This window comes from Erithacus rubecula (genome assembly GCF_903797595.1).
Source record: "Erithacus rubecula genome assembly, chromosome: 26".
NCBI classification, from domain to species: domain Eukaryota; kingdom Metazoa; phylum Chordata; class Aves; order Passeriformes; family Muscicapidae; genus Erithacus; species Erithacus rubecula.
The window spans coordinates 960,482-1,510,041 of NC_136678.1; the positions used below are offsets into that span (position 1 = coordinate 960,482).

At 51.4% G+C, this 549,560-nt stretch overlaps 13 protein-coding genes and 1 long non-coding RNA gene across 24 annotated transcripts in view; 4 read left to right on the forward strand and 10 right to left on the reverse strand.

Moving 5' to 3' along the window:
• RNPEP (arginyl aminopeptidase) overlaps positions 1 to 3,235 on the forward strand; it is an 8,440-nt gene extending 5,205 nt beyond the window's left edge. Inside the window, exons 7-11 of the mRNA XM_079327141.1 lie at positions 52 to 164; positions 488 to 596; positions 1,183 to 1,407; positions 1,929 to 2,071; positions 2,978 to 3,235. Of these exons, the coding sequence (XP_079183267.1) occupies positions 52 to 164; positions 488 to 596; positions 1,183 to 1,407; positions 1,929 to 2,071; positions 2,978 to 3,142 (755 nt within the window). The 3' untranslated portion in view covers positions 3,143 to 3,235. The remainder of the gene's footprint in view (positions 1 to 51; positions 165 to 487; positions 597 to 1,182; positions 1,408 to 1,928; positions 2,072 to 2,977) is intronic.
• Positions 3,236 to 5,094: 1,859 nt separating this feature from the next.
• LZTR1 (leucine zipper like post translational regulator 1) lies at positions 5,095 to 41,212 on the reverse strand. Its single transcript, XM_079327128.1, has 20 exons — positions 41,007 to 41,212; positions 40,872 to 40,934; positions 40,489 to 40,545; positions 39,800 to 39,879; positions 39,338 to 39,446; positions 37,627 to 37,710; positions 36,102 to 36,159; positions 35,383 to 35,522; positions 34,973 to 35,174; positions 20,531 to 20,641; positions 19,278 to 19,370; positions 18,267 to 18,362; positions 17,034 to 17,217; positions 15,025 to 15,194; positions 13,072 to 13,228; positions 11,661 to 11,787; positions 10,450 to 10,599; positions 9,394 to 9,499; positions 8,623 to 8,703; positions 5,095 to 5,901 (listed from the first exon to the last, which is right to left on the reverse strand). The coding sequence occupies exons 1-20, from the start codon at positions 41,180 to 41,182 to the stop codon at positions 5,785 to 5,787; spliced, it is 2,361 nt and encodes a 786-aa protein (XP_079183254.1). The 5' UTR covers positions 41,183 to 41,212; the 3' UTR covers positions 5,095 to 5,784.
• A 2,330-nt stretch (positions 41,213 to 43,542) lies between these two features.
• On the reverse strand, positions 43,543 to 83,150 carry IPO9 (importin 9). 2 transcript variants are annotated; one of them, XM_079327114.1, is made up of 24 exons: positions 82,949 to 83,150; positions 72,947 to 73,008; positions 72,227 to 72,313; positions 71,107 to 71,308; positions 70,684 to 70,772; positions 70,319 to 70,405; positions 68,550 to 68,669; positions 64,025 to 64,125; positions 62,702 to 62,760; positions 62,062 to 62,213; positions 60,936 to 61,034; positions 60,693 to 60,799; positions 59,448 to 59,587; positions 57,636 to 57,795; positions 56,457 to 56,683; positions 56,106 to 56,254; positions 55,141 to 55,269; positions 53,250 to 53,525; positions 51,477 to 51,643; positions 49,349 to 49,482; positions 47,736 to 47,855; positions 46,115 to 46,216; positions 45,268 to 45,344; positions 43,543 to 44,650 (listed from the first exon to the last, which is right to left on the reverse strand). In XM_079327114.1, the coding sequence occupies exons 1-24, from the start codon at positions 83,097 to 83,099 to the stop codon at positions 44,540 to 44,542; spliced, it is 3,108 nt and encodes a 1,035-aa protein (XP_079183240.1). In that variant the 5' UTR covers positions 83,100 to 83,150; the 3' UTR covers positions 43,543 to 44,539. The 2 variants fall into 2 exon arrangements, with proteins under 2 accessions (XP_079183240.1, XP_079183241.1); XM_079327115.1 differs by having other exon boundaries at positions 82,974 to 83,109.
• A 7,587-nt stretch (positions 83,151 to 90,737) lies between these two features.
• Positions 90,738 to 146,971, reverse strand: KDM5B (lysine demethylase 5B). The gene is made up of 27 exons (XM_079327097.1): positions 146,562 to 146,971; positions 134,132 to 134,209; positions 132,723 to 132,845; positions 131,695 to 131,865; positions 126,216 to 126,350; positions 121,818 to 121,911; positions 120,593 to 120,696; positions 119,062 to 119,220; positions 118,397 to 118,516; positions 117,784 to 117,942; positions 117,153 to 117,334; positions 114,248 to 114,410; positions 113,138 to 113,257; positions 111,312 to 111,506; positions 110,587 to 110,768; positions 109,729 to 109,853; positions 109,318 to 109,468; positions 105,364 to 105,478; positions 103,035 to 103,390; positions 101,822 to 101,960; positions 99,877 to 100,056; positions 98,757 to 98,915; positions 96,529 to 97,014; positions 94,532 to 94,643; positions 93,109 to 93,263; positions 92,145 to 92,444; positions 90,738 to 91,598 (listed from the first exon to the last, which is right to left on the reverse strand). Exons 1-27 carry the CDS (start codon positions 146,697 to 146,699, stop codon positions 91,464 to 91,466), a joined length of 4,536 nt encoding a protein of 1,511 aa, XP_079183223.1. The 5' UTR covers positions 146,700 to 146,971; the 3' UTR covers positions 90,738 to 91,463.
• A 14,021-nt stretch (positions 146,972 to 160,992) lies between these two features.
• On the reverse strand, positions 160,993 to 171,599 carry LOC306812504 (tubulin alpha-1C chain-like). Its single transcript, XM_079327166.1, has 5 exons — positions 171,458 to 171,599; positions 166,665 to 166,887; positions 163,707 to 163,855; positions 161,726 to 162,406; positions 160,993 to 161,499 (listed from the first exon to the last, which is right to left on the reverse strand). The coding sequence occupies exons 1-5, from the start codon at positions 171,458 to 171,460 to the stop codon at positions 161,206 to 161,208; spliced, it is 1,350 nt and encodes a 449-aa protein (XP_079183292.1). The 5' UTR covers positions 171,461 to 171,599; the 3' UTR covers positions 160,993 to 161,205.
• A 3,625-nt stretch (positions 171,600 to 175,224) lies between these two features.
• On the forward strand, positions 175,225 to 177,834 carry LOC306812640. Its single transcript, XR_013776889.1, has 3 exons — positions 175,225 to 175,455; positions 176,035 to 176,179; positions 177,692 to 177,834. It is a non-coding gene; the product is annotated as an uncharacterized lncRNA (long non-coding RNA).
• Positions 177,835 to 185,748: 7,914 nt separating this feature from the next.
• Positions 185,749 to 188,257, reverse strand: RABIF (RAB interacting factor). Its single transcript, XM_079327211.1, has 2 exons — positions 188,038 to 188,257; positions 185,749 to 187,970 (listed from the first exon to the last, which is right to left on the reverse strand). Exons 1-2 carry the CDS (start codon positions 188,221 to 188,223, stop codon positions 187,728 to 187,730), a joined length of 429 nt encoding a protein of 142 aa, XP_079183337.1. The 5' UTR covers positions 188,224 to 188,257; the 3' UTR covers positions 185,749 to 187,727.
• Positions 188,258 to 192,484: 4,227 nt separating this feature from the next.
• On the reverse strand, positions 192,485 to 216,211 carry KLHL12 (kelch like family member 12). The gene is made up of 12 exons (XM_079327153.1): positions 216,100 to 216,211; positions 215,663 to 215,860; positions 208,863 to 209,016; positions 207,892 to 208,109; positions 204,779 to 204,928; positions 202,585 to 202,699; positions 200,078 to 200,184; positions 199,062 to 199,257; positions 198,251 to 198,409; positions 197,138 to 197,236; positions 194,292 to 194,478; positions 192,485 to 194,025 (listed from the first exon to the last, which is right to left on the reverse strand). The coding sequence occupies exons 1-12, from the start codon at positions 216,181 to 216,183 to the stop codon at positions 193,899 to 193,901; spliced, it is 1,794 nt and encodes a 597-aa protein (XP_079183279.1). The 5' UTR covers positions 216,184 to 216,211; the 3' UTR covers positions 192,485 to 193,898.
• A 24,570-nt stretch (positions 216,212 to 240,781) lies between these two features.
• LGR6 (leucine rich repeat containing G protein-coupled receptor 6) lies at positions 240,782 to 386,222 on the reverse strand. 2 transcript variants are annotated; one of them, XM_079327119.1, is made up of 18 exons: positions 385,992 to 386,222; positions 335,616 to 335,687; positions 324,023 to 324,094; positions 313,061 to 313,132; positions 291,403 to 291,618; positions 281,722 to 281,793; positions 268,568 to 268,636; positions 267,091 to 267,162; positions 265,908 to 265,979; positions 264,881 to 264,949; positions 263,532 to 263,603; positions 260,377 to 260,442; positions 258,266 to 258,337; positions 256,145 to 256,216; positions 255,352 to 255,477; positions 251,598 to 251,758; positions 244,865 to 244,945; positions 240,782 to 243,330 (listed from the first exon to the last, which is right to left on the reverse strand). In XM_079327119.1, exons 1-18 carry the CDS (start codon positions 386,174 to 386,176, stop codon positions 242,093 to 242,095), a joined length of 2,859 nt encoding a protein of 952 aa, XP_079183245.1. In that variant the 5' UTR covers positions 386,177 to 386,222; the 3' UTR covers positions 240,782 to 242,092. The 2 variants fall into 2 exon arrangements, with proteins under 2 accessions (XP_079183245.1, XP_079183246.1); XM_079327120.1 differs by lacking the exon at positions 291,403 to 291,618.
• Positions 386,223 to 396,339: 10,117 nt separating this feature from the next.
• Positions 396,340 to 433,241, reverse strand: LOC306812470 (receptor-type tyrosine-protein phosphatase V-like). 5 transcript variants are annotated; one of them, XR_013776857.1, is made up of 40 exons: positions 432,813 to 433,241; positions 431,757 to 431,820; positions 429,256 to 429,522; positions 426,979 to 427,248; positions 426,201 to 426,467; positions 424,245 to 424,517; positions 423,307 to 423,567; positions 422,599 to 422,871; positions 421,902 to 422,171; positions 421,095 to 421,364; positions 420,681 to 420,953; positions 420,225 to 420,497; positions 419,581 to 419,850; positions 418,972 to 419,244; positions 417,886 to 418,158; positions 417,149 to 417,421; positions 415,850 to 416,119; positions 415,139 to 415,417; positions 414,791 to 414,925; positions 414,441 to 414,645; positions 410,837 to 410,904; positions 410,368 to 410,494; positions 410,013 to 410,060; positions 409,521 to 409,614; positions 408,636 to 408,726; positions 408,105 to 408,181; positions 407,161 to 407,295; positions 406,542 to 406,664; positions 405,488 to 405,648; positions 404,633 to 404,768; positions 404,090 to 404,169; positions 403,327 to 403,414; positions 402,711 to 402,801; positions 402,071 to 402,147; positions 400,926 to 401,060; positions 399,836 to 400,004; positions 399,353 to 399,527; positions 398,833 to 398,968; positions 396,551 to 396,775; positions 396,359 to 396,411 (listed from the first exon to the last, which is right to left on the reverse strand). XR_013776857.1 is itself a non-coding variant. In XM_079327092.1 (39 exons), exons 1-39 carry the CDS (start codon positions 432,876 to 432,878, stop codon positions 396,716 to 396,718), a joined length of 6,813 nt encoding a protein of 2,270 aa, XP_079183218.1. In that variant the 5' UTR covers positions 432,879 to 433,241; the 3' UTR covers positions 396,341 to 396,715. The 5 variants fall into 5 exon arrangements, 3 of the variants coding, with proteins under 3 accessions (XP_079183219.1, XP_079183218.1, XP_079183217.1); XM_079327092.1 differs by having other exon boundaries at positions 396,341 to 396,775; positions 399,353 to 399,510; positions 399,882 to 400,004; XM_079327091.1 differs by having other exon boundaries at positions 396,341 to 396,775.
• A 14,887-nt stretch (positions 433,242 to 448,128) lies between these two features.
• On the forward strand, positions 448,129 to 463,279 carry PTPN7 (protein tyrosine phosphatase non-receptor type 7). 4 transcript variants are annotated; one of them, XM_079327186.1, is made up of 11 exons: positions 448,129 to 448,349; positions 451,467 to 451,516; positions 454,491 to 454,691; positions 455,008 to 455,210; positions 455,601 to 455,685; positions 456,199 to 456,275; positions 458,299 to 458,436; positions 459,462 to 459,572; positions 460,081 to 460,238; positions 462,157 to 462,270; positions 462,758 to 463,279. In XM_079327186.1, exons 3-11 carry the CDS (start codon positions 454,589 to 454,591, stop codon positions 462,849 to 462,851), a joined length of 1,083 nt encoding a protein of 360 aa, XP_079183312.1. In that variant the 5' UTR covers positions 448,129 to 448,349; positions 451,467 to 451,516; positions 454,491 to 454,588; the 3' UTR covers positions 462,852 to 463,279. The 4 variants fall into 4 exon arrangements, with proteins under 4 accessions (XP_079183312.1, XP_079183311.1, XP_079183313.1 ...); XM_079327185.1 differs by lacking the exon at positions 451,467 to 451,516; XM_079327187.1 differs by lacking the exons at positions 448,129 to 448,349; positions 451,467 to 451,516 and adding an exon at positions 452,460 to 452,626 and having other exon boundaries at positions 454,491 to 454,704; positions 455,027 to 455,210.
• Positions 463,280 to 469,663: 6,384 nt separating this feature from the next.
• Positions 469,664 to 483,647, forward strand: ARL8A (ARF like GTPase 8A). Its single transcript, XM_079327190.1, has 7 exons — positions 469,664 to 470,170; positions 477,957 to 478,037; positions 478,949 to 479,022; positions 481,328 to 481,421; positions 482,479 to 482,546; positions 483,166 to 483,236; positions 483,315 to 483,647. The coding sequence occupies exons 1-7, from the start codon at positions 470,048 to 470,050 to the stop codon at positions 483,362 to 483,364; spliced, it is 561 nt and encodes a 186-aa protein (XP_079183316.1). The 5' UTR covers positions 469,664 to 470,047; the 3' UTR covers positions 483,365 to 483,647.
• Positions 483,648 to 486,478: 2,831 nt separating this feature from the next.
• GPR37L1 (G protein-coupled receptor 37 like 1) lies at positions 486,479 to 491,535 on the reverse strand. Its single transcript, XM_079327492.1, has 2 exons — positions 490,796 to 491,535; positions 486,479 to 487,767 (listed from the first exon to the last, which is right to left on the reverse strand). The coding sequence occupies exons 1-2, from the start codon at positions 491,453 to 491,455 to the stop codon at positions 486,955 to 486,957; spliced, it is 1,473 nt and encodes a 490-aa protein (XP_079183618.1). The 5' UTR covers positions 491,456 to 491,535; the 3' UTR covers positions 486,479 to 486,954.
• Positions 491,536 to 535,492: 43,957 nt separating this feature from the next.
• On the reverse strand, positions 535,493 to 540,131 carry ELF3 (E74 like ETS transcription factor 3). Of its 2 annotated transcripts, none has more exons than XM_079327180.1 (9): positions 539,992 to 540,131; positions 539,139 to 539,307; positions 538,325 to 538,546; positions 538,022 to 538,105; positions 537,815 to 537,928; positions 537,602 to 537,691; positions 536,989 to 537,093; positions 536,656 to 536,851; positions 535,493 to 536,542 (listed from the first exon to the last, which is right to left on the reverse strand). In XM_079327180.1, exons 2-9 carry the CDS (start codon positions 539,299 to 539,301, stop codon positions 536,422 to 536,424), a joined length of 1,095 nt encoding a protein of 364 aa, XP_079183306.1. In that variant the 5' UTR covers positions 539,302 to 539,307; positions 539,992 to 540,131; the 3' UTR covers positions 535,493 to 536,421. The 2 variants fall into 2 exon arrangements, with proteins under 2 accessions (XP_079183306.1, XP_079183305.1); XM_079327179.1 differs by having other exon boundaries at positions 536,989 to 537,105.
• Positions 540,132 to 549,560: the final 9,429 nt, after the last annotated feature.

Genomic DNA, 549,560 nt, shown 5'->3' on the forward strand with positions numbered 1-549,560 from the left:
CTGTGTTTTGCAGGTGAGAAGAGGATTTCTGAGAGTTTTGCCTTTTTCTAGGTGTTAATCCAGATGACACATACAATGAAACACCCTATGAGAAGGGGTACTGCTTCGTCAGCTACTTGGCCCATCTTGTGGGCAACCAGAGCAAGTTTGATGCCTTCCTCCAGGTGGGTGTGAGCTGCAAAGTCATCCAAAATGCCAGGGCAGGAGGCCAGGGCACAGCAGGATCCTGGGCTGAGAAGGTGGCTGGGGGGAGGAAGAAGAGGTGGGAAATGGGAATGTAAACAGAGGAATAAGATGAAGGCAGAGTTTAGCCTCATGCTAGCAGCAGGTGTTGGGAATGTTGAGGGGTGTCCCTGGGGATGCAGGGGGCTGGGCAGCCCCTGTAGGGAACAGGGGTTGTGGTGTGTTCCCTCATGAGGTGAAGCACACAGAGGGCTGGGCAGCACTGCTGGGGTGAGTCTGGCATCAGCCTCATCCATCCCCACAGGCCTACGTGAACCGGTTCAAGTTCCAGAGCATTACTGCAGATGACACCCTTGGGTTCTTCCTGGAGTACTTCCCTGAGCTGAAGGAGAAAGGTGTGGACTCCATCCCAGGTCAGTACAGTGTCATCCTGGCCAGGGAACAGGGCTGGCACTGCACAGCCCTGCCCCTGCAGGTGTCAGAGCTGCCCTGTCCCCAGAGCCTCTGTTTGTTTGTGTGTTTCACTGGAGATGCTGTTGCTGCCAGCCCGGCTCTGTCGGAGGAGGCACGGATGGCACTGCCCAGCTGGCACCAGGCCCAGCCTTGGGCACGTGCTGGATCAGCCTGAGCTTTTTCCATTCAAACCCAGTCCCTGTTCTGCACTTGGGTGCTGTTTCATGGGGTGTCCATGACTCAGCCTGATGAGTCTGGTGATCAGGCCCAGCCAGCACTCTGGGCTTGGCTCAGCCTTGCTGGAGATCCTGCCTTGGCAGGAGCTTTCCCTGCTGGAGGCAGCTCATCCTGCTGGTGGCACTGGGATGATACCCACAAGCACACCCTGAGCCCATGTCTCTGATGGCCTCACCCCATTAGTTGGGGTGGTCACTGTCCTCAGGCAGGTTTGGTGGCACTGGGAGAAAGCAGTGGGGGGTTTTGGGCAGCAGACCTGGTGTGGGGCTCAGGGATGTGTACCCAGCTCTCCCTCCTGCCTCACTGCAGGGTTTGAGTTTGACCGCTGGCTGAACACGCCGGGCTGGCCGCCCTTCCTGCCCGACCTGTCGCCGGGGCAGCAGCTGATGAGGCCGGCGGATGAGCTGGCAGAGCTCTGGGCAGCTGATGCCTTGAACATGGAGGCCATCGAAGCTGTGGACATCACGGGCTGGAGGACCTACCAGCTGGTTTATTTCCTGGATCAGGTCCTGCAGAAATCCCCCCTGCCCGAAGGTGAGTGACAGGGCACTCCCAGGTGCCTGGAGGAGATTCAGGGTGATGTGCCCAAGTCCAGCCAGTTGGCCAGGGATGGGAGGGCACATTGGCAGGACACACAGGTGTGTGGCATTAGCCCCTCTCCAGCTGGGTCCTGGTTCCAGGGGAGCCTCAGTGTGGTGGGGGTGGAGAGCCAGGGGAAGCATGTCCCTGGATTTGTGGGAACATATGCAGTCCTGCTGTCGCCAGGCTGGCTCTGCTGGGCTGTCATGTCCCCATGTCACCACAACTCTCCTTGCTGAGGAATCTCCCCCACTTTGTGCTGGCACCCCAGGCCACCAGCACGTGGCCCTGCAGAGCTGCCCAGCCTGGAAGGCCCAACATGGGCACTGTCCTGCCCAGAGCTGGCAAGTGCCTGGGGTGGTCCAGAGCTGGGGGTGGGGGTCACTTGGGCAGGGGCCAGGGCTTACCCAAGGCTGGGAGGATCCCAGAGAATTTGCAGCACAGCTGGGATGGACTCATAGGGTTTCCTCTCACAGGCAATGTAAAAAGGCTGAGCAAGATGTACCCCAAGATCTCCAAGGCCCAGAACGCTGAGCTGCGACTGCGCTGGTGCCAGATTGTCCTCAAGAACAACCTGGAGGCTGAGTACAGCAAAGTCAAGGACTTCCTGCACAGCCAGGTTTGTCCCTGGGCAGTGGTGGCAGTGCCCAGAAGGGCATTCAGTGCCAGAGAGACAGGGGTTGGCTCTTGCTTTTGGTAGTCCCACAGGATGGGTTGGGTTGGAAGGGACCTTAAAGCTCATCTTATTCCACCCTGTGCCATGGGCAGGGACACCTTCCCCTAGACCGCGTTGCTCTAGCCCCTATCCAACCTGGCCTTGGACACTTCTAGGCGTGTGACAGGGCCTCACCACTCTCAGAGGGAAGAGTTTCTTTTCAATATCCCATCTAACCCTGCCCTCTGGTAGTGGGAAGCCATTCCCCATTGTCCTGTCACTCCAAAGTCCCTCTCCAGCTCTCCTGGCACTGGAAGGGGCTCTAAGGTCTCCCTGGAACCATCTCTCCTGGCCTGGCCCCAAAGCAGAGGTGCTCCAGCTCTCAGAGCAGCTCCATGGGCTCCTCTGGACCTGTTCTTGTGCTGGAGACTCCAGAGCTGGATGCAGTGTTGGGGTCTTGTGAGTCGGCAGAATTTCCCCTTCACCTGCTGCCTGCACTGCTGGGGATGAGCCTAGGGCACAGTTGGGTTCCAGGCTGGGGGAGCACATGGCCAGGTCACACCCAATTTGTCTCTCAAGTCCTCTGAAGGGCTGCTCCCCATCCCTCGATCCATCCTGACCCAGGCACAGGACCCTGCACTTGACCTTGTTGAACTTTCACTTCCCATGGTCTGCTCCTTCTCCAAGGTCCCCAGGTGTTCTCCCCTGTCCAGGTGCTGCAGTGCCAAGGGCTGCCCCGTTCCCCCCTGTCGGTTGCCTGTCCTCTGTGCCCCGCTGGGAGCAGGGGAGGCAGGATGTCCGGGGCAGGCACGGGGCGGTGTCACCCTCGGGGCGGGCGGGGCCGGGGCTGTGACCGCGCTGTCCCCGCAGGGCAAGCAGAAGTACACGCTGCCGCTGTACCGCGCCATGTGGGGCGGCTCCGAGGCCACCCGCGCCCTGGCCATGGAGACCTTCTCTGCCACGGCTCCCCAGCTCCATGTCAACGTCCAGAACTACGTCAAGAAGATCCTGGGCTTGGGGGGGGCTGAGGCCTGAGGCAGCCTGGGCTCTGCTCCTCTGCCAGTTCCTGCTGGCAGGACCTCAGTGCCTCCCCCACTGCACATTTCCTTATTAAAATGTGTCATTTTTTCTCTGTGTTCTTCCTGTTCCCCATGAGCCATGGGCCATCTTAGAGTGACTCCCTGCCCCAGGGCCAGCCCTGCTCTGAGCACTTGGGGTGCTGCTGGCTTCCCCAGATGCAGGGATGGGCTTGGCCTTAGTGCCTGCAGGGCTGGAGCAGCTCCTGGCCCTGATTCACACTGCTCCTTGCTAGGCTCCTGCCCAGCTGTCACAGGTCCCATGTGACACTGGGGACATGGGCAGCTGGTGCCATGTGGCAAAGCTCAAGTGCCCTGAGCTGCTGCTCCAGAGGAGCTGGGGATTGCTCCACCTTGCACTTTGCCACTGGGCTGGAGGAAATGGGTGCTCCTGCTCTCCCACCAGCAGTCCCAAGAGCTTTAAAGAGCCAGTGGGGCCTGCATGTGGCAGAGACTGTAGGAATAAGGCAAAGCTGGACGGCCACAATGTTCCTTTTCCTTATCTAATGCAGGGATATGACTGCACAAAGTTCACTGCAAAACTGCCCGAGGCTGCAGGAACATCAGTAACCTGGGAGCCTGCTGGCCATAATGGTAACAAGGTGGTGATAGCAAGAACATCTAACTGCCCTGGGAAGCTCATGTGTACCTGACAGTCTGTGTGGCCTCTACAATACCTCCCATCCTGTGATCTCCTAGGAAACTCAGGGGTGTTCTCTCAGAGAGGTGTCTTGGAATCCTGCAAAATAGCAGCCCAGAGGCAAATCTCAATGGGCTACAACTTTTCACACTAAATCTCTGACCCAGCACTGATCCCTAGAGCTGTGACTGAGCCCAAACCCCCCCAAAGCCAAGACCCCACAGTGCCTGCTCATAGGGTGCAGTGGTTGTGGATTTCCTCACAAGTGGGCTCAGGATTTAAAGAGGGCTGGTTATGGCATGTTTGAAATCAACCTGTTCAGCCTGAGAGAATGAGGTTTCCCTGGGCAATGGGTGTCCTCTAGTGGATCAGCATTACTGGAAATAGACTGTAGTGTTTTTACAAGTTGCAGTGTAGAATCTTTCTCCGACTGCCAGTCTGGTTTCCCAGGAAACACAGAACCTGTCAGTTACAATTACCATGACTTCTGGTAAGAGATTTCACTATCCATGAGGCATCTGGAAACAATCCCTCTGGTTTAAAAGGTGCCCTTGGCTCTCAAAAGCACCTGTCACCTCTGGTCTGACTCACCTGAGCAAGCCACCAGGGAGACAGACAGGGTGGTCCCTAGAGCACTTCCCTTGGATGAAATAGGTGACACACTCCCCACTGCACAGACTGCAATACCCCTGGCACTTGCAGGTGTGTCAGGCTCTGGGATGCTGAGGAGCTCACAACTGCTGCTCCAGGAACACTTCACTCAATGAAAATAATGGCTGCAAAGGTGGGAATGTGAGGGCTGGGAGCTGCATGTGTTGACAGGGATCCTGCACCAGACAAGCAGAGAGCAGCCCCTGCAGCTGGAGCAGGACAAGGTTTTGATTCCCAGCTGTTACTCCCAAGGATTCTGGGCAGGGCTGGGACAGTTCTACCACCAGACACTTGACCAACACCACATTTCTGTTGCTTTCCAACCAAGACCATCCAGCTGTGAGGAGAGGTGAAGCCCCTCTCCCTCTCCCTGGGACACATCCAGCACAGAGCTGGGGGCTGCAAGGGGAGGGAACAGCAGCTACTCCTGCATGGGCTGGGAAGGGCACTCTGCCTTCATTCACCTTCCTGCAAAGGCAAGGGCTCACAGAGATGCTTCAATATAAAATTAGTAACAAGATGTAACACACCTATTTTTAACAATGTGACCTTCATCAAGTTCAGAACATTTTTTGCTTAATTTTTTTTTTTCCAAAATGAAATCCAAGTCAATCATGAAATGCCAGTAAAAAATGTTAATTCTTTATTAATAGATTTAGAAAGGCTTAGCAAGACAGGATTAATGGATTTGATGGTCAGAGAGGGCTGCTGTAATCTTTTAGTCTGACCTGCTGCAGAGCAAAGTTCTGGATTCCCACAGCTCACCAATCCAGGCAGTTGCACAGGGGCTTATCTGTTAATCCACACTATGGAGTCTCTGAAAAGTCACTACATTCTGGCCCAAGGGCCAGTCTTCCTGTGAACACCATGTGCTCTTGTTCCTAGTTTCATTCTGACTTCCCCTTACAGCCCTTGGGCTGGGTCAGCTGAAGCTCTTTAAATAGTATTCTTTAAATATTGTGTTCAAAGGATTAGTGACTTACTCATGACTGCTTGATTTTACAGTATGAAAGTAATAATGGGCTTGATTATAGTACTTGAACTTAGTAACTCCCCAAACCATGTGGAATTAATTCAGACCTGCAATGATTTCAAATCTACATTTGGGTAAGAAATGTAATAAAGTCCAAACACTGCACAAAGGTACAAACCCATCAAATCCAAAGAGAGCACCTCATGGTCCCTGCTCCTCCAGGGCTGCTGTATTGTGCAGACACTGAGCTACTCCATAGATAACAGCAAAGCAGAGCCAGCTCTAAAGTGCCAGCGTTTTTCAGGAACAAATGAGAAGGTGGATTACCCCAGGCATGTCATATGTCTGCACTCAGCTCTGCACACTGCTTGTCTGAGATGTGAGCAGCTAAGGAATCTATGATGTCAAGGAGGAGGAGCTGACTGAGCGAGCGGAGATTTGGCAACTTGGAGACCTTCAAGGAAAACAAAACAGAAAAAAAAACAGAAAGAAATTAAAACCCTCCCCAAATCACAGCTCATGTATTACCCTTTTACTCTGGGCACCCCACAGCAAGTCTGGCTGGGCACAGATGGTGCAAGATCCCAGCTGTGGGGCTGGGCTGCAGGGAACACACCATGGGGCTCCAGCTGGGGCTCAGAACCAAATTCAGATTGCTGCAAGTAGAGAGCAGCAGGAATCTGCCCCCAGAGCTGCCCCTCTCTTGGTACTGACAGCTCTACTGCTACAAGACACTGACTGAGCACTCCTAAGAGCAGTGCTGGGCATCAGCACAGCCTGAGCTCTGAGATCTGTGGTTTTGCACTGAAAATGTGACTCAGGGCTTGATCCCTTTGCTCCTGAGGAAAAGCTCTTCTCAGTGTCCATGCTGGTTCTGCTGGCATTCTTCCTGCAGTCAAAGCAGGTCACTGGAGCACTTGCCAACAAAAACCTCCACACTCACATCAGATAGCTGAAAATCTACAACAAACTTTATGCTTTTGGACTGTTCAGAAGCTCAACTGTTGGGAAAAAGGAGTTCTACACGTTCCTTCCTTCTCCTCAACCTCATGGTAAGGAGCCAGTAATCCTCTGTCTAGAGGCACTAACACACACCCAGCCTCCAGGCAGACTGTGCCCAAGCACTCATCTACTTGCTTTACCTGAACATTTCACCTTGCTCTAGGGAGCTGCACTGGGATGTCCTGAGCAGCTTCTGAAGGCCAGGAAGGAAATGGCTTAGGATGCTTGCAGAAAGAGCTCAGGACATGCTTGTAGAAATATCCCCAGCCTAAGGATCTGCCAGGACTGGGAGGGAGAGACCCCCTTAGCACTGGTGGGATCCTACCCCCACCCCAGGCATGCACTGAACAGATCAGGGTATCACTACAAACACATCACAACAGCAGGTTTATTAGGGCTTTTGCACAACACTGACACACAAGAGCCTGAAAATAAATTCCCAAAGCAGTGAACCTCTGGGGAAGAAGGTCTTCAGTAAGATTCCTGCTGTGGAGAAAACTCCTTAATAGTCCAAATCCAGAGCAGGGTTAAGTAACTGGAAGAACAGGAGATGCCACAGCCAGGGACCCATCCTGCCTGAGCTCTGGTGACCCACCAGGTTTGTGCCTGAGAACAAATCCCCCTCAGAGCCCGTGGCTGGCCCAGGAGCAGAGCAGTGTCCGTGCCCAGCCATGCTGAGTCACCCAGGCCAGGCCAAGAATCACACACTGGGGCCTCTCAGGCCAAGGGAAAACATTGCATAATTGAAATTTCTCCGTGCACATCTGCTTGACAGTCTTCCAGCCACGTTTTGATGAACACTGTTCTACCAGTCACCAGTTTAAATAAAAAACATTTCCCCACATCCTGGTGAGGAAGTGCAGCTGAGGAACAGCTGCTCCAGCTCCCATCACTGCCTCCCAGTGTTGCAATATCCATTTCCCCCTCTAAGTTCTGGGGAGAATCACACCTCTTTGTCTTCCTGAGGCCTCGACTGGGAAATGATACTGTGATATTTCAACCCTCAGTGGCTGTAAGGCACTGACTCCAACCCCAGGAATGTCCTGTACCCTGCACTGGGACCCTTCCACATCCCTGCTGAACAGGGCTGCTCCACAGGACTCATGGGGCCAGAAGAAAACAGACAGGATGAAGGCAGGGGCTGCAACCTCAAACTGTGGAGTCCTCTGGGAGTGATTTCTGGATGCTGGCTCCACTCTCAATGCTTATGCAATTTCAGCTATTTCTGAATGTAAAATGCATCATGCTCCAGCAACTTTGGCATTTAATGAAGAGCCTGAACACCATCCTGTCTCCTCTCCAGACACTAATGGGACATAGCAGTGCTATTCCTCCCCAGGAGGATTGTGAGTTTAAATATACAAAGGAGAGCAAGCTACTTGAATATTAACTCGGGAATTATTATCAGTATGTGTGTAGCATTCAGAAATCCCAATTCCTATGATTTATCTACCTATTTCAGCAATGCTAATGAGCTGAGCAATGAACTGATGACATGCTGGGGAACTCTCATGGAGGGATCACATCTCATAGGAACAATTAAATGACAATATCCTTATTCTCTCAAGTGAGGACAGGAGTATCAGCACATCAGGCTCTTGACCTTTCCTGCCACTAACACATAATCCCATCAAAACAGAACCACAGAATTTTTAAGGTTGGAAAGGACATTTAAGACTGTGGAGTCCAACTGTTGAACATGGATATCACAGAGTTCCCAGCCAGGACATGGTAATTTGTTTTAGAGCACATGACAATAAAACATGTATGACAGAGAATACTTCAAGGGAAGTATGAGGAGCACACTGATAACTGCTAATGAGGGAGATTTGTGCCCTCAATACACAACAAACTTACCCTGTTATACACACACCAACCCAACAAGGGCATGGCACAAAATCAACAGTTGGAACAACTGGAAATGGAAGCAATTTTAGGTAACTTCTGCTTGGAAGGGCTTCACATTTCTAGACTAGCTTGTTCTAGTCTTTAATTTCCTTTGGTGTGAGAAGTGTGCCCAGCAGTCCTGTCAGCGAGTGTCAGTAACATGCAGCCAGCTCTCAGCTCTCTCACATGAGGATGAATCAAACTGATTTCTATATGAATGTGTCTTTAACCAAGGCAGTGACAGGGGACAGCAGCTTTCAAAAGCCACAGAAAAGATGCAACCAACCTTGGTGAACTGGTGAACAATGATGTGCAGGCAGTGCCTCTTCATGTCCAGGGCCTGTGTCTTGTCAGCTGCTTCTAAAATCTAGAGCAGGAGCAAAAATGTGACTTCCATTCTGCACAGCTCAGATGCACAAACAGCCCTGATCCAGAGCAGGTAACTCCTCTTAGCTAGGGAACATCTCCATTTTGCAATACAAAGTGAGTATTTTCTGAACTATTCAAAAATAAGCCTTGGATTTAAAATGTATAGAAACCTCAAGAGCTAATCAGCAGGAATTGCTTCTGCTTGTACTGCAGAGGTTCAGGCTGCCTGCCTGGGAGCTGGCATTGGCTTTCTTACCACACACTATCTTTTATTAGCTCAAATTCCACTGCCAGATCCTGTCAGCATCACTCATGAAACAAGACTAATGTCTGTCACCTGCAGACCACTATTTGCCCTGGAACAAATGTCTGTGAAAAAGGGTTTATAGTTGAGGGCTGAGCATGTGGTCATCTTAGAAAGACCTTTAGAAACAGTTCTGTAATGGGGGATGAGAGCTCAGGAAGAGCCAGGTGAGCAGCACCTGCTGAACCCTGCAGCACAGGAACAGAGTGGCACAGTACCAGGTAAGGAACTCTGCTGCTGAAGGCTGGTTCCCACACATCACAGAGGGCCACTGCCACCCAAAGGGTCTGGGCAGTCTCAGTGACCTGGCACTGGGGGTACCCACTTGACCAGACCCCTTGGCTCTCCTCTAAGTGACTAACTGAAGTGCCTGGGGACAGTTACCTGGAGAACATTCTCCACTGTGACATTCATTTCCAGATTCTGCTTACAGTAGGCCTGGAGTCTGTTGTTGGAGAAGCCATAGTAATAAGGTGCTGCAAAGAGGTATCTGTTCATCCATTGAGGAATAAACCAGAAAGCAAAGATGAGAGCAATTTGCTGACAGCAAACAAATCCCTGTGAGGAGTGGAAGTGCAGAGCCTGCTGGTACCCCCCATCTTGGCTTGCAAAGCAGGATGTAACCATCACCACCTGTTGAAAGCAGGTGGGGCAGTGTTACTTATCTCTTCCATGACCTAACCCCCATAACTCTGGGGGGGATATCCTCTTTTAATGGGCCAGCTGTTAAAGCCAAGTGGGGCAGTGCTCTTTATCTTTCCACAGCCCATCCTCCCTCCAGGAGATATCTCCTGTTAATGGCCATTGAGTCCCAGTGCACAACTGATAAAATCACATCATCCCACTGGGAGATGCTCCAGCCAGGGGGAGGAGCCAAGAATTTCCTACCTAGATAAAATCAGATTTAGAACATCAGAGCAGCCATTTTCCACTGGATTCCAGAGGAAAACCAAACCCTTCTACATTATCATTGGACCTTCAGAGCAAAACTGCACCTTCTCCAGGAGCACTGCTCCAGCTGAACCACATCTGCCACTGCAGGAGGATGCAGCCACCATTGGATGGGACTGCTGCCACCACCCTGACTGACTGACGTGGTGTCAGGCTGGATTCTGACTCTGGCAGTATTTTGGGATTGTTTTTTGTAATACTGTATTTCTATTTTAATTTTTCCTAGTAAAAACCATTATTCCTATTTCCATATCTTTGCCTGAAAACTCCTTAATTTCAAAATTATAATAATTTGGGGAGAGGGGGGTTTACTTTCTCCATTTCAAGAAAGACTCCTGCCTTTCTTAACCAACACCTGTCTTTCAAACCAAGACACACCTCAGACAAACCATCCTCCCAGTCTGTGCCAGGAAATCCAAAGCAAAAGGGAAGTGATCTACTGGACACACCCTCAGACAGATCCTCCAAATCTTAGGAATCTAAGGATACAGGGAGTCCTCAGGAGGCATGTTCACTTCTCCATAATAGATGTATCTAAGCATGGACTCGAATGCTTGCTTGCTGGGAACCATTTCACCTATGGAAATGTTCACTTGTCCATCTTCAGGCATGAAGGAACGGAACATGGCTTCAAAGTAACTGCAAAGGGAAATAAAGCTGATATAACACATTCTGCAGACAGATGGTTTAACCCACTATTGTTCAAAGGCTGCTATTCAGAACTGCAGCTTCCAAAGCTGCAAATTCAGGTGACAACCTGGGCAAAAACACTGCTGCTTTATTTTTTCATGTATGTCAGCCACTGAAAACTCCAAATATAATCCCCCTAATTACCATCAGAACTACCTGAAATTTGTCTGTTTCTTGAAAATTAGGACACATGGTGCTTTGATTTTTTCTCTAATTTGCATAAGACCCAGCAGAGAGCTTAAAGCATTATGAATTTCCTTAGTATCTACAGACTGCCAATCATCACAGCTGCTTTAAGATCTGTAAAATGCTTCTGGTAAAATACCACAGTAACTAATACTGAATATTGCTGGGTCTGGAAAAAATTGTGATGGTACTTGAAAATTTTATGTGAACACTTAATGTTTGGTGGAACATAAGGTGCAGGTCCACAGAACACACAAGTGTAGGACAAATCCACTTCACCCATGCCCTAAGGAGGGAGAACATTCCCACACTAGCAGGTGGACTCCTTTCTCTGCACAAAGCATGGGAACACTCTAGCCTCTGTCATGCACCATTTTTTGTTATGCTTATTCAAAACCAGTCTCAAATATCAGAAAGTGAGAAAGAAATTCAAGTTCCACATGATACAATACAAATTGTTCACTGTCAGAAGGCTCCTTCTGACCTCAGTGGACATCTGTTGCTTTTCACTTCACTGAAACCACCTTATGTTTTCCACCCTTTTTCCCTTCCTGTGATTTTACAGATGCTTTGTCTTGCAGTGCATCTTTTCACACACCCTCTGCAGAATCTCTGCAGTTCTAATTTTTTCCTATCTTTCCCTGTTGGGTATCAAATGGAAAAAAAAAATTTAATCACTACTGCTTAAAGGCTTATTACACTCATTGAGTAAAGCTGCATCTTAACACTTCATGGAGATTAAACCAAGGCAGCTAGCACTGGGTAGCTAGCCCTGCAGTGCCCTTTACACACACTCCTGGTACAGGGTTAGGAACAGGGCTCACCTGGAGCGAGCTGCCAGGATGGCTTTGTGGGCTGGCCGTGGGTGCCCATCCAGGAGCAGGATGATATCACAGAATTCAGTCCCAGCTCCTTCCAGGTAAGCCTTCATGTCCTGAATTAAAGATGTGCCTGAAATTAAACATAATGAAATAAGGACATGATAGTTCCAGGTGACCAGGTACTATCAAACTAATACATGGCCAAGCCAGAGCTCCAGCTTCTCTTTGCTTTGGGACTATATGTGAATTTGAGGCAAGTCCTTCCTCATAATCTCAGAGCAAAATGAGCTTCATCCTTCCCCATTACAGCTCATTCCCTACTGCCCCTCCCAGAACCAAACCAGTCAGCTCTGCTTTCTGCCACTGACAGCAAACTCCAGCTGTGACCACACTGACAGGTGCTCTCTACAGATATGAAAGCTGATTTTTCCCCTCCCTTTGTACTATTTTCAACCACAAGGAATATAAAATTTTGTGTCTTAATAAAAAAACCTTTCCCAAATCAGCAACAAAGCTTTCTTTTATACTATATTTTAATCAACCTTTGTAAATACACAACTGAGAAATAGAGCACATCCAAGTCTGCACCAAACTCACTCAAATTTTCAAAGTTCATATTTTTGCTTTTAATGTTTGGGTGTCTCACACCATTCCAGCTCAGGATACAGAACTGGCTGTGCCACTTTCCCAGCCAGTGCACCTCTTCCCCCTGGGACAAATGCCAGCCAAAGCCTTTCTACTTGACCTTCCAGGACTAGCTTCTTTCTCTTTCTCTTCAGTTCCCAATTACTTTTGTGCAGCACTCCACACCAACACTGCCAATGCCTCTGAACTTTGTGGTCTTAGAAAATTTCATTATTACATTCCTTGTGTTGTGTGTCAGGATGTTAAAATGTTGAGTAAAACTAGTCCCAAATCAGCCCTTGATGAATTCCACAATAAAACTGTAAATCACATCTTTCCCTTCTGCTCCCCATCTCCTGTGCCTTTCACACATGCACACAGAGCACTGCCTTATTCACAAGATCCTCCTTGCTCCTGCTCCTCCTTGGTGAAGACCTTCAAGCAGGCTGTTTCCCTGCTCAGCTCTGTCACACTTCAGCCACTCACAGTGACTGTCCACTGCCTTTTTTGGATCATTCTTTACACCCTTCTGCTCCCTCTCCCAAGAGAAGGATGGTTTATTGCAGTAACACAACTATATTTCCCATGTACTCTGATGGGACACCATTCTGATTGAAACTCACTGGGAAAAGACCTATTGTGCTCTGAGTCTGGGAGAGAGCCTGAGCAGTTATCCCAGCTGGAACTGCTGTGCTGCAGAGGGCTCCTTCCCAGGCATCTCCCCAGGCTAAACAAACCATTAGCAAAGGCAAACCAGCACAAGGAATGACTCCATAAAGCAGGAAGGTACCAATGTCGAGGGGCTGGTCAGAGTGTGTTCGGACAGGAGGCTGCTGCTTTCTCCGGACAATCTCCACAATGAGGGATGAAGAAAGATGCTCAAACTCCTTCATCATTATGACTTGATTAAAATGGGATTCCTTCACCACAAAGTTCAGGCAATGTTCCTTAAAAATACACCAAAATTAATGAAGAAATTTATGGTTTATTGTTTTGAAGTCATCTTACAGCATCCCATAAATGTTACATGTTACGTACACCACCTGCCATCCTTTCCTTTGATCCTCCACGTGAATCCTGCAGCTGGAACTATCCAACAGTGATATCCTCATCCTTCCTAAATGACCATTTAGGCTCCCACTTGAACAGGAAATTCAGGATAATTCTAAGCATCTAGAAAAATTTGACTAGAAATATTACAAGGAAACTGCCCACTGAGCTGCTCCAAAGCTTTCTAAAACAGGAATCTCAGGAGATACTGAAAACATCACAGAGATAATGAAGATTGGTTGCTGTCTCATAATAACTCAACATAATTAGATTGCAAAAGTTAATTAACAGGGTGAAGAGATCTTAACTCTTGACACTCTCCATCAAGGGTCCAAAGAGCTTACAGGATTCCTTGTGTGAGTTCTGCCTGAACCTCTTCCATATATACAGCAAACAGTTCAAGAGCTCTGGAAAGCTCTTGAACGATAAACTAAAAATCAGTGTGGTGAAAAAGTGACAAATGAACCAGACCTAATGTTAAACAGTTAAATGACAAAAAAAGGGTACTTCTTTTCCAAGTATGAACCAAGGTTTCCCTCAGGACACTTTCATGAGCAACAAATGCAATCTACACCAGCTCACCATAAGATGGGTACAAGTTCACCCCAAGAATCATTACTACTATCAGTTTCTGACAGTTTATTTCACCTGGGATCCAAAGGTATCTGTCAGAACTCATCTGTGAAACACTTCAAATCATGACTGGGATGCCAGAAAGCAGCTTTCTAAAGAGGACCCACCCATGATGACTAATGGGCACCTGAGGAGAGAGGATGCCAGCTCAGGGTGATCCTGCCCTGCAGGTGCAGTGTGTAAGAGCCCCTGTCACTCCAGAGGTAGCCAGGGCAGGAGGGGGCACCTGAACCACCAATGCTTGAGCCTCTGGGCAGCTGATGGCACCATGATGCTATGCACCAAAGGTTTTCACTCTTACTGTTGACCCTGCTTCTTCCTCCTGGAGGCTTTCTTCTCCCAAATGCAGTAAGCACACAGTGCCTGAGGAAATGCTGGTGCATATTGATTTCTCCAGCCACTCTGTGCTTGCAGCCACCAGCAATATGGTCACTGGTGTGCACAGGCTGAATATCATCAGCAGGTACTGCAGGGTCCTGCTCTGGCTTCAGGACTGGGGGCAAGAGCTGCTTCCCTGCAGGTTCAGCAGAACTGGCTCTGGGCACTGTGCTGGGATCAGCACAGTCAGCACCTCTTGGGCTGCAGACAGGGGTCTACTCTACCCTGATTGCCACCAAACAGCCAAAAGCCTCTCACCCACCACACAGACAGAATCACTGGCACATTTTCTTTCTCAGTGTGAAGACCTGAGAACAGAGTTTAGTTTTTCCATCTAGAAAATGAAAGAACCTATCTGCAGCATCAGTATATATAACACAGCAAGACCAGGAAATGCACTGGTTCCATCTTGCTGCAGCAAGAGTGAACTGATGAAGAGGCAAAGTCACTCTGCCCTTGACATTCTACAAAGCAGATATGCAAAAATATTGAGCACGTATTGAAAAAAGCCTACATAATATCACAAGCCACTGCAGGACAACCCATGCTAAATATACTCAAGCAACTGTAATTAAAGGAATGATAAATCTGCAAAAGTTGGCACCTTTGGCCAAATGTTAATTATATAAATTTTATTTTTAAAATTTTCTCATCAGTTATTTTGTATGCAGGATGTGATTACCTTTAGCTGATCCAGCTGAAGTTTGTTAGCATTCTCACACACAATGAGCACATTCTGCAGATCTACAGATGCTTCAATATACTGAAGGCAGAGCTGTTCCAGCCGAGACAGCTTAAAGTTTAAGGCCAGTTTGTACACATCCATAATGAGTAACACATCCTGCACATGACCTGAAATTGCAAGAGGGAAAACTTCTGGAGAGCTCACAGAACACTGAGAAGAACCCTTCTAAAAGCATTTTTTATATCAACCAGAGCAAGTGGAATAGTAGAACAGGCAATAGCTGGAATATTTTTATAGAGAAAAGAAATCCATTCCTGGTTAGATAAAATCTGAATCAATACTAGAAGAGGAAGTTCACATTTGAAGCATGCAAAAACCAACCCAAAGTACTTTTAGACAAACATTTTGTGACAATCTGCATCACAATTTTTTTAAACCCTCCAAAGAAAGTGAAGTCTCTAAAATCCCTGACATGCCCTGGAGCTTGCAGCCCAATTTCTCACAGTGTCCAGCTGCCAACAGCCCTGCCCAGAGTCCTTGGGTTTTACACAGCATTAACAATCAGCTCCCTGGTTCTGACAGACCCCTATGCAGGTACTCTGTGTCTTCACTCTGTGCTTGAGCTACACAGACCCACAGCTGGTCTACAAGGGCTGAAGTAAGAGAGGAGCAGAGGGGACCCTTGCAGATCACTGCAATGGGGCTACTGGGACACCAACTCAAGGAATAATCCCCCATGGCCTTTGCTTTCCTCACAGAAGATCTCTGCCCATCTGCTCTAACTGTTTTTTAATAGAGAAAAACCCTTTTGCATGTCACGTGCCTTCCCTGTGTCTAATTGGAAAATCCCATTTGATGAGCATGCCCAATTCCATTAGCTCAGCCTCTTGATGGCTCCCCTGGGTGCTGCTCTCTGAACTGAGAGGAGCAACTAGGAATACAAATGAGCAGGGCAGGGCCCATGGAGGATCCCAGCAGAAGGAGGAGCACCAGGGAGAACCTCTCATGGGCTGGGGAAGAGGGCAGGCTGCCTGGGAAGCCTGTAACAATGGAAGAGCTCAGGGGTCCAAGCCTTCCCTTGGCCTGAGCCTGTCCTAAGGTGAGGTACAGAGGATCAGTGAATGGCCAGGAACAGATGTGGCAATGTCAGCAGAATCCTGGGAGCAGTTCCCTCATCCCCAGTCAGTGGGAACATTCTCAGACAGGCCTCCTCACAGGGCAAGCTTTGGCACAAATAGACACATAGCACTTTTTTTCCTGAGAATTATCTTTGCAGAAAGGGAGGAACTTGGAGTGAAGCTGAAGTGAAGTTCAGTACTAGGACAGCTGTACCTCACTGTACTTCACAGTGCCCCATGGCTGCAGCTTCTCCAGCCCCAGCAGCTGGAGCTCCTCACTGTATCCAGTCCTATCCAGACTCACTCCCATTTCCCCACAGTCCTCACCACTCACACAGCCAGGAGCTGGATTCCTTGGGAATCCAGGGAGCTGCAAGCTCTCTGGCTACTACTTCCTCATCCACAAGTGTTTTTAACTCTGAGAACTTCAATGAATGCATCAAATGGATTTTTCCTTTCTTGAGGCATTCCTTCAGATTGGATTTTTAACAAGTGGTAAATACTGGCTTGCACACCTTTCTGTGTGGGCTCAATTTAAAATAGATCAAAATAGTATCAGAAAAAGAAAATAAGCCAAGATAAGATATTAGGTCCTTCCAAGCAGGATGCTGTGATGTTCAAAATATCATAATATTTTTGTTTGTTTGTGGTTTTTTACACTTTTTGAAATGATCAAGAACTTGTTCTTCCTTGATATTTGAAAAGAATTAGGGAAATTAGGGAAAAAAGATCCTCTAACGATCTGCTTTTTGTTTCATCTCAGGTTAGTAATGAAGTGCTCAGAACAGGACTGATCACCTGAAATGCTGGACCCTGCTGTTTCCAACACATTTTCCCCCCTCCCCTCCCTCCCCTCCCTGGTGCCAGTGTTAGCTGGAGCTGCCCTACCTTTGCGGGGGTACTTTATCTTATCTGTGTACAGGAACTGCATCAGCACCTCAAAGGGCTGCGCCTCGGCCTCGCGGATGGGCACCTCCAGCAGCGGCTGCAGCCGGCACAGCTTGACACTGCCACCAGCCCCCTCCTTCTGGCACGTGCTGTGTCCCTCCTCCTCAATGTCTTGCTTTGATTTCTAATGAAACAGAAAAACCACCCAAACATGGCACAAGCCTGTGCCAGTTCACACAAGTTACCAACAAACCAGAAGATCCTTCTCCTTACTCCATATTCTTCAAGACTCAGGATCTCTTTAGCTTCAGGATCATCTTCAAGATAACAAGGAATTGCTATGTCTTAGACTTACTGTTCCATATCCTGGGACACACATGGATCAGAACACAAGCAAGCTCTGGATACAGGTCAGAAGCAGGACATCAGAGCAAGGGAGGAATGAACTGCATTGAACTCACATTTCTGCCCACAGCAGGGACAGCCTCACTCTGTGAAGGAGGGACAGTTGGGAGTAGATTCCACAAAGCTTGCCTTGCAAAGGCAGAGCACAAACTGCTGTACAGAAGTATTTTAAAGCACTGTTACTTCAAGTTTCACTTCAATAGCCTTTTCCCACAGCCTTTCCTGTGGCAAAACAATTAACTGGGGGGCAGTGAGGCATCCACATCTTACTGCAGATTGTGTGCTACTACCTCCCCAAAATCCATTAAATGCTTTCTGCTGAAAAGCTAGAAGGAGTCAAAATTAATAGACAATGACCACAGGCACCAGACTTCCACCTCTGGAAAAAGTAAAAAAATACAAAGGTTAAGGGAACAGAGGCAGCTGAAACCCTTAGCATTGCCTCTCTTCCCTCTAATCTGTCTGATCTTGTGGGCCATGACACAGCTCTTACCTCCCCCACAGGGAAGGGTACACATAACTCTCTGGGGCATTCTACAAGATTAGACCTCAGACAGCTATGAGAGCTTCCAAGAACCACACTGTCAAATCCAGATAACTGGATTAACTCTGGCTCCTCCATGCTACCCTCCTGATACACATCCAGGAGCCTTCGTTAATACTAATGATCCTCTTTATTTCACTTGCACAAGAGCACCTTAGCATCAGATGCTGCTCCTACCCTCCAGCTGTCTCAGCAGATACTACTTTTCTCCTGACAACCTTACTCCCAAACCTGGGCAGAACAAGCCTTACCTTGCTACAAGGCTATTTTTCCAAAACACTCACCTGTTTCACCCTCTCCCTGGCATGCATGATTTTCTTCTTCAGCCACTTGCAGCGAGCGGTGACGATCGCAGTGTGCCCTCGGACTCGCTCCTCCTTCTGCCAAAGGCAGAAATCACATTCAACTTTTATCCCCAAATCACATGGTCCTGGCAGATGGCAGAACTCATAGAAACCTGGGCTGAACCCCAGGTTACAATGCATTTCAAATTGGAGTCAAAAACAGCCTTACATCTGCTCTGCACATACAGATGAAATTCAACATCTATTTCCCCAAAGGGTAATGGCAAACACCATTTTGGGAAAGAGCCACTCACTGTGTCACATTCACTGAGAGAAGTGGCTGTATCACATACAGTACTTTTTATTGTTGTATCTGATTTTCTGTTTAATTTTCCCTTTCCAAAATAACAGTCCCGTTTTTGCTATTGTTTATCATAATTTATTTCACCTACTGTTGAGGATCTGTTCTCTGAGCTTTGCAAAGCTTTTTCAAACTTTTTCTTTTTTCAAAAGGAATGCAGGTAAGTCCAAATTTCTCTTGTTTATCTTCAGAAAACTTTTTCTTGGTTGACTTTTTTAACTGTTTTCATTACTAGAGAACCGTTCCCCTGTACTGCTTTTATTCATTCTCTTTTATTTCAAAAATTAAAAATGGCTCTTGAAATGATAATGAGGTTTGCAAAACACTGGATCTGCCTTCCTAGGAGGCAACTGGGACCTGGGAGTACAGAGGTCCTTGGTAAATTTTAATGCTGCAACTTTATATAACATGCTTCAATAAATTCAGGTTAAGTTAGTGACCCACAGATCTTCTCAGTTTAAAAGTTTTCTCCATTGCAGCTTTAAATATTTATCTGGATTAGTGAAACTTACTAAGCCAGGCAGACAGTTCACCAGTGATTCATTCCCAGGGTTTCTGGCACAACCACTGCAAAATTTGCTTTTTCCCAGCAAACACACCACACACACAGTAACACCCCCATTGGCACCTCTCCAATAAATTCTACTTACCTCTCCCAAAACAAACTCCAAGTCACTGAACTGTCTGTTTTCCCACAGCCTTCCATAGTCTTCATGGAGAGTGCATTTAGGGTAACAAGAAAACTGAAAAAATAAAACCCCATAGAAAACAGAATTAATTTCACTGGCTATATAAACCTCAAATCTCAAATCACACTGAAGCAGAGGAGCCTGAGGTCAGATCTCCTCAGGGTCTGCAGCTTCCTCACAAGGGGCAGTGGAGGGACAGCTTCAATCTCAGCTCAGTGTGAGCAGGGACAGCACCCAAGGAAGGGCTGGAACTCTGTCAGGAGAAGATTAGGCTGTATATCAGGGAAAGGTTCTTCCCTCAGAGAGTGCTGAACATGCTGTCCAGGGAATGGGCATGAGGCTGCCAGAGCTCCAGGAGCACTTGGATAATGCTCTCAGGGTCTCAGGTGGGATTGTTGGGGTGTCTGTGCAGGGTCAGGGTTGGACTTGATAATCCTTGTAGGTTCCTACCAGCTCAGGGTATTCCTGATTCTACAATTCTATAACTAGAAGTGCCAAGGTCACATCTGCTATCACTGGATTTTCTTATTAACTCAGCCTCCATGTAGCACATAAAGTAGAATGTCCCAGGCAAATCAAACACATGCAAGGGCTTCCCCCATGGTGAGGGCAAGGACAGAGCACACAGCATAACATGGAAGAATTGTGTCTCATCACAACTTCCAGATGGCAGGATTTGGAGGCTGGGAGTCTCACCTGCTCTCAGGACTTGTCTGAGAGTGCCATGAAATAAAAATAAACTTGAGTGTATGTGGGATTTAATCTAGTGTGAGCATCCTGAATTTAAAATTTTTAATTCCCATAGTTCTGTGGGAGTGGGAGAGCTGCATGAAGATGAAACTTCAATACAAAACACTCTGCCCCAGAGCCCTGAACAGATCAGTACATGAAGAGGAACAGCCACATTTAATGAAATAACACAGCAAATCCATCTGCTGCACTTTCCAATGATTTTTCAAAGTTATCATGATCTCCATAGGACTTCAGAAGGACTAGAGGGCTTGACCCTACCAAAATGTCCATCCAAGTAACATTTTTCAAAAGATTTTAGAGAGACACATTGACCTTTGAAAGCTGAATCTGAAATACAGAAGCTGCCTGTAGGAAGCCATGGACTAAAAGCCATGGAGCTCATGGTTGAGCTAAACCAGGCATTCCACAGACAGGACTCATGGGGAACTGGTATGGAAGTGAGTCTGTTTATCAGCAATTACCTGGAACCTGTACATCTCTCCACTTCTGATGTTATTGTCCACTGTGCCACCAAAGATGTACATAGCATCTGAGATCACTGCTGCTGCATGGAAGAGTCTCCCACTGGGTAACTGGGGAAAGAAAAGGACAAAAAAAGGCAAGGTAATAAATAAAAGCCTATTCATCTGCAAAAAAAAAAAAAAAAAAAAAAAAAAAAAAACCAAAAAAACAAAAAACCAGGGATTTGCTATTAACACACCAAGAGTGAAAAGGGAAAATCACAGAATATCTGAATTGGAAGGAACACACACAGAACACACACAGGGTCCAGCTCTTAAGTGACTGGCCTGTATGGGGATTGAAACCACAACCCTGGCATGGAGAGCACTGAGCTCTGACCAAAGGGGTGCAGTTTGGGGTCACACACTCGCACACATACACACACATTCACACAGACACACACACAGTGTCACAGACACACGGTCGCACACACACACAAACACACATTCACACACAAACATACACACATACACACACACATACACACACACAGTCACAGACACAGTCACACACACACACATTCACACATACACACACAGAGTCACAGACACACAGTCGCACAGACACAGACACACATACACACACATACACACACATTCAGACAGACACACACAGTGTCACAGACACACAGTCTCACACACACACAGAGTCACAGACACACAGTCACACACACACACAAACACACATTCACACACAAACATACACACATACACACACACACACACACAAACACACATTCACACACAAACATACACACATACACACACACACACACAAACACACATTCACACACAAACATACACACATACACACACACACACACACAAACACACATTCACACACAAACATACACACACACACACACACACACACACAAACACACATTCACACACAAACATACACACATACACACACACACACACACAAACACACATTCACACATTCTCACACACACACACACTTGCACCCTAAGACTGACATTTGCTGTACCTCAGCATTGTTTTCTAGCATATCTAGTTCACACTATCCCATCACATGTAAGAATGCCCATTCACTGCACCTTTTAATCAGTGCTACCTACACTGCTCTACGTATCATGGCAGCTAAAAAACATATCATTTAGAAAATAAATGCAATGTCATCTTCCACATAAACCCCACACACACTTCTAGAAATAAGCAGATTCTGCAAATGTGATCACTGTGCAAACTCAGCTTATTCCGAACGCTGTCAGGAACTTGAAAGGTGAATGATCATCTAGCTCAGCAGGACTGAGCCCAGGCCTGTGATGGCCTGCCTCCCCCACAGCTTGAAGGGCTGAACCATCTGGCCCAGCCCCCAGGAATGTCCAGTGCTGAACAGGAGCCCAAGGCTGGACCTGTTGGCAGAGCTGGCACCAGAGCCACAGCTCCTGCCTCCATTTGCCAGCTCCACAGAAAGTGAAGCCCCCCACCCTGCAGCTATTTATAGGGCTGAGGGATCACACTATCCCTGCAACACACCCCACCTCAGAGCTGCAGCACTGGCTGACTTCTGAAGAGTCACTGCAAGCCAAAGCCACCATGACCCTCCTGCAGAGGACAGACCACAGCATTTTTACTCATTTCTTCTGAGGCTACTCAAAGGTGTGTGAACACATCAGCATATCTCACTGAGAGCTCACAGAAAGGCTTCAAGTGGTGCGAGAAACTTCTTTTTTTCCCCCTAGTTTGATCAGGCTTTTCATCTTCCAGGCAGTAAATCTCATTAAATCTTTGCCTACAAAATAAGAAGCCCTCTGGTATAAGAAATCTTTGCTTCTTGTACATATTTATAGACACCACTCAAGCAAAGTCAAACATGAAACAAGATTATGTTTATCTGGAGAGGCAGATTTTCCAGGAAACCGTGCTGACTGGCAGTTCCCATTCCCACCAACTCACCCCTCTCACCACAGTATCACACAAGAGCCTCATTTAGCCTGTTACTCACCACACTTTCCATGACTTGTTCTTTTCCTCAAACTACAGCTTTTAAGGAGCTCTTTTTTTTTTCAGTCAGGAATTAGGACATGGGTATTTTTCTCAGATGTACAAACCACAGTCTTGCTCACCTTAAAAGGCACATTTGCCTGTGCCAGTTTAACAAACCCTCTGGATTCCCCTGGATAAACCAGAAATACAGATGCCTTCTGTATCCAGTATGTTTCATGGATACTTTATCAAGGAAACTTCAGAGTTGGTTCTAATAAATCCTATGATGGATTATGGAATAACACTGATTTGTTAGTATATTCCTGCTAGGGCCAGTTCCACACCTTTTCAAAAGAGGATGAGATCACTGTCAAATATCATCTATTTTCTATGTCCTCTACTTGTTCTTAGCAGTAATCTCATCAACTAAATAAGATGTACTAATTGAAATAATCAACCATATTATAATGGGTTAAAAATACATCTGTCACCTTCATCAACTGGAGCTCCAACCTCATCCCAAAGTAGGAAGTTTGCTTGCCAAGACCCATTCCCACACAGCTAGGCAGGCTGGTGTTAGCTGTACAGTGACACCTTTCTCACAACTAACTGCAACCAAAACCAAACAAAAAAGAACTGCTCTAGCAGAGCTCAAATGCAGCCCACCTGCTTTAGACTTATTCAGGTCATTTTCCACATCTCTCTTTTTTTTTAAATAAATAATATTTTAGTTATGCTTTTCATTAAAACAATTCTCAAAATTCTCCAGTATTTTGTTTTTAAAAGTTGCCATTGAATTGAACAACCACTTTTTTTTCAATCAAAAAGCCTTACAGCTTTAAAACAACTGGTGTCAGAAGGCAAACATGAACCAGCTGAATATTTAACCAAGTAAGATGTACTTGCCAGTCACATCATATTCAACTCCAACAATCTCTATGGAATGCTGTAATGACGATTTTTCTTTTGTAATGGTTTGTATCAGCCAAGGAACCAGTGCTCTACAGTTACTAATAACTTAAGCAATCACAGATCACACATTTAAAGAGAGAAATGTAAAACGTGGAATGGCAGCCTGTAACAGAAAAGGTTTTGTTTTTCAGTTCATCAAAACATTGTGCAGCTGAGAGTTTCAGAGTGTTTGTTTTACTGAATCAGAACAGCAGAATTCAGGCCAGCACAAACCCCCACGTGGAGATGACAATGCTGCAAGTGGTGACACTTTAGTGCCACCCGCACAGGGAACAATGCTCAGCCTCCCAGGACCAAGGATTTGGCCACAGGAACTTTGTTCCAGTGCAAGGAAGGAGAGCTGGGTCCTCAAGAAAATATTCAGATGAAAAAGGCTAATAGAGCTCAGGAGCACAAACAGCTGTTGAGACATTCTGGTCCCCATGTACCTCATCTAATACCAGACACTCAGAACCTGCCCTATCTTGAATTTTTCACTGGGAGACCTCCCAAGCTGCCAAATCCAGCTGCTGAATACACTCACCCAGGCAGAGTTTATAAGAAATAGCTACAAAATACCATCTACTTTGCTAGCCAGGATGGTCAGAAAGGATGAGAGGAAATGGCTCAAATTGCAGCAGAGGAGGTTTAGGTTGGCTAATAGGAAACATTTTCTCCTGAAAGGGGTTGTCAGGATTGGCACAGGCTTGTTAGGGCAGTGATAACCAGCATCCCTGGAAGTGTTCAAAAGTTGCCTGGCACTTGGGGTTATGGATTAGTTGTTAATGTGATGGTGCTGCTGGATGTCTGGACTTGATGATTGTGAAGGTCTTTTCCAACCCCAATGGTTCTGTAATTCTATGATTCTAATTTCATCTGTTGGCACAACTCCAGATGGTCCTGTGTGAATCCAAAGGGATTTGTCTTCCTCATTCCTGGTACATACAGGAATACTAAAAATCATAGACAACAAAGCACTGCCAATCTGAATGTATTTGTCAGCTCTAGATCTTGTACTTACCTCTCCATCAATGTGATCCCCTTACTTTTTTAACAGTGTCTGACAGAAGAAATTCTGGATTCAATTCTGACACCTCCAATGATGGGTGCTGGCACCCATCTCTGAGCTCCATTACCCTGTTTCATCTGTTGGAGTGGTTTCTCTATTTAAGGTTAATGAGATTTGCATCTGAGGATCTTTACAAGCTGGAATCTTTGCTTTCAAAAGCAGATCTCATCAGTCACCTTTGCTTCCCTTTCACTACACTCTTCCACACTTCTGGCATTATTCAAGCCATCATTTTCGAAATAAAAGTATTTCACAAGTCTTTTTTCCTCTCATTTCTTGTGCTCAGACTCACACTGTAGCCTGTCCAGACAGCACAATTGGAGTTTGTCTTGTGCTGCTCATCAGGGCTCTAATTTGACTCCCAAAGATGTGCATTAAAGTTGCCTCTCCCTGTGCCAGAGAACCCAGCAATCATTCAAATAGGTAAGATTACAGCCCCAGGCATCACCTCCGGGCCTGACCACATATATTTTAAAATAAACTCAGTAATACCTGTGCAAACCCCTTCATAAACTCATTGATTTAAATTTTGATCTCACCAGGAACACATTCAGCTTTGCTCGAAGTTCTTAATAAAGTAAGTTAAAGCAATATAAAGTAAAATTAAATAGGGAAAGAAATGAATCATTTCCACTCAGGGGTCAATAGTAGCCTGCTCTATGCAATTTAGAACTTGCACATGCAGAGCCAACACTTAAATGGTTCTTGGATTACAGCTTAAGTTAAATAGCTCATGATAAATTGCAAGGGGAAAAAGGGAGCAATGAAGAAAAGGCATATATGAAGGTGGAATTTCTATCTCTTTCCCCTATATTAAGTTTAATATCCATTTTTGAAGTCTTTTTCACTTTCAAGTGAAGATCATTCTTTATTCACCTCTGAGTCTGCTGCAGGTCCTCATTTAACTGTTGCTATGCTGAAATCTAAACCAAATACATACCAAGATTAAACCTCATTCTCTCAAGGGCACAGTGGGAGCTTTCTCTGGGGCAGATACTCTCTCAGCTATTGCTGAGCAGGACACCTGGTTACAAGGTTTAAAAACAGAAGTGTGTAAATGGCTCTTCACAAATCACAGAATCTGAGACTGGTTCAGGTTGGGAGGGACCCCAGAGCTCATCTTGTTCTACCCTCTGCCATGGACAGGGACATTCCATTAGCCCAGGTTGCCCCAAGCCCCATCCAACCTGGCCTTGGACACTTCCAGAGATGAGGATGAGAAGCTGAGGGGTTTGCTCACTGCAAGCAGGCAAAATGCAGACCACAAGCTAAGATGGTGAAGCTATTCCTAAGTCTGAGACAGCCTTCCCAAGTTCTGGCATGATGAAAAAACAGGGCAGATGGATCACCCCAAGTGACAAGCTGTGTTTTATGTCAAAGCTGACTGACACACTGGAAGAGGATGAAGTAAAGACCTTTCTCAGCTGTCAGGTCAGCAGCACACTAAGAGCCATGGCCTTGCCCAGCTTTTCTGTCCAGCCAGCAGAACTGGGTCAGGGACAAAAATTCAACCTCCTTGTAGTGAGATTCACTCTCTTGGCTGTGAGGAATGCATTAACTATGCTACTACTGCAGGCTGTGACTACTTGTGCTGTTGCACATAACATGTTTCAGTGGTGACAGAAATTTCAACATTATGGGCAATACTAGGACACTGCTAAAATCCTCTGCAGTTGTTTCAAGGTTCTCCTTTCTTACTCTCACCTCCTCAGAAGCCTTCTTATATTTACAGAATAGATTTATAACTGCGTAAACATTCATTTGTCTCACAGTCAGCTATGAATGAGCAGGTATCATGGAAGGTAATTGTTGTACTGAACTCATAAGCCAGTAATGATGTGCTCAGATTTCTTTCACAACCCAGGAACATCAATGATCCTCTCTTTCCTTCAGTATCATTAAAAGCTCAAAGCCAAAATTAAATAAGAAGATATAAAGCCATCAAAAACTAACCTGGTGAACCAACATAAACTAAGAGGTAAAAAAAGTATGTATTTTTCTCTGAAACTGGAAGAAAACTAGAAGCTACTACTGGTCCAAATAAGCTGTCACTACTGGGAGATTGGGAGCTGTTGATACCTGAGAAGTTTCCACACTTACACCAGGCAACAGCCTCAAAATCAAACAGATGGACAGAGCTTTGGATAGTCTTTAGGTTCAAGGAGGTTTAAGGATTTAAAATGTTTTCCCATGCTGGATGCAGACAATCTCTGCTTTCAGACAAAATTGGAACAGACACATGTTAAGAGTAAACTTCAAGACATGCAGCTCTACAAATGAAAAGAAGCAGGCAAATGCTGAAGGATTTTACTGAGCCTTACCATAGGCTGTTGTTCCTTTACTGGGCCTTTGCTTAGGCTGTCATTCCTTTCAGATTATGGAATCATAATGGAACATTTTCAGGCAATGGAGTCATCCAGTTTACGCAGGTACCCAAGAGTAACCAAAGTGCAGTATATAACCCAAAAAATACCTATTAATTTTAAAAATCTGGCCTTGTATTAACTTTGAGAACACAGCTAACCATCAGCCAGGCAACTGCACTGCTGTCCCAAGAAACTTATGGGGAAAAATCTTCCTGGTAGCTACTTGTACCACATAAAGGAGGTGACTGGTACCAGTCAGCAAGGATTTACCAAGAGCAAATTTTTCCTGACTAACCTGATCACTCCCTTCAAAATGCTTCACAGGTTATAGGAGGGCACTGCATTCCCAGCAAGTCTATGCTTGTGATAACAAATAGTCTGGAGCAGATGAGATGCTGGAGGCTGATATTCCAAAGGACTTAGCTAGGCTGGAAAATGGGCCAACAGGTGCCTCAGGAAGTTCTACCAAGTCCTGACCCTGGGACAGTCATTCCTTGCAATGATGCAGGCTGGGGACCCAGAGCACAGCTCTGCAGAACACAGATGTGGTGGACAGGCAGCTGCAGAGCCTCTGGCAGCACAGCCCCTCAGCTGTGCCATTGGGCTCAGGGAAGGGACTTGTCCTCCTCTACTCACTGTTTGCAAGTGCAGCTGAAGCACTCTGCCCAGCTCTGGGATCCCCAGTACAGAAAGGCACTGACCCATGTCAATCCAGGGGAGGGACCAACACCAAGGCTGTGATCAAGTGAGCACAGGATGCACGAGAGAACAGAGGCAAAGGAGGCACCTTCCTGCAGGGAAGTCACAGCTGCTCTGCAGGGAGGTGCCCAGTGGGAAGAGAGGAGCCAACAGACTCAGGTCAGCACAGGAAGTTCTTTCTTAGTGTGAGAGGAAAATGTCTTTGATCATGATAGTGGACAAACACTGGATGGAAGCCAGGAGGAGCTGCTGGATCTCTGGAGATGAATGGAATGGAATGGAATGGAATGGAATGGAATGGAATGGAATGGAATGGAATGGAATGGAATGGAATGGAATGGAATGGACAATGGCCTGAGCAGCCTGCCTCAACCAGATCTGCCTCTGAGCATGTGGTTGGATTCAGAACCTTAGAAGTCCTTCCAACCCACCTGCTTTTGTGATTCCAAGACTTCCTCCTGTTCTTTAACATACTGTAGGCCTGGGAGCTCAGCAGTGCTTTGTTACAATGGAAATTTAATTTACATTTAAGATGGAAATTTGGCTTTCACTTTTCCCCTCTGATGGTAAAGACAAGAAAACGGAATAAAAGCTCTGTCACAGACACACATAATGAACCTCTTCAAAGGCTATTTCCATTCCTTTGCCCCAGACAGGGTCAACAATAGTTATTTTGCTCCTGAGAGAAAAAATTCCAGCCTGTTTTTTAGAGATTTCCACTGGTAGACCTCTCAAAACATCTCATGAAACCTTCAACACTACACTAATGGTCAAAAAGCCAAAAATATTTTGTCTGCAGTTTATTGATTGAGATTGCCATAACTACATTGTCAACATAAATTAATCTATTGCAACTTAACAATGACAAGCAGAGGATCACCTCTGTAAGAACCACCTCCTTGTATAGAATCCTTAACACAGGAAGAGACTGTCATGGATTGAAGCAGAAGATAGAAAGTTGACGACCATGATGCAGAAACATACAACTTAGGATAAATCAGGGAATCACAGGATGGTTTAAAGCACATCTTGTTCCAATCCCTGCATGAGAGGGACACCTTTCACTATCCCTGGTTGCTCCAAGCCCCATCCAACCTGGCCCTGGACAATTTCAGGGATGGGACAGCCACAGCTGCTCTGGGCAATCTCTGCCAGGGCCTCCCACCCTCACAGGGAAGAATTCCTTCCCAATATCCCACCTAACCCTGCCCTCTGCCAGTGGGAAACCATCCCCTCTTGTTGTCACTTCAAGGCCTTGTCCAAAGTCCCTCTCCAGCTCTCCTGGAGCCCCTTTAGGCACTGGAAGGGGCTCTAAAGTCTCCCTGGAACTTTCTCTTCTCCAGGAGAACACCCCAGCTGTCCCAGCCTGGCTCCAGAGCAGAGAGGGCTCCAGGCCTTGCAGCAGCTCCGTGGCCTCCTCTGGGCTCTGTGCAGCAGCTCCAGGTCCTTCCTGTGCTGGCAGCCCAGGGCTGGAGGCAGCTCTGCAGGGGGGTCTCAGCTGAGTGGGGCACAGGGGCAAAACCCCCCTGCCCTGCTGCCCAGGCTGGGGGATCAGCCCAGCACATGGGGAGTTGTGGGTTAAATCACCACATACAGAAGCAAAGCCATAATAACAAAAGCTTGTGGAAATATCAGCTCTAGTTATGATAAGTGACAGAGGATGCAACAGAGACATCCTTTGCAATTGTGCTCTACACTGAGGATGAGATTTTTCCATTTGGCTTTCACTGGAGAGCACAGAATGGAAACAGGAAGGTAAATCCATTAACAGTGACATCCAAACACGTGGCAGCATAACCACAAAGATCAGGGTATGAGGCTGTCTGTAATTTATCTACAGCTATAATAACAGTAAATGTTATTTCCTTTAAAATTGTTTAGTATATATCAGCTGCAAATTTAAAGAGCAATGTTAATGTATAATTCATAAGAGAGGATGAGGCAGTTTGAAGAACAAGCCAAACTCCAGACAAATCCAACAAACATGTGACAAAAGATGATATATTGAAATCTGACAACAGCTGACAGAAATCCAGTGACCAACCATTTGCTTCTTTTTGGCATGTAGCATGCATTCAAAAATCCAGTAACTGCAATAGTACTTTTGGGACCTTATTCTGACTTCTTAAATAAACCAACCTACCAGACCTCTGTGAACAGGAACTGAAATTTAGACTTTCTTTTAGGAAAACTTTCTTTTTAGAAAATATCAAATTCTGGTTTAAGTGTAATGAAGAATTCATGAAAAACCTGGTAAAATGTTCCAACAAATAATTACTCTCATTATTTACAATTTGTAAACATTTGTTTTCCTTTCTTTTCCAGTCTGGATATTTCTAGTTTCAATTTGAAGTGGCTGGATCTTGCTTTATCTTTCACTGATAGATCAAAAACCCTCTGTTCCCCAGGTAAGCCAGGGAAGATTTAATTTCCTACACCTAAAAGACACCTCACTTCAGAGTGGGTCACTGGGTTCCCACCTTCAATCATTCTCTGAACAACCTCCTGGTTTGTAAACACAACATGAGGAGATGTTATACTGGAAGATCTATCTAACAAACAGAAGGATCATGTATTTATATTACTTAATGACACTACACTGTATCAGCTTCTAGAATCAAGAATATCACAGCACTTCCTGCCATTTCAGACCATCAGGAGCTCTCTCAGCTCCCCACAAGAACTGGGAATTTAAGTCATTGTTTCCAGGGATAGTGTAAGGGAAACCATAAAGCCCAGACCACACACTGTTCATAAATGCATCCTACAGCCAAACTGAAACACAGACTGTTTGCACCCACCTTACAAAGAAATCAAAATCCCTGAGAGGACTGTTGTTGTAATCAGAAATTGGCAAGCTTTGGACAATTAGTAAATATTGGAGGAAAGCTGTGATTTTGTGTTGTCTTTCAAGGCTGGTGGCATAAGTTTATCCAGACTAACTGCTTCTCAATATAAAAAGCATATTTCAAGTCCTTCCCTTACTCAATTTTATACCACCTTAATGTGGGTCACATTAAATCTGTGTTGTTACAATTCCTTACCAGTGAGTGAGTTACAGAAATATTCCTTCTGCCTATCATCCACATGATTTGCATTTTGCTTTCCCTGGGAAAACACTGTAAAAGGTTATAATAATGAACATCCCTCAGAAAGGATATGAACATAGAATTGACAAACAGAAGTGGAGCTGTACAATAGCTACAGGGACTTTGATAAGCAGATTCTTATAAATACAAATATTTTCAAGATGTCACTCTCCAGACAGATGCAGAGCACAGACCAGCAAAGGGCACTGGTATGAAGCTCCTACATTTTTAAAAAAGGTTTTTTAAAAAAGGTTTCTTAAAAGAGATGCAAGCCTGAACACTACACATTATTTATAAACATCAAAGTATCAGTCTTCCCTGTGGATTGTGAAATGCTCAGTTTCATCTGTCCCAGCAGAACACCATACCTTGAGAACCACCCTGCCTACATGTGAGGCAGATCTTGTTAGAGGGCTCACTGCAGGAAAAGGGGCATTGTGCACATAGTAACATGTTTTTCTTGCCTCAAGGTACCTCCAGGGGTGTAACTGATCTCTGCACAAGGAGACTGGGACAGACTCATCCCCAGCAGGATGACTAAATCTTTTTAATCTTCCTCAGCTGCCCACAAACCACGTCACTGTAATCTGTCTGAAAACCTCCAAAACTGAGCCTCCAAGTAAGCCCAAGAAGGTTACCAGCACATTAACCTCCCTTTTGGCTTATTAAAAGAAAAATTAAGAGCTTTGAAAATTGGAGATTTTTATTGCTCTTGGCTTTCAAAGCCCTAATTGTGAGACTGAAATGTTTCCCAGAAGAAGTTTTAAAGATTTCCCTCATAACTTGAGGAGAGGTGGATGACTCGTCAGTCCCCGCAGCCACAGGGAGATGATGGGAAGTGGGAGGAAGGAGAATTTTCTTCTTCCTGATGTAACACCTTCCCTCTATGAATCAAACACCACCTGGGATTCTGTGGGTCTGTGTCCACAACTGGCTGTACTCCCTGCCAGACCCAGAGAACACTGCAGCACAAGCCATGACTGCCACATGCACACGTGTCTGTCAAATATGCAACTTGGGGCTGATTTCTCATGCTGCTCCAACCTTCTTCAGAAAGTAAAGGATCTTTTGAGTTCAATAGAAAAACTCAAGGCAAACAAAAAAAAAATCTATTTCTTGTTTTTGAAATCCTTCAGTAGCCCTGTTTAAAGAAATCCAGCACACCAGGAAGCTTTGGCAGTGTCATGCAGGCAGGCAAGGACTCAGACAAGATATTCCTGTGAAAAGGAATAGAAAAGGAGAACTTCCAGCTGTGAAGATCATTTCACAGTGAAAATGGGGAATAGCTCTGTGTGCTCTGTACAATATGTATGTACATGTATTATATATAGGTTTGAGGAGCTACAATTGTGGAGACTGCAATTGTGTAACTCAGCAAAGATGTCTTGTTATTCATTCTGGAGACATCCTAAAGCATAAAATGGCAGTTCCTGGTTTATTTTTGAAGTACTGACCTGTTCCACCTCAGTTTGCCCTCTTCTACTCATGAAGCCATTTCCCATCCTCCATCCCACATAGAAGCACTACCAAGAATTCTGAGTGCCCTGGGCAGAGAACTACAACAGATCCATTGCCAGATCTACTCCCAGGTTTGTTCTACCTGTTTACTCAAAATGCAGAAAATGCCAGACTGCCTCAGGGCACCTGCAGCACATGACACACCATTGGTGTCTGTCCTCAAGAAGTGCCTCTAGGACCTTCCTAGAACTTACTCTGCTTTGCAGTGATTATTGCCCAAATTGTGCCACCTTTTCCAGGTAACAACCCCAAGATTCTTCAGCCTTGTGTGACTTGTCACCTTCTGTGCTGCCCATAACAGGGTAGCAGAGGACATACAATTTCCATGTGACAGCCTATTCCTGCTACTGGCATGAATTTTGGACTGAAAAGCCAAAGCACTCCCTGATCAGCCTGAAAAGCTCCTCAGGGCAGCCCAAGTTCAGAGAACAAGACTGGAATGGCAGTAATGACTCTTCTTCAGTGTAAGCAATCTCCTCTGTAATCTCTTTGCAAAGCACTATAAAAATCACCACTGAATTAATAGCTTAATCACCAAACCTTATTTTGGACTCCAGAGGCTTCACCCATTCCATGCTAAACATCTTAAAGAAGAAAGAATTAAGGATATGCATCACATGATGAAAGTAACCCCATTACAGTGCAGTTAAGCAAAGTTGTAATGCAGCATTTCTAAGATCATACCACATAATACAGAGCAAGCAGAAGGTAAATTCTACAATCTGTCCATTGGAAAGGAAAAAACCCAAGTCTAAAAGTCAAGGTAGGTCATTCTGCTGCACAATAACAGAGGTCACTATCACTTTACCCACAGTAGAAACCCTCATGCTGACACAGCACTGCACTTATGACTTCTAGTTTGTCTCAAATTAACATGAATGATTTTGTTCACAGAGATGGATAAAAAAGGAAAACCCAAGTTCAGAGTGTCCAGGAAACAGGACAGTATTAGAGATTCATTTTTACCTTTAAAAGTCTTTGCCAAAAGCTCATGAAAACTTCAGGAAAATGATTCTGAGAAATTATCTAGTTATGACTCCAGAAGATCAAAAATAATCTAAAACTTACTTGAAACATAAAAAGTCTTTCAGGTTTTTAATCAGTCTTTTAGGAAAATTTGCTATCACGTGTTTCAACAGCACCAGTTTCACTTCCCATTTCTACCAAATCAGTCTCTAGGTGCTGTACCAAAGAAAGAAACTGCAAAATACAACACAAGCAGCTAACAGAACTCTGCCTGGCATAACAGACAAAGAAAAGAGCTTTGAAATCTGAAATGAAATTTAGCAGGGGACAACTCAGGGAATAATGCTGGTTTACAACACTGCCAGGAGCACTTCTGCTCCTGGAAGCCATAAGCAATTGCCTCCCAAAGAACCAATGCCACACAGTAACATTGCCACAGTAACATTGGCAGGAACAGAACAGGATCTACAGTCCTGAAGGCACCTGTGGCTTTAGAAAGTTGAAGAAGCAGCTTTATTAATTTCATGTGACAGTAAATCAGCTTTAAACAGGCTGCTGTGAAATACTTTGGTCAAATAACAGTTCCCAATGAGGCCCATGTGCTCAGTTAATTTTGAGCAGTGTGTGTGGGATTCTCCAGCTCATCCAACACTGTGACAGCTGCAAACACATAAACACACCAAACAGACCACACAGCTCTTGGGGGGTGAGCCCTGTCACACCTGTGCTGGCTAAATCTCTAACTCTGCACCTGATCCAAATTATTGCAACCCTCATCTGTCTGAGGTGTAACCTCAGGCTGTGCAGTTGCACAGCACACACACACACGGAGCATCTCCTCCTGCAGAGCAGCTCACACACTAAACACACTGTGACATCAGCTGCAGTACCTTAACATGGCTTAAGGTAAATCTATTTACATTAATAAACACAATGAATGCTGCTGCTCCAAAGCTAGGAACTACATACACTGGCATGAAATTCAGGGAACAACTGCTTGTGCATTCTGGGATGAAATGATCCCCACTTACAGGATCTGGAATATGCAGAGTAACCAGGGGAGCACTTGGCACTTCCACCTGGAATACAAGCTGATTCCAGACAGGATCTGTGAGTGTGCTATGAGAAAATATGGACATTTTATCACACAATCACTGCCTTGCATGAGTAGCAAGTCACAAAAGAAACAGATTAATATGTTAGTCTTTCTTTTTTAAAAAAAATGTTGTCTCATTTGGAGTGTTTTCTTGGCACTTGGTAGTCTACATCCTTTTGATGTCCATGTAAAAACAGACATTTTAAAATATTTATTTCTTATTAATGTGAGTATGTTAAAAAAGCCCTTTCTGAACTTCCATGTTACTATTTGCCAACCACACCTCTATGTATAATCAGAATTTATAAGATTTTATGCAATGGGCATTACAGTGACAAATCAAATCTTGCCTGGTTTTGAATTCTGCTTCAAGAGGATCACACAGCCAACCAAAGAACCCCTGGTACACACTGAATTCATTGTTCAGCTTTTGACTGAACAAATGATAGACTCATAACGCATATCAAAGAATTTCATGGTATTCCTTTAAAATGTGTTAAGTGAAATTTTAGATGTGTCAAAACTGACTAATTTTTAAGGACTGCTACCTACAACATTGGAGCAAATTAACCATCAGTGGGAAGGAGTTCTTACTATTTAGCTAAAAGTCAATGCTCATGGTCAAAAAGCGTCCATGGCAAAAACGAGTCAGAAAAGTTGAAGCATAAAGGAAAAACCACAATCAGAAGGTTTTACCTCACTGTCTGGGCTGGGCTGGATGACCTCCCAGGTCTGGGAGTCCACATCATAGCAGTGGAGCTCGTTGGGCAGCGTGTTGTCGGCAGCCCCGCCGAACACGTAGAGGTGCCGGTCGAAGGCCACCATGGTGTGCCCGTAGCGCCGCTGCGGGGGGGGCGGCGAGCCCCGCAGCAGGTGCTCCGTGGGGATCCGAGTCCAGCTGCGCCACAAAACAGCACACAGGGCATGCTTTACTATTTACAATTTACTTCAATTACTTCTTACAATTTTACAATTTACTTCTTCTAACTCTATCCTTGTCACCAGGAGACACGGCGTTCTCCCTCAATACCCTGAAGTGTTACATTTCACAACTCGGGCACTCAAGGATTATGTGGATTTTGCACGACTTAACTGTCTACACTTACATCTTTTCCTTGAATTCAAACTGGAAGAGATTATTGGTAATCTTTGCTCCACTCTGGCCAGAGAAAACAAACATCTTGTCCTTGCAAACTGCCACAGGAAAATTACAGCAGGAAGGAGGAATTTCACCGCTTTGTTCAATCTGAAAGATAATTAAGTTCAAAATCAGAAATGTATTGTTACAGTGCACAGCTCCACATGCTGAGGATGCAGCAGGGCCATGGCATACAGGTGCAGGCAGGGGGAGCACATGGCATGGGCCCTGTAAAGCTGCTGACAGGTAACCAACTGCTGCTGTGCTCACGTGTCTGATTTTCCCTGGATGAAAAGGTTGGGAGGCTATGTTTGTAAATGCCTCAGTACTGTAAGGATCAGGACTTTGGTCAGCTGGCCAGCAAAGCTCCCAGTCTGTGTCAGTGTCTGAGTGGGAATGCAGTGGTCAGACTGGGAATGCCGTCCATTCCACAGGGGGCAAAGCAAATCCCCCATGGGAAGTCCAAGTCCAGTTCACAGATTCACAAGCAAAAAAATCACCCTTTCATACACACTCAGTTTCCCAAATACCCAAACCAAACAAATTGGAACTGTTTCTCTTCATTGTGGGTCAAAAACACATTATGGAAAAATAACAGCGCATCCTTATCAAGGGAAATTTGAAAGAATTCTGCATTAAAATCAAAAAAGAGAATTTTATGTCTTAGTTGATATTAAAGCTTCTTACCTCTTCCCAGCAGGTCAGCTCTCTGTCCTGCAGGCCTATTGTCCACATGTCATTTAATCTGTGCCATAACACAAAAAATGCTTGATTTGAAATAGTTCATTTTTTGTAACAGTGTTGAAAGGACAGAAATCCTATTTCATCAACATTCTTTCTGCACAGGAAGAGCCTCCTACTTCCACTGAGAGAAAAACAATTATTAGAATCACTTTGTTCTATACCTAAATTTTATAGCCCCTCCCCATCTTGCTTCAGCATGTTTCTAGTTACAAGTACACCACACTTAACAGCTACATACAGCAACTCAGTCTGGAGTTTAAGGATTTGAACTATTTAATCTTCAGGATTTTTACAAAATACACCTTATTACCCTGCTCCTTCTGCTCATCCCTGTTAACTACTGAGACTGACCCTAACCATTATTTACATGGCTGGATCCTTTCTAAAATACAGAAAGGAAGACAAAGCAGGTAACCTGACACATCTCTGACTGTAACTTGTTCCCAGAACAAGTTACTCACAGTAACTACAGACGTTTCCTTTTTTCAAATCTGCCTGGAGGCTCAAGTTCCATAAAAAGACATTTTTTTAACGTGATTAGACATAATTAACATAAATTAGACAGCTCCTCTCGCCCACTCCTTCCTTACAGCTACCCAAGGCCCTGGGGGACTCCATAAGATGACACTGAACAATCCCACAGAGTCATGCATCTTATCTTATACCAATTCCTCCTCCAGAAGTAACAAAGACATCCCATCTGTTTTCCTGATTATCAGCAGTTCTCCTTGAGACTTTGTGGAGCTGGACACTTTTCTGAAGATTCTCCTCAGAAGTGGAGGCAACCCACCTCCTCATTTGTGACAATCTCAGTATGCTCTCATGATGCAAATATTGTACATCAACATAAATTATTCAAGTTCATCACAAACAGAAAAAAATGGCACATCCAGAATTGACTGTTCCCTGACAGATCAACAGCAAATGCAAGGAGCTACTGTGAGACACAGCACCAGGCTCTCTCTAACATCTCAGCACCACTCCTTTCCAGTCTTTCCCCATACAAAATCCCATCTCCCTTTAACCTAAATATTACATATTTCCAAAGATTTCTGAGAAAAAACTGACACGTTGCTTTGCTCTTAGCTCTGTCAGATGATTTCATATCAAATCCAGGCTTTGCTCTCTAAGTCTTCAGCAACATCAGCCAGCCTGTGCCAAAGATCTTTCAAGAAATGTACATTTACCAAATTCCAAAGATCATTCTGCAGCCTTACAACCAAGCACACTGTCAAATTACACATCCACAGCCACTCCAAGTAAGCAGATCTTTAGGCTTTAAGCACATACTTATTTGAACACGAAGCAGTGAATTGCTATAGTTCAATGCTCAGCAACAGACTGGGTTTGCAAAGCTCCAGCTGAGTGTTTAAATCTCTTGGAATATGGAAATGTCTCTCCAAAGGTGGAAACTGAGGGGCTGGGATTTCCCAGAAGCATTCAAGGAGAGGGTGATACTGCCCCATACCGTGCATTGCCATCATATCCAGCAAAGATCCACAGCTTGTCACTGTACACTGTTGCACCGTGAGCTGACCTGGCCACTGGCAACCTGCAAGGAAGAAAATGCAGACAACAGTCTTTCCTCTGCAGCTGCAGAGGGGCTGCAGAAGGATCTAAGAACTAAAATGCACGTGGAAAAAGAAGCAAGCTCCCTACACAAAATTGCTTCTGCCATACACCCTCCAAACATGCAGTAAGCCTCTGAAGGCATGTATTAGTTTTGCACTCTGCTGCCTTCAGTGGAGAAAAACCACCCTAATGCAGACAGGGAAAAAAAAGAAAAAAATCCCAACTAATTCCTTGCCAGGACTCAAATACTCTTAGAGTATTTTGTGTAGAGTAGTTAAATAATGGGAAAATTCTTAGCAACACTGGTAGAGTAAGGTGGCAATCAACTCTTGCTATGAACATCCCACAGACTAAGCAGTGAAACACAGAAATGAGACCAGGACAGAGCTCAGGATACTCATTTGGGATCATTCAGGGCTTCTCCCAAGATGTAGTGTCCACACTGAAAGATCAAACCTATGACTTTTCTTGCACATTTTTTAAGTTAGCCAGCCAGGTTGAACTACCCTGTGATGCCACAAGGCATCTGTTGGCTTGTCTGAGGTGCTTGTGCAGCATGAACACTGTAACTCTGGGGAACAAGCAAAATGTGAGTTTGTAAACTGAGAAAGAATTACTTTCCAAAATGTCCCAGGTCACCAGAATTAACCAGAAAGAGAAATGACTAATATGGTTTCTGTTCTGAAATAGAATGTGCTCATCAGAGGTCAGCAACAGTAACAGAAGAATGGATGGGACCTCCCTCATCCTTCTCCCCAAATCACAGTAACAAATGTTCCCTTCCTTCTCTCCACTGAAACCAACATTTCAGAAACTTCAGCTGTAAACTTCATGCAGGTAGAGACACCACATGACCCTTACTGGGGAGTGGTGAACACAGAAATGTCTGGGGCAGAAAGGGACTTTAATGCACATCCAGTCCCACTCCCTGCCATGGGCAGGGACACATTCCACTATCCCAGGCTGCTTCAAGTCCTGTCCAACCTGGCCTTGGACACTTCCAGGGATGGAGCAGCCACAGCTGCTTTGGGCAGCCTGTGCCAGGGCCTCACCAACTTCACAGCCAAGAATTCCTTCCCAATATCCCATCTACCCCTGCTTTGCCAATATGAGGCCATTCCCCCTTATCCTGTCCAGGCCCTTGTAAAAAACACTAAGTAGTTGGATCACAATCACTGTCAGAAATGGCATTCTGAAATGTGCACAGAGCCAACTTTAGGAAGCAATGTGTTAGTAGTGATTTTGATTTTCCTTGGAACAATCAATCTCAAGAGCCCATGTTCATGAAGGATCAACAATTTCCAAGCTATCCCTGAAATTGAAACAATTCAGGAAAAAAACCCAACTCCCTTTGTCCCATCCCTTCTGTCATGCACCTGAAACATGAACATTGGATTTTAGACAAATTTCTATTATAATACACTCTGGAATGGAGGCCTTCCAAAAAAAACTCCTTTAGAACCAGAAAACTGTAATTGAGAAAGCAGAGCAGCAATCATGCTGCAGCCCTAACATCAATACTGTAATTAGGTCTGACTGTGCCATGTGAAATGATGCCAGGCTACCCTCACTCCCCTGAAGCAAGAGGCAATGACACCAGCTCTTACCTTCCCTCAGTCTTCCATTCTGTCCACTGCCCAGTTGCAAACTTATACTCAAAAAGGTCATTTTTATTCTTCAGGTTAGAATTGGAATAGATATCTCCAGTATAACCACCTAGACAACAAGAATTCCATTAGACTCCCAGGCAATGTAGCATACACACTCCCAGGCACTGTATTAGGAGAAACTTTAGATTGCATAAAGTGTTTGGCTAATGGACTACTACAGAAGGAGACCTCCACTCCTTCTCCTAAAGAATCACTTTGGTCATGAGCTTCAAGTCATCTTTACTTTAAACAAAACAGTGAAATATTTCCAAACTAAAGCTGAAATCACAGTCAGCCATGAAAAATACTGGATCTGCTGCTGAATGAGGTCTTTGACACTTCCTAAAGATCTCTCATTGTTTTTTCAAACCAGTACAGCAGCAGATTGAGCACTCCCAGCACAGCCTGCTGCTGCCTTACCAAACACGAACATGCTGCTCCCATAGACCACAGCTGAGTGGTGGTACCGTGGTGCCGGCGGTGTCCCCGTGGTGAAAGCCCTGCACAGGTTACAACAGCAGCAGTCAAACACCCTGGTTGTGCTTTGGGCACTCAGAGCGACTGTGTAGACTCAGAAAAGAAACAACTGTTAAAAGTTATTATTTTGTTCCTGAGTGTTTCACTAGTTTTGGATAGCTGATTGCACTAAGATTTTATGGAACAGCAATATAGTATAAATGGTTACAAACATGCTGCTCCTGCTGAAATCTATTTCGTAGAGCTGGAAAGTGAGATGCAGGTAAGAGACTTACCAGTGCAGAGTAAAGGAGCCAAGAAAGATGTGACCCCCCTGGCACGTCCCCTGGCCCGAGGGGTGCAGCACACCCGGTCCCTCTGCCCTCCCACAGGCTGCAGGAACAGAGGTGACCCTGGTCCTCCCCTCGCTGTGCAGCCCGGCCCCCCCTTGGGCAGGATCGATAACCCCGATGCCCAGCACACAGCAGGCTGGCAGGGAGCCGCTGTGGCAGCGCTGGGCAGAGGTGACACTTCCTCTCGGGCGCTCAGATAATGCCACAAACTCTTATACGCACCCCGAGGTGCTGAGGGACGCCGCGGAGTGTCCCGGCCCTGCCAGCGCCCAGGGACGCGGCGAGGGCCGCGCTGCTCACCTGCACCACGAGCAGTCCTTCACGTCGAAGCGCAGCAGATCGCTCAGCATCGTCTTCCTGAGGGGAGAGATGGGAGAGGCGGCTGAGCCGGGCCGGGGTTTGCACAGGGACGGCCACGGCCCCTCAGCCCTGCTCCCCTCACACCCACCTCCCCTATACCCCGTCCCCCTCACCCCCATTCCCCCTCACACTCATCTCCCCTCACACTCATCTCCCCTCACACGCATCTCCCCTATACCCCGTTCCCCTCACACCCATTCCCCCTCACACGCATCTCCCCTATACCCCGTTCCCCTCACACCCATTCCCCCTCACACCCCCTTCCCTCACACCCATATCCCCTCGACCCCACCCCTGCTCCCCACGTCCCCGGTTCCCCTTACCCATTGTCCCCGCCGAACACGTAGATCGCATCCCGATAAGCCACCACGGTGTGTTTGCTGCGCCTGCGGGCGGCACGGACAGGTCAGCGGCGCCGGGAGCCCCCCTCCCACCATCTCGTCCGATCCCCAGCTCACCGGGCCCCCACGAACTCGTCGCAGGGTGGGAGGCGGCGCCAGCGGTGCACGGTCTCGAAGGGCCCGAAGTTGAGGGTTAGATACTCGACGCTGTCCGAGCAGCTGTGGTCGAAGTCCACGCTCGGAGCCACCTTCGAGCGCCCCGCGCCGCCCGCCGGGGCCGCGATCGCCGCCATGGCCCAAGCCTGCCTGTCTGGACTACAGCTCCCGGCACTCCCCGCGCGCCTGTTTTCCGGTGCGCCTGCGGCCGCGCTCAGACCACAACTCCCGGCGTGCACCGCGCCCGGGGCGCCAGCCTGGCAGCTGCCAAGCCCTGGACTACAGGCCCCAGCATGCACCGCTAGAGGAAAAGGCGGGGGGGCGGCCCGAACGCCGCTGCGGAGCTCTGAGGGCCGCGTTCGAGGCCGGGGCGGGGGCGGAGCCGGTACCGGCGCTGCCCGGGTAAAGACGGGGAAGTAAAGACGGGGAAGCCAGGCGGTATTCTACATTACAAGAGTTTATTTAATTAAAAAAAAAAAAAAAAAAAACCACTCCCAAAAAAGAACACTACTGATGAATATGCATAAAGTGTCATTCCAGAGTCCGAGCTGGGCGGCCGCTGGTTAAACACGCTCCGCGGGGTCGGAGCTTGGTGCTACTCCCCGGAGAACACTCAGTGAGCAACCACGGCCGGTTCATTCCCACTGACGAGTCCTGAGCGGGTTATGTGTGGCAGGCACAAACGCAGCAGTGGCCCACAGACCACCCTTCCCTTTTCCTTAGTTTATGTTCCTTAACATAGTGTCAGTCACCTCTATGACTACTAGTTTAGTTTTTTCGGAATAGCAGACAACGCAAGTGGTACTGCACCTCAAAACCAGACCTCACAGTGCTTCAGAGTCCAGTCGTTTCCACGCTGAGCAATTGCTGTGCTACTGGTCAGAGGTTTTTCAGCACAATTCCTGCAGCAAACATAATCCTTGTATAGGCATCGTGGAACCTTCAGAATTTTATTAGGCAGGATGACTGGTAAAGCAGAAAAGGAACAAAGTCATGAGCACCAGAAGGACTTCACAGAGATCTCTCAAACCATCTCCCTCTCAGATCCTATCCAGCCTCCTCCTAGGGATTGCTTGAGCCCGAGTTATTTCTTGCCAGGACCACTCTGCACAGGGTGAGGGTGCTGGCAGTGGCTGCTGCAGCATCACACCATCCCTGTGCCAGTCCTGCCCCTCGGGCTGCTCCCAAGCTTCAGCTGCCAAGCAGCAGCACCAGTTCAGCCAAGAGCAACAACCTTCCCCACTCCTCAAGCAATCCATAAGGGACATAGTGCCTTTTTTCTGTCCATCTGTGCTGTGGGAAACTCAGGTAAGTGAATCTTTACACATAGAAACAGTGCCACTTATGCCCCATCCTTCCCTTCTCACACTCCTTTGAAAAAACACCGATAACTGCAAATCAAAACCATTTTTAAGCAAAACACAGATGAGCTCCAGCAGGAACATGGCACTGACCCATCTATCTTTTGGAACTTACAATGTCAGACATCCTTAGATGTTTCAGTACAGTGTCAGGACTGTCAGCCCCATTTTTCATGGGCTTGTTTAAATCCACCCTCCTGGCTAAAGCCCCCTGGAGGCACAGGACACTGGCTCCAGCTCCCACTGGAGCACACATGAACCCCATCAGCACCTCTGTGAGCCCAGCCTAACCAGGCTTCAAGGTGCTGTTTACTCCAGACACCTTGAAAACACCTCAATGCTTCCAGATGTTTGGCATCCACTTTCCTCCAAGTTTGGATGGCTGGGTTTGAGCCTTTGCTGCTGACACACATGGCAAAAAAAGTCAGTCCTGCCTCTTCCCAGAGCAGGACCAATTCCTCTGAGGACACTCCCAGGTGGACACACCACTGCAGCCATCAGCTTCTTGGTGGCTTTCAAAACTGCACTGTTCAGCTTAACTTGCAGGCCCTTTCAGTGAAAGCTGAGAGGCAAAGCCTCAGAACAAAACTCCTACTGGACTGTATGACAGGAGTATCAGGGCACCCCATTTATTAGATATTCATATAGGTCAGAGAATCCCCAGGAAAGAAAGACACTGAGACTCAATGGCAAGGGAAGAGTTTGTACCTTATTAGATACATAAAAATCAAGCTTCAAACTCTGCTTCTCATAGAGGCACACAGAAAATTGAGAACAGCTCAGAGGAGTCTGCATGGAATGGGGGGGGGGTGTTCCCCCTGGCTCTGCCCATTCTCACATGGCACAACATGAGACCAGTGAGATACATAAGGACTCCAGGTTATGGAGGTTTTGATTAAAAAAAAAAAACAAAAAAAAAACAGAAACCCAGCAAATTATTCCACAAAGGAACAGCAAGTGCCTTTCTTAAAAGGAAACTGTAATAGCTGTTGTTTTTAGCAGCAGATACATACAGCACAGAACTCCCTTTCTGTCCAGGTGCCTCCTGTGAAACATCCAAACATCCTCTGGCAGAACATACAGAATGTGTTCCTAATACTATGTCTTTAAAAAGTGACTTCAGGAAACAGCACAAGTTCCTTTTAAATCTGTTTTATAAGAAGGATACCAATGTACATTTTAGTAATTTTATTTCATTTTCCCCAAAAGGGAACCAAAGGCAGAGAGGTGTTGTGACATACATCACACTGTTCTCATGGGGAAATCAACTTGCAAATGTTATTTTACCACTCTATAAAAATACACACAGGAGTGTGAGAAAAGCAAAGGAGTTCAGAGTGGCTGTCATGGAGGAAATATGTTAAGTACAGTCAGGTTTTTTTCCCCTAAAAACTGTGGCTCGTTGTGTTCCAGAGAACCAGTCTTTCATAGCCACATGCCACAGGAACAGAAACTTAAGTGGTGGCTTCCTCTGAGCATGTACACACACAAGTGTTAGTGAAGAACTGCTCCCATGGGAGAGATGTGAGCGACACAGCCCCGTTCACACCACACAGGAAAGAAGATATGCACTCAGGTTCATTGTCTCAGCTTCCCTCCAGACTCCTGTCAGCTGGCTCCATCCCATCCAGGCAGCTCTGAAAAGAGTCTGTAGTTCTATAAAGAAGTCACGTTGTAGGATCAAGAGATTTACCCTGTGTTAGGTGAGGAGAAACGACAGCCAAGAGGAACAACCTTCCCACTTCTCAAGCAATCTGTAACTGACCCGGTTCCTTTCTCTGTCCCACGTGCTGTGGGAAACTGAAAGTGCCTGTCACAGGTAGAGACAGTTTCCTTTTAAAAATATTAAGGACACATTATTTAATCTTTATCAACTTTTATCTTTAAGAACTTCCTGGAAAGTTACTGTGAAAAATGAAAGTGCTCCTGTGTGAGACCAATGTGCAATGTCCTTGCTGCTTTCTCAGGATTCCTTCCCTTAGCAGATGCGTGTTAAGATGACAACGAGGCCATTGTCAGCCTGGAACAAGGCAGGCAGACACTGGGCAATGTTTTATGTCCAATCATAAAACATGGAATTAGCAAAAAATACCCTATAGTTCAGATGTGGCAGGTGTGGTCTCTGGGGTGGGTCTATATCCCGATGGCCTGCAGCACTCGCTTCTCGTTGTCGTTGAGGTGGTCAGAGAACATGGCATAGCAGGGCTGCTGTGCAAACTGGCACAGGAAGTCTGTGAGATAGGCCTGGGAGGGACAGAAACACCCTGTCAGCACCACCCTCCTGGGAAATGCTGCTGCTCCCCGAGTCAGGAGACATCCCAACATGCACCAAGTGAGACCCCGGGACTGCAGGGAACAGAAAGGAGTGGTGCAGGAGGAGGAGTGGAATCAGAGGGATGGGTTGGAGCAGAGGAAAAAGGGTGGGAACAGAGGGAAGGGCCCATCAACAGCTGCAGGTGGTGGGGAAAGCAGGAGCAAAGGGTAACACAGGAGATGACTGGGTGGGAGCATCTCCAAATGGAGTATGAAATTCTGCCATATTGACTCTCCAACCTACTCCTGACTTCTGCCAGTAGCTGTGAAGCTCACAGGTAAAAAAGTCTCATTTTCCTCTGTTCAAAGAGTTTTGTTCATTCACATGTCCATGTTATAGATATTAATGATAAGGAAAAATAGCTCCAGAAATTCTTGGGACAACTGGCCCTTTCCAAAGTAATTTCAATTAACAGAGTGCCTTATAGATGACAATGAATAATTACTGTTTCCAGTGCTTACATATTTGTTGAAGTACAACATTTAAAAAATTAAAGTTTATAGAGAATGATTGGAATCTGATAAAACCCCTCATTCTAGAGCATCACCTGGAGATCTATTTGGTAAAGAGGGTCCTTTAATGCATCTGGATCATCCTCCTCATCATCTTCATAGTAATCTTCATCTGTCAGAGGCAAATCAGTAGGTTTTAACATCAAAAAGAGCAGACTATCTCAGGAAATTTTCTATTAAGCTACTGAAACCCAAGGATCCAATAGTTTCAGCACTGCTAGGAAAAAGAAAATTGCATCCAGAATATTTGCTCCTTTAGGTCACGTGATAGAAACCACTGAAGCCCAGAATCAGGATCAGTGGAGGCTCGAGGAACACACAGGTGAGCCAAGCACACATAGGACACTCACAGGCAGGTTTGGGAACTCCATGCACCAGGATCTACTGCTTTAATCCCATGTGAGGGTGGCACTTTGCCAGTTCTGAGCTAATGTGAGCAGTGTCCCTCACTGTTTCCCTGTAAAGTTCTCCCTTCTGAGGCTACATGAGGCTCAGAACCAAGGCATCTGCTCATCTCTGTATGCAGCACTTGTTCCTCAAGGTGGCTCCACAAACGAGCTCACCCATCCCTAGGACACTGTCACACCTGCACCTCTGAGCAGCAAGTTTCTCTCTAGAAGAAATACCTGCAGGAACCTGCCAGGTGTGAAGCCTGTGCAGCATGTGAACTCCCAGGTGATGTTATTTCTAATGCAGCAATTTAATCACCATGTTGCTCAAAGCCATGGCTTCTCCAGAGGATCCTTATTCACAATCCCAGAGCAGAATTCTTTCTCCGTGCCTGCAGCTCTTGTTTTGCTGCTGGCAAGGGAAGGAAACTTTAACTAGGATGTCACCTACTTGGTTATTGCTTTGAAGATGGACTTTCAAGCTGTTACTCACCATACTTGTTTGTGGAAAGAATATCTGATAAGAACTGTCCTGCTAAGCCCTCATCTTCATCCTCGTCTTCTTCCTGATCCTCCCACATATCATTGGAATCATCTGTTTAGAAAAAAAATACTAGAAATGATCCAAATCCAAGAGGTCCAGTCTGTGATCACTCTATAAGGGACTGGAATTTGTAGGAAAACACATCCCTGCATGTGTAGGTGGATGAACAGAAAGCCCTACATGTGGGAGTCCAGGGTTTTTCCCTGGCTCCTTTGGGGGTGCAAAAACCCCCCTGGCAGACCCCTCAGAGACCCCTGAGTGCTGCCCAGGAGCTGCAGGGGCTGGATTTGGCTCCTTGGGAGAATCTGCCCACATTGAGAGAAGAGACACAGAAAATAATGATGAGTAGAGTGTGAATTAGAATGCTAGAACGTAGATAAATAGGTTTTCTTGAATATTTATGATTAGGGACACATGGACATGATGGAGAATTTGGGGGGTGGACACCTTTTCCTCCTTCTTCTCCATGTCATCCATGTTGGGTGACACGTTGGCACTCTTGGATTGGTTGGGGTCAGGGCTGGACTATTTAATAAAATGGTATTGTATTGGTAAAATTTTGTAAACATGTAATACGTAGTACTAACTATATAAGATAAGCCCTGCCTTCGCCTGGCAGATCCCACCATGGATGCCAGGCTGAGCAGACCCTGCTGGCCAGGCAAAAGGTGCCTGAGATAAGAAATAATAAACAATCCTTGGAAAAAGAGAAAACCGTCTCTGGCAGTCTCTCTCCGGCGGCTTCGGGGAAAACCAGGGTTGGAACCACCTTCGTGTCCCTCTGGGGTGATCTCGGGGCAAAGGAGGAACCCCAGACTGGGACACTACACTCCTCCTTATCCTTTTGGAATGATTCCAGAACTGGAGCCAAGCAAAGGGCAACGACAGCAACAGATACTTGAGGTAGGAAGAAAAGCAAACCAGATTCCCAGGAAAGGGTAATTTTATTCACACATGGTCAGATCCCATCTTCAAAACTAGCTCAGAAGAATTTTTAGGTCTAAGGATATACAACACTGACTGATCTTATTCTCCCATTTTATTTATTTTTACCTGGAAGAGATTGGTAGCCCTTAAGTATTGCACAGGGAAGGAAAAGATGCTGTGCTAGTGAAGAACTGTACAACAAAACAAGAGAACTGGAGAGGGATTTTGAGAAAGAGGAATGGCTTCCCACTGGCAGAGGGCAGGGTTAGATGGGATATTGGGAAGGAATTGTTCCCTGTGAGGGTGGGCAGGCCCTGGCACAGAGTGGTCAAGAAGCTGTGGCTGCCCCTGAATCCATGGAAGTGCCCAAGGCCAGGCTGAACAGGGCTTGGAGCAACCTGGGACAGTGGAAAGTGTCCTTGCCCAGGGCAGAGGGTGGAACAGGATGAGCTTTAAGGTCCTTTCCAACCCAAACCAGTTGGGATTCTGTGATTCTATGAGCTTATTATCTGGATCACTATTCAAGTTTTGTACCTACAGGTACACTTTACTGTCACAAAGTTCCTATACCATAAATGCTTCTCAAGAGAAGATCAAGGATGTTTAAAGCATGCAAAGAGAAAAAGCAAACCCAGTATTTTACCTTGGCCCCAATCTGCAGTTGTCTGTCTAGATGCATTTACTTCCATGGCATTAGAGAGTTCATTTATTATTAATTTTAAGATTTTTACTAACAAAGGAATGTTTGTCCAGCGCTCAGGATCTGTAAGAGAAAAAATACACATATTCAAGTTGCTTTGAATTAAAAGTTATAAAACAGGCCCTTTTTTGTTGAGGTGGGGTTTTTTTGTTAGGGAGATTGGGAGGGAAAAACAACTGATATAAACCCTCCAAATCTTCTTTCCATATACCCTCAGAGCTACATTCCCAAAGATCTCAATGCAATATCAACCTTGCATATTCTGAGTGAAGAGGAGGCAGGGAGAAAATCTTCACAGCTGAAAGAATGTGTGACTCCACTCCTGCAGGCTGCTTAATGGAGTCAGCTGGAGTCAACCTCTCTTTCCTGAAGTCCATTTGCACATGCACCAATGCTTACATGTAAATGAGCAGTGCAGTACTCCCAGGCATGGCTCTGCCCCTTCACTGTAAGCTCCAACTTTCCTTTAGTAGTGTTCATGGAGGGCTTAAGTATTCCACAGGGACAGCTAGACAGTGTATTTGCTCTTCATTACAAAAGTAAAGATCCTACCAAATAAAGAATCTGGGAGCATTTGTTTTAGCTCTTACTGATGTTAATACAAATCTTTGTTTAATTCAGATGCTGGCATTTGCCATTTTTCTGTCTGGCCTTCATTGGTTTGTTTTTTTTAATCCAAGAACAATCATGTAGCACATGATTTGTGACCATGCTCACCTCTTAAAATCTCTAGTGCTTGCCCCCATTCATCTCCTTAGCTGTCACCTTAGTCCTTCACTGCACCACTGCAGATCCCAAGCCCATGGCAGCTGAAGGCTCAAGGAGCACCTGTCTGGACAGGCTCCAGTTTGAATCTATACATCCTCCACATCCCATGGCACCACTGGGCACACAGGAGTTCTAGCACAGCAAGTGACCAAGGTTTGACTGAGGGCTGAGAACAGCAGCCCTCACATGGCCTCCCCCTGGAGCTCAGTCCTTGGGAAAAACTGCCCAGAGCTCTGCTCTCTCTGATTCAAAAGATTTATCTCAATAGCAATCTCCAGTCAAAGATTTTGGGTTCAACCTATTAAAAATAAGACACATCTTACCCAGGAGACTGGTCAAGCTTTCCTTAAAAGAAATCTCTAACTTGTTGAATCATTGCTTTTTGTGAAAGTGTCTCACTGAAAAAGACACCCCTTTGTTTTAAATCCCTGCATGCACTAAAGACATTTTCCTCTCAGAGAAGCTACCAGGCATCCAGAAGTATCAATTCTGTCTCATGGTGCAAAACAGCAGTGAAGAACTCCCCATCCCATAATTACTTCATCCAGTTATATTAAATCAGACATCAGGAGTCCTCCAAACCAGTCTTTGGTAGAATTAAAGTAAATAGATACAGATAAAAAGATCTATTAAGTACATGATGTATGAATTAGCTCTAAAAACCAACATGTACCTTCTGCAGAAACTATCTCCCACAGCTCTGTGTGATCTGCCAGACCTATCTGAGGCCTTTCATAGCATCTCCTTACAGAAAAAACCCTGTTAAACCCAGCAAAATGATCACTTACTTTTGGCTGACTTGGATCGTGTCCGAATTCCCTCATCCATATTAAATATTTCTTCTCCCTTCACCCGAATGTCCTGAAGTCTCTTGTCATCTGTGTTGATGCCATACTGCAGGAGCTTGCACAGTGCTACAGAGCTGGGAGCAGAGAATAGGAAAGTCAGAAATCAGAATCTCCCCAAACTGTCTGGCTTTCACAGCCCCTTTCTAACAGGAACACATCCCAGAGCAGACACCCAGATGCCTTTTCTTGTACATCTTGGCCAAGAACGAGCATGACAGAATTTGCCCATATCACCTGATATGTCAGCATCCAAAACTGGACTCAGTTCCCAACCTGCACAACAAGCTGGGAACTTGAGGAACTGGTCAAGCTTTGGAGTGAGCACCACCAACAGTACAGACATCTACCCATACATCAAAGGTTTCTCCAGGTCAGAAGGGCCACCAGGTTAAACGTGCCCCTGCAGCATCACGTGCACATGAAGATGGAATTAAGAGGAAAGCAGTGGCAATAAAGCAGTAATTTGGCTGATTGACAGCAATGATCTGCCCCCTTTCTCCAGTCTGTGTTCATTTTCACTTCTGGCCCTTCATGGCTCTGCTCTACTCACACCTTCCAGCTTGCTCCTCTCCTTTACATGTTCTTTCCATTTCTGATACTCACATTTCTACTCCACACTTCAAACCTTCTCCAGTTCAATGCTGTTTTCAAGCACATTGAGGATGATACTGACCACAGGTCAAGGTTGACAATCTATGCTTGCCACCTCCAAATCTCTCTCTCCTGGCTCCACAAATCTCAAACTGAAGTTTTGGAGTTCTGTGGAACTGAATTTTTCTTGTTTTCACTTCTCATCCTCTCTTTCTCCCACACTACTATGGCTCTGAATTCTGCTGGTTTGGACCCAGGTCTTACCTGCTGCCCCAAGCTGCCCAAAGTTTTCCCATCATTTCATCAAGACCCAACAGCCACTTCTTCAACCTGTCCCCAGTGGATGGGGGCTGTGCACACAGGAGGTGTCAGCTGCCTTCAGGGTCCTTCTACTAACCCTGAACAAGAGGCTCTTCAGAGCAGGCCCTGCTTTTCCTCAGGACACAGAAACACCAAGTATTTACTAATGCATGGCAAATGTCACCACAATCAACCAAATCCAAGTGTTTAATACAGTGTGGAGCTCTGTAACACCACTTGTACACAAACATTTCTCATCTTGGACAACACAGCTCTAAATAACCACTTTTAACCTGGTACTTCTGGTCAGCCTTGGCTTTTCCCTGTGCCCCATAAGCCTCAAGAGACCCTGCAGATAGGCCTGCACTGTCAAAACTGGGGATAAACTACCAGGCTTAATGATGAAACCAACAAAGTGTGACCAAAAAGAGCACTGGGTCCCCAAATCTGCTGCTTGTCCTTCAAGATTATTCACTAACTTCCATTTTGAACCTGCTTTTTCTCATTATTTATTTCACAGTCTATTTGACTGCCCATAGCAATAACATAATAACACACACTAAGAAGTGAGTTAATAGCTGGTGAGATCCCTAAGAGTGGTCTGTGAGGCTTCATGATTCCAGAAAATCTAATTCAGCAGCTGTGACAAAATTTGAATGAACACAGAGCATCCCATGCTTTGGAATACAGCACTCAGCCTCCACCACAACACAAACGTGCTTCTACAGCAAAAGGGAGAGAACACTGTTGCAATTAATTCTTGATTGACTTTTAGTAGATAAATAAATCAACAAGAAATCACCAAATTCTCTTAGGAAACTCTCTACAACACCCTGGAACTCTACAGCAGTCTACAAAGGCAATTCCATGTGTGGAAGCCCTTTTCATCACATTCACAGCTCAATTCCAAAAGCAGCCCCATATTTGCAGGAGACACCCCCTTCCCTCTCTGTCTCTGCTCCAGCACAGGAGCAAGAGGCAGCAGGAGCACTGATGAGGAAGATCAGAGCTTGCTCCAGTTACCACAGCTCTCCTGAGCAGATCTGACAGCACAGGGAGCAGCAATTCTGCCCAACACTGGCACACACTGCTCCCATCTGAGCCAGCTCCCCTCCCCTCAGCCAGCACTCAATGGCAGTGGGGTGAGGGCAGCTAAAGGGAGTTCCTTGGCTCCCACCTGACTTTGCCTTCATACTGCCCATAGAAGAGGTGCTGCCGGCTCATCCACTCGGCCATCACGAACTCCAGGGCGGGCTTGCCCGTGGGGCCAGGCAGGCTACACAGGAATTCCAGCAGTGGCTCCAGCTGGGAGTGAACCAAGTGAGCAAACACCATGATCAGGGACTGCAGGAGGAGAAAGGCAATGTTAGCTGTATGTAATTCAATAGCTGGAAATGTTTTATCAAATATTTAAGGAGCTGGAGTGAAGCTGTGCTAACTGAAGGAAGCTGAAGCTCCCTGCAGCAGTGAAGGCTGTGCTCACCAACCCCAGGAGGGGAAGGGAAAGAACAACTAGCTGCAAAACACTGAGCTACAAATGCAGGCAATAGACACCATCACATCATCACTCAGCAGCACCTTCCCAATTCTGAATGCATTTTGAACATGATTCTAGGGAAAGAACTGCAACTTTTGAAAAGGTTTTGTTACAACATGCAGTTTTACAATCTGACTGCTAAAGACCAGGGGCAGAAACATCTGCTGTGTGTGTCTAAGTGTCAGTCTCCCAGTCTGAGGGCATCTCTGTAGTCTTCCTCAGGGAAAATCTGCCTATCTCCAGAGGCCCATCTTCCAGGCTAACCCAGGGAGGAGATCCAGCATTGCAAAATGCTTGGCTATAAGGGCTGCATGGGACTGCTTCAGATTTAAATTTCCATATCTTTTAAATCCAAAACCAACAAAGTGAGAGCCATTCTATACAGTTATATCCAGGGGTAAAAAATCCTAAAGTAGGTGAGATCTGCTGACATTGAAATGACCATTGTGGCACCATATGCTGTCTTGAAAAAAGCACATTCAAAAATCAGAGAAATAAGAAAATGGTTAGAGCAAAGGGAATCTCAGCTGAGTGCTGCACTGGTGGCAGAGATAGGATCTTGCTCAGCAGAGCCAGCAGAATGTCTTCCCCCAGCTGCTACCAAGGAACCAGGGCAGTCAGCATGAGCTTTTATATTGAGGGCACAGACAAAAAAGACAGGAAAGAGAATGACGACCACTGGGAAAAAAATCACTCCAGAAAACTGTCACTACAAGTAGGTCAAGGCTAGAAGAGATGGTAATGCTCTTTGTCTGGTCTCTCACCTCACTCAGGCCAACTATGCCTCCCATCCATTAAAAGCTCATCTTGTCTCAAGTCTCAGGCATTTATCCTTGGAATACAGAAGAAATCCACTCAAACAGACATGCTGCCTTTGCCATAATTTCCTACTGAGGCAACTCCTATCCCTCCAAAGAGGGCTTGCAAGTACAAGAGCATGAGTGACTACTGAAGGTGCACTACAGCTTATCCAGGAGAATCTTGCTTACCCTGTAACCTGACAAAATATTTTGGACTTGAGGAACAGCATGGAGCTGTGCCACAGGAGGGCTAGTTTGGGTATTAGGAAAAGGTTCTTCTCTCAGAGGGTGGTCAGGCACTGAACAGGCTCCCCAGGGAATGGTCACACCCCCAAGGCTGCCAGAGCTCAAGGAATGTTAGGATAGAGTGGGATTCTTGGGGTATCCTGTGCAGAGCCAGGAGTTGGACTCAATGATTCCTTTGGGTCCCTTCTAACTCAGGAGATTCCATGATTCTCTGATCAGAGTAAGCATTTTCCTGACTGCTTCAAGAGGATACACAGATCCTCCAACTGCATGAGCCATAAATAAACAGGCACAAAATGAAAGAAAATCATGACAGTTTCTTCTCCTGGTGCTTCTCCTCACTCTCCTGGGTGCCAAGCCCGCTCACCTGCATCACACTGAGCGTCTCCGCTTGCTGCATTTTACTCAGGATGGCTCTCAGGATCTGGTCCAGATTCTCTCCCAGCTCACTCCCAGCTTTTGAAATTAAAGTGGAGACCAGCCTGCCCACGAAGGCAGCGGTGAACTCGGAGGTGCGTGGGTCCAGCAGCTGGCTCACCACCTGCATCACGTACCAGAGCCCATTGTGGCCCTGCTCGTCGTGCCACTGCGCGATCTGCTCCAGCGCCACCGACACGTAGGCGCGCAGGCACTCGCCACCGTTCTGCAGAGACAGGCAGGGGGAGGGCACGGGGAGACCCCCCTTCAGCACCCCAAACCCCCCTCAACCACATGGGAACAAGGGGAAAACTGGGAGACATCCCCTTCAGCACCCCAACCACATGGGAACAAGGGGAAAACTGGGAGACATCCCCTTCAGCACCCCAACCACATGGGAACAAGGGGAAAACTGGGAGACATCCCCTTCAGCACCCCAACCACACGGGAACAAGGGGAAAACTGGGAGACATCCCCTTCAGCACCCCAAACCCACCCTCAACCACATGGGAACAAGGGGAAAACTGGGAGACATCCCCTTCAGCACCCCAAACCCACCCTCAACCACATGGGAACAAGGGGAAAACTGGGAGACATCCCCTTCAGCACCCCAAACCCCCCCCAACCACATGAAAACAAGGGGAAAACGGGGATATGTCCCCTTCAGCACCCCAAACACACCCCTATCCACATGGAAACAAGGGGAAAACTGGTGGCACCTGGAAAAGATTTACAAGCAAGTTCTACAGATGCCAGCTCATTATCAAATACACTGCTCCTCACTGCCCAATCAGCAGCAATCAAGATAACTAATAAATACAACCACAAGCTCAAGTAGCTGCAGTTTTTGCCAATCTTGTTATCTAAGAAATTCAGAGTTTTTAACAAGTGAGAGATGAAGACAGAGAAGTGTGATGTCAACAAACTCAGCAGCTAAGCTGCAGTCCTTGTGAATTCTTCTTAGCTAAAGATCCAGCAAAGCAACCAATGTACAGGTTTGCAATCTCTCCCTGCTGGACTCCAGCTTGTTCTTACTGATCTGTTGTTTAGGAAAAGACCATATTCCCATGGTCTGTATTAACATGGCAAAAAGTAGCTGCCACTATGGAACTCCTTACACAAGGAATGAAACCCTTGTTACTCATATGCCAGCTAAGAGCTGGAATGAAAAGGCTCCCTGCACTTCCAGCCTCTAATGCTTTTTCCTCCTTGCTAGATTCTCCAAAGACACCAGACCATAGCCAAGCCTGCCAGCAAGCACAGCTCGGGCAGAACTGATGCTGGAGAAGATTCCCTGCTTTCCCTCCATCCCACAGCCAGCTCAATCAGAAAGGGTTTTGCCTTCTCCTTCCCTCCTAAATGAGTACAGCAAAAAGCTGCTAGAGGAAGAGGGCTGGGAGGGCTTTTGCTGTCCTGTGCCTGTGGATGTCCCTAAAGACAGCCCCACCATTACCAGGTATCATAAATGTTATGGGGGCAGAAAAGCATTACAGGTTTGTTTGGTTGCATGGGTTTGGGTTTTTTGGTGTTATTTGGCTTTGGTTGGTTGGTTTTTGTAACATGCTCCAGTGCACTAAAATAGAAAAAACATCGAGGCTGCTGCCTTTCTCACTGTAGTTCTCCACATTCAGTAATGATCAGGAAAAGTCACTGCAGGCCCTGAACAGCACTTTTATGGTAAACTGGAGGTAGCAGAGGCTCTGGGGGGCTGCTGATATAGCAATTGGCAAGTACAGCCTGGGCTTCCTCATAGGCTGCATCACCTCTCTTGGACTGGAACGGCCCTGCAATCCTCCCCCCACCCCACAGTGTCACCTGCCTCCCCCTCCCCACAGGGGTACCTGCATAGTAGCATTGTCATCTGTATTCAGGCTGCACTGTGCCACTGCAGGGAATGCCTGGCAGATGAGGAGCTGGGACAGAGGGGGTTTTGTATTCCTCACAACTGTGGTCAGTATATCAATAGAAGTCTGAAAGGAAAGCACAAACTCTCACAGCAGCAGCCACAGAACTTGAAGTCAGCACTACCCACCCCTGCTGCAAACATCAAAGGTCTGAACTGCAGGGATATGGCCACTGCAGCAACCACACCCTGAATTCCTGGTCTAGAATAATTTTTAAATGTGAGGACCCTGAAATCACATGCCCAAGCACCACTAGTGTGAGCTGTAGAAATTCCCAAGACAGTTCCTACATTAGGAGCAGTATCACCACTCAAACATGGCAAACAGATGCATGCTAATCTGAACAGCCAGAGAACTGGTCTAGCTGACCTGTTCCATTTTGGTTATATTGATTTAAGTTTATTTTAATCACCCATAAGCAATTGTTACAGTTGCAGATTATATGCATATTGATATGGATGCTTATGGGTTTAATTCCATACAAACACTCTAGACAGTCAATGCTTCATCTTTTATTAGGGCACCTGTATAATTTATCTCCAATTCATACATATGAATAAATCAGAAAAAGCCTTAGGAAGAAGTGCAAGGCAAAGTTGTATAGTCTGTTGGGAGAAGAGACTGCTTCTGCTGAAAGATGGCAATGTCACAGCAAAATGACTGGGGATGACTGATACTGTGGAGACTGGAAGAAGGCCAGAGGAGTAGTTTAAAGCAAACTTTTGGAAGCATCTCCCTGCACCCACAGTTTGCCTCTTCCCCCCAGAGAAACCTCCCCCAGTGACTGAAGCCATTGCTCCAAAGCACATCTACAGCAGCCTTTCTGCCCTGCAGAGCAGCCACCCCAGGTGTTACAGAACAGGAACATCTCCAGCCCAGCCCTGCCCCACTGAAGCACTTACTGCACACAGCCCTGCTGGGATCTTGTCAGCTGGGGCCTGCATGATGCTGACAAGGGTTGGGATCAGCCTCATCTGCATTGGACCCTGGCAGGCTTCTATTTGAGCTAGTTCCTTAAAAATATCCTGGGCAAGAGAAGCAACAACAGGATCTGGAGAGAGAAAGCACCATTTACTAAAACACACACACATCTCAATCTTTGCCACCACTGTTTTGGCTGGGCAAAGCAGCAAGTTTCCCCTCTACCTTTACCACAGGAATCAATGCTCACTCAGTGACCACTGTTAAGTTTTCAGCAGCAGGATTCAACAGCAAAACCAACTGTGCTTTGGGAGTGTAAGTGGAATGCATACCGTTGCTGTACTTGAGGAATATTGCAATGGTGAAGGGGCAGATCTTGTTCTCCATGCTGGCTGTAAATGCTGGGTCCACTGTGCACACAATGCACAGTGTCTCCATCACCAGGTTCAGCACCTCAGAGCTGAACTGAGTTGCCAAGTGGATCAGGCCATCAAGAATACTGGGAAGGAAAGGCTGCAACACATGGGTGCTCTCGGAGATCTTCAGCTGGTCACAGTAGCTAGATGAGAGATTCATGATATAAAAATACATTCCTAATATATTGAACTAACTTAAATATATTGCATTCTGAATCATACATAAGGGGTTGTTCCATCCTGTCCAATCTTATTCTTTAAGTGCACTCCTCTAGGACTTCTTCAGTCCACTACTGCTTGATCTCCCAGCAGCTCAGCAGGGAGGAGGAAAGCCTGCACCAGAAACCTTCCCTCCACATTCCACACGAAGCAGACTTGAGCCAAATCATGTTAGAAGCCTCTACTGCCCCTCAGTGACAGATCTCTCTTAAGAACTGCCCATCAATAGAGGAAATGAAACAAGTCCAGGACAGACACTGCTTACAAAGTGTTTCATTACCATGTTCTACAAGAGAGCTGGGTGCAATTTCAGAGATAACTAAGTCATAAATCTCTGACTTTATTTATTCATTAACATTTCAGTGCAAATAAGTGTTATTTGGAAGTGGTGAACAGTTAGGTTTCAGCAGATTTTTTTGGTGACTGTTTTCTTTGATTTTACACTAATGTTCATTTTTTACTTTAGAATGAGTACAGCAGAGCTTTCCATCTGACAAAAATGGGGCAAGAAAATCAAACCCCAAACACTCCAAAGGCTCCATAGGCCTGTATGGTGTCAGTCACCTTTATGACCAAACATGAATATTGTGGGTTTCATTCTTGTGCCTTCCAACACTACTAGTGCTGTTCCTCCCTGTGACCATATCCATCACAACACTTTACTGTACTGTAGCCAACCTTGCATCTCAATTCCATACTCCTCATTAGAGTTATTCTATTTTTAACCTGCTTGCTTATACTTTTTAAGCTGAAGTCTATTTCATTCAAAGCAAAGCCTCCCACAACCCAAAGAGAAAAGCCATTTGCACAAAGCAGTTGATGAGTGTGATTGATACCCTGTCCCTGGGGCTGTGGAGCAGCCCAGGGCTGGCTTACCCCCAGATGGCTCTGACTGCAGAGATCCGGACAGAGGGGGGCTGGGTTTCGTGCAAGCCGCTGACAGTGGCCTGCAGGAACTGCTGGATGAGCTCTGGAGACATGGCCACGGTGAAGCGGCTGGCGGCCCACAGAGCCCGGCCCAGGAGGAAAGGGGACACTGCAGCAAAGCAAACAACCTCAGTGCTTTCAGAACAAGCTTTAGGAGTATAAAACCACAGCTGCTTCCATCCACTGTTTAAAACCTTGTCATCCCAACAGAAAAACACTGAAATATGACACACAAGACTTTGCATGTGCCAGCATATAAAGAATTTTTGTTCATGGGCAGAATCCAGTTTATTCTTTTAGTTATTTCAAACAGTAAGTTCTCCTTTATTAAAAAACTTCCTTTAACTATTTACACTTGAATTTGTTTATCACTGAACAAAAGCAAAGGAAGAGAACAGAGGCTTTTCCAGTAATTCCCATTTATCCAGTTCAATATTCTGTCCCCAACTGAAGAAAACAGCAGCATCTTAGAGAGAAGAATTAGAATAACAGAGCTCATACCCAGGGACCTTTCACAAATTACATTACTAGTTTGCAGCCATCACCCTGCAGTTGCAGAACAGAATTCTGTGGTTCACCAGCACACAGAAGCAGTGGACATTCATTATCCACTCACCTGCTTGCACTCACCAAGGTATGATATATCTTTATCACACTTAATCCTGCTGCCTTTTCAAATTATAAATCTCCTTACCTATCTAGGCTGGCCTCAAAGTGATGATGCTCTCTGTTCCTCAGCATCTTTACTGCCATTATTTATGCTCCTGCAAGTACTAATTTTAAGATGAGGACATAAAACACTCTGTGCAAGAGAAGAGCTTTGTTTTTTAAGTCAGTATCATAAAACACAACATTTCTTTGCCTGTACCACTACTGACCATTAAATGGATATCCTTGGAGAGCCATCAACACAGACTCCTGGAGCCCTTCTAGGGCACAGCAGCTCATTTACAACCCAATGCCACACATGCAAATGAATGTAAATGCATGTAAATTGCTGAGGTTGGTTTCTTACATACATTGCACACTATACACTTTGTACACTAGTTCTTCACCCAGCATTAAAATAAAGAAAAGAAAAAAATCCTTCTTTGTAATGGGCTAAATAAGTGTTTCTTTGATGAAAAAAAGAATGAAAAAGGAACCCAGGAATCAGTTTTTTCTACATTGACACTCAATGTGGACTCATCAATGATGCTCACATTGCCTTTAACTTCTAAAACACTAATTTGCAAGGACTTTTGAGGTCTGACTTCCAACAATTCCTCTGGTTTTCTTGCACACTGATGTATGATAACACAGAGAGCAAAATCCTGCTGAGTTCACAATAACAGAATCCCATTTAGCCAGGAGCATTATTTGAATTCATGTGCTACAACTAGTGTCAGCCTCAGCATAAAACAAATGGGATGACATGGTGCAGCAGGAATTCTGAAGCAGTTAAACAGTCACTGCTGGTGACTGTTCCAGGAACAGACACAAGACATCAGAACAGCTATTTTCCACCCAGCTCCCTGAGCCCTACAAGCTCATGCATCCAGCCAGCAATGAGATCCAGCTGAAAGCACATTCCCACATATAAAGGACTTACACTGGAACCAGGAGCACATGGAAACTCATGAGATTTACTTTTTTCACATCAGCAAGGTGCACAAGTGCATTTCCCAATACCTCATGCACACATCAACCTGACTGATTCATCAGAGACTCCCAGTGTCTGGCACCCAGCAGTTATTCCCTGGGATGCAGGGTCCCACATACCTGAAAGGTTGAGATCTGCCAGGACCACATTTGTCAGGAAGCCATGCATATCAAAGTGTATTCTCCCATTCTTCACACTGTCTGTAATTATTGACTTGACTGAGCCCAGGGCCAGCATACAGGCTTCATGTATTTTCCACCTGCAAAATAGTTCAGATGCCTTAGACTTTTTCCTCCATCATTACTCAAGAAATAAATATATATTCTAAAGTGAAGTCATAAGTAAATTTTGGTCTAAGCTACCATAACTATTTCCTTGATCCCATAATGGAATTTAAAAAAGCCTTCAAAGAGATTAACATTCACAAACTGCAAGATGAGGGCTTGGAAACTCCCTCAGAATGGGCAGCACTCTCAGTCACTTCCTAAAATATTGGTGGAATAGTTGTTACTTGTACCAGTTTTGTTCTTATAATAAAAAAGAACCTCTCCCATGAAAACTTGTGTTCCAGCCATGTCTTCATAATTTATGTGCAGAAGCACTGGAATACCCAATACATTAAAGGTTTAAAAACATCTAATTTTGCATTAACATTTTGTTAATTATAATGATATAGAATTATGTGTAAATACACTTCTCCTTGTTTGATTTGTGAAGCCAAGAATCTACTTTACAGCTTCTCACAACTGAGGCCTAATGGGGACCTAATGTCTGATTTTGCACCCATTCTGTTGCTGCTCATTATCATAGGGGCTACTCTGACCCTAACATTCAAAATAAACATAAACACTGAACCAATGCACTGGAAAACCTGCTGTGGACCAGCAACCAGGTACTCCTGCAGTGGAGTTTTCATCTTCTATTCCCAAATAACATTAAAAACTGCAAGTCTGAAGTTCTAAAATTGAACACAAACATCTGCATACAACACCACTCTTCCTGACATCAAGTAAAAAAAAAAAAAAAACCCACATATATATGTTTCTGACATTTTTATCCCAATTAACTGAACACAAAATATTGCCAGTTTCTCTTCTGATTTTGGATAAATTATTATAACTTCCCATGAGATGTTTTAAAGAACATGAAGCTCAGAAGGGAGGGAGCCTTGGCACATATAGCTTGTGCTAGGAGCTGCCCAAAGTACTCCACACAAAGATTTCACCATCTGGCTCAAGAATTGCTGCACTTTCTTCTGCATCTTCTAAGCAGAGTTTTCCCATCCCATCCTTGCCCATCAGTGCAATGTGCTGCAGGCCTGGTGCCTGCAGAGCTGCAGTGAGTGAGCCCACCCAGCCCCTCACCAGTGCTCAGCGCCGCTGGTTTTTGCCTGCTCAGCCTCCTGCAAATGCCTCGTAGCTGCTGCAGCCAGAGCAGTTGCACTCTCGTTCTGGAAATCAGCAGCCACAGCCTGTGCACAAGGAAACAGTAACACTCGTTTGTATAGACTGTTAAAAGTTGGCTTTTTCTCTAAATGCCCTCCCTGAAGGCAGGTTTGATACTTGTTATTACTATTTCAGTATCTAAATGTGGAACTCATTTCATACCAGCAGCAGATCCTGAGCAGCAATTCTCACTGTGTAGGAAAATGTGTCATCATCTTCATCCTCCACAAACTGCTGCGGATTTGCAGTCCAAACTTTTATCTAGAGGAGACAAAAAGGATAGGGCAGCTGAGAATTCAGGACATCATGGGTAAAAGGCAGATTTTCTGTTCCCTGTTTTGGAAAACTACTTTCAGAAATTTTCTCTGCCATAAGAAGTCTTCATCCTCAATTGATTTTTCTTCTATTCCATTGGAGAAGCCTTTGAAAAGAAGAAACTCTTTGTTCTGAGCTCATCTTGCTCATATGTCCCTCATTTGAGTTTGACAGAACTAATGACTGACCTGGAATCAATGCTGCACAGCTTATTTTTAGCTGAGGAATGGGAGAAGCAGATAAATCTTTTAACAGAGTGCTTGTTTTTATGCATGTCTACCTATACTAAAAGATGATGGTTGTCACACTTGAGAGCCAGGTGCTATGCAGAATTTCAGTACAAGCTATTTCACCCTACTAGCACAACATTTTTGCCCTCACAGAAAGCTGTTTGTTCCTTCCAGCATGATAACCCTCATTTTCACAGCACAATGCATCATGGAAGGATGAAGGAAGAAAGCCTGAAAGAGCTGAGGTTGTTCAGCCTGGAGAAGATTCCAGGAAGACCTTGTAATTGCCTTAAATAAAGCCCTTTTACCAGGGCCCCAGGACAGGGGGCAACAATTTTTAACTGACACATGGTATGTTTAGATTACAGAAGAAACTCCTTGCCAAGTGGGTGCTGAGACACTGGATTTGTTGCCCAGACAAGTTGTGGATGTCCCAGCAATCCCAGTGTCCAAGGCCAGGCTGGCTGGGGCTTGGAGCAATCAGGATAGTGGAAGGTGTCCCTGCCCAGGGCAGTGGGTGGAACAGCATGGGCCTTAAAGTCCCTTCAGACCCAAATCCTTCCATGATCTGTGATTCACTGCCCACCTTGTAGCATTTTGGAACCTCTTAGTGCTGCCACAGCAAAGTGATGAAACAGCCTGTTAGATTACAGCAGCTTCCACACACTGAACCTCTTCCCAGGACACTTGCTGGCTTCAATCTCTCATTTCCTTTGTTTTCTGCACAACACAAACATGCTCACCTGCTCCTCTGTGATCTGCATGTAAAGCAGGATGTAATAGATCAGGTCTGGCAGAGCCTTTTTCACAGTGCTCTTAAATTTGTTGTTTTCCAACAGGGCATGAACAAATTCAAATATGCTGAACACTAGATTTTCAAAGCCCAGAACTTCACCTGAACAAAGTGGAAAAAACAAAAAAGAACAGGACTGAATATGCCAAAATACAAAAAGGTACAAATGGATGTGAAAAGAATTACAAACTGTTAGCTTGTCTGAGCAGATATTTATTCATTCTACTGGACTAGCAAGTGCAGCAGCAGCCCCAGGAGGATTTCTGACCTCATCACTTTCTGCTGTCTTCCCACCACACACCCCTCATTAAAATTTATCAAGCTCAATCTAAAACCTATTTGATTTTTTTTTTGTATCACTACTTTTAACTCAAAACTGTTGCCAAACTCACCACTTGAACCATTAGAAAACTTAAATTGTGTGGCTGCATTGATCACAATCACAAGCAATTTGCAAAGAAGTTATGGACACCATTCTAACATGGTAAATGCAACTTTAGTACAATCTCCCATAGTGTTTCAGTCACTGTTTTAACAGCAATATTTAAGTAACTCTATTCCTCTTCAAATGTAGAAGTGCAAGTTCTTACCATCAGAATCCACAGGATCCTCCACCTCTTCTGTGTAATTTACTTCTGTTCTCACATAAGTGGATAATGTTAACGAAATGCATTTTTCTAAAGAACAACATCTATTTTGGAATTAATCTGTTCCTGTCTTAAAATTCCTGATAACTTTGGAAGGTTTTGTTCTTTACAAACCCTCTGATTTTGTGTAGAGTCCTGTGCTTCACAGAGACAATAACCCAGGAGCTCCTGGCTTTGTGCATTGCCCAAGTTTAAAGACCGCTTTCCACTGACCACTCACCTATCACTTCAGCACATCTTTAATCACTATTTGATTAACTGAGATCAAACTCACCAAAGTAACCCAAAACTTAATTTATGTTAACTCTGCAAGAACAAAAACGCTCAGACTCACTCTTTTCAGGGGATGTGAGCTAATCCAACACCTCACTGCTGCCCACGAGTGAGGAGCCACCCTATGATCCCACATCCTACCATAGGTTGGCTCTGCTCCCTACCAAGTTTCTCCACAAGCACCAGCCCTGGGAAATGGAAGAAAACTAAGAAGGGAGTAAGAAGAAAGAGTTTCTTTTGGGGATGGTGAACTGAAGATCCAACCAGAGGAAACACAAGGAAAAGAACACGACTCTCCCCCTTTTGCAAACAAAAGCCTATTTTGTCAGCTTAGATACCAGCAAGACTGCAATAGGAGTCAGGACAGAAAAGGGAGAAATACACCATCAAAAATCCAACAAATAGCTTCTCGTATTTTCACAGATTCACAAAATGGTTTGGGTTGGAAGGGATCTTAAAGACCATGTAGTTCCAATCCCCCTGCCATGGACAGGGACACCTTCCACTGTATTTCAACAGGAGTCTGAAAAAAAATATGGAGAGATTTGAGTTGTCAGTTTTCAAGTACTGGGCAATGCAACCACAGAACACTCTGCCACAGCTGGGTGTACAGTGGAGCACTGATAATTCAAATGGCAAATCAGCTTCTGTACAAGTGCATCAGTTCTGCTGCAGCAAGGGGTACTGCTGGTTCCCTTCTCCTGAAGTCTTTACACTGTGACCAGCATCCTTTTAAGAAGACAATTTTTACCAAAAAGTACCAGAAACAATGCAGAGCTCATGGCAGTTCTACAGGGCACATGCATCAATCAGCATACATTTTAAGCTAAAAGAAACTTAATGGAGTGCCTGGAAGTAAGAGAAAGATTCTGTTTTGTCTGGCAGGGCAGAGCACTCCCTGTATTGTGCTTCTCCAGCAGTCAGGTCATTACTGGGTATGAGACTGAGTTTTCTTGTTCAGTTCCAGTTAAACTCATTCACCACCAAGGATATAAAGCAGCACTTTCTGTAAGGGTGTTCCAGACGATGGGCAGGATCTGCTGCATTGATGAAATCATGTGCTTTGGGTAGTTTTTCACAAGTGCTGTCACAGCCTGGAACCAAAAAGAGTATCAGTCAAAAGTGAAACTGAGAAAGCCATCAACACACTCAAATCACAGGCTGATGCTTCATTAATAACTGAGATCATCCAAAGTCTTCCTGTCACCCAGGTTGCCCCTCTCTCCTGACACACAATCCTTCTCTTGCTCAAACACTGACCAGCACGTCTTTCTTCGTGTTTCCTCTTTTGCAGGGAAGCAAAGGGATAACACAAGATGTGGCACTCTGAAGACAATGCCATAATGCAGTGGTAAGATAATGACTCAAATCCAAACAACATCACTGTGCAGTATCTGGATACAATTATCATAGAAGTGTTTTGTCCCAGAAAAAGAATTCTAATGTCAAGTCACACCAGACTACTGCCCATTTTCCATGCTTCTACTCATGCAAGGAACACATCCACTGCAGACCCAGGGAGTATCTGGAGAAGCAAACACCCACCCAGATTAATTCCCTTCCCATTTTGGCAGCAGACACTGGTGGCTGTGCCAGCCCAGCACAGGGGCTGCTCTGGGAGCAGCTTAGCAGCTCCACAGGGGATCGTGCCTGGACTTTCATGAAGCTCATTATCCTCACTTAGGGGAGCCCTTCCACTGACACTTGTCAAAAGTCTTTTGGGACCCTCCAGGAGTGAGGGAGCTCTCACTCTCCCCTCTCCTCCCCAGGGGCACAGCTCCAGCTGTGTTACACCTGTTACAGAACAGCCACTCACAAACTGCCTGAGAGGTGGCTGCTCCCAGACACACAGGTGTCAGTTTGTTTGTGCTTACCCAATACAAATCACTCTGTGCAGTTTGTTTGTTTGCAGCACTGGGTACATTAACAGAAACAAAAAAAAACAGTAATTCACCTTCCAGAAAAACAACAGCAATCTAATATCAGTGTTGGAGATGAGTAGGTGTCAGGACTAACCCAGACATGTGGGTTTGGGAATTAGTCTGGCAGGTGCTAGAAGGAGGCATTACAGTAAAGACCTGCTCAAGTCTCCAGGGAAAAGAAATTATGCAGGTGCTGGCAAAGGATGTGAACCTGATCTTCAGAACTGCTGCAAACTCAACACTCTGCCTAGGGCCAGAGGAGCATCCAAACAGACCTGTTCCATATGCCACTGCACATGAACCCTGTGTAAATGTCTCTGAGCTCTGGGCCCAACCAGCTCTGCAGGAAGTGCTGCTGGAGTGCTAAGGGAGCTCTTCAACTCAAGGGCTCTGCACTTGTAACAATAGAAGGCTGCATTTGCAAGGTCACCAGAGTCCTGCAGAGCAAGTCATTAAAATACAGAGCACTCTCCTGTCAGATGCTGTATTTCAATCCCTGGCCCCTCATTCTGCCAATTCCCACTGCTTGTTTGAATTCAAAGAACTGCTTCACAGATCCTCTGCCAATCCCCACATATTGCTCCACCACCTATTAATCCTCCAAGAAAGCCCTTATCCTTCTCTCTTCAGAGCACTGCTCCTTCAAGTCACTCAATCAAAGCCTTTTATTGCTTCTCTTCCTGTTTGCATCTTCAAACAAAGAAGGAATTCCCAAATTTTTTGATAGAAAGCTTAAAATACACACAAGAGAGCACACAAAAGCTGCCTGCCAGTCAGAGTTCAGCAGGGGCAGGTGAAGTACTTTGGTCATAAGCTTGGGAATACCACTTCATCATCCATCCAAGAACAAAGAGGTTATGATTAATTTTTTTTTTCTAGCTAGTTATTTGTTCCAGCATCAGGAAAAATATAACTTCTCTGATTCACAGGTGTTGAACAGCTTCTAAGCACAATAGTAAGGCTGCAAGATGCTTTAGATTGTTGGTTAATTGGTGTTCCTGATATTTTACCACACACTAAGTACACCATTGCATTCCAATCTGTATTCTATTATTGTGAAATTTGCCTTAAATCTGTACCTGCCATGTTTAAACCACTGTTTCTCTCAAAACAATCAGTAGTAGCATGTTCAGCACTGGAATTAGGATTCAAGAATTGCACAGCTGCAGCTCATTCATCCTTAGAGACACCAATTTAATTAATGCTGAACTATCAAATACAACAATAAATTACACCATGGGTATTTCCTTCTAGTCCTCATGCTTGATGATATCTTTGTTGTCCCATCTCCTCTAAGGATAAAAGGCCCTGATTTCCTGCTGATAACTGCTTAAAAACTTGTAACTATACTGGGAACAACCTGGGACACATTAACCATCAGCAGTTCCCCATGATGTGATCCAAACTTCACTCCCCTAACCAGGGTAACTGTCCCAGGGGATCAGGCAGATGTGCACACTGCAAGAGCATTCCTCAAAGCTCCTGCCAATGTCCTGCAGAACATTCTGACATGGACAGCAAAACAGTTTAGTCAGGGCTGCCTCTGACTTCCATCAAGAACTCCAAGAACCTTGGAGTACAAAGCTCTCAAGTGACAGGGAAGGAAATAAAAAAAGTCTTCCTGCCATTTGCCACACAGCACTTCATTAAGGAAAAGAAGATGGGATTGAGTTTGCATCTGGTTGAAAATGTGCCATAAAAGAGTCTCAATTCCCTCTTCCATTGCATCAGCTTTTCAAGGGGTTCCTGTAATGACTTCATCTGTAGAGCTGGTTTAAATAATCCCCTGAGGTTTCTTACTTTTGCATTACAATGACAATCAAATCCACTTCTCTGGAAGTGGAAGCAATTCAAGGCTTTCACCTGAATCCCTTTTTCCTGAGAAAATTGCTATCATCAGCTCAGAAACCCTAAGTGACAAAACCATGAATTGCCTTAAGTCAACATCCAGAACACTCATCTCTTCACAAAGAGCCTCCTACAAACCACTTGTCAGCAGCAGATCTCCTGAATTTACTGTTAAATCCACACTGATTCTCTGCTGCCATCAATGCCACATGACACACAGCAGTGTACTCAGATCCAAATCCTCTTGTGCTGCAGCTCCCCTGGAGAGGCCAAAGACAGAGGGTAATGCACCTCACATAGCTAAGGAGGAGAGCAAGACAAGTGACATTTCCTCAGAGACTTTCCCAGCCTGTCACACTGTTCAAGAACCTCCAGGTGGAACCAGTGCTGACATACCCATGCAAATAGCCCAATGCCAGCAAACACCTACCTAAATAACAGAAAAGGCTGAGAATGCATGGATGTAATGAGAACAGAACTGGACTGGCCTGGTTTAGAGTGGAGCCATCAGTTACAACTGCTTTCTGTGGAGGCTGAAAAATACCACTACTCATTAACAATCCAACTGTGAGTATCTGGCATAAGAGATCCAAATATTCTTGAGCTTCAGCCTGTTCAAATCAAGATGATACCCTGCAGTGTTCCTTTCACCTTGCTGCTCCTACATATCACTGCCTCAGGAATCCCAGTGCACAGGCAACAGAAAGGAAAAAAAAAAATCACAAGACACACTCTGAACAAAAACTGCCAACATCCTTCTCCAAGCTCCTTTCCAGTAGTGCTGCACAGGAACAACACCTCCAGCTGAGTATGAGACTTGCAGTCCCAGACCAGGTACTGCTGCATTGAACAGGACTGAGACAAGTTCCACAACACAGAGCTCAGGAGTTGCTGGTTTGTGTAACACAAGAGCACCCTCTCAGCACGTGTTTTCATTACTTCAGCACAAAAGTGGTCATCCTGAAAAATTTTTAACACTTGTCTTCAGTAACTTCAGTAACTTCATTATTGCTTTCTTCAGAGAACTGAATGGGCCTCAGTGCCCATCCTCAGAAACCAGCAACTGACCTGAGTGCTGCTAATCCCAGCACACAGGCAGGGAAATGAAATACCTGGATTTGATTCTGCAACTGATGCTTTTGGCTCTTTGCTCTCCCATGCTGCAGGCAGCACTCCCTACAGCTCCAGTGCTTTCCAAGCTGTTACAGGGGTCTGCACTGGCCCTCATCCCCATGCACACATAGCTCTCCAATCCAATCTCCTTTTTCCAAGAAAGCAGGACAGTACAAAGACCTTCCATCTCTCTTTCTCAGAGATCATTTAGCATTAAAGAGCAGACAAGTTCCAGAAAAGCACCTGCACTTAATAAGCTTTTACAACTTCACTGCAGCAGAGTTTTGCAGAATCTTTAGAAAAGACTGGTATTTAACTACAGATGATAGTGTCCAAGACATATCCAAGATACATTAGATCAGCAAATGACAAGGACAGATGGTCCTATAGACCAGATTCCTGTGGATCATTTTACACACAGAAGCTCATGAATCTCATCATAGGTATCTTCAGTACAGGCAAACTATTTATTTACTGTTGATGGTGCTGGGAGCCAAAACTGTTCATACTTCAACTTCACTGTTCATAGCATGAGCAATACTGGAAGATGTGCCACTTGAATTTGTTTTCCAGCACATGTGAGCCTGTGTTGGTATTCAATTCTTTCCCCACTCAATCAGCCCTAGGTAACTCACCTTTAAAACTTCCATCTTAAACCCGCTGTCAGATGTTGGTCCATCAGGCATCTGCAGGGCCTGGACAAAGGCTTCTGTGAACTGCTGCACCACAGGAAAAATCAGGACCTTGGCAGCACCCTGGTTACAGACAATGCAAGCACAGCTGAATACCAGATACAGAACCCCCACATCTGACAGGTAAAGCACTAGAAGCAACTGCAATTGCACTTTTCTGGTACAAAATGGAAGACAAACTGATGGCAACTGCAGAATAGTGCAAAATTACATGAAAGCTGTTTCAGACATCACTTGGGCTCTCTGTGTTAGGAACTGAGCTCAGCTGAATCCCACTCTCCAGAACTCCACAGCACAGGCTGCCACAAAACACACACATCCAACTCATCACTTTGGAGTCTCAAGAGAGATCCAGACAGTTCAGTCTGGAGAGCCCCAGGAGCAGTGCTCAGCCACTCCTGGAAAAGCATTCATTTGATGAGCAAATCCTGCCCTGCACCCCAGCACCCCTAGGCTACAAAACCGACCTGGGGTGGCTCCATCACACACACACAATTACCCTAAACCCTGTGGCTAGCATTTATCTCCCTGCAGAGCCTTCATCCCCCAATCCAAACAAGCTGAGTATCAACAGCTGGCCTGAAGATTAACAGGATGATTCTTCCTAGGAAAATGCAGCAAGTATTTTTCCAGATGTCAGAACACTCCATAAGCAGTCCTTGGCAGAGCAAGTAATACAGGACCAAAATAATTTTATTAAGATTATTCCTCATAACTTCATAGTCAGGACAATGAAGTCCTATGTTTAAATGAATTAGGAAATGCCATTTATAAAACTATTCCCTTTTTCTTTTCTTTTTTTTTTTAAGCAAAATTTCAATAGAAAATATTTAGTATTCAATGTAAAGGAGACTTTCAGCCCTTCTCCATATTAAGAGTGGGGAGCTAGTACTATCTCTTGGATACTGGTACTAGCTGCATGATACAGTGCGTGAATAACTTTGTCATGGCAGTACAGATACAGTGCAATTACCAGAACTTTCCAAAAGTCTGCACTGGATTGCCACCTATGCAAACAGTGAGGGAACAGCACAGGGAGCCACTCAGCAGTGACCAGCCACTAGATTGAGGGTCACCCTTCCCTATCCTCACAACCCAAAAGTTAAAAATAATCATTTATTGTCTGGGAGTGCTGGAAAAGCCACTTGTCAAAGGCCATTTAAAATGCTGATGTACTCAGTTAGAGCCAGACAGAAAACTCACTATTCTTTCAAAACTAGGCTGGGTTTGGCTTCCCCCACCCCACCAGGAACACAAGGCCAAGAGGCCTCCTGAAGCACGGGGTGAAGCTCCAGGAGCCTGGAACCAAAGTCCTGCCCAAGGGTCCCCCATTATCCAGGTGCCCAAGGCCTGGCAGGTGATCAGCACACACGGCCCAGCTGAAGGCTGGAGGCTAAGCCAAGGATTTCCAAACAAAGGGATGATACTCTATCTCCTCCCTATGCTCACTCCCCCCTTTCCTGAGCTCTTACAAGCATGTCTGTTGATAAACCATAAATTTACCTTAATTATGGAAACCAAGTGCCAGTATCAAGGCATGCATGTAAAGCAGGGAGTCAGCTACTTTACATGGATTAAATTACAGCCTCTTCCCCCGAATTCCAGCTGACACAGTACATAATTTTCCAGTGTTTCATTTCCATATTAACAATTACTTAAAACCACACTCAGTTTGAATTCAAAGTATGTTGTATGTCAAGTTAAATTCTTACCTTTTCCAGCTCCTCCATGTTACAGATCATGTGGGCACACGTGGTAAATATCTCCACTGCCCGTGACCTCGTGCGAATTCCATACACCTAGAGAAAAGTTAAACATCAGGAACACAACATTCATCTGAACAAGGCACTTCCTATAACTATCTTTTAATTGTGTTTCATTTTTGATTTACCTTTATTCTCTTATTGGCTTCAACCTTTATGTTGAAACATTAACTGCCATCAACTATTGTATCATCAAGAAAATTCTTGAAGTCTAACTCATACTACAGTACTTAAAAATAAATCTGGAGCGTCTCTGTTGTAAAAAACATTCCCAATAATTTAATCCAATACCAACCTCACTGTGAAGATCATACCTCTGCCATTGTGAAAATCTTGTACATCTCTGGAAGAATAACTGGAGCTACAAGTGGCATCTGTATGTCTGTCACTTCTCTGGTAAATTCTGAAAAATGGAAAAAGGAGAAAAGTTCTCATAAAAAATCCAATTTGTAAGGAACAGCAACAATAAAACCATGGGAAAACACTAAGTGTATTGAAAAGTTGATTTGCACTTCACTGATCAAAAATACCACACTAAAAACTGCAGGTATCTGGAAAACAGGGTGTTACAACCAAAGTCCCTGCTGAGCTCTAACCTGCAGCACAGCACCTCCTTCCCCAGCTCTACTGACACCTGCTGAGCACACCATTCCACAGCTGGCAAGAGGGGAAGAGGGACAGAAGTGGCAGTTCTGTGATGTGTGAGAGGCCTGGCAGAAGGGCAGCCCAGCACACACCTGTGAGCACGCGCATGGCGCCGTGCACCGCGCTGACGTCGCCGCTGAGCAGCATCTCCATCAGCAGGCTGAAGAGCTCGGGCCAGGCCTCGGGCCAGTCCCAGTGCGCGATGGCCGACACGGCGTAGGCCACGCTGGAGCGCACCTTGCTGATGGACTCCCGCAGCCCGCTGGGCAGCAGCTCCCTGATTGCAACTTTGGCCTGTGGGACAGCAGTTTAGAACACACACACAGACACAGCAGAATCTAATTGAACAAAAAATCTGGACCTGAGTGTATCCTGATACTGATTCAATATTGGTTTTACAAAATGAACATCCAGCCTGCGCAATACACCCTGTACCTTTCTAGGGAAACTGCAGGGTGTGTTTTAACACGGCATCGTCTCACACACAGCAAATAGCTCACAGCTGCAGCTACACAGGATGTACAGATCTACATGGAAAACATCCAGAGTTAGCTGAGATAAATCCCAGCTCCAGTGTCAGGGACTATGTTTGCTTACTTTGGAAGATTTCAGTAAACAAAAGCAGTCACCCAGCCCTGAAGGGACAGGAAAAAATAAAAGCCACTGCTGGTGCATAATTCAAGCAATTATATCTGGATGGGATGAATCATACCCTAGATATGAATGATGCTCCAGTCAACAGTCAGAGTGGAAATGGCTGGAATCTCTGGCCATCTGAGCTGTTAAATACTCCTGCTGAACAGATTCTTAATGAAACCCAGCAGCTTCAAACTAAAATTCTTTATGGGAAAATAACCTTTAAGTCCCAAGATATGTAACAGAAGATTTAGCAAATCTCCAAAAAAGGACTGCCAGAATCAGTACTTGTGAAATCTAGGAAGCAGCTTTTCTTCTAGCCTTGTTCTGAGAGTAGCAGAAGCATTGTGGCTGAACTTTCCCTACAGGAAGCAGCCCAAGATTCTCAAGCCCAGTGTTGTTTTAAGCAACCAAAAACAGATTTTTGAAGTGGAAAATAGCAAAAAGCCTTAACTGAAGCCATTAATCCTCAAAATCCACAAGGGCACTGGTACTTCTTTAACTGCCTACAGAATTAATATTGTTGATGGATAAAGTGTTTCAAAGTGTTCCAGATAATGTGAAACTAAGTCTTACCCTTTCTGTGGTCTCTGGAGGTCTAAACTTTTCAGACTGCGAGCACCAGTGAGTTTCCACATACTGTTTCAGAATAACAGACGCCAGCTGTATCAGGAGAAAGGTCAGGAATCAGGGTCATACCCTGGAACCATTGCAAGGATCACCCCTTACCCATTTGCTCAGCCTCCTGTCCCATCATGTTCCTTTTAGAGGGGCATCAGGATTTGCCAAAAATGCAAAAAATCCATGAAGTGGACCACAAAGTTACACCAGTAAAAAGAACTGCTGGGTATCCACTGAGCAACAATGGCCTGCACAGCACTGACCCAAGGCAGCAACTCTAGAAAGGCACAAGATACAAATCACAAAGTAACTAAAGAAATACAGAACCAAAACTTCCTTTCCAAGGAGGAAAACACCTATAGAAAAAGCTTCTGCAAAGAGAAGCCCCACTTCTGCTTGCTGATGTTCCACCACCCACTTCCTAAGTTGTGTCCATTTCCAGTACAGTATTGTCTCAGCACCGGGTTCATTAAGTAAAAAAAATATTTTTTTAAAAAATGTAAGAGTATAACACCTGAATAATGTTGAAAGAAGGACTCTAGAGAAATGCAAAAGAGAGTGGAGAAAAAGTAACAGAAAGCTGCTTCCAATTTTTCACCTGAAAATACAGAAGAATATTTTTAAAAACAAGGAAATTTCCATCAAAATTCTTTCTGCAGTTCCAGGCAAACTCACCTGCCGGATGGCCAGAGCTCCCTGAGGATCCACAGTCAGTTCTGCTAAATGAACACCAAACTCTGCAAGGAAAAAAACCCAAATATTGGTATTGTAACTTTTATTGCCACACAGGAAAAATCATCAAGATTTTTGGAGGACATGATACCAACTGACTGACTCATATGCAGGAAGGAGAAGGCAATTCCAAAGCACAGCTACTCAAATCATGAGCATTAATTCTCCCCTGTGCTCTCCATAAAAACTTCATTTATTGTTTTGGCATCTTATTTTCTTCTCTCATGGGCAAAAAATTTTGTAATGCAGGCTAATAACACACAAATTATTTTAACTTTAAATACATATATAAAAATCTTATCTATGATGCAAAATCATTACTCAAGTTTCTACAGGAGAGATGCTTGGAAAAGATCCAGGATGGAGTAAGACAGCAGCAGACTGGCAGCCAGCAGCTCCTTTTTGGGCACCCTGGGTTCACCCACAGGGATGTGCAGGCATTGCTCCAGTTGTCCCAGCCCTCACCCCACAGCAGCCCAGGACACATCAAATGGCAGCACAGTGACACCAGCACTGCCTGGACAATCCTTGGGGCTGTGAGACCTTCTCCTGCAAAGAATTGTCCAGAAAAAGCAAGAGTTTCTTGTGGCTTCTTGCCAAGCAAATTCCATGAGAAAGGCAAAATTCATACACTTGAAACAATTCTCTTGATGCTGAGCAGAGGAAATAAAAGCCAGGAAAAGCAGCTGTTCTGGTATGGTAAATCCATGCAACTCAATAGATTTGCTTAAAATTGCAATTTTAAGTTTCAGGCAGCTGATAACTGTCCTAAATACTTCATTTAATTTCACTAGTCTGCTTAGGAAAGACATTTGTGACGTTTTAGAAGCTGTGGAGCAGAAGTTATTCCCTGGGCTCCTGTCAGCACCCCCTGCCTCCTGCAGACAGGCTAAACGTGCTGACAGCATCCCTGACAAAAACAGACTGAAAATTCTTCTCAAAAGGAGTTTTTTGACTTCCCTCAGCAGCACATCTTCACAAATGGTTATTGAGTGTCTCCTAATACCCACCTCACTGCTAAGAGGCTTTTCTGGGTTGGCAGATAATTGCCTCTCACTTTCCCCAGCACACACTGAACATACCCAGTTCCTTTACCCTTTCTTCATAGATCATGCATTTAAGAAAGAGGAAAATAACATTCTAATCCCAGCTGTGAAAGCAGGGAGCCTCATTCCAAAATGTACTTAACATAATACTTCTCTTAACTGAAGCAGTCATTATTCTATGTGCTATCTGTGATTTCCATGCTCAAGTGTGGCAGTGCATTTCAGCTCCATCTTTAAAGGCTAAGTTGGAAGGGTATAAGGAGTATAAATGGAAAGCCAGAAAGGGTAAAAATAGGTATAAAGGAAACCAGAGTAACTGCAACAGCTTCACACAGCTACAAGTCAGAACTGTAGTTCACAATCCTTAATTTGTTTACATATATGCATTTGATGGATTCTCTCTGCATACAGTGCTCTGCCTGATTTACAATATTTAGTTTCTCTGTTTTCCAACACTGTAGCTCTGCTCCCCAGGCAGACTGCAGTGCCATCACTGGGACACCAGATGTACTCACTACTGCAGTGACCAAGAGTTCTGTCATAAAAACCCCTTGGGCTGACAATAAGCACTGACAATCCCTGCACACACAGGTTTTCAGCCTCATGTCCTGCTTAAAAATATTACAAAACTGTATCTTCTTAACTGATAAATTACTATTGTGGCAAATTCCTATCAGGAATCCTGCTGAATTCAGATCAATCACACCCAATACTCATTTATGCAATAAGGCAGCCCTCCTGTAAAACCAAAATTAGATGGATTTATCAAGAACAGACCACATAAAACAGTACTAGCTTATCCTATTTAGTACTATTACTATTTATCCTATTGTTATAGATACTGACAAGCTGTTTAATGAACTGCTCCAAGAATCTTCCCAGGGACTGATATTACACTGATCCTTGTACAGCTCACTGGCTCCTCTTTTCTCAAAGGATTGGTTTATTATTGGGTTTTTATCCCTGCTGCCTGGAAACTTATCTTTATCATGGGTAAATGCAGTTCAAATGGACCTTGACAGGTGATTCCTTCACTTATATTTTGTAGATTTGATATATCAGAAATACCAAGTCTTCTCCCCAAGATAAAGTCTGTAAACCTCAAAGATTAGAAGCTTTTAATGAAGGGCCTGGCACAGAGAGTGCTTAGCAAACACATTTTCTCCCAGCTCTGCTTCTCCTCTTCATTAACCTCAACATTAATAAAATCAAACTCCCCTCCTTTGCAACAAGCTCTATATAATATGTAACCAGTTTATGTAACCTCTTCACCCCCAACATTTTTGAGAAACTAAGCCAACATGAAAACAAAAATTACTAGTAAGCAAGCAGGAAGGAATAAATCAGCAGAAGTTTCTATTGAATCTTTGCACCTACCTGCCTAGTTGAAGTGGGCCAGCACTGACCAAGTCCAGCTCTGCACATCCCTGCAGAGCTGGTTCAGGGCTGCTAAAGGTCCCTTCTGGTGTCTCTGCTGAGGGCAGAGACAGGGTGAGGAGGAAGAAGGAGCTGCAGCAGCTGCTGGAGCCAGTCTGGTGAGCCCAGATGCCCCATGGCCACTGATACTCCAAACTGAAGCAACACTTCACAGAGGCTGGATGTCACCACCACCAGAAACTGAGCTCCCTTTACCCAATATTCACCCATCCTGGTGCACTGCAGCACTGACACACATAGGCACAGATGTTTTCCACAAAACTGGCTTTCAGTAATATCATCATAAAGCAACTTGGGTTGAGAAGGACCTCAGGAGGTCACCCAGTCCAATCACCTGCTCAAAGCAGGGTCAGCCACAAGATCAGACCAGCACAGAACAGGATAGGGATCTGCAGTCAGACTAGGAGGAAACACTAAGCAAGAATTTACTGCTTAGCCAGAGTTCTGACACCCTACACATGTGCTGCTTTGAGGAACTTTTTCATCCTCCATCATGATGCTCAAGAACTGCTCCAAAAGCACTCTTTTTGTTAGCACACCTCTAAAACTGCATTCATATTCTCCTCATTTCTCAGCAAAAGACAGAAAGGTTGTGGTCACTCTTCTCCAGCAGCTGTGCTGGTTTTAAGTAACTCCTTTGAAATCCTTTCTTCACAACTTCTCTCTACACTCAACATACCTGTGGCATTTGACAGAGCAACACTAGTCTTTGCTGCTGTGAATAACCTTTCTTCATGACAGACGGTATCATATGTTGCAATGTGGCCATTTCTTGTTTCAACTTCCTTGTTACAAATCAGTTCAATGTTAAAGTTTACTTCCATTACGAATGCAGCTCAATCCACCCAAAGGACTTCCACTCCTTTTTGCCCATCACTCACTCTACTACAATTGAAGTTACAGCCAAAAGTGCACCATGCAAACATGTGTTGTGGTCATGTTTTTATATCCTCCAGAAACTCCCCTTCCAAACAATGCTTGGGTTTATGGCATAAAATCATGTATTCACAGAGTATCTGATGCAACACTGAAATCCCTCTTGAAGCCATATTAAACAGTTCTGTGGGGAAGGAGCTGACCATACACAAAAACATGCTGAACCAGGGAAGCACAAGTGATGCAATATTTTGTGCCATTATGGTACCTGTAGGTGTTCTGGTACAAACCAATAGCAAACTGTATCATGAAAAAAGCAGAGAACCAACGAGTTGCAAAGCATGAAACTGAATGTGCTGAGCCACCTGCTCTGGAAGAGGAGATAGTGGAAGAACATTTACAAGACCTATAAAGCCAATCTTCCATTCTGAAATCATATTCAGAATCATCAAATCAAAGCACTGGTTGTCTCCCAGACAGGACTAGTCTCAAACAAGATGGACCAGAGGGTCAGCATGCCCAGACTGGCACATGAGTTAATCTGCCAGGGTCAGCACAGCCACCTGCACATCTCAGCTTCTGGAAACAAACAACCATGTGAGGGACTGAGCCAAAGGCACCTTTTCACACATGGGGTGTCACAACTTAAGCCATGCTGAAGATGGCTTTATGATGCCTTTCTACCTGCAAAAAGGACACACAGAAACACATAAGGCAGACAGGAAAAAGAAAGGCAATTCTCCAGCCTGGAGCCATTCATCTCTCACCACAATGTTTCCAGAGCACAAGAGCCATCAGCTCAGAAACTAAATGCTGTTGCCATAAAACACCAAACTGGTATCTAACCTGCCAAGCAGGGAGCAATGTTTTCCAACTGTCTGAGAAGCTGTCATTAAACCTCCTTATGCACCTAATTTAGAGAACTGTGTGGCAGACACTGTTCCTCTCTGTAGGGTGGAAGCCATTCAACAGAGCTGGACTGGATGATCTTTTGGGTCCATTCCAGCTCTGAACAGTCTGATTCTCAGCAATCTGAGCCCTCCTGCTGGACATGAACTCCCCTTGGAGTGCCACTGCCCTGCTCTGACATTCCTGGAGATGACTTGGGCTCCACACATGTTCTCTAACAGGGTAAGACCTAGAGGAAGAGATCATTTTTCCACATTGGGCAATTATCCTCAGGTCATACAACACTGGCAGTAGTGCACAGCAGGGGTGGTGCATGGTGGTACCTGGATGGACCAGACAAGGGGAGCACAAGGCTCACTTCACCAGCAACACACTGATACCAGAGTGGAGCCAAGTTAGACACACTCACAGCAGCACCACGCCAAGGCTGCAGCTCTTGTTCCTCTGCCTTCTCTCTGCAGTCTCAAGCATTGCTTTTACTTATGTTCCAGTAAAATCTAGAGACAACAAAGGTCACCAGGTGAACTCTCCTCTTTCCAGTGACCAACAGTAATGCATCTCCCATCCCCAGGCTGAAAGTGGTGCCTGTTTCCTCAGCAGACAGAAGATGCAGAAGCAGGTGAGAGACTGAGTTGCTGAGGAGATCTGGCAGTTGCCAAAGGTTGACACAGTGGGAAGAAACTGCTACTATGTCCTTAATGCAGAGGAGACATCCCATATTTCTCCAGAGCATGTGTATGGAGTCAGACAGGAGACTCCCCTTGAACAGTTCAGCCTGTTCCAGAGGCTTTGACTGTGCACTGCTGCTCATCCTCCTGTACAAACACTGGCCAGATCCACTGTCAACATCCTTCAGTGAGCTTGACTGCATCCTATAAACACCTGAACCATCCTGACCTGGCTAAAACCTGCCTGGAAGAGAGGGCAGCACACAGGAGAGCCAACAGCTGCACTGGCCTAACCACATTAAACAACCCAACCCATAACCAGCTTAGGAAAAGAGGTGGGGGCAGAGCAATGCTGCCCCAACACCCCCAAGGAAATGCTGGCATTGGGAATCTCCTTAAGTGGGTGTTATATCCAACCACTGTGTTCAATGGCTCTTGATGAGTTTTTTCCCTCCACAAATGTTAAATTATTTTAAAACCATTTCTATTTCTAACATCCAGCTTGCATACTGGGACAACAGCCTAGCTCTGCCTGTTTCAGATTCATCTTCCCTAACAGCTCAGGATACTCCACGATTCTGTGATCTCAGTTTTATGAGAAGTCACAATTCCTCCTCACTCACCCTCTCTGTAGTTTATTATTTCAAGGGCCTCCATCTCTGCCAACCCTTTCCCAGGCAGAAAAGCCAATGGATTATGTCCTTTGCTTTTCCACACCTCTACAAGTGTCTGTGCTGCCTTTTTGCTGCCCTGCTTGACCCCTGCCAGAGCAGCAGGCCAGTAATGCATGCAGCACTGGCTGTGGAAGCATGAGGAATTTATGTCAGCTCTGCTCTCTGCTCCCTCCTTAACGGTCCATTTGGCTTTTTGGAGCATGAGAAGCAGTGATTGGGTATTTTCAGGGAACTCTCCACACGGACAATGGGATTTCTTCTCCCCAGAACAATAGTTAGGACCGCCCATAACTATTTAGGGCATTATCTGGACTGTCTCCCCCTCCCCCAGCACTGCTCTGCTGACCAACACTGACTAGCTGCACCTTCTGTGTCTGCACTCAACACACCTTGTGAAATCATCCTGTAATTTGTGCCACTGATTCTCACTCTGGTCAGACTGAGCAGCACTATCAGCAACTTTTCCCCACCACTATGCACTCTGCTGCACATCATTTACAGATGTGCTGAGCAGCTCAGCTTCACCTGGAACTCCTGACCCTGCCAGCCAAGAGCTGTGCTCAGCAGCTCAGTTTCTGCAAAAAAAGTTTCAGCAAGTGAACTTTCTAAGAGCTTTTTGGGAACCCCAGGACTCCTTCAAACAATTCTCCTGCCACAATTTCATGCACCTGTCTCTTCTCATTCCAACTGCTGAATTTGAACAGTAACAGGCAGTGCTAAACCCACAGCCACTCCCCTGCTGCTCCTCACCTTGGAGCTCTCACTAAAGCCTGTCCCATGTTTACCAGCTTAATACTTAGCTGTTTCCTAAGTGGCAATTTTTACAGCCCAGTAATTGAGTGATGAGTAATTGAATGTTTGAGTCCCTCTAAACTTTGGGAGAACCATTCTTCAGCACTTGCTGTTTAGAGCAAACTGGTAAGTGGAACTGCTTCTACTCAGCTTCAATCTTACATGGATTCCCCAGCATGTGTCCTGTAGAGGCTCCTCAATATCACAACTCAACATCAGCACAAGGAATTTGGCTCTTCTGCAGCCCTTCTGTACTGAATGTACCTTCCCAAGTCAGTCACTGGCTTTGAATGCCTCTGAAACCTTTTCTGCTTCTGCAACATTTGAAAGCCTTTTAAGTTTTTATGACTTTAACCAATTCTTCCTCAATCTCTTTTTGCCCTACTTTCATTTGTTTTGTATTAAAAGTGCCAACATATGGGCTCTTCCCTACTCCTTCTCTTCTATTTCACCATCTTCTTCATGCTGCTTAATGATACTTTTTTTTCTCTTTTAAAGTACTTGTGACACACATGATCTACATTTCTCTACCACAATAATATGGTGCTGGTACACACAGGATTCCTGTAGCTCCTCCTTTTGGTTTTTGCAAGCTTCTCCATACCAAAGACAGCACAGAAAGGCAAATACAGTTTATTCTTCCCATGCTGCTTGACTAGTACAAGAGAGGAGGAATCAAAGTGTGCAAAATAATTCCCTGAAAGAGAACTTGGGAGGATTCCAGTGAAGCCCCCATGATCAAAGCAGAATGTGCAGCATCAGATCAGGGTGCTCAGATTTTCTAGGCACATCTTAGAGATACTCAAGGATGGAAGCAACACAGCTTTTACAGACAATCTGCTTAAAAACTCCTTATATCCAGCTGGAACCTCTAGTTTCAAGTTTGTGCCCTTTATCCCTCATCCTCTCCCACCTCTCAGTATCCTGACAATCTCCTCACAGTTACCAGAAGCTGCTGTCAGACCCACCCCCAAAACCATCCTGCTTCCCCAGTGGAAAACCCCTCAGCCCAGCACCATCTTACATGGAGAGTGCTGCAATTCCTGTGCCCAGCCCATGACCCTTTGCTGCTGTGTCTCATCTGGTGGGAGCAAAACCCCCCAGGTAGTGCAGGTGTGGTGTAAGGAGCAGTGACTGGAGAGGCTGATCACTGCCCCTGATCCTGCTCAGACAGCCCCACATGCAGGTGGCCTCCAGGGCTCACCAGCTCACTGGTATTTCCTGGCCCTTTGGCAGTGCCTGATCCACATCCCAGCAGTGGTTCTCCTGTCCCAGGAGCAGAACTGTGCTGTCTGTCCTTGCTGAATTCCTCTGGCTCTGTTCCTGCAGGGTGCTCTGGACAGCAGCCCTGCCCTCAGAGCATCAACTGCCTCCCCTCCAGTTTGGTGTCACATGCAAACTGCTTGTGCAGGTGTTCTGCAGCCTCCTGCAGGTCACAGGGACACATCCTACACCACAGGATCTCTAGACCTGCAGAGTTTTGACCCTACAACTCCAGAGAAGTATCAGGGACTTCAGCAGACTTGTAAAACCATGACAAAATATAAGGGTAGATAACTCCATGCCTCTTACCCTAACACCCACTAAATGCAACTCTGCAATCCTGGGCTCTCAAAGGCACCTCAGGGACATCCATTGCCTAGAACTCTCAGAAAACATTTTTCTCTGGAAATCTGTCACCCAAACAGACTGTGGAAAGGTTCAGACTCTTTGGGGAGAAGCTTCCACTGAAGCAGGAGCTGAAGGTCAAGGCCCTTTCATCAACCTGGAACCTCCTGCACTTCCAGACTTGTGCTGCTGCAATGACATCAAACTATGCAATAAAACACCAAGAGTTGTGGGAGCAACACACAGAATTCCTGGTAATGCCAGGAAGAGCTAAGCTGTGTGTGGTACAAACATGTTAAGGAAATTCACAACAACAAACATTTTGTCAAATAACCTGCCTGCCTTTGCTCCCAGAGCAGCAAAGTCACACCACCACTCTGGGCTCTGTCTCACCCTTACACCTTCCCTCTTTGTACCACAAACTGCCTCTGGTAACACTTTTGAGCTGAAGTTCAGGAGCAGAAAGAGTTCACAAAAGACCTCAAGAATAGTCCAATCAGACTAAAGGTAAGGTAAAATTGCCAGGAGGGTCCACAAACAACTGGCCCATCAGGCCTGGGGTTGCAGTGCTGCACTTCCAGCTCCCCTCACAGCAGATCATCTGCAAATCTTCCCATGGTTCCTACAAACTCCAGTCATTTAGGCTGAAGCAAAATAAAATGTTAGCATTATTAGGTTTTTAAATGTATCTTCCACACAGAAAAAGCAGCCAATGCATGAACTAACCTAGTGCTACCATAAAAAGGCTAAAGGAGTAATGGAATAATTAGAGACACTGCTTGAACCTGGGGTGTTTGTGCATTTAAAATTTCTCTTCCCAAAGCCATAAGCCAGTTGCCACCCAGCTCCACTGTCCTGCTTGTCCTCAACTTTCTGTAACAGACAGTGGAGCTCTGTCACTGGAGTTTCACACTGGATGAAGCTACATCTTGGCCACCCTCAACCTCAAACACAGCAGGTACAGATGACAACCTGCAGTACATGGGCACACAACCAGGACACACATCCAGAGGTGAAGAGGATCCCTGTGGCTCTCCATGACCCTCCTGTGACCAACCCCGGGGACTCCAGCTGGGAACAAGGCACCCAGAACAGCAGCCCTGCTGCTTCACCACCCCGACCCCTTCCATCTCGCCCCTGGTGAGCTCAGAGTGCTCTCGGTGCCCAGTTGTCACACAGTGCCCCAGCCCCAGGACGGGCAGAGCCCTCCTGCCCCCCGAGCAGAGCAGTGCCCTGAACACGCCCCACGGTGGGAGCGGGCACCGAGCCCTGCGGGCACCGAGCTGCTCCGGAGACACACAGGGAGATACCGGAGCGGGTCCAGTGAGGAACAGTGAGGATGGAATCTGGAGCATCTCTCTGGCAAGCAGAGACTGCAGGAGCTGGGCTTGTTTAGCCTAGAGAAGACAGAGGAAAATCTCAGCAATCCATACAAGTACCTCCACACGTACAGCGGGTGCCAGACTCTTCAGTGGTGTCCAGCGACAGGACAAGGAGAATGGCCATAAACGAAACCACAAGAAGTTCCACCTCAACATGAAGAACTTCTTCACGTTCAGGGAGGCAGAGCACTGGAATAGCTCCCCAGGGAGGTCAGGTCACTCTCTAGAGACACTCCAAACCCAGCTGGACGTGTCCCTGTGTCACCTGCTCCAGGCAGGACACCTGAGGCAGGTGACCGTGCCTGGCCAGGGGCTTGTCCTCAGTGATCTCCAAAGGTCCCTTTCAGCCCCAACTCTTCTGTGATTCCATGAGACGCCGGGCACACGCCGACAGCCGGCAGGAAACCAGCCCCAGCCGCTGCTCCCGCCGGCCCGAGCGATGAGGCCGGAAGGTTCGGCCGAGGCCAAGGCGCAGCCATGAGGCGCCGGTACCGGGAATCGCTGCGGCGGCGGCCTGGGGTCCCCCCATCCCCTCAGCGCGGCCCTCACTCACCCTCCGTCACCTCCAGCACCTTCACCTGCTCCTCAGCAGCGGCTCGCACCGCCTGCACCGGGCACAGGATCCCCGTCAGCGTCTCCACCAGCGCCTCCTTCAGCCCCTGCGCCACCGGCCCCGCTCCGGGCCCGCCGCCGCCTCCCGCCATCGCCGCCCCCTCCGCGGGCCGCGCGCGCCAAACGCACCGCGCGCCGGGAGGAGGGGCCGGGCCGCCCCCCGCGCACAGCGCCCCCTGGCGGCGCGGCGGACCGCGGCCACCCCGGGCACCGAGCGGCCCGGGAAGGGCCGGGAGCGACAAACACCCGTGAGGGGGAGCAGGATGGATGCACAGGGACCCTGCGGAGCAGGCAGCGCTTCTCCGGGACAAACCTCCTGGCTGCGGTTCCTGGGGAGCAGCACTGCCCGGCGCGGGAGTGAGGCTGAGCAGAGCACGGGCTGTGCGCCATCAGCACCCCCAGAGCCTGTGACCCATTCCCAGGAGATCAGCACCCCCAGAGCCTGTGACCCATTCCCGGGGGAATCAACACCCCAGAGCCTGTAACCCATTCCCGGGGGAATCAGCACCCCCAGAGTCTGTGACCCATTCCCAGGAGATCAGCACCCCCAGAGCCTGTGACCCATTCCCGGGGGAATCAACACCCCCAGAGCCTGTGACCCATTCCCGGGGGAATCAACACCCCCAGAGCCTGTGACCCACTCCCAGGAGATCAGCACCCCCAGAGCCTGTGACCCATTGCCGGGAGGGGCCGAAAGAAAGGGGCTGTGCGGGAGAACTCATGGCCATGGAAAGGAGAAATCTGGGTCAGGCCGGGAAACCTGTCCAGAAAATGGAATCCCCCAAGCAGGACCCCAGACTGGACCTTGGCAAGATCAGACTGCAGGAGCAACGTGCTGGAACCAGGAATGCTGATTGATTGATTGATTGATTGATTGATTGATTGATTGATTGCTCTCTCTTTCCCTCTCTTTAATTCATCTCTTCCTTTCTCTCTTCCTTTTCCTCCTACCCCTTTATCCAAAGGTCACTGCCATTGGCTCATGCAGTAGTTCAGGGATTAACACAGCAATTCCATGACAAGTCTGTGATTTACTAATGAAACTTTGATTTTTTGTGCACCCTCCAACTTTTCTCCTTTTCCACCAGGAGCATCTAGGGCTCTTGGGTGCTGCCTCCCCATAAGGGTGGGATGCCACAGGAGGAGCAGGGGGCTGAGGCAGTGCCCAGGCTCCTGTGGAGCTCCCAGAGCCCCAGAGTCCAGAGCAGGGACCCCCCTGGGGTGCAGGGACCAGTATAGGGAGGAAAACCCCTGAGTCCCTCACAACCTCTTTTCCCACATGTAGATGTGAACACCCAGTGTCAGCCTTGAGAAGCCCACCTGTGTTTTCTGCAGCTGCTTATTTAGGATGTATAAGCAATTTTACAAAGCATTACAAGTATTAAAAAGCAGTATTGACCCATACAAAGTTCTTACCTGGAGGATGATGATGGAGATGTGTTTTGGGATGGGGATAGCAGTTCCCACACACTGTGGGAGAAATACTGTGAGGTTTTCTGTATCCAGTGATGATTTTGTCATTAAGTCCTCAGAAGAATGACAGCAATTTGTCAACAAACACAGTCCAGTACCAGGGGTGAGCCTGGCAGCCACATTCAGAAAATCACAGAATCATTGAGATTGGATCATCCTTGTCAGCAGCCCAGAGCACTGAGTGCTGTGTCCAGTCATCATTGGACACCTCCAGGCATGGGGACTCAAACACGAGCCCCTTGCAAGGTTTGATCACCCTCTCTCTTCAAGAACCTCTGTGCTGCTGCATATGCACAATTGCACTTGGACCACCTCCATCCTGGGGGAGCACCTCTTTCCACTGGAAGCCCCTCAGCATTCCAGTCATGGTGCTGGATGGCTCCCCTTGCTCACAACACCTCCTGGGGTTTATCAAATGAGCAGCTGGTCACTAATGTGCTATCTCCAGGAGTATTTGGGGCTTAGTCTTGTTCTTGTACTGTCTAACAATAAGTGTCCAAGGCCAGGTGGGGCAGGGCTTGGAGCCACCTGGGCTAATGGAAAGTGTCCCTGCCCACAGCTCAGGGTAGAATAAGATGGGCTTTAAGGTCCTTTCCAACCCAAGCTAGTCTGGGATTCTGCAATTCTATGCATGTAACTTTTACAACCTGAGTTGAAGATTTTCTGTAAAAGCAGAAGGAGCAACTTGAGACCTACACAAACCCAAGCCTGGGTTCAGCTCCCTGCAGGCTCAGTGAGTGTCCTGCTGCCCCATCCTGCAGCCCCACAGCTCCAGCTCTTCCCCTCTGCCAGCACAGGGGCTGGATGATCAGCAGAACCCACAGGGGCACAGCCCACCTGCCCAGCACCAACCCCCAGCCCCACTGCAGTCCCCTCCTCACCCTCCCTGCCTGGGCAGCTCCTGCAAGGACAGCTCCACATCAGTAAAGACAGCAGAGGGGACACAAAGTGCCTCTGGAAGCTCCTCTGTGCTCACCCAAGACACAGCCAGGGCAGCTGTGGTGGAAGCAATCCATTCCCCTCTCAGTTACATAAACTTCCCATGCATGAAGTCAGATTTCCTTCAGCAGAATTTGGGCTGGTTGGCCCCAAACAAACAGAACCAGGGGCTCAGCCCATGCCCAGCACCACCCATACCCCAAACCAGCTGTGCTCTCCCTGCAGAGCAGGCAGATATGTTTCATTTTTCTCTCTTGTTCTTCCCAATCAAAATGCTGCTTCTGCTGGAGGAATAAATACATATTTATATAAGTGTAACTTCAGCAAGTCCAGGGTCATCACTCATCTCTGCACTGTCCCAGGACTTCAGCTTAGTGGAGAACATAGGTGAGCTGCTGCTGCACCAAAATCAGTGAGGTAGGAGGTCCAGACCTCTTCTCCAAGGAAACAAGGGACAGGACAAGAAGCAGCAGCCTCAAGTTGCTGCAGGGGAAGTTCAGGTTGGATATGAGGGAAAATTTCTTCCCAAAAAGGTGGTCAGGCCCTGGCACAGGCTGTCCAGGGCAGTGGTAGAGTCACCATCCCTGGAAGTGTTCAAAAGATGTGTGGATGTGGCAGCTGGTGATATGGTTTAGTGTGAACATGGCAGTGCTGGGGGAATTGTGGGACTCAATGGTCTTGGAGGGCTTTTCCAACCCTACTGAGTCTGTGATTCCCTGATTCCATCACACCAGGCTATCACTGGCTCTTAGTGTCACCATCAGATCTGACACATCTCTGCAGGTATCTGTTAGAAAGGGACAAAAATGATCACAATGGCAACTGTCTCCTCTGCCTTGCAATCACATTGCAAAAAAAGAGGATGCAGTTTAGGGAGAGGAGGGGTATCCCAGAGCAATGCCAGTCTACCCATCCTCCTTTTAGCTGAAGTGATGCATAACCACTCTGAATGCACCAACTCATTCTTCTGTATTTGTAGAAACTCCATTTATTTGAATCTTCCAGGCTTTTCCAGGTTTGAATTCCCACCTGTTTGGGCATGGCACAGGTTTCACAGGTTTCTGCAGGGATCTGTCATGCAAAGTCAGCACTCAGAGCTTGCTGGTCAAACACTTCTGCCTCCAAGCCCAATCCCAGTTCTGCCACCCTTCTTCTGGCCTTCTTTAGGGAGGACAGTCCCCTCACCACAAAAAGACATTCTTGGTATGCAAAGGTATTTTGTGATGAACTCCTATTTCTCCCTTTGCTCCAAGCACAGCTCTGAGCTCCCCCTAAAGACCCCACAGGAAGGTGGCATGGGACTACTGGAACCAGCAAAAAACCCCCAAGAATATCAGGGCAGTACATGAAGCAGGCAAATGATCAGCCTGAGTTAGAAGGTGCTAGCCCAGCCTGTCCCCAGCTTGATTAAAATTGAACTCCAGACAGTAACAAAAACATGAAAAGCCAAAATCCCAACAGACACTAAAGCAGCCCAAACACTTGACCCACACTCTCCAATCTTGGTTTTAACTTCAATAAAGCCTGGATGATGGAGAGAGTCTTCAAGTGAATTCCATGTGCTTTAGACAGGGGACTGCTGGTTTTACTTACACATGTTTAGAACCCAGCTCTCACAGATGTCAAGGGGCAAACACACACACATATAAATAAATAAATAAAAAAAATCTGACCCACTAATGTGATTAAACAAACAGCTTCATTCCTTTAAAACTACTGTAAGCAGGTTTTCAGAATCTGAAAAACTGAGGTGCACAAGAAGCCTTTGTGAAGTTGTATCTCTGAATTTAGGGTTCATCACTGCTTCTTTTCAACCATCTTGCAGCAATCCTTCCTCTCAGCAAGAGGAATTTTGGATCTGACAATCTATCACACCAGCTTTCCTTTTTGTCATAAAATATTTGTTCCTTCTACCCAAGGTATTTTTGCAGGAACTCATTGATCCCAGTCTTGTCTGTCTCTAAGAGCAGCTGAGAGTTGAACCTGCAGTTCCATTCTTCTCCTGTGGCTGCTTTATCTCCTCTTCCAGACAGACTTTTATCTCCATTGATGCTGCTCTTGGTGATGAGCTGTTTCTTCACAGACTGAGGTGTTCACATCCTCAAGGAGAGCTCTCAGTATGAGATTTGTTCCCTTCTGAATGAAGGATAATGCCATTTGCCAGGGCTGTATTCAGCCACTCTCTCAGAACAGCACACTCATTTCTACATTCACAGAAGTGCCATCTCAGCTCCTTATGCTGCTGTGTGGGCATTCTGGAAGTGGTTCCTTCCTGAATCCTGTGTGGCACAGGGCACACAGATGTCCTATAGACACATTTCCTCCAGCCAAAACATTTGCCATTCCTGCTTGTTGGTGTTTTGTGTGCCCTGGCAAGGTCCTGGCAGCTGAACCCCTGCTGAAAGCTCCAATTCCCTGAGCTGCACTGACCCTGGAGCAGCTCAAACAGCAAATGTTCTCCAACATTGGTTTTATCTTCCATAAAGCCTGGATGATGGAGAGTCTTTGAGGGAATTCCATGTACTGTATCCAAAGGATAAGCTCATAGAATCACAGAATCTCAGGCTGGTTTAGGTTAGAAGGAACCTTAAAGCTCATCCTGTTCCACCTCCTGCCACAGGCAGGGACACCTTCCACTAGCCCAAGTTGTTCCAAGCCCCATCCAGTCTGGCCTTGGACACTGTCAGGGATGGGGCAGCCACAGCTGCTCTGGGCACCTGTGCCAGGGCCTGCCCACCCTCACAGCCAAGAATTCCTTCCCAATATCCCACCTAACCCTGCCCTCTGCCAGTGGAAGCCACTCCTCCTTGTGCTGTCCCTCCATCCCTTGTCCAAAGTCCCTCTCTAGCTCCCCTGGAGCCCCTTTAGGCTCTGGAATCTCCCCAGAACCTTCTCTTCTCCAGGTGAACACCCCCAGTCCCCCCAGCCTGGCTCTAGAGGAGAGGGGCTGCACTCTTTAGAGAACCTTTGTAGTACCTAAATAGGTGGAATCAAAGCCCTGCCCCTCCCTTGGGTGAGTCACTGGTGCTGTGTGACCACACCAGGCTGTTCTGATGCTCCTGGGGTATGACACAATACAGGGCACATCCCATGGACTGAAGGTGGCTCAACAGGTACAATCTCAGGGTCCTGGCACACAGTACAGGCAGGCTTTATACCAGAGTTTTCAGCCTCAGATCCACATGGATTACGTAGGGTTATGAAATTTCATTTTTGTCCTGTTTTATGATTAAACTAATGTAGAAGCCATAAACTATTCTTATGAAATAAAGAATTAGGAACTGAGAAATCCAGGGAGGTTTGATATACTTGGTTGTTACATTATAAATATAAATAAAACAAAGCACAGCAGCAGAATGAAGTGAGAGAGACCTTTTTCCTGTTCTGGTTTAGTCTTTGGAAATCTGGGGTACAAAAGGAGGGGTAAAAGGGCAGCTCATTCACACTCTGAGCATGTTCTACCCTCATCATCCTCCCTGAGAATGAGGAATGTGCAAAAGGCACCACAGCAGAGCCCACCTCAAGTGAACAAATTCTCTCTGGTTTTGTCTGACAGAAGTAAAACCCAAATTTCATCAAGTCTGAGCATCCACATGGGGACCCAAGAGCAGGGTCTGTGGCCTGGCAGGCACTGTCACCTCTTCCAGCCTCCAGCCACTGTCCCTGGGCCACAGCTGCAGCACTCAATCCTTCAGCAGTCCTGGGCTGCAGGCACAGGTCACCCACGGACTGGGAGCGCCATTTCTTGAAACATTTCAAGTTGCACTCCAGTTCTACTGCAGTCAAAAATCCTGATAATAAATGCTGCTGTTGGGACCCCAAAAGTCTCTTCTGAGTCCCCAAACTGACAAAGGTTGGTCCTGTATGGAATCACCATGCTGAGCTTAACTGCATCCCATTTCCTGTGGCACTTTTGGATAAACAGCCATTTCTTCAATGGAAAAAGTAAAGACAACACAGAGAAACATCTGTAATGATTCAGCTGCATCAGACACTGTGCCAGCTCCAGCTTGTCTGCCTGTCCCTCTGAAATGAAGTTCTTACAGAGCAGTGTTTTCTCCAGCTCAGACTGTTATCTCAGCATTGCACAAAGATTCTTCCAAGCAAAAGGAGTCAAAAAACCCCATTTCTCAAAGCATCCTTTTGGTACTTAAATAAAAATGAGCAGTTATACCATGGAAGCATAGACACAGCTCATGGACACAGGCTCAAGGCTCTCCCCCACCCCAGCACTTTCAGACAGATCACTTGGGCCAGGCTGAAGATTCTTTTAACAGTCAAAAATTAATGTTTAAGGGGAAAAAACCAACCTTACCAAACCCCTGTGGGAGCAAATTCCTGCACAGTTCTCATCCCACCCACAGACCCTCCATGTCACCAGCAGCCACAGATGCTCCAAGGCTCTGCCCTACCCCACTGACTGTGCACTTCTGCCCATGGTAAAAGAGGTAAAACCAGCAGGGAAAAAACTTACCAGCAAATTCCTCCTGGTGACAAGTGGAGGGAACCAAGCCCACCACAGTTCTGGTGAGGACAAGCTGTCATGGGGAGTGACAAAGATCTCCAGCCCTCCTGTCTCCCTGGGCTCCAGAAGTTCCATCTCTGGCCAGCCTGGGGGGCACACCCCTGTCACTTCCAGCTGTGTTCTGCAGCAGGGATTGCTCTCCAAGGGATTTTGGGTGCAGCCCCAAGTGGGAAGTGCCTCGTGGGTCTGAACACCAGAGCTGTGCTGCTCAGAGCTCCAGGGTCCTCCAGGAGCACCTGCAGTGCCCCAGCTACAGACCCTGAACAGCCTCTGGAGAACCAGGAATCTCCTCATTCCTCAGCCTTCTGGGCTAAATGCAGGTGGAAGCAGCTGAAGGGAGCCCACCCAGAGCTTGCTGTGGCCACCAGCCTGGGCTGTGCAGAGCCAGCTCCCTGTGGGCCACAGAGAGGGTTACTGTGGCCACCAGCAGTGAGGGAAGGTCTCTCTTTGCTGCAGCTGGGCAGGGCTGGCAGGAGAAGTTGCCCCACACCTTTGCCTCCTGAACCCACCATTCCTGCCCCTGCCAAGTCCCAAATTGTACCTTCAACTCTTGATGCACTTGACCTGCAAAAGATTTCATATTTGGAAAAGCTTTTGGAAAAATCTTGGAAAAGTTTTGGGTTTTTTTTCTTTTTGGTGTAATATTTGACCTTCCTCCTCCTTCCAAACCTGAACAGATAAGAACCACCACAGCTCCTGCATTGCTTCGTTGGAAGGTGATTATTTCTCAGCTAAGAGAACCCAGTGATGCAGTGTGGATTCAGAGGGAAATAAAACTGCATTTCAAACTCTCTAAAAACACCAACATTTAATTTTATAACATAACCAGGGGTTTATTCCACAATATAAACTGCAACATTTGATACAAGCTACCCAAAAAAGGAGAAAGCCAAAATACAGCTGTGGCAATTACTTTACAGATTTTTTTTTTCCTGTCTTCTACATCACAGGGCCCTCAGTGACACTAGGATCTAACATTTGCTGTCTGTACATCAACCAATGCTAGAAGCAACACGCTGTTCAGTTGTCATTCCAGTCACTGAAACCAGACATAGAAGTTATTGCTCAGATAAATAAATCTAGTCTACGAAAAACAAAGTGGAAAAAAACTAAAGTCTCCAAAGAGTTAACAGAGTAAACAGGGATTTCCTCAAAAGAGGATTATTGGAAAATTCATGGTGCAGGGGTCTTTTTTGTTTGTTTTTGCACCCAAACCAAGCTGAATTAAATATGCCTGTAAATCCCAGAGGTAACTGAATGCTGTACAAGAAAGGTGCATGTGTCAAATGCCTTCCCAAACGGTGGAAACCCCTGCAAACAGTCAGCATCTCAAACCTCAACAACCACAAACAGATCAAGGGAAAATACAAAAGTGTCAAAAATTGTTTTGAGTTCTGGAAAATGATCCCATAAGGATAGAAGTAGCACCATTTGCAATCTGGTTCTTAAACCAGCCCCTGTGGCTTAACTGGAAAACTGGGAACCTTCTTTCTTGGAGTCCTGAAGGGTTTCTGGGGTTTCACTTGCGGCTCTGGTCCTTGCCGGCGCAGCTGGCGCAGATGTAATCCTCCTTCTCTGCCATCTCTGGGGAGATGCCCACACACACCTGGTGGAACCACTGGTTGCAGCTGCCATCACACTGGACCCAGTCGACCTGGTGAAGAGCAGACACAGGGGTCAGAGCAGGGCCAGGCAAAGTCCCCTGCACTCCTGGGTCATCCTGGGGCCCTGGTTTATTTACATGAGAAATGTCTTGTTTCACAGCTGGCTGCTGCTGGATATTCACTGTGCTCCCTGCTCTCGGGGCTTTGGGCAGGGCACACCCTCCCTGACCTCCCCTCTGCTTTCCCACCTATCAGAGACTCAATGTCCCTCTTCTCCAATTGCAGGGTGGATGGGCCTGAGCAGAGCTCCAGCACTGCCCCCACCTACAGAGTCCATCCACACCTGTATCCCAAGAGCAGCCATGCACACAGTGTCTGCCCCGTCCCATGGCATGCAGATGTTCTGATGCCACACAGCTGCCCAGGGCAGGTGGGGTCAGTCCTGCCCATCCCAGCTGCAGAGACACCAGCCCTGGGTTAGCCAGGGCCTCCCACTCCCCTCATGAACAGCTTTTGTGCAGTCAAACAGTGCCAGGGCAGCTGCCTGCCCCAGATCCCAGCACTCAGAATGCCCTGGTGGGCCTGCCCCTCCTGACCTCATCCCCCTCAGGCTGGAGGCAGTTCACAGCTGGGCAGATGGCATCCTCATCCTCAGAGTCCTCCTGCTCCGAGAAGGACGTGTCGGAGGGCAGCTCCAGCAGCCGCTCCCGCTCTCTCTCCAGTTTGTTACTGCACTGATCCTTTGAGTGACTCAGTTTCAGTTTCTTCTTTTTGGGTGTTCTCATCTTTTTTACTCTTGCTCTCTTCTCACCACAGAAGCTCTCTCTCTCGAAACGCCGCTTCAGTTTTCTCTCCATGTAACTCATCCCATCCTTTTTCCCTCGGCAACACTCGTTCTGTGGCAAAGACATTTTGGCAAGGTTGGAAGTGTGCAGCTAACATCCATTAGCTATCCTGCTATTCCATACCCTGATTTTAGAAATAGGCTTAAGTACAATTGAAGTGTTTGACAGTGCTGCATTTCAAGTAGTGTGAGATGTATAAGAGGAGCCAAGGGCAGGGTCAGGCACCAGGGACAGAACTCAGAGAGAAAACCATCCTCATTTCCTGCCTCTGAGCCCACAGCTTCCACAGCAGCTCCCTTGGCAAGCCTCGACACAGAACAAGAGTCAAGTGTTCAAGGCCAGGATGGGACTTGGAACAATCTGGTCTAGTGGGAGGTGTCCCTGCCCACGGCAAGGGCTGGCACAAAATGAGCTTTAAGGTCCCTTCCAACCCAAACCAGTCTGGGATTCTGCAATTCTATGAAATTAGGACTGATGTATTTGAAATACAGAGACTAACAATAAACATATATCTAAATTTCAAAAATGCATTAGGCCACAAATTGTATTAAATATTTTGTAACTAATTTCTTATTGACTTCTTGACTCCTTTTACACGAGGAAAATGTATTCTCATGGAAGTGCAGCCACACACACAAACCCCTGTAAAGCCCAAGGGCTGAGGCAGAGCCCTTCCCCAGGGTGCCCCAGCTCAGTGCTGCTGTTGGACACTTGCCTTCTCACTCGTGGCTGTGCTGGGTGACCTCTGCTCAGGCTGCAGGGCAGGGCTCTGCTTTGTGAACAGGGCCTGGTACAGCTCCTGGATCTCAGGCAAAGAAACCTGCAGCAGCTGGGCTTCCATCATCAGCTCATCCAGCTCGGTGCTAATGACTGGTGTGAAAGACAAGGAGACAAGCAGGAATTCTTCACTGACAAGAACTGCACAGATAATGAAAAATCTCAAACAAAACAATGGCAAAAGACTTCAGATCTGCAAGTGTATTAGTTAGTTCTTATCTGCTCCCTTTTGACTGCTCATTTTTAACAGCAGGGTTAAAAGGAAAGATGCTTGCACAGAAGTTCCGGCACTGTGGCTCAGCACCCTGCCACGTTCCCATTCCCTGCTGCTTCAAGGACAAGGCACTGCCATCATTCCTGGCAAATTCTGCTGCTTCAGGAGCTACAGGAGTGTGACAATCCCCTCACTACCCAACGAGTGGATGAGATGAACAAACTGAGTGAGGGAGCCAAGAGAGGAGAGGAAGGAAGGCTGAGAGGATGAGCCTGGTGACAAGGTCCTGCTCTATGGTCACTACCCACTGCTGCTACTGCCTCCAAAGCTCCTGCAGGGCTCTGAAACAGTGTCAGCTGGGAAGGCCAAAAATCTTTGTATAAATAACAGCTTATTAATCCACTGCAACTCAAATATGAAAAGTAAACCTGGTGACACAAAGAACTGCCTTGTTTGATGTGAACTGTAGCATTCCACTGAAATGGCTTTTATAACACCAGTATGGACTGAGCTGCACAGACATGAAGGTAAGTCTAGACTTGTGTCCCTGGAGCATTATGCATGAAGAGGGAAGAAATGATGAATAATTTCTGTCACAGTTATAAACTGATGCAATTCACAGCTTGTCTGTTAGCCCAACCCACCAAGGCTGAGGTGAGGATGCTCCAGAGCCTGTGCTGAGTGACCCCAGCAGAGCAGCCCCACAGGGGCTGGGGCATCTCCACTCTCTGACAGCTGGACAGCTGTGCTGCAGCAGAGCTCACATGGACTCCTGTCCTGTGCATTAAGTATCCCATGGATTCCAGCACCACATCCCAGCTGTTCCCATCCACCTCCTACACTTCCAGTGCCCCCCACTCCCCCCTTTCCTCCCCCCTTCTACAGCTCAGCTGGGGCACAGCCTGGGGAAGCTGTTCTTGTGGGAAGGGGACAGCTCTGCTGATTCCTCACCCCATCGTGCACATCTTTTCATTATACATGGGAAATTTCTATCCTTGAGCAATGCACCCCTCTGGCAAAGCTGGACACCAGTGCTGTGCAGTCACAGGCCTGCTCAGCCATCTCAGGACACCCTCCCTGCCCCACCAAACATGGGAAAAAAAAAGGGCAGGGGGAAACCCCCCAAACCAAAGTGAAGATTACACACCATGAAGTGGGATGCAGTGCTGTCCTGTAGAGAATGGAGAATGCAAATACATGCTTCTGTTATCCCAGTCATGAGGCATGGAGAATGACATTGCTCCAATTGTCTGTGACACCTAGGAAACAAAACAGATAGTTTCACTAAATGTGGAGTTTGAAATGCAGAATAACTGTGATAGGATCAACACTTGTTTCTCTTACAGCTACTGAAATCATGTCCCAAATCTGAAATCTGGTCCAAAAGACTGCAGCCCTACCCTGCCCAGGCAAGGACACAACAACAGCAAACCCTGCACCTCCTGACACTGCCAGGGCCATCTCACCAGGAACCTTCCACAACACCCTCTGCCTCACTGACCCAAGTGCCTGGGCCCCTTTCAGAATACAGCTCTCCTCCATTCCCACTGCTGCTCTCAAGGGTTTCTTTCAAACCCACCCACATTCCTCACTTTGGCCAGTGTCAAAGCAGCCCAACTCCAGTGGTTACTGAAGAGCTTCTTGTTGGGGAAGTGGGTGTTGAATTAGCCCAGATGACAGGGAAAACAGAACTGGGACAGGACAGGACAGCCATGTCCATGGTGAAACACTGGATTTACCAGAAAACCACCTCAAATCCATGGAGGCAGAAGTTCCAGCTCACACCTGTGCCAAGGTGTGCTGGGGGCCTGGCTCAGAAGGGTCCTTGACTCACTGAGGGACCCAGACAGAGGGACCTGGTCAGATGCTCCCACTGAGCTTCCCAGGGACCTCTGATTTGGGAAATGTAGTCACAAGGACCTGGGTTAGCTCAGCCAGAAACACCCTGATTTGGGAGGTTTACTGACTCAAGGTCCAGACACCTCAAAAATGGCTGCACTGCTCTGGATGGGAGGAAGCTCACAATTCCACACTGAGCTAATACCATCATACAAATAAAACTAAACTGACTGTTTCAATTTCTGGCCCAAATATCAACTTCTACTTCCAAATCTTGGCCAGTTCTTTTCTGCTATGCTGGCTGACCTAGCAAAATGATACTTTCAGACATAAACGACCAGAAAAATTCTCCTAAATATTTTAATTTCTCTATCTTGACTTCCCTGCTTTAAAAATTTGGTCCACAAGTCATTGTCACAGCTGGGTAAATGAGAAGCAGCTGCAATACCCTGTCAGGCATGTGTGGCATGGTTTATGTTTTAACACAAGTGAAAGCAAAAACAGAAATACAGTCTAACTGTAACTGGATTGGACTAGTAAAACTAAGGTGTTTCAAAATGTAAAAGCAACAGAGCACATTCCATTTTGGGGTGTTTCATGTTCTTTATACAGCACAGAGCTTTGACTTCTGGTATTTTTCTGCATTTGTTATCTCAGGAAAATTCTTTACCTCATTTTTTTTCTTTATGTGTGTGTTTTGCTGAAAGATCTTCACTGAAAAAAAACAAACTCCCTCACTACCCCACCTGAAACAGCTGCTGTGGCTAAACCCAGCAATATGAGCAGAACATTCAGCTTGGGAGGTCTAGTGGGAGTGAGGAGAGACAGTGAAGGATGAAGACACTCAGTTGAAAATAACCTTGTCTAGAGCCAAGCTGGTAATGCACAGGACAGTTTGTGCCTCTGTCAATAATTCTCAATACTTAAAACTCTGTTTGAATACTTGTAGGAGCAGAATGTAAAGACCAACTGAATAGTAAGCACTCCAGAAACAATAACGCAGCAGCTCTGTCATTAGTGGTGTCCCAGCAGAACACAGGAGCTGGAAGAGGAGAGGGGAAAACAGACCCTTTGGGAGGGATTGTGCCTGGACTCCAGCAGAAGGGAACACAAAGCTGCTGCTGGGGCACACACACGTCCTGGCTGAGGGGCACAGCAGGACCCACTCCTGACAGCTGTAAAGCAGGAACAAACCCTGTGCCTTGTTGGGATTTGTAGGGAGCTACAGCAGACCCAGTCCCAGAGCGGTGTCACCCCCTGTCCCCATTCCCCAGGCAGGGAAGCCCGGCCCCAGCCCAGCCTCACCTTGTTTGTCTCTGGCAGCTGGCCCGCCGAGCCTTGCCACCTGCTGTACAGTAATCCTGAGCCAACTTTGTCCTGGATGCGTTTGAGATTCCCTGAATACAACATTTGCTGCGCTCTGTGCTGCCAGTTGACAGTTCTCTCGATCATGTAGCGCAGGGCGTCCCCCTCGGGCAGCCGCACGCGGATGCGCTGCAGGGACGCCAGCAGCGGCAGCACCTTCTCCAGCGGCGGCTTCTGCGAGCGGCGGCACAGCGGGCACAGCCAGACGCGCGGCCCCGCCGCCGCCCCGGGCGCGGGCACGCAGCCGCTGTGGAAGAAGCCCCTGCACAGCTCACACTGCAGCATGGGAGCCGCCGGCTCCTTCTGGCACAGACACACCTTGAGCTCGGCGTCCTCCTCGCCCGCCAGCGCCTTCCCCTCGTTGGCCGCTCGCAGCGCTCGCAGCGCCTCCATCTCCCTCAGCCGCGCCTCTCCCAGCGTGGCCATCTGCAAGGAGGCAAAGGATGGCGGCTGCAAGGGAACGCTGCTTCTCGCGCACGGGGTGCCCCCTGCTCCCTCACCCTTCGGGCGTGCCAGTCCCAGCCCTTGAAACGATGGGGATGTGCAGTGGGACAGCAAAAGGTATTGGAGGGGCAGCAGCGGGGATGTGCAGTGGTGTGAATTCAATTTCCTTGCATTTTCTCATGAGACCCTGAGAGAAAAAGCTTAACTCTTTGTAAAACAAAAAAAGCTCCTAACCTGTTTTCTGTTCCAAGCTTTTGTGTTTTGTACTGCAAAAACATGGTCTGCCTTCAAGCAGCTCAAATCACGAAGAGCAAGTTTGGATTGCAGACACTGCTCTGGGAAGCATCTCTCAAACAGTCTGTCTGGATACTCAGAAAAGCTTCCTGGGTGGTTTTCACAAATGCAAATGTACCTCTGACCCTCACTTTGTACATGCTGCCAGTGCTCAGGGCCATGCCCTGACCTGTGAACTTGCTCTGGGGATTGTGAACAGCAGGCAAAGTTCAGGTGGACCCTGGATGTGCTATTTACCCTCTATGCAGATGCTCCTATAAATTCTTGTTTTTAGGAATCTTTAGCACTAGCTCCTATAAAGACAGCAATATATTTCAGTTCCATAAAGGCTGTTCAAACCAGCTGCAACTAATTAATTCTATGCATTTTCTAATGTATATAAACATACCGAGGAGGTTTTATAAATACATACAAAGTAGTTATTTCTCACACCATGGCTCTCAAGCATAATTCCTGGACTGAAAGCAGCTTTGGGAAAATGAGACAGCTGTGTCCATCCTGGGCACACATGGCACTGGGGCACAGCACATTCCAATTTGCACACAGGTGCTGAGCTGGGTTGGGAGTGTGGGAAGGTTCTGGTTCCCCTCGTGTGTCAGAACCAACCCTGCCACACTGAATGACTTCCCCTTCCTAGGTGCAGCCCCTGGAGTGCCCTGGGTCTCCATGGCCAGAGATGCTGGAGTCACAGAGGGCTGAGTGTGACCCAGGGCCCAACCTCTCCCCAGAGTGCCACAACAGGGACACAACAGGGACACTGCTCCAGCTCTGGGGCTCAGATGAGAGAGGCCAACACCAAAGCACTGAAAGCACAGTTTCAGGTAGTTGCCATAGGTTAAAACTTAAATGTCCCACATTAAATTCCATTCAGGCCCCATCCAATGAGCCCCTACTGTGTCTCATTAGCCACGACATCATTACCTGGCCTAGGTGGAGGCTCTGCACTAGGTCTGCTGGAATGAAGCCCTTTCCCACCAGCAACTGAGCCTGCTCCACCCACAGAAATGTTTCAATGACTCCATAATGCATGAGGTTTTCTTTAATTATTTAGAGTATTTGTTTTAATTATAAATGGTGCTGGATCATTGTATTCTTTGAAAGGATCAGACTTGGGCAAACCCTATCCCATTTTTAATAAACTTTAGGTATGGCAGGGGAAAACAGGTCTCCTTTTTTTGTTTTCCTGTGCTTTGCTCAGCTACAGGCACTGCCTAGCAAAATGTGAGGCTGCTTAATGCACAAAGCAACACGTTTCCACAGAAAGCAATTTTGGGGAGTGTGAAGCAAACACAGAAAAGTGCAGCCCCAGAAATCCTGCAGAGCAGCATGGCGAGAACAGGGTGGAAGTCACACTCCTGCACAGGAGGCAGACAGAAACAAGGATTCAAGGAATTCAGGGAATTCCAGCTAGGGAGGATGTGAGCACATACCGCAGATGCAGTGTCCTTGCTTTCGGAGAGCGCCCGCTCCAGGTCACTCAGAGTCTCCAGCTTTGTGCTCTTCTTCTTGCCACTTGGCACTGCCTCCTTCAGCTTCTTCTGCTTCCTCTTCAGACTGAGCATCCCAATGTCACACCAGGGACACAACACCTGAGGGACAGAACAGCAGTGTCCCACCTGCACCAGTGTTCCACCTGCACTGTTCCTAACACACCTTCCTGCCTGGATGCAGCCACCGGCAACTGGTGAGAACTAGGGCTCCTGCAGTTATTCCATCAAAGATCTGAGGTGTTAGGATGAGGTTATCTGAAGGCAGGGAGAGCTGGAAAGCTGGAACTTCAGTTTTGTAAAATTGCCAGACCCAAACAACCTTTGTGATTCACCCAGACTGCTGGGGGAGAGAGAGAGAAAAATGCTGAACAGCCTCCAAGGGACTGAAACTGCAAACCCTGGGAAAGAGCACTGATTCCAGGGGGTGCTCTACATTCCTGTCTGTCCCAGCTGGAGGGGGTTCAGAGGGCCTCAATGCTGGGCAGAGTGTACATTGCTCAAGGACTGCAGGTGTGACACAGCCACAGCTCCAGAGGGGCAGCAAACACAGCTTCAGCCTCACCCCAGCATACCTGAACCTGAGGAGGATGGAGCAGACAGGAACCTGCTCACCTGCAGCTTGGTCTGATGCACTGAAGTTAATCCAGTGCCACAGATTTGTCAGTATTCCCATATTCACATGGAAAATAGTAGACACTGGCACTGCCTGCTCTTGTTAGGAACCTGCTCACCTGCAGCTTGGTCTGATGCACTGAAGTTAATCCAGTGCCACAGATTTGTCAGTATTCCCATATTCACATGGAAAATAGTAGACACTGGCACTGCCTGCTCTTGTTAGCCACTGATTAAGAACAGAGAAAGCATAGCTAAATCTTAAGTATTTTTGAAGCTTAAAACTATTATTAGAAGTATAGGTCACTAACAGAAGTTGTTATTAAAATAGTCCATGTAATCCTAAAGCAATTCTGCAATTATATTTAATATTCACTGTTCCCTCCTGGGTGCACACTGAACCCCCTGCCTGTGCATGAGTGACCAGGCAGATCTGCAACCCTCTCACCTCCAGAAGAGAATATGGAGAGTTCTCACACAGGAAGGTGTTTGCTGCACACTCCTTCCACGCCTGCACTTCAGCCACCAGGGCCTCCAGCCTGGGCAGGTAGTCCAGGTGCACTGGGATGGATCTGCCTCTCGTGACCAGCTCTGCCAGCGTGTCCAGCACGGGCACGCGGCCCCCAACCTGCGGGGTGGAAATGAGGAGATGCTGCATGCAGCCAAGGCACAGCCCTGCCCAGCTCACAGCAGGCACTCAGGAATTCAGGGCACAACTTGTAAAGGTGAATTTAATGCTCAGACAGCTCAGTGACCTGCACTATCAGTACAATATTTGACTAAGTGCTTGTGCACTTAGTCATTGACTGCCAGACAAAACTAACAACACATTTGGGGCTGGGAAGCAAGAATACACTTGCCATATGACCCTTTAAAAAGAAAACACAACAAAACCAGAGACTGCCAACAACATAAGCAGCCTCTCAGTCTCACACTACATTAACAGTAGAAAATCAAAATAATTCTGAAATAATTAAATCATACAGTTATTAACGTTGAAAAACCAGCTCCAAGATCAATGTCAGCCATTAACCCAGCATTGCCAAAGCCACCATTAAACCATGTCCCCAAGTGCCACGCCCACATACTTTTTAAATCCCTCCAGGGATGGTGACTCTATAATGGGCAGGCTGTGCCAGGGCCTGACTGCTCCTTTCAGTGAAGAAATTTTCCCCAACACCCAACCTGAACCATCCCAGGTGCAACCTGAGGCAGTTTCCTCTTATCCTGGCCCTTGCTCCCTGGGAGGAAATTCTGATTCCCCTGGCTCCAGCATCCTTTCAGGTACTGTAGGGAGCTACAGCACAAGTTTAACCCATGCTGTGCCAGGCCAAGAATGAGAATCACCTCCAGTACCCCATGTGCCAGGAGCAAGCTCCAGCCATTCCCTTGGCACCCCACACCTCAGGCAATGCAGGTACCACACACCCAGAGTACAGCAGCACCAGAGGTAATTCCAGAGGTAATTTCTAGAACAGGCAGTTGATGTGGGACTGGAGAACCATTCACCAAAACAACCCCAACATCTCTAGCAACTTCAAAGTTCTGATGCCAAGAACTTCCTGCAAGTCACGTTGACTGCAGGAATTTAACAAATCCTTCACAGAACCAAAGCAAAAATTCTTGGCACAGACAGAACTAGTTTTCCATATTCAGAAGGCAGAGTTTCAGAGTTCAGATCAAGAAATTAGCAAATGTCAAGAAAAAAAAATCACTCAAGTTCTTTCAAGACAGCCCTCAAATGAAAGTTAGTATTACACCGATTTTATTCCTTCAAAATATTTAAATCCAGAAAAATTAGTTTTTTAAATAAAATCTCTAAAGAAGTTTTTATTAAAAGCCCAATTTAGGCAAGAGCCCCTAAGTTATATTAGAGCTTACTTTACAGAAAAAAAATGAGGACAAATGAAAATACTTGGCCATCTATATCAAAATGTTAAATCAGGGCTATCCCACCCTGGTCTGATCTGGGCAGTCCCATTGACACCTGGCTTCAGCACTTAGCAAGGCTGAGCCAGGAACTATTTCTGTACCACCCCTCTGTACCTCAGTGTCCACAAAAATGTGATTAACAGGGAATTGTTACCGAGCAACTGAACAAAAGTGACCTTAAGGTGAAGTTCCATAATGTAGTAACTTTTAATTTCACATTTTTGCTAATAGCTGTTTCATAGATTCTTTTGCAGGCACTTAGCTGCAAAGGTGAAGGAATACAGACCAAAAACAGAAGCAAGCATCAGGGCAGTGGGTGTAGCTGCTCCATGGCTGAGGTAACCAATGTCCCACATTGAGTGCTCAGGATCAGAGGGACACCAGAGCATGCACAGGGTGTGGGGTGGCTCTGGTGACATGAGCAGGGTCACTGTCCCTCCCCAGCAGCCTGGCTCACATACCTGCAGAGCCTCCACCTCCTGCAGCCAGTCCTGGGCCTTCTGCACAGCATCCTTCAGTGCTGCTCCATTTGGGAGGTAGGCTGGGATCTCCTCCAGCTCCTTCACTGCTGCTGTCAGGCTGCTCAGGGACTGCCGGGGCCTGGGGGAGCACAAGAGCCCAGATGGGAGATGCTGCTTGCAGCAGGGACCCTTCCACTCTCCTGGCTTATTAACAGCAGAGGGCCACACCAGCTGCTGGTGTTACACTCAGTGCTGGCTGCACCCAGCAGAGCTGGGGGTCAGAAGCAGGGGAAGTTTAGAAATGTCTGTTTGCTTACTCTAGACTCCTGCTAGAAATACTCTCACATTTGGACTTAAGGGAGATTTACCTTTCACTAACTTTGGATGACAAACATCCACCAAACCCCAGACCAGCACCAGCTGAGAGATTCTGAATTAGAAGGTTAAAAGCCTGAAACTGGATTTTCTGTATTTCCCAGCTTGATTCTGGGGTTTTAGAAGAGTGCAAACACAACATAGCTCCCTATCGAATTAAACCCAAGCTTAGTCAGTAATGTGCTATATGAAGTTGTCTTAAAACACTGTGGTTAGTGGTAGGCAAGAAATGTTCCAATACTCCAAGTATGACAAAATTTAAAAAACAAAGGAATCTTGAGGGAAGAAACCTGGCATGTAAGTCTGTGCTACATTCCTAATTTCTAAGTACACTGTGCTCTCCCATTTTACTTTATAAATCAGAAGGTAAAAGCCACAAGAAAATTTTTCTTAGTAAGATTGTATTTGGCTTATTTCCTTCTTCCCTACACCAATTAATCTTGAAAAATCTCCTCCTTGTTAGTCAAGAACAGTCCTACATGGACCTTTATGCACTATGAAGTTTTACCTGCTGCTGGTACCTATCTGAGCATGATGGGAACACATCCTCCAGCCTGAAACTGGGGAGGGGGGAAGGTGGAAAAGAAGGAAGAGGCATCATAAACCCCTTCCCTGTGGGTTTCAAGGAGAATTTACACAAGATGGTTGTGCAACACAAACACTACAAGGCAACTCCAACCCCTGAAACTGGTCCATCCCCCTCCCCTAGCCCAGTCCCTTCTGGCTGGCACAAGCTTTGCCTTCATGCTGGGAACTTGCTGAACAACGGGGAGCCCCTCCAGCACTCAGGGCACTTCCACCTGAAACAACCAAATGCAGCACTCAGGCTTAGCTCTACCTGGCCTTGATCAGGTTCCTGGCTTTGTCATCCCAGTGCTCGGACACGGTGAGGAGCTCCTGCAGCTTGGCCATGGCCTTCTCCACGGCCGGGTACGGCGCGAGCCCCACGCCGGAGTCGATGAGGCGCCGCATGTGGTCCAGCGTGAGCGCGCTGTGCTCGCAGCAGCCCAGGCGCACGTCCTCCAGCCAGCGCGCCTGCTCCAGCCGCGCCCGCAGCTCCGCCAGCTGCGGCAGCTCCACGTCAAAGTCAAAGCTCACCTCCAGCAGCTCCTGCAGCTCTGCAGCACTGGGCATCTCCTCAGAGAGGAGCTTCTGGCTTTGCTCTTGGAAAGCTTCCACTCGGTCGAGGAGATCCTGAAACCCGCAAATGCAATGATAGATCAGATGGATTCCAAGTCACTTAATCGTGGAAGTGCAGGGTTAACAACGGGAGCTCAGGCTCCTGGCAAACCCCCTGCTGCACTGCACACAGTGCCCATGGCAAATTATCCCCAGGGCTGAAACACCTCAACAGTGTCTTCAACACATAGAGCCACCAGCATCTCCTCACATGTAACATGGCACGAGCTTGGGTATCCCAGAACAAGGCAACCCCAGTCCCAGAGGTGTCAGAGCACTCAGAGGAACAGAAGGGATGTAAAGGGAAATTGAGTGTTCCATGAGTGCTGCTGTCTGGCTTTGTTTTGAAATGGTTCAGGCAGCTGTGGAACAGCAAGGTGAGGATTGTAAAGGCTTCACAAAACACTGGGAAGGGCACAGAGGTTCTGGGGTCAATTTCTGCTGTACTGCTAAGGCTTTTGAGCTGCACCTCATAGTTCCAGTGAGCTACAGGCATTTTACTCTCTCATGCAAGGCAACACCTTTCTCTCCATGCACTCAGCAGCTCATTACCCCAAAAGGCATTTCTGGGGCTGTTTGCATTTTCCCCAGGATAAAGGGACATTCATCCAGAGCAATCCCACAGTGAAGGTTGGGATTATTCTGTATTCTGTATGGAGCAACCTGCCCAGTACTCCCAGTACTGCCTGAAGTTCTGTTCCTGCAGGAAGTTCTTCCCTCACAGCTGACACCTTGGCATTTTGCCAGTGAGGCTGTTTCCCAGGGTGGGCAACCTCCCCCAACATGGAATAAAACATTTTTTAGAGATAGACTGAATTGTGAACGCATCTCCAGTAATGTTGGTCATTTATATTAACAGCCAAATTTGCACAATGACATATAATTGAGACTTGTTGAGAATGATACAAAGCAACATTCAGACCATATGTGTTTATTATTTCCCTGTTCAGGAATGTCAGATGGAGAGGAACTGTTTGCATGTCTGGCATTTCCAAATTTCTGCTTTTGAACCAGCAAGAAAACTTCACAGCTTCAGTGCTATAAACAAATAACTGTAAATAGGACTGCATCAAATCTGATCCACACAGTGTGGGGCAGATAGAGGTTCCAAAGCAGCAGTTGAACTGGTTTATTCCCATTCATTTACCTGGCACCATCTGGTGTCTCAGTGTTGGGTGGATACTTGAGGGACAGTTCAAGAGCTGGACACAGCATCTCGTGGTTTCAAGTATCACAAATATGCAAAGTCCTTCTCCTTTAAGACAGGAATTGCAGCTGCACAGCCTTTTTTTTTTTTTATTTTTAATTTCCCCTCAGTGTGATATGGAACATTTTGGCAAATTCCAAAACAAGATTTTGAATTACTTTCAGTTTGCTTGAGGGCTCATCATCTGGGGATGATGAACCAGAACAGCTGGTGGTTGTGGGATTCACAGTGATCAGACTCCTGCCAGCAGCAGATTCTCAGTTAGAGAGAGGATCTGGCCAGCCTGGGCTGGTTTGGCTGGAGTTACCTGTGGGGTTTCCTGGAACGTGGGTTAAAAGCACAAACAGGGATCTAATTACAAGACTGAGAAAGCTGATTCTGTATTAACAAAGAAGGAAAGTGGTAAGAGAGAGAGCTGTCCCTCAGAGCACTGGAAAGTTTGAATGTTCTCAGATTAACCTGGCTTTACTTGTAAGAGCAGAGCAGTTAACTGACCCCAGACTTCTAACCTGTAGTTACCCAAGTCATTCCTGCTCCTTCTCCTACAATCCTTCATACAACACAAATGGTTTGATTTGCCTGTGCAGTATAAAACCCTGCTGACCATGAACAGCAGCGGGTCAGAGCCCCTTTCCTCAGCATCCCACGTGCACAAGTCACCCCAGCCTGCCAGTCCCCAGGTGCAATTCTTGGAGCAAATAGTGAGACAGCAAATGAAGGCAGTGCAAACCCATCCCTCTGTAAATGCTCCTGCTCCCTTCCCAAGGCTTGCCCAGGTTACCTTCAGCAGTGGTGTCTGGCTGAGCACACAGGGCAGGGCATAGAGCTGCCTGACAAAGAGCCGCAGCTCGTTCACCGTCAGCTGGTTCTGGCACTTCCCTCCTCCGGAGCGGTACCTGCAACGACAGCAGCCAGCCCTGCTGCTCAGCTGAGAGACACACAACACCCACCCTGCCAGCTGCACAGGGCCTGGAGCCAGATGAGCTTTAAGGTCCCTTCCCAATGAAATCATTCTGTGATTTTTTTTTGATTCCCTGATTTCATGTCAGCTAGGCCTTCTTCAGGAACAGCAGAATATGCACAAGCATCCAATCAGCCCAGGGCTCACACACGTGGGAAACCTCAGCCTGCCACTGCAGAACAAGCTATTGTTGAAACAATCATATTAAATAGGATTCTGGAACAACCACTCAGCCTTGGAAGGGCACTGGTTATTATGGAATAAAATTAAGCTTTTTTTTCCAGAACACAAAGCAACTGTGGATAAACTATTCAGTTATGTTGCAGTAGCTATTGTAGTCAGCTCTGCCCATGCCTACACCAAAAGAGAACAAATCCCAGTTCTGAATGGGTTTTATATTGACAGGTTGTGTAGGCACTTCTGAAAAATCCTCCCTACACTGAAATCAGCATTTTTATTTTTGTCTAAAAGCTTTGCATCAAATGAGTGGCTTAAAAGTGTTAACAAATTGCCCAATATTAAAAGCCTGTCTAAACTCAAGCCAGTATTAATGAGGTTTGAGAACCCTGAACAGAAAAGGAAAGAGATCCCTTACAATGCTGGCTCCAATTGAATCCATAGTGTGTTATTTATACAAAAGAGGAGAACAGCCCAGCAGGATATGCCAGCATGACTGGAATGTGAACACTATAAAATAAATTTTAATTTACCATTCTGTGTTAAAAATAGCTATTTTTAACAGATACACAGGATCACATTGGGAGTTCCAAACCCCACAGTCAGCTGAACAATAAAACAAATTCAAAGCCTCAGGTACAGCACAAGTTTCTTTACAGGCTCCTTTGTTCTACTGGTTTTTGAATAAGCTCCACAGTGTTTTCCAAGGAAAAGCACAAGTTTTAAAATACATAAATATTTATATACATATACATAGACATATCTGAATGGCAAAGCTGTTACAAGATACTTTTGAAAACCAGAAATTACATGAGCCTAAGAAAAACCATTGACAGAAGCCAAAACCATGCCCATCCAGGGTTATTAACCACAAAGGTCTCCAAGCACAAATTCTCAGAGACTCTCAGGAACAAAAACAGGTTTCAAGAGACCTAGAGAAGGAAAGGGATAGACAGGAAAAACGTGGCAGCAGGGCAGGAACACTGCTGCCTTCTGGTGCCAGGAGAACAAGGGTCACACTGTGCTCCAGCCCCATTCAGAGCCAGCATCTGGGAGGGTTTAATCCCCCAGCACCAAGAGAACCAGAGGAAACAGGGATGTGCAGCCCATCTGCATCTCTTCAGGTACTGCTGAGGAGTTGGTGAGCAGGAGTCACAGGATTTACTATGATTTATTACCTTCTGGCCTGGTCTTCTCCCCATGAACTGCACTGTACTGGAGATCCCTCAGGATCACTGACTGCTTTCACTGACAGGGATGACAAATCTCCTGCATGACTCTTCCAAACTTGAGATCAGACCAAAATTCTCAGTCCACAATAGAAAGTTTACCAAAAGCACAAACCAAATTTTAGGCGGAATCAACAATACTTCCAAACCAACAACTGGCATTGGGCATGATGAAGGCTGTCAAGCATCCTGCAGATATGAGCTTCAGGCACATGAATCTGCATGTGATCTAACATGTGTTAAGATTTTAAGCAAATAATTATCTTCTTTAGATCTTTTTTCAAAAGTTGCAAGCATTCCCCACTTCAACCTTATAAGAAAAAAAAAAAATCAAGTAACAGGGGTTTTCAAACTCCTAAAAGTTATGAGGACATGAAACTGGACTTTTCCCAGAAATGTGCCAAAAAAGATCGAAGAAGAAACTGTTAGAGAAGGACTAAAACCTCATCTAGAGCAAATAAGAATCACAATGCAAGCACTGCCTTGACACTGTGTACAGCAGCAGCACAGGGTTAATTACTCACCACAGTCTGGGATGCTGCAGGAGCTGGCAGGCCCAGCTCTGAGGAAGGCTGAGAGCCTCTCATGGTGACAAAAGAACAGACTCAGTCAAGGAGATGAAGATAAAAATTGCTCCCAGTTCTTCCCAGGCCAAAGTCAGGGACATACTCAGTGCAGGAATGACCCATCTGGCACAGAGAAGCTGAGAAGGGCCTGGCTGCTGCTCCCAGTTCAGCACTGGGAGACTGAACAAGCACGAGGGATGGGAGAACACAGATGATGCCAGAAGAAGAAATGGCTCAACACCAAATGAAGGAGGAGATCAGAAGTGGACAAGTCCTTTGATGATGGTGCCTCAAATCTCTAGGTTGGAAGTTCCCTATCTGGCAGAAGTCATGCCTGTGGGAGTGCTGAATTTCTCATTCCCCACTGCAGTATTTCTACATTGCTGTGACAGAGGCTTCATCCTCCTGTGCAAGACAGCAAAAGTGAATTTTTATCAAGTTCCTACTACAAATGCTTAAAGAGGGAACACCAGGAAGGAAGACAGGAATCATGTCTAAGTGTGACAGCTGAACATTCTACCCCCAGAGTCCTTCCAAGGCAGCCTTCAAAATACAGTGAGAGTGCAGGAGTGATGAGCTCCACAGCCCCTGCTTAGGCAGTGACAGGAGGAACCACACCTGCACTTCTACCAGCACAAAAGGCAACTGCTCCAATAAACACCACACTGCTCAAAGCAGCAGAAATGGGTGAAAATTCTCCAAATGGGACAAAAGACAAACAATTTTTTCTGAAGTACTTCACACTTAAGATTGGTGGACATGAGCCATACTGTTGTCCACATACATAAACCCAACATTTTCTCAGAAACCATGATCCTGTGAGGCTCAGTGTGCCCATGGTGAGTCTGGGTGCCCTGATTAACAGCTTTAAGCTGAAGGAGAGCAGGGTTAGATGGGATATTGGGAAGGAATTGCACCCTGTGAGGGTGGTGAGGTCCTGGCACAGGTTGCCCAGAGAAGCTGTGGCTGCCCCATCCCTGGAAGTGTCCAAGGCCAGGTCAGAGAGGGCCAGGAACAGCCTGGGATAGTGGAAGATGTCCCTGCCCATGGTAGTGGGGTGGAACTGGAGTTTTAAGGTCCCTTCCAACCCACACCAGTCTGAGACCTATGGGTGAAGAATGATACAACAGAAGATGGTAATCTGTGAATTGTGATGGAAAGGTTTTTACATCAATATAGGCCCAACTAGACTTGTGCAATGAAGAGAACTGGCCTTAGCCTTCTGTTCTGGCTCTTTTCAGCTAATTTCAGACATGGAGTGCCAGCAGGACCAGGCAGGCAGTTCACAAAGAACACTGCCCTACTTCAAATCTCTTGAGCACAAAACCTGTCTAAAAGATTTAATGTAAAGAGCAGGTAATTTTCAGAGCTCTTGTACAACATTCCCACCAGCAGCAGCTCAGGGAGTTAAGGCACTTTGTTTTTCCACAACACAGAAGGTAATGAATAAAACCACACCTGCACTATTGACAGATTTACAGTGCTCACAGCACAAAGGCAAGGGGACTGTATCTTGCTGAGTGTTACTTTGTCTGGACATACCACACCATTTTTCTTTCCAGGGAAAACTGGAATGAATTTACAGACTAACTGTCAAACACAGAGAAAGAAGAGTTTTGAAACCTCAGGATGTTTAACTTATTGCATGTAGTAAAGCTGAATCTCCCTGTCAAAGATGGCTCTGCTGAGGAGACAAAGATTCTTTTAATTTTTAAGCCTTGCAGAGCCCTGGCATCCATCACTGGCCACTGACATCCATCTCTGATGACCCATTTTTGCTGCAGACATGGAGTGGCACTTACCTGGTCTGTCTCTTGCCATTCAGCAGCTGCTGGGCCACCGAGGCGCATTTGTCGGCGTCCTGCGTCACCAGCCGGAGGTGTCGCAGCAGGTCATTGTCTGGGAACTTTTTCATTTCTGATTCTTCTATCAAGGCCTTAAAACTGATGAGACCTGTTGGGAAAGACATTAAGTTAAGAAGTTTCCCTTTGTGATGGATTTTCTGTGCTTAGAAACACAACACATTGAATGCATTTCTATTTCTACTTCAGCTACGCTTTGTGTCAAAGTGATTTAGAGTCTTGTCACACAGAGAAAGCTTAGCATCATTACTGGGACTGTAACAGCTAAAATATTCACTTAAAAACACGAAGTGATAAAACTGAAAGAACAGTTTTAAATGAGGTGCTACAGGCAGTAGGTAAAATCCTCACTTTTCTTGTTGTTGATCTTTGCCTCCAGGGCCTCGCTGACGTTGGAAGCCCACTGGTTGTAGGACTCGGCGCGCATCTTGAGCGCATCCATCATCGGGTACAGCTCCTCCAGCGTGTAGCGGAACCTGCGGGCAGCACACGGCTCAGCCTCCAGCAACCCTGCAGGCAGCAGCAGGGTGGGAGGAGGGGCACCAAGGTGAGGACCCAGGTAGGATGGGGCTTGGAGCAACCTGGACTGCTGGAAGGTGTCCCTGCCCATGGTATGGATGTGATGAGCTTTAAGGTCCCTTCTGACTGAACCATTTGGCAATTCTAAGATATGTTGGTCCGTACAACAGAGAAATAAGCTTCTCTGCATTCAGGGTTACACAATGAAGACCTTACAATCATACCATGTTCCTTTTGAGATAATTTCAATGCTGCAGTTGCTTCAAAAAGCAATTTCTACAGGACAATTAAGGAATTGTGACCCTGTCTTAGGGCAAGCTACATTCATGTAGGACTGAAGATGAACTGAACAGCACAGGAAAGTTAACAACAGAAGGAAAGCTCCAAAAAGCAAAACAATACTCCTTGGCAATGACTGGATCTAAGGGACAATAACCTGCTTGCTATAAATAAAAATGCAAACCAACTTAGCCAGCAATTTTTGCCATTACAGAGCAAGAAGAGCTGAATGCTGAAGAGGCTTTGTGTGTGAGCACAAAACAGTCCCATTGTTGTGGGGGCACTGGATTTGCAAAGGACTGAAACAGAAACAGAGACCAGCCCCACTGGCAGCAGAGACTACCAAACCACAGTATCTACACAGACAACACTATCTCTAGATCATGCTGTTACTTACTACCTCAAGCTTACCCCAGTTTGTATTTGTAGGTGGGACAGGAGCAGAGGTCCTCGATGTGGTACAAGCACACCAAGAGCCCAGGTTTGCAGGGACAATAAATTGCTGACATGAAGCAGGTGGTTTTACACTTCAGGCACTGCCGCTCATCATCAGGGAACAGCTCAAACGTCACCCTCTCTGAGTCAGTCACTCCCTGCAAGAGCATCACAAAGCCCAATGAAGAAGTGACTTACAAAAAGGAGGCTATTTCAAGCTAAAACATCAGAAGGTAAATTCAGCAAAAGAATAATGAAGTTTAGGTATAAGATATTCAACCCAGGTTGACAGAAATCTTGGTTAATAAAAAAAATCAGCTTTTCTGATGAAATGACAGGAAGTACAAATATTTCCTTAAAAGTGACATTCTGAACAACATTAAAGGGCAAGTACTAAAATAAGGTGCACGATCAATGATTCTTTACCCAGGTGGTCCTCAGAAATCCACAATGTAGAAAGGGACAAGGTATCTCTAAGCCTCTGACACCTCAGTAGATGAACCAGCATGTTTTCACATCACTGTTTCAGCTGTTACTTCAGGCATTCCAATGACTTCCATCCCTCCAAGTGTTCAAGGCCAGGTTGGATAGGGCTGGGAACAACCTGGTCTAGTGGAAATTGTCCCTGCCCACGGCAGGGGACAGAACGAGACAACCTTTAAAGTCCCTTCCCACCCAAATCCTTATTTCCTACAACTCACCAATTTATCAACCTTCTCACGCAACCTCTTCTCCTCTTCAATCATAATAGCCATGTCTTTCTGGACTGTAGATGCCACCACAACGTCCAGGACATCTGCCTTGGAAGCCATTTTACAGATCATCTCGTCGTGGGAGAAGACGCAGTAGCGGTTGAGCAGGCGGTAATGCTCCACGCACTGCCGGCCCAGGGGCAGCTGCAGGGCAGACAGGCATCAGGGGGTGCAAGTGACAGCAGCACTCACTGTGTGCCACCAACCACAAACTGCCCCAAAACAAATACTGACAGCAACAACACTCAGACTTCAGAGTGCAAAACTAGAGAAATCCAGTTGTGAACAGTAGGAATGCTTATGGCTCTTTCCTGGTGGATTCAAGGGGTACAAGCTGTGTAGCTGAGGGAGGTGCCCTCTCTTGTAGAGGTTGTAATTAAGGGCTACTAAATCACTAAACTAAGTGGGCTCAGGAAGATCCAAGATAAAAATAGACTGAGGCTGAGGAAGCATCAAAAAGACAAGTACATGAGCCTGGCCTGTTTCCACCACTGGAGGGATGCCCCATCCCAGGCAGGTGCAGGGCACCCTGCTGACATGAACTGTGCTGCAGCACAACAAACTGCTGGCTCAGGGAGCACTGATGTCCCTAACTGGCTGCAGGCAGAGCACACAGCTCATCCTGAGCTGGGCAGGTCACTCAGCTCTATTTTAAAGCCAGGCAGACAGGAATGTTCAGAGTACAGTAAGGTTATGTGCTGGGTCCAGTGTGAAACTCACAGAAGCACAAGAGGAAAAACCAAACCAAAGCAAACCAAACCAACTGACACATAAGCACAGTCAAGTGCAGAAAGCTTTCTTGCAATATTAGTCATCTCTCTCTTCTAAGTAATGTTTTTTACATCTAGCAATGATTTAGTTAGGCTACACTTCCGAGTAGCCAAGACCTTTTGAGGGGGAAAAAAAATCACAAGAGAAGTAATTTGAAATATAGGAAGCTTCAAAGAGTCTTTGTGATATCAGACAGCATGTGTGTCTGAGTCATTTGCTGTGAAGGTAAAAGTACTTCTTACTTGGGACCAACTGTCCTTCATTTGTGTTATTTTTAAAAAGACAAAGATCTAACTCTAACCTAATAACTGTAATGTGTGCCCGTCTCTGCTGCTTCAGTGAGCTGAGTGAAGCTTACTGAGAATGATGCACTCCTCAGTAAACCTTCCATTTGAACTTGAGAACTTTCTGCTCTCTTCTCATTAAGATGTTCCCTAAAAACCTAGAGCACCTCTGCTACCTAAGAGGATGCTCTCACATGAGACACAGTTCCTATTTCTTTCTTCACAGAAGGATTATCATTGTCTTCAACTGTTACTAATGTGCTACATGTATCATTTGACTTCTTCACAGAAGCTAAAACAAAAAACATATCCAAGTTGGATTTGGTTTCTAGCTGCAGAAAGCACCTCTTAGAGAATTCCCAGTGCAATAAACTGAGAAATTTCATTCCAGCTTTTGAGATGGAATTTGGGGACACAAAAATGAGCAAACTCTAGTAGCACTGGTGCATCTCATACTCCAGGCATGCACAGGACTGTGCCTCCCTCCTGCTGCAAAAGCTACATCAGCCCTGACATATAATTCCAAACCAAATCTTCAGAACCAGAGGAAGGCCACAGTTCAGTGCATGACAAACCACTGCAGCAAACATCAAGCTGCCAGTAACAGGCTCCTTCTGATCTGTGGCCTAGATTTGTGCATCAGCAACAAATCAGAGCTGTACACCAGCTAGGAACAGCTTTGGAACTGCTCACTTAGGGAAAAACTGGTTTGCAACATACCCAGTCTACGGTGCAGAAGTTGACAGCTTCAGCAAAGTTGAAGCCCTGGTTGAAGCCGCTGTGGTAAGCTCTGGGAAAGGTGATCACAAACTCCCCAGCACACTGGTTGGTTCTGTACACCTGGGGGACAGACAGGCCAGTGTCAGATCACACCCAAACACAGCTGAGGGCTGCAAGGAGAACAGGGATTTCCAACTCACAGTAACTTCTGTGAGCACTTCCGAGAGTTTTAAACCATAAGCCCAAGAATTACAACTGGCAGCTGATAAAGTGTGAAACTGTGAAACCCCAGAAAGTCAAGGGTTCCACTCAGCCACACCCCACTCTGAACAGTTCTAGGTTGGCTGCCTGGGCCTTGTGCTCCTCACACCTCAGGGTCAGGGTCAACACAGATTCAGCTCTCTCCAATGTGCAGCTGAAGGGGAAGAGAAATTTGGAACCTTAACATTCATATTATTGTTCATCTAACACTGTTTGGCTTATACAATCAGCATGAAAGCAGACAGGTTTTCCTGCATCTTTCCATTTTGGAGGCTATAATAGGAGACATCACAAATTTAGCTACTTTTTCCAGATTTTCCTTTTAAGTCCCAAGGTCAGCTCATCAAAAGCCAATTAAGTTGTAAAGGGACATAATTCCCATGAATAATCTAGTATGGAATAAGATGAAATCTGATGAAAAAATGTTTTTTAAATACCTAAGGACTTATCCAGGAAAAAATAAGAGAATGTGGATGACAAATAACGGAAGAATGGGATTTGGGCCCTTGACAGAAACTCTATGCCAAAAAAAAAAATGTCTGATTGAACAGACATCCAAGAGCTCCTGCCATTGTTCCAAAGGTAAAGCCTAAACCTTCCAGCTGAGACACAGAAATAGAAATATCCAAGATGGATCTCCAGAGAAGAGTCTGCCAGTTGATTCCAATGGCAACAATTCCATTGCCCATCTGTTCACACTGGCACATTATAGTGGCTAAGGAAGATGCAACACACATGGAAACCAGCACACCACCTCTGTAATAAAAGTGGCTTCAATTATCAGCTTTAAGTAGCATTCCAATCAAAGAGGGTTGGGTTGGGGGAGTAGCACAGGAGTCTGACACATACAGGCACCCCGTGGGCCATCAAAGTGTTCGGGTTCATTATGGTGACAAGTTGGTGCAAGAGATCTGGCTGGGACTCAAATAGCTCTGGAGCAAGTTTCTTCATTACATCCTCCAGCTGCTCAGCTGCGTACCCTGGGGCTCCATACCACGTTTTAGGCTCCCCCCTGCAAGATTATTAAAAAAAGTTAAATATAAGCAAACTTGAAGTTACATTTTTAGTCTTCTGCTTTAAAATACACCACGTCAAAGGAAGGGCATATCACCAGGAAGGAATGCAAAGGTTCTGTACCTTCCTGAATCTTCATATTTTACACAGGTCCCTCTTCTCCAGACCTGTTTTTACCTGCCTACACTTCTGCAGGTACTGCAAATATTGTGGGGAAGGGAGAAAAGGTCTGAAGAAGTCCTCAATGAAGTGCTGCTGATTCCAGCACTACAAAACATAAGCTGCTTGTCTTTTCCCATGAACACAAACTCCCTCTTGGGTCCAACAACCAAAGCCAGTTCCTTCTCTCTTATGAATAACTGCCATAAAAGCAACACATAGGAAGTAGAAATCAAACTTCAAAATTACGCAAGACTTCAAGGGAAAAAAAAATCCATATCTGGAGTAGGAACAAAGGACTTTCAGAGCACCTTTACCTGATGCAAGGCAGCTGAGAGAATGAAGGGATGCAGATGTGGTCCAGCAGCCAGTGTTTCAAGATTACACTGATACTGGCTCACTGCAGCACTGAGACAAAAATGCCCCCAGGGCCTCAGAAAGAATTAACTTAGAAAAGGTATTTAGAAAGGAAAACAGACAAATCACCTTATTCCAAGACTTCTGAAGAGTTGGCAGACTAAAACTGACCCAACAGTGTTCTTCCATCAATCATGGAGCAAATGGGAGGATTCCAAAAAAAGAGAGTGAAGTGTGAATCCAGAGGTCCTGTCTCTCACCCCTAAGAGCTCATTCTTGTGCTCACACAGCCCCAGTGTCAGGGGAAGAGGACAGCCAGCAGGATGGGCTGTGGAGGGGCAGGTACACACAAGGTATCACAAGTTGTTACAGGGTATTAAATGACTGCAGCCTTGGACCTGGCCATCATCCTGGGACAACTCTAGGAATCTAGGAAGACCAGCCACAGATGCAACTCAAAATCATCCATCCTGTGTCTGGACTGAGCTAGTCAAGAGTTCTGCTCCCTGACAGATGCCAGCACTGAAGAATGGGTGACAGATATGAACTGTGCTAAACTTGGAGCAAGATACTGGAACTGTGCTAAACTTGGAGCAAGATACTGTCTCTGGATCTTAGGGGAACAAGTACCAGACAGTTCCAATGCAGGTGTTGAGGTGCCAGCAGCCTGAGGGAGCAGCAGTGGAGGGCACAGATCTTTTTGCTCTGCTTCCTGACTGCTCCACATCCCTGCCTGTACAAATACTAGCAGCAAGGATGACAATTCTTCCTCTGTCCAGCACTGACATTTATTTCCAAGCATCTTTAGAAGCAAAGGTTTGGGTTTTTTCCCCTTTTACCATTTCTAGAACTAACACAGGACTCAGAGCTCTGTAGGAGGACTATTGTCTTCAACCCTGGGCAAGCTCTGCTGCTGCAGCCTGGGTCACTTGGGATGGGCTGCTCACTACACTGCACCAGCCAGGACACAGGCAGGAGCCTGGCACATGGGAATGCTGAAGATGGACATGCCATCCCTAGGGCTCTCCCAAGAACCAGTCCTGCTTTTTACAGTCTTTGATTTAGAGTTTGAACCACTGTCTCTGCAACTTTAACCTCAACAGCACGTTGTCCTCCAACACAGACCTAAACCTCTGCATTGAAGTGAAATGAAGAATATCTGCAAATGAAAGGGCAAAGACTTTCCCAGTGTAGGATAAATAAATTGAAAGCAGGTGTCTGGGTGTATCTTGTGTATGCACAAGTACACCTATGCACTGACACACCTTTCTGGCCTTCTGCAGACAATAATGCAATTGGGGCACGCTGTGGAGGACAGAAAGCCATTCTAAGAACAGTGAGGGAAACACTCCTAGAAGAAATTAAATTTGTGCTGCAATCACCTCTCTCACCCACAGTTTTCAGTCTGACTGAAGATTTAGACAGAGAGGAAAAAAAAAGCAGTAACACATGACAAGAAAGATCATTTTCACCATGTAATACAGTCACTCCTTTGCTCACTCTCACTCAAACATTTGTTTTTGTAACAGTAAGCACCACAAAATCAAGTGAATTAAGTCACTGGCTCTCGGGCTGCACTGCAGAAGCTGCTATTTCAAGGAGCAGCAACTGAAAAAAGGACTCACTGAACAGCAGCTGGGATGTGGTTTTACCATTCTGCTTGAATACTTATATGAACTAGGAAAGAGAAAGAGCTTGACAGGTTTCAGGAAGAGTGACAACCATAATCCAGACTCTAGAAAAGCTGCTGTAAGGTGAGAAGTTCAAGGAGTTCAGTCTATTTAGAATATCAAAGAGATAGCAAAGATCTATCCTGATTACAGCTGACAAGTGTTGGCTTGATGAGACGATTTATGACAGCATGATCCATCTAACAGACAAAATGTGCCAGAACTGAGTTGCTAGCTGAAGTTGGATGATTTTTAAAAGAAAACTCACATGGTTTTTAGTTTACATTGAGTATAATAAAACATTTGATGGAGTATCTGCTGCATCTCTCATGGATTTTTTAAAACTGGGAATGGATGTCTCTTTCCAAAATATGACCTCTTGTCCAAAAGTAAATCAATGTAGAAATTACACTGTCAGATTTGACCCTGCTGCAACAGGACAGAAATGGTTACTCTGGCTGAGCTCTGTGAATCTGATTTTAGGCCACTAATTAAGGAGAATAGGGAAGGAAAGGGAGATTGTTTCCTAGACTGGGTTTATTCCTCAAACTCACCAATGCAGATAGTTAATGGAATAGCTCCAGTGGTCTTCTATGTGCCAACAAAATGAGGAAAAGCACATTCCTACGTACAGCCAGGGCAATTTCATCCCACAGATGTCTGCAGTGATGTGAGCAAGCACAGACTGCTCCATCACAGGCATGTTGTTTAAATTCCAGCCACTATCAAGGTATTCCTGAAAATTGAACAGAACAGTTGCAGATTTATACAACAGCAAGTGAAAAACCTAAGAAGATAAAACTGCTCAAGAGCAATAGAAGGAAAGCACTTTTCCCAACTGAGGAATATAAGAAACAGATCAATGACTCAAAGACTAAATCATCCATTGTCTTTGCCTCTTTCACAACCCCTGGCCTGCTTTGTTAAAATGAGATCTTTTTTATTTGGTTTTATTTGGTTTGGAAATTATCTATTAAGAACTAGAATGAACCTATGGCTTGGAATAGCTGATCACAACAAATTTTATTTATTCAAAACCCCAGTGCAATTGTCCTCTTCAAATACTCTGCCAGATACACAGAACAAAGACTTTGCAACCCAGTTCCATTATTGTGCTTTAAACCAAGGAGAGTTATTCAATGAAAAACTACAATAAAAACCTTCCCAGTGAACTCAAAGACCTACCTCTTCTTCTGGTCTAACTTTAAACTTCCCACCTCTAACTGGGAAGCCACTGCCAAACTCCTTCGAAGCAATGTCAGCTCCATATTCCACTGTCACATCCTCTTCAATGGTACTGACAAGTCTCCAGAATTCTTTTTCAACCAGCTCAGTGGGGACCATCTAGGTATGAGAAGAAAAGGAGTACATACTGAGGAATCAGTAGATAAGAAGCATGTGCATCAAAGCTGTCTCAGAGAGAAACCTCCATTAGCTTGAAGCTTTTGCCCACTTTAAAATGGTTTCAACAAGAGAAAAAACACTGCAGCAGAGATATGGTTCCAGGAGATGCTGCTGCCCTGATCTCACAGGAGTGGCTGACAGTCATTGTTCCCTTCCCTACAGACACTTCTTCTGAAGTGGGGAAAAAACAAATAAAAACACAAGCAGCTGGTGGAACAAGAAACCATGACACCAGCAAGAACCAGGATTTGCTGATGTAAATGAGAACCTCTGATTTGGGATTTCATCCCATTCAAAACCAGAATCCCTCCCATCCTCCCTCCCCAGAGTCACCTATTTTAGCTAACCACACTAAATGAGCTGTGCACAACATGAGGATAAAGCAGGAACATACATGTACTGGCATGTTAAAATAGTCTGACTTGAAGGCATCAGCCATCTCCCCAAAGGTGCGGAGGGTGTAGTCTCGTGCTGCTTGTTCAAACCCAAAGGCTTCTTGAGGCTTGTTACACTCCTGCAAGGGAAAAGGTAATTGTTTCTGTAACACATTAACACAACACTGTGCTCAGATTTACACAAATGGGCTCCTGGAACAGCTTCAGAGCAGTGAGAAGGAAGGACACCACTGAAATGAAAACACTCTAAAAGGGCAGAGTCAGAAGAAGAAACTGCATGATTCACTAAATCACAGTATTTTTTAATAAATCTGCATAAACATTGATGAATTAATATGCCTAATTTCTCCTTACTCTAGTAGAGCTAAGCAGGATAAGATCCATAAATCACTGCACTGAAGCACCCAGTGAGACTCCAATTTTAAGGTGCCAGTCAAAATCCAAAATGTTCTTCAAAGGCACATCAATTTTTGGCTCAAAACAATAAATGTCAGCTTTGCAATATGAAGCATTTCCAGTCTTCATTTTAGCTTTACCTCTATTACCTTGTTTGCACAACACTAAATAACAAAAAATTCTATTTTCTATTCCCGTGATCAGTTTTAAAAAACACACAAAATACAAATTAGCCTTTGGCCTAACTGCAGTGATTTGTCAAGATTACCTGAGCCAGACACTGAGGACACCTCCAATCCCCTTTGGGAACATCATGGAGGGGTGGAATTAAACAGAAGGTGTGGTAACTGTCATCACAGCCATCACACAGCAGGAGCCGGTCCTCATCATTGCCACTGCCACACAGGAGACACACATACAGATCCACCTGCAACACAGAATTCCACAGTAGAAATGGGACTGCTGAAGTTAACTCAGGGTGAAAGCAGTTTGGTAGCTCCCATCTGTGACACTTCCCAAAGACTATACACTGCAATGCAAATGAGACAAACACACCCTGAATATTCTTTTCAAAGTTTAAATACCTCCCTCTCTAATTTAAGAAAAGACCACAAGAGCTACAAGCCCTTCTGTGCATTTTTTTTTTCTCCCAAATGCCAGAAGACTTGACCGAGTGTCAGGTTAGTTCACATCAGCAGCACTGTGGCCTTGGCAGGTACAACCCAACACCCAGGGCTGGGCAGGAATAACCCAACACCTGCTGGGGGCTCACAAACCCTTTTCCCATGTGGAGTCTCAGGTGTTTCATTCTCCTCTGAGACCAATTGCATTGGAAGACAGAAGTCAGGAGAGAAAGGGGTTCCTGTTGCTGGGGATGTTCCTTATCCCCAGAGAAGGAATCGACCTCCCAGTAGAGCTTTGGGTAGAAGGGCAGCTCTTAATTCAGACAGAGCAGCTGCCAAGCCCCAAGGAACAGGCAGAGGCACTGCAGCCTGGGATGGGCTCTGTGCTGCCTCTCCTACACCCAGCTCTCACCAACAATTGCACAAACACAGCACAGAGTCATGAGCACAGGCAGAACCTCTTGCCTTATGTTGTTAAAAAAAGCAGCAGCATCTCCTGCTCCTCCCCACGAGGTATTTTCATTTGGGAGGTAAGGGTGTTAGGCTTCTAGTATTTGCACTCTTCATTCTCAGGTACCAGCTACAGATGTGGATTGAATGAGAACACAAGGAGGGACCCAACTTGTGGCATGGGCAGAAAGAATCCAGCATTATCTTCCCAAACATGAGACAGCTACCACTGCCTTCAGGTGAGGGTTTTGGGAGTGGTTGGTTGTGTGTGGAAAACTGGAGCAGGAACAGGCAAAGCTTCTAATTTAGTTCTGAAATTGTGGAATTGGGGGCAGGTCTGTGAAGTGCCATGTGCCACAGCCTGCACAGAGCTCCCCTGAGGTTACAGAGCAGTGGGGAGGGATCAGGTCACACAAGAACCACTTCCACTGGACTATGCTTCCAAAATGCTTATTTTGAGACTGTACTTTGGAGACAGAAAACAAGTTACTGTAGTTATAGATAATGAAACTTAACCATCCTGTCACTTCCAAGTTTGTGAAGCAGGAAGCTTTGGCAATGTTGATATTCCAGCAGGCACTAACACTGCTGTGCTTCAGCCCAGGGCTCCAGGAAAAAGACAAGAGTCCTCCGTGTGACAAAGTGACAGCAGGTTTTACTGCACACCCAGAGAAATCCAGAAATGCCTGTAAAACATGCAGCTGCAGGAAGGCAGGAGGTACTCACAGCATTAGTAGGTTTTTTAGATCTGACTTTGGATTTGTCCTTCTCTGGCTCCCCAGAAAGTTCTTTTTTCTCAGGGAGTTTCACCACACTGCGCATTTCCTTGTCTAAACAAAGGAAAAAAAAAAAAGAGGTTACAAAATATTTCAATGTTTAGCATTCTGTTATTATTTGCTTTATTTGTTGCTTGTTAGACTGCACCATACCAAGGTATTTGCTGAATTGTTATTCTCCCCTACACCAGTTTCAGTCAGTTTAGGGCAAGACTTGAACTCCTGCAATGCCTCCAGAAGCCAGAGTTATCCAAAAATCCCAGCACTGGCTATCACAGTTTCTCAGTACTTTATGTGCCATTTCAATTAATTTTAAGTGAATTATGAGCAGGTTATAAGCTAAGGTTTTCTTTCCATGTGGTGTTAAAGATAGCTGTCAAGAGCTTTTTCCTTCTGCTTTTGGGGGAGGTAGGCTAGTGCTTAGAGACTCCTTGAAAAATAATCAAATTACAAAGCTCCCTAATCTAAACAAATTATTAGAAAAAGATTTTTGAATGAACAAATGAGACTGACAGTTTGCTCAGGTAATTTCAATTACTGAGTAGGTGTAAATGGTTCCTGTATTTATTTGGCTAAATTATTTATCAACAAGCTTATTCTTCTGTTTGATGGCATTAAATATTGTTTCTCAGTCTCAAATAATGATTTCTTAAGGAGAGAACAGACTCAGGACTGCTGATAGCAGCAATTTAATCATATTATGGGAACTTTATATTAAGCTCAAAACACACTATTTTTTGCTTTCATGAGTTTAATTTCCTGATTTTAAGTCCAAATTCTTTCCTAAAAGTTTTGATATCTGATAAATTCTTAAGAGTTTCTTCTATGTAAAGCTCACGGACTGATGTTATTAAAATACAAAACAAAAACATGGCTCCAATCTCATTTCCAATTGTTCCAGAAGAGACACCCAAGTTTGAAGAAGTGTAAGTAATTTTCAAATGAAAATATCATCTTCAAGAAAACTCAGCCACTTACAAGGAAAAAAACCCAAAAATACTCCAAACCAATAAAAGAATGTTTTATCAAAAAAATCCTATTTTAAAGTTAACTGAAAGTTGGGGTTTTTTTAATAAAATACTTTTAATAGGTCCAGTTGCTGATTTTAGCTCTGGTCTTAAAAAACACATCTGTTCAAAGGAACAGAAACTGCATTCATGCTGTGTTTCACTCACCACCTTCACTCTTTGGAGGGGCACAGCCCATTCTGCGTCTCAGATTGTGAGTTCTGGCTTCTGGAGGGTCAGTCTCACTTTTAACATTGGTTGCCTTTAAAAAGGAAAAAAAAAATAAACAAGGAAAAACTCCTCAGTAACATCCTTAGCTGGAAGGTTCTGGTTTGTCACTTGTGTTTGGGAAGATGCTCACTGCCAGCTGATCTGGCACTCGCCCAAGCACAGAGAGATGAATTTGGAATCTCCAGCTGGCTGTGGGAAAGGCTGGCTCTGAGTCCCAACTAAACATTTTCTAAGGTCCCTTCCAATGCAAACTGTTTCACAATTCCTTGGTGTGAGACACAAACACTCACTGAGGTACCATGAGGGTTTGAGACTTAAAACCTTGCTTGTACCAGGAAAAAGGCACACAGGTGAGAGTCAGAGAGAAACTCTGAGGACTTCAATTAAACTCAGAACCATTTGATGCTCATAAACCACTAAATCTAAACAGACACCTGGAGTTCTGAAATACTTGTCTTCAATTATTTACAATGAGTTCAGAGAGAAATAATTCAGGGAACAACATGGAAGATTTGAAAGCAAATCCTCCAAAATGTCCATGCCAATAATGACACCAGGATTTGGGCTTACTTTCAGTGGGACCCATTAAGAAGCAAAGAACAAGGGACTCAATGTTTTCACAGATTTTCTTGTACTCCTGAGGAGCAGAACATTGCTCCTCAGCAGTCTCTGGTACATCTTGGAACTTTCAACACAGAATAATGCTCTTCCATTTAATACTTACATTTCTTCCCTGAAGTTTTGAGATGGTGGGAGAACAATTCTCCCACCCCCTCAGTGTTAGAAGAGGTTTTCTCTAACACTACTTTCTAAGGAAATGAGGTCATGAAACAAGTGAGTTACTCTCATCCACTCTCTGAAGCTCAGAAGATGGGATGTGTGGCCCAGGTCTAATGCAGCACTGGAACATCCCCAGGTACTCCAAAGGATGGGAACTGTCTATGGTTTATTGTAGGAGTTGGTTGTTAGATTTTGATTATTACAGAGCTGGTTTTGACATTATTTTCTAACCACTTTCTGTATTCTCTTTGCCCAAATGTCTCCATCAGACTAGTGAGAGACCCCATCTCTTAAGATATGCACCAACAGAAGCTGTTTATTGTGTGCAGCAGTTCTGCCTCAGGGCCAACATGCCCTGAACCTCAAGTGCAGGGACAGACCCCTAACTTCTGCACCTTCAGCTCCTCTGAGCTATGCCTTTGGTGCTTCAGCTGATACTGATCTTCACAGCTCTTGGTTTGGCCTGAGCCTTTTAACACATCAAGTCATCTCACTTTTACCTCCCCTGCATTGTCCCTGGTCTTTCACACCCAACTGTTCTACATCAAGCACCTAAAGCCTTTGCATTTCAAAACCAGCCTAGACAGTGTCATTGCCTTTTTCCTTTCTCATGATGAACATTTTCTCCTGTTTATTCACCTGGTAGCAAAGGGCAAGGGAAAACCACATGTCTCACAACTGCAAACTAACATTTATCCTACAGGCCACAATAACTTACAGTACTTCCTGTGGTTCACTTCTGCTAAATGTTTATGGTCAGCCTTTGAAAAGCAGGAAACACCAAACTGGCAAACATAAGAATGAATATGGGACTCACAGTTTAAGACCCTGACAAATGGTTGTGTATCTCATTAGAGCAAAAAATTGAGACTAAACATTACTCTTTTGCAACCAGGTCAGTGAAAATGCCAACTGCTCGGAGCTTCAACGTTAAATAAAATGGATGTAATCACCTTCTCTGACTGCACTGCCACAGAACAGCAAAATTCACATTAACAAATCTTAACTTTGGGAAATTACTGCCTTCAAACACTACAGCTCCTGGCTAAGCCAGCCAGTCCTTGTTGCTCAATTCAGCTTTAGTGCTGTGTGTTCCAGTTATGTTCTCAATTATGGGTTTTCCTTCCAAAAATGAGGTATACAAAATCAGTGGTGCTTGGGGCAAGAGCTGAGAGGGGAGCCTTGCCTTTTGGCTAAGGATAAGCAGTTGGTTTTCCCCAAAATGATAAAAATGTGCCCTCTCTGGCAGTGCCATCTGACACCACTGCCAGAGAAACAGTTGGAATTTTAGTGTATATTTATCCTGCTGTCAATTCTTAAGGGATCCTTGAACACATGTATCCTTCAACCACAGACAGATACCTCAAATGGAAAATTTCAGCTCAAACTACTAAGGTTTGTTCAGAATGATAAATCCACTTGTAACCAGGTATTCGAGTGGAAAAGCTTTAGAAACCCTTAATTGTAACTCATTAACCAAGCATAATTAGAGGCAGAATTTGCAACAGCTAAGCTGTATTATTGGTACTAATGAAGACCAAAACCAGAACAATGGGAGTTAATAAGAGTCTGAAACAAACTGTGACCTTCCTAACTCATGATGTCACCACTAATCAGACCCTCTCCTGGGAATATCCTCCCCTACTCTTCATCTGCTCAAACAAAAGAAATAGGAACTCTCTGGAGAAAGGATCATCAGGCTGGAAAGGCTGGAGCCAAAGTACTGTTTTCCAGCAACAAAGGAGACACATGATCTCCTACAATATGTCTTCACAGAAGATACTGAGATATAACCAGTACATTTTGTGCTTATCCAAATAATTATTGCTGCTTAAGGACATATAAGATTGTACAAAACTACACTGACTTGATGGTATACATTTTTTCCTTATATTGCATGGGAAAATTAATACAAATTGATAGAACTCAAGTGTGAAAAATTAATAACAACACTAATGTTATAACCAAAATCTTCCCCACTCTAATAGCTGACTTCAACTCATGAGAGATGTACAGAAACCTCCCAGTGCATTTAGATTGTAAGTGCTGCTCACTGAGAGAGGAACAACAGATCAAAGCTGCTCCCCTTCCAGGATTTGTCAGCTGTATTTTAACTGAGGAGCCCCACAGTATGTACATGACTCTGAAAGCATAACTCTACTGCACACACTGAGCAACAGCAGAGCCTCCCAGGGCTCCAAACCACAGCAACACACTCGGTAAAGTATCAGCCAGTTCTTACCCATTAGTTATGATTTACAAAGGTTTAGGTCCCCCTGACACAGCAAAGCAGCTGTTCCTACACAAACTCACACAGACACACACGCAGACGCACACACAGTGACAGACACACACACAGTGACAGACACACACACAGTCACAGACACACTCATGCAGTCGCACACACACAGTCGTGGGCACACACACACACACTCACACACTCGCTCACGCACACTCTCGTGCACACTCACTCACAGACTCTCACACACACACTCTCACACTCTCTCACACTCACACACACTCTCTCACACACACACACACCCACACTCTCACACCCTCACACCCACACTCTCACACACTCACACCCACACTCTCACACACACACACCCACACTCTTACACACACACACACCCACTCTCACACACACACACCCACACTCTCACACACACACACCCACTCTCACACACACACACCCACACTCTCACACACTCACACACACCCACACACCCACACTCTCACACCCACACACCCACACTCTCACACCCACACTCTCACACACACACACCCACACTCTCACACACACACACCCACACTCTCACACACTCACACCCACACTCTCACACACTCACACCCACACTCTCACACACTCACACCCACACTCTCACACACTCACACCCACACTCTCACACACACTCTCACACTCTCACACACACTCTCACACACTCACACCCACACACACTCTCACACACACACCCACACTCTCACACACACACCCACACTCTCACACACACACCCACACACACTCTCACACACACTCTCACACTCTCACACACACACCCACTCTCACACACACCCACACTCTCACACACTCACACCCACACTCTCACACACACACTCTCACACACACACCCACACTCTCACACACTCACACCCACACTCTCACACACTCACACCCACACTCTCACACCCACCCACCCACACTCTCACACTCACCCACCCACACTCTCACACACACCCACCCACACTCTCACACACACCCACCCACACTCTCACACACACCCACCCACACTCTCACACCCACACTCTCACACACACCCACCCACACTCTCACACACACCCACCCACACTCTCACACACACCCACCCACACTCTCACACACACCCACCCACACTCTCACACTCTCACCCACACTCTCACACTCTCACCCACACTCTCACACACACTCTCACACTCTCACACACACCCACCCACACTCTCACACACACACACCCACACTCTCACACACACCCTCACACACACACACGTGCTCGGTCCCTGCTGCCTGGCCAGGCTCACCTCGGGGCTCAGGCGCTTGGCGCGCCGCGCGGGCGGGCAGCTCTCGGACGGCGGCACCGACTGCCGCTGCGGGATGTCGTGGGGCTTGTACTCCTTGTCCTTCGTGTCACTGCTCAGATCTGGCTTCTGCAAGCACTAAAGAGACAATTGGATTACTTCATTTCTACCTCCCCTTGCTATACAAACCATGTAGAACAATTTCCTGGCTCATGGAAAGATCACAGACAGGGATCGTAATAATTCCTGTGCTGAGTTAATAAACAGCATGTATGACAATGGTAACATTGCCTACGTGCACAAAGCACATCACCACTTTTTCTTATCATTTTAATGGCTGCAATAACCATAATAATGGATCTTAAATAGAGCCAAAGTCATCCTTTAAGTGCTAATGGGCACCAAACATTTCTCTGTGTGGAATACCAAGCCAAACTCTTCTGGGAGATGGGGCCTTTGCAGACCGAGTCACCAGCAGTCTGGAACTGCTCAAGTGTCCTATGGTTGAGTGACTGTGATGCCAACATACAGAGCAATATAAAAGTAAATTACAACCTATTAAACATCCCTGTCCTAACTGAAATACAGCTCTGTACTACCACATTGCAGGAGCTCTCTTCTTTCCATGTTCTGGAGAAGACAACTGCTGCTTGAATTAAGGGCAGAAGGGAAAAAATGCAAGAAGTGTTTTACTTCTTTCAAATTGCTGAATGAACACATTTAGTTGTTGAAAACTGTGCATACCTCTGGCAAGAAACAGAATAATTAATGACAATTCCCCTTTGTGAAGCCACACAACATTCAGTAACTGCAGACAAAATGTAAGTTTTTAATGAGTAAACAAATCCTACAGAAAGAAAAAATCTCATGTTGCCAGGAAGTAATTCATGAAATTGCTGGATCCACATTTCTCCAGTTTTGTTAGTCTGTTCCCATCACAAGCATTTACTCAGCAAAAGAGAGCAGTAAAGGACAGAAAGAATCACTGCAGTGGTGTGAGGATGATGATGCTTTATAAACAGCACAGCAAACAGACTTTCAGAAACCAATGGCAGCCAGAAGGGGGGAGGGAAAGGAGGAAAAAGTGTTTAGAAGAGAGGTCTATGATGAAAAATGATGTATCTAACAAAAAAGTAGTATCAGTCAAGGGCAGCAGAATGCCATTAACATCACCCACTGACACCCTGTGACACTCAAAGAAACTTCCAGAACTGCTGTCTGCTTTCAGACTGCTTCCAGTCTTAGACTTGGTAAACTCTAGATTTCTATTCTGAAAGCAAATGGCTGAGTTAATTGCAGCATTAAATACACAGCACCACTCAACTTTGCAGATCATGCACGTGAGCAGTGAGTCCTGGCTGATGTTCAAAGGCTGGGTCTGAGCCCCAGAGCACTGCAGCTGACTCTTCACCAGAGCCTGGTCCCTTAAAGCTCCCACTGGAACCAGAATTCCAGGATCACAGGAGGCTTTGGGTTGGAAGGGACACCTTGTTCTAAGCCCTGCCATGGGCAGTGACATCTGCCACTAGACAAGTTGAGACCCATCCAACCTGGCATTAAACATTTCCATGGATGAGGCATCTACCAAAGGAGAAAGAAGATGATGTGACATCAGTGGAAGAAAGCAAAAAATAACAATTTCTCAAAACAGAAAATGGATGAGCAGAAAGAGCAAGTGAGTAGGAAAAGGTTGAAAATGAGATAACAGAAAAAAAACTTCTATAAAATCTGGGTTCTTGAATCATTTCCTCATGTGAAAACCAAAACTATGAGGAAAACAAAAGTTTCTACTGCTTCTGATAATAGGGGACATTTGATCCTTGAAAACAAAGATCTAGAAGGCTTTTCCTAAACAAAAATGTAAGAATGTAAGAAAACCTTGAAAACCAACAGATTGTGCCTTACTTCAGAGTGCAGTGCCCAAACAAACCCAAAACAAACAAACAAACAAACAAAAAACAAAAACAAAAAAAACCACCCGCAAAACAAAAAACAAACAAAAAAGCCCAAAACCTCAAAAAACCAAACAAAAACTACCCCAACCCCCGAACAACAACAACAAAAAAGCAACCAAAAACCCACTTCCAAAACCCCCAAACAACCATAAAAAAACCCAAAAAAATCCCAAATCCCACAAAAAAAAAAGAGTAATCACTCTTCCTTGAAAAACAACAGAAGACATTTCCTAAATAATGATGTTTCACCACCCATTTAAACACAAACATTTCCCAGCATCTCTCTAACCTGAGGCAAAGGCAGTGGTGTGGAATGGCTGTAAATTCCCAAGCTCAGCTGTACCATGAGAACACCTACAATTGTTAAGTGCTAAGGATGAGAATTGCTCTGTACCTTCTCTGCTATGCTGATGATCACCTATCTCCAACCAAGGACACAGCTGCCATCTGTCCAGTCCTCCCCTCTTCCCAACCAAGCTGTGGTGAGATGGAGCTTCTATCAACAATTCCCCAGAGCTCATCTCACACACTCTGACCATGACTTGTTATATTCCAAGATGGTTGCACACATGATCCTTGAGCCCTCAGTGGTGGCAGAGAGCCAGTTAAAACCCATCAGCTGAAGGCACAAAGAGCAGCTTCTTTAGCAAACAAAGGACAAAGCAGGAATTGTCACAAGGCCTTCAGGAAGTTAAAAGACTGGAGGGGGAAAGGGATACAATTCATCTTCCCCAGGTTTAGATATTTGTTATTAGTAATTAAACTGGTAGTAATTTACACAAAAGCCAATTAGCCAGGCTCCCTGTACTTGCAGAACACAACTGTTACACACCCATGGAGGGTAAAACCCAGCAAACTCCAGAGGTGCTCATTTTTCTCCAGGAGCAATGAAGGTGCCAAAGAGTCTCACACTGCAACATCTTCATCAGAGGCACACACATACAAATCTTTGGAAATAAGAATCCCACTATGGCCACTAAAGCTTTAGTTTGGAAAAGAGACCAGATGCACAATTACTGAGCCAGCTGGATTCACTGAAAAGTAAGTAAGAAGTAAGACCACCTGAGGCCCCCAAAATGTAGCTGCACTTTAAATCATGAAACATCTGGGCAATGCACCACAGAAGATGTACTGGAAGATTCTGGATACTCAGTTCATGCAGGGGACACTTTTCCCTCAGGGCATTCAGTGTGACTCTCTGGCTGTTACACTAGAGCTGGGAATGAGAGGTACAGGTGGCAGGAACCAGCACCAACAGCTCCACTGCAACTACTCTGCAGACACCCAAGACCTGTGTAGAAAAATTTCAAAATAAGAGGAAAATAAATACCCTCTGTGGAGAACTGCTTTGGATATTAGAAACTGGCTGGTTTAAGGAATTTTTTGCTGTTGGACTGAACATGAGCTTTAATGAAAACATGCTATTCCATTCTGAACAGATCGAGAGAGTTTCACTATTTCAGCATATAGATAGAAATATCTCCAGCTGGAATATCTGTCAAAATAACTCCTGAAGCCATTTTAACATGTATTGAAGTTACACAAACTGTTAATGCTATACACAGATCCAGATGAGATTAAATTTATGGCACAGTTATTAGTGGAAACTACATAATTTCATATATTTGGCTTTTTGAAGGAAAGAAGGCATCCAATATCTCAACTGTTACCAAATAAGAAAAAAAAAATAATCAAAAGACTGAATACAAGCCCTAATCTTGTTTGATCACCAGAGCTCCATGAAGAGCTTCTCTCAACAGGATGTTGGAGAAGACACAACCCCAACTGACAGCTGTCACATTTAACAGCCACATCTTCTCAAAAACTCAGCTCAGGTGCTTAGATTCCCAGGAAAACACTGAACAGACACACAGGAATGGACACCTACACAAGAAGCATCTGGGCAAGCACCACTTAATAAGAACAAGTGAAAGGAAGCCAAAAAGAATCTCATTTGAGATGATATTCAATAAAAGTATGGTAAAACAAACTCACTTGAAAGACAACACTGTCAGGAAAAAAAAAATCAAATCAGAGTGAAAGGTGGGCTAAACCCAGATTATTTCTGTGAATTCTCTCAGGTCATTTAAAAATCTGCAGCTGCCACTTATAGGAGGGAAATATTATAACTGCCTGGGGAGGGAAAGATCTAAAAAAAAAAGTTAACCTTACATGTATCACTTGTGTAAAACTGCCTCCACATTGGTTTGGACAGATGTCAAGTGCTCATTGCAAGACAGAGCTTGAAAAGTCATTTAAAAAGAAGCATGTCCTCCATCTAAGGAGGTTTTTCCTCTTCTAAAAGGGTTTAATACTGAGCAAACCATGAAATAAATATTAACTGTGTGACAGATGCTCTCAGGAAATTTCCATTCCCAGGATGGTATTATATTCATTGTTTTACTTTTAATTAGACCTTTCCCTGTGCAATGGCACCTCAAAAAAACAGCAGCAAAGACAAGTGTAACCAACACACCAGCTCAAGAAAAACCCCAAAGAGAAATCACAGTATTGAGACCTAATACAAATGCCAAGTTTGCAATTAAAAGCCTTTAGAAAATGGTGCTACTTTCCATTACTTAACATGAATGTTTAAGGGAAGCCAAAATATTTTTGATCCAGCAGTTTCCTTAGCATGAGGATTTTTATCTTCAACCCTATTTTGTTCTTATCCTGTTTGCAAAAGACCCATTCTTCTGAACAGCAAGCAGAACTTAGCTATTCTTCACTAAGAAGTGATTTTCACTGCCTAAATAACAAGTTTAATTCTAACCTCTCTGGACTTACATCAATTCCTTTCCTCATTCTGGTAGCTTTGTGTAAATACCTGTGTTGATTTCTGTACACAGATCTTGCTTGTAACAGGATTAGGGTATTTATTGCTTAAAAAAGGTCAGCACTCCTGTCTCTGAAAGATCATCACAGAAAGAGCATTTCAAAGAAATAAAAATGGATGTTAGCAACTGCAAGCAATTTTGATTTTCCAAATAAATGACTGCTGCTCTAGAAGAACAGACCTATTTCTCATTAGAAATTACATGGCCTCCACTCTCAATCAAACCCGAATTTTGGTTTAATGGCCAAATCAAAGATTGATGACTAGGGAGGATGAAGATTTAAGCTTGGAAAAATCCCAAGTCATGCTGTTAACATCACTACAACAGCCAGGAAGTTTTCTGGAACTTGTCCCCCTTAGTAAACGTGCCACAACAGTCCCTCAGTCACTCCAGGCATGTGACACAGGCCCCCAGCACTTGTTGTGGCAGAGAGATGGGCCTGGTTCCATGAATTAGCAGTACCTGGCCTCACAGAACTCATTACAGGAACACCCCTTGTCACCAGGCTTCTGTAAACTGCAGAGAGAAAATCCCAACAGATACTGTTCAAAAAAGGAGTCAGAGGTTACCTGGAGGACTAATGCTAAAAACCTCACTCCTAATGAAATAATGACATCAAGCACGAACTGCAGCTTCCCAAAGAAGCCTGGCAGGCTGGCTGACCTGAGCAGAGCTTTCAGCACAGCTTACCAAGAGACTGGCCCCTGACTGGAAGAGGTTGTAGGGGTAGAGGATCCTCTCGTAGTGCGCGCGGATGTGCGAGCCCACGGCCTTGCCGGGAGCAAAGCCCATCCTCGTGGCGATTTTGGTCCATTTCCTCTCCTTGCAAACCACATCAAATCCTCCTTGTTCTGCAACTAGCTAAAAAGTGAAAAGAAAAGGGTCACATATTTCATGGGAAAATTGCCAGTGTTTGAGGAAAAATCATCCCAATTGACATTTGGAACCACAAAAAAATAGATTTCAAAACCCACACACGGCACCTAAGTTGCTTTAAGGCAATAACTGGAATATGAAATACATAACCTATTCAGGAATTACAAACATGTTTAATTACTTTACAAAGAAATGAGCACCTGTGTTCCATGTGCAGTCACTCAGCCTACTCTGAGAACTTATGTGGCTGCAATTTGACACTTTGTATCTCAACACAACTTTTTAGCACAGGATACTCAGTTCTTTCACTGGAACAAGTACTATAAAATAAGCTCCAAAAATCCCAATAAAAATTGCCCTAGACATAAAGACAAGAGAAAGAACATATCCCTTCAAAGAATCCCATCTCTTACTATCAATATACACAAACTTCTCCACAAGTTTAACAAGTTTCATCCTAAAACCAATTGGATTTTTTTTATTCCATGTTTCTAATGGAAATTTATTTTCTCTCACTTTTGTCACCGTTCAGGAACTTTCTCCAATTAAGCCTAAGTTTATTCTTGACCAGTATGGCCAAGTTCAATTTTAAAGAGCAACTGGAAATTTAAGGAGATCCCCTAGGTCACATGAAAACTTCCATGATAATGTAATTACTTACTGTCTTTTCCTGATAATGTATTCTTAGTCTTACTGTCCCATTAGCTATGTTAACTTAAACAAAGCAATACTTTTTCCAGCTTAGATATACCCCAGAATATACCCTGACCAGGTGTGATTCCATCCCAGGAATTGAGGTAACACAGCAGCTTTTCAGGATAGTTTTTCCATAATGGTCTTACTCTGTTAAGCTGAAATAAATCCAAGATCTTCCTCTCCACATGTGGAATTTTCAGTGTGCATCCTTGAAGCTCCCAAAACTTTGCAATCTGGTCCAGAAAATTCAGCTTTACACGAGTTTGGGCCTGAAACCAACCAACCAAACAATGAAGTGCATGATAAAAGCAGATACAGGTTTTGTATAAGGTTTACAGCACTGCAGCTGCTTGCCCAGCTTTGCCCTCTGCAAGAGTCATTTTGCATTTTTCCCTCTTCTTATTGAAGAACAATAAATTCCATGCAGATACCATTGATGGTATTTGTATCTTTCCTTTAGTCACTTTTTGTTACCTTTTGCTGCACTGAGAAGTACTTTCAGAGAACAGCCAAACAATAAGTTATTACTGCTAAAAGCTCCCTAAATTAGCTGCATTGTCAGGATTCATTGCATTTACTGTATTAATTATTGCAATAGTTTATTACTATTTGGTTTATTTGCAATAAACCAAAAAAAAATTTTTTTTTAAAAAAAATAACTTTTAAAGCTTTTCTTTTTTCTGTTATCACTTCTCACTCACAGGTGTATTTGTTTGTATTTGTTGTATCCTTTTAAGGATACAAATGGGCCAGGGCAGGGAAAGCCTGGCTAGTTGTACAGCAAATACCACAGGAAGATCACTGCACTGCTGCTGTGTAAGAGCAGCAACTTAAATTTTGACATATCTTATTTTCAGCACATTTTCTTATCTCAAGGTAAAAAAGGGCCATGTCTGTATAGATTAGCTTGTCTTCAAACTCCAAGGAGTTCTGAACAGCTTGTGGTCACACAAATCCCTCTCTTAGCATTCCAAGGCAGCATCTGAGCCCTTCCCCAGCACTTGTCAGGGCTTTAAAAACCAAGAATGGGGAGAATAATCAGGCACAGAGTCACCAAATCATCATCCCAAATGGTACCAGCACAGAGCCAGCCAGGACTCCTCACACTCCCCTTTAGTGTCAATTCATTGAAATAGTGAATGAAAGTGCTTGTGAACAGCAAATTTCCAAACTGAATCCAGATTTTGCAATTGTTTCTTCCAAAAGGCTGGCTATTTTTAAAGCACTCCAAATGTTTCATTTTCATCTCTTTTCCTTTTGAAAGATGCTGTATGAGTGCAAAACACAGACACAGATCTATGGCCCTGGACAGTTTAACCACTTAAAAGTGCCTGTGTGGAAAAGGACTAAATGATGTTCCTTTAATGAGCATTAACATTACTTTTATGCCTGGAATATTTTAAGTAGGTTCTGAAACAGATGAATTTCCGTGCTAATTAAAAATTGCTGTTCGTGGTCTAGAGTGCTGTCAGCTCATGGCCAACTCTGGCAAACATCACCTCCCAAAAACACAGATACATTTGGAGCAGAAGCACTGCTCAGCTTTCCAGTTTACCTCCAGTTCATTGAGCCTCTGGATCCTTGGTGTGAAGTGAAGCTTGTCGACATCGCAGGCAAATGGAGGCTGCCAGTCCTGGAAAACACAGGAGTTCCATCAAATGAGCAGGAAAAGGAAAGAAGTTTCTGTGACACTCAAAAGCCAAGGGAGCCCAAAGTGTGAACAGGACCCCAGGACCTCCAGAGCCTCCTCAGCCTCACCAGAACACAGAACTTGGCATGGAGGGGGCTTGGTGGCTGCACCCTGACCTGGGAGGCAGCCAGGGCTGTGCTGATACCCAAATCCCCTCACCAGGAACAGGTGCAGAGAGCAGGAACTGTGAGACATGCTGAGTGAGTGACACTGTCTACTCCTTGGAACACATCACTGTGCCTCAAAAATAATAATGGAACCACAAAATCAACTACATTTTGGAACTGAACACCTCTCCTGCATTGTAAGCCTCCACAGAACCATGGAATCATTGAGGCTGGAAAACCCCTTTAAGATCATGGAGTCCAACTTTTAACCCACCACCACCACGTTCATCACTGACCCATGTCCCCAAGTGCCACATCCACACATCCTCAAACACTTCCAGGGATGGTGACTCCACCACTGCCCTGGGCAACCTGTGCCAATGCTTAACAATTTCCTTGGCTACAAACATTCAGGAATATGACCAACTTTAAAAAATATTATTATTGCTTTGATGAAATACCTGCAACTGAAGTGTAATTTATAAACACAGCTATAAAGCTGTTTTATCTTTTAGATCTCTGACATTTATTGCACGCGCTTGGTTTGGCAATACACAACTTCACAAAACCAAATTAGATTTGATTTAAACTTGACAGGAATTAATTATATATAAAATTATCTTATTACCACTAATTACAGAATGAAGACAATGAACAAGTGAGCTACTGACAGTGGAGTAAGACAGAGTTTTCTCCAGTAAGCAAACCTTTCCTCCAGCACTGGGTGGCTGAGGCAACTGAAGTAAGACCAGCATCATAAACAGAGTATTTTTAATTTTAGATTCATAGAGAATATAAAAACTGGAGTTAAAACCAACCATACATGGTTTCCAAAACAATTGTCTTACAAACAAGGAACAAGATTCACCAAGAGTGTGGAGAAACTGAAGAGCAAAGAGGGTCACCAATCCATCCATCCATCCATTTTATCAAGCTTGCACTGGCTAACCCAGACCTCAAAATTGGTAATTGAAGTTTTCTGATCCTGCAATGCACTTGCAGCACATCACAACTTGACAATGCCAGTTGAAATTAACATCTGTATTGGAAATTTGACAATGGTAGGGAGTCAGGATGACAAATTATCCAGAGAATACTCAATCCTTGACCAGTGGGACACATTTCTCGATTATTTTCCTTCTTTAAACCACAAGACTGCCTGATGCCCAAAGACATGTTCTTGAGAAACTCAGTAACACTAACCCTTCTTTTACTGCCTATTGTCTATGCCAGAAAACCAAATGCAATGAAACCATCAAGTCTGAGGAAGAAAACTGACATTCTTTTCCAATACCCTGTAGTCTGAGGAATCATTTAGGGCCCTCAAGCTGTAAGATGAGAAACACAACTGGGAACAGTTGGGCAGGATCTGAAGTATTGTACTTCAACTGGACAAATCTGACTCTCAAGCTGAACCAAGTGGTTACATCATGAGTCACAGCTCCAGAGTCTGCTCTGTAAAAAAGACAGGGAGACAGGAGAGGCACTGAGACCAGTGGTGATGACAACAGGACCCTTGGGACACTGCCCAAGGGAGAACTGTAGAAAGCTTTGCTTAGGCTGAGAGTAAATGAAACCTTGAGGGCTGAGCTGCCACTGGCTCTGCTAGGCAGTAAGCCAAGGCTGACCCCAGGTGGACTGGGCATTACCCCAGACCAGATACTCTTAATAAGGCTCTGCAGGGGACAAGAACCAGGAATAAGATGAACATGGGCAAGAATTCAGCTCACGTAGGCAATGACACCACCTCTGAAACTGTCACCAGTCTAGGCTGTGCTGCAGGGCCACCACCTGCAGTTATTGCACTGGCAACATGTCAGGGAAAGCAAGGAAGGGAGGGACAGTACAGGAGACTCTTCTGGTCAGACCACATGTCTGCTGGCACAGGCTGCTGCTCTGGGCAGAGCCCAGAGGAAAGCTGCATGCCACTGGGCACAACAGGAGGAACAGGATCCCCAGCTGCTCCTACAGGCTCTGGCTCATGCTCAGACTAAAGAAATCCAGTTCCAAGGGTGCCTAGGGCAGACACAGACCCAATCCATGTCAGACAGTACAGAGCAGGCTAGTCCCCTCTACTTATGGAAGCAAATGAGGAAGTTTATGTGCATGATCTTCCAGAAACACCTTGTTCACAGCATGGTACCCAAAACATCCTGCTTCAGAATTAGCTGATTATCTCCATGATCTCCATGTGACTATTTATTACTGACTGGTGCATGTCTGGGGACAGTCTTTCCTGTTTGGCCAAAGACACTGGCTCTGGCAAAGCACCAGTCACCTACTGTGTTGGAAAAGTAACATGACTCCAGACAACACAACAGGCATTTCCTACACCTGCAGTTTTGAAGTTTACCAATGACTAAATGACAACGCACACACCAGGACGCCCTGATGGCACGTCAGCTGTTTCTCAAAGATAAGCTTTGGAAACTCCATTTATCCAACAGCACTGTCAGAAGGTGGCTTTTCAGCCTATCAGGCAGATGGGTTCATCAGCCAGAATCAAACATTTAACAGCCTTGAAAGTGTTTCACTTTTAGCAAGGAGAAAGTCATTGCAAGAGCTTCTGCTGAGTGATGGTAAATTGGCTTAATGAGAGGCAACACTGGATTGACTCCAACTTCTGAGGTTTTTAAGCAGTTACCTTAGAGTATGCTGAGCTGGAAGGGACCACCAAGTCCATCAGGATCATCACATGCAATTGCTGGCCCTGCACAGACACACCAACAATCTCACCCAGTGTCTGGGAGCGTTGTCTAAACACTTCCTGAACTCAGCCAGGCTCAGAGCTGTGCCCATTCCCCAGAGAGCCTGTTCAGTGCCCCAGCACTCTCTGGGGAAGAACCTTTTCCTGATACCCAACCTGAATATCCCCCAGCTCAGCTCCAGCCATCCCACGAGTCCTGGCACTTGTCATGAGAGGGAACAGATCAGTACCTGTCCCTCTGCTGCCCCTCATGAGGACATTCAAGACCTCAGTGAGGCCTCCCCTCACTCTCCTCTGGGCTGAACAAACCAAGGGACCTCAGCTGCCCCTCATGAGGCTTTTCCCCTCCAGACCCCTCACCATTCTCATGGTACTCCCTAGGATGCTCTCCAATGGCTTCATGTCTTTTTTATATTGTGGTGCTCAAAACTGCACCAAGAACTTGAGGTAAGGCTGCAGTAGTGCATGTAGAGCTGAGAGAAATAAATGCCACATATAATATATTACATTAGATTATTATAAAACCACTCCTGGTTTTACAAACACACTACAGCACGTCCCACTGAACACAAACTGTGTCAGATGACACTGTTACAGATCCACAGCCATTCACCATCTGGAGAAATGACAGCAGGTATAGCATCCTGACTGTCACAAGAGCCATTTTAAAGCCACAACAAGTTTATTTTGGAGCATCCAAACTACTCAAAGCTGATCTAACCAATAAGGATAATATTTATCTTTCTCTGTTCCACAGTATGGCAAGCTACTCAAGTCCTAAGCAAGCTACTTTCAACCCTTCTTAATAAGTGTATTATTTACTCAACAAAAATCTTGGACACATTTTGAAGCACAAGTTACCAAGCCAAATGTGATGCTCACTTGCAGGCCCATGAAAAGACATTTCTGTGTGACAGAATTGCCTTTATGCACTTGGAAAGGCAGCAGCACCACGAGAGGGAGCTTTATTGTGCAGGATTCACTTGCCAAGCTGCTGAGCTACATGAGCAGCTTTGCTGGGGAAGAGACCAGCCCCCACCCACTCCCCAGGCACTCTTCCCTAAAGCTCATGCCTGGAAATCAGCAAGACTTGCCCTCTGCATCCAGCTCCTCAAAGGAACTGGTTTGGATTTTCCTGTTTTATAAAATGAATTTTAAAAAGCTTAAGAAGTTCAATTTCAAGTGTTTTCCAACAGCCATGCTGAGCATTAAGTATACACAGAAAGCAAGAAAACATTAATTTCCTAAAAAATCATTTCTTACTCCACCAGGACTCTTCATCTGAAATGACTCCATCATGTTCTGTTGTCCATCCCTGACTGTTATAAGCCTGCAAGGGAGAAACAAAATCCTGTGCCCACCTTAGACTGTGATTGTGGTAAACCTGTCATCAAATGCAGGCAAAAATGAGACTGGCTTCAAAATTCCAAAATCTTCTATAAACTTCAGGGACACATCCAGCCATGCAGAAGGCACACTCTAAGGATTACATTAATATTTCAAGCAGTAATGCAAACTACAAATGGTCAGCAGAATTATTTCTGTGATTTCCATATTCCAGCTCCCAACTGAGCTGTTCCAGGGATGTCAGGCTTCAGAGCACTGCATTTCAGCTGGCAAACCTGCACCTCACCCAAACTCACTAATTACAATTTAACCATCCCCACCCCTATGAATTCAAGTGAACAAGAAATTACCACTGGTCCCTGGTAAGCTGTTCTACAAGTTAGATGGCTTCAGTTTTTCTCCTCTTATCCTCATGTCCTTTATAACCAAATCCCTTGTCTGCTGGCTGCCAAAGCAGCTATTCCTGAATCCTTCCCAGAAGAAATGTTTCAAGACATTTTTCAATAAACAAATACCTTTTTTTTCCTCTTTACAGAACCAGCTTTCCAGTCTTGCAAATAAAAGTTTTTTTTCCTTGGGCTTTTTTCTGAAGTCTCTTATATTTTTTCAACATCTTTTGAAAACTGCAAGCAGCATTTTACTTGCAGTCTCTCCTGTGTCTGACACGCAAAAAAAAGACAGCCCTTTCATTCTTTTGCTAGACAGCAGTTCATAGTAAGATCCAAAGGAATATCTTAGCAATTCTTGCCAGAGAAACACACTCATTCAGGGAACTGCAGCAATTCCCCCCTTCCTGGGATGCCCACCCTGTGAGCCTGACCTACATTCTTTGTTCCCACATCTATGATCTTGCCTTGGCAAAGGTGTTCCATGATTGCTGCCTCTGAGAGGAAGGGAGCACACTCTGTGACTCAGGAGGTCCTTTTCAGCCTCCTGGTTTTATGACTACATTAAAAACACACTTGGAGCTCAGATGGCAGAATCCACAGAAAGCCATTATCAGCCGGCAGTGGGTCAGCCACAAAGCTCTTGTCTAACGGGAACTAATCCCTCTGTGACCCTGTTAAAGGCTGACATTAGCTGGGAACTCCAACCATCAGCTAACCCAGTTTGTGATGAACAGCCCTTCCTTGGCTGAATGGAAGAGATTTTTCCATCAAACCCCCTGAATTCCCCCTTGCCAGTAAGAGACCCTGGAGTGCACTAATCACATTATGTGCAGAACTCTCCAAAAAGAAGCCTGGTGGAGTATTTCTTATTTGAGACAAAATTGGCTCTGTTATGTATTGCAGACCAGCAAAGGAGAACAGACACAAGCACAGATCCTTCTCATCTGAGAACCACAGCCAAGGATGAATGTAGCAAGGCTCAGGTAAGCTGGAGATGATTCTCAAGCATTGGGGCCAGCTGCTCCTTAGGATCCAAAGGCAGAGAGGGCAGAAACTACACACAGGGTTTGAACCTCCAAACATAACAGGCATCAGGGCTCACACACAGGAGATGCCAGGCTCCTCTCCATGGACTCAAGGAACAGATACACCACCACTGCACCAGCAGTACTGCAGCTACAGCTGGGGATGGATGGGCTGTGGGGATCAGCAAATCCCAGACCCCTGATTCACTTCAGAGCACTGACCAAGACCCTGAAAGAGAGCATCCATCAGGGCTGGGGCTAGTTGTGGGTGTCTGAGTGCCCCAGACCCCAAGAGCTGCTGCCATCTCCCCTCAAGGCACAGGACTACCCATGGACAGACCTTTTCTCTGATCCCCAGTATGTTCCTGGAGCTTGTGTGACCAGCACAGACAGCATACTCTGCTCCTCAGGCTGTGCCACCACAGCTCTTGCAGTGAGTCCATATCCTCTTTGCCAGAGCTTTCAGACCTCAGTTTCACTCCCAGTGTATCTCAGATTAGGAAAATACCTGAATTTCACAGCCATCCAGAACAGCTATGGAAAACTCCACCAGCCTCAGCTGCCCAGGGATTCCCTGCAGCTCCCACCATCCACTGCCCTGGCTCTCTACAACATCCTCCCTTTCCAGCTGCTCAGATTCACCATCCCAGCTCAAGCACTTGCTCCAAGGAGACTTTTCACTCACACACTCCTAAGGGTGGCAGGCTGGATGATCTCACAAGTTCTTCCTGACTTCTAAAAACACTCAACCTGGTCTTGTGGGCATGGACATTCCCCCCAGCACATCTCAGACATAACCCAGTCATCTGGGATCAAGAAGAAGTATGTCCTAATGGATGCATGGCATGCTTTGCTTCATCCATTGGCAGCTTTGGCTTCAATGCTAGGCAAGGGAACCATGTTTAGTTTTAAACTCCATTTCCAGCTATTAGCCACACGACTATATTAAGTTAAACAAAAAAACTACAGATATTCTATCTCTGTTATTCTTACCCCATATGGAAAGTTCTGGACTAAACTGTTACATCTTAAATTTTCAATGGACTGAAGAGTGTGTGTTGAAAATCCCTCACTGAAAGAAACTGAGGCAAGAACAGGAAATTCACACTCTCATTTAAGCCCACCCCAAAGTTTCAGTGTTTCTGGAGAGCAGAAACCACCCATGGTGACTACAGTAGCCTTGTGCATGGCAATTGCCTTTAGTAAAATAAATAATAAACTAAAAAGAATTATTATTTTGCATATTTTCTTGCTAACTAAAGATCAGTAAATAACCTACTCTGAATTCATCTAATTCCACAATATCACCCCTGTGATGAATAAGACAAGTTCTTCATTTAAAGCCAACATTTCCTAATGACCTTTGGCACCTGATCTATTTTTCTTCACATTAACTGACAGCAGGGGAACAGGAACCTCAGCACTAGAATCTCTCTTCCCCTCCCAAAATCTCTCTTTCTTAATCCCAAAATTTCCAAGAGTGGCAGATCCACCACTTTCCCCTTCCAGCTGATCCTCTGTCAGGAATGCTCTGTTTCCTGACTCACCTGAGCCTGGCCCCTGCTCAGCAGGACCAGTGACCCAGCCTTGGCTCACCAGACTGACAGACGTGGCAGCACCTCTGGTTTCTCCCACTAAAGTTCACTTACGTGTTGTAATTGAGTTATTTCTGTGTTTTCTTTTTGATAAAATCAACTGACTGTGCTTCTGTGTATTATCAAATCTGAAGGATCATCACCACCAGTTTCCTGTTTGAGACAAAGTATCACAATTCTCTGCATTATTTCCTGTTTTAGTGGTGGTTTGTTTTATGGCTCCAGGACCAGATTGCCAGAACCCTCAGCCAAGCTGCTCCAAAACTGGACTGGCTTTTTGTGTTTTCTTTTTCTCCATAAAAATTAAATAAGTCAAGCAGCCAGCTGAATGAGAAGCCTAAACAGACCTTAAGAGATTTAAACAACATTTAAATCAATGTTGGTTCTCAAATTTTGTCCCTGGAGAAGCAGATCTAGATCTCCCAAGCCCTGAACCTTTAGGTTTCACCACTCAGGCTCTGCTAAGGTTAAATATTTCAAAATTCATTATGTTATGTATCAAACTTTTCTGATGCTTCTCTGTGCCCTCTCCAGTTGTCAAATCTTTTTAAAATCCTCCAGTGAGTGTGGGATCCTGAATGCAGAATTTTCTACTCTTGTGCTGCCACAGAGGTAAAATCCCCCCATTTATCACTGAGAAACTCCAGAGCTGCACACAATGGCTTATCCAGAGCTCCCACTCCACCATTTCACTGCTTTCCACAGAGATCTACAGTCATTTTCAGCCCTTCTTCCTCCTCTGAGATGCTCTATGCTCCTTTGTTCCAAAGGTAAACCTTCTCATTGAGTCCTACTTAAGTCATTACTGTTTCATAATATCCATTGTTTATTGGGCAACTGGGATCCCTCTAAAGCAATGAGCCACCACCATAACTCCATTCAGAATCACAGCTTTTGCTCCTCTAGACTTGTAATGAAAATTACATACCCTTGGCTTGAGGTTGTGAGGCACCATTAGAAAGGGATCCTTCATTACAAACACTCATTAGTAGCTGAAATAATTTGTGATTTGTAGTATCAATTTTGCACAATAGTAATTTTCATAATTAAAATATTGAACACAATTAATTTCTAGATATCAGACAACGACAACAAAACTGAATTAAACAAATACATGGCCTCACAGAAAAAAATAAAACTAATTTGATCACAGTAGCATTCATACAATTGTATTCCATACTATCATCTTCCAAGTTCCTATCTGGGACTATTCCAGACATTCCTCCACTTTGGAGCTAGAGGGAGTCAACTCTTGCACCCACAAAGAACTTAAACCATTAAGGAAATTCTTTCTCCCTGTTCTCAAACTCACCAGTATTCCAGGATTTACTGAAAACTGAGAGTCAATAATTTTGATAACTCCAGTGTCAATTTCTTAAAAATTCCAACTCTGCTAATACAGACTTTCTAATATTTAAGTGCTTGATTTAATTTCTTTGGAAGTCTTAACAGTACTTCTCCATATTCAAGTTATTTAGAGCAATGAAATTTAGCCTGGATGTTCTCAATTTTCACTCTTGGCCTTGGGAAAGTTATGATGTTTCTAGTACACTGTACAATACTGTGTATTTTGAAATGCATTTGTATGGTAAGTAAGGCTTAAATAATCATAATTTATTATTTCTTCACAGCAGCAAAGCAACGATGCAACAAAGTGAAGCAAGAGTCCATCTTCAAGAAAGGCTTGGAGCTTTTTATACCACTCCTGCTCCACATGTTACCATTAACTCCTGAAGCTAAGCCTCACATTTGTTAGATGGCTTCCTTCCATTAATTACTATTAACCTACTTTGAAGAACAACTCCATCCCCAACCAATTCTTCATTTGACCCCCTAAATGCCCCCACTGATTTGCAGACTTATCACAAGCTTCTAGATTACAAGGCCATCAGTTGACATGCCAAGTTTTGGAGTAAACTTAGTTTATTCCAAACTACCAGATATTGTTTAAATTAAGAAATTCTAATAAAAGATGTTCATAGAAGAAAATTCTAACCACAAAATGGCACTGCAAGCAAGTACCCCACTCACTTTCTTGCATCCAGCTGTCCCTTTTCCCATAGATCCACAACAGACTCAAATTTAAATCTCTACTTTATGCAGCTCATTAACTATCAGGAACAACCACCATCCAAGCACTTTGCTGCCAATGGGACTCTCTACTCATGCTCCACACTGCTGACAAAAAGCCACAGAGAACAGTGCCAGAGAGCTGGTTATTGCTGCACCCTCCACCAGTCACTGCAGCATCTCAGTATCCCCAAATAAGAGCAAAACTCAGTTATTGGTGATGGCTGGAACAAATTGAACTGGAATGAAGGGGAAGAAAACTCCTTTTGAGTGCTCAACTGGAAACTGCCATGCAGAAATTGCACCTCCTGTTATATTCCTGAACGTTCTTTCATCTTGGGAACATGCAGTGATCACCCAGAACCCTCTGTCTTCCACCCAGATGTCTTCTGCACATCAGCCACCTCCATAGCCCTCACTGAACAGGTCACTGTCCTCCAAACCTGCCACACAAGAAGTCACTGCAGGTGTTTTCTGTGGGCCCACCTGGTTGCCAACTAATGCCAGCAGAAAGGGAGCACAGAAAGTCCTGCAGCTGCTCCTCCAGAGCCCAGGGAGCTCTCCTGAGCATGCTGCAGTGCTGCAGCATCAAAGCCAGCTCTGGAGCAAGGACTTGCCCACAAGCAAATGGTGAAGCTACAGCAGGGCACCACCAGTCTCACACAACATTATTCCATACTCCTGCTCATATACAGAAACACAAATTCATCTGCTGATAACTACACAGCAGAGTTTAAGCTAAAATGCTGCCAGCCCAAGCATCACATGCTCAATTCCTCTTCGGGCACAGATCCTGACAGCTCGTGGTGCTGCCTACCTGCTCCCCGGCACGTAACCAGGCTGTGCACAGGGAGACATTCCCTGGGATGCAGGAGGATTCCAAACCTCAGCCATCACCAAACAAGGCATCCAGCTGGAGCACACACACTGCTCTGCAAAGGGTAGTACAGTCTTTAGCTCAGATATTACAGACCCCTCGACTGAAAAGAACAATAACTGAATATTCACTGCGGCTCCTGATGGCAGGGGGAAGGCCAGGAACTACGTCAACTTAAAGGCTTTTCTGGTCGCTTTGGAAGAGCTCCCTCTATGCTCCAGGCTGCTGAACCAACCACACACTCCACTAGTCACCCCAGGCATAATCCAGGGCAGATAAAACCACGGGAGCCCAGCTCTCCCACAGCCAGGCTCCACAGAACTACCCGTGCTCAGCTCTCAGCAGCTCCAACTATTTTCATCCTGCTTCTAAATACACTCAAAGAGCTGATCACATGGCCAGGCAGGCACGATACCTGCTAGAATATCTGGAGCAATACCTGCCCCTGCAGGAAGAGAAGATGAGAGCGGCTGGAAATGCAGTTGTAATAAGTAATTCAGTCCTTTGGAGGGCTGTTGATTTATGATCTCCAATAGATAACATCCTACAAGTAGCTTTCGGATACATTTTTGACTTTTTACACAAGCGGCCAAGAAAGATGGGATTTTTTTTAGACGAGATGTTTCTAAAATAAAAAAAAAATTAAAAAAAAAAAAAAAAAGGACACCCCCTTCAAAAACAAAAACACCCAAAAAACTAATAAACAATTCCCCCAAGAAACCCCACCAAATAAAGAAAAGCAGTTCTGGTCACAGTTGTTGAAACACTGTTGGCAACTTAAAACCCCAAAACATCTACTAAAGATCTCAAACAACTGCAGTGGTGACTCTGTAACAAAAACCATCTTATCCCCTTAACTCTGAGTAGCTGGCTGCACTGCATGAAAAGAAGTCCTGGCACATTCTACCAGGACACAAATTCAAGAGCAGTCTTCACACAGCAATCGGGGATCCTTCCTCCAGAGAAATGAAGCACCTTCCTTCCTCTCCAGCAAAAATTACATTATTCACTCTGCTACAAACATTTCTGCCACTTCAGACACTAACTCAGCAAGTTACTACTATTTTAATTCGGAAGGAAAAGGATGGACACAGCAGGAGTCCCAGCAACAACCAAGACACGAAAGTGAGGAGTGTGTTTCTGAACATTGTTTCTTTGAAGTCAAAGTCTCCCTCGCAAAACTTCAGTCTATAGAACTGTTCTGTCAGCTTCTCTCCTTGCTGGAGGAGATGTAAGCTCAGTGCCTGTTTAACATTCTATTCTAGTTGTTGCCGTCATGTTAACTGCCTTACCCGGCTGCACCACCCCAAGACTCGCACCACTCTTCTTTTAGGGGAAGAGCATTTCACTCAAACTAAAGATGATTCACACGTTGTTTAATTAGATTTTTACTTCGAGAAGCCCCTCTTCTCACCAGCGTGGGTGTTCATATCTTTAAACAAACTAACAATTTTGACTACACAAAACTATGGTTACAAGATTGTCACAGTATTTCTTAGTAAATTGAGTCGACCAACAAGGGGAAATCAGAATTCAGACCCTAGTTTTGAGCTTGCTACACCATCGGTCGAGATGATGATGATGAAGATTAAGTCTTAGTACTTCTTCCCACTGTGGATTGCATTCTAAAATGGTGGCCATGTCTGTCTAGGCTTCAGCTCGCAGAGCCACCAGTCAAACTCACGGCTGCGGAGTTTGGTCTTGTCCAACTTGAGAAACAGTTCCCTGCGCTAAAAGTGCGCCGAGGCCGGGGAGGCCGCGGCGGGGCCGAGGGGACCCGCTGCCCGCCGCCCCCGGCCCCACACGGCCACAATGCCAACATGGAGGGCAGCACCCCGGCACCTCCTGCGGGGCTCGGCGGGGCCGCTGCGGGCGCGAGGCCCCGGCCAAGCTGAGGAGCCGGGCAGCGGCCGGGCCCGGCCGGGGCAGCTGTCCCCCCGCCCCCGCTCCCTCCACGGCCGCTCCGGTGACTCCCCCACTGGGAGCTCCGACACTTGGGAACCACTTCGCGGAGGGAGCGGTCGGTCCCTTCGGTCCCCTCAGCCCCGGCCGAGGAAACTTCCGAGGGGCGGCGGGGCGGCCCCGCCTGGCCGGGTCACCTGCGCGGCTGCGGGCCGGGGGGGGCCGGGCCGGGCCCCACACAAAGGCCGCTCCCGGCGGCGCCATGCGGGCACTCACCGGTGGCGGCCGCACCTTGCAGATGCCGGTCTGCTCGGCGATGGGCCGGATCTTGTGGATGAAGGCGAAGGGGTCGGCGAACTCCTCCCAGCTGGGCTCGAAGACGGGGCACTCGGGCGGGGGCAGGAACTCGGCCATGGCCCGGCCGGGGCGGCCGCTCCGCTCCGCGCTCCGAACAATCTCCAGAGCCGCCGCGCTCCGTGCGCGTCCGCGGGGGGGCCGGGGCTGGGAAAAGAGTCCGCCCGGCCCGGGCAGGGGAGGGGGCGCGGCTGCCCCGCCCCGCCCGCGCCTTTGTGAGGGGGCGCGGGGCCGGACCGGGGAGGGCCCGTTGGGGGCGGGGGGAAGAGGCAGCGGCGGCTCCTCTGGAGCGCGGCCTGGCCCGCGCGGCGCCGGTCCCACGCCTTCTACCCGGACCCCGTCCGAGAGCGCCGCTCACCGCGGTCGCTGGGGATCTCTCCCGGTGCCCCCCGCCCCGCGGCTCCACGCCCCCGACTCCCACCGCTTTTGTGCGCGGCCCCTCGGCCCGGGCGCGCTGCGGCCGCTCCCCCCAGCACCGCTGGTTCGGGGAGCCCCGGGGCCGCGCCCCCCCCGCCGTGCCCCGCGCCCCGGCCCGTCCCGTCCCCCCCCCCCCGCGCGGGGCCGCCGGCGCTGTGTTTACATGCGCGGAGGGATCCGCACAGCTGACAGCGGACCAGGGCCGGCGCTTCTTTTTTTAAAGAGCCTCTCCGCGCGCCGCCATTGGCTGCGCACGGGTCACGTCACGCGCGGGGCGGGGCCGTTCGCCTCCGCGCGGCCGCATTGTCTGCCCCGGCCGCGGAGCCCCCGCGGCCCCGGCCCGGCCCCTTTGTTCGGGGGGAGCCGGGTTATTGTCCTGCCCGTCCGCCCCGGGCAGCGCGGGGGCAAGGAGCGCTGCTGGTCCCGCGGGAGCGCGGCCAGATGCCCCCCCCAGGCCCCGGCGGTAAGCGGGGCTCCCCCCGCCGGGGGTCCCACGCTGGTTGGTCCCGGCCCAGCACCGGGGCTGGGGGCGGCGCCGGGCGGGGGAGGGGCGGCCCCGCCTCAGCAGGCGCCGCACGTAGCGCACGTGCGCGGGGGGGCGGCCCCGCTCCCAGCCCCAGCCCCGGCCCCGCCCCCGGGACCCCCGCGGGACCCCCGCGCCCCCCGAGCCGGGGCTGCCGCGGGCCCTGCAGACACGAAGTCACCCTCGCTACTTCAAGCCACCGGTCCAGAGCGCAGCCATCCCGGGTTCCGTCACATCCGACAATGCAACAAACAATTGCAACTTTTGAGACGCGCACGCAATGCTCAGGCTGTCATCTTTTATAAAACTTTAGTTACTGGCTTTAAATTTCCACTAAAACTCAGGAAAGCGTCCGCTGCCGGCTGGCGTGGCTAGAGCAGTAGCAGCGAGCCCCAGAGCTGGCAGCGATTCGGGCACTCAGGGCCTGTTTATCCCGCTGCACGCTGCCACAGCTGCTCCAACCCGAGGAACACCTTCCCCAGGAGAGCTGCCAGCTCTCCACACTGCTGCTCATGCTTAGCCAATCAAAAATTTATACAAGTGCTCAGGGCCAGTTTAGGACAAACCTAATTCTTCTCCTCACTTTAAAATGGAAGAAAAAAAGGAAGGGGACAGAGCATTTGAAAAGCATTTGTGCAGGCAGGGTCAAAGGGAGCCATCCCTGCAGGCTGTGCCTGCTGGAGCCCCCCTGGGGGATGCAGAGGAGCAGGACCCACACCCGGATCTTGTTGGCCATGGCTCATAAAAGGCTGCCCCAGGCACAGAACAAGGCACCAGTTCCAACCCTGGCAGCACAGGCTGCTCTCCATCCCACCCTGGGCCCAGGGGCCATCACCTTCTGGAGAGAACAAAGCTGGTACATCACCTTCCAACACTGGTCTGCAGCACATCCCAAACTTGAGGGGCTCTGCCAGGGAGGGGAACACTACCTTTAAAACTTCAGGTCTGAGTGTCCCTGAGGGGCAGGGATGTTTGAACAACAGTGGATTTATGGTGTTCCACAAATAAATCCATTTCTGCAATGATTCCCTGAGGACTCCTTTCATCAGAGCTGAAGGACCAGATTCAGCAGGACTGTTTCTCTACCTCTGTCACATCTGAAGGCCTCCCATGGGGCTGTGATGAAAAAGTACTCAGACAGAGGTGTTTTACTTAGGTAGTTCTGATGGAGGAGAAAAAGCTCCAAAGATCTGAAGATGAGCAGAGCAGGGAGATCAAGAGATGACCCAGGAATAAAAAAAAAAGATGCCTTGAAGGGAGAGAAAAGTGATTCAGGGAGGGATAAGATGGAGATTTAAGGTAAGCAGGAAGCCCTGGAGGGTCTGTGTATCCCATCTTACTTGTCTTTCCTGCTAACAAAAACACTCTATCACCACAAATGTGTACATCTGCACGTTGCCTTCTCTGTATCTTCCCTCTACTGTAACATCTGCAGTGTTTGTTCTGTTCAGGGGATTAGTGTGGCACAGCACTGTCTGGCTTAGAAACCCAATTCCCCAAGTGTTAGAGGCACAAGCTACAGGAAGGAAAGCTGATTTCCCTGGGCTGGAATGAGTGCAGACATTCTTTCTTCATGGTCCAGCTGAATGCTATTAATTGACACCTTTTATTAGATGGGCTTTCTCTAAGCCTGTTCCATTGGTGCCCTGTGAACAGAATTCCCCCATTTGCTGCATCTCAGTTTTAACCCAGGAGCAGCTGCAGGGCTGGCAGGGACAGTGAGAAATAAGGGACCAGGAGTCCAACACAGTGCAAAGGACATCCAAAAGGGTTGGCCCAAGGTGAAGAGTGCTAGGCTTCCAGCTGAAGCCAAGCTTTCTTCACTGCATCAGGGATTGATTCTTGGCAACTCCTCCATCCTTGCCCAGCTGTGAACTCCAAACAGTATCTGTTCAGAACCACTCACATCCCAGTGTCCCTTTACACACTGCTGCAGCACAGCTCTCATCACACACCACTTGACTGTAGGAATCCCATCAGCCTGGAGGAATATTTAGCAAATCTTTTGTGTTTTCTTGGATGGGCACCATACTGTGTGCTTTCCTACTAGTGCAAACCTTCCCTTCATTCTCCTGCACCAGCCATCACCTGCCTGGGGCACCTTGTTGATACAGCCCATATTGACTTCTTTGCATTTCTGTATCTGACTCAGACACTGCAAGGAGGATCACAGAATCCCAGACTGGTTTGGGCTGAGAGAGACTTCAAAGCTCATCTTGTTCCACACTCTGCCATGGGCAGGACACCTTCCACTATTCTCAGGTTGCTCCAAGCCCTGTTCAATCTTCAGGGACACTTCAGGGATGGGGCAGTCACAGCTGCTGTGGGCCAGGGCCTCAGCACCCTCACAGGGAGGAATTCCTTCCCAATATTCCATATAACCCTGGCCCCTCTGGCAGTGTGAAGCCATGCTCCTGTAAATAGTCTCTCTCCATCTTTTCTGTAGACTTCCTTCAGGTACTGGAAGGTTGCAATTAGGACACAAAGTTTCTCTTCCCTGTGCTGAGCAATCCCAATTTTCTCAGCCCTTCCTCTCAGGAGAGGTGCTCTATCCCTCTGATCAGCTTCATGGCCTCCTCTGGACTCACTCCAGCAGCATCACACCTTTCCCTGTGCTGTGAACCCCAGAGCTGGATGCAACTCTGCAGTTGGTGTCTCATGAGAGCAGAGTAAGGAGCAGGTTAATCTTTCCCCCTTCTGTGCACCTGCCCTTGCCATTCTAGACCAGCTCTCCTCTTCAGACAAAGGTTGGCTACCAACCCTTGAACCAACACCTTCCATCCCAGTCTGAGTCTGTTTGGTTTAATTCTGTGTTACACCAAAGCTTCCACTGCAGTCACTTTCTCCAGCACCCACCGAGTGCTGGTGCCATCAGCTTGCACAACAGGAACACTGAGAAGAGCAGCTTCAGGAAACACCATAGCTTAGATTTGTGAGGAGACAGAAGATACCTGCTCTTGGGACACTGGAAGAGCCAAGCAAACAGCTCCCAGAGGCTCTGCAATGGCCAGTACTCAGGGAAATACAGTAACATTCCACAAGCTCCACTCCAGAATCAAGCTGGAGGAGATCCTGCCCAGGAAGTGCACTACCATGTCCAGGGACCATCAGCACCATGTAGAGTTGAAATTCCAATGAAACCAAAGCCCTCATTTCATGAGCACAGTCTGGCCTAATTAAAGCTCTACATGTTTTGAGCTTCTCTGCTCTTTAAGAAAATAGGTTCCTGGGAACAAACAGATTTAGTAAGCAGAATCTCTAACAGATCAAACCAAACCAGTTTTCCTGGGCAAAGCAACAGCCTGTACAAACCTGCAACACAGTCTAAGTGTCATCATCACAGCTAGAGAAGGGGTTTACTTTTCCATGCTCCCAGAGATGGTGATGCACATCAGTCCCTGAGAAACAGAGCTATTAGTGACAAGGCACTATAATCTTGGGATCCTGGACAAAATTATGGAGTATTCTAAATACACTGGGCTCTGGACACTTATAGCATAGCTCCCAGCTCAGACACTGCACTGCATCTTGCTCTGACCCCAGGCCAGACTGCCTGTCACACTGTGCCCCGGGTGAGGCTCAGCAGCAGCACTCAGATGGGCAATGAGGTACTTGGCAGGCAATTTTTGCTTAAACAGAACCATTTGTTTTAATCTAGAGATGCCCTGGTATGTCTCTGCCTTTCCTTCAGAAGCTGCCCCTCCATGCACTGCTCCTTGTGATCCCTTCTGCACTCCAGGGGAGCCAAAGAGCCCCAGCAGCTGTGAGCTGCTCAGGTTGGAGATGTCAGTACAGGAAACCCTGCTGAGGGGCCTGAGAGGGGCAGGCAGGAAACCTGAGCCTGGGCTGTGGGCTGGAACAGAGTGGCCAAGGACAGAAGTCCCCCAGCTGCACACAGTGGGGGCTGTCAGCAGCCAGGTAAGAACAGCTGGTGAGCATGTGCAGCCAATATGGAAGCTCCCCTGCAGTTGTGCAACTGCCTTCAGCATTACTTTTATTAATAAAATTCTCCAAGTCCCTTACCCTATCATTAGCTGCTATTAAAGCTGAGTAAAACCTTACTCCAAATCCTTGCCCAGACTACCCTAATAACAAGGATAAGCAAACCACAGCTGTTGGAAGTGCTGGAAAGGCAGATCTGAGGTGCTGTTTCACATGCCTCACCTTGCTTTTGGGCTGTTGTTGACTCACATTCAAGAAATTTGGGCTGTACCTTCATGTGCTTCAGCATGTAAGTGACAGACAGCAGGGAAGGACACAACCTGCTTCCAGGCAGGACATGCAGAGGGTGGGATTCTCATGGTGTGGAGGCTGAGAAGGGACCTGTCACCAGTGACAGGCAGTGAGGGTGAGGCTGAGGCTTTGAAGTTCATTATCTTAAGGCAGGTGCCTAAAATAGGTCAGAGTAACCTCACCCAACCCCCCTTGCTGTTCTGAACTGCCTGTACAGGGAGCCTGGGGTGACTCCTTCAGCCCCAGGCCTCAATGCTTGAGAAAGTGAAGCTGTGGCAGCAACAGAGCAACTTGGGAAACACATTTTGCCACAATGTATAAAACCACAAAGCCTATGTTTTTTCTTAGAAAAAACACTGAGACCCGAAAATGCAGCTTCTCTGCCCCAGCCCCTTGCCTGCAGTGAAACAAAGTACTATCACAAGTGGTCCCCAAGGAGGATCTGAACTCAGCTGTGGTTTCTGCCAGGGCAAAGCAGAAGCAGCAGGAACCCCCCCACAGCTCAGCAGTGCCCTGTGCCAGCACTGCTCAGCCCTGTGTGTGCCACCTCCAGTAAACCCCTGCCCCTCCCACAGCGCCCTGACACCCCCGGGCCCCGGCAAGGAGAGAAGCTGGTTCTGCAGAAAATGTCTAATTAGCAAATCTTGTTCCTAGTCAGGCTTCCTGCCTCTGCTACAGCTGAAATTCCCCTCGGTTGTGCAGACATGCTCCAGGACTCACTTTCAGACACACCAGGGTGACATTACCAAGGCAGCCAGGACACTTCATTACTTGGCAATGGCACAGGATTCAGGGATCCCTGTACCCAGGTACCTGCACTCCAGAGGGATTTACACTCTCAAACTCTCCCACCAAGCCAGGTGTCAATCAAAGTACACACAAAACCATCTAAGCACCTGTGGATCACTTGAAGTACACGAAAAATTTACAGTCCAGGGCTGAACAGACAAGGAGTTGACTGTTAAAGCCCAAGTTAAAACCTGGGTTTTAAACCACTCATTCACTGAAAAAGCCATGGAAAAACTGCTCCTAAAAGGGATTTAAAGGTGCAGAAAAAGCTGCAAATCACTTGAGTACAATGGAGAATGTGCAAGAGCTACATGAATTAAGGCAGAGAAGACATTTCAGTCAACGTTGATGACAAAGGTGACAATGTCAGCAAAGCACAAGTGGAAGAACCCAGTTGAATCACACCAAGGCAGACTGATACTGAGTATGGGAGGTGGCACACAGTTAAAAGCAGCTGGGGAGCCAGCAGGCAGTCAAAGGAGAAAGGGTGGCATTAAATAACAAAGCAAGGGAAAGAACTTAAGAGCTTTATAGTCAAAAAATTAGGCCTCCAAACGCAGAGTTCTGAGGGAGTTTCACAAAGGAATCTTGGCTTACTGCTGTCATACCTGGAACCATACACATCTGAGGAAGATAATGTAAAAAATCTGAACTCTTCAACAGACAGAGCATCTTTCACAAGTAAAAGATTAAAGAAGAAAAGCCTTTAGTGACCACAAGTACAATAGTAAGGATTACTCTTGATCTGCCAGCACCTACAATTACCAAAAAAAGGGTGTATCAGCACACAGGTGCTTCAGAGAAGTGCCTGTGCTGATCATGTGTGAGAGTTTAATACAACCAGTCTAAAGTAAACAGTCTAAACCAGTATGGAGTCAAGCTGCCCCCCTCAGCCTCATCAGGCAGATCCAACACATGCAGACACTTAGCAGACATTAAGTACTTGCAGGCAGTGACAGTAAGAAGCCAGTGCACATATGCTCTAATAGACAGAGCTGGAGCCAAAACACTCTGCTAGGATCTGCAACAGCAGTGAACAAGCAAAGAAACAGGCACAGAATTTGAAAACACAGAGAGGAAGATAAACACTAAACACAGCAACAAGTAGAACAAGAAACAGGAGTATTCTGCATGGAAGTGCCAGTAACTTGCTGGAATGATGAGGGAAGTTAGGGAATAGGAACCCCCATCTCTGGGTGCCACATGTTCACTGCAAGGCATTAACACCAGACTCAAAAGCATTTGTGGACAATGGCAGAAGCTGTTCTATAACATACTGAGACGTGACTGGGACACTTCCATGCATGCATGGGCTCTGCCTTCCACATAAACACACCACAGAAGTTGTGAAGAAAGAAGGCAAAAACCATTCTGTCCCACTCAGCAGGGAACAGTGGAGTCTGTGGCTCCACAGCAGCTGTAGATGAGCCCTGGTACCCCACAGTTCCACAGTACCACCACACCCAGCTGGTCCTACACTGAGTCTGGGGGAGCAAAAGAAAACTAAAACTGGGCCCTTCTTGCAGGGATTTTTGGTTTTTCAATTTAATACAAAGCTCAATGCCAAGGACAGTGTAAGAGTGAAAACATGATTGCATGGGTGAGACAATAGGGACAGGAGGTAAGATATACACACAACACACTTATATGGTGTGTATAGATATATATATAATATATATATGCATTTTAAAAGTATCTCAACATAGGGTATTGCTGTGGCAACTTGTGCAGAATTGCACAGAGTCAATTTCAGAACTGCTGGAAGACAGCACCAGGCTCAATGTGGGACATCACAATCCCCTGAGAACACTGCACACCAGCAGCAGCCACCCAAGGCAGGTTCCACAACAGGGTTTGGAAATAACTGAAAAGCCACAAAGATCCCCACTCTCAGCAGAACCACTGAAGTGCAGCTTTTGCAAGTGGTGTTGAGGTAAGAGCATGAAATGCACTTGGCAGTTACAGCCACAGAGCTCTAACAAAAGAAAAAGCAACACAAAAATGCTGAAGGTCTTTGCAGCCTTCTTGAAGAACATTGCTTGGAATTCCTCCCTAATCTGAAGCTCTGAAACAAGTCCCTCACAGCAGCCACCTCTGAAACAGGAACTGGAACACTGACAGCCTCAAGATAAGACAAGACAAAACCTCAGGGGTTCTTGTCTTGGAAAAAGGACAGATAAACTGTAGGGTAAAAATCACAGAAACAGAGACAAAAAAAAAAAAATTAGAGTCCTACTATTCCTCCAGCACTGCCACGTTTAACATTAAACCACATCCCCAAGTGCCACATACACTAGTTTTTTGAACACTTCAAGGGATGGTGACACCACCATTGCCTGAGCAGCTGTGCCAGTGCTTAACCACTCTTTTGGGAAGGCATTTTCCCTAATATTTAATCTAAATCTCCTCAGTACAGCTCAAAGTCGTTTCGTCTTTCCTGTGCCTTGTCCCCTGAGAGCAGGGCCTGACCCCACCCTGGCTGCTCCCTATGTCATGGAGTTGTGCAGACAGAAGGTTCCCTCTGAGCCTCCTTTCCTCCAGGCTGAGCCCCCCAGCTCCCTCAGCTGCTTCTGAGCCAAGTCTCATTAAGTTTGAGCCATTTTAGACAGAAGAATTTGTCCCAGTTTAAGCCTTCTGAAGTCAAATACAAATTCTGGACTTGACAACAACAGGCAATTTCTAACTTCAAAATTGACAGAAAATGCTCACTTCTGCCCTTTACCTTCTTTCTCCTAATCTCCTTGATATTGCAAAAGGATCCCAGCACACCTAGCTCAGGCTACAGGTAACTCCCATAGGTGCAGTGCTTGGAAAATCAGTCTGACTCACCAACAAAAGGCACAGTTTGGGAGAGTTACAGACTGCCTGTAGCTCTGTCCCTGACCTGGTGGATGCAGAGTCCCAGTAGCAGAGCTGACTGCTGTGCAAGGAGCAGACAAAGGTCTGCAGATAGAGCCCAGCCATAGCATCTCACCATTTCAACCCATAACTATTTAGAGATAAAAGAACTGCAGCTTAGGAGGAAGCCACAAGCAGGCCCTCAGCATGGTGGCAGTTCAACATCAGCCATCACCTCCTGAGGGAAGCAGAGCCAAAGGGGCAGAAATGCCTAACCCCACATGTTTGGGGCAGCCTGATTGGATCCACGTGGACACAAACTTCAAAGTCATCTGGAGCATTTTTTTTTCAACTTCTCTCTTAACATCTGATCTCCAGTCCCAATCTTGTAAAGTGAATTTCAATATTCCTGCCTGTGAGCAGGACTTGCTTCCTATTTTTTGAAACTCCCAAAGAAAGGCTTAAATCCTCATTCTCCCCTCAGCTTTGCAGCTGACATATCAAAATCACAGCTGCACATATTGAGCCAAAATTGAGAGACCATTCACACACTTACTCGTGTCACACAGAAGCCTGGAATAGTTCCTAAAGCCAAGATGAGCACATCCAGTGCATTGCAATGCTTCATTTTACAGGGACTCAGATCCACCTCTTTCTTTTCATCATAAAGAGCAATTCACTTAAGACTTCCCAAGTCTCTCTGAATTTCTAATTAACTGTTCAGCATCAGAAAAAAAGTAATTCCTAAATGTTTCTGGAATGATTTTTTTTTCCTGGATCTTTAAACTTAGTATTTACAGCTATTATTTTCTGGCAAACATTTGAAAAGAAAAATTTAACTTTTTGTGCCCAAGTCCTCTAGCTTCTTGACACAGACCAGGGAAAACAAAATAATGCTGCAGAAAAAGTGGTAAACCTACTCCAGGAAAGATGGCTAGAAGGTTGAGAAAACAGAGTAGTACCTCAAGAACTAAAAACATTTTTAAACAGCTCAACATGTTTTGTATCACATGAAGCTGGCCATACACAGCAGGGTCTGCAGAAAGCCAAGGAACAGGGACATGGCAGCAGAATGATGGAGACCAGGGTTTAACTGACTCAATTAACTGAAAAGCTGCACAGACAGCACCACTCCTCATGTGACTCTTGCTCCCTCCCCCCCCCCCCTTTTTTTTTTTTTAATTTAGTATCCTGGTATTCTCAGCATCTTGTCAGCAAACACCTACAAAACTTTCAGAGTGATGTAATTTTTCCCACTTCATCTTGCTCTCATTCCTCTCCCCATTAACAGCCAGTTGAGACTCCACATCTTTAATCTACTTGCCTGACTTTTAGGAGAAATCTGTAGATCAAAGTCTCTGCACAGCCTGGAAGTTACACTGTTAGTTTTCCTCCTAGTTCAAACCCAGATAGAGCAAAGGGATTAATCACTACCACCTCCCCAACACACAGAGAAACCCCTACAGCCCTTCCAGGGAGTCCTGTAATATGATGGAAAATTATTATTCAGCTCTTTACTGCTGAATTTACTTATAAGCCCAGTCCTTGTTTTTAGAGTTGAAAAGAAAATGCTGTTTTATTTGAAGCAATTCCTTATAAACATGACAAAACAGGCAAGATCAGGAGTCACCTAATTCAGTATCTTTTTTTCTGACAGAAGACTGTGTTTTCCCAGCCACAGCAGCTCACAGCTCCTATCCAGGATATGGCATCTCCACATTTAGCACCAAACTAATTTTTCTTCCTCAACTTTAAAGTAAATTTTTTTAATGACTTCAAAGGTACTATTGTGAAGGTGCTGAGGCCCTGGCAGAGGCTACCTAGAGAAGCTGTGGCTGCCCCATCTCTGAAGTGTCCAAGGCCAGGTTGGACAGGGCTTTAAGCAACCTGGAATAGTGGAAAGTGTCCCTGTCCATGGCAGAGGGTGGAGTGAGATGAGCTTTAAGGTCCCTTCCAACCCAACCCATTCTGTGATTGAAAAAAACCTGCAAAATAATTGGAAACTGCAGTTGCTACAAAACTTCAGCAAGGCCAGTGAGAAACCCACCCCAGTGCACTGAAATAGCTCTGCACTATAAATAGTGACCACAGCAGCTTTGTTTCTGTGCAGTGTCTCCTACACACAGGAAACTATGGGCTGTTGCAAAGGCAGCCAGGTTCACCTGGCAGAGCAGAGGCACTGGAGCCAAGGCAATGGGCACATGGCTGTGGCAGAGCTCAAGGGACTGCACTGCAAAGCACAGTCAGCACAGAACCATGCCAGCCTGCCTCATCTCAGGGAATCTGCCAGAGTGGAGCAGCACTGGAGTGCCAGCAGGCCTGGGACAAAACAACCAAAATTGTGCAATATGCTCCTGCAAGTGTGAATAAAGTCATGGAATGAGTGATTGGGTGAATGTTACCTATTTGATAGAATTTTAAGTTTCTGAGACACAAAATTTCTTTCTGATACTACTTGAGATCAGTTTATCTGTAGGAAGGAGGTAGAGGCATGTGTAGCTGTGGGCTTATGTTACCTCTGCTGCCTAAATGAGATTTTTATCTTCCAATTACACTGTGGCATGCTTACTATAGAAATTAAAAATGTACATAATTATATATAATACAGATATTAGCACATTAAAGGGGATTCAGATTGCTTTTTCAGAGAGCAGAGTGGGTGGAAATCAAATTCTGCTGCATTGCATTCTCCTGGAACAGCACCAGAACCATCCTAAAACAGATCTTAGAGATAAACCAGAATTTACAACAAAGTTCACAGTGACCGCCATGGCTCCAACTCACTTCCTCCTCCTCCACCTCATGACTCACAACTTATTCTGTCAGGTGACAGCTATTAATTGCCAATCTCAATACTGGAGAAAGCTGTGTCACCACACAGGTAAAGATATATTTAGTTACCACCAGATAATGCCTGCACTTCTGCCAGTGCAAACAGGCACGTGACTGTGCAAAGCACAAGTATGGGCATTTCTTATCAGGGAAAACACCACTTAAAGTATAGAATTAGAGAAAGGCTTTCAGAGTGCAAAGCAAGTAATTTCCATAAAGTGACAGCTAACATCAACCTCTGCAAGTTTCAGAAGTTCACACTTTTACACTCAAATTTTAATTCAGTGCAAGATCTCCTCTACATTTCAGGAAGCGGATGAACCACATTTGTTAATTCAACCATAGAGTCAGTAATTAGAACATGGTTAAGGATTTCTGCAGCTCACTGAAGCAAGAGCAGTTTTAGCAGGATTTTCCTGCTGTAATTATCTTGGCTTCATATCTGAGAAAAGCCCTATCTTATCTTAGCTCAGCAAGCACATGCCTACACAGAGAGCAGCTGCCCACTAGCTAAAGCAACAGGGTTTCTTAATACTAATATGATGAAGTTTCAAGCATGATGTAGGCTGAAAATGCATAATGTGTTTTCAGCATGGCTCCCATGGCTACCAGGTGACAGTATCTCTTGTGAAACCTTCCACCCATCATGTTGCAGATTACCTCTTCTCTAAGTAACATTACATGTTGCTTTTAAAAATTAAAAGCATAATGCTTCTCTTTTAAAGCCTACACAGAACGGGATTCCCAGGTTTCAGAGCTCAGCATTCCATATGCACAAGGATTTCACCTGGCTGCTGAGTGCCTGGCACTCAGAGCCTCATCACTGTGCATGCCTGGATAAAACAGACACACCTGAGCCAATTCCCACTGCAGAGGAAGTGGCCTCAATACAAGTAATCCACCAATGCAGTAAAAACCCAACACTATTTGCAGGAGGGAGTAGGCCAGGCTTCAACGAAATCAAATTGCTCACAGGAAAGCCAAATCACTGCTATAAGATCCCATTAAAGGGCAGCTCAGAAACCCACAACTCCAATACAATTAACTCCCAAAGGAATTATGGTGCTGCACTCGTGGCACAGAGCCTTCTCCAAGATCTGCTGGCAATACAGGATATTTGGGATGAAAACCTGACACCTGCATGGCATCAAACAGCCCTGTGCACATTTCTCTCTGGGCACTGCCATCCCATTAAAACCAGAATGCTTGCTGACTGAGTTGCTCTGACTGGAATAAATGTCTGTCCCTCAGCCCCACCAAACACATTTGCTTAATCAACCATAACCAGGAAAATATGTTAATCAACAGGAGCTCAAATTCATGACAGTTATGTCTAGACTGGAACATAAAATCACAAGGAAAAACAAATGAGAAACTCACAAACACTGGCCACACTTAGCTGTGCTGAATGGCAGGAGGTGTGATTGCTACACATCCTGCACAACAGCAGGACTGTCTGAAACAGCCATTGAGGTAATAAAGCACAACTGTTCTCTCCCCACCTTTGTAAAATTGGTAACTTCCAATTCTGAGAATTTCAAATCAAATTGACTCAACACAATGGCTAAAAAAGCACAGTGATCCTGGACAAGAGGAGCCAAAGCAATTCCCAGTCAGCTCTCACAGGTCAGGTTGTTCTGGGACGTTCCACCAACAGCAACACCCTGTTACTCTAAATTAGAGGTGACACCCCCACCTAGAACACGTCCTGCCAACTGGGACCAGGAAAAGGGTCCCACTATGTGAGGGGATGTGAGATACTGCAACATTACCTGAGCACTGAAGCTTCCATGCAGAAGGGAGTTCAGAAATCTCACATCCTCCAGCTGACAGGTGTGCACATCTGCAACTAACAGGTTTCAAGGCTTGGCCTGAATCACATTCTGCTATTACATCAGAATGAACATGAGTAAGTTTGAAATCAGATGGGGAAAATTCTCCAGCCCAAATCTCATCATGGAGTCAGACTGGTATCCTGTAATCACATTCAGTACGCAATCATCATCTTAAGATTTAACTATTCCACCTTTGGCATTGCTGTGGGGAGATTCCTCAGTCATCCAGGTTTATAACAATGAAGTTATTTGGTTTGTGGTTCACTGTGTGCCCAGGCCCTCACTCAGTCCATGCAGAAGGTTTCAGACAGAGGCTGTTCACATCTGAAGATAAACCTGATTAGCCAAAACCTCTCCTGTTTCATCAGCTTACACAGAAGGATGGCAGTATTCATACTGGAACCCATGGAATAATTAATTCTGCAAAAGATTTAGTTTTAGAGAAAACTGTTTAACTGTGGCCAGTTAACCCAGAGATTCTTCTCCAGACAGTAACAGGTAAAATCTAACTCTAGAAAGCTGCAGGCAAGGACTTCAGATCCTTCTGTGGAAGGGCACAGCAACACAAGAGAAACAGCTGCTCAGGTTCTGGCTAAGGTTCATCATGCTAAGGCACAACCTTCCTGGGCATCTCTTCCCATCCAGGTTACTGCATCTCTGAGTTACTGGCCCTTACCAAGTCCAAGAATAGGAGATAACTAACCCAAACACCCTTTAGTTTTGAAGATCTTAGATCTTTTATGGGTAACACAGCTCCTTCTGCCTCTTGTGACACCAGCTCTAGAGCCTTGGAAAAAATATACCTAACACCATCCAGCTCATTCTAGTCTCACATTCTGGGCACTAACAGCTCTTCAAAAAGCAATATCTTAAGGACAATAACTGATTGAACTATAGCATGGTTATTTTATTCAGGTACCTTCCTCAGAAAGGAATTCCATCTCTTGGACTGCTGACTGCATGTAGTTGATGAGTGTACATAGTGTTTGGACACTACTAAAGTTCTTGATTAAAGAAGTTTATTCCAATCAGTTGACATGATTTACATTGCTACTAAAGAGGCAGTAAAATGGCAAAGACTTGCAATTCACTGTTGGATTTAATATTCTTCCCCTTCATCTTCTCCATCCACCGAGTCTGTGCCCACTTCTTCATAATCTTTCTCAAGTGCAGCCAAATCTTCCCGAGCCTCTGAGAACTCCCCCTCCTCCATCCCTTCTCCAACATACCAGTGAACAAAGGCACGTTTGGCATACATCAGGTCAAACTTGTGGTCCAGGCGAGCCCAGGCCTCGGCAATGGCCGTGGTATTGCTCAGCATGCAGACTGCCCGCTGGACTTTGGCCAGGTCACCTCCAGGAACCACTGTGGGGGGCTGGTAATTGATGCCAACCTACAGGAGATGTGAAAGAGACCATGAGTTGGCTGTGTTTGACAACGGCAATAATCAAAGTCAGACAACAGTAGCTGATTAAAATGTCACAAAACAGCTCTGCACAACAACCTAAATCTCAGAATACAAACCAGTTACCTAACAGTGCAGCTCAGAGCAAACACACTCCATACACCCAGGCCAGTGAATGAGAAGTCTAAGAAACCAAGCTGGAACTGAGACTTGCCTTAAACCCAGTGGGACACCAGTCCACGAACTGGATGGTGCGCTTGGTCTTGATGGCGGCGATGGCGGCGTTGACGTCCTTGGGCACCACGTCGCCACGGTACAGCATGCAGCACGCCATGTACTTGCCGTGCCGCGGGTCGCACTTCACCATCTGGTTGGAGGGCTCGAAGCAGGCGTTGGTGATCTCGGCCACCGAGAGCTGCTCGTGGTACGCCTTCTCCGCCGAAATGATGGGCGAGTACGTCACCAGCGGGAAGTGGATCCGAGGGTAAGGCACCAGGTTGGTCTGGAACTCGGTAAGATCCACGTTTAGGGCACCATCGAAGCGAAGGGAAGCGGTAATGGAGGACACTATCTGACCAATGAGGCGATTGAGGTTGGTGTAGGTTGGGCGTTCAATGTCCAGGTTCCTACGGCAAATGTCATAAATGGCCTCATTGTCAACCATGAAGGCACAGTCAGAGTGCTCCAGCGTGGTGTGGGTGGTCAGGATGGAGTTGTAGGGCTCCACAACAGCTGTGGAGACCTGAGGCGCAGGGTAGATGGCGAATTCCAGCTTGGATTTTTTCCCATAGTCGACCGAGAGACGCTCCATCAGCAGAGAGGTGAAACCAGAGCCAGTCCCTCCCCCAAAGCTGTGGAAAATCAGGAAGCCCTGCAAGCCAGTGCACTGATCTGACTGAAAGAGAAAATACAGGTGTTCAAAACATTGAGTGCTTTAAGAATCCCCAATCAAGCTCAAGAAAGACAGCTCTGAATTCTGACACATACCAACTGTTCAAGCTTCAGAAATATGGAATTTATCCACTGAGAGTCAAAAAGGTACCTCATGAAAAACAGTATTCTTTGCTGGTTTAAGCCTCCTGCATACTGGTGACCACTTCAAATTGCTACCTTAAAATTCCTTCTACCCCTCAGCTGAGGCCATTAGTAACAAGGTTGAAAAGCAGGAATATTCAAAGACCTACACAATATATATCCCTTAGTTACCTGGTATTCTCTATGTGCACAAAAAAGGAGCAATCCCCCATCCCAGAGCTACTGCTCTAATGCAGTATGAGTGCCAAGTGTATATCTCTGCTCAGGGAAGTGAGCTGTCACAGGCTATTACAGTGCCAGTCCCATTCATTCTGCTCAGAAGACAAAACTTGACAGCCCTTTCCTCACAAAGAGGTGCCACATGATGCTCAGCTCCCAGGATTAACAGGGACTGCCAACAGCTTGTACAAAGAAATCATGACTGTTTTTCAGGTCAAAGTACAGCCTGCTGCAAACTTATCATTGCTTTGATTAGAGATTGTGGCAGCCAAGCGTAGAGAATAATTCCAGTTGAGATCTGCAAAAGGTGAACCTTACACTAAGACTCACATGGCATTCCATATCAGAGCAAATGGGATTTGTGCAGTAAGAATTCCTACCTTTGTGACACAGACTGGGCAATGGTCATGCTTAACAACCCTCAATGGGGAACCTGAACCTCCTAAACTGCCACCTTTGTAAGTTTGCCACATGACTGAAGTATTGGGGAGACTGAAACATTCCAACTTACTGAGATTTATTCCTTTTCTGTTATTACCACAAAACTAATGCAGATATCATAACAGCAGGAACTGCAAACAGTCTAAACCACAGAAGCAAGCACTCTTATTTAAACTTCCTTGAAAGAGCCACAGCCAGAGACCAATCCTTCTCCAGCAGGAACTCTGCAAATCATAATTTTTGGTTCTGGCTTTCTGAACATGTAGCTATATATAAAGTTTTAGGTGTCTCATCAGCATTTAAGGCCACTTGAAAGCCATATCTGATAGGAAAAAATCCAGCCATTCTCAGTTGGCTGAGAATAAAACCAGATGCAGACTAAGTCCATAGATTCTCATATCACAAAGAAATTTAAATACAGTTTATAGGGCTATGTATTTGATAACATCATTTCCAAATCCTGTAAAACAGACATTTCAGAGCCTTCAATGAAGTCTTACCAGCTTCCTGATACGCTCCAGAACTAGATCAATTATCTCTTTCCCAACTGTGTAGTGACCTCGAGCATAGTTGTTTGCAGCATCTTCTTTACCAGATATCAGCTGCTCAGGATGAAAGAGCTGCCTGTATGTCCCATTCCTAACTTCATCTGGGGAGAGACAAAACATATATTATTACATAATATATAAATATTTCTAAGTTCATTTTCTATATAGACCAGCTTTTTCAAACTTCTGAGGGTGTCCAGAATAATGGACTTAAACTTTTAGAGAAAAAATGCAGGAGGTAACTTCCTACAGCCTAAATGCTGAATAACTAAAAAAAAATTAAGTCACTGCTTAAGAAACTGTTCTATTGTACACCAAAGTTTAGAATTTTGACCTGTCAGAGCAATTTAAAACTGGTGTATAACAGCAGAACCATTCTTCCAGTTTAAGGCTCATTTTGCAGCTCAGTAGCTGAAATCTCATTTTTCCCCTTCACTTCCCAAACCCTCCAGGATGCTTGTGTGGGCAGGCAGAGCCAACACTGCTTGCATGTTTTCTCTTCACTATACTTGCTGCCAAAGGTAGAGAAGGGTTCAAAAGGAACAGGAGATGCTCCTGGACAGTTCTGCAATTACCTAAACATGGAGCTGTAAGCTGCAGCACACACAGCTGTGCTAAAGCAGCTGTGCAGATGCACACAGCATCCCCCAGCAGTTACACATTGGGAGGCTGATTTAGAGCCACTAGGTTCCCAGAAATATGCACTTACACCTAGCAGGCTAAAGCTCTGTCCTACCAGACAGGTGCAAAGCCACTCAGCAGAGCTTTGTCTCTGGTTTACTCAAGCCACTCAAGTTATGTGCTATTGCAGTATTGCATCCTTTAACCTAAATTAGGTGGGCAGCAGGGAGCTTTATTCACTACAGCTGAAGTTGCCTGTTTACATGTATTCATGAGTCTGAAATAGAACAAGCAAGACAAAGATAAGCAAAGTTTAAGACATAAAAATATAGTTAGCATTCAAACCAGTTCAGGTTGAGCAGCTTCTACTGCAGTCTGCAATCCAATATTCTAAAGTATTTCTAGACTGCATCAAAATATAAACAATTTGGAAAAGTTTAACACCTCAAATACCTCTGTGTCTAAGATTCCCTACAATACCAGTCCACATTACAAGGGACAAATATGGGTAATAAGGGAAAGATACAGAATCAAAATAAAATGGTTCTTTATGCTATGCAGACAGGGATAGCATGAGCCAGAACAGTCCTTGGGAAGTAACAAAGCTTGCAGAGTTTAGAGGATCAGTCACTGGACTACAAAAGTGTGCCTGGAACAAAGGATTTGGGTAAGAGGACAGCCAAATCAGCTTGCCCCAGACATACTGTCCCTCATGTTTTCAAGTCTAGCTGGGGTAGACTGTTAAAGACACTTGTGTTAACTCCCAGATGTTACTGCCCTATTTTGTGGTGGAAAGTTTGATGGTATTTTATGACCACATCCACAGAGGTGCTGCATATCCACCATCCTGCTGCTTTCTGCAAGAGCAGCACTAATCTGGAAGGACAGAAATCCCTGTGCATACATGTGGCAGCTGCTGCATGCACAAAGATGGGTTTTTCATAAATTCAGTGCATAGGGATTTGCTGTGTGAGTGGGGAGGCTCATGAGCCCTGCCCAGGAAACTGGAGCAGCAATTTTCACATTAGCCACGGAGGAATAATGAAGGGCAGCTATTTCCCAGAAAGGAATATGATGTAACCTTTAACAAAAAGCCCTAACTTTGAGTATTACCAACCTTGTCCATCTCCCCACACTACACCTGCATCACCAACAACACTCACTACTTCTTGGCATTTGTTCCAAGACCCATCAGCTCCTCTGCCCTGTTTTGCCACCTGCTCTCCCCCATCTCATTTCTCAGCCATTCCTGGGTGCTCAGAGCCACCACCTGGCCAGCAGCAGAGGAGACAACAGCCACAAGGCTCAAAAAAGCATAAAGCCAGGCCTGCAACAGCTCCTGGGAATATTAGTGTATGCCAAGGGTGCCTGGGTTCATTTTGAAGTCATGGCCCAGCACTCCCACCCTTATGTAGCCTCAGCCTTCTGCTCCCCTGAGAGGTTCACTCTGCTGTGTTAGCAACAAGAAGGGGTCTGGTGTGTTACACTCAACAGCAGCTACAGGAGAGCCATGGTACAGAGGAGTAGCCTGAGCATATCCACACATTTCCCCAGCTCTGTACTGCAGAAACATAAAACACAGTAACTTCATAAGTACAGGCAACACACACCTCTGCTATAAGAGTCCCAAATCACTACTTGAGACAAGATGGCCAAAAACCAGCTCCAGAAGAATTACTTCTGGCACACACTGGTAAGAGGAAAACCAGGATTTCTGACACAAGGGATGAAGGTCTTGTGAAACCAGGGGCTCACATTGAACTGACAGTGCATCTACTGTCCCAGGATGGGGGATTGGTTAGATTGTCAGAACTTGAAATAGAACTCATTTTCAGGAGTAGATTGTTTCTCACAGATAAGGCAATGGGAAGCTGAAACAAATGTTCAGAAGTCCCCAAATTTAGGCCAGCTATGGGGACTCATTTCTGCAAGCACTGTTCAGTTTACACAGATTGCTTTGGGAAACCACAGGAATCATTCCTGTGTACAATAAGGAATCTCCCTAATGGTATATATTGTGCCTCTTTAAGGAGGTTCTACTGACTGCAGCACACATTATGCCATACTGTTCCATAGTGAAAGCATGAAGCATGTTCATGAGACCCATCTAACTGCACAGCCTGGCAGAAAGTAATGCTGAAATTCTTGACACACTTGCCAGTCTCATTGAACATAAAGCCAAGCTTTTCCATCACTAGGAAGGTGCAGGCAAGCTTTACACACTAAATTTAAAACCCTGAAGTGTTTTTCAGGCCTAGAGAGCTGGATCCCAGTGCTGTCCAGAGGTACCTATGACTGCAGGCTCCAGGTCCACGAACACAGCCCGGGGCACGTGCTTGCCGGCGCCCGTCTCGCTGAAGAAGGTGTTGAAGGAGTCGTCGCCGCCGCCCAGGCTCCTGTCGCCGGGCATGTTGCCGTCGGGCTGGATGCCGTGCTCCAGGCAGTACAGCTCCCAGCACGCATTGCCGATCTGCACGCCAGCCTGCCCCACGTGGACCGAGATGCACTCGCGCTGCGGGACACAAACGCATCGCTCAGCACAAACAGCGCTGCCCTTGTTCAGCCAAGGCTCAGCACAGCCGGGGCACTGCCAGCCCGCTAAGCTATTGAAACATTGGCCTTATTGTCTTGGTGTTGGGGGCATTTGGCACAAAACGCAACAGAACACAAAAGCCCCTTTCAGACATCATCGACTCCACCTAGAAAAACCCATTTGGACATTATCATTTTTACAAGCTCATTCCTTTTGTTATTCTTCAATCAGACAGGAAGAGACTGATCGACTCTTTCAAGTTCTTCAGCCAGTTCCTCTCTTCATACCAAACCGAATATTTAGAAAAACTGATGATCACACCCACCTCACACTGGCCTAAATGTCCAGAGCAACATTAACAGGCTCCAGGAACACAGCCACCAGAGGCAGCAAAATCCCCCCAGGAACCAGGAGCACTTCATTTAATGTACACAAAACCAAAAATAAATTCTCCTGATCCCTAGAGGAAACTTTGTAATTCAGTAGGAAAGGCTTTACCTAACAAACCACTTCATATCCCTCCATAAATATAAACCCATCAGGCCTCAAACCACACTGCTGTACATAAGGTACTGAACTCCTCAATAGACTAAACTACTTCATGAAAGCCACGCAGAAAATAGTTCACAGTAGCAAAATTATCTATTCCTACCCATTTATGAATTCCCAAGTTACCTTTGATGTTCAGAGCATAAAGCCAGTTTATCTAATATTGCAACACAGGACTTCAAATGGTAAAAGCCAAACCATAATAGAAACATCTCCAAAATCCTGGTCCATCTCTGGTAACTTTATAAACACTCAGTTTTGAATGTCAGTAAAGCACATTCTAGAAGAGTCTACAGATTTCAGTTCAATGTGACTGTTACCCAAAACTATGTTCAGACCCCATGACTTGATGGGACAATTTGATCCCCTGGAGTTCCCAGATAAGCAGCAGTACTTTCAGGCACAGGCCAGGCAGAGAATGGACAGAGAGCAGCCCTGAGAGAAGGACATGGGGGTGCTGGTGCATGAGAAGCCCAACGTGCCCCAGCGCTGTGCTCTGGCAGCCCAGAACCCCCCGTGTGCTGGGCTGATCCCCAGCCTGGGCAGGGGGATTCTGCCCCTGTGCCCCACTCAGCTGAGACCCCCCTGCAGAGCTGCCTCCAGCCCTGGGCTGCCAGCACAGGAAGGACCTGGAGCTGCTGCACAGAGCCCAGAGGAGGCCACGGAGCTGCTGCAAGGCCTGGAGCCCTCTCTGCTCTGGAGCCAGGCTGGGACAGCTGGGGTGTTCTCCTGGAGAAGAGAAGGTTCCAGGGAGGCTTTAGAGCCCCTTCCAGTGCCTAAAGAGACTCCAGGAGAGCTGGAGAGGGACTTTAGACAAATGGAAATGGCCTTAAAATGAAGGAGTATAGGGTTAGATTAGATGTTAGGATGAAATTCTTCCCTGTGAGGGTGGTGAGGCTCTGGCACAGGCTGCCCAGACACACAAAGCATCCAAGATCAGGGTGGACGGGGCTTGAAGCAACCTGGGATAGTGGAAGAGATGAAACTGGGTGGTCTTTAAGGTCCCTTAAAACACAAACCATTCTGTGATTCTATGACCAGGAACTGCCTAGTCCACATCCACAGCTAATGCAGGAGTGCAGTCCTTTTAAACTCATTGGGAACCTCATGTAATTAAAATCTCTATTTGTCAAAAAAAAAAGAAACCCAAAAAAACATTTGCCTGTTTTCAAGCACAGCACTGTAAAGCTGAACTGTTTTTAAGCTCCCATCCATCCAAGCTGTATATTCAGGTGTCCAGCCCACATCCTCTCTGCAAGCAGCCCTACTCAGAGCTGCTGCTACACTTCTCTCCAAATCCATGACACCATTTAACTCCAGGCTGAAGGACTGAGCTTGTTCAGTGCTGCCACAGCAGAGAACACACAACCAACCTGCATAGCATCAAAGAGGTGACAGGAAAACCAGCTGCAGTGCCACAGAGACCAGACCATGGCATTGCTTTAGGAGAGCAGGACAGCCTGAAACTTCTCTGCAGAGAACAACACAGACCACCAGATCAGCCTGGATCCTCACCAGTGACCTAAGCCTTGCTAGAGAGACTCCTAAGCAGCTGGGAAAGGTCACTGAAAGAGTGTGTAAGGACTACACCACAGAGATGGAAGGTATGTGGAGCAGTTGAGGCCATTGGCTTGTTTAGCCAGGACAGGACTGATCATGGCCTAGAGCTCCTCATGAGAGGAGGCAGAGGGCTCTGGTGTGACAGGACTCAAAGGAAACTGTGTCAGGGAGGTTTGCCTGGATATGAGGAAAACATCCTTCCCCCAGAGGATGATCAGACAATGGAACAGGATCCTCAGGGCACTGGTCACAACCCCAAAGCTGACAGAACTCAACACTCTCAGGCAGAGTGGCATTCTTGGGAGTGTCCTGTGCCATGGGCTGGACTCAATGGCCCTTGTGGGTCCCTTCCAACTCTGAATGTACAGCTTGGCAACAAAGCCACAGACCAAGTGCCACATTAAACCATGGCATGTTTACTTGGACAAAATACAAAGTCCAACACATTGGGCAATGACTCCCTGCACCAGTACAAACAGCAGTAACTGAGAGGCAAAGATCTGCTGCAAAGATCCTGATGGTTCCCACAGAAACCAGCCTGAATGTCCCACAGGTGCTCTTATTGTCAGTAGGGCAAACCAAGTGCCAGGAACAAAAATGACCAGCAAAGGAGAAGGCCTGCTCCCTCTGCTCTGCAAGTGGCACCAGGTCAGATTGTCAAAAGGTGGGTGCAAGGTTTGGGTTTGTGTCAGGAAACGACTCCCCAGTGGAATGGTGTGGCTCTGGAACAGGTCACTAGACAAGTGGGAGGGGATCTCTATTCTTGGAGGTTTTCAAAACTTGGCTGGACAAGGTCAGTCACAAAGCCTGGCCTGGTGCTACTGTGAGATCTGCTTTTAGAGTTCTTTCAGCTGCTTTCCTACAACTCTACTAAAGACTCTTAAGTAGTATGTGACTACTTAATGAAACAATTTTTTATCAGAGGTAACAGATTCTCTGCCCATTTTACTCTGCATGGCCTTTTCACAGCACCAAGAATGCTAAAGAATAAGGCTCAGATTTTATTCCAAAACCATTAGATACAGGTTGGAATGACAGGCAAGAGAACTGTCACACTCATAACTTGAGGCCTTCACACATAATGGATGAGAGCTTCAGAATAAGGATTAAATGCATACAGACAGCACTGGTAAATGCTGTATTCAAGCCACTACAGAACTCTTATTTACTTAGCTAACACTAAATGCTTTCCCCACACTTATATATATTACTTGCAAGCACAAAGTTTCAGGCAGGATTTCTCCAGCCCTGTCTCTGTCTCCTTTCCCTACAGGATGATCTCCAGCTGAGGGGCACTGGCCTGTCCTGTCACTGCCCTTCCAGCAGGTGCAAACTCAGCCCCCAGCTCCTCCACAGCACTGCTGGATCAGGCTCCAGCCCCTCTGCACTCCCCAGCACTGTGCTCAAGGTCCAGCTGCACCTGCTGCTGAGGCTGATGGAAAGCCAAGGCTCCTGAGAAGGGCTGTGCCAGCTCAGACCATCAGCACACCACACAGAAACACTGTTTCCCTGCGATGGGACTCCAGGGAACCCCTATGCTTTACAGAGGCCAGGGACTGCATTCATACTCTTGATTTGACTTTACTTGGAAACTGTGGTAATAAACAGCCCCCAAGGAAAGGGTAAGAGCAAGGACCTCAACACATCCCACCAATACTCTAACTTATAACCATTTTCAGCTCAACAAGTATTTCCAACACATTCACAAGCCTACAGTAACAGTCTTGCTACATCTGTAAATCCCTGTAACCTTCTGACAAGATCTTTTCAGAGATGTAGGAAGACAATACCCCAACGTGGAAGAACCACGTCAGGTTCAGTCACCATCCCAGACTCCAGCTGTGCTGCCCAGCTCAGCACCTGAACCCTGTCCTGTGGAGCATCCCAGCCTTGTCACGCCTTTCAGATTGCCCTTCAAGGTGACTCAACTTACCGGGTCATTCTTGCCAGCCTGTCTCACAAAGTCCTTCAGGAACCCTCCCCCTCAGCCCAGCCCCGGCGCTCCCACCCGCTCCCAGCACAGACAGCCCCGGGAGGAGGGGGAGCGGCACTCGGGAACACCCTGGGCGGTGGGCCGGGCTCCGCGGGGCCCGCACACCGCGCGGAGCTGCCCCGGGCTCAGCCCGAAGGGAACCCGGCCGCTCCCCCGCGCTGTGCGGGCAGGGCGCCCCGGGGCCCGCAGCGACCGAGCTGCGGCCCCAGAGCCGGCCGGGCTGAAGGTCCCGCAGGCCGCCATGTTCTCGATGAGCCCGCCACCATTTTGGGACGAGACGGCGGGAACGACAGGGCGCGGGACGAGACATGGCTGGGGGCGGCGAGACCCACTGCCCACTCCGGTCCAGCGGGGCCGGCCCGCCGCCAATCCCACCCCCCGCTTCCCGCTGCAGCGCGCGGAGCGGCGCCAGACTGCGCCTCACCAGCGGGCCCTCATCCCACTCACCATGGTTTGGAGCGCCGGGACAGACGGGCAACGTGTCTGGACAGCACCGCAACAGCAGCCGCCCTCACCGGGCTCAGTTTATATAAACCGGGGGGCGGGGCGCTCGGCTCCCCGCGCTCTGCTCATTGGCGTGGCGTGCGCTCATCTATAGGCTATTGGATAATAGAAATGTCTGTCAGCAGCCTGCTCGAACTATTGGCTGGTTCGTAACAAGGGGCGGGGAGGGGGCGGGGTTGATTCTTCCCGCCAACGAAGGCCGGCACCGCCCTCCTCAGGCTCCGCTTCAGGCCGGGATCGCTGCGGCCAGGCTGGGATCACTTTGTCCGCAGCCAGCGGCTGAAGGGAGGGGGCTCAGCGCTGTCCCCCCCGGGTGTGGGCCAAGGGCTCTGAGCTCAGCCTGGGGAGCCCAGAGCTAGTGGCTGCTGCCCTGGGAAGGAGCCCTGAGGGCCGCTCGTGGCCTCCCACCCACACTGGGTGAAAGCTCTCCCTGTCCCGGCTATGTGCACTGAGCCCAGCGAAAGCCACCAGTGAAACACCCGGACAAGGCTGGGACCGAGGCATGGGCACCCCGGGATCTGCTGGGACACGGCCCGAGAGCCCCACACCTGCCTGGTGATGAAGAGTCAAAAACAGAAAGGATTCAAAGCTAAAGGGCCAGATCTGGAAAGCCACATAGATTCTACTGGAATCAGTAGATCTGGTGTTTAAATGCCCCAGTTCAAGTTGGATAATAAGTGGGGAGCATAATAGCCCTATGGTATATCCTAAGTGTTGTATTAACAGAAATATTCCTGAGATTGCCACACTCAGTCCCTGGGTAAGAGCAGCTGCTGTGTGCTCGAGTCTGGTGTTTGATACCTGGAGTTCCATCCGTCCTTCAGGGCCTCAGCAGCAGCTTCGGTTTCAGGAAATTCCTTCTTCCTGCCCTGAGCTGAGCTTTTGCAGCAGCAGAAGGACGTGAAACAATTTTGAACAATAACAAAGTAGGTGATTTTTCTTCTTCCTGTGTAGAGCTCCAGCCCTGCAAGCAGCCTGGAGAGAGGTGGTGCTTTTAACAGGAGTGTTGTGGGATTGTGCCAGGCTGGGTGTGTACATGGAGGGAAGGGATGAAGCGCTCACTCTGATCCCCGGCACAGGGAGCTGACACCTGCTGAGGATGCTGCTCCTGCTCTATCAGCCCCATCGTGACCATTTGAGCCCAAGGTGTGGAATGAAACCTGTCTGGGTGTACCCTGAAAGAATAGAAGGGAAAAGCACTCTGGAAAGCAAGGATCAGAGAATTGAGAGAGGAAGGCAGAGGTCAAAGAAGGGGAAACCCACAAATCACATTGATATAATTGTTTTTCCAAAGAGTGATGCAAAGTGTGATGTGTCACTGAAGAACAGATGGGCTTAGGGAGTTTGGCCATCCCCACACCAGAGTGTGGAGTGATTACAGAAATGGCTACCTGTGAGCTGGGTATGGACACCAAGAGAAAACAAACAGGTGTGAAATGTTTGTTTAAAAGATATACATGTCTTCTCTTTCATGTTTTTTATCCTCAGCAAGCCCAAACTCTTTGCTTAGTGCTTTCAAGCTTGTATATATTTGAAGGATCCGTCAATACTAAACTTCTATTAACCCCCAACCTGTGTTCCAAGAGACCTGAGAGACTTCTCTTCTTTTCTCTCATTTATTTTAACCTAATTGTTTGGCCCAATTTCAGTGAGGCATGACCTTGGCTGCAAAGTGCCTTTGGCTGTGACCATCTCCTTAGTGGAGTTGTGGGTAAAGACCATGATAGTCCTGCTTGTCTGAGAGAGGAGGAACTGAAATGACAGAACCTTGGAATGGTTTGGGTGGGAAGGGACTTTAAAGCTCATCTTCCCACCCCTGCCATGGACCAGGACACTCTCCACTGTTCCAGGCTGCTCCAATCCCTGTCCAGCCTGGCCTTGGACACCTCCAGGGATGGGGCAGCCACAGCTTCTCTGGACAACCTGTGAGGGAAGAATTTCTTTACAACACCAGGTCTAAATCTCTCCTCTTTTAGTTTAAAACCATCCCCTGCCTAGTCCTGTTACTCTCTGCCGCTAAAAACCTTTGCAGCTGTAGCTGTTCTAGGTTAGGCTAGGAGGGATCCCACCTGCAGTGGTCATAAACTATTGGAATATGAAAAATAGTTAAAATTTTTTTTTTCTCTTTTTTATTTAAGGAAAAAAAAAAAAAAAAAAAAAAAAACCACCCAAAACATTAGATGTTCTTTATTTTGTTTACTATCTGTTGTGCATTTCTCAGTTGAAAAAAAAATACCAGCACTACATGGCTAGTGGGATCTTTGCAAGCCCAGATTTGGGAATACTTTTCCTGTAGGTTAAAAGAGAAAATAAAAAATCTAAATCAAATTAGATTTAATTCTTCCATATGTTGCTATTATGTTACAAATATTTCAGTGTTCTCTTCTTTCCCTGCCCAAAGCCTCCCATTTTAGACACAGATATACCTGTAAGAATTTCATCTGCTCATTCAAAGCAATACATTTGGTTCTGTTGTTCCAAATTAAGGAAATATTCAACTTATGAGCAAAGTTTAATCTAAACTGAACAATGTATGGAAAATAAGTGCCCACACTGATATTTTTTTTAATTAAAATCATTATTTTGAAACTAGTTGTAAGACTTTAAAGATTTGATTTATGCTTTTGAAATGCTCTGATATGAAATAACACACTGCTCCAACTGTCCTTCAACTCTGCCAATGCAGTTGAGCAGTGGGGCAGAGCCATGACTGCCAGAGTCACACACTCAGGGGGTTTATTCTCTGTTAGAAATGCTGCAGCACCACAATGTGAGATGGTTCAGGCCCCTTGCCAAAGCAGAACATTCAGATGGTACCACTCTGAGTGCAGGGAGCATTCTTTTTGGCTTAGCTGACAAAATCAGAGATTAGGCTGGGCTGTGGTGTTAAAGGGTGCCCTGGTGCAGCATCAGAGAGGTTTTGACACCCTTAATTCCTGAATTTAGCACCTGCTCTGACTTGGGCACCTGCAACCTCTGCTGTCATTGCCTCAGCCCCCTCCCAGGCTGTGTTGGGTGTGTCATGTGGCATCAAGGGCAGGTTCAGGTGGGACATCAGGAAGAATTTTCCTCTCTGAAAGGGTGATTAAGCACTGGAAGGGGGTTCTCAGGGAGGTTTGGAGTCCTGATCCCTGGAAGTGTCCAAGGAAGGACTGGACATGGCACTCAGTGTCCTGGGCTGGTTAGCAAGGTGGGGGTTGGTCACAGCTTGGACTTGATGGTCTTTGAGGTTTTTTCCAACCTCGGTGATTCTGTGATTCTGTGAAAAGGACATCCAGGCAGTGATACCACATGTCTGGCACTTGGAGCTGAGTGTGCCTCAGTTTCCCTCAGTGTGCCCTCCCAGAGCTGCTGCACTAGCAATAAGTCCCCCAGTGCTACAGAAGCTGTTGCTGCTGCACACCCAAAAACCATTTCCTGAGGCCTCAAATACTTTTGATTTAGTTTGACTGAACAGTCATGTCAAGTCCAAGGGCCTATCAGGGATTTCTTGAACACATTCTTTTTTCCTGCTGGAGACCAGTTCTGTGAGCAGCAGAAGTTTTTTGTTTCCCCTGTATTTCCCTGTGCCTGGTAATGCTATCATGGCTCCAGGCACAGACTTTGGCTGCAACCCATGTGTTCAGTGAATATGACACCCTCCAAAAATTCTGGGCTAGCTGTGTATCTGTGATACAGTCTGTGGCTGCACTCTGGGCCTGGGGCTTCTCCAGCAACTTGGATGAAACTTTTGAATGTACAGCTCTGCAGCTCTTGCTTTCTATTCTTTCTCAGAAGAACTGGACAAATAATGTGTGCACATTCACTTCTACCACTGAATTCCCAAAACCACAACAGACTTAACCCCGTGCCTGCCTGCTCTAAGAATGATGTGGGATTTCCATGCACATTTCCCAGCACTCAGATGGACAAGGGCAGCTTGCTGCCTGAATTTCAGCCAGGTACTGGCTGAGCTCCCAGCTCCTCCTCATCCCCAGCTCACAGGACACATCTGGCAGTGGGGATTGCTGTGAGCCTGTGTATGGTGAGAGTGAAACCATCCAATGGCAGCACTCAGGGACAATGCTTCACCACAGCTCCATTGCTTCAGAGCTCAGTTCATCTCCTCCTCTCTGAGTGCAAATCCATTCTGTTTCACACATCCATCCTCAGGCCTGTGTACTCACTCTGCTTTTGGATCTGGCTCCTTCCAGAAGTGCAGGGCCCCTCTGAATCTATCAGCAGGGAGAGACACTCCCTCTGTGGAGGCCAAAGAGCCCAGCCCAGATGTCTGGACAATTCCTGCACAGCAGCATGGCAGACAGGGAAGAGGGGCCTGGCAGTGAGTTTGTGAGTTTTCCTGCTCTGGTTTAAGCTGTATCCCATGGCCACAGCCTTGCAGGAGCCCATTGCAGGCTGGATCATGGGGTACCTCAGCAGTGTGAGGGCCCTGATCCTCAGTGACAGGTTTTATTCTCTGCCTCTGAAAAATCCTTTCTGTCTCAAATATATTTGATTTTATTACTTATTTTAAATTTTAGATGGCAGGACCTGAGGCTGGTCCAGGACATCAGCTGGGAGCTGGTGAAGGGATGTGCCAAGCTCCAGCAGCAATGAGGAGCACACTCCAGCAGCCAGTTTCTTAACTTGGATTTCACTTTGCATAAGGAGAGCTGCATAACCCAGGTGAGTGGGGATGGATCCTCTGTCCCATGGCAGCAGGACAGGGCTGTGCCAGCTGCAACCTTTATGGCTACCTGTTCATAGCTCCCTGGGTTGTTTGCCATCAAAAATCATCTTTAGCTACAGACACAGGTACAGACAGGTACTCCATCCTTTGCTTCCAGTCTTCCCTCTTCCCTTTTCCCAAAATGAGCACCCAGCTTCCTCTTGGTCAGGTCAGATGAAACAGTACCAGAAACCCCCAGGGCTGAGTGTCATAGGGAGGGATGGTGTGACATGGTTGAACATTCACAAAAACAGTCCCTTCCCTCCCTTCCCAGTGCAGGGCATGGGACTGTTTTGGCAGCTCAGGGATCTCCTGAGGGAGAGGTGGGAAGGTACCTCCCAAACAGGGGCTGATCCCCTGACCTGTGCACAACATGGGGCTGTGGCAAACAAGGGCCCAGGTCTGTGCTGATCCTGGGGACAGATCCCAGGGGCAGATCCCAGGGACACCCATCACATGCTGCTGTGGCAGCAGAGAGTGCTGGGCTGAGTGCTGGTGCCTTTGTGCTGGCTTGGGTTCCCCTTTGCATTGCTGATGTCTCCTGGCCCCTTTGGTACTATGGCAGAGGTGAGAGGTTGGGTTTAGCTCTCTGTGTTTTAATCCTGTGACTGTGCACATGAGGAAATCACCGAGGACAGAACACATTACACAAGAAGAGTCACCCTGGCTCAGCCTTTCACCACTGAGCTCACTTGTGGTGACCCACAGCAAATACCTTGGGAAGTGTTGAAGAAGTGTAACATCACCACTACCCAAGGATATTCTTTCCCTACTTTCAGTGATCCCTGTAATAGAGCATTCCTGAACTACCAGTCTGTATTTTCTAAACTTTCTATCAGACCTATGCTCTGGGGATGGGTTTTTCCATGCGTGTCTGCTCCATTCCCCACAGGTAGCTCAATGGCTCACCAGCAACCAGAAAGGTACCAGAATCTCCTTTTGGGTCTGGGGTCCTGTATTGCTACAGGAACAGGAAGGTTTTAGTGTTGTCAAGGAGTTACTTCCATTTTGTCTTGACAGGAAAGATCATATATTTTGGTTTTGGTTTGATCTTCCTTTGGGGCACTGAGTGCATTTCACCTGGGTTTATCAGATCTGATCTAACCCTTCTGCTTCAGCTGACAGGTCTGACACCCAGCCCAGGGCTGTGGACTTTTACAGGGGCTCCCACTGCAAAGCCTTGACCTTTGGCTGTTGCAAAATGTACTGTCAGCTGTGCAGAGGCTGGGAAGAGACAAAGTTCCTGACATCAGAGCTGTCATTATTCTTTTGGAGAGGTGGAAGGGGAAAAGAAGCAGGTTGTTCTGTTGGGATTTTTTTTCCTTGTAGCCTGGGAAGGGTATGACAGGTAAAGAAAACTGTTGCAAAAAGCTGAGCTGGCAAGAATGAGGAAAACCAGTACTTTTTGTGCTGTGTACTGAGATTTTTGTTGGTTTAGCCCCAGCTGTAATCACGTTCTATCCAGACAGGCTCATCTGGCCATTCAGGTTTGGCTGCCATGGGCTGCACTGTCACTAGTCTGCAACTGCAGGAGCAGCCAGTACCCTGTCCTTTCCTGCTGGAATGTATTGATGCAACCTAAATGCACCATGGAAATAATGGAAGACACCCAGAATGGCAACACTCTCTTCACTAGTCTGGGTTAAAATCAGAAACCACTGCAGCTCTGCCTGTATCCCTCTTCCTGCCCCATGTGCAAGGAGCAGAGGATCACCCTGGAGCAGGATGGGGTATTCAGCCCAGCAAGCCCTGCCCAGAAAAGGAGGCAAAGCCTGGTGTGCCTCAGGGTGGTGAGGGCAGGGCCCTGGGGAGGAGAGGGATGTGCAGGTGGAGGTGCTCCCTGCCTGCTGGGATGGAGCAGAGAGCAGCACAGTGCACAGTGCTGGGCTTTGGCTGCAGAGCAGGTCTCACACAGACCTGCACTTTTGCCCTGCTTTCAGCCAGGACAGGGTAAATTTCTTTTATAGCAGCCATGAGGGACACACACCTCATGTGTGTGGTCCAGGTTGTTCCATACCATGCACTTCACTGCCAGGGTGGGGAGGTGGAAGTGAGGGACTCTCACTTCCTAGAGGAGAATGACATCCCCTTGCAGTGATGTGATGAGGAAGAGCTGCTGGATATTGTGGTTTTCCATGTAAATAAATAATGCCTTATACCTTTTGTTATTAATATTGTTGCTATTAATAGTAGTTTTCTTATCTCATTGCTGTTTCCAGTAAATTGTTCTTAACACATGATTTGCACCTTTTGTGCCTCCAGGTCTCAATCCTATCCACCAGGAAGGTGGAGGGGAGCAGGGAGAGGCATCTGGTTTGGGGGAGTCTTAGTGGAGACACTGAATTGGGGAATATAATTTCAAAACCACAACAATCTTCTATCCCATCACAGAGATCTGCACATTTTATCTCAAGTGCTGCATTGCAATGAAAGGAGCAACAATTTGGGGAGAATGCTTAATCCACTGACCTCAGGCCAAACCTTGATGAGGGGACATGGATTCTCCATGAGGGTTCTGGGAAGGTTTGCTGCATGCCAAGATATATCTTTCATTTAGAGCTGAAAACTACTCAGCTAGAGAGCACTGAATTAATTCCTGTTCTAAACAGGATCCAGATGGGCTGGGAATCCTTAAATCGAGGAGCTGCAAGTGCAGAAGGCATAGCCAGAGTGGTTTGTACAAGGGAAGGCCTTCAGAGCCCTGAATATGTGCAGCAGGCACATCTCTAATGAAATGATTAAACCCTGTTTATACCTGATCCTGCCCCCGCAGGGAGTGCCCAATTAAGTGGCAGGATGTGCCTGAGCTGCCAGAGTGGAGCCCTGAAGGGCTGGGCTCTGTTTTTGTTTTGTGAGGTTCCTTCCATGACAGTCAGAGCACTTGCAGCAGTGTCTGCACACAGATGAACATTTCATAAGCAAGTTTACCATCAGCATTGTCTCCCTTGATCACTTGGCTTTGCAACCTCACCATGCTATTAGCCTGGCTTCTTGGAGGTAATCCTTAAATAAGAGCCTGGTTTAATGACCTTAAATACATTCTCTGCTTTTAAATCTTGGATTATTTATTCATCCAACTGTTTTAATCCTGCTCCTGCAAGCATGGACTTCACCTGCCCTATTTTTTTGTTCTCTGCAAGTCCACATTGCAGGGGCTGTTCCCACCCCTGCTCACTTTAAATATTGCTTCAGCCCAGACTCTTTCAGTGCTGCTTTTCTGCCTTTCCCTGCTGTTCTATGGCACCAAGCCTCCATTTGTCAAAGCTGAAACAGCTTCTCTAGCAAGTACAGTTGTTTTTAATTTAGAATTCAAAGCCCTCTTGAGCCCTCACTGATTGGGCTGTGGCCTCTCTCTATTGGGTGCTCTGTGTGTGCTGGACAATGCCCCTGTCTCAAATAATATCAGACTTTGGTATCTGAACCTGTACCAGGTTCAGTTTGTTACCTGGGAGTAAACTATCCCTACCCTACAAATCTTGTCTTCTCCACACTAACTTTTGGTTTAGACACCGAAAACATGTCTTGCCCTCATAGAGGAATTGATCTCTCTTTTAGGGCAACTAATTGGCTTTTTTGGGGAGGTATTCACCTGGAGAAGAGAAGGCTCCAGGAAGACCTTAGAGTTCCTTCCAGCACCTAAAGGGGCTGCAGGAGATCTGGAGAGGGACTTTGGACAAGGGCATGGAGTGCCAGGATGAAGGGGAATGGCTTTCCACTGACAGAGGGTGGGGATGGGTGGGATACTGGGGAGAAATTCCTCCCTATGAAGGTGGGGAGGCCCTGGAACAGGGTGCCCAGAGAAGCTGTGGCTCCTCCTGGATCCCTGGCAGTGTCCAAGGCCAGGCTGGATGGGGCTCAGAGCAGCCTGGGATAGTGGAAGCTGTTCCTGCCCATGGCAGGGATGGAAACAAGATGAGCTTTAAAGTCCTTTCCAACTCAAACCATTTTGTGATTATTTTTGTGTGGATAACCAAAATCACTCATTAAGCCAGATCTCTCCTGCTGTACAGTTTCCCCTTCCTGCTGGTCAGGAAGCAGCACCAGGTACCAACTCATTCCTATTCCCAGAGTCTGTCTGATCCCATCTGTACCAGCTCTGCCCTTCTGACCATGGAATCTCTCAGAGGTGGTGCAGTGAGTGAGTGTGGTAAAAAGTGCACATCCTGGGTTTGGGCTGGGGCAGAGTTACAGCTCTGCACAGCACCTTGTGCTGCTCTTTGGGATCTGTGCTGAAAACAGATCACCCCACAGGGATGATTTAGCTCCTGCTGAGTCAGGAGCTGTTCTGCCCCTCACCCTGACCCACCAGTGTTGGGCTGGGGGTGCACAAGGAGCTGGGAGGACACAGCCAGGACAGTTGTCTCTCCCTGACTGCAGGGATATCCCAGACCATGTGATGCAATTCTCAGCCCACAAACAGAGTGTGGGGGGATGGTGGGGTCTGGCCAGGCTTAGGGCAGTTGGTGATGAGCAATTGCTTTCATGTATCACTTGTTTTTCTTGGTTTCTCTTTTCTTCTCTTTGTTGTTTTTTTTCCTTACTTTTTTTTTTTTTTTTTTTTTTTTTTTTTTTTTTTTTTTTTTTTAGATTTCATTATTTTACTGTTTTCATGTCAACTCACCAGTTTTCTGACTTTCACCTTCCACTTCTCCCACCATCACAGTGTAGGGGAGAAATGAGGGGTGGCATTGGTGCTTAGCTGCCAGCTGGGGTTAAACTGTGACACATCCACAGTCCAGACTCCCCTGGCAGGGCTGTATCCATCTGTGATGGTCAGGCAGCAGAGGCAGGGGGAAGTGTCACAGATCTGAGCTTTGGCTCTTGCTACCAAAGTGCACACAGGGTGGCTGTACTGAGAATCCTGTGGATTGCTGACCAGTAAAGCAGGAAGGAACAGAAACTCCTTAGTGCACAGTCTCAGATTTGAGACCCTCTTGGAATTCACGGTGACACTGATGGATCAGAGCAGGGCACCAGGACAGAGCTGAGCATTCATGCCCCCATTAGCCCTGAGGAGCTGAAGCACTGTAGGCACTGACCTGGCTGGAGAGCTCCAGGTGCTCCAGTGACCTGCAGAAGGATGCATGGACAAGGTAGAGGTGCTTTGCAGGTGCACTGCACTACAACCAGTGCACCCAGTTCTGCACTGCAATAGCCTTGTGGTGCAGCTGCACATGGCAGCTGCCTCTTTTCACTGACCTCTGTGTCAAGACCCATTTCAGATCAGCTTAGCTGGACCAGCAGCACAAAGTGTCTGTGAAAGTGGGGAGGGCTGCTAAGGAGTGAGTCAGAGGCTCCCAGAAAACAGCACTTTATATTGTGCTGCCCTGAGTATGTGCAGCACTGGGCACTGTGGCATCACCTGTCCCAAAAGTGGGAGATGTATCTCAGGTACCATCCAGCTACACACAGGACATTCCCTTTTGGTGCCAGCATACTGGGCTTCCAACAGAAACCCATATCCTAGCAAGGATATGAGGAAAGGAATGGAACCACTTCCTCTGGAGCAGTGCTGGCATCATCAGGACCTGTGGAGCACTGGCAGCAGACCCAGACTGGGACACCTGTGGCTGCAGCAGGGATTGAGCTGAGAGGGCACAGAGCCCCCAGATTGCTGCTGCTGCATGGCCACAGCCCCACACTTGGCTATTCCTTATCAAGGAAGATCCCTCCTTCTGCAGCCTGAAGCTGCTCCTTGCTCCAAGCACCCTTCCTCTTCTGCACCTGGGCTCTGCTTCCTGTGTCCTGGCCTTTTTTGTGGCAGCCCCTCGGACCTGCCATGGCCTGCCAGAGAGAACCAAGTCCTCCAAGGGAACAGGAAAGCACAAGGCAACAAGTTCTCGAAGCCAAGTCCTCATGTTCCACTGGCAGATATTCCAAATTAACCAGGGATTTTGCAACGAGCTGTGGCCTGGATGTTTGCCATGGAAAGAGCCTGCTGTTCCCAGTGTTGCAGGCAGCGTGCAGAGCCAGCTGCTGGAGGAGGGGAAGGATACCTGTGCCGACACGGCTTTGCTCATTTTCCCTTGCTCTCAGGGCATCTCTCCCAGCTGGGCTGGAACAATGGCACAGGGACTCCCGGCAGCAAGCAGACGGGAGCGCTCTGCCCCTGCACGCACAGCGATTACAGCAGCTGTCTGCCTTCCCCCGGGGAATTCAGAGCCTCCTGACGATAAGGAACCTGAAAGGGGGAGCAGAAGCGCAGCTGAGCATACACACACTCCCGGCTGCTTCCCCAGCGAGGAGAGGCGGGGACAAACACATCCACGGGGGAATCCTCCCAGTTCAGCCTCGCCGCAGGGACCTGGGATCCCATCGACACACAAATGACCCTGAAAGGCTTGCGAAGGACAGACCCCGCCGGCAGCTCCTGCCACACAGCCGGGGCTGCGGGAATCACACGGCTCTGGCTCTCTGCTTTGGCCTCCTGTGCCAGAGCACGGTGGGCAGCACATGCCCCTCTGCCAGGTCCAGCTGCTTTTCTGGGCTCCAAACCTGCTCACGACTTGTCCCCGTCCCACTCAGCCCACACGGAGAACTGTGCCAAGGAGGGAAGGGCAGCTGCCTTTCTGCAGGGAGAAGCTGTGTCTGGCTGGTTCACGTCTGAGGACCCCAGGAAATGGCCCTGAGGTGCTCAAGGGACAGATCCTCCCCCCAGGCGCTCCCACCCCTGCAACTCTCCCCGATTAAGGTGTGCAGCACTCCAAAAGCCAAACTGCAGCAACCACTGGCATAGACTGTGCCACGCTCCATCCAGTTCTAGGAATGATGCAAGAAACACTTTTTGCAGAGCTGCTTCCCCCATCAGAGGATGGAAGTGTTATCTCGGCAATCCCAGAACTTGCTCACTCCTCAGGGGTTGCACGATGGGAGCCAAGCACTCGATTTTCACTTTGTGTAAGGCTGGGCCATTTTCAGGTGCTGGGGCACTCACTCCAGAGCACGCTCCTGTGAAAACTGGCTCCTCTCCCCCATCCAGCCCCACTCTGGCTCTCACCTGGCTTGCTGAGCTGCCATATCCTCCTTTTCTCCCCTCACCATCACTGAGGGGCCCAGTTGTGCTTTTACCAAAACTGTACAGAGGGACCTGGCTGCCTCACAACTCAGCACTCAAGTATTTATGCTGAAATGCATAAAAGTGTTGGTTGAAAGAGAACAAAGCTTGCTTTGATCAAAGCCCTCATGTTCTCTCTGCATTTTAATGGCCAGTTCCACTCATCTGCTGTGGTTTCCTTTTGTGTCCCCAAGCAGCTTCAAAATACTTGGCGTTTTTGGCAAAATACTTGGTGGTTTAGTGTTTCTTTGATTCTGGAGTTTGGCCCATATTAACCTGACTCTGTGGGAGGCAGGGATGATTTCCCTGCACCAGTTGTCCAAGGACCCTGAAGCTATTTCATCTAAATTGTTTCCTTTCCTCCTACTTATGTTCCTGCCAGAGTGTAATGTCAGATACCTAAAATGACCTTCAGGGAAATTCATAACACATTTCAGAAATCCCTGTTCCCCCAAACACCTCCCTGCAGAACTGCCTGTGCTGATGGGGCAGTCCCTGCACACACAGAGGTTTAGGGAATGCAGCAAGGTGAGCTGTGCAGGACAGGGAGCACCACAACCACCTCCCAGGCTAAGCTGTCCCTGCTTTCACCAACCACAGCCCTTCTCTGACCTCTGCTGAGCCACAGCAGGTCCCACAGACACACTGTGCAGGTGTTGCAGTGATCTCACTTTCATCCCAGCTGGGTTCCTCTGTGAGGATGGGAGAGCCCTAGGACACAGCAGGGAAGCAAACAGCACAGTCCACATTGTCATCACTGCTCTGCTGAAGATTTCCTCAGTAAGAGGTGAGGAATCAAGAGAGACCTCAGGTCTTGGCAGGGCCAGGCACCAAGGCCTTGTGCTGACTTGTAGAGCTTGGGAAAGAGGAAGCCTTAAATCCCAGCCCCTCCGTGCACCACTTACCTGAGTCAGTGAAATGTAATTAATTTAGGGAAGGAACAGTGTGATTGTGACCTCTGTGCAAGGCATGACTTGTGGCAGCTCCCCAGGACAGCTCAGCTGATCTCAGCCTGCAGCTGCCAAAAAGGAGGGAAAGCCTTCATGCTGCCATTGCCCCTGGAGCACCTCACAGGCTGCAGCACCCAAACTCTCGTGTCAACCCAGCAGCCAAGAAAAGAAACTTCAGCCTAAGTTATCAAATTGAACATGCAAAGGGTTCAGCAGCTGCTCAAGTGGGAGGTTTGGGTGGGAATGGGAGCAGAGATGTGAAGCTACAGGAGGTGCTAAGCCCAGACCATGGCTCTGGGCTGTGAACCCATCCCAACACAAGAACCTGAGTGGAGCAAGGTCTGCTTTCAACCATCCTAAGCACATTTATGGCATACAAACACCTGACACATACAAATCAGGATGCCTTAATCCACACCGGAAAGCAATTAGACAAAACTGTTGCTATTTCCCCCCAGAACCTTGCTGGAGGGAGTGGTTGGAGCAAGGCACACAGGTTTGTTACTGTTCCCTCTCGAGGCACTGCTACATCTTAACAGGATGGTCTCAGGAGTCAAATCTATGCAGACACAGAAGAATCCATGTTCAAATTAATATTAAGTGACCTACATGTGGAAATAAGGGTTTCTGCACTGCCTTGGTATTGATAAAGATGGGCTGCAAGATGAGCTCTCCCAGGTCCTATGTAAGTGCTTCCCATCCCTGAGGGCTGCCTATCCTAATTTTCTAGGAGTTACTGCAGGCACCTGGAAAACAGTTTTTCAACATGCTGGATAAAAAGCAGTGAAAATACTTGTGAGTCTAGTGAATTTTTATTAGCTGTCATTGACACAGGAATGGTGCAGCTCCAGCAGATCCCAAACCTGGTGACGTGTCCAGTGGAGCAGCAGCTGCTCTTCCTCCAGGCCCCTCTGCTGACTGGGACACTCCTCCCCAGAGCTCCATTTACAGCAGAGGAGCTGCCTCAGCTCAGGCTCCACACAGTGATGCCTTTTCCCCACTTCCTGCCCCATCCCTGAAATTCTCAGTCACCTCTGGGAACATGAATTAGCCCAGGTGCTATCTGAGAGCTGGCCTGCACACTGTCCCATGTCCCAGGTCCCTGCCCGTGCACCTGCCCTGCAGGGGGGTCTCAAGGCCTCTCCAAGCTGCAGGAACCCAAGACCCTACATGAGGCTGAATGGCCCCCAGGATCACATGGCACAAAGTTTCTTCCCAAGAATTCCCATCAGACTATTAATTTATTCTTAGCATTTCAAGTTTTTGTGGTCCTATTTAATATTTAAGAGTCAGCAGAAAGCACACCTGGATCCATGGAGGATTCACCTCCCCTCTCCCACCAAAGAGGAGCAGGAGCTCACAGCACTCTGAGCATTGTGCTGAGTGATTTCAGTTGCTGCCATTCCAATGAAGGCTTCTGACCTGAGCTCTCCCATCTCTCCAGGTGTGCTCTACTGACTGGGAACTGCCACCAATTCCCAGCTCCATCCCAGTGCCACCCAGCACCCAGGAAACCACATGCACCAATTTTTGGAGGTCATTTACTCAGCGTTAGCCAAGCTGATTTCCACAGTCTGTTCTGCACAGTGGCACCTTCAAAATGAAGCTTGTTCAGTGCAGCATATTTAAGTAACATGGACTATAACTGGGGTATTACAGGGCAGAACACATATTCTAGGAGACAACAATCCAAATGAAAGTGTGAAATTAGTGATGAGATCCCACCATGGTTTGCCATTCCTGTGCAGAACCCAAGTGAAGCTCTCTTGTCCCTCGAGGCACATCTCCTTGATGAAACTGTGTAGTCCTTGGGCTTAAGGCTAAGAGACAAGAAGGGCAGGAGGGAAGAAGCAGTTTCCATGACAAATCTCCATCTTACACATTTAGCAAGGACACAGCACAGGATTTGTGCACAGCACAGACACAGTTCTGCCTCTCTCCCTCCCCTGAGTGCCCATAGCAGAGGTTCCTGACAGAGCAGCCCCAGAACAGGCCATACATTAAGGCAGATCCTCCAAATCTTAGAAGTGAAGGTGCTGCAGCACTGCAGGAAGCAGGGACTTGTTTCTGCCTCTCCTGTTGTCAGGATGCCTCTTCTGGGAGACACATCTGAGGCTGTGCCTGCCTTACAGAGCCTGCCAGCAAAATTGTTCCATTAGAGGGGTAAGAAAAGGTTCTTCCCACTGCCTTGGGGTAGCACACCTACACCCCACCATGAATTTGGTGGCACAAACAGGTCCATCACCCCAGCACAGTGGCAGCTATGCCCTCACAGCTGGGTTAGTACCCAAGTGCTTATGAGCAGAGGAGAGTCCCACAGTGAGGCACCAGGGACCCCAGAGCATCCCTGGAGAGCTGTTCTGTCACTCATACAGGGGTCAGCAATGGAGAATGAACTGGGCCAGGATTACCAGCAGTGATAAATGCAGGGAGAACCACAGCTGCTGCAGCCTCCTTCCATTTCTAATTAGCTTTGTGCCCAGCTTTTAAAAGGCAGAAACCAAAACTGGTCATAATATCCCAGATTACTCTTTCCACTAGCTTTTACAGAAGAGAAATTCCTTCCCAACATCAGTGTTTTAACACACATGCATAAGTTTGACATGCTTCAGCACTGCCTGTCCAATGATTCAGATCCTTTTCAGGCTGGAATCTCTTCAGCTGTGTGAAAGCTCTATGGCCTGACACATGTTCTTTGTTTGCTGCTCTATCAGCCTATGCTGCCTGCACATTCTATCAGTGTTTTGTTCCCAAGTACTCAGTTAATAGAACAGCACACGTTAGTTGGAATGCCTCACACTCACTTCAGGTGCCACAACTCTCACAGGGTTTAGCTGTCAGGTGGGATGAGGTTTGGGAGAACATAAATGTTAGAGCTCGGGGCAGGGAACATTCCTTCTGAAAATCAACAGAAGATTCAGCCTTAAACCCTGGAAGTGCTCTGGCTGCAGGTCACACAGTTTCAGCTGCTACAACAACTCAATACAGCAGTCCTGTCCTGTCCTCTCCATTTACATGGTGCCACAGGGCCACCAGCATGAGGGACACCTCAGCCCCCCAGAGTAGCCACAAGGGAAGTGGCAGAGCAGCCAGACTGGGGCATATCAGGCTATGTGGTAAAAAAAAAAAAAAAAAAAAAAAGAAAGAAAAAAAAAAGGGTGAGGTGTCCCTGCAGGGTACAGGAACCCTCCCAACACCAACACCCTTCCCATGGGGGTGCAGGTGAGGAGTTGCAGGCAAGCTGTGGCCATGGGGCAGCAGGCTGAGCTCAGTCCGGCTCTGGGGCTCAGTCCGGTTCTGGGGTGACCGGCTGGGCTCAGTCCGGCTCTGGGGCTCAGTCCGGCTCTGGGGTGACCGGCTGGGCTCAGTCCGGCTCTGGGGCTCAGTCCGGCTCTGGGGCTCAGTCCGGCTCTGGGGCTCAGTCCGGCTGGGCTCAGCCCGCGGCGCTCTCGGCGCTCCGGGGCTCGCAGCCCGGGCCCAGCTCGCAGCCCGGGCCCGGGGTCACTCGTGCGCCACGCGCTCCAGCGCCACGTAGAAGCTGTCCTTGTCGTCCAGGCAGTGCCAGCCGATGGGCCCCGCCTCGCAGTCGGCGCACACCAGGAACTTGACGTTGCCCACGTCGCGGGTGAATCCCACGTTCTCGAAGGAGAACATGTCGCGCACCAGCCAGTGCTCCCGCAGCACGTCCCCGCCGCCTCCCGCCGCCGCCGCCGCCGCCTTCTTCCTCATGGCGGGCAGGAGCAGCTGCGGAGACACGGGGCCGTCACCGCCCGGCCGGCACCGCCCGCCCCACCCCCGAACGCCCCGGTACCTCACGGCGGGCGAAGGTGGCGGCGCCGGGCAGCAGCACCCGGGAGCCGCAGCGCTGGCACAGCACGGCCCGCAGGTTGCGGCCCTGCGCGCACACGAGCCCGGCCGAGCCCGGCGCGGCCGCAGGAGCAGCGGGGGGGGAAGGCGGAGGCGCCGCCGGCTCCATCTCCGCGCAGGGCGCCGCCATGGCGAGGGGCGGGGCGCCGGCGTGACGTCAGACGGTGCGTAATGGTGACGTCATTGCTGTGGCCCTGCCCCGCATCCCCGGGAGTTCCGGGGGATTCGGGCTGGGAATGCAGGAACGGGCTGGGAGTGCAGGAACGGGCTGGGAATGCAGGAACGGGCTGGGAGTGCAGGAACGGGCTGGGAGTGCAGGAACGGGCTGGGAGTGCAGGAACGGGCTGGGAGTGCAGGAACGGGCTGGGAATGCAGGAACGGGCTGGAAATGCAGGAACGGGCTGGGAGTGCAGGAACGGGCTGGGAATGCAGGAATGGGTTGGGAGTGCAGGAACGGGCTGGGAATGCAGGAATGGGTTGGGAGTGCAGGAACGGGCTGGAAATGCAGGAACGGGCTGGGAGTGCAGGAATGGGCTGGGAGTGCAGGAACGGGCTGGGAATGCTGGGCTGGAACGGGCTGGGAGTGCAGGAATGGGCTGGGAATGCTGGGCTGGAACGGGCTGGGAGTGCAGGAACGGGCTGGGAGTGCAGGAATGGGCTGGGAGTGCAGGAATGGGCTGGGAGTGCAGGAATGGGCTGGGAATGCTGGGCTGGAACGGGCTGGGAGTGCAGGAACGGGCTGGGAGTGCAGGAATGGGCTGGGAGTACTGGAACGGGCTGGGAATGCAGGAACGGGCTGGGAATGCAGGAACGGGCTGGGAATGCAGGAACGGGCTGGGAATGCTGGAACGGGCTGGGAGTGCAGGAACGGGCTGGGAGTACTGGAACGGGCTGGGGATGCTGGAACGGGCTGGGAATGCAGGAACGGGCTGGGAATGCAGGAACGGGCTGGGAGTGCTGGAACGGGCTGGGAATGCAGGAATGGGCTGGGAATGCAGGAACGGGCTGGGAATGCAGGAACGGGCTGGGAATGCAGGAACGGGCTGGGAATGCTGGGCTAGCACGGGTTGGGACCCTGGCATGGGCTGGGACAGGCTGCCCCTGGACCCCTGGAAGTGTTCCAGGCCTTGGAACACCCTGAGGTGGTGGAAGGTGTCTGGAGATGCTTGAATTCATGGTTGGGAAAGGAGCTCAGTTGATGCTGGACAAAGGGAAATTGTCTCCCTTAAAAGTCTCCATCAATGGAGATGTTCCAGAGCCATCTGGATGCAATCCTGTGCTCTGGGATGGCCCTGCAGGGAGGTGGGACCAGACGAGCCACTGGGTCCCTTCCCACCTGACCCATTCTGGGATGCTGTGAAGCTGCAGCACAACTTTGTAGTGATTTCATCAGCATTTGGGGGTGCCTGGGCTGCTCTGACACAGCAGCTCTCTCTGCTGCTGGGTACAGAGAGGACCCCCTGATGGGGAGGACAGAGTGCCCTGAAAGGGGCTGGCATTGGCAGCAGTGTGTTTTACTGGAGGGCAATGCAGAGATCAGCCTGACCCAGAGCCTGGGCAAAGGGCTGGGGAAAGATAACACCTGCTAGCACCTCTCTGTTAGTGTTGAAAAGGATGAAAGAGGCATTTTGATTGAGTCACTGCTTCTTCAAAGGGTAGGCCAGATCCCAGAAGAGTCCTGATTTGGTGTAAATATGCCACATTCACCTGCTGTCTCACTCCTGACTGTCTGCTGCCAAGAACCCTCAGGAGAAGCCAGAAATGGGAACTGGTATTTGAGGTACTAAATAAAGGTATAAAGGATTTCAGCAGCAATCCAGCTGCTCACCTCAGGCTCCATCCCTGGGCAATGCTGACATGAGCTGGGGTGTGAATGCAGCTGGGAGACATCACCCCACTCTCCTGTCAGCTGTGCAGGTGTTTCTAAGGCAGGGGCAGTGTTTGGGGAATTTGAGCTCCTAAGCCCTGTCTGGGTGTGTGTGGGGAATCAGAGCAAGGCTCGAGAGGGGAGCAGGGCATGGGGAGATGTGGAGCTCAGCAGAGCCCACTGAGCAGCCCTGGGGCATCCCTGCCCTGAGCCAGGCACAAACCAGCCAGGGAAGGGGACACAGCTCAGTCCTGTCCTGTCCCACAGCCATGGAAGGGGACACAGCTCAGTCCTGTCCCACAGCCAGGGAAGGTGACACAGCTCAGTCCTGTCCCACAGCCAGGGAAGGTGACACAGTTCAGTCCTGTCCCACAGCCATGGAAGGGGACACAGCTCAGTCCTGTGCCACAGCTGGAGTCACTTGTCTGGGGGCTCAGGGAAGTCACAGAACTCCTGTGCCTGAAGACACTCTGGGCTCAACAGAACCTGGTCCAAACTGGATTTCCTCCAGGCAGGGTTACAGACCACCAGATTGCCCTTCCCAAATACAATTCTCCTTGGATTCTGTGAGTTCTTTCCTGCTCATGTAGGTGTCAACACCACTTTAATTCCTGGGAGTCCAAATCCCTCTCTGCACTGGGAGCTGACTCTGGCTGCCCCAGAGGCACCTGAGCAGGGACAGTCCACTTGAGTGTCACTTCTCTCTCTCCTCAGAGCCTCCCCACAGGTCCCTCCTGCCCCCAGAGCAGTAGGAAAGCTCTGCTCCTGCTCATGCACCTGCTTTGCAGGAGGGTCAGTGGGGGAGGCCTTTCCCTCCCAGTCTGACTGTAGCAGCACATGAAGTGACACATTTGTAAGGCTTCTGCCTGGTGCACGTCTGCACATCCTCATTTTGGGGTAACACAGCCTTTGAGAGGGGTGAGATCCCAGCCAGGTGTGGGGAGAGGCTGGTACAGGGTGCAAATCCAGAGCTGCCAGTGCTGCATCCCCTCTCAGTGGGATGGGGCACTTCTGAAACCTCCAGTGGCACCACACCACACTGGCCCAAGGCTGCTGCTGGGCTGGGCTGATTGGTCAGGGCTGGTGGCTGGAGTGGTGTCTCTCATTGTCACAGTGCTTATGAACAATTCAAAAGGTAAATAAAAACTTGCTAATAGGATCTTTAGCCAATTCTTAAGTCTTGGATGGAAGCTTTCTCTGTTGAAAACTTACTCCTAATTGTGCCTTTTAGCATTTTCTGCTGGATTATTCATGAAGAAAAGATTCACTCTTGCTGGCCAGGGAGAATCATCAGCAGCTTCCTCCCAAGCAGAACATTTTGTCCCTTTGTTTTGCTTTCAGCAAGAGCCTGTACATTTTCTCATCTCCAGCACCAACACGGAGAATTTTGAAGATTTACATTGTGCATTACCTCCCTGGAAACACCAGTTCCTCTTCAAACCCTTCAGTACATCCTGTCCTGGGAAGGCAGGGATGGGTCTGCTGGCCACTCCCATGTGGTCACATCCTGCTGGGACCCAGTTCTGATGCTGCTGCTTCAATCTGCCCAACTGCTGAGTTTCTTCCCAACCACACACTGCACATGTCACTTCTGGAGCTGCATCCCCTGAGCCCTTTGCAGGAGGGCAGGGGTCATTAGGGAAGGGAGGGGAGCTACTGACAGCTCCAGGGTAAGCATCAGAGCCTGGAAATGCCCCTGCACTGCCTCAGTGTCAGTGAGTCCAACCACTGCCCCAGCACTGCCATGGCCACCACTAAACCACGGCCCCAGGGGCCACATCCTCACATCTTCTGAACTTTCAGGGATGGAGACTCCACCACTGCCCTGGGCAGCTGTGCCAGGGCCTGATCAGCCCCAATATCCCACCTGAACCTCCCCTGGCACAATTTGAGGCTGTTTCCTTTTGTCTTGTCTCTTGTTTTCTGGGAGCAGAGCCTGACACCACCCCCTCCCCTCCTGTCAGGGAGTTGTGCAGAGCCAGAAGGTCCCCTCTGAGCCTCCTCCAGGCTGAGCCCCTCAGGGTCCCTCAGCTGCTCCTGGTGCTCCAGACCCTTCCCCAGCTCTGTTCCCTTCCCTCCAGCTCCTCAATGTCTTCCTTCTTGTGAGGGTCCCAAAACTGCCCCCAGAATTGGAGGTGTGACCTCAGCAGGGCCCAGCACAGAGGGATGGCCACTGGTCCTGCTGGTCACACCATGGCTGCTACAAGCAGGTGCCATTGGCCTTCTTGGCCACCTGGGCACACCTGGGCTTATGTTCAGCCCAATTATTCATTATTGCTGTCAACTGTAATTCCAGTCTCTTCCTCCTCTCTACTGCCAAAATTCCCTCATTAGGGAGTCCTCCAGGCCTGGCTGGTCTGTGCCACAGATCACACACCTGGAGCAGCTGTTTTTCACTACTGGGCTGAAGCTGCAGGGCAGAGATGCACCTGAGGGTAGCTGCCTAACACAAGGTTTGAACAAACCCTTCACACAGTAGTCAGACATACGTCTGGAAGGGAGAGAACAGAAGCTAAACTCCTACTGGCTCAGGAAATATTTTATTCTTTATACTTTCATTAAAAAATAAACATAGGAAACAAAACCACAGAACACTTGTGTGATAGAAACAAACGCAGAAGGTCAGAGCATTGGCTGAAAGTGCATAATAAGGTCATGCTACCATGTCCCTGATCCCACCCTGTCCCCAAGCAAGGAGTCAGCAGGAAGCTCAACGAGCAGCACTACATGGAGCCCAGGCACTGTGGGGCCAAGCTGATGGCAGAGGGGAGCCTGTGCTCCCAGGAACAGAGAGGCAGGACATGCTGAGCAGGGAGTGCTCCATGAGCTGATGTGAGCCACTGATGGAACCTCACCTGGGCTCGTGGGGCAGGCCAGGGATAGCAAGTGTGACAGGATGTGGAGTTGTGAGACAGGGGAATTAACAGCTGAGAACAACGGGCAAAACAGAATCCTGGATGTCACTCCGGAACAGCCCTGGAAGCAGAAAAACCCTAGATAAAAGGAAAACCAACACAATGAACTTGAGTGAAAGGCTGCCTTGGGTGTGCTGGACTCAGGTCTGTCCAGGGACAAACCCCAGTGACTCAGCCAGCAGGACCTCGGTGGGCAGCAGCCACTGTGTCCCTTCTCTCCTGGCCCCAGCTCAGGTGCCCTCCTCACAGGGCAGGGCACAGGCACTGCCAAGCTCCCAGTGCCACACATTGACTGCAGCTGGAGCTGTCCAGCTTTGTGAGGAGACACGATGTGATGAACCTTGCTGAGCACCTGATCACGAGCACAAACACTGCAGATGCTTCTGTGGCAGGAAACCAGCTCCTCCCCTGCCCTCTGCCCCAGTGGCCTCAGGCTCTGTCACAGCAGTTGACAGCTTTAACCTGCGACTCCTTTGTGCAGCCGTGGGAGGCCCTGCAGCCCCAGTGACAGTGCAGCCCCCTCACACATCACCCAGCCTGGCTCTGCCCCCACGCTGGGACATTCAGTACGGACACGATGATTTGAAGCTGAACACAGAGCAGCTGGACTCACCCTCACACACACGGCCGAGAGCGACCCGAGGGCCCACGGCTCCTGCGGTGGCTGAAGAGGTGACCCAAGGCTATGTACATGTCCTTGGGAGGGGTCACCAGGCTGCCTGAGACCAGGCTGGGGCAACTCTGCTCTGCCCACAGACTGAGCCACAGGAACAGCAGAGTGCAGCTTCTCCTGACCCACTCATCCCCTTCCTCCAGCTTCCCACAGAGCCCCTGATTTTCAAATGACTGCTGAGATCACACAGTTATGCACATGCTCTAGTCACAAGCAGCACAGAAAGCTGCTGTTCTGGTGCCTATTCCCACAGCATCCACAACTCTCAAGAACAGTCACTGCAAATCATTTGGGACTCTTCCTCCAGCTGAGACTTTTTAGAATGTTTTTCTTTGTGAGTCGCCTCCCCATCACTTCTCCCGAAGGACGCAGACCCCGGCGTCGCAGCGCTGCATCCCCAGGGAGGTGACCACTTCCCAGCTGTCAATGATGGGGTCGTAGCACTCGATGCTGCTCAGCAGGGAGTTGCCATCGTATCTGCAAGGACAGAACGTTACAAATGAAGGACGGTGCTGGAGGAAGAGGCAGAGGCATTCAGAGCTCTTCCTGGGAGGCTGGACAGCTGCAAACAGCAGGCACAGCCCAAATCATAGCCCTGCATCAGGCTGCCATTACTGTCTGCTGTCACCACCCCACCTGCCTGGCCCTGGGCCTTCGTGCTGCCCGTTTTGGGTGGGCACGGTGACCTCGCGGGTGTGTCCTGTCACGGAGGGGCAGCAGCCTGTCCCTGTCCCCGCCCTTACCCGGCGATGGCGTAGAGCCGGCCCCGCAGCACCGTGGCGCCCACGTAGCAGCGGGGCGTGGTCATGCTGGTCACCGTGCTCCAGGAGTCGGTGCGGATGTTGTAGGCCTCCACCGAGGAGAGGTGAGCTGTGCCATCGAACCCACCCACCACGTAAATGTGGTCATTGAGCAGAGCCACGCCCGCCCCTGCGGAGAGAAGGGCACGGTCACACCCACAATGACAGCGCCAGCACTGGGATCACTGGCGCAAGGCTGAACAGCTCAAGCCCTCCCGCTTCACATATTTTACACTTGTACCTCTCTCAAAGAGTTTATAACTGTGTTCTGTTGTTGCTGTCTCCAACACGATACATGAGAACAGCTGGCTCCACTGAACACTGCTGACTCTGGCATGGGGGCCTAGGCAGCACAGCAGCACAAGATTTACCTGGGCTGAACCTGAGCACAGGTGTGTGAGCAGAGCAGCACCAGGCCTGCTCTGCTGGCAGGCTGCACACACAGGTTCCTCTGGTGTTTTTGACTCCCTGGTGTCATCCAGCTCCTGGCTGGAGAGTAGCTGCACACTCCTCCATGCAAAGCTGGAGGAGGGATTTATTTCCCTGATATTACTCCTCTGGAAGACAAAATGAAAACTGGTTTCTACACTGTTGCACAGGCAGAAGTGGCTGGAGCAGCTGCCTGAACAGGTGTTCTCACAGTGAAAGCACTCAATAATATGCTGCTCCAACTGGGAATTTATGAAATGAGCAGCAAAAAAACCTCACCAGCCTTGGCTGCTCCTTGGCAGCCCCCTCAGGTACAGCAGTGGAGGACACTGTGACATTACCATGCACTCATGGCCCCAGGGGCTCCTGCAACTGGGAACACAGTCAGCCCTGTCAGGCTGTCACCACCAACATGGAACTCTTGCACTAAAGAATATCCTGAAGGAAATGAGTCAACCACCCTGCAGTTCTGGGGCATGGATCTGTTTCTTTACAAACAGGGTATAAGAGACTCTGTTCCACTAAAGGCATTCTGGCTTTCCCTGTCTGTCCTTCCTGAGAGCACCAGAAGAGCTGGGAATGGTCGGGCTGGCTCATGGGCTCTGCAGGAGCTTTGGCTGAAACCAAACCAAGGCCCAATCAGGGAAATTGGGTCCAGCAATGCAATATGGCCAAGGTCTCTGAGAGATAGCCTCCCTCCAGAATCTGTCCTAAAAGGTGAAAAGAAACAAGGAGGAAATGATGTCTGTGAATAAAGCCAAGATTATTCTTAGTCCTGTCTTGGAATTCAAAGACCTGCATGTGGATAACTCTTAGAGGGTTTTTGAGGGGCAAAAGAAGTCCTATAGGGTCCAAGCTCACCAGGACAGACTTAACTGACACCAGGATGAAGGCTGCAAGTATCTAAGGTGTGAGTAATTAGGGGTGTTAGTACCAGAGTGGCAGCACAAAAACTTGGGCAAAAAAGGCCCTTGGGCACAGCCATGTTTCAGATCTTGGTGCTCCAGGTCACAGTGCCAAGGAAGGAACCAGGTGAGCCAGTGCTGGGGTCAAGAGCCTCACCAGGCTCCTGCTGGCCTGTGGCATCAAGAGGCTCATGCTGCAGCCAAGACACAGCTACTAAAACCTCCAGCTCCTGTGGGGTGCACAGACCTGTTGTGGAAAGCTTTCCCTTGAACTCTGCTTTTGGTTTTGTCCTAAGTCAGCCTTCTCTGGTGCCCAAACAAAGCCCTTGAGGAAAGCTTCCTAGAGATTCATGGATGGTGCCTCTGACCTAGAAAAACCAGCAGATTTCATCCTGTGTTTTATATGTATGGCCTTCCTGGATGTGGAAAGTGCCTAACTCCTAATTTAAATTAATTCTTGGCAGATAAACCAACACTTAACAGGAATATCCCTATCACAGCAATAAGTATTTAAATACTGGGGTTTTGGTGAATGCCACTGCAGGCACAAGAAAATGGAAATGATTTCAGAACAGAGCCCAGTTTAATTAAATACCCAACACTTGTCCCTAACCAGGAACACTGCCCAGGGATCATGTGGAGCAGGGCTGCCCAGGCTGACTGTGAGGGCCAGTTATTGAAAGAAGCAGAGAAAAAACAACTTCAAAAGGGATTTGGAAGATGATTTACAGACATAACTGTAAGCACTGGGAGCCACACAGGTGAGGAGGCACAGAGCAACCTTCCTGTGCACACAGGCAGGGCCAGGCACCAGCATGGCCCGGGGGGCAGGGCAGGAGGCCTGAGGCACACAGCAAGAGCAGGAGGTCAACACACCTGGACACACAGGAGCTACAGGAGCCCCACAACTCCTGTGAGAAATGAGGGAGAGCTTAAACACAAAGATACTCCAGAAGTAGGATTTGAACTGTATTTTTATCCAAGATACAACTGCCAACTTAAAGCCTGAATAGAACACCAGGCAGAGAGACAAGTGAAGAGTTGGTGGGGATAATTACTGTGTGACTTCACCTGCAGCAGGGCTCAGGTGAAGGAGCAGCCTGGCAGGGCACACCTGCCTTCACCATGTTCCATGTAGCTGAAAGCACTGACCCAGTACCATGGTCAGTTTGTGCTTCTGAGCTCTTCTCCATGTCAGGCATTGCTCCTAGCTGTGGAAATCACACAGCATGTCATCTCCCTGTAACCTGTAACATTCCTCTAGACACACCTTGGCATGGGATGGAGGCACGTGAAAATGAGTATTTCTCTTGGGAATTCAACCCAGTAAAATCATCCTTTCTCACAGCCAACCCAGCCACTGGGGCCAGGGCATCCTCCAGGAGTGACTGTTGCCTCAGTGCAGCAGAAACACTGTACATGACACACTGTGCTGCAGGCACTGTGGGCTCTCACCTGAGCGCTTGGTGGCCATTGGAGTGACATTTGTCCAGTGTCCAGTGTGGGGGTCATACCTCTCAACAGAATTCAGGATGTTCAGCCCATCATAGCCTCCTGAAACAAAACACAGGAGCAAACCATGGGCTGGTCTGGGGAGAATGCTCGGCTCCCAAACCAGCAAACCAGGCCAGCCCCATGGAGCTGTCTCTGAGCACTCTGAGGCCACTGCTGCTGCAGCCCTGCAGATGTGCAGCTCCCAGGTCTGTGCTGCAGCTGCACAGGCTGAATGGTGTAGGCTGGGATCTCTCAAGAGCTGTTTCACAAGTGGATACTAAAATAAGGAGCAGTGTGCTGCCATCCAGCCTGGATGAAGAAGAGGAATAAATATGGTTGGTTTATGGCCAGATTCAAGGCCAGGCTGGGCAGAGCTTGGAGCAACCTGGTCTAGTGGAAGGTGTCCCTGCCCAGGGTGGAATGAGACTAAGTCCTTTCTAACCCAAACCATACAGTGGTGCTATGAAACCAGTGCCCAAGATCTGTGACTCCAGCAGATGTGGGTGCAATGCTGGCCCTTCCTTTTCTGGGGCCTAGAAGGTGACCCACAGAACAAGCTTCACAGTGCTTTGTCCTCTGGCAATCTCACTGTATTCACACCTGGTGTGGTGCTCTGAAACTGAGATCAGTGCTACAGGAAGAAGATGGAGAACAGACAGCTCAGGATACATTTCTGGAGCACCACAGCCACCATTGCTTCGTGCAGGTGCACCTTCTGTCCCACAGTTAGCTACTTCATCTCTGGGCATTTAGACACTGCCCAGGCTACACAGAGCCTCAGCTGGCATTGCTTATCCTCCACACTTCCACCACCCCTCAAATGCAGTGTGTGTAAATTGTGTGCCATGTGCAGTGTGCAGCACTCCCTGCAGTGATGTGACAGCTGCAGTCCAAGCCTTTGTGATGGGAACAGTGGGGTCAGGCAGCTCTCACTGGCAGAGCTCACAGTGCCCAGTGAGCCTAAACCTCTTCTTACACGGACGTGACAGGCTGGTGCTGCTCAGGCAGCACTTGATGGTCACTTAGGTAGGAAGGCAGGCTTTGCACAGTGCCAGAGGGGCTGAGGGTACCCACCCAGGCAGTAGATGACTCCATTGGCCACCACGAGCCCTGCTCCCTCGCGTGCTGTCTGCATGTCCCCCAGCATGCTCCACTGGTCGATGTTGGGGTCGTAGCGCTCCATGCTGGTGTGACGGCGGCTCCCGTCGAACCCGCCCGAGACGTAGATCATGTCTGCAGGGACAGAGCAGGCACCCCCTCAGCCATGCACACAGAGCAGCAGGGCCCTCACACACAGCAAAGCTACAGCATGGACTGCAAACCACAGAAAACAGCCCGTGCCACACTGGGAGCCAAGATGAACCCAGGCTCCTCAGCCTGGCTCACAGGCCCAACAAACACAGTCCCATCTGCCCTCAAATCTGCTTCTTGCTGATGGATGAAAGAGAACACACACAATCCAGCTACTTCTCTTCATGCTGCAGAACCACTGAAACACTGCCATGCCCAAACCCAAACGCTGCCCATGGTGAGCCTCACGTCAGTACCTCCCCACAGTTCTCACTCCTTCCCTGCAGAGTTCCAGTCACTCCAGCACTGGACAGTCACAGCTGTACTCAGTGTCCTGTGCTCAGTGCTGCCCAACACTGTCACCACCCTCAGAGCTTCCCACTCCATCATCTCTCACAGCCCCTTTCCCCCAGTTCACAGATAAGTGCTGCAGGAATGCAGCGGAGGCAGAGCTCCTCTCAGGATATGTGGGCAAGTTTTCCATTTTAGCATCCCAGCGATGGGAAGGCAGAATCTCAGGCTCCCCTCCTCCCCCAGAGCCAGCCCACTGTTCACATACCAGCTCAGGGCACCTCAGGCCTGCAGCAGGCCGTACCTCCAAGGGTGGTGGCTCCCGCCAGCCCCCGCCGCACGTTCATGGGAGCCACGGAGTACCAGATGCCGTCCTCGTCCGAGGTGTAGTCCAGGCACTCCACGGAGCTGAGGCGCGAGCGCCCGTCGTAGCCGCCGATGACGTAGATGCGGTCGTGCAGGGACACGGTGGCCACGTAGCGCCGCTTGCGGGTGATGCTCTGCTCAGAGACACCGACAACGTGGCCACTGACAGCAACCTGCTCTCCACTGCTCTGGGGCAAACTGCCCCACAGCAGGCAGCACCATGCATTTAAAGGACACAACCTGAGTGACTCTGCCTGCCTCCCCCTGCCATGCTCTCTTCTCAGGACAATATTCACACTAAATGTCATTTATCCTGTGCTGCTGCATAATCTTTGATGCATCTGGGACGTTCTGTTAGCCTCCCACTGGCTCCTGCAGACACTGGTAATGGGAAAAAGTGGGGACTCTGAATATTTGAAGAAGCTTTTAGCCTCCAAAAAAGATCAGAATTTTGGAACGTCAGCTGATACTGAGTCTGCCCTGACTGGTGATACTAAAGAAAAGACAGTTCTCCACCATTTCACACAGATAAAGATGATTTGGGTAGAAATACTCCTCAGTGCAGGAATTCTCTCTTCCCATTATGCTCCAAAACACTGCAAGCAGTGGGATCACGCAGCAGCCTGAAGACTGCACTGATTACACTGCTCGTATTAACATTCCAATTATCATCACTAACCTTAAAGCTTAACACCCCTTCACTAAGAAACATGATAGTTCTCACTCCCACAACCAAGATGTGGGTCTCTGCAGGCTCAGCTGATCAGGTCTGTGACAACAACCCCCTCTCCCTCAGTCACTCTGCAAGCTAAAATGGTTTCAGCATTCACCATGTAAATCTCTAAAAAATTTCTGTCAGAAATCCTCAGCAGATCACACAGGACAGCCCAAGGAGAGCAGCTGGTGCTGCAGGACCAGTGTTTGCTCAGAGCCTGGCCAGCAGCAGCCCCTTACCGGCAGGAAGCTCCACTCCTGGGTCTTGGGGTCGTATTTCTCCACCACATCGATGGGGGACTGCTGGCTGCCAAAGCCACCGATCACCAGCAGCACCTCGTTAGCTCCTGAGGGACAGAGCACAGCAAAGCCAAGTCAATCCCTTCACCACAAGGGTCACCTCAGGGGAACAGCCTGAAGAAACTCTGAGCCTTCCCTGGCACAAAGCTGCTTCTAAATCCCTGCCCTGTGGAGAAGGGACCTAACCTGGCTCAGGCACTCACACTCCCTCTGTGCTCAGCAAGGAAGAGAAGGGAGAAACTCTTCAGAGCATGTGGCAGACGACTGGCTGAGGTGTTAGGAGCTGGCTGCTGGAGGGCTGTTTCTCCTTCTTTCTGTCTTCTTAAGAAGACAAGTTGCCTCAGACAGGTGCTGAAGCTCACTCCTCTACATCTCCTTTTGTATCCTTTCCACTGTTTTTCCCAAATCTCCCACCACCCCATGGAATCTGTAGGAGAATGGGTGCTTCCCTCCAGCCTCCTCACAACAAAAGTCTCCTCTTGGTTGCAAGTGACATCTAGACCTAATTTAGGGGACTTCATTCACCACTGAACAAAGAGAAACTGAGAGTAACTGAGAAACAACTCAGGCTGTCTGAAGCTTGGAAAACTAATTGAATATTTTCCCAGAAATTGCCTCTTAAATCTTGTGTATTTTGTTTCAAATTTGCCTTTCCTCTACTTTCTTTTCTCTGAGATGAATTCTCCGAATTTTTCTTATTTCCTCCATGACTGTTAATAGCAAGTGTGACCTGCAGAGTTTTAACTTCCCCTCTAATCACTGCCTGGAAGTAGGCTTCTGTCAGGTTTAGAACAGCTCAGTATCCCCTCAACTCCTTGGGCCCTTTCTGGAACAGGGAGTTTATCATCAGAATTTACAACTGTCCAGCCTTTCATTGCCCAAGGACTGAACACCAAGCAAAGAACATTTAACAAGACTTTGTCACAAGGCAGAAAAGCTGCCACCTCAGATGAAGAATAATATAAAAAAACCCTGGGAGAGCTCCAACATCTTGGAAAGGCTCCTTTCCAGCAAGACAGCTGCAAGTGCAATCACTTCAGTCCCTTCCATGCACAGTTAATACATGTCTTGATCCCAGTTTATACATGACACATTACTGATATCAGATAGTATGGAATCAATTAAAACAGCTAGGGCTGAATCCAAAGGATGAACCTCAGCAAGCATGTGAAAAGTTTTAACCTGTACAATTAGAAATAAAACAGTTTTTTAATGTCTTTTTTATCAGGTGAAGTATTTCAACTAAGAAAAAAAATGAAATGTGTTTTTCTAAAATCACAGAATCACAAAATAGTTTGTGTTGGAAAGGACTTTAAAGCTCATGTCATTCCATCCCTGCCAGGGCCTCACCACCCTCTCAGGGGAGAATTTCTTCCATAGATTTTCCCTCTTTCAGGGTGAAACCATTCCCCATTGTCCCATTGCTGCAGCTTCTTATGAAGTGTCCATTTCTGGCTTCCCTGTAGGTCCCTTCAGATACTTGGGAGGGTGATGCCAGTGACAGGCTGAGCTGAAGTGCAGGTCTTTGAAACTGGTATAGGAATTCCCACAAAATGTGCTGAGGCCTGGACTATGCAGGAACAGCACAACAATATTCCCTTCAGGCCAGAAAAGTCTGTTCAGTGTGTCTCTGACAAACCTAATCTGCCCTCCTCCTTTTGTGGTTAAACTGCTGTTTGTCCCCTAAGAGGCCATGAAGGGATTTGGGGGTCTCTCCACACCTGCAGCAGCACTGGAGAACACACAGGGCAGATTCCTTGCAGGGAGAGCAGTCCATGCTGGCACTTATGGCAGGACACAGGCATGGCACAGAAGAAGCCTGTAAAATACTTTTCCTTCTTCTGTACCTCATTCCTACATTTATGTGCTCTTGAGTGCTCACAACCCTAAGACAAGCATTTTCCCAACAATTCAGTACTTGGTAGGAGTTACTGAAATAAAGGAAGATATTATCACTTATTTGCCTTAACATGTCTAGGGAGGAAAAAAAACCCAAACCACCTCTGAAGGGGAAGAGGGACATCTTCATCTCCCTCCGTGCACCTTCTCCTGTTCAATTCACTGTGGAAACTTGCTGTCACTGTAAGGCAGCTGTCACTCATCTCAGCTCTATTTTGGACTCTGGTATCTGCCTCTTCAGAGAGGAAGAAACCTTTCCCACAGTTCTTGGACAGCTGCATGCAGGCACCAGCAATTCAGAAAACTGGTTTTAAGGCCACAGCAGGGGCCTGGGATTAAAGGCAATCAGCTGGTCCCCACACTAGCACTAAGCAACCATGCTCTGTTAAAAGAGGCACCCCTGTCCTTTGCTCCAGTCCTCTCTCTGTCCCACTGACAAGTTACTGTTGTGAAGAACACCAACACAGTTCCAAGGCACTGACCAAGGTGTCTGCCACAACACCTGCCAGTGGCCTGGCCCCTCTCAGGGTCCCTTCCCCTGTGCTCACCCAGACGTGCTCGTGTCCTGGGTCCTTGCATCTGGCTCCGCAGCTCGGGCCGAAGGTGGAATTTCTTGGCTTCATCTACAAGGTCTCTGCACTGCAGGCTGCAGCGTATAAAAGGCTGGGGAGAAACATGAGTCACTGCTACATGCAATGTATTTTAAGAAGCCTCAGAAGAACTGTCCTAAAGCCAACTCTCATCAGCTCAGACAGCATGAAAAGGACTTGGATGTGGGAAATGCAAAGGCAACTCAGACTGTGGCTGAGAAGATATGGCTCCATCCTCACAGTCTGGCACTGAAGCTCCTTAAGGAAAATGGCTGCATTGGGACACTAAGGAAAAACCACTTCTGCTCCATTTAAGCCAGCAGAAGTATGACTAGGAAGGGGAACTGGCAGTGAAACCACACTTGATCTGCCCCACATAACTTGTCCTGCACCTGCCATTGGAGAGGAGACAGGGAGCACAGCACAATGAAACTGTTTAGCTGATTGACTGCCTGATCACTGTGCACATGGGACATGCAGTTGTGAGGAGGGGACAGAAGCACTGAGGTTTTCTTGAAGTGAGAGAGGCACACAAGGACAGCCTCATCTTGCACAATGCTGTGTAATTCTCTCCCCTAGCCTAGGGCCTGGACCAACCTCCCTTCAGCTCAGCACTCATTTTCCCTTGGGTGTTGAGTGTACATGCTGCTTCATCAAGTTCAGATAAACCTCTACAGATTCCTGGCATCTGTGTGAGGCAGTCACATGGGGCCAACACTCCATTCTCCACACCGGCCCAAGCTGAGATGTGCCACCAGTGTGTGGCACTGCCAGACTGAAAAGGTCACCCTGCACATTCACTCTGAGAACTGAGAGCTGTACACTCTGTCTCAGGCTGGATTTGGAACCAGCCCTTTTCCATTAGCTTCAATTTCAGTTTGAAGTGGATCATGACAATCTGACTGAACACCCTTTAACTCTTCCATAACCTACCACAACAGCCCATTAGGTTGTCCTGATTTAATAACACCCATGATCTATCACATTTGAGATGATTGTTGCTAAACCAGCCTTTTCCTGACATAGAGAAATGTCTGTCATTCACCATTCAGCACCTGTCAGGTGACAAGGGATAGTAACCCTTGAGTACATCCTATCACCATCTAACTTGAAGGCTGGTTTGACCTTCTCTGGGCCTTTGAAATCTTGCCTGGGGTCAGCATCACTTCCTGTCTGGAACTAAACTTGCACCGAAAAGCTTAATTGTCTCTTTGCATCATCCCCACTTTGGGTTGCCTCTGCAGCATCCCAGAACACAATGCAGCAGCATTAGCAATGGCTCTTGGCTGTGTGTTGATCCTGGGCCCACACTGCTGCTGTCTTTCTCACTCAGAGGTACTTGCTGGCCATCTGCACCTCAGACACCTTCTGAGGAGCCATGACCTCCCTGAGATCAATGCCAGCATTCTTCAGCCTGCCAGTGCTCAGGAATGAAGGCAGAAAGCACTTGTTGGAGACTGTAACAGATGACAACAGAAAGGTGCTGTGGATATCTGCAGAGACAGCTGACTCATGGCTCTGGAGAGGGCACCCTGCGGCTGTGACTGCAGCACAGCAAACACTGCTCAGTGTTTGGTACTGTGCCTGAGCAGGGACAGCTCCACAGTGCCCAAACAAATGGGAGCAGCAGGGGAAGAGCTTCGAGCACATTCAGTGTTCAGCAGAGCCCCAGGCAGGAGCAGAGCTAGGGCAGGAGCAGCAGGGCAGGAGCAGAGCCTGGGCAGGAGCAGAGCCTGGGCAGGAGCAGAGCCTGGGCAGGAGCAGAGCCTGGGCAGGAGCAGCAGGGCAGGAGCAGAGCCTGGGCAGGAGCAGAGCCTGGGCAGGAGCAGAGCCTGGGCAGGAGCAGAGCCTGGGCAGGAGCAGAGCCTGGGCAGGAGCAGAGCCTGGGCAGGAGCAGAGCCTGGGCAGGAGCAGAACCCTGGGCAGGAGCAGAACCCTGGGCAGGAGCAGAACCCTGGGCAGGGGCAAAGCCCCAGGCAGGGGCAGCAGGGCAGGGGCAGAGCCACAGCAGGAGCAGCAGGGCAGGGGCAGGGGCGGCAGGGACAGGGGCGGCAGGGACAGGGGCGGCAGGGACAGGGACAGGGGCGGCAGGGACAGGGGCGGCAGGGACAGGGACAGGGGCAGCAGGGTCCCCAGGCAGGCACGGCGGTACCTCGGTGTCGATGACGTCAGTGATGTAGCGCGGTGTGAGCAGCGGCATCCGCACGTACTGCAGCAGCTCCGGCAGCGACGCCTCCCGCTCCTTCTTGGAGTGCTTCACCCAGTTTATCACCGCCTCGAACACCGGCTCCTCCGAGTCCACCTGCACAGGAGGCACATCCTGATCAGCTGGCAGAGAACACTGCAGCCACTGCCAGGGAGCACACAACCTCCAGGCTGCTGCACTGCTTCACAGCGAGCAAGGCAGCAGGACCTTCAGCTATGAGTCCCTTAGGGAAATCCCCCTAAGCACAGTCAATTCTCTCACTTCCTTTTCCTTAAACCTGTGTTTGCTTTTTCCCCTGCAGCTGAGATCACCAATGGGCAGCTCAAGTCCCAGAGCAGGGAGGGCTATGGTGTGGAGCAGAGCCTGGAGCTGAGATCTCCATCTGCTGACTGGGTGAACTCACAGGACAGCTCCTCCAATTCTCTGGAGCAGGAGCTGTGATCCTGCAAAATCCAAAGTCCTATCAAAGAGATGATTTAGAATCAGGTTTCCTTTGCACAGCCAAGTGCCTGGCAGCCCTGTGCCTATGCACTGCCCCTCGGACACTCCTGCCAGAGCAGGTACAGTTAAGGTATCTTTTTATTTCAATCTATGTTTTAAAATCTCAGGGCATGAATGCTACTGTTTATTTTATTTTATTATCACTAGTTTATTTCTGTCTCAATTTAGGACTGGCACATGCTGGTGTTTACACCACTTCTAGTGATTACACTGACTAAACCATCCAAATTTGATACTGTTAGAGAACCACAGGTGCTTTGGACACCTATGATTACCAAAAGCAAAAGAATTATAAAAATCTCAAATATCAAATATCTCAAGTAATTATATATTACTTAGACTTTGTTTTCTTTTTGTACATCTATCAGTCCATCCAAAGTAAAAGGAAATCAGACATGAATTTATTATTCTGTTAAGTTAGACTAAATACGAAGTAAAAGAAGAGCCTGTGATGAAAGGACTGAGCCTTCCCACCAGCCTATGACTGGTCCCCTTTGAAGTCCAGTTGGAAGCTGTCAGGAAGAATGTTTTGAAGCAGGGAGCCACAGAGGTTAATTATGTAAGGCATTCTTCTATGCCATTGTTTTATATTTGTTACAGTGTAATTTAGAATGGCCTCTTTCTCTTGGAATTACAAGGAAAGGACAATTAGAGCTCACAAAAGAAGAGCAGACTACTGTATTGTTTCCAATTCCCCCACCTCCTCTTTAAATGCAATAATCCTGTGTTGATCTATTCCCTCCTGAACAGAATGTCCTCAGACATACGTAACAGTTTTACTGTTCATTAAACCATTTATGTCTTCTGATAAATGATGAGTAACACTAAATGCAGGATCACAGTGAGGACCTGTCATAGCACTTCTTGAGCAGCCCAGAGATTTTCTGAGGGTGTTCCCTCACCATGCTCTTGATTTCACACAGCACCTCTGTGCTGGAAGAGCAGGAGAGAGATTTGCTCCTTATCCCAGACTGGTTTGGTTGGAAGGGACTTCAAAGCCCATCCCATTGCACCCCCTGCCATGGGCAGGGACACCTCCCACTATCCCAGGTTGATCCATCCTGGCCTTGGACACTTCCAGGGATGGGGCAGCCACAGTTTCTCTGGGCAGCCTGTGCCAGGGCTTCACCACCCTCACCAGGAAGAATTCCTTCCCAGCACCAAATCTAAATCCTCCTCTTTAACAGTGTTACCCCTTGCCCTATCACTCTCTGCCCATGTAAAAAGTCACTCTTCCTCATTTTTATAAGCCCATTTATAAAGTCTCCCTGGAGCTGTCTCTTCTCCAGGTGAGCACACCCAGCTCTCGTTCTGGCTCCAGCTCTCAGAGCATCTCTGTGGCCTCCTCTGGACCCTCTCTAACAGGTACATGTGTTTCTTGTGCTAAGAACCCCTGACCTGGACACAGCACTCCAGCTGAGGTCTCCCAAGGACAGGGCAGAGGGGGAGAATCCCCTCCCTCGCCCTCCCTGTCATATTCTAAAGGCATGACAGTGCATGCCCAACACACTTCCTGCTGCAAGGTCTGAACCAGCCCTTCCAATCCACAAGGAATGTCACTTTTCCTGAGCAAATCATCCAAGAAGCTTGGCTGGGTCACTCTGAAGTTCCTCATTATTTTCTGTTCCCAGCCCAGAAGCTGCTGTCAGTATCATCACAGCCCATAGGTCAGGCCAACACAGCACAAAACTGCAGCTTGTCAAACACCAAACACACTCAGCCTTCTCCACTGCAGAGCCCAGCTGGAGCTGGTCCTTCACCAGTCTCACACACTCTCTCAAGCAGCCTCATTAACAAGGGGGTGTTAGCATGGCTACAGACCACCTTCAAGGAATACATCAACAATTCTCTTCTGGCTACCCATGTACTGGCTTTTCAGAAATCCCACCATAGGTATCCCACTTTTTGGTTTGCTTCCAAGCATTCCTGCTCCCCTGAACTCTGAGCAGTGATTGCTTCAAGTCTTTCAACTGGAGTAAACATCAGCTCTCAATAAAATGCACCTCAATAAGTAATCAAGCTCTGTCCTCATTACCAGAGAATATTCAACTTATTCATAGAAAAGTTGGAAAAGTGTATTTGAAGTGTTCCAGCACATAGCACATCCTCCAGAAACTCACCTTCAGAGAACCAAGTCTCCATGTAACCCCCTGCAGAGTCAGACCACCCTGCACCATCCCAGGATTCCTTGTGCTGATCCTGCTGATTAGCAGGCAAACAGAAGTTAAAGCCTGGGCCATTTCTGAAATGCAGGCATTGAGACAACTTAATCTGAAGGGGAAGGAGAGCATGAAGGGCCAATAGCTCTGCAAAGGGAACTAACCCACTGTGATTGACTGGCAAGAAACACTTGTGTGACATCAAATTCTTACAGAGAAGCTACATGATATTGATATAATTACAAACTAGCAAAAATAAAAATAGACACCTCTTGAAAATTAAACATCAAATTCAGGAACTGTGCAAAGAGTCCACCCCAGGAGTACAGACTAATTACTGACTGGTTTCAATATTTTACTTCAATGCTTTGCACAGCAATGGCACTTTTCAGGTTTTACCTGAATTTCATCACACTTGATGAGCTTTTCAACCTCTTCTTGATTTAAGAGGATAAACTCTTCATGCTGAACCACCTCTGGAAAATGTTTCTGGCTGAAGACCTCTGCAGCTTGCATTAGATCCACACAATTGTGTGTCTCAGCAAAATCCCGAATGCCCAAACAATTTGATGGATCCAGCTGGCTTTCTAGAAACTCACAGCAAGCTTGTTTCACACCTATGGAAAATTGGAGGGGTGAATGAGCACTGCAGGCTTACTATCAATCCACTGCTTTGGCAAGGGTTCAAAAAAGAAATAATGAAAATCCAATTCAAATAACAAGTAAAAGTACTACAGAAACACACACATGCATGTATTGCTTTGGAGACTGTGAATAGTCTTGGAGCAGCCATACCTCATGTTTGGGCTGTTTGAGCTCTGGCTGTTCTATTCCAATGAAAAAATGACATCAATCTCATACCAGGAAGACCCCAACATGAGCTGTACTCAGCTTCATGGATTATAAACCACTCATGTGTCTGCTCTTGGCAGACACCAGATTTCTAGGTCTGTGGTAACTTTTGGCTAAGTTGTCTGGGGTTTGGGATAATTGTCTCCATAGGTGCACGTGCAATGACAATAAGCAGTCTGTTACTGACCCAGACTTACTGTGATGGCAGGTTAAATGACATCTAGGATTGCTTATTATAATAATGAAACTGAGCTGTAACATTTATGTGTTATACAGCTCACAATTCCTCTTGGGAATACTCCTGCAGAAGGACAGTAGCCCAAAGAATGAAACCATTTTGTTTTGTACCCAAATCCCTTCCTCAAGCAGTGAGACCACAGCACCAAGAAAAGATAAGTTTGACATACCTACTTATAAATGTAATTCCTCCCCCAATCTCTCTTCCATGCACAGAAGGTCAAACAAACCAAATCTCTAAACAGCAACAATGATGCAATTTGTGCTAATCTTTGAATTACCTTTCAGCTGAAGCAGACATGCTGCTGGCAGCAATTCTTGGACATTTTCTACTGTCACATGCACAGTTTCTGTATACACAAAGTCCAGCAGGATTTCCATGGTGGAGGCTGTCAGGCCCTGGATATCCACACAGGGTTTATCTTTCTCTGAGAGCTGTCAATTAAAAGGGAGACATAGCTTTATTTTTCATTAATGTGATCAGAAAACCCATAACACTCAGAAGATCTGTCAGAGGCTTCAATACAGATTTGTCCCTTCTATTCTGGTGCTCACTGAAAGGATATAGGGAAGGAGGGAATTCCCCTACAGAATTCACTTACAGAATGAGTAACAGACAAAGTTCTGCATGGATCAAAAGGACAGTCACATTGCACAGTAAAACCTGAGCTGAGATCTGAGGCAGTGGAGATTACATGCATCACCTGTGCAAGACAGCTAAACTCTCTTCCAGGCACTACTCCAAGCTTTACTCCAAGGGAATTCCTATCTGAGATGGATGTGTGTGACACATGCAGTTCACAGGGAGTCCCCACCTAAGGGTTGGCCCAAACCAGGTTCTTTCACCCTGTAAAAGAGGCCAATCCACACCCAGAGTCCAGATATTTGATTCATTTCAGTTCAGCACAGAAAGGGGGCTGGGGGCCAATCCCCAAAGCCAGCACATGACTGGCAAAGCTGTTTACTATCTATACATCTTAGCAAATAAAGGCATTAATGCTTATTGGCTACAAGTTACTTAGTTCTCTTCTTGATTAGCCTTCTATCTTCTATTCAAAGATTTCCTTTATTTTTATGTTAATTAGTCCCATGCTCAGTCTTCCTCTGGGTCAGGGGACCTCTGGAGTGGTGGCTGTGAGTCAGTGGTCATTATATGACCCTGCTGGAATTACCTTCTACCCATTCAGAGCTGAATTCAGCACAGCTGCTTAGCTGGCTTTATCAACTTCCTTAATTTGGGAGTTTTGTGGCCCAGAAATCTGGAATCTCTGTGCCCCCAATAAGTAGGACATCCTTCTGCCTGAGCTTTGTAACTTCCCCCTGGGCATGTCCAGCCCTAAACTTGAACAAGTCAAATCTACTGACAAGTAATTTTCCTTTCCAACACCTGAACATCTTCACCACTCCATTCTAAAACCAAGCCAAGGAAAAAGCTGTCTCAACTTTCAGTTTCCCAATTCATTATTCAAGCTTATGGTGAACTTCATTCCTAAAATGAAATGAAGCAAAATGACAGTTTTTGCAGTGATGGTACTTATACAATCCAGACTTTGTCCCCTGACTATTTTATCACCTCTGTGATTAATTTTAGAATAATAATTTTTTTCCAAGGAACATTATTCTCACAGTGGTCAATCTTTGTGAACAGCAAATTCTGTGAATCCATCAAATTGGCACAAAACCATTAAATTTCACAAAGCATCATTCTGGTGGTTCAGTGCCTCCAGCACAGAGCTGCTGGCAGAGCACCCAGTGATTCCTGACCCATGGACTGGCTGGTGGGCTCACTGATCACACCCTGCCAAAGGCTGCCAGCTCAGCAGCATGGCTGCACCTCAACAATGATCCTCCTGTGGCACACTGCAAAACCAGCCCAACTCTGGAGCAGTCAGCACTGTGCAAGCACAATGCAGGCAGAGCCCGTGGCTTCTCTTGCAAGAATGAGCCTGAAGTTGGTACAGCCAGTTGGGCAGAGGCTCAGGGAGCAGAAAGCATGGCCAAAGCACCATCACTGAGCTTCCAATCTGCCACAGCTGGGGAAAATGGAGGTGAATACAGAATCCAGAAAAGAAATCAGTGGAAACTACTCCTGCAGAGGCACTCCATGACACAGCAGAGATGTCTGCTGGGACTGAGCCCTGTCTGTGATGCAGAGATCCACTTGCAGGAGAGAACTACAGGAGGTAATGGTGACCCTCAAAGGAATTTAAGGGAAGAAGCCTTTCAAATCTGTTGACTCAGTGAACAAACTTTATGGCTTCCAAAGCCAGGAAGGAACAGCAAATTACCTTGTCTGACCTGCTGTGTGACAGGCCAGGCATTGCTAAAACCAGTTCCTGCCTTGGGCCAGACAAAACATTCCTCAATCGAGACTAAGCTGTTTGTACCACAAAGGACACAGATGCCACCAAAGTTCAGAAATGATCAGACAAGACTGATGATTCCAGTAAACAAATGGAGACATACACACTTAGCATCAAAGATGTTACAAAGTTCTATTGACCTCCTGATAGCTGTAAGCATCAGTTCTTCACACATCAGCCTGCAGCTGATAAAGAAGCTCCTGACCCACAATCAATCAGCCATGCACATTCTCTATACTGCAGACCACAACATAAACCATGAGGACAACACTAATACTCTATAGATGATGAATTGCCTTCTATTTCTGCTACACTTCACTACTTGGTTGTTATTTTGCTCAGTTTACTCACATGCTAAGAATGCCTAGAAGGAAGGAAGTATTTAATGTAACTTCTCCTGATGTGTGTGATGCAGAACTGGGATCCTATCATACCTTAAAGAAGGATCTCAGTGTGGAGACAACTTGATTCTGAGCACAGAATCATGGAATGGTCTTGGTTGGAAGGGACCTTCCGTGGAGTGTCACTGTCAGTTTGAAGCTATTCCCCCTTCTCCTGTAATCCCAGTGAAAATTCTCTCTCCATCTTTCTTGCTGGGTTCCCTTCAGGTGCTGGAAGGCCACTCCAGACTCAACAATCCCAATTCTCTTACCCTTTCAGACTCATGAGGACTCTGAGCTGAGCTGCAGCCTGTGTGTACAGCATTAGAGAACTGCCTGCAGCACTCAGTGCTGGGCTGCTGGGACACAAACAGTCCCTCATTCATCCATGCAGCCTCATACTTGGACTCAGAATGCAAAATAATGGCCATACAATGCTAACCAATACACAGGCCAGGCAGCTTTCCTCTCCAAGGTGTTCACTGTTTACTTTTTATGTTGTTCAGTGGCACCAGACATCTCTGCAGTCAGAATTTCAGATTGGTTTCCTACTTTGTTTTTTAGTATCAGAGCCCTGCTCACTCTCCCTGAAGGGAGCAAAGTAGCAGGGATTGATACTCCCTCACACAAACACATTTCTAATATCATGGGAAGTGTGCAGCAGTAGAGATTCCAAAATCAACTGCAGTATCCAGGAAAACAACTCAGGAGAGTCACTTTGAGGCCTCAGGAGTTTCACCTCAAGATGCCCAAGCTGCTGAAAGCCCTAAGGCAGGGGGTGCAGGTTACAGCTCTTTTGTGAAAAACACAATGTTGTGTTTCTTCCATTCCATCCATAAATCATTGTGCTGGGTTTGGCTGGGGTAGAGTTAATTTCCTTCCCAGTGGTTGGCATGGGGTTGTATTTTGGATTTGCTGAGTGTAGGGCTGACAATGGAGATGTTTTTGTTATTTCTGAGCAGTGGTCACACAGAGCCAAGGCCTTTTCTGCTTTCCATACCTGGTGAAGGGGCTGGGGGTGCATGGAGAACTGGGAGATGACCCAAAGAGATCAAAGGCAAGCTCAGGACCATGTGACATCCCACTCAGTGTTTGAAGAAGGGGGCAGAAGGAAGGAGGGGGAGGGATGCTTGGAGTGATGGTGTTTGTCTTCCCAAGTCACTGTTGGGTGCCATGGAACCCTGCTCTCTGTGGGATGGCTGAACACCTGCCTGCCCCTGGGAAACAGGGACTGAATTCCTGCTTTTGCTCTGTTTGCATGTGTGGCTTTTGTTTCCATATTAAACTGTCTTTATCCCAACCCAGGAATTTTCCAGCTTTTACCCTTCTGACCCTCTCCCTGGTCCTGCTGGTCAGGGAGCAAGCAGAGGGCTCTAAGGGGCTTGGCTGCTGCCTGGGGCTAAACCACAACAATCAGGCAGGAGAATGGCTCTAAAATTTTGCAACTCCTTTCTTACCTAAGGCTATTTCTTGTTTTTGCCTTTAGTAATGCAGATGCACAAAAGTATACTGCAATAAACACCAATTTCTGCTCACAGGGGAAGAGAAAAGATAGCATGACAGTGCTAATGTGTGGTTCCCTGTACCCCGGAGACCAATCACAGTGCAGGGAAGTTGACCATGTAAGAACCTGGAAACACCAGCTGTTTACTTTCAGAATAACATTTCTCTGTTCTGGGGGAAAGAACCCTTCAATTTCTAGAACATAGTCCCCAGGAGAAGACAGAATAGTTTCATTCTGAGGTGGAGACAGTGATCAGCTCTTAAAAGATCCCAAGTTTTGTTAACTTGGCCAAACAAAGACAAATACCAGTGTACAACCAATATCCAGGGGATCTGCGATTTTCACTACAAGGAACAACCCTGCAGGTAAAACTGATGGTGTTTCAGTTATCCCACACTGCTCAGCACTGGGGCAAAGGAAAATGTTGCAAAAAGCCTGGGGTTCATCAGGTGATCAGTGGCTTCTCCTCCTGCTATAAAATGGGAACAGAAAATGGGAAGAAATTAATACTAAGCTAGACTGAGAACTTTTTAAAATGTTGAAAGTCAGAAGTGAGAGAAGGAAGGAAACCTGAGACATGGAGAGGCAAAGGCAGTTCTTTATGACAACAGTATCTGCTGACAGTGTCAGTGTTGTACTGGCCATGCACAAAGTGACACCAGGAATACTGTGGCATAACCCCAGGATAAAATGCTAGGAATGCCATGGCATAATCCCAAGATCAATTCTGAACAAAGCTTCGTGCAGCCCAGCCTGGCACATCAGAGATGCCAAGCAGCCCCCAGACCTGCAGGAGGCAAGTGATGGAGTGCTGAGGAAGCCCTGGCAGGGCCTGCCAGGCCACACACACTCTGAGCTCCCTGGAGTCCCAGCCTGGCCAAACCCTGCACCCACAAGTGCCTGGAGAGTGTCCAAGCACTGGCCCATCAAAGGCCCCGACACACACAGGAAACTTGTCCACTCTGAGGCTTCCCAAGCTGCCTCTTCCTGGAAGGAAGCTCTCCCACAAACACTCTGTAATTGTGTGCCCCTTGGCAGCTTGGGCACTTCAGGGTTTCCAGAACAAAGAAGTTTGAAAGAAACACAAACTAAGCAAAAGCAAAAAGCCCTTAAAGCAGAGGCATTGTGGGAGCATGGGAGAGTAAGCAATTCTACCGACTGAGGGCAGGTGTAAGAATTTAATTTCCTAGGAAGATTTACATGTCTGAATGAAGGTCACCATGATGTTACCTTAATGTGAGTTGTAACAAAGCAAGGAGAGACATTTCAGCTCAGACCCAAATCACACCAACCACCAGCCTTTGTTAGCAGCCACAGAGAACGTTCTGGAGCACATGGAGTGACTGGATCTCTGCACACTGCCTAGACAAAGTCCAGAAGTCAAAAGCACTGACAGGAACATGGAGGCAAACCCAGAGAAGCAGAGATGTACTGCTGAGCACCTAAGGTTACTGGAGAACAGAGAACTTCAGTCTCCAGGGATTGAATTTGCTTTGTGTGTTTTCTTCATTTAATTGCATTTCCTTTATGCAAAGAAAGAGCACAAACCTGATGAATTCACAAATTTCATAAAGATATGGACAAAAAAAGTCTGTGGTCAGGCTACACATGCATCATTTTGGTTTCTCTGCACAGGACTGTAAAAACTGAGACACCTGCTGCCCTGGCAGCACTGAGAGAAGTGGGCACACAGAGAGCTCTGCCACAGCCTTCATGGCTGGGTAAAACAAAGAAAAAAATCATTCTTTGCTGCAATGACTCCTGCGTGAGCAGGGAGGTCTTTAGGACCTGTAACCTACTTAAAAATGTTTCTCCCTGCTAATGGGCAAGGTGATAACATAAGGAAAGCATCCTCCATAAGAAAAAGCTGCAAAGATTGACTCAAACTTGTAAACACAAAGGCAGGCAAAGCATCTGACGTTTAACAATGAGTGCTAGTTCTAGCTGAAGCAGTGCCTGTCAGTGACTCAGGGAAACTGCACACAGATAGTGCAAGTCTCCCAGGAGGGGCTGAGAGCCAAGGTGCTCACAGGTGAGATGTGCTGAGTGCAGCACCTGGGGCTCAGAGCCACCCCAGCCCCAGTGACACCCCCATGGCAAGAGAGCAGCACAGCCAGTGCCAAGGGGAGCCCAGGGCACACACCAAACACCCTCCCTTGCACAGGAAGTCTTGCCCAGACTCCCCAGCACGGCTCCCACAGCTCAGCACCAGGGCAGGAAAGATGCCCAGAACCACAGAAACCACACATCACCACTAGAAAAACAAGTAAATGTATCAGAACTCTCTGGCTTGGCAGCTCAGCCTGGCAGCTCCCTAGGCACAGGCTGGTTGCAGCAGAGCATCAATCAAGGCCACAGTCCCCACCACAACCTCTTAACTCCCCAGGTCACAATAAAGGACTCTGGGGTCACCATAAGAAGACACAGAATCACCTCGAAGGGCTCTAGGGCCACCACCACAGAATGCAGAGGGCTCCTGGGCCAGCATGGGGGCATTCACAGAGACCCACGGCCACCATGGTGGCACCTAGAGCCCATAGAGAAATCCGGGGCCACCGTGGGGAAACCCAGAGAGACCAAGAGGCAGAGTGGACAAATCCAGGGCCACAGTGGGGGTTCCTGAGACACCCAGAGTCACCACGAAGGGATCAAGAACAACTGCGGGGGCATCCTGAGCAACCACGGGGAGTATCCAGCAGACTCCAGGATCACCACAAGGGGATCCTGAGCCCCCACGGAGGGATCCTGGCCCAGTTCAATGGAGAACAGCCCAAGCACCGGGCGGCCCTGCCTCCTCCACCCGCGGAGCACCCAGGGCCGGCGGCAGCACCGACCTCGCTGGTGAACATGGCGCAGAAGTAGTCGCTGCAGGCGGCCAGGACGATGCGGTGGGCCGGGAAGTCCTTGTGCTCCACGCGGAGGGTGACGTCGCAGAGCGTGTTGCTTTTACGCAGGGCGTTCATGGCGTTGAGGATGGACTTGGCGTGGGAGTTGGTCATGATGTCCTTGGGGGGGGCCATGGCGCGCGGCACCTGCGGGCACAGCCAGCACGGCCACATGGCACGGCGCCCGCCGCCGACAGGGGGCGCTGCCGCCGCGCCGCCCCGCCCGCCCTCAGCGCCCGCCCCGCCCGGCGCCCCCGCCCACCGCCACCCGCGGCGCGGCCGCCCCGCCGACACCCGCCCGGGGCAGCCCGGGGCCGCCAGCCCGGCCCCGCCCGGAGCTGCGCTGCCCTGCCCGGCGCAGCCCGGCTCGGTCCGGCCGCACTCACCACTGCGGGGAGAGGTCCCGGCCCGCACACCTCGCCTCCCCCCGCCCTTCCCTCTCCCCGAGCCGCGCGCTCTGATCGCGTCATCTCACCGCGCCGCGCGCAGAGCGCCCCGCCCCTGGGTGCCGGGCGGTTGCCGAGCAACGAGCCCGGGGGAGTCCCACAGCGCCCCCCAGCGGCCCGCGCGGGACCCGCAGGACAGAGGGGCCGGGAAGGGGCTGAGGGAGCTGAGGGAACTGAGGGAGCTGAGGGAAAGGGGCTGAGGGAAAGGGGCTCAGCCTGGAGAAAGGAAGGGCTGAGGGAGCTGGGGGAGCTGAGGGAACTGAGGGCTCGGGGCTGAGGGGAAGGGGGCTCAGCCTGGAGAAAGGAAGGGCTGAGGGAACTGAGGGCTCGGGGCTGAGAGAAGGGGCTCACCCTGGAGAAAAGGAGGCTCGGCGGCACCTTCTGCCTCTCCTCTGACAGGAGGGGGCAGCCAGGGGGTGTTGGGCTCTGCATCCACGGAACAGGACAAGAAGAAACGGCCTCAAGCTGGGCCAGGGGAGGTTCAGGTTGGATACTATGGAAAATTTCTTCCCTGAAGGGCTGATCAGGCCCTGGCACAGACTGCCCAGGGCAATGGGCATGAAATTGGTGTGTTCAAAATATGTGCGGATGTGGCACCTGGGGCCGTGGCTTCATAGTGAATATGGCAATGCTGGGGAAGTGGGTGGGCTCAATGATCTTAGAGGGCTTTTTCGACCTTCATCCTGTGATTCTGTGATTCTTGGTTCGCTGCTGCACTGCTCTGCAAGCAGAGCCCTCACAGAGTGCCGGGCACAGGAGCTGCCTCCTCTTCCCTGGTGTGGCTCCTGCCAGGTGAACCCCTGGGACTGGCTCTGCCAGGGCTGCCGGAGCCAAGCTGGGAGCCAGCAAACAGGAGCCTGCTAGAGAATCCCAGGATTTTTAAATGAATACTATTTTTGAGTTCTTCCCACACACACAACTCAACATCTCTGGCAGATCGCCTCCAGCTGACAGCCCTGAGCCACTTCTGCTCCCCCGCTGCCCTCGAGTTTGCTTCCAATCCTGCCTGGGGATGACTTTAAAAACCTGAATCCATACGTACAGTCAGGTATAGAGTCATTGTCAGCAACCTGAGATAAATTCTCAGCTAAATGTGGAACACAGTATGACTTAAAGAATCTGTGCATTGAAGTTGAGGTATTATTCTGGCCTGGAGGTTGATCCTTAATTCATAAGCTTCCTCCTCCAAGAACCAGGATCAATCTGTTTGGAGGCTGTACATGGAATGAGAATTTGGAGGATTTGTTTGACCCCAGCCATGCTAAAGAAGCAAATGATTGGCAAGATCCAGCAGCTGGAGATGAGAATTCAGTGTTTGGCAAGGAGGGCAGTTCACCACTGCCTTGAGAGCTGGCAGTTGCTCTGCCACAGGGAATTTTTAAGTCAGTGACACCTCGTTCTCTAGATCCATCTCAAGCAGAAGTTATTGTGCTGCAGGCAGGTACCAATATGTGTGTCAGACTGCATCATCATCTGGGAGCTTAAAGTCAGGAGGGATGTGTGACCAGCATGTCAGAGCAGACTCCGTGCACAAGAGATAGCCTGGAAGAATGGAGGCAAGATACAGCATATGCCTGCTTAGTGCTCTGTGTGCTCCTCATTTCCCAACTGTCAGCCTCTGTAGCTGCCTGGGGCTGATTTTCCAAGGCTACAGGTGAAATCCCTGGGAGTATCAAAGACCTGTTTGGAGCAATTGCTGGGCTTCCCCACCACCTGCATGGGTGCAGCCTCAGCTCAAGTCAAGGACACCGTTTTGAATATAAGAAGGATCTGAAGCTATTGGAGAATGTCCAAAGGAGGGACATGGAAATAGGGAAGGGTCTGGAGGGGCCACAGGAGGAGCAGCTGAGGGCACTTGGTGTGTTCACCCTGAGCCTGAGGTCAGACCCCAGTGGGGGCTGCAGCCCCTCCCCAGGGCAGCTCTGATCTCTGCTCTCTGTGACAGGGACAGGAGCTGAGGAAGGGCAGGAGCTGTGCCAGGGGAGGCTCAGGCTGGATTTTGGGGAAGGTTCTTCCCTCAGAGGGTGCTGGCACTGCCCAGGCTCCCCAGGGAATGGGCACAGCCCTGAGGCTGCCAGAGCTGCAGGAGAGTTTGGACAGCACTGCCAGGGATGCATAGGGTGGGATTGTTGGGGTGTCTGTGCAGGGCCAGGAGTTGGGCTTGATGGTCCTTGTGCATCCTTTCAGGCTTGAGTATTCCATCTATAATTCTTATGATATTTTGCAAGGAAAAAAATTAAAGGCAGCCACAGTAAAAATTGCATATTGAAATTAAACTTTATATCTCAAAGGAAGAAAAGCACAACACAATTTACTGTATGTTAGTGAGGTGGATGCATGTTCTTATTTGAATGGTGACATATATATTGCAGTGCTCTCTCCATTAATGTTCTTCATATATTTTTTACGCTTTTAAATAAGTATTTTTAAAATAGGAAAAGGGAATTAAAACGCAGAAATTAAAACTATCAGATTTGTGTAAATAAGAGCAAGGTGCATTGTAGGGCTCAGAAATAATGTACACATACATTCACTGCAGCAATACTCTTTCAGAATGAGCAAATATCCCGAATAAGCAAATATTTCAGAATAAGCAGATGAGTACAGCAGAGGCTTTGAATATGAACATGTCATCCCCAGTGTGGGAATGCATTTCAATCCCAAGGGGTGATGCTGTCCAGAACACTTTCTACAAACACACCATGCTCCAAAGACACTTACATAACCTGGACAAGGCCCCAAGCAACCTGATGTGATGTTGGTGTTGGCTCTGCTCTGGTGGGGTGGGACCAGCTCTCTAGACCTCTGATTTAAGTTGTGCTTTGGGTCTGGGTTAATGTCTACATAGCCAAGTTCCTTGGCTTGTCTTGATAGGACTTCTGTGGTCCTTGGAGTGTCCTCTGGCATTGCATAAAAAGGTCCCAGTTGGTATGGTGCAAGAGAGAAACTTGGGAGAACTTGATCTGGAGCTTCTTTTTGGGTTTCTCCCTCAGACTGCCTTGGACTTAGAGACCTCCTGCTACTGGAACAGAGCCAGCCCAGTGAGTGGAGGAGCCACTTGTGCTGTGCTTATTTGAAGAGACAGTTGGGATGTGGTGGAATGATTTTTGAGGTCTGTGTTCCATGACTATTGGGGTGGATGGTACTGAATCTCACCAGCAGCAGCACTGGTCAGGCCAGCTCTTGTGCCCCAGGGCTTCCTGCAGAGTGACCCAAACATGGCACCCCTGGTGACTCAGGTGTTCTGCCAGCCCCATGTTGGGACATCTGGGACACAGTTCCCAGCAGTTGTGCTGGCTTGGCTCTCCAAGGCTCCTGTGTGTCCTGGCTCAGTGTCTCCTGCACAAGCCATGCTGGGGAAGCTGCTCCCACACTGCCAAGCAAACCTTTTCTGCAAATCTGAGTGAATACACAGAGTCTGTGCCTGCAGGTCCTGTGGGTTAATAACACTGAGATGAGATCCCCAGGGAGTGCAGCTTCTCCAGATCTGCTCCAGCCCTCCTTCTCTCAGATCTACTCACTCTTTCTCAAGTTAGAGCCTTTTACTTGAAAACAGCAGTGCAGAGCCCAGATCCCCAGTCTGAGATGTTTTGCATTTACTGTTCCTGTGAATCATGGTTGGAATCCCTCCACCTGCTCCTTACTGCCTTGTCTGTAGCTCACAGGGATAACAGTCCTTGAAGTTACCATTGCCCAGCAGAGTGACCTGGGAAGGATTGTTCTTCCACAGCTGTGTTGGAAAGGGTTGATGTGGATTGGATAAGTGTAAGTCTACCATAGGGAGGAACAAGAATTTCAGAGAACAGATAAATGGATTTTGGAAGAACTGAGGGTGCATCCAAGCCAGAGAGGACAAAGCCAGGCCAGCCCTGTTTACTTTCACACCTTCAGGAACTCACTCAGAACTCACTCAGAGCCTGTGTGACTCTGCACTGGGGTGTTCAAAGAGTGGAGACGTGCAACAACTCTGGAGACACAAACCAGATGTGCCCATGAGATAGCAAGAAGAGCTTTACCCTGAGTACAGGGCAGGACCATTACAAACAATTCTGATTGATGAAAAAAGAAAAAAAGATTTATTTGAAATATTTTAGTTACAAAAAGTTTTTTGGAGGCTCATATACTTCTAGACACAAGACTGATGTGTTTCATTGTTCATTCATAAAGAAAATGTTTTCTGTTGAAGTTTCTGTTATTAGAAGTTTCCTTTTTTTCCCAGGACTTTCATCCCCTTGGTCCCACACTAGGCACATTCTCAGTGCTTGCAGGGCTTGCAAAATTGTGGTGCTGTGGGAGAAGGATAGTTTGGGGAGGGCAAAGGAAGAAATGTTGGAACTGGGTTGACTGTAAGTCTCTTATGTCAAAACTAACAAAAGCCACCACCGGATTTGGGAATATCCTCTTGAGAACATTAATCCTCTGGAGGATAATCCTTTACCAGCCAGAGGCACTCAAGGGCTACTGCAAAATGTCTCCTGGCTTCAGCTCCTGCATAAAGCTCCTCATCTGAGGAGCCTGAGTCTGTTCTCAATTCTTGTGCTGCAGTTTCCCGGAGAAAAATTCAGTTACTGCATTTCAGCTCCTGTTGCAAGCCCTGGATTAAGAAATGTTTTTTTATTTTCTTACAGTCCAGCTACCCAATGGATGTTCTTCAGCTGAAAAGAAGGAAGAGGTGATTTCTTATATCAGAGAAACTGATATTCCTGGAAAAACAGGCCAGTGTGCACCCAGGCTCTCCAAGTCTGAGCAGCAGCAGGAAGCTCCAGATTCTTCTTCAGCCGTGGTTTACCAGTTTGGGATGGGCAAGACTGTTGTGGCTGTGATCATGTAAGAAGGCAGACTCTTTGATCCCTCACTTCTTACACAGTGGTTTTCAGTCTGGCTGGACTGTGGAGCAAGTCAACTGCATCCCTGCGTGAGAAACTCATGCTCACTGTCAGGAGAGTGATGAAAGAGAGAGCCAGACTGGGCTGGTGATCTCAGGTGATCTGTTTGGAATTATTGCAGTCATGGATGGAAATATTTGTGTCAGTTTCAGTTTGCTCCTCCCATGAACTGCAGGGTAGGGTCATCTTCAGCTGTCCACAGTATGGCTGTTCTACCTTTTCCTGAGGTCAGAGTGACTGTGGTTGTCTCCAATTTGCTCTTCATGGCATGTAGTGGGTCCAGTGAATGTGACTTAACAGGGAAAACCCCACAAATACAACATCACTCAGACCTTTAAATCTCATTTCTGATCCTTCTAAAGACACTGTTACATAACCATTATGTAAACTGCCTCCCAAAAATCTAAGAAATGCCTCTTGTAAAAATACCCCACCTCCATCATGGAGCTATTGTGAAAACACACTGAGAAGACCAAAAAATACTGCCAAGGAGCTATCAAGAGTAAGCCCAAATTCCCACAGAGGAGCCATTGTAAACATAACCATAAAAAATGGAGGGAGCATTGTACAAATCCCTTCAAAAGGCTCCCACGAGAATACTTCCAAATATCACACAAAAGATTTTTAATACTGGATGCTTTGTGGGATTTTTTAGTTGGGTTTTTTTTTATGGTCCTTTTAATGAGGTGTTTATTGCTATGCTTTGACATTACAGATCACTTCCAAAATGGCTTCTATGTGATGTTATTGGGGCAATTTTAGAATCATCAAGATGTTCCCAGTAAATCCATATGGTTTTGACTGTAGGACAGTTTTACAATTGCCTTGATGATTTAAACAATTGTTTCATCAGTGATGCCCTGAGGGCATATTCTAAATGTCCCTTCAATGGGATCTCTGAGACTTTTGATAAATTTCTTTGCTGGATCTATGTATTTTCATAACTGCCTTTGGCTGTGGTTTCTGGTGTGCTGTGTCTGTAGTTCAGAATTTTTCCAGCTTTCAGAGGAGTCACAGAATGGTTGGTTCCTGGGCTGGTACTTCAGATCATTTTTCAAATTTTTCTGTCCTTTAGGTGAGAGCTTTGAATCAACTTAAAATGAGTTTGGGATATCAAGATTCAGGAATTAGGGGATGTTTTCAGGAATATTATAAGAGAAGTCCCACAAGGGTGGTCTGAGAAGTGCTTTAAAAACCTCCTGTGATAAACTTACCTTCAAATGGCACGTGTCTGTTGGGGGTTTGGGGGTATCTGTCATATGGATGGGACCTGTCAGGCACGATTTGTGAGCCCATGTGCAAACAGCAGAGCCTCATGCCTGGGTGTGGGGACCCATGGGGACCAGCAGGGCTGTGGCTGTGGCTGTGGCTGTGGCTGTGGCTGTGGCTGTGGTTGTGGCTGTGGCTGTGTGGCTGTGGCTGTCTGTGCCTGTGTCTGTGTGTGTGTGTGTGTGTGTGTCTGTGTCTGTGTCTGTCTGTGTCTGTGTCTGTCTGTGTCTGTGTCTGTCTGTGTCTGTGTGTGTGTCTGTGTGTGTGTCTGTGTCTGTGGCTGTGTCTGTGTGTCTGTGTCTGTGTCTGTGACTATGTCTATGTCTATGTCTGTGTCTGTGTGGCTGTGGCTGTGGCTGTGGCTGTGGCTGTGGCTATGGCTATGTCTGTAACTGTAGCTGTGCCTCTGGCTGTGGCTTCGTCTCTGTGTAGCTGTGGCTGTGTCTCTGTAACTGTAGCTGTGGCTGTGTCTCTGTAACTGTAGCTGTGTCTCAGTGTCTGGCTGTATGTCTCTGTGTCTCTGGCTGTGGCTGTGTCTCTCTCAGTGTCTCTGGCTGTAGCTGTCTCTCTCTGTGTCTGTAGCTGTAGCTGTGTCTCTCAGTGTCTCTGGCTGTGGCTGTGTCTCTCAGTGTCTCCGGCTGTAGCTGTGTCTCTCTGTGTCTCTGGCTGTGTCTCTCAGTGTCTCTGGCTGTAGCTGTCTCTCTCAGTGTCTCTGGCTGTGTCTCTCAGTGTCTCTGGCTGTAGCTGTGTCTGTCTCAGTGTCTCTGGCTGTAGCTGTCTCTCAGTGTCTTTGGCTGTAGCTGTGTCTCTCAGTGTCTCTGGCTGTAGCTGTCTCTCTCAGTGTCTCTGGCTGTGTCTCTCAGTGTCTCTGGCTGTAGCTGTGTCTGTCTCAGTGTCTCTGGCTGTAGCTGTCTCTCTCTGTGTCTCTGGCTGTATCTGTGTCTCTCAGTGTCTCTGGCTGTAGCTGTGTCTCTCTCTGTGTCTCTAGCTGTAGCTGTGTCTCTCAGTGTCTCTGGCTGTGTCTCAGTGTCTCTGGCTGTAGCTGTCTCTCTCAGTGGCTCTGGCTGTAGCTGTGTTTCTCTCAGTGTCTCTGGCTGTAGCTGTGTCTCTCAGTGTCTCTGGCTGTGTCTCTCAGTGTCTATGGCTGTAGCTGTCTCAGTGTCTCTGGCTGTGTCTCAGTGTCTCTGGCTGTAGCTGTCTCTCTCAGTGTCTCTGGCTGTAGCTGTGTTTCTCTCAGTGTCTCTGGCTGTAGCTGTGTCTCTCAGTGTCTCTGGCTGTAGCTGTCTCTCTCAGTGGCTCTGGCCGTGTCTCTCAGTGGCTCTGGCTGTAGCTGTGTCTCTCTGTGTCTCTGGCTGTGTCTCTCAGTGTCTCTGGCTGTAGCTGTCTCTCTCAGTGTCTCTGGCTGTGTCTCAGTGTCTCTGGCTGTAGCTGTCTCTCTCAGTGTCTCTGGCTGTCTCTCTCAGTGTCTCTGGCTGTAGCTGTCTCTCTCAGTGTCTTTGGCTGTAGCTGTCTCTCTCAGTGTCTCTGGCTGTGTCTCCCTGTGTCTCTGGCTGTAGCTGTCTCTCTGTGTCTCTGGCTGTGTCTCTCAGTGTCTCTGGCTGTAGCTGTCTCTCTCTATGTCTCTGGCTGTGTCTCTCAGTGTCTCTGGCTGTAGCTGTGTCTGTCTCAGTGTCTCTGGCTGTCTCTCTCAGTGTCTCTGGCTGTAGCTGTGTCTCAGTGTCTCTGGCTGTAGCTGTCTCTCTCAGTGTCTCTGGCTGTGTCTCTCAGTGTCTCTGGCTGTAGCTGTCTCTCTCAGTGTCTCTGGCTGTAGCTGTGTCTCAGTGTCTCTGGCTGTAGCTGTCTCTCTCTGTGTCTCTGGCTGTCTCTCTCAGTGTCTCTGGCTGTGTCTCTCAGTGTCTCTGGCTGTAGCTGTCTCTCTCAGTGTCTCTGGCTGTGTCTCTCAGTGTCTCTGGCTGTAGCTGTGTCTCTCTCAGTGTCTCTGGCTGTAGCTGTGTCTCTCAGTGTCTCTGGCTGTGTCTCAGTGTCTCTGGCTGTAGCTGTGTCTCTCAGTGTCTCTGGCTGTGTCTCTCAGTGTCTCTGGCTGTAGCTGTGTCTCTCAGTGTCTCTGGCTGTGTCTCAGTGTCTCTGGATGTAGCTGTGTCTCTCAGTGTCTCTGGCTGTGTCTCAGTGTCTCTGGCTGTAGCTGTCTCTCTCAGTGTCTCTGGCTGTAGCTGTGTCTCAGTGTCTCTGACTGTAGCTGTCTCTCTCTGTGTCTCTGGCTGTAGCTGTCTCTCTCAGTGTCTCTGGCTGTGTCTCAGTGTCTCTGGCTGTAGCTGTGTCTCTCAGTGTCTCTGGCTGTGTCTCTGTCTCTGGCTGTGGCTGCCGGCCGGAGCTGCAGCAGTTCCCTCACACCACACGAGGGCAGGGGAGCTCCGAGCCCGCCCGGGAACGGCTCTTGCCGGCGCCAGCGCTGAGAGAGCTCAGAAGCTCTGCACGTGTTCGTGTGTGTGTGACAGTGTCTGGAGAGACCCCTGGGATTCCTTCTGGCACCCCAAGCAGGGGGTAAGGATTCCTCTAAGCTTACCAGGGCAATATTTGAGTATTACAGAACCACAGAATGCTTTGAGTTGGGATGGACCTTAAAACTTATCTTGATCCAGCCCTGCCATGGGCAGGGGCATCTTCCACTAGATTAGTTTGATTCAAGCCCTGTCCAACCTGGCCCTGGACACTTCTAGGGATGGGGCAGCCACAGCTTCTCTGGGCACTCTGTGCCAGAGCCTCATCACCCTCACAGCCAAGAATTTCTTCCCAATATCCCATCTAACCCTCTCCTCTGGCAGTGGGAAGCCATTCCCCCATGTCCTACTACTCAAGATCCTTGTCCAAAGTCCCTCTCCAGCTCTCTTAGATCTCCCTTAGGTAGTGGAAGGGGCTCTAAGAAGAGCCTTCTCCTCTCCAGGCTGAACATGCCTAGCTAGCTCTCCCAGCCTGTCTTCAGAGCACAGGAGCTCCAGTCCTTGGAGCATCGCCATGGCCTCCTCTGGACTCTGTCCAGAAGCTCTGTGTCCTTCCTGTACTGAGGCCCTCAGAGCTGGGACCTCACCTGAGTGGAGCAGAGGGGCAGAATCCCTTCATTTGCTGCCCATACCTCTTTTGGTGCAGCCCAGGACATGGAGGAGTTTCTGGGCTGAAATGTGAGTATTGTTATTTGTCCAGGTTGCTCAGCACTTAGTCAGTCTGGATTGCAATGTCCAAGGCAGTGTCCTTGTTTTGACGTGGGAGCAGGTGGGGTGGCTGTGGAAGTATGTCCTTCCTGCTGTGGGGCAGGGGTGCTGTGAGCCTCCTGGCTCCTTGACCTGTTTCCTGAGGCTGAATTTCCAGACATCAGCACTGGAGTGTGCACACCACACAGGAGGGATGATCTCCCAGCAGCACTGTGTGGGATCTGGGAATTGTTCCTGTCCCTGGGGCCTGCTGTGGGGCTGTGCCACTCCCTGCAGAGCCTATCTGCTGGCTGCCATAGCAGATACTGGAGCTGCTGCCACTGGAACCAGCCTCTTTTCACCTTCTGCCACACACTGAACCCACTTCTGTTCCATAACCTGGTTTACCTGACTTTGCTCCCAATGGCCATGTGTTGTACCTTAGGGACATCTACTCACCTCTTGTGACTGGCCACTCAGGGGGGAGCATGTCCCTGATGGCTTCTGAGGAAATGACTGTGGGACCCAACGTGTCTCTGCCTCTTGCCTTTCTGGAATGGGCTTCCCTCCAAATTGAGACCTTTCACAAACAACTTTTGGTCTGTGTCTCTTTCCTACAATACTATGACAGGTGTGATCTGTATTATTTCTCTTCTGTGCCCCTTCCATGTACTTAAAAGGCTAAAACAAGAGGACAAGAGTGGGGGTAATGGAGCACCTCCAGCTTTCCCCACGCTCCTAGGATAGGTCTGCTGCATCTTGCCCAGCTGGGAAGACACACAGAAAATAATAATATGATTATTTAAAAATGAAGGAAAATTAGATCCTGTAGTTCAGAGGAGCTTTTTTGCCCCTCCCTCCCCTGCAACTGAGTTCAATTCTTCTGGTGTTGGGGTTAGCCAGCATAAGGGTCTCAGTGCAATTGATGCAGAACACTCGTGATTTTGTGAGGTTTCAGGCAGGGATTTCATAGGTTGGAAGATGCAGAGAAAAAAGCTGAAAGAGCCTCATCATCAGGTCTAATGGTGATTTCATTTCTGATGGAAGTGCTGGGCAGCCCAGCTGGGCAAGGTGATGGGTCTGTGAGTCAGGAGTAAGGAAGAGCTGGTTGGGGTTGTGATGGTTGATGGCAGCTTTGGCTACTAGACACAGCTTGGTGGGTTTTAGAGAAGGTAGGAAGGCAAGCAGCAGAATAACAATTCTGACACCAAGAAATCAGACTTTGGTGTATTCAGGGGTTAATTTACCCTCAGAAGGCCTCTCAGAAAAGCTGCTCAATCTTCAAAGATGACCTCCCCAAACAGCAGAAAGGCCCAGACTGGTCTGCAGGCAGCCAAGCCAGCATGGTAGGAGGCCAGTGTGATTGAACAGGAAACTTATGGCTAAACAAAACTAAAAAACCCACCACATTAAGTGCACAGAAAGTGAAAACCAGGGTGGGCTGCCCAGGAGGGCAGCTTGGGTGTGTGGGGGTGGAGTTGGGGAATATTCTCCTGCAGAATGGGTATGACAAGAGTTCCAAGCTTCCCTAGCACAGCATCCTGGTATCCATGCCTAGGGACAGAACTCAGGAGAGAGAGGTAAATTAGAGGAAGAGAGAATTAGAGGTCATCCATGGAAAGTGGGTGTAGACAATCCTGCAAGAGCATACAGGCTGTACCAAGGGCCCTGAGGGAGCTGGCTGGGTCATTGCAGGGTCATTCTGCAGCACCTTTGAAAACTAGGGGCAGCTGTGGAAGGATCCTGATGATTTCCATGAAGAAGGCCAGAGCCATACACTTCTAGAAAAAGCACAAAAAGAAGGTTCAGGAATGGCTGGTTGTTCAGCCTCACCTTGGTTCCCGGGAAAGTTTTGTAGCAAACAGGTCCTCCTTGAAAGCACATCCAAGGATGTGAGGGCACTCAAAGGACAGGAAGGGAACTGAGAACAGTCTGTGTGGCTTTACTAAAGGCGGACCTTTCCAGTTGCCTGTGGGAATGGAGGGTCAGTAGGTGCTGCTTCTTCAGGGCTCCTTTCCAGTTTCCTGTGTGGTGTTGCTGCAGTGAAGGTCAACCCCATACTGGGCTGTGTTAGTACCAGTGCAGCTGGTGTGTGGGGTGGTGTGTGTTTGTCCCTGTGTGGTACTTAGGTCACACCTGATGTGCTATGTCCATTTTGGGCTTCCCCATGGATGGGGATGTATGGGTCAACTCAGATGGCTGGGACTGAATCACAGGAAAATGAGGCTGACAGAGCTGGTTTCAGCTGGAGTCAGGACAAAGGGGACACCTTGCTGTGTGCTGCTGCTTCGAGCGTGGCCAGGTCAGAGGGGCACGTTGGAAAGGCAAGAGGCAATTTCAGCAAGGGAACTTCTGCTGCAGAAGTTTTCCCATTTGAGTGGTGTAGCTCTGGGACAGGTCCTGGGAAGCTGGGAGAATCTTTATCCTTGATGGGCTCAGAACTTGCCAGGAGAAGGTGCTGAGCAGCCTGGTCTGGCCTTGGGTTAGTCCAGCTATGGAGAGGCCATTAGAGTGGAGTCTTCCAGAGGGCTAATCTGACCAAATTTGTTTTAGATTTTTTTAATCTCTCTGCATAAAGGGCTGTATTTGAGTTTAATCTAAACATCCTATTGAGAAACATAAATGTTCCAGCATTAATTTTGTATATAGGTTTTGTATATTGTATTATCCTATATTAGGTTTTTTAATATTTAATTTTTCCCTGCACAGAAGCTCTCTAAGATCCTTTGGACAGGCTGGTTGCTGTTATAGCACATTTGGGGTAGTCTAAATTATTTCAAAATCATAAATTGCCATTAAGAGATTTTCTGTTTGTTGTTTTTACTAACATGTTTTGCTTACAGGCTTTCTTTGCATAGGGATAGTGCTCCAAAATCCCTGTGTAGTTCACCAGAGCCAGGTGAAGCTTTCTTTAGCTGTGTTTTGCAGCCCTGCAAGGTTTTTTCTAAACCAGTCTGTGTTTTAGTATCAGGTAACAAGGTCCAGGGAATATAGAACTAGGTCAGTTCACATTTTATTTGTTCATTAACAAGAAGGTCTGAATTGAAGTGAAATAAAATGTTTCTCTGCCTATACACAGTTGAAAAAGCTGATGCTTTGAGAATCTTGACATCTGCAAAATTTTTCTGTAAAGACTTCTCTGTTGCTGTTGGATTCTTGACACCAGCTTCCTCTAGACTAAAATGGCAATGCCCACCTTGTATAGGTTTGTGTTGGGTTGATGTGGCCAGAAATGTGTATTCTATCACCATCTGTTAAAACCGGGTGGGATAGTGATTTCCTTATCTCCTGGCACATATTATCTGCTAATGGGCCGTCTTTAAAACAAGATGGGGCAATCATCTTTATCTTTTCCACAACTCATCCTCCCTCCAGGAAGATATCATCTGCTGTAGGCCATTAAGTCCCAATGTATGACTGATAAAATTCCATCATCCCACTAGGAGATGCTCCAGCCAGGGGAGGAGCCAAGCCTTTCCTACCCAGACAAAAACGGAGCTGTTGGACAGCAAGTTGCCCTCTTTCCACTGGATTCCAGAGGAGAAGCCAGACCTTTCTACATCATTCCTGGACTTTTGGAGGAAGGCTGCACCTTCTCCAGGAGCACTGCTCCAGCTGAACCACATCTGCCACTGCAGGAGGATGCAGACACCATTGAATGGGACTGCTGCCACCACCCTGACTGACTGACGGGTGTCAGCTTGGATTCTGACTCTGGCAGTGTTTTGGGATTGTTCTTTGTAATACTGTATTTCTATTTTAATTTTCCTAGTCAAGAACTGTTATTCCTAAATCCCATATCTTTGCCTGAGAACCCCTTAATTTCAAAATTATAATAATTTGAAGGGGGGGGGGGTTTACATTCTCCATTTCAAAGAGAAGCTTCTGTTTATTGGCAGACACCTGTCCTTCAAACCAGGACAAGGTTTCATTAAGAAAGCCATAAGGATTTTTCATATGCCTGTAGCATTGCAATGGATCTGTTACTGTGCTTTGAGCGATGGGGTTGTAGGGGTGAGAAATCAATAGGAGGCTTTTTATGCAGGAAAGATTGCTGCCATCTGTGCTTTAAAGTTTTATGGGGCTATAGGCAATAAAAGTAATAATTCTTCTGTAAGAAATACCTCCTGTCCCTGAAATTCTGGTAAATAAGAGATCACACTGAATAGGAAAAATGAACTCACCAGAAAATGGAGTTCCCTAACACTATGGACTGTCAGAAATGCAATGGAGTTTCTTTTTTTTTTTTTTTTTTTTTTTTTTTTTTTTCCATTTTTTTTTTTATTTCTCAAGGTCCATCCCATGGAGGTGGATCCCAGAGCCCCCCCAGAGCTTTGCCAGAAGGTTGAACATGCCTGTCTGTCCTGGTTTGGGGGAAGGTATTTGCTAAGAAAAGCAGAACCCTCTCTTTGAAATGGAGAATGTAAACCCCTTCTCTCCAAATTATTATAATTTTGAAATTAAGGGGCTCTCAGGCAAAGATATGGGAATAGGAATAACAGTTCTTTACTAGGAAAATTAAAATAGAAATGCAGTATTACAAAGAACAAATCCAAACCACTGACAGAGTCAGAATCCAAGCTGACACCCGTCAGTCAGTCAGGGTGGTGGCAGCAGTCCCATTCAATGGTGGCTGCATCCTCCTGCAGTGGCAGATGTGGTTCAGCTGGAGCAGTGCTCCTGGAGAAGGTGCAGTTTCCTCTGAAGGTCCAGGGATGATGTGGAAAGGTCTGGCTTTCCTCTGGAATCTAGTTGAAAAAGGTGCTCTGATATTCCCAAAGGGTATTCTATCACCATCTGCTGAAACCAGGTGGGGCAGTGATTTTTATCTCTGTGAGAGATATCCTCTGCTAATGGGTCAGCCGTTAAAACCAGATGGGGCAGTGTTCTTTATCCTTCCCACGACCCACCCTCCCTCCAGGAGATATCTCCTGTTAATGGCCATTGAGTCCCAGTGCATGACTGATAAAATTCCATCATCCCACTGGGAGATGCTCCAGCCAGTGGAGGAGCCAAGCCTTTCCTGCCTGGGTAAAATCTGAGATTTGGAACATCAGAGTAGCCCTTATCCACTGGTTTCCAGAGGGCGAGAGCTACCAGCATCACTTCCAGGATTTCTACAGGATCACTACTTCAAAAAGACCACTTCATCTGGACTGCTATCACCACCCTAACTAGTGGGGTGTCAGGTGCTATCCTGACTCTGTCAGTGGTTTTTCTTTTCTAATATTGCATGTATTTTTTTTTTTCTCTTTTTTTTTCCTATTAAATTGTACTTCTGACTTGGATTCTCTCACTGGTTTTAATTTCAAAACCATTACAAAAGCTTTGTTGACTGAACTTACACCAGACACCTTCAGATGTGCAGGGCAGTTTTATTTCAGTTATAAGTGACTTTGTTCTGTCTAGGCTGATGAGGGGTATATGTAGCAGGAATGGATTCTCAGAAACAAGGCTGAGATGCAAGAGGAAGAAATGATGTAGTAAAGACAGAGACATGGGGATGAACAGAGGATTTTAACAGCCAGGCAGTCATGGCAAGGCAGGGGAGGGTCAGCCAGGCTCAGGAAACTGGACTGGAACATGCTTTGCCTTAATGTGTCTTTTTCCTTTGCCCCTAATGTAACCGTGCCTGTTGTGACATTGCCCTCAGTGTCTTCCTCAAATGTCTCCAATTTAGTGACAAAACTGAAACTTCAGCTGCGGAATTTTCCAAACCAGGAGTTAAAAAAAAAAGGGAGGAAGAAAGGGGAAAATAAAGTTCTAAATGTGAGAATGGGAGAAGGAAGAGGAGAGATGGATTAGAGGGGTTAGGCAAGGAAAATAATCCAGTTATTTTAATTGATTAAGTCAATTTGCAAAATTGTAAGAGAAAACCAGAAAATTAAAAGCATAAAAGTTTTTTTTTTCCCCTGAGGGCTTGGAGTAAAACAACTTCAGAGTTTTTGGTGCAATTGTTTTTCTGTTTGTTGACTGGCTCCATGGGGCAGTACAGCAAAGGGGAGGAAGAACCCAGCTGTGTAGGAGCCAGAACTTCCTCTGGGCACCCCTGAACCTCGATGGCAAACTTGGACTCAATTTACCATCTGCCTGTTCCTTCAGTATTGGACTTGCTTTAGCTGTGCTGCTGAAGGCTGTAGTTCCCTGAACAGCTGATTTTGGGGAAAGTTATCGTTGCCACCAAAACAACCCATCGGGTTCTATTCTCCTCCCTTTTTCTGGTTCAGGAAAGCATCCATAATGAAAGTGGTTGTTGTTGTTGTTGTTGCTTTTGTTGTTGAGAATTAACCTCAAACTTTTCCTAGGTGGTGTGGAATGGCTGCTGGATTTTACACCTGGACTGGCAGCAATTCAGGATCAGCTCTTCCCACACACTGTAGTATAAAATGCATGTAGAATGATGTTTTATTGAGAGGAGGAGCCAGTTTGTGCCTCTACTCACCAAGTCCGTGGCACTTTGCTGTCTCCTACAACTTCTAAAATGTACACTTCAGTTATAAGTGTTAAAATTATTGTTGTTGTTATTATTCTCCAATATTTGGAGACAAGTACTATGCTTGAATGAGATCAACTGTGCATCTCCCTCTGCTTCCATCCTGGGACTCTGCAATGTGGTGGGGAGCCCTGGACATGAGGCTGGGAGTCTGCTGGACAACAGGGGAATCAGGACCATGAAGATTTCTTTGTCTCTAAGGCTATCACAGATTGCTGGATACTGAAGGGAGACAATATCCCAAGGAATCTAAACTCCCCAGGCAAAGAAAACGCTGTTATCAGGAGCAGGGGGAGAAGTGAGATTAGTTTGTAGATGGCTTTGCTGTCAACTTGATTTACACTTCAAGAAAATCACCTAATTGGTGTAAAGAAGTATATCTTAAAATATTTCTGTGATGTGAGTGGTTGGCCTGTCTCCTCTGGTTCAGGTTGTTGTGGTTGATGTGTGTCAGTCACTGCCTTCAAACCCAGCACTGCATTCCTTATGATGACAGCATCTTCCATGTCCCCTGGTGGGTCCTGCTCTTTATTTTGCATTTTATTTCAGAACACTTTGAAAAGGAATAAATAAAAAATGGATTCTGACAGTCCTGATGGTCACAGTCCCTGTGCTGATGATGTCATAAATGAATGAACAGTTCCTTAGCACTGTTGGAGTACTTTGGCAGCCTGGCATTCTGCTCTGTTATTTTTGGGTGATGGAAACCACACTGAGTAATGAAAGAGCAGGTTTGATTTTTTTAATGGTGAAAAGGCATCCCATTACTCTCCATATTTTGGGCACCAATAGGCCTGGCTGCAGCATGCCTGCTTTCCTTTGGAGCTCAAACATTATAATTAACAACACAATACTGTCAGTGGTTCAGAGCAGGTGCCATTCACTGCCCCCTACCCATGAAGAGCACTGGTGGGCCCCAGATTTCACCCAGCCATTGTCATTTTGGTTTCCTAACACTGATGCAATTCCTTTCAATATTAATGCATAATTATTAATGAGAGTGCCATAACCAGATTGTGAACCTTCACAGTGCTGTGGTATCAGTCATGGCAAGGGGAGCTGGGCTTGCAGAGATGCTGTGGATGTCCAGCATTTTGGATCAGTCTGGGGAGGTGAGAACCACAGCTCTGAAAAGACAAGAGAGATTGCCATCCTGATTCAGTTTGTGTTCTCTAACTGATGGTGTTGGATACTTGGAGAAATCCCTAATCCCCTCCATTCCATGCTGGGAAGCCTTGGTTACTGCTCTCCCTGAGCTGGGAATAAGCCCAGCTCCACACCCTGCAGCAGAGAGCAATTGTCTTCCTTTCTCAGGATGATGCACAGGGCAGTTTAGGATGGGAGCTGCAGAACTTTGGGGTGAGGTGAGGTGTTTTTAATAGGCACATATTGAAGTCACTGGATGTGTGTGTGCATGCATGTGCCTGAAATCAAATACACTCTCCAGACCATTTACTGTCCAGTACAGGAGAGGAATGAACTTCTTGGAGAGAGTCCAGTGAAGGGCCATAAGGCATCTCTGATGTGAAAAGGAACTCAGAGAGCTGGGATGTTTTTCCTGGTGGACAGAAAGCTGAGGAGGATCTTGTCAATGTGTCTGAATACCTGATGGGGAGATTGAAGAAGATGAGCCAGACTCTTCTCAGTGTTGCCCAGTGAGTGACAGGACAAGAGGTGATGGCCAAAATGTGAAGCACAGAAAATTCTCTCTGAACATAAATCCCTACTTTTTTACTGTGAGGGTGCTCAAACAGAGGGAGAGATTGTTCTGAGAATTGTTCAGTCTCCCCTTTAGTGGAGTTATTGAAAATCTGACTGGAAACAGTTGTGGGCAAGCTGCAATAGCTGATCCTGCTTCAGTAGGTCATCTTCCAGCTTCAGTGATTCCAATTCAATGATTTTGTGATTATTCTTGATGCAGATTTGGAATTTTGTGGGTTATTCTTAACAATAAGGGATAATAATTACATACATAATTTATATTTAAAAGCAGATTATGCCAAATATTTTTGTCCCACTATAATCACTGTCATTAAAAAGTCTGATAGTTAATAATGATATTATTACAATTTAAAAGTCAACAGACAGTCTTTGAGCAGGCAGAATATTATCTGGGGTATAAAGAGGGAGAGGACATGATGACTTGGAAGTATTCATCAAGAAATACTGGAAGCTGAGAGAAGGGACAATATAAATGTTCCCCAAGCTTCAGTTCAGTCCAGCAGACAGCCTTGGCTCTTGCCAGTCAAGAGTTTGGTGCTCTGCTCTTCCATTCAGGCTGCTCATGGAAGCACCTGACCTGCTGCTTCTCACTTCTGGAGGGAATGGGATGTCACCTGCTGCTTCTGAGCAATACCTGGCCCAGGTGGGTAATGCAGGGCCCCCTGCACCCTCAGAGCAGGTGAGGTGGGAACTCTCAGAGATTCCCTTACACCTGACTCCCATCAACTGGCAATACAAGAGCACCTCAGGAACTCTGTGACTGGGGCATGGGGAGATGGATGTGACCCATGTCCGAATGTACAGACAATATCCAAAGGGCAGAGTGGCCTCACTCTTTCTGGGTTGCTGTCAGTGCTTTTACACACACCTGTGGTCTTGGGGGGCCAAAGGAACCTCACCCTGAGTGAGAACTGCTGCTGGATTCCCTGTGGAGCTGCAGAAAGGGCACATTGCAGTGAATATCTGGGAAAGAGAAGAGCCAGCTGCAGCATTCCCCAGCTCCCCCCATCCTTCATTACACACTGGCTTTATGAACAGTTAGATGATCCTGGGCATTTGTTTCCCTTCACAAATAGCTGCCAAAGTCCTTCAGAAAACATCTCTCTGCATCCTTTAGCACCTGTGCATTGCTGACACCCGTGCCCTGGGAACCCTTTAGGACAAGGAATTCTCACCATTGTGACCATTACTCATTACCCTGCCCCAGGCAAACCTTAATTCTTTCAGCCCTGTATGTCTTGGGGGTGGGGGGGAGCCACAAACGGGGTCGAGGTGTTTGACTTAGTTTGTGACTGACCAGTATTTGAGTGGGATTCTTCTTCCCCATAATAGCAGGAAAGTTACTCCAGTTTTGAGGTTTTCAGGAAGCTAGAACTTTTTTATGATTTTCCAGGTTGGCTTTTCAGACTGGGAACTCAGATTTTCCTGGGATATTTCCCACGTGTCCATTTGACAGTGACTCCAGCAAGGGCTGGAGTTGGCTGTATACCTGTGATTGTAGATGCACAGAGTTTGCACACACTTTGCTTTCATCTGAGGTTTAAGAAATCTCTGAGCAGAATATTTCCAAGTATACTTCTGCTTCCCAACTGAACATTCTCCAGAATGGGAGAGTGCTCTGACTGGAGGAGTCAGAGGAGACTGTTAACTCTTCATCCCTTTCCAGTCCTGCTTCCTCTACACCATGCTCCTGCTATCACTGTTCAAAGTGGTGCCTCCACCTCCTCTGCCTAGGGGAAACATCCAGCTGAAACAAGGCAGATTTCAGATGGATCTGTGGCTTTAGTCCCCACTTACTGTGCTCATAGCTGAAGGCTCTGAGGAGAGCCAGCTCTTGGCTGCATGAGGCAATGTGGCCTTCACCCAGCACAGGATGCCAGGAGGTTCTTGCTCCATGCTCCTCCCTGGCTCTCGTTGGGGTCCAACCCCGTAGGTGAGCCCTATATGACAACATCCATCAGATCTCAGCTTTTCCTGTGCCAGTTTGCCCATCTTTGACTGTTCCACCTTGAAACTCTGACAGAGACCATGGAATGGAGCAGATACAAGGGAAACAACCAACATGGGCAGTACAGATTGATGATCACAGTGTCTTTCACTTGGAGAACAAATTGAACAAAGTTGATATATTTTGTCCTCATGATGCTTCTGCTCTGCTACTCCACTACCAGCAGCCCTTTCCTAGGTCTGTGGTGGAAGGAAGAGGTGTCTGGGGATTCAGGGGTGGGAGCACAGTGCCCATATGGAGAAAAGTTGGGTCTGCATGGCAGGGAAAAAATCCCAGCAGGAATTACAGCTAACAAAATATTCACAGATGAAAAGCTAAGATGAAGTGTCTCAGTTTTGTTTCTAGGAGTTCAAACCAGCAAACATGTGAATGAGAGTCTGGAAGTTTCCAGTCAGGTCTGGGACAGTAATGAAAGATTGCCTGAAAAAGTGAATGTGATTTTTGTGTCACTGGAGAGCTGGCACACGATGTTGAGGGCTCAGGTATGACCTGGAACTGAGCTACCCCTTAGCTCAGGTATGAGGTCACCTGGCAGACCTGATGGGTGGTCCATCCAGTATTGAAGATGGGCTTGCATTCTCCAAAACATCTGTTTTCCTTTGGCCTCCAAGGAGGCCAGTACCAGACACTGCCATCCCATGCACAGTTTGTTCCTCATCATTGCATTCCCGTGGCCACGGCCGTGCTGCCATCCCAAGAGTTCCCAATCATGGCCCAGCCTCACAGAAATCACAGTGTTGGTGGAAAAAACAATGAGATTGAAAAAACAATACCGTAGGGTGCTTGCTCTGCTGGCTTTGTTTCAGAGGAGCTGCACATCTCCAGCCAGGAGGGCTGGATGGGGAAAGCTGACATCTGAGCGTGCCTCCACATTGTCCTGCTAGACAATGCTTCCGGGTCCCCAGGGCCACAATCCTCCTCAAACATGCCATGGCTGCCCTTCAGGGTGTCCTGGCAGTGCCTTGCTGACGTGCAGGGGAAACCTCAAAGGTGCCCAGCCCTCACAATGGCTTCCAGAGCAGCTGTGCCTGTCCCCCTCCCAGCCCAGGCCTGTGCCTCCAGCGTGCTCCTCAGCCACCAGCAGCCCCAGTGGCCTCAACCTCCTCCCTTTCACCTTGTCACCTTGGTCCCTCCTGCCCCTGGGTGCTGCAGTGTGTCCCCATCAGCTCACAACTGTGGCCTGATCACATCAGGACTCCCAGCCCAGCTCCACTTAAAATCATGGAATCTGAATTATTTGGGTCAGAAGGGACCTTAAAGCTTTAAAACTCAACTTATTCCACCTCTGACATGGGCAGGTCACCTTCCACTGCCCCAGGCTGCCCCCAGCCCCATCCAGCCTGGTTCTGGACACTGTCAGGGATGGGGCAGCCACAGCTGCTCTGGGCACCTGTGCCAGGGTCTCTCCACTCTCACAGCCAAGAATTCCTTCCCACTATCCCATCTAACCCTGCCCTCTGGCAGTGGGAAGCCATTTCCCCCTTGTCCTACTACTCCAGATCCTCTCCAGCTCTCCTGGAGCCCCTTTAGGCTCTGGAAGGGGCTCTGAGCTCTCCCTGGAGCCTTTTCCTGTCCAGGCTGAGCACCCCCATCTCCCCCAGCCTGGCTCCAGAGCAGAGGGGCTCCAGCCTGTGATCTGAATTGGCCTCCTCTGAACTTCTTCCCACAGATCCACCTCTACCTTGTGTCGGTGGCCCAAGAAGGAGGCAGCTGCAGTTGGGGTCTCACCTGACCAGAGCAGACAGGAGGCAGAAGAGCAGCCTCATGAGCTGCTGCTGGTGGAGGTTGGGAGCAAGAACTCCCCTTTTTTCTGGCCTTGCTGAGGTAATTTCACACCTGTGCTGGTGACCAGAAGTGGGTGACACAGCCTGAGCTGTGTGACACAGTCTAAGGTGACTCCCTGTGTGTGGAACTGGCTGATCCAGGCAGGATGTGCTGCCTGCAGCAGCAGCAGGGTCACCCCTGGGTACCCCCAGCTGGCTGGGGGCTGAGCTGCCCAAAGCTGGGCAGAGTGGCACCAGTAAGACACAAACCAGCAGCTGAGAAGGGAGATGGAGTGGTGTAGGATTGCTTTTACTTTTTAACTTTTTAAAAATAATTGTTGAACTTAGTACTTGGTAAGGTAGGAAGACGTGTACACTGTTAGAGACCTGGTGGAAGGCACTTCAGTGATCATGTTCCAGAGAGCTCATACTCTGGATTTATGGCCTGCAGCAATAGAAAGGTGCTGGTTTCTGTTTCCTGCACCTCTGCAGATCCACATACTTTCACTGTTTCTCAGGCAGCTCTTGGGTCAGTACAGAAGGTGCTGTGTGTTTATGCTCCCTCCTTTCCCCTTAGCAGCCCTGCAAGGAGCACAGCTCAGAGGGGGCTTCAGGCTGTGATTGCTGCAGTGGGCTCTGAGGGGAGCAGAGGGAACAGATCTCTGCTCCACCACTGCCTTGTGCTCAGGGAAGCTCCCCTGACTGGCCTGTGGAGCAACAATGTGTGGAGGGCTCTGTGCCCCGTGGGAGCTGGAGAAGAGGATCCTGCTGCTGCATTGTGCAGTGCTCCAGCTTTGTTCTCTCTGAGGCTGACAATTCTGGAGTTGCCAGGAGATGGACACTGGCTTTCAGAGACATCTGAGCTTCCCTGCATGGAGCCAAGGGACTCCTGATGGGAAAAGGTTCCCCACTGAGCAGTGAGGAAAAGCTCCTGTGCTTTACAGCATGTCTGCTTTGGGGGTCAGGGCCCTTTGGGGTGATCTGGTGCTCTCTCAGTCCCTCCCTCCCAGAGGTGCCCTGCAGCCTGTCCTTGGCTCACTGGGGACACCCTCCAGGCCTGTTCCTGGAGACATCAGTGAGGCAGAAAACAGAGTGCAATGGGAATTCTGGGTGAGCTGGATGTGATGGTCAGCACATCCATGGGCAGCATCTGCTGAGAGATGGAGTGAGGTGCTGTGGGTCTCAGTTTGGCTGGCTGGGCTCTGACACAGACAGGACCTGCAGGGCTGCTGGCCATTGCCTCATCTGGGAGAAGAGGGTGTGGGAAGTCCCCCATTGGTCAAGGAGTCCACACAGCCCACAGGGCTTTTATGCAGACCCACAGTGGACTTTTCCACAGCTTTGTGGGGAAATTATTCATGGGAAGGGCAGTGCTTTCACCTGTACCAGCCCTGTCGTTATCTCAGGCTCTTCCTGGGCTGGGCTCTCTCAGATGCTCTCCCTCCTCTTCAGGCACCTCCTGAGGGGTGAGTATGAGCCCTGGAAAGCTGCCTGTGCCAGACTCCTGCTAGCCTTGGGCTCAGACTCCTGTTCCTCTGCATCCAGTGCCATCAGGGGGGTCTGTAACTGTTTGCCATTGCTCTACCCCACAGTGGCCACACCTGAGACACTTACTAGGCTGAAACTGTATAGAGACCCTTTGGATGAGGGCTGTAACTTGTGTGATCCCAAAAGGAAGCTGCTGCTTTTACCCCAGAGGCTCTCTGGTCATGGCAGCCTGACCTGTACAGGAGCTGTGCACAGCATCTGGCAGTTTGGGAACCCTCTGTACCCACAGGGGACTCCATTGCTGCAACATTGGCCATGCAGTGCTGTGCTGCTCCTGTCCATGGCACTGTTCAGCTCCTGCTGCCATCATGATGAAGGGCTGTCCCCTGATGGCCCAGTGCCCTTGGAGAGTTCACATGTCCCTCTGTCGGGGACAGCTTCTGCCCTGTGAGCATTTGGGAACCTCAGTGACTGCTTGAAGATAGTCCCAGCAGCAGTGCAGGGGATTTCAGGCAAGAGAGTGTTGCAGTTAGTCTGTGATTTGCAATGATGCTCCTTGTGTCAGTGGGGTTTATTTTAGGCTGTCTTCCAATTAGAGTTTTCTTATGGAGGAAGGATATATGCTGGGGAATTTGAGTTTATGCTGGGGATCCTAGAATTGTCCTGGGTGGGAAGTGACCTTAAAACTCATCCAGCCCCACACCATGGGCAGGGACACCTTCTATTAGATTAATTTGTACCAAGCCCTGTCCAACCCTGCCTTGAACACGTCAGGGATGGGGCAGCCACAGCTGCTGTGCTCACCTGTGCCAGGGCCTCCTCACCCTCACAGCCAAGAATTCCTTCCTAATATCTAATTAAACCTACTCCCTGTCAGTTTGAAGCCATTCCCCCTTGCCCTGTCACTCCAGGCTCTCAGCAACAGTCCCTCTCCATCTTTCTTTTTTTCAGGTACTGGAAGGCCCCAGTTAGGTCACCCTGGAGCTTCCTTTTTCCATCCTGAACAATCTCAATTCTCTCAGCCTTTCCCCATGCTTCATCTCTATAATCAACTTTCTAGCCCTCCTCTGGCCTAGCTCCAGAAAGCTGATCCCACTACCAAAAGGAGCAGTTTGTTCCTGGAAATCAACCTAGGATGAGTCTTTCCCAGTCCTGTGCATATGAGCAGCCCTAAGGACATGGAAGAAAATGGCTCTGTTTCTAATGACAGATTTTCAGCAGGTGTGGGATATCAGAAGTCTGGATCAGGATTCCAGTCTCACAACAGGCCATGTTTTTCACAGTTCTCACCTGAAGATTGCAGCAGAGCTTTGGATTTTGTCACTAAATCTGGGGGTCCCACCCAATTCTCTAATCCTTGGTTCTTGTTCCTCTGATCTCTTGCTGTCTCTCAAGTTTTTCATCTTGAGATACAGCCACAGGCCTCAAGTGCAGAGGAGGGAAGCAGAGCCAGGTTCTGGCTGCTGAGTCTGGCTTTGCATGAGAGACCCTGTGATGTCCTCACACTTCTGTCATGTCCTTACATGATGTCCTTACACTTTCATGTTCCTGCTCCTGAACTCAAAGCCCTGAGCAGCAGATCACAGATACAGCTCACAGGAGTGTCTGCATGGGACTGGAGAGGCACCTGGTGCTGCAATCCTGCTGCATGAAGATGTGTGATTTGGCTCTTCCCTCCTGAGAACTGGGGTGGGAGGGTGGTGTCAGCTCATGTGGGCATTTCCCAGCTCTCACCCAAGGCACAGCAGCTGCCAAGAGAAGCACCAAGGTGCTCCTCACATGAAAGAGGACAGAAACCAGCACTGGTCAGCAACAGGGCTCATTTATTATCTCATGGAAGTGAGTGACAAACAGCTGCAGTAACGTCAGCAGAACCAAAGCTTTGCCCAGGCCTGAACTCTGAGCACAGGGCTCCCTGCTGCACTGGGTGGCACTGGGAGGGTTTGTGATGGAGCCAATGGATTTGGGAGATCCCTGAGCTGCAGGGAGTGGATTTGAGGCTGTTCCCAGTGGCCTGTGTCCTCCTGATGCCACCATCCCACAATGCTGATTTCTGTTTCCTCCTTCTACACCAGCCTGCCCTTACAATAGAAGAAGGCACATGCAGTCCCCAAATGGCCACACTGTGTGTGGGACATGTACCCAGAACCAAGAGCCTCTTCCAGGAGTGAGGTCTGGGGGCAGTGAGGCAGCAGCCAGACCCCATTTTCACCATATCTGACCACGAGCCAAGTGGCCACAGACAGGAGTGGCCCAGGTGTGCTGTGCTGTTTGAAGGGGGTAGTGGCAGAGGTGGAGGGGGCCTGGTGTGCCCTTGGGGACCTTGGCTCGGTGCTGCTGAGTGACCTCAGGCAGAGCACATGGGCTTTCCTGGGAACTGTTTGGATTTGGCTGCTGTGGGTTTCAGAGAGCCCCTGTGAGGCACTGTGGATCAGACTGAAGGACTGAGCATCCCCAGCTCCTGGTCTTGGCTGGAAGGGAGGGTTGTGTCCAGCCCACAGGGCTCCCAGTGAATGAGTGCGGATTCCCAGAGTAGAGGCAGCCCAAAACTCAGGTGTACACACAAATATGCTGCTTTTGGTGGTGTGAGACAGACACCAGCCCATTTCCAGGGATTTGTGGGACCTGCAGAGAGCCCTAGAGGACAAGGCCTGGGTTCCTGTGAGTGTCCATGTCATTGCAGTTGGCCATTTCCAGGGATTGCCACAGAGTGATGCCTTTGGCCAAGAGGTCTCTGCCATGAGAAGACAAGCTTGCTTCACTGCAGGCTCCTCCTGGCTGGTGATGCTGCAGGGTGAGCAGGAGGAGGGTTTCCCTGACCCTCTTCCTGAGCCAGTGGGACTCTCTCCCAGGCAGTTCCTAGCAGAAGTGAGACTCACACAGGGATTGTCTCCTCCCATGGCCAGCCCTGAGTGTCTGGAGCTCAGTTAGAGCCCTTCTAGGCCAGGGGCAGCTGGCAGAGCGGTGCCTGTGGCCCAGGCAGGCATGGTGGGGATGAGGGTAGACAGGTTGTACTGGTGCTTTTCAGGGAGCAGTTAGTGTCACCTTGCTGGCCCCTCGGCACTGGTGGTGGCCCTCGGCGGGTGCTGGGGCCGTTCCCACGACTGCTCCCAGCAGGTTTATAAGTGAGACGTGTAGGGCGGCGTGGCTGGGGAGGGGAGGAAGGTTATCCGGAGGCTGCTGCCCGACACATCTCGGCCCTCTGAAGTTATCAGCACCTCACTGTCGTTGAGGCAGGGACAATGCTCAGAGCAGCCCCTCTCCTTCCCCCTGGTGCCCACCCTTTGCTGGCAGGGGATGAGCGTCATGGAGGGGAAGCTGTAGCTGTCAAGGATGGGGTGCACTCCCAGGGAATCAGGAGTCTCGCACATGTGGTCGATGTCAGAGAAGTTCACCAGGGCCTGGGTGGAGTCATAAGAGCTTTTCTCCATGTCATCAGCCCTGCAGGACTGGGGGAAGCTGCCCTTGTCCTGCCCTTTCTGCCTCAGCAGGCGGAAGTCATCTCTGAAGTGGGGGTTGAAGAGCAGGTAGAGCAAGGGGTTGAGGCAGGCAGGCAGGGGCAGGACCACAAGGAAGACGGATTTGATGACCTCTGGGGTGATAAGGAAGAGATTGAGGGTAGAGGAGAAGGTGAGGAAGGCCACCGGGCAGTAGAGGAGGCAGTTGGTAAAGATGAGCCAGGCCACATGCTTGACCATGGCACAGTCCCAGAGAGCACTGAGCTCCCCCTTCAGCAGGCTGCAGTAGAGCCGGATGTAGGTGCCGGTGATGGTCAGAAAGCACAGCATGTTTGTCATCACCAAGGCCACACTGAAGCCCAGGGCGGTGGGTTTCCCCTCTGGAATGGGGTAAGGGAGGCAGAGAGGGGACGCTCCATATTCCCCAACGGAGAAGAGAGGCAGGACGGCAGCCACGGAGGACAGCAGCAGGCAGCAGCAGGCAGCAGCCTTGACCTTGCCCAGGGACGGGGACTTGCCGTAGCCCCGCACGCAGGAGGCCGAGAGGCTGCACTGCACAGCAGCCAGGGTCAGCAGGAAGATGGCAGCCTGGGAGGCCAGCACGGACAGGAAGCCTGTCACCCTGCAGCCCACACCTGACTCCCACCTGGCGCCGTAGCGGGCGAAGCGGCCGTAGGTGAGGCTGTCCAGCAGCGCCAGCATGCTGCACGACACGCCCGTCAGCAGGTTGGCCCCGGCGATGGAGCCCACCAGGAACTTCACCGGGGACAGGTAGCTGGGGGAAGCAAAGACAGCCAGGATCACCAGCCCATTGCAGAGCACCGAGACCAGCACGATCAGCCAGACCCCCAGGCGGATGATCCAGCTCTCAAACAGGTGATCACAGGGCTTGAAGGGACCTGGAAGACAAAGCCCAAAGTTACTCTCAGCAGAAACTGCTTCTCTCCAGTGCTGCTGCTCGCCCAGAGTGCTGTCCGTGTCCCAGCCCCCTCTTGGCCCCACAGCCATGTGAGTGATGAGGGCTAGCAAGGAAAATAGGACACTGTCCACCCTGTTCTGCAGCTGCCTCTTGGCTTTCCCCTGTGCTCCTGACCCCACACTGGAGTGCCTCTGGCATCCTCTCAGGTCTTGTCTAGGGCAGAAAAAAGGTTCAGGGAGAGGTCAAAATGAAATAAGAAACAACAAACTGATCAGTGCTCCTAAAATGTAAAAAGGTCATGACTCCAGACTGACCAACACTCCTGGTGCCAGCCTGGCCCAAGGCCCCTCTACCATTACCTGCTCCTCCTCATGTTCCCCCTGGGAGCTGGTGGTGTGGAGATCTGCCAGGATGGCTCTGGCACTGCCAACCTCTCTTTGTGCACTCAAGACCTCGGCTAAGAGGTGTTTGTTTCTGCATGAATGGCCTCTGCACAGAGGGGAGCAGCACCATGAAGTGTCTGGGCATGAAGGAGGGAGGGATGGAGCTGGTGTGGCAGGGAAGAGACAGAGGGGTCTGGGCAGGCAGAACAATGAAGGATATCAGGAGAAAGAACGAACAGAAGTGGATGGATGAGGGAGTGAGAAAGGGAAGGGCATGGAGGGGTAAAAAGAGGACTGCTCTAGAACTTGTCTTGCAAAGGAAAAAGAAGAAAGTGGGGAAAGAGAGACTGGGCAATGGCATAAAATTTCCTCTGGCAGAGATTGGAATGTTTCAGTGAGTGGGTCAGCAAAAACAAAACCAGGGTGGTAGAAATTTTAGGTGGTAGAGAGCAAACAAAATTAGAGGAAATGGAGAAATCTTTTTCATCTCAAAGGAGGTGAATCTCAGAGTGCCAGGCAGCAGACATGCCCTCAGCTGAAATTTTGTTCCTTTTGCAACAAATTCAGTGGAACAACTGGTAAAAACTCTGTCCCTGCCAGTTTCCTACAGCAGGCTGGCTGGAACCAGACCTCTCCAGCCTCCAGGTGTTCTTGTGTAGGACCCCTGAGCTCTGAACAGGGACAAAATTAGAAAGCAACCTCCTTGAGCCCCAACCAGCATGGGCAGTCCATTGCCTCCCTGCTCTCCCTTCCTCAGGAAACACAGCAAAGTTTCCCTGCATTTGGAGTGCCAGAGGTATGATCAGGACATCAGGGACAAAGCTGTGCCTTGCAATATTCCAGCCTGGCTGAGACAAAGCCAAGTGTAACTCATGCAAGGGAACAGGAGAGCCAGATCTGAGTGCAGCAGGTTTGTGGATGGAGGAGCTGGTGATGCCTGGGGCTCCTGATCAGCCTTCTCCTGACCTGAGCCTCCCTCCTAGCAGGGGAGAAACAAACTCCTCACCTGCCCCCATTTGGCCTAAACCCAACCCATCAGGCTTCTGATCTGAAAGGTCTTTTGGGATCCTGGGGGTTTAGAGAAGCTTGGAGGATCCCCACTCTGTTCAAAGGGTTTCCCTGGCTGCTCACCTGGGCTTGGTGTGCACTGAATAGTGGGATGCAGTTTTGATTCCTCAAGGTCCAGCTGAAGATCATCTGCATCTAGGTCATCTGGGGAGGAGAGAACAAGAAATGGTGCTCAGATAAGAACAAGCAGAACCTTCAGAGCTCACTGGGCCAGGAGCCTCTGCTGCTGCCTGTCCTCCACACAGACCTTCCCAGCCAGTTCCCAGCCTGCAAGTTCAAAGGAGCTGCTGGTGTACAGTTTGTCCCCTGCAGTCACTGCTCTAGAGGGAGAAGATCTTGTAAATGTTGGTGGGTTGCAGTGTAGCCAACCCCTCTGTTTTTAGGTTACTCCCAACATTTGAAGTATAAGAGCCCCAGATCCCAGAGCTGTGTGACTGTGGTTCTCTCCTCCCAGCACTCTTTATTAAATAAAAAGTAAAGAAATATTCCAGCCTGTGTGGTTACTGAACACAAAGCCTTCAAATGCATCTTCTCTGTGGGAGCTTTCTGGGCAGGCCTTGTCCAATGTTTGTTCATCAACAGGGATTTTGGGTCTTTGTTCAGAGGGAGCCATCAGCCTCTTCTTGCAGCACAAACTTTTTGTCAGCAGCCACCACCCCCAAACAGTTCAGCAGCAAAGAGACAAGGGAACACAACATTTATTGCTCTGTTTTATGCCCTGTAAAATCTTGGGGCTGTGGCACCTTGTTTTTAATGTGGATGTTCCCAGGATTTGCTGAGGGCAGACTGGTTGCCTGTGGCTGCAGATTCTGCATCCAGGGGGTTTTGGCCCAGCCCTGCACCAGCATCTCTGTCATGCTGGCAGCTGCACCCTGAGCCAGGCTGGGGCTGCTGAGGGTCAGGCAGAAGAAGCTGCTGGAAGGGAATGGGGCCAAGCCCTGAGCTGTGTTTTCAGTGCAGGTCATCACCAGGGTGAATGGCATCCTCCCAGTCTAATCCACAACGTGCTTTTCTGCTTTGTTCCTTGTTCCAGTTCCCAAAGTCCTGCTGGCTGACAGCACTGGGACACAGTGAGGAGAGCTGCTGTCCTGCTGCCCTGTTCCCACCCGTGGCACCCGCACAGCCTTCAGCTCCCAGTGGAGATCTTGGGCAGGTTTTCTGCCAGCAGGAGGAAAGGGAAAGGATGTGGTTTTGTTCTTGCTACAGCCTGATGGCCAGAGAGCTGGATCTGTGGGATGAAATGGGTTGTGGGATGGACTGTCTTTGAATGAATGGACTGATGCTGGGGCCCAGGCATGCACCTGGCAGCTTAGACACTGCCCAGGAAGGCAGATTTCCATAGCACTGAAGATAAGGCTGACCTGAGTGGATTTACATGTCTAATCTGTTTACAAGTGGCTCATGAGCTATGCTCCCTGCTTGTGTTTGAAAATGTGACTGGGACTATGTGATTAAAGGATGATGACAAATAATGTGCTATCTTTAGTGCCTCCTGACAAGCTTCATGGCTTTCTCAGCTTCAGGGAGCTTTGGAAAAAAATGTCATTTAAAAAATCTGTCTGTGTAAGAATTGAAATATTACTGCTGCTTTGGAGCCTGGCAAGGAAACACTCACTGTGGGATGGAAAAATATTTCATCCTTGTATTTTATAGTGTTATAAATCTCCAGTGTCTTTTCCAGCCACAATGTGGAGGCTGTGATCTACAGTCACAGTATCTGAATAAAACAGACACAGGCTTGCTCCTTCTGTGCTCTGCTCAGACCCAGCCCTTAGCAAAGTGTAACCTGTGCCATGCCTTTTCTCCTCACAGCCTGGTTTTAAGCCCAGGTTGAACATTTACATGCAGTGAAGAATGATCTTTTGTTTTGCCTGGACTACTGGGCCTGCTGGGAATTACAAAGCAGTCCTTAGTCAGCACAGTGGGATTCAAAGTGAGAAATACACCTCTCTCTGCTGGAAACAAGCCCCTCTCCAGCCTGGAAACTGTGGAGAAAGGAAAATGGCTGCTGTGTCCTAGTAAGGCAGGTTGCACTGATTTTGAAGAAATGGTTATTTATTGGAATATAGTGCCCCTTCCATGAGAAAGGAGCTGCTGGTACCAAAAGCCAAGTGAGAGGAAGAGGAGCAGAATTGCTGGTAGAACAGAAAACACTGGTCGGAATGTCTTTTCCCCTTAGTGCTGTCTGCTTGTTCCCTCCATCCTGTCTCAGCCAGGACAGTCCCTGGGTGTCTTGGGTTGCAATACAGGATGTGGCCAGCAATGTGGATTCTGTCCCCATCTGCTGCAGCCGGGTGGGGCAGTGACCCTGATCTCCTGGCACATATTCTCTGCTAATGGGCCACCTTTAAACCAGCTGGGGCAATCATCTTTATCTTTCCCACAGCCCATCCTCCCTCCAGGAGATATCTCCTGTTCATGGCCATTGAGTCCCAGTGCATGACTGATAAAATTCCATCATCCCACTGGGAGATGCTCCAGCCAGGGTAGGAGCCAAGCCTTTCCTACCCAGAGAAAAACTGAGATTTGGACAGCAAGTTATCCATCTTTCCACTGGATTCCAGAGAAAAGCCAGACCTTTCCACATCATTCCTGGACCTTCAGAGGAAACTGCACCTTCTCCAGGAGCACTGCTCCAGCTGAACCACATCTGCCCCTGCAGGAGGATGCAGCCACCATTGTATGGGACTGCTGCCAACACCCTGACTGACTGACGGGTGTCAGCTTGGATTCTGACTCTAGCAGGGTTTTGGGATTGTTCTTTGTAATACTGTCTTTTTATTTTAATTTTCCTAGTAAAGACGGTTATTCCTATTCCCACATCTTTGTCTGAGAGCCCCTTAATTTCAAAATTATAATAATTTGGAAGAAGGGAGTTTACATTCTCCATTTCAAAGAGAAGCTTCTATCTTTATTGGCAGACACCTGTCCTTCAAACCAGGACACTGGGCTTTGCAGGGACCTGTCCTCTCCTCTGGGTGGCTGCAAGGGGCTTTAGCAGGTCCTGTTTTGGGTCTTCAGTAGCTTTCTTGAATGTCAGAACTGCATCTCTAAGGTCACTGTAGGGTTTGCCAGGGACTTGCAGAAGCCCATTGATAATTTTAGAGGCTACTGGAGGTGCTGGGCTGGAAGCAGTGCTCCAGTGCCCAGAATAACTGTGCTCCCTTCTCACTTCCTATAGCTTTGTTCCATCATTGCAAACACATGCTTGTAAGTGAATACATCCCTTTCTATGCTCAAACCAGAGGTCCCAAAGGGAGGTGCTGGGATGGTGATGGAAGTGTCCCAGGGCACTTTTCCTGCCCTCCTCTGCAGCCACTGCTGGGGGCTGCTGGGGGCTGCTGGGGGCTGCTGGGGCTGTCCTGGTGACAGGCCCCTGAGCCATCTCTGGGTTCCTGCCCAGCCACAGGGGACAGACTTGGGGCAGGGGGTGTCTGCTGAACGCTGCCAGCTGTAATCAGAGAGGCTGAGGCAATTGGGATTGCCCAGCCTGAAGGAGAGAAGGCCCCAGGATTTAGAGACACTTCCAGTGTCTAAAGGCTCCAAGAGAGCTGGAGAGAAGTTCTGGCTGACACATCCCTGGAAGAGTCCAAGGCCAGCCTGGATGGGGCTTGGAGCAACCTTGGGTACTGGAAGGTGCCCTGCACATGGCAGGGGGACAGTGAGAAGGGCTTCAAGGTACTTCCCAAACCCAAACATTTCTAGAATTCTGTGATATCCCAAACATTGGAAGTGCTGCATGTGAGACCTTAAATGTTCACTTTGACAGGTGACAGAACAATGGGATGTGCACTGACCACACTGCTCTGGGCCTCAGGTGGCTGTTACTCGGATGTGAATGGTCATACTCAGGTGGTGTAGGGGTGTTCCCAGAGTCCTGGAAGGATGGGGAAGAGTTGCCCTGGCCCTAGGGTCCGTGGCACCAGGTGTGCTCTGTGTCTGGAGTCAGGGGGTCCCTGGGGTGCTGGGCTTGGCTGCAGGATAGGTGCTGGATATGGGGGCAGGAGAGACTGTAGGAGCCACTGCCAGGCAGGGCAGGGCTGGGCATTGTGAACCATTTCTTGTCCCTGCATGGCTGCCTGGGACAAGCTGCCCTTCACTACCCAGCCTGGGGCTCTGTGGACTAGTTTGGGAAGGAGTGGAAGCAATGCATGAGGCTGAGAGGACAGAGCTGGCTGGAAGTGCTCCCTGTCCCTCTCACAAGTTCTCCCAGAATCTGAGTGCCCTGACAAGCCTGGCTGGACCCTGACACAACCCTTCTTCTCTTCAGCAGACCACTTTCCCTCTTGCATGAAAGGAACGTTTGGGAGCTTTTTCCTTTAATGAGAAAGTGTTACAAGATTCATATAACCCAGCTGAATACCACCAGTGGCCATCAGAAAGGAAACACAAGGAACAAAAATGAAGCAATGATTAATTAAGTAAAACAGCAATATCACAAGCCCCTTATGATCAAGAACAGATCCTTTTGCTGGATGTCTGGAAAGCCATCTGCAAAAGCTGCACATCAAAAGAATTATGTTCCTCTGCATTTTACATTTGCACCTCTGTGCTTTGATATTTCAAAACAGATCCAATGCTTTAACATCTGAAAATGGGAGCCTTTATGAGCTGCAAATAGTCTCATTTGGCATGTCTTAGAATCAGTCAGCATTCCCCTGGTCCCAGCATCTCATGAACACACCATCCACAAGGCTGGCACAGGCCTGGAGGCCTGGGACCCTGTGCTGGGTTTTGGTCTGCTGACCTGGCCAGGTGAGAGCATCCTTTGGGACATCAAAGACTGTGGTACCCAGCAAAAGCAGGTCTGTGGCCCCTTGTCACAAACCAGATCTTTCCATAAATCTTACAACTATCTGCACTAGGGCTGCTGCAGTATGGGCTGCAGTAATGATGGAAAAAGTGACCTGGCTCAGAACAAAATCCTGCAGCAATGACTGTAACATGACTCCTCTGTACTGTCTGGCCAGTGTTACCACCAAGTCTGTCATGCTTCCTGGAGCCACATCATGCCAGCAGGAACCACATTTGCTGCCCTCTGGCTGGACTCTTTGCATGTCTAAAGATTATTCTAAGGCTGTGAAGGATCAGTGTAGCAGCAGGAGCACAGGGCTTGTGGGTCCCTTGCTGGCTGTGTCACAAAGTGCCTTGGTCACCCTGCCCATAACACAGCATCCAGCAGCACTGGGGCTGCATCTGCCTCCAGAGCCAGTCCTGCCTGCTCAGGGAGTGGGAGGACACAGCAGAGCCCCTGCTCAGAGCTCTGAGAGCAGGTGGGTCAGGGGCTCTCCAGGGGCACAACCCTTTCCATCTGCCATATGGAATTGCCTACAGGATGTCTCAGACCTTGCAAGTGCATTGTATTTACACAAATATATAAATAGAAGCAGCATCCAGGCTGTGTTCTGAAATGCTGTTTGCACTCTCCAGCAGTTACAGAGGAAGCAAAGGTTCACATTTTTCTTTGTTATTCTGAGATTCTCTTGCAGAGGGATCACACCAGCCTTGTGCTGTGGGGCAGGGAGTGCAGGGATGCCTTGCACTCTGCTGGCCCCTGGAACTGGCCACATGCAGTCTGTGCAGAGCTGCACTTTGGAGCACAGGATAAACTGACTCTCACACAGAAAGTGCTGTTTGACCATGGAGCTGCTTCTTCCCTGCCTTGGCCAGTCCCTGCTGTGCTCCCCAAACATGTCCTGTTGTCACACCTAACCCTGACCTTTGCTGTAACCCCAGGGCTGTGCACAGAAGTAGCACACACACAGTCTCTGTGCCTCCAGCCAGTGGGATATTCCAGGTCTTTGAGTTCATTCTCTTACTCAGATTAATCCTAGGGCCCTTCCTCTAGATGGTAAGAACAAAGACCAATGTCGTCCCAAAGGCTCCACATTGCCCAGAAGTCTGAGCCCTGTTATCCCAGGCAGCCTCAGCCACTCTCCAGTGCCTTGAGCACTCCAGCAAGGCCACACTGACAAACATGTCCCTGTTTGGAGGGCTGCCAGGTCCTTTGGATACATTGGGAAGGTTTGGATGTGCCAGATCTGCTCTTTATTCTGTGCAGGGTCACCAAACGAAGCCTGTTCAAAGCAATGGGGCACCTGTGCTGGAGAAGGCTCAGCCTGCCCTCCCTGAGGCAGCTGTCACCTCTGGCAGTGACACTCCTGAAATAGCAGGATTGGGGCAGGTGTCACCTCTGGCAGTGACACTCCTACAAAAGCAGGATTGAGGCAGGTGTCACCTCTGGCAGTGACACTCCTGCAGAATCAGGATTGGGGCAGGTGTCAGCTCTGGCAGACACTCCTGCAGAATCAGGATTGGGGCAGGTGTCACCTCTGGCAGTGACACTCCTGCAGAATCAGGATTGGGGCAGGTGTCAGCTCTGGCAGTGACACTCCTGCAGAAGCAGGATTGAGGCAGGTGTCACCTCTGGCAGTGACACTCCTGCAGAAGCAGGATTGAGGCAGGTGTCACCTCTGGCAGTGACACTCCTGCAGAATCAGGATTGAGACAGGTGTCACCTCTGGCAGTGACACTCCTACAAAAGCAGGATTGGGGCAGGTGTCACCTCTGGCAGTGACACTCCTACAAAAGCAGGATTGGGGCAGGTGTCACCTCTGGCAGTGACACTCCTGCAGAAGCAGGATTGGGGCAGGTGTCACCTCTGGCAGTGACACTCCTGCAGAAGCAGGATTGAGGCAGGTGTCACCTCTGGCAGTGACACTCCTGCAGAAGCAGGATTGCCCCAGGCTCCCAGCCCTGCCCAGGGACCCAGCACTGCTCAGCCCTGTGTACTCACAGTGGTTATCAGCGTGACCTGGGAACAGTTCCAGGCTCCTCTTGTGGGGATCCTCCTCCTCAGGGCTTGTGTCTTCTGCCTCCCACTGGCTGGACACCCTGAAGAAGCTGCTGCAGCTCCCATAGGCACAGCACTGGTAGGCATAGGGCACCTCCAGGACTCTGCACAGAGCAAAGCACAACTTTAGGCTGTGTCCCCTCCGTGATCTCACTCTCCTTTGCTTTGCACTGTTTGCTTTGTTCCTTCAGCTGTTCAAAGATGAAACTCCTCTCTACAGAGTCACAGAATATTCTGAGTTCAAAGAGACCCACAAGGCTCATCATGTCCAGCTCTGAGGTGAAAGGCCCCCACAGGGATCCAAAAATGTTGGATCCAAAATGTTGGTGCTGTCAGCACTACTCAAACCAGCTGAGCTAACCTCAGAGTAAAAAAAATATGGAATACCACGAATTTCTGTGATGTCCCTGTGCAGGAGTTGTGCTGATCTTCTCTGTATTGTTCCAGTTTTGGTACCTGTGCTACTGACATGACAAGAGCTGGTCTGTGTGGTGATGGGTACAGTGGCAGGGACTTTGCTTTGGTGAATGATTCCATGTAGGACAGGCTGTGGACTCAGGGCAGCCCATGGTGTCTCTGGTGCTTATGGGCCTGTCACTCAATAGAATGTTGTCTAAGACCAGGTTTGGAAACTGCTCTAAAGTTCCCAGATAGTTCCTTGTCCTGGTTCCAGCCAGAACAGGGTTAATTTTTGCAGTAGGTGTGAGGGAACATGGCCAGGACCCAGAGGTTATTCTGTACCATCTTACTCATTGCTGAGGGAAAGGAGAAAATGTGATGGGGGAGCCATTTGGTATTTGTTTGTTACTGGGGGCTTTCCATGTAAATAAAATTTTTTTTATTTTAGTTTTTATTATTAATATTGTTGCTGTTACTGTTTGTGTCTTATCTCATTGCTGTTTCCAGTAAATTGTTCTTATCTCAACCCATGATCTTGGCCTTTTGTGCCTCCACTTGGGGAGGAGTGAGTGGTGCATGGTTTTAGCAGGAATATGAAATTGGAGAATACCATTCCTAAAAACTCTTCTGCTGTTCTCCTCAGAACAAACTAGCCCCTCTCTGCATGCAATGAATGGTCTTCAATTTTCACCCCAAGGCCATGTTTTTCCAGGCATCCTTTCTTTCCTCAAAGGGAGAAGCTTCCCTAGAGCAAAGCTCCCCTTGCTTCTTGTTGAGGGCACCTTCAAACTCCAGCTCCAGGAGTCCCAGCTCAGGTAGGAAATTCTCAGGCCTCCCAAGTGAAGCAAGTTATTTAAATATGCCTGATTTCTGCTTGAAAGTTGAGTTGTTAGTTGCTAATTATAAGCATGTATTACAAGATTAATTCATCAGCAGCTGAGCATCATCTGGATGCAATACCAAGCTGTCTGTCAGCAGCTGCATTTTTGGCTTTGCTGGAAATCAGGGAGTCTGCTGCTGAAGGCAAAGGAACCCCAGGTTTTCCAGACAATTAAGGTCCTCTGACAAGATCAGTAAATATGGTAAAAACTCTATATTCTAAAAATATGCTTTTGTTTTATGTTCTCAAACATTTCTGGCTGAGCCCTGGGAGGGTCTGGAAATTCTGTATACAAGCTCATTTCCTGTTACAAGCTCCAAATAAGATCTATTATTGAAAGGTGGCAGGGAGGTGCAGATCCTCCCAGCAAGGCTCAGAAACTGCTCTCAGATGTCTCCTGCAGACATGTGCCTCTAGAGCAAGGCTATTTAATGGCAGCACCCCAAAATTTAGGGAATGTTAATGGGTCCATTGCCTGGCATGGTTCACTGAAGCACTGCTGCAGGCTCAGTTCCTCTGGTACAAATCCAAACCAGCTCAAGAGATGCCAGTGGAACTCATTTAGAGGAGAAACACCCTGGAAGTGCTGAACTTGACCCACTCTGCACTAGGAGCAGGTCTGGAGGAGCCCATGGAGATGCTCTGAGGGCTGGAGCCCCTCTGCCCTGGAGGAGGCTGGGGGAGCTGGGAGCTCACCTGGAGAGGAGAAAGGTCCAGGGAGAGCTCAGAGCCCCTTCCTGTGCCTAAAGAGGCTTGGCACTTGTGAGGGCACAGCCTGAGTCCATTCTGGACTCCTCACTTCACTGAGGGGCTGGAGTCAGTCCAGAAAAGGGAAATGGAGGGAGCTGGGGAAGGACCTGGAGGGTAAATCATATGGTGAGTGGTTGAGGGACCTCAGCCTGGAGCAAAGGAAACTCCCCTTCATTACCAGGGACCTTCTCACTCCCCACAGCTGATTTAACAAGGTGGGGGTGGTCTCTTCTCCCAGGCACTGAGCAGCAGGGAGAGAGGAAATGGCCTCAAACCACAGCAGGGGAGACTCATGTTGGAATCTGGAGGAATTTCTTCAAGGAAGGGCTTGTTAGACATTGGAAGGGGCAGCCCAGGGAGGTGGTGGGGTCCCCATCCCAGGAGGTGCTCAGGGAACAGCTGGATGTGGCACTGAGGGCTCTGGGCTGGGAGACAAGGTGGGGATTGGGCACAGGCTGGACTCCACAATCTCAGAGGTTTCTTCCAACATTAATGATTCTCTGATTCTGTGGTTCTGTGAAGAAAGCTGGAGAGGAACTTTGGACAAGAGTCTGGAGGAGCAGGACAAGGAATCCTCATTTCCTACTTGAAAGAGCAGGGTTAGATGGAATATTGGGAAAAAATTCTTCCCTGTGAGGGTGGTGAGGCCCTGGCACAGGGTACCCAGAGCAGCTGTAGCTGCCCCATCCCTGGCAGGGTCCAAGGCCAGGCTGGATGAGGCTTGGAGCAAGCTGGGATAGTGGAAGGTGTCCCTGCCCATGGCAGGGGTGGAATGGGATGAGCTTTAATGTTTCTTTTAAAGAAATCCACAGCATTCTATTGTTCTATGACCTTGGGTGTAGAAAACCCTCCAAAAGCTTCTGGAATCCCCTGCAGTTTGGAAACCAATCATGCAGCAGATCCCAGCTATGAGTTAAAAAAGTCAGAAGAGAGAGCCCTGCAGGCACCACTGCTGGGGCAGCCTGAAGGGAGAGCCCCACTCTTTTCCTCAGGCCTGAGCTATTAAACCCTGTGTTGGTGCAATGACCCCAGCCCTGTGTGTAAACTGGAGAAGCTCCAGCTTTGGGAACCTATTCTGGATGAGCAGGAGCATCAGCTCATGCATTCTTGGCTAGAAAGGAACTCCCTGGGACACCCAAGTGAGAGAGGACTTCACCTGAGAGGAGTTTGTGTTCTCTGGACCATGGGTACCTGGAGGGCAGGTGCCACACTGAGACCCAGGAGTGTCAGGACAGTGTGAGCCTGCAGCACAGGCTCTGCTCTGAGCCTTTTGCAGCCTCTTCTTGATCAGCTTGATCCCTTCAGGCTCCTCATTAATCCATAACAGACAAGACACGGCCACACAAGCAGAGTTTATGGAAGAAAACCTGGATGTCATTAGGTAGGACTGCTTCTGGGAATGTTTTCCATTGAGAGGAGCCCTGATCTGGGCCTGTTCCACACTTTCCACTTGTGTGTGTGTGTTTGGGGTGGGGGTGCTGGCCTGGGAGCACATCACTGCTCTCCCATGGAACACATTGAAGATGAGATGCGTTAGCAGCAGAGGGATCTTCCTCCACCCATGGGGCTGGGAGCACAGAGCAAGCACAAGATGGGCAAGGGGAGCAGGAGGCTGAGAATAGAAGCTGTGCTGAGCACCAGAAGTGACAGAGCCTGCACTCCAAGTACCTCATTTTGGGGAAGCTCTCCTTGGTGAAGGGCTCAGACAGAGCTGGGTTGCCTTGCAGCTTCAGGTGGGTCAGTCCAGCCAAACCATCCAGGGGCAGCGTGGCCAGCTGGTTGTCTGTCAAATCCCTGGTGAAGGGAAAGCAGAGAGGGAGGCAGGTCAGGGCTCTGCTGCCAGTGGCACCAGCCAAGCAGAGGGCTCTGCCCTGATTGCAGCCTTGATGTGGGGCTGAGATGGGGCTGGGTGCTGCACTGGGGCCAGGAGCCTCTGCAGATCAACACTGCAGTCCTTGGGGAAATGAGGCACTGGGGCCATGCTGAAAGCTCTGGCTGGTGTCTCCCTCTCTGTGCACATAGATGCCCCACACATCTCTTCCTGTAGGTCAGGAATGACTGCAGACCCCAGCCCATAAAACAGAGTCTTAGAGAGGGGGCTGAGAACTGGGGACCCTCCAGAGCCAGCACAGCTGCTCTGCAGTGACCCTTGCAGAAACAGCCCATCCTGCTGATCTTCCTTAAAGGCATCTCAGGCAGCCATGAAAGCATCAGGAAATGGAGATTTAAGTGCTTAGGGTGAGAGCATCTTGAAGATGGCCCCTTCTGCACTCCATCATCCCTTTATTAATAGTATTAATAGGAAACCTTGGAATTTGTTCTGTCCACATCAGTGCTGAGACATGCACCTCAGCACATCAGTCATCCATCAATATCCCAGGTGTTCTGGTAGCCCAGGGAGTCAGTCTGAGCTCCTCAGACGCCTCCTATCCACTGTGAAAGAAATATCCCTGCAACTTACAGCTTGGTGAGGGAGTGCAGGGTCACAAAGGCCTCTGGGTGGATAAACTGGATGTAATTCCAACTCAGGTCTCTGCAAGGCAAGGACACAGCAGTAAGAAGGGAGCAGAAGGGCTGCTGAGACTGGGCCTGGAGGGAGCACATGTGGCATCTGTAGCCCCTTGGCCAGCAGCAATTTCTGCCCCATTGCAGCTGCCCACAGACAAGTCTGGGTCTGTACACAGGTGGTTTCTAACAGAGGGCACAAGAGTTTGCCTTGCTGGAGCTCCTCTGCTGAGACCAAAGGGAAAAGACCAATGGAAAAGGTTCTTTTCTGGTTTAATTTCTGTAAATTTGAGAATTTTTTTGCCAACATGCCTTAGTGCCAGAGCATCCTCAGTGCAATCACAGTGCTGGGTGCAGCAAGGCCAGATGGGGCCAGGGCTCTGGGGAAGATGATTTTAGAATGTCTCTTGCCATGTACAGATGCTTTGGATTCTCTCAGTCCCCTCAATAAGCTCTGTCTCTATAAAGTGAGAGGGCTCCACTCCCTCTGCCACCAGTGTAGAGGAAACCAGCAAACTGGGACACATTTCTTGCCCTAAGGCTGACTACAGAGCAACCTTCATCTCTACAGGAGCCAAGACACCTGCTCAGATGTGTGTGACATTGGTGGGATGAATCCTTCCCAAGGGACCAGGACATGCCCAAAGGTCACACCAGAGCCTGCTCAGCTGTGTGTGTGACTGGGCTGGGGCAGCATGTTCATGTTCCCTGAGTGTCTGCAGCGTCCCCTGCCACACCTCAGTGTCCCTGGGCAGCTGTGACCGTGCTGTAGTGACACTCATGGGACCCCAGGAATGCTGGGCTGGTCAATGGCTCTCACACTGCTCCACCATGGCAAAAGGTGCTGTGTGATTTAGTTCAGTTCCTAACAGAACAGCAAATAAAGACTGTCAGGGCTCTTCCCAGATGTCAGAGCCAGTTGTGCCCTTGAGGGCCTTGCCAGCTCTCCAAGGTTCCCAGCACTCAGGAGGTCACTCTGTGAGTGTGGGAAGTGCCTGCTCGGGTGCACTTGGGATGTGAGCACGAGCCCTTGAGTCGTGGGGAGGAGCTTTCAAACCAAACAGGATGCTCTGCATGGGTGTGCCAGGTGCTCCAGGACCAGCCTGTGTAGGACAGGGGGTGCTGGTGCTGAGGTTCACTGGGGTAAATCCCTGCCCCAAGTTCCTCCTGGCATTCAGGAGCCTGTCAGTGATGTGGGCTCTGTCTTGATGACAGGATGTGACAAGAAGTATGGATTCTATCACTTGTTAAACCAGCTGGGGCAATCATCTTTATCTTTCCACAGCCCATCCTCCCTCCAGGAGATATCTCCTGTTCATGGCCATTGAGTCCCAGTGCATGACTGATAAAATTCCATCATCCCACTGGGAGATGCTCCAGCCAGGGGAGGAGCCAAGCCTTTCCTACCCAGATAAAAACTGAGATTTGGAACACCAGAGCACCTTTCCCACTGGATTCCAGAGGAAAGACAGACCTTTCCACATCATCCCTGGACCTTCAGAGGAAACTGCACCTTCTCCAGGAGCACTGCTCCAGCTGAAGCACATCTGCCACTGCAGGAGGATGCAGCCACTATTGAATGGGACTGCTGCCACCACCCTGACTGACTGACAGGTGTCAGCTTGGATTCTGACTCTGGCAGTGTTTTGTTGTTTTGTATTACTGTCTTTTTATTTTAATTTTCCTAGTAAAGACGGTTATTCCTATTCCCATATCTTTGTCTGAGAGCCCCTAATTTCAAAATTATAATAATTTGGAGGGATGAGGTTTCCATTTTCCATTTCAAAGAGAAGCTTCTGCCTTTATTGGCAGACACTTGCCCTCCAAACCAAGATACTTGTCAGAGCTGCAAAGTGTGCTGAGAGCATGTGGGGTGTGGGCACGAGGGGGCAGGTGAGGAGGGGGGTTACAGGCACAGGGGAAGCCAAAAGCATGGCTTGTGCCCTCTTCTTCTCTAAGGCAGAACAGAAAAGCCTCCCAGCAGAGCCAGAGGCAGGTTGGGGAGTTCCCCCAGCCCATGTGGCTCACAGTGCCCCCTCCCCAGCAGGACCCCCTGTGCCTGGCACACAATACTTGCATGGAGCGCAGGGCCAGGAGCTGCACGAAGGTGTCTGCTCCAATCTCCTGGATCTTGTTGTGCTGGAGACCTCTGCAAAGACAGAGCCTGGTTTGAGAGGAGAGCTGGAGGCAGCATTCCCATATGATGGAGATCTTTGTCCCAGTGCAGCAGACTGGCACAGTGGGAGTTGCTGTGCTTGGAGGACCTACTCTTATTTCAAGAGTTAAACAGGATGAGAGCATAACATGTCAAAGTCACATCCCCTTTCCAGCTCCTTCATCCCCCAGGGAAGGGGAAAGAGCAGGGTGAAAGTGTTCACACAGCCTCTGCTGTCTGACCTACACACTCCCCACATCCTCAAGAGACACCCTGGATGCTCCAAACATTCCCCTGTGGGGAAGGCTCAGTTCCTCAGTTGTGTTTTCCCTAGTGTGAAACAGTGTGATTTATTTAACTTATTAAGATCCCTGCAGAATGCCCATATGAACCCCCAGACCTGCAGAAGCAGTGTCCCCCCATCTGTGACCTTCTGCAAAGGGAGACAGCCTCTGCCTGGTGCTCCACCTACAGCAGCTTCCTGGGCATTTCTCAGGTTCTTAACCTGCCTTTAGACTCAGAAATGACATTAATCTCACACAAGGACCCTCCTGTGCTGGCTGGAATGTCCCAGCTGCTTTTGGCCAGATGCTCCTTTTCAAAGGTGGGCACTTGATCTGCACCCAGCCAGGCTGGCATTGCTCCCAGCTCTAGCCAACACTTCATGTGGGGCACTGGAATATCTGGGCACAAATTTGGGGGTCTCCTTGATTGGAAGAGGTGGAGTTTGGGCAGAGAGGGTATTGGAGCAAGGCTGACAAAAATAATTTTGGGGTGTTTAGCTGTGAGGAATCACCTGTGTGGTGCAGGTAAAGACCTGCACACCTGCAGTTACAGCAGAGCAAGGGCACACCTGAGCTGTGTGTGCCAGGTTGTACCACCAGACTTGCTCCAAACCATCAGGAATGCTGATGCTTGGTGGATGTGGGGCTTGCAGGACAATAACTTTGGGGTTAAAGGACCAAATACTCATTTTGGTCCCTTATTAAAAAATAATAAAAATAATAAATCTTTAAAAATATTAATTTTAGGTATATAGGTATAATCTATTTGACTTCATTAGCCAGAAACGGGGGTTTATTGAGATTTTATATTAATGTTAAGTCTGAATTTGGCATATTATAAAATTTTGTAAGAAGAAATTTAGGCAGAATGTTTAAACTACAGGTTTGAAATTCTGAACATTTGTCATTTTTTGGTGTACTTTCTGTCTTTTTCAGATGTTTTCCTGAGGGTACTCTCACAGCTGCCATAAAAGGCAGCAGGGGCTGGTGTACTCTGGTTTCCATGTAGTTTCATGGTGTTCTAATGTCCAGTTTGCTAAGGCTGGATGAGCAGACTGTGCAGGCTGGGCTGCTACAGACAGCAGGGATAATCTCTCCTGTGGGCTTTTCAATGGGGATGCTGCTCCCATACATCTGCTCTTCCAGGTAGCAAAATTCTACAAAATGTCATGGAGTCTATCTCTTTTTTTTTACAGTTTTTATCAAAAAGGCCAAGAACTTCTGTTCTATTTGAAGCATAGGGCCAGATCCCCAGACACTTTGAGCTGAATGTGAATAACTGTCTCAGAGCAGCAGCGACTCCCAGGGTCTGGAGAGGACCCAGAGCAAGAGCTACACCTGAGGAGAGAATCCCCCTTGTCCCAGGAGGGGCTGGCCTGGGCAGGGTGGGTAAGAGCTGCTTTGTGCCCTGGCATGGGGCCCCTTATGGTGAGATAAACCCCATTCTTGATTAGCTGATAGTGGGACTGGAGTTCATCAGTGAACTCAGTGCTGTCACATCCTGCTTCTGTTTGCAGAGTCTGGGACCTCTGAAAGGACCTGACTGAGCCAAGCTCCTGTGCACAGAATGCATTTTTATTCTCTTTGTGCACAGGGGTGAGAGTGGAGCTCAGGTCCATTTGCACTCCAGTCAGTGAGTTATAATGCCCAATTCTCCCAGTGCTTAGGGAGCTCTCTGTGTGGAACTGCCCCTCCCTCAGAGCAGCCCTTTCCCCAGAGCACAGCACAGCAGGGACATCTCATACTCACAGCTCCTCCAGCTGCTGGCACCGATGGAAACTGGGCAGCTCTTCGATGTGGTTGTGTGACAGCTCTCTGCACGGAGAGGAGAGGCCAGGGATGTTGGGACATGCAAAGCCAGAGCCCTGAGCCCTCCCTTGGAAGGCAGGTACTGCTGGAGAGTGGAGTGACCTCCCCTCACTCTGCACAGCTCCTTTGGTAACCCCAGGAGTCACATCTCCAGCCTGCACCTGATGCTGCCCTGGGTGTCTCTGTGCCAGGGCTGCCCCAGGATTTACCCACCCCCAGCCCAGCTCCCTGCAGCACAGCCTGTGGGTGGGCTTGTCCTCCCCAGCCTCAAACCAGCTATGAAACCCTCCTGTGGCTCTTTTGCCATGCACAGCCCTGCTCCCTGTGGGCACAGCACAGAGATATTCCCAGCAGAGCCCTGCTCTCCATGGGCACAGCACAGAGATATTCCTGCTAGAGCCCTGCTCCCTGTGGGCACAGCACAGAGATATTCCCAGCAGAGCCCTGCTCTCTGTGGGCACAGCACAGAGATATTCTAGCAGACCTTACAGAATATGTGCCTGCAGAGCCTGGGGAGGTTTTGACCAGCTGGCCTCTCTCCTTCCTGGCACAGCAACTCCACTGCCCATTGCCTGCTCCCCATTCAGCCTTCCCTGGCTTCCTCCCAAGGTTAAGGAAGGGGTTGTGGCACTGGCAGGGATTTGGTTCAGGACATTACAGACTTTGAAAACCTTTGGTCCTTGTTCTTTCAAGTGCTGTCACTCAAAAGGAGTTTGTGGCAAACTCCTCTTCCCACTGATTTGTGGCCCAGTGTCATCTAGAGTAGAGTGGCTTGATAGTCAGAGGAAAACCCACCCTGGCACAGCTTAATGAGAATTTATTGAAGCTGAAACAGGCTGGGTTAGGAGCAATGTTTGAACCACCAGCAGAGACTGGATTTGTGGTTGTTCAAGGGAAATTTGCCCCAGGGTGAAGTTTTGTATGTGGTTTCTCTGCCGACTTTCCAAACTTGGTTTCCATCTTTCTGCCAATAGATTACTCCTAAAATATTTCAATTTTTTTTTTTTTTTTGCCAACCCACTCACCACTGGTTTTCCATGGTAGAGAGGGAGGAGGGAAAAACAAACAAAAGGTTTGTGCTTGGCTCTGGAGGCTGTCACCCAGGATGGAGAAAGAGCCTTAGCATCAGTGACTTTTCTCTGGTCCCTGTGTTAATTCATTGGGCTTGACAGGGCTGTAGCTTAGCTAACAGTGATGAGGGAGAACCAGCCCCAGGATTATTTCTGTTCCTCCAGAGTGAGGGGAACCAGCTGCAGCCCAGAATCTACAAACAGAGCAGCCTCAGTCACTCATTCTCTGTTGGGAACACACCAGGATGAAGGTGCTGATGGCACCAAGGGGCTTCAGCTCTGCTCAGGGGAGGTTCACCTATTTCTGTTTGAGAAGAAAGACAAATCTGCCAGAGATTTGGGTGACTCAGGCACAGGGTGGGACTGTTGGGATGTTCTGTGCAGAACAGGAGCTGGACTCAGTGATCATTGTGGGTCCCTTCCTGTTCAGGAGGTGCCATGGTTACCCGAAATCTGTGCCCTGAGCAGGAGCTCTGGCACCAACCTGGTATCATCCTGCTGCTTCATCAAAGGCTGCCCTGCCTGTGTGTTCTGGGCTCAGTATGGGTGGCATCCCAGGATGGCTGTGACCCTCTGGCCCTGCAGTGGCTCTACAGTCCTTTGCAGGATCCTTGCAGAGAATCCACACCCTAGTGTGAGGCCAGAAATGCAGGTTTAACTATGTCATCTATGGTCAGGTGTGTCACAGACACAGCTCCTATGGCTGCCTGTGACAGGTAGAGAACAACCACTGCGTCTGGGGGTGGGCAAGGCATTTCAAAGGCAGAGGAGATGTAAACATGCACAAACATTGGCCCACATTCTCTCTCTCCAAACCCTGAAAGCAATGCAATTAGTGTCAGGAGAGTTCACTAGGGAAGAGGAGCAAGGAACAAGGTGGTGTGTCCCAATAAAACTCTCCCACATGGGGGGTGGGCACAAAGAACAGGCTCTGCTCTGAGGGTTTGCAGTCTGATAACTTGAGAACATAAACAGAGGTTTGGGACCAACAGCCTGGGCCAGTCCAAAGGCTGCACTTTCACAGCAAGTCACCCATTGAATTGGTCCAGATGTCTGAAGATGAGAGATCTTCCCTACAGGGACATCTGGAACCAAAAGCCTGTAATCTCCTAAGTTAAAAATTGTCTTCTTTTATTTTTATGTTTTACTCTTGTTTCCAATTTCCGTGATCAAGAATTCACTCCTGTTGCTTTCCTGGAACAAACTTGTTTTCTTTTTCAGCTTGCTTGTATAAAGACTGATGAGAGGCAAGCCTGTTGCTGCCCTAAGGCTGCAAACTTGTATAAATCTGGCTCATGACTCATTTCCTGAGGATGTCTTTGACTGCAAACATAGTTGGGGATCTCAGGAACCAGGGGTATGATTGCTGAGAGGATGCAGAACCTTTCTGAGATGTTGATTCCATCATGTACCAAGCTACAGGAGAAAGCATGACCCCCTCCCCAGCATCAATCAGTGCCTGGCTAGGCAGGCAGAGCCAAGGAAACAGAGACCAAGCAAAACCCTAATGTGGCTGTGCTGCCCCACATGAGGAAATGCAGGCTTTGACCTCACAGGTGTCCATCAGGTCAGAGCTGATCCCTGCTGGGATATGAGCAGGATCCTTCCTCCAGATAATGGCACTTGTTGGAGCTCTGACTGCAATAAGCCAAAGCTGGGGCAGAGGGGGAAGGTGATTTTCCCCTTGTGTTTGGGCTGAGAGCTTTAGCATAGCTGGGAGCTGTGAAATGCTGTGGCCATTCTTACCCATCTCATTTTGTACCCTCTCCGGTTCTTCACCCGTTCCTACTGGTGCAGAGCAAGGAGTGCTGATGCCTGAGACCAGAGCACCATGCTGGGATGAAGCAGCAAGTTGAAGAACAAGCAAGAGCTCAAAGCAGTGATTAGGAAAGTGGTGATTTCTGCATGGAAGAGATGATGGGAGCAAGAGCCACAGCTGGTCCTTTCCCTGAACTAGACAAAAGGGAAGCCCTGTTCCTGAGGGCATTTTTCAGGAGCAGCAGGACAGAGACCCAGGTTACTCACAGGACTCGGAGGCTGGGCAGCTGCTGACACATCCTTCTGGGGAGGAAATGGATGCCTGCCCGGGTCAGGGTCCTAGAGGGATGGAGGAGAGAGAAGGAATGGTGTTGCTGACAGCCAGCACCCAGACTCTGTGACCCAGAAGCCCACCTGCCAGTCCCAGATAGTGGCAATATCAGTAGGACAATAAAATACCTGCAGAGGATAAAAAACTGCTGGGCAGTTTTGCAAACAGGCACTGCTGCTGGAGGTGAATGTGAATAAAGAGCTCTGGGCCACAGCTGAGTGCTGAATTCACAGCTGGCCTTGGCCTTGCTGGGGGCAGGGGGCAGTGCCCTCTGCAGCATGCTCTGCTGGCTCTGTGCCACTGCCCAGGCTGGGCCAGGGCTGCCAGGCTGTGTATGAGGAATGCATGGTGTGTCCCTGTGTCCCCATGTCCCTGTGTCTCTGTGTCCCTGTGTTTTTGTGTCCCTGTGTCCCTGTGTCCCTGTATCCCCATGTCCCCATGTCTCTGTATCCCTGTGTCCCCCTGTGACCCCGTGTCCCTGTGTCCCTGTGTCCCTGTGTCCCTGTGTCCCCATGTCTCTGTGTCCCTGTGACACAGCATGGCCAGTGCACACCCTGGCTGGGGGTGCTCCCAGTTTAGGCTCAGCGTGGGGAGCAGTGTCCTGCAAGGCCTTGCTCTGCAGGGCCTGAGGGGGTGAGGGGGGAGCAGAGCAGCTGCAGGAGCCCCAGCCTGGGTGGCAGATGTTCCCTGAACTGCACCATGGTGCTGGAGCCAGTATGGGCACAGACCCAGAATGGACACTATGGACACAGACCCAGTATGGACACAGACCCAGTATGGACACAGACCCAGTATGGACACTATGGACACAGACCCAGTATGGGCAAAGACCCAGTACAGGCACAGACCCAGTATGGACACAGACCCAGTATGGACACAGACCCAGTATGGACACTATGGACACAGACCCAGTATGGGCAAAGACCCATTACAGGCACAGACCCAGTATGGACACAAACCCAGAATGGACACAGACCCAGAATGGGCACAGCAGAAGCACTGCATTGAGAGCCTCACTCCTTCACAGATGTAGGAGGGAAAGAAGAAAAAACAAACCAAACCAAAAAAAGACTGGAGCACACTCAAGAGTACCAAGAGAGCCACTCACAGGGAGGAAAGCTGCAGGAGCCACAGGGGTGAAACCAAGCAGAAGGGTGAGTGACCAGGGAGAGGCAGAGCTGAGTACTGCACAGCACTGGGAAAGTTGTCCTCACTGAAACAGCCTGGAGTGCCTGGGAGGAGGAAGAGCACAGCAGCAGGGGAAGAGGAGAGAGGTGCCACTCACAAAACTTCCAGGCTGGTGGTGCCTTTGAGGTCTGGGAATTCCCTGATGTCTGTTGCTCCATTGAGTGACCTGCAGAGAAACAAGCCTGAAGTGGGGCAGACAGGGGAGGCAAGTGCAGCTGCCCAAGGTTCCAGAGCCATGGTGACAAATCAGCTTCCTCACAGTCAGATGTGCTCCAGGCCCAGATCCAGCTGTCCCTGTGCTGTGCAGGTACAGCAAGATGGAGCTGGGCACTTGTGTGCAAGGAGACTTGGCAAGCTCAAAGCCTCTCCCAGCCACTGACATTCTTGGCATGATCTCTACCCAAATTAAATAAAAAAACCCCAAACAATTACCATGGGGAATGTAAGCAGGGCATCCCACCCAAGCCTCCCTGGGTCTATGCATTTGGATCTAAAGAATGCAGGGCTATTTGAATGATTTATTTTATGTGCCTGGGTGAGGCTTATAAATAGAGATTTATGAGGTTGCCTCTGTCTCAGTATTTTTAGTGCTGTGCCACAACAGGTTGGCTGAAAAGCCAGTGTGGGGGAGCTGCTGTGGTTCAGGTGGTGCCCAGCCTGTGCTGGTGGCCCTGGAGCAGCCTGGGGCCAAACATTGTCACTGCTGGCCCAGGAATATCATCTGTGCCATGGTGCTGGGACATGTTCCTCCACTTCTCCACCTTGTGGAGAAAGGCAGATGCCTTCAGTGTCCTGTTTGGGCAATTATTCAACAGCAGCAAAAGCTGTGGCACTTGTGTGTGAGCACAGCTGGGGAGACCCTGCAAGGCCTCAGTGCCTGTCACCTGTGTGGGGAGGAGGAATCAGTGGCTGCCTCCAGAATGCCCTTTTCAAAATGATCCTTCCTCAGAAGAAACCACCTGCAGTGTCTGCTCCTTGGAGTAGCCTTTGGGGATGGACAACAGAGTGGTTTCATGGTACTCTATTGGCACAGGAGCTCTTGAAAAAGGGAGGGAGGGAGGAGGCCAAAAAGTGGTCACACAGGGCTTGGAGCTGGGATGTTACCGCTCTGGGGATGTACTTACAGAGTGTGGAGCTTTGGCAAGTACTGGAAAGCAGACTGTCCAACAAACTGGATGGGGTTGTCATAAAAATGGCTGCAATGGGAAAGAGGAAGGGGTCAGAGTCTGCTGCACATAAAAAGAAGATGCTGTTGCAGGTCCAGAGTCTCAGAGCTACAGCTGCCAGCCATGCAGGAGGTGCTGCTGTGCTCTGAGGAGCTCCTGCTCCCAGATAACCACAGGCTCTCCCACTGGCCTGTTTCAGCTGGACATTGGTAGATTGGGGTCTCCTGCTGCTCTGAATGGGCCCTTTGGGGTCCTGCTGAACCAGACAGGCTAGAAAGGTGTAAAGCCCTTCTCCAGTCCTACTGAGAAACAGCTTGCACTGGGGGACACCTCCTGTGATCTCACACATATCACCAGCACCTCTCCCACTTGTCACAGTGAGAGAAGTGAGCTCTTCTAGGACCCAGTGAGATCTGGGAGGGTTGAATCCCCTCCTGCCAGAAGCACTTCCCCCCACTGACTGTGAAAGGCTTTGGGTGGGCAGCTGCAATGGAGAGATGAACATTCTGGGTGTGTGGCCCCCTCATCACTGTGATGCTGCTGAGGGAGGTGGGGATGAGGCTGGTTGTTCTGGCTGCTGCAGTGAATGGTTCCACCCAGAGTCACCATGGATTTCCAGTCACTGCTATTTCTATTATTTAACTCCAGTTTGGACAAGCAGACCTTTTGTCACTTGCCACAATTTTCAATATCTGTGTGGTTCAGAGAAGTATCCAAAAGTCACTGTCTGTGCCTGGGTCAGAGCAGGAATAACCTGGCAGCTGGGTGTGTTTATCTGCAGAGCTGTGTCCCCAGGTGGGGTCTGCTGTCCCAGCTCTCTGACAGATGCTGTGGCTGCACAGCAGCTTTTCTGAACACAAGGAATAAACATCAGCAGATGTCAATCAGGGCTTAGATGGTTTTCATGCAGAGCACCTGTAATTTGTGCCTTCCCTGCCTGTGCTGTCAGCTGCAGGGGAAGGAGAACCCACATCAGTTCAGTTCTGAGAAGGAGCTGAGAAGAAGCAATTTCAGTTTGGCACATGGATAGCAAATATCAGATTGTCATTTGACCACTGTCAGAAATCCCAACTAAAGACATCAGGAAATGCCCCTTTCTGGGCAATGTAAAGATGTAGAAAACATGATTTAATTTTCTTACATTGTTTGGAGAAGGGGATTCCCAATGAATGCGTTCTCTGGAATAGCTTTGATGTTGTTGTTATGAAAACCTCTGTTGGGAGAAACAAATATCTTGATATTAATTAAATTAACCTTTTTACTTTAACACTTTTAAAGCTGGAGAGCCTCCAATATATACAGCAAATAGGAGATATAGGCTCCTTCCCAGGTGCAGCAGCATCCCAGCAGGTGAACAAGGTCTGTGGTTTGGCAGGACAAAATCTATTTCATTTACTCTGTGGGTGCTCCACATGTGACTCTACCAACTCCACCAAGGGTGCAAGGACTTAAGGTTAACACTTTACAGGTCAGGAAACAGAAACAAGCCAAATACAAAATTTTCTATCCTCTAGGAACTACAATTTTTATGGATGGTTTCTGTTACAGCTCTGCAGCTGCCAACCACAGTGTGCCAGGAATTATCACCCCACATGACTTTAAAAGGTTTGTAGCTCTAGCTCTGAGATTTTTGGTTGAGCTTGAGAAAATTTCAATCAGCAAACTTTTGCAGCAGAGGAGAGCTCTGTGGCCACAGTCTGACCTCTTGTACAGCAAAGGCAGCCACAGGTTCCTGTGCCCAGGACTGAGACCAAGCTCTGGGTGATGCCCAGGCTGTTTATCCCAGAACAGTCAGAGCAGGTGATGACTGATGACTGCCTGGAACTTGCCTCTTCTTTAGTGACAGGCATTTCAAAAGCCATCTGGAAGGGGACTGAGGATCTTATTCTCATTTTGAAGGTGAGAATAATGATGATATCTGGACTGAATAGAGAAATCTCATGACAATTGTTCCAGTAAAGAAAAAAGTAGTGTCAGATTTTTAGTCCAAGGCTCCCTGAAACATGAGAGCAGCTGCTTTTGTCCCACCCCAGCCTGGCACCAGTGTGACACAGGAACTCTGGATCCACATCAACTCACCCCACCTTGGGGCTGACAAGTGGGTGGTTTCTTATTTTAGTATCTCTTAGGCTGACCAGTTAGAGGAAGAAGAGTTATCCACTAAAATGGTGATAAACTTTGGCAATTCCCTATTATAAATTTATTCCAGGGGAGATAAAATTAGTGGAGGTGGCACAGGGCCTGACAAAACTATGGGCTCACAATAACATGGGTCAGCCCAGGCTGTGGTCCCAAGCTGGGGAATGGACATCAGAAGCAGCCAGAGAACAGACGGAATTTGAGCTCCTGAGATGCCACAGGAGAGTGAGGAACAGCAGGAGGAATCTGCTCAGAGTCTGGCAGAGACCCCACTCCCTTTGGTGCTGTGGAGGCTGATGGGGAGGTGCTCAGAGCTGATGGAAATTGAGGACATAAATGGCTTAGATAGAGTGGATAGGGTTGGGAAGGAAAAGCAAGGCTTGGATTGAGTGCTCTCCTCCAGTCAGAGCACACACAAGCTTTACTGGTCACTCTCCCACAAGGTCTGGCTTTGAAAAGGAATAAATAGAAAATCTCACAGCTCCTGCAGTCGGCCCAGTGTCCTGATAGCCCCGGGGAATTCCAGCAGCTCGTTGTAGTTCAGATCCCTGAAAGACAGAGAAGGGAAGAACATTCATTAACATTTCTGTAGGAGCTCAATCCTGTCCAGGGGTGCTTTGCAGCCAGGGTTATTAACAAGGGAGACAGGTTTTCCTACCGTGCTGATCCAGCCACTGCTGGAATTACAATTCCTGCAGCAGGAATATTCCCAATGGCCATCCAAGCCATGGCTCTCCCTGCCAAATGCCCAGCACTGCCCAGTGCTGCTCCCCATCTCCTGCTGGCCTTGGCCCCTCCTCACAGCAGCTCAGCCCTGGGGCTTTGGCTCTGAGGAATTTTTCTTGCCTTCCCAGGTCAAAATGGGACTCTTGGAAGGACAAGAAACAGGAACAGCATCAGTTGTGTGGGGCCTCTGAAGGGCTGCTCTGGGCTGCCTCGTCCTGTGGTGCAGAGGGGATCAGGGACCATTCCCCCAGTGTTTGCCCTGGGGACACCAAGTGTCCCAGTCACTGGATGTGCTGTGACTGGGAACAGTGGGAAGAGGAAGCTGGGGAAGACTTAGGTCTTCTTCTGATGGTTGGAGCTAACCCCACGTGGGAATTTGAGTCAAAGCTGGAAGTGATGTGCAAGAGGTACTAACATGGTTGAGCATTAAGTTTAATTTGCTGTGTAGTAAAATGAATAAGATATACTGTGTAGAATTTACTCACCCCAGCTTGGCAACTTAAAGAGACATCTGAGTAAAATCTCAAGAGTTGTGTTTGTTCTACAAGGATGGGCTTAACCTCTGGAAAAGGATTTATTTGACCTTTGGGGCACTGCTGGCAACCTGGGAGGAGCAGCCCCAGAAAGGGACCAGTCCTGCTGTTGGCTGGAGGGTGCCCATGGGGACTGGCTGGGCTTTGGGTGTGCAGCCCTTCTTTAGCCTGCCCAGCTTTCTCCTTGAAGGCAATTTCAGCTGTCACAGTAACATTTGACCCTATCCTGGCAATTCCACTCTGCAATTCACTGGAGTCTGAGAGCCATGCGACTGCTTCCTACCTGCATGGCACTCACCAAGCTTTAAGTGGTAGATAGTTTGGAACATGATTACTGGCTCCTGGAGATTACTGTATAATTACACTTAATGAACCTCAAAGTAATTACCATGTAACCTGGATTGTGGTTTGTGGAACAGAAATAACTGAGCATTTACACAGCAATGGCTGCTGCCCAATTACCCTGTAATTCTCCTCCTCTGGGCCCAGGCATGGTCATTATGATCTCCCTTGGCCCCTTGTCTCTTACATCTTCTCTCACTACCAGTGTTCCTGCTTGGGAACAACTCCATGGCACCACCTCAGCTTTGCCCTGAAGGTGTTTACATGGGAAATCAACCCAGAGAGTCACTTCAAATCAGCCCTTCCAGGACTTCTGGCTTATACATTTATGTCTTAGGGAATCCTTATCATGGAATTACAAGGGAGGGCACAAATCCAAGAGAAAAATATGGAATGAAGTCGTTGTGGGCGGATTTTGTCTCGTGTAACTCTGACAAGGTCCACACCAGACCTGGTTGCTGCATTCCCTGAGAAGCTCAGGAGCTGTGGCAGGTCCTGGTTTGGCAGAGTTTGTCCCCTGGCACTAAGGGCAGTTTTCCCTCCTCCAGTTACACAGGGATCTGGGTGCTGGCACTTTGTAGAGGGATTTGAACAAATGAATCCTGCTCCTGTAGGACCCAGAAAGGGTCTGGCAGTGCTGGCAATCAGCAGGGAAGAAGCACAGGGCTGGCAGTGAGACCATGAGCCCACCCTGCAGTGTGGTGGCAGGTCCCAGCACACCTGCAGCTCCTGTGCCTGCCCCAGAGGCAGCAGTGGAACAGGAATGATGTGTCCCCTCCTCACATCTGTTAGACAGGAGAGCTCTGCCTCTCCCAAACTTGCTCTGACACACTCTGTCCTCATCTGGCTCCAAGCAGATCAGTGCTTTTCCTCAGTCTTCTCTGTTTGAGCCCAGATTGATCTGTTCAAGGATAAATAGCCCAACACACGACTCTCATAGCCTTACTCTGCCTGCAGTTCCCTATCAGCTGCTTGGATGCTCTTGGCCAGTGTCTGTAGATGGCACCTGCCAGGTTCCAACAGGGCCTCTCATTGCACAGGACTGGTAATGTCACATCCCTTCTCTGCTGCTCAGGAAGACACAGGAGTGGATTCCCCAAGTGAACAAGCAATGGGAAGTGCAGGCAGGACCCCAGTGGGCATTTTCAAAGCATCAGTCAAATCTGATTAACCTCCAGATCACTGCACTGGTTGAAATCAGAGGCATTAGCAACCTAAGTCACCAACAGCTCCAAATCATGCACATAAGGTGCACAATGCCTTTAAAAATTTCACTCTGCAGTGACTCCCTGAAGTTAGAGGGAGCAGGAACCTGCAGGGGTCATTCAAGGCTGGGTGTCTGCTTGTGCCACTTCCCTCCCTTGCACCACAAACTGGGATGGGATGAGCCTATGTGGTGCCAAGGGACAGTCCCTGGAGAGGAGGCACTGTGATCCCTAGCCCCAGGTGACATTCAGCCCACATTGCCACTGTGGAGGCTTCCTGTGATGGCACAGGACTGTTTCTGTGAGCTGCCAACAGATGGAAAATATTGCCCAACCCAGAGGAGGCTTGGCTCACCTGTGATTCACTAACACAACAAGGGATCTTAGATCTGCAACCAGTACTATTTACAAGGAATAATTCATTGTGCTGTAATATTTGCTCCTGTCTTTAAAAATGTGTTTCCTTTCCAGCCTGCACCTCTTCCAGGCAGGCTGGTCTTTCATCAGCAGATGAAGGTTGTGTTTGTACCTCCCATGTGTGCAAGTATGTACAGGACCAGCTCTTCCTGAGTGAACACACACCGTTCCCAGCCCTGGCAGCATCCTGGGGCCTCCCTCCCCTCTGCACTTGACAGCTACAAAGAGCATTCATTGTGCTCAGCAGCTCCTGCTGGGTAAAAGCCCATCTTGGAATGCTGGCAGGCACTGGGCTTGTTGGAAAGTGGAAATGCAACCAGGTGTAGCCATGCTGCTCCATCCCAGCTGCCAGCACCCCTGTTCTGCTCAGAGCAGACAGTGTGCCTGTGCTCCCTCCTGCCCCTGCTCCCTCCTGGAAAACACCCCAGCTGCTCTGGGAGCAGCTCCCTGAGTGCTGCTCTGGATCTCTGCTGCTCTCACTGCCTTGTCTTGTCTCAGTGCAGCTCCTGCCCAGTTCATGGGGTTCAGCTGGCTGGAGGGGGCTGGGAGAAACCAGTCAGAAACTCAGCATGGTCCTCAGCTGTCATCTCTTCTCTGCAGTGGGGCCACTCTTCCCAAAGCCCAGACCCAAACCATGATGTGAAAAAAAATTTCCTGTCCCTTCTTCTTTCACAGAACTGAAACAAGAAATGACCCAGAAACCACATCCAGCCTCCACCACAGTGTTCTGTCAGTGGGGAAGTTTCTGTTCACTTAGTGAAATTACTCCTCTGGTTTTTTCACAGCTGCTGTCAGGCTCCATCTGTCCCAGACCTCTCCTCTCTGCCTGCTGTCCCATGGGGAATTTGGCCCAGCCTGCTTTGGGGTCTCCAGAGCTTTTTCCCCAGCTTAGGATCAAGGCAGATTGGAAGGACTCATGGCTCATTGGTTCAGGGATGATTCTGTTTTTTGACTGCAGTGGCAACACAATTTCCTCTCCTGAGCTTGTCAGTGAACTGCCCATCAATGACAAGCCCTCTCCAGGAGCTGTGGGTGTAGGAAATGGAGATGCTGTAGCAAACACCTTGAAGGGTCCCCTTCCTCTCCCTGCCTTATCTGAGGTACTTGGGCAGTGCTTTGCTTCCCTAACTCCACAGCCTGACACTTTCCCACTGCTTCCAGATTTGGGATGATGCAGGGAAAGCTGCAAAAAGCCACTTGACTGTTCCCATGCACTGCTGTGGAGTGGGCTGGGGCCAGGAGGGCTCTTGGCCCAAGGGAGCTGGACCTGGCAGTGCTGCCCCAGCTCTGGGGAGTGACCTAAGGCTCTGTGTGCCAATGGGGCCTTTCCTGGCTGTAGGCTGCTGTCCTTTTTGGCACAAATCACATCAATGGCAGCCTTACTTGGTGAAGGATGGCAACCACCATGGCCATGGCTATGCCAAACAATAGGGAAGTCTCACCAGAACAACAAAAAGCATGGCATAAGGGAGTTTTCCCCATTGTCAAGGGCTTCTGAAAGCAAAATCAGTCAGGCAAGAGGTTCAGAATTGATGAGCCAGAGTAATGACTATGAATTTGATTTTCCTCAGCTCAGTTACCAGCTCTAGCATGGCAGTGGGATGGCAAGAGGAGCTTTGTCTGTTCTACTTGAAATGAAAGCTTCTGAAAGGTCACCCAGTCTGCCCAAGACTCAGTGAACTGGCTGGCTTTCCACTGTTGTTATTGCTAGAGGGAACCTATAGCTTCATATTTGGATGATCTTAACCAACCCTGTTGTTTATTTAGAAATAAAAGTAAGTTGACATCAAAGGCCCAGTTATTTTGGGCTTTAACTGCCAGGGTGATTTGAAGCTGACAGCAAGCAGCCTGGAACTATTAATACTTCAGTTATGCCAAAAGGAGAGAAGGAGGGGAAAGAGTCTCAGGTCAATTTTCTGCCTGTTAGGGACTATTAGTGGTTTCACACAGGAAGCCAAAAAAAATAAAATTATATAGTACTATAAATTCTTCCATAAGCCACAAAACACCACAAATTTGCAGCTAATAAACCTGAAGATGAAGTGAGATTAGAAGTTGTAGATGGGACATTTGCTGACTATTTCAGTCCCAGTGGAGCTGGAGATGTGGTGCCTGGAGGGGACTTTGTGCAGCCTCCTCTGAGGACCTGCATTTCCACCTGTCCTGTGCTGGCACCTCCTCAAGCTGCCAGCAAATATAATTACTGCCTCTGCTAGTTGTGCTGGTTACTGTGGGCAAATCAAGCACTGGAAATGATTTAATTGGCAGTCTGGAAGCCCAAGGGGGCCATGGTGACCATGTAGTTTGACCTCTTGCCCAGCACTGGCCAAACAGCTTTACCCAGGCTCCACACATCCAGTCATTGTGGCTCAGCTGTCCGATGAGTTCAAATATGAAAAATAACTGCACAATCATGTGCCATATTTTGTGGGATTCATTAAGGTGGGAAAAGCCAAAATCTTTGAGTCCAACCATTCACCCCATGTCCCTAAGCACCCTAGGTGTTTTTTTAAATGCTTGCAGCACTCCTGGCAGTGGCAGGCAGTGGGGATGCCTTGCTCAGCTCAGCCAGGGGATGAGATGCTGCAGTGCCTGCAATAAGTGACAGCAGGGAAGGGGTGTGTGGAAGGACGCAGAGCACCTGCCTGGCTCCAGGCAATGTGCCCATCCCCTAAAGGAAGACATGCAAGAGAGATGTTCACATGCACCACAGACAGGCAAGAGCCACCATGGGATTCATCTGCTGGGGTCAGTGTGTTAACTGGGAAATTAAACATGTCCTAGAAAACTCCTTTGTTTGTAAGTTATAAGGATAAGCCAGGCTGTGTGGAACTTGAGGGAGTGCATGCTCCCAAAGGAGCAGAGGTGGGCTGCCCACTGGGGGAAGGTTGTCAGGTACTTGGGGTGCAGGATTCCTGCCAGGAGCAAGCAGCATCTCTGAATGAGGATTCACTCTGACAGCCTGGCCTGGAAAGGTCTCAGCCTCTCACTGATACGGTGCTGCTGCACTTGACAGGCTTTCTGTGGCACTGATGGTCCATTGCTAGGCAGGGGGACTGTCTGTGGCTGTTCCTTGTCCCCCTGCAGTCAGCACTTCCTCCCAGTGCAGCTCTGATCTGCACTGAAAATCCCAGCAGTGTCCAGTGTGGCTGTTCCACCCAGAACCCCTGTCTGCTCTCTGCCTGACAGAGGTAATGGATAAAATGTTTGATATATTTAACACCTTGCCAGGCACAGACACAAAGCTGGGACACACAGAAACATCCACAGAGCTGATGGTTTGGGAGGCAGGCATGGAGGATGCTCTTTGCCAGGCTGCAGAGGAAGGCAAAGCTCAGCGAAGCCTTGTCTTCTGCAGAGCATTCCCCAACTGCAGGAAAGAAGCTGGGGATTCCTACCCGCTCCCCAAATTGCTGGGAATCAGCCCCTGGAGCTCTGCTGCTGGCAGGAGGGAGAGTGGGATGGAGGCAGAGCTTCTGTGCATCAGCATGTCCACTGTGAGAATGTGCCCCCAGCTCCCTCTGCTGCTTCAGGGGCTGCTCCTCCTTTGCACAGGCAGCACTTCACACCCACACACCTCAGGAAAGGCTCTGGGAACAGGGAAAGGCTTTGGGCAAAAGGAAGCCCAGAGAGTCAGAGGAGCTGAGGAGCCCTGATGGGTCACAGCACGTCTGCAGAGTCAGAGGCTGGAGCTTGGAGAGCCCCAGTGCTGCTGCTCATGGCCAGATCAGTGGCCCAAGGCTGCAGGATCAGTGGCAGGGGGAGCCAGGCTGGAGGGCTGGCCAGGTGCAAGAGGGGGTGTGAGAATTTGGTGGGAAAAGGGAGAGTCCTGCCATGGAGATGAGCCGTGGAAAAGGGCAGTGTCTCCAGAGCTACATCTTCACCTGAACTTCCTTCACTTTCTCTCTTTTATTCTTTATAAACCTGAAAAATTTCGTGTCAGACTGGGCTTGTCTTGCCAAAGCTCAGCCTGGCTGAAGGAACTGGCAGGTTCAGGGCTGGTCTGAGCATCCCTTCAGTCCAGGCTCCTGTCCTGGGGGAGAAGCTGCAGCAAACAGGAGCAGGGCCCGGGGAGACACTGAGTCAGAGCTGGGTGTGTTTGCCACTTCAGTTTTACAGGTGACTTTTTCTGTTTGGAAAGTCACTTTCCACTTAATGATCAGACAGTGAACTTCATAGCTCTGTTCTTGGAGCAGGCACAGGTCCAAGAACACGGGCCATGCAAGCTGTGGCCCTCTTCCCAAAAAGCCACAGGTCCCCTTCCTGTCCCCATCCCCCTGAGCCTCTCCCTGAGTCCCTTCCACCCTCTGGCAGGGCAGGTTGGGATCAGGATCACACAGCCAGCTCTGCTGACTGCCAGGGTGACACTGCAGGGCTGCAGCATCAGCATGCTGAGCAAGTACCAGAGCAGTTCAGTGCAGCAAACAGGGTGTCCTTGAGGGGTCAAACCCATCAGCTGCTTTGGGAATTGCACAGATTTGGGATTAACATCAAAAGACTGCACAAAAGGCTTCAAACACAACACATGGTAGGCTGAGGAGGAAGGCAGCATTTGGCAGACAGTTTTCTGGGAGAACAGCAAAGCCTGTCCGGCCCTTAAAGTGTTAAACAACCCTTGACTGAGCTGTACTGGAGATATTTCTCATTTCCTTCTTCCTGCCTTCATTGCCCAAGGTGCACTTTATATTAATTTTCTTACTTCTTTTTTGTTTTTCTGCCATAGAAAATCCAACTCTCCAGAGGAGTTGGTAGGTTCCAGCTCTGCTCTGCATTTACAGACTCGACTAATTACCCAGATAATGGGATGGGTGCTGTGGTAAGGGCATTTCCTGTGAGGCAAGGTTAGGCAGATAAAATGCCTGGAGCCAGAGGGTTTTGGATTCAGCCCTTCTGGGAGACGTTTCTAATTTATTAGTGCTATTTTTTTTTAATAAATTAAAAGGTTTTCAAATGAATGGAGATTTGCTCTTTCCAAGTGATTTATCTCCTTTGTCTGACGGGCGGGGGAGCTGGCAGGGATGTGGATGGGGAGGGAGAATGCAGGGAGATAGGAAACAGCAGGGTCACCTCAGGTGGAGGGGATGGGCAGGGCTGCTGGGCTCTGGACACTGTGCCAGGCTGGAGACAGCCCAGAGGAGCAGCCCTTTGGGACAGAATTGCTGCTTTGGCTGCAGCCCAGAGGCCTCCAGCATTCTGGGGCAGTGCTGGGGAGCAGCCATTCATCTCCCAGGCTGTGCCCACCTTGGCCCTGCTGGGGCAGGGAAGGCAGGACACTGTCAGGACACGGGCTGGGCTCTGTCTGTGCCACTGGGCCAAGAGGAGGGGCCCTGTCCCTGTCCCTGTCCCTGTCCCTGTCCCTGTCCCTGTCCCTGTCCCTGGCCCTGGCCCTGGCCCTGGCCCTGCTCTGTGGGACTGGGCTGTGGCCATGGCAGGGTCACAGCTCTTTCTTCTGCATTTTCCCCTCTGCCTCAGCAGCTGCAGACTGAGCTCTGAGCTGGTGCTGGGGGATGTGAGGTGGCTTCTGTGCTGGGGGACCCTGCACATCCCTTGCTTGGCACTGCCAGCCCACCTGAGGCACACCTGAGAGCACAGACCTGCCAGAGCTGCTGCTTCCCCCTGGGATTCCCATCAGGATTCCTGCTTGGGGTCAGTGTGACAGCAGCCCCAGGGCCACCTCTCCCTGCTTGGACAAAACACTCTGATGGGAGGAAACAGCTTTCCCCTTGTCTTTAGAGCAGAGACCCCAGGAGATTTTCAATGAGTAACTTCCACAGCTGCTTTGGTGGAAGAATTGGGAATATCCATGAGGAGCCTCTATTCCCTTCCACTGCACTCTGCACCTGCTCCCTGGGGTCTGCCCTGCTCTGCCATGGGGATACCAAGGCCTGCCTAATATCAGGGAGGTGGGAGTGCTAAATGATGGTCTGTGTGTGCTGGTGCTTGCAGAGAGAATTTGGGGCCAGCTCTGAGACTCATCTGTCATGGTTCCATGCCCTCTCCATGGCTATCTCTGATCAAACATCTTCAGCTGCTCAGGTTCAGCTCAGCTTCCCCCTCCATCCCTCTGCACAGAGCAGTGACCTGGAACTTGGTCATGCAGGGGGCTTTCACTTATTCCCCTTCAGCTGTGATCCATGGAATATTCACATTTCAGGGACACAGAGGGATGAATTCAGTGCTATCACAATCTACCTAATGAGGCTGAAGTTGAGCAGTGTGAGGTGTGAGGCAATTGCTCATCACAGTGTTCAGCCTGATGGCAAAGCTCAGGGACCTTAGGACACTGCTCAGCTTTCCAGGAAAGGTGGAAGGAGGAAATCTGGGCATGAGACCAGCCTCCCTGGAAATTGGTGTCACAGGGATCCTCTCATGAAAAATCCTTTCCTCATCCAGGAGTGGGGAACCTGTCCCTGTGTTAGCACCATGCAGGCCTTTGGATGGCATTTTCCCCTTGCTGCTCCTCTGAAACCACAGCCCCCAGCCCTGAGCACAAGCCCTGAGTGCTGCCAAGAATCAGTCTGTGTCATTGCAGTGATGCTCCTGGCTGCAGCTGAGCTGCTCCTTCCATCAGCTTTTCCATGAGCACTCCTACTCCCCAGGCTTGTGATACACTGTAGGTCTCATCACAGAATCATAGCATGGTTTGGGCTGCAAGGGACCTTAGAGATCATTTAATTTCAAGCTGCTGCCATGGGCAGGGACACCTCCCAGTAGAAGGTTTCTAAACCCCTTGCCCTTCTTGTTGCTTTATTCAAGACTGAGTCTGAGATAGTCAGGAAATGCAGAAGTCAAGATCTTTCCACCCAAATGGCAGAAGCAGGGTTTTACAGCAGGTGATAAATATCCCAAAGGACAAACCTTGGTTTTTATGGTCTCCATGCCCAGCAGGGCAGTGCTGGCTCCTCCCTGCATTTCCTCTGGGCATCCCCTGACCTTCCACCTTGTGTAGAGGATTGAGGCCATTACCCAAAGGAGGAATGTGTCACATCAGGATATTTACACTCTTATTTACTCCATGTCTTTGGGAAAGAGCTAAAAAATGCCAAGCTTCTCCCACTCTGACCATCTGGTTCCATGGCTCAGCTTGGGGCTTCTTCCCACAGCCCTGCAGGGTTGTTCTGTGTCATCTCTCAGGCTGATGGGAACTGCAGAGGGAATCTCACTGGTTTACAGGGCTGTTTTGAAATCCCTTTGGGAATCTGGCCCAGGCTGCTCTGACTTGCTACCTGCCAGCTTTCCTTCCCAGGAAGAGAAGGCTGGGGGGGTGGCTGGGGAGCAGCCAGGTCTTGCCCTGACAGAGAAAATTTACTTGGAGCTGCTTTCTCCAGTTTCATGCTGGTGTTTGACTCGTTGGGACTGCGTGGGTGCTGCACATCTGCCTGCTCCCCCACCAGTGTGGAGAACACAGAGCTGCTCTTGCTGTGCACTTGGCAGAGCTGACTTGTGCATAGGAGCTGCAGGTCAATGCAAGGGAAATGTGAAGTCATTCATCTGGCCTCACCTCTTTCCAAATTTGCTGCTCTCCTGAAATGTCAGGAACAAGCCCTCTCCAAGAGCAAAGGTGCTCCACTGGGGTCTGTTTTTGCAGAAATGTTGGGACTTGGGGCAGGTGAGCAGTGTGGTTTTATTTATGCAGCTCACACATTGCTGAGACCTGCACGGGGCAGTGCCTGCTGCTTCTCTTAGGGTTTTGGCATTTTATAAAAATCCAAGTTTTCCTGTCTAGCTGAATATGAGAATAAATATTTCCCTTAGGGAGACAGAGGTTTTTGCACCTAAAACTTCCCAGGCTCTTCTGAAAAACCTGAAACAATGTTTTCCTCTCAAATTTTACAGTTCTTCAACTATTGTGCCTGGTTTATAATCAGCATCTGGCCACAAATACTCATTTTAGGAACCCTGGAGAAATTTCTGTCTTCACCAGCCCTTACCATCCTGCTGCCTTCCAGGAGGTAACGCCCACGGGGTAACTGAGAGCATGGTTTGGCCTCCACAAGCCAAGAAAATGTGCTAAGTGCTGTCAACAGAATGTAATCATAATTTGAGTTAAAGGGTAAATGTGGAGACTGTAATCGTCTCCACATGCACAGGAGCTGAGAGGTGCTAGGTAGATGCAGTTCTAGGCATGGTGCAGCAAAACTTGGCAGTTTTGTGTCCCAGAGCCTGCCCAGCTTCTGTCAGCAGACAGGGGGGTGCTAAGGATGGACATGGCAGCGTGGCTCACTGGAGGAACACGAGTTCCTCAGGGATCACTGAGCTGGGATGGCTGCTGGCCCAAAGGTGAGAGTAGGATGCTCAGACCAAGAGGAGCAGAAGGCCTCTCACTGCTCTGGAGGACAGTTCTTCAGAACAATCAGATGTGGAGGAGAGTGTGGAGGGTGTGGAGCTCTCTGCCACAGCACTGTCCTCACTGCAGGCAGCTGTGCAGGGTGGGCTGTGGGACCCTCAGTGCTCCTGCAGTGCCTGGACACAGGCAGAGCCCTGCTGCACCAGGAGCACCCCTGGAGGATGGATCCCAGCAGGGCTGCCTGACCAGCATCAGCAGAGACAGGGCTGCAGAACTGCAGTGCCCCAGAAGCTCACTCTGCTGCACAGCCCTGTCCCTGCAGGCACTGGGGCAGCAGCAGGGACACAGAGCTGCACAAGTGCTGGTGCCATCCTGGATGAGCAGCAAAAGGCAAAGAAAGTGTGAGAGCAGGGGCAGAGTGGAAGAGAGGGAAAATGAGCATTCAGCACAAATGGCTGTGGAAACAGAATTATCTCCCAGAGCTATGAAATCCTTTAGTCTTTCCCCCAGGAAACAAGGAGGCATCTTTCCCTCTGCAGCTCCAGCCTGCTCGGGATGGGCAGCAGCATCTCCCCCCACCCTGGCTGCAGAGAAGCCAGATGCAGGCTGGGATGTTGCTGCATGTCAGCCCAAACAAGGTTTTCTTCCATCAGTGAGTTCTCTGCTCCCTCCTGCAGCTCCCTGCCTTTGTGCTGCCTGGGTGCCACAGCTCTGCCCTCACATATTTGCCTGTGACCACCAGAAATGACTGGGGAGAAAGCCAAGCTGGGACCCGTGGGTCACCAGAGGAGACCATCCATCAGCCTCCCACCCCTGGCACAGCTCAACCTCTCCCCAGCTGAGCCCTTCTGGGTGGTCCCAGGATCTGCCAGCCTGCAAGGAACAGACAATGTGTGTCATGGTCCTGCCCTGAGGAGTGTGTCTGGGGACCAAGGGTTTGCCTGCTGCTGCCACTCCTGCCCGATGCTGCTGTTGGCACCACGCTGGGCACAGAGGGGCCCTGTCTGCCTGAGTGGCACTTGAATGCTGGGAAGCAGCATCCCCTCCTCCATGACCTGGACCCCCTGGTTCTCCTGGCAGGAAGCAAGGACCCGACTCTGACCCCAAGCCTGCATGAAGGGACATATTTCTGCACAATTGAAGGCATCAAGCACCTCTTCCAGTCTTTCAGAGCCTCAATTCATTTGTTTGCTTGTTTGTGTTTCCTCCTGGGCCAATGCACAGCACACGAGACACAGGCCATTCATGCAGCTGGCACAGCACAGGGAGTGTGCTGTGGGCTGTGGGATGAAACTCTCCCTGAGTCCAGGGTGAGCCCCTTGCTGCTAATCACACAATCACAGAATGGTTTGGCTTGGAAGGGACCTCAAGGTCCATCTTGTTCCACCCCCTGGCTGCCCCAAGCCTTGTCCAACCTGGCCTTGAACATTTCAGGGATGGGGCAGCTACAGCATCCCTGGGGACCCCATGCCAGGGCTTCATCACCCTAACAAGAATTTCCTCCTACTATCCAATCTCAGTCTACCTGCCTGAAGATGTGACCTGGAGCTGGGTTCATCCCTGCTGCCCATCCTCCCTGCAGTCTCCTGATGGATTGTTCCAGCTATGCCAAGCACATGGTGCACAATAGGTGATGCTAGCAGACATGAGACCATCTCAGAGACACCCCACAGACCCCTGAGGACTTTACAGGCCCCAAACTCACGTCAGCCCCTCTCTTTGGTGCTCAGGTGTTGGGGAGGCTTTGTACTGAGAAAAAGGAGACACACTCCCTGAGTAGGGAATGCATCCCAGTTCTTTGGATTGAACCTGGAATTGCACCAGGGCCTTGGAGCCCCTTGTCATCATCACTGTCCACATGCACAGATCCCCTGCAGCAGCAGCATCAGCAGCAGCAGCAGCAGCAGTAGCAGCAGCAGCGGCTGAGCAGCTTGCACAGCCACAGCAGGACAGCCCAGGCTCTCACTCCCCAGCCAGCATCATGCCCTGGACATCCAGTGCTGCTGCTGCCCTCAGTGCACAGTGACCAGGGACAAGTGTGGCTGAGCCCCTGCCCTGCAGGCTGTGCTGGGGGCTGAGCACAGCCCATGTCTTTAGGAGAGAGAAGCAAACAGGGCACTCACAGGGTTTCCAGGCTGTGCAGCCCATCGAAGCCCTTGGCTCCCAGGCTCTGGATCCGGTTGTTGTGCAGGTGCCTGTGGACAAAGCACAGATGGTCAGTGGGGGGTGCAAGCTGAGCTTTTCCTTGGGTCAGAACCTCCTGTAAGCTGAGCCTAGCCTGGACTGGGATGCCAAGGGCATTTATGGGTTCCCTCTCTGACCCCATGAGACACATATTGGGTGCAGTAGTGCTTGCAGAGCCACAGAGCTCCCACTCCTCAGGAATGCCAGGCTAATGTAGGAGTTTCCCTGAGATCTCCACCTTCACAGCTGCCAGGTGGCTGTGGATGAACATGCTTAAGCAAGAAGCTTCAAGAAACAGTCTAGAGCTCACCTTACCCAGGGCTCAGGCCACCGTGTGGCCTCACCAGCTGTTCATGGGCACTGGGTGCTATCTAAGGACACAATCATACTTGGACTCCTTGGAGCCTTAGGAGCAGCAAGAAGACTTTGAGTGTAAAATCATCCTGTTAGTCACAGTTTATTATCTCTGCATGCAAAAAAACCCCAAAAAACAAACCGAAAACCAAACCAAAAAAACAACAAAAAACAACAAACCCAAAAAAAACACCAACAGAAAACCCCACTACCAGTTCCTGGACCAGCTCCAGTTTGATTGCAATGAGAGTTGTCTTCAGTTCAGTGCTTCAGAGTGCCTGGCTGAAGTGCTGGGGCCATGCCACAGGCTGATGCACATTCTCTGCACCATAGGAACAGTTTTTTCCTGTTTCTCTTTATCCTGCTGCTACATGCCACGTTCATCTAGTGCTTACAGGCTTGGGAGCTCCCAGTTTTAATGCTGGCATTGGGGAGCCATGTGCTGGGGGCCCTGCAAAGCCACCTGGGGTAATTTGGCCTTGGAAGCTCTGTAGGTGATGAGTTTCTGCAGTTCTGGGTTCTGTGTTTCCATGGATCCCTCACTCCCCTGTCTCAGTCTTTTGGCAAAGCCAAGGCCTTAGTGCCTGAATTCCTCCTCCTGGATTATCAGAGATCTCGTGTATGTGTGCACATCTCAGTGCTTTTACTTCCTTTACAGCTGTGAGCTTGTGGCTAATTGTGCATCTCCCTCTGAAATCCCTCTGAAAGGCACCTCTGAGTCCATGCAGAGAGCTCTTGTCAGCAGTCTGAGGAAAGTCAGCTGAAAATCAGAAGGCAGCCCAGTCTGCCCTTGTGCCAGCCTGCTCTTCACCCCCTTATTGATGGCCATAGTGCAGTGCCACAGTCTGTCATAAATGCCCACCAAGGAGGGGCAGGACTCTCAGGGCAGGTTTTCCATCAGTTCAGATTCTCTTTTAATGCCAAGCCCACGTGTGAATTGCTGCCACACCACTCCCCCTGGGAGTCCTCTTGTGCCATGCCCAGGGTAGCACCAGCAAGGGATGCAGCAGCCTTTGTCCAATGCTGCTGCCTCCTTCCAAGAGCCTGGGGGAGGCTCCATCCTGGCATATGGATCAATTATTTTTTCATTATTTGTTGCTTGATCTAAATGTGTCTCAGCTTGAAAAATCTCTCACTTCACCTGGATTCAAGTGTGAGCTGTTTGGCTGAGCACAGGCAGCTCCCACTGCCAAATATTCTAGGGTAAAACAAGAGGAAGCTGGGAGTGGAGGAACAGCCAGGCTCTAGGGCAGTTTGGTAGGGGCCTGCAAAACAGAAACCAGCCTGAGAATGTTTGCCATTGGGATGAGAACAGAAAACATTTCAGAGGAAGGGGAAGGGAAGGGAAAGATATCTGATAAAATATGTTTGCTCCTTTGAACAAACAGGAAAAAAAGAAAAGGATGTTTCCTGCAAGAAAACTTGGATTGTGACTTTTAGAGGAGAAAAGAAGCCTGAGATCAAAATGAGAATCTTATGGGAAAAATTTCTCTCTGTCACAAGAAAAGAAGTTTGTGCCCAGATGGTTTTCTCCACCAGATGTTATCAGCTTCTGGTCATGCTGCCTTATCTTCAGCTGGTGGTGCCAACCACTTTGAGCTCCTTTGGATGCTGCATTTGGCAAAGAGAGGGTTGGATCTGCATTGCTGTGGGCTCACACACAGAGCTCCATGCCCCAAACCCCCTGTGTGCTGTGAGGGGACAGTGTGGGGACAGGGAAGGTGTGAATCCCTGGAGCTCTGTCAGGAGTGATTGGGCACCTTGTCCAAGCTCAGACATGCTGAGTGCTATCACTGCAGTCAGGCAGGAGACAGCAGAGAAAAGCAATCACCTGCTGGGTTTATATTTGGCTCCAGAGTGCTTTGTTTGGAGGCAGAGTAATGAAAATCATCCAAAGGAAGTTCTTTGTTGGTGAGAAAATTATGAACGACCAAAAAAGGGAGTTATAAAATAATTTACTGTCCAAGCTGAACTCCAGAGTTACCCAACCACATGGCAATAATAGAAACAAGAGAGCTGGAAAGGTAAACACTTGAAAAGACGTTCCTGCCTTCCATCCTGCCTTTTTTTCCTCCCCTGGTAAACAAATTTTAACAAGTGGAATTGCAACATCTCCAGTGCTTGTCAATTAGAGCTCAGCCCACACAATGTTATATTCTGCCCTGTAAATTACAGCTCAGCTGGTTTGATAGCAGCTCAAGGTACTTGATTTTGGGCTATAAACAACCCCAATGATGCAAAAACAGGGGAATTCTTTAAGCCTTTGCTGTTGGAGCTAGAACCCCCAGTCTCCTTGCTAAGGGTTTAGGATCTGGGTCTCCTCCTTCGCAGGCCAGTGCCATGGGGAGATGGGTTTGGGCAATCTCCATGGAAGATTCTGTGCCAGGGTGAGGACAGCATGGCTGTTTTGTGGGATGGCTGCTCCCAGCACTGCACTCCCAGCAGAAAACTGCAGCAGAATTGTCCCTTGGAGCCCTGGCAGGTGGGACTGCCCAGGATCTCCTGCAGCAGCACAAGGGCTCGTTGGGAAGGATGAGGACTGACAGCAGGGTCTCACAGATATCTATATCTATATCTATATCTATATCTATATCTATATCTATATCTATATCTATATCTATATCTATATCTATATCTATATCTATATCTATATCTATATCTATATCTATATCTATATCTATATCTATCTATATCTATATCTATATCTATATCTATATCTATATCTATATCTATATCTATATCTATATCTATGTGTGTGTATGTATAACAGAAAGATCTTTGAGAGCAGAATCTGAAGAATGTATAGAAATGATAGCAAGTTTTAATGTAGAAGCAAAGAATTGCTGAGCCAGTTTTACTGGGGAGCTAAGAAAGCAAAGACCAGTGAGTTGGAAGAAGCTTTTATGACTTAGAGCAAAGGATAAATCCACCTCAAACAAAAGGTGTTTTTACCAAGCAAAAAAATTTTCACGGACAAACAAAAATGCCAATGTTGGAAATAGAGAAAAGATCTCAGAATTTTCCAGGGCAAGAAAATGGAAAAACAACTTCTAGCTTAAACTATAATGTACTAACTTTTTGTAACTGAAAAACAGTAACATGAATATGGTAATGTCAGTGGGCTATAGGTAATAGTAAAGGTATTAATTAGTTGTCATGTTTTAAGATGCTCTGTATGAAAAGTATATAATGCATTGTAACTGGAATTAGAAGAAGCTTTCAGAGGAACCCTCAGCTGTGACTGACAGGCTGTGGGCTGGGCACTATCACCCATGACCCATAATTGCTGCATCATTTGGATACAATAAACAGCATTTAAAAAGCCCCTGCAGTCCCCATCCCTCATTTTAGGCTCTTACAAGGCTCCCACCTGTCATGGGACAAGGGAGCTCATCTGCTGCCAGGTGAGCCCTTGCAGGATTTTGCTGAACAAATGACAGTGGCTGCAGAATCCCACACAGGCTGGGGAGAGAGGCTGCAGCCTGGCTGGTGCCTCAGGTGGTGAGAATGTAGAAACAAAAGCAGAAAAAATATCAAACCCTACAAGATTCATTCTGACCCACAATAAGAAACATGCAACAGATTCTAAAAAAAAGATTTTCTTTCCTTGCCGACAATTTCTTATCAGAAATTTGGAATAAATGTGATTTCGCCCCATCATTCATGCAACACCCTCAGTCAAATTTGTTCAGTTTTCATTTGACTTCCTTTTGCATTTAGTTTTTCAGTGAATTAAGAGGTGCTGGAGAACACTCTGAGGAACAGCCCAGCACAGGCAGTAGCTTCAGCTCTGGCAATGCCACCTCCAAGGGGACAAATGAGACATTTGTCTCACACAGAAGGGAAGAAGGTTGAGCAAGTGCTTAAACCCTGCTTTAATGACAGTGCTTGTCTAGGTGGGCAAGGAAAGGGAAATTAAATTGTCTCAACACCTGCATTGAACACTGGTGAAAGCAGATCTGGCAGGACAAAGGTGCTGATACACACTGGTAACTGGATGTTGATGAACTGAAATGGGTGCAGAGAAGAGCAATAAAAATGATCCAAGGGCTGGGAAAAAAATAGAATGGAGACTTAGAGAACTCAATCTGTTTAGCTTATTAAATAAGATCAAGGGGATGAGTGCAGTGTAATGTATAGGATTCTTCCTGGTTAGAAACTGGGTACTAAAATGGTTCTGTGATTTAGCAGAGGAAAGAATAATAAGAACAAATGTCTGAAGTCAAAGCCAAAGAAAATTCAAATGGGAAAGATGAGCGCTTTTTTTTTTAACACTAAGGATGATTAACCACTGGAACAGACTACAAAGAGACGTGATGGATTTGCCATTGCTTTCATTTCTAATGACTTCACTTTTTTTCTTTTCAAAAAGGACAAATGCAAACATTTTCCATCAATTATTTGCATTAGATGATTTGAACCAAGCTCAAATCTGACATCATATGAATTCTCCCCTGACCAGCCACTGCCATGATGAACTTCCGTCCTTATGGTGGCAAAATTGTCCTTTTCCTCAACTTGGCCATGGATAAGTAGAGAAATCTAAATAATAAATGGTGCAAATTCCATGGATTGTTTCCATTAGTGGAGGACCAACATGAGACTTGTCTGGTGAAGAATAAAGCTCAATCAGAAGTGACATCCTCAGGGTGAATTGGAGCACGATTTGCTTCTTCCTCAAGTGCTGGAGAAGGAAATCCACTTTTGCCAAGGCAGCGAGCTTGGTCCTCTGAGAGAAAAGGCACTTTTGCCAACTAAAAGGCTGATGAATGGGACCCAGATGTTCCAGGCAATATTGTTCTTAGTGATAATGAATTGCACATGCCTGGCACTGCCTGCCAAGGCTCCCAGCAGCTTCCCAGAGAGGCACTGGTGGCTTCCCTGAAGAGGTGAGGGCAGGGATTCACCCACCCTGCCCCAGACTGGGCTTTGTCTGCTGGGGGGCCCCAAGCCCCACAGATGCTGGGAGATGGCTGGTGAGCAGGGATGGGCTCAGGTTTGCTCCCAGACAAGGAAGGCACTGGAAAGCAGTGATCCCTCCTGAAAGTCTCAGCCAGGGTTACACCAGAACAAGGAAAAAATGGGAATGGGAACCCAGGAGTCTTGCAAACAAGTTTTATCTTCTGGTCACTAAAACATTCTGTTAGAGAAGAGTTGCATCATGTCCTTTAACGACAAAAAAAATGTAAGAAAGAGGAATTCTGCTAAAATCCTTCATTTACTGTCTTCACGCTTTCAGCTGGAGTGACCTTGACAATAAATTATCAGCTGATATTCAGGTTGTGTGAATGTCAAGTGCAGCAGGGGGGAGAACCAGTCTTACATGAGCATACACGCTTTTAAATATCCCCAGGAAAGAGGTCTTGGTGTTTAGTAGCTATGAAAAAAGCAAATGAAATGACAGGGGTAGGTAGAAGAGGGAAAAAGGGCACAGAGCAGCATTGTACCATGATATAAACCAGAATTAATTTTTGTCTTTGATACAGTGTACAGATTTGGTCTCTCCAACTTGAAGGGGTGAAGGAAAAAGTAAGTGTGATATGAGAACTAACTTCTGATTTACAGGTGGTAACAGGACAAGGAGGAAAGAGAGTAATTTTTTTTTTTTTTTTAAACTGAGAGAGGGTAGATTTAGATCAGATGTTGGGAAGAAATTCTTCCCTGTGAGGGTGGGCAGGCCCTGGCACAGATGCCCAGAGAAGCTGTGGCTGCCCCTGGATCCCTGGAAATGTTCCAGGCCACTGGCTGGGGCTTGGAGCAGCCTGGGACAGGGGAGAGTGTCCCTGCCAGGGCAGGGGGTGGAACTTTGGGGTCCCTTCCCACCCAAACCTGGGATTCCATGTTGCAAACCAGGTAACTGGGGGGGTCTGGAGGAGCTGGGCTGAGGGAAGGGTACAACAGGCAGCAGCAAATACAGCAAAGCACAGAGGGGAGGGACACAGAACACAGGAATTGGAGGGTGTTAGGCAAAACTAGCTGGCAATGGTATGAGAACTTTTCCCAGAGTCCATTTTTTCAGCCAGGTAGGCAAGGGTGAGGGCCAGGTTAGAGGAGTGGAGCTTCTCTTGTGCTCCCACTTTGGGGCCAGATTGACTCCTGGAGGTTTCCAGGAGCTCCCTGTGGACCCAAACAAAGAAGGATCTGGGTTCTGACCCCTTTTGCTCTAACTTGAGGGGTTCTCTGCTATGTGATGAAAGTGAAACTACTGAAGATTTTCTCTATCCAGGTCCCTCATTACAGGGCAAACCTCTCTCCTGCTTGGCCTGTTTTGGAAAGTTCACTCCAGCTCTGTGTCCCACACACATCCCAGCACCTCTGCTGAGAGCTGCTTTGGTGACACCTGGAAAGGGGGGAACTGCAAAGATGGGGCAGCAGGGACACATCTGCAGAGTGGGGGATCTCTTGGCAATGGAAGATTTCACTTGAGGACTCCTCTGGTGAGTGGGACTGAAAGAGGTGCTGTGATTCCTGGCTTGAGACTTCTTGCTGAATTCAGCTGACAGAGGAAACGAGGGACACTACTGAGAACTGCTGCCATGCACTTTATTGGACTGTCAGCACAGCAGCATGGGGCTTCAGAGGCTGAGTGCTGAATGAAAAATCTCATATGCTTAAGAAAGATGATGATTTTTGTAAAACAACCTTTACTTCATACAAACCATCAGCTGAAAAGTATTCAGGATTATTTTTGTGTACAGATACTAAGATACATTTGGTCCTGAATAGATCAGACTGGAAGGTAACCACCTATTCCATGAGCTATCCTGATCAAATATCTGCCTCTCTTCTGCCATCAAAGCACAGTGCCAGCACCTCAGTGCATGGAGCCCTTGTTATTAAAGCTGGGAAAGGATGGTGCTAATTACAGAGATTCATGGGTTTCCTGATGAGTGATGTGCATGAGGCTCTGCTCACTGAACAGCCTGCAGCCCTACTGCAAAGCCTGCAGCAGCAATAGATGGGAATAGGATCAGGGAATTCCTCAACAAAGGTGTAATTTATTAGCAGACAGTGAACCTTTAAAGTGTTCCAGATTGAGGCTGGTGTGCTCTGATGTCAGTGCTTGTGGCAGGATGGAGAAATGGTTCTGCCTAGGGCCCAAGGTGTGTGGAGGAGAAGAGCACAGCTCTGCTGGGAGGCTGCTGCCCTCAGCAGTGCCCAGCCCTGTCCCTGAATACTGACCAGGCTGTGCAGGAGGGATCCATTCCCCTGGATTCATTCCCCTGTGCTCAGCCACATCCCTGAATACTGACCAGGCTGTGCAGGAGGGATTCATTCCCCTGGATCCATTCCCCTGTGCTCAGCCCTGTCCCTGAATACTGACCAGGCTGTGCAGGAGGGATTCATTCCCTTGGATTCATTCCCCTGTGCTCAGCCACATCCCTGAATATTGCCCAGGCTGTGCAGGAGGGATTAATTCCCTTGGATTCATTCCCCTGTGCTCAGCCACATCCCTGAATATTGCCCAGGCTGTGCAGGAGGGATCCATTCCCTTGGATTCATTCCCCTGGGCTCAGACCTGTCTGCCCTTGGCTTTCTTCCCTCAGGGGCTCACTTTAACACCTCACAGCTGGGAGTTTCCAATGTTTATAGCAGCAGATCCTCCATCTACCTGCAAATGCAGGTTTTCCATTTGCAGAGGAAGGCACACGTGGCATCTGCACCCTGCCAGGGAATGTCTTCTCTCAGCTTGGCTGTGTTTTGGGAGCATTTGCTTGTAAGCTCGGTGGGTGAGTCTGGAGCAGGGACATGTCCCTGGCTGGGACACAGGAGGGACACTGGGTGACTTTCCACTGCTGATGTGTTGACAAGGGCTTGCATGGAAGCATGGGAGAGATTTATGGGGCTAGTTCTGCCAAACACTTGTGATCCCACAAAAATGTAGCATCGTGTCCCACAGAGCCTGGCAGGATCACACATGTGTTCCCTTCCAATTGTATGCGGTGGGACATTATTCTCTCCCTTGTGACCTAATGGTCAGTGACTTTTATTTCTTGCTTGCCTGTTTAATTAAGGAGTTGCTTCTTGCCCACAGTATAGGATGAGCCAGAATGAAAGCAGCATGCTTTGGAGGCTGAAATGAAACCCCAAATGTCAGCTCACCCGCTGAGTGAGCTATTAAAGCTGACTGAAGTGGTTGCATTATGGTGGCCAGGGGTTGCTTTGCAGAATGAGCACAATTGTGGGTGAAAACTACTTTTTAGATTTTTCTCGAGTTGCTTTTTGCTTTTCTCCTAAATAAGCCTTTATGCTTTGTCTAAACAGATGAATTTGATGCTTAATAAAACTCTGAACTGTGCTTTGTCCAAGCACTTTCTATGCTGGATGGTCTCAGTAAACACTTTAAATTTTGAAAGGGAAATAATTGCCAAACTTTCACTAAAGCACTACATGCTGAGGTTACTTAACACCCTGGTATCAGTACAAATTACCAAATCAGAGGTGGCATTTCATGTGGATAGAGGAACTCCAAAGCAGTTGGCAATCACACCCGAGCTTGCTAATCAACACCAAAGAAGTAATAAATATTTGATTTGCACGTGCCAAGTTCCTTTTAAAGGGAAGATAATCTGCAAGCCTCTGTTGATAGAAAGGATGCCCCTCCTGAGCAGCTGCAGAAGGATCAGTTCCCTTCCTGATCACCTGTGGGTGTCTGGTGTCTCACTGCCCATGCAGGTTTCCATCCTGCAGCAGCTCTGCTCCCCAGTGCTGGCCATGAAATGCTGCAGGCATGGGCTTGGGCAAGGTTGGCATTACACCTTTGGTTTAAAATTGTATTTGGTAATAAAAGGCAGTGAGGGGGAGGAGAGGGAGTCAGTATGTTTTCCAAGAAACTAAAATATTACTTTTGTGACCTAACTGCAAATTGTTGCAATATAGATTTTTTTCATGTTGCTAGAAAGTCCTGTAGTTTTAACACAGGGATTGAAGGGAGGAAAAGAAATTAAAAGTTTTTGTTGCTTGAGTCTTCAAGGAAAACAATCTGGTTTTTGTTCCCAGTTACCGATTTTTTTAAAATACAAAACATTTCGTGAATTATATCACGGAGCTTTGTAGCTCTTCATTGAAAAGTGGGGAAAATATGTAAAAAAAAAAAAAATCAAAAGAGGCAATTTTAGCATTTCACATCAAACTAGGGGGATTCCCTGACTCTGAACAAAACCTCAGCCCCTCGCCCCAGCAGCAAGAGGCGATTCCCGCAGGAGGAGGAGCCCGGGGGCAGCACCGTGTGCCGGCCGGGGGAATGAGAAGTGGAGAAGGCTTACAGCACCACGAGGCTGCTGAGGTTCTGGAAGGCGAAATCTGGGATGTGCCAGATGTGGTTGAGGGCCAGGGTGATGGCTTGGAGCGCTGGCAGCTGGTTCAGAGCTCGCACAGGGATCTCGGTCAGGGCGTTATCGTCCAGCCACAGGTGACGCAGCGACAGCAGCCCCTCAAAGCTCCGGTCGGGCACCACCGAGATGAGGTTGGCATCCAGGCGGCTGCGGGAGAGAAACGGGGTGCGGTCAGAAACGGGGTGGGGGTGAGAAACGGGGTGCGGTCAGAAATGGGGTGCGGTCAGAAATGGGGTGGGGGTCAGTGAGAGGCCGGGGGGAGAGAAAGGGTGGGGACCAGTGAGAGCTTTGCCCGGGGCTGGGGGTCAGTGGCAGCTCTGCCCGGGGCTGGCGGTCAGTGGGACCCTGCCCGGGATTGGGGGTCAGTGAGAGGTCAGTGGGACCCTGCCCGGGGTTGGGGGTCAGTGGGACCCTGCCCGGGGTTGGGGGTCAATGGGACCCTGCCCCCGTGGTTGCGCAAAGGGAGCGGTTGATGGCAGGGAGATTGCGCTGGGCTGTAATTAGTGATTAACACAAGCAGGCATCGGTGCTGGCAGGTGTCTGCATCACTAAGGACTGTCCCTCCTCGAGGGTGATTTGATGGCAGCTCCTGCACATGTCCCGGGCTGGGCCCGGGCGATCCCAGCCCCACAGGCCCGGGTGAGCGGGACCGGCTGCGAGCCACGGCCCCGCTGCAGAGGGACAGGACCCGTGTGGGGACGGGAAACGTGTGACAGCCGGGCTCGGTGTCACAGCCGGGCTCAGTGTCACAGCCGGGCTCAGTGTCACAGCCGGGCTCGGTGTCACAGCCCTGCTCGGTGTGACAGCCGGGCTCAGTGTCACAGCCGGGCTCAGTGTCTCAGCCCTGCTCAGTGTCACAGCCCTGCTCAGTGTCACAGCCGGGCTTGGTGTGACAGCCGGGCTCAGTGTCACAGCCCTGCTCGGTGTCACAGCCGGGCTCGGTGTGACAGCCGGGCTCAGTGTCACAGCCGGGCTCAGTGTCACAGCCGGGCTCAGTGTCACAGCCCTGCTCAGTGTCACAGCCGGGCTCAGTGTCACAGCCGGGCTCAGTGTCACAGCCCTGCTCGGTGTCACAGCCGGGCTCAGTGTCACAGCCCTGCTCAGTGTCACAGCCGGGCTCAGTGTCACAGCCCGGCTCGGTGTCACAGCCGGGCTCGGTGTCACAGCCGGGCTCAGTGTCACAGCTGGGCTCGGTGTCACAGCCGGGCTCAGTGTCACAGCCGGGCTCAGTGTCTCAGCCCTGCTCAGTGTCACAGCCGGGCTCAGTGTCACAGCCGGGCTCAGTGTCACAGCTGGGCTCGGTGTCACAGCCGGGCTCAGTGTCTCAGCCCTGCTCAGTGTCACAGCCGGGCTCAGTGTCACAGCCGGGCTCAGTGTCACAGCCGGGCTCGGTGTCACAGCCCTGCTCGGTGTGACAGCCGGGCTCAGTGTCTCAGCCCTGCTCAGTGTCTCAGCCCTGCTCAGTGTCACAGCCGGGCTCAGTGTCACAGCCGGGCTCGGTGTGACAGCCGGGCTCAGTGTCACAGCCCTGCTCAGTGTCTCAGCCCTGCTCAGTGTCACAGCCCTGCTCAGTGTCTCAGCCCTGCTCAGTGTCACAGCCAGGCTCAGTGTCACAGCCAGGCTCAGTGTCACAGCCCTGCTCAGTGTCACAGCCGGGCTCAGTGTCTCAGCCCTGCTCAGTGTCACAGCCCTGCTCAGTGTCACAGCCGGGCTCAGTGTCTCAGCCCTGCTCAGTGTCACAGCCGGGCTCAGTGTCACAGCCGGGCTCAGTGTCACAGCCCTGCTCAGTGTCACAGCTCTGCTCAGTGTCTCAGCCCTGCTCAGTGTCACAGCCGCGCTCAGTGTCACAGCCGAGCTCAGTGTCTCAGCCGAGCTCAGTGTCACAGCCGAGCTCAGTGTCACAGCCAGGCTCAGTGTCACAGCCCTGCTCAGTCTCACAGCCGGGCTCAGTGTCTCAGCCCTGCTCAGTGTCACAGCCCTGCTCAGTGTCACAGCCGGGCTCAGTGTCTCAGCCCTGCTCAGTGTCACAGCCGGGCTCAGTGTCACAGCCCTGCTCAGTGTCACAGCTCTGCTCAGTGTCTCAGCCCTGCTCAGTGTCACAGCCGCGCTCAGTGTCACAGCCGAGCTCAGTGTCTCAGCCGAGCTCAGTGTCACAGCCGAGCTCAGTGTCACAGCCGGGCTCAGTGTCACAGCCGGGCTCAGTGTCTCAACCCTGCTCGGTGTGACAGCCGGGCTCAGTGTCACAGCCGGGCTCGGTGTCACAGCCCTGCTCAGTGTCACAGCCGGGCTCAGTGTCACAGCCGGGCTCGGTGTCACAGCTCGGGTGTCACAGCCGAGCTCAGTGCCACAGCCCTGCTAGGTGTCACAGACTTGCTGGGTGTCACGGCCTGGCTGTCACAGCCCTGCTCAGTGTCACAGCCCTGCTCAGTGTCACAGCCCTGCAGTCAGACCCTGTGTCCCTTGTCCCCTCCTGCTCTCACACCTTTGTGCCTGTCCTCCCCCTTCATTTGCCAATTGCTTCTTTTTAACCATCATGGAATGCTTAAGGTTGTTGGATTTGAGTTTTAATTTGGTGAGAAATTTTAATTTGAACACTTGTTTTGTTGTTTCAAAATAGAATGACAAGCCAAAATAATTAAGGTTATTATAGCAAAAAGTTTAAAACTTAGGTTTGGGAATCATCTCTCTAAAGATCTTTTATTGCAATGATGGTGAGCAGGATACAATGTGTTATCTGTAGATTTTGAAACCAAATTATGAGAGGAAAATACTTCAGATTTGGATGAAATACCAGGAACCAATTATATAAAATTTTAATTTCCATCCACAGCCAACAGAGCTTATTTTATTTTTCCAAGCTATCTAAGGCAGGGATCTCTGAATGCAAATTGCAAAGAGGAAGCACTTTGTCTCTTATCAAAGCATGAGAGAAGGAAGTTAACAGAGCTGTCATGGCCAAGCCCTCAAATCAATGATCCTCCAGAAAGGAATGTGGTAAAGAAATTAGTATCTTGACTATATGAAGTAATATTTTTGATAAAAGTTGAACACTAGAGCAAACCCACAGACACCCCCAGGCACGACCCTTCTTCAAAGAGTACCAGCATTTCTTAATTCACAAACCACTGCCATAACTGCAGGAGGAGGAGACCAAACACCCCAAATGGCAGCAGGGAAGGGGCTGGGTGCAAGCCTTGCTCTCTGCAAGGGGCTGTGGGAGGTATTTCCTGGGTCAAATTCTCAGATATTCCTGGCAAACAGACCTTCTCTACATCACAGAAAGAAGCATTTCCTGTTCTGGCTGGCCTGACCTGGATGGACAAATCTGAGATTTTGGTTAAGAAGTGCAGTCAAACCTCGCTGAGATCTCCTTCAGAAAAATGTCCTTGGAAAGCAGAATACAAGCTCTGGTAGAGCATCACCTTAGACCAGAATGATAACCCAGGGTGGGTTCCATTCCTGCTCCATTACTCCCATTTTGCCAGCACCTCAGAGGGTGGGCAGGCCCTGGCACAGGTTCCCAGAGCAGCTGTGGCTGCCCCTGGATCCCTGCAAGTGTCCCAGGCCAGGCTGGTTGGGGCTTCTGCTGGGCTGTGGAAGGTGTCCCTGTCCATGGCAGGATGGAACGTGGACTTTGAGATCCCTTCAGCCCAAACTCTTCTGTAATTCTGATTCTGTGATTCAATTTCCCCAAATTGCAATATCTTGCATTGCTGCAAAGGTGCATTTTTTGAGTTGAGAGGATCACAAAAGCACATCACACCCAAAGCTCCATTCCCACAGGTTTTGTGTCTTTGGGCCAGCATAAGACAATGGATTTTGATTTTTCCTGTTGAGAGAGTGGGCATGGCAAGTTCTGCCCCAATTTACTTACTGCCTCCCAAACTACAAACAAATCACAGAATAACATAATTCATCTTCCTGAGACAACAACTCCAAAGAATAAAGACCAAAAAAGCAAACACTGCAGCAGCTCAGAGTAAGGCAAAGGATGCTGTTTGAAAATTTCATGAAAACAGGAACTTTTTTTGAGCAAAAGTAAAACTTCTGCACAAAATGTTAATCTTTGCTGCTTTTTTTTTTTTTTTCTTCCCATCCTCAGGACAAGAATTCTGTTAGGTTTTGGCATCATTAAATGTTTAAAAAAAGCAGCATTTCTTCCTTTTCCCAGAGATGTTCTTTCATCCAAATCCCTATAAGTTCACTGAAATATGTTTTAAAGTGAGTGCTTGGTTTCAAGTTTAATTAATAAAGACCAGACAGTGAAAATACCCATGAGAATAGTTACAATTTCTCAAACCCAAACAAAGCTTTCAGAAGTGGAGATGCTAAAGCAGAGCTGAGGGCTGGTATGCCAGGCTGAGCTGGGACAGGGACAGGGACAGGGACAGGGGCAGGGACAGGGACAGGGACAGGAATAGGGACAGGAATAGGGACAGGGACAGGAAGAGGGACAAGAATAGGGACAGGGACAGGAATAGGGACGAGAATAGGGACAGGGACAGGAATAGGGACAGGAGTAGGGACAGGGACAGGGACAGGGACAGGGACAGGGACAATGACAGGGACAGGAATAGGGTCAGGGACAGGAATAGGGACAAGAATAGGGACAGGGACAGGAATAGGGACAGGAATAGGGACAGGGAGTGGAGCCCATGCTGTCCAGCTTTACATCCCACTTTGCTCATGAACTGAGGGTGAAGCTTGAGACATGACTCACAAAGTTTCAGGAGTTTAAATTGTTATTAATTCTTCATTAATGCTGCTGGATTTGCTCTGTGGCTGTTTAGGAACACTCAGGAAAGGCCCTTTCCCCCCTAGGGATGTCCATAGCCATGAGAAGTGCAGCACAGCTCCTTGGGGAGGTTTTTGGGGTACTTGGACTGTCTTTGTGGATTCCTGTGGAGAGGACATGAGCAGGAACGTGGATCCAGCCAAGGAATTAGTTATCACTCCTGGATGGCTTCTGGCTGTGGGCACGTGTGTGTCCACAGCTCTGCATCTCCACAGCCAGTGAGGGGCACTCAGATGAGCCCAGCCCTGCTGCTCCTCAGCTCTGCCTCTGACCTCCTGGCCAGTGGAATGGGCAGCTGTCCATGGAGAGCTCTGGGGTGGTGTTCTGGGGAGGTGTTGGTGTCATTACTGTCAGTCTGCTCCAGACTGTGGAGCTCAGAGATTCCTCAGTGGAGCAAAAGCAAGACCTTCTGCTGGTTACAATGAGCTGGACCTGGGAAGTCTCAGATTCAGCAACCTGCTTGAACCACAGCACAGCAAGCTGCACCTATCTGGAGCCAGGTAAATTCAAATTAGGAACAAGGAGGTGCCCAGGTGAAGGCATTTCAGGTTAGGAACGATGAGCAAGACTCCTTGTGTGCCACTGCAGCACTGAGGAGGGGATGGGGAGCATGGGCAGGGACAGCTGCATTCCTGGCACCAAGGGATCCTAACTGCTCCTCAGGGAGCTGCTGGCTCTTTCTGGAATAGATGTGCATTCTTTCTAATAAAAGCTGTGCATGTGGGGATGGCTAATTGCTATGGCTTTCAGACAGCTCTCTACTCTCTTCTGGAAGCAGAAAAGCTGAAGTTCTTGGCACAGAGTTGTTAGTAATTATATCAATTATACTAAACAAAAACCAACCCAGCAGTTCTCTCCTTTCTTCAGTGTGTGACTCTGGCTCCGTAAGTGTTTTATGTTATGATTTATACCTGAGGTAATTGGGCTGATTAGTGGGTAAATGAGACAGCACAGGCTGGGGCTGGCTCCTCACCTTCCATGGGGATGTTTTAATCTTTATTTCACCAAATCACTTGGTTGGTTTTCCTTGCAAGCTTTAACCCTTTGCTGGCTTGCAGAGGAAGACGCCTCTTCCTGCTGGATCCTCAGGACAGGGCTCATCCCACTCCTGCTGCCAGGCACTGCTGTGGCTCTGGAGAGAGGATCACACACAGTGACTCCAGATGTCAGCATGGATGGGTTTCCAGGGCTCTGCAGAGCCTTGCATGTCTGTTGCATGCAGAAGGAGGTGATTTGAAGTGGGACATCCAAGAACAACAGCTTATGAAAACCAGCAGCTGCTGAAAGTCTCAGCTTCTGGCTTTAGAGCTGCATCTGCTGCTGAGAGTTACAGGGTGTTTATAGGACTTCAACATGACACTGACACAAAAATCCTAAAAGTGCCTGCAGTCACCTCAGATTTTACTCCATTCCCCTTTTAGGGACTACAGGTGTAGTGAGAGATGGAGCTGCCTGGAAGAACATCCCAAGTTGACTGATTCTTTTTCCCTCAGCACATTTGTGCAGAGCCATGGTGAGAGGAGCAGCTCAGCACCAAATGTGAGTGTGCCTGAGCCTGCCAGCTGCTTCCTTTGCTGCTGCTGTGGGGTGACAGCTCTGGGGAGGCAGAAGAACCTGTGTGGGATGGCAGAGAGAAGTGTTTCCTTGGGCAGGACATTTTCAGATCAGCTTCATACTGAGTTCCAGGGAATGTGCTTTGGAAGAGTCCCTCCACTGCTCTGAATGCTGTTTGTGTTTGACAAATGCTTGGGGAGAAATCAACTGCCTTCTTGCCAGGAGCAGTCCAGAGAGAATGGTGGGATCAGGAACACTTCCAGAAGGAACCAGGCAAATAGGGAACTCCTTTTCTAAGGAGAAAAGGTCAAGAGTGGGAGATTCCTCCTTTCCAATGAGCAGAAGACAAGAGGATGCCACCAGTGCAGGCACTGGGGAGGTCTGGCCAGGGCTGGGGTATGTGCAGCCCTCAGTGCAGTGAGGTTTGTGTTAATCCTGAGCTGCAATCTGAATTCATGTGTTTTCTGTGTCACACACCCAGCGGTTTCTAAGAACTGTCTTTTCCCAAGAAATGCTTCCAGAGTGTTGCAGAGGATGTACAAGTGCATTTCCAAGCTGTTGGTAACACAACTGGCAGAATAACCAAAATAACCAGGGGATAACTAGAACCAGTCTCTCTGTGCCCTAACACATGTGGTGCAAACCTCAGCCTATGACTGGCAGAAACAAATTTACCCATATTACCATTTCCTCCTGGCTGTGAAGCATTTGCAGGGGGAGCTGCAGCCTGGAAACCAACAGAAATGCTCAGTACCACACTGTCAGGAGATATCCCATATTTTGCTGCTGTTTTTTCCTTCCTCACACACACCAGAGCCAATAAGAGCTGTCTGTCTGCATGTCTCAAGCACTCATGAGCAGTAACTGGCCTGCAGCACTGACTGGGGTGTCCCCCCAGCACAGTCATCCCAGGGCACTGGGACCTGCAGCTGCAGCCCATCCTCACAGGATTCTTTGCAATTATTTGCTGTTATCTCCCTTGATGAGCTGGAGGTGACTTGCCACTGAGGATCATGTGCAGCACTGAGTGGTGCAGGGCTGGGCTGATCTCTGCAGACCAGGGTGCTCCTCTGTGGCTCTCTGTCCACAGCAGAGCACGGGACATAAAGAAAGGAGATTCTGCAGGGAGAGCTGTGGCCAGTGAGGGTGTGAGGGCTGAGCCAGCAGCACTGAGCCAGTGCTGGTTGCTCACCCAAAGGAGTGTGGACACTGCTGAAGGCTCAGGGGAACCTGATCTGGTTATTCCCAGGCTGTTGACTTTTTTCAGCTCCAGCCTGGATCTTTCCCAGCCTGGGAATCTTTCTAAGAGACAAAACAAGGGAAGGTAGAGAGAAACAGATCCCTGGTGTTACACTGAGCCATGTGAGTGTCCTGTGATATTTTGCAGAGAGCATGTTCTCAAAGAGGTGTTGCCTTCTTTGACCAATGAGTCTTTTCTATTTTGTTTTTTTATGATCTCCCTTATATAAATGCCACAGCTTTTCAATAAATCTCTCTTCTGCTGCTTGGGAGAGGAGTGGTGTTGCTGTGTTCTTCATCCTTCCCAGCCCCACAGTGGCAGAGGAGCTGCTGTCTCCTGGCCCCAGCCTACACGTGTGTCAGCTGAACAGAGCTGAGCTCACCAGAAATGTCTAATTGGTGCCTTCAGGCAATCGTGTCTCTCTTCCTGTCTGAGTTTATCTTGAAAGGCTCGATTGAGTTACCTCCTCTCCCATAATAGGATCTAAGTTCCTTGTAGTAACATAAGAAGGAGATGATGTCACTGCAGCTCAACTTCTCCAATAACTTACTAATGACTGGGGCCAACACCTCAGCTTCTTTCTCAGGCAGAGCTCCCAGGCTGAGTCAGTACCTGGCTGCTGAGCTCTGGGGAATTGCTGTGCAAGGAGCTGAAGGAACAGGCAGGGAGGACAGCTGGGGTCACCCTGCCCCTGTCCCCCTGCCACCCTGCCCCTCCCTGCACTCGTGCTGCTCTCTGTGCCCTGCCCAGCCCTTGCTCTGGGGGATCTGGGTCCTGAGCCTGCCCAAAGAACCCAGGGCAGGAGCAGGTTCTTCCATCACTGGCACCCACTGGGGTAGGACAAAGGCAGCCAGGGACTGCAGCACCCACCTGGAAAGGGAAAACTGGGTTACATTTCTGCATGCCTGGTCTGGCTTTGCTGCCATCATGTCCTGGAGGTTTGGTGGGAGAATGGAGCTGTTGGGTGGGCCCAGAGGAGGCTGTGTTGAGGCTGGAGCCCTCCTGCTCTGGAGTCAGGCTGGGAGAGCTCGGCTGCTCAGCCTGGACAAGAGAAGGCTCTGGGGAGACCTCACAGTTCCTTCCTGTGCCTGAAGGGGACTATGAGAAAGATGGGGACAGACTATGTAGTAGGGTCTGTAACAACAGGACAAGGGGTGATGGTTTTAAACGAAAAGAGGGGAGATTCAGACTAGATACAAAGAAGAAATTTTTTGCAGTAAGATGGTGAGACTCTAATACAGTCTGCTCAGAAAGTGGTGGATGTCCCTTCCCTGGAAACATTCAGGGCTGGATGGGGCTCTGGGCAGCCTGGTGTAGTTGAAGATGTCCCTGCTCATTGCAGGGATGGGACTAGATGACCTTTAAAGGTCACATTCAACCCAAAGCATTCAGTGATTCTGTGAATGACACACTATTGCCTGCTAGGCCAGCTCCCACCCCTGGGATCTCTGCCGTGCCCCAGAAAGGCTCACAGCCCTCAAGCAAGACTCAATGTGCTGCCTGGCTCCATTTCCAGCTGGAAACTTGTGAAAACCATCCCAGGCAGTGAATGGAGGTTCAAGACACAAACATGTTTGCAGTTGGCTGTGGAACAGGGCCTGGTGAGAAAGTTTGCAGGGCTCTGTTTGGACTGCAATGAGTCTTCACTCCTGACTCAATGGGGCATGTTTCTGTGGGAAGCTCTCCATGAGGGATGCTCAGGAAATGAAATCAGAGCAATACCTAGACTCCACACAAAGTGCCTTTGGTGTAGACAAGAGGGCTTTGTTATCCCCAGTTGCAAACACCTCCAAAACCCCTCAGGTCAGAACGGTACCAGAAGGATTGCCAAAATCTCTGTGCAGCTACAGAAACTGCTGAAAGCTGGGCAGCTGTGCCAGCTCCCCCACCAGCCTCTCCCTGGGCCCTGGCACTGCCCCCTTGACCATGGTGGCAGCCTCAGGGAGATGCAGAAGGTGCAGGGAGCAGCTGGAGGCTGAGCAGAGGAGCTCAAGGGCTCACCAGGCACTGGGGCTGCGTTTCTGCTGGGAATTGTGGTGCTTGTCAAGCAGCTGGAAAAGAGAAGGGAGAGCAGCCCTTGGGACAGCAGGAACAGGACATGCTGTGTTGTGGGGAGAGGGGCTCTGAACAGATCTAGGGGCACTGGAGTGCAGAGAAACACAGGGATGTTTGTGTGGGTCCAGAGGAGCCCATGGAGATGCTCTGAGAGCTGGAGCCCCTCTGCTCTGGAGGAGGCTGGGGGAGCTGGGGGTGCTCAGCTGGAGAGGAAAAGGCTCCAGGGAGAGCTCAGAGCCCCTTCCAGAGCCTAAAGGGGCTCCAGGAGAGCTGGAGAGGGACTTGGGCAAGGGATGGCATGGCAGGATAAGGGAGAATGGCATCCACTGCCAGAGGGCAGGGCTGGATGGGATATTGGGAAAGAATTCTTGTGAGGGTGGAGAGGCCCTGGCACAGGTGCCCAGAGCAGCTGTGGCTGCCCCATCCCTGGCAGTGTCCAAGGCCAGGATGGGGCTGGGAGCAGCCTGGGACAGTGGAAGGTGACCCTGCCCATGGCAGAGGGTGGAAGAAGTTGAGCCTTAAAATATCTTTATACACAAACAATTCTGTGATTCTATCATAGATATTTTCAATGTAAATATGTCCATTCCTTGTTCATCTCCCTATCTGCAGTTTACCTGAAGCTTCTCTGTGGCTCACCAGGAGTCAGCTTACACACCAAAATGCCTGAACCTGGGACCCATCCTCCTTTGGCACTGGTGTGTCTGTTGTAGGGAACAACTGCTGGCTGTCATTTCTACTGAGCCTTCACCAGGGACACTCAGTGTGCTCTGGGTGCTCATCTGGGTGAGGGGGTGAGTTAAGGTTCATGACATTTCATGGGCTGTGCCATGCCAAAGGTCAATGGAAACACATTGGAATTTCTTCATGACTTTATGAGGCAGGATGTGGATGTGAGCTATGATCATTATTTCTTCAGTGCTCACAACGTGCCCAGGACACACAGGGAGGGCAGCCAAGGCAGCACTGCCTGTTCCTGAGCTCTTACAGCCTGAGCGTGTGAAGGTGCAGACAAGTTTCAGTGCTTGTCAGACTCTCTTCTGAGGGACCTCTGCTTATTGAAAGGTGGAAACAATCTGGGGGAATATGTGACCAGCAGGGGCCCTGGATTGCCACAGGCAATGCAGAGAAGGCTGGAGGTGACTACAGAACCTGGTGGGTACAGCCAGGCAGGGACAGCCCTGGCAAGCAGCTGGACAAGCACAACTCCAGACACCCACCTGTGCTGTGACCTCTTCACTGGCAGCACACGGGGAATGCTGGAGGTGCTGGGAGCCCCTCACCATCACCCCCTGCCAATGCTGCCAACTCTCAGCTCAATGAATGGAGAAATTAGAAAGTGAAGTTGAGAGAGAGGAGCTGACATCATGGATGTGCTGGCTCAGCTCAAGGTCACTGGGACCTGGATGACACCTGCACATTCCAGGAAAGGATTTCAAAAGAGAGGAGGCTGCTACTTTTTTACACACTGTGAGCACAGATGAGGCATCTGATGCAGCTGGGGCAGTTTCTCTGTCTTGTATCACACACACCATCCTTGGAGGAGATACCAATTCATGACACCTATTTTTCTGTATTATTTTCCAGTTCTTGACTGAAGTTTGCTGAACTTTTAGCTTGGTAAACCACACAGCACTCTTGTCTTCCTGGGAGATGAATCCTGGGATCCTTCACAGCACTGACACTTACAAGCATGAAATACATGGATATTGCCTTTACATAAACTTCACAGCAACTCATTGCTGAAAAAACAGCAAGAAATGAATTAAAAACAAATGCAGCAAGGATTTGTTGTGGCACTGCTAAAGTGAACTGCTCCTTGAGGATGACACATTCAACAGCTTGTGTGTGGTCATTAAATCTTCCTCTCAAAAATGCCATTGAGACCATTGTACTGGGATAACCACACTGCATTTCATGGTTTTTTACTGCTTAACAGAAAAGGCTCTACTCTGACCAGCTGAGTTCCTCCTACTGACAGGAAAAAATCCATGTCTGTGATGTAGCCATGCCTCCTTTCTGACTTGCTCCCAGAACAGTGGTAGCAAATTCAAATCCCTTCAGCTCTGGAGTGTAGAGAAATTCCTCCCTGCTTAGAGGGTGAGCTGCTCCTTGCATTTGTGTTTTTGGGCAAGACAGTCTCCTCTGAGAGATTTCCCTGAGGGCTACACAAATGTGTGCTGGGGCTGTGTGGAGCAGAGATGCTCAGCTCTGCTTTGGGACCCCTTCTCTGATGGGGTGTGCCAGCTTGGAGGGCTGATTTTGCTGGATAAAAGTGAGGGGTGGGGACAGGGACATTTTACTTTTGCCTTCCAAGTGTAGGAAAACCACATCTCACACAGTTTTACTCACACAGAACTTGAAAGCAGGTATAAGATTTCTATAGCCAGAAGAGAAAGGCAGATTGCTCCAGAGAGTGTCTCATCCTCCAGAGAGGGCTCTGAGATAACAGAGGTGATTCACCCTCTGCAGATGCTGATCATTTTCCACTGCTGCTGGGGTGAGGTAATATCTACACAGCCAGGGTCAGAGGAGACAAACCCACCTGGTCTGCCTGAGGGAGACGTGGGCACAGCAGAGACTGATCCAAGGTGAAGGAAAATTGTTGTGACTCAGAACAGCCTGATCTCCTTCCTGGCAGTATTTTAGGATCCTACACCATGAGGGAAGCATCCAGCACCCCAAAAAAGTGACAAAGAGGCACAAAGACACCAGACCCCAGGTCCCAGGCACTCAACATCCCAACTACAAACTCAGACTTCTTTGTAGCTGTGCCCAGCACCAGCGTGGCTGATCCCCCCTGTTACCTGTGGGCTGCAGGGAAGCTGCTCTTGGGTCCTAGCAAGAGCAAAAGTGACCAAAACACAGGTTTTGCCCCAATAAAAGATAGTGATGCATGTTCTGCCAAGTGGATTTAACAATGGCTTTTGGAAATACATTGCTGTTCTTCATTGCAGTAAAAATGGTTCTCAGAGGTACTGGGCACCACACTCTAAACAACAGGGGGAGATGAGCTGAATGACAAAGAAAGATGCTGGAATAGCAAATGAGGTCCAGCCATGCACAGGGACACTCTTGAACCCAGACCTGGGATTTGGATCCCATGCATAAAACAGAGGAATGAGTCCACAGTCAGAATGTTGAACTGCTGTTGTATTCTAATGCACCTTTTTCTCCTCAAACCTGGTCTGATCATGCTAAGCTGTTGTTGCCAGTCTTGGTGACAAACACAGATCTCCAGTGGCAGCTCAGACTGGGTGGAGGGAAGGGCTAGGGCATGGCAGGTGGGATGACAGCCCATGGTACACAGGACCACAAAAATATCATCTATCCAAAGTCTGTGCCAAAAAACACTAACTCCTCTGAATTTGCTTTATGATTGATGAACCAAATGATGAGAAGTGGCCTCAGGAGAAGACATCAATCCCTTCCAGAGACACCAGCCCACCTGAATAAAATTGTAGCAACTCTTCTTTGTCTGTGCACTGGCTCAACAGCACAAGCCACAGGGGCCATTTCCAGGTGACTCCCAGACTGTGCAAGCCACACCTGGGAGGAAGGACCATGGCAGTGCAGCCAGGGAGGCTCCTGCTTCCATATGAGGAACACCAGCAGTGCCTGAAAACTAACTTCAGTACATCCAGATGTGTGGCACATCTGCCTGCAGTGTTCACTTGAATGTGGTAAATGTCTGCCCAGACTATCTCCTTTGTAGAAATACTGCTAAAGGCTGGAGTGCCAAAATGGGGATCAGAGTTCTGAAAACAGGAGTGGGGACACAACTCCACTGACTGGGTTGTGCTGCTGTCCAGAGCTGGCTGCTGGGAAGAGGGGCCTCAGGGAAAAGGGGATTTCAGAGGTGGAAGGTTTTGAGCAGCCTGTGCTCTCTCAAGTGGAAGGACAGCATGCTGCTGATGCTGTGACACACCCTGGGCTCCTTTTCCTGCTGCAGGAATGCTTTCTGCTGCAGATGTGTCCATGAGAGGGGAAATGCAAGGTCCTGTGTGCTAGCAGCAGCAAACACCAGGGAAATGTGGGAGTTATTGTCAGGGGGATGTCATCAGGACAGACACAGGAGCTCTCTATATTCTGGTCTTGAAGTTTGTAATTTATTGTTAGGTGTGGGTATGGGGTCCTGCTAAGAGCTGCCAGCCACCACTCAGAGCAGGACAGAGAGAGAAGCATGAGAGGGAGAGAGAGTAAGAGAGAATAAGAGTGAGAGAAGAATAGAGAATAAGAGAGCAAGAGAGGATAAGAGAGGATAAGAGAGTGATTTCCCATTTACAATACATCTTCTTCTATGTTAAATATTCTAATTTCCACTAACCAATCTACTACAAGATACACATTTTCTACTATTTGCATGCAACCTATAGGAATGACTATATTACCATATTTTATTTCTTTCTTATTTATAAACCTTATCTCTAAACCTTTCCTGCCATACTTGGAACAGGATGTCAGCTGGCTCTTGGTATTTGTGGCATTTGGCATTACCTAAACAAAGGAAAGGGGCTTTAAACTTTCACATGGTTGTTTCAGCCCCAGAGTCAAAAACTGCTATAATTTCTATTTCACTTATGGTTTCAAAATCTTTTGCTAAACACTCGTATTTATAAAGTTCCTATTTCCTCATTCCCAACAGGGAAACACCTGCAGTCACTTTGCTTCAGTCCTTCTCCCCATCAGAGCCACCTCACTGCTCTTCTGTGGCCTCCTTCTCCCTGAGCTCCAGAAAGACTCTGTGAATCAGAGCTGAGGTGGTCTTGCCACAAGACAGTTCCTGTGCCAACAGCCTGTGACTCACTGCTATTTGTATTGAGTTATTGACTTCATAGGTATCTGGTTTTGATGGATTTTATCCTCTAAAAAAACCAGTGGAAACAACACCTTCCCAAAACCTCACAGCATCACGTGTGAGTTGCAGAGAAGAATATTGCTGTGAACAGCAAACTGTCAAATCTCAAAGAGATCAAAGAAGTGAAATGAGGAATGAACTGACTGAGCTCTTCAGGCCATGTTGATTCCAAAGGAATTTTTTTTTCTTCCTTCTGCCATAAGAATTTATATGCTTGTGAGAATCTGATCTGGTGGGAAGAGCCTTCCTCCTTTGTCTACATCAAAGTCCACATGTTCTCAAATTGCTATAAGACATTTTTTGCATTTTAATCTCTGGCCATATGTATGAAAATAATTACCTGCCTTAAGGGACAGGGGATGAAGTAGTGTTTGTTGTATTTCCACAGGAGTCCAAATGGTGGCAAAGTAATGGGATGGAGGAAGGGGATTGCTTTAGTTAGAGGTACAATTAACCTGTATGCAGGGAGTTACATGTCAGGCTGATTTAGCACTTACTGATTATGGGTCAAGTACAGCTGGAGTGAATCAGAATATAACAGGAAATTACACTGTTAGCAAACAGGAAAATGATTTTAGTATTTTTAATAACAATCTCTGTGGCACAGCTTCTCCTCATCCCCTCAGCTTGTGAAGGTCAAATGGGCAGAGGACAGCACTGCTGCCATGCAAGGGTCAGAAAAGAGAAGGTGCCAGTGGTGGGGATGGTGCTGATGGGACCAGAGTGTTCCTCAGGGAGACTGTGGCTGATTTCAGCTGGGAACAGCAGGATTGTGGCAGAATGGCAGAAGAATCCTGCAAATATTCCAGAGGGATGCAAGGCTGTGATGGAGAAAGGGAAACTAAAAGGAGAGCAAGGACAGGATGGCAGGGAATGAGGCTTGTTGGGCTGGTACTGACAGTGGCTACCTCTGCACTGGTGCATTAGCCACAAGGCAGCAGAGTGTGGTTGGCTGCAGGGGACTGACACATGCTCAGGGAGGAGCAGTTACAGGCACAGGTTGTTCTCCTGAATGCCATCAAGCCCAACAGCAAGAGAGTCAATCCTTTGGGACACCAGAGACACCAGAGTGACGCACAAGGCTTGCACCCAAGTATGTGCCAGCAGGATGGAGCATCTTGCCAGGGACACGAGAGAAAACCCAAAGTGCAGTGAGGAAAGGGGGCAAGGGGAGCTCCACCTCATGGTGCAGGATCTTGAGGCTTTGACTCTTCTGCCTGGAGCTCTTCCCTTCCCCCACCAGGCTGATAAAGACAACACTCACCCTGAAGAGCCAGACACATGCTGAGCACCTTCCCAAAATGCTGATCTGCAAGAAACTCCCCAAAAAGGCTTTCCATAGGCATTTGAAAAAGAAAAACCAGGAGTTTCTCTTGATCTCTTAATCCACCGGGTTTCTTTTCTCTCTGCTTTCTCTACCTCGACAAGCTTGGTAATTATAATTTATAGCACCTGCTCACTTTGAAATACCTTGGACTCTTTCTGCCTGGCAGAGGAACAGACACAGTGCCCATCTGCTTCAGGTAAGTGCTCACAAACCACAAAGTCGTTAATTAGACTGACACACGACTCTTCCAGAATGCACATGGTATGTTGTTAGTGCACCTCCAACCACGGGCAGGCAGATCCTCTGCCAGGGATCACAACTGGATCCAGCATTACGTAATCCTGGCAGCCCCTGCAGAGCTCAGAGCGTTGCCATCAGGTGTGCATGTTCTTTCTAATCCTCCCAGCAGCCTTCCCAACAGGCTGCCCAGATAAATCAAGCCTGCTGGGAAGCAGCTCCCTCATTCTTGGTAGGAGGCTCAGTCTCCAGAACTTGGACTTTTCCTTTGAAATCCAAATTCATCTCTGTATTCACCTAGAGAAACCTGCCAAGGGGTCCTTCCTGACAGCTGGGGCTCCAGGCAGTGGTGCCTCCACATCCTGGGGCTGACAGGGCAGCTTTGGGGGACCTGGTGAGGGTTTCTGTGAGCACAGGGGCGTCTGATGTGGATGGAGCTATCTGTGTGGGTTTGGTGCTTGCCCTCTCAGCCTGGTGAGGGTTTCTGTGAGCACAGGGGCGTCTGATGTGGATGGAGCTATCTGTGTGGGTTTGGTGCTTGCCCTCTCAGCCTGGTGAGGGTTTCTGTGAGCACAGGGGTGTCTGATGTGGATGGAGCTATCTGTGTGGGTTTGGTGCTTGCCCCCTCAGCCTGGTGAGGGTTTCTGTGAGCACAGGGGTGTCTGATGTGGAGCTATCTGTACGGGTTTGCTGCTTGCCCCCTCAGGCTGGCTGACACTGGGTGAAGTGAACTACAGACTCCTCTGGCTAGGGAAAGCCAAACCCTGTCAGGAGGGGTGGTGCAGACCACAGGAGGTCCCTGGTGGCCAGTGGTTGGTGATACCCAGTGATCCAACCTGGATCAGCCAAGCTTTGTGTCAGCACGTGGGGTGATGGGCAATGGGCATCCTAGACCTACAAATGGCACTGAGTTCAGGTGGAGGAATGGAGTCCTCCTCCTGTCTGGCCAGTATCCACAACACTGTGTGGGAGTTTGCAGGACAAAGCCCTCTTAGTGTGTTTGAAATGTTACCTGCCAGAACTCAGGACTGCATCGTCCTTGGTTAGGAAAGATATGGGGGGATGACACAGGGCAAGGGAATATCCAAGAGAAAGGATCCAAAGGGGAACAATCTGACTCTGCCATCTCACTGAAACTTGTCTGAACCATTTTTTCTGGCTTGTTGTCTGTCCATTTCAGTAACTTGGGCTCCCAGGGAGCCAGTGTGCCTCATTTAGAGTAGTTAAAATTAGTTAAAATTAGTGTTCTCCCAGTGCTGGTTCCACAGCATATCTTTTGTGGGGGACACCACACCTGCCATGAGGAATTCTGTACACCTGAGTTCATGGGCTGGCAGCTTTGGGAAAGCTCCTTACCTGACAACAGGTGCTCATCAGAGGGAGGAAGAGGGGAAAGCCTGGGCCCCTTTTGCATTGCACATGCACCCCCTTGACTTTCTCTGGCTTGTGCAGCATGAACACAGGGCCCAGCTGCTCTCTGTACCAAGAGCAGGAGCTCTCTGTACCTGGGTCCTGCCCACATCTGTCTCTAGAAGACCAGATTAAAAAGGAGAACTGAGGTGTCACAAAGTCCACACTTACACTATGCCAGGCTTGGCCCCCAGCAGTGCTGCAAAGGGACCCTGCAATCCACCAAGTGCCACCAAAGCTTGGGTGATGTGTCCTGTCCCATCCTCTCCAAATGCCCAGAAGCCAAGGCAGCTGCCACATTTGGAGACAACTGGGATTCATTGACACGGTTTTAGCTACATTTCAAATCTAACTTTAAGCTGTGCAGGCAGTGAATGCCAGCCTCTCTCTGTCCCACAGGGGCTGGACATCCCTTTCTGTCCCATTTCCCTGGTCACCTCTTGAACTGATTGGCAAGTTCTTCTGATAGAACACAGCTGAAAACAATTGTTCTCAGTCTTCACTCAGTTTTGCTGCTTCTGTTGTGATCCTGAGAAATGACTTGTGCATTGAGGAGCCTGCCTTTCCTCTCCTGGGTCAGTTTGCCCCTAAGGGAGACACACTTTCCCTTCAAATCCTGCCTGGATCCCAGAAGGACAAACACGGACACCAAATGTAAATACCTGAAAGAGCAAGAAAATAACCAACACACAATCCTTTTCTGTCTGCTACTGGTTCCACCCTCTTCTGTTGGCTCCCATTTGCACCCCTTCCCAGCTGTCCTGCTTGCTTAGGATGTGCTGCCAACGTGCAAACAGGGAGTTAATATTTCACCAAGTGCCATACAAATCTGGCAACTCGTGGACTGTCATGATGTGCCATAAAGCCACTTCCCCTTCTGAATGGAAAAAAGAGTCTCTGAGCAGCACAAAACACTGGGACTCAGATGGCCTGACTGGTAATTCTTGAAAACCATGCTGTGGGTGACCTATAGGTGTTCCAGGCTGGTGAATTTTTTTGGCAGTGGATACACAGGAGTCTCATAAACTTGTGGAAAATGACTCAGATATTTGAAAAAGAGGGGAAAAAACCACTCTAATGCAGACCTGCATGGAGTCTCCTGGTCTGAGGTGAGAAGCCACATTTGCAGAAGCCACAGCAGCACCAGAAGAAAACAAGCAGAGCATCTCAGCCCTGTGTTCCCCTTCAGTCACAGTCCTGCTGGGTGCAGAGCATCTCTGAACATGAGTGAGAAGAACTGCAGGACTCTGCACACACAGGATGAGACTCAGGACATTTGCAGGTCGTGCTTGCCCCAGTGCAGGCACAGCACACCCTGTGTGTGCTCAGAAATGTTCCCAGGCACCCTGAGCAGGGCTGTGCCCTGCAGCCACGCTGGGCTGTGCCACCAGGCCTGCTTCTGGGGACTTCACCCAGCACAAGGGTCTCTGCTCTGCAGCTGCTGGGAGAAGAGGAGAAAGTTGCTCTCTACAGCTGCCTGAAAGGAGGTTATAGTGGGGTGGGTCAGGCTCATTTCTGTGTCTCAGTGATAGGACAAGAGAAAATGCCCCTAAGCTGCTCCAGGGGACATTCAGATTAGGCATTAGAAATTATTTTTTCTTTGAAAGAGTGGTCAGACATTGGGATAAGCTGCCCAGGGAAGTGGTGGAGTCACTGTCTCTGGAGGTGTTCAAGAGGTGGATGTGGCACTCAGGGATATGGTGTGGGGGTCAATATGGTAGCACTGGGTTGATGGCTGGAATTAGGTGACCTTGAAGGTCTCTTTGAACCCTGATGATTCTGTGGTGATATGAAAGTGCAAATCATCATCTTTGTCTACACATGCCCTCCACACTTTAAAGAAACCAGGTCTGCCTTGGAGAATAACCCTGGAACACCCATCCTGGGGAGCAGCTGCCTCCTGTCCTCCCTGTGCTGAGGGCAGGTTTCACTGCAGCTGGGGGAGATCTGTGCTCAGGATCCTTCTGAGAAACAATTCTTGCCTCTCCTTTAACCATCTCTGACAGGGAATAGTTCTCCATTGCATGGAACACTTCTGAAACTTTTGCTTCCAGCAAAGACTATGCCCCAGCTGCAGAGCCCAGCCCCAGGGGCACACATGGAGAAGTGACAGCTGGGGATGTGCCTGATCTCCTACAGCTTTATCCTGAGCTCTAGTGAGCACAGACAGAATGGGATGGGTAGGGTGGGTTCACTGATGTGAGACCTACAGAAAAAAAAAAAAAAAAAAAACCCTCATATTTTGCTCCTTGGCTTTTGTTACAGAAATCTCCTCCTGGACTCTCCATCTCACTGAACAGGGTGCCCAGAGCAGCTGTGGCTGCCCAGTCCCTAGAAGTGTCCATGGGACCTGGAGCAAAGGGCTGGTGCAAATGCCCATGGCAGGGGGCTGGAATGAGACGACCTGTAACAGATCTGCAGCAGGGAATTGTGCTGCTCCCAATACACATCTCTTTATATTTTGTATTTTTCACTCTGCCATTCTCAAATGGGCCCCCCCAAAAGGATGTTAATCAGTCATCTGTGTAAATCTGACAGGACAAGAGGAAATGGCCTCAGGCTGTGCCAGAGGAGGTTCAGGTTGGACATCAAGAATAATTTCTTCACTGAGAGGGTTGTTATGGACTGGAATGGGGTGCCCAGAGAGGTGACATAGGACAGGCTGAGGGGGCAGGGGTGCTCCTGGGGCAGTGATCTTCCATGTCGTGGCACCCTTGAAAGAGGAGTCACCTAATCTCAAAATCCCTGGAGTGGAGGGTCTTGACTCTGGCACTGGTGGTGATGTCAACAGAATTTAATAATAACCACAACCATGTGCCAATGATGTTTCAACAACAAAAGTTTCAAATCTCTTCTGGCAGAAGGAACTTTCACATCCTGCACAACCAACACCCCCACTGCAAATGAATATTTAAATTATTATTTACAGAAACTCCTACTGGGTACTGGGAGGGCCACACATGGAGAACTGTGCCCAGTTTTGGGGTGCCCAGTGAAAGAAGAGGAATGAGACAGGCCAGTGGCTGAGTCAGGGTCTCCCAGGGCATTTGCCTCGAGGGTAGAGGTGGAAGGAGCAGGGCTGGTTTCACTTAGCATGGAAAGGGCTGAGAGGAAAACACTCACAGTCAAAGATGATGGAGCCAAGCCCTCAGGGTGGCTCCAGGTGATCAAACAAAGAGAAATGGCCACTAATTGCCTCCCAGGAGTTTTAGGACTTGAGAAAAAGCTTCTTCCCCAGGAAGAGCAGCCCCGGGCTGCCAGCAGGAGGGGAATCTCTGTGCTTGGGCAGGCAAAGCTGCAACTGCCCCCCTGAGTATTTGGGATAGTCCTGCTCCAAGCAGGAGACTCCCAGAAACTGCTCCCAGCTAACATTTCTGTGATAAAAGCACTGTGTAAGACTAGGACTGAAGTTAAGGATTAAAGGATAATCTCAGATTTTTAGTGGTTCAGCACAACTCAGAATGCTCTTACAAGCTCCAGCTGTGCTCCCTGCACCCAACACACCTTCCCTAAACCCACTGGCACTCCCAGTGCCAGTCTCAACTGTGCCCATACTCAGCAAAACAGCAGAATTCCAGAGCTGTGTGGTTTTGAGGGAGCTCAGGGGCACAGACCTGCTGTGGATACAGCTCCTTTAAAGGAAAAGCACAATCACACCTTCTGCCCAGGGCTGAATTGCTAAAAGTCTTTAAAGCAGTTCTGCCCTGACACAATTCTCCTCCACTTGGGTGAAGCAGCCCAGCTTGCTCTTTGACAGGCAGTGTCCTCTGGGCTCACTGGCATGTCCCTTCCCACAGTGCAGAGGACAGAGACTCTTTGGGTGGATATTTTCCAATGTTCCTTGAAATATGCATTGGCTCTGGTGGCCTTTTCATCACAATGCACACATGGGGAGCTGTAATTTCAACATCCTCTACCAAGACTGTGTTTCTTCCTTGAAAACTGCCCTCCCCTCCCTTCCACTCTAAGTGACAGTCATCTTTGCATAAATTGGAAAAGAAAAGGAAGAAGGAACAGAACATCCTTGACAAAGGAACTAATGACTCAAATGCTGGGAAGCCTGGGGTCCCCAGGGGACTGAGCAGCTCGCAGCATTGATTTTTAATGACTTACAGAGATTGCAGATTTGGAAGATCTCTCAGTGCCTCTGCAGGGATGCGGCTCAGCTGATTGTTCTGCAACATCCTATAATTAGAAAAAAGAAAACTTTGTTAAAAACCCAACAACAACAGCCTGACACGAAATGGAGGATGTTGCTGCTTCTTCCTGAAGTTGTTCAGTTGTTCAGTTGTTTCTTGCTGGAAAGCTGGAGTGGTTGGAAAGCACCATGCTGGGTGCCAGGGCAGGTGAGCTGCAGCCCAGGATGTGCAGCAGAAGGGCCAAGGGGTGAGTTTGGGGCTGCAGGGGATGCACTAGGAGGATGTCAGCACAAAGGGGCCTCTGCCCTGCAGAGGGTATCAGCCCAGACTGACACCAGTGCTCTGAGCCAGACTGCCCCACAGTGATGCTGCAGCCAGGCATCCTTTGCCTGTGGGTGTCAGTGGTTCCTCCAGGGGGATGGAAACCAGCCCCTGGGACCTTTCCTGTCCCACTGTGCAGCAGCTGCAGGCACAGCTGGTGAGGGGCTGCTCACAGCTCTTTGCTCAGGACCTTGCAGCCTTGGCACCACTGGCAGCAGGAGCTGTGGAAAAACCAAATCAGAGACTCCAGAGAGAGCAGGTGCTCGGGGCTGTGGGGCTGAGCAGGCAGGACCCAGGAGGACCCTCAGGGATGGGAGTGAGTGGAGAAGGGCTGTGCACATGGAGACACCTACACAGGCAAAGGGAAAGGAGGAGACAAAGGTGACAGTGCACCCAGGGGTGGGTGTCTGAACAGAGAGTGAGAACCACACTCCAAGGTCTGTTTCAGACACAATCCCCTCTCACTGACCTACTGGAGCACCACACATCTGAGTTTACTGGTGTCATCATCTCAGCATCTCTGCAAAGGCTGGGTTTGACTCTGGACATGTCCTGAACCTTGTTCCTTCCTGAACTGGGACATCACTTAGACACGCTTCCCTGGATAACAGACACATCCCAGCAAGGTGGCTGGGCCAGGGGAAGTGCCTAAAAAAGGAAAGTTTTACATATCTGGGGTTACTCTTTACAAAACCTTCTAAGAGTGATTGGAGATGGCATGAAAAAAGAAATGGTGCTTCCAGTCCTGTCATAATTTACTGCCAGTGGTGAAGGGCAGCCCAAAGAGCACAGACATCCAGCTGGGCAACTGTCCCACGAGGACCAGCACAGCCTCTGGGGCTCCTGATCCTGCACATGCACTTGTTTCTGCAGCCAAGGTGTGCTGGGGAGATAAAACCTTGGGTCCTGCAGCCCAGTGAACTGGAATAACAATTCATGTTAAAACCCAAGAAGATGCAGAGCTGAACACAAGAGATACAGAGTGGGGCTTCAGAAAGTGCTTTCAGGGTTTTGGTGGGGCAAACATTGAATCTCAGTGGCTCTGAAATGTGAGCCTGGTGTTTAGTGTTGATCATTGGAAGGATCTGAAGTCAGTACTGTAGCAAAACCCATTGTCACACTTCTGCTGGATCCTGCTGCCTAGAATTTATTACAAATCCCTTCTCCAACCAGTAAAACAGACTGAGAGACTTTCCAGACCACCATCAGCATGGACTGGTTCCAAAATGAGGCCATTTTGGTGCAGACAAACAATATTTAAGGAAGATGCTTCAGAGGCCTGGAAAACCACTGGAGTGGTGGACAATGCTGTTTGTCACAGCAGCAGGGCAGCGAGGGAAGGTTTCAGGCACTGGGACAAGAACCAGTGCTTCTTCACATTGCACATAATGAATCCAATAACTCATCATCAGAGCATGACACAGAGAGGCCAAAAACCAATTCCAAACAGAGCTTGATAATATTCTAGGGACAGGGCCATCCTGGTATTAAACAAGAAATTCTTCATTCAGCCTCAAGCTCAGGAAAGCTCCAGCTTTTCTTACAGGGAGCTCAGGTTTTAGCAGGAGAAGATTGCAGTTATCCCTGGCTGCCCCAGGATGGCTTCTCTTACAGTCTGGTATCAAGGACAACCCCCATCAGCCCCTGCTCACTGCAGTCAATCCTCACAAATCACATTAAACCACCCACACATATTACTTTTTTTTTTTTTTTTTTTTTTTTTTAGGTAATACTCCATTTCTATTTTAATTTTCCTAGTAAAGAACTGTCATTCCTATTCCCATTTATTTGTCTGAGAGCCACTTAATTTCAAAATTATAACAATTTGGAAGGAGGAGGTTTACATTTTCCATTTCAAAAGAGGCTCTTGCCTTCCTTAGCAGACACCTGTCTTTCAAAGCAAGACAAGGGGAAGACAATGCTGCAGCTCCCTGAGGAGAGCACCCACAGCAGGAGACTGGGCTCCAGCCATCTCCAAGGATGCAGATATCCTTACATCCTTGGATACTTTCTGCTTCAAGGGGTCACTGCACCATTTATGTCAACAGCATTGAAAAGATGGAACAAGTGGGCAAACCAGTCATCTGTCATCTCCTGCCTTCCTAAGAGCCTGGGGCAGACACTGTCCCCACCCTGCACTCAGGCTGCCCAGGACAGGGAGCTGCTTTCCAGGCTGGGAGCAGGGATGGAGGATCTGCTGCAGGGTGGCTGGCTGAGGCACTGATGGTCTGTGGAGCTGGAGCTCAGCCCACAAGATAACAGCAACCCTGAGATCACACTGGCCTCAGCCTTTGTCTGTCTCCATCTGTCTGTTCTTGCCTCCCCACCAGCTCCTGCCTTCCAACAAAATCCCAGGATTTCACTGGCTTTCCTACAGCAAGGTGCTGCTTCACAGCACCTTGGAGACAACCTTAGTCAAATTCTTGTGCCCATGGAGCAATCCTGTTCTAGCTGATGTGGCTGCTCAGTGGCTGAGTCTAATTTTCTTAGGATTTATTCAGGGTGGGGGGGCCCTGGCACAGGTGCCCAGAGCAGCTGTGGCTGCCCCTGGATCCCTGGCAGTGTCCCAGGCCAGGTTTGGGGCTTAGAGCAACCTGCGATAGTGGAAGGTGTCCCTGCCCATGGCAGGGGTGGAATGAGATGGGCTTTGAGCTTGGATCAAATCCAAACCATTTTGTGATTCTGTGACAGTGCTGGTTGATGAGCCAACTTCTGGACAAGCTGAGGACAATGATGAACATGACAAAGACTGTTCAGAGCAGCAAGGATTCAAACCCAAGTGTGGATGGAGCACTGCCACCTTGCTTGGCACTGTCCAGGTGATACCAGGCCCTGCAGATGCTGGCAGACATGGACACACCACCTGCTACCCACAGCAGTCTGACTGGAACCACAATAAATCACAGCTTCTTACAGGCTGGGTTTCATTTTCAGAAGTAGGAGGATTGGTTTTTGGCAGAGACCACGTCTCAACGACCAGAAAAATGTTGGGATCAGGTCCCATCACACCAGGATCCTTGCACAAGAGAGTCTCAGCAGACACACAGCCCTCAGAGGTGCAGGTCTGTGCATGATAAAATGTCCCCATCCTGGGAGGCTGAAGTGACTCAGCCAGCACACTCAAAGGGCTGTTATTGCTGGAGGCAACTGTGCCTGGAGCACATGCAGGGGATTAAAGACATTCCAACCTCTGCACTTTCCTCTCCCTCCCGGTGGGAGCGTCTCTTGGATGTGCCACATTCCCTCTGTCTCAAGCCATTTCTACTCTGCACAGGCATCAGGTGTGTCTAGGCATTTCTGAAGTGTCCCAAGCCACCTCCAACCCTGCCATCCTGGGGAACTGGGACTTTTTGGTAATTTTTTTGATGTGTGTTCACACACCAGGCGAGTCTGCACCTGTCCTGGGCCACAGCAGGTTCTGTGGTCACTGCTCAGGAGAGAAGAGGAGGGACTGGGGAGGTGGCCAAAGGGAAGGGCCCATCCAGGGGATGAGGATGTGCCAAGGACTGTGCTGGGCAGTGTGTGCTGGGAGAGGATTCAGGCATTACTGAGTGCTGTACTGGGCTGTGCTGTGCTGGACTGGGCTGTGCTGGGCAGTGCTGGGCAGTGCTGGACTGGGCTGTGCTGGGCAGTGCTGAGCAGTGCTGGGCAGTGCTGGGCTGGGCAGTGCTTTGCTGGGCAGTGCTGGGCAGTGCTGGGCTGGGCAGTGCTTTGCTGGGCAGTGCTGGGCTGGGCAGTGCTGGGCAGTGCTGGGCAGTGCTGGGCTGGGCTGTGCTGGGCAGTGCTGGGCTGGGCTGGGCAGTGCTGGGCTGGGCTGTGCTGGGCAGTGCTGGGCAGTGCTGGGCAGTGCTGGGCTGGGCTGGGCAGTGCTTTGCTGGGCAGTGCTTTGCTGGGCAGTGCTGGGCTGGGCTGGGCTGGGCTGGGCTGTGCTGGGCTGGGCTGGGCTGGGCAGTGCTGGGCAGTGCTGGGCAGTGCTTTGCTGGGCTGTGCTGGGCAGTGCTGGGCTGTGCTGGGCTGGGCAGTGCTGGGCTGTGCTGGGCTGTGCTGGGCAGTGCTGGGCAGTGCTGGGCTGTGCTGGGCTGTGCTGGGCTGTGCTGGGCAGTGCTGGGCTGTGCTGGGCTGTGCTGGGCAGTGCTTTGCTGGGCAGTGCTGGGCTGTGCTGGGCTGTGCTGGGCTGGGCAGTGCTGGGCTGTGCTGGGCTGTGCTGGGCTGTGCTGGGCTGGGCTGGGCTGGGCTGGGCTGGGCTGGGCAGTGCTGGGCTGGGTTGTGCTGGGCTGGGCAGTGCTGGGCAGTGCTGGGCTGGGCTGTGCTGGGCTGTGCTGGGCTGGGCAGTGCTGGGCTGTGCTGGGCTGTGCTGGGCTGTGCTGGGCTGTGCTGGGCAGTGCTTTGCTGGGCAGTGCTGGGCTGTGCTGGGCTGGGCTGGGCTGGGCTGTGCTGGGCTGGGCAGTGCTGGGATGGGCTGGGCTGGGCTGTGCTGGGCTGGGCTGGGCTGGGCTGGGCTGTGCTTGGCTGGGCTGTGCTGGGCAGTGCTGGGCTGTGCTGGGCTGGGCAGTGCTGGGCAGTGCTGAGCAGTGCTGGGCTGTGCTGGGCTGTGCTGGGCTGGGCTGGGCAGTGCTGAGCAGTGCTGGGCTGTGCTGGGCTGTGCTGGGCTGGGCTGTGCTGGGCTGTGCTGGGCTGTGCTGGGCTGTGCTGGGCAGTGCTGGGCTGTGCTGGGCTGGGCAGTGCTGGGCAGTGCTGAGCAGTGCTGGGCTGTGCTGGGCTGTGCTGGGCTGGGCTGTGCTGGGCTGTGCTGTGCTGGGCAGTGCTGGGCAGTGCTGAGCAGTGCTGGGCTGTGCTGGGCTGTGCTGGGCTGGGCTGTGCTCACACCCTGGTCATTGCTGGGCAGTGCTCACACCCCAGGCTGTGCAGGCAGCTCAGGCATCACTGGGTCTGCACTACCACAGGCTGGTTGGGGCTTGCTGAGGAATGGAGTGGCAGGGTGGGCCTGCTGTGGCTGCAGGGTCTGCAGCCAAGAGGATGCACCCAGGCATTCTGCCCTCACATTTTGGGGTGAGGTTGTGGTTGCACTTGGAGCCTTTCCCTGTGGAGTTTGGTGTGGGATTCCTCCTTGGCTGGTAAGCAGTGCTGCTGCTGCAGCATGTTCAGCCAGGAGGCACAGCAGGGGCAGTCCTGGCTGTGCAGGCAGCACAGTTTGCTGAAGGATCCTGTGCAAGGCTGGCATGCCTGGGAGGCTGTGGCAGGACAAATCAGCCCCATGGAAGCTTCCTAGCTGATGGAGCTCCAGCCAGGACACTTGGATGTGAGAGGCAGCCAGGCAGCTCATGAGGAGGTCTGGAAGGATGGAAAAGTTTCCAGTTTTCCAGATATTCTCATTAAGCAGCATATTCTGCCACTCTGGACAGCCCCAAGGCTGGGAGGGGATGGACCAAAGAGTTAATTTTGCAAGGAGCTTGCAGAGGTGTCAGAAGAGTCTGTGGAGTGGCTTCCAATGATCCTGGCAATTGATCTAGCACTGAGGAGCATCAGCCTCCATGGAGAGGGTGTAGGTGCAGAGCAGCCCCCTGGGAGAGGGGCACTCCCAAAGTCTGCTGAGGAATGAACCAGTGGAGAAAACCTCTGAGCACCTTCTCCTGCTGCTGAGCATCCACCCCTGCCAGTCTGAGGGGGCTGAGGAGCCACATCTCCCCTTGCCCAGCTTCTCCAGGCACGAAGATCTAAGCACATCCCAGCACACCTGTGGCACAATGTTCAGTTGCAGCTTGGCTCTTTCCCTGCTCTCCCCAAGTCTCCACACACCTGCTTCCCTGGGTGTACCCCTGCATGGTTTCTGCACAGGCCTATCTTCATGGCCACTTTCCAGGTGGTTTTTGTGCAGAGAAGCAGCCAGAGGAGGCAGAGCCAAGAATCTGGCCCAGGTTCCAGCACCTCTGGGATTCACTGCAAGGGCAGGGAGAGGACCATCTGCACAGGCGGGTTTGTGGAGGAATTCCCAGGGTGTTTCCCATCCTTTCTTAAACATAAACTAATTCTCTGGAAGGACTGGGAAAGCACCAGGCCCCTTGACAGCCCAAGAAGCATGTGAGAGTTTACTTGTGGACCTGCACATGATTGCAATTAACCCTAGGGCTCCAGTACATTAAAATTAAACTAGGAAAATTGTTTCCATGCTCAGATATCAGCCTGTTTCCTCAGAGGACACCCCTGTCACCAGAGGTAAGATCTTTGACCCTGCTGTGAGTCAGCACCTGAATACCCCAGGTTTCAGCTGCTCATGTTTGGGGCAGCCATTCCCAACCTGTCACCTGCCAAACCTCAGCCAGCACAATGTCCCCAGTATCCCTGGTGCCATCTACTCCAAAACCTGCTATTCCTTGCCTTCATGTATGGAGGATATGTATTTCCTCCCTCATTGCAGCAGCCTGTCCTGTTTGTGTCCATCCTCATTCCCCTCTCCTCCAGGTTAGGTGATCTCTGTTGACTCATTGTTCATCACCAGCCCCCCAATCCTTCTCACTGGGCTGGGCCCAGGGTTTTACCTCCCCAGCACACCTTGGCTGCAGAAACAAGTCCATGAGCAGGACCAGGAGCCCCAGAGGTTGTGCTGGTCCTCTTGGGACAGTTGCCCACCTGGATGAGGTTTCCCATCCCAGTGGGCTGCAGAGAACACCCATGGGATCCATCACAGGGCTTTCATGCCCTTGCACTGTATGGAAGGAGAATCACAGTCCATGGTTAGGGACTGCCAGGGGACATTCACACATGTGCTGTGTTCCTGTGACCTGCAGTACAGCACTAACTATAAAACCAGAAACTACTACCTGAAATAGTGAAGAAGACAGAAACAACACCCCAAATCCTCCATCTTGTCCATACCTATTACTGTGTTCTAAAAGCCCTTCACCATTTGAAATCACACACTTCTATTCCAACTCCACACTCGTGACTCCAGCTCCATCATTGAAATTTGGAAGCTTTCTCCAAGGCCTCAGGTGGAAAACAGTGTTCTCCTGGGTGTCAGTGTCAGAAAGCACAGAAAACTCAAAACTCCCATGTGTCTGGGATCCAGCACTGTGTGGGTGACCTGCTGTCAGAGGGGTCCCAGCAGTGTCCCCATGGGAACAGGCTCTGGGTGCAGCAGCTCCTGGAGCTCCCTGCTCCTGACCTGTGACCATGGCCAGCAGGAGGGGAGAAGGTCCCAGGCAGGGAAGAGGGAAATGAGAGCAGCAGGGTGGTGTGAGTGGGTACAACAGAGGAGTGAGGGGACAGGTATGTGTGATTGTCAGAGTGCCAGAGGCTTGGAGTGCCCCTTGTGCTGCCCAGGGCCCAGCTGTGCACAGCACACATCAATCCCATCTTCTACCACCCCTGCAGGTTCTGTTCTGGGCTCCCCACAGGTGGGGATTTGGCATTTTCTGCCTGTTGTCATCTGGCTGCTGCCCTGTGTTCAGCAGAGCAGGTCCCAGCGGGGACAGTGTGGCCTGGCCAAAGCTTGCCCAGCATCAAGAGGAGCAGAAGCAGCACAGCTTTGTCTCAGGGCAGGTTCAGGGGGGTCCCAGCCCAGCAGCCCTTCACTGGCCAACACCCCCAGAGAAGCTCAGGGTAAAGCCTGAAGGGTGATTTGCCCTCTCTGGGTCCTCTTCTGTCTCCATTTTCAGCAGAGTCAGATTGGTGAAGTATAAACTCAATGCTTTGCCTAAAGTGAGGAAACAGGACTTTCCTCCATACTCCTGTCTTATCATACCTGACATCCCAGCATCTCTCTGGTGTTTCCTGTCTTGTGGTGTTTCAGAGTCCCCTCTCCAGATACCCTCTGTGTGTTTTTGGTGGAGATTAACGTGCAGTGACTGCAGCAATGGTTACACTGGCCCTGAGGGAGCAGGGATTTGGTCTGGATGGGGAGCAGTGCAGTGAGTGCCCCATGTCCCATGGAATGTGCCCTCCAGTGCAGTTGCACAGCAGCCACAGGACATGCACACAGCTGGGGCCAGGTTGGTGCTCCCCAGTTCCCTGGCACACTTCTGTGTCCTGCACACCAGTTCACACCAATGCACAGCTGGGTGCACCCTCATCTCTGTAGTACCCACAGTGCCCATAGCAACACCACCCTATAAATCACTGCACTTCCCCAGCAGCCCCAAATTCCTCTCACTCTTTTAGGCTGAAATTTATATTCTCAGGTCTCAGAGTTGCAGAATACAAGGAGATCTTGGTGGAGCCAGCTCAGCAGTGGGTTTTGGCCCTCAGGAGGCTTGGATAGGGTACAGAGAAGTGCAGCAAAGGGAAGAGGGAACTAAGCTGTGGCTTGGGAAGAGGATGATGGTTTTTGGTCACCCCCAGGGCACAAGGAACAGGGTGATTCAGCCTCATGTCTCTCTCCAGGCTCTGCTCTGGCTATAACCAGTCTCTGAGGGCATACACTAGCTCCCTCTGATTCCTGGAGAGATGGAGCAGATCCTGCTGAGATGTTGCAGAGCCACCAGCCCCAGCCAGGCCACTGCAGCAGTGATCTGAGGGAACTTAATCACAACCTGAAGGAAATACATGGTGGCCCTCACCTGCCTTCTTCAGTACCTTGTGGTTTTCCTCAGTCTTTTCTTAGTAGAGAAATGAGTGAATCCCCACCCTTGCCAAGAGCCCTTCCAGTGTGATTAAGCTCAGGGCTCCTAAGATCTGTCCTGGCAGCATTTCTGGACCTGTCCCAGCAATTCCCAGGACCAGACTGTCTCCATTGTGTCCCTCACTGCTGCCCTCACTCTTACGGTGATGAGGGCAATAACTGCTTTTCCTGGAGGGTGCAGGGATCTGCCACTGCATTCCCCCAAAGGCCTCCCTCCAGTGCAGCCCACAGAAACACTGCAGAAAGCAATCAGAGCATCTCCTATAGTGAGAGCTCATGGCAGCACAACACTCCTGCAGACAGGCCAGGAAAACCATCAGAATCTTTGGAAACTGAAAGGCTCCCAGTGACCAATGGGGTCTGGTAGCACCCCTGCTTTGAGGAAGCAGAAATTTGTTAAATAAGAGGCTCATGCCAGGGCCTGGATGGACCAGCCACTGTGAGCATCCCTGGCCTTGTGGCTGGGCAGTGCTCTGCACACCCCCTGGGGAAGGTTAGGGGTCAGGGTAAGTGCCAGAGAAAAACAGGATCACTAAGGCTGGACAGGCCCTCTGAGCCCATCACTAACCTGACGCTGCCAGCTCCCCATAAACCACATCCCTAAGCAGGCACACAGTTTGGTTTCAGGCAGGGCTGCAGCAGGGACATGACAGCCCACATGTCACCCTGTGCCACTGGGCACAGCCTGGCTGAGAGCAAAGCAGCATGAGGACACCAGCTCTGGCTCTCAACAGCCACCTGGAGCACCCTTCCCCACGCTAACCCTGTCCCAGATGGAAATGCCCTGGTCCCTCAAGGCTCTCCTTGCTCTGGGGTCACTGAGTGTGTCCTGGGGCAGGAGGCAGAGCACACCCTCCCTTCCTGCTGAGCTGCAGGCTCTGGTAACGTCCTTAGCTGGGGCTGACACAAACAGAATTGATCAAAAGCACCTCTGGAAGCTCCTGCATCCCCAGAGCAGGAGGCTCCTCTTGTTGAAATCGGGTGGGAGAGCTGCGGTTTTTCCTCAGTTCCTTTGATTTGTTGCCTAATGCAGGGGATGGATAAATCTCTAAGCCCTGAGATTTAGGGCAGGATTCATACTTTACATCTTCAGAAGACGTAGTAAACAGCCTTATACTCTCTAATCCTGGGAGCAGGTTTGTACCTGCTCTCTCTGCATAAACTGGACCAGCTACAACAATTTCACATTGTGGCTGAGTTCAAAACATCCCCTTGGGGATGAAATGTTTATTGCAGAAGACTTTTAAGATGGCTCCTTAGGGAGAAAGGGACTCCCACCTCAACATCCTGCACAGACCCTGAGGACTGTCAGATGGTTACAAAAAGCAGAGTGACTCCATCAGCAGTGAGACCCTGGCCCATAGAAGGTGTGAGTGCAGGGCCACAGTTCCCAGAGCAGCTTTATCCCTTAGACCTTCCCCACTGGACAGCAGGGTGGGTGGCCTGCCTGCAGTGACCTTTATCCAGCAGGGCTGGCAGGTCAGGCATGGCCTGGGGGCCACAGTGCTCCTGGTCCAGTGGCCACCATGGCCTGTGGGGCAGCTGGGATCCCTAGGGCAGGCTGTGCAAGGATCCCACCTTTCCCAGGCCACTCCAGAGCCTTGCAGAGGCCTCCTGGGCCATGAAGAACTGAGTGGTGAGGACAACTGAGCTGGACAGAGCACAGACCCTTTCCCCAGCTCCTGGAGTTTCTCCAACCCAGCCCTGACATGGCAGCAGGGCAGATTTGGGGTCTGGACTCCACATCTGGGGGACACCACTTTAGGGGGGTTAGGTGAGTTTTTTGCAAAATGTGAAGCTCTGCAGCTTCTCCCAGGGCACATTGTCACACCCTGACCCTGCTCACAGTCTGTGGGGTGGGGCTCAGCTCCCCAGCCAGCACTGGCCATGTTTGGGTATAACATCTGACCCCAGGATGGCTGCAAGTCCCTGCTCATGGCCAGGGCTGGGGACAGGCAGGGACAGGGATTGCTCTGCAGAAAGGAACAAGTTACTTACAGAATCTTCAGGCTGTAGAGGCCAGAGAAAGCTTCCCCTGGGATCCTGGAGATGTGGTTTCCAGAGAGGCGCCTGCAGTGAAAAGAGGAGCCAGTCATGTGTCAACATCCTTGTGATGACAGTCCCTTGTCTGCAGAGGCTCAACAGCTCCATCCTGCCACTGTCCCTGGCAGCAGCTGCAGTACCTGCAAGCTGAGCCAGACCCCTGAGCTTGGGCAGCCTCTGCACATCACCCAGCAAGGAAAACCACAGCTCCTGCCAGACCTGGATCCAGCATTTTCAGCATCCAGAGACAGCTCAGGGCTTAAAGCCGTTTCCTGGGTAGACACAGAGGTTCCCAGTGCACAGAAATTACAGCATGGGCAGTGACCAGCCTGCAGACCCTGCTCTGTGCCAGGCCCTGGCAGAGAGGATGGAGCAGGGCAGAGCTATTTCTACTCATGTATGGCCCTGGGAGGACTGACCCTAAATCCTGGCTGATGAATGAGGGACAAGGGATGGGAGAGAAAGACAAAGCAAAGAGCAGCATCACAATGGAAAATGAGACATATCTGGGGCACAGAGCAAAGAACAGGGGAAAACATTCAGAACTTACTGAAAGAATTAAAGGAAGGAAGCCTGTGGCATTTCCATTGTACAGGATCACCTGATCTTAGAACTCAAATTTTAACAAGGCCCAGAGCAGGCTGGGGAATTGAAAGGTATTTGTGTTTTTTACTGAAGTTAGAAACTGCATCACTGTAATCATCAAGACTGTGGTGAGGGCATGTGGTGGAGCCAGGAGTGAAGTCCAAGACTCCTGAATCTAGGCTTGACCTAGAGAAGAGGTGACTCTTCTCTTTCTCCTCCTGTTTCACCCATGAGGACAAACACGGATGAAGTCCCAGCACCCATCAGCAAGAAATCATAAAGACAGGTTCAACAACCTGATTAAGACCCTAAATTGCTACTAAATTTGGGCAATAAACTTATCTACTTGACTTGGAGTGAAATATTGCATCTCCAAAATGGAGACTTAATTTGTGACCAGGCTCATCTCCACTCTCACAGAAAGTCCAAACCAGGCATAGACGCTGGCAAAGGTATTCATTAAACTTTGAGAAAGGTTTGTTTCTTGTTAGGCATTTTGCTCAGGGAGCAGACAGGTGTGGAGGTGAGCAGTGCAATCTGCCAGCCAGGGAACCAGGGCTCTGCAGAGGTGACAAGGGACCAAGGTGCTGGGGCAGCCACGCTCACCTGTGGCAGGGCAGGCGTGTGTGGCTGCCCCAGAGCTCTCCCTCTGTCTCTCCCCTGGAATCTGGAGAAAATTGCTCCCATAATTAGGCCTCTGACAGCATAAACAGCACAGGGTCGTCTCTTTAATGTGTGAGAGCAGGTTGTAACCTGCCTCCTCCAGCACATGATCTGCCTGGCAGCCCGGGCTATTTGTCAATTGGGGCTGTGATTTGGGGTAATTGCTCCTTTTGATTGCTGATTTCCACATGGGAGGGAGTGTTGTCCGGGAGGCTGGAGTGCTTGCCTGGAGGGGAGGTGTTCCTGCACGGCATCCTCAGCCTGCTCCCTGCATCCTTCCTCCCGTGTCTGTCTGTCCTCACCTCCCCGGAGCTCCGGGCTGCTCCAGCCTCCCCTGGCAGCTCACACCTCCTCCGGGCTAAATGTGCCTGTGGGCTCCTTTCCTGGCAGCTCCGTGCCTCTCTGCTTGCTCTCCTGGGTGTGTCTGAGTGTTTGCCAGGTCCCTGAATGGAGTGGGACCTCCAGGATCAGCAGGAGAGGAAGGTGGAGCTCGAATGGAGGCCAGGCTGGGGGCTGCTGCAGGTGGGACACAACAGAGCCAGCTTGTGGCAACACAGAGCACAGGGGAGAGAATAACTGTGCTGGTGCTCTGCTTTCACTGGGTGCTGGCTCGGGTGAATTCAGTGCCCAAAGCATCCCCCAGCCCAGGTAAGGCCCATTCCTCGCTGCTGCTGCAGATGTTTCTGTCCCTGCCCATGTTGCACGAGGCTGTGCCCTGTCCCTGGCTCACCTCTGGCTCCTCTCTCCACCTCATCCCTGCCAGCAAACCAGCCCAGCTCCTCTCCCCAGGGTAGGGCTCCATGCCAAGCCAGGAGCAGGCACAGAGGGAGGCACCAACCTGAAACTCTTCTCTGAACCCACCTCCCAGGGCAAGTGGCAATGTCACTGGGCTCTGACAGTGTCAGATGGTGGCTGCTGACTGCTGTGCAGGGACTGGGAGGTGGGACACGTCTGTGTCTCTGCACACAGGCTGAGTTTCCACTTTCCTAGAGGGGTGTATGGCTGGGACCACACAGGGTCTGGAGGTGTGGGGTTTGGAGGCTTGCTGGACCTCCCAAGACAGGTGCTGCCTGATGCTGGGAGTGGTAGCCAGGTGTTCCAGGCAGGGGAGCATGGCTGTGCCACCTGCCTGAGAGCAGAGCAGTCATGGGTGAGCCATGGGTGTCCTGTCAAGCAGGAAGGGTGATCACTGGAAACATCAGAGAACCACAGAACAGTTTAAGTTGGAAGGGACCTTAAAGCTCATCTTGCTCTACCCTGCCATGGACAGGGACAGATTCCATTATCCCAGGCTGCTCCAAGCCCTGTCCAGCCTGGCCTTGGACACTTCTGGGACAGCCACAGCTGCTCTGGGCACCCTGAGCCAGGGCCTGCCCACCCTCACAGGGAAGAATCCCTTCCCAATATCCCACCTAACCCTGCCCTCTGCCAGTGGAAGCCATTCCTCCTTGCCCCATCACTCCATACCTTGTCCAAAGTCCCATCCCATCTCTCCTGAAGCCCCTTTAGGCACTGGAAGGGTGTCTAAGGTCTCCCTGGAGACTTCTCCAGGAGAACACCCCCAGCCTCCCAGCCTGGCTCCAGGGCAGAGGGGCTCCAGTTTGTGGAGCATCTTCCTGACCATCTTTTGCTTTCATGCCATTAACTCCTGTGCCAGTTCACGTAAGAGACCCAAGGCATAAAACTGTGTGTGACCCTTCCTCTGTCCATGGTCACTTGGTAGTCTTCCAGTGCTTGGTTCCCTCTGTCCCTCTCACTCAAACTCTCCAGAAATTCTCCTGCTTGGCAGACAGGCACCCTTTGAATATATCTACAGAATTCAGATCCCACAGGAAATGTAGTGAAATGGTTCCTTCCTTTCCATTTAAAATGGAACAATAACATTTGAAGTGATGCTGCCAGTGTGACATCCCCTGAGACACTCTTAATTTACTCCTTCTGTGGAGGAGACTTGAGCAAATAACCCCACCAAGAAGGACAGGGAGGCACTGCCTTTGCCCTAAGCACAGGGAAGAGGAGCTCATCTTGCCAGGCTGATTTCTGGTCCACAGCACTGAGATCAGCTCTGGGCCTGCCCTTTTTTGGGATAGCCTTGATTCAGTGCTATGTCCTGCTGTCCTGAAGTTTACACTGTGACAGGGAGAAAGAGAAAGCTCTGGATTTAAAGTGACTGATAGAAGGAGAGAAGGGGCAGATAGGAAGGGGAGGGTGACAGCTGGGTATGGCTGGCTTGCTTCAGAGAGCTGCTGGAGGATTTTAGATTCTGCTCCCCCCTCCCTTCCACCACTCCTGTGATTTCTGGGAACATTCCTCCAGGCTTTGATCTGCATTCCCAATACTCTCCAAGTTGGAACAAACTCATGGTTTACCACTGTATGGCTGCTGCTGCTCAGTCTCCCCAGGCTCAGCCCTCCTGTATCTCGGGCTCTTTGGTCATGCTACAATTCTGTGGCACGCCCCAAGGCTGTGCAGGGCAAGATGGCTCATGCCAGGTGCTCAGGCAGCTCAGTGATGCTCTTATCACTCCCATTAGGAGGCAGGAACGTTGCCCATTGGCAGGACAGGACTAACATGTGTGTCCATACCCAGTGGAATTCTCCCCTTGCCAAACTTCTATTGAGTGTGTCGGCCGCCCCTTTGATCTCCTGCTGGGGTTGGTTTCTCAAGCACTCAGGCTCTCGAGGCCGTGAGCCCAGACACTCCATACTCCTGCCTCAACAGTGTCATCATGCCAAGCCTGGGCCTTCCCCTGGGCACACAGGGGACCACAGGCCCCCTGCCATGCCCGAGTTCGTTCTTGTGCTGGTGCAAAGCAGGAATGAAGCCAATTAAGTCGACAAGTGAAAACATGGTGCATCTGAGAAAGGGGCCAGGCCTGGACTCTTCCTCCTCACACAGGAATCTGCAGCTGGTCCTAGTCTGGTATCTCCTGAAGATGCCTCTAATGTGGTCTTTGGTGTCTCACTCCATCCCTGAGGAGAAGACTGTGCCTGTTTCCAGCTCTGCTGGCTGTACCCCCCGAATGCCTGTTCCAACTCGATAGATTGATCCCATTTGTTCTTTTGTTTATGGTCCTCAAGCCAGTTTTCAACCCACATGAATGTTCATATGCAAGCCAGTTTGAATTCATCTGCCAAGTAATATTAGTAAGACACAGCTCCTTTACAAACAGGACGCTGAACACCTCCACTCCATCTCTGCATTATAAACTGCAAAGGTTTCAATTTGCTCCCTTCAAACCTTCAAAGCAGTTTTCACTTTTGACTCTACTTTTGGTGCCCCACTTGGGGTCTCCCAGAACAGAGTTAGTCATATGAAAAGCAGTTTTCAAGAAAACTGGGGACAGCTATCCCAACTAGCAAGGATTTTTTAGTTGCTGAACACTCTCCCTGGTCTAAACAGAGCAGAAATAGAATGGAAATCTCTAAATTTTCAAAACAATTTGCATTTGATTTGGGCAGCTGCAATATCTTGGCCTCATTGGTCAATGTTCATGATAGACAACCCCTTAGAAGCCCTTCTCTCCTGTCCTCAGCTGTACCTTAGGCAAGGCTAAGGCCAGTCCTCACAGCATGCACAGGGATGACCTTTGGAGGCTTCATCAGATGAATTATCCTTTTACTCTCTCTGTGCTTTTGCTTACCCACTGAATTGAGGGACAGCACCATCCTCTACCAAGGACTGGTGCCAGCCAGGGGGACAGAAAATCTTGGATGAACCAGAGCTGGTCTCCTTATTGCCAAGTAGTTGTAGCCTGGTGCCTTCTCTGCACAGGAGCTGTGAAGAACCCTAGGGGAACCACAGAGGCCAAGAACCCAGAGCTGCAGCTCTTCAGCTATGGCCTGGGGCTGTGCCAGGCAAGGTGACTACCAAGGGAGCAGTGATTCTGCCTCCAAAACTCAGCATGGCAGAGCAAGGTCATGGCCCTACAAGTGTTTACATCTCCATAAGGGACCTCTCCAGCCTGATGTGTCATGGAAAGCCACCAAAGCTGCTGTCTCAGGAGCCCCCTACTTCAGACACTACTGCACTGCTCCAGAAACAGCTTCTCAGCCCAGTGCCATCACATGTGAGCATTGCCCAGAAATGCCAGCCCCTTCCTCAGCAGGGATCCTTCCCCTCTGCCAGCATCACTGGAGTGACACCCTGTGCTGGACATCCCCCCAGAGTGATGTCCCACACGCCTGGGAGCTGATCAGGGGTGGGGGTGCTCTGACAGCAGGCAGGGCACCCAAGAACAGCACTGGTGACCCCTAAACTGTGATGGCTCCATTGGTCTCTGAACCCACACGGAAAGAGGATTTGGAAAGGGGTTCCCTCACAGGTGTAAGGGAGGAGAAAAGAGCTGCTGCATTCCCATTCTCAGCACACATATCTGCACTCTATTTCATTTTACTTTTGTGCTGTTTCTTGGTCCCCCAGCCTAGAAGGGGGAAGCTGGAAGGAGATGTGGGAGAGGAATGTCCCCATTTTTGTGGATGGGGATTGCCAGAAATGTGCCGGGTTTTGTGTGGTTCCACTGAAATAATTTCTACACCATTCCAAATCTATGGGATGTGGGAGCCCAGGGCGTACCCCTGGCCTCCTTGGGAGTCTCAAAACCCCCCTGGCAAGGGTCTCAAAGACTCCTGAGTGAGACCCTGGTGTCTCAGGTGCTAAATTCTAACCTCTGGGGGAAATTACCAATATAGAAGGAATGGAAACAAGCTACCAAAACTAGTAAAGTATAAATTAGACTTTTAGAACATAGATAAATAGGTTTTTTAGAATGTTTATGATAAGGGACATGTGGCCAAGATGGAAAATTTAGGGGGTGGACATCTTTTCCTCCTTCTTCTCCCTCTCACCTATGTTGGGTGACACGTTGGCACTTTTAGGTTGGATGGAGTCAAGGCTGGACCATTTAACAAGATTGTATTGTATTGGAAAATTGTTGTAAACATGTAGCACGTAATTTAAACTATATTAGATAAGCCCTGCCTTCACCAGGCAGATTCCACCATGGATGCCAGGCTGAGCAGATTGCTGCTGGCCAGGCAAAAAGTCCCTAAGATAAGAAATAATAAACAATCCTTAAAACAAAACAAAAAACAACACCCGTGTCCAGCAATCTCTCTTTGGCTGCTTCAAAGAAAACCAGGGTTTAAACCACCTTCATGTCCCTCTAAAGTGATCTCAGGTCTAAGAAGAAACCTCAAACTAGTACAATGGGGTGGCCTAAAAACCCAAAGACAAATTTTTTTCGGATGTTGGATCTGAGTCTGAGCCGCATAGGACTGTGAGCAACACACTGGGAATTCCTTGGAGGCCCCAGAGCAAGGACCTTGATCCAGGAGGGAGCCCCATAATTTGGTTTTCCCCGCATCTCTTCACCCATTCCTGGTGTCAGGAATTGTTAATTTAGGGTGGAAAGCTGCTGTGATGTTTTTTCTGCAGTCTGCACGGAGCTGTGCCGTGGCGGAGCCGGGCGGGCGCTGCCTGCGCGCCCTGGCGCTCCCCGGAGCTGAGTCCCGCTGCCCCGGGGCCCAGCAGGGGCAGGTGGAACAGCCAGTGGCTGGGAAGGGTCTGATCTTGCCGCTGTGCCCCGAGGCAGGAGGTGAATGGCAATGAACACCTGCCCTTGGCTGCGATTTCCCCTCCTGGCACCGCGCTGGGATTCAAAGCGCGGTAACAAAGCCCTTGCCGGCGAACACATTTCAACATGTTATTATTCCCAGGCTGGCTTTCAAGATCTCTTTCTATTCCTTCTGTACTGATTGCTCTTGTTTCTCTTGGCTCCCAGCTCTGGCTTTTCAGGCTTCATTAACTGGAATTTATTAGCAACTTTAAACAATCTTCCTGCTGCCAAAAAGAGAGAAAGAAAAGAAGAAGGAAAGAAAGGAAAGAAACAAAGAGGAGTCATACTAAACTCTGGGCTGCTCCCTGCCTGTGTGAGGCCCAGCTCTGAACACCTCGATCTGAGCAGGTTTTCTTTGGAAAGGCCTGGTGAGTGCCTGGGCTGGGACTGTGCAGGCTCAGGCAGCCTCTCCTGTCTCTGTGGGGAGCACAGCCAGGGGCAGGGCCACGAGAACCCCTCTGCCATTGCCTCAGGAAGCAGCAGGGGCTGGAGAATCTCTGGGCATCCCCTGAGCGTGAGAACTGATGGCACTCACCTTCCTGAGCAGCTCTCAGTGAAAACAAACAGGGCACTCCTGAGTCCTGCTCTCATTGCTGGACACAAGGCACTGGCAGGGAAAATAACTTTACCCAGAGCACACAGGGAGAGAGCTGGAGCTGAGCCCCAGATGTGCCCTGGGCACAGAATCCCCTCTGACCCCACAGGGACACATTTGGGGCCAGGTCAGGAATGCCCTGTGGGACCCAGCCTGGCTGTGCCATGGTGACACTGCTGTCAGGGCTGCCCTGGCTCCCAGAATTGCTCTGCTGTCCTCAGGACCTTCATGTGCTATCCTGCTCTCCATTTTTCCTCACAGGAAAAATGTTCCTCCCCAGTGTGGGTGTGTGCACAGGACTAAAGGCTCAGGTGGGACCTGGATTTGCAGGGCTGCCAGCAGTGAAACCAGGCACATCTGTCCTTGCTGGCCATGGGACACGTGTGCTTCATCCACCCATTTGTGCAGCTGTCTTCCCTTTCCCTTTATCCCTTTTCCTCAGCTCAATCCCAGCTCAGGCACAAGCTCAGCCATGAGTGCAGCTGATCTCTGACTTCTGTGAAACTTCACTGTCATGAGGAGCCTGGGGTGATGCTAAAATAGAGGAACAGAAAGAGGAGGAGTCGTGGAAGGTGTGAAACACCAGCTCTCCTCCACAGGAGCCTGGGCTAATGGGGCTAAATCCAATGAGAGAAAAGGAACAATCAGGGAAAATGGGGGAGAGCAGGAGAGGAGAGGTGAGGAGGAGCCAGAGGAACCTGGGCTTTCTCTGTTGAAGAAGATAAGGGTTATGGATCAAGGACAAGGGGTGTCAAGAGTTCCTGGGATGTTTCTGAACATTAGATCATTTCATAGAATCTTGAAAAGGAGATTTGAAAATCTGGGTTGAAATTGGAAAATTTTTTGCTGAGCAACCTCTGATTTTTTTCATAAGGTTCAAGCACCTAAGGCATCTTTGGCAATAAAGCAAATGTAAATTTGAAGTACCATTTTCTTTCAGGGTTTAACCCAAAGAGAAAGAGTAAATTTCAAGAAGTAACCTGAAGATTAAACTATTTTTTCTCTCTCAGGTTAGAAGAAATTTTGGGGTTGACCAAAACCCCAGAACATCAGTTTTGGTTCACCTTGAACTGAATTTTGTACATTTTGTCTTCGGCTACTCATCTAGTTTATCCAGGGATACTAGGGAACATAAAATTGTAGATATTAAACTATTAGAGAGCATCCAAAGGAGGGCACTGAAGATGGTGAAGGACCTTGAGGGGACAATGTGAGGAGCAGCTGAGGGCACTTGTTCTGTTTAGCCCCTGCAGAGAAAGGTGAGAGGCAGGCACTGATCTCTCCATGACCAGTGACAGGACACAAGGGATTGGCCTGATACAGTGTCAGGGCAGTGAACTGGTCATGGCCCCAAACCTGACAGTCCAAAAAGCCTTTGGACAAGTTGGGACCAAGGTGTGACTCTTGGGATGGTGCTGAACAGGGCTGGGAGCTGGACCTGATGATCTTGGTGGGTCCCTTCCAGCTCAGAGTATTCTGTGACTTTGTGACTCTGTGTAGAAGGCAGGCTGAGGCCATAATGCCACCCAAAATCCCTGGGGATGAGAAACCTGCTGAACACTTTCCATTCAACTGAAAACAGGCACTTGCAGCAAGGTTGAGCTGCAGCAGAGTCATTGTCAGTAACTGTCAGTCCTTCCCTGCCTGGAGGGGACAGGCAGGCAGGTCCTCCTCCTCCCCTGGAGAAACTAACCCTGGGACACCTGGATTTGGGATACCTGGATTTGGGATACCTGGATTTGAGATACCTGGATTTGGGATGCCTGGACTGCCCCTCACTGCCCAGCAGGGGTTTCTGCTCTTCCCTCTCTTGGCATGTCCCAGCACGGGCAGTTCTGCCATGGGGATGAAGAGAAGGGCTTGGTCTCCTGTGTCACCCTGGCAGACACTGGGAATGTGTCTCAGGTAGATGAAATCAGCAGAGATCTGAGCTGAGAAACCTGAACAAACTTCCCTTGAGGATGTCTAAACAAGCAGGATTTGTTTGCTTGATTCTTATGCGTGTCCTGGCACAGAGGGTGATCCCAGCCTGAATGTCATGGTCCTGATGTAATGTTGTGGGTTGAAAATTTGGGGAAGATATAAATGAAAAGAGCAGGGGAAAGGGCAGGAAAATTTCATTATTGGTCAATGACAGCCCTGTGAATGCTGTACAAACTGTCCCTGTCTAGCTGCTGTTGAAAGAATCACTTTTAATTTGCCATAATATATAAAATCCTTCATTGCTTGATTTCAGATAAATGACTTGGTTTCCATAAATAGGATTACTCTCTTACTGCTATCAAATTTCAGCAGGCACTTTGCCATGCACAGATATGTGATGCTGCAGTCTGCATTTCTTCCCCTAACTGTGATGTAAGGCCTTTCCAAAGGGGGACTTGTGACACATTGAACCACAGTAAAATGTTATCTAACAACTTCCAATTATTTTTTCAGATTTTCCTCTTTAAATTTTTCCCCTTTGCCTGTTTAATTCATAATTATTTTTGGCTGTGGGAAGCTGGCTTTTTTGGAACCTATGAATATTTATTGGTTGAGACTGCTCTGTTTGTACATGATGTAAGCAGGACACAGCTGCTTGCAGCAAGACACTGCTAATTGTACCCAGCAGAGTCTGGTCTGTGTGTGTGAAAAGCCTCAGTACCCCCAGTGAAGGTGCTGGGTGTCCACACTTCAACATGGATGTTGATAAAATGAAGAGAAAGGCTGCAAGATGGGTGCAAAGTAGTGAAGAGCCCCCCTTCTGTGGGCAGATCTGGCTCCAAAGCCAAAAGAGGATCAGAAAAGCCTCCTTGGCAGCCTGTAAATGCCTGCTGGGAGAGGGGCTTGGGAGGCTGGGGTCCTTACAACTCTAGTGATCCTAAAATACACACAGAGGATGATCAGTTACAAGACCATTTGAAATAAAAAAAAAAAACCTTGTAATATAAAATCACAGAATCCTGCAATGATTTGGATTTGGAGGGACCTTGGAGATCACTCCATTCCACCCTGTGCCATGAGCAGGGACACCTTCCACTGTCCCAGGCTGCTCCAAGCTCCATCCAACCCAGCCTTGGACACTTTCAGGGGCAGCCACAGCTGCTCTGAGCCCTGTGCCAGGGCCTCACCACCCTCACAGGCTCTTATAGTGATGTCTGTAATTCTGACATTTTGGAAAATATAATTTATGAAATGTTGTTGTCCCTTGTGGTGGCAATAAGATCTGATTCAGAGAAGTGAAAATGTTTCATTTGAGTAGATTAGGTTGCAGTAACTGTTATACACACAGTAAGTTTACAACACATATCAAATGCAGCATTAATATTAGTACTTCATGAGTGCAATAACAGTGTTTTGAAGAAATTGTGTTTTCCAACAGAAGCTGTTGTGTTGAAAGTACCAACAGCATGAGAATAACACCTGGAGGTATTTCTCATGGTCAAGTGGAGTAAGACCATACAGGTGCAATTTACTCATGCAGAAATGGTCAACCTCAACATTCTGCCCCCCGGGCTCCCATTTTTGGGGCTCACAAAGGATTCCAGTGGTTTCTTGTGCCTGCTGGTTAATTTTCACACTTTCAGAAGTGGGGCCACTCCTTCACTGACACACAGCCACATGCTGATTGCCAGGACTGAGACTGCTGCTGTGTTTGAGTCTCTCAGCACACTGCTGCATGGTGGGACACCTCAGCCTTTGGGAAAAACACTGGGATTCATTTTTCCAGGGTGGGCTCCATCCGACCTGCACAGTGCCCAGGGTTGATGTGTCTCTGGGCTGCAGGAGCTGCCAGGGACACCCTGTCTGCTGAAGGGTGAATGAAGCTCTCTGTTTGCTGGCTGTGCTCCAGGCTACAGTGTTGATTTTTGAATGGGAGATTAGGTCCTCTTTTATTTTGGCTTTTGGCACATGCATCACTTCACCCTGAAGGTGACGACGTCAGTGAAACCCCAAAGCTGAAGCAGCAAATAAACCCTGTCCCAGCACGCAGGCTGCCTGCATGTCAGCCTGCAGCTGCAGTGGCAGCACTGGAGGCTGTGGCAGTGCCACAGGACCCTCTGGATGTCCCCAGCACCCCCAGCCCCCCTGGCCCGTGCTGTACTCACAGCTCCTCCAGGAAGCGCAGGTGCCGGAGCGCGCTGGGCTGCAGCTGGCTGATGTTGTTCATGCTCAGGTCTCTGGCAGGAAGGAAACACAGAGGTTTCTGATCAGTCTCACAGTGCTTTGCATGGAATAAAGCTCAGTGCCAGGCTCTGTGTCCCCTCTCTGCTGAGTGGGAGGGTGAGAAGCCTCTGCAAACAGCATTTCAGCATTAACATCTGATCCCAGTAGCCAGAGAGAGCTGGCTGCTTCAGGGTGGTCTGCCTGAGCTTCTGTAAGTTATGAAGCAAGTTAGGACATTTCCCAAAGCACAAGAGTGCTGCTGTTTCACAGTTATTGGAGAGTGAACAGGGAGCCCTGTGACACTGGAATAGGACAGTGTGTCCTTGAGCATCTCTCTGTCACCATGGTCATGCCAGCCCCCACAGGGAGCTTTCCCAGGGTGGGGACAGACATCTGCTTTTGAGGAGACAGCAGCCCATGGGAGGAGGGGTCCATCCCACTGGAATGACTTTCTCTATGTTGTACAAACTAGAGAAGCACGCCTGGACTGAGGGGCAGAGATTGGCTCTGTGGGTGACAAGTTGAGAACCTGGCTCATTGTGCTTGTCTCGCTCTCCATCTCATCTCCATCTCCCTCTCCATCTCCAGGTTTATCTCCTCTGCTCAGGCTCCAGTAGAGCCTCTGGAGGAGGCTGTGCTGGTACCCCAATGGTCCAGGGTGCTGCTGAGTCTGGAGACCTGTGCATGTCACAGAGTCACCCTGAGCTGCCTGTGCAGAGTTCTCCTCTCAGGGCATGGGAGTAGCTGAGTCTCACCTGAGCAATCCAATGCACAAGGTGGTATTTGGAAAATAAAAGGATGTTTCTGGGCTCCAAGGCTGTTCTTGGATACCTGATAGCTTCAACCCTGCCCTCATGAGCAGCTGCATGTGCAGAAATCCAAACTGCTTACCCCAACCCAACCAGAGCAAGGGACATTGACCTTAAAAGCTGAGAGGTAAGATGAAGCCGAATTAAAAGCTGGTGTGCTTAAAACCAATGGGAATAGATGGGGCAAATCCTCTACTGAGCACAGCAATCCTGGGCAGTGGCATCTGGGGTGCTGGAGACTCTTTTCTGAGGCACAAGGGGCTGCTCTTGTCCCTGTGCACAGACAAGGCACAGCTCAGCTCCTGGGAGCTTGCACTAATAGCAGAGGCTGATGGGTGTGATGGGAAAATGAGGAGAAACAACAACAAAATAAAGGCAATTTAATTATTCTTTCCTTCTGTAAACTTCATAGACCTGTGAGCCTATGGAAGGATGTGCCCTGTCCTCCCAGTGCCACTGGGAATGTCCTGGCATTGGGAGGAGGCTTGTGCCAAGGACAAGGACAGAAGCACGGAGGAGAAAAGATCCCCAGGAGAACCCATCAGAAGCAGAGGGACCTCTCTGAGTTGCTCCATCTGCTCAGATGTCTTGGGTTGCAATACAGGATGTGGACAGAAATGTGTATTCTGCTCCCATCTGCTGCAGCCAGGTGGGGCAGTGACCCTGATCTCCTGGCACACATTATCTGCTAATGGGCCATCTTTAAACCAGCTGGGCAATCATCTTTATCTTTCCCATGACCCACCCTTCATCCAGGAGGTATCACCTGTAATGGGCCCTTGTTAAAAACTGGGTGTGGCAGCGATTCTTATCTCTGTGGGAATTATCTCCTGTTAATGGGCCATTGTTACAAACTGGGTGTGGCAGTGACCCTGATCTCCTGGCACATATTACCTGCTAATGGGCCATCTTTAAACCAGCTGGGCAATCATCTTTATCTTTCCACAGCCCATCCTCCCTCCAGGAGATATCTCCTGTTCATGGCCAGTGAGTCCCAGTGCATGACTGATAAAATTCCATCATCCCACTGGGAGATGCTCCAGCCAGGGGAGGAGCCAAGCCTTTCCTACCCAGAGAAAAACTGAGATTTGGAACACCAGAGCACCTTTCCCACTGGATTCCAGAGGAAAGCCAGACCTTTCCACATCATCCCTGGACCTTCAGAGGAAAACTGCACCTTCTCCAGGAGCACTGCTCCAGTTGAACCACATCTGCCACTGCAGGAGGATGCAGCCACCATTGAATGGGACTGCTGCCACCACCCTGACTGACTGATGGGTGTCAGCTTGGATTCTGATTCTGGCAGTGTTTTGGGATTGTTCTTTGTAATACTGTATTTCTATTTTAATTTTCCCTGTAAAGAACTGTTATTCCTAATTCCCATCTCTTTGCCTGAGAGTCCCTTAATTTCAAAATTATAATAATTTGGAGGGAGGGGGTTTACATTACTATTTCAAAGACAGTTTCTGCCTTTCTTGGCAGACACCTGTTCTCCAAAGCAGGACACAGAGCACCTGAGATCCCACAGGTCACATATTAAATGATCTGGAGCAACTCAACTGGCTCTGGACTCTGGATAGGAAAATGCTTCACTAAAAGATGAGTTCATTGAAAAATTTGCTGAAATGCCTTTGTATTCCTATAAATAAATAAAATTCCTATAAAATTCCTATTTAAAAAGGCTGAGTTTTGCTGGTGAGAGCAGAACATGGGGGGAAGGGGCATAGGCTTCTACATTTTGACCATTTTTCTCAAAAAAACCCAAACCACCATGTTCTAACCAGCTCTGTTTGGCACTGGTCGAGGCAGGTGACACATCAGGAAGGTTGGAAGCTGCCTTTGCATATTCTCTGAAGAAGTGTCCTGTGACAAAACCACACACTTTGTTGAGTCCTTTTGAAAATACTCCAAGAGAAGTTTACTTATGTCTTTTTAATTTTCTTTTCTCCAAAGAAGTAGTAGAAAACTTGCCAAAATCTATAAGAATTCAAAATTCTGTTTTCAGAATGAGTGCAAAAAGAAAATTATTGCCTGCACTGTTCTGTGTACAATGCTGCATTCTATATTTTGGTGATCCTGGGATACAAGGGTTAATTTTTTTTTTTTTTTTTTTGGTGCTGCTTCTATTTTTATTTTTAAACCCCCAAGGGCAGTTGCTACTTAGCACCCATTAAAACATCTTTTTTCCCTACATCAAAGTGTCTCCTGTTTGTGTTGTAATGAATCTGTCTGATGTTTTGACATGTTGTGGAACAATGTGAAAATAACGAAAAATAATGTAAAATGAAAGGCTGTGAAAGAAAACACAGATCTGAAACATCCAAGATCTCCTTGAAACTGTGAGGCATGTTGCTTAAGTTGCCTTCTGCTGGCAGTGCAGAGAATACCCCTTGCTTGCTGCAGGAGCATTTCCAAGCCCTTGGGGCTGTTCTGAGTGCCCAGGGGCTGCCCAGGTGTAATGGGGACAGTGGGACACCTGGGGGTGGTGGCTGCAGATGGGCAGACCCCAGCATAAGTCCCAGCATCAGCAGGACTGTAGGTGGCTCAGGATATGGGACATCAAATATCTTTTAGAATCACAGAATGATTGGGTTTGGAAAGGACCTCAAAGCTCATCTCATCCCACCCCTGCCATGGCAGGGACACCTTCACTGTCCCAGGTTTCTCCAAGCCCTGTCCAGCCTGGCCTTGGGCACTTCTTTCCTCCTGCCCTGATCCATACCTACACTGGTTTCTGAAAAAATCTTTCAAAAGGCAGAGGAGAGATACCATTACTATTATCCCATCACTTTGCCAGCTCCATTTGTTTTTTCTGTACAACCTCCTCCCCTCCCTCCCATCCTCCTGCAGCCCTGGGGCTCCTGCCCAAGGGTGTCTCTCCCACCATCTCTTTGGGCAGTGAAGAAAAGCACAGCCTGTATTCTCAAGACTGTTACACAGAAAATATTGTGAGTAATTTTATTTTAAAGTCACTGGTGTTCTGGCTGTTTGCAGTGCTGCAGGACTCAAGTGTAAAACATCTACACTGGCAGCCCTGAAAGGGCATCCCAAAAGTGCAAATCCTGGCAGAGGCTTGCCAGCTGATGAACTGCAAGACAAAGGTTCCAGGGACTCAGTTTTGCCATGAACTGTCCAGGGTGACATCCTGCAGGGGACATCACACAGGAATTGGTGTGGTGGAATTCCTGCCCTGGTCTGGTGTGAGGACAGCAGGGAATGTGCAAGGACAAATGGTGTGAAGGAAGAACAAATTCCTCCAAGGGCTGGAAATAAACTTCTCAAGCACAGCCCTGGACCCAGTGATTTTTCTAGCCACAAAAGTACGAGATGTTTCTCCACAGGCTGTCCATGCTTGTGTGAAAGCTGAGGCACAGGATTCTTGCCTGAAGTGTTGTGGGAGTAAATATTTGACTTATTACTCACTTAAAGATGTTGTTGACTTGTTGCTGTGTTTTCCCAAGCTCGTGCTTTTCCTCTTAGTAAGGTTTCTTATGTTATGTACATCCCCAACACATGCAAGGGTGGAAATGCTTCCTGTCAGAGCAATCAGAGAAGCTGTTTATCTCTTCAAGTGTTTGGGGTTACTCCAGTCAGCCACATTTAGTTAATTTAAAAGGAACCCATGGTATTTGAACCTTGTTGGATTATTTTTTCTGCAGCATCCAGGAGAAGTAATAGGGATCCATGGTCTAAATGGGTTAGGGGCCCCTCTGACCTTTCTCAGCTGTGTCTGTGACTTTGCCTTTCCAAGCTAGGGCTCTCTTCTGAGTGACTGAGCATCCAGGGAAGACAAGCAAGTGCTGTCACTCATGTCTATGCATGGCTCCTGCAATTTGCACTGGATAAACCATTCCAAAGGTGAGGTCTGTACCAGAGCAGGCAGTAGAGAAGTGCATAAAGAGTATGATTCAAATACAAAGTCTCTTAAACTCTAAAAGAAATCAGAAAGGAAGGAGTAGAAATGGGGTGCTGCAGCTTCACCCAGGCTTGCAGTGCAGGACCTGCAGAGGAACTGTCCAGATTTGTGCCTTTGAGTTCATGATACCAGAGCAGTGGTGCTCAGGGACAAGCCATCCCTCTCCGGTCCCAGAGCTCCCCTGCTCCTCCTTCCCCAGGGACTGGCCTGTCTGTCCTCTCTACAAATATCAAATGAAAGCAGGAATTCTTTTGCTGTCAAATCATCCTTCATGGCTGTGGTCTGGAAAGCTGCCAGTAGAGTGAACAGCACTACTCCCAAAACTGAAACTCTGCTCTCGCATCACCCTGCTTACCCAAGAAGAAATGCCTTTTAGTGCCTCTTGCATTAGGTGCAGAAAACACCTATGCTTTCAAATGGCACTGCACCAAAGCCATCATGGCTATAATTAGTGTGATTTAACTTTCCCCCTTCCCCAACTAATTCTAAACATTTATCGTAAGCATTTCTAACTTGTACCTGCAGGAAAACTGAGACACAGTTCATGGAAACTGAGCTCATGTGATTCAGCCTCAGACCTTACAACTCCTCTGGCCCTCGAGGGGTTCCTTAAATTATTTGCTTTGATGTCACCTTCTTTCATGAACAACCTTTGATTATTCACTGATTAGCTGATCTTCCTTACCAAAAAATGAGGTGACACACACACAGGGCTCCCTGCTGGGACTGCCTGCCACACTCTCCACCCCTGCTATGAGATGGTGACCACAGAGTTTTAGCTCAGGGATGATATGATCTTTAAAGATCAAAGGGGTTTCTCCCTGGCATGGCTGCTGGGCAGGCTGTGGTGCTGTGCTCTGAGCTGTGGATGTCACCATGGGCAGCCCCATGGGAGAAGGCAGAGGAGGCAGAGGAGGCACCTGCAGGGATCTGTGGACATGCCAAGAGGGCAGGATTTGATGCTGCACAAGCACAAGGGGGCTGCACAAAACACATCCTGCAACCCCTGCCTGAGACAAGCCCAAGCAACATCCCGAGGATGGACAGAGGGATTGATGCCTCTCTCACCAACTCAAGGCATCTGAAAGCTGCCCACAAAACTGGGGGAAGATGAGCCCTGCCCATGAGCCCCAAAGCTCCTGATGTGTGTCCTGGGCACAAAGCAAAGTGCTTCCCCAGAGATGTGCTGCAATGGAAATTAAAGCCAGCAGAACAAACAGACCTAAAGCAACACAGGTTGAGGCCCCCCAAGAGTAACACAACAGGAGCAGGGCTGCTCAGCCAGGAGGAGTTGAAGGGGAACAGCAGGGGTAGAGCTTGGCTGAGGCCAAGCAGAGAGACCTCAGAGCCAGATGTGCATCTGGGAGTAGAAAATTGCACAGCTGGGAGAGAGATGCTCTCCTGGAGGGCATCACAGGACAGATGTCCCACAGAAAGAGAACTCCTACCTGTGGCTGGGAGAAGACACTCCCCAGCCACCTCTGTCTGCTCCAAAGGGGCAGAAACTCTGGTTCTTAGCTTCAGTGCCCAGAGGGGCTGTCCTTGGGTCCCTCTGTCACTCAGCAGACCAACAAGCCTGTGTCCTCCTGCTCTTGCAGCTGCCTTCAAAAATTTTGTTCTGCAAGGTTCCTGCAGCTCAGGTTGCTGTTCCTGGACCTTCACAGAGCCCACAGTGGGGCACTCTATGGGCTTCTGGGTTCCCTGGTACCTCAGCAAAACCCAGTATGTGTGGCTGCAGGTGGAAATTATGACAGACATGGCCCTGGTCACTGGACAAGGCTTTCAGTGTTTTGGGAAATGGACCTCTTGCTCTCTGTTTGTAAGGAGGCAAAATCACCCCAAAAGAGAAATCTGACTGAGATCCTGGTTTGAGCCTACAGGAAGCTGCTAAGAATCCTGGATGGTGGCTGCCTTCTCAGCCCCTAAATTGCTCTGCTGTATGAATATGTTCACCTTTTTCAAGCTGTTCAGGATATTAACATTTCAAGATGTTCAGGATCTTGTGTGCTCTCTTCCCAGCCCAGGCTCAACCTGGGTTCTCTTAGTTCTGGTGCTGAACATGTGGCTTCCTGGACCATAAAAACACTCCTTTCTTACACTCAGACAGGTGAGCAGAAAATTTTATGATTGTGAGGAGAAGCTAATGACCAGGTATCCTTTTGATTAATTCATTGCACAATTACAGCATTAAAGCCTCCCAGTCCAGCCATGTTTTCTAGGGGAACAGAATAAACCAGACCAAATTTCCCATCCTTATCCTGAAAAGGCCCAGCACTAGGCCTGTTCAGGGTGAGAAACACCCTGAAATCCTGGGTGCTGAGCACTGTCTGTGCCTCTCTCATGGCCACTCTCATTAGCATCCAGTAAAAATGCACAGTTACACCATCAGAAAAGAAGCCCAAAGGCAACAAATGATGGTTTCTGAAATACTTCAGATTATACTAGGGTGATTCATAAAGGTTCTCACTCTCTCTTTTCCTCTTTATCTTGAAATCTCCAAGGTCACCACAAAATGCCTGAATTGCCTGGGGCAAAGCTGGGGCTGAGGATAGAATGGTACCTGGAGCCATAGAACCAGCTGAAATTCTTCCTAAAAGCCTGCAGGTTGAAAACTACACTAAAGGTAGTCTCCATAAAGAGAAGGAGAAAGGGAAGATAAAGAGATCAAAGCAGTGAGAGTTCATTTGCATCACACCATATCTGGAGGCACCAGCACTGCTGCAATCCCATATCAGTACAATGGGCAAGAGCAGAACGTGTCTCTACTCCCACCTCTCCACGTTTGAAAACAGATCAGTCATCTTAGATCATCCCCCATGTGTAGGCCCTACCCCAGATCTCCACAACATTTCAATAACAAAGTCTCAGCCAAGGCCATTTTCCAGGGTGAGATTAAGCCCATTCCTTCCCCAGAAGGTGTTTAGAAGCTGGTCTGTGCAGTGGGAGCAGTGACCCTTGGCAAGCAAAGCTCTGATGCTCTCTGGTTGCTGCATCTTGTCCCTGGCTTTGCCCTGCCCCAGGTGCCCTCCAGAGCAGGAGCAAGAAGGGGCTGAGCAGGGCAGAGATGCTTTTCTGCCCCTGGGAATGGCCAGAAGAAATCACTTCTAGAAACCTGTTGCATTTTGGCTGTAGGAGTGGCAGAAAGGATGATGTGACATAGTTCTTCATGAAATGGAGAAGCAAAAGAAAGAGCTTTAAATAAAGAAACACTACTAGTGCATGCAACACAGAATAGAAAAGGTTCATTGGTCCCAGAAGGCAACACTTTTTTGAAAACATCACATAGTCCATGTCTTCAGAGGTGTTCAACCATTGTTATAATTCCTTGTCCTTGAGCAGCTTGAGAAAGGGCTGCTTCCTTGGCTGCCAGCAGTATCCTAACAGCAGAACCCTCTGCCAGGTGAGGGCTGTCAGTGGATCCCCAGGGGCTGCCAGGGGAAGGGCAGAGGGGCAGGAAGGTGTGGGGGGCCAGCCCAGGGCAGGGAGAGGTCAGGGCACCTGGCAGAACAGCCAGAGGAGGGAGATGGGGCTGAGGAGCAGCAGCCCTTGTGCCAGGGGCAGGAATGTGACTGGGATCACAACATAGGGACACTCTTTCCAAAGAGGCAAAACTGTGAATCACAGAATCACAGAATCATGAAATACCCTGAGTTGGAAGGGGCCAACAAAGACTGAGTTAGCTCCTGGCCCTGCACAGGACAGCCCCAGTGATCTCACTGTACCTGACAGTGGAATCCAAACGCTCCCTGAACTCATGGAGACTTTGTGTCCTTCTGCCCTGTCCTGGCTCCCGAGGAGCAGGGCAGCCCCAGGGGAAGGCACTTGTGCTCTGAGGAGATGCCTTGTCTGGCTGGATGCAGCTCTGGGGAGCACCAGAGGCTCTGACATCTTCTGACATCTTTCTGTGCCCATCACACAGAGCTGGAGATGGGGAATCCCATCCATCAAACTGAGGGCAGGCTGACAGAGCCATTCCCTCTTTCACCTTTCAGACAGAGCAGCCTGCTTTGAGTTGGATGTTGGGCAAGAATAACAATTTTTCTTTTCTGTTACCATTCTGCAAATTCATATTTTTGGTGATTCCATGAAAGAGAAGTCCAGAAGGAATTGGTTTGGGTTGATGAAAATAATAAAAATCATGTTGGTTTTTTTTTTCCCCTCCTTCAGTATTGACATTAAAAAAAAATCATCCCACAAAGGACATTCTAAACCAGAAGTCATCTGAAAAGAAAAATACTTTCTGTCTAGAAGATGTCAAGGCAGGACTTCTCAGCCTCTTTAAAACTCTTTTTACATGTTAGTGTAGCTTAATAGGATTCAGAGTTGGCAAGTCTACCTTAACTGTCATTAGTGTGAGCACATCAAATCTAAGAGAACCTTAAACTAAAAAGAAAAATTGGGGCATGAATGAGAGCAAGGAACACCTTTTTATGTGAGAGCAAGAGAAATGAGATTGCAAGTACACATCCTTTCTTCCAGCAGCCACAGCCCAGCAACATCCTGACTTCTGGCAACTACATCCCTGAAAAGAACCTCACATCTCTTTGTGTCTGGAGAGGGGAGGTGTCCCCTGTCCTCCTCCAGGCCTCTGCTGTGTTTCAGCTCCCCACTCACCAGGGTTCTTGGGGACAAAATTTCTCCTGTGAGAGGAATTATCCTCTTAACCTGGAACAGCTACAAGGGAAAGCTGAACCCCCGAGCATCTTCCTCTCTGCTGCCCAGCCAGAGCCTTTTGAACAGCAGCAAACCAGCACAACTGGTGCATCCTCAGCATTCCCCATACAAGTGTCCTTGAAAACAAGTGAATATTGGAACTCTGCCCCCTCCCAAACACTGCCAAATTCACCCAGGCCTGGATGGAACCAGGACAGAGGTAACATCAGCCACAGATGGTTGTAAACCAAAGGGTTGCTCTAGGCAGCCAGAACCCCCCTGGCAGAGTCTCCTGCCAGCAGACTGGAGCTGCTCTGGTACCCACAGCACCTCAGAAAGCAACTCATCCACTCCAGGCTGCCCTGCCTGCTCCATGTCCTGCCACAGCTCCCAGACCTCTGCAATGTCAGAATAAGGTGATTTACAGCCCACCCTGTGCCACCTGCATGATGGTCAAACCACTCTTGGAGCACACCTGGTGGGAACTGCAATGAATTTCTATGGAAATTTTCCTGGGAGAGTAACTGATCCAGCTGGGAAGCAAGGCTTGTTGAAGGGTGCCAGAAAAGCAGCCACTGCTGAAGCAGATAGATCACAGGAGACTGAACAGGGTGTAAGGATCTGGGACAATGTGCAGATAGCAGGAGTCCTCTGCTCACAGGAGATGGGGAAGCAGGATTGTGACAGAGCATGATGCTGCTTTGAGGCAGTAGCAGGATGAGATTTTAATGTACAAATTGCTGGCAAAGAATTTTATAGAGTCTCTCTATACAGACACAAGACAAAGATACAAGACAAATGAACATAGAATAAATATCTCTGTGATTATTCAGGGTGATTGCTCAGTATCTGGCTCAAGGGTGCCTAAATCACTGATTGCCAGACCAGCAGTGGCTCCAGACAGGCAGAGGTTATGGGAAGTTGTCTTCCTGTGGCTCCCAGAGGCTCTGGGTGAATTTCCATGAGCAAAGATCTGAGAGTGCCAGGCTGGCTGTGCTGCACACCTGGTGTGACCCAAGTGCTTCCTGCCTGTGTACATGGCTGGGACTGGCTTTCAGACCACCAGCTGGTACCTGTGCCAGCTCAGAGAATCTGCTGAGAGCTCTGGCTCCCCTTTCAGGAGCAGGATGAGGGAAGGAGGTGTGGGCTGCACACACCTGCCACAGACATGCTTCCAGCTGCAGACTGGGGGCTCCTGGAGCCACTGTCACATCCTTCCTTTGATTGCATGAGGTCTGCACAAAGGAGAGTTGGCCTCACATATTCTGGAAAAGTATCAGATGAAAGGCTAAGGAAAGGCAGTATTTGAATGAGGGAGTTCCACCTCCACTGCAGAGCTGGAAGCCCTTGTGCCCTCTTTCTGTGTTAATTTGTACCAGAGCTCCTTGCACATCTGGCCCAGAGCAGCCACCTCTGTTTCTTCTCACTGCACAGATCTCTCCTCTGGTGCCAGCTGTGCCCCAGGCAGGGCTGTGCAGGGATCCCTGCAGCTGATCCCACTGTGCCCAGCCCTGCTCCCTCCTCTGCAGAGCACAGAGAGCTGATGGCTGAGCTGGAGGGCAGGACTCCATAGCCTGGGACTGGCCAGAAGTGCAGGTCAGCACGCTGGGTTCTGTCACACTGAGGGGTCTGGCAGCACACAGCTGCTCCTGAAATTCCCTGGCTGGCAGGAAATCAGAGGAAGGCTCTGGCAGGCTGCACAGTCACTGTGGGTTAGTGCTGCAGGAGTGGGACAAAAGCTGCTGAGATGGGGAATAACTGGAACAAGGCACTACAGGGGAACCACTGGGCCAGGCTGCCTCTCCCCCTGGAAGCCACATGTCATTGGGTAACACCAAATCATGTACAGAACCAGAGAGTCATTAAGGTCCTCCAAGGGCACAGAGCCCAACCTTTGACCAAATGCCACCATATCTGCTAAACCATGTGGCAAAGTACCACATCTCCAGCACTGCCCTGGGGACAAGCTGACCCCAAAATCCTGAGACTGGCAAGTAAAGCAGTAAAGGAGAACTGGGGGACTGGGGTACATGCACTGCTGAATCTTACTGCAGTTTGTATCTGTCTCTACTTGGAGGTAGGCAACATTTGGAAACATCTTAAAGGGGACCAAATCTGATAAATTTTATAGTTGAAAATGTCTGAATGGCTGATTGAAATGCTTTATGCTCACATCAAAACATTTCATTCACTAAAAGCCAAGCCATGACAATGCAATGTTTAATGACAAGGCAGCACCTGCACAAACTAACCCGAGGCTGAATCTGGAAAAATCAAAAGTAAAATGAAACCCCAATTGAAACAAAATCCTTCACTTCAGGCTCAAACATCTCCAATATGTTTTCATTCAAAAAATTCTATCACATCTCTGTGTTGCTTGGAAAGTTTTGCATTTAATGAGGAGCAGTTTTTGCTCTAGGTAGCTTACTCAGAGACAAGCCTGGTTTCCCTGGGCACTGCAGGGGGATCCTTTTGCTGCTCACAAGTTACCATGCTGGGACCCTGTGGTGCCAGGCATTGCCCCTGGAATGGATGAGGGAAGCCTGGTCTTGACTCAGCTGTGCTCAGGCACAGGAGCTGGGTCCTGCATGTACCACAGGGATGTCTGTGACACCACAGCACTTACAGCCCCTGGGTGGGACAGCCAATCCCAAAAGACTTTGCCAAAACTTTGGGCAAACAAAGAGTGCTGGTTGTGTGCAGCCCAGAGCTGGCAGAGACACCTCCCAGTTGTGTCTCTTGTCTTTTGTGTGCTTTGAGCCCCAGCAGCCAGGTCAGCAGGGTCCTCTGAGCTGAGACAGGGGAGCTGGGGAAGTGTCGCTGTCAGACTGGGAACAGGAATAATGCAGCCACACACACACAACTTCTTCAAAGCAGCCAGAAGAGGTGATTTATTGAAAAGCCATCACATTTATATAAGAGATTGTACAAAACAAAATAGAAAAGACTCATTCGTCCCAGAAGGCAACACCTCTTTGAAATCATGCCTTCTGCAAATATCACCTCTCTCATGCACCCTCCAGGTGCAGAATCATTGTTATAATTTCTTGTCCTTGAGAAACCCAAGGCTTCTAGGCTGCTTTTCCCCTGGTTCCCAGCAGGATCCAAGCACAGGGAAGAGCTGTGGGGGAATAAGAGCCCTGTGCCTGTGTATTTGATAGTGGATTCAGGTGCCCTGAATTCAGGTTGTGCTCTCCAGCAGCAGGGAGTGCATCACAGGGATGCAGGATGGATCTGAGCAGCTGGGTCTGGTGGAACCCCAGCCCTAACCCTGTCCCCTCCCTCGGCAGGGGAGTTGAATCAGATGCTTTAAGGCCCCTCCCAGCCCAAATTAGTCTGTAATTCTATGATCCTATAGTTCTGATCCTCTGCTGTGCCCTGAGAGGAGATGCCCATTGCAAGGATGGGGCAGCAGAGCTCTCACAGGGTTTGCACTTTGCTTTTTTAGTCTGGTTTGTGCCACTACTTTAGTCATGACTGTGAGAAGCAGCTGTTTAGACAAAGGGCTACTTGTGCAGGCTGGGATTTTCAAAGACACTCAGGTAAGGCCATGAAAATTGCAAAGAACAGCAACAGCACACCTGCAGAATGGCTGCCTTGAGAGGAGAAAACCTGTCTTAATCTAACATCTGCTGAGCAGCAAGGCAATGTCCAGGGCTTGTCCTGGAGGTGGTGCTCTCTGTGCCAAAACAAGGCAGAGAAGGAACAATCATGTCATGACAGCTGAATGCATTGAATGCACTTGAGCAGGAACAGAAGGCAATAATTCACTCTGGAGCTTTGGGATGGTCTGGCACAGCAGGTGATTTATATTTAGAGTTGGGCTTGGCAGGTGCTTTTATGGAGCAGAAGTTTGGTTTTCAATTGTATTCAACCTGTCCCAAAAGTTGCTCAAACCATTCCACTTTGTGGCATGGCTAACTATTACCTAAGTCAGCTGGGAAAGCAGTGCACAAATCCTGCCCTCCTCTGTTTCCTGGGAGCTGGGCACTGCTGTGTGCTGTCAGAGGCGTCCCAAACTGATCAGAGGACAGCTCTGCCAAATATCTGGGTGGAATGACAGAAACTGGGGCAGAAACTGCCTTGCCCACCTCACTCTGGAGCCTGGGTCCCTGCTTTGGGCTCTGTTAGACAGGGCTTTGCTGCCAGAGCTGTGGGGATGGACAAGCCCCTGCTGGTGGCCAGGCCAGCATTAAATGTTTGTCTTCATTTTGAAACTATGAGTAAATGAAAACTCAAAATTAAAAGGCTCCTGCAAATGCTTCTGCCTTCCCTTCATTTGTGTAGGAGGATGAATTTGCACAGTGAGAAGGAAAGTGTCACCTTAACTCAGAGAAGGAGAGCAAGCTCTGGGGGATTCACAGGCAGTCCCTGCCTGAATTCCAGTGGCTGAGCTTACATATGGGGATGGAGTCAGGAAAAGGAAATAAAACTGCAGAATTCTTCACGATTCAGAAGCTTAAATTAAATTTTAAATAGCTCTTTTAGTATTATTGAAATCCTACATCTAGAGCTTTACAAAAACTGAGCAGCACTGGTTTTCCTGCTGGTACTGGAGGGGAAACCACAGGACTGATGTTGCATGCAGAGATGAGAGATCACTGGGCATCTTCCACTGGCAGCTGGAAGGGCTATCAGAAGCCATGACATGAGTCTGGATTTCATCTATTTGCCTTCCTCACCACCCAGAACTTTTGGGGTGCATAGCCTGGTCTGTCCCCAGCTGGTGCTGCCAGCCTTTGCCCAGATTTGCCTGTTGGCAATGTCTGTGCAGAGCTGAGCCAAAGGGCCCCTAACACATCATCCTGAGCTTCCTGCCAGCATTCCCACCAGCTCAGCTGGGTCCACAACCTCCAGGACATGGAAAACCCAGAGCCACTGCCACCAGGAGAGGCTGTGACAAAACTGTCCCATGCTGGGTTAAAGCAGACATTCAGGAAAGACACAGCACTTGTCTGAAGCACTCAAGAATGTAAGCAGCCTGAAGTTTTGGATCCCAACAAAATGGCCTTTTGCACCTGAGAGGATGATGAAGTGCTGGTGTTGCTGGTGCAGCATTTCCTGGTCTGTGCCTGCTGCACCCACACCACAAAGGGAAGGGATTTCAAAAGCACCACGGGCAGTTGCAAGTTGCAAAAGTGTTTTTTCTAGCTGGAAACAGATCCCTCCTCACCCCACACAGCCTACAAGACCTCACCTCTTGGACTGACTTTCTCACCATGCACCCACACATTGTGTGATCTGGCATGTGATGCTGCCTGTCATGTCCTAATGCACTATCAAAGGCATCAGGGAGAAGTTTAATTCTTACTGATGAGGTAAATGAAATAGGGCTGGGACATTTTTATGCTCTGAATAAGGGAGAGGGGGGTCACCAACCAGTCGTGGTTGAGAAATCTGGCAAAAGAAGTGTCAAAGCAGGTGGGGTAAGCTGCACCCAGAGGGGGAAAACCTTCCCAGCCCAAGGATTTGGGTTCTGCTGCCATCTGTGAATGGAGCTGGTACTCAAAAGGCAAAGTTTGCCTGCTGCAAGCACCCTGTGCTCCCAGCTCTGCTTTGCTGACAGAGCAGGACAATGGAGGCAGCTCTGCAAGCAAAGAAAGTTCAGATTCCTCCAGCCAATTACCTCATGGCAGGAAACCTTCCACCTCTTCTTCCCAGTCAGGGTGAAGCCTGTCTATTGTCTGGGGAGCCTGCCTGTCTGCCCAGCACAAAAGGGAGAGCAACCCGTGGGTTTGTGTAACATCCAACGTGTCAGAATGAGGAAGAATAAAGCAGGGGAAGGGCCAAGGAGAGCTGGGTGGGGAGGAGATCTCCAGGAGGCTGCTGTGATGCTGGGGTGTCTGGTTCACAGAGGGTTCCAGCCTGCTGCTGCAGGTGTCATTCAGGCTGGGTGGTGCTCTAGGGAGGACTGGGAATCCCTCAGGGTTTGCAGAGCAGGGCCTGGAAGGGAACTGCTGCCCACAGCACTGTCCAAACCCTGTCCATGCACACCAAAGCTGTCTTCCCTGAGGCCAAGCTGACCATTTCCAGGCAGATAAGTGGCCAAGAGCCCCTGAGATCACTGTAGATCATGGTGGTGGGCATCTTCTGGTCCTTCTGTGTTGCCCCACTGCACTGCCAGCAACTGTTCTGCAGCAGAAGAAAACGGAAAGAAGGAAGCATTTTGTGCTAACTTTCTCAGAGTTTTAACTTTCTCTTTGTTATGGCCACCAGACTGATGGTCCTGCATGCTGCCTGGTTGATTATGGGTCAATGGAGCTGCACTCTCCAGCCTTGCAGCTGGCTGGAGCCAGATGTGAGCACCTCACCTTGCCTTTGGAAAGTTCAAGGCATGGTTCTTGCCAGGAAAGACCAAGGTTCGGGGGGGATTCAATATCTGTGCAGTACATGTTCCATCATGTGCCTGCTGTTCCTGCACTGTGTCTGGGGAAGCAGCTGCAGCAGTGTCTGAGTTCTGAGCCATTTCCCATGGTCTGCAAGAACCAGGAGCTGCACCTGTGAACTGATGGAGCTGGGCTGCTCCACACTTGAGTCCTGCCAGCTGCAGTCCTCTCTCTCAAGCCAAGTTGTGGCCAGACTCCATATTCCAGTCTTGCTAGACAAGATTGCTGAGAGGAGACAGAAGCCTTCATGAAAGAGAAGAATTTCCTTTAAAGCAAACTTGTGATGAGACAAGAGAGTGAGTCCAGGGTTGTGTAGCCAATGAGAGACTGAGGACAGCCAAGTGAGGAGGAGGCATCAGGCTTGTTGGATCCTTGGACATCTGGGTGGAGCAGTTGCTGGCAGACTGATCATGTGTAAACCATCTTCAGAGCCATGGCTTGACTTGCTTCAGGCCCCTGAGGTTCTTTAGGATGGAAGGAGGCAACTCAGGATGACAGTGAGATTAGTGGCGTCACCCTAGGCTGTCCAGCACTCTCATCCAACTCCAGTTTGCTGTTTTTATCTCATCCAGTTCAATTGTGCAAAATGTTTCTGGGGGAAAACAGCGATTCTGTTTATTTCTTCCCCATGTTTGGACTCAGCATTGGGATCAGAAGCATTTCATTGCCCCAACAGACTTAGGCACAGAAAAGACAAATTCTTCTACACTGTGCTTATAGCTGACACAGCTACCATGAGCCACCCAACTGCTGAACATTATGGGGAGAATCTGAAACCACCATCACAGCCCCACAGTGATGTTTGGACTCAGTCTGCTCTGGTGAGGGATGGATGATGGATGATGATCTCCTCAGCAGGCTGCATGTGCCACTTGTAAGCCAGCTGTGCCCACACATCATCTTGAGCTGTTTCTCACAGCCACAAACCAAAGGTCAGAGTCCTGAGGGCCCTTGGAGTGGTCCCCACACTGTTCCTGGCACTTGGCAGGGCTGGGTCAAGCTGCTTTCCATGGATGTTTTTGTGAAATGGGGATGGGAGTGTGCCACAACCTCTCCATCTGTCAGTGCCCCAGCAGAATCCCAGAATTCCAGAATCCCAGACTGGTTTGGGTTGGAAGGGACCTTAAACCTCATCTGGTTTCACCTGTCTGCCATGGGCAGGGACACTTTCCACTGGATGCTCAGAGCTCCATCCAGCCTAGCCTGGAACACTCCCAGGGCAGCCACAGCTTCTCTGGGCACCCTGTGCCAGAGGGACACCCTCACCACCCTCACAGAGAGGAATTTTTTCCTAATGTTCAATCTGAACCTACTCTCTGTCAGTGTGAGTCCATTCCTTCTGGTCCTGTTGCTCCAGGCCCTTTTAAACAGCCTCTCTCCATCTCCCTTGTCAACTCTGGGACTGGAAGGCTGCAGTTGGGTCACCCTGGAGCTTCTCTTCTCCAGGTTGAACAATCTCAGTTCCCTCAGCCTTTCCTTGTAGGAGCTGTGCTCCATCTCCCCAGTCAACTTGGGACTTGCTCCAGCAGGTGCCTGTCCCTCCTGAGCTGTGCAGAAGAGGTGGGAGCCCAGCTGCACTGCTCACAGCACCTGCAGTGTCTCTGCAACTCCTCAGTGCTGGTAATGAGAAATCTGAGCTGGAGGTGGGGTTCAGGCAGCAGCCAGACACTCCCAGGACCCCTGAGCAGTGACTGAACTTCTGCCATGGCCAGGGGGTGGCACAGACAGGGACTGTCACTGAGACTGGGACAGCTGCAGCTGGCTCTGGTCACTCCCTGCAGTCCAAGCCCTGGCCCTGGGAACTGAGCTGTGCCACCATGGACATGTCTGACCTGTCCTGGAGCCAAGGTGGGCACCAGGGAACAGGCACAAAGAACTGCAGGGGCTGGGGGGAGGTGCAGGACCCACCCACGGATGGATGCTGCTGCAGAGCACTTTTACAGAGTTAATGCCACTATTCATATCTCAAACAGAGACATAAAGCATGGAGGAAGGAATGAAGAACAGCCTGAACACCATTCCTCTGCACTGGCTGCTGCAGAGATCTCCAAACTCCAGGTGGAGCACAGGGAATGGTGCCCAGACATGGAAGGCAGATGGGAGGGTGCACAGTGTGACATGGGACAGGTGATGGGAGGATGCACAGTGTGACATGGGGACAGGTGATGGAGGATGCACAGTGTGACATGGACAGGTGATGAAGGATGCACAGTGTGACATAGGGACAGGTGATGGGAGGATGCACAGTGTGACATGGGATGGGAGGATGCACAGTGTGACATGGGACAGGTGTGATGGGAGGATGCACAGTGTGACATGGGGACAGGTGATGGGAGGATGCACAGTGTGACATGGGACAGGTGTGATGGGAGGGTGCTGTGCTCACATCTGGGGCTGGGAGTGGACACAAGGCTTTGGGATGGCTCTGGAGCCAGCTGTGACCTTTGCTCACAGCTGCCAGGGGTCCTGGTGCCCCAATACCATTTTAAATGGACTTCTGCTTGGAAATGCAAAGGAAAACCACAAGATACAAGTTATTATGAGCACTGAACCACCCTTAGATACAGGAATGATTATTCTGGACAGCTCTGCCTGTTCAGCCTCTGAAGAAGTCTGGAATAGGTCTGCTAACCTAATACCTCCATAATGCTTGGGCTCCAGGCAGTTCTCCATCAGACAGTGCATTCCCACCTCCTTGCTATGCCCACCTGCAGCAGTGCATCCCTGTCACAATACTTCAAGCAATTCCAGTCTTGCTTTGACACCAGAGCTGTCCATCTCCAGCCCCCCAAATGCCCCATTTGTGTGCAGAATGATGCTTATATTAAATTATCTTAAAAAGACATCAGATTTTCAAGGCAACTATCTCAGTGTGCTCCAGTTCCCTTCCAGCAATGGCTACAGTTCAGGTTCCAAATACATCCAGTCTCCAAAAGTCAAGCTCATTTTAACAACCAGCTGCAAGAAGCACCATTCTGATGGTTGCTGCCCAATCCCACAGGGGAAGCTCAGAAAGCTGTGGAGGTGCAGCATTTGAAGGATCAAGTCCTGGAGTCAGGCTGCAGGTGGTGCAGCTTGGCTGGGAGACACTGCCTGGTGACAGGCGACAGGACATGGCCCAAGTATTTTTGGGCACAGAGGGGCAAGTGTGGGATTTCAGACTAAGGCTGATGGTGTTTGTTCTGCAGTGAACAGGGGAATAGGCCCCACTGTGTGTTCTTGGTAAATAAATAGATTACATCAAGCACCCAACTCCTGTAATTTAATTTTCATCCCAACGAAATGAGGCCTTCATGACTCTGGTATTGCCAGCTTGCTTGGTGAAAAAGGTTAACAGTGAAGCACTCTTGGTTTCTATTAATTGCCTTCTTTGAATCCTGAACCTTTAGAGGTCTGGGAAATATATTTTTCAAAGAAAAGACACTCATTTCGTGTGATGCCAGGAGATATTTGTTGCAAGCTCTAAGTGCAAAGGTTTGACATCACTACCAGGGACCAACACCTGCCCAGCTCCATCTTCCAAAAAGTGACCTGGGATGTGGATATTTGGCTTCCAGGAGACAATCACTGTCCCTAACCCCTGGTGAGAGTGGGAGATGGGAAGTGAACACCCAGGGCTGCTCCTGTGCTCCCCCAGACCAAACAAACAGAGGCCAGTGTGTGACATGCAGCACACCCCAGCTGCTCCTTCTGCAGCCTGCCCTCACTCAGCCCTGCTCTGAGCAGCCTGTCCCTGTCCCAGGGAGCTCCCTGGACCAGCAGAAATGCAAACAGCCTGTGCTTGCTGCTCAGGATCTGCACTCTGCTTTGCCCTATTCAATGAAGGGCCCATAAACACTGCAGGGGCAGTAAATCCTCCTGGCAGCAGGGGAAGAGCAAACCCAAGCCCAGCTCTGTCCCACCAGGAGTGATGCTCCTGGGGATGCTCTGAGGACAGAGCAGCTCCCAGTGTCAGGAACAACTTCCTAAGTTTGTTCAGTTTCCACGTTAATGGTTGATGTTAAATTTCAAGACTTTATTCTGGTTCTTAATCGATATTAATAGTTAATGTTAAATTATTGGCCTCACTCTGTTTTGGTGCCCAGCTGTCTCACCCATATGCCCTTCCCCTCCCATCAGGTAATGCCTCTGCTGCTTCCCCAGAATGGCACCTGTGACTGGGAGGAGAGTGATGTCAGTGAAATGAATGCAAATGAAGGACACAAAGGACCTTGGGACACTATTCAGACTTAAAACCCCCTAAAACAATGAGCTGAAATAACATCTAAAACTAAGGATAGTGCTCTCAGGTTGAGAAAACAGCGAAGAAAATGAATTTATCATCCCAAGCTGCTTTGTCCCATCACCACAACCACACAACACTTGGCTAAAATGACACACCCTGACAAGAAAAGAATTCTGACTTTTCTTGGGGATCCAGCAAGGGCTGAGCCCCAGCTCTGCCTGTGGACAAAGCTGCACTTCTCCTCCTCTGGGCTGTCAATGGGGAGACCCGTCCAGCTTCCTGCCCAGGGCTGATTTTCAATAAAGGCCCTACAAAGGAGTTGGTCTCCTGGCCCAGTTTGTTTCCCCAGAACAGTCCCACACAGCTGGCACTGCAGCACCACCCACAGTCCTGCTCTTCACCCACTCTGTCCTGTTCCAAATTTCTGCTCTGCTGCCAGCCCGTGGGTCTCAGACCTCCTCATCTCCCTCTCCCAAACTGTCCCATCTGTGCTGCCCTTCTCTCCATGGCTGGAGAGGAACATCTGCTGGGCAGCTCACAGACTGCATCCCCCCATAAAGCTTTCATTGTCTTTTCTACCACACTCACTAAACAAAATTTCTGCAGCTTTTCCCACATTTGTTGCTGACCTTCCAGCTCTGTCCATGCCACCCATGCAGGGCCCTGCAAATGTGCATTGCCCAGGCCAGAACCCCCTGGATATCCATCCCTGCTCACCAGGGGCAGCTGCTGATGCTGGATTGCACAGTCAGCTTTAGGTGCAGAGGAAAAAATGTCAAAGGAGGAGCCAAATGAAAATGTCACCCTTGGCCTGCTGCTGATGAGATCTGTGTAAAGACTTGGACAGGTACCTTAAGTGTGTCAAGCTACCCAGACTGACTCTGTGCTAGAGGGAGAATCACAGAATGGTTTGGGCTGCAAGGAACCTGCAATACCTCCCCTGCCATGGCAGGACACCTTCCACTGCCCCAGGCTGCTCCAAGCCCTGCCCAGCCTGGCCTGGGCACTGCCAGGGATGGGGCAGCCACAGCTGCTCTGGGATGTGCCAGGGCCTCCCCACCCTTACAGGGAGAACTTCTTTGCTGTATTTACCCTAAATTCCCCCATTTACAGCTCAAACCCACTGCTCCTTGTCCTATCACTGCAGTTCCTGATAGAGAGTCCCTGTTCAGGACACACCAGCATCCACCAGGGAATATTTGGGTTGTTGGCTGTGCTGGGCAGTCATTGACCTCAGACACAGCTCAGTAGAAGATGGAACAAAGCAATGAACCAGCTGCAGAGACAGACAAAGGTTTTTGACTGATATTTTCTTTGCCAAATGTGCTTGTGGAATGATAATTCAAGACTGGCAAGTCAGAATCAGGTTTTCAAATTTGTTGAGGCAAAGGCTGCAAAACTCTGAAAATACTAAAATGCTCTGGTTTTATACAGATTATTGGAATACTTCATTCTTCATGCAAACTGACATAGTTAAATAGATTGAATTGCTTGAAATCAGTTCAGACAAAACATTGCTTCTGAGAACAAAGGATCCTACTTTTCAACTTGTGAGAACAATTGGAATATATTGTTCTAGGATATTGTTCTAGGATTTTTTTCCTGTTTCCTACAGCTTGTCCATCTCCATTTACAAAGACCACCAGCCAGGAATCAGAAAGGACCTGGTGAAAGGCCAGCTAATCTAATCAAGGCTGACTGAAATATTCCCAGTGTCTTTTTCAGAACAACAGCAAAGCTTGAAACACAATATTTGCTTTCTGTTTTCTACATAGAGAACAGTTCTCCAGCAGTAATGTCTTTATCACATCACATACACTCTGGGGATCCAATTAGGAAACATGTTAGCAGGATTATCTGAGCTGCAGGTCCAAGCAGGTGCCTCCCATTATACATTTCAGTGTCTTTGTGAAGCCAAACATGGTTTTGTTTGACTCAGCCAGGTGCTTTGACTGGGCATTGGAGGATGCCAGGCAATTCTTCCTGATTCAACTTTCCCAATGGAAACTTGAGACTTTCTGGCAAACACCAGGATGTTCTGAAGGAAATATTCAATTTGAGGACAAAAGTGCATTTTGCAACTTAAAAATCCCTCAGCCAGAAACTTCCCTCTCCCATTGAGCAGCTCCTGTGCAGAATTTGCCTGGAGAAACAATGCCAGGAGCTGCTTGTTTTGGAGCCAAATTTTCAGAAGAGTTCAGCTTCCCTGTAGGCACCTCAGTCTGGATTTCATAAAGAAGCAGCACCAACAATATCTATTGACATAATGACTCTAATTTTGAGCACTCCAGCACCAAATATACTGAGAATTTAAAACCCAGCTGCCATGGGTTGACCCTAGCACCCACTGAAGCTGCTCACCCCCTGCCCTTTGCAGCTGGACAGGGAGAGAAAATTTAATGAAGGGTCATGGGTTGAGATAAGGACCAGGAGAGGTCACTCATCAGAAATTGTCATGGGCAAAACAGGCTCTAATTAGAGATATTAAATTATTTCTTTACAAACAAAATCAGAGCTGGATGGTGAGAAGTAAATAAACCCTTAAAAACATTTTCCTCCCATCCCTCTTCCTTCCCAGCTCTACCTCCAGCCCTGGCAGTGCAGGGACAGGGAATGGGGGTTTTGGTCAGTTCTGGGGAGGGCAGGGACAGGGAATGGGGGTTTTGGTCAGTTCCTGCCCCGGGGCTCCTCCTGCTGCTCAGGGACAGGACTGACCCCCCTGCTGCACCTGGGGTCCCTCCCAAGGGAGAGAATTCTCCATGAGCCTCTCCAGGGTGAGTCCATCTCGTGAGCAGCAGCTTCTGTGAACTGCTGCAGCAAAACCATCCCACGGGCAACAATCCTCCCCAAAATGCTTCACATGGGGCACTCTCCATGGGCTGTGGGAGGATCTCTGCATCCCCCTGGATCCCCCTGGATCCCCAGGGGCTGTGGGTGGATCTCTGCATCCCCCTGGATCCTTCAGAGGCACCTGGGTCTGTCTGACCCAGGATGGAACAGGAGAATGGAAGCAAGAGACATGGTCCCTGTGAATTTAACAACATTTTGGAAAGGCAGGAGAGTCAGAGAAGTGGCAGTATAAGTCACCGAACTAATCTGTATCATTATCATGATGGGATCAGTAACCATGCTTTTATAATTTAATTTCTACCAATTCTGTATTTCAGTTATATTCACTTTTATAATCATTTCACTGTCAGTTCACACATGGTGAGTGAACTCTGCACCCACAACAGGCCTGGAAACTTCTGAAGTTGAATTTTTTGACAAAAGTGCTTCACAGCGTGGGAACTTGCTCTGAGCAGCAAGAGAGGAAAAGCCTGGCAAAATGAACATTTTCCTAAGCTTCTGAGTCAAAAGCATGTGAAACTGGCTGGGGCAGTAAAGCAGGACCTGCTGGAGCCAGCAGGGGAAGCAGGGATTGGAGAGCAGAGCAGGGAACTGATTCATGGGCATGACACAGACCCACATCTTTCTCTTCCTTTGTGAGCTGTGGAGCCTGAGCCCATGAGATATGGATTTAACTGCAGATCAGAACCAGGGCAAGCCACTGCTGGCCATTGTTTCAGCCTTCAGCAGACCTACCACGTAGTTTTATAGACTATAGACTAGATTTCTATAGACTGGGTCTGGCGTGGCCTCCTCCCATCCCTCAGCCCCTCTTTGGTCACCCTGAGGACCAGGCTGGCACATTCTCAATCTGCCTCTGCTGCCTCCAGAGCTGCTCCTCGCTGCCCATAGCACCTCTGCAGCCCACTGTGTGCACACAGCTGCTGCTTTGGCTCTCAGTTTCTCAAAACTGATTTTCCCCTCATCTGTTCTCCTGGCAAAGCTCTGGGATCTGGTGAAGTCAGAGATTTCTGTGATGTTCTCCCAGTTCTTGGTTCTTCCTGCCTTCTGCTCTCAAAATCCCCACTGATTCTTCTTTCATTTCCTTCCTCTTGACCAGGTATCAGCCCACACCCTTTAAGAGAGTTTGATGTGGGCTCATTTTGCAAACTGCAAATTCAACCACTAATTTCTGTTGGACCAGATGCCTGTTGGCATCTTCAATGAATGGCTTCCTTTTCTCAGACCCTCCTCTTTTTATCTCCTGCCACATTCACCCTTTATAATTTAGACTACTAATTCTGTTCCTTACTTCTACCTTCACTTCATCTCATGGGCTTCAGGGTCTGTGATTCCTTGGGTTGCCCCTGGAGGCTTTTTGAAGGCTGGTGCTGCATTTGTCCCCTTGCATTTTCCAGGCAGAACAGGTTTGAGCAGTGGGCTAAGCACAATGGTTAGTGGGTCAATAGTCTCAAATTTGGATGCCTTTAGGAGCTGTGCAAATACCACCTGATATTTTTTGTTATTCATCCTACCCATTTGTTTTCAGATTTGTCCACATTAGGAATGACTTTGAGGGAAGCACCCACAGCCTGTTCTCAGGGAACAACAAAGAAGATTATTTAATTTTATGGTGATTGTCTTGTGTTTGAGCAGCTCTTCCCACCCCTGCCACCTTTTGGCCTGTTGGATTGCCTGCATCTCCTGTGTTAGAAATATTATTAGTGGTTGCAATTACATAGAAAAAGAAATTAGCTATTAAGAGTTGTCTGGCTCATTTGCCCCATTTCCCATGTGAAGGGGTGCAGGGGACTGACTCCCTTTGCACAATCCTAAAATTCTTAAAGCCATTTGGAGAAAGGGGATAACATTAATCTTTGATGTTTGTCTTCATCAGTTTGTCATCAGAGGTGATGTCATCCCTGCCAGGACCTTGGCAGGAAGGTCTCTGGCATTGGCCCAGCCTGTGTGACTCAGACAGGTCCTGGTTGTGCCAACACAAGATTTGGCTGTGGAGACACCAGGCTGCTTCTCCCACCCCTGGGCAGGTGTCCATACTGCCCTGGGAGCCAGATTTGGCTTCCTTCATCCCTTGTCAGACCAACATGAAAGCAGCTGTGGGTCCCTCAGCTGTGCCACATCCCTTTGTGTCCCTGTGTAGGATGGCTTATTTCAATTGCACATCAAGGTTTGGGAAATCAGGCAAGAGTGATGAGAAAAGAAAGCATTACTCTTGATCTTGAAAATTAGATTGTAGGGTCTGTCTTTACAAAACTGCAACTCAGAGACATCTGAAGTTTGGCAAGAGAATCCTCAGAAGATAAAACAAAAATTATCTTTTGGACCAGAAACAAACTTGAGTATTTGGTGATGCCCTTTGGCCTATGTAATGCTGCAGTTACCTTGCAAAAAATTTTAAATATGTTTTTTAGACATTTACTAGATTTCTTTATAATAATGTTCTTGGACATTATTCTCTTCACAAAACATGAGCCAACCTGACCAGCTTGTAAAATCATCCCCAGAGTATTTGAGTTGTCACAAACTCATATTACAAATTAGAGAGGTAAAATTCTGCAAGGTCTTCCATTGAACTGCTGGGCTGCTTCAGCTCCCCAAAGGCAATGGAAATGAACTCTGAGAAATCACAGACGTGGCCACGCCAAAGACAGTTGCAAGGTTTTGGTGCTTTCTTAGCTTCATTAGCTTTTATCACCAATTAATTAAAGACTTCACCAAATAATCTTCCCATTTCTGGACTTATTAAAGAGGGGGATGTTTGAATCTCACCACCTCAGTGTGATGTACATGCCTACATCTGAGCTAGGCTTTGGATTCCCTTTCTAGTTGGATGAGGAGAAACCAGTCCTTTCACTGTGTGATTCATGTTGCCTGCTTTAGATCTGCATTTTAGGTGGAGATAAATCACACCCTGGTTGCTGAGGAAATATGGGATAATTTTGAACAGGTTTTTATAATTGTCCCATTCATAATGCCCACAGACCCTTCCCATCAGATCATTGTGAAAGCAGCTCTTTCTCACTGTGCTGCAGGAGCAGTTCTAGTCAGGTAAAGACCTTTCAACCACAACTTCCTCCCTACATGAGCTATTTTTAGTGATGACAGTAGCTGAATTCAAGAGAATTAGCTGCAATAGATGAGCTCCTGCAGCACAGCCACTCCTGCCCAGCCAGGGTGGGAACACTGAGGAGGATAAAGCACCAGGATCAAAAAACTCAGCCATTATTAACCCACTCTGTCTCCTGATTATCATCTTTATTTTCACCATCTTGTGTTCTGCCTGTTGGAAAGATGCAGAAAGTTGGCTTGGACTAAAACCAACTCTGCTCTGCAGTCCTGGGGGTCAGATCCAAACCCACCTGGAGTTTGTCAGTGTAAACTGTTTAACCAACCTAAAGAAGCTTTTGCTGATTCATGGCTCACAGTCTTCAACCCAAGCCAATTGCCCACACAAGACACCCTTCAATGTCTTCATAAAGGACTTGGATGCAGCAATTGAAGGTAAAAAAAAGTGAGTTTGTTGGTGGCACTAAATTGGGAGAGCAGAACAATCATAGAATCACAAAATGGTTTGGGTTGGAAAGAACCTTAAAGCTCATCCAGTCCCACCCCCTGCCATGGGCAGGGACACCTTCCACTGTCCCAGGCTGCTCCCAGCCCCATCCAGCCTGGCTTTGGACATTTCCAGGGATCCAGGGGCAGCCACAGCTGCTCTGGGCACCTGTGCCAGAGCCTCCCCACCCTCACAGGGAAGAAATTCTTCCTGATATCTAAATCTGATCTCTGCCAGTTTGAAGCAGTTTTCCCTCATCCTGTCACTCCTGAAGAATCTCTTTCCCTCTCCCTTGCAGGATCCCTTAAGGTACTGGAAGGGCCCAGTTGTGACACCCCCAAAAGCCTTCCTTGGCCAGACAGTGAAGTTTAGCCAGGGCAGTGCTGGACTCTGCACTGGGGAGGATGTGTGGGTGTGCTGGGGAATGAGAGGCTGGAGAGCAGCTGCACACAAGGGGCTCTGGGGGGCTGCTCCATGGCAGGCTGAGTGAGCCAGCAGTGCCCTGGAGCCAGGAGCACCAGCCAGGTCCTGGCAGCACCAGGAGGGGACACTGCCATTGTCCTGCTCTGCTCTGGGGCAGCCTCACCTCAGGTGCTGGGGGAAGATTCAAGCACCACATTTTGAAATAAATCTAAATCTGTCAGACAGCTTCTAAAGGAGGGGTGCTGGGATGGTGAAGGGGTCCCACAAAGAACAGCTGAGGTCACTGAGCAGCAGGGAGGCTGCTCCCATCTCTGCTCTCTGTGACAGGGACAGGAGCTGAGGAAAGGCAGGAGCTGTTCCAGGGCAGGCTCAGGCTGGATTTTGGGGAAGGTTCTTCCCCCAGAGGGTGCTGGCACTGCCCAGGGTGATGGGCACAGCCCCGAGGCTGCCAGAGCTCCAGGAGAGTTTGGACACTGCCAGGGATGCTCAGGGTGGGATTTGGGGTGTCTGGGCAGGGCAGGGGCTGAACTGGATGATCCCTGTGGGTCTCTCCCAGCTCAGCAAATTCCATGTTCTGCAGCCTGCACACATCAGCCTGCTGACCCTGCCTGGGAGACAGCTGTGAGCCCAAAATGGGATGCTTGGTTCAAGGTATGAGCAAGCCACATTTCTAACCCAGGAGGTTGTTCAGACATTAGAAGCTCCTCACCATTTCCTTCTGACCAGCCCGACATGCCTGGGGACAGCCAGGAGTGTGTTTTATAGGCCAAAGCCTGCAATAGATCAAGGCTGAGGGACTGGAGATGCCTCTGCAGCTGTCATCACACCAGCTCTCTTTAGCTTATGCTTTGATGTCAGCTTACATTTCCTACCTCCAGGGAATCAGAATGGCTTTTTTTTTTTTTTTTTTTTTTTCCTTATTAATCAGCTTAATTAAGACAATGCACCTTCTACTGTGTTCCTACCCTCCTACTATTAAGGAGCAGCTCAGCTTTTTTTAACTTGTAAACTTGCTGCCTGCTGGGATTTCTCACTGCAAGCCTCAGATTTAATCCATGCTTTGGAAAGAACTCCTTACTGTATTGGGAGTAAAAGATTTATTCACTGCTATGTATTCACTTTAAGGTAATGGGTAAATATAGAAATTAAACTAAACTCTGGGATGATGGTTTGGCTTGTACTGTTTGATTGACTGGTTGTATTTTATCCTGCATTCATCCTTTCATTTATCTGCACAATTGTCTGGACTGACAGGTTGAGGTCTATCAATTACTTAACTCTCTGTCACACTAAATTACAAAAGGCCAAATTTCTCACCTAGGCCAGACTGTGCCTTCTGTACCCTTCTGTCTTCACAAGGGTTTACAGTCCCTTCTGAAAATATCAAAGGAAGTCTTTAAAGCCCAGCCAGATTTTCATTGTTGAGAGTCTCCAACTTCATCAAAAGAAGAGACAGTCTAGACAAAACACCTACAAACCTCACTCTCATCTAAAAATGTGACTGTTGTTTTTGTGGGGAATCTTTCACAATTTCTGCCCAGATCCACCCAATAAATTACATCTTTGCTGCTTTGAGTTCTTCCTCTGTTTCATGAATCCTCATGAACACACATTTGAAAAAGCACTTCCCTCCCTCTCATCTATGTTGGTGACCCTCCAGAGTGTCAAATAAAAATAAAAATACTGATTATGAGGGAACTCACAAGGCAGCATTTCTTTGCTTTGAGATCTATGCACACTTGAGAACTCCTGGAAAGCCACTGAAAACCTCATGAAAATTTGCCATCCCTCAGACAGTGGGAAATCCAGGACACACCATGGTAGATGAGTCTCTACAGAGGCTCCATGTCCAGGGAAACCCCTGCCCAGCAATGCTCTACCTACATGATAAATAATGGGCCCATAATCTCAAAAGCTCCCTACACTCAGCTGCCAATGGCTGCTCAAAGCTCTGCCTATGAATCTCTTAATAATCCCTGCTTTGAGCTCTAATCAGCCATTTCCTATCCCATAGACATTATTTCTGTTTGGGAAAACATCTCTGCTTCTGTCTTGTTCTGATTTCAGTAGTTGCTCTAGTGGAGACTCACAGCTCAGCCTGTGAGTGTCAGATGGGTTCTTGAAGGATTTTTTTCCCTTTCTAGGTTCCTGTGAGGAAAACAGGCTGGAAACACCTAAAACACTTGGAAAGGAGGAATATGAAACAGAGGCAAGTCACAGACAGCATTAAATAATGACAATTCCCGGGGGAAGCAGAAACTTTTGACAGCAGGGCTGGGTTTGAGTGCTCACACTTGGAGGGAGTTGGAAGCTCATGTTTTGACATCCCTGCTGGTTACTATGGTGCCAACAGCAAAGGGACCCTCAAGTAGAGTGTTTCTAATTCCTTTTTTTTGACAGATGTGATTCAGTGCAAATCCACTTGGCTGCATTACCTGGAAGCTGGTGGATGTGGAGGATTAAGAAGCAGGTAATTGCCAAAGACTTAGAGAGCAGAACTTTTAAATCACCAAAGACAACACAGATGAGATGGGTTAATCTGTTTAGATCAGTCCCCACATTCTTGCAGAAGCAGCAGGGCCAGAGGAATGCAGAGCCTCACACATCACTAATAATGAATTGTTCCACTGTGCCTTGTAATGGGAAGGTTCACCAATTAGGAGGAGTTTTTAAACTGCAGGGGGCTACCCTGGCAATGGCCAAGATCTATTGGAGGCCCAATGTTCCCTGGTGCTCTCCTGGATTGGGAAATCATGAGCAGAACTTGTGCAAACTCCCCACCTCTGGCTGCCATGTGCTGGACCAATGCCTGAGTGCTCAGCACTGCTCTTACCCTGCTGCTGGTGCTGCTGGCATGAGCAGCAGCTGGGGCAGAGCTGTGTGGGGTGGCAGGAGGGCTCTGGGGTGAGGCACTCCATGCCCAGTCCATGCCCTGACCCAGAGAGGAGAAGGAGTAGCAATGCATTTGAATAGCTTAGGCCATTGTTTATACCAGGTGCACCATCCAAGTAATTTTTAGCTGGTTTTCTGCAGTTTTATCAAACACTCTGGAATTTGTCAAGGCTACTGAAACATAAATTGTGCTACACTGGGAGAGAAGAAGCCAAAAAATAGAATACCAAGATTAGAAGAGCCAAGATAAAGGTGGACAACGATGCTCTGGACTGCAACCCATCATCTGCCCTGCAAGGCTCAGGCAGGACACGTGGGCAAGAGAGAGGCACCAATCAAAAATGTATGATTGCAGGAACAGAAGCTTTAGAATGTATAAGCAGGGTCTAAAGTAAACAACAAATCAGCTTCTGCACAATGACATGCCCCCAAGGGACCTCCTTGGGGGGCTGTGTCCCAAGGTGCCCAGTGCTACCTGCAGCTGCTCTGGGTCTCCAGAGCCCTGGCCATCCCCAGGGTGCCTGAGGGACACTGTCAGCACACAGCCAGCAGGACATGACCTGCAGGGGCTCTCAGCTGCCAAGGACCCTCCCCCCCTCAGCATCAGTTGCTGCTGCTGTCCATTCCTCCCTGGTTGCTGACCCAGATGTTCCTCATGAAGGACAGAGGACATCCCAGCAGTCCCTTTTGCTCCCAGCTCCCTGCAGGATGTGGGAAGCTTTGCCTGCTGGCAGTGGGTGCTGCTCTGGTGGGAAGCTCCCTTCGACACAGGTGATGGTGCAATGAGCCCAGACCCTGTGGCCTGCTCTCCTGGGAGAAAGGCAGTGAAGCATGTGGGCCATGTCTGGAAATCAGATGCCCTGTGGGTGATTCATTGGCATTCCCTCTGCTCATGCACCAAAAGATCATCTGTCCTGTCCAGACAAGTTTCACCAGCGTGAGCAACAGCAGAAGCCAGCAATTTTCCAAAATGACAATATCTGAGAGCCTGGAGCTGACAGGATCCACCTGTGGGAAACAGCCCACAGGTATTCTCAGGGAACATCTGGTGGGCACTGATTAAGGAATGTGAACAGTGCAACACCTTTCCTGGCACTGAGAAAGCCATCAAAGACCATGGCAGGCTCCTGGCTGGTGAAGGTTACACATTCTCCAGCCTCACCACTCCAGAATCCACAGCTCTGTGCACACCTGCTGGGTTGGGAAGTCCCAGGAGCAGCTGGACAAGGGAAGGTGAAATGCCAGGCCCACACCACCTCCACCACTGCAGACAGCACCCACAGGCTGGGGTGAGGAAGGAGGGCACTCTGCTGCTCCCTGCACCCTCTGTCCCCATCAGCTCCTGCTGCACTGGCCACAGCACAGAGATTTCTGTGCCTCAGCTCTGGCTCCACAGAGCCAATGCAGCTTGGCATCTGCACTTGAGGAGGATGCTGGGCAGGTGGCTTCCCTGGGCCCTCCTCCCTGAGCAGCAGTGTTTGCTTCTGGCTTCTCCAGCAGCTCTGGGGAAGGGCTTCTGGCACAGCCTGTGGCTCTCAAGGTGACCTGTCAGGTGTGACTGTCACAGCCTGATCCTCCATCCCCCAGCTGCTCTGAACATCTGCAGCCTCTGTCTGTTTGAGGTCTGGGCACCTCCAGTGCCTCATAAGAGTCTCAGTGCTGTGCCAGGGCAAAGACAGGTCTGCTCTAAGGTGTGCTTGATCACAGAATCCTGGAATCATTGAGGCTGGGAAAGGCCTCTAAGATCAAGTCCATCCATTAACTCAGCACTGCCAAGGTCACCACTAAACCATGTCCCCAGGTGCCACATCCAACATCTTCTGAACAGTTCTAGGGATGGTAACTCCAGCACTGCCCTGGACATCTTGTGCTAGGGCTGGGAGGGGTTTTTTCCCCTAATATTCAGCCTAAACTTGAGGCTCTTTCCTCTTGTCCTGTCCCTGTTCCCTTGGAGCAGAACCCAACTTCCCCTGGCTGCCCACCCCTCTCAGGGAGTTGTGGAGTGACAGAAGGTTCCCCTGAGTCTCCTTTTCTCCAGATCCCTCAGAGTCCCCCCAGATCCTCACCAGACTGCTGCTCCAGAGCCTTCACCTTGATGGTGCCTGGCTGGGTGCACAGCAGCCTCTGTCCCAGCCCTGGAGGTCTGTCACATACCCAAGACCTGGGTAGCCAAGATGGAACTTTAGAATAAGAAGCATTGTGAGACAAATCATGGGTAACAAAAGGGTAGCAAAGCTCCTCCAGCACAACTCTGGGACTCCCTCGTGCTCAGAACTGCAGTCATGCAGGTGGGACAGGTCACCCCCAGCCAAGACACCTCAGTGTCTCAGGGTAACAAAAAGCCATTTTCTGTCCAGTCATGTACCTGGTGGGTCTGGTGAAAGTTCAATCTCTATCAGGAATAGCAAGGACAGGCCAAGGAACCATGGAAACTTCTGATGTCACCCAGTCACACCTCAGCCACAAAACTTCACAGATCCAAATCCCCCTCACATCTGCCAAGCAGAAGAATGTAATAACTAAACATTAATTTTTGTTTGGACCCTTACAAAAATCATGATATGGCTGGGCCCTGCCCCAGAAAGCCATTCCCAGTTGTGTGGGGCTCTGGGAAAGACTATGGGACTGGAGGGCATCAATATTACCTCTCTGCCCCCAAACTGTGAGAAACATGGTCAGGGAGGATATCACATAACTTGTGACATCATTGATGAAAATCATTACAGAATCATTACAGAAAGAACCAGATATAAATCTGATTGATTTATCAGAATTGCATTGATTTATCAGAATTGCATTGATTTATCAAGACTGAGCAGAATCCTGCCCATAACAGCAACAAGCATTTGCACCATGCACTGGAAGATCAAGGCCAGCAATCAGATCAGCTAAAGCATGATTCTAATCTGTTGTGGCCATGAATTAACATGGTGATAACAGGATCTGGGAAGAGAGCCCTGATCTCCACACCAGCCTGCAAAATCCTGCCAGGAAGAAGTGCAAGCAGCTGGAGTGGGCAAACTGATGGAGATACAAACTGTTTCTGGCTGGGATGGTGAAAATGTTCTTCCTGGCAGCCTGTGGGGTGCTGTAGTTTGGGTCTCTAACACACCAGTGTCCTGGCTGCTGCTGAGGAGGGTTGCACAGCAGCTCCCCCTCCCTCTGTCCCCACCAGGAGTAGTCTGGGTGCATGTGAGGAGTGGGACAGAGCTTGGGCAGCTGTGGTCTGAGCTGGTCAAAACATGCCCCACATCCTGTGACATCAGGCTCAGCATTGAAAGCTGTGGGGAAAAGAGCAGCAAGGGAGCACATTTGGGGCTGGGACACTTGTCTTCCCAAGGAACCATGAGGTGTGACAAAGCCTTGCTTCCCTGGAAACACCTGACTGGGGTGGGAAGCAGAGCATGATTCCCCTGTTTTGTTCTTCTTGCACACCCAGCTTTGCTCTACCTCCTAAACTCTCTCCATCTTGGCCCTGAGAGTTCTCAGTGCTGCTGTTCTGATTCTGCCCTGCTCCCACAGGGAGAGGGATCAGGCAGTGCTGGTGGATCTGAGCTGCTGCTCAGGAGCAGCACACACAAGCTGCCCTGCAGGGAATTGCTCTGGGCCAGTGCAGCCCTGCATTTGCTGCAGCTCATCGAGTCTCTTGTGCTTTTCCCTGGACAGCAGCACTGCAGCCAGAGTGAGAGCTGTCCTGTTTGCTGATCACCTCTGCTGAGAAGTCCCAGTCCACACCATCTCCTTTCCTGGACTGTGGCACAGTGACCCTTGAGGAGCCACTCAACCATCCCAGCCTGCTTTCCTTCTGGGGCAGCCCCATCAGCAGTTCAGTCCCTAATCTTGGGCTGCCTGCAAAGAAAAGCCCAGGACAGAGAGAGAGACTCTGCTCCCCATCTGCTCCATCAGGCAAGATTTCCTGCTCCTACAGTCTCACAGACACTCATGGGCTTTATTACTTGATTTTCCCACCTAATCTCTTGCCCTCTGCTGCCATGACTTTATCAGCCAGGAGCTCACCCTTCCTCTCTGAGCTGAACCTTAGTGTGAAGCAAAGCACAGTCCAGCCAGTTCCATAAATATTGCCATCCACACACAGCTCAGACCCTGGGCCAGAGCAGCATTCTGCATCTCTTTGAAGGCAACAGAAACGGTCCTGGGAGAGGGAACTATGCTGGCTGACAGAGATGGATAAACTGCTGGGATCCCAGGGGATAGCTGCCTGGGGATATTTGACTCCTCTTGAAGGAAAATGCAATGAACATGGAGCAAAGAACAGTTGTTGACACTGTAAAATGGAGAAGAGTATTTTTATCAGAACTGAAAATTGCTGGTGGTTTTCAGTAATTTTTGGCTGATAATTATCTGTGTTTAGACCAAAGACTTCCCAAAAAGAAACATTATGGCTGCAAGCTTTTGAAAAATGCCTTTTGGGCTTCTGGCCTTCTCAAGAGGACAGTTTAAAAACAGCAGCTGTGAAATTCAGCCAGAAGAAACGGCGGATCCAGGCGGAAGGATCCTCCCGGCTGTGGGGACACATGGCAGGCGGGATCCGTCCCTGCTCCCTCCTGGCACGGCGCGGGCGGCTCCCCGTGCTGACAACCCGCTGAGCGCTCCCCGGGGAGCTGCTGCTGCTGCCAGCGCCTCGGCACAGCACTCTGCGTCCCTGCGGCCAGCCAGCACCGCAGCCCTGCCTCCCGAGCTTGATTTACAGACACAGAGCTCGGAGCGTTTGCGGCAGCCGAGGAGGAGAGCGGCTCCGCGCTGTTTGATCCTGGCTGGAGCTCGGAGCCCACGGTGGGAGATGAGCCCAGCTGCGTTCCTCACCGTGCCCGCTGCTGCTAAGGACAGAGAGCTGCAGGGATTGGGGTGAGGTGCTTCCAGCCGAGCCCAGCGATGGGCTGGCAGCTCCTCGGGAGGGCCGGGCTGCGTTTCAGGGATGCTCGGAGCTGGCTCCTCTCGGCCGTGTCTGCTACCCCGAGCAACCAGCGCTTTCCATTAGCGCTGAAAAATCTGCGGTGTCGCCGGGAAGCCATAAGGCATCACAGTTCTTTATCCCATCTCCCGGTGGGTCCCCACGCACCGGGAACAGCCTTTCCTGGCTGGCGAGTGCCGGGCGAGCATCTCCCGGGTCCGGCACACGCTCCTGCCCGGTGCGGGTGCGGGGCACGGGCGCTCCCGGCTCTGCGGGAAAAGCTCCGCTTGTCAGAGCGATGGGGAGAGAGCTGGGCAGGCTGCGAGGCTGAGCCCTCCTGCGAGGACACACATGGCTCTTGTGGCAGTTCAGCGATGGAAAAACTGCTGTGGATGGACCTGGCCTGACTCATCCCCTCTCCTCCCCAGCGTGAGGCGGGGATGGCTCTGCGGCCCCCGCGGGGTTCAGGTAGAAAGTGAAATGTGATGCTCTGCGGAGCCTGTGACACAGGAGAAAATCCGCACGGATTGTCCTGGGGAGTGCCACTGCAGAGCCCGGCTTCACTTATGGCCCCCGAAAAAGAGACGAGGGGGGAGAACAGGGCAGGACCAGCGGGAGAGGCTGACAGTAAAGGCTGTGCAGATCCACAGCGTCTGTAGGGACCGAGGCTGATCCCGGATTTCCCCATGTGCTGCATCCAGGCTGCTCTGGCAGAGAGGTGGCTGGTGCTGGAAGGAGGCTGGAGAAGGCAGGATGCAGTTTCTGGGCTCAGGGTGCAGTTTCTGGACTCAGGGTGCAGTTTCTGGGCTCAGATGCAGGGTCTGGACTCAGGGTGCAGTTTCTGGACTCAGGGTGCAGGGTCTGGGCTCAGATGCAGGGTCTGGGCTCAGGTGCAGGGTTTGGGCTCAGATGCAGGGTCTGGGCTCAGGTGCAGGGTTTGGGCTCAGGATGCAGGGTTTGGGTTCAGGGTGCAGTTTCTGGGCTCAGGGTGCAGTTTCTGGACTCAGGGTGCAGGGTCTGGGCTCAGGTGCTGGGTCTGGGCTCAGGTGCAGGGTTTGGGCTCAGGTGCAGGGTTTGGGCTCAGATGCAGGGTCTGGGTTCAGGGTGCAGTTTCTGGGCTCAGGGTGCAGTTTCTGGACTCAGGGTGCAGGGTTTGGGCTCAGGTGCTGGGTCTGGGCTCAGGTGCAGGGTCTGGGTTCAGGTGCAGGGTTTGGGCTCAGGTGCAGGGTCTGGGTCCTGATGCAGTTTCTGGGTCTGTCTCTGCTGCACTGCAGCAGGAGCAGAGCACAGGAGCTCTCTCCATTCCCAGTGACACCAGGACTTGCTCCAGGCCCCACTCCAGCCTCTGAGCCCTGCAAGGAACCATTCCTCAAACACCAGGAACTCACTTTGTGATGTCTACAGAGCAATCAGGGTGTCTGTAAAGAATGGTGAAAATGTGTGATCTCACTTTTTGTGCTGAAACTCTGAATTGCTCCTACTGGAGACACCCATGCAAAGGCCAGAGAAGCTTGGATTTGGGAATCCTGCATACAGGAGCTCTTCCATCAAACCCCAGAGCCAGTCAGCTCCACTTTTCCTGTGTAGACAAAACCCAATTCCAAGCTGAAATTTCCTTAAGACACATCTTGTATTTCAGGATCTTTTGGTGCTACTTTCATCTCCAATCCACATATTGCAGGCCTATAATAATAATAATAGCAATAATAATAGTAATAATAGTAGCAATAATGATAATACCTTTTGTATGTACATAGCACCTTTCATCCAAGGATCTAAGTCACAATTACAGCCCCACACATTCCTGTACATTACAGCCCTATAATTCTAAGACTGTTCAAGTATCCAGACTTCAAAGGGAATGTGGATTTCCCCTGCAGCCCAGTCATGGTGCCCAACATGCTGGAGATGTTTCAAAGGTGTTTCAAAGGTGCCTTGGCAGTAGCCAGAGGTAGTCAGAAGAGCCAGAGGAACTCTCTGAAGCTAAAAAGAGCCTTCATGGATTCTTTCCTTCCCTCTCCCAGCCCCTCTTTAGTCTCCCTGGGAACCCAGCACAGCCCTGGGATGAGGGTGATGCTCCCATGAGACTTTTGTGTCTGTGCAGTGGGAGGTGAAAAGACAGAAATGGTGTTGAAAGGAAAAGCAAGTGACAGCACAAGCTCATCTGGATGACTGTGACTTCCAGGCAAGGTAGAACCCACAGTGTGTTATACAAAAGTAAAATTGTGTTCCACTGGAAAAAAAAAAAAAAAACCAAACAGTGGGGCTGGGGGAGATGGTAGAATTTTTGATTGTGAGACTTCTTTTTAAAAAGGTTTCAAGATTTTTAATTGACTCAAAAAAGAAAGTACTCTGTTTAGGGTCAATGCAAAATGTTTTGGGGATAATTAGAGAAAACATGTTGTGTTTTGGTTTGGTTTAATTTTAATTGACTGGGAAACCTGAAGAGAACATCCCTATTTGTTAAACCTGAGCCAGCCTTTTCCCTCCTTCTCAGCTTTAGCAAAGAGCTGAACTGGCTGTTATTTACCCCCATCCATTCAGAAGAATTGTGCTGAAGGTAACAGAGCTTCCTACAGAAAACAGAGCTGGGGTTTACAGCATCTCTGGCCAAGCTGACATTTCCCAGCTGGGCACACTTCCTCAGTGCAGTCCTGCAGTGCTGCCCACGGGCTCTGAGCAGCTGCTGCTGGGCTGTCAGGAGTGTTTGGGTAGCTGCTCTGACTTGTGCCTGCTCCTGAGTGAGCAGTGATGAGGTCAGTGGACATGAAAGGCAAGAACTAAATCTGAGATTTCTGTGGTGCATTTCTTCATGTGGTGGCTGAACAAATGGCAAGCTCAAGAAGTTTTTAATGAACTTTTAGAAGGTATTTTAGCTTGAGAGGTCCAGACATGTGGCTGGAAAGTGCAAAGAGTCTTCAGCTCTTCTGGAGCACTGGTTTGATCAATTGATCTCAAAGCACATTGGGAAGGGTTTGTTAGTAGTGCTTTAAAGACAGGGAAACTGAGGCACAGGAAAAGAAAAGGGCATTGGGGACATAAGGCTGGGACAGAGCTAGAAAGCAGCTCCTCATGCTGCCCTTGTGTCTCCCACTTACACCACTCAAGGGAGCCAAAGCTTGTGGGACACCTGTCTGTTCCCAAAATCTGAGTCCTTGTGTCCCTTCACCCTTTCCTAGAGCATCTGTGGGATGGTCAGTGCCAGGTCACCCCTGGAAGAGGGCTTGGTCACCCCAGGGTCTCTCCAGGTGAGCCAGAGCACTCAGGGGAGGAGCAGGGTGGTTTTCAGCGTGTGTGAGCTCACCTCAGACACACCACACTAACCAGCATGGGCTGCAACACATTTCCTCTCCCCCTTCTTCAATAAATCACAGCTTCCAGCATTCATGCTTTTGTCACTAATAAATCTTCTGCTGTCTTACACCACATGAAAGCACAACAATCCCTAAACTGGCAGGCACAACCTGCACAGGACGCAGCTGCAAACACAACCTGCAGTGCAGGAACCTGCTGCTTGGCCCTGAGCTGCAGACAAGCTACAGGCACTGTGAACAGGAAGGCTGCTCCCTGCTCTAGGAAGCCCCACATGGAGTTTCCAGGGCACATGTAAAACCACTCTGTGCAACAGGACCTCATTAATCCATGGAACTCATTACCACAGGAAATGAGTGCAGCAAGCAAACCTCACCTGCACCTCTAATCAAGGTCCTGTCCTGGCTGTGGTGCCTGTGGTTCTGCCAGTACCACACCCCAAAGGTGCATCTCTGTCCTTTGGTACATGAGGCAACCTTCCAGTTTTGGGACAGGGCCTTGGGACAGCACCTGGGATAACAGCTTGGGATGATGTCTGACTGCTCCTGTGCCCAGGAAAGAAAAGCCAGAGAGCAGCTCATGGATCTGCATTTCAGTGTTCCCTTGGGAGCAGCGAGCTGAGAAGCACAGGAATGCTGGTCTGTGTCCTCAGCCAGGATGACTCTGCTGCCTGGGGAGTGGAAGGAGCCCAGAGGAGCCCTCTGAGCTGCTCACAGGCTGGAGCCCCTCTGCTCTGCAGCCAGGCTGGGAGAGCTGGGGGTGTTCCCCTGGAGAGGAGAAGGCTCCAGGGAGAGCTCAGAGCCCCTTTTAATGTCTAAAGGGGTTCCAGGAGAGCTGGACTTTAGGACAAGAGCCTGGAGTGACAGGACAAGGGAGAATGACTTTGCACTGCCAGGGATGTTGGGATATTGGGAAGAAATGCTTCCCTGTGCGGGTGGGGAGGCCCTGGCCCAGGGTACCCAGAGCTGCTGTGGCTGCCACTGGATCCCTGGAAGTGCCCAAGGCCAGACTGGACAGGGCTTGGAGAAACTTGGGATAGTGGAAGGTGTTCCTGCCCATGGCAGGCAGGTGGAACAGGATGAGCTTTCAGGTTCTTTCCTACCCAAACCATTCTAGGATTCTTAGATGAAATGTTCACATGGATGTTTCCTTTCTCAGACCACAGGCACTGAGGGAACACTTTCAGGGGTGCAGGGATAAAGTACAGCTTCAGAGTTTGTTTCCTGCAACCAGAATTTTTTCTTTTGTTCTCTAGGAAAGACAGAAGATGAATTTCTGTCTAGAGGTGCAAATGTCTTTCCTGCAGGTTTCATGCAAAGATGAACATTTGCTTTACTGAGGTTGAGAAATGCCCACAATTGTGAATTCTCTTGAAGTTTCAAGATGCAATTATACCCACAGCCATGCCCTCATCAGATAACACCCTTGGGAAGGTGACTTGTGGTCCTGCAGGTCCCTGGGATCCCTGATCCTGGCCACACATCACACTGGCAGGGGGAATGTCCCAGGTGGCCTCCAGGGCTCAGTGTCACATTTCAAAGCCCTTTAGCCTGTGTGCAGGGCAGCCCTCACGCCCCTGGTCTCCCCCACCATACCTGGCAGAGGACACACCACATTCCTGCTCCCTTCCAGCCCTGCCATTCCCACCGTGGCACATGGGATGGGATGGCAGGAGGTGCTTGGGCTTCCCTCTCCCTTTGAACAAGGGGAATGTTCCTAATTGGTGCCCCACGGGGATGTTCAGTGCTGGGAACCGTCCTGTCTCCTGGGCTCTCTTTGTAGTGGGACCTGTGGCTGTTCTCAAGAAGAAACAGCATGTCCCTTGAGCGTGTCCTGCCCTTACAGGTGTGTTCTGCTGACTCCACTCCCATGAGGACTGCTTTTCATTTGTAAATCCCTCAAAGGGGTTGAAACAGCTACAGGAAACAAGGCAAAGGGAGAGACAGAGAGATGTGGATAGCTTGAGAGACCTGTCCATCCATGCAGAGGAGGAGACTGGGAGCTGCCCTCCTTCATCACTACCAGCAAAACCTGAGCTGGTGCAATCTCACAATGGTTTTACATGAGCCCTTTTTGGTCCTTGATGCATCCCTGCAGGATGGAGGCATCACCTGTGCTTCCCTGAGTGCTCCCCTGCTCTCCATTCTGGCACAGCTCCTGCTCCACCCGGGCTGGAGCCCGGCTCTGTTTCGACTGGGCTGCAACACGATACGTGTGCTCAGTTCTGTGCTCCTCACAAAGACCATTTCTCATCTTTTCTCTGCTCCTACTAAACTCAAATCATTCTCCAAGACCCCAGACCCCTCCCAGCCCTGTCAGCCTTGCCTTATCCCTTCCCACCACTTTTCAGAGGGCTGCTTGGTGTTCCCTGTCCTGGCCTCCTGTCCCTCTGCCCCTCGTCCCACAGGCAGCAGCGCGTTCCAGGGCACGAAGTATTTTGGGATCCTGTCTGGTGTCCCGGTAGCAGCAGCCACGGCCCTGCTGTGTGCAGAGGGTGCTCCCCACGCTCCCGAGGGGTGTCAGGGCTCCCTCAGCTTCCCCTGCCGAGCTGGAAGCGCTGAGCTTCCCTTCCCCCAGCCTGCTGCTGCTCCCTGACCCAGGCAGGTGCAGAGGGGGAGAGGCGCTCGCAGCCCCAGCGCTGCCTTTTGGCACCACAGCCCCTGCCAGAATCAAAGAGCTTTTCAAAGCAAACCTTCAACTCCTTTAATCGCCAGCGAGAGCTCCTCCCACACACATCTAAGGGCCATGAGCTCAGTGTTTTCGTTGCCCCGGGCAGATTTATGAGCTTATTCTTCAAGCCGGGGCGGGAGCGAGGGGAGGCTGTGGCATATTGCTTAGCCTGGGGGGCGGGCAGGGAGCGGAGGGGGGAGCGAGGCTTTGCGGTGGAAGGACGCTCAGAGAGCCGGGCTCGGCCGCCAGGGGAGGACGGGAAAAGCGGGATGGGGCCGGGCGAGCAGGAGCCCAGGGCGTGGAGCAGCAGCTCCGGCCATCCCCGCCGGCTCCGGGCCAGCGCTGCCCCGGAGGAGGGGACGGCGCTGGAGCATCCCTGCAAGTCCGAGCGCTCTGCTGCGCTCCTGCAGCTGAGCCGGGAGCAGTTCGAGAGGCAAGGAGCAGGGAGGAGGAGTGCTGGCAGTCACACCCGGCTGTGCAGCCCAGCACAGCCCCAGCTCTGTGCACATCGGCTCTGAGCACCCCCGTGCTGCTTTCCCCGCGCACACCCGCCCCGCTCCCGCCGGCAGAGCGGCAAGTGCAGCAGAGATTTGGCTGCTGCCTCTCCTGCTGTGACGTGGGGCAGATCCTGCATCTCCCGTGCTGAATCTCCCCTCATGCACATTCAACCATTCTCGTGGGTCCCTTCCAGCTCAGAAGACTCCACAGCTCTGTGTACTCTGAAAGTGCCCCCACCAAGAATCAGACATCTGCTCACATCCAGATACCTGTTACCACTTCCCAGCAGCCCTGCAAGAGATGCCTCTTTCCTTTCGAGGCGAGACCCTGGGGAGCTCTTAAGGGTGATGGCACTGCCGGCACAGCCCCCTGCATTGTCACCGGCAGCCCTGCCTCCTGTGGCTGTGTCTTGGGTTGCAACTCAGGCTGAGACCAGAAATGTGGATTCTGTCCCCATCTGCTGCAGCCAGGTGGGGTAGTGACCCTGATCTCCTGGCACATATTATCTGCTAATGGGCCACCTTTAAACCAGCTGAGACAATCATCTTTATCTTTCCCATGACCCACCCTTCATCCAGGAGGTATCACCAGTTAATGGGACATTCTTTAAAACTGAGTGTGGCAGTGATTCTTATCACTGTGGGAGATATCTCCTGTTAATGGGCCATTGTTAAAAACTGAGTGTGGCAGTGATCTTTATCTCCTGGCACATATTATCTGCTAATGGGCCATCTTTAAACCAGCTGGGCAATCATCTTTATCTTTCCACAGCCCATCCTCCCTCCAGGAGATATCTCCTGTTCATGGCCATTGAGTCCCAGTGCATGACTGATAAAATTCCATCATCCCACTGGGAGATGCTCCAGCCAGGGGAGGAGCCAAGCCTTTCCTACCCAGAGAAAAACTGAGATTTGGAACATCAGAGCACCTTTTCCACTGGATTCCAGAGGAAAGTCAGACCTTTCCACATCATCCCTGCACCTTCAGAGGAAACTGCACCTTCTCCAGGAGCACTGCTCCAGCTGAACCACATCTGCCCCTGCAGGAGGATGCAGCCACCATTGAATGGGACTGCTGCCAACACCCTGACTGACTGACGGGTGTCAGCTTGCATTCTGACTCTGGCAGTGTTTTGGGATTGTTCTTTGTAATACTGCATTTCTATTTTAATTTTCCTAGTAAAGAACTGTTATTCCTAATTCCCCTCTCTTTGCCTGAGAGCCCCTTAATTTCAAAATTACAATAATTTGGAGGGAGGGGGTTTACATTCTAAATTTCGAAGAGAAGCTCCTGCCTTTATTGGCATATTCCTGTCCTTCAAACCAGGACAGGCTGGAAGGACTTGAGGGATCCTTCATGGACCAGTGTACTCCAGAGAGCACAGCATCCCAATAATGCCAACAGTAACCACACTGACAAAACAGCAGCCAAGTAAAATGAACACTGCTGGATCCAAAACACTTCTACCCCATGACATCAAGAGCAGAAAGGGAGCAGAGCCTATGGCAGAAAAGGGGAGATGAAGCAGCAGGAGGAAATGGGAAGACATGTCATGAAACTCATTGGAAATTCAGAGACTTCTGAACTTGCTTTCCCATGAACATATAACAAGGAGTCAGAATGTTTCATATATTCATATACATTCTATATATCATATAGAACAAAAAAATTAATAAACTGTGTTGGGAAGGATAAAGATTTGACAGGAAGGTCTTACAGATATGTATATAACAGAAAGATCTTTGAATGTAGGATTTGAAGAAGGTATAGGAATGATAACCAGTTTTGATATAGAAGCATTGCTGAGCCAGTTTCACTGGGTAACTGAGAAGGCACCGTTTTAAAAGCAGCAAAAGGCTTTGCTTTGATAGTCTTGAAGTCCTGCAATGTGAATATTAAATGACCTATGTGTAAATGTAACATCAGCAGGTGAATATATGTAAATGGAAACTTTTTTAAGAAAGACACTATGAAGTGAAAACAATGAAATAATCTCTCCTGCTTGCACTTGTTACTACATTTCTACTATTTACAGTCCCATGTACACTGTCCATTTTCATTAAGCATTTCCTTTTCAGTTAAATGAGATATTGCTTGGAAAACCATCCCACCAAAGATGCTCTTCAGGCAGCTCTAGGACTGACTTCACTATTAAGGCATGCTGAGACCTCTGAGACTCAGCCTGGAGAAGAGAAGGCTCTGGGGAGACCTTGGATTCCCTTCTAGTGCCTAAAAGGGCTTAAAGAAAAGAGGGAGAGCAACTTTTTACACAGGCAAATAGTGACAAGTTAAGGGAGAATGGTTTCTCATAGACAGAGGGCAGATTTAGACTATATAGAAATTTAGATTTAGGCTACATGTTCATAAGAAATTCTTCCCTGTGAGGGTGGTGGGGCCCTGGCACAGGTTGCCCAGAGAAGCTGTGGCTGCTCCATCCCTGGAAGTGTTTGGGGTCAGACTGGATGGGGCTTGGAGCAACCTGAGATAGTGGAAAGTGGAATGAGATGGTCTCTAAGGTCCCTTCCAACCCAAGCTATTCTGTGGCTCTATGATTAATGGCCCTGCAATTTTGGCTTTGCTCTGAGCACTCCCACCCTTCCTCACTCCCTCCAACCCCTTGGTCTGAGCTCCCTCATCTCTATTTTGTCTGCTTGCTGTGGAGTTTGGTGTCTTTCCACTGCTCTGCCCTGAGCCTTGAGTCTAGACACACAATCTGAAGCATCTGCAGAATCAGGCTCATCATCCTCAGTGCAGGGATGAAGGCACCTGAGCACTGCTGTGAGCCCAGGCACTGGGGAATTTCAGCTCTTGCTGGGCTGGGAGCTCCACCTTGTCCAGAGGACAAAACAAATTTGGAAACACTTGCTCAGGAGCTGTGCTGTTTCCCTGTTGCTCCTCAGTTTCTCTCACTGTGCCTGATCCCAGATTTTCTCTGGTTTTCTCCTCCTTGCAGGGTGGGGAGCACAGGACAGGAATTACTGTCTCTGGTTAGTGCTCATCTGCCAGAGCCTTGGACTCAGTGCCAGCAGCTCTCCCTGAGATTTGGGGCTGGGAGCCTATTTGGGTATCCTAAAGTGTGGTCATGCAGGAGTGCTGGGGGATGCTCCCCCTGGGGCCTTCATAGCAAAAGCCACTGTCACCCACGGGAGATCCTGGGGTTGTGACTGAGGTTCTGGGCATTGGAGGTGAATCCAAGTGCCCTGCCTTTAAAATCTTGGAGATCCTGCTGGCACAGATGCAGTGAGGGTGCAGAGGACACCTCTGTCCCTGTGAAGTGCTTGTGTGGAGTCAGCAGAGGGACTTTGTACAGTCCCTTTGAAGGAACCCAAATCCCTGGAAATGGGAAACCCTTGTTAGCCCTGATGTTTTAGGAGTGGAAAAAAAGCAGTTCCTCAAAGCTGATAAAGGGTGAATATAAACTGTGAATCCACTGCAGTGTGCAGAGCCCCTCCAAGTGCCCCTCACCAACTTTATCTCCCTTATCCACAACCCCAAGCCCATAAACATTTCCTCTTGTCCTGCTTTGGTTGCCCTTCTCCCAGGCATTCTGGGCATTCCCAAGGATGAGACTGTGGACTCCAGAGGGCAGGAATGGCACTTCTTATCAGTCTGCCAGCAGGAAAGAAGGTCAAGAAGGGAGCAGACCCTAGAGTGCTGGCCAGCTGACAGGAGCAGCATTTGCCCTGAGAAGTGGAGGGGTCTGGAGGGATCTGCACCTTTGTGGTGTGTTGGATGGGTCCTGCTGCTGGGGCTCCTGTGGTGACCATGGCATGAGGAAGAAGCTGTAGATGGGCCCTGGCACGAGCCCAGCACCAGGCACAGGATGGTCAGTCACTGGTTTGTGCAAAATCACCTGGGCCAGGGGGGCAGCACTGGAAGGACTTAATTTACACTTTGCATTGGGATCTTGTACTCTGCATTTTTGCTGCTCCCTCTTTCTCCCTGAGGTGTGTGACTGTCCCAAAGGCACACAGGGATTCCTGTCCCCCCTCCAGGAAACCCCAGCTCCTTGGAAGCTTTAATCACCCCTTCAGCCAACCCTGCCCAGAGTTGTCCTGTCTGCCCAGGTTTCTAGAGGGCAGCCCCACATTCTGTCCCCCCACTGACACCCCAGCTCCTGTGGGGTGCTCCCCATTGACCCGTTGGGGTTGTGGTGCTGTTCTTACCACCGTGGGGGCTACAAGGGGCAGATGTTGCCCATGGGGACGATTTGGGCTGAGGGGAGCTGCCTTCAGCACTGCTGCTTGTATTGCTCCAGGCACCAGCAGCACTGAGCCTCCAAATCTGCTGCCTCACCTACCTGCAGCTCTGTGAAAGAAAAGAAAATGCAAATATCAAGAAAAAGCATCTTTGCCTCACTCCACCACTATGCTGGATCCAGCACTGTGTGGCTGGGAAGGGTCTGCTCAGCTTCAAAGCATCCCTGTGTCCTGCACATCCCTGTCAGGGGTCTGTGTGGCACCTGATTCCAGAGTGTAGCTCAGAGAAGAGTGGGTGATGCAGGGCCCCAGATTCCCAGTGGGATACTAAATTCCAGGCAGTTTCTCAAAATGTCTCTGCAAGGTGAGAATAGCCCTGGAAGCTCCTGGTCCCATTCTCCTCAAAGGACACAGTGTGGGGAATGAGAAACTTTGTCTGTGAAGCCTCTCGAGATGCTTGGTGATATCTGGGAGCAGCTAGGACCTGCTGCTTTTGCCTCTCCAGACCCTGCTGGGACAGGAGCAGCCTGACAATCAGCTGTGTCCTGCTCCAGGTCTCTGCTGAAGTCCCAGGACAGGCAGCAGCACTGGAGACAGTGCCAGGTTCCACAGTGAGGTGTGCAGGGACAAGAGCAGGCACTGGTGTTTCTGGGGATGGGGTACAGAGCAGCAGAACTGCCTGACCCCTCTGTGAGGCTGGGGACACCTGAGAGCCTTGGGAAGCTCCTCCAGCTGAGCTTTGAGCCATGGTGCTTTTGTGTCTGGCACCTCCAGGTCTGTGTGCTTCATCTCTTCCCCTGCAGTGTCACCATCCCCCCTGTGACACTGGGCAGTGCTCCTCACCCTGCCTGTGTCCCACACTCTGCTCACACCAGCAGCTTTGATCAGTCTGCACAAGCCAAGGAGGAATGGAGGAGTGATAGTGCTCTCTTTAACTGTTGACCAGAAGGGTGTAGAGAAGCTGGAGCCAGCATCTCCTATGAGCTGTGCAGGGAAGGGTGAGAGGCAATTAATGGGCACAAGATGAACCGTAGGAATTTGCAATTTGATATTAGGAAAAATGGGATAGTAAAGAATGGGGAAAAGGTGAAGGAGCCTTAGAGATACTCCTAAGATTATCCAGTAATTACCTACTGGACAAGATCCTGACCAGCCTCACAAGATAGACCTGTTTGAATGTGGATAAGTGACCTTCAGAAGTGTCTTCCAGCTTAGAATATCCGGGCAATCCCTCCAGTCCCTCCCCGTGTACGTGCATTCCAGGCTGGGGATGAGGCACTGCAAGGTGTGCCACATCCCTCTAGACCTGTGCAGGGTGAGGGGTGTGGGTGCTCCCTGGCCAGCTGATGGTCACCTGTGGCCATGGCACTGCTGCTGCTGCATTTCCATCCCAAGGTGTCCTCTGCTTGGACACTCTCTCCATTTCCTTCCTGCAAGTGACAGTTGGACAGGCCAGCACATCCCTGGCAGGGACCTGGCACAAGCAACACTGTGTCTTTTTTTGTTTGTTTGTTTGTTTGTTTTTTAATGAAAGAGAAGCAGCCTTGGCAAACTGAGAGCATTTCTTCACCCCCAGCACCTGTCCCCCGTGCAGGGGCTGGTAGCCAGGTACATGGGCTGAGGGGGGTCAGGATGCCATCCCAGGACAGGGGGCTGCTCTGAGCACTGCACCAGCTGTGGCATCTTCCTGGGGACAGCTGTGGGGACAGCAGGGGACTGAACTGCACAGCCCAGATGATGCAGCATCTACCCCGGGGCTCTGAGGTGGGGCTGCTCCACCAGGTCACATGCAGGGTGTGCAGTGGGGCCAGGGATCACAACTAAGACAATGTTTTAAGCACCAAGAAGCTTTTTCCATCTTCCCATCCTCCTCTGAGCCCCTTTGAGCAGTCACCTCTCTGCTGCAGAGGAATCTCCCCCTAAGCAGCTCCACTGTCCTGCACCCCAGCTCGCTGCTGTCCTTTCCAGGAGCCCGAGCAGCTCCAGCCACTCTGCTGCAGCCCCAGACCAGCTCTGTGACACACACGGAGAGGCAGAGGCGTGTGTGACAAAGGACTGGCACCTCAGCTGAAGGGGAAATCTCTCCCATCTCCTTGACCACAGCTGCGATTTCACCAGCGATGTCACCACTGAAAACACATGGCTTTGGATGGGTGGGACCGGGGTCAAGTTCAGAAAGTGCAGGAGTGAACAAGGACGGGATTCTTGCAGAGAAACGGGCACGGGGGAGGCGCAGCGCCGTCAGGATGGGGCGTGGACAGCAGCTCATTAGTGGTGAGGCAGTGTCTAATCAAGGGTGATTACGAGGATCCTTTATTTTGCTCCAGAGGAAGTCCTGCTCTCCGCAGTGCCAGTGACTTGCTGAGAGGACAGGGCACGGAGCAAAGCAATTGGGGAGTTTTGCGAGCAGCTGCCCGCCAGCTCCCGCTCCTGTTGCCATTCCAGGGCTGTCTCTTCAGCCTTTGTAGCTCTCCAAAGCAATCCAGCATTTCTTTACGTATTTGAATCTGGAGTTTAAGCTTGTATTTCCATGAATAACTTATATCTCACTCCAATATCCATACTTTCTACAACATTTATGCTGATTTGTTTTGACAAACCAGCCCTGGCTGCACACTTGTACCCGGGAATTTAACTTCACACCACTTGCTATCAGCAGTGACAGGAGCAAAGAGAACACCCAGCTCTCCAGTCCTCCTCAGTCATTCCCAGCGCCTCCTGACTTTCTGCCCCCATCATATCTCTTTGGTCCTCTCACCGGCACGGTTTAACTGAGAAGCACCAAACGGTGCTTCGATTTTCCCCAAAGAGGGAGGGAGGAAAACTGAAACCCCCTCCGAGACCCCCGAGCCCGTCCCCGCTCACGGCGCATCCCAAGGGTCCCCCCAGCCGGGCGTTCCCTCCGCGACACGGGCTGGGGAGGGGGTTCTGTCCCCGCAAAGGGACACCTCTGTCACCGGAGCCACCGTGTGCGCTCGGGGAAACGGGGCCGGTACATTCAGGGGGGAACGGGGCCGGTACAGACACGGGGGAACGGGGCCGGTACAGACACGGGGGAACGGGGCCGGTACAGACACGGGGGAACGGGGCCGGTACAGACACGGAGAACGGGGCCGGTACAGACACAGGGGAACGGGGCCGGTACAGACACGGAGAACGGGGATGGAACAGACACGGGGGAACGGGGCCGGTACAGACACGGAGAACGGGGATGGAACAGACACGGAGGAACGGGGCCGGTACAGACACGGGTGAACGGAGCTGGAACAACCCACGGGTGCAGGGCCGGTACAACCCACGGGGAGCGCGGCGCGGCAAAGGGACCGCGCCAGCACATCCCGAAGCGCTGGTGCTCCAGGGCTGTCCCGAGGATCCAGTCCCGGTGAAATCCAGCGCTCTGCAGCAGCCGCAGCAGTCACCGCCCCCCCCCAGCCGGCCCCCGAGCATCCCCCCGCTGCGGGCCGTGCACAGGGATCCGTGTCCCAGCGCTCTGTGTCCCTGCTCCAGCCACCCTGGCCAGGGTAAAGGCGGCGCTGAGCTCCGGGAACACCGAAATGTGCCCGTGTTGGTGCGGGCAGCTCTGCAGCTCCCAGCCCAAGGCACAGCAATGTGGGGATGACCTGCAGGGTGCCCCGTGCTGTGACACCTCAGGGTGAGGTGGGTGGCCCATGGCGCTGCCCCCTGCCCCACAGAAGCATCAGTGCTGCACAATTCTGCGTTCTCCCACATGGTCCTGTGACTTTTCACAGCCGGTTCCAAACCAAGCCCCGGGGACAGTTCTGTGCAGTCACGCCTCATGGAACAAGTGGTTCCCTCTCCCAGGAGAAATACAGCCCGCATTACACATTTCTCTCATCTTTCATGGTGTCCAGTGAGCATTGTCCTTTCCTGTCTTACTTCTCCCCCAGCTAGCCCAGCACAGCTCTGGGCATCCAGCGGCTGGCACAAGAGTGAGCTCCTCCGGCGAGCGGGAGGAGCAGAGGAGCCCCCACCCAGCTGGGGCTGTGCAAAGCCCTTCCTGGACGGGTTCGGGTGCTTTGCTCCGACTGCCGAGCACCTGCGTCCCAGCGCAATCCAGGGACTCGGAAAACCAACCCCGGGGTCTGTACGGCAGCCCAGACACGAGTCCCCGCTCCGCAGCGAGCGCACATGAACATCCCAGCCCTGGCTGGGGGCACACACGGCTGCCCTGCTGGTTCCGAGCTGCCAATGCACGGTCCTTCCCAGCCCCTCTGCCAGACAGCTGCAGCGCTGCTATAAACACAGCGAGCATCTTCCTCAGGTACAACTTGGCTCCCTGAGAAGGATGTTTCGTCTCCCGATTAAACCCTGAGATTTTCCCACAGTCGTTTATTAGGTGATCACCAGTATGATGGCACCGAGACCACCTCTAGGACTAGAAATGAACGCAGCAGGCTCTGTCAATTAACCCCTTGGGGTATTAGCATCAGAAGGGATATGAAACATACATATGAACATTCAGATAACCAAGAATTTAAAAATAAAACTAATACATAAGTAATCACAACATTTACCAACCCCCCAAACCTCTTACAAGGCTTTAATACTCATTTAAAAAAGGCAACTCGGACACTGCTGGTGGCCAGCACAACCCAATCCCCGCAAAGCTCTGAGTTATTGCAGCTATTGAAATGCTTGACAGAAGGATCCCAGAGCAGTTTGCGCTAATTGCTGTGTAAAAATACTCCATTATGTGCTCAGACAATCAAAATCGACCCAGCAAGTCAGTTCCCCTGGTCCGCTGCAATCACGGAGCAGAGCAGAACATCGTAGTATAAACAGCGCTGGCAGAGGGGCGCGGGAGGAGGGGAGCTTGGCAGGTCCTCCCCAAAGAGCTGCCTTTTTTTTTGTAGTTGTTGTTATTTTGCTTGGTTTCTAATTTCCACAGGAAATTTAATTTCGGGAATATGTGGCACAAACTTCCAAGGCGGAGGAAAGCCGCAGCTGCCGAAGGGCTCCGGGGGAAGCGCTGCAAAAGCAGCAGCGGGTCTGTACTTACAGGTAAGCGGTGAGAGGGCTCAGGTCGGCGGGCACCTCCGACAGCCCCAGCTCGGAGCAATCCACCGAGAGCGCGATGCCGTCCTGCTCGCAGTGGCACTGGGGCGGGCAGGGGGGCTCGGCGGGCAGCGCCCGGCAGCGGGCACAGCCGGCCAGGACCATTCCCCAGAGCAGCAGCGGGACCATCCTCGCCCCGCCGCCGCTCCCTGCGCCGGGCTCGCTGCGGGCGCGGGGTCCCTCAGGCCCGGTGCGCTGAGGATGCGGCCAGGCGAGGGGAGGCATTGCTGAATGATCTTGGTTATTGGGTTTCAAGGGTTGGGCAGGGGCGTGAGACACTCCAATGGGAGGAGTTAAACTTTCTACTCTTTCCCTCTCTCTCTCTCTCTCTCTTAGTGCTGGCAGGAATTTCATTCAAAGGGAAGAAAAGGGGAAAAAAAAATAACCAAAAGAAACCTCAAAAAATAAAGACCTGTTCATAGCTCCAGGACCCAAACTTGTTTTGTAACCACGTTTTTGTGAGATAGCAAGGCAGGGGAAGGCAGAGCTGGCTCCAGCGGGGCACAGGAGTGTAAGTGAGGCTGAAGTACCCAACCAGCACTTCAAGGGCTCCAGACTTTGGGACGCTGAAATACAACCCCAGATAAAGGACTCTGTGTCTGTGCTGGCTGCTAAACTCAGCTGTGACTGAGAGTCAGGGTGCAGCTGGGGAGAAGGGGCTGAGGAGCTCAGGACAAGCTCTTCACTGGGAGTGACCATGCCCAAGGCTGTCTGTCTGTCTGTCTGTCCCTCACTCTCCTGCAGCCCTGTTTGCTCTCTCCTTGCAGCAGGCAGGGGCTGGGGGGACGTGCAGGGGGATGGAGCAGCAGAGTCACAGTGCCACACTCCATGTGGGATGTTTTGCCCAGACCAAGGGCACACATGGGCTGTGTCTGCAGGAGCTGCCCAGCACTGATGCCAGGAGCTGGTTTGCTTCAAGAGCTCTTTCTAACCCTGAGCAGAGTGGCCAAAGTGGAGGAAGAGTCCATTGAGTGGGGCTTGCAGCTGTGTCACCTGGCCCTGTGTCATGGTCTGGCTTAGCAGGGGGCACTGCCTAGGCTGGGGCCCCACAATGTCCTGGAATGTGTGGGGTGTCATCAGAGCAGGATTCTGTACCAAGGAGGTGCTGAGTTCTGGGGCAGCAGAAACACCTGCTTGGCAAAGGGTGCTGGACCTGCAGAAGGAGAAGGTGCAGGGGACAGCTCCATTGCTCTCTCATGACAGAAACTGGCTGTCAGTGCCACTGTGATGCCCTCAGTGGCTGCTGCCATCCCATGGCAGAGTTTGAGGAATAGGGCTGGGCCTGGCCCCACAGTTTGAGCCACACTCAGTCTCTGTACAGAGCCAAGCACCTCATCTGCAACAGGACAGCAGCTGAATTTTGCTCTCACACTGTAGACAGGCAGCTGTCCATGGGGCTTTGGGTGGATCTGGACTCCTGGTTTGTTCCTCCCTCTGCCTCCCTCACACCCATGAATGGAGTAGGTGAATGAGGCAGAGAAGGAAGGGCCCAGGTTTGGGTGGCTGCAAAGTGCACCCAAAAAGTCACCCTTCCCTCTATAACCATGCAAAGTGCCACGAGGCCAAGGCTCAGACTGAGAGGTGCTCTCACAGCCCTGCTTCATCTGAATGGGCCTTCTGGCATAAGGGTTTCCTGATTGATAGCCCCTTTATTGCAGGATAAGGGATGGAAGTGTTATCTGGGGTCAGGAAGGTGAACCAGCACATGGGAGACTTAAACAGCTCCAGCTCACCAGGGCTGGGGTACCTTGAGACCTGTGAATCAGAGCAGGTGTCTCTTCCCCAAAAAAGTGCTCCAGATAGAGTTCAGGGTTTGGGAGACTATGTCTGAGGGCTCCTGGCTGGGGTGATGCTGGACATGAAACTATTTCATTGCAAAGTGCATTCAGATCCCACAGTCCCAGGACTCCCTGTAACTGCTGCAGTCTTTGGAAAAATCATCATCAAGTGCAGAGGAGAGGGAGGATTTTGGTCTGGTAGCAGGAACTGGTTTAATTGGAACTAAGAAACTTCCATCATGGTCAGTGCTGGGGATGTCATTAATTAAACGTTTGTGATGTCTTTTGACATCTGCAAATGTAAAAAACACCGCTTGGTGGGGAGAGGGGAGCCCTCCTCAGAGGGATGGGTCCCTGGGGTTCTCACATGCTTCCCCTCCAGCTCTGGCATGGGACATTAGCAGGGCCTGGGATGGCTGGACATGCTCTGACAGCAGCCAGGAATTCAAACTCAGTCTGGAGAAAGTGTCAGGCCTGTCACTCCTGTCTGCAGCTGCTCTTATCTGGGGTTCCTGTTCCTCTCCCTCCAGCCAATGCCAACCACAGCAGCAGCTCTTGACAATTTCTCCCTCAGTGAACTGTCCTCAGGAACTCAGGGCTCTGGCTGATCACTCTATTCTTGCAAAAAATCAGTGAAGGGATTTTCCTATTGTAAACCATCACTCAGCTGAAGGAGGGATATTTCCTAAGGAAGGTACCAACTGCAATTTTCACCATTTTTTTGGAGCAGCATATCCTGACGATGAAGACCTTTTCTCCATGTGCCTCATTTTGACTTCTCTGTTTGCTTTTCATTCCAGGCCAGCTGTGGTGGTTCATATCTATGTCTGATTTCTTATAACAGCTGCCAACACTCAAAGTGTCACTTATTCCAGCGTGCCACCCATCTCCTGGCAAAACTAAGAGTGTGGACACCAAGCTGCTGGGAGGAGCAGAGAGCTTCCATGGTAAACCTGGAATTTCTGAATAAGTGCCTTGGGGTGGAAATGTCCTTTGCAGCTGTCTGTGGCTGGACCTGCAGCTCAGTGGCAGCAGTGAGGGCAGTGCCACCACTCAGCTCGGCACTGGGAGGGCACTGATGGTTTCCTGCAGCTCTGATGGGTTTGTGATGTCCTCTAGAGGAGGGGCAGTGATGGTTTCATGTTTTCCTGCAGCTCTGATGGGTTTGTGATGTCCTCTAGAGGGAGGGCAATGATGATTTCATGTTTTTGTGTTTTCATATTTTCCTGCAGCTCAGTCGTGTTTGTGTGATGTTCTTTAGCAGGAGGGCAGTGATGGTTTCATGTTTTCTGCAGCTCTGGTGGGTTTGTGTGTTGTCCTCTAGCAGGAGGGCAGTGATGGTTTCATGTTTTCTGCAGCTCTGCCGTGTCTGTGTTGTCCTCTAGCAGGAGGGCAGTGATGTTTTTGTGTTTTCTGCAGCTCTGCCGTGTCTGTGTTGTCCTCTAGCAGGAGGGCAGTGATGGTTTCATGTTTTCTGCAGCTCTGCCGTGTCTGTGTTGTCCTCTAGCGGCAGAACGCGGTCTGTGAGAGGACAGCGCTGCTCCATCCACTCCCTGCACCCCCTGCTGCTCTTACAGGATGGAGCTGAGGCTTTGGGACCAAATATTTATATAATTCAACAGCAATTTGATTTTTAAAAAGATTGAAAGCATACCCTTCAGTACAGCTCTAATGCACCCTCATTTTAATTGTTAACTTGTAAGAAAATAACAGAAATTTTAAAATTCTGTGAATTCCTGGGAAGTTACTGTAAATCTGTTAATGGATTAATCCATGCAGAGTTAAAAATACATAATTTATTTTTTATTTCTTTGTCACCTCTCAGTGGCAGATGACATCCCAGGTGATGTTTCTCCTGCTGTCTCCACACTGTAATAGGTTTTCCTACAGTTTGCTTAGAAGCAGGAATTGAAAGAAAAACCTTGGGGAAATTCAGAATAGAACCTGAGTGTAGAACAAGGTCCAGTTCTTGCACAGCCATAGGCTCAGCTGGCCAGGGGAACAGAGGGGCCAGGGGAGGGGGGGAGTGGGCTGCATCCCCCACACCAGCACAGCTCCAGGGGTCTGACTCTGACTCTGGGCTGCCTGAGGAGAGCCAGGACTTGGGGCACCAGCAGTGCCAGGTGCTGTCTGTGGGCCAGAAATGGAAATCCAAACAGGCTTTGGCCTGAGGATTGTGCCTGGCAAGGTTTTGTGGGGCTGGGGGCATTCAAAGGCTGCAGCAACACCCCAAAGACCAGCACAAGGTCCCCGTGGGCCCTGGTGGGACAGCTTGGCTTTGTCACTCAGCAGAGCTCTCCCTGCAGAGGAGAGGGAGGGGCTGCTGCTCCAGAGGTGATGCCAGTGCCCTGGACATCCAGCTGAGGCCCTTCCCAGGCTGGAAAATGTGATGCCAGCTGAGTCTGGGCTGGAGCTGTTGGTTTCTGTCCTCAGGAGGGGTCCCCAGAACAAACCACAAATGTGTCTCCTGCTCTCCTCCCATGGGCCAACTGCTTCTTGTCTCTTTTTATTTCCTTCCAGATCTTACAGGGTTTGGGATCCCAGTCTGGCAGTTCTGCAAGGACAGCCAGTCCATACTGCAGACCTGGATGATGCTGCCTGTGTCCCAGTGGTTCCAGCAGGGACTGATCCATGTTCCACACTAGGGAGGACAGCAGGAGTCCCTTCCTCCAGAAGGGCTTGCAGGGGCAGGAGGGGATGCAGAGAGCCTTAGACAGGACCACAGGGCACAGGGACAGCAGAGAAAAAATCAGCAGCACCAGGACTGGCCCAGGTGTTCTGTGGCATTGACTCATCCCCCTCCTCTGAGGGGACACTCACTCCTGGGATGTCACTCTTGGGAGAAAGGCTCCTCAGCCCTGCCATCCCTGGCTCTTCCTGGAGCTGCTGAAGGTTCTGGGTGGAGCAGGTTGTGCTCCAGGCCAGCAGGGATGGAGCAGGATCCAGGAGTCTGGTGGTTCAGATGTGAGCCCAGGCACACTCTGCCAGCCACCATGGCCAGGGGCAGAGGCAAAGGCCAGAGGGATGTTCCTGGAGACACCACTCCTGTCAGGGCCATCCAAGGGCTGGAATAGCAGTGTCAGGCTCTGTGTGGGCCTGGGCTCCCAGAGGCTTTCCAAAATGTGACAACAATCACCTCTAAGCAGCAGCAGGGCCCAGTGGCCAGCACGTGGCTCTGGCTGGGGCAGGGAAGCACAGGGACACAGGGACAGTGCCTCTGACACTGCCTGTGAATGACAGGGACAAGGATGGCCTGGGGCACAGAGCAGCACAAGCTTCAGATGCACTTTAACCCCCTGCTCTGGGAGGCTTTGCTCTGCAGAGACCTCTGGCTCCTTGCCCTGCAGAGAAAAGGGACAGAGGTGCAAAGCCAGGTAGGAGCCCTGTTAGGTGGATCAGAATCCTGCTGCAGTGCCCTACATGCTTGAAGACTTTTCTTTTGGAGCAGCTGCACCTCAGCTGGGTCAGGGAGCCACAGCAAGCCTTGCATGTGCAAGAGGGGTGTAGAGGAGGGACCCTCAGCTCCAGCACTACTCACCTGTCCCTGGAGGAATAAATGAAACACAAGAAATTCCACCTCAACATGAGGAAGTTCTTCACATTCAGGCTGGCAGAGCACTGGAACAGTTTCCCAGGGAGGCTGTGGGTGGGTTTTTCCTTTGGAGATGTTCAAGACCCACCTGGATGTGTTCCTGTGTCACTGCTCCAGGAGGCTCTGCTTTGGCAGGGGGTGGGATTGGGTTATCTCCAGAGGTCCCTTCCAACCCTGTGATTCTGTGAATCCCCTTTCCAGTTCAGACCTTCCCTCCCTTCCATCTGTGCTGGCCCCAGCAGTTCTGCTCACCAGGAGGTGGCCAGCATTGGCAGCTGATGGTGGAGGATGCTGCAGATCCCTGGGGCATCTGCTGCAACCCTGCTGCTCCTGCTCTGGTGCAGCTCAGCTGGGACAGATGGTGGGCAGTGGCATTCCATGCCATGGCTGGTGCCAGCACCTGATTTCAGGGAGGTGCCCAGCTGGGGAGGTGCCAGGGTGGAATGGGCTCCCTGTGGTGGGAGCAGGGGCCCTTTGCTGTGCTGTGCAGCTGGGCTCTGCCCTGGGGACAGCACGGGCCAGGTGAGAGCCTGGGCTGAGGTTCAGTGCTGGAGAATCTCTGGGATCAAGGAGCTGTGGTGCTCCAGCAGCCACCATCAGGCTCCTATGGCTGTGCAGCCCCTGCTCCAGGGTATTCCTGGCTCCTGTCACTTGGCAAGAACAGCCCAGTCAGCCCCTGCTGTGGCAGCCATGGACAGGAGAGCAGGGAGGAGGAAGGAGGGTCCAAACAGGCAAGCTCTTGCTCATCTCCTGTGTTTTGACCTCTGCACTGATGGAGGAGGGCAGTGGCTGGATGCTGCTCATCTGGAGCAGGACAAACATGAAGAACAACATGGCACAGCCCAGAACTCACTGGGCAGTCCAAGCCAGAGGCTTGTTTTGTTTTAGTGCTCTGTTGTCTTTCTCTCCCCCTCTGGGTTTCATGGCCCTTAAGCTTCAGGGCTGGAAAATTATTCATCCAAACCACAGCTCCCACAACTCCCTCTGTAAGCATCTGTGGCTGCAGACTGCACTGCAGCAGTGGGTGGGAGGTCATAAATTCATCATCCTCACCAGCCTGGCCTCCTGTCAGGCAGGACATGAAGCAGGGAGCAGAGGCTGTGCCACAGGCACACTGTGCCTGCACTCACTGGGCAAAGCCTGCTGGCACTTTGTGTGACAGATCCTGTCCTGTGCTCTCCTGGAGGTCAGGAGCTCCCCCCATGCTGCTGGAGCTGTGCTTTGGCTGCAGCTGTCTGCAGGTTCAGCTGGCTGCTGGGAACACCAGGCCAGATGTGTTGGCCAGATGTGAGGGGTGAGGGATCCCTCACTCCTGGGCTCATGGAGCCTCTGCAGACAGCACCATGCCTCCCCACCATGGCTTCAATGTCCTTCCTTGTGCCCCAGGGCCAGTCCCCTGGCAGCTCTGTGCCACCAGCTGTGGGTGACAGGGCACCAGTCCTGTGCCCTGCCCTGGCACAGACACACAGCAGATCCAGGACCACTTTCCCAAGGGACTGTGGAAGGTTCCTGGTGCCCTGCCCAGGAGGGAGCCCCAGTGAGGAGGATGGACAGTCCCAGTGAGAAGGATGGACAGTCCCATGGAGGAGGATGGACAGTCCCAGTGAGGAGGATGGACAGTCCCATGGAGGAGGAGGGACAGTCCCATGCAGGAGGAGGGACAGTCCCATGCAGGAGGAGGGACAGTCCCATGCTGTGCTGAGCCCCAGGATGAGCTGGTGTGGGGCAGGTGCCTGCAGAACTCACCCCCCCTCTGCTTGGTCACTGCCATCAGAGTGTGGCCCAGGGTTTGGCCATGCTGTCCCATGTGGATGATGTTCTGCTCTTCTCCATGAAAGCAATTCTGTCCCATGCTGAGGCTTCTCTCCTCTGCCATCAGCTGTGGAGTCAGGCCCAGAGCCCCTCCATGCAGGACATGGCTTTGAGCAAAGCCCAGTGGTGACTCTGAACACCACAGGGCAGTTCTGACTGTGGGAAAACAGCAGAGAGAGTCTGGGGGCTCCTGCCTCTCCTTGTCCCTGGCAGCCGCTCATGTTGGAGGAGGCAGTCCTGGCTGGGCTGCAGGGACACCCTGGCAGGTGCCCCTGGCAGCAAGGGAGGAGCTGTCCCTGCAGAGCCCTGGGCTGCTGAGGGGTGATGCAGAGCCAGGAGGGACAGTGCCCCCCATGCAGGGGAGGCAGCACAAGTCCCACACACTGGCTGCCAGGCCCTAGAGGGCAAAACCCCTGGTCAGCCTCCTGTGGCCCTCCCAATGCTCCTGCTGGTCCATGGCATCCTCCCTGTCACTGTGACTGGCCCTTCTTTGCAGGTAGGGCACTCCACAGATCTTGAAATCCTCTGAGACAATGAGCAGCAGGTGTTTTAACATCATAACCCATTCAGGGACATACAGGTGCAATTTTTGTCAGTGTTGAGTGCAGACTGCACACCTTGAACATGAGCCTGATGGTAACACACACCTTGAAGACCAACCATGCTCTGATCCAGAATTCCTGGGCCATTCAAAGCCAGGAGAGCCCCAGGCTGTGCCCAGCAGCACCAGCAGGGTGATGCTGGAGCTGGATCCAGGTCTGGGTCACCTCTGCCCTGTTTGAGGGCACAACACCAGCCCTTTCCCACAGCAGCAGCTCCCACTCCTTCCAACACAGGCAGCTCTCCTTCACACACTCTGCAGGTCAGCTGTGCTGGGGTGGAGCAGGGAGAGGAGCACTACAAATGAATGGGACTGAGTCTCCAGTCTGAAAGCATCAGCATTTCCACTGTTCTTCCAGGGGTGTGTGTGAGTGGTCCTGGCAGAAAGGTGCTGTTCTGGAGCCCAAGAATTATTTTAAAGGCTGGATGCAGCTGGAGGGTGAAAGCTGCACATCAGAGCTGCTTCCAGTGCAGGTCTAAGGAAGGTGGGGCTCTGTGCACGTGTGAGCAGCACACATGGTCCTTGAGACTGCCCCTTCTTGGGGGCTCTTGGGGTAAAACCCCCAGCACTGGTGAGATGCTGTGCTGCTGGGCAGGGCTAAACTTCACCAGCCTGTCAGCTCCATACTCTGGGCAGACAAATGGCACATCATTCTTTGGACCAGGTTTGACTTTGCAGCTTGCTTGCTGGATGCACTGGTGTGTGCAGTGGTGGCCCAGACACACTTGGCAGGTGCAAAGCACAGGGACCTCGTGTGCAGCCAACAGCCCAACACCACTGATCCTGCCTGCAGGGCTCTGGAAACAAACATTTCCCTGTTGTGACCCTCATCCAGCACCACCAGTGTGGTTTAGGAGTTATTGGTCACATAAAAGTCATAAAGCCATCAGGCTCCCTGTGAGCAAGGGCAAGGGCTGGGCTCCTCTCAAAGCAACATCATAAATCTCTTTTGTGCACATGAGAACATCCACTGAGCTTCACAAGCCCTTTTCATGTTGGAAGTAGTCCCTCATGCTCCTGCAGAGCCCCTGGCATGCTGGCATCTCCTCAGGAACAGCAGTGGAACAAGGCTGGATGGTCACTTGTGCAGGCTGAGCAGGGACAGATGGGTCACATCACACAGCTGGGTGACCCTGGCACAAAGATGTGGTGACACAGAAATGTTCCCAAACAGCAACAGGACCCAGGACAATGCAGGACAGGAGGAGTGAGGGTGGCCATGGGCAGCTCAGGATGCTCTGGGTTATGCTGAGGCCAGCACTGCACACACAGCATGTCCAGCATGGGAGCAAAACCAGCTCTGTCTGGGGCCAAGGCTCTGCACTGCCTGATTTCCCCATTTCTCTGTGGGGCCAAGGCTCTGCACTGCCTGGTTTCCCCATTTCTCTGTGGGGCCAAGGCTCTGCACTGCCTGGTTTCCCCATTTCTCTATAGGGCCAAGGCTCTGCACTGCCTGGTTTCCCCATTTCTCTATGGGGCCAAGGCTCTGCACTGCCTGGTTTCCCCATTTCTCTATAGGGCCAAGGCTCTGCACTGCCTGGTTTCCCCAGCCCAGGAATGCTGTTGCTTGGACTGGGAGCAGAGCAGGGAGCACACGGAGGCAGAGGAGTCTGAGCAGCTCTGTCTGCAGTACAGAAGGTGTCCTGTGTGCAGGGGGACACTGAGACTGCACTAACCCCACCCTGCTGGAAGGGGAGAAGGGTGAACAGGGCCCCATGAGGAAAATGCTTGTGAAACCATCTTCTTTTTCTTTAACTCTTCCTTCTGTCCTGCACTTGCAGCTCAGTGAACTGAGTTGTTTCTTGTGATTTCAGCTTGTGCATGCCCCCACTGTCCTTGCCCAGACAACCCAGCTCCCAGAGCAGCAGCAGTGCTGAGCCTGCCAGCTGCTTACCAGAACACCAGCTGAACCAGGTAGCTTTGCCCTGCTCCTTAGTGCTGGGGAGCTGAAAATGAGCATCTGAAAATTGTCCCTTCCTCATGAAGCTCTGGGTGGGCTGGACTTTGCAGAAGTGTTGCCTCAGGGGAAGAAGCAGATGAGAGTGACTGGAAGCTGCTGTGCCATGGGCTGCAGCATCTGGAGTGCCCAAGGGACTCTGCTGTGTCCCATCCTGGGGCCAGTGCTGCCCTTTGGAGAACAGCTGCTGGGCTGCAGCCTGCTCATCAGCTGGACCCCCCAAAAGCCAAGCCTCCCTTCCAAGCACACATTTTCCTAGGGCTGTTTATTGTTTGTACCTAAGGCCATTCCAGCAGCTGAGACAAGCCAGCTCCCAGTGCTCTGTCCACAGCACATCTGAGAGCTCCACACAGCAGTGCCCATGGGCACCTCAGATCACAGTGCTCCATGCTCCCACTGGGCACCAGAGCCCCAGTGTGGAGTGAGGGGGCTGGAGAACCCTCCAGGCACCAGCAACCTCAGCAGGTGCCCAGAAGAGGAGAGCAGCCTGTCCAGTCCCACTGTGTCTGCACTGAGAGGCTGCAGGGGTGCATGGCAGCACCCTGGCTGTCTGTCTGTCCAGGGCACTGTCCATGTGTCAGGGCACTGTCCATCTGTCCAGGGCACTTTCCATGTGTCAGGGCACTGTCCATGTGCCCAGGACAGTGTCCATCTGTCCAGAGCACTGTCTATGTGTCAGGGCACTGTCCATGTGCCCAGGGCACTGTCCCTCTGTACAGAGCACTGTCCATGTGTCAGGGCACTGTCCATCTGTCCAGGACACCCCGTGTCACAGTTCACACCCCATTGGGGACAGTGCCTGGGGTGGGCACCACTCTCTGCAGGGCTTGCTCTGTGCCAGGAGTCCCATGGGGCCCTCACCATCCCCAGCTCTGTGCAAGACCCTGCAGAGGGGGAGGCAGAAGGTGCCAGCCAGGGCCAGGTGCTGTCAGGGCTGGTTCTGAGCAATGATGTCCTGGATGCAGGTGTACAGGAGCATGTACTGGTCCTGCAAGAGAGACAGGGGGGTCAGAGTCAGGTTTCTGACAGAGAACCTCCAGGTCACAGATTAACCCTGCAGTTTGCTTTAAAACATCCTAATTAAGGAACAGTGTCTGACAGCAGAGCAGGATTTGCTCTCCCAAGTAGTCCATGATGGTCTGTGTCACCAGTCACCCAGAAAGGAAAAGCAAGCCTCTTATACCCATGTTTGTTTCCCCTTCTTCATCCCCCCATGATGGGGCTGAGAGGAACATCCCACCCAAGCTGGAGAAGAACAATTTCAATCCAGGTGCCCCAGTGGCCTTTGGATGTGCTGTGGTGTTTGCATCCAAAACAAGAGCAAAGAGCAACTCCAGTGATGCTGCACGCAGGGAGCTGGAGGGCTTGGGGTCTGGCAGTGACCTGGGGCCATGAGGGAAGATCTCTGCACCAGGAGTTTCCCTTGGTGCTGCCCCAGTGTACCAGAGCCAGCTGCTGACAGATCAGGGCAGATGCTTTCAGCCTCACAGAGGTACAGAAAAATCTGTGTGGGTTCAGCTCAGCTGTGCTGTTTGTCTCTTTTTACTAACACCAGACTGATCCATCATGTCCAAATGTGGCTCAGAGGTCACAGGTCCCCTGTGTGTGATATGAGGTGCTGCCCAAAATCCAGGCTGCCCCAAAATGACACCAGGTTACAAACCAGGAGTGAGGAAGGTAAATGGGGCTGTACTCAGGACAAGGCCAGCCTGCAGATGGTGTGGGCTGGCATCACATGGCAGTGGCCAGGGGGGATCAGAGGGGCTCCAGCAGCATTCCCAACAGCTCTGGCTGAGCCACAAGTGACAAGGAGCCTCCTGCCTGTGCTGGGGCTCAGCCTCACCAAAGGGCTGGGAATGCCATGGTCACACAATAGCTGAGGCTCCAGGTCAGCAGAGTTTCCATGAGTCAGGTCTGATTGTGAAATCAGCAGTGACAGCCCAGGGCTGATTGCAGCCCAGGCACACTCAGTGATGGCCACATGCAAGAGAACATCCCCAGGGACACACACCACACTGGAGCTGCTGGGGCTTAATATCCATGACAGTTATCCACAAATATCATCAAAGGTTCATCTTCCCCTTTGCTTCCTCACTAAAGATCTGCTGCCTCCAGATGACCCAGCCAAAATAAAAGGAGCTGGTGAGCCCCCAGAGGGGTGGGGGAGGCTGGAGGGCAGCCCTGCTGCTCTGAGGGAATGCAGCTCCTCTGCACCCCCTTGAGCAGGACAGCAGTGTTTGATGGGCACTTGTTGTGCCTTTATGGGCCAACTGTGCCCTGCAGGGCTGGGCTGGGGAGCACAAAGCAGCTCTGCAGCAGGGGCAGCACACGCCTTGCCCTGCTCTGGCTGCCACCACACACATGGTTCACATTAATTAACAATGTAATTAGCTCCTTGAAGGAGGCTCTGCAGCTGGGAAGCCTTGGAGAGATCTCCCCCAGTTGTGCTGTGGCCTGTGGGGAGTGTTTCCAGGGAAGTGAAGCATATCCAGGGGCACTGGTGCCACGAGTGCCCATCAGGGCTGGCACAGAGCAGCCCCAGCAGGCAGTGCCACAGCCCACAGGGCACTGCTAATGGGGCACTGTGTCCTGCTGTCCCCTGGCAGGCAGCCCCAGCTGTGACACCAGGCTCTGGGTCTGGGGGAGGTGGCAGGAGAGGCACTGGCCAAGGGGACACCCAGCAGATTCTGGGTCCCCAGGCTGACAGCTGTGCCCGGGAGGCAAGGGGGAGCAGGCAGATTGTGAAGGCTGACCCAGTGCTCCACCCTTCCTCCAGTGCAATGGGCACAGTGCCTTGATTTACTGTGAGCTCACAGGAAATTTAAGTGATCTTAACTCAGAACTGAGGAGATGGGAAACTCTTGCTTGGTGCCCTCAGTCCTTGGCTGGCACAGCCACAGGGTGGGGAGGGGGCAAATGAAATAAATCCCTGCTGAGGCTGGACAGGCTCCCAGGCAGCAGGGAGCACCCAGAGAGGGCAGGATGCTGCCAGGTCAGCTCAGACACTCTGCCCCACCCTGCCCACCACCCCTGCTCCCCCCCTACCAGCGTTGGGGTCATCAGGCAGCAGCTCCTGGCCAGCTGGAAGGTCACACCAAAGATGTCCACAGTTCTCTCAGCTTTCATCTGGTGCAACAGGCAATCCAGGGAGATCAGTGTCCCCATCTGGCTCATGTCACCACTGCAAGGGACAAGGGGGGTCACTGATGCCAGGCCAGGCTGAGCTGAACCCCTTTGGAAGAGGGGGCCAGCCCAAGGAGCCACTGTGGGCACTGTGGGACTGTGAGGATATCAGGGCTGCTCCCAGTGTCCCTGCAGCTACCCAGGGATGGTCCGGGCACTTCAGCCTGGGAACTCCTGCCTCACCCATGCTCCCCCCAGCCCAGCCCTGTCTTCTGCCAGCCCCTGGCAGAGCCCTGTGAGCTCCCAGGCTCAGAACTTCCACTGGCTCCCATGGGCAGGTACCCACACGCCCCAGGGCATGCAGGGGGAGGCTCTTTGGCACTGTGCAGCCTGGTGCTCCCAGGGTGGGAGGCTCCCATGGATGCAGGGGGGGCTGGGGTACCTGCAGTGCAGCAGGAGAGGCCCCACTCTCCTCCAGTGGGGTGTGCATCGTCTGACAGCCAGCAGCAGCTCCACCAGGCTCTGGGCATCAGGCTGCTTCTTGCTGCTCCACAGAGTGTACAGGAACCTCTGCACCTGCCTCTCCTTTGCCTTCTTCTCCTGGGAGACACAAAGAGCTGATGTGGATGTTGGGGAGGGATGGGTGGGTTTGGATGCAGAGGTGCCCCAGTTCTCACACCCTGAGGGTTCCCTGAGCTTCCTGCCAGCCTCTAAAGCTATCCAGGCATCTCTGCTGGGGCACTGCCCACCAGCCACACTGCAGGAACCTGCCCTCCAGGGCCTATGCCAAGTATCTCCTGTGTCCACTCAGCTCTGGATGCTGATCCAGACTCACTCCTGCATCTGTGGACTGCCAGCACTCTGCTCCTGTAGCCTGGAGAAGCCCCACAGACCCTCCAGCCCTTACAGATCCCTACAGACCTACCCCCACCCCAGGAGGTGGGAGCCAGGGCAGCCCCATGGACACACACGTGTTTCAGTTTGAGCTGGGAACATCTCCACCCCGAGACAAGCTTCTCTGAGTCACACTGGATGGTCAGCATCTTGGTGCAGAGAGAATCTCCTTCCAGGGGCCAGCACTCCTCACCTGGGACCTGTGTGCAACAAGAAATTGGTTTCTGTTGATGATCATGGTTTGTCATGTCAGTCATTGGCTTCAGGGTCTGTGGTGGGGCTGCCCCAAGAGCCCTCCCAGAATCTCCCCATGTCAGTTTGTTGCCTGGAAAGGCTGAGCTGGAACAGAGACTAGACAGAGCAAAAGGAATGAAATAGGTATTTATTGAAAGGATGGCTGTTGAGCAGTGCAAGAGCCCAGCCAGGGCTGCACCCAGATCTAATCCAAGATGGATCCTGGTCAGGAGTCTTTTACACTTTTATAAGTTTTGGTTCATTTACACATTGGGGTCAATTATCCAACCACAGCCCCAGGCTGTGAAGTCTCAGCCCCCTTCCCTTAGCCATTGTTTCTGCTTTTTGGGCACTGGTTGTCCTTGATTCTCCAGCTGGGAAGGAATTGTTCTGTCTAACTACCCTGTGAACAGAACTCACTAACACCTAACATGAAGTTTCAGAGTTACACACTAAGCAGCATAGATTCTGGAAAATATAAAAGCTAAACCCCAAGGCATCAAGTTCATCCCCCACCTAAAACCTGAGGCAGTTCCAGAAGCACCAGCAGGTTCAGCAGCTCATCTGGGAACCCAGAGCTGCCTGTCAGCTCTGCTCAGAGCCCTGAGATGTAATCTACTCAGCCAGGGTCACCCTGGCTGGGCAGGGCAGGAGCTGCTGCCCTTGGCCCCACAGATGCAGCTTGATGGCACCAGCTGAGTCTGGCATGGGGGGCACACAGAACCTGTCTGCCAAGACAAGCTGTAGAGCACCTGGACACAGGAAGGGCACAGCTTTAGCTAAGCTGCACCCAGGACTCAGGGGGCAGTGAAGTTTCAAGAGCTCAGCTGTTCCAGCTCCCACTCTGATCCCCACCCTGCCATGGTACAGGTGGCACACTGCCTTACCTCCCCTTTCTCCTGCCATGGCAGGAGTGTCAGGATTGTGTGAACATCCTGCTCCCACACCAGGGTCCAGAAGTCCTCCATGGTCAGCTTGTCAGGGCCCTGGACAGCCAGGTAGTCCCTGCTGGAGCTGCAGCCCTGGGGGGAATGAGAATGTGACTGTCCTGCTGGAGAGGAGCTCTGCTGGCCCAGGTACTGCAGGAATGGTCAGGAGGAGGAGAGAGCTCAGGGCATTGCAGGGTGGGGATCCAGGCTCAGGGGGCATTGCAGGGCCAGGACTCAGGGGGACATTGCAGGGTCAGGGCCGAGGCTCAGGGAGGCATTGCAGGGTCAGGACCCAGGGGGACATTGCAGGGTCAGGGCTCAGGGGGGACATTGCAGGGTCAGGACCCAGGCTCAGGGGGGGCATTGCAGGGTCAGGGCTCAGGGGGCATTGCAGGGTCAGGGCTCAGGGGGGCATTGCAGGGTCAGGGCTCAGGGGGGGCATTGCAGGGTCAGGGCTCAGGGGGGCATTGCAGGGTCAGGGCTCAGGGGGGGCATTGCAGGGTCAGGGCTCAGGCTCAGGGGGGCATTGCAGGGTCAGGGCTCAGGGGGCATTTCAGGGTCAGGGCTCAGGGGGGGCATTGCAGGGTCAGGGCTCAGGCTCAGGGGGGCATTGCAGGGTCAGGGCTTAGGGGGGCATTGCAGGGCCAGGACTCAGGGGGACATTGCAGGGTCAGGGCCGAGGCTCAGGGGGGCATTGCAGGGTCAGGGCTCAGGGGGACATTGCAGGGTCAGGGCTCAGGGGGACATTGCAGGGTCAGGGCTCAGGCTCAGGGGGGCATTGCAGGGTCAGGGCTCAGGGGGGCATTGCAGGGTCAGGGCTCAGGGGGGGCATTGCAGGGTCAGGACCCAGGCTCAGGGGGACATTGCAGGGTCAGGACCCAGGCTCTGGGGGGGCATTGCAGGGTCAGGACCCAGGCTCTGGGGGGGCATTGCAGGGTCAGGGCTCAGGGGGACATTGCAGGGTCAGGACCCAGGCTCAGGGGGACATTGCAGGGTCAGGACCCAGGCTCTGGGGGGGCATTGCAGGGTCAGGACCCAGGCTCTGGGGGCTTTGCAGGGTCAGGACCCAGGCTCAGGGGGGCACTGGGGGGGGTGACACTCACTGGCACACGCCACACCTGCAGCAGTCCTGAGAAAGGGCCCTGCTCCAGCAGGGAGAACTTCACTCTGGAGCGATCATCTGCAAAGGAAGTGGGAGCTGGAGGGATTCAAGGCAGTCCTGAGCTCCAACAGCCTTTACAGACTGACTGCCACACAAATCCAAGTGCTCATCTCCAGCCTGGAGAAGTTGGCTCCCAAAAGACAGGTCTCTATCCCAAACTGAGTGCAGGTCACTCAGAGTCTGAGCCAATGGAGATCTGCCTCTCTCCAAGGATGGAGAGCCCATGGGTGCTCTGGGCCACTGTTCCAGTGTTTGACATCTTCATGGAAATTCACCACTCCTTCTACTGAGTTGGATTGCCCTCCCAAGTCAGCCCCTTGTCTCTTGTCCCTCCATGGCACACCTCTGAGAAGGCTCCATGTCTTCTCTGTGCCTTCCCAGAGGTAGCTGAAAGCAGCAGTAAGATCTGCCCTTTGCTCCAGGCTGAACAAACCCACCTGTCCCAGTCCCAAACGCCTCAGTGACCTTCTGGGAGAGCCACCAAAATCTCAAAATACTTTCTTATGCTATGGACTACTGTCCTGGTCCAGCCTGGCTCCATGCAGGAGGAGGAAGAGGATGCAGGGTGTCCCAGAACTTACATGGCAGGATGCTGGAGGAGGGCCGTGTCTGCTGGCTGCCTGAAGATGGTGATGCAGAGCTGGCTTCTTCCTTGACAGCTTCCAGCAGGGCCTGCCAGGGTGAGGGAGAGAGAAGGAGGCAGTGAGCAGGAAGGGTCAGGAGCAGGAGGAGCCAGAGCCTCCAGGACACCTGGGCTGGCAGAGGGAGGCCACAGCTGCACATGCAGGAGCCTGAGCAGGAGTGGCACAAGAGCAGCCAGGGCTGTGCCATGCTGCCAGGAGAGGCTCTGATGTGCAGGCAGGGGCCTGGGAAGGCAGGTTGTGCACAGAGCCTGAGCAGTGCAGAATGCATGAGGGAGATCTGTGCCTGAGCATGCAGCACTGTGGGGAGGGGACCCTGCCAGAACACCCAGGGAACTGGACCCACCAGGGAACTGGGCATGGACCCACCAGGGAACTGGGCATGGACTCACCCAGGGAACTGGGCATGGACCCACTCAGGGAACTGGGGCATGGACCCACTCAGGAGGCACTCACAGGGTGTCCTCCAGTCCCAGCAGGTTCAATCACCCCCTAGGTCCCCTCAGCACACACAGCCATGGCAGCACCCCCTGCACCTGCCCAGGACAGCTCTCACCTCATACTCCCTCAGGAAGCCCATGTGGGACTTGGCTGCCTTCTGGGCATAGTGCTGGGCAAAGCTCTTCAGAGGGATGGGGCAGGACCTGGGGAGAGAGCCAGGGCACAGGGTGAGGCTGAGCTCACTCAGAGCACCCAGGCTGTGTCTGCAGAAGTGGACAGGGCTGTGAGCACACCTTCACTCCAAACATGCCAGGGGTGTCCCAGACCCCAGCTCAGCTCTGGCCTGTGACAACCTGCTCTACCCCAGACAGGGGCAGGTCTCAGGGGTGACACAGCCCAGGGCTCAGTCCCAAGAGGCAGCAAGGACAAGGACACCCTGCTCTGCATGAGGGAGGAGACAATCTGGCCACAAAGACAGGTGCATATGTAGCCCCAAGACAATGAGAGAGGTGGTCAAAGCCATGCCCAGCTGAACCCTGCCCCATCCTCTTGGCCTCCACTAGAAGGGACACTCCAATGTCACCCAGCTGCCAGGAGCCCCTCCAGTTTGTACACATCTCTGGGGCTGCCTGTGGGCTGGGAAGACAGAGGCTGAGGGAAATGCCTTCCCCAGCACAGCTCTGCAGATCTCTGGCATTGGTGTACCCAAGAGACTGCACTTTGCTCTGTGCTGGGCTCCCTGTCCTGCCTGGTGCTGACCCCACCAGAGCACCAGATGGGATGGCTGGCTGGGCTTCCCTGGCCTTCTGCCCTGGAGCCAAGGCTTGCCACGAGGGGTTATGGATTGGGCAGAGGGGCAAAGCACAGCAAGGCCTTACCTCTCTGTCCCTGATACATCCAGGAGAGGTTCCTCCAAGATCTTTTCCAGAATGCAGCTGTGCAGGAAGATGTACTGGGACTGGAAGGCAAAGGCAGACAGCAGCACAGACTGTCAGGCTGCAGAGACAGCATGAGAGGGGGGTATGGTCTCTCCCCTGAAGGGCAATGCTGACACCCTGTCCAGCCCCAGGGACTGGGGACAGGAGACAGACCGTGGAGCATCACAGACCAACAACATGGTGTGAGCTAAGAATTGCCTGCAAAGGGCCTGATCCTGTTCCTCAGTGCTCCAGGGTGTTCCTGAGCCTCCTGGAGGTCTCTGAGACTCTGGATGTTGCTGTTGTGGGTCTAGCAGGGCATGAAGCAGCTGAAGACCCCCCCAGCAATTTCCACTCCAGCTGAGCTGCTGCTCCCAGCAGCAGGATGACACAGTGACACCAGTGACACAGGCTGAGCAGCAGCCTGGGGGGGCTGGCCAGCTCACACCATGTGAATTTCACAGCAAGAAGGCAGGGGTGGGGAGGAGGGAGCAGAGGCCTCACCAGGGTCTGAACCATCAGGTATCGGCTGGTGCGCAGGGAGTGCACGGCCCCGAAGACATCCACGGCGCGCTCCTGCCGCACCTGCTGCAGCAGCCGGTCCAGCGCCAGGAAGGTGCCGGTGCGGCCCACGCCAGCGCTGCCACATGGCAGGGAGAGGGTTAAACACGGGGCAGGGCATCACTCACAGCCCCGGGGCTCCCTCCTGACACTGGACACGCTCCCAAAGGCTCCTGGCACTACCCAAGCACACCCAGGCGTGTGTTCCTTATCAAAACCGAGCATTTAACAAGTGGATTTATTTTATGCTGTTTGAATTACTCTAGGCTTCATTGAGTCAGTCTCAAGTAAGACTCTTGGAGAGCTGCTGGATGGAAGTTCTAATGATTGGTTTGATGTGGACCTCAATCGACCATCCTGGGAAACTGATTTTTGCACCAGACCTTGTATTAGACAGGTAAGAGGAATAAATTTCTCAAGAACACTTGATATTTGCATGTCTGAGGGTGGGGTGAATTGTAAGAGGAAGAGAATTAAACATGGCTAACGTTACTAATATTTCATCTAACAATATAAATTACTTGTTTTTGTAACAATAATGTTCTAAGGGTCCACATCCTTTCAGGGGCTTGCTACCCTAGCAGGGTATGGGGCTGAGGAGCCATTCAGACTGTCCTGGGTGGGTGCTGACCATCTCCCCTGGGGCTGGGGGCAGGCTGCCAGCACACCTGTACCCCTCACCAGGTGTGCAGGAGACTCACAGAGCAGTTGTGTCTCCTGGGCACTGCTTTCCCTCTGTCTGTGCAGAGCAGGACCCTCACCCCCTGCTGTCTCCCCCTGCCATGGGACAGAGCTCACCTGCAGTGCACCAGGGTGGGCCCTGCACCCCTGCTGCTGTGGATGTGCTCCTGCACCAGCTCCCTGAAGGCCATGATGGAGGTGCTGGACTCGGGGACGCCGTGGTCGGGCCAGGCTGTGTAGTGCAGGTGGCACACGGCGCGCTCTGCCCGCTGGCCCTCCTGCAGGGGGGGAAGGATGTGCAGCCCCCACTGGCAGCTCACACCCACAGCCCTGCCACCACCACCTGGGGACACCTGGCTCAGCTGCAGGAGCAGCCAGCCTCACTCTGTGTGGGAAGATAGGCTGAAAGGACAGCACAGAAGGCAATCTCTCCTCATGAATTACAGCTGGGTTACTGAGGAGTGGGAGCATCTTGCCTGCCCAATGAGTTTGGTGTGATAAATGAATGGGCTAACTGGCCAACAGCTGTAGTTTGAGTTGGAGCTTGAGACCCAGAGTCTGCTGCAGTTTGGGATGGAGTGTGCTGGCTGTGCTGTGAGGGGGAGACATGCAGTTGTGCCAAGGACAGGTAAGGTGAGGAGATGTTGTGTGAAGGACAGACAGGGTTAGGTGGCCAGGAAAAGGACAAGATGGGGTTGAGCCAGTCATGCAGAGAGGAGAGAAGAGTCAGAGCTGTGTGGAGCTGCCTGTAAGAAAAGCAGTCAGTACTGTGTGAAGCTGCCTATGAGGGAAGGAGTCAGAGTTGTCAGAAAGAAGTCATGAAAAGTTTCTAATAAAGGACTGGTGGTGATGCCAAACATAATAACTGCAACAGGTTTGCACTGCCTGGTGGCTTCTGCTCCTCCATCCTCCCCCACAGCCCCTGCCATGCCAAAGTGCAGGCTGTCCTAGAGCAGGGACATGGAAACCAGAGAACAAGGGTGGAGAGCAGCATGACACATGCTGGACACGCCCGTGCCACCCATCTGAAGGGACAGACTGCTCCTCAGGGCTTGGATCTTCTCTGAGCCCCACAAATGGCAGGGAAAGGTGCCGCCAGCACTGAGGAGAAATGCCAGTGCCTATCCCAAGCCCCTGAGGGGTCCCCACGTCCCCTGGGATCTGAACTCACGTGCCACAGCTTGAACTCCCGGATGGTCCATTCCTCAGAGCTGCTCTGCGTCAGCAGGTGGACCTGCACCTGCCCATAGGACACTGGGGCAGATTCTGAGGGCCAGTAATGATCACAGAGGACCTAGGGCAGGACAGGGTCCCAGTGAGGTCAGTGAGGGACTGGGTGATCTTCTGGCTCCCAGGGGGCACCTAGAGAGCCACAGCTGGGAGGGGAGCCAGGACAGGTCTTGGGGAACAGGCAGGGGTGTTTCCCCTTCCCACTGGGAGCTTTGCACATCCCCTTCATTTGGATCTCAGTCTCCTCCAGAAAGAAAGGACCTGTGTGGGTCTCATCCACCTGGAGACTGGAGGAACAGTCCAGGTGAGGTGGCTCACCCGGAAATGGCAATTTCAGATTCTGCAGAAACATCTGAGGGTGATGGGCATGGTTCTAGCTAAGCTCCTGCTCCACACTAAGGCTGAGCTGCACAGATCAGCCTCTCTTCCCCAAACTGTGTGTCAGGGAAGCTGTGGACTGTGCTCATCCTGGAGCCATATCAGAGCAGGGTTTTGTGGAGGCCACAGACCCAGGCCTGGGCTCAGGTGACACCACCAGGGCTGGGCTGGCACAGACCTACCCTCCCATTCTCCATGCACACTGTCAGCATGATGATGTTGCAGACGTTCTGCTCCCACACCAGCCTCCAGAAGTCCTCTATGGTTTTCTTTAGGGGCCCCTGGGTGGCAATGAACTCTTGCTGGGATGTGTAGCCCTGAGCAAGAGGCAGACAAGAGCAAGATGAGTTAGCAGGCTGCCAAGGCAGGTGGGTCCTGCCCTGGCACCAGTCAGTGCCTGGTCTGGTTTTGTGGTAGAAGGAGAAATTCCTGAGCCCCCATGGGCACAGTTCCCAGGCAGCTGATTTCAGAAGCAGCTGATTTCACAGGAAGCATGAGCTGCCCAGCATACACTTCCTGCATATTTGGAATAAAGTGACCCACACCATTTCCCTCCAAGCAGTTCCTCATTCAGTCTAACCAGAGGAAGACAGATCTAGATCACCCCTGTGCTTCCCCTTCAGTGCTGAGGGCAGGGTGAGCATGCAAGGTCTTGGGGCATTCCTTTGCCCCTGGACACACACATGCCCCACAGATGCACACAACAGCACATGCAGGCAGTGTGCCCTGCCTGTTACCTGGGAACACCTCCCAGAGGGAGGAGGAAGGCACAACTCCAGGGTTGTTCAACTGCAGCTGCACAGACCAGAAGGAAAAAGAGCAGGCAGAGAGACAGGGCAGTAAGCTGGGAGGTGATGGAAGAGGACAGACAGTCCATGAGAAGAAAGCAGAGACTTGCCAGTCCTCCCACACTCACACCTCTGCAGCACAGCACTTGCCACTCACAGGCTGCAGCCACACCCACACACCTCCACCTTCCCCCAGCTGCTGCTGGCCTGTGCCAGCTGTGCCCTCACCAGCATCTCATGCCCACCAGCCCTCACAGAAGGGGACACTCTGCCTCAGGCCAGTTTCTGTGACTGTGCCCTGCCCTGTATCTCAGTGGGGAAGGCAAGCAGGCACTCACAGGCATGAAGTTGGCATTGATGTAGTCTGAGTGTGGATCCTCCCCCAGCTGGCTCAGCTTGACCCGAGAGTGATCATCTGAAAGACACCACACACAGGTGAGCCCCAGGGCAGCCCTTCACCTGCACATGGCACCTGGCTAACAGGCCTCAGCAGCTCCAGCAGGGAGGCTCTGTGCTCTGCCAGGCACCTTCTCCAGGGAAAGGGGAGCACTGCCTGCCAGCTGGGCCAGCAGGGGACTGCAAAACACAACTGGGGCCATGAGGCCCATCAGTGAAGCTCATGGACTCCATGCTGAGCTGGGCTCACCCAGAGCCCACTGCAGGAGCTGGGGAGGATGGTGGCTCAAACATTAAGCCTTGAGTCTCCAGCAGGAAAATGGAAACTGAGGCCCATTTCAAGAGTTCTCCTGCTCCCAGGAAAGGAGCCAGGCACTGACCCTGGCAGCAATGCAAGGTGAGCCTGTCCTTAAGCACTGCCCTGTGAGCTCCCACCATGGATGCTGGGGGAGAAGGGAGGAGACAGCACTTACAGGGCAGCACATGGGGATATCTGTTCTTGGAGACATTTGCTGGGAGCTCAGCCTCCACCTTTGACTGCTCCTTCCCAACTTCCTTCAGCTCCTGCAGGACAGGGGGGAGATAAGCACAAACATTCCTCTGGAGAGCTCCTGGCCAGCTCAGCTCCCTGCTCATGGCCAGTGGCTCTGTCTGGAGGGTAAGGAGGGTTACCCTGACACAGAGAACTGCTCCACTCCTCCCTCACTGTGCCCTCTGAGCCATGGTGGCTTTTCCCACTGCCTTTTCCAACAGCACTGTTCATATTTAAAAGGAAAAGTACTGGGGGGAAAAGCTTTGGAAATCTACAAAGTTCAGAGGATTTTCTGCTGAGCAAACAGAAATATCTGGTGCTACATCTGCTTATGCCCATCCTCACTCAAAAAGCCAGAAAAAGGTGATCTGAGGAGGGTTTGAAATTGCTGATGGGAATTTGAAGATGCTGCAGCAGAACAGGCCAGAGGCTGCAGATGTTGGCAGTGGGACCCAGGGAAGGCAGCCCAAGGTGAAGCTCCTCAAGCTCCTTGACCTTCCCTCTGGCTCTTTTCTGACACTGTCAGGGGGGTTCTCACTGCCACCCCTCCCACCTTCCCCTCCAGTCAGGGCTGGGCATTCTGCTCTGTGCTAGTTCACCTCACATCTGCTTTGAGCAGAACTTGAACAAAACAGGTTTTGAGCAAAGGAACTGCTTATCACTTGGTCCATCCAATCTTTAGCCTCCAAGGCTGCTCCACAGGGTGGCTGGATTGCTAGAGCTGGGTGACCAGCTCTGAGAGGAGCATTCCAGACTGGACACCCAACAGCAGGAGCCACCAAGTGGAGAAACCAAGTGTCATCTCTAGGAGGGGGTCTCATCTCACCTCAAACTCCTGGAAAAAAGCATGGTTAGCATTTGCTGTCTTCATCTCATAGTACTGCTTGAAGTTCTGCAGGGGAACAGGTCTGTGGACGTTTCTGCAGGAAATGAAGCCCAGAGGAAAACTTGCCTTAGTTACTGGGAGCCTGGGCAGGCAGTCAGGTGCCACAGAGACAGCCCAGCTGTGAGACCTGTGGTACTGGAGGCACACAGGGATGGTTTATAGCCCACCTCACTGCCCAGACTAAATCCTGGGAGGGATTTCAGGGTGATGAGAATATTCTCCTGCTGCAGAAACTCACAGAGGAGGTGTAGACAATGCATTGGCTTAGAATGGAGCTGGGCAATAAATAATGAACTTGGAAGACTGATTTACAAAATAACTGAGGAGAGGCGACAGTTGGATTTTTCCTGAGTCAAACCAGAAAAAAGGAAGCAGGTAAAGGAAAGTAGGAGCTGCAGTGGGGCCATACAGAGGACAAACTCCAGCACTCACCTCAAGCTGTAGGTCACCATTTCCTGAGGCAGGCTGCTCTTCTTGGTTCTAGAATCAAAGCACAGGAGCTGTAACTTTTGCCTGCAGTGCAGAGATCAGTGCCATGAGGTACTGTGCACCACTGGCAGGCACACTGCCTTGCACACCTGTAGGGTTTTGTGACTCAACTGCACATGGGCAGCTCCTCTCTCCCCTCTGCCTTTGCTCCTGAGCTTGCCAGGCACAATTCCACAAGCCCATGTGCTGCTTTGTCTAAGGCTCTTTTTACACCCTCTCCCTGCTCTCCCCCAGGCTTGGCACTGAAGGTTGGGTATATCAGCTTGCACTCAACAGGTAACACATGGCTCATGCTCACCTCTTTGCTTTGAGCTGTTTCCAGTAAACCAAAGCAAAAACAGCTGCAAGTGTCAGAAGAAATCCCACAATGATTCCAGCGATTATTGGCATTGAGAGTGGAGCTGTGTCTGCACTGGATCCAGCAGCTGGGATTAAAAGGAGAAAGTATAGAGAGAAGAATCAATAAAATACATTTTTTTATGGTGAGGGTGCCCAGAGCAGCTGTGGCTGTTCCTGGATCCCTGGCAGTGTCCAAGGCCAGGCTGGACAGGGCTTGGAGCAACCTGGGACAGTGGAAGGTGTCCTGCCCATGGCAAGGAGTGGAACTATATGAGCTTTAAGGTCCCTTCCAACCCAAAACATTTTATGATTCTATAACATATGGGTGCATTTCTTATATTTATTCTATTTCCTATAGCCTATGAGCTCCCTCTAGCTGTTGATTAACCTACACAGCCAGGTGAAGAAGATGCTCTTCTCCAGCTTACCTGAGAACATGGTGAATGTCACAGCAGGGGCTACTGGGTCATATTTGGTGAAGGCAGCAATGCTGAACCTAAAGGCAAAGCAGAGTCCTGTGTCAGGGACAGCCTGAGCCAAGCACAGCACCCAGAGCCCAGCACTCAGCAGGCAGGACCCAGGGGAACAGCACCACTGCCTGGAAAAAACTGGTTTTCTATTATGGATTTAGGATATGTGTGGAAATGGTCTTTCCTCCCTTTTCTGCCTCTTGGGCTAGTTTGTTCCACTTGGGAAAGCATGAGAAATTGCTCAGAAAGCACAAATGGAAAGCAGCTCTCCTCCAAAGGGTTATCTGCTGAGAAAGGTAGTGTCTGGTCTCTTACAGGACACAAAAAACTAAACACACATAGCTCATGTCAGCTGGTTAACAGAGTGAGCCCTGTTGACACAGAAACATTCACTGGAAGGGCTGAGCCCTGAGCCAGACCCTTCCTTGCACACACACACACAAGTGGCTGCTGCATCCTCCTCCTGAGATCTGCCCCTCATCCCCCCCTGGCAGCAGGCACACCAATGCCCACAGCTCTCTGCAGAGCTGATTTCCTTCTGAGCAGGTGACTTGGAAGGGCCTTCTTGTGCCCTAAATGCAAGCCAAAGCTTGCATATATGAAGGCAGCACTGGATTTTAGCAGCCAAGAGTTTGTTGACTGTGTGTGGGTCCCCTCTGGCAGCTTCCAGGGCACAGACCTCCTTTGAAAAGTGAGCCTGCAGATGCCATGGCATGAAAGATGAGGGCTTGTGAATAAATAACTCACTGAAAGACAGGAAACAAGAATAGAAATTCTGAGTGGGAATGAGCTGTCAGCTTTTCACCACCCTAATAATCATTAACTCAGCAGCACAGTCTCCTGCAGATATTTAGGTTGGATATTTAGGCTGAGTGTTCCACATACTTGAGAATATTTAGTCTGGATATTTAAGAGATTTAGGTCAGATATTTAGGATATTTAGGTCAGGTGCTGTTTGTACTGAGAACATTAGGTTGTTTGGGGCAGCCAAACTAACAGAAAGCTGTGGTGTGAAAGTCAGAAAGCTGTGGTGTGACAGTACCTTCTGGTCCTGAATAACTGGCCAGTTCAGTACATGTCACTGCCTGATGTCACTGAATCATGGCAGGTGCACTAATGACAGGGCCTGATGGCTCTGAATTAGCTGCTCCCCTGTGGGGAAAACTCCAAGTGGGTGGGGCAGGCACAGAGCCTTGGCTCAGCAGTGGCTGGGGAGGCTGTTCTGGTGGGGTTCTGCTGCTGTTGAAGCCCCTCAAGGCTGCTGACAGACCTTGCTCTGAGGTCTCTGCCCTGCTGTTCTCTCCACCCCACTGACCTCTCTCTATCCCTCCAGAGCTGAGGGGTGAAGTCCTGCCCTGCCACACCTGAGGGTGAGGTGTGAGCAATTCAGAACAGACAGATTTGATGGGTGATCAGCCATTCTCCTGCCAGGCAGGATAACACAGCACACCAGAATTGCTCTGCTCCTGATGACCCCGCTCTGGCTGGAATTTCCAAGGCAATGGCTCCCTGAAAACTCCCTTTTTTTTTTTTTTTTTTTTTTTTTTTTTAAATCCTGGAAGACACAGCCATTTACCACCCCCTGGGTGTTATCACAAATCTGGGCCAGTGTTGCCCTAACCAGCAGCTTAAGAGCCCTAGTTTGGCACAGGTGTGAATATAAAACAACTCAGTAACCATCAGTTAAGCTTTCCATGTCTGCACATAGGAACAGTAGTGAGAATGAAAAAGTATGAGGAAAGGGAAAGATCCAACACCCACTCACCACAAAACTTCTGGCCAGATGTAATTCTCCCTTTATTCCCAGTGGAAACTGAAGCTCTCTCATGCACACACTCTCCCATGGACTTTCATTCTCTTTTCCTAATGTTCTCAATACTTTTATCACCATCAACCATCCTTGCTGCAAGTTTCATTAAAGTGAAATTGGGATAACCTTCCAGACTCTGGGGATCAGAGAAATGCCTGTGGATATGGTCCCCATCTGATGAAACTGTGAGCTGCTAAATTAACAGGACTGACTAAAGATACCATTCTTTGCTAGCAGTGGAAAACCAGTTTTTCCATCAGGAGTTTTTAAGGCACCCTACAAGAAAATATGTCCTTCCATGTTCCTGGATTCTATTTACTGTCAAATAAGACTCTGAACTTACAACTATTGGGATCCATGTGTGTCTCATGGGGAACTTGGACCTTAGCCTGAGTGTTTGCTATTCCCAACCTCTGGGCCCCTCATTGAGCAGGCACTACTCAAACTGTTTCCAAAGCAGTTTCATTTTTGCACCATCTGCACATAGGTCTGAGTCACACACCAAGGTTCTACAAATAATCTGGTTTAGTTCCTATCCTGGAGCTGGACATATGCTCAGCTCCTGAGACAACACACACAGCCCTTGGCAGCCTCAGCTTTCCCTGCCCACTATGCTGCCTGATATTCCCTGTGTGCCATCTCCTGCCTTCCTCAAATGCTGTCTGGTGAAGAACCCTCGGGGTTCTGCTGGGAATTTGGGGTTGTGAGGGTGAGGTGACATCCAGGGAGCTGGTAGCATTCTTGCAGGACCACATACAGTCCTTTTTCTTCTCCAGTCCCTTCCCCTTAGGAGGGTGTCTTGGGTTGCAATACAGGATGTGGCCAGAAATGTGGATTCTGTCCCCATCTGCTGCAGCCAGGTAGGGCAGTGACCCTGATCTCCTGGCACATATTATCTGCTAATGGACCATCTTTAAACCAGCTGGGCAATCATCTTTATCTTTCCCATGACCCACCCTTCATCCAAGAAGTATCACCTGTTAATGGGCCATTGTTAAAAACTGGGTGTGGCAGCGATTCTTATCACTGTGGGAATTACCTCCTGTTAATGGGCCATTGTTACAAACTGGGTGTGGCAGTGATCTTTATCTCCTGGCACATATTCTCTGCTAATGGGCCATCTTTAAATCAGCTGGGGCAATCATCTTTATCTTTCCACAGCCCATCCTCCCTCCAGGAGATATCTCCTGTTCATGGCCATTGAGTCCCAGTGCATGACTGATAAAATTCCATCATCCCACTGGCAGATGCTCCAGCCAGGGGAGGAGCCAAGCCTTTCCCACCTAGATAAAAACTGAGATTTTGGACACCAAGGTACCTTTTTTCCATTGGATTCCAGAAGAAAACTGGACCTTTTTCACACCATCCCTAAGCCTTCAAAAACACCTCCACCCTTCTCCAGGAGCACTGCTCCAGCTGAACCACATCTGCCACTGCAGGAGGATGCAGCCACCATTGAATGGGACTGCTGCCACCACCCTGACTGACTGACTGATGGGTGTCAGCTTGGATTCTGACTCTGGCAGTGTTTTGGGATTGTTCTTTGTAATACTGTATTTCTATTTTAATTTTCCTAGTAAAGAACTGTTATTCCTAATTCCCATATCTTTGCCTAAAGACCCTTAATTTCAAAATTATAGTAATCATTTAGAAGAAAGGGGTTTACATTCTCCATTCCAAGGAAAAGCTTCTGCCTTTATTGGCAAACACCTGTCTTTCAAATCAAGACAGAGGGACACCAACATCTCTCACCTGTACTGTTCATTGGCTTTCAGCTTCCCATTGCAGGTGGCCCTGGACTGGCCACACTCCTCTGTTCCCACTGGCACCCGCCAGGTTTCTGGGGAGCTCCTCTGATGGAAGGGGTTGGGTATGAGCACTGCCAGGTACGAGTCCTCTGTCCCATAGTAGTGGTCATACCATGTGCTGGACATGATCTCCTGGGTGGGCCTCAGCACTGCAGGGGATGTGCAAGGTGACAGTAATAGTCCCAAAGTGACAGTAATAGTCCCCAGGTGACAGTACTAGTCCCAAGCTGACACCAAGGGGCCCTGCTGCCCTCCAGGGAGCCAGCCCAGCCTGGGACATGCAGGGACACTTACGTGACTCGTTAGTGGTGGCAATGACGCCGTAGTACTCGATCTGGCCGTTCTCCTCACTGAACAGCTCTGGTGAAATGATCACTGTGGAACTGGCCTCCACTGGGAACACGTCTGCACGCAGGGGAGGGGGCAGGGCTGCAAGAGGAACCAGCAAGCACAGCCTTAGTGTGTCCCTGCTCCCAAACCCCCTTTGCTCAGCCTGGTCCCAGCAGCAGCTCCAGAGCCCTGAGCCACTGAGGGCAGGGGAGCCACATGGGGCTCACAGGCACTCAGAGCCCCCAGCTCCAGCCAGCAGCACTGGGTGTTTTCTCTGGGCTCTGTGGCAGGGCTGTGGGAAGGAGGACTCACGCTCCACTGCTGTGCTGCAGAGCACAGTCACAGCTTGGCTCCTCAGTGTGTTCATGCCCACAGTGCTCACAACAATCTGGTAGGAAGAGTTTGGCTCCAGCCCCTCCAGACTGGCCTCGCTTGAAGGGATGCTCATGGTGTGCCTGGAGGTGGGGGGTCCTTCAGAAAGTCTCTTTGTCACCACCTCATAAGCCTCCACATCTCCAGGAGGGCTTGTCCAGTTCAAGTAAAGGCTCCTTGACTCTGGTAGGCACTGCACATCCTTCACTGGATTTGGCTCTGGAAAGGAGATGGGGCAGGCTCTGGAGTCACTGGATCAGAGAAATCCCAACCTCTGCCCTGCCAGCACCTGCCCCCAAGGCCAGGGAGATGAGTAGAGAGGGACACCTGTAACCTGGGAGCCTGCTGTGCCATGGGCCACAGGCCAGTGTGAATGGGCAGGGCTTGAGCTCAGGTCTTACCGAAGACCTCGACTAGTGGAGACCTGCAAAGTCTGCTCTGCTTCATAGGGAGTCAGGAGATCTCTGTGGTGGGCCTAGCTTAGAGAGCCAATGGCTACCAGAGGGTCACCTTGCTGGTTTTCCCTATCTCCCACCCCAAGACTTCCCATGCCTCTGTGACACCCAAGGGTCACTCCAGACTTGAGGCCACCCAGGTGTTTGTCCCCACTCCAGCCTGCCCCGCTCCCTCCCCACAGCAGTGTGTACCCACCCATGGGCACTGCCAAGGGCTTGGTGCTGCTCCAGTAGGGCCCAGCCACGCAGCTCAAGGACACAGAGTAGTTCCTGCCTGGGATCAGCCCCTGCAGGAGGTGCTGGAGCTGCCCCCTGCCCAGGGAGAGGCGCCAGGGCACCGAGCTGTTCCGGGGGTCCCGCAGCCACAGCTGGCAGTCCTCCTGCTGGCCAGACACGCTGCCCCAGGAGATCAGCACTGTGCTGTTCCCCTCAGCCACCACTGAGACATTCTGGGGAACTGAGGGGGCTGCAACAAAAACCACACCAGGGAGAGTTACTGGTATGCATTTGCTCTCTTCTGCTCTACAGCCACAAGAAGGAGAGGGGTGGCGCAAGGAGACTCCACATGTTCAGTGGTAACATTCCTGCAGCTGCTGTTTGCCAGAAATGACCTTTAAATGGCAGCTGAAGGATATACAGAGTGAGGAGCTGGATTCTTCTTCCTGCTAATTAGCAACTTTCATTAGAGACCTGCCCGAAGGGCTCTGCATATGACTCCCTGCACCCTGCCAGGGGATGGCTGAGCGTGGGAGCAGGGACTGTTGGATTCCCCAAGCAAAGTGCAGGGACTGTGGGGACAACCACATGAAAAGGCTTATTGTGCTTATCTGCATTTCCACATTCCATAAAAAGAAAAAAAAAGCCCATCCTCCCCTTATACCCCATGCCAGCAATTCTCTGAGTGCCTGGAGAAAAGGCAGTAGGAATGGTGGGATGTCCCCCCAGGCTGTGGGTGTCATCTACCAGAGCAGCACTACTGCCATGGGATCCTGTGCTCTTGTTCAGCCACCCATGAAGGAGCCAGACTCCAACCAGTGGGGGCATGGGCCTCCTGAAACAGCACTTGCAGCTGCCAGGCCCTCCCACAGCCAGCAGGACTGCCCTGCCTGACTCTCCCATCCACCAGGGCTTGCCCAGCCCATGATCCAATTGCTGCACTGGTACATCCCATCCCATCCCATCCCATCCCATCCCATCCCATCCCATCCCATCCCATCCCATCCCATCCCATCCCATCCCATCCCATCCCATCCCATCCCATCCCAGGAAATATTCAAGGTCAGGTTAGACAAGGCTCTGAGCAATATGATCTAGTTGAAGATGTCCTTGCCACTAGCAGGGGGGTTGGACTAGATGGCCTTAAAAGGTCCCTTCCAACCCAATTCTCTGATCCCACAGCTCCCATGCAGCAGTGCTGGCTGAGTCTCTGCCCCTTCCCACCCAGATGGGAATGCTGAGCCTCACCCAAGGTGCAGTTTCCAGCTCTGACACTTACTTGTCCAGTCACTGATGTTCCCTGCAGAGGCTGCATAGGGCCCTGCCACAGACACCACTTCCAGCAGGTATTTGTGTCCTGGAGCCAGGCCAGAAAAGGTGAATTTGCTGGTGCCTTTCCCAACAGAGACATTGGCTGCCACAGTGCCTGACCCCGAGTGATACAGAAGGAGCCTGTAGCTGTCATGTCCTTGGGGTTCAGCTCTCCAGGATGCACTCAGTCTGTTGGGGTACCCCTGGTTTGTCATGTACACATTACGGGGTGCCAAGGGGTCTGCAAGACAGCACAGGAGCCACATCAGCCAAGGGCACTGCCTGGGTGTCTTGGCAGTGCCATCAGAAGGGATGCACCACACTGGACAGTGCACTTAGCCCCGACTGTGTGGCTTCACCCACCAGCCCAGAGGCAGCTCAAAGCTCCTGCAAACTTCTCTGCATTGTCCCAGCAGGGACAGCCCTGTCCCCGATGGAGAGAGACATCTGGGGAGGGGTGAGGAGGGGACACACAGCCAGCTGGAGAACAGGGGAAGGTGAACACCCTCCTGCTGCTCTCTCCTCCATGGCTCTGGGGCTCCAGCTGCCCTTACCCAGGCTGGTGGAGCTGCTGATGAGTGAGCAGAGCTCTGCTCAGAGTCATGGCAGGCCTTGGGCTCTGCTAGGAAGGTCAGTAGGGCCATGCTCTTGGCCAAGAGCTTTTGTGACTGCCCAGCAAGGCACATCCCCTCAGAAAATACTCACACGTCCAGTTGCTGACGTTCCCTGCAGGTGCCCTGAAGGACCCAGCCACAGATGCCACCTCCAGCAGGTATTTGCGTCCTGGGGCCAGTCCCAGGAAGGTGAAGTTGTGGCTGTCTGTCCCCAGTGAGGCTGCAGCTGCCACAGTGCCCAGGGCTGCCTGGTACAGGGTCAGTGTGTATCCAGCCCTGGCCCCGGCCGGGGCCCCCCAGGCCGCGCTCAGCCTGTCGGGGTGTCCCGTGCTCAGCAGGTGCACAGAGCTGGGGGGCAGCGGGCCTGGGGAGCAAACACAGCTCGTGTGAGGGACAGGACAGGGAGCAGGGGCAAGCACACACCCCACAGTGTCACCGTGCAGCAGGACAGCTGCTCCCTGAGGGAGGATCCCCCCTGGCAATGCATCCTCATCCTCACTTTTCTCTTTTCCACTCCTATCTTATCTCACCTTTAATGATGCTCACCCTTACTGGTCTCTCACATGCCAAGCCCTCCTCACAGTCATTCCCACAGCCCAGTGGGAACACCTTCACCCCTGCCATGGGCAGAGGTGTGCTCCCAATCCCAGTACTGGCACAGCCCCTACTCTCTGACCAGCCCTAGAATCTCTCTGGGTGGGGTGAAGTGCTGGACTAGTCCATCTCCAGATCAAAGACCTGTTCTCCTGGGAGGACTGTGGAGTGGTTTATTGTACTACACTGATTAATTTAATGAACTTTTATGGTAAGGTGGTTTCTACCTGTGGGAAGAGACTCAGTGAGCCTCCTGTGCATAGGTACAGTACAGGTTGCCTGTACACTTCTGTGCTCCTGAACACAGGGAGGTGGGTCAGTACAGGCAGGGAGTGTCCCAGCACAGGCTCATCTGGGCAGCCCTGTTTCATCAGCATGTCCCTGTGCAAGCCTATGGCTGAACATGGCAGTGCCATGCAGCCAGAAGTGCCCCTGCACTAACTGCTGTGTGTCACACACCTGGGCAGAGGTGTGTGCACATCTCCAAAGCCACCAGGTACCCTGTGAACATCCCAACTCTCCTCAGGACAGCTCGGTGGTGTGACATTTCCCACCCCTCTGCAGAGGACACTGCTTCACTCACATGTCCAGCCACTGATTTTGGGTGCTGCTGCCTGGTACTGTCCAGCTGTGGCAGTGGCTTCCAGGGAGTACTCGTGTCCTGGGGCCAGTCCCATGAAGGTGAAGTTGTGGCTGTCTCTCCCCAGCGAGGCTGTAGCTGCCACAGTGCCCAGAGGTGCCTGGTACAGGGTCAGTGTGTATCCATCTCTGTCCCCAGCTGGGGCTCCCCAGGCCACACTCAGCCTGTCGGGGTGTCCTGTACCCAGCCAGTGCAGGGAGCTGGGGGGCAGTGGGCCTGGGGAGGAAACACAGGTCACTGCCAGGAGCCACATCTGGGCTCAGCTCCATGTCTGTGCCAGCCTGTGCTGCAGGAGCTGGGGCAGCAGCAGGGTCCCACAGCCTGGCTGTGACTCTGCTGCCTCCCTGGCTGCTGTCAGACTGGAGATTGCTCTGGATGGCTACCAGGATCAGGCACAGACCCCTCATGCTGCATCCAGCAGAGAACAGGCACTGGGTACCAGCATGGGTGGCAGAGGTAAGCAGGACAGCTGCACCAGTATGGTCCCTGACTGAACTGGGAAGGGCAGGTCTGGTGAAGAACACCTGGCTGCAAGGAGAGCATCACACTCACGTGTGCAGTGGGAGAAGTTGGAGGTGCTGGCGTGGAAGGGCCCAGCTGTGGCACTCAGTGCCAGGCTGTAGCAGGTGCCAGGGCTCAGGCCCCTCAGGATGTGGCTCCTGGCAGCAGCACCCAGCGCCGTGTGCCCGGCGGGAGCGCCGGACGCTGCAGCACGGACATGCAGCACGAAGCCTTCTGCCCCTCCAGCCACCACTGCCCAGGACACCACCAGTGCTGAGCCTGAGGGGCTGCCCAGGGTCAGGTTGGCAGGGGCCAAGGGATCTGCAAAGCAACAGGGAGACAGTTAGCCCTCCTGGTGAGTGCTGGGAGCTGCTGCTGTGCCTAGGGCTCCTCCAGATGGGCAGGCTGGACCAGAGATCCTCTAGAGAGAAGCACAAAGGGCCAGGCAGGGCACATGACTTTGAGGGTGTCATGCCTGGGGTCTGCAGCTGGATGTGGCAGGAGAGATAACCAGAGCCTCTGGGGTGGATAGGGGAACTGGCTCTGTGTCAAGGATGGAGTGAAGGCAGTGAGCAGAAAGATGGGATCATCACACAGAAGCTGTGGGCATGGCTTGGGCTGGGTAAGGTGGTAGGTGGAGCTCAGGTGGAGGCTTACAGTGGGGCTCTGTGCCCAACCCAACCCATCAGACTCACATGTCCATTGGGTGATGTTGATGGAAGAGGCTTCTAACGAGCCCTTCACAGCAGTGACCTGCACAGCAAACTTGCTGCCTGCTTCCAGGTGAGTCCAGGTGACGTTCAGGGCATCAGGACTCAAGGTCTGGACCTGAATCCTGCTCTGGGTGTTGAGGCTATACAGAGTTACATGGTAGTGGTCCCTCTTGCCAGGGGGCTCATTCCAGGATGTGTAAAGCTCTGAGGAGCTGCCTGGGTTGATGAGGCTCACGTTTGTTGGTGCAGCAGGAACTGTGAGAAAAAAGACACATGAGGCAGAGAAGAAAAGATCCACTTCTGAACATGCAGTCATCTTCATTTAAGGAGGCTGTGAGAGGCAGGATGTGACCACAGGCCAGCTTCACCAGGAACCAGGTCCTCCCCTCCCCAGGTGCCAACACTGATCCATCCCCCAAGGGTGTCCCAGATTCTGACCTGTGCAGCCGGTGATGTTCTCAGGGAGGGAGCGGTAGGGTCCAGCCACTGCCCAGATCCTGACAAGGTAGCACGTTCCTGCTTCCAGCTGTGGCACAGTGACATTGGTGCTGTCCTTCCCTGCTTGCAGGTTCCTTGGTGGTGCAGCAGAGCCCTCCTGGAGCAGGCTGAGCAGGTATCCATCCCTGTGCCCAGGGGCAGGGTCCCAGCGCACAGCCAGAGCCCGGGCCATGCTGACGGGGCTGGCAGACAGGGAGCGAGGAGGCAGCGGGACTGCAGGAGAGAAACAGCGTCACTGGGGACAAAGCTGGGCTGCTCAGAGTGCCCCTAGTGTGGGAATGGAGCTGGGGCTGGAGCACTGAGGGCATCCACATAGGGTGTAAGGCAGGTGGGAGCGGGGCAGCTGCGCCCTACCGGTGTAGCCGATGGCGGTCTGGGAGGAGATGCGATGAGGCCCAGCCTGGGAGATGATCTCCACACGGTACCGGGAGCCTGGCACCAGCCCCTGCAGCTCCAGCTGGGACACTCCACGGGGGACAGACACATTCCTGATGATGGACAGGGACTCGGCCACTGACAGCTGCACCAAGTGATCTCTGCCACCTCCGGACTCCACCCAGCTCACGTGCAGCTCCTGGGGTTTCTGGCCAGGCTGTACACTCACGTTAGCCAGGGACAGTGGATCTGGAGGAAAGGAGAGCATGAAGACCCAGGAGGTGGTGGAGGGGCTGCCTGGAGAAGCCAGAGCACAGCCTGCACCTCTGCAGAGGGCTAAGAGAAGTGGGGGCACCTGACCACCAGATCTCCTGTCCTCCTGGGGGACATGCAAGGTGCCTGTGCATGTCCCCAGGGTGCTGCTAGCAGGCAGGTGCTGAGAGCACTCAGCTCCCAGTGGGCTGCTCTGCTCCACAGACAGGGAGCAGCAAACCCATACAGGTCTCTGTGCTTCCTCTGTCACATCCCTCTCCCACCAGTCCCTGGCTGGCCTTGAGATCACCAAGGTTCAACTTGACTGGGGAAAATCTAAGCTGGGCAAAAGGGTCTTTTGGGGCCGAGCACACAGCACCTAACCTATGATATATGCTCTATTTTCCAGGATAGGGAGTATGCAGTATCACCAGAGCCCTCCCTCCACCCAGACAAGTTTGTGTCACTGCTAGTCCTCCAGGCAGTGCCAGGATGTCCCATCCCTGCAAAAGACTGGGAATACTTCTGACTCACATGTCCACTCAGTGGCAAAGTGTGATGAGGATCTGTATGGGCCAGCGAGGACAGTCACCTTCAGGAAGTACTGAGTGCCAGGGGACAGCCCCAGGAATGTGAAGTTGTGGGTGTTTGGCCCCACTGAGATGTTCCTCTGTGCTGCATGGCTCTTGCTGTAGAGCTGGAGGTGGAACTGGTCCACATCTCCAGCAGCCTTGTCCCAGAAGGCCGAGAGCCCCATGGGGCGCCGCGTGTTGGTCAGAGTCACACTGGCTGGAGCCAGGGGGTCTGAGAGAGGAGAGCAGAGACAGCCAGGCAGTGAGAGCAGGCAGGGTGTGGGCTGGGGGCTGCACACACATGTCCTGGGCACCCTCCACTGTCAGTGCCTGCTGGGGTTAGGTCAGGAGTCAGCACACCAAACCCAGAGCAGCCAGAGCACCTGCTCCACAGCAGACACAGGAGCAGGTCCCCACCTTCCCCAGGTGACATTTGGAAATGTTTTCTGTTCAGTGATGGGTTCCTCCTGCACTGCCCCCCCTTTTACTTCCAACATGGCTGAATGTGGCTCCAGCTGACTGCCCATTCTGCCTGTCTGTGCACCCCTGTCTCTGATTCCCCACCTCCCCTCACAGAGGCCACTCTTATGCTCTGAGGGCTCTGCTGGGCAGGTGGTGGCTGTGACCCACAGCAGGAGGGGTGGGATGGTCACACTCACACGTCCAGTCGGTGGCTGATTGCACAGGGGAGCTGTAAGGCCCAGCCACAGCAGCCATCTCCAGTGTGTACTGTCGCCCAGGGACCAGGTTCTCCAAGGTGACATTTGTCCAGTCACTGCCCACGGTCACATTCCTGACCTGCTCCTGTGATTTGGTTTCTCGGAGGGTCCCAGTGTAGCCAGTGCTGCCAGAGGAAGCTGCTCTCCAAGAGGCTTGCAGAGAGGTGCTGTGGCCCCCATTGCTGAGGGTCAGCTGCTCTGGGGGCAAAGGGTCTAGAAAAGGAAAGGTCTAGAATCACCTGGCAGAAGTGCAACTCCAAGGAGTCCCTTCCCTGGGAAAACCTGCATCCAGGTGCCTTGACCTCTGTCAGCCCTGCTGACACCCACACACCAGTCCAGCAGGGACTGGGCCAGCACAGCTCAAACTGGCACAGAGAAAAAATTGTTCTGGTGCTGGAAGAGGTGGTGGAGGTGCTGACTCAAGGCAGTGGCAGCCTGGCAGTGCCACAGGAGGAGAAGGGCACTGGGCTCAGCTGGTGACTGGGAAACAGAACAGGGTCAGACACATCCAGCAGCACCTCTGCCTCCTGCTGACCCTTTTGCCCAGCTATTGGATGAAGCTGCAGAAGATGTGTGCTGTCAGTGCCCTGAGGTATGGCATCAGGGGGAAGGGCAGATCCAGTGGGAACCCGGGGCTGTGGCACTCACATGTCCAGTTGGAGACGCGCCGGGGTGAGGATGTGTAGGGACCAGCCACGGTGCTGACCTCAAAGGTGTAGAGGGTCCCAGGGTGGAGACCCTTGTAGGTGAAGCTTGTGACACCCCTGAGCACGGAGCTGTTCCTCACAGGGTGCTCTGCAAGGCTGAGGAGCAGCAGATAGCCCTCCCCTGTTGCCTCCTCCCAGCTGGCCAGCAGGCTGTGGGGGCTACCCTGGCTGGACAGGCTCACACCAGATGGTGCTCGTGGTTCTGCAAGGGACAAGGACAGCACAAAACAGGGCAGTGCATCAGGCAGGAAGATTGCTTTCATGAGGTATTTTCTGCTTTTCAAATTGTTCTAGGTGACCCTAGACTAGATGATCTCCAGAGGTCCCTTCCAACACTAACAGTTCTGTGCTTCTGTGACACTGTTGTCTCCATCCACATGGGGCAGAAGGGGCTGCAGGGAGAGCTCTTAGTGCCCCCAGCACCATGGGTTGGGTGGGTACCTCCCCACACTGGGTACAGCTCCAATTGTCCCTTTCCAGAGTGGCAGCTCTGGGACAGCACCAAGTGTAGCTCCAAAAGTCACCCAGGAGAGACTGAGCACAGGGAGATGCCCCCTCTGGGGGGCTAGTGGTGCTTCCCTGGCCCACCCATCCAGCTGTGCTGAGGGGAAGGGAGGAAGCTGCCTGCAGTATGCCAGAGTCCAGAAAGCACAAAGCAGAATCTTGATCTGTGCCCAACACCTGCTGGCGAAAGCCTGCCCAGGACCTCTGAACCCCCCCGTCACCAACAACTGTGGAGAGGCAGATTTTGCTGCTCTAACCCACAAACCACTCTTGAGACCAGGTGTCCCAGGTGCCCTGTCCCTGTGCCTCCTCACCCCCAGCCCCCTCCAGGCAGCAGGAGCAGCCTCGAGGGCCATGCATGGCCTTTCTGCTCACCTGTCCAGGCTGCTGTGCTGTTTGCTGATGCCCTGTAGGGCCCTGCCACCACCACCACCTGCACAGAGTACTTCTGGCCAGGGCTCAGCCCGTGGAAGGTGACGTGGTCATTGTCCCCACCAACAGAGATGTTCCTGGAGGGAGCACTGTCCTCTCCCTCTCGCAGTGTCACCAGGTAGAACTCCCTCTGTCCCCCTGGGACACTCCAGCGAGCCTCTAGGGAGTTCTGCTCCTCTGCACTGCTCAGGGTCACATTGCCAGGGCTCAGGGGGTCTGGAAGGGAATAGGATTGTGTGAGTCAGGGTGAGGTACTCTGGACCCCTTATTCTCCTGAGCCTCATTCCTGGCAGGGTTACATCCAGCCTTACACATCCTTTTGGAGCGAGCCATCTGCACTCCCCAGCACAAGCATTCCTGGACTAACAGAGCCCAGACAAAGCTGGCAGCCTTGCTGAGAAATTCCTAAAAGTCTCCCTCCACTCCATTCACATCCCATCATGAGCTTGCTGATATTCCCAGGAACTGGCCTGGACCAAACTCCTGGCCAGACGCCCCTGGCTTGTGTGTCTGGCACGGGGGAATTTTGTTCAGTGGAGCAGGTCAGAGCTGCAGACAGCAACAGCAGGGATCAGCCTCACTCCAGAGCAGACACAAACCAGCTGGAGCTCTGGAGGCCTTCCAACATCCCATGTGCAGAGTCAGCAGGGAGCAGGCACCAGCCTCCCAGGCTGGCAGGTGGAGGAGGAAGGAGCTGGAGATCTGACACCTGGTGGCACCCAGGGATTTCCAGCACATACCCCATCAGTGCTTGGCCAGTGCCAGGATAAGCCACTGGCCACAGCAGGTCTGAGTCTGCAGCTTGGCACCTCCATCACTTGTACATCAATGCTACCCTGGTGTTCAGTGTGAATGTGCTCTTCCCTCTCCATTTCCCTCCTGGTTTTTCTGGAAACATCCAGGAGAACAAGTTCAGGACTAGAACTTTTTACTGGGCTATGGATGTGGTGTCACCAGCAATATCCCCCTCTTTCAGTGCTCTCATCAGCCTGAGGCCTGAGCAGAGAGTGGGCTGGGGGAATGGTGCAATAGTGGGTTCTGGGAGGGCTGCCCTCACTGTTTTGACCTGACAGAGGCTCCTGGATTCATTGGCTGTATTTTCACAGTACCCATCATGTTGGGAAGATCCACCAAGATGAGGTTATCAGGTGCTACCACAACATATCCAACAATCAAAGAGCACCAAAAATCCATTCCACAGAATCATAGAATTGTAGAATGGTTTGGACTGGAAAGGACCTTGAAGCTCATTCATTCCATCCCCTACCATGGGCAGGGGCACCTTCCACTATTCCAGCCCTCCAGCCCTGTCCAGCCTGGCCTTGGACACTTCCAGGGATGGAGCAGCCATAGCTGCTCTGGGCAACCTGGGCCAGGGCCTCAGCACCCTCATAGGGAAGAATTTCTTCCTAACATCTAACCTAAATCTCTCCTATTTCAGTTTAAAACTATTCACCTCTTGTCCCATCACTGTAAAATTATGCCCATGTAAAAAGTTTTTCACATTCTTCTATAAACCCCTCCCAGAGGCCTCCAGTTCAAACCAGCTCAACTGCTGTCCCTTGCCCCACTTTTCTGCTGCCCTTGTACAGCCCTGAGGCACAGGAGAGCCAAGTCCCAGCAGCCCTGAACACCAGTGGGATCTGCAGCCTTCCCATCCTCCTTCTAGGAGAAAGGCCACAGGCTGCTCCCACTCCATCCCAGGGAGAAGCAGCAGCACAGGGGATCCACCTGTTGAAGGGTGGATATAGCAGTGCCCCAGAGCTGGGTCCTGGAGCAGCTTTCAGCCAGGTCCAAGCAAAATCCCCCTCTGCACCCAAGGCTTTGTCAGGGGACCTTTGGATTCAGAGGCTGGACCAGAGGCAGGAAGAAAGCTGGGGCCAGCAAGCTCATACTTACAGGTCCAGGCAGTGGCATTGGGTCCCACCAGGGTGTAGGGGCCAGCCATGGCACTGAGCCCCAGCCAGTACTGAGTGCCAGGGTGCAGATGCTGGAAGGTGTAGCTGGTGAGGCTCCTCCTGGCTGATAGGGTCATGCTGACCTTCTGGGTGAGGAGGTTTCGGAGCTCAAGGTGGAGCCAGGCAGCCCCTGCAGCATCTGCCCAGGAGGCAACGAGGCTGGTGCTGGAAGCTGGGCTGAGCCTCAGCTGGGTGGGGATGGAGGGAGCTGAGGGGAAGAGCGGGACAAGGTTCAGCACTGGGGCTGGAGGTCCCTGGACCCTCCTCTCTCCCCAGGGGCCCCTGAGCTGCTCTCTATGGCATGGGGGATGAAGGTCTGGTAGGGGGCTACTGAAGGATGTCCCTCCCGTGCCACCCCCCACACAGGTTGGAGAGCCCTCGAGGTCCTTTGAGGCTGCAGGGCAGAGGGGTGGCAGATTGGGTACTGCAGCACTCCTGCAGCCAAGAGATCCAGGATGCCCTGACTGCCCCTCTCCCTTGGGAACAGACAAAGCCAAGCTGTGGGTGCTGCAGGCCCAAAGTGCAAAGTCTTCCCCTCGGCCCAGGCACTGGGCTCGCAGTGGGGATGTGAAACACTTCCCCTGTTCCCCACCATACACAAGCTCTCCATCCCAAGGCTGGACATCTCCCCTTGCCAGCCCGGCACACAGGCTGCATCCTTCCTGCAGACCCCCTCCACCAGCCCTCCCTCCTCGGGCAGGCACCGCCATCGCTCCCACCTGTCCACTGGTGGATGCTGGTGCTGGCCTGGCGGGAGCCAGCCAGCGTGCTGACCCTCAGGGCGTACTCGCTGCCCGGCAGCAGCCCCTGGAAGAGGAAGCTGGAGGCGCCGGGCGGCAGGGAGAGGTTCCTCAGCAGGCTCTGCGAGTGGCTGTGCCACAGCCCCAGGCTGTAGCCGTCGCGCTGGCCCCGCCCGTGCGCCCAGGCCGCCAGCAGCGAGCCCCGGCTGCCGCCGCTGCTCAGGCTCAGGTTCTGCACCGGGGCCGGACCTGCAGGGACAGGACAGGACAGGACGGGGAGAGGGACAGGGACGGGGACAGGGACAGGGACAGGGACAGGACAGGGACGGGGACAGGGACAGGACAGGGACAGGACGGGGACAGGACAGGACAGGGACGGGGACGGGGACGGGGACAGGACGGGGATAGGACGGGGACAGGACAGGACAGGGACAGGACGGGGGCAGGGACAGGGACGGGGACAGGGACAGGACAGGGACAGGACGGGGACAGGACAGGACAGGGACAGGACGGGGACAGGGACAGGGACAGGGACAGGGACAGGGACAGGGACAGGGACGGGGACGGGGACAGGGACAGGACAGGGACAGGACGGGGACAGGACAGGACAGGGACAGGACGGGGGCAGGGACAGGGACGGGGACAGGGACAGGACAGGGACAGGACGGGGACAGGACAGGACAGGGACAGGACGGGGACAGGGACAGGGACGGGGATAGGGACAGGACAGGGACAGGACGGGGACAGGACAGGACAGGGACAGGACGGGGGCAGGGACAGGGACGGGGATAGGGACAGGACAGGGACAGGACGGGGACAGGGACAGGACAGGGACAGGACGGGGACAGGACAGGACAGGGACAGGACGGGGGCAGGGACAGGGACGGGGATAGGGACAGGGACAGGGACAGGGACAGGGACAGGGACAGGACGGGGACAGGGACGGGGACGGGGACGGGGACGGGGACGGGGACAGGGACAGGCACTGTGGCCACTGCCTGGCCTGGCACGCTGCTCCAGGCTGCTGAGGTGCTGCCAGCCAGCGCCACAGGAGCCAGTCACAGAATCCTGCAATGCCTTGGCTTGGAAGGGACCTTAAAGCTCATCCAGTCCCACCCCTGGCCATGGGCAGGGACACCTTTCACTACCTCAAGTTTCTCCAATCCCTGTCCAGCCTGGCCTTGGACACTTCCCGGGATGGGGCAGCCAAAGTTTCTCTGAGCAACCTGTGCTAGGGCCTCAGCACCCTCACAGGGAAGAATTTCTTCCTAAGATCTGATCTAAACTTCTCCTCTGCCAATTTAAAACTTCCCTCCTGTCCTGCCACCATCTTCCCATGCAAAAAGCCTCTATTTCTTTATTTTCAAATCTCCTTTAGGTACTAAAAGTCATTTTAGGGTCACCCTGGAGCCTTCTCCTCTCCAGGCTGAACAAACCCAGCTCTCTGAGCCTGTCTCCAGAACAGAGGGGCTCCAGCAAGGATTCCCCAAGCACAGCCTCATCACCTCCCTGAGCACTCACAGCCTCCCATGGGACCTGTGGGCTGCACCATCCCCTTGGATCACTCTCAGTGGCTACTCTGAACTGAGCAGGGAGGCTTGGTCAGGGCCAACACATAAAGGTGAAGCCATCATCACCTGGAAGCTCATCTGCTGACAGACCCTCTGTTCCTGCTGGCCCTGTGGGTGCTGCCACCTGCTTTTCTGTGACAACCAGCTTCTGCTCCTGCCACTGCTCCCCTGACACCAGCCCAATCTCCTCCCTCCAGCTCTACTCTCCTTTGCTAGGTTTCCCACCTTCACCTGCACTGATTTACTCAAGGATCTTCTGGAGAGGTGCAGGCAAGGACTGCCATTCTCACCTGAGCTGTAGAGCCACCAGCCCTTGGCACAAAGCAAGGCCTTGGAGTGAGCAGTAATTGACAGAGATGTGCCAAAATTGTGGAGCAGATTCTCCTTCCTTGTAGTTATTTCTAGACCTCCAAGCATGACATTTCCCACCCCTCAGCTCTCTGCAAGCCACATCAATATCTCCATTATTCAAGGAGGAGAAGACACAGCATGAACCCAGTCCAGACAAGGTGCAGGGCAGGACCTTCCTCCACAAGGATGAGGCAATGACCCCTAAGACTCTGGGGATCCAGGAAGGACCCTAGTTCTTGTGAAAGTGAGGAAAACCCAACCTCCCGTGAACTAGCAGGACTCCAAACAGCCCAACAATCACTGGTAGGAGCACTGAGGTCCTGGGAGCCCTTACTTGTCTGTGCTGTGATGGTCTGGCTGGTGGTGTCCATGCAGGCCAGCGTGGCTGTCACCTCAATCTCATAGTGTGTGCCAGGGGTCAGCCCATGGAACCAGAAGCTGGTGGTGTTGGGTCCAGCAGACCCATTCTGCAGCAGCATGCCTGACCCCAGGGAGGAGAGGGCAAGCAAATATCCCTTGACACCTCCCTCTGGCTCATCCCAGGACAGAAGGAGGGAGTCTGGCCGGTCATGGTCACTCACACTGACATTCAGCAGGGTCCCTGCAGAGACAAATCCAAAACTCTCAGCAGGGATTGGTGGTGCTGGGTGCCAGCCTGCAGGGCCAGCTCCCAGTCACCCACCCTTGCTGGGGTACACCAGGCACTGGCCACCACCCTGAACAGCCTTTGGGAAACACAGGAATGTTCAGAAACCTTCATGGACTCAGGTCAAAGGAAGCTCCCAGAGGGATGCTCCTAAGCATGGAGCACCTGCTCCACTGGAGAAAGACCAAAAAGCTTTAGGTCATCATGGGCTTCCCTGGCTGGGTATAATCTATTCCTCATCACCTTTGAGCCTGCTCAAAATATGTTGAAGGCTCTGGGTCCCCCATGGAGAAGCAAGACAGTGGCCAGTTAGGGGGTGGGATGGCAATGGCAGGGGGGCCATTATGCTCCCTGCAATTGCCTGTGTGGGCTCTGACAGAGGAGGGGGCAAGGCTGCTTTGGGGATCCAGACAATGAGTTGCCCCATCCTGCCCAGCTCAGAGGTGACATGGGAAGACTGGGACACTGCACACAGGGAGGGAATGTGAGACCAGCCTGGCCCCAGGCCCTGCTGAGGCGTGTCCCTGCCTTGGTTGTGCTTCAGCAGTGAGGTCAGTGTGCTGGGGTTGTGGGGCCAGTGCTGTGGCATCCCAGAGGAGAGTGTCTGGGGACAGGGAAGTGGCATACAGGGCTTGGCCTGAGTGGTGGCTCAGTGGCTCACACTGGTATTGAATTCCTGTCCTTAGAGCTGCTCAGGAGTCACCTACACAACAGGAGCCAGGCAGAGCCTGTCTGTCAGCCCAAGCCAGTGGTGTGACCAGGGCAGGGTCCATCTCTGCCCTACAATGTCTCCAGGAGGTTGTTACACACACCCATCCTCAGCTTTGCTGTCAGTCATGGAACCATTTAGGCTGGAAAAGCCCTTTAAGGTCATTGAGTCCAACTGCCAAGTCCAGCACTAACCAAGTGCCACATCCATGAGCTTTCTATTGCTCTCAGCCTTTGGAGAATGCCAGAACAGCTCTAGTGCTAGTAAGGCATTTGTGTAATAATTAGCAGTTAAAATTTATGGTGTGCAACATGGTATGACAGGCTTACCTAGGGTCTGGCACAGTGAGACAGCATGAACCAAGCACAGTGAGTGCCCCAGAGGCCTGCAATGGGGTACCCTGTGCACAGCCAGGGAGGAGCAGTGTGGGGTGAGCCCGGGGCAGGGACACCCTTGGCACTGCTCAGGAGCTGTGTGTGTCTTTGCCAGAGCTGAGCACTTTCAGAACTATGTGCAGCTTCTGTTCCATGCAATGCTGCTGGTTTGCAGCCTGCTGGTGAAGGCAAAGGGACCAGAGGACACCAGATGGACACGAACAGGAGCACATAGTGCCCTGGGAAAGGCCTTCTCAGTGCCATCCCTGGAAAGCTCAAGTGCATCTTTAGGATCAGACAGCTCAGGAAGGGTTAGCTCAGTGTATCTGGGTGCCCAGGGGTGAGGTGTCTGTACCTGGGCCAGCTGCCAGCAGACACCTGGAGCACCAGGCACAGCTGACCTGAAGGCAGCCCACAGGTCACTGTCCTGCCTGGCCTGCAGGCAAGGATGGTTTGTTATTGCAAGCTCTTTCTTATCTCCTCAGGGTATGAGTTCTCAGCCCATGTTTCTCTGCTTCTCCTGAGTTTCCAGCAGCTTCATCACCTGCCTCCCTCTGCCATTTTGCTCACATGTGCAGCACAAATGTATCTAAAATGGGCCAGAGGCCTGTGACCCCAGCACTGCTCATGTTCCCACTAACCACATCACAGGCAGCACATCCAGATACACCTCATCCCCTGACAGGTGCCCGTGGATCATCCAGGTGATTTCTCACAGGCTGACGCCATGTGGGCACTGTGCTGGCCCCAGGCCTACAGCAGCTATGGGTCTGCCTCACAGATTCTGATCCTACACAGGCAACTCCAAGGCTCTGAGCAGGACACCTCTGGCTGTGCTGCTGCTGAGCCCACCCAGTGCTCTGTGAAAGGGGGGTCTGGAGCCTTGTCCATCTCTCACAGCACCCCATGCAGTTGGTTGCTGGAGAAGGATGGGACTGTTCTTCCCTGGGTATGATCTGTAGCCTGTAGTTAGCCTAAAGCACAGTATTTACAAAGCCACTCTTTACTCCAAGAGCCCTGGTGCAGCACATCTGCTCATCTCACCCCTCCAGGCACTGAGACCATCCCACCCTCCTCAGCCTAGGAACCTCATTCCTGTGGCTCACCTCTTTCACCACGTGCATCCTGGCCCTCCAGTCCTGCCTGTGCTGTGTGGTTGCATCCCTCGCCCTGGGGGATTGAAGGGATCAAGTGAGAGAGGGGCAGGATGAGGGGGTCTGAGCTGGGGCCAGCACCTGGGAGAGCTGCCCTGTGCCAGGCCAGGGGCTGTGCTGGCCCTGACATGGCAGCTGTGGGCTGTGACCCATATTCCTGGCAGAGCTTGGGTCACTTCTCAGACCTCCCTTAGCCCAGGCAGGGAGACAGACTTGGCACATGCAGCTTGGGGGCTGCCCTGGCCTTCTGCACAGCACCTGGGGCTGCACACCAGCAAGGGGCCATGCCCACAGGGGAAGAAGCCACCAAACCAGCCAGGGCACAGGAGAAGAGAGAGAGGGATTGAGCTCCGGACAGGGCCTGGCAGTCTCATTCCCTCTACAGGCACACCTCCTCCCCACCAGCAAGGGGAGAGGAGGAGGGACCACAGACCTCAGTTCAGCTGCCACCTCCCACGGGCAGAGCAGAGTCCCCGGAGCCCCTGGCACTCTCCCCGGCAGCGGGGACACCCATTCTCTTACAGCCCGCTCCCAGCAGGGTGTGCCTGGCTTTGGACTGGCGTCAGTTCCCCCCACGTTAAAGGAAATGTCTCCTGCCCACTCCCTGTCCTGTAACAAGCCACACTAGAACCATCATCTTCCTGGCGTTCTTTAACCTCGGCTCTGCGGGCAGACTCGTTCCAGCTCCTCACCGATGGCGAGGCTTTTGGCAGAGGAGAGCGAAGCGGCTGGGGACCCCTGGGAACAGTGGCCGGATCACTGCAGGCGGGGAGCGGCGCAGCCACGGCAACAGGGACACGCCGCGGCCCCAGGCAGCGAGCCCAGGTCCCAGGGCGAGGGGCAGCGGGGCAAGCGCCGCCCGGGGTGGCGAACGCCGCTGATGTGGCGCAGCTGCACGGCCAGAGAGACGCACCGAGCCCCGACTCCCCCGGCGGGACAGCATCTCGCGGCGAGCTGCGAGCCAAGGGATGCGGAGCCAAAGCGGGGGCTGGGGAGCCAAGCGCTTACCTCTGCCAGGGTCCCGGGGAGCCGCGGCACCCACAGCACCAGCAGCGGCAGCAGCGGTGATCTCATGGGGGACCTGGTGGCAGCAGATCAGAGGGATGACAAGTTGGGGTGGGGGGGCAGTTTCTCAGCAGTGGCTGTCCCCAGCCAGCCCCTGGTCCCACGGCAGCCAGGAGCCGGGTCCCCACGCGCTTTCCGAGCGCGGCTGACAAGACAGCATCACTGGGGACCGGCCAGCGCGCGGCACCTCGGCCGGGCCCGCTGTCCCTGGGCCAGGGCACAGCTCGCCTCCGGCCCGGGAGAAGCGCAGCGGGGGCGGCCGCCGCTCGCCGGGAGCATTTGCTGCTGTGGCCGCAGGTCCGTGCGCTCTGCGGTGACTCCGCAGCCGGCCCGGAGAGCGCGGCTGCGGGCAGAGCTGCCGGCCGCGGGTGGGAGGCCCGCTGCTGGCCGGGTCTCGGGGGAGCTCGCTGCGGCGGGGGCTCTGCCGGGCTGGAAACGCTCCGGCAGCAGCAGCAGTGCCGGGAGCTGGGGCAGGAGGGGCGGGAGGAGCCGGAGGGGAGGAGACAGCACCGGACTGATGGCGGCTCCAGGCTGGGAGGGCGCGCCCGAACCAGCCCCAGCGCGGGGAGGGAGAGAAGGAGGGAGCAGCCGTGGGATTGGGATGCTGGAGGGAGCCAGGGCACGAGTGTGGCCGTGGAGTGCTGTGCACCCTCGGCTCTCCCTTCAGCTCCGTGTGCTTTAATGCCCGCGCAGGTGCGGCTGCGGAGCGGGGTTTGGGTCCGCGAGGGCAGCACTGGGGTGTTTCTGTGCCGAGTCCACGGCAGGCTGCCGCGGGGGCAGTGCACGCTCGGAGAGGCTCCTGGCCGTGGCACACAGGTGCTCAAACCACGCTTTGCCCATCCGAGGGGGTGGCTGAAGCGAGCCGTGCCCGGCTGGGAAGGCGCTGTGCTTTGGGGCTTGCCCCGGGGCCAGGCTGTGCCCCCGGGCTGCGTGCCGGGCCGAGCTCTGCGCTGCTGTGCGGGGTCTGAGCAATGCGTGGCCGAGTGCCAGCTCGCATTCACAGCAGAGATGCCATTGGCTTCACATCAGCGCTGGAGATCTGGGACAGTGCTGGAAGAGGTTCAGTGATGCATCAGTCCGGAAGCCAGTTCAGCCTTTGTGGCCGTGGGAGTTTATCCCAGTGGCCAGCACGGCCACCTATGGGGGCTATTCAAGCTCTGCTCATTACTGTGAGCCACCGAGCTGTCAGAGGAGGATACATTCCACACCTGTCTTCTAGAACACCAGAATCCCTTGACAAAACACTCAGAAGTTTGTCAGGTGGGACCTGTGACAGACAGAACAGCCCCCAGTATCTGGACAAAGACATGGGAAAGCTCCAGGACCCATCTCCAACCTCAGGGCCATACCCCAACCCTTCTGACAACCCCCAGGCTGATGGAGCCAGCTGAGAACATGAATCCCCTTCCCTTTGCATGGGCAATAGTTAATTTCCCGGTCCTGGCCAAATGGGACTGGTGCCAGGAGTCTGGGTCCGTGGTCACAGTCACGTCTCTGCAGAGGTCCCTGCCTGGAGTGGGCTAAGGATAAAGGAGCCTTGGCCCTGCAGCTCAGCTCAGCTCAGCTTGTTTGTCACTTTGTCTAGTACTCAGATGTTCCACCAGCAGAAAGGTACAGCTCTGCCACCAGAGCCTCTTTGTGTCACTCTGTCTCCACATCTACCTTCCACTGCACCCTGAACACAGAGATCAGGGTGGGAGCAAAAGGCAATGCCTTTGCTCCAGCACAGGCAAGATTTTTAACCTTTAATGCCCACAGCTCCAAGAGCTGAATGCCAAAAATGCCATCTGCTCAAGTGATGGATGCCCAGGGTAAGAGCTGTGCCTCTTAGAGATCACCTGATAAGCATTTGGGACTGAGATCCACCAGCACCTGGGGTGATGAGGCTGACCCAACAAAGCAGTGCCACAGCCAGCTCTGGGGATACCCATCCCTGCTGCTGGACACCAGCTTGATGGGCACCTGGCTAGCCCCCAATGACCTGAGTGCAAGGTGAGTGCTCAAAGGTACTGGGGTGAGGTCCTCCAGCCCCTGAAATGGAGTACCCCCTCAAAAATGAGACAGGGGGAGGTTTGGGCCTGATTGCTGTCGTCTCCAGTGGGCTGGGGACTGTTTTTAAAGGCCCCTTTCCAGAGCTGGGCAGCTGCAGCCGGCTGGGAGGAGGCTGGAGCTGCTCACTGCAGTGAGGGTTTGCCAGGTTTACCCGGGGGCCCAAGGCAGGATCGAGGAGGTTACAGCTGGCTGGTCCCCAAAACACGTTTGCAAAGAGGCTTCAGTGGCTGTCCCCATGTAGGTCCATTGTGGGGTGCAGGGTGGCAGCACAGATGACCACACTGGGGGTGGGGAGCACAGGGCTGTTTGCTGCCATGAGCAGCCTGGAGGGTGCCTGGGATAGAGGCAGTGCAAGCAGTGCTGGGGACTGTGGTGTTCCTGCAGTGTGGCAGGTGATGGAAGATCTGAATTTGAGGAGTCCCTGGCTGATGAAACAGGTGCTGATGGGCCTTGCTGGGCTGAGAGTAGTGATCCAGAGACATGAGACAGGAGGAACCCTTGATTTTGAAGGAAAATCCTGGAAAAAGATGTGACATGCCCCAGTGTCAAAAGGCACTGTCCCCCACAGCAGTGGCACAGACAGGAGGTTTTCCCAGGCTAGAGTCAAGGGAGGGCTCCTGCAGCTTCAAAGCATATAAAAGACCAGCTCCAGGTCAACAAGAGGACAAAACAGCCACTGGAGTCCTGGGACACTCCAGCTGGGTTGTGCCTGCCTGGCCCAGCTGGAGAGAATCTGAGTCCTTGCATACTCACTGCACCTGCCTGGACACAGCCTGGGTGCCCCTGGCCTAGTTCAGCTACCTCCACCTGCAGCCACAGCCTTTGCTGCTGCAGCCCTGCATGGGGCACAACTCCTCCATGGACACAGTTGCTCTGGACACTGGCTTGCCCAAGGATCAAAGGGTCAGTTCTACCTGCTCTGGTCTCTGGGCTCAGCAGGCAAGCAGGGATTTCTGGAACAGTGTTCCCTCGGATCTTGCTGTGCCACTGCCCTGCACCTCCCCAGCCAGGAGGGGAGGTAACCTCACTCAGCAAGAGGATGGGCTTGGGGGGTGCCTTGCTGCCCCCCAGGATGGGACTGGCCTCTGAGCATGGACCAGGAGACATCCCAGCAGCTTTCACAGCCTCTGTATGTCCTGGTGGCACAGCAAGCTGTCACCCCCTGCCCTGGGGACACATGTGTGTACCAGCCCCGCTTATTTAACCTCGGGTTCCAGTGGCTGTGCTCCCTCAGCTCAGGGAGTTTGGGCTGTGGCTGCAGTGGAAACAGCCCAAAGCACTGCTGGGAGCCAAGCCCAGGCCCCATCCCTGGCGCCGCAGGGCTCAGCAGCCTCCAGCAGGGACCAGAGCTGCTCATCCTGTGCCAGCCCTGCCTTCCCACAGTGACACTGCCACCTCAGGTAGGGACACAGAGAGAGAGAGAGAGCCCTCCTTCAGCTCCGGATACCAGATCTCCCCTCCAGTCCCCCCGACCATGAAGCCTTCAGCTGTGCCAAACCTAAAGACAACTGCTGAAGTTTCTCCACCCAGCAGCTGGAACCAGGCCTGGAAACTCAGGGGCTGCCGAGTCATCACATTTTCCGCGAAGCAGTGAACGCTACCGCAAGGCGCAGGGGGATGGGGACGCCCCGCCGCTGGGATGGCTGCAGGGCCGGGCGGGGAGGGGACCGGGGCTGGCAAGGGGCGGAACCTCAGCATGGCACTGCTCTGCCCTGTGCTCCGGGAGCATCCCCCAGGATCAGAGATGGGAAAGGGGACCCCCGACAGCACGCCTGTCACTGCGGTGTCAGGTCTGGCTTATGCTGAGGTGAGGGACAACAGCCACAGAGCAGTGGCAAAAGCCCTGCCTGGCAAAGGTTCTGGGCTGTCCTCCCAAGCAGAGCCAGCCCCAGAGTAGAGCACCCACTTCGCACTCCATTCCCTGGCCTCCTCTCCAGGTGTCCTGGGCACCTGGGCACCAATGCTGGCAGCACTGGGTTTGTCTCTGCTAAGGCATCTCCTAGGCTTGAGCATGGTTCTGCACACGTGGCAGCACCTGCTGGGGTGAGGATGAGCAGTGTGGACAGCACAGTGCCTGCCTCACCCAAGGATGCCAGTGGTGCCTCAGAGTCTGTGCAAGGTGACAGTGGCAGGTGATGCTCCCAAGGCTGGGCACAGGCAGAGCCATGCAGAGCCCCTGCCAGGGGACTGCATGTGGCTGAGGACACTCCCACAGGGCCTCATCCTGTCACTCAGAGGGCACAGCTACGACCTGATGCTGTGGTAGTGCTCACACAGCACAGAGAAGCCTCTACCGCTGTCTGGACATGCAGCCCTGATGTCTCTATGGCAGCTCTGCCATCCCTCCCTGGGCAAGATTCTGTGCAACCAACCTGGCACCCCACAACAAGATATGCCCCATGATACGAGGTACTAATGCCACTGGGATTGGGCTGGGAACAGCTCTGGGGCTCCTATCCTGCCTCAGGCCAACACCAACTCTTTGGTCCCTGTCTCTCAGATCTCCCAGTGCCCACCAGCGCTGTGAATGGCCTCAAGCCACAGTTTCTCCCCTCTGCCACTCTGAGGTGCTGAGTGCTGCCCAGGGCTGCGAGGGAGGAACAAGAGAAACAGGATGCTCCCAGGGCAGAACCTGCAGGATGCAGGTGCCAATGGGACCTCTCACTTTGCAAGGTTCACACGGCATCATTCTCCAACCCTAAACCCTAGAGCACTGGGATGCTCCTTCTCCAACCCCTGGCAAGTGTTTAATCATTCCCACATGGAGCCCTGCCAGCGCCGCTGCCGCCTCCTGACCCACGCTTTGATACCTCGGAGCTCTTCCCATTTTGCAGAGGCGGGAGGGCAGGCAGGCGGTGGGGCACGTCACCCCTCTGCTGGGCAGGGCACAGCCACGCTGTCCTGGCTGGGGGACAGAGAGCAGCGGCAGGAATGACTCTGTTACCATCACCTGGGTGATGCTCTTGGCTCCCCCCACCCGCTGCTGAAGCCCTGGCAGCAGAGCCCGGGATGCCTGCGGGTGCGAGGCAGGCGCCTTGCAGAGCTGGGAGCGCAGGGCTGCGGTGACTCAGAGCACGCCCAAAGCCGGCAGAGCCGGGCAGACCTGCTCTGCACCCCCGGGGCGTGGGTGCCGCCCCTGGGGCTGAGCAGGCTCCGCTTCCCCCGGCCAGGCAACAGGCACTCATTGTGGAGGGCTGAGAGCAGCCTGGATGGTTGCGGCCCCAGACAACTGCAACTAGTGGGGCAGCCCCTGGCTCCAAAATCACCCATCCCATCACCAACAGCCTGTGGGATCCTGCGGGGCTCTGCTCCCACCCTGTGATGCAGTGCCAGCACAGGCTGCCCAATGCTGCAAGGATGCCATGCACACAGAGCCAAGCAATAGCCACGGAGCAGCTCCCAGTGCCCCCACACCACGGCGAGGGGCCCAGGCAGGAGATTCCCCCGGTGCAGGCGCCTCACCGAGAGCCAGGCTCTGCTCCTGGCACAGCCATGCCCAGAGGCTGCCATCCCCTGCGTCCCCCCCGGGGCTGTGGCACCAGCTTTGCCTGCACCGTGCCAGGGCAGGAGGCTCCGCACTCCTTTCCCCACTGCTCACATCCCACCTTCCACCAGGTGTCTGGGGAGAGGGAGGGGGACAGAGCACGGGACCCGTACCTGAGCTCTGGGTGTCGGTCCTGGCGTGTCCACAGCCCGTTCCTGCGCGCCCGGCGCCCGCGCTGTTGACTTGGCACGCTCACACTCACCCCTTTGCTCTGCTTCTGCACGGCCCTGACGTTCAAGTCTGGGCTGGACCGGCGGGAAGGCCCGCCTGGGCTCGCCCAGCTCTCAGCTGCAGGATGCTGGGGAGGAGGGATCAGCTGGACAGTGATGTCTCCTGTGGGCTCTTGAGGCAAGGGTCTGCTCTCCGTGGGCAGGAGCTGTGTGCCAGCACTGCAGGTTGGGCATGGCTCACTCCTCCCTGCACTTGCCATGTGCTGTGGTTTCAGCCAGGTGCTGGGGGACCCTTGGTCATGCTGAGCATCCCCTCTTGTTACTGCTGCAGGGAAGAGCCTCAGGACAGTGATAAAGTCATTACAAGCCTCCAGCCCGTGCACCAGCCCTGAAGGTGTCTGTGGGTTGTGATTGCCAGAGGCTTTGCTGCCTGGAGCCTCATCAGACGAGGCACTATCCCAGAGCAAAGGCATCCTGACCCTTCAGTCCCTCATCAGGGGGATGGAGAGGAGCTGGTGCATTGATTTAGGCAGTGCAGAGCATTCCAAGATCTTGTCCAGAATGGCACTTATCCTCACCCTGGTGAATGGGAGGCAGCTGGTCTCTGGGGACAAGGAGAAGGGTCTTGCCAGTGGGTTTGGAGGACAGCTAGCAGCAGGTCCCAAGGCTCTCCTACTCCCATCTTGGTGGATGCAGCAGGAGGAGGTTCAATAGCCATGGCACTGAGTGTGAGACACTGTCTCCTCCACTCCCAGCTGTGGGCAAGGTCTGGACCTCACAGGTCCCATCTCCTTGCTGGAGGCTGAGCCCAGCTCAGCCTGGCATGGGAGCAGAGGGTTGCTGCACTGTGCAGTGCATAGTAGAGGAGTTCTGCACCCAACCCTTGCCAGTCCCACAAAGGTGGTCACACATTTCAGCTGCCACTCAAGGCATTCAGCCTTCCCCCAAAGGGCACCCATCCCCACCTCAGCTGGGCTGAGCTGTCTGCAGACAGAGAGAGGGACAGCAATGGGAAGCCCTGGACACTGTGCCACACTCCACTGTGATGTGGAAACCCAGCCTCCAAATTTGGAAAGCAGCTCAGTTTCCAAATACCGCCATGAGCTGAAAATCCCAAATCAAAATGAAACCAGCCCCAGCCTCTGGTTCAAAGTTTCCTGTATAAAAACAAACCTGCAGACAGCTGCATTTGCACACAAAAGGTTTTGTTTTCAGGAGGAAGGTTTCTTTTTCAGAGGAGTAAACACAAAGCCTACCCATCTTTCATGTCACAGAGTAGGAAGGAGATCTGCCTGGCAGCTCAGGTCACAGGCAGGGCATTTTCCCCTCTTACTGCCCAGCTGCTGTCCCTCTCCAAGGTGCCCTGGCCTGTGCCAGTGCCAACACAATGCCCCCACCAATGCCACCACCACCACTGTACCCAGCAGCAAGCCCTGGACTGGGGCTTTTCACACCTGTAGCTGTGACACCTTTGAGTGTCCCAGAGCATGGGGACAGGCCTTTGCACTGCAGGGGTCCTGGGAAGCTGTGGCGTGGCCCCCTGTTCCTGCAGTGTGGCTGCAGCCTTGGCAGTGCCTGATTATGCAGCTCCTCAGCCTCTCCCTGGCATCTCCCACGGCTCCTGAAGCCAAACACAACACGAGTCCATCTTGAAGACTGTCAGCAGTGCCTGCAGCTTTCTGCATCCAGCCCTCAGCACAAACAGCTCTGCTTCTTCACAGGAGCAGCTGGGGGACCCCTTCTGGGTTCTACTCCCCCTGCCCAGCTGCAGGGAGACCCAACACCACCCTCCTCAGGCTGAGGCACATTTGGGCTGGCACAGCCTGGCTGCTCCCCAGGACATTGCTGTGGGCAGCCACACATCCCAGCAGTAGCTGCTTCTTGGGACACATCTTGGCCACAGGCACAGGTCCCACAGCCATTGATTGCCAAAGGCTGTGCTGGCACATGCTCAGCCTCGACTGGAACTGCTGTGGTTCTGGAGCATGGGTGAAGCAGTCACAGAGGGATGCAGGATCACCACCTTCCACTGTTGCTTGATGACATTTTGTCTGTCCTTTCAGCCACAACCTCTGCTGTTTGGCTAGGGTCAGTGGGACCATTCAGTAGGTCTGCCAGAGTGTCACAGAGCTCTGCCTTGTCTCTTCAGGAGTCCCCAGTGAAGTGTCCATTGAATTGGACATCCTGATTTGAGGGGTTTTGGGCATGGAGCATCTGTAAGGCTTGGAGACCTGCCCAGATGCCAGATTTGGAGTACTGGTCCCCATCCAAAGCGCTGGGAGAAGCTATTTTCACCTCTGAGCTGGAACATACCTTGCCTCAGTTTACCATCCACACACCAGGAAGCAGCGTTGCTCTGCTGCTGAAGGGGAGGGAGAGCAAACTGGTAATGGTGATGCATCAAGGTGTTCTGAGCCTTCTCATCCCTTGCTGGGCACTCATTAGCAGCATGTTTTGCACCTGGGCTGCACAGGCACGCTGTCCTGCATCTCTCGTGGGTGGTGGCTGGGCTGGATTGGGCTGGGCTCGCTGCAAGGCTGCAGGAACAGCCCCAAGGCTCAGAGGGATCAGCCCCGCTGTTGTTCAGCTTGAGCCACTCGGCTGGGAGAGCCTAAAACAACAAACATCGCAGAGGAAGGGAATGTTTCACTGCTCCTTCTGGTTGAGTGGTTTCCTGTTTTCTAAGGAGCTCTTCCAGCACCTCTGGGGCAGAGGACTTGCCTGCACAGAGCCTGGTCCCAGAGCAGACCCCTGACCGGGAGGCAGTTCTGCTGCTTGACATCTGGCAGGGGAAGAGGTTGCAAAAGACTGGCTGTGACCTTTGCCAGAGACCTGCAGAAGGAGTGCTGGAGGTTAGGGTTTTTACTTTTTTTTTCTTTCTTTCTTTCTTTCTTTCTTTCTTTCTTTCTTTCTTTCTTTCTTTCTTTCTTTCTTTCTTTCTTTCTTTCTTTCTTTCTTTCTTTCTTTCTTTCTTTCTTTCTTTCTTTCTTTCTTTCTTTCTTTCTTTCTTTCTTTCTTTCTTTCTTTCTTTCTTTCTTTCTTTCTTTCTTTCTTTCTTTCTTTCTTTCTCTCAGGGAATTGTGTTCCATCTGTTGCATAAGAGATTATACCAACCTTGTACTTAAGAGAAAAAAGAAGTGGCCAAGGTTGGGGAAAGGGTGCAGCTAGCTACCCTCTTAGCTGGGGAGCTGTCTCTTGGGAAAGACAGAGATTTTGGCTGGGGGTGAGGAGCTGGGCTCAGCTCCTTTCCCTCTCTCTGGTTCTTGATCTGAAGGGAATGGTTGAGTTGCTGCTGCTGTGGGCAGAATTCACTGCCACCAAGGAGTCAAACCCTGCACTGCTTTGTCAGGAAAATCCACAAATGCTGGGGGTTTAGTCCAAAAAAGGAGAAGAGGAGTCCTACAACTTTGAATAGAGTCCACCGGAGCACACGCCCATGGAGCTTTATCTCTCGAAGTTTTGGAGGGCGTTTGGAGGGGTTTTTTGGAGGGCCTTGGACTTGCTTTGGGATCCTTTAATCCCAAACTCCCGGGCACACATTGTCCTCTTCCTTTCTGCCTTGGCTGAGGTACTGGGAAGGCACAGCCTTTCCAAACCACTTATCACATGTCCCTCCTTCAACCTTATTTTACCCCAAAGTTCAGGCTTGTGATGAACTTACCTGTTTCAGGAGCCAAGCTGACAGGGCTCTGCAACAAACCTGCTGCCCAAAGTCAGTAGAGACATCAAGACCAATGCCTTTAGCTATCAAATTGTTTGTAAAGACATCAGCTTTCCTCTCAGCTGCTTCCTTACTGTGGGTGAGCCTTTGTTTGTAAGAACGGTCATTGAACTGGGACCTTGTTAACACCCGCCCTCACTGGAAAAGGGCGCTCAGCACCTGCTGGGGTTCCTCAGGGGGAAATCCCAGGACCGGACCCATTCAGGGAGGGTGAGAATCCCCAGCTGCCGCGGCTGCTTTCTGCCAGTGCTCCGGGATTTTCTGCTACACTTTAACCCAGCATCCCGCACCTGTCAGGACACCCCGCGGCTCTGCTACACATGCGGAGTTTCTGATACATTTTGTTTGCATCCCGCGTGAGCACAAACCCCTTCTCTCCCGCCGCTGTCCCGCCGCCATCGCCGCCATGGCCGCGTGAGGGAGGCACGGCCGGCCCACAGCGCCCCCTGGCGGCGCGGGGGAATCACCGCACCCGCCCCGCCCGGCCCGGAGCCAGCAGCGCCCCCGGCGGCGGCACCGGGAACTGCAGCCAGGGGAGAGGGAGCGGGAGCGGGAAACTGGGAGTGGGACACTGGGACCGGGACTGGGATACTGGGACTGGGACTGGCACTGGGGCACTGGGACCGAGACCAGGACCAGGACCAGGACTGGGATGGGACTGGGAATGGTTCTGGGTCACTGGGACTGGGTCACTGGTCTGATTCTGGCTGTCACTAGGTCTGTGGTTCTAGGTTTCTGGGTCTGTGGTTCTGTTTGTTGTCACTGCTGGTGTGATTGTTTGTTTGATTTTTTATACATACTAATAAAGAACTGTTATACCTTTTGCTTTGTCTTTGTCCGAAAGCCCCATAATTCCAAAGTTACAATAATTTGGAGGGAAGGGGGTCACAATGTCCATTCCAAGTGTGGTTCACACCTTCCTTGGCAGACACCTGTATTTCCAACCAAGACAAGCAGACAGCTCTGTTCCTTCACCTCTGGGCCAAAAGCATCTGTGGATGCATGGTGGCACCCAAGCCAAGGACATTGCCTGGTGGTGATTCTTTGGGACAGCCTCCCATGGCCTGGCAGTGGCAGGCTTGGCCAGCAGCTCCTCAGGAAGGGCATTCCTGGGCTCTGTGGGCAGCAGGAACTGCAGGGTGCTGCAGAAGGCACAGACAAGGGCAGGGCACCCCTGGCACAGCCCTGCTGTCTCCATGTCCCAGTGCTGCTCCACCAGCCTGGGCCATGCACCCTGAGTGTGTGCAGGGTGCTGAGCAGAGCCCTGTGCATTGTCAGTGCTGTTCCAGCCCAAGAGCTGTCCCGGCTCCCCTGAGCCTGCCTGCAGTGGTGCACACAGGTGAGGTCACCTTGCCTAGGGCTGCCCACCCAGCTCCTGCTGCCACTCCTCTGCTACAGCCCGGAGCCCTCTTCCCAGCTCTCCTGCTTCTGGAACTCCCCTCTGCCCTGCAGGGCACCAGAGCTGCTGGAACCATCCCAGCAGGTCTCCAGGGAAACACACAGATATTTTCCCCATTGACAAACATACATTTCCCCTCCTTTACTGCACATTGTTAAAAGGGGCCCTGGCAGAGTCTGCACTGTGCCAACCCCTGGGATCTGGCTGGTCCCTGGGGAAGAGGCAGCAGAGAGGATGCTGACATACAGGAGGGTTTCACTGCTTGAATTTATCCTGGCTCCTTGTGGAGACAGGATCCATCTGGGCTTCCTCAGGGTCCAGCCCTGGATCCTACAGGCTCGGTCATCCCTGACCATGACAAAAACATGAGCCAGCCCTGTGCAGGGATGGAGCAAGAGGCAGAAATAGTCCTGTCAGAGCCCCAGAGGCAGGCAGTTCTGCAGGGTACCCCACATATCTCCTGCCCAGGATGCTGCATCAGGGCTCTGTGGGGCCTCCAGCCAGACTCCAGCTCCCCTAAGTTGAGCAACCCCAAAGCTCACTCAGGTGTCCACCCATGTGCTTCTGGGGACAGGCTCAGGAGGCCCAGAGGAGAAGGGCAGGCAGAGCTGCCCAAGGGGCTGTGACAGGAGCTGGAGGCAGGAGCAGTGCCCAGGTGGAATGTGATCTGCCACAGTGTTATGATGCCCAGCTGGCAGGGGTGCCATGGCAGGGCAGGGGTGGCTGCCCCAGCTCAGAGCAGAGCTTGCTGCCTTTGAGTCCTTCTCTGCAGCCCTGTGAGTGTTCAGCTGCTGCTGCTCCATCCTCTCCCCCTCTCTTCAGCAGCACAGATCTCTCCTGCCCTGTCCTGGTATCACAGACCTGGGCCCCAGCACCACAGGTAGGCTCAGCATTACAGAGGAACCCACTCTGCCCCAAAATACCCCTCAAAAGCCAGAGCTGAGGTGTGGGGGTAGAAGGATGGACCAGCAGCTCCAGCACTGCACAGTGACTGCCCAGGAGGGGCCACAGCTGTGATCTGCTGCTGGCCCCTGTGGCTGGGAGGCCCAGTGCTTTACCCAGGCTCACTACAAACACCACCCTGGTGCCAGCCCTGACCCTGTGCCCCCTCTGACAGGAGAAGGGCAGGGAGATCAGCAGCCCTGGGGGTGGGACAGCTGCTGTCTGCCAAGGCACAGCTCTCATGGGCAAGAAGCCAAAGATTTCTGCTGCCTCTGGGGCTCTGGTGACACCAGTGTCTGCCTCTATTTCTCCTCCAGTGCTGAAAGCTCCATGGTTCCATCCTTGGACTTGCTGGCAGGAAAGTTATTCCCAGCCCCACAGCAGCTAGGGTCTCCTTTCAGCCCCAACAGCAGAAGAAAAGAAACTAAAAAGCTCAGTTTCTTTGCTTTTCCTCCAGATCTGGGGCATCTGTGGCTGTGAGCACAATGGCTTCCCCACTGTCAGCAGACAGGAATATTTCTGGTGCCTGGAACTGGGACACAGCAGACCCCATGTGCTGCAACTCCCATGGCTCACACCTACAGCCACATAGACCAAGAGGACTCACAGGAATCACAGGAGGAGTATGCATGGCCCAACATGACAGCTTCCTGAATTTCTGAGGCCAGAAAGCGTAACCCAGATCAGCTTTCAAAAGCAGACAGCCCACTTTCTGTTCTGGCTGTGAGCTGGAGAAGCAGCACTGGGCAGATCCAACATCTCTGCATTGCTGCCCTCTGGCTGCCTCTGCTTATCCACAGCCAGTCTCCTCCAGCAGGAGAGATGGACCTGCCATGCAAGAATCATCAGACACTTGTTCAGCTTGGAAAAGCCCTCTAAGATAAGTTCAACCACTGCCCCAGCACTGCCATGCCCAGCACTAAGCCATGTCCCCAAGTGCCACATTTACATGCCTTTGTCTCTGCCCTGCACAGCCTGTGCCAGCGTCACTCTTTCAGTGAAGATATTTTTCCTACAAGCTGCTGGCACATCCTCCCTGGGCAGCTGCACCCACAGACCCATCCTGTGCTGGGTAGGATGCTGGCAGCACCACGTGCAATCTGCCTTTAGCAAGGTTGAGAATCTTAACCCCGAGCAGTGACTCACTGCCATCGGCTGGACTCACCACACCTATTTCTGCAGCAGCCATTGGCTGAGTCTGAGCTATTTTCATCACCTTTCTAGCTGTTATCAAGGCTAGAGGAGGATCTGTGCCTCCATCACAAGCCTGGTGATCCCAGAGCAGCCCAGCCCAGGGGAGGGCAGTGCTGTTCCTCCCGTGGCTGCGTGGGCGCAGGTTCTGGTGCAGCAGAAATGCAAGTGACGGCTTTGTAACCGCTTCCTTTCTTTCTGGGTCTCTGTCTCCTGCCCGTCCTGCCCAGCTCGTTTCCTGTCACTGATAAGTGAGAGGTCACCAGGCTTGGTGTCCCCTCGAGGGAGCAGCCCAGAGGCAGCAGGGCTGGGCAAACCCAGCAGGGCTGCCAAGGTCCCCACTGCTACAGCGTGCCCAGACACCCAGGATAGGAATGACATGAGTCTTCAGGACTTTCAGGCCTTTTTCACTGAGACCTGCTTTGTCCTGTGTGCTGTGAGGACAGAGAGGAGCTGGGGGGTGTCCTGCTCCCAGGAGAGTTCTCCCTGCCCACTCAGCTCGGGTTCTGCAGGCAGTTCTGAGTCTCTGAGAGGATGTGTGTGCCTCCTGGCCAAGCCACAGGTGTGCAAGCAAGGCTCACTCCCCAAGGGAAACCAAAGCACACAGCATTTTCAGACAGATTTCCTAAAAGCACAGTTCACTTGGAGACATCCAGGGAAGTGCAGGACAAGCCCAAGTGACACATGGATGAGACAGGGTAGGAATGTCCCCAGGAGTGTGGGCTTGCACTCCAATGAGATGTGAGGAGGAAATTCCTCCCTGGGAATTCCCAGGGTATCCATGGCCACCCCTGGATCCCTGGCAGTGTTCAGGGCCAGCCTGAAGCACCCTGGGACAGTGGAAGGTGTCCCTGCCAGGGCAGGGATGGGGCTGCAGGTTCTGGGGCTGCATCCCCAGCAGGCTGTCCTGGCAACCAAGTCATTCTGTGCCTCCTGCTGTCCCTCTGTGACTTCTCCACTGGCATTTGTTGGCCAGAGTGTCAAAGTCTCAGAACCTTGGAGATCTGGTCCCACGTGTTGGCTCAGATCCCCTTTACCCTCACCCTCTGGGGATATGATTTAGTGATGAACATGGCAGTGGTCAGTTAGTGGTTGGACTTATTGATCTTTGAGGGATTTTTTCAACCTTAATGTTTCTGTCATTTCCTGATTCTGTGCACCTAGCATAGGAACAGTCCTCCATGCAACTACTCCACTGTAAAATGAACAGGGAGGGCTTCTTCCCACATGAGGAGAGGAACAACCAAGCTGATATAAAGCAGTTTCACTCTGGGAGATCACCTTTCCCAGGGGAAGTGTTCCTGTGCCAAAGCACTTTCTTTAGTCCACAGCAACACCAGCTCTGCATCAGTGTTAGCCCAGCTCAGCAGTGCTGGTGGTTCTCCAGCTCTGCTTTTCTGTTGGCAAATTTGGAGGAAAGCTCAGCTTGTTAGCAGGATATACAGGAGAGTATCTAATTCCAGAAACCAAACATGGATCCACTCAGCAGTCATAGAATCATAGAATATGCTGAGTTGGAAGACATCCATCAGGGTCATCAATCCAACCCCTGACCCTGCACAGGCACCCCAACAATCCCACCCTGTGCCTGAGAGTTTTGTCCAAATGCTCCTTGAGCTCAGCCAGGTTTGGAGCTGTGATCACTTCCCAGTGCTCAATCACACTTAGGGGGAAAACTTTTTCCTTTTTATAATCTAAACCTCCTGACACAGACCCAGCTGTTTCCTCTAGTCCTAGGAGCTGCCCCTCATGAGGATGTTAGAAAGCTCCACAAGGTCACACCTCAGTCTCCTCTTCTCCAGGCTGAACAAACCGAGTGATTCAAAGAAACCAATCCAGCAGTCAAGCAGGAAATCCAGGTCCTAAACTCCTCTTCTGGTTCTCCTTGAGAAGAGGGCAGAAGCACAGAGGCAGGCAGGAACAGCAGCAGTGCCCTGGCAGAACGAGCCAGCAATCGCTGAATGGCTCCCAGCTGAAGGCAGGCAGCAGCAGGAGCAAACTGCGCGGACGGTCAGGGTGAAGGTCCCGGCTCGGCTGGGAGCAGCTCCATCCCGCGGGATGCCCGGGGCTGCGGGCCGGGCAGCGCTGCTGCGCCGCGGGCTCTGAGCTCCCTCCCGCAGGATGCTCCTGCCGGGGCCGCCGCTGGGGAACAGCGAGCCGCTGCTCTCCGGAGGAGCGATCTGCGGGGCTGCTGCCCTCCCGGTGCCCGGTTCGAGGGGCTGAGCGGAGCCGCTGAGCGGCCCGAGGGTCGCCGCATCCGCGGGATGCTCGGCAGGAGCGCATCGCCCTCCCGAGTGAGCACAGAGCCTGCTCAGCCCCCAGGCAGCGGCTGCACCTTCCAACCTGCCAGCGATGTGCAGGCGGCGGAGATGGGCTAATTTCCAAAAGCCTGCAGGACATCCTGACTCCCAGGCGTGTCTACGGAAGCAGAACCATCCCTTCCTGAGCGCCGGACCCAGAGGTGACGGGGACTGATGGGACAAAGCCATGGCGGGGTTGGCAGTCCTGGGGAGAGACATGAAGCTATGGGGCAGTGTCTGTGCTTTGAGTGCCAGCTCAGTGCCTGAGGTGGCTCTGGGGCTGTGTGGAGAGGGTGAGGAGAGCCCCTGGGGCGTGCATGGGGCAGGGAGCTGGGTGAGGGAGCCCATGCTCAGGAGGCTGGGGACAGAAATGGGCATAAGGGTTGGCAGGTCATTAGTGGGAAAACAGGTCCCAGTCTGGAGCTGGAAGCTGCTGTTTGCACAAAGAGAACTGGCTATGAAATCATGGTCAGAGGTGCAAGATGACCCCACGGAAGTGGAGTTTTAAAATGCAAGTGAACAAACAACAACTACCAGTCAGGGATAAATCCAAATTTTCCTCCCCAGAGCACCAACTCCATCGGGACCACGTGTCTTGCTGAAAGTAAAGCCACACTTATAAGGACCCTTTAAGGCCCCTGACACTCTGTCACAGACCTCTCTAGTCCTTACATCCCAACAGTTAATCCCAATGCACAGTTGTCCATGCACAGAGGACACAGGGGATCCCATGTATGGCACACACTTGGTTGGGCCAGGGTGAATGGCTGCTGTGGTAACAGCTGGGACTCTTCCCTCCATGTGCATCCCTCCATCACCAACCTCCCAGCCCCACTCTGGACATCATCATGACCCCTGGCACCCCACTGCCACCAAGGTCAGAGCAGAAAGAAATGATGGGGAGCAAGAGATGTTCCTGTGCTGGGACCTCACCTGATGGGGAAGGAGGCAGGAAGGGGAAGGGATGTGAGAGGCACAGCAGTGACCTGCCTGGAGCCACTTCCTTCAGTGCTGCTTCCTCCCATCCCCTCCTGGGGACTGTCAGGCTCCTTTGCTCACTCCAGATTACAGTGGCTGTCCTGCTGTCCTGGTCCTGTCCTTAGAGCAAACTGACCCTGGCTTGGCATCTGCCCCCAGACTGGACCTTGTCTCCCCTCAAAGCCAGCACCCTGGCCCCAGCAGCCCCTGCCTGTAGGATCCAGCAGCTCTGCTCCCCAGCCAGCCTGGTGCAGCTGGTGCAGAGCTGGTGCTGTGACATGGGACAAGCACAGGTGCACACGAAAGGCACAGAGCATCTCCCAGCTCTCTGCTCCCCACTGCATCCCTCTGTGAACCCAGCCAGTATCCCTCAGGAGGAACCAGCTGGCAGGAAGGAAGGAAGGAAGGCATTCCCTGCTCAAGGTCTGTGCACACCAGCATGGATGGGCACTGATGAGTGACCAAAGACATCTCTGCAGGTGTGGGTGTGCACACACAGTGTACCCCAGGGGGCAGGCAGGAGGGGGTAGGGCTCAGTCCCAGGAGGGCAGCAGATGTAGCTACAGCTACAGGGGACAGCTTGCTGCCTGGGTGGCACTGAGAGCTGAAAAATGCCCTGGGTCCAGCAGTGTGTTCTGGCTCCCTCTGCTCCTGGTCTCCCTCACATTCAGTCTATCTCTACCAGCTCATGCCTCATTTTCCACCAGCACCTTCATTCTCATGCTGTGAGTCTCCACAGGACTGTGAACCCTCCCATGCTCTCCCTTCAAATGCAGCTCGTCATGCTGGTGCTTTGGCAGAGGGGAGGCAGAGCAGCCATGCTGGCAGGTGGGAGCACACTGGGTGTGCTGCACCATCAGGGGTATGTAAGGGTCAGGACACCTCAGCAGTGCCAACTTTTCTGCTCCTAGGAGCTTGGGCCATGGCACATGGCCACACAACATCCCTACTGCATTCCTTCTATCCTGGGTGAGTCACCATGGCCAGGACAGTCCCTTCAGTGTCCATTGGAGTTTTCTGCATAAGGAGAAGCCCAAGGGGGGGCAGGTGTAGTTTCCAGGGCTGTATCCTGGGTGTCCTGCTTAGCTGCAGCCAGCACAGGCAGGTGCACAATTGGCAGTGCCAAGCCAGCAGCATGGGGAGGTTTGTGAGCAGCAGAAAGTGCTGCAAGGCTTTTCTGGGGATATCCCTGAGCACGACTGCCTTGTGTTGAGATGCTTCAGAGGCAGAGGTGCACTGCATCCCAGCATCTCAGCTTCCTCCTTTTACCCTGAGTGGGTCCTTTGTCATGACCAAATTTGAGTGGAACCAAATAAGCCATTTTGCAAAGGAAGTGCATCAGCATCTTTCCTGCAGCATCCAGGGATATTTCATGAACAAGGCAGAACCTGGCAGGAGGAAGGGACTTACTGCTGAAATCCTTTGTAATGCCCATCAAATCTCTTAAATCACACTGGGCCACAGATCACTGAAACAAGCTGCACACAGGGAGCTCCTGGCCTCCATAAAAACCTTTGTTCCTTTTGCAGCTGGAGTGTGTCTTGCATAAAATCGTGTGTTGATAAAAGGCTCCCATTCCCTTTGGGGAAAACCAGCCAAAATCCAGCTCCCAATGGCCAGTGCTGCCCTGGATGTCCTGCTCACTGTGCAGAGGATCAGGATGTGCTGTGGCGCTTCCTGGACAGCCCAGCTGTCACAGCCCCATTGCTTTACTCCTTTGGGGTGCTGGCAGATTTGTGGATGTTCCCTGGACCCTATGGAGTCTGGGAGGGTCCAGCTGTCTCCATCCTCCTTGTCACAGGTGCCAGGGAGGTTGGGAAGGAGTGTGGGTGCACAGATGTCACTGACACATTCCCAGTGACTTGTGTGTGCAGGTGGTATCTGCCCCAGTGCCACACTGAGCTTGTCCCTCTCGTGTCCCCCTGTGGCAGAAGAACAGAACAGTGAGGAGGCAGCAAGATCAGGGCAAGAAAAGCAGCTCCAGGGGTTTGCATCTTGGCTCTATCCTCAGGAACCCCTTAAGCTCAAAGATGGGACAGGTACCCTCCACACTTAGAGGACAGACACAGTCCCAGCCTCAGGAAGCTGCTGCATGTCTGACAGCCTGTTACTGCAGCACAGACCCTGTTTGTTTACTCTGGCTCCTGCTGGGAGGGAGTTCATGCAGACACCTTGTTAAGTCCTGCAGGTCATCCCAGGAATTCCTGAGTTCTGTCAGAGACCCAACAGGTGGGAAGGAAGGGCAGTGTGTGCTGGGGCTGCCTCTAGGCCTTACAGATGTGTTCTTTCATCCCATGTAGGGCAGGGAGCAGTTCCTCAGTCTATCCTCCAGCCACTCTAGGATCTGCAAGTAAGACATGGGTGCTGGTGGCCTTTTCTCCAGGATAAGGCTGTTCTGCTGCTGTCCAAGGCCAGCATTTTGCCCTGGAGCTTGGGCCCTCTGATCTCCTAGCCCTTGGGCAGAAGGTGGCACTGGCAGGGTGTCCCAGGTTGCCCAGGGAAGCTGTTGTTGCAAGCACACAGGTGTGCACAGACACACAGCAAGGTGAGCAGCAGTGCTGGCACAGCCCAGGGACAGCACAGTGACCTCAGGGAGCTGGGCTGGGGTGGCACTGGGCAGAGCAGACATGGGAAAGGTGTTTGGGGTCCGTGTGGCTGTTGGGGTGCAGCAGGAGCTGCTGCAGTGCTCTGAGGTGGGGGTGAGGAGGAAGGAAGTGTGCAGAGCCCGGGCAAGAGCAAACAGGAAGAGCAGTGGGATGTGTCAGTGGGGATGTGCAGTGCCCTGAGGGCAGACCTGGCCTACCTGAGCCAGACCCGGGACCTTCATCCCAAATACACCCTGCCCTTCCCTGCTGGGCAGGGGAAGCCACCCATCTCACCCTCAGGTACCCAGGGATGGTGGTGGGTGCAGAGGGGTGTCTCCACATGGACAGGCCTTGGGGGACAGTGGGGTGGCACACGGAGCACAGGGCCAGGTGGAACTGAGCAGCCCTGGCACATTGCACAGGATGGGGAACAGCCAGGGCCCAGCCTGGGCAGGACAGCGGGCACGGGAAGCTCATCCTGGCTTCTGTGGGGCAGCTGGGCTGTGGCACCCCAGGGCAGCACCCCGACCATGCCAAGCCTCCCCAGGGCTGGGTCTGGCCCGTCCCTCCGTGCCTGTGGTGGCACCAGCGCTGGCCATGGCTCGTCAGCAGCACACACCAGCAGCCCCAGCAGGGGCTCCCTGGGGGAGGCCAGGCCGTGCCAGGCCCGGGGCTGCTGCGAGTGGGGCCGGGCTGGGCGCGGGCAGAGCCGAGCTGCAGAGATGTGGCCGGTGTGTGTGGGCGGCAGCCGGGCTGGGCGAGAAGGAGGGAGAGGAAGCAGCAGCTCTTTGATAAGCAGCTTCCTGAACACTTTCAAACCGTGCTGTCAGAGCCACGGCGGGCCAGGAGCGACAGACCCACGGCACAGGGCACAGGTAGGAGCCCCCCCGGCCCACAGTGCTGCCCCCAGCCCACAGTGCTGCCCCTGACCCGCAGTGCTGCCCCTGTCCCACAGTGCTGCCCCTGTCCCACAGTGCTGCCCCCATCCCATAGTGCTGCCTCTGTCCCACAGTGCTTCCCCCGGCCCACAGTGCTGCCCCCATCCCATAGTGCTGCCCCTGTCCCACAGTGCTTCCCCCGGCCCACAGTGCTGCCCCCATCCCATAGTGCTGCCTCTGTCCCACAGTGTTGCCCCCATCCCACAGTGCTGCCCCTGTCCCACAGTGCTGCCCCTGTCCCACAGTGCTGCCCCCTGTCCCACAGTGTTGCCCCCTGTCCCACAGTGTTGCCCCCATCCCACAGTGCTGCCCCTGTCCCACAGTGCTGCCCCTGTCCCACAGTGCTGCCCCCTGTCCCACAGTGCTGCCCCCAGCCCACAGTGCTTCCCCCATCCCACAGTGCTGCCCCTGTCCCACAGTGCTTCCCCCGGCCCACAGTGCTGCCCCCAGCCCACAGTGCTGCCCCCAGCCCACAGTGCTGCCCCCTGTCCCACAGTTCTGCCCCCAGCCCACAGTGCTGCCCCTGTCCCACAGTGCTGCCCCTGTCCCACAGTGCTTCCCCCGGCCCACAGTGCTGCCCCCAGCCCACAGTGCTGCCTCCAGCCCACCCTGCTGGGCAGGAGCCCCTGGGCAGTGCTGGGCCTGTGCCCAGGGCAGGGGCATCTGCTGTGGATGGGCAGCCCCAGGCAGGGCTGGGGGGCTGGGCAGGGGGTTTGAGAGCTCTCCCTACAGGTGCTGGCAGCTCAGGCACTCCCTCTGCTAGCCAGGGCATTTCCCAGGTGTTTGCAGCTGCTGGGATGGGAGCCTGGGCTCTCTCTGGTCAGGATCTCGCCTGATGCTGCTCCTGGATGGAGAGCACCATGGGGATGGTGTGAGTGGCAGTGGTGGCACTGCCACTGTCAGAAATGCTGCTGGCAGCAGGGAGCAGCTCTTGCCCTCGCTGTTCTCTCAACCACCATGTGGAGCCTGGCTCTCCACAGGAGCTCCCTGAGCAAATGGGATCCCCCCCTGCCCAGCAAGAGCTCTGCATCATTCCCTGTCTCTGTGCGTCTGTCTCCTCCTCATGGAGGAAGTTGGGGATGAGAGGGAGGCTCAGGACCCCAGGGTGCTGCCTGCACCATGAGGAACTGTGTCCAGAGGTGAATCAGCATCCCCTGCATCTCCCTAGCCCTGCCAGGGGCTGACCCATGGCTGGTGATGGACAATGTCTGGCACCCTCCCCAGCTGGGCTGCCCTGTCACCTTTGCTCAACCACTCAGATAAAGCAGTTTCCTCTCGACAGTTGCTGTGACCTGCAGGAAGGAGGAGGCTGTCCCAGGCCATCCCTCCCTTGCAGCCACGAGGCTGTTGAGGGTGCCTGGTCTGTGTCTCCCTGCAGCAGGAGATGGCCAGACTGCACAGTGGCTACAGCCACCTCACGTCACCTGCTGAATGTGCTCAGGCATTCCAGCTCTCACTGGAACAAAGGGGGGGATGTGATGGGGGAGGGCTGGAAACACAGAGCACGTGCTTCCATGGAGGAGGAGAGCATCCCCCAAACCAGGCTGTGCTCTGCCACCACAGTGTTCTCCACTCAGAGGATGCAGGTGGCCCCTGGTGCCATGCCCAGGGTCACTGGTGGTGCTGCAGGCATCCCCAAGGGTGACTGTGCTGGGAGCTCTCCATCTGCCTGGACAGAATGGCTGCTGGTCCTGGTTAAAGGACAAGTGAGGGTTTAAAATCCATCCCTTGCTTGCCCAGCCTCTGCCAGGGGCTCCACCCAGCCCTGTGGTATCTCTCAGATCTGACTTTTCTCTTCCAGCTGCTTTTCCTCTGATGGCTCCATGATTTCCCAGGAGCTGAGGGCCCCCTGTGTGCCCCTGCTGTGCTTCAGGACAGTGGTTCTGTGGTTGCTGCAGCATGGTCCAAGCCTGCTTGCTGTGCTCCAGAGTTCCTAAGAGCAGCCTGGCAGCTGCAGTGGGCATGGAGAGGCCGGACAAGCCCAGCCCCTCTGCCAAGAAGCGTCTGCAGGAGAGGTGAGTGTGCCTCAGCCCTGGCCAGGGCACCCTGCTCATCCCCAGGGCTCCCCTAACACTCCCTCCTGCCAGCCTGTTCAGGTGCCAGGCCTGAGACCCCACCCTGCCCAGGACAAATCTCCACACCATCCTCCAGGGACTTCCCAGCAAAAAGGCCAAATGATCAGCTGGTTCCTTGTTCCTCAGCCCCCCCATCTACTGGGGTCTCCATCTGGCCTTTGCTCAGTGTGGAACGGTTTTAAGTGATGATTTAACAGTGGGATGGGCTGTCCTTCTGTCCCAGGGTGGCAGTAGGTCAGCCAGGGACCCCTCTGCCTTGCAGGAGGGGCTCCAATGTCTCACTAGTGCTGGACATGAGCTCTCTGGGGAACGTGGAGCCCATCCAGCCTGTCTGCACACCACGGGACATCACACTGAAGTTTCTGAGGACATCCAGCCACGTGCTGAGGAAACAGGAGCTCCAGCAGCACGCCCAGAGCCTGGCACAGCTCCAGGAGGAGTTTTCGGTGCGATGATTCCCTCTCCCCCCTCCCTGGAGGGGTGGCAGGGGCGGTGGTGGGACTGACAGGGGTGAACATCAGGCTCTGAGCCCAGCTGTGCCCCACAGCTCCAGTGGGAGGGAGGGCAGGAGGTGTGGGCAAACAGAGGGGGGGGCCCATGTGCCACCTGCTCCTTGGTGCACACATGTCCCTTTGGGGCCCCTGGAAAACCCTGTCCTGCCCTCCCATGCTCTTCTCCCAGGGTTGCCTCTCTGGAAGGAGTCTAGTCACAACTGGAGTAAAGGCAGGACTCATCCCAGGAGCTGACATCTCTGGTGATGCCCCTGGGTCAGCCAGGACTGCCACCACCAGGGGACAAAGATGGGCTTTTCCTCATGGCTGTTCTCCCCCCTGCAGAAAATCCCACCCAACTTCGTGAGTCCGGAGGAGCTGGAAATCCCTGGACATGCTTTGAAGGACAGATACAAAACCATTCTCCCCAGTATGTGCCTCTGTGTTCCTCTGCCTCCCACTGGCCTGTGTTTGCCTGTGGGTGAGGGGTGCCTCGAGCAGCCCTGGCACTGGGGTGGGCACTGGGTGCTGTTGCTGTTCCTGCCATGCTGCTCCTTCTGCTGCAGGAGTGGCTGCTGTGTGCAGGGGTCTTCACAGTGCTGTGGGGCACATGGGGAGTTGCTCCCTGGGGTGTCCTGCCCAGGTGCCCCTGCTTGTCCCAGTGGTGTGGCCCTAAGGGTGTAAAGGCTGAGGACTCAGCTGGGCTCTAGTCAGGCTCTGTCCTGGGGGATCACTGCAGGTGAGTCACCCCACCTGCTCACTATGGTACCTGCAGGTTTGGGCTGTGCCCTGCCAGAGGGGAGTGAGGCTGAACTGGGACAAGAACAGGCCTGAGGGAGGGTGCAGAGTGCTCTGAGCATGGCATGGAGCTGGAGGACTCAGCCTCCAGCCCGGGGAGGATGGGCAGGATCAGTCCCTTGGTAACTCCTGTGACATCTTGCAGATCCTGAGAGCCGGGTCTGCCTCAGGAGGGCTGGGAGCCAGGAGGAGGACAGCTACATAAATGCCAACTACATCACAGTGAGTGTCCTCCACGTGCAGCCCAGGGCTCACAGGGGTCAGGCTGCAGGTGCCACACTGGGTCACACATGCTGGGGCTCTCCTGGGGCTGCCCTGGGGCAGCAGACTTCACTTGCCACCCCTTTTGGAGCTGGAGAGATGTGGCTCCATGTACACAGGGCAGATATACTGCTCCTGTTGGTGGCAGAGTCTCATGAGGGAGCTGCTCTCAGCTCCTGAGCACCCCAAAAGGCTCCCTTGCAGTGGCTTCTCCATCTCCTCCTCACACACTGTCCCTCTGTCTGGCAAAGCCATGGGAGGCAAGCTGTGTCAGCAGGTCATGGCAGCTCAGAGATCCTCAAACCTCACTCATCCTGGGATTTCCTCTCTCCTCAGGGAGCTTGTTGCAATTTCCCAGGAAGAGAGCTAGTGAAGATGAGGTGTGGCTTATTTTTGGCACCCAGTGGGATTCCTTTCCAGAGCCTGAGAAATCCCCAGACCTTAGGGCATTACTTAGGCAACTTGGCTTTGCATCCATCCCTGTACAAACCCTTGCAGGCTGCAGTCTCTCCCAGAATGGGATCAGTGAGAGCCAGGTGCCAGCTTTGCCTCTCACTGCAGCAACTTTCCCTTGGGACTGGCCAGGGCACTGGCCACCAGTGGTGGGGCCACGGATGCTGTGAGTGCTTGGCAGTGAGGAAAAGCAGGACTTGGAAAAGTAGCCCACAAAAATTCTGTCTGGGGTGACAGGCAAAACCCTGGGAGGGAGCAGGGTGGAGCTGGAGGGCAGTTAAGAACATTTCTTTTCTGCTGGTGCTTGTGGCTGAGATCCATTGAGACAGCAGCACCCAGCACCCAGCAGGGAGGGTCAGAGCTCCTCTGAGCTAGGAGTGCCCAGAGCTGCTGGGATCTCCAAAGGTAGCTTGAGCATGGGCAGCAGAGGGGCTGTGTCTCCCTGGGGCAGGCTGGCAGCTGCACATCAGGTGACACTGGCACTCTGTCCCTACACCTTGGCTGTGGTGGCATCCCCTGTCTCACCTGCCAATGCACCAGCACTGCCCATCCCTGTGGCACACACACCTGTGTGCAGCTGGTGTTTCCTGGCCCCTTCCTTCCTCTTGCCTCTCCAAAGGTGCAGCAGTGCAGGAATTTGTGGGCACATCAGAAAATTGGCAGCCCAGCCTGCCTGGGCATGCCTTGGAAGCACAGGAATCTGGGAGGGCCCTTCAGGTGTTTGCTCACATCAACCCCATCTGGGATTGATGCTCTTCCTGCTGATGGTGTTCCATGAAATGTTTTTTAGCATGGGTGTGGGGGAAAAGTGGAATTCCCAGAGTTGACACCTCCAGGTCTTCTGAATAGAAAATCCTATTTCCTAGGAAAAATAAATAATCTCAAGGCATGAATATAGAGCTCTGCAAAATGTTCCTGCCCCTTAGCTGAGCCAGTGCAACTTGTTGTGAGACCAAACCATTAACAGATTGCTGGGAAGGCCTGGATTTTTGATGCCTTTGGCAATTTAATACCAAGAGAAGTGTCTGGAGACAGAGGACACTTGGAGCTGTGAAACAGGGATTCCTGCTTGTCCTTGTGGAAATGCCCCCAGTGAGGAGTGCAGCTCCTTATGTGAGCTTTGCCTTGCAAGGCATCCATCATGCTGCTATTGTCACACTGATAGCCTGGAGATGCCTGCAGGAACTTGGGTGTACAAGGCCAATGATGGGATGGGATGGGATGGGATGGGATGGGATGGGATGGGATGGGATGGGATGGGATGGGATGGGATGGGATGGGATGGGATGGGATGGGATGGGATGATGGGATGGCAGGATGGGGAGGATGCCTGGTGGTTCCTCAGCAGAGCTATAAGAGCATTTTAAGGACAGGTTTAGTAAGAAAGGGCATGTGTGGCTCAGCCTCTAGGCCTTTGAGGAGAAAAGCCTTGTGAGGGCTGGAGTGAGCTGGGGACAGTCCCCAGTGTCCCCAGGGTCCCCCAGGGTCCCCAGGGTGCCCCCAGGGTCCCTGACAGGCCCTGTGCTCGCAGGGCTACGCGGGGCGGCCCCGGGAGTACATTGCCACCCAGGGACCCATGCTGAACACCATCAGTGACTTCTGGGAGATGGTGTGGCAGGAGGAGGCTCCTCTCATCGTCATGATCACCGAGCTCCAGGAGAGCAAGGAGGTACCACTGACTCTGCCCAAAGTACCACTGACCCTGCCCAAAGTACAACTGACCCTGCCCAAAGTACCACTGACCCTGCCCAAAGTACAACTGACTCTGCCCAAGGAGATACCACTGACCGTGCCCAAAGTACCACTGACCCTGCCAAAGGAGGTACCACTGACCCTGCCCAAAGTACCACTGACCCTGCCAAAGGAGGTACCACTGACCCTGCCCAAAGTACCACTGACCCTGCCAAAGGAGGTACCACTGACCCTGCCCAAAGTACCACTGACCGTGCCCAGGGAGGTACCACTGACCGTGCCCAGGGAGGTACCACTGACCCTGCCCAGACCAGGCCGAGGGGCACAGGGGGGAGTGGGGTACTGATAAGAGCAGAGGGTTATGTGAGGCCAAATGTGGGGTCTGTGCACCCACTTATTGTGCTTTCATCTCAGAGGATTCCATGATGAATCACAAGTGAAGGAGGAGATCCCCAGATGGATAATAGGAGAAAGGGTTTAGGGCAAACCCCAGGGATGGGGCAGAAGCTGTGGCAGCAGTGCCCCTCTGGCCCCCCAGAGCTCTCCCAAAGGCTGGGAGCTCTCAGCCAGGGGATCCAGCCCAAGGAAGAGCTCAGGGGGGCCAGAGGGGCAGTGCTGGCCACTGCTTCATTGGATGGGAGCCAACAGCACCTGCCTAGGGGAATTGAGAATTGGAAACTCTTTCCTGGTCATGTCCTTAGTCCCTTCTCTCCCTGTGCCCTGGGTCCTGCTGCATCTGGAAGTTTCCTGGGCTGAGCAGAGATATGCATCCCTGGGGCCTGAAAGCCAGGGCAGGGTGTGGGAGAGGGTGCAGGGCAGCAGATGCAGGGGTAGGGATCTATCCCCCCTTTGCTTTCCCTCTGTATCACTCCAATCCACCTTCCCCCTTTCCCTGCTGCTCCAAGGTGATGCCCCCTCCCAAGAGCATGACTCAAGCACAGCTCAAACATCCAGTGGGTGCCTTGAGCACATCCACAGCCACAAACCTGCCTTGTTCTCCAGAAATGTGTCCACTACTGGCCTGAGAAGGAGGGCACCTACGGCCCCTTCACCATCCAGGTGCAGGGGCTGAGCGAGTCTGTGGAGTACGTGGTGCGGGATCTCTCCATCCAGGTGGGTCTGAGCCTCAGCCTGGGCTCAGAGAGGGACAGCCCAGCAGGGATCTCTGGTGAGATGACAATGCTGTGCCACAGCAAAGGGGGTTCATGATTCTCAGGGGTCTGCAGAGCCCCTCTTGCCTGGAGAGGGGTACAGAGGAGAAGGGGCCCGCTGGGCAGAGCAGCACCAGCAGCCCAGTGTTTGTGCACTGTGTCCTTGGGCTGCCCCATGGGCTCTCTGTAGTCACCCTGGGCTGACACCAGCCTAAAGGATTTTGCTTGTTTTGCCTGGACTGGTGACAGAATTGGAACACTCTGCATCTGTTCACACCTTCTGGGATGGAACACATCCATTGCCTCTGGCCCAGGGGTCTCTCCCTCGTGTCTGGCAGAGGCTCAAAGAGGGATTCAGGAGAGTGGCTGAAATGGGTGTGGGCTGCTTGGCCCCTGCTTGAGCTGAATTCTGTGTTTCACTTGGCCCCTGCTCTCACATCCCCACTTCTCTTTGTCCTGTGCTGGAAAAGCTTGGGAAGGAGCACCGCAAGGTCAAACACATCCTCTTCCCTTCCTGGCCTGACCAGCAAACACCTGAGTCAGCCAAGCCCCTGCTGCACCTGGTGTCCAAGGTGGAGGAGGCTCTGCAGACTGCAGCCAGCCCAGGGCCCATCGTGGTGCACTGCAGGTAAGAGCTTGCACCTCACCTGACCCTGTCTGTGCTTCTCCTGGGGTCTGCGAATACCTGAGGGGAAACTCCCATGTGAGTCCTCATGCAGGAGTCCCCCTGTGGTGCAGAAATGCCAGGCACAGCCACCCCACAGCAGAGTGTCAATCAGCACTGTTCTGGCAGCAGGATGGTGCCATATCCTGCCCCTGGGTCCAGCAGGGTGGGAGCAGGAAGGGTCTGCATTTGGGACCCAGCCACCAGCTCCACCATGCACCCAGAGCTCCAGCTCTGCAAGATCCTGCTTGAGCAGGGAGATGGAACCAGGTGACCCCATGGCTGGTCCCTCTGAACCTGACCCATTCTGTAATTCCATGATTCCTGCTCCCTGTGCCACCCAGCATGGCCTGTGGTTTGGATGTGGAGCCATGTTTCAGGATAGCCCTCCTGCAGGAGGTGGCCTCTGCCTATTTTCTCTCCTTGCTGAGTGAATTTGGGGACAGTGGAGCAGAGCACTCAGTTGTCCCTATGGAACATGCAGCATGCACTGCTGCAGGCTGAGTCAAACCACTGGGGTTAGAGCCCAGCTGGGAGGGGAGGGGGCTGCAGAGCCCCCTGCATTGCACATGGATGGGCACAGACTGGTTTTGTGCTTCCAGAGCAGCCTCAGCTGGGCTGTGCACATGGCAAGAACTCCTTGCCACGGCAGAGTGACCCCAGCCCTTGGATTTTGGTGCCTGGCTAAGCTTGGTCTGGCAGCTGGGGCCAGGAGCCCAGAATCCCTCTAGGAAAGAATCACAGCAAACCAGCCCAGGAGTGCACCCAGCTCAGCAGGATGCAGGGGCAGCACTGCAGGCTGTCACACAGCTGAGTCTGTCTGTCTGTCTGTCTGTCCTGCAGCAGAGTCTCAGCAGGATGCAGGAGCAGGGGCAGCTCTGCAGGCTGTCTCAGCTGTGTCTGTCTGTCTGTCTGTCTGTCCTGCAGCACAGGCTCAGCAGGATGCAGGGGCAGCACTGCAAGCTGTCACAGCTCTGTCTGTCTGTCTGTCTGTCTGTCCTGCAGCACAGGCTTAGCAGGATGCAGGGGCAGTGCAGGCTGTCTCAGCGGTGTCTGTCTGTCTGTCTGTCCTGCAGCACAGGCTCAGCAGGATGCAGGGGCAGCTCTGCAGGCTGTCTCAGCTCTGTCTGTCTGTCTGTCTGTCTGTCCTGCAGCACAGGCTCAGCAGGATGCAGGGGCAGCTCTGCAGGCTGTCTCAGCTCTGTCTGTCTGTCTGTCTGTCCTGCAGCACAGGCTCAGCAGGATGCAGGTGCGGGGGCAGCTCTGCAGGCTGTCTCAGCTGTGTCTGTCTGTCTGTCTGTCTGTCTGTCCTGCAGCACAGGCTCAGCAGGAGCAGGGGCAGCTCTGCAGGCTGTCTCAGCGGTGTCTGTCTGTCTGTCTGGCTGTCCTGCAGCACAGGCTCAGCAGGATGCAGGAGCAGGGGCAGCACTGCAGGCTGTCTCAGCTGTGTCTGTCTGTCTGTCTGTCTGTCCTGCAGCACAGGCTCAGCAGGATGCAGGAGTGGGGGCAGCACTGCAGGCTGTCACAGCTCTGTCTGTCTGTCTGTCTGTCCTGCAGCACAGGCTCAGCAGGATGCAGGTGCAGGGGCAGTGCAGGCTGTCTCAGCGGTGTCTGTCTGTCTGTCTGTCTGTCCTGCAGCACAGGCTCAGCAGGATGCAGGTGCAGGGGCACTGCAGGCTGTCTCAGCTGTGTCTGTCTGTCTGTCTGTCTGTCTGTCCTGCAGCACAGGCTCAGCAGGATGCAGGTGCAGGGGCACTGCAGGCTGTCACAGCTGTGTCTGTCTGTCTGTCTGTCTGTCCTGCAGCACAGGCTCAGCAGGATGCAGGGGCAGCACTGCAGGCTGTCTCAGCTGTGTCTGTCTGTCTGTCTGTCTGTCCTGCAGCGCAGGCATTGGCCGCACTGGCTCCTTCATTGCCACCAGGATTGGCTGCCAGCAGCTGCAGCAGCAGGGGCAGGTGGATGTCCTGGGCATCGTGTGCCGCCTGCGCATTGACAGGTGAGCAGGGGCTCCCTGAGGGTGCCAAGCCTGGGGCAGGGCTGTGGCACAGACACGGGGATGGGCATCCCAAGGGGGCACAGGGACAATTTCTGATGGAAACCAGAAGGTGCCTGGGGGATACAGAGTGTGGGCAGCAAACATTTCCCAGTGCCAGGCTGGTTCTGCTGTCACAGCTGTTGTAGGACATGAGGGAGAGGAGAGGGGCTGGCAGCCATCTGCTGCTCCCTTCCAGCTCACCCACTACAGCCAGAAACACTCCACCTGGCCACCTGTAGTTTTCAAGAACTACAGGTGAAAATTAGCACCAAATCAGCTGCTAATCTCATTTTGAACAGCCCAGCAGTGCTTCTGAACCCCTAGTGCCTGTTTCAGAGGCATCTTGACACGGCTGGTGACACAGTGGGAATATCTGTGCCCTGGGAGCAGGATCTGGGAGCAGGGTTGTGTGTTTGGTGGTGTCAGTGGGCTCTGCCTTTCCTTGCAGAGGTGGGATGATCCAGACCAGTGAGCAGTACCAGTTCCTCCATCACACACTGGCTCTCTACGCCTCCCAGCTGCCAGAGGGGGGAGGCTGCTAGGGCAGGGCCTGTGGCTCCCTGCTCTGACCTCTCCTGCACCAGCCTCGGGGACACCTTCACCAAAACCTCTCCTGGTGCTGCCAGGACACAGAGCAGCAGCATGAACATCCCTTGGGATGACAGAGCTGAGCCAGCCATGGGGACTGTGCCTTTGGACCCTGGGGATGAGCAAGGTGAGGTGGTGCACTGGGAGATTGAGGTGGCCACTGCTGCTGGCTCCAGGCAGATTTCACCCATAGAAAGGAGCTTTGGCTTTTGAGAGGTGGAAATTCCTGGACCAGAAGAGCACACTGTGCAGAGGAACTGCAGCTGGCAGATGCCAGGAGCCTGATTTGCCTTTCAGCTGCACACAAATGTTCACCCCTTTAGATACAGCACTGCTGGAACTACCCTGGAATAAACAGAGCCTCTGTCCTGGCTGTGCATCCTCTGTGGGCAGGGCTGGGCTTGCTCCAAACATGCACCACAAAGCTCTTCTTGCTGAAGACACACCTTGATGGCTTGGTGCATGGTCAGCTAGCAGCTTGCTTTCCTCTCCACCTTCAGCCAACACCTTTTCAACAGCCTTAAGGAAAACCATAGAATTTTTAAGGTTGGAAAAGACCTCCAAGATCATAGAGTCCAACCTGTGATCAAACCCCACTGTGCCCACATGAATTGCCATGTACAGTTGTTTCTTGAAAACCTCTGGGGATGGTGAGTCCAGCCCCTCCCTGTGCCAGTGCCTGATCACCCTTTCAGAGAAGAAATTTTCCCCAATTCCAACCCAAACCTCCCCTCTCCCTAGCAGGGGAGATTCCCAAGTGCAGTTTGCAAGTGGTGTGTTCCCAATTGCCTTCTGTTACCTGAGGATGGGGATTTTGATGAATTGTTGGGGTTTTTTTTCCTGAAATCAGAACAAAATAATATCTAGGTTTTATTAGGTTGTCTTTTTATCTGATAAATCCGTGGGGGGGAATAGAAGATGGAAAAACATTTTGTTGTAAAGCATGGAGATGGAAATATTCTGTGAAGTATTCTGAAGAACTGTGAAGGTATTCAAGGCTGCCCTTGGCCAGTGGGCACCCCTTGGGCTGTGAGGGCTGGGCAGGAGGTGGGATCTGCCCAGTCTGTGCCAGCCCATGTCATAAGACATGACCCAGTGTGAGATCCAGGGAGAAAAGGGTCAATCTTCCTGCTGAATGGGTCTGAGCTTGCCTGGGCTCCCTGAGCTTCCCTGGCTCAGGGCTCTGTGCATGAGCTGCCCCTTCCCCACCCCATGGGTCCCCAGATGTTCCCTGTCCACTTCCCTCCCTTGCCACCAAATCTGCCTCCTGGCCCAGCAGCAGGGAAAGGAGCAGATCTCAAGTAATGTCCTTTCACCTGCTGCATTTTGATCATCCTGGCAGAGAAATCCCCCTGTTCCCAGTGCCAGGTCAGCCCTTCCTCATGCCCCAGCCTGCCTTTGGGGGGAACTGTGTTCTCTGTGGGACTTCTGCATGATGCACAGGCACTTGGAGAGGCTGTGGAGCTTCTGCAAGCTCCCTGCATGTCAATGCATGGCTCAGAATTTTGTCTTCTCAGGTAATCTGGTATACACACCACAAATTTACCTTTAATGGTGTCTCTGGAGACACCCATAGAGGTTTGAGTTGTGAGACAGGCTTCATTCAGCACCCTCCTGCTCCTCAAGTCTTTCCTCACCCACTGCCATCAGGCAGGAGAAATTGAAGACTTGCAAGCTGCACCTAGACAGTTTTGGTGCACTCCCTGGACAGCAGGACACACACCATTTTCCTCATGCTTTCAGTTTGCTGTCCAGAGGAGAGCTCGTAGGGCAGGCTCAGGCCAGGGGCTGCATGAGGGTCTCCCAAGGCATGCAGGAGCAGCACCAGGATCACAGCTGGGCCAGGGGTGCTGGCACCTCCTCCCAGATTCCCCATCAGGTGCTGGGAGTGTTTCCAGCTCAGCTGTCTGATGCAGATTATGATCAGGTAAGCAGGTTTCATCCATTTTGATCTCAATTTCTACCAGCTCCATCTGTTCCACACTTAGCTGGGCACTGTGTGAGTTCTCTGCATCCTCTGTGCAGGGTTTGATCTGCTCTGGCAGTGTCTGAGAAACCCCCTCACACTCACAGGAAAGGAACATCAGACACAGGAGAGGAACCTCTCCACAATCTCATGCTTCCCCATGCCCTGGGAGCCCCTGAAATCAGCCAGGGGTTTCAGCACAGCCAAGATTGCTCCTGTTCACTCCCCCACTCAAACCCCAGCTATGGTCCCAGCTGTCCTTATCCTCATGGTGCTCCTGTGCTTCACAGGAGGTACAGCCCAGGCAGGCAGAGCACACTGGTACTGGGAACCCTGGGCTGCAGCATCCTGAGAACTGTGTCCCCAGGAGGGCAGGTCTGCCCAGGGCTCAGGAGAAGTCCTTCCTCAACAAATCACAGAACAGCTTGCTTGGAAGGCAACTAGACCCAAACCCTTCCACTAGCCCAGTCCAAGTCCAGCCTGGCCCTGGACACTTGCAGGGATGGGGCAGCCACAGCTTCTCTGGGCAACCTGTGCCAGGGCCTCAGCACCCTCTTTATAAAAAAAAAAATTATATTAAGTAAAAAGATACAAGATCCTGTCCTATCCCATTTGGGCCTGGGTTTTTCCAGGCTGGTAATCCATTCCCTCCCCTTGCAACAACTCACTGGAATGGGAGGAACAGAACATGGTGGCCACATGGCATACATCACTGTTGTGGCACACACCAGCTGTGGTGGTTGCAAGTAAACCCAGAATGATCCAAATTCACTTGCAGCTGGTGGAAAGTTTCAATGCCATGGAACACAGCACTGCTTCAGCAGGCCCTTGGAGAGACAGAGCACATGCCAAAATCCAGCATTTTGAGCAACTAATAACAGCTTTGCTCTCAGTGATGGTGAACAACAGCACCTGTGGACTCCAAATAATCAGTGACCAAGCCATCCCCTGGCAAGGAGACAGTTCAGGGCATGCTTTGGCATTTCCAGGCAGCACTGGGGTCCCAGGGTCTCAAGAAGCACCTGCAGCAGGTGGGACCCCACAGAGGATGAGGCCCAGCCAGCAGCACTGATCAGAGCCAGAGGGGGTGAGAGACTGGGGCTGAGAGCACCAGGAACACTGTGGGACACGGGAGTCACAGCTCTTTGTGCTGCTCCTTGCTAAGCCAGGCTTAAATTCTCAGCCAGGAGAGCACGAGGAAAAGCCACCCCTCACTCACGTGGGCTGACCTCTGTTTCCTTAAGGAATTTGGTTGAGCAACCACATCAAAACCTCCTGGGAATGTCAAACATGCTCTTGTCTGGAGAGGCCCTGGGGCGGTGCCAGCTCTTGCACAGGACAGCTCTGCCCAGCCCCCAGCTCTTGGACAGAACAGGGTGACAGCACAGGGGACAGTGCTGCAAGGGTGCAGCCATGGGGACCAGGCCTGCTGTGTGCACCCCTGCATGTGCCACCACACACCCTCTGCAGGGAGCAGAGCTTGGCACCCTGGTTAGAGCCAGTGGGAAACAGCCAAATGTCCCCAAAGCTGTCAGGGCTGGCTCCCCTTGATGGAAATAAGAGAAATAGGGTGGGTGGAGTGGGGGTAGTGCAGGAAAATTATCCTTTTGGCTCAATTGTTCATGTCTCTCCCAGTGTGGAGATGGTCAACAACTGAGCTGTTGTCCCTGCTGTGAGGGGTGAGTTTGGTTTGGGCTCTGGATGAGCAGTTGCTGTGGCAGGGACTGCAGGAACATCCCCACAATCCAGGGGCAATCTCTAACAGCTTCAGTGCTACAGGGCTGATGGGGGGGAAAGCCCCAAACTGGTGTAGGGACATTCTTTGGGCTGGAATGTTTATTAAAAATCTGTTTTCCCCCTGTATTACTGGAGTGCCACCTCAAATGCTGGTACAGTTTTAGGCCCTTCATGAAAAGAAAGACACCTCAAATGCTGGAGCATGTCCAGGGAAGGGAATGGAAATGGGGAGGGTCTGAAGCACCAGGAGCAGCAGAAGGAGCTGGAGAGGCTCAGCCTGGAGAAAAGGAGACTCAGGGAGGCTCTTGTGGCTCTGCACAACTCCCTGACAGGAGGGTGTAGCCAGGGGGGTCAGGCTCTTCTCCCAGGGAACAGGACAAGAAGAAACGGCATCAAGTCACAGTGGCAGCAGTTTTAAATTGGATATTAGGAAAGATTTCTTCAGCAAAAGGGTGGCCAGGCCCTGGCACAGGCTGCCCAGGGCAGTGGTGGACTCACCATTCCTGCAGGATGGTGATCTGGGACATGGTTCAGTGGTGACCATGGCAGTGCTGGGATAATGGTTGCACTTGATGATATTAGAGGTCTTTTCCAACCTGAACAATCCTCTGATTCTTTGGAAAAAAAAAAAAAATCTTCAAGCAGAAATTACATACAAGATTTGGGGGATGATGAATTTTTCATTGATATGAGGAGTTATGATGGGGTGATTACATTAAACAATTCTATTTCTGCTTCCTCAAGCCTCCCTTTGAGAGCACAGGGATCCCAAGCAGGCTGCAGCAGGCTGGAAAGCAAAATGTTGTCTCTGGAAACAAAGGCAGCTTCCCCATGACTTATAGCTCATGAGGGAAACTTCCCCACCATTAATTGTTGGGGGCTGAGATACCTCAACAGGGTGAAGTAATTGAACCCCAACCCAGTTTCCCTATTTCCTGTGCACTCACATTTGTCTCAGGCAGCCCCAGCAGCACATTCAGCATCTTTGTCTCTCATGAGAGCACCAGCAACCTCTACTCATGGGCTCTCCCCAGCAACTGCAGGAATAAAAGACCTGCTGTAAGGGGATTGCAAACAGCCTGGTGTGTCAGTCCTCACTTTAGAACTGGCTCAAATCCCTTGCGGATGGAGCTGAGCCCTGTGGGTGTGGCACAGGCAGGCAGCCCCTGCTCTGAGTGCTCAGCACAGCAGAGCCAAGGCACAGCCAGCACACACCTGGAGCAGCTCTGCATCCCCCCAGCCCTGCAGAGCTCAGCAGGGACAAAGCACCAGGTTTAGAGGCTGCAGGGCCCAACCTGATGGCAGCAGGCTGGGTAGAGGTCTCATAGGAACATCCTTCAAGGAAGCTGTGCCTTTGGGTTGTGTCTCATTCTCCAGGTGGGAATTGTCAGCTTCTGTGGCACTGCTCAGGGCTCCTGGCACCCCTACACCCCACTGCCCACCCTGGCTGCTGGCCACAGCACTCCTGCACACCCCTGTGCACCCCACACCCCTGCACCCCCAGTTCTGCACTGATCACACCCTGCACCCTCGGGTACCCCAGAACCTCTGCAACCCCAGCACCCCTGTGCCCTGCATCTCCCCCACCCAGCACTGCCCACACCCCTGCACCCCCAGCACCCAAATCACCCCTGCACCCACTGCACCCTGCACCCACTGCACCCTGCACCCACTGCACCCTGCACCCAAACCATCACACAGGCATCACCTGAGGAAAGTGAGCCTGAAACAAGCATCAGGTCAAAGCACAGCCTCTAAAGCCATAAAACTGACTGGCCCACAACCAAAGAAAACAGCAAGGGGATGAGGCTGTGCCCATCACCCCTCTCAGGGCTGGGCCTCCACGTGCCCCCACCCCACCAACCAGTGCTCCCCGAGTCTCAGGGTCCCTGCTGGGCCCCACCACCCCCGTGTCACCTTGCCACACCATGCTGTGGATGCACCTGGCACCAGCCCTGGGCCAGGGCCAGCTCCTGCCTTGGCCACTGGCCAGGGGCTGCTTGTTCTGCCCTGGCTGTACCTATGGCAGGTGACAACGGGGGCACAGGTGACACCAGGGGGACGGTGGCTGGGCTCAGTGGGGCAGGAGGGCAGAGGGGCAGCTCCAGGGGCTGGCACAGGGCAGGACTGGGGTGTGCCCAGCACGGCTGGAGGTGCTGGTGCCAGTGTGGCAGGGCAGTGTAGGGGGGCAGGTGTGTGCCTGGCACTGCTGGGTGCAGGGACCAGCATGGGGTCACTGGGGCACAGGGGCTGGCAGAGGAGGGTGGAGTGGCAGGACACTGCTGCCGGGTGCTGAGGGTGCTGAGGGTGCTGGGTGCTGAGGGTGCCGAGGGTGCCGAGGGTGCCGGGGGTGCCGAGGGTGCTGAGGGTGCCGAGGGTGCTGGGGGTGCCGAGGGTGCTGGGTGCTGAGGGTGCCGAGGGTGCCGAGGGTGCCGGGGGTGCCGAGGGTGCTGAGGGTGCTGGGTGCTGAGGGTGCCGAGGGTGCCGAGGGTGCTGAGGGTGCCGAGGGTGCTGGGGGTGCCGAGGGTGCTGAGGGTGCCGAGGGTGCCGAGGGTGCCGAGGGTGCTGGGGGTGCCGAGGGTGCCGAGGGTGCTGGGGGTGCCGAGGGTGCCGAGGGTGCTGAGGGTGCTGGGTGCCGAGGGTGCTGGGGGTGCTGAGGGTGCTGAGGGTGCTGGGTGCCGAGGGTGCTGAGGGTGCCGAGGGTGCTGAGGGTGCTGAGGGTGCTGGGTGTAGTGGGCACCAGGTGAAGAGGTGCTGGGAGCACAGAATAGCCTGGAGGGATATTGGGGTGCAGCCAGTGGAGGGGCACAGGGGAAGGCTGCAGGGAAGCTTTGGGTGCTGGTCTGTCGGGGTGCAGCGGTACGAGGGTGCACCCCACCCCGCTCCTCCCTCAGGCCGAACTATGATCTGGCGAGCCCTGTGTTACCGAGGTGCGAGGGTGCCGGCAGTGACCAGGGCAGCGCTATGGCTGTTCCAGGGAGCGCGGCCTGTCCGAGCCGCCCCTTCCCCGGCCGGGCTGTGCGGTGCGCGGGTCCGCCGGGCCGCCAGGGGGCGCAGCAGCGGGGCGGCGCAGGCGGCGCGCGGGCCCCACCCGGCGCGGCGGTGCGGCAGCAGGGCCCGCGGCGCGCGGACAATACCGGGGGGCGGCGGCGGCTGGGCCTCCATCGGCACCGCTCGGCCTGCATCGGCACCGCTCGGCCTGCATCGGCACCGCTCGGCCTCCATCGGCACCGCTCGGCCCTGCCCGGCTCCACCCCGATTGGCCCCGCCCCGACTCGGCCTCGCTCGACTCCGCTCGGCCTCGCTCGGCCCTGCCCCGCTCGGCCCGGCTCGGCTCGGCTCCGCCCGGCCCGGCCCGGCCTGGCTCCGCTCGGCTCGGCCCGGCCCGGCTCGGTTTCGCTCGGCTCAACTCGGCCTCGCTCAGCGCGGCCCGGCCCGGCCGGCACCATGCTGGCGCTCTTCAACAAGCTGCTGGACTGGTTCCGGGCGCTGTTCTGGAAGGAGGAGATGGAGCTGACCCTGGTGGGGCTGCAGTACTCGGGCAAGACAACCTTCGTCAACGTGATCGCGGTGAGCGCGGGGGCGCCCCGCATCGCCCCATCCCCGAGGGGTCATGTGCCCACCCTTGGACATCCCCATTGCACCCCCATTGCATCCCCGCACCTTCCACTGCATCCCATTGCACCCCCATTGCATCCCCATTGCGTGAACCCATTGCATCCCTTGGGTGTTTCTCAGAACGTCTCCGCCCTATCGCACCCCAGCCTGAAAATGCTTTTGGGGAGGGGGTGCGGGCTGGGGCGGGGTACGGGATGCAGCAGTGGGGTGTGGGATGCAGCAGTGGGGTGCAGTGTGGGGTACAGCAGTGGGGTGCGGGTACAGCAGTGGGGTGCAGTGTGGGATGCAGTGTGGGGTACAGCAGTGGGGTGCAGTGTGGGATGCAGTGTGGGATGAAGCAGTGGGGTGCAGTGCGGGGTACAGCAGTGGGGTGCGGGATGCAGCAGTGGGGTGCAGTGTGGGATGCAGTGTGGGATGCAGCAGTGGGGTGCAGTGTGGGGTACAGCAGTGGGGTGCAGTGTGGGATGCAGCAGTGGGGTGCAGTGTGGGATGCAGTGTGGGGTACAGCAGTGGGGTGCAGTGTGGGATGCAGTGCGGGATGCAGCAGTGGGGTGCAGTGTGGGATGCAGCAGTGGGGTGCAGTGTGGGATGCAGTGTGGGGTACAGCAGTGGGGTGCGGGATGCAGCAGTGGGGTGCAGTGTGGGATGCAGTGTGGGGTACAGCAGTGGGGTTCGGGTACAGCAGTGGGGTGCAGTGCGGGGTGCACCCCTGGCAAACCGCATCTCCCCGCACCCCAGAGCCGGGTGGGTGCTCGGGCAGCCGGAGCAGCCCCGGGAGGGGTCCCTCTCCCCCTGCCCTCTCTGGGCTCCGCCGTGCCCAGCGGCCAGGGCCGGTGCCTGGCCGGGCAGTGCCCCCCGGCCCGGGGAGCCGCTCTGGGCCCCTCACAGCCGGCGCTTTGTCATCGCAGGAGGGGCTCAGGCCGACCCTGCGGGCTCGCTGCTCGGGGTTCCTGCCCGGGCCGGGTGGGAGCTGTTTGCCTGGCGCCCTTCTCGGGAAGCGCCCGCCGGCAGCAGCGGCCTGCGGGTACCGGCTGCTCTGAGCCGCCCCGAGCGGGCAGCGACCCCCGCCCCCAGCGACCCCCAGTGATCCCCGCCTCAGCCCCCAGCGACCCCCGCCTCAGCCCCCAGCGACCCCCGCCTCCAGCCTCGAACGGGGCAGCGACCCCCGCCTCAGCCCCCAGCGACCCCCGCCTCAGCCCCGAGCGAGGCAGCGACCCCCGCCTCAGCCCCCAGCGACCCCCGCCTCAGCCCCGAGCGACCCCCGCCTCAGCCCCGAGCGACCCCCAGCCACCCCCGCCTCCGCCCCCAGCGACCCCCAGCGACCCCCGCCTCAGCCCCGAGCCACCCCCGCCTCAGCGCCGCTCTCCCGTGTCCCGCATCCCGCATCCCATCCCGCAGCGTGCCCTGGATCCCGGAGCCCAGGGCGTGGCTGCCCGCAGGGGCATCTTGGGCTGAGCCTCCTCTCTGGCTTTTCGGGTTGTTCTCGCTCTCAGTACGTGATGGTGCGAGGCGGGAGGATCCTGTTGGCCCCGGAGGGTTCCATGGAGGGAGGGGGATGCAGATCCGCCCTGGTTCCCCCACTGCCCCCGGTCCCTGCTCGGTGCTCCATGTCCATCAGAGCGAGTTGCTGCTTGCTCAGGGTGCTGGAAGCTGCTGGGCTGTCAGAGGGGTTTTCAGCTCATGTGGAGGATTCATTGCACTGGAGCTGTGCTCTTTAGGAGGTGCTGAGGAATGAAAATGTCCTTCCTGAAGTGTCTAGGGGCAGAGAGAGGACATCCCAAAATGCTTTTCATCCTGGAGATGGTGGCACTCCAGCTCACAGTCTGTTTTGCTGGAAGTCACTTCTCAGTGCTCCAGTCTCTTGCTGGCTCCCCCCATAAACCAACACTGGTGTCTGGAGACTGGGAGCATTTTGGCTCTGGGGCAGTGTCCCTGAGCACCAGTCCTATTTTCAGGGGACCTCTCCTTGCCATTGGTGTGTTTAATAGTCAATTTTTGCAATCCCATGCCAGGGTGGGATGTGTGGGCTGCTCCTGCTCTGGATCTGCTGGATGCTGTTAACAGCACCCAGGCTGCCTTAAAAGTGGCAAAGTAATTTAGTGTTAGTTTTAATCACTCAGTTAAGCTGTGAAGGGTGATGGAGCTTTATCCCAGACCTGCTGTGCTGTTCTGCCTGCACAAGGCTGGACACCCCAAGGGCTGGGTTTACTCAGCTCCCTTTCCCCACCTGCCTCCTCCTCTCCCAGGCACATCTGGAGCAGACATGGCTCAGTGTGAGCTTTGTGGGGTTTGCTTCTGTGAATAAATATTTTATACCTGGCACATTTACCTTGGACGAGACCCCACTGGCAAGACCCTGGGGACTGGGATTCTCTTTGCTTAGCCAGGATTGCTGGTGTAGGGAAAAGGAACTTAGAGGAATTATAGCAGCTCTTGAGGAGGCTGAGGTTGGCACCATGGCCTGCTGGTCTCTCAGGTCTGTTGTGGGATGTTTGAGACCCTCACATGGCAGTCGGGCTCAGGGTGCTGAGTTCGACCTCTCAAGTTATTTGGAAAGTTCAAGTTTTGTGACACACAAAAGGGAGCAGCACCTTTTGAGAAGACATTCTGGAAAGAAAGACTTGTAGGGCACAGTGAAATAGAAGCATGACACAGAAAATGCCAACTGGACAGGAACTGCCTGAAGAGCTCTGGAGGCGCCTTTAGGGTGTTGCAATGGGGTTGTTGGAAGAGGAAATAGCTGAGATTTGGGCTTTGCCAGGGGATAAAACCTGAAATGAAGAAGTTTGGGATTTTGGTGCTGTTGGAGCAAGAAACCTTTCTGGGACTGGAGCTGCTCTGGGGTGTTGGCACCAGCCTTTTCTTCCAGGATTTGTAGCTGCACCTGACTGAAAAGTGGCCTCTGGTTCCCTGGAGGGTGGGTGGCTCCCTGCAGCAGCCAGGCTGTGGTTGTGCCAGGCAGGGGCTTTGCTGAAGGCAGCTGTGATTGATCAGGGTGACTCCTCCTGGGTTACCTCCTGGGGACTTTGATTCTCCAGGACTTATTTTTTCTTTTCCTATCTTGAAGTCTTGAAGGCTTGAAGTCTTTTCTGCAAGGAAAAGTGAAAACTGTAGGTACACGTGGTCTTGATTTAAGCTGAAGTTAGTGAGCTTTTAGCTGCTTTTTTTCCAGTCTGGTGGTGATATAGGTGCTCAGGAGAGCTCCTGAGCAGGTGCTGGGGCCCAAAACCTGTCAGTGCAGGCCATGGTTAGAACAAGAGAGCATTGCTGCTTTTTAACATCACACATTCTGTCTGTGCTAGAGCCTTTCAGGAGAGTGAAGCCACAAGTGTTGGGGTGTTGGATGTGTGGTGGGAGCTCTGGGGCACCATCCTGTGCTTCAGCCCTGCCTGGAAAGTGATTCAGACCAGTGCTGCAAGAGGAATTCAGTGGAGGCTGTGAAGATGCTGACAGCACTGGAGCATCTCTCTATGAGGACAGGCTGAGGGAGCTGAGGCTGTTGAGCCAAAGAGCCAAAAAGAGATGGCTGAGAGGGCACTGATCAGTGTCTGCCAGTGTCTGCAGGGAGGGGCAGAGGATGCACCAGCCCCTGCTCCCTGGGCCCCAGCTGTGGAACAAGAGGAATGGGCAGAAACTGATGCCCAGGAAGCTCCCCCTGAACATGAGGAAGAGCTTTCCTGTGCAGTGACTGTGCCCAGAGAGGGTGTGGTGTCCCCCTCATCAGAGACATTCCAGAACTGTCTGGGAATAATGCTGTTCTGTGCTCTGGGATGATCCTGGTTGAGCAGGGAGCTTGGATCACTGTGATCCTTCCAACCTGACCCATGCTGTGGAACCCCATCAGCCCTGGGTGTGGCACAGGTAGGATGGTGGGGCAGGTAGCCAGCTCTCTGACAGTGCTGCTGCATGGCCTGGCAGAGCTCAGACCCTGCTCCCAGCCACCCTCTGAGGGACACTGACCCCTTCACCAGCAGCTGACTCCTCCTGGCAGGATGAGCTCTGGTGCCTGAGCCTGGGGGGGATGGTGCAGTTCCAGGTCTGCAGGTTCCCCAGGGTTTGCTGGGGGGGCAGAGGAGAGAGGTGCTGAGGAAGTAGCAGGGAGATGTTGTTGTGATACATTTGTGCTGGTCTGTGCTGACCCCCACCTCTCCAGGAGCTGCAGAAGTGCCCCTTGAGTGGGGTCTGGCAGGGCCAGAGTGGCTGGGAGGTGGCCCTGGCTTCTCATGGTCCTTGCAGCACCTGGGCCCTGCACAGGTGTGCCTTTGCCCCCCGGTGCAGAAGGCAGCAGGTTTTCTGGGGGGTTTCTGTGTATTCCTGCAAGAGGAGGAGAGTCTGGCTGGGATATGGTCTTGTCTTGTTGCTGCAAGCTCTGTCCACACGAGCCAAGAAAAAGTGTGGCTTTCCTGAGATAGGATCACAGAGCAATTTGGGTTTGAAGGGACCTCTAAAGATCACCTTGTCCAACACCCCTACATTGGCAGGCACATCAGGGACACCTTCCACTAGACTGGTTTGCTCCAAACCCCATCCAGCCTGACCTTGGGCATTTCCAGGAATGGAGCAGCCACAGCTTCTCTGGTTAACCTGTGCTTTACCTCTCACACCATAAAACATTTATTTTTTTTATATCTTTTATGTGTGAGTGTTCCTCCATGTTAGAGCTAGGACAGGGTTTGGCAGGGACTCAAGTGGCACTGGTGGGAGATGCCTGCAGGAGTGCCATGCTGGGCAGTTCTGGGGATGTCCAGGCAGTGGTGGGACACACCCACCCCAAGGTGCTTTGGGCTCCTGCCTTTGTCCCCAGAGTGGAGACACAACTGCACAGAGCAGGGCTGTGCTTGCAGCACTGCCATCTCTGGGGAGCAGGGATGCACCACAGCCAGCAGGGATGTATCTAGAGCAGGTCACATCACTTGTGTCATCCTGGGACAGAGTGACAGCCACCTGGCCATGGTGAGGAGCAGGGCCTGGCACCTCAGCCCTGCCTGCTGCTTCCCAGGGCGGGTGGAGGCTGAGGTGGCTCCTCTGCCTGTGCCAGCGAGCCCAGGGGTGATGGCTGGAGTGGCAGAGATGCTGTGCCCATGTGCATGTGTCAGGGTGGGGCTCAGCCTGAGCTGGGGACACTGCTTGCCCTGGCAAAAGCTGAATTCTGGTCACCTCTCCCAGTGACCCAGCTGGAAAGTTGGGGCTGGGCAGAAAGATTCTCTTCCCTTGCAGGCAGGGCACCAAGGCAGAGTGGTTTGGGCAGAGCAGTGGGTGACAAAACCAGCAAGGAACTGGAATCTTTACCCATCTTGCCTGCAATGATTTTTGTGCTTCCCACTGGAATCCCATTCTTAAGCAATTGGTGTGGCTTGGCATCATCTTCAGGGTGAGCATGGATGCTGTGTCCATTACATAATCAAAATTTGGGGGAAGAATGTGTCCAGTGAAGCTTTTGGTTGTTTCAATCTGGGTGCTCACTGCTTTCCTGGCAGTGGAGCTGTGGATGACTGGACCCTGCAGGGAGCTGAAAATCCATTGAAGGCACCAGGGCCAGGGGTAGTTGGAGAGGGAAGAGGAAAGTGTGTTTCAGCACTGCCAGTTGCTGTCAGAGAGCAGCTGATGCAGGAGGGGCACGTGCAAGATGCTGCTGTGGGTGCTGATGCAGGCAGCACGTGTGAGCATGCTGGGCACACAGTGCATTGCAGTCCCAGCTCGGGACAGCTCAGGTGGCTTTGTTCTGGCCCCTTGGCTTTGGACAGCCTGAGGCAGGTGCTGCAGGGGAGAGGGGTTTGGGGCAGAGGGCAAGGCTGTGTCCCTCACACAGACATGCTCTGTCCCAGGTGACTCCTGCATTTACACCCCTTCCTGGAAGAAGCTTTTATCACATGAGAACAGTTTCTTGTGTGGCTTTTGCACAGCCAGCAGATCCCATGATGTGGTCTGGAATCCCTGAGGGATGTGCCTGCAGCTTCCAGCAGCTCTTCAGCAATTGCCCTCCGTGCCCACTGATCACAGCCTGAGGATTTCTTCATTTCATAAAGCTCAGTTGTGTGTTGAGCCTCAATCCAGAGGAGACATCCCCTGTGGATCCCTGCCTGCTTCCCTGCTGTCCCCATGCCCTTCCTCATGGTGCTTTCTGGGTGCAGCATGGCCTGAACACCCCTTGGCTGCCTGGTTTTGCTGCTGGATGCAAAAGGGATATGAAAAAGGGAAGCAGTGTGTATTGCAGAGCATTTGGAGGAGGTCAGGAAAACCCTGGGGGTTTGCTGATGTGGTGTGCATCTGGAGGAGCCACAGGCTCAACCGGGCACAAAAATCTGCTTATGACAAAATAATATAAACTGACTTCCTGTTTGAGGCTTGTGTTAACTAGGAGAAAAGCCCTCGAAAAACTGAGGGTTTTAAGGTAGTGTTAGGATGAGTTTGGCCATGGTTGGTGGTTCCTACAGGTTCATGGCACTGATGGCCAAAATCCCCACAGCTGCACTATCCTGTTGTCAGACATTCTGCCCTACTGGCTTCTCAGCATTCTGCAGCATGGCCTCCCCCAGGATGTATTTACAGGCCTTTAGCCTGGTTTGAGTCCCAGGGAAGCTGCTGGAGGCAGTGGCTGAAGGGCTATGCCAGCTCCTGTCTCCTGCCCCAGAGATGCCACATCACTGCCCCTAACATCCCTCTGTGCTGCTCCACCTGGGCCCTCCTGCAGCCTTGGGATTTGAGCAGCAAACTGGAACGGGCTGGGCTTTGCCAGACCCTTTGTTGTGGTGCTGGTGAGCCAGCATCAGCAGAGGATGGCTTCTGCTCCACCAGCCTGACCCCTTCCACTGCAGGGCTGGGATGCTGCAGCCCCACAGGGATTTCCTGTGCAATGCATAAACTCCACAGGCATTGGAGCTGCACTGGGAGCAGCTCCTGGGGTCTCCTTGGTGACCCACGAGCCACCCAGCACAGGCAGGATGCAGAACTGGGGAATCTGTGTAGACAGCACTTGCTTGAAAGCAGAAGTCAGTCTGGTTTGGAGCTGGGCCCTCAATGATCCAAAGCAGGAAATGTGCTGGTGCCCACGGGACTTGCAGCTGGGAAGGAGCTGCAGCAGGAGGTGGCTGCTTGGGTGGGAAGCCCAGCCTGAAGCCCTGGGGGTCCTTGCAGGGCTGCCAAACCAGAGGATGAAGGTCTCAGCCCCTTTCCACAAAGAGCTGGGATGGACAGCAGGGTGTCCAGGGCTGAGCTTGCAGCTCACTGCAGGGTTGGGGCTGCACTGGGGCACCCAGTGCCCTTGCAGCAGCCACAGCATGGTTTGGCAATGGTGTTCCCCAGTTTGGTGCTTCCTCTGGTGTTAGGTGTTCCCTGCCTCTTGATTCCCCTTCCCCCTCCAACTGGAAGCACAAAAGGCAAAAACCACAGCTTGAGATAAGAACAATAACAAGCAGACAATAAGAGCAACACTACTAATAACAAAAGTGTACAAAGAGGGGGTGATTTACATGCAAAATGCTCACCAAGCCCGGGACAATGGAACAATGCTTCCCTCTGCCCACCAGGCTTTCTCCCAGCTGGAATAGAACAGCATTCTCCAGTCCTGGTGTCTCCTGGGCTCTGTGCTCCTGGCTTGGACCTGCAGGAGAGCTGTACCATGCCCAGGGCAGGGCTGGCAGAGTTTTGGGGTTACCCCAGGCTGTCAGCCTTGCTGCCCTGCCAGGGCAGGCTGGTCCCATTCCTCTGCCTCCTAACTGTTCCACCTTGTTCCTTGCAGTCAGGACAGTTCAATGAAGACATGATCCCAACAGTGGGTTTCAACATGAGGAAGATCACCAAAGGGAATGTTACCATAAAGGTAAGATGCAGTTGTCACTGCTGCTGAGGGCTCTTGGGATGAAAGGTGAAGGTGAGGGAGATTGGTGGCTCTTCTGCTGGAGGTGGAAGAGTTCCAGGAATCCCAGCTGCACCTCATAGAATAGAAGCATATCAGCATTAAGGGTGGAAAACCCCTTTAAGATCGAGTCTAACCATTCCCCCAGGAGTGCCATGTTCACCACTAAACTACATCTCCAGGTGCCACATCAAAGTGTTTTGTTAACATTTCCAGAGACTGTGATTCCACCATCTGGAAGGGAAAGATTTGCCCTGTTGGTGTCCTGCAGGTACCACCAGAGGGGGTGGTGGAGGGGCTGCAGGAGATCCAGATTTGTGCAGCAAGAGTCAGTCTGGGCTGCAGAGCTGGAGGTTTCCTTGCACCTCTGGCTTGCTGGTAGGGACTTATGGATGTGTTCAGCTTGCTGAGGGTGGAGTGCTGGGAAGAACAGGTCATGGCTTGCAGTGCTGGTCTCTGCCTTGGCAGCAAAGGAAGAGGAGGGTGCTACCTATTCTGGATTTTTCAAGGGCCTGGGGTTGTACTGGGAAATAGCTGTTGGACAGGCTTGAAAAGCTGGCTGGGGAATCTCTGGCTGCTGCAGGAACACTTTTGAGAGTGTGGTGAATGTTTTTAAATGGGAAATGCCTCAGGGAGATGCCAAGAGGTTTGATGGGCATGTGGCTTGAGCTAGGGGGTCCCTTGGTGCCACCAGAGGCACAGTGCGGGGGGATCCAGCTCCTCTTCCCGAGGGTTCTCCCTTCATCAAGTCAGGAGGTCTGAGCCGAAGAGGAGAGGCTGGGGATGGGTTTGGTGCCAGAGTGCCTCAGGTGGCCACATGGGGGAGGAGGAGCGCGGGCGATGGGCGGGTGCTGACGCTGCGCTCTGTGTCACAGCTCTGGGACATCGGCGGCCAGCCGCGGTTCCGCAGCATGTGGGAGCGATACTGCCGCGGCGTCAGCGCCATCGTGTGAGTACCGGGGCTGCTGCACCCTCTGCTGGGGCTGGGGCTGCCATGCACCCTGTGCTGGGGCTGCCATGCACCCCTGTGCTGCTGCTGAGCCCTGCCATACACCCCGGTGCCTGGGCTGGGGCTGCCATGCACCCCCTGTGCTGCTGCTGAGCCCTGCCATACACCCCTGTGCTGCTGGGCCTGCCATGCACCCCCTGTGCTGCTGCTGGGTCTGCTGCACCCTGTGCTGGGGCTGCCATGCACCCCTGTGCTGCTGCTGGGGCTGCCAGGGGCTGGGCATCACCCCACCCTGGGCTGCTGCAGTGCCAGGAGCTGCAGTCACTGAATCATCATGAAGGTTGGAAAAGGCCTCTAAGATCATTAAGTCCAACCATTAACCCATATTCACTAGACTGTGTCCCCAGATGGTTTTTGAATACCTCCAGGGATGGTGGTGACTCTACCACTGAGCAGCTTGTGCCAGGGCCTGACCATCCTTTTAGGGAAGAAATTTCCCCTAATATCCAACCTAAACCTCCCCTGGTTCAACTTGAAGTCATTTCTTCTGGTCCTGTTGCTTATTTCTTGGGAGGAGAGCCTGACCCCCACCTGCCTCCACCCTCCTGTCAGGGAAATGGAGACTGAGAAGGTCCCTCCTGAGGCTCCTTTTTCCAGATGCTTCCCCTGGGGACTGATGTCTGCATGGGCTTTGAGCAAAGGACAGCCAGGTCCCTCCAGCTGTGCCAGACCCTTCCAGCATCACTCAGTCCAGCTCTGTTCCTCACATCTTACCCTTCCAGGCTGCCATGCATCCTCTGAGCTGGCTGCTCACTGCAGGGGCTGAGCAAACCCAGGGGCTCTGCCTTGCCCACAGGCTGGTTTCCAGGTCAGGATGTTTATGTGCTGCCAGATAAATCTTGTGCTGAGAGCAGGAGTCTCACCTGCTACTGAGTCAGCAAATCTGGGAGTCCCTGGGTGTCTCCTGCTTGCAAACAGTGCAGCCAAAGCAATCCCAGGGAGTCCAGGCTCGGGGTGAACATGGCAGGGCACTCATGGAAAGGTGGTTGCCTATTCCAGAGAGCAAATACTGACCCTGGGACACCACACTGGGGTTACTTAAACCCAGTCAGAAAATAAGATTTAGGATCTTTTCCAAGTGACCATACCCTGAGATTTGGAAGGCTGCTTTCTGTGCTGCCCTCCCCTGCTCCAAGCCTTGGCAGGTGAGGAGGAGTGTGCTGCTGCTTGTTCTGCATGTTGGGGCAGTGCTGTCTGCCCCTGCCCTTGCACACTGTCAGCATGGTGGGACATGGCCTTGGACCTGCAGGAGGGTTTTCATTTCACTTTTTGTTACAATGAGCTTTGCTGGAAGTGACAAAATATCTGTCTTTTCACTCCTTTTGCTGCCTCCTTCCATAATGTCATAATTTTGGCCCATGTTGTTGTCAGGAAGCAAAAGGACCTGTCAACATCCAGGTCCTCCAGTCTGCCCTCATCACACGAGTTGTGTCAGGTCCCTTTCCCTTTGCTCTCAGCTCTCCACCTGTGCCCAGCATGCCAAGGGCTGGGTCAGTCCCTGGGGGAGTTTTTTCCTCTTGGCACAGCGTTCCCATTTTCCTGTTAAGCACTTCAGTAATTAGTAGCTCTTTTCCTATTTTTAAATAACTCCCCAAAGCCCAATGAGCTGGTGTTTCTCACTCCTTCTCTCCCAGCTTCTTGATCTTTGGAATCAAGGCTGCTTTGACCAGTTCCTCACCCAACTTTTGGCTTCACTGACACCCTTTGCAGGATAGAAGTTGGCCTGTAAGAACAAAATCCTTTCCCAAATCTCCCCATCTGCTCAGAGAAGCATTGGTGACCACTGGCTTCACGTCCATGTATTCCATGGCCCCTCCTATGATTACCCCATTGATGGGATGAGGAGATCCTTCTCCTCCTTGGGTCATCACCACCTCTCCATCCTCAGCTTCTCTTGCCTCTCTGCTTGTCCTCTGTCCTGGGTGTTTATGTGGGAGCTGCCATTGTTGGAGACAAAGTGTGCCTGGGCTTCCCTGTCCCAGCCTGTCCCTGCTGTCAGCAGGATGACACCTGCAGAGACAAGGACAGGGTGGTCCCCACTCCCCTCAGAGACCTGGGGGGCTCTCAGCTCCACAGCCATCCCTGGGAAGAGGCATCCTGGTGGAAGGATCCTGCTACCAGCCACGTGCTGGCAGTTTCCAGTGAGCTGCCCTGGGAGGAGGTTTGGGGGTGGCACAGGGCTCAGCACAGCATGAGGATGTGCAGACCTGGGCATCTGTGCTCAGGAATGTCCCTTCCCTTGCAGGTACATGGTGGATGCTGCTGACCAGGAGAAGATAGAGGCCTCCAAGAATGAACTGCACAACCTGCTGGACAAGCCACAGCTCCAGGGCATCCCGGTGAGCTGGAGCCTCAGTCAGTGCCCCAGCCCCTCATGGTGCCAGGGCTGGGCACTGCCAGGGTTTGCAGGGCACATTCAGGGAGGGGCTCCCCTTCTCTGCTGCACTCCTGAGGGGGCTGGCTGGGACAATGACACTTTTTAGGTCAGAACTGGGCCAAGCAGCAGAGAGGGACCTTTAGGGTGAAATTATCTCACCTGGATTTGCACCTGGTTGATGGTGAGAGGAAGGTGCTGTGTCCTGTGAGAGGAGCTGCTGGGCTGTGATGTGCAGAAAGGGCTGTGTGCAGTGCTGGGCACACTGGTGTGCCAGGTGGGCTGTGCACCAGCCATCCCAAATCAGCTCCTTTGAAAGGAGCTCACCAGAGATCTTGCCATGGATCCTAAATGTCCACTGCCAGCTAAATGAAGCTCCTGGCACAGCAGGCTGCAGTTGGAAGCCTCTGGGGGCTCTCTCTGAGAACAAACCTCCTGACTGGAGCAGGGGATGCTCACTCATCCTGTGCTGCTGCAGAGCCCAGCAGCCACAGCCTGGGCACCACCCCCATCAGGTGACAATCACATGGCTGCTGAGGGACAGACCTGCCCTGCTGGCTCTTGCTTTCCTTACACAATCTCAGAATGCTGTTGTGGCTCTCAGGAGCCTTGGAGGAGAGATCAGGGATGGCACAAACAGCTGATCCAGGTTAGGGCTGGCTGCCTCCAGAGTGGGTTCTGCCTGGCATCCACAGCTTGCTCCTGCTGGATCACATCAGCATTTGCCATTTCACTTGGGTTTTTGCTCAGAGACTGTGAGAGGCTCCTGGGAGAATGTCCTAGATGGCACAGCAGATGCTGGTGCCCCTCAGAGAGGGTGTGCTGTGGGAATAGGGAGTGCCCAGGAGATGCTGTGTACAGGCTCATTAAGGCACTTAATTGAAGTGCTCTGCCTCCTGAGTGCTGCTCAAAGGGGTTTCTCTGTCTGGGACACCCTGGTGGAGTAGCCAGGGCTGTCTGGTGGCACAGCAGGCTCTGCTGAAGTGGCAGGATGCTTGAGGTGTCCCTGTCCTGCCCTGCAGGTCCTCGTCCTGGGGAACAAGCGGGACCTGCCCGGTGCCTTGGATGAGAAGGAGCTCATTGAGAAGATGTAAGTGTGCCAGTGCCCCGGGCACAGGGCTGTGACACGGTGTCACCCCTCCCTTTGTCCCCACCAGCACCATCTGGGCTGTGGGCTGGCAGAGGGGAGTGGCTGGGGTTGGCTGAGGTGACAGAGAGGAGCTGGAAGCAGCAGTGCCAGGGCTGGGTGCCACGTGCCACACGGTGGCGTGGGGGCCTGGCACAGCCTGGCACTGCCTGCTGGAGCTGGGCTCCCCCAGATACTACACTGGACAGTGGGGTGGGCTCCTTCACAGGGGGAACTGGGGTCCTGCAGTGACTCACAGCATTTCCTCCCCTTCAGCCACCTCTCAGAGCACCTCTGGGCTGTGGGCACCTGTGCAGCTCCCAAAACCTCCCTGCCCCATCTGGCTGCAGGGAGCAGCAGGGCTGGGGAGGCATGTGGAATTTGATGGCCAGAGTCTCCATGGGATTGGGTCCCTCCTGCCCTGGCACATACAGACCACCCCCAGACCAGCCATGGTGCCCTTGCCTGAGCCTGGGGAGCTGCTGCCACTTCACTGTGCCCTGTCTCAGAGTCCAAAAGGACCTTCAGGGGCTGCCCAGGGATGTGTCCCAGGCCACCCCACACACTTGCTCCCTTCCCACAGGAACCTCTCTGCCATCCAGGACCGAGAGATCTGTTGCTATTCCATCTCCTGCAAAGAAAAGGACAACATTGGTGAGTGCTGTGGGTCCTGGGGATGGGCTGGGCACAGCCAGCCCAAGGCAGAGGCTGAAGTGTCCCTTGTCTCTGCAGACATCACCCTACAGTGGCTTATCCAGCACTCGAAGTCCAGGCGAAGCTGAGGCGCCGGGCCTGGCTCGGATGGGGAAGATGCCATTGTACAAGCCCACGCCCCCCTCTCCTGCTCTGTCCCTCCTGCTCTCTCTCTAGATGGGTATTTTTAGGGGACCCCAGACTCTGCTCACATTGGGGCAGAGTCCTTGTTTTTATTGTAAAGATGTCTGACTGCCCTCCTCTCCCCCTCTCCTCTCCTCCCCCCTCTCTTCCTCCATTTTGGCACTGTTCTGTTGTTGTCTGTGTATACAGTATATATATATGTATATATATTTTAATTTTTTAATTTAAGGGATAGTGCTGTTATTAAATTGGGCCCTGTGAGCAGTAGGAAAGCTGGGGCTCTCCACGGGCAGCCAAGGGTCAGTGTTGGAAGGAGGAGGAGGGTGGTAGCAGAAGGCAGCCCTTGGGGATGGGGCTGTGCCAGCTGCAGGCAGGTCCCCTGGGGCTCCCTCTTCCTTCTCTGGGTGTCCTGCTGCTGCCTCCAGGCAGAGACCACCCTGGGGGTGTTGGGAGTGCCCACCCTGCCCTGTCTTCCTCGGGTTTGGGACAGAAGGAGGTGTCAGTGCCACCCACAGGCTCCTCACCCCTCTGGGGGACAGGGATTAGCCATACACCACTGCCATCAGCTCCCCCTGCTGCCTCCACTTCCCCAACCCCTCTTTGGGGCCCAGGGTCACTTGTCCCCCTGCCCCACGTGTCCCCTGCTCTTGTGCATGGGCTGAATCCTGCCCACTGCCCAGCCTGGCTGCCAGGGGGATGGTCTGGGCCCTGGTGCCAGTGCTGGGGGCCCAGCAATGCCACGGCCCCTGGGGGAGCTGGGGGCTGGCACCTGCCTCCCTCCTGTCCCAGGGCTGGCTCAGCCCCCTGTAGCCCCTCAGACACTGTGCTGGCTCCCCACATGCCAAGAGGCATCACCTGTTCCTGGCTGGGGCTGCTGGCTCTGCCCTGGCCAGGGACATCCCTGGGGGTGCCAGCGAGGGAGGGACACATGGAGACACCAGGAGACTCACTCAGAGCATCTGTGCAACCTCAGTGCTGCTCACCAGAGCCAGGGCTGTGCCCTGTGCTGCTCCCCATGCCCTGCTCCCCGTGCACCCCTGCCCTGCTGCCCTGCTGGGGGTGTGGGGCCATGGGCAGGGGCACAGGGCTCGTGGGGGCACTGCTGGGGTCTGTGTGTGCACAGGGTGAGGGCTGGGGGGTGCTGTGGGCTAAGGAAGGATGTGGCTATCAGTGCCATGTCTGTGCCATTGGTGGGGACTCTGAGTGCAGCCTGGGGCCTGGCCAGGTTGTTTGGGGCCAGTCTGGGGGGACTGGGCTGGCACTGGGGGGTGGCTGTGCAGGTCCCAGTGCAGGGCTGGGCACAGGGTGGGGATGGCTGGGGGGCTGCAAGGCCCCTCTCACCCTCCTCCCACTCAGCTCCAGGGTGTCAGGCCAGGCATTTACCTTCTGTTCTTGTTTTTGCAGAATTGCACAAAGAGAGGTTTCTTTGATTTTTTTTTTTTTCTTTTTTTAATTTAATGACTTGTAAAGTGTTGTCGCTCCCCCACCTCCCTCCTTTTTTTTTTTTTTGTAAGAGATATTTTGACTCAGATTTGACCTCTGTTGGGAAATGATTCTTGTAACTGTACAATTTTTTTGCCTCCTAATAATAAATTAACAATTTTGCGTTGGGGGTGTGGCTGGGCGTGGTTGCAATGGCGTTACTTCCTCACCAACCCTGTCCCCCATCCTTTGGGGCCCTGCCTGGGAGGGAGGGAGGTCCCTGTCCCCTGGGTGGCACTGGGCATCTGTGTGGCTGTGCTCACCCCAGAGCAGCTGCCTTGTTTCCTTGGCCTGGGTGCCCAGAGCAGCTCAGACACTCCATCTGTGGCCATCATTGCTGCTGGACCTTCCTGTGCTCCTGCTGCGTCCCAGCAGAGCCCTGCTGGGTTTGGGGGCCCACTGCTGCTCAGCCTGCCCTGTGTGCTGTGGAGGTGCCTCCCGGGGGGGTGCCATTGCTGAGGGGCTCAGCCCAGCCTGTGGGGGGCTGCAGGCCATGGGGACAGAGCTGCCTGCACCCCCTGCCCCTCCCCACGCTGCACCGCACAAGCCAGGCTTTGTTCAGCCTTGGCCCAGGCTCAGGATGGAGCAATGTGGACCAGGCACATGAGAGGTGCCCCCCCACCCCCAGAGCCCCCCAGGGACCCCCAGAGCCCCCCAGGGACCCCCGGGCACACAGGGGGCTGAAGGGATGGCCTGGGCTCTGAGCCCCCCCTGCATCCCTGTGCCGAGATCAGACCCCTCTTCTCCCAAACCCTGGGGCCCAGCACGGGGCTGAGGCGAGGAGGATGAAAGGAAAAACCCACTTTTGTGCTCTGCAAAGAAAACTGGGGCTGTTGTTTCCCTGGAGACGGGGCTGCGAAAGCGAAGCGCGCGGTGGGTGTTGGGCACAAAGGCTGCACTCAGCCCCTGCCTTTCAGTGCCCTGGCAACCCTGCCCCTCGCCCTGGCATGTGGCTGGGCTGCTGCCAGCCCTGGGACAAGGAGCCCTCTCAGCTCCCTGCACGGCTGCCTGGCCAGGCTGCCCTCAGGCAGAGCCATCCTGCTGCTCCCTGACCCCCCCTGCCCCCGCAGGGGATGGATGTGGGCTTGGAAACCCTGATGCCCCAAAACTGTCCTGCTGGGACAGTTCTGTCCCTGCAGTGGGCACCTGGATCAGGGCCAGCAGCCCTGTGGGGCAGTTTGGGGAGATGCTCTCACCTCAGGGTTCCCAAAGAGGTGCTGGGGGCGGTGGTCCCACATCTTCCCCCAGTGCACACGGGGAAGCAGCAGCCTGGGGGCTGCCTCAGCCCTGTGCTGGGCTGGCTGGGCTCTACTGAAACTCTACTGAGTTCAAGTCCTACAAATCACCCCAAACCCAACACTTCAGAGGGCCCCCTCTCACAGGCACCTCTCAGCATCACCCCAGAGGGAGGGAGCAAAGGGGCTGGGGGCCTTTCCCCATCTCCCCTCACTATTGCCCACCCTGGCACAACTGCTTCCCTGCCCATGCCCACCCCAGAGCCCCCCAGATTTTGGGAAGAGCATTCCAAGGGGCTCCCAGGCTCAGCCCAGCAGTGCCAGCAGCTGCAAGCACGACGTGCTCTAGGTTACTGGTTTATTGAGCTCATACAGGGCACGGCTTCAATCCGTGGGACACGGCCAGTTGGACCTTCTCCTCTTGTGGAGGGGCTGGCAGGAGGGGAGGGGACAGGGAGAGGGCAGTCTGTGTTTGCTGTGTCCTCTGTGAGCCATCATGGCCAGCCTCTGTGCTGTCAGGTAAGACCTTTCCAGCACAATGCCATCCCCAGAGCAGCAGCCCCATGGAGCCCAGCCAGGACAGGAGAGAGCTGCTGTCCTCGCTGACCCTTGGGCAGAGGCAGGAGGGTCACCAGTGCAGCCACAGGGACTACAAGGGATTTCAAGCCCCACCTGCCCAGTGTTGGGTTTGAAGCCCACGGCGCAGCCCCCTGAGCCGTCTCTGCTTGTTCCACGTCCAGACATGAGTACTAACGGCAAAACAACGTTTGGTCTTGGGAGGAGGTGGTGAACTGCTCGCTACAGCTCCCCAGGGACACTTAGCACGGGGTGCCAAGGCCCAGCAGGGGTGGGGGAGTCTCCCGGGGCTTGTCGAAGAAGATGGAGGAGGACATCTCGGTTTTGAGCTTGCCGTCGGCGCTGCCGTCGCTGGAGGTGCTGCCGGGGCCGCAGCCCTCGCAGCAGCAGCAGCAGCAGTCCATGAAGGCCTGGCCCAGGGGACGGCAGAGGCACAGGAGCAGCACGGGCGTCACCGAGCACTTGAAGAACAGGAAGAACTGATTGATGAGGTTGAGCAGATCCAAGGTGTGCTTGGACATGTCGGGGGACATGTAGGCCGCCACGAGGTTGCAGACGTTCTCGGGGGCGCCGCAGAGCCCGTAGGTGGCGGCCAGGGCGATGATGGTGCAGTTGAGGTGCCCCTCGCCCTGGCTGTGCTTGCCGCCCCGGCACTCGCCCTTCTTGTCGGGGGCGCGGACGCGGCGCGTCACCAGCTGGCAGCTGACGGTGAAGAGCAGGGGCAGGCAGAAGTAGCAGCCGAAGTACCACCACATGCGGGCGTTCTGGTAGGTCAGCACCAGCGAGTAGATGGACTCGGGCAGGTGCGGCCAGGGCCGCATGGCGCAGAACTCGGTGACCGCGCCGGACACGGGCGAGGTGTCGCGCGCCAGCTGCCACAGCAGCAGCTCCGGCACCGCCAGCGTCAGCGAGCCCAGCCAGATGACGGCCAGCTTGGCCACGATGGACTGGCACTGCTCGATGGGCCGCGCGCTGGCCTGCGGGCTGGTGGCCGCGTGGAACCTGTCGATGCCCAGGGCGCACAGGCTGAAGGTGGTGACTCCCAGGGACGACACCTGGGGAGGGAGGAGGCAGAACAGGGACATTGTGAGGGTTCGGCTCTACCAGGCTTGTGGCAAACCCCTGGCTACCTAAAACCACAACCCCTCCTTCAATGGCTGTAAGGAATGCTCCCATGGTTTGGAGCCATTTTTCTGTGACTCCTGAAAGGATAAAAATGTCCCCTGACCCTTTAGTCCGTGCCCATCTCCCTTTTCTGAGAGTAGCTGGATCCATCTAGCCATGGTGGGTGGGCACAGAGGATTGTCCTTCAGGCTCTTCCCCTATTCTGGATGGCTCTTGCAGGGCAGAAGGGACCATCTCACCCACCAGCACCTTCCCAGGGTTCCCAGGCCTGCCTGGACACGCCAAGTGAGTTGAAGGCGCTCTTGTCCCAAATCAGCTTGGGGCAATTTCCGCTGCATTGAGAATAGCAAGAAAAACATCCCCTTTGCCAAAGGAGGAGGAAAAGGGAGGGAGAGAAATTGCTGTGGCTCTGGCAGGGCTGGCCAGGCACTGACCAGCATTCCCAGTCCCAGCCCCAGAGCTGGGAGCCAAATCCCACAGCCCTTGGCCATGATGGCAGAGTCACATGCTGCTGTCCCAGTGCTGTGGCCATTCCTGGCCTCACGAAGCCATCAAACATCACCCTGTGCTGAAAGACCTTCCCAGCACTCAGGAAACCTCTCAGGGCTCCACGTGGTGCGTGGGGAGCAGCCCGGAACACTGCCCCCCCTGACCCCCCAGCCTTTTCCTTGGCCCTGGCCTGGTCACTCCAGCAGCTGATGAGCAGAGTGATGCCAGCACCATTGGTTGTGCCCAGCAGCATCTCCCCAGACACAGAATCAGGACACCAGCCCAGCACCAGCATCCTGCACCCAGCAGCACCAGCAGCATGTCCCAGCTCCTGTGTCTAAAGCCCAGAGGCAGCCTGGGCACTCAGCAGCCTGCTCTGCCCCACAGCCAGCACCCAGCACACTGCATCTGCCCCCTGGCTGCCACCTGCAGCCCTTGCTGCTGCTTCCTCCCTCCCCCTACACCCTTCACAGGCTCCTCCGTGTCCTGGTGCCTTGGTCCTGCAGAGCAGCCATCTCCAGTGCCCTGGCAGGGATGTAGCTGGTGGCATCAGTCAGTGCAGCACATCCCTGCACACAGCCTGTCCCCAGAAGCACTGGAACCACCTTTGCTCCCAGAACCTGGCTCTGTGCCAGAGCACTGAGCATCTACAGGGGATAGATCTGCTTCCCTTTGCACCCATCCAGTGACCTGAGCCACAGTCCCACCAGACACGAGCCCCTGGCCTCAGATAGGTTCCCCTCTCATAGCTGACCCTTTGCTGGGGATTTGGCTCTGGCCTGGCTGTGGCTCCCCCCCGGCTCTCTGCAGCTGGGTCCCAGCTGAAGCCCTGGAGCCCCTTTCTGCCCATGCTTTGGGGGGCAGGAGGGCAGTGCAGGGCTGGTGCTGGGGGGCAGAGCAAGAATAGTGTCCCCACAGCAGGACTGTGACATGCTCATCTTTCTGTAGCCCCAACATCCCACCATTGCTGTCCTTCCTGACTCATCTGGCACCAAGCTGTCCCAGGGCACCCTGGTGCTGCTGAATCCCTCTAGCTGGTGGTGCCACCCCCAGGGTTCTCTCATGGGGATGGAAGCCCATGAGCAGCAGATCTTCCTCAGATCCTCAAGGGACATCACCCTTCCCTTCCCACCCTTCCCTGGGTCACTGAGCCAGCCTGGGCAAACTCCTGCCCCTCTCTGAGTCCACCCAGGTGCAGTGTTGCAAGTGTGAGGTGGGGACAGGGATGGGGCAAACACTCCAGTTAGTGAGAGAATGGGGTGGGACACCTCTGGAAAGGAGCAGCTCTTGCCTGCTGGGCAGGGACACAGGGGAGCAGGAGGGCTGCAGGGCTGTCCCAGCAAACACCACATCCCTGGGCTGGGCTGGGCTGGGCTGTGCTCATGGGACACCCCAGTTCATCACCCTGCACCTAGAGCACCCAGTGGTGGAGCTCCACAGCTCTGCTGGAGCTCACAGGGCTGTGCAAGCCAGGAACCCCTGCACAAGTGCAGACCCTGCACAAGGCCCTGGGGCACGGACAGGTGACTGTCACAGGTGTCTGTGTCACAGGTGACTGTCACAGGTGACTGTCACAGGTGTCTGTGTCACAGGTGACTGTCACAGGTGGCTGTTCTGGCACCAGCAGGGCTCGTAGCAGCCAGGAACCCACAGCACTGGGGTGGATGCTCAGTGGGAGGGGCAGGCTCTGAACCCTGTCTGGTCTGACCAAGCCTGAGAGGGTCTGCAGTGATCTGGCACTGTGTCTGAGCTCTCCCTTTGATAAATGAGGCAGTGAGCACAGACAACAGGCAGGCTTGATGTGTCTGTCCCACCAGGGAACAGCTGGATCCCAAGGTTCCCTTGAGGATGGGAGATGAGCACACTGAGGGTTGGTTTCCAGCACAAGAGCAGCACCAGCCCAAATCCTGCCCTCTGGGGCAATTTTGCTCATTCTGCCATCCCCTGTCACCACAGTCCCTCTGGCCTCAGTGGGTGCCTGGCTCCCCTCAGTGTGCCCAACCCATCACACTTGAGGTTTGAGGACAAACAGATCTCAGGCTTCCAGACCTAATTCCTGGGCTGTCTCATTCCAGAGTTGGCCAGCACTGTCCACCTGCAGCCCCCTGCCCCTGGACCATCCTCAGCAGCCCACAGTGGCCAGTTTGTGGGCCAGCACACTGCAGGGCTGACCCCCCAGGCTTTGGGCATCAGGCTGGGACAGAAACAGACTAATGGAGGGACCCTGCTGACAGAGGTCCCTGTGCTGGCTGGAGGAGGCTCTGATGGGCTTTTCCAAGTCTCAGCAGCATCCAGGGCTGGCTGCAGAGCCTGAGGAATGGCCTGGACAGAGGGAAGTCCCCATAGGCACTGTCCCTCAACTCCTTGCTGTGCCCCAAGCAGGTGCCAGGCCACCAGCACCTTGGGAGTGCCCCGAGCCAGAGGGCAGAGAGGATCCTCGATCCCTCGGGGAGCTGCGCAGCCCCTTACCTCCATGAAGGGCACAATGCGACAGGACACGTCCCCCAGCAGCCGCTTCTTGGTGATCTCGTTGAAGATGACCACGGGCAGGCAGAAGAAGAGGATGAGGAAGTCCCAGAAAGCCAGGCTGGCCAGGATGGAGTTCCAGGCACTCTTCATGTAGTAGTTGTGCCAGACGATGCACATGACGGACAGGTTGCCGACGATGCCCACGGTGAAGACGATGAGGGACAGAAACATGACGGCGTAGGCGCTGTAGGAGCTCTCGGTCACCGGGTACAGCGGGTTGTGGATCTGCAGCCGCCTGTCGGACACCGTGGTGAGGTTGGCGCGGGGCTCTAACCTGTCCCTGTCGCCGTCCCCGTCCGTGGGGACCCCCGGCTGCCGCTCCGAGGGGTCGGTGCTGGACGGCAGCAGGGCTCTGGTGGGCTGCAGGCTGCCGGGCCCGAGGGGCCGCGGGAACTCCACGCGCACCCCCGGCACGTACTGCTGCACCGACTTGGAGTCCTCCTCCGCGCCCCGGCGCAGCCGCCCGCTCCGCTCCTGCCCCGCGGGGATGTCCCGGGCGGCCGGGCCGAGCTCAGTCCTGCCGGGGTCAGCCCAGCCTCGCATCCCCAGCAGCAGCAGCAGCAGCAGCAGCGGCGGCGGCGGTGGCGGTGGCGAAGGCATGGTCCCCCCGCGGCGGTGCCTCCCCTCCGGGAGCGCTGTCCGGGCGCGGCCGCTCGCTCCGCTCCGAGCGCGGCTCTGCGGGAGCGCTGGGCAGCAAAAGCGGAGCGGGAGGGGAGCCGAGCCCTCTGCTGGTCACCCACCGCCCGCAGGATGGGACAGTGGCCAAACTGGGCAGGCCCACATCCCCCAACACCCCCAGCATCTGCCTCACATCCCCAAACATCCCCTCAGCATCCTGCAGCATCCTCAAACCTCTCCCCAGCATCCTAAATCTCCTAGTATCCCCAAATATTTCCCAATATTCCCCCAGCATCCCAAAAAAATTCTCCAACATCGCAAAAAACTCCCTTCTCCCCTAGAATACATCCTTCAACATCCCCCAGCATCACCTGGTATCCCCCAACACCCCCAGCTTCCCTCAGCATCCTACACATCCCCCCAAGATCCCCTGAGAACAAGCCAGGTAGGGATGGCCAGAGCTTGGCACTGCCAAGCCAAGCTCAGCTTTTCCCATGGCAGGTGTTGCACCCTCTCCCTGGAGCAGGTGGCACCCAGGAGCCTGAGGTGCAGCTCTGCTCACGTGGCATGTCTGGCACTGGGCACAGCATGGCACATCCCCTGCACACAGCCTGGACTCAGGACACCCTCAGGGGGCCAGGCCACCTCCCTGGGGATGGGGGCTGGCAGGGCTGCCCTTGGCAGGAGGAAGGACTGGTGGCTCCAGGTGTTTCTTGTGGCAATGTGGGGTCAGATCTGCTGGCCCAGTTCTCCCAAGGTTTGTTGCTGCTTTTCCTCCTGATTTTCCCTTGGGACAGCTGTTTGAACAGAACTGGGATGCCTGATCTCTGTATCTGTGACTCCTCCCCAGACTCATAAGTTGTCTCCCACACCCATCATCTTTCCCTGTTTCCCCCTCCCATCCCCAAATCCACCTCCTCTCCTCTGTCCTAGTCTCCTGTTCCCCTACCTGTTATCCTTCCCTGCACTGTCACCTCTTTCTCAGCCTGTGGGACTGGAGGGCCATGGGGTTCCCTTTGGGGACATGCCCTGTGCCATGCAGACAGCCTGTGGGGGTGGATGTGTGCCAGGCTGGGAGCTGCAGAGCTGCCCCACACCAGGGGAGCTCCAGGAGGGTGTCCCTGTCCTGCCCAGGGCAGTGCCAAGGGCCAGAACACCTCAACCCTGGCAGCCAGCAAACCCCAGCTTCTCCCTTCCTGGCACCCCGTGCCACGTCTGCCTGGCACTGTGCACCCCTGCTTGAGCCAGAAGGGACAATGGGCTGGGGGACAGGGCCTCCTGCTGTGTCCCTGGGAACTGGGACAGGCAGTGCCACTGAAGCCAGAGCAGGGAACCCAGGGTGCTCCTTGCAGGGGAGTGTGGCCCCAGGTGTCAGGACACTGCTGGCAGGGGCTCCATGGTGGAATGCAGGGTGTTGCTGCCATGGGCTTTATGGTGGGATGTGGCACATTGCTGACAGGTGTTCTCGTGCTGGGTGCCCCCTGCTCTACTCAAAGCCACGTTGTGCCCAGCTGGCATTTGGTGCTTGGCCACCACAGCTGGGCTGGCAGGAACGGGGGGTGGGACAGAAGGAGTGAGTGCTCCCAAACCAATGGGCTCAGAGAAGCACAAGCCCTTCACCTCCCCTCAGTGTGTGTGACAGGCTCAGCCAGGGCCACAGAGCTCAGAGCACCAGGGCAGTGCCTGGCTGTGCTCAGCTCTGCCTGGGGTCTGTCCCTTCTCACACTGCTGCTGCAGCCAGCTGCTGCTCTCTGACTCTCAAAAACACTCTGAGTTTTGGTATCACCTGAAAGTTTTCCATGAGAAAAGGAGGATTTTGGCTCTTGCTGGGCTCTACAGGAGCAATGGTGACAATGCTCGAGGTCTGGGCTGTGTGAGGGAGGCACTGCTGCCTCGAAGGATCACTGGCCTGATGCTGGAAGAGCCTGACTGCAACAGAGGATGAACAGCTCAGCCTGAGCTCTCTGACAGCCCAAGGATCTCACAGGCTCCTGTGTGCTTCAGGTGCTCTGGCTCCAGGGAATCTGCAAGAGCTCATGTGAGAGCCTCAGGGCTCATGACTGCTCTGGCCTTGGTGCTGCTCTCAACCTAAAATGAGCCAAGTATCTTCCTTAGTGGAGAAAGAAATGCCCAAAGGAGCTGAACTGTGTCCAGTTTGAATGGACACAGTGCTGTGCTGGTGTGGGGGAGCCAGCAGAGTCAGGGCATGGGCAGCTTGGCCAGCCAAGCACAAAGCTGGGTGAACTGAAGGATGAGTAACTTGAACTTGCTCCTCAGAGAACCCCCAGTGCTGACTCCAGCTCCCTCTGCAAAGGTCAGGCAGGAGAGATGGTGGCCTCAGTCCCCACATCAGGCTCAGGGAGTGATGACACTGCACCTTGGCAAGGTTTGGGCAAAAACCACACTGTGCCAGGGGCCAGGATGGGCAGCTTGGCAGGCCCAGCATCCCCTGAACACCCTCCAACACCCCCCAACATCTCCAGCATCCTGACATCCCCCAGCATCCACCTAACATGGCCCAGCTCCCCACAGCATCCTCCAGAATCCTTCCACCATCCCCAGATTGCTGCGCAAGGGCTGGGCAGGGGCCAGGCAGGCTGAGGGCAGGAGAGGAGCAGGCTGAGGTGTCCCTCAGTGCCCACATCAGCTCGGAGGAGGGAGCCCTTGCAGCACAGCTCCTGGCAGCTGCTGGCAGCCAGGTGTTCCCTAAGGACCTGGAGCTATTTTTAGTTTCATTTGGTGGTTGCACAAGGGCCAGGCGTTGTCATGGAGCTGCCTGGAGACAACAGCAGAGGTCACTGGGGCAAGGTGACACTGCAGTGCCACAGGAGTGACCTCAGGCCAGCTCTGTAACCCACAGAATCACTGCCCGAGGTCTCTGAGATTCTCCTCCTCCTTCCCTGCCCCTTTCCAGGAGCTCCCAGCCAGGGAGGGTCCCTGGCTGCCACCACACTGGGGGCCACACAGCAGCCCTGGGCACTATTTGGGAACAGCACATTGATCTTCTCCAGCCTGAATTCACAGAGGGGTGAGACTGTTTCCTGGGAGATGAGTGTGTGTTTTGCAGATGTCTCCTGGGAGGTGCCTCACCAGAGTCTAAATATTCCACTGGGACCCAGGAGAGGCTTTTTCCTGCATCCCCCTTCCAGATATTTCACTCAACCCTCTGTGTTTTGGACAAGTCTGAATAAAAATCCTACATACTGACATCCCCCCCAGTCCATGGCCCACAGGGACACCCCCAGTAACAAATTCCAAACACTCTGATAGAAGAGGGACAGGTCAGGAGTGTTCCTGAGCCTGCCCTGACCACACCAACTGACTGCCCTGTTCTGAGGCTGCTCCTCTGGGACAGGACAGCCCTGCTGGAGCCCAGGGCCGATGGAAAACCTCCTGGGAATCTGTTCCACCCCAAACCCCCATGTCCATGTACCCCCACAGCTCCCCAGATGCTGGGGTGGTGGAACAGGGACACGTCTGATCCCACTGGTGGGGAGAGTAATGAGGGCAGCAACTCCAAAATTCCAGGGTGAGTGGGTGGGCACAGCTGGCACCTCTGGTCTCTCTGATGAGTTTCTCAGTGCCCTCCTGGCCTCTGCAGGCCCCTGTGTCCTCAGGCTCCAGCATCTCCCTCGTGGAGGAGCCCAGTAGGGTGAGCAGTGTGTGGTCTCCCTGCCACTGCTCGCTGACTTGGGAATTTCTGGGGGAAAGGAGAATTCATTTCTCCATGCCATTTGCTCCAATCCAAGCCCAGAAGAATGGCTGAGATGGACAAAGCCTGGAAGTCTGGGCAGCACTAAGGCAGTGGTGCCTGCAGGTGTGATGGTCCTGCTGAGAGGACAGTGGGGTGGGCAGTGGGATGGACAGTGGGATGGACAGAGGGGTGGGCAGTGGGATGGACAGAGAGGTGGGCAGAGGGGTGGGCAGTGGGATGGACAGAGGGGCAGGCAGTGGGATGGACAGAGGGGTGGGCAGAGGGATGAATGGGGGGCAGTGGGATGGACAGTGGGATTGGCAGTGGGATGGACAGTGGGATGAACAGTGGGATGGACAGATGGGATAGACAGAGGGGCAGGCAGTGGGATGGACAGAGGGGTGGGCAGAGGGATGGATGGGGGGCAGTGGGATGGACAATGGGATTGGCAGTGGGATGGACAGTGGGATGGACAGATGGGATGGGTCACCTGAGGGCACATGGGGCTGCCTGTGTGCAGCATGAGGAGCAGGAGGTGACTCTGCCAGTGATGCTGAGCTGTTTGCCAAAGGCTGGGAGGGCGGTAGGGACAAGCTGCCCTGTCCCCCATGGCAGCACCCTGTCACCTCATCCCTGAGGCTCCTGCCCATGACCTCAGGCTTCTCTTCGTGTGGCCATCACGTTACAGGGCAGCCTCACACTTGTCCAGCTGCTCTGCCCTCAGCAGAAGCGTGTCCCTTATCAGACCCTGGCAGTGAGAGCAGACCCAGCACAGCTCAGCTCTCCCAGAGCCCTGCAGGGCTCAGACTCCTTCATCCCTGCTCTGTTAATGAAAACATCTTTTTGTCTTAAATCAGAATCAATGTTAGAGCCCCACGAGGCTTCAGCCAGATCTGTAGTGCTTTGGTGAGCTGCCACGAGCTCTCTGTGACAGCACACAGCAGCAGCAGCAGCACACCTGTCCCTGCAGCCTCACAGGTGTGACACTGCTCCATCCCCCCACCCCCTGCCACAGCGTGAGCCCCATCCCACGGCACCGCTCCTGCTGCCAGAGCCGGGCACGTGAGGCACGAACACCCAGTGGGAGGAGGAACACGTTCCCTTTTGTTTCCACCAAACAGTCGGGCCGCGGGAGCAAAGCAATAACCGGGCTGGTCCCCGCCTGTTTGCCCAGGAAAGGAGGCAGAGGGCAGGGAGGGGACACAGCAAACACAGACACGGCTGCAGGAAACCCGGGCTCGGGCTGCTGCAGGGCAGTGGGCACAGCCGAGGGCTTGCTGGCCCCCTTTGTCCTCAGGGACTACACTCCCTGGGATTTTCTAGCCCTCCAGCTGGGGCCCAGTGCCTGTGCCAGCCCAGTGCGTGTGCCAGCCCCCTCTGTCACTGGGCACAAAGCTGAGCCTGCCCCACTCACACTGAGGGTTCCCATCAGGGTCTCCATGGCACTGATCTTACACCCTGCCAGTGCTCCTCCATGAGGGTGATGATGGAGCACAGGGGCTCCTGCAGAGCCAAGGGAGTCAGAGACACTCATCCCCTCCAGCCCCAGTCTGTGTGTCACTGCTCCCTGTGGGATGGATGCAATGGAAGTTGGGGTTTGGGGAGAGAAGCCCCTCAGTGTTTGAGCTGCACACCACAGTGCCACAGGAGCCAGGAGAGGCTCTGCATCTGCAGGTTCTCCTCCCCTGCTCCCTGGAGATAATGAGAAGCTGCTCCCATCTGACTGTGCCACTGAGCTCAGTGCTGCCTGTGCTGCTGGATGAACTCACACTCCCCTCCTGCAGGATCCCAGCTCTGCTCCCATGGGCCTCCCAGGGGTCACTGGTGTACAGCATGACAGGAGCACTCATATCCATTTTACAGCAGTAAAACCAAAATGACTGTGGGATTTTCCTTGAGCCACAGCAGGAGGTGAGTTCCCGGGGCTGCCTCACAGGGAACAACCAGGGACACCCAGGCACTCTGGGCTGGTGTCAGGGGTGGGCAGGAGCTGTTCTCAGCTCTGTGAGCAGGGCCTGCATTCCTGTCTGCATGGGGGCAGTCATGTCATTTTCTGAGAGGAACTGAGAACCCACAGCCAGGTCAGCTCAGGGCAAAGGCAGTATTTTCATATGGAATTAAACAAGCAATGGTCTGCAAGCAGCAAAAGGCCATTAGGAGAGGCCATGAGGTCTCCCCTTTGGTGGACCCCCCTTGGTGATTTACCTCTAAGTTCCCTGTAAATGTCAGGGAAAAGTCATAAATGCATAAATGTGACTTGGAGCAAAACCACTCCTAAGTGTAGAGAATAAATCATTCTCAAGTCCACTACTTTTCTTCTGGGATGAAAATTTCTCCATTTGTGTCAATTCAGTCCCTCTGGCTCTAGCAAGAAATCCTTCATTTTTCCCTGCTGTGGGTAAAGCTCCTGTTCCCTTGCTGCTGTGTCCCCAGTCTGGCCATCACACACTGCCCAGGAGCTCCAGTGCTGTGTGCAGCTGGGCTTTGGGTGGCAGCTGCATAGGGGGTGTTGCAGCAGCTCCCCTAAGCCCTGGGAGCCATCTCAGGGAAGGTGACGTGCTTGTTCCCCATTTCCAGCACCACTCTCCGGGTGCTTTACCATCCCTGGCCACTCTCAGTGAACCCCAGCACCTCCTCCAGGGGTTCTCAGGGCACACTGAGGCTCCAGAGAAACACAGGAAGGGTCTGGTGGAGCTCTGAGAGCAGAGTCTGTGCTGGGTGGTTTGTGCTGGGGCTGCTGCTCAGCTGACCTGTGGCACCTGCTGGCCAAGGCACTGGAGCTGGGGCAGCACCTGCAGACAACAACCTGCTCACAGAGTCCCAGAGCCCCGAGCCAGGCACAGCACTGGAGCCCAGCACGCTCTGCCCCAGATATTCAGGGCTCTGAGCAAAAGTCAAGGTGATTTGTGCTTCCCAGGAACAGTCGTTGGTGTTTCCTCAGAACACTGTGAGGGGGGAGGTGGTGTGGGGCAGTGCTTTGTGTGCTCTGTGCTTCTCAGGGCAAGGGACACGTCCCAAAGGCAGGTGCAGCAGTGCCACAGCCTGGCCTGTGCCCACACGGGGCCAGGTGAGCTCTGGGAGAGGCTGAGGGCATGCAGGGGCTCTGTGTGCAGCCCTGCCCACAGGGGGGTGCTGACCACAGGTGCCCCAGCTGCAGGGGTTCCATTCAGAGACCTCCCACCCACATTCTTCATCTTCTGAGTGGCCTCTTCTTGTCCCAACAGATAGTTCACCCTCTCCATCCTGACCAGACACTGCCCATCCTGCAGCCATGGGCAGCACTGACCACAGCAGCCAGGGCCTGATGCTGGGATGTGCTCAGTGATCTCTGTCCCCCATCTGCCATCAGACTCCATCTGTGCCACAGCTTAGCCCCTCCTGTGGGGCTGGGGAGCACCAGGGGCTGTAGCAGGGTGGGCAGGGGGCACTGGGGGGTGCTGGTCCCCACTGATGCCCAGAGGTGGCTGGGGGCCAGGAGTCCCTGCCCTCCCTGGGGGAGATCTGGGTGGTCCTGCTTGTTTTACCCTGAGCTGGCACTGCCAGGGTGTGGGGGCAGAATGCAGTCCCCTGGGTGCCCACAGCTCCAGGGGGAGCAGAGCACCACAGTGACATTTTTCAGCTGCCATGAGCTCAGAGCTGGGTGGGGACAAAGGTCACCATGCAGAAATTTCAGCTGCCTGCTGATGGAAAATTCCCTGCTTTGCACACATGCAAATGAGGGCTGGGGATCCTGTGCCCACACCCCTGCCACTGCACTCCCTTCTCCCAGCCCCAGCCAGAATGGGGGTTTCCACACTGCCCCCACTAAGGTCACCACCACACATACTGGCCCCTCAAAACCTGTCCTGCCCCTGGAGATGCCCTGGTGACAGGCATGGCTGTGTCCCCAGGGCACCCTCAGTGCCCACAGCCTGTCTGTGCAGCTGGGCTGGGCTGTGCCCTGTGCCACTGGCCCTTGCTCTGGAGCCAGAGAAGCCTTGCTAAAGCCACATCCAGTCAGGGCCACAGCAAGGCCCTGGGGACCAGGGGCATCCATGGTCAGGTCACATCCCCACTGCTGTGCACAGGTGGGGAAAATGGTTATGTCAGGGTTCTTGGAGGCCATGGGAGGAGACAGGCATCCATCTGTGCTCTGCCCTGTAAGTTTGGTGCCTGTGCCCACTGTACCTGTGCTGATGCTGCATGGACTGGGGGGACAGGAGCCCCCTGAGGTCCCAGAGCTGCACACCATCAGCACCATCAGCTCTGAGGATATCTGCAGACCAGGCTCAGGAAGGGCACAGGACAGGAAGAGAATATCCTAAGCCTTTTTCCTAAAAAGTCCTGTTTTCTAGGATACTACCTGGGATGCTTGAAGGATGATGGAGGAAGGGAAAAAACTTCCTACTAAGCTTTTTACCTTGCAGACTCTCTGCACCTTGGGATGCCCACTTAACAGCCATGAGGATGTGTCCTCACATGGGCAAGATGTGCTCCACCAGCACCTGAGCTGCTCTACCCCAACATGCACAGCACCAGCAAGAGCAGTCACAAGCACAGAGGTGCAGTTGGGATTCCTGAGGCTGTTAGCACCATCCATCCCAGGCTCCAAGCCCTGCCACCTGCAGGACAGAGCTGTTAGCTCTGCCTGTGGCAGCAGAAGAGCCAGAGGGAGAGGATGGAGAAATCCCCAGGCTCCCTGAGCAGTTTTCACCTCTCTTCAGTCAGCCAGTCCCATGCAGAGAATTGCTCAGCACTGACTCTGACCCACACAGCCTTCAGCCAGAGACCCACAGAGGCCTGGAGCTCCTCAGTGCCACAGTGGGGCAGGGCCAGCAGCTTGTAAGGTATTGTCCCCTAGGTTCAGGTCAGAGGCTCCAGTTGAGAGCCAAAGCCAGTGGCCCTGAGTCACCAGGTGACAATATCCTGCTGGTATGTCCCAGGTGTGGCAGCACCATGGGTGATGTGAGGCAATGCAGCAGCAACTGCAGCCTGGTGCTGGTAGCACTGTGACTGTGGGTGGGGGATGTCTCTGCTATTCACAGCTTTGGGCAATTGCTGAGGAGCTGGTGAGACAGATCACTCAGCTGGCAGATGTCCAGTGTCTGCCAGGATTTGGGCTCTTTTCCCTGGGAGAAGCTATTGAGCTCCAGGGAATCCTCCTCACCTGTCCCTGTCCCTGTCCCTGACAGCACAGCCATGGGCACAATCTGCTGCCTACACATCCTGACCATCACACTGGGACCTTTCCCACTCCCCAGAGCCAGAGGCACCACCTGGCAACAAAGCCAGGCCCAGGCACCACATCCTCTTCTGTGATAGGACCCGAGGGAATGGCATGAAGCTGTGCCAGGGCAGGCTCAGGCTGGATATCAGGAAAGGTTCTTCCCCAGAGGGTGCTGGCACTGCCCAGGCTCCCCAGGCACAGCCCTGGAGAGTTTGGACACCACTCAGGGTGGGACTGTTGGGGTGCCTGTGCAGGGCCAGGAGCTGGACTCAGTGATCCTTGTGGGTCCCTTCCAGCACAGGAGAATCCATAATTCTCTGATTCTGTAATGGAGCAGAGTCCAGGGCTGGCTGCAAACCCAGCACACTCCTGGGACTATTGGCAGTTGGGGCAGATAGTACTTGATTCTGCTAGGCTGTCTTAAGTCCTAATGGTGGTCATGCAGGTCCTGCCCAGCCTGGCAAGTCTCTCTCCTGTCTGAAATACTCAGAAAACGGAAAAATTTCTCTCCTCTCCCCATAGAGGAGCAATCCTGGGGCTGCCAGCAGGCAGCAAGGTCAGAGGGGGCAGCAGGAGAGTAGGATCCAAGTGGTGATACTCTGTGAGTACCACATGACACAGCCCTGGAGGATTTCCAGCAGCTCAGGATGTGACAGCCCTTTGTCTGTGGGGTGCTGAGTGAGCCCCAAAGAAGAGCAGAGGGCCAGTGCTGAGCAGAGCCAATGGGCACAGTCAGGGTGCTCCATGCCTGTGCTCTGGGGAGCTCGTGGCTGTGGATGTAGGAGACCCATGAAATGGAATATCTGGGCCATCTCCCCACTCCCAGTGTGCAGCAGGCTGGCAGATAAGATACCATGGGCAGGGATTTCAGTTAGTGCCATGTCAGGCTCCAGGACCAGGGAAAGGACACTGCTGCCAGCCCAGAGTGCCAGCCCACTCCTGTAGCATGAGGTGATGCCAGCAGATACTCCATATCTTCCTCCTCTCCCAACACTTTGACAGATAGCAGTGAGAAAAAATACCCAAAACAAGAACGAACAGCTAAAAAGCAGCAGCTCTGCTGAGTCTTGTGGAAGGTGAAGAGAGCAATGTTTGGAGGTGAAAGATCCTGCAACAATAATTGCTGATGCAAACCTTCCCCAAAAGTGTTTTGTCAGTGCCAGATGAGAGGATCAATGCAGAGACCTGACGTGGCAGCCCTGTCCTGTGTCAGCCTGGTCCCAGCCATGCCCCTTGTGCAAACACCTCAGGGTGGGGGCGGCCCTGAGGATGACAGAGACCAGCACGAAGTGAGAGAGACTGAGTCAGTTCCACTTAAAATAGAAATCCCCTGACATCAAGGTCTGGCCCTGAGTTTTGGTACGTGCTTGGAAGGAAGTCATTGCTCCTCCTGCATTTCTGCTCCCATCTTCACCAGCCTAAACTGATCAGTGCCACAGCCCCAGTTAGGAAGGTCACCAGTTCACTGGGGACAATACCTGCTTTTAGGTAGAATTTCAGACACAAACAGTACTTGGAACTTGGGGAAAGCTCTGCAATTTTTGCTGTCCAACATGGCTTTTAACCTACAGTGTCTTTCCCACCCCATCTCATCTCCTATGCCACTGGCAGAGACACCTCTGGTCCCTCATCCATGCTGAAATTGGGGACCCATCTTCAGCCTCTCTTCCTCTTTGTTGAAATGGACCAGTTTGCTGAAATTACTTTTCTCTTTTCCCTATCACCATTTTCTCACTTTTCTCTTGTCCAGTGTTTGCAGATGCTGAAGTTTTCTAACCTCAGCCTGGAAGATGGAAGGACCCTTCTAATCCCACTGGTCTTTTCCTACTCAGTGATTGAGAAGTGACAAGGAGCATTAACTGCTGGGTGCCAGTCACTCAGTGTTCCTGTGGTTTCCTTGGAGTCTGATTTGGAGGGGAGTTGAGCCTGGGATATCCTGACAGAATCATGCTGATGGGTCACTGCAGAGACCTCCTCCCACAGAAACAAGGAGCCCTGCAAGATGCCAGTACTGTAGCTCCAAATCTTCCATGAAGGTACCCACACTCTGCCCTCCCCCTTTCCCTAATTCCAAACACCTTTTTGACCTTGACTGAGTTCTGCCGAGCTGCTCTGCCAGGAGGAGGGGCTGAGCCCTCCCGGGTGGCCGGGCAGGCTCGGCAGTATCTGCAAAGCCTGAGTCAGGCTGCAGGAATGCAGTCGGGATGGGGTGGCAGGGAAGGACAACAACAAAAGGACAACAACATGGTGCAGGGGATCTCCCAGCGTGTGGGTGATGTCTTTCCCTGCAGGTGACATGGTCACAGGCTCTCATGGCCACACCTGCACCTTGCTGTGAGCACACACCCCACCTCTGCTGGGGTAGTGGTGTCCCCTGAGCAGCCACAGCTCCCTGAACTGGGGTGACACCTCAGGGATCTGCTCCTGGGTGCAGCCTGTCCAGCCCTGGATCTGCAGGGTGCCACGGGACAAGGCTGATCACCAGCACAGACCCTCTCTCAAGGGTTATTCTCCTCCTGCAGTGCTGGAGTCACAATATGCAGAGCCCTCCCAGCTCCAGGGCACAGAAGCAATGCTGCCCACCAGAGAGCAACCACAGCACAGCCCCAGGTCCAGGCTGCCCTCAGGAAACCCCTCTCCATGTGTCTGGGAGGCTTTGAGGAGTGCACAGCCAGCTCTCTGCACACATCCCCAGCTCCCAGCTGCTCTGGCAGCTCTTTGCAGCTCTCTAGGATTTCCCAGGGGCTCTGCCTTTGTGGAATCCAACCTTACTCTCCAAGAATGTGGAAGCAGCATGGCCAGCCTGGCCAGCACATGGGCAACTCCTCAGCCCACAGACAACTGCACTGGGCAAGTGGATTGCAGCTTCAGGAACCGTGTGTGGCAGAGGCTGAACACACACACACACCCACAGGCACCTCAGCCCCCCAAAACCAGGCTGTGCACCAGGAAAGCCCCCCAAGGCCATACCAATGGGGTGCATGCTGGGGTTGTGCTTCCTGTGGGCACACTGTCAATTCCTTGGAGAAAGGTATTTTCACTAAAATAACGACTGCCTAAGTCACTCCCACTGTTTCACTCATCCTCACACTGCACAGGGTGACCAGGTGACCAGTGCAGCACTGGCATGAGGGGTGGTGGTAGGTGGGTCCTTGCTGTGGCTCATGGGTTCTTCTTTACTGGCTACAGCAAATGGTGCCAACAGCTCTTTTTACACCCCTTAGGAACTGACCATTTTCATGGAGCCCCTGATCCATCTTCCAAGAGCCTCAGGCTGGTCAGTGCTTCTGTCTGGGTTTTCTTGCTGTGGTGCCTTTACAGGTGCAGTCATGGTGTCAGAGGAGGAGGATGATGTGAGGGACATGTTTGTGTCCTGTGGCCATCTTTCCACTTCTAGAAGCACAGGTCTCCTGGTGGCTTTACCTACACCCCAGCCCTAATCAAAGTCCAGCCATCTGGGCTGATGCAAACAACAGATTGCTCAGCATCTTCCTGGTCTTAGTTGTGCCCTGTGCAAGCCACACTCATAATTTTCCTCTTTAGAGTTCCTTCTGGTAATTTCAAACCCAGCCAGTCAGACAGACACTTCCTTCATCCCAGTCTCAGTGTAGATGTTAGGATGCAGAAAAACAAACCTAGGCCAAAATGTTCTTCTGATGACCACAAAGATCTCTAGGACAGGAAAACCAGCAGAAGAAAACCAGCAGCAATAGTTACATACAAAAGAGGGATGCTATTAAAATTAAGAAAATATAAAAAAGAAAGAAATTAAGAAGTTAAAATTAGCAACCAAAAGAGTTCCTGAGCTGAAAGCAGCCTTTGAATCCAACTCCTGGCCCTGCACAGACACCCCAACAATCCCACCTTGTGCATCCCTGGCAGTGCTGTCCAAACTCTCCTGCAGCTCTGGCAGCCTCGGGGCTGTGCCCATTCCCTGGGGAGCCTGGGCAGTGCCAGCACCCTCTGAGGGAAGAACCTTCCCCAAAATCCAGCCTGAACCTCCCCTGGCACAGCTCCTGCCCTTCCTCAGCTCCTGTCCCTGTCACAGAGAGCAGAGATCAGAGCTGCCCCGGGGAGGGGCTGCAGCCCCCACTGGGGTCTGACCTCAGGCTCTGGGTGAACACACCAAGTGCCCTCAGCTGCTCCTCCTGTGGCCCCTCCAGACTTGGCACCATCCTCACAGCCCCCCTCTGGCTACTCTTTAACAGCTTTATCTCCTGCCTTTATAACATGCTGGATGTTGTGTAAATATGATCCTGGAGGCAGAAAGCAAACGTGTGTGTCTGTTCATAGAGGCTGTAGCAGTGTTATAGCAAATGTTTGTGAAAAGCAAGCGTGGGAGCCGGTTGGAAGTAAAGTGATATCTTTGAATAAGCCATAACCGTGTCCAAACAGCGAGGAGGGCAAGCCTGGGCAAGTGAAATGTGAAACCATGGCCAGGCAAGCCAACACTTCTTTTTGAGGAACGACTTGCTAAAAGCATAACAACTAACTTCCAAGTGTTTTGTGAGCAGACAAAAGGTGGTTGCCTGCCAAAGAGATTGAAGTCAACAAACAATGGAGTACAACAGGACCACTCATGAAAACGAGCTGTAAGGAGAAGTGAGATAAAACCCTCCCATGCCCCTGCTGAGGCACTCAGGGGCTTCCCAGGCTGAGCTCTTTCTGCACAGTGAAGAAGTTCACCGAGGTCCCTCACATGAGGATGCCAGGAGAGGAACATTGCAGAGCACATTATTTTACACGAATAAATGTCGAGAGAGAAAAAGGCCAGGATCTTCACAGGGAGAAATGGGGGTTTGGGGACTCACAGGGGATCCGTGCCATGTGGCTGGCAGTAAGTTGTGGTTGAGTCAGAGTGGTTCTGGCAGTGCAGTGCTTCCCAAAGACTGAGACACACTCGGGAATCCTTGCTGGAGCTGCTGGTGCCATTAAAAGCCCCAGAAGACTCATGGTGACAGGATCAGAGTTGAGTTGGTGGCTCAGTGCTCCTCAGCACCCCGTGTGTGTGATGGAGCAGGAAAGGGCAGATTCAGCCCGGGGGGAACACGAGCGGTGCCTCGCTCCATCTCCCCTGCTTTGCCCGGTGTCTCTGCCTGACCAGGGCCTGCTCAAAGCTCTCAGAAATAATTTTCCACCAGCAATGTTTTGTTTTCTCAGGCTCTGGGGCTTGTTCCGAGACCACAGACTGGAGCAAGACTGGGAACTGACGCTTAAAATCTGGCCCTTGATGGCCACCGGTGGCCATTGCCAGCAGACGATGGCCACAAAGACCGCAGGGGCAGACTGTGCCTCCAGGGCTGGGCTGTGACACAGCCGGCATGAGCCGAGGGGAGGCTCTGCCCCACAGGAGAGTCCAAAGGGAACAGCACGAGGTCGGAGCAGCAGAAGGAGCCGAGGCCGCCCTTCCCCTCACGCCGCCCTTCCCCTCACGCCGCCGGGCACCAGGCGCTGTCCCAGCCACCCCTGCGGCGCCCAGCAACGAGCCAATCAGCCTCCAGCACCGACCCGCGCAGCCAATCAGCGCCAGGCAACTGCCAATGAACCCTCAGGAGAGGCTCGATAGCCAATCAGAAGCCTCCTGCCGCCGCCGGGCTCGCGGAAGCGGTAACTGTATTCTGATTGGCCCGTGAGGCACCGTGCTCTGCGCTGCAACCAATCAGGAGCGGCGGCGCAGTGGAGTTACTCGGGGTCAGGATTTCCTGCGCCATGACGTCACTGGAGCCGAGGCCGGGGGACGCGCCTGAGGCACAGCCGCGGCCTGAGGGGCCTGAGGGGCCGGGCCGCTCCTCGCCATTCCTTGACAGCCCCAGTCCCAGTCCCAACCCCAGCCCCAGCCCCAGCCCCAGCCCCAGCCCCAGCCGGCTCTGGGCACTCTGCGGCCCCGGATACGACCTGCCCAGGGGCTGAGGCTGGAGGGAGCTCTGATCACCCAGTCCAGCAGCAGGGGCAGCCGGAGGAGGTTGCCCAGGGCCGTGCCCAGAGGCACTTGCACAGCCTGTGTGGGTAACTCTGCCAGGCTCTCCCCAGCTGTGGCCATGGAGGTCTGTGCCATGCAATGCCGTTTGTTGCCTTGGAGCAGAGTCCCTCCCTGCCCCAGGGATGGGTGATCAGCCCCTGTGCACCCCCGTGCTCAGTTGCCCCCTGTAGGCGTGAGCCAGCTGCAGAAGTCGTGGGCTCCAGTGAGATCTCCATGCAGGAATAGCCCTGTCATGTGTGGCAGGGTGAGCAGGGTGCCATCACCTGCCATCATGGAGCAGCACAGGACGGGGCAGTCTCCAGTCTGGAGTGGGGCTGCCAGTGAGAAGCACTTACCTGCAGCAAAGAGCTGCTGGGTGCAGGCTGGGCTGAGCGAGGGCAGGGCCCTCCTGCTGCCCCAGCTGGGAAACTGCAGAGTCCCTCTGGGCTTTGTTTTTTGCAGATCAGGACAGTACAGCACAGGCAGAAACCAGGGAAGGGTGGACTGTGCAGCTGAGGGACCTTGCTTTAGCTGTCATGGGGCTCTTTGAGAGGCCATGCTGGCCCCTGTATCCATGAAGTGATTTATCACCAGAGTCTGGGATGGAAATTGGCAGAAACAGCACTGTCTCCAAGGAGGTGATTCCTTGTTGCCTTAGAAACCAGGGTTTTTTTAGTGCCCCCTTTGTCTCTCACTAGTGTAAAGATAAGATAATTGAAATGAAACTTTGTTCCAGACCCTGGAGATTGCGTTAGGGTTAGGGGGGATGGGTATATCCCAGGAGTGTCATCTTCCAGAGACCACCAAGGGTAGGTAAATTCCCATCACATCCACATGGGATGAGAGGTGGCCAGGGAAGAGCAGGTCCCAGATGAGGGGCACTGCTGAACGAGGACTAGGAGCAGAGGAGGCTCAGGCTGTGTCCCAGGGCTGCGGCCCCAGCCCCGGGGGAGAGGAGCTGTCCCCTGCCCTGCCCTGCCCTGTGCAGCTCCCAGCAGTGGCACCGGGGGAGGGGAGCTGTCCCCTGCCCTGCCCTGTGCAGCTCCCAGCAGTGGCACCGGGGGAGGGGAGCTGTCCCCTGCCCTGCCCTGTGCAGCTCCCAGCAGTGGCACTGGGGGAGAGGAGCTGTCCCCTGCCCTGCCCTGTGCAGCTCCCAGCAGTGGCACCGGGGGAGGGGAGCTGTCCCCTGCCCTGCCCTGTGCAGCTCCCAGCAGTGGCACTGGGGGAGGGGAGCTGTCCCCTGCCCTGCCCTGTGCAGCTCCCAGCAGTGGCACCGGGGGCGCTGGGGCCGCTGTGAGCGGCAGTCCATGGCCACAGGCACAGCATTGCCTGTTCCTGCCCGCCAGCCAAGGGGAGCGGCTGCAGACTGCGGTCACATGAGGAGCTGTCGCTTTGTTACTCATTTACTGCACGGTGGCTCCAGGGTGTGCTGTGTAGCACCTTCCCCACCTCTCTGGATAGCCTCTGACCCGGCAATGGGGACAGGAGTCTGCTACTGCCAGGCACTGCTGCAGCATGGGAACTGCAGCTCAGCCCACAGGGGCAGGGGCTGGGCTGAACACATTTGGGGACCCATTAGGGAACCAGCTGAGGCCAAACGTGCCGTGCCCGTGAGTGCACATGGCCTGCAGGCAGATATTCCTGGCATGGGGTGGGTGAAGACATTTCTCTTTCGTGTGTGGGCCCTGCCCTCTCTGATGTTCCTGCAGCAAAGCAGTCAGGGTGAATGCTGGGGCACTGTCAGGGTGGAGCAAGTGCCTGGCAGGATTCTGGAAGGCAGCAAGGATGGCTGAGCCCTCCCCAGGCAGCCAGAGAGCTGCCATGCTGCCATGGCACTGCACAGCTGCCTCTCACCATCCATTCCCCACAGCACAGTGATGCTGGAGGGGCCAGGGCAGCTGCCCACCTTGACCCAGCCACAGCTCCTGCCAGGCTGGGGACACCAGTTTCTGCCTGTGGTGCCAGCTCCTGCCAGCCTGAACCTTGCTCAGCAGGCAGGCAGTAAATATCCCAGGGACAATGCAATGACACAGGCTCCTTCCCAGCCGTTGGCACTGGGAGCTGCCGTGAATCATGCCATGGAAACGAGCCAGCAGAGAGGCCAGCAGGAGACAAACCCACACGTGGTTTTCTCTAGAGGGCCCAGCCTTGCCCAGAGCCAAAGTAGGTTATCTGGGAACGGTGTTTTGAGGTTAACTGCTGCACACAGGTCACCTGCTCAGCGTGACAGGGTCCGGGCTGGCCAGCTGCCAGCAGGATGCAGCAGGCAGTGCCACTGCTCTGCACTGCCCCTGTCCAGCACTGCAGGGATCAACATGGACCTGCTGGCAGCACCTGAGCTCTCCACTGAAGGCTCCAGAGCCTCTTGTCTGGTGTCTTCGTGTGCCAGGCTCCTGTCCATGACACAGCTGCTGTTCCCAGTTGCAGCAGGAGTACCAATGACTGTCATGCTGAGTGTTTGTCCCTGGCAGTGCTGTGACAGCAAAAACAAGTTAACCTAGAGCAGAAAGCAGTGGCAGGGACTGACACCCTCCTTCCCAGCCCCCTGTGGAAAAAAATGTTGGGGTTTCTGCTTCAGACCAGCATTTCCCACCTCAAGCTCCATAAGAAGCTGAATTGAAATAAAATACTTTTTGCTCTGTTACCCTTGATTTTCCTCTAGGGAAGTTTCTCAAAACAACATGTTTAGCTCTAAAACTATCCATATAAAGGGACTTTCCCCTAAATGTCTGTCCTGCCCACACAGGACACGTATCCTGGCAGCTGGCAGAAGGTGGCCAGGTGGCTGGGATGGCATTCAGCAAACTGTGTAAGGAATGCAGGGGAATTTCTGTCCCTCTCCCTGGGCTGACACCATGTGGGTATAACTGCTGCAATGTGCCATAGTTTGGGACGGTGGTTTTGGTGCAGGGAGTGTCCTCCATGACCACAGTTTGGGTTCCTGCTGTCCCCTGGGCAGGGGCAGCATGCCAGCAGCAGTGCTGGAGCAGAGGGCTGGCCAGAGGCTCCCTGGCCAGCTCCCCACCTCGAGGCAGCCAGGCTGGGGTGGGAACGGGTCACTCCCCAGCTGTGCTGAGCCTGGTGAGCAGGTTTGGGGCTGGGGAGGACAGGCTGCATGTCCTGGAAGGCAGCAGCCACCCGGGTGCTGGTAAACACATTGCGAAAGGCTGGGCTGAGCCTCACCCCCACACATCCCAGCTGAGTCATCCTGCACTCCAGGTGCTCCTCCTGCCACCAGCCTGCCCTCTCCTCTGCACTCCACAGTGCCACCAGTGCCACCAGTGCAGGGCCCCTCTCCTGAGAGGGGCTGGGGTCCACATCCCCCTCAGCATGCCTGAAAATGGGAGTAAATCACCACTTCTGCCTGCTTCAGTTTCCCCAGTGTGGCAGAAGGGCTCCTGGGCAGGAGGCAGCAGACTCAGAGGACTGAGCCATGAGAACCATCCTCCCCAGGGCCCAGCACACCCCCATGTGGGGAGCACAGCATGCCCGGGACCCCTCAGCTTTCCACGAGGAGTCTCAGAGCTGGGGGCAGTTTCTGCACCCTGCAAAGGTTTGGCAGTGCACCCCTTCCAAGTTCCATCAGGCCCTGCAGCCAGGGCAGCCACTGCTGCTGGGAGAGGGAAAGGACTCTTACCCAAGCACAGAACAAATGCAGCATGGAAAAAAAATGCAGGCACTCTGCTTGCATGGAGAATTTGACTCTGCCTCTCTGAGCCAGCAGGAAGCCTCTCCTTGGCAGCAGTGCTCAGCTGGACCCCCACTCCTTCATCACTGGGGGCCAGTCAGGACCAGTGCTGGGAGACTCTCAAGGTGATCTCTACACCCTGCAGGATCTCTGAGAAGCTGTGCCAAGGTTCCATGAGGGAGGACTTCAGCTGCTTTCAACTTATTTTGAAATAAAGCTGTTCTCTGGCATGGAAACAAGTTCTTATGGCAGCATGGCAGGATAGTGCTGGCACCCACCTGGTACAGGGTGACACAAGAACCTGTGGCACAGGGAGCCTGGGCTGCTCCAGGAGCCCAGCCATGCTCTGCTCCCAGCACCCACGGGCAAAAGGAGAGGCACAGGCTGGGGGGTCTGGGCTGGCCTCCACTGGACTGGTGACTGCAGAGCCTGTGCTGGACCCAGCCCTGCCCATGGGCCACCAGCCCCGGTGCTGCACACTGCAGGCTGCCCTCCCCTGCATGGGGAAGGTGTGAGCAACCCTCTAAGGCAGTGTCAGGTCTCAGCTCATGGTCAGCACCTGGCAGGGCCAGGGGTTCGTGTGCCATGTTAGAGGAGCAGGCTGGTGTGAATGCAGGCACAGCCCACCAGCCTGGAGAGGTGGTGGTGGGCAGGCTCAGCTCAGCTCCTGGGGCTGCCAGGCATTCCTGCCTCAGACAGTGAACCCCACAGTCACGTGCTCCTCTGCTTTACTGGTTTGCATATCATGGGGATCTCCCCATCCTTTGGCTCTCCACATGCTGCTGTGTATCACCCTGGGCACTTCCACCCACTGCTTCCTCCAGCATGGGGCTGCCCTGTGGCTGTGAGCAGCCTTGCTGAGCATGAGCCATACCACCCAGGGCTGAACAGAGAGCCCATCAGCTTGGAAATCTGCTCCAGACTGGCTGCTGGCCCTGGAGCAGGCTTCCTTCCTTAGCCACAAGATCTAAATCTGGTCTCGTCACCAAGGTGGGGTTTCCCTGAACTCCTTTCACTCCAGAGCTGGCAATACTGGAACAGCTGTAACCCTGAGGAGATGGAAATATAGTATATGTGCCAGACCCATCTGCTGCAAGTGCTCTGAGCTCCTTGCCAGGCTTTCCCTGCTCACCTCCACACCATGCCCCCAGCATTCAGCACTGCAGCACAGCTCTGTCACTCAGACCTTCATCTACAGCTCAGGTCAGCTCAGCTTGCCCTCAGGCACCACTCACCTCAGTGCTTGCATCATGCACCTGTGGAATTCCCACCAGCCACAGCTGCTGGTGATGAGAGCTGGGCTCAGGCTGGCACAGCCTGGACCAGACACCACCTGGCAGAGCCTTTGGACTACAGGGCCAGTGGGCAGAACTCACAGCCAAGGAGTGTCTGGGCTAGCAGTCCCACCAGTCTCCTGGGATCCATCTCTCCAGGAAACAAAAATCTCCTGGGCAGACTCCATCCTCTCCAGACTCATCCTCTCCAGACTCCATCCTCTCCAGACTCCATCCTCTCCAGACTCATCCTCTCCAGACTCATCCTCTCCAGACTCCATCCTCTCCAGACTCATCCTCTCTTCTAGCTGGCAAAAGACCTGGAGCACGGTGTGTGCTGGTCATTGCCTGTGTGTAGCTCACCTTTAGTGTCCTCCAGAGGCACCTGCATCATCCCATGTGATGCTTCATGGTTGTCCTGCCCCTCTCCTTCTCTATGCCACTTGCAAGAGCTTCCAAATCACGCTGCTTGTGCACCCTGGGTGTGACACCCAGCAGCCCTGAGAGCCATGTGCTCTCAGTCTGAGCCTGGTGCTCAGACTCTCCCTTGCAAACACAAGATTTTCTGTTCTCAGGCACAGAACATCCCACCTGTGGTTTTGCCCCATCCTGAAGCTCTCCTGCTCCACTGCAAGCTGTGCAGGCTTGTGAGGAGCTGGAGATGTCCAGACCACCCCCACAGCCTGTGATGTTAGGGCTTTGGCTAGAGGGCTCTTGGGAGCATGGCCCTGCATGGCATGAGTCTGGCTACTGTCAGGATAGGCAGGCTGGCTCAGGGGGAAGAATCACTTCAGGCAGTCCCAGGGTGTCAGACTCTGCAGCATGGGCTGCCCAAAGCCAGGCAGACAGCAGGCTGGAGGATGCAGAAGACACTGTGGGTGTCTCAGTTTTGAGACAAATTTAAGAGGAGACACTCTGCAATGAGTAGTCTCCTCTAAAGGGTGTCAACAATCCCCCTCCACCAAAAAAAAAAAAAAAGAATGCTAATAGAGGGAAGTGAAAAAAAAACCCCAACAGTTTATTAACAACAGTGCCCACAAAGCAAGGAAGAAAAGGAAACAACTGCTAAACACTGAACTATCAAAACTCACACCCTCCTCCCCCTCACCACCCAAACAGGAACAAAGACCCAAAAATGTCCAGAGAATGGGGCAAACATTGAACAAGTAAATACCCTTTCCCAAGGTGTGGCATGAGATGGCACCAGCTTTCCCATGGAGGGAAGTGGAGCTTCACAGAGGAGCTCCAGCAGGAGGCAAACCCCTGGTGGCACTCTGGTGTCAACCTGCTCCCCAGGGCAGGTGAAGCAGCTGGATGCTCTGGTGTGCCTTTTCTGCCCAACTCAGCTCCCCAGGGCTTGGGGCTGGAGCAGGGTGGTTCATTCCCACCTGCCCCACTTCTCCAGCCCCCAGCCAGCTGCTGTTCAGTTCTCCTCAAGGCAGCTGAAGGATTGCTGCTGCAGCTTCTCCAAGCCGGGGAAGGGAAAAGCTTTTTGCCTGTGCAAAAAAAAACCCAAGCAAGTCAAGCAAAACCAAACCACACAGTGCCACAGAATGCCTGGGCAGTGAGGCTTTGAAAATTCCACCAAAAACCCCAAAGCTCTCCCCTTTCCCCAGCCCTGCACACAGCCAGTCCTGAGCCTGATAGATACAGCAGCTGGGTTTGGGCACAAAGCAGAGTCATAGAATAGACTATCATCATAAATCACTCCAAGACAGTGGGTTCAACAAAACCCACTGGCAGAGAGAGAGTGGGGTGATCTTATGGAGTCCTTGCAATGAGAACTGATGGTGCAGGAGTAGGACTTGCAGCCCCTGGACAGGCATAATGTGATTCTTCTCTCCATGCACCCACCCTGCAGGGAGCAGGGAGAACACACAAACACCTGAAAGCAGCCTGAGACACAGCTATGTGCAGTGTCTCACCTGCTGAGGCATCTACAACAAAGGCACACACATCACATGCAGGCCAAAATGGAAACACTGCATTTGCATTGCTAGACATGCAAAAACTTACTGTCTGCTCTGACATGGGTTCAGCTGGAAGTGAGATTCCAACAGAAAAGACACTTTCCTCCTCCAAGCATGTGAAATGTGGGCTGGGAGGTTTGAAGAGCACACAGTTGGGGCTCATGTTGATTATTCCCCAGGCTCACTGTTCCAGCTTTGGGTACAGGACGTGTCAGATCAGCATGGCCTAAGCATGGGGTGAGTCTTTGCTGGGAGCTGCCAGGCTGCATCTGGGAGTGGCAGATGCTGCAGGGAACATGGTGGACCTTTCAGCATCCTGGAAATAAGCAGGGATCCAGGCTGATCCCCCTGAACAGTGGACTCTATACATCACAGCTTGCATTGTGACTTAGGACAAGGAGAAGGAGGAATGGTTAAAACCCTGAGGGCAGGGTTACATTAGAGATTAGGAAGAAATTCTTCCCTGGGAGCATGGTGAGGGCCTGGCATAGGCAGGTGCCCAGAGCAGCTGTGGCTGCTCCATCCCTGGCAGTGTCCCAGGCCAGCCTGGATGGGGCTTGGAGCAGCCTGGGACAGTGGAAGGTGTCCCTGCCCATGGCAGGGGGGGTGGAATGAGATATTTTTAAGGTCCCTTCCAACCAAAACCATTCTATGATCTCTGTTTCTGTAAGGCAGCTGGGATTATCCTTGTCTGAGAGGATGATGGAGGGAGGTGCAGTCACAGTTCCAGAGGTGTGGCAGCAGAATGCAGGTGACAGGGTTCAAGGAGGGTGAGCTGCACTTTAGCTTGCTCATGGCTGGAAGGACACATACAGAGGCAGCAAAGCCAAACTTTGGCACCATGGAGGCTCTTGGCTCCTTGCCTAGGTGGGTGCCAGCACTGCTAACACCATGCTGGATCCTCAGGGTACTGGGACTGGGTCTGGGGGGCAGTGGAACCCTTGGGAGAGCAGCACTGAGCTGCTATTGCTGCCTGGAGAATGGGAAAGGGTTAGTGATCCTGGTGCCTGGTGATGCCTGCATCCAGTTATGTGAGGTATGTGTGGCACCAGCACACCTCAGCAGGGGAGAGACTCTCCTTCCCTGCCTGGGCTGCCTGGAGACAGCTCTGCTGGAGCACGGAGGGGAGAGGGAGCAGGATGAGTGCTCAGTGCCCCACACCCCACTGCCAGAGAGGCTCTGGCCCCGGGGAATTTATCTGTCAGAAAAGCATCTGTCAGAAAAGCAGGCCCTCCATTGGCCCTGCACAGCCAGGATTTGCTTTGCAAAAGCAGGAGGTGACAGGCAGTGCACAGAGAGGGCAGCAAGCACCCAGAGAAACTGCACACTGTTCCTGTTCCCCATGAATCCATCAGGCTGGTATTATCACCCCACAGATCTGCACACAGCTGCTGCCCAGGATCTGTGCTCTGGCTTCAGAGCAGTCTCACAGTGCCCAGTGAGCCTCCATGGGTACTGGAGAGGGCTGGGCTGGTCTCTGGCACTGGAGCCAGGTGCTGTTGGAGCATGGAACACAGTGGCTGACACTGCTGACCTTCCCAGCCATGCTCCAACAGGTGCAGAGGGATGAAACCATCACCCAAGCACAAGGGGGTCAGACTGGATCCAATGGGTGTCCCCAGAGCACCTGTGGATACCCTGTTCCCCAGGGACCAGACCTTGGAGCATATCCAGGCAAAGTTTTACCTTGTACCCCACCAAAACTGTCCCAGCCACGGGAACTGGCAGGACCGGTCCCCACGCCTGCAGCTGCCACCAAACAATGTGTTGTTTTGACAAAGAAACAGCAAACCACAACCTCCAGCAGCCCCAGCCAAGCTGGGACCAGAAGGAGATGGGTACAGACTCCCAGAGAGCCTGGCAGGAGAGGAAAGGGAGAGGAAGGTGTCACTGCAGATTCCCAGGCTGAGGAAGGCTGTGGAGCTGGAAGAGGCCCAGGCAGACCACATCAAGTAGGAAAATGCTGGGTTTTTTCAGAGGCTGTTTGTTCAGTTCAGACCAAATCCCAGAGTGGAACAAGGGGGTGTTGAGGGGCTTCTCCTCTCCAAGTGTTTCTCTGTCCTTGCCTTGTCCCCAGGTGACCTGGCCAGCTTCCAGGCTCTGCAGCATGGCTCCCCCAGCAAAGTCCATGTTGCCCTGAGAAATACAGGCTCAGGGCTTTTAGGGCTTTCTGCTACTGCCTGGGCACCAGCACAGCACAGGGACCTGGGCATGGGGCACTGAGACCCAGGGCCTGGGGACCTGCAGTTTTTGGGGGCTGTGCCAGGAGCCCTCCAAACTGCACCCAGTGGAGTGCCCAGCTGCAGTGCCCTGGCTGGGGACCTGCTCAGGAACCCTGACATTTCCTGCTCCCTGCTGGGAGGTGTTGGGTGCACTGCCCTGGGAGGCACAGCAATTCCCCCATGTGCAAATTCCCTGTGTTCCACCCCAGAGGCTGGATTTTGGGTTTGCCACTGGAGCTGGGGATGTACAGGGCTTTTCCCCAGGAGAGCAGGAAGGGTTTGGGTATATCCTGGGAATAAAGGGCCTCTCACAGGGCTGTGCATTGGGTAAATTTAAGCTCCCATTTTCCATTGCAATGAGGATGCTGAGCTGGGTGGGCTCTCCTGCTGCTGTCCCTCACCCACCCAGAGAAGGAGTGGAGGCTGACAGGGCTTGTGCAGCAGCACATCCTCCTGCACACCAGCTCCTTCCACACAGAGATAATCCAGCATGCAGGGCAGCATAAAGACTTCATTGTTCCCAGTTGGAAATGATCATCCTGGTGACCTGGAAATACAGAGGAGCTCTGTCAGCAAAGCTATAGGGTTTCAAAAGCTGAGATCAAAGGGCCCTCCAGGTCAGACTCCACAGGTCCTCACAGACACCTGTAATAAAGGCACCTAATTATTCTCATTTTGCCTGCCAGAGTCACCAGGACTGTGGGGCTTGTCCCTCACTCATGGAGCAGCAGGGGGGAGAGGGCCATGGCAGAAACAAAGAATTCTTGTGTGGGGATGGGTGGCTGCAGGGAGCTTTGGCAGAGCAGCATTTGCTCCCCTCTGCTTGCTGTGAGCCCCAGCCATGCCTCTTGCCCTCTCCCACCTCCCACCAGCCTGGCTGGGCTCCCAGGGATGTCCCCCTGTCCCTCTGCACAGCTGGGCACACAGGAGGCAGCGCTGGACCATTGCCACTGGGGACCTGACCTTTCCCAGCACAGCCTGGCAGCACCAGCACTGTGCACTGGGAATCTGTTCCACACCCTCTGCCAGACCCTGGAATCTCTCCCACAGCAGCTCTGCAGAGTGCTTTCCCCAGCCTCTTATCTCCTGGACTTCAGACCCCACCGTGGGACAGATAATGTATCTGCAGACACACCTCAAGCACACAATGATCAGCCTGTGAATGCTGCGTTTCTCTCTCTGCTTTGAATTGGCAGAAGTGATCCTGGAAATGCCAGGGAATTTTTTATGCAGCCCTGGCCACATCCCTTTTGCCCAGGTCAGGATGGCTCCTGGCACAGCAGAGACTCTTTGGCCCCTCTGCTACTACCTGTGGGGTAGATGGGGGAAGGTGAGAAGTTATTTTGGGTACTCATTTCAGAGGTGTAGAAATGGCTCCGAAGGGGCAGGGCAGGCACCCTCCTGTGCAGAGCAAAGCCTGCTGCAGCACATGAGGGATGAGAGGACTCTGTTCTCAGCAGATCAGGCTCAGCAGGTGTTAGGAGGAAAACTAGGACTGTCCCTGACCTCAGATGTCATAGGAGAAAATTAGCACAGCTCCCCAGCAAATGGCTGTGCTAATTAGAGGAGGAGGAGGTGACAGACTGTTCAGAGTCTCCTCGGTCAAGGGTCAGCCAGGTCCTGGCCTGGCAGGGGTCAGCTCTGGCCATGGCTGCAGAGCTCCCAAGGAGCCAGATGTGCAAGGTCCCCCCATGTCTCTTTTTGGGTCAGATGGGCCCCTTGTCTGCCCCAGGTGCTGCTGGTTTGAGCTTTGCTTGTCCTTCCCCAGCAGCACTGGAGAGATGCTTTGTCTCCTTCCTCCCCTCCACTGGGGCAGGCAAAGGGAGCTGGGAGTGGAGGGGATGGGGCTGCAGAGGTGACAGCAGCAGGAGACAGGCCTGGGGCTTAGGGAGGAGGGACAGGCACTGCATGTGGGGTGGGGGACACTGCTGGTGGTGCAAGGGTCACTGACCAGTCCAGGCTCTGCTTCTCAGGATGGCAAACAACAATGGCTTTAACCACCCTCCTGCTGGGCATGTCCCTGTGTCCTCAGGGACCACCAAGCTCTCTGTTCTGGGAGTTTGGTCAGCCCAGTTCACATGGCACAGTTCAAACCTGCACACTGTGGGAGCAGTTTGGGGGCACAGGGTGTCCCACACCACTGAAGGAGGCAAGGGGCTCTTGGGGTCTGGGGTGCCATTGACTTTGCTGTGCCCTGGAAACCCCCAAACACCCCTCCCATGGGGGCTGCAGGATGGGACAGCCTCTGTTTGCCCTCGTTTCTGCTCCTCCCAGCACAGCCGTGTTTGCCTTCACACGGTGCCCAGTGCTGAGCAAACAGCACATGGGGACAACCAGCAGCTGGCAGGGAGGGACAGCCTGGCTGTGTCCCCAAGCCTGCCTCCCCTGCTCCCCACAGCAGGCTTTGCAATAAAAACACAGATCCAGTTTGAACTGGGAGGGAGCAGGGTGGGGAATACTGGCCAGCAACAGCTGCCAGAGCAGCAGGGTTGTTGCAGGTGCAGGAGGGATTCAGCAGCTTGCTTTCAGGGCTGAGCAGGCCTGCATTACCCTGCAGTCATCAGGATGGGAGTGGGGATGCACAGGAATTTCTACATGGGAAAGGCAGCTTGTCCTGAGTGGGTGCTGGGAGGAAGGGTGTACCCTGGGTCTGAACAAAGTCTGGCCATGACACCTGAGCCTGTACCCTCCTCTGTGCCATCTCTGTCCCTTGGTCCAGCCATGACAGGGCACTGAACTCTGCTTTTTGCTCTTAGGGTTTGTTATCTCATGTCTGGTGGCTGCAGACTCATGGCTGTCCACAGCTAATGAGTGGGGAGAGCTCAAGCACCCCAGTGACTTGTCAGGCTTCTCCCAGGCAAGTGGCCACCAGGAAACTGCACTGATCAATCAGATGGGCTGGTGTGATCTGATTTCTCCTTGCTCAGAAGAAGAACATGCAGACACTACAGACCAGTCTGCTGACAGAGCAAAACCTCTCCAGACTCAGTCTGTGATGAATTCAAAGCAGGAATGTTATACATTGGTTGGTGCAGGTGTCTTTTTGCAGCAGAAAGGGAAGAGTTATGTGCTCATTTCTGTCCCTTGTGAGCTCTGAAGCCAAACTGGAAGAAAGCCCATGCTATACAAGAAAAGAGCAAACAGCCCAGCTCTGTGCTTGGAGAGAGGCCCACAGTGTTACGTGGGCTCACCAGCTCCATGTAGGACAGCTCTCCATTGAGAGTTTGTTACAAGCACTGTCCAGGTGTCCTGTGTGGTCATTGCCCTCCTGTGGCCATTCCCAGGCCAGCCAGGTCCAGCTCTGTGTATGTGGAGAAGGCTGGAGATGGTCCAGGCTGGTCTGGACACCCCATCACCAGAATCAGCTCAGAGAAGCAGCTGCAATAGGTCATGGTCCTCCTACATCTCCACTCGCTCCCCAGATTTTGCTGGACCTCATCCTAAAGCTGTGCTGGCCATCAGCCTGTCCTGGTGATGAGCTTAAATCCCACCTGCTCCCACTGAACCTGCACTGAACCTGCCCCTCACACTTGCATCACCACTGCTGGCCATTATCCCACAGGACACCAGAGGCTGGAGAGCTGCATGCCCCAGAAATGCACATTCCCCTCTGCAGCTCACTAGCAGCTTCTCACCTGCCCTGCCCCCAAAACACAGACACTCCTCTCTGCAGAGAAGTGAGCCACACCTTGGCAAGGGGTTTGGCCAGCTGAGCTAGGATTAAAAAATATACGACAGAAATGGGTTTTCTTGTGTTTGGGCTGGGTTGTTTATTAAATCTTATCAAAAAGCAGAGTGTTCAGTAGCACTTCTAGTCACTTGCTAGAAGCAAGGAAAATGGAAGAAGATTTAGTTGTTATAAGTTTTTTTTAAGCTAAACATTTCAATAGAGAATTAATACTTATATTATTTATTTTTTTAACTTAGTAAGTAAATTCCTATGACCTTTAGTGTGACACTAACTGTCCAACTAGAAACTACTACTTGAAACTTATGAAGAAAAAAGCAAGATGAATACTGAGACACTACCTAAATTTTTTTATTTTCTCTCATACTTGTTACTATATCATAAAACTTCAAATTTAAAACTCTTTACCATGTGAAAGCACACACTTTTATTTAACTACACACCTGTGATTTTAACTTCATCACTCAAATTTAGAAGCCTTGTCCAAGGTTTCAGGTCAAAAGCAGTGTTCTTCAGGGGGTCAGTGCCAGAAAGCACAGTGTGATAATTGATAAAAAATTTGTGTTAATCATAGAAGGTTTGGAGTTTGTATAAACCAGAACACTTCGGTGAGGCATGGAACTAGATAAAGGAAAATATATTATTAAATCATTCTGTTTTAAATCCCCTTGTTATGAATATTGTGTTTTCTAAATAAGTTATAGCTACTACCAGCTTCCAAAACCAGATTTTCCAATAGTCTGATAGATTTTGCAAGCTCAGACTTCCTGCCTTTGTTCAATCAATGCTGTCCATCTATAAAAACCAGACCTCCCAATTTTCACCAGTTTTATCTACCAAGACCAGATGGTTATTTATGTGACTTGAGAAATCACTCAGAGTCTTCACGGATGTTTTTTGACCACCACTGCTTACCTGTCAAAATTATGACAGAAAAAAATTCAACAATTATTAATTATGATGAGAAAACCATGCTATAAAAAGGAGCTGCAACCTGCTGAGGAGGCAGAGGGGTCACAGCCCACTCCATGCTCCACCCAACTGGTTTGCAGCTCCCTTTTACAGCATGGTCTCCTTGTAGTCATCAATAATTGTTATTTTTTTGTTATCAGAATTTTGCCAGGTAAGCAATGGTGGTCTGTGGGCTTGCTGGACAGCGTGAGTCTAGAGAATTTGTAGATAAGAAATGACAGAAGTCAGGCAGTCTGGTCTCAGGGACAGGCTGCAATTGATCTCATAAAGCCAGGAAACCTGATTTTGCAGAATCTGTTGGGCTGTGTGAAAACCTTGTTTTGCAAGCTGTCAGTAAATACAACTTATTTAGAAACATAATGTTCATAACAGGAGGATTTAAAACAAAATGATTTAATCATACCTTTTCTTTTCTTTCCATATTTTTCTTTCTCGTGTCATGCTTCATTTCAAACCTAAGTATTCTGGTTTACACAAACCCCAATACATTTATGATTAACATGAATCTTTTATCAATTACCACAGTGGCAGCTCACTGAGCCCTGTCCTTGGACATTCCAGAGGTCCAGCCCGAGGTGGGGCAGTGCCCACAGCAGTGTGGGGCTGGCACAGGCTGCAGCCCCAGGGCCTGTGGGCAGTGCCAGGCAATGCTCTGGTGGCAGGCACACAGCAGCAAAGTTCAGAGGGTCCCACAGCCCTTCCCCTCCCTGGCAGATACTCCTTTCTCTGGAAATGGGGGCAAGGTGCTGCCTTCATCCCAGTGCAGGGCATCCCAGCAGTCAGTCCTGCTGAGCCACACTTGCTCTGGCTCTGCACACTCCGTCCCCTGCTCTGCTGCACAGATTTGTGTCACAGGCAAGGGCACCTGTGAGAGCAGGACCACAGGGCTGTGGGCTGGGGAAGGGAGGGCTTTCAACATGGGCCTGACCTTCGGTCTCCCCTCGCACTTTCAGTGTTGTGTTTTCTTTCTGTGAGCAACAGGTTTAAGGCAAATTGGTTTCAGGAGCAGCACATGTCTGAAAAGAAGACAGAACTCCCAAAGTCTGCAGGGTTTCACCCCTGCACCCTGAATACCATCTGCTGCTGGGAGAACCACCTGAAGTGCTGGAGAAAACTGGAAAACCACCAGTTGAGGCTGATGAGGTGCCCTGGGGTTGTGCCCTGATGTCCCTGCCTGCAGGGTGTCTGGGATAGAAGGTGGAATACAGACAGTGGGATCCCCAGCACCGCAGGGCTGCAGTGAGAGCAGGGAGGGCAGAACATCCAGCCCTGCCTTTGGCCACAGAACAGGCAAATGGTGTTGGGGTCACCGTGGCTAGACTGAGCTAAAAGCCTGCCCACCCTGAGCAGCCCCGGGAGACCCGCAGGATTGCAGGATCCCCAGCTGCCCTGGAGATCTGAATGGGTGCCAGGAACCTCCCTGGCTTCCCACACCTCCACCGGGAGTCCAGCCAGCTGGTCACGAACCCCAGATTCTTGTGCCCGGTGCTGGGGGAGGTGCACAGGAATGCAGCCACAGCTGTTACAGACCCACCAGGCACTTGGCCAGGGGAGTGAATCCTCAGTCCCTCATCTTGGTTTTGCTCGAGTTGGTGCTGTGCTTTTGCCCCAGGGGAAAGTTTCCCTGCATCCTGTGCCCCACTGCGTCTCTGCTCTCCCGGCGTGACCTACATGAGGAGGCATGGCTCAGCATGGGCGCTGGCACTACCTACACTTGCCCTTTATGTTGCTCATGACCCCATGACTGTTTGCAAAATGAATGTATGGGTGGAGCCGCAGCCCGTCTGACATGGCATTCAGCGAGCTCCGTGCGCGGGGGCGCTGCCCACGGACACACGTGTGCACACACACACCTCCCACAAGGCAAACACCCCTGGGGACACACACTGGGGTCTGCAAGGAGCTCCCTCCTGGGGGTACACACTGGGGTCTGCAGGCAGCTCCCACCTGGGGACGCACACTGGGGTCTGCAGGGAGCTCCCACCTGGGGACACACACTGGGGTCTGCAGGGAGCTCCCACCTGTGTGCACAACACTGGGGTCTGCAGGGAGCTCCCACCTGGGGACACACACTGGGGTCTGCAAGGAATTCCCACCTGGGGACACACACTGGGGTCTGCAGGGAGCTCACACCTGGGGACAGCACACTGGGGTCTGCAGGGAGCTCCCACCTGGGGACACACACTGGGGTCTGCAGGGAGCTCCCCCCTCTCACCAGGTGAGCCCTCAGCCATGCCTGGCTGTGCCCCAGCTTTGCAGGTCTCCCAATCCCTCTCTGCTTTGCACTGCCTATGTGCTCCCTGCACTGGGCTGCTGCCTGAAGCTCCCTGTATGAGCTCATCTCTCCACAGGGCATTCTTCTGTCTTCATACAGGGCAGGTGCCCTCAGATCTGCTCTTCCCTCCATCCCCAGATCTTGGGGTATGGGTGCAGCTTCAACAAGCCATCAGGGGTTGGTGACAGCTCTTCTGGCCAGCCACAAATATCACAGAAAGAAAAGTGATGGGACAACAGTGTCTCTTGTCATACTTCAACATGAAAAGAGAAAATTTCCGACCATCATCCAGGCAGGGAGGAGCTGTAACCATTTCCCAGGCCAGTGTCTGGAGCAAGGACCAGATGCACTTTTGGGGCAATGCTGGGCCTCTCCACAAGAAGGGGGACTCCTGTAGTCCCCCAGCCCTTGGAAGAAGAGGTCCCTGCTGGCTCTTGCCCTGGGCTGGGAGTGGAGCCCCACCAATCCCTTGCCAGTGTCCAGCTGTGTGCTGGTGACAGGGATGGCTCTGGGAGGTTTGGGAGCATCCTCACTTCTCACAATGCTTCCTCAGCCCCTCCTCTGTTTTCTGGAGACCTTGGTGGCAGCCAAATCTTTGTACAGATCATATGTGGCACTAAGTTTCCAGTCCTGAGCTCTCCAAGACAGCTCTTTGTGCCAGCAGCCATGACCTCCAGCCCAAGGGGTAGAGCAGGGAGGAACATGGATGGGGGGAAGATGGGGACAAGGATGGTGAGTGTTTGTGCAGGGTTGGGATGTGTGTGAGAGGAGGATCTGCATGTGTGTGTTGGGGTACAGTGCAAGGGAAGGGGGCACAGCACTACAAACCCCCCAAAGGCAGGGGTGATGAGCACATGGGGCTCAGGGGCTCTGGCTGTGGCATCTGCCAGCAGGAAAAGCAGTGGTTGGAGGGCAAGAGAAGGAACAGTGTTCTGTGAAGCATCCCAGGTCTCCAAGGTGCCCAAGGTGCAATGCCCTGGGATGGCAGAGCAGAAGGGCTGCTTTGCCCAGTCCCTGTGCCTTGAAGGGTCGTGGCCTCTCCAAAAGGAGTTTGCCCAGTTTGGTGGAAAGGTGGCAAAGAGCCTGGGGAGGGCAGAGGGTGCTCCAGGGCTGTGGAATTGTTCTGGCCCATCTGGGCACACTGAAGCTGCTGGTTCTCGGGCTGGGAATGGGACAGGGGGGGACACAGTGGCTGTTGAGGAGCCCCAGGCATGGAAGGAGGCTGTCATGCTGCAAAGCCCATCACAGGGGCGTTCTGTTGATCCCACGCAGGTCAGGTCTCCTGACCTGACCTAAATATGACCTCTCCTGATCCCAACCCACCTGTTCCGGCTTTGATGATAATTATGCCCTGCAGACTGCTCAGTCTCTGTGCCACACCTTGTAGGCGGGGGCAAAGTCTGCAGCTCCCTCCGTGCGTGCCCTGTGGCTGTGCCGCAGTGCCTGGCGCTGGCTCCCTCCGGAGCCCCTTTCCTGGAGCTCCTGCAGAAAGGGGAGGGGGCTGCACCCTCCCTGCCGGCCCAGCTCGGCTCCCCCCAGCCCCTCCGCTCCCCCCGTTCGTGCCCTGGGCCCTGCAGACCTTGAATAACCTGTTTCCCCTCCTCCCCTTGCCTCATGACGAGGCAGCTGGCATGCGGTGCGAGGGTAACCGCAGCGGGATGAGCTCATCGCACCCCGGGGCACCGGGGACACTCACAGGCCATGGCTGCAGCTCCCAGCCAGCTTTCCCTGTGGCACTCCCCGTGCTGGTGCCTGATTTCTCGGGATCAATGGGGTTTGATCACTCTTTGGAGACAAGGTGGGGAACCAAGCTAAAAACTGCTGTAGGCTCTGCACTGAGACTCCCAACATGCTGTTGTAGGGAAGAACTGGTCTCCCCAGAACCCTGTGCACCAGCAGTGCCAAGTCACCCCTTGCTGTGCTGCACCCCCAGCCCTCCTCCCCTCCCTCAGCTGGCAGAAGTTTGCTTTGAACCCTGGCCAGCGTGTCTGCCTCGTGGAGACCTGACTGCTGCTTCCATCACTGGGCTCCATCACCTGTGCTCTGGGATCCACTGGGCTCCATCACCCTGCCCCTGTGCTCTGGGATCCCCTGGGCTCCATCACCCTGCCCCTGTGCCCTGGGACTCGTGTCCTCCACAGCCCCAGGGATGCTGGGTGGCTTTTGCCTGGGCCAGCTGAGATAGATACCAGTCACTTGTGCTGGTGTGTGTGACCCAAGGTGGTTGGCTTGCCACCTACCTCTGCATCTGGGCACCCTCACCCCTGCCTGGAGCAGAGAGGCACAGCCCAGACATCAGCTTGGTTTGTGAGAGGGTTGAGATGTCTGCAGCACCTTTGCAAGACCTCAAGCAGTTTGGCTTGTTTGAAAGTGGCTGGGCAAGATGCTGCTGCTTGTCACTGGGGGCTGGAGTGGCCCAGCCAGATCTGGAGGGTGTTTGTGACTCTCAGCTAATGCTGAGGTGCTGTGAATGCTGGAGGTCTCTGACCCCAGGTGAGTCTGTCCCTGCCACTCTGAGACCATCAACCTGTGGGGACTGAAACTAGGAGAATATCCAGTGTGGGGTCACACAGCCCTGGACACTGCCCAGCTGTGTCCCAAAGGGGCCCTCACAGCCCCTGCTGGGGACACACTTGGGAGGATGGGTGCCAGAGCTGGCAGGGTGCTGGCTAGCAGGAACAAGCCTGTCTTGGCCATCTCCTGATAAAATGACAGGGATAGGCACGAATCTACCCATGGTCTGCTTCTCCAGACAAGGCTAGGGGTCAGCTCTAGGGACAGGGAACACTTACCCTGAACCATCAGGTGCCCTGTTGCCTCCAGCTGGGCTGGATCAGGGCATGATACACCACCATGATTCCTTGGTCCCATCATCATCCCTCAGGGATTTCTGCCCATCCCAAAGCCCTTCTCCATCCAGGGAGCTGGGAGCAAAGAGACAGGCTGGGGTGTGTATGGCTGGCTGAGGACAAGGGGACACCTGGGCATCTTCTGTGGGTGATGGAGGTGGGACATGTGTGTGGCTTTGGCCACCACCATGTTGGGAGCAGGCTGCCTGAAGGAGTGTGTTTGCCCATGTATGAGCAGTTGTGTGAGTAACTGCATGTGAGTAAGTGCATGTGAGTAAGGCTGTGTGTAACTGCTGACACACCTGAGTATTGCAGTGTGCAGTTGTGTGTGTGTGTCTGTGTGCACACCTGCAGCTCCCACGCTCTGTGTTCCTGTGTGCATGGAATTTACAGACCATGATCCCTCCCTCTGCATGGGCAGGGACACCTTCCAACAGCCCAGTTCAACCTGGCCTTGGACACTTCCAGGGATGGGGCAGCCACAGCTGCTCTGGACACCTGGTGGCAAGACCTCACCTCCCTCACTGGGAAGAATGCCCTCCTAAAATATAATCTAACCTACCCTCTGTCAGTGAAGCCATTGTCCCTTGTCCCTTGAGGCTCCCCAGCTGTGTGGGCACCTTGTGAGAGAGGAGGAGTCAGATGTGAGTGGGCACAGATGGGGTGACCAGATCCTGAAGCCTCTCATGAAATCTGTGTGGGTCAGTGGGAGAAAGAGCAAGGCTGAGAAATGCACACATATACACAACATATGTGCACAGCCAGGGTGCCTTAGAGAAACAGAAGTCATAGAATGGTTTGGGTTGGAAGGGACCTTAAAAATCATCTCATTCCACCCGCTCTGCCATGGGCAGGGACACCTTCCACTGTCCCAGGCTGCTCCAAGCCCCATCCAGGCTGGCCTTGAACTCTTCCAGGGATCTGGGCACCCTATGCCAGTGCCTCCCCACCCTCACAGGGAAGAATTTCTTCCTGATATCTAATCTAAGTCTCTCCTTTTTCAGTTTAAAACTCTTCCCCCCTGTTGCTATCTTCCTGTGTAAAAATTGCTCACTGTCATTTTTATAAGCCTCTTTTAGGCACTGGAAGGGGCTCTAAGGTCTCCCTGGAGCTTTCTCTTTTCCAGGATGAGCACCCCCATCTCCCTTTCTCAGGATATCCTCACCAGCATTGCATCACTCCTGGTTTCCCTGCATGGTGGGGCTGGGGGCACCTCTCCTGCTGCAGCAGGTGATTGCTGGCAGGACCCTGACAGGCTGGGACAGGCAGTGAGTGCCAGCCACTGCCCCCACCCTTGCTCTACCTGTCAGACAGGTGTTGCTGGCCACCTGCCACCGCCTGCCACCGTCACTTCTGGGAAGGGAGGATGCAGGAGGGATGGGTCTGCACAAAGGCTGAGGACCTGCCCAGGGGTAAAGTGACCCTTGGGACCTGCTCCCTGGGGTGGCCTGGGGAGGGGTCCCAGTGCCAGAGGTCCTAGGAAGCCTTAGGGCTTGCCTGCATGTGCCCAGGGACAGGGGACAGACAATCAGCTCCTCCATGTGCCCATCTCCCCTCTTGCTGTGCTCAAAGAACCCTTGAGGCACCTGCCAGGGCACCCTCCCTCTTTGTCCTGTTCTTGGAGAAGGGTTTCCTGCACATGCATTCCACCAGCCTGTTGGGGTGGAGGAGGTGAAGGGCTTCTCCAAGGGACTCAGGGTCTGTCTGGCCCTCTGGATCCTACACAGAACATCCTGGTACTGCCAGGGGCACACCTGGGGCCAGGTGGACCTGCTGCCTGCTCTGGCCTCTCTCCTGACAAGGCCAGCAGCTCATGTGCCACCAGCTGGAGCACAGAGCCAGGTCTGCATGTGCTCAACTGGCTACACTGGGAATGTGCAAGGAAGAAAACTGGGACAGGCACTTCCACACCCAGGAGCCTGTGCAGAGCTTCCAATGGCACAAGCCACACTGTGCCCAGTGTGACAGAAAGAGCCAAGGCTCCCATCCAGCTGGTGCTGGGATAATGCAGATCCCATGGTGAAAACACAATTGACCTGAGCCCTGGTTTTTGGACCATCACTGTGTCCCAGGAACTGGGCTTCTTCTCAGTTCCCCCTGCTGCACACCCCCTAAACATGCCTTATGTAATGGCACTGGTGTTTGTGGCTCCCACAGAGTGCTCTGAAACTCGTTTTAGAAGGGCCTGGAGCGATGAGATCTTGTCAGACCCACCCTTTGCCCAAGAGCAGGCTCAGGCCTGGACTTGCTCACCTGCAGTCCTGAAGGCAAGGCTGGAGGAGTGCCAGCTCCCCAGGGAGCTGAGGAGAGCTGCCACCTGCCAGCCACACAATGGCAGCCCCTGGGCCAGCTGGGTGTGCCCCAGCTGAGGCTGGCACCCCCCTGGCAGCCACTTTGCCCTGGGCTGTGTTTTAGGAGCACAGACCCCACCCCAAGGGGTGAGGAAACCCAGGCAGGGGTATCTGCCCCCAGCTAGGCAGATCAATGTGAAGTGACACATTCCAAGGTTTTGTGTTGGTATGACCAGGGCTAGATCCTCAGCTGTTCATCTGCTGGCTCACACTATCCTTTGGGGATGAGAGTAGGGAATTGCTCAGCCTGGAGCAGAGAAGGCTCCAGGGAGACCTTGGAGCCCCTTCCAGTGCCTAAAGGGGATCTAAGAGAAGTGAGGAGGGGTTTTGGACAAGGGCCTGAAGTGCCAGTACAAGGGGAAATGGCTTCCCACTGCCAGAGAGCAGGGATGGGATATTGGGAAGAAATTCTTCTCTGTGAGGGTGCTGAGGCCCTGGCACAGCTGTGGCTGCCCCATCCCAGGAAATGTTCAGTGCCAGGTTGGATGGATCTTTAAACAGCCTGGGATAGTGGAAGATGTCCCTGCCCCTGGCAGGGGGTGGAACAAGATGGTGTCTAAGTTCCCTTCCAACCCAACAGTTCTGTGATCCAGGGGCAGGCAGGGAAATGGAGCAAACACCACAGCACAGCACAGTGCATGGCAGGATATTGTATTATGCCTGTCTCCCATCTCTGCTCACTGACCATTGGGATCCTGCCAGGAGGACACAAGGAGGGTTGTGATGCTCCAGCCCATGGCCATGGTGGTGCTGACCCTGGCCTGCCACAGGGTCTCACCCTGACTGTGGTTGTTCCCATTTCCTCCCTGGGTGCCCCTGTAACATCTCTGGCCATCACAGCCTGCATGACATACCCAGTGCTGCCAGTCAGGAACCCCCAGAGTCCTTTGTGGAGCAGCCAGAGATGTTTCCCTTTCTGTTCAGGCTCGATGGACACAATGAAATCTCAACAAGGGGTTCCCCATGTCTGTGGCTTCATTTGGCATCATTGCAGCCCAGCAGGCTGGTAGCTCCTGTATCCCATTCTCACCCCTCCCTTGCATCCCCTCCCAGGCATTCCAGACACCACTGCTCCTCATCCTCCTTCTCCCCCACCACAGCTCTCCTTCCTCCCTGGCATGTGCTCCTGTGCTGGGGAAGGTGTGGAGCTGGGGCAGCCTCACTCCCCTCCTGGAGCAGGGCAGGTGCAGTGCCCAGGCCACACTGGCTTTCAGCATTCTGGCTTTTGAAGAGTAACTCCTGCTACTTAGTGCCTTGCTGAACTGGGGCCAAAATGTGTCCAAAATGGTTCAGTGAGCTCAAACACCTTAATTTACTGTGTGTATTCTTAGTGAAAACTTACAGATGAGCATGTGGCCACGACTGGGTGGGAAGGTGAGCAGCCAGTGGAGGAGTTGGGGCTCCTGGTGACCTCACTGTGAAATGAATCTGCACAGACTTCAGGGGAAAAAATACCAGCTGGGAGCTGTGAGTTCATACAGCTCAGCATCTGCAGCTGCCCCATCCCCCTGGGCTCTCATCACCAAGCCCCAAGCCTCTGCAGAGCACAGGGCTCTGAGGAGCTCACACAGCTTGGCAAAGCCTCCTGGGCTGGTTTGCATGTGGCCTGCTCAGGAGGGAGGGAAGTAGGAGCTCTCAGGAGGCATTGGCCAGTTGAGGTGAGATGTCCATGTGATGGAAGCTGCAGCAGCCTCTTGGGCATCTGCCAGCCCACCAGGGATGCCACGAGCTCAGCTGGGCTCTTCAGCTTGTGCTTTCCCATTCCTGGGCTCCCCAGCTCGTGCTCTCTGCCCAGCAACTGCATTTCAAGCTGGTGGAGTGCCAGCCTCCCTATCATGTTTGGTGGATAACAAAGGGCAGGGCTGGCCAGGAAACAAAAATGCAATGAACATTTCTTCCACGATGAAAAAGGCCTGAGATTCTTTTTGGCAATGAGGGAGAGAGGGGAATGAAGAGAAACCCACCCAAGAAGACCCTTCTCAGGATGCCAGAAACTAAGGGCTGAACATGGATCCATCCTGGACAGTCTGAGGTCTGGTATTTTCTGTAGGAGGGGAAGCATCTGAGAAGGAACAGGAGCTGGGGAGGATGCAGAGATGCAGCTTTGTGTGAGAATAAAGCTTTGGGCTGGAATCAGGTCAGGTAATCAGAGTTGGAAAGGATCTTAAAGACCATCCAGTTCCATCCCCCTTCCATGGCATGGACACCTTCCACTATCCCAGGCTGCTCCAAGCCTCATCCAGCCTGGCCTTGGACACTTCCAGGGATGGGGCAGCCACAACATTTTTGAGCAGGCTGTTCATCAAGTCTGTCCCTGAGGAGCAGGGAGCAGCCACCCTGGTCAGCAGGAGCTGGAGTGCAGCAGAGCTCTGGTCCCAGAGAAGCATCAAGCACAGCATGGGGCCATGAGCTAGGACAGGCCCTCCCCATGGGTCATAGGGCAGCTTCTGCTTTCCTCTCAGCTGCAGGGAAAATGCCTGGGGCTGAATCACCAAGTGGGAAACCAGGAGCCAACCATTTGGGAGCTTGAACCCTCCAGTGCCATCCTGCATGTACAAGCAAAGGATCCCTGGTACAGCCCCCAGGAGCTCTTGCCTGGAAGCAAGGGATGGCTGGGATGCACAAATGGAAATGCAGAGCTGGGCACAGGGGGAGAGGAGGATGGGCATGAGCAGGTAGAAGCCTGTAGTGTGTCCCAGTGGTTCCCTGGGGAAGGACCCTGCTCTCAGCTGCTTCCCAGTGTCACTGGCTACCTGCTGCCTCTGCTTCCAGGCAGCTGCTCCAGCTTCCCCATTCCTCCAGTGGGAACAGCCATTCTCTGGTTAACCCAACAGCCCAGGGCTGCCAGATGGGCTGGTGGCAGCCTGGCCCAGCAGGCACCCTGGCCCTGCTGCTGGCAGTGATTATCAGAGAAACCATCGGGCTGCAAGGCAGGGGAGGCTGTTCTGGTACCTGCCCCAGGTGCTGCCCCCAGGGCACTGCTGCTACCCCGGGGAGCAGGGCCTTGCCCAGCCCTGAGCATGGGTTGGAGCTGCCACAGCAGCACCCTGCTGCAAACCCCTGGCAGCTGCAAACCCCTGGCAGCACTGTCCTGCCCAGCTCCTGGGTGATGTGGGTGCCCTGGGCATCAGCTCTGCCCTCCACATCTGACCTGAGCAACAGATTCCCCTCTGCAATCCCACTTCCAGCAGTGCAGATGTGTAACAGCCTCATCCCTCACAGCATGGCCCCCAACATTCACCTTCCTGCCCCCAGCACAGCCCCTAATGCTTCATCCTCAGCAGTGGTTCCATCTGCCCCACACCCTTTTCTCCCAATGCAATGCACTGCAGCAATTACCCTCCACACTCCCCAAGGTGTGCATGGTTCCCATAGTGTCTTCTCTGCTCTGCAACCCCTGAGCTCTGCCCTCCCTGAGCTCTGCCATCCCTGAGCTCTGCCATCCCTGAGCTCTGCCACCCCTGAGCTCTGCCATCCCTGAGCTCTGCCCTCCCTGAGCTCTGCCCTCCCTGAGCTCTGCCATCCCTGAGCTCTGCCTTCCCTGAGCTCTGCCATCCCTGAGCTCTGCCATCCCTGAGCTCTGCCATCCCTGAGCTCTGCCACCCCTGAGCTCTGCTATCCCTGAGCTCTCCCATCCCTGAGCTCTCCCATCCCTGAGCTCTGCCATCCCTGAGCTCTGCCCTCCCTGAGCTCTCCCATCCCTGAGCTCTGCCCTCCCTGAGCTCTGCCATCCCTGAGCTCTGCCCTCCCTGAGCTCTCCCACCCCTGAGCTCTGCCCTCCCTGAGCTCTGCCATCCCTGAGCTCTGCCTTCCCTGAGCTCTGCCATCCCTGAGCTCTCCCATCCCTGAGCTCTGCCATCCCTGAGCTCTGCCCTCCCTGAGCTCTGCCATCCCTGAGCTCTGCCATCCCTGAGCTCTGCCACCCCTGGGCTCTGCCCTCCCTGAGCTCTGCCCTCCCTGAGCTCTGCCACCCCTGAGCTCTGCCTTCCCTGAGCTCTGCCATCCCTGAGCTCTCCCATCCCTGAGCTCTGCTATCCCTGAGCTCTCCCATCCCTGAGCTCTGCCATCCCTGAGCTCTCCCATCCCTGAGCTCTGCCCTCCCTGAGCTCTGCCATTCCTGAGCTCTGCCATCCCTGAGCTCTCCCATCCCTGAGCTCTGCTATCCCTGAGCTCTGCCATCCCTGAGCTCTCCCATCCCTGAGCTTTGCCAAGGCAGAAGGGTAAGGAAGGGTGGAATCCATCAGGGAGAGCAGGGAGTTGAAGGCAGTGGGAGCAGGGGGAGCCAGAAGGATGGTCCCTGCTCCCTCCAGCTGTCCCCATCCCCACTGCATTCCCATCTGCTCTGATCTGCTCTAGGATGGCCACAGTCTGGCTTGGCTGGAAAATCAGGTCATGCTGCTGTGCTCAGGGGCAGCTCATGGTCTGGCATGTAGGATATTGGACACCTCTTGCTGGTCCAGATGAAACCTCTCCCCTCACCCAATTTCTCTGCTCCCACTCAGCACATTTCAGCCACAGCAACCTGCTTTAGCCACAGCTCCTAGGGAAGCAGTGGCCAGGGCAAACTGTTCTGTTCCCTAACTGTGACCTGGACTGACCAATGGCCCCTGTGTCCCTTGGGAAGCCTTGAGAATGACAAAACACCCAGTAATGCTGAGACTTGAAGGGTGCCCAAGGTATTTCTGTAAGAACTGTGTGCCAGAAGCATGTTCATCTTAGGACCACCGGATGGAAAATCTCCCAACAGACCCCAGGGTAAAAGTGTGAGGGGATGCTGTCTTGGAGGAAAATCCTCTTTTTCTTCAGTTCTTGTCATGGTTTGCCACAGCCATAAAATCCAGGCATCTCCAAAGAGAATAAAAAAATAAACAAATCATCTGTTTTTCCTGCCAATGAGCTGGGAGGTTTTGCTAGGGTGGCTCAGTATGGGCTTGGAGGTTGCTGTAGGGGTTACCCCAAGTGTGTGCTGGCTGTGCACAAATGTTTTGTATACGTGTGCATTTCTCCAGCCTTGCTCTTTCTCCAGTCCTTCCTTCATGCCATTGACCGAGACAGATTTCATGAGAGGCTGCAGGATCTGGTCCCCTCATCTATGCCCACTCATATCTGCCTCCTCCTCTCTCACAAAGTGCCCACACAGCTGGGGAGCCTCAAGGGGCAGTGGTTTCACTGACAGAGGACAGGTTAGATTATATTTTAGGAGGGCATTCTTCCCTGTGAGGGAAGTGTGGCCCTGGCACAGGGTGCCCAGAACAGCTGTGGCTGCCCCATCCCTGGAAGTGTCCAAGTCCAGGTTGAACTGGGCTGTTGGAAGGTGTCCCTGCCCATGGCAGAGGGAGTGGATCACAGTGATCTGTAAATTCCCTTCCAAACAATTCCAGACTTCATGGTTCTGCCCCAAGCCTCCTGCCCGGTGTGCCAGCCACTCAGTGGGGTGGCAGCCATGGGCACTGGGACACGGGGGCACAGGGGACGAGGCAGACAGTTCCCTGCTGCTGTTGGAGCTGGTTAAACATTGTCCCAGGCCAGTTAGGTAACACGAGCTGCGGCGGGAAAGAAATGAAACTGCCTGAGCAAACACGGCGCGCTTGGCAGGGCACCAGCCTGCGTGACAAAGTGCTCCCCTGGCCCTGCCAGCAGGCTGGGGTTATCTATTGATGGAGGATAAACACCTCACCCACAACCCCAAAGATGAGGGCCAGCAGCCAGCAGCACAGCCAGCTCCTGCCAGAGTCAGCCTGGGCTGGGGCTTGCCCCATCCCTGTGTCTGCTCACAAACTCCTGATGGCCACCCTGGCCTGGCCCCTGCCCGCTGTGCCACTGTCCCTGCTGCCACCCCTCCAGCTGCTCTCTGCAGGGGCTCAGGGATGCACCTGGAGCACCCTCCACTCACTGCAGCCAGCAGGCAGCAGCCAGGAAAACCTGTTCCCTGGGCAGGGTTATGCAAGGAGCCTGACGGAGCTCTGGCTGCAGCCCAGACCATGGACTGGCTCCAGGTTCACACCCAGGGACTGGGACCTCTCCTTGCACCACAGGGCAGCCCTGGTCTCCTCATCCCAGTGTGTATCTGGGAGCAATACAACTTCAGCCCTTCCATACTGGAAGGCAACAAAAACATCTTCCATATGAGACCAGGCATGCCAGGTGGACCAGCAGGGCAATTCCATATACAAACAGCAGTCAAACCCACAAAAAAAGAAGATGGGTCTGGCCCATGGGCACCTTCTGCCCCTGCAAAGCAGGTGAGTCATGCCCTTGGTGTTGTAGCAGCATCTCTAGGAGAATGCTCAAGCCACCAACCTCACACTCAGGCTGAGGCCAGGCAGGCTGGGAGCAATTCCAGCTGCTTCAGCCAGCACAGCTCATGTAGATGTCTGTTGGAGACCTTGCTTCCAAGGGTTTACTGCTCTCTTTTGCAATGTGTCCCACTCCTGCAAGTGTTGAATGGGGGATGTTGAACAGCACCATGTGTCTGGCAGTAATGAAGGGCAGTAGGGGAACATGGGCAGATAGGACAGGGAGAATGGTTTTAAATTAATAGAGGAGAGATTTAGATTAGATATCAGGAAAAAAATTCTTCCCTATGGGTGTGGTGAGACCCTGGCACAGGTTGCCCAGAGAAGCTGTGGCTGCCCCATTCCTGGAAGTGTTCAAGGCCAGGTTGGACAGGGTTTGCAGCAACCTGGGAGAGTGGAATGTGTCCCTGCCCATGGCAAGGGTTTGGAATGAGATGAGCTTTATGTCCCCCACTAACCCAAACCAGATTCTGTGATTCTATGGTAAAGGCTGGATCCCCCTGCCAAAAATGCATCTCGGGCTTTGCAAAGCACCTTTGCTATCTAGGCAGTAAAACCTCCCCTCACCCTCCTGCTGGTGGTCTGGCTTCTTTCCTTAGTCCCTCCAGGCAGTGCTGAAGCCATTCAGAAGGATGGGACATAGCTTTTGCCTGGGCTCAGAGGACAGGTCCCAGGGCTTTTCTCTTTGGGAGTGAGCACACTGAGGGGTGCCCAGGGCCCTTTGTGCCCCCATCCAGCAGGTCAGGGTGGCACCAAGATCCTCTGGTGCCCAGCAGTGTCCAGAGACACTCATTGTGAAATGCAGTGAGTGCCACTGCTCTGTGCCACAGTCATGAAATGCATCAGGGAGTCTCCTTGGCCTCCAACACCCTGAATTCCTTCTTGCCACCCCAAGACAGATCCTGTGGGTTGGAGAGATCATCTCAAAACCCCTGAGCAACCTCCCAGCCTCCTCACAGCTGGGCTGGATGGGGGAGACAGAAGGGGAACGTGATGTGTTTGGGCTGCTCACACTGCCAAGCCATTGCAGTCCCCCCTCCTGAGATGTGTTTGTGCCACCCAGGTCTTGGAAGAGGCCAGAAAACAGCCAGGCTGGAAGATGAGCAAGCATTAATCATACTCTAGTGCCTGTGCTGCCTCTTGGCATCACTTCATGTCTCCCTGGCCAGAGAGAGGCTAAAGGTGCTGCCACAGGCTGTGACTGGGTATTAGTGTGCAGGGTGTTGAGAGATGCCCCACCCCAGATCACCCAGGACTCTACATCCCACCAGCCTGCAGCTGGTGAGCTCTGCCTTGGAGCCAGTGCTCCAGGAAAGGCACTTCCAGGGCTGGGATTCCAGAGGGTTCTCAGAAGGGCCAGGGTTTGGGAGTGGGTGTAAGATGCCCCTCCATGGGTGGCTGTGAGCCAGTCCCACCTCACCCTGAGGACAACCCTGTGACTCTCAGGATGGCCAGACAGGTCCAGGGCACAGCAGGCAGGACATGGTGCAGAGGTTGATGCCATGGCACATCCCCAGTTACACCAGCCTGGGCCTCTCCATGGGTTTAAGAAAAACGAGGAAAAATACAAGTAGGTACAAAAACTCAACAAACCAACAATTTATTCATCTTATATTACCACTTGAAAAGGAGGAAACCACAGGCACCTGGTGGGTGCCTGGCTGGGTTGGCATCCCCCTCTGTGGCTGGCACAGCACCAGTCTGTGCCCTGGGACATCACTTCAGTCCAGCTGAGCATCACCACCTGCCACCTCACACCTGTGTGCCCACAGCACACACTCTCATGCAGGAACATCTTACTCATGAAAAAATATATCTGTACATTCACTCTGTGCTTTTTTTGGGTCTTACATAAATTAGAAGCTACTTTCAGGAAAAAGGGCTGTCTCTAGACACAGCCCAGGTTGGAAATGCAGCATGGCCCTGCTGTCCCATGTCCTTCTCTCACTGTGGGCTTTCTGGGGTGAAGCTCCACAATGTTCCCATCTTCTCTCAGCAGGTGCCACACTGAGAAGCTGCTACACAAAACGGGTCTCACCCAACACACATGCAGTGAACAGGACAGGGGGCACCTTCAGCACGGTGCAAGCAGTGGAAGGGAAGACCCCACAGCTGGGACAAGCTCTCTTCAGCCACAGGTGACACAGAAGTGCTGCTCCTCTACCCAGGCAGGAGGTGGGTGACAGCAGGAGACCTGCTGGGCTCTCACAGTGGGGCTTGAACTTCTCTTCCCCTTCATCTGTTCAGGCTTTGAAACAGCCACAGTCCCCGTGGGTCCAGCTGGAGGCACGAATCCAGCAAGGGAAGTCACAGTTTGCAATAACCTACCAAGCCAAAACTGGCTCTGAACACCTCGGTGCTGCCATCACCCACGAGGGTCACAATTCCACGCACTGCACGGGGCAACAGCTCCCAGGCACAGCTGCAGGCAAAGTTTCCTGTCAAGGAGCCCAGCTCAGGGCTGGCCCTGAGGGGCTTATCAGACCCTGGCTCATCCAGGACTCCTACAGCTCCTTGTTCCTGTTGAGCACCTCCTCTTCCTTCCAGCCACTGGAGTTCTTCCCAAACTTGTACACCAGGCGCCGTCCATCCACCCTCTCCAAGATGTCCCGTTTGTAGTAATACCTGTGGGGCACAGAGGTGGGATGAGCTCTGGATGCAGCCCCACGCCCTGAGGAGCTGCTGGAGGGCTCAGGCTGTGTGGGGCAGGTCCCCCCAGGACATGGTAGGGCACTCACCTCATGGCTCTGCTCAGCTTCTCGTAGGTCATGCTGCTGTTTTTCTTCTTCTGGCCCCAGAGCTGAGCCACGGCCTCCGAGCGCAGGAACTTGAAGACGCCCTCCCGCCGGTCCTCCCACTTCATCAGCCCCTCGTTCAGCTCGGGGTGGATCAGGATGTCCCGGATGAACTCCCACAGGTGGGTGCCTCTGGGGGCTGCAAGAGGAGATGGGGCTGTAAAGAAGGGAAGATCCTGCTCCTAAAGGATCTCCCTAAACCCCTCTACCCTTCATCACTCATCCAGAGGCCAAGGGGGGAGGCAGCCCATGCCCCTGGGCTGGGGGCTCACGTACAGTGCTTGCTCTTCCGGCTCTCCAGGCAGTCTCTGCTCTCCTTGCTGAGTTTTCGGGGCCGTCCCCGTTTCCTCTTGCCGTGTTTGCTGTCCCCTTTCTTGCTGCCTGAGAAATGGTCTGTGCACACAGGAAGGGGCACAAGTCAGGCTGGGCAGCACGTGCTGGGCTGCACCCCCTCCCTGTCCACCCTCTTTTCAGGCCCAGGTACCAGGGAAATATCCCCTGAGACCAAGGTCACCTCATTCCCTCCAGCCTCATCCCCGGCACTGCTCCTTCCCCAAACCCTGCTGCTTCCTTGCATTCCTGGTGTTCCCAGTATCCTCAGCAGCTGGGAGCAATACCAAACACTGATTTCTGTGTCCAGGATCCCTGCCTGCAGTCTTCACCCATGTGCCACCACCCACCCCTTCCCACCAGGGTCACCACTGCCCAGCTAACCCGTGCCCATCACTCTGCTCAGTGGAGAGAAACAGAAGCAGAGCACTCAGGGAAACAGACCTTTCCCTCCTTCTCACTGTGAGGACAGGTGTTCAGGTGTTGTCCCTAAAGCATTGCCAGGTAGGAAGTGCAAAACAGCCCACCCCTCCCAGCTCCTGTGGGGAAGCAAACTCACCATCAGGGAAGAGCTTTGATTCTGCAGGGTCGAGGTCGAGGTCACTTCCACCGGAGTCCTGAGAGTTGGGGCTATGGGACATCACAGGCCCTGAGAGGCAAAGGATCAGGGCTCAGACTGCTGAGCATCTGGAGGCTTTCCCCCTGGTTCTTATCACTCCCCCTACCACCAGACTGCTGCAAGACCCAAACCCACCCTTATCAAAACACTGACCTGAGACATCAGAGCTGCCTGGGGACAGGGCACCCGGCAAGCAGGTGAAGTCTGTGAAAGGGTTTGTGGGCTTTAAGTCCTCCAGGGAGTCCTTGGCACAGGGGTTTCCCAGCTCTGGAAGGGGCAGAGAAGGGAAGAAGGGGTTAGCCTTGCTGCCATCAGTATGTGATCCCTGGGGAAAAGGCTTGGCCAGGGCCCCTCTCTTACCCAGGTGGCTGGAGTTCAGGAAGGTCTGGGAAGTCGTATCCTCTTTCTCCAGCAAATCAATGATCCAGTTCAGCTCATCAGAGGCTGCAGAGGGGAAGGACTGGGATTAGCAATTCTGTTCCATACGAAGGGGAACAGTGCACACTGGGAGCTGAACCCAGCCACGCTTGGACTCTGCTCTGTGCCCCCACACCCTCCCACGCAGCCTCCCCAAAGCAGGGGATCCTGGGCTAGTGGAGGGTCTCAAACTCTTTTTTTCCAGGCTGCCAGGCCTGCAGATGAAGGAGACCTTGCTACACTCACTGATCTCGTGCAGGCGGTCGTAGAGCTCGTCGCCCAGGGGCCCGAAGATGAGGCGCATCTGGTCCCTGCTGCAGTGGCACAGCGTGTGCCCGTCCATGTTGCAGCAGGAGAAATCGATGCAGCTGGCATCGTACTTGTTCTTCTCCACATGGTAACTGATCCACTCCAGCACCTGCACCTTGCTCCAGAAGTATGGGAGCTCACTGAACCACTCTGGCTTGTCTGCAAGGGAGGGAGAGCAGGGCTCAGGGCAGGGTGGCCGTGCCAGCACCGTGTGCCCTCACCGTGGGCTGCCAGTGGCCACCAGACACCTGGTCTGGCTCAGTGGTGATCCTCTGGGACACAGCAGCCCCTTCACTTGGAGACGTACAGGACTAAAGTGTCCTTAGTGCCCTGCAGACAGCAGTGACCCCACACTCCCCCAGTGCTGGTCTTGGTGCCATTTGTCCTGTTTGTGCCACCATCCACCCTGCTTCTCATCCTCCCTGAGTACCATCACATGATGTCCCCACCACCTGAACTGTCCTTCCAATCTGCCCTGTGAGCCCTGGCAGCCTGTCCCCTATGCTGTGCTGTGGGAGGAGGACAATGATTCCCCCATCCCCTGGATAAATCAGACATGCTCCCAGCAGCCACACCTTGTGCCACCCAGGCTGGCACAACCTCTTGGCCCTTCCCTGGGAAAACTGAGGCGTGGTGGAAGCTGCTGACCTGTCCCACTGGGACAAGGACCTCGCAATGCTCTTCACAGGCAGTGGCACTGCCCCCCAGCTGCCCCCTGTGCCAGCTCCCCAGTGCCACTCTGCTGTCCTACCTGTGCTCTGTGCTGGTGGCTGGCTGGCAGGGAGGCTGAGCCCCAGGCTGCTGTCATCCCCAAGGTGTCCCAGCATGTCCAAGGTTGGCTGCACTTCATCTGGCTGGTACATGGCGCTGATGTAGTTGGAGAAGATGTTGCTGATCTCACAAGATCCTGCCATGGAGCTCTGTGCCGAGAGATGGACAGTGAGCCCCCGTGGAGGCACAGGGACCCAGGCCCAGCACCCACAGCACCCACAGCGCCCCAGCGTCAGGCTGGGCGAGGTCAGGCTGTCCCTCCCTCCTCCCTTCGTCACCTCTCAGGTCACTTCAGCAGAAATATGTACCCAGCACCTGCTGGCTGGGGCTGGGGCCTGACTCACCACCTCCTCAGGGGCCAGCAGGGAGGGAGGCTGAGCCGCAGCGAGCTGGGACGTGGCGTCACTGCTGGTGAACAGCCCTGTCCCCAGCAGCCTGGCCTCGCCCTGCTGGCAGCCAGCAAAGGGGTGACAGCACGAGGGTGGCTGGCACAGAGCAGTGACTGCCAGCCCCTCCGGGCACTGCCGAGCCCGTGGCACGGCCGGCTGCCCACTGCTGTGCCCAGAGCTCCAGTCCTCTCAGCAGTCACAAGAATCACGTCCCAGTCAGTGCAGCCAGGAGGGCACCCAGCCCCTGGCCAGCCCTCACAAAAAGCCGAGCTGTCCTGTCCCCTCTGGGGGCTGCTGTCCCCACAGGGCTGCGCTGGGAGAGCCAAGGTGGAGCGAGGAGAGGCCAGAGCATCCCCGGTGCGAGCCAAGGTGTGCAGGGAGGAGAGCAAAGCGGCTGTCCTGGGTCAGGGACGTCAGCGGGTCTCGGCAAAAAAGCTTTGGTACCTTCTGTGGTGGCAACTCCAGGAGCGGCGAGTAATCCAGAGAGCAGCGAGGGCAGCGGGAGCCCGGGCTGGCCAGCACTAGCCACCGCTCACGGGCTGCTGCCGATGGGCAAGCCCTGCCCGTGCCTCTGCTTTTATAGCTTGGGCGGCGTAACAATCTGGCAGCCCCAGGGGAATTCCAGCCCAAACGTTCATGCTCCCAGATCCAGGTGATTTGCATAATACGAACCACCGGGTCCCAGCCCTGCGCTGCCTTGCCGGGAAATCTGGGTTGGCCAGTTTAATCATTGTCAGAGCCCGTGCCCCACCGGTGCCCAGAGTTTCACCCACACTGCCTGTTTGCTTGCCAGGCTCATGTTTGTTTGCTCACAGCAGCAGGTTTGCTCAGCTCCTGAAGCCAAAAACAGCCCTGGGGTTGGGGTGAGCCCTGGGGCTTGTGGATCCCTACCTGGGCTCTGCCTGTGGCCAGGGAGCAGGACATTGCCCCGGGCATCCATCTAGCCAGGTGGGCAGGCAGCAGGTGCAGGTGTGTGCCCTGGCTTGGATGGCACAGAGACAGGTTCCCCAGAGCAGGAAAAGGGGCTCAGTGACCAAGCAGAACAAACTCTGGGGACAGGATCGGGTGGGGACAGGTGGGGACAGGTGGGGGTAGAGCAGACAGGTGCCTGAGAATTGCTGCTCTGTCTCTGAACAGGTTGATTTTTGCCTGGGGAAGGTGTGGGACAGGCACAGAGCTGTGCCAGCCCCTGCCCTGTGTCACACACACCTGGCACTGGCTGGCATGCACACTCACCAGGGGCATGTGCCAAGAGACAAGGCAGGGCTGTGGGATGCATTTGGGGAAGCTTTGGTGGCTCTTGCCCCTCTGCCCTTGGGCAGGGGTACCTGGATCCATTCTGAGGTTTATTCCTGCTGGGTTTAGCCCTGTGCTGGCAAGGGAGCCCCAGGCCAGTCTGAGCCAAAGTTGGGGCACCCCTCTGCCTGGTTCTGGTTCTTTGCAGAGCCAGCCACGTCCCTGCCAGCTGCAGACTGAGGCAATCCTGGGCACCTGGAGCAGAGCAGACCCTGGCATCACACAGATGCCTCCTTGTCACTCCAGGGTCCTTATCACTCCAAACCTGGCAGCAAACCATCTCCTGTGACACTGTGGTGACAGACTGAGTGTGTACTCCAGCTTGGCACATGGACCAGCAAGAGCAGGGTGGCTTGTGTCCTGTCCCCCATGTCACATCCCCAGGCCCCAGGCAGGGCCAGTGTGCCAGCCAGGAGGGGTCCCACCAGCTGACCCCACCCCAGCTTCATTGCCCCACAGCACAGTCACAGTGCTGGTGCTGCCAGGCCCTTCTGTTTCCTGGGCACAGCATCCCACAGGGACATCCCCGTGGCAGGGAGCAGCCCCGTGTGGCACTGCCACAGGGCAGCCAGGGCCACCAGGGGCCACCAGGGGAAGAGCCTGAGTGTGCACCCAGCCAGGGCTGGAGCCAGGGCTGCCCCGTGCCTGGGACCTGCCTGCCCAGTCCCTGTGGTTGGAAAGCTGCCCCTGGGGAAGGTTTTTCCACCCACCACTACAGTGCAGGTGTCCCTGGAGCAGGGTGGGACATGCCAGCATTGCACCATCCCTGGGCCACCAGCCAAAGGCTGATGAGGTGCTCATGTGGCCTTTGGGAGTCTCCTGCCCTGGCCATGTGCAGCCCACCCCCAGAGCTCTGCCCAGGGCACAGACCACCCTGAGCAGCCCTTTCCAGGCCTCCCTTCCCTGCAGACCTCAGCCATGCACCCAGGCAATGCCACTGTGCCATAGGGGGTGACACCAGTGTCTCCCAGTGGGTGCCACCCCCAGCCCCCAGTGTGTGCTTGGCACAATAGGAGCCCCCCAGGCCCTCCTGTGACTCAGCCTGCCCCTTCCTTCCCCCTGGGTTTGGGAATCAGGTGCCCTGCAGCTTTCCTGCTGCAGGACTGCCCTTCCTGCACCTCTGCCCACTGATGTGCCACAGCCTGGGCCCTACAATGGGTCCTGGGGAGATCACCATGGGCAGCACTCCCCAGAGATGCTGAAACTGTGCTGGGAGCTTGGGAAGGGCATAAGCCTCTCCTCAGGTGTCCCCACGGCCTCCCCAGAGCCACGGGGCACAGCAAGGGCAGGGTGGTACCCGTGGGACCCTCCCCTGCTCAGAAGCAGCCACAGCCCTGGTAGGCACAGAGCATCTCCTCCAGCCTGAGGATGGGTGGCACAGGGCTGCCAGTGTGGGTCAGTGTGGGGTCAGTGTGGGTCACTGTGGGTCAATGTGGGTCAGTGTGGGGTCAGTGTGGGTCAGTGTGGGGTCAGTATGGCTCAGTGTGGGGGGTCAGTGTGGGTCAGTGTGGGTCAGTGTGGGTCCCTTCGATCCCGGCAGAGCCCCCCACATCCCCCCCCCCCCCCTCGCTCCGGTGCCGCTGTCCCGCAGCCAGCGCTGCCCCCTGCCGGCAGCGCCGCCACACTTCCCTTACACTTCCCTTCCCTTCCCTTCCCTTCCCTTCCCTTCCCTTCCCTTCCCTTCCCTTCCCTTCCCTTCCCTTCCCTTCCCTTCCCTTCCCTTCCCTTCCCTTCCCTTCCCTTCCCTTCCCTTCCCTTCCCTTCCCTTCCCTTCCCTTCCCTTCCCTTCCCTTCCCTTCCCTTCCCTTCCCTTCCCTTCCCTTCCTCAGGACCTGTTACCTACAGGGTTCCAGGGCAATTTAGAATCATGGAAATTCAGTTGGGAAAAACCCTCTAAGACCAACAAGCCCAACCATAACTCAGCACTGCCATGCTCACCACTAACCCATGTCTCCAAGTGTCACATCCATCTTTTGAACACTTCCAGGGATGGTGACTCCACCACTGCCCTGGACAGTCTGTGCCAAGGCCTGACCACCCTTTTCTTGCAGAAATTTCCCCCACTATCCAACCTGAACCTCCCCTGGAACAACCTGAGGCTGTTTCCTCTTCTCCCAACCAACAGGAGTATAGAATCCCAGAATGGTTTGGGGTGGAAGGGACCTTTAAGGGTCACCACATCTAATCCCCTGCCATGGGAGGGACACTTTCCACTCCACCAGGCAGGGCTGCAGCCAGACCCCTCCCCATCTATCCTCCAGCCCCTGGGCCAGGCACATGGGGACAGGAAGGGATGGGATTTTCCTGGCTGTCTCAAAGCCACCTCTGTGCTCCATCCCTTCATGTCAAGGAGATTTTATTTGCAAAGACAAAAAGGCAAGAAACAAACACAGCCATTGAAAAACGTACAGCAGGAGAGCACAATAACTTACACTATTTACAGAACACACCAAGGTATAAAACACACACACACCTCGTGCTCTGACAGAGCCAGACCAGGGCCAGGCTGCACAACCCCCAGAGACACCACCAGCCTTCAGAGCAGCTGGCCTCTGGAAAAAGCTGAGTGTGCAAAGGCACCTGCTGTTGTGCTCCTTGTGCAGAGAGGAGTGATGGAATAGGTGACACAGTGCTGCAGCTCCCCAGCCTCGAGTGGGGCTGCACTTGGGGGTCCCAGGCCAGGAGAAGAATTGGTAGGAAGCAGGGCAGTGTGTGATGGGTGAGGGGACAAGCCCTGGGGCAGGAGGAAGGTGCAGGGCTGAACTTTCGTGGGAGTTGGGTGTGTGCTGGCCTCTGCCCCAGTTCCAGCTGCAGCACCTGGAGGGGCTGGGGGCTCTCATCCCTTCCCAGAAGGGTGAGGGGGGCTCAGGACACGCAGCCTGCAGGACACAGTGCAGCTCCAGGGGCCTGTGGAGAGCAAGCTGGAGCCCTGTGCTCAGCAGGGATGGCACCTGGACTCAGTGTGGGCAGGGGAAGGATGGTGTGGGGCACTGGGACAGCACCGTGGTGACAGGCACTGGGTTTGCAGCACCAAGGCAGGAGGCAGCAACTGGGACCCCCAAGCAGCTCAGAGGTGATGGGGGAGCAAAGCCCTGGGGGGACAGGATGGGAGCCCAGAGCTGCCACTCCTCACAGCTGGCCAGCTGTGCCATCACCCCTGTGTCACCAGAGCTGCAGGTGACAGGGAGGGGACACTGCCCAGCAGGGCTCACAGTGCTTTGGAGATGCAGTGCTTTTAGGCTCCTCTTGCCCACCCCTGTTGTGCAAAGCTCAGTTCTGGGGCAGCCTTGCAGAGGCTGGAGGAGACCCCCAGAGCAAGAGTTAGGCCCTGGGGGAAAAAAATCATAAATCAGCAGCTTGAGGAAGGGCTGCAGGTATGATCACACCCTTGTCACAAACCAAGGCGCCCAAGGGCAAATTAAAATGAGGTGCAAAGGCAGCTCCAAATTGTCCCTGCCCTGGAGGGGCTCTGAGACCAGCAGAGGGGACCTGAGTTGTGCAGCTGGGCCCCTGAGCTGCAGGAGCAGCCAGCACAGTGCAGAGGGATGAACAGCTCACCCAGGGCCACTGCAAGGCACAGAGCCTCATCCCAGCCCTGCCCCTCCTCTCTGCCTCAGGCCATGTCCCACCTGAGCTCTGAAGGGCCAGAGCCCAGGGGAACACCCCTGCTGCATGTGGGACCTTGTGCTTTCCTGTTTGGGGGGACCTGCACCCCAAAGCAGAGCTCCCAGCCCCCTGTGCCAGGCAGTGGGGGCTGGCCCAGGGCAGCTCCCAGCTCAAGCAGGACCTGGGGGCTCCAGGTTTGCCCTTCTTCAGTGCCAGGGATTGATTCTATACAAAACTATGTTTTTTGGGAGTGAAAAACCCAACACCACACACCAGAGTCAGCTTCCCACAGACCATGCCCAGCTGGAGCAGAGGCTTTTACAGCACCAAGTCCTTGCTGCCCTGCAGGCTCTGGCCAGAACCAGCCCATTCCAGCAATGTGCTTTGCAGACATTTCCCAGTCAAGAACTTCATCACATCCACAGAGAATACCTGTGAGAGCAGAGGGTGAAGCACAGGCTGAGCTGAGCCCTGCAGAGCCCCCTTTCCACAGGACAAGATGGGAGCCACATCCAGACTGCCAATCTGGCAACACCACAGATGCTCAGGCCAAGAATTCCTCTAGGAATGGGAGCAGAATCTTAGTGTGCTGGGGGATCCCACTGCAAAGGTGGGACTGGCAGGGCAGGGAGCTCCAGCCCTGCCCAGGAGGGGAACACAGGGGGTGGCTCAGACATGCAGCAAGGGGGGAGAGAGGCCACCTGTCCCCAGCATGAATTCAAGTGTCAAAACCATAACAATAACAATAAAGAGGAAAAAAGAATCTTACACCAGAACTCCCCACCCCATCCCCAATATGAAAGCCAATGACAGCACCCAGCTTGCACCCTGAGGTAGCTAAACCAGATCAACAGCCAGGAAATGCTCTTGTGCATGAGAAACATCAACCACACAGGCACTGAGACCCACCCACACACACACACAGAGCCATGGGATCAGTCCCCCACCCTGGTTCCAGCCAGGACAGAGATAATTTCTGCAGGAGCCAGGAGGGGATGAGCCAGAGCCCAGAGTTCTCCTGTGCCAGATCACATTGTGGCTGGGGCAGGGGGAAGGGATCTCTTCCAATCAGGGGAGTGTGCACTGTGGAGAGCATTTTGTATTTGATTTGCTCTCTTTTGTACACTTTTGTTATTAATATTGTTGCTTTTAATTTTTCTTGATTTCCAGTCAATTGTTCCCATCTCAACCTGTGATTTTTTTAACCTTTTGTGCCTTCAATTCTCCTTTCCATTCCACCACAGGGAAGGAAGGAGGTGTGGGTTGTGGCAGTGGGAACACTAAATTGGGGAATACTATTCCTAAATCACAACAGCTTTTTTTTTGGCATCCCAAGCTAGGGCTTTAACCATTGAGGTAACAACAGATCTGCCCAGAGTGGGCTGGAAACAAATTTGATCTAAATTTGATTTTCTGTATTGGGTACTGAGCCACTGGTCAAAATATTTCTGGGTCTGCTCATGTGGGAACCTGGCCCTGTACCTATTTCTGCATGTTCCCATCACTGTGCTCCTTCTCAGATCAGAGGATCAGGACTGCTCTGTCAGTTTATGACATAATAACATCAAGGGCAGTGAGGGTCATCTGGGACATGTCTTGAGTGTTCTACCCTTGCCTTGGGAGTCCATTAACAATCACAACCAGCCTGTGGGAGGAACAGGGGAGGATGATTTTCCCCTGTCTTACACCCACTTTTCCTCCTCAAGGCCTGTTAAAACAGCTTCTGAAGTTCTGAGTTCCCTTTTGGATTTAAGGAAATCATGTTTTTGCCAGGTCTCCTAATAATCCACATAATCTTTGGGTCAAGAAAGGGATTTCTAGGGAGGTTATGTCCTGGGATGGGGGATCCCTGTCCTGGGATGGGGGATCCATGTCCTGGGGTGGAATCCCTGTCCTGGAACGAGGATCCCTGTCCTGGGATGGGGATCCCTGTCCTGGGATGGGGATCCCTGTCCTGGGATGGGGGATCCATGTCCTGGGATGGGGGATCCATGTCCTGGGGGGGGAATCCCTGTCCTGGAACGAGGATCCCTGTCCTGGGATGGGGATCCCTATCCTGGAACGAGGATCCCTCCTGGGATGGGGATCCCTGTCCTGGGATGAGGATCCCTGTCCTGGGATGAAGGATCCCTGTCCTGGGATGAGGATCCCTGTCCTGGGATGGGGATCCCTGTCCTGGGATGGGGATCCCTGTCCTGGGATGAAGGATCCCTGTCCTGGGGTGGGGATCCCTGTCCTGGGATGGGGATCCCTGTCCTGGGATGAAGGATCCCTGTCCTGGGATGGGGATCCCTGTCCTGGGATGAAGGATCCCTGTCCTGGGGTGGGGGTCCCTGTCCTGGGGTGGGGCATTGACAAGGGGACTGGGGAGAGGACAGAAACTCTCAGCCTCTGGAGGCAACTCAAGCATGAGGAAAAGGATGACTGAGTAGTGCACCCAAGCAGGTGGGACACCCAGGGGAAGGCACCTGGTACTTGATTGATTGGCTGTGTTAGAGGGAGCCCTGGCACTCAGTCCCTGCAGCTGCAGGTGAGCTCCAGCACTCACAGTCCCTGTGGCAGGAGGCTGTACAGAGCACAGGCTCACAGGCACTGATGTCAACAGAACAGTGTTAAAGGTGACTCCCCAACTCTGGCAATGAAAAAAACATCTCTTTTCCTTCCTCCCAACCTGTGTCTCAAGTCTGTAAAGAGACTGAGACTGTGCACCAGCCCACAGACTGTGGAAATGTCCCATGTCACACCAGAATGGACCAGTCTCTGCTGCTGGGAGCAGCTGCCCCCCCCTTGAGAGAGGGGACACACCACAAGGCAGCCTGTGGTTCTACTGACCACAGAGAGCACAAGAGGAAGAGGGATGGAAAAGAAACCTCTGCCCCACAGCAATGTGAGCTGAGAGGAGAAACAACAACTGCAGGAAATTCCTCCAGGATAAACGTCCCTGCAGTTTGCAGTGGGCACGTGCTCAGACAGAATGGAAGGGCTGATGCCACTCCTGACCCTCCTGAATGCACCCCCAGCCCACAGCTGCAGGGAGCCCATGGCCAGGACTGGGCCAGGTGGGGAGGGCAGAGTGGGCTCTGCTGCACTGTGGCTCCAAGGCTGCTCAGCACAGCCACAGGAGCACAAGGCTCTGCACACAAGGGACCCTGATCCCTTGAGAGAGCAGGGGCAGAATCCATTTCTTCTCTTCTGGAGAAGTCTGCTCTGGTCAGTAAAACACAGCTGCAGTCAGGTCCTGAGCATTCTGCACGTGAATCATCCTCTTTTGTACACCTTTGCTATTGTTGCTGTTTTTCTGCTTGTTTTTAACTCACATTGCTCTTATCTCAACCCATGATCTTCATCTTTTGTGCCTCCAATCCCCCTCTCCCCCCTGCTGGGGGTGGGGATGTGAGTGGTGCAGGGTTTCAGTGGCAGCACTAAACTGGAGAATACTATTCCTAAATCAGGAATAAATCTTGGAGCTCCCTCCTCCGCGGGCTGTGAGAGCCTTGGAGCCTCAACACAGCAGCAGGAGAGGCTCAGATCCCCCAGGACAGCTCACTCAGCCTGGAATGCTGGGCAGGCACTGAGAGCCTGCACACAGGAAGGTTTTGGTGGCAAAAGGCAAGGCAGGTGTGACCCAAGGTGTGACCCATGGCAGCAGTGAAGGCTCCAGGGCAGGCACTGGGGATCCCAGAGCTGACAGAGATTCACACACAACACCAGGCTACAGTCAAACACTCTCCCAGAGACACACAGAGCCCCTCCAGGCCAGCAGAGGATAAACCAGCTGAGGAATGAGAGCAGAAACCCTCCCCAAGGCAGGCTTGGGGGGACACAGCTCCTGCAGCCCCTGTCTGAGGTCTGTGTGTTTTTTTGGCTGCACCCTCAGCTCCACAGGCACACTCTGCTCAGTCCTGGCTCAGCCACACTCACAGGGGAGCAGTGACTGTCCTGGGCAGGGTTACACACACACACACACACACACACACAGGTACCAATTACCCTCCAACAAGGCAAGCCAGTAGGATGGAATGTCCCCCCAAAAAAGGCAACCCCCCTCCCCCAGCAAATCAATAGAGACACTCTTGTGTTTCATGATGCAGAGGAACCCCCTCAGTCCAGCCAGAACACTCAGAACCAGAGCTGCTGGCAGAGGACCTGGGGCTGGTCAAGGTGTCACCATGGCTGGAGAGAGCAGAGGGGAAATGGTCTGTGCTTTATGGGGCAGGTCCTGGAGCCCCTGGCCTCCAAGATCCCAGTTCAGTGTTGGTGGGATCACACAGAGAAATCCTTAAATTTGAGTTCAAGTACTGCTTCTTCTGTGGCAAAGGAGAGCATGTGAGGCAAGAACACCCATCCTGGGGAATCCTTGGCCATCCCACAAGAGCCCTGGGTAGGGCAGGACAGGGCAGGGGACAGTCCAGTGGGCCACAGCAGAGATGGAGGGAAGCTCCAGTGTGAGACCAGGGCCTTACCAGCCCTCCTTGCACAGAGGAGACAGAGGGAAGAGCCTGCAGAATGTGCATCCTTGGGGAAACACTCCTGGGTGGAGCCCCCAGACCCTCAAGGAGATGAGATTGTGCAAGATCATCCCCTGCAGGACTGTCCTTGGAGCACAGGGGGAATCAGGGGACTTGTGCAGATCAGTGTGTGCAATCCCTCCCCCTGTGCTCCTGCCACAGTGGACTCTGTGCCTTGCTGGGTCCTCTCCATCCCTGGATCCATGCAGGCCCAGCCTAAGCAAGCTCCAGTCCAGGCAGAGGCCTGAGGACAGACCCTAAGGGATGGACAGAGCCACAGCAGTGGGGTGACAAACCCAGCCCTGTAAGCTCCATTCTTGTTTCACTTTTCCATCTCAAGGGGGTTAACCCACTGAGGAGCCCAGCAGTAACCCCGGGGGGGCTGAGCAGCCCTTCCCTCTGCAGAGCAGGCTGGCCATGTGGGGAAGGGCCCAGGGCCATGGGGCAGCTGAGTTCACAGCTGGGGTGTGCAGAATGTCCAGGGGAACTGCAGCAGGTCTGGCTGGATGTCACCCAGTGCAGATGTTCCCAGGCTTGCTGTGCCTCATGAGATGGACGTGGCAAATGAGCTTGGAGCACCCTCTGCCCACTGGTACAGGTCCA

Excerpts from the sequence above, each read along its gene's own strand:
- KLHL12 (XM_079327153.1), bottom strand. The coding sequence starts at position 216,183 with ATGACGCGATCAGAGCGCGCGGCTCGGGGAGAGGGAAGGGCGGGGGGA. Across the intron at positions 208,110-208,862 it reads ATGTCTGCTTCAGCTGAAAG|GTGTGAAACAAGCTTGCTGT; the intron begins GTAATTCAAAGA and ends AATTTTCCATAG. Across the intron at positions 198,410-199,061 it reads GGGAGCCACCACCCTTGGAG|ACATGATCTACGTCTCGGGC; the intron begins GTACGGCCTGCT and ends CTGTCCCTGCAG.
- RABIF (XM_079327211.1), bottom strand. The coding sequence starts at position 188,223 with ATGGCGGCGCCCTGCGCGGAGATGGAGCCGGCGGCGCCTCCGCCTTCC. Across the intron at positions 187,971-188,037 it reads CCACCTTCGCCCGCCGTGAG|CTGCTCCTGCCCGCCATGAG; the intron begins GTACCGGGGCGT and ends GTGTCTCCGCAG.
- LOC306812470 (XM_079327091.1), bottom strand. The coding sequence starts at position 432,878 with ATGAGATCACCGCTGCTGCCGCTGCTGGTGCTGTGGGTGCCGCGGCTC. Across the intron at positions 415,418-415,849 it reads GCCCTTGGCAGTGCCCATGG|AGCCAAATCCAGTGAAGGAT; the intron begins GTGGGTACACAC and ends TCTCCTTTCCAG. Across the intron at positions 410,061-410,367 it reads AAACAGCTCAAAGCAAAGAG|AACCAAGAAGAGCAGCCTGC; the intron begins GTGAGCATGAGC and ends CTTTGATTCTAG.
- PTPN7 (XM_079327186.1), top strand. The coding sequence starts at position 454,589 with ATGGTCCAAGCCTGCTTGCTGTGCTCCAGAGTTCCTAAGAGCAGCCTG. Across the intron at positions 455,211-455,600 it reads AGCTCCAGGAGGAGTTTTCG|AAAATCCCACCCAACTTCGT; the intron begins GTGCGATGATTC and ends TCCCCCCTGCAG. Across the intron at positions 462,271-462,757 it reads TGCCGCCTGCGCATTGACAG|AGGTGGGATGATCCAGACCA; the intron begins GTGAGCAGGGGC and ends CTTTCCTTGCAG.
- IPO9 (XM_079327114.1), bottom strand. The coding sequence starts at position 83,099 with ATGGCGGGAGGCGGCGGCGGGCCCGGAGCGGGGCCGGTGGCGCAGGGG. Across the intron at positions 55,270-56,105 it reads TCCCAGCAGGGCTGTGTGCA|ACTTCTATTGATATACTGAC; the intron begins GTAAGTGCTTCA and ends CTTTCCTTTCAG. Across the intron at positions 53,526-55,140 it reads ATGACAATGCTACTATGCAG|AACGGTGGCGAGTGCCTGCG; the intron begins GTACCCCTGTGG and ends CTGTCTCTGCAG.
- LZTR1 (XM_079327128.1), bottom strand. The coding sequence starts at position 41,182 with ATGGCGGCGATCGCGGCCCCGGCGGGCGGCGCGGGGCGCTCGAAGGTG. Across the intron at positions 40,935-41,006 it reads GACGAGTTCGTGGGGGCCCG|GCGCAGCAAACACACCGTGG; the intron begins GTGAGCTGGGGA and ends TGCCGCCCGCAG. Across the intron at positions 18,363-19,277 it reads TGGAGTTTGTTTTGGGAGAG|AAGGAGGAGCGAGTCCGAGG; the intron begins GTAAGTAGAATT and ends TGCCTTTGGCAG.
- GPR37L1 (XM_079327492.1), bottom strand. The coding sequence starts at position 491,455 with ATGCCTTCGCCACCGCCACCGCCGCCGCCGCTGCTGCTGCTGCTGCTG. Across the intron at positions 487,768-490,795 it reads GCATTGTGCCCTTCATGGAG|GTGTCGTCCCTGGGAGTCAC; the intron begins GTAAGGGGCTGC and ends CTCCCTCCCCAG.
- LOC306812504 (XM_079327166.1), bottom strand. Across the intron at positions 162,407-163,706 it reads TGGAGCGTATCAGGAAGCTG|TCAGATCAGTGCACTGGCTT; the intron begins GTAAGACTTCAT and ends TTTCTCTTTCAG. Across the intron at positions 161,500-161,725 it reads GGTGTCCCACTGGGTTTAAG|GTTGGCATCAATTACCAGCC; the intron begins GCAAGTCTCAGT and ends CATCTCCTGTAG.
- LGR6 (XM_079327119.1), bottom strand. The coding sequence starts at position 386,176 with ATGGTCCCGCTGCTGCTCTGGGGAATGGTCCTGGCCGGCTGTGCCCGC. Across the intron at positions 313,133-324,022 it reads CTCTACAGCCTGAAGATTCT|GATGTTGCAGAACAATCAGC; the intron begins GTAAGTAACTTG and ends TTCTAATTATAG. Across the intron at positions 255,478-256,144 it reads CTGCACTCCCTCACCAAGCT|GGATTTGACAGACAACCAGC; the intron begins GTAAGTTGCAGG and ends TCCCTTCACCAG.
- ELF3 (XM_079327179.1), bottom strand. The coding sequence starts at position 539,301 with ATGGCAGGATCTTGTGAGATCAGCAACATCTTCTCCAACTACATCAGC. Across the intron at positions 538,547-539,138 it reads GCCACCAGCACAGAGCACAG|ACAAGCCAGAGTGGTTCAGT; the intron begins GTAGGACAGCAG and ends CCTCCCTTGCAG. Across the intron at positions 536,852-536,988 it reads GAGCCGGAAGAGCAAGCACT|CCCCCAGAGGCACCCACCTG; the intron begins GTACGTGAGCCC and ends CTCCTCTTGCAG.
- KDM5B (XM_079327097.1), bottom strand. The coding sequence starts at position 146,699 with ATGGCCGAGTTCCTGCCCCCGCCCGAGTGCCCCGTCTTCGAGCCCAGC. Across the intron at positions 134,210-146,561 it reads GCAAGGTGCGGCCGCCACCG|GACTGGCAGCCTCCATTTGC; the intron begins GTGAGTGCCCGC and ends TGTGTTTTCCAG. Across the intron at positions 118,517-119,061 it reads GTCCTCAGTGTCTGGCTCAG|GAGTGTAACAAGCCTCAAGA; the intron begins GTAATCTTGACA and ends TTTCCCTTGCAG.
- ARL8A (XM_079327190.1), top strand. The coding sequence starts at position 470,048 with ATGCTGGCGCTCTTCAACAAGCTGCTGGACTGGTTCCGGGCGCTGTTC. Across the intron at positions 478,038-478,948 it reads AAGGGAATGTTACCATAAAG|CTCTGGGACATCGGCGGCCA; the intron begins GTAAGATGCAGT and ends TCTGTGTCACAG. Across the intron at positions 483,237-483,314 it reads CAAAGAAAAGGACAACATTG|ACATCACCCTACAGTGGCTT; the intron begins GTGAGTGCTGTG and ends TTGTCTCTGCAG.